Source organism: Pelophylax lessonae (assembly GCF_965119305.1).
Source record: "Pelophylax lessonae genome assembly, chromosome: 2".
Classification (NCBI taxonomy): domain Eukaryota; kingdom Metazoa; phylum Chordata; class Amphibia; order Anura; family Ranidae; genus Pelophylax; species Pelophylax lessonae.
The window spans coordinates 399,200,628-399,644,299 of NC_138769.1; the positions used below are offsets into that span (position 1 = coordinate 399,200,628).

The 443,672-nt window shown below is 42.9% G+C and overlaps 1 protein-coding gene across 8 annotated transcripts; it reads right to left on the reverse strand.

Moving 5' to 3' along the window:
• Nucleotides 1-6,751: 6,751 nt before the first annotated feature.
• On the reverse strand, nucleotides 6,752-264,234 carry TPST1 (tyrosylprotein sulfotransferase 1). 8 transcript variants are annotated; one of them, XM_082245951.1, is made up of 7 exons: nucleotides 264,028-264,215; nucleotides 196,708-197,639; nucleotides 145,046-145,244; nucleotides 120,962-121,012; nucleotides 113,600-113,630; nucleotides 110,183-110,222; nucleotides 96,468-97,580 (listed from the first exon to the last, which is right to left on the reverse strand). In XM_082245951.1, the coding sequence occupies exons 2-5, from the start codon at nucleotides 197,544-197,546 to the stop codon at nucleotides 113,601-113,603; spliced, it is 1,119 nt and encodes a 372-aa protein (XP_082102077.1). In that variant the 5' UTR covers nucleotides 197,547-197,639; nucleotides 264,028-264,215; the 3' UTR covers nucleotides 96,468-97,580; nucleotides 110,183-110,222; nucleotide 113,600. The 8 variants fall into 8 exon arrangements, with proteins under 8 accessions (XP_082102084.1, XP_082102080.1, XP_082102079.1 ...); XM_082245958.1 differs by lacking the exons at nucleotides 96,468-97,580; nucleotides 110,183-110,222; nucleotides 113,600-113,630; nucleotides 120,962-121,012 and adding exons at nucleotides 6,752-7,515; nucleotides 12,861-13,039; nucleotides 28,848-29,017 and having other exon boundaries at nucleotides 264,028-264,234; XM_082245952.1 differs by lacking the exon at nucleotides 113,600-113,630 and having other exon boundaries at nucleotides 264,028-264,213.
• Between the last annotated feature and the right edge of the window lie 179,438 nt (nucleotides 264,235-443,672).

Sequence of the window (443,672 nt, forward strand, 5' to 3'; positions counted from 1 at the left end):
TGAAAGGTCTTTGCAGCTGTAGGAGCTCTGAAAGACCCAATGCTGGAGACAGCAGGCTGATCCTTCAAATGCAGGGTAGTGTGCTCTGCATCAATAAGGTCTGAAATTACCCCTTTAAATCTGAGGCGACAGAAGGAAACAGCAGTGCCCCAAAAACAGTCTTTTCAGAGATACACTGTTGGCAGTCCGAATCCAAGTCAGAGATGGGCACAGTGATCAGTGGCTCAGCCTGCCTGTTCTAAGGCCAGAGACTCTACACAGGATAGCACCCGGGCATACTGTACTTACAGTCTATTAGCACTTGGATGAATTTGGGTACAAAATATTAAGATGCAGTAGATGCCCCTGACAGCAAGATAGGGGCCCAGCCTTAACCAACACAGCTGATAGAAGTTCAGATGATGTATACCTTATGACAGGGTAGACAGTGTAACTGGAAATGAGAATGCAGGGGTTATTTCCTTCAGATTTAGAAACCATAAGCGGAATATTGGCCGGGATCACCCATAACAGCAGGGCTGTCCCCTGTGTGTGTAGACATGTTTCAACTGCATGGCAGTGATACAACTATAAAACCAAAAAGTGCAGCGCTGAGATCAGTGTACAATTATAATGCTGAAAAGCTCATATAAAGAAAACGAAAGGGGGGGGGTGGGTAGTGTCCAAATGAATAGTCCCAATATTAAGTGCAGAGATATGAATCCACGTGCAAAATAACTTTCTTCCAGTGACACCGGGGAAAAATGTGAGAAGGGGACACCCTTGTGCTCAGGTATAACAAGCAGCTTACTGAAATTCCGTGGCTGCTCAATTTAATGAGACAGCCTCTCCCAGCTAGAAATAAACCAGTAGGTCAACTGATATCAAGCTCAGGGGCTTCCAAAAACTCCCAAAGCCGACAGCCGTTTCCGGTATGTTGTTAAACCGATCACATTAGTATGTGGCACACTTGGAACTTCTCATTTACTCCATTGAGCGTAGAGCCATATGTGGAAAGAAATAGAGGCCCATAGCGTAATCCCGTAAACCAATAGGTAAATTTATTAAAAAATCTACTTACAATTTAAAAGACAAAAACAGGCATGTAGTATGTGCCGGTCATGGATCTAACCGCGGCGTCCCGCAAGTCTCCAGATCAGCATATGGATAAACAGCCGGCTCCGTTGGGGGGCGTGTGGACGTCTACGTCTGGGATCGCCAACGTTTCGTCATAAGAAAGACTTCTTCTGGCTCTACGCTCAATGGAGTAAATGAGAAGTTCCAAGTGTGCCACATACTAATGTGAACGGTTTAACAACATACCGGAAACGGCTGTCGGCTTTGGGAGTTTTTGGAAGCACCTGAGCTTGATATCAGTTGACCTACTGGTTTATTACTAGCTGGGAGAGGCTGTCTCATTAAATTGAGCAGCCACGGAATTTCGGTAAGCTGCTTGTTATACCTGAGCACAAGGGTGTCCCCTTCTCACATTTTTCCCCGGTGTCACTGGAAGAAAGTTATTTTGCACGTGGATTCATATCTCTGCACTTAATATTGGGACTATTCATTTGGACACTACCCCCCCCCCCCCCCCCTTTCGTTTTCTTTATATGAGCTTTTCAGCATTATAATTGTACACTGATCTCAGCGCTGCACTTTTTGGTTTTATTGCATTTTTTGAATCACTGTTAGTTGATTTTGTGCTAGCTGCTCACTATTGTTCTCAATCATTTTGTTTTCTATCACATTTAGCGCGGAAATTTTTCTTCTTTATAGTGATACAACTAGGCCCAAAGTGTGAGGCAAGGCTACAGGTCCTCGCAAAGCCTGGCAGCTGGTGCTAAGGACTATAAGTGACCAAATCACTTTACATGGGCAGTGGGAACAGACTGGAGTCCTTTGTGGTAACTAGCTCAGCAGAATCAGCAGCAAATGGTACTTCCTACATGCTAAATGGCAGAAAAGCGTGCACAAAACTCCACTCAGGGAAAAGCTTTAGTACTTAGCCAGTAACATTCACAAATCCTCAATATTGCTGCACTCCTTGGTATCTTTATTAAAGCATTAAAATCCCATCACAGGTATGACAGGAACATAAAGTCAGCGCTTACTCAAACCTAATATACACATACATTGCATGAAATATATATATATATATATGCATAATACAGGTAAGCATGGTTTGGCAATTAAATAATTTAACAAGTAACCAATAAATCACACAGACTGTTTCCTTCCTGTGCCCCCCTGCACTGTCATCCAGCAGTTGCTGCTGGATCTCTTTTGTGGGTGACGGGTTGGAGGAGATTTGTGTGGCCTGTTCTGTTTGTGATTTTTTGTTTTTTTTATTTGTGTCATATGACTTGTTAGTATGGGAAGGCAATGGAAGTAGTCTCTCATTAGTGTAGTGGAAGTGCATTTCTAATTGATTTTTTGTTTAATTGTTCAATTGTTTAATTGCCAAGCCATGCTCACTTGTATCCTGCAATTAGTTTTCATGCAATAACAAACAAAATGGTCCCTGCTCTCACCTATAACTGGCCTTCACAGCAAGGAGCACATGGAAGGGCAACGCATACAAGACAAATCCAGAGAAATTCCCAAATCAACTCACCAACCAGTCTGCTTACCAACCCAATTATCCTGTCTAACAGTATGCGTTAAAAACAAGGGTTTAGTTAGCACACATTTGCAAATGCATGTGTAAGCTGCAAGGCCACTTCACGGCACCCTGTATTATCTGCAGTCCTAACTCCTGTAAACATATGAGAGTCTCCACAGTAGAAGCACATGCATTCTAATGGATAGATATATTTTATGCAATGTATGTGTATTTGAGGTTTGAGTAAGCACTGACTTTAGCGCAAAACTAGGTTACTTTTTATGTTCTTCTCATACCTGTGTTGTGATTTTAATGCTTTAATAAAGACACCAAAGAGTGCAGCAATATTCCAGATTTGTGCGTGTTACTGAATCTCACAGATGAGCTGTGCAATACCCTGAGTTACAGTTCACAATATGTAAGAGTCAGTCACTCACCTAGAGAGGCAATACTTTGGCTTCAGTGCTTAGTCACTCAATAATAACTCTTTCTGTGGTTAAACAGGTGGTTGCAGGAAATTTGAAAGGTGCCCAGTAGCGCAAACTGTGAGGTAGCTCACAATACTTCAGCTTAACTGGTCTTACTCAACAGAGTGAGTTTTCAGAGACAGGACAAGTGCTGAGGCAATGTCACTGCTCTGAACCTTGAAAGCAATCCATGGCAAACTTTTACCAGTGCATGAAGGTCTGGAAAGCATCATAGCATGGAACCCAGTGCTCAAAGGTTAGCAGTTCCAGGCTAGCCCGGCAACATTCAAGCAGGGTCCAGGTACTGCACTCCAAATTCAAGCTGAGGAAAGGACGAAAGGCTGAGGAAAGGCTATTATGTAGAGACCAGCTCAGGTGGTAATGTGATAAGGAATCTTGGTTAAAGTTGATAGAAGAAGAATAAAACTGAAGAAAAAATGCTAAAAAAGATTAGGTAAACTTTTCTAAACAGAGCTGACGTCTGTCCATCCTTCTAGGACACTAGCAAAAACTGATGCATCCTGGGTAGAGGATCCTAGGGCAGCCTACAATTATTTGGACAAGAAAGAAATTATATACACAGCTACAACAGATATAAAGTGGATCCAAAACTGAGCAGTGTATATACTGTAAAAGGAAGGAATGTCTAGCATATTCTTACTCAGTCAGAATAGCATAGTGACCTTAAAGGAACGGCTGTTTTTTTCTAAGGCACACTTTGTGCTGAGCTGACACTTCATATGCACAGTAATCTCAGTGCATCTAGTATGTGAAGATGACACTCTATTTCACATTGCAATTATTCTATAATATAGAATAGCCTGCCATCACCTACGATTGGTTTCCTATGCAGCTATTATTTATACACAAAAAAATATCAGTAAAAATACAGTTTAAACGTGCCAAAAGAATGTGCATGTCAGTTCCAGTGTAAACTTTTAACATTTGTCATCCAATGTCCTTACCCAAATTACATGAAATAAATACAGTATGTAAATAAAGGGCCTCATGCACACTGGGCATTTTTACAGCTGCTTTTAGGAGCGTCAGACCTTTTTATTTTTGCAGCTTAAAAAAGGCCCCTTCATGTTATTCTATGGATTCATGCACACACAGGCTTTTAGGAGCTGCAAGTGGCAAAGGCGTTTTTAGGCTGTAAAAGAAACCCAGGGCTAGTGCGTTCTGGAGCAGCAGCATTAGGCTGTAAAAACGCCTGACACTGCTAAAGGCTGCTAAAGGTCGCATACAGCGTTAGGCCACGTCAGACGTTTTTAAGCTGTAGTAGTTGGATTTGAGGTTGGAAAATAGAAGAGGGCAGAGAAAGGATGCTGAATACTAATGCTGCTAAACGTGGCTAAAACGTGCATTAACCTTCCTAGCGGTATTCCCGAGTTTGGCTCGGGGATAAATTTCAGTGCCAAAAGCGGTAACCCCGAGCCACACTTGGGGTACCTCTAGGAAGATTGCTGGATCCTGTAAGAGAGGGTACTCACCTTGTCCCCGGGATCCAGCGATGTATACCGGCGGTGTGCGGCGGTGGATCTTCCTCTTGATGCTCTCCGTGCCCCGGCTTCCGTCTCCTGCGACGTGACACTCACAGGGGGGGTGGAACCGGCGGCAAATTCAAACAGTAAAACACACCAAACACACTGATACATTACAAAATAAAATAAATTCACATTTGTTTGCCCCCCAGTGCCCTTTCCTGCAGTTTTACTGTACTTTATATATATATATATATATATATATATATATATATATATATATATACACAGTATAAATATATGTATATATATATATATATATATATATATATATATATATATATATATATATATATATATGTATATACACACACATACATACATACTTTAACTTATTTATAGTTATTTATTATATTATAATTTATAATTTTGTGTTTCAAACTTTATCATACCCGAGATGTTATAAAGAAGAACGCACAGTAAAAAAAAAAAAATCATATGTAAATAGTTGGTTTGGGCTGCTCGTTCTTAAGAATTACTAGCAAAATATTTGTACCGCTTTCAGCACCTAAAATCGGAAAGAATCATTCCGCCAGGGAGGTTAACGCCAATACAGAACGCTTGGACGCACGTTTTTACAGCTGCTTTTTCCTGGCGTCAGAACTGGCTTTGCAGCTCGTTTTTTCAAACGCCCTGTGTGCATGAGGCCTAAGTGTCTTTACACAAGTCTGTCTTTGTGTGTATACACATGCAGCATGGCCTTGTATTACACAATTTACAGGTTTTCACAGTTTTTTTGTACGAAGGAAACTATTTTAATATCGAGCGTAGCACCGTTTACAGCACTTATTTATTGCCATTGAAGTTAGATAAATGTTTGTATTAGACCATGGCAAAAAATATGACATCTGCTTATGGTACCTATAAAATCGAATAATAAAGAGGAAATAATAGTAACCTGTATCAATTAATAAGATCTAAGTTACTGTATTCAGACAAATAGGAAGAGGTAATTTGATCACTGCATTATTGCACTATACTGTATTTGTGTTTTGCACTTTCTGTATAAGTGAAAAAGATGCATACACTGACCAAAAACAGCTCCCGTTATTGACTGATAAATGCTCAGTAAAGGGCACATTCCCAAATAACCTGAGTTGCAGATCCTGCTGTTCAATGACTGCAATAGCAAATGCACTATGTCACTGTATCACTTTATCTATTAGATTAAACAGGCAGACCTTCTAGTGTATGGTTACCTTTACACCCCCATGCATCAGCAACCACAGTTCTGTGGGAGGCTAATTTTACAAAAGAGGTCAGGGACTTCTTTCCCCACGTTACTCGTGGGTAGGGCTGTCCATTGAAATGAATGGGCTGCCCTACATGTGCACCCACGCATGCATAGCTTTGAACCAAGGCTAAGTTTAAGTATATCAAGATGACTTTATATGTCCCTCTTCAATTTTGTTTTACTTTGTTACTGGAGCCTCATTATTCAGCTAAATCCCAGCCAATTGTCTTGCCACTCTTCAATGAGACTGGTGCATTAAAAGCAGTTATATGGAGACCTACCAGGAAGCTTATGTAGCACCTGGCTAGCCCTCAAACAAGAAGGAATGTGTAGAGTCTCCAATAACATCATTATAATGATATCATCATAAACGCCGATGATGAAACTGTAAAAATGATAGTTATTTACAGTGATGTAGGTAATCAGAGACCACTCCATTAATAAGTTTTCATGCAGTGACGCAAACATTTGATAAGTGAGCAAGTTGCCTTGCATCACAAAAAAGCCAATATTCATTAGACATATTGGGGCTAAATATGAACACGTCAAGCCTGAACCGATTAAAACACACCAAACTCGGATATCAACAGTTAGTTTTACACATGCTCAATAGTGGCTTGTATTAACAAATGTAGAGTTGGAATTTGTAGTCATGTGTGAATATCTAACTTTTGTTACGGCACCAAATTACTAAATATATAGAGCGCAAGCCCATTTCCTCTGGTTTCCAAATGTCTCTATAGATCAGGGGTCTTCAAACTATGGCCCTCCAGTTGTTCGGGAACTACAATTCCCATCATGCCTTGTCATGTCTGTGAATGTCAGAGTTTTACAATGCCTCATGGGATGTGTAGTTCCACAACAGCTGGAGGGCCGTAGTTTGAGGATCCCTGCTATAGATCATAAGTGCCTCCTAGAGTATATACTTCATGTCACTATATGCTATAACATAATTAAATACATTATATGGTACATACAAAAAATAATGAACCAGCCTAAAACAGCTGGACAACATATTACACCACTAAATTAATCTTACAGATTTGTCTCTAATATATATACAAAATTAAGGATTATTTTTTCATACTAAACAATTAGTATTTGTGATTTTAGTGCAAACAACCTTTTAACTTGCCCAGTAACTCTGGAGAAGGCATCACTACAGCTCTTGTACTGTATGGAGTTTTTAGTATACTTCGTACACCTTAAATATTGATAGACATGGTTAACAGTCTGAGTCACATTTGCAGTGCATTTCAGAAGTTATTTGGTCCTAGGTGCAGTTTGGTCTTCATGACATAATTGCAGCATCTCACCACCAAGTGATCTTGAATTCATAGATTGGACGTTTGCAGTAATAGTGATTAACAAGGTGCTTGTCACACACTCCAATGCATTGGTGTTCCACAGCGATGCCCCTCTCAGACAGGTCACTAACTATACAGTGCAAAAGATCGTAAACATCTGCCACTGCTTCCCAAGGGCCAAAAGACACATCTACCTCGCAGTGGTGCTCAAAGTGCTTCGACTCAGTCTCGCTCCTCTCAAATCGTAGTGTATTAAATTGAGGGCACTCATAAGGGGTAATAGGCATCTCTTCCTTGAAGACACAGACCTTCAGCTTAGCAAATCGTGCCTTTCTCTGGATAGCCCGCAGCTTTCCAATTTCAATTATGCGCTCCAAGTGATCTTTGAAAGAAAAGTATTAAAACATTTAAATCCAATCAAAATACTCTGATTTGCACATTTTAAAACATTGCTTTGAGATACTGAACCTTCAATATACTCTTTTAGCCCTTATTCACACTGCCACGACTTTGAATACGACATTCCTGCACAACTTCATTGCGGCTTCCATACCACTTCTTTAACCACTTGCCGACCACCGCATGACTATTTACTGCGGTGGTCAGCCCCGTACAGGCAAAGTGACGTAGTACTACGTCGCTAGCCTGAGAGCCTCTAGGGGGCGAGCGCGCCCTGCCGGAGGCGCGCTCCCGGTCGTTCCCTAACAAGTCCGCGCGTGTGACCGGCGGACCAGCGCGATCTCCCCGTGGAGAGGGAGAAAAGCAGGCGGCTGATGTAAACAAAGCCGCCTGTCATTCTCCCTGATCTAACTGCAGAGATCATACGATCCTGCTATGTAGGATCGTATGTCTCTGTGGTTACATCACTAGCCACACCCCTTTACAGTAAGAAGCACGCCCCTAGGGACACACTTAACCGCTGCATCACCAATAAAGTTAACCCCTTCCCTGCCAGTGTCATTTTTACAGTAACAGTGCATATGTATAGCACTGATTACTGTAGTAATGTCACTGGTACCCCCAAAAGTGTCAAAAAATGTCAGTCAAGGGTCCGATCTGTCCGCCGCAATGTCGCAGTCCCGCAAAAAAAAAAATTGCAGATCGCCGCCATTACTCGTTAAAAGAAAGAAAAATACCAAAAAATGACAGAAATCTTTCCCTTAGTTAGTAAACGCAATAACTTTTGCGCAAACCAATCAAACTACGCTTATTGTGATTTTTTTTACCAAACATATGTAGCAGAAAACAAATTGGCCTAAAATGTTAAAAAATTTTGATTTTTACATTTTTTTGGGGAATTTCATATAAAAAAATGTGGAAAATATTGTTATTTTTTCAAAATTGTCGCTCTTTTTTTATTTATAGCGCAAAAATTTAAAATCGCACAGGTGATCAAATACCACCAAAAGAAAGCTCTGTTTGTGGGAAAAAAAAGGACATCAATTTCATTTGGGTACAGGGTCACACGACCACGCAATTGTCCGTTAAAGTCACGCAGTGCCGAATCGCAAAATAGGGCCTGGTCAGGAAGGGGGTAAAGTCTTCCGGGGCTTAAGTAGTTAACAGAAGTCAATGCAAGTCGTGTTGAAGTTGCGCCAAAAGTAGTACAGAAACCTTTTTCTAAGTCGGAGAGACTTGAGTGGCACCGATTAGAACCGTTTCATTGCCATTAATGGGGCATGACTTGTCATGCAACTTTAAACTCTCAAGTCGTATGACAAGTTGCAGCAGTGTGACCCGGGGCTAGAAAAGCAACTACAGCAATACATTTTTTACACTGATCAACAGATCTTTAATTGACAAGTGAAAACAAATCTCTTTTCAAGGGATCGGCATTAATTATAATGAATAACACAAAATAAAAGTTTACGCCCCTTCAAGTTAGTGTTTAGGAAGTGCTCTTTTGGCAGTAACTTAAGAGGTTTGTAAACCCCTACATATAGCCAGTGAAGTGACTAGCCTCAGGTGATACACAGAGTTGTAATAAATCCTCCTACATAAGTTGTATCTATTTATCTCCTGTTTTTTCTTCTCTACATCCATTCAAAGTCCACTATTTATAAAGCTTCTCTTAGCTGTCAGAGAGCTGAAGTTACACTCTGCAGTGCTCAGTGAGGAGACCTCTGACAGCTGATTAGAGGGAATGGACATCCCCCTACCTTCACACAGCACACAGGAACAGAGTTGAGGCTGTCAATCAGCTGGAGCTCCCTCCCCGGCACCTTTTTTCTCTTGGTGTCAAGATAAAATTGTCAGAATGAATTCATGCTGATAGCAGAGGAAAGAAGCAGCAGACAGAAAAGACACTTAGTGCTCATAATTGAGACAAGTACACACTATAGAAGGATATGCTTTGTATATATTTTATGTCTGAGGTTTACAACCACTTTCAGCCTTGCATCTGTGTTTGCAGCTTTGGGCATCTGCACACTACTCATTCTTCTTTGCCAAGTTGCTTTAGCTCTTTTAAGTTGCATGGAAATCATAAGTGAACTGCCTTTTTGATGCCCAATCTAAAATTCTGTATTGGTTGTAGATTTGGACTCAATTTATCAATTTCTGAACATGATCATTGTTGTTTTTAAGCCATTCTTGTGTGATTTTGGTTTTCTGCTTGAGGTAACTGTCTTGATGGAAACCACATTTCCTATAAAGGCTCATGGTTCCTGTAGACTGTATAATTTTTTTTCTTCCAGAAATATCCTGTATTTTGCTGCATTTAACCTACTCTCTACCATCACAAGCTATCTAGGAGAAATGCATCCCTAAAACATCATCAATATGCTGTCACCATCATGTTTCACAGTGGGAATGGTGTGTTTATCATGATGTGCAGTGTTTGGCTACTGCCAAACAAGGAGCTTGGATGGCCAAGAAGCTCAATTCTGATCTCATTACAAAATAGAATCCCATTTCAGCTGACTTCAGAGTCTCTCACGTGACTTCTGTCAAGCTGTAGGCCAGATACTTGCGAGTTGTACTGAGATGCTGTTGTTATTATTGGCTTGTTGTGCCACTTTCTCATAAAACTGTGACTGACGAAGCACCCAGGCAACAACTGTAGCATGTATGGTGTTTTCGGGTCTCAGCCACTGGAGTGTTCTTTGTCTTCATGATAAAGGTAATGCAAGAATACTCACCAGAAGTTGGACCTTCCAAATACACATGTATTTATACTACAATCTCTTCAAACCCCTTGACTTCACATAGATTATCTCCATCTAACTAATTATGTGACTTTACAAAACATTTAGCTGCACCTATAATAATTTAGGTGTGTTGAACTAAAAAAGGTGTGTACTTATCCAGGCATTTATTTTATGTTTTTTTATGGTCATTAATTTAATCACACTGGGGGGAGGGGGAGATTTACTAAAACTGGTGTACACAGAATCGGGGGCAGCTGTGCATAGTAACCAATTTGCTTCTAACTTTAGCTTATTCAATTACGGTTTGACAATAACACCTGGAAGCTGACTGGTTTCTATGGAGAGATGCACCCGATTCTGTGTGCACCAGTTTTAGTAAATCTCCCCCATTGTAAACATTTGTTTTATTAAATTTAACTACTTCCAAACCGCCCGCCGCTGATTTACTGCGGCAGGCTGGCCCTCCTGTGCAAACCGACGTAGGCTCCGATGCACGTAGGCTCCGATTGACACCCGCGATCGATCCCCGCTGAGAGAGAAGAACGGTCAGCTGTTGTTAACACAGCTAACCGTTCTCTCTGGAATGATCACAGAGTGCCTGTGACCCTTCTATGTAGGATCACAGGTCTCTAGGATCATTTCACAAGCCCTGCCCCCATACAGTTAGAATCACTCCCCTAGGTCCACATTTAACCCCTTGATCACTCACGGTGTTAGCCCCTTCTCTGCCAGTGTCATTATTACAGTAACAGTGCATATTTTTAGCACTTATTACTGTAGTAATATCACTGGTCCCCCCAAAAGTGTCAAAAATGTCAGTTAGGGGTCCGATCTGTCCGCCGCAATGTCGCAGTCCCACAAACAAATCGCAGATCGCCGCCATTACTAGTAAAAAAAAAAACAATAAAAATGACATAAATCTTTCCTGTAGTTAGTAGACGCGATAACTTTTGTGCAAACCAATCAAAAGACATTTATTGCGATTTTTTTTACCAAAAAATATGTAGCAGAAAACAAATTGGCCTAAAATGTTAAAAAATTTAGATTTTTACATTTGGGGGGGGGGGGGGGGGGGGGATGTTATATAGCAGAAAGTGAAAGCTATTTTTTTCAGAATTTTTTTTGTTTATAGCGCAAAAAAATAAAAATCGCACAGGTGATTAAATACCAAAAGAAAGCTCTATTTGTGGGGAACAAAAAGGTCATAAATTTTAGGCTACAATGTCGCACAATGTAGCGCAATTGTCCATTAAAGTAACGCAGTGCTGAATCGCAAAAAATGGTCTGGTCATTAAGGGGGCAAATCCTTCCGGTCCAGAAGTGGTTAAGTCAGAAAAACATTTATTTGAATTTCAATTCAAGGTGCTATGACAATAAAACACTAACTCTTCCTGGGGGGGGGAGGGCAATCACTATTATAGCCACTGTAAACTTCTAGTTTGTGTAAGGAACAAGAGAGAGGTTCAGGGGTTCCAAATTCACTTACTGCTGTTCAGAAATGTATAGGCTAGACATTTTTGTTCGAGGTACATCAGATATTCACAATGATCCCACTCTTTAACTTTTTGTTTTGTCAGATGTTGGCATATGACCCTACTGGACCTTAATCAAAAGAGGTAGTTCCATTCATTTTTTTTTTTTCAATAAAGGGATTTTTAAAGTAGGTATAAAAGCTATGGCATCCTAGACAATGGAAGAAGCAGTTTCTGGACACCTAACTATAGAAAATAAGCAAAACTCTCTTGACTCTCAATAAACACAGTAAAGCAGTCTCCAGTTCACTGGTACAGATAACTAGCCACCTGTAAGGACGTACTGACTAGCTGGAAAACAAGAAAATAAAGTTCATAAGTTGAAAATACACTGTGCCCATGATAGGAAAGGTGACAGTATCTCTGGAATGGCCCCCAGACCCCCACGTACTCACTTCCCTTGCAGCTGGTAAGAATACCTGTAACTCCTTCATAGGGAGGAGCAGATCACTCAGTAATCAAATGACTGGTGACAGTCTCTCTTTAAGGTAAGTACATTTTTTTAATGTTAATTAAAGGGTATTTTCACCATGAAAAATACATTTTCATTCTCTCCAAACCTCCCCCACTCCACTACATAAATATCTTTTTTTTTTACTTCTTTTTTTTTTCAGTTCCGGTCCCGTCTGCCATTTTGAATGACATGTAGCACTCCCGATGCCTCATGGGATAGGCAAGTCACTCACGAGGGCATAGTCTTTCATTCATAAAAGGAGGAGGGTTGTGGGTCTAGCAATGAGTCATCAGGAGGTATTTGCCTGAACCCAGAAGATGATGTCACAGAATAAAATGGCAGTGCAGGACCCCAGCAGTGACAGAAGAGAAGTGGATCTCAGCAGGACAACATTGGATCCCTTGGGTGGGTGAGTATCTGAATTGTGCACAACCCAGCAACAGGTAAGCAGGAATGTAAAAAAATAAATATATAATGAGAGGGGGAGGGTGAAGGTAGCAAAACTAAAGACACCAAATTTGATTATGAGCATTTATTATTTCGCTCTGAAAGCTCTATTTCCTAAATTGTTAGGTTAAATATATATACGTACCTTTATAGTAAGGCATCAAGTCAAGAAATGCTTGTCTGACTTTCTCTCCAGTAAGTGGTTGCATTTTGTCCAAGAGGTCAAGCAGGGGCCCAACTGAGTAGTACTGGGCCTCCTTGTACACCATTTTCACACGTTCTCGAGGAGGAAGTTCTCCGCACCGTAAGAAATTCAGGATGTCACTAATAACACAAGCATTTAATCATATTGGTGCAAAAATAGAGGTGCAAAAAATAGGTTAAATAAAATGAACACAAATAGGTTAAATAAAATGAACAATTTAGGTTAAATAAAATGAACACAAATAGGTGAAATAAAATGAACACAAATAGGTTAAATAAAATGAACACAAATAGGTTAAATAAAATGAACAATTTAGGTCAAATAAAATGAACACAAATAGGTTAAATAAAATTAATAATTTAGGTTAAATAAAACGAACAATTTAGGTTAAATAAAATGAACACAAATAGGTTAAATAAAATGAACACAAATAGGTTAAATAAAATGAACAATCTGTGCTGCTATTTACTGTATGCGCAACAATACAATGCATTTCTGATGCATTCTTGTCTATATGAAAAGACTAACACTGCAATGTTCATACAAGTGCTACACATTATTATCCTTTGTGCAAAAGGAGGCATAGTAAGTACACATTTGAAGGACTTTTTTTCTTTTCTTTCATTTTCAGTTCTCTTGGAGGACATAATGATCTTAAGGAAAATAAATGCAATTTTTATGTGAGTTGGAAACAGGAAATATGTTATTACTTGCATAAGTGTAGCTGATTGTTGAAGAGACTGCAAGCAAAAGCACAGAAATATCAACTAATTGAAATGCTCGACTGCAGTGTTTTTTCATTTTAATAAAAGATTTTTGTATTCACTTGTAATGTGCCTTTTAACTTGCTAGAAAAGGTGACTACTCCAGGAGAATGAATTCCCTAGCACAGCCCCCTCTCTGTTTGAATATCATAGCCCTCTCCTCTTCTAGGAGTGTCTATTCACTCTATTCTGACCCAGCTCCTGCGCCCCACACCTACCTATATAACCTTTTATGTAGCTGCCATGGAAATACTATACAGTGTCAGCTGAGTGACAGCTCTGAGTCTCTTGGGGCTGCTGACATCCCATACAAGATGGTGGAGACTAGAGATTAGCCAAACACCCCCTTTCTGGTTCGCAGCAGAAAGCCCGAACAGGGGAAAGGTTCTAACTCAAACGGCGAATCCCATTGAAGTCTATGGGAGCCGAACAGGAAAAAAATCAAAAGTGCCTATTTTGAAGGCTTATATTCAATCAATTGGCCATAAAAGGTGTATGGGGGTCTGGGTTCTGCCCTGGGGGACATGTATTAACCACTTTCCGACTGCCGCATGACTATTTACTGCGGCAGTCAGCCACTCCTGGGCAAAGCGATGTAGACCTATGTCGCTCGCCCACGAGCCTGTAGGGGGCGAACACGTCCCACTGGCGGCGCGCTCCCGCCCCTGCTCATTCCCTGCCTTCCCCGCGCGTGTGACCGGCGGCTCCGATGTCCGCCGGCCACTCGCAATCTCCCATAGGAGAGGGAGAAAGACAGACGGCTGATGTAAACACGGCCATCTGTCATTCTCCCTTAGATCATAACAGAGGCTATATGATCCTGCTATGTAGGATCGTATGTCTCTGTGATGATCTAACAAGCCACGCCCCCTGACAGTGAAGTAGAATCATGCCCCTAGGGACACACTTAACCCCTTGATCACTAATAAAGTTAACCTCTTCCCTTGTGTCATTTTTACAGTAACAGTGCATATTTATAGCACTGATTACTGTAGTAATGTCACTGGTACTCCCAAAAGTGTCAAAAATGTCAGTCAGGGGTCCAATCTGTCCGCCGCAATGTCGCAGTCCCGAAAAAAAAAAAAAATTGCAGATCGCCGCCATTACTAGTTTAAAAAAAAAACAATAAAAATGACACAAATCTTTCCCGTAGTTAGTAAACGCAATAACTTTTGCGCAAACCAATCAAAATACGCTTATTGCGATTTTTTTTACCAAAAATATGTAGCAGAAAACAAATTGGCCTAAAATGTTAAAAAATTTTGATTTTTACATTTTTTTTGAGAATTTCATATAAACAAATTTGAAAAATATTGTTATTTTTTCAAAATTGTCGCTGTTTTTTTGTTTATAGCGCAAAAAGTAAAAAAAGAAAAAATCGCACAGGTGATCAAATACCACCAAAAGAAAGCTCTGTTTGTGGGAAAAAAAGGACGTCAACTTAATTTGGGTACATCGTCGCACAACCGCGCAATTGTCCGTTACAGTCACGCAGTGCCGAATCGCAAAATAGGGCCTGGTCTTTGAGCAGCCAAATCCTCCCGGGCTTAAGTGGTTACTACATTTTTTTTTTTTTAAATATAGATTTTTTTTTCAAGATCAGTGATTTTAATTATGCTTAACCACTTAAGCCCCAGGCCTGTTTTTCACACTCTGTGTTTACAAGTTAAAATCTGTTTTTTTTGCTAGAAAACTACTTAACTACTTGCCGACCGCCGCAAGTAAATATACTGCGGCGGTCAGCCCCAGCCAGGCAAAGTGACGTATATATACGTCACTAGCCTGTCACCGGCTTGTGAGCCAATAGCGGGCGAGCCTGCGCCCGCTGAGGCGCGCGCCCCCCGCGGCTCGTTCACTAAGGAGTCCGTGCGTGTGACCGGCGGACCCGATGTCCGCCGGTCACTCGCGATCGTCGGTAGAGAGGGAGAAAGGCAGGCGGCTAATGTAAACAAGCCGCCGGTCATTCTCCCCTGTGTAAAAATGGAGATCAGACGGTTCTACTATGTAGAACCGTTGATCTCTGTTTTTACAATAGTAGACATGTCCCATCACAGTCAGAAACACGCCCCTAGGACACACTTAACCCCTCCCTCTCCAATACAGTTAACTCCTTCCCTGCCAGTGTCATTTTTACAGTAACAGTGCATATGTATAGCACTGATTACTGCAGTAATGTCACTGGTAACCCCAAAAGTGTCAAAATGTCAGTCAAGGGTCCGATCTGTCCGCCGCAATGTCGCAGTACCGCAAAAAAATCGCAGATCGCCGCCATTATGCGTTAAAAAAAACACCAAAAATGACAAAAATCTTTCCCTTTGTTAGTAAACGCAATAACTTTTGCGCAAACCAATCAAAATATGCTTTTTGCGATTTTTTTTACCAAACATATGTAGCATAAAACAAATTGGCCGAAAATGTTAAAAAATTTTGATTTTTACATTTTTTTTTGGGGAATTTCATATAAAAAAATGTGAAAAATATTGTTATTTTTGCAAAATTTACGCTCTTTTTTTGTTTATAGCGCATGATCAAAAAATCGCACAGGTGATCAAATACCACCAAAAGAAAGCTCTGTTTGTGGGGAAAAAAGGACGTCAAATTCGTTTAGGTACAGCGTCGCATGACTGCGCAATTGTCTGTTAAAATCACGCAGTAAAAAAATCGAAAAAAAAACCCTGGTCAGGAAGGGGGTAAAATCTTCCGGGGCTTAAGTGGTTAAAACCCCCAAACATCATATTTTTTTTTTCAGAGACCCTAGATAATAAAATGAAGATTATTGCAATATTTTTTATCACATTGTATTTGCGCAGCGGTCTTCCAAAGGCAATTTTTTGGGAAAAAATTCACTTTTTTGAATTAAAAAATAAGAATCCAGTAAAGTTAGCCCAACTTTTTTCCATAATGTGAAAGATAATGTTATGCCGAGTAAATAGATACCCAACAAGTCATGCTTCAAAATTGCGCACGCTCACGGAATGGCGACAAACTTTGATACTTAAAAATCCCATAGGCGACACTTTAAAAATTTCTACAGGTTACCACTTTAGAGTTACAGAGGAGGTAGTCTGGGGCTCAAATGATTGCTCTCGCTCTAACGATCGCGGCGATACCTCACATGTGTGGTTTGAACACCGTTTACATATGTGGGCGGGGTTTCCATATGAGTTCGCTTCTGCGCGCGAGCTAACGGGGACAGGGCGCTTTAAATTTTTTTTTTTTTTTTTTTACTATTTATTTTATTTATTATTTTTTATTTTTACACCGTTTTTAAAAAAAATAATTTTTGATAATTTATATTCCTATTACAAGGAATGTAAACATTCCTTGTAAAAGAAATAGGCGCGACAGGACCTCTTTTTTGTGAGATCTGGGGTCAAAAAGTCCTCAGATCTCACAAGTACACTAAAAGATAGAAAAAAATAAAAATAAATAAATAAAATGAAAAAAAAATGGGGCCTTTAACCGCTTGCCGACCGCCGCAAGTACATATACTGCGGCGATCAGCCCCGGCCAGGCAAAGTGACGTATGGGTACGTCACTAGCCTGTGAGCCAATAGCGGGCGGTAGCGCGCCCTCGGAGGCGCGCTCCAGCCCTGGCTCGTTCCCTAACAAGTGCGCGCGTGTGCCCGGCGGACATCGGGTCACTCGCGATCGTCCGCCGTGAAGGGAGAAAGGCAGGCGGCTAATGTAAACAAAGCCGCCTGTCATTCTTCCCTGTGTAACAGCAGTGATCTAATGGTCCTGCTATGTAGGACCGTTGATCTCTGCTGTTACATGAAAAGCCACATCCCTGCACAGTTAGAAGCACGCCCCTAAGGACACACTTAACCCCTACTTCCCCAATAAAGTTAACCCCTTCCCTGCCAGTGTCATTTTTACAGTAACAGTGCATAGGTATAGCACTGATTACTGTAGTAATGTCATTGGTACCCCCAAAAGTGTTAAAAATGTCAGTCAAGGGTCCGATCTGTCCGCCGCAATGCGCTTTAAAAAAAAACAATATTTTTTCACATTCTGCTATATGACATTCTCAAAAAAAAAATGTTAAAATCAAAATGCTTTAACATTTTAGGCCAATTTGTTTTCGGATACATATTTTTAGTAAAAAAAAAATGCAATAAGTATATTTTGATTGGTTTGCGCAAAAGGTATCGTGTCTACTAACTACGGGATAGATTTATGTCATTTTTATTGCTTTTTTTTTTTTTTTTTTTACTAGTAATGGCGGTGATCTGCGATTTTTCGTGGGACTGCAACATTGAGGTGGACAGATCGGACCCCTAACTGACAGTTTTGACTCTTATAGGGGGGCCAGTGACATTACTACAGTAATCAGTTCTAAAAATATGCACTGTTACTGTAATAATGACACTGGCAGGGAAGGGGTTAACCCTATGGGGGATCAATGGGTTAAATATGAGCCTAGGGGAGTGATTATAACGGTGGGGAGGCGTGGCTTGTGAAATGACCATAGAGACATGTGATCCTATATAGAAGGATCGCATGAGCTCTGTGATCGTTTCAGGGAGAACGGTCGGCTGTGTTTACAACAGCTGACCATTCTTCTCTCTCAGCGAGGAGCGATCGCAGGGGTCAGGCGGCTATCAGAGCCGCCTGACCCGTGCACCGGCTTCCCCGTTGCCGAGTCCCCTAGCCCCCTAGCTTCCCGCGCGTGACCGACGTAGGTCTACCTCGGTTTGCACAGGAGAGCCACCCTGCCACAGTAAAAGTCCGCAGAGTGGTAGGGAAGTGGTTAAATATAGTGCCTGGGGAGTCCCCTTAATGTGCCTGTAAAGGGGCACATCTATAGCATGTATAAAACATGCTTCAGCAAAAATTACAAAAATTACATTTCTAAAAAAAAAAAATGAGTAAAGTTCCATTTAAAATGACTGGCGGTTACAATTGCCAGCACCCGGGCCCCCAGATCCCAGCCCCCCCATGTGAATGAGTGTCGGGTACCCACTCCCCAAAAAAGTATCAAAAAGTAATAAATAAAGAGACAAGTTTTTGATAGTTCCTTTATCAAAAACGTAAAAAGAGTGTCCCTCAATGTAAATCCATCGTCAATCATGCCGCCCCGACCCAAAAATAATAAAAAAAAAAAAAAAATCGCTTCTGCCTCCCCGGACGAATGCCTGCTCTGCGCTTTGACATTTCTTATGTAGGTAAGGGTCTGGTATGGACTGGGGGGGGGCCATTCCGTTTTTTGTTTTTTGTTTTAAACAGCACTTTTTTTTTTTTTATTCAGCTGTCAGCAGGGAAACCCATTGACAGCTGATGACTTAGTTATCAACCACTTAAGCCCCGGAAGATTTTACCCCCTTCCTGACCAGGGCCTATTTTGCGATTCGGCACTGCGTGACTTTAACGGACAATTGTGCGGTCGTGCGAAGCTGTACCCAAATGAAATTGACGTCCTTTTTTTCCCACAAACAGAGCTTTCTTTTGGTGGTATTTGATCACCTGTGCGATTTTTTGATCATGCGCTATAAACAAAAAAAGAGCGACAATTTTGCAAAAATAACAATATTTTTCACATTTTTTTATATGAAATTCCCCAAAAAAATGTAAAAATCAAATTTTTTTAACATTTTAGGCCAATTTGTTTTCTGCTACATATGTTTGGTAATAAAAATCGCAAAAAGTGTATTTTGATTGATTTTCGCAAAAGTTATTGCGTTTACTAACTAAGGGAAAGATTTTTGTCATTTTTATTGTTTTTTTTTTTTAACGAGTAATGGCGGCGATCTGCAATCTGCGATTTTTTTTGCGAGACTGCGACATTGCGGCGGACAGATCGGACCCTTGACTGACATTTATGACACTTTTGGGGGTACCAGTGACATTACTACGGTAATCAGTGTTATACATATGCACTGTTACTGTAAAAATGACACTGGGAGGGAAGGGGTTAACTTTATTGGAGAGGGAGGGGTTAAGTGTGTCCCTAGGGGCGTGCTTCTAACTGTGATTGGATGTGGCTGTGTGTGTAACAGCAGAGATCAACGGTCCTACATAGCAGGACCGTATGATCTGTGCTTTTACACAGGGGAGAATGACAGGCGGCTTTGTTTACATTAGCCGCCTGCCTTTCTCCCTCTCCACCTGACGATCGCGAGTGACCAGCGGACATCGGGTCCGCCGGTCACACGCGCGGGCTGCTTAGGGAACGAGCGGGGGCGGGAGCGCGCCTCCGGCGGTGCGCGCTCGCCCCCTATTGGCTCCCAGGCTAGTGACGTACCAGTACGCCACTTTGCCTGGGAGGGGCTGACCGCCGCCGTATATAGTCGGGCGGCGGTTGGCAAGTGGTTATGGACAATCAGGGCACAGAATGTACTGTGCAGCGCTGAGTGCACTGCAGGGTGCAATTTCGGGTGTTTGGCGAACTCATGCTCAGGCCAAACTGTTTGCCCCTCCTTTGTGGAGACTAGTACCAGGGATTTTAGATATCTACACCAGCCTTTTTCAACCAGAGTGCCCAGGCACCCTGCAGTGCCTTGAGGCTTCTTCAGGGATACCTTAGCAAAATGCCTAAAAATGTATTAAAAGTTGTATACAAGCCAGCAGGTGGATGAAGCCTGCTTTATAGTTACAAAAAGCAAGATTTTCATTATGCACCATTACGACTTTCTAGACACTGGTATCCTAACAACCAATGATGTCATCAGTTAATAAGGAGGATGTCTGTCACTTCTACAGCATCCTTGTTTGACCCTCCAGTGCCCCTCTCCCTCAGCACTGGGGTGACATTAGCTAACTAATTGAGAGAAATTGAAGGAGAAGAGAAACATTGGAATACTAGTCAGTACCAGCATGCAAAAGTGTATTTGCTTTGGAAGAAAAAAATCACCTCTAACATTGGGTGTCCTACGTGTGGATTTTGCTGCATTATGTAAAACTATTAGAATATTTTTTTACATTTAACCACTTATTTACTGGGTGCTTAAACCCCTTTCCTGGCCAGGCCAATTTTCAGCTTTCAGCGCTGTCGAAATCTGAATGACAACTGCACGGTGATGCAACACGGTATCCATATGAAATTTTTATCTTTTTTTTTACATAAATAGAGCCTTCATTTGGTGGTGTTTATTTAAAAAAAAAAAAAAACTGTTTTTATAGTTTGTTATACAGCTTTGCAAACAGTTTTCCTTCATTGATGTGCGCTGATGAGGCTGCACTGATGGGCACTTACAGGCTCTACTGATAGGCTGCTCAGATGGGCAGCACTGATGGGCACTGATAGACACCACTGATAGGCACTGATAAGGCGACACTGATGAGGTGGCACTGGTGGGCACTGATGAGGCTTCACTGATGAAGTGGCACTGATAGGTGGCACTGATAGGCGGCACTGAAGGACACTGAAAGGTGGCATTGATAGTTGGCACTGGTAGGGGACACTGATAGGCAGCACTAATAGGTGGCACTGATGGGAACTGATTGGCAACACTGAAGAGCACTGATAGGTGGCGCTGGTGGCCATTAATAGGTGGCACTGGTGGGCACTGGTAGGTGGCACTGGTAAGCACTGCTTAGCAGTGCTGATATGCACTGGTAGGTGGCACTGATGGGCACCAAGGTCCCGTTCACTCCAGACAGTAATCAGCTTTTTTTTTTATCCTCGCGCTGCCAGCGTGAAGAAACAAAAAAGCTGATTACCGGCTCAGTTTACATCACGTGATCAGCTGTCATTGGCTGACAGTTGATCACGTGGTAAGGGGCCAATTGTCATTGACTCGCTGATCACAGAACGTGCCGTGCGCCCGCGCTCCCCAGGCAGCTCATGCACGGGTGGACGTATATGGACACCCTCCCTGCAATTTAGGCCCGCGCTGTAGCCGTCTTTCGACTATAGCACGGGCAGGAAGAGGTTAAGAATGGGGTGCCTCGAGACTGTCTATACTTTTAAAGGGTGCCTTGAGATTGTCTATAATTTTAAAAGGTGCCTTGACTAAAAAAAGGTTGAGAAACACTGCTGGTTTTTCAGGTCAATAACAAGCTGAAATACATTAAATGCACATATAATCTTATGGGAAGATTTTTGTTGAAATGAATGATCTGGGGACAGTGTCTCTTAAAATGTATAGAATGTGAAAAACATGAGAAATCCCCTTGCATGCTTATGTTAATAGTTGCAGTGTTGCTTAAACACATCATACATAGCAACACATGAGACATAAATGACCACATTGTTTTAAATAGCAAAAGATTGTTTTCTGCTCTATCTTTCCACCCCTGGACAACTCTGCATTGATTCACACATTAATGTGTGAGAAAAGAAAACTATATTTAAATCACAAGGAAGAGACAGAAGCTGTCATGGCTCTTGTGTACGTACCTACCCTAGGAAGCCATCAGCATCAGCTGCTCAAGCAAAGCCTGCTTTAAATGCCCCAGAGATGAAGAACTGCTAAAGAAAGGTCTACAAGCCCTGGCAAGCCTTCCAACTCCTGTACCCATGTAACAATTACAATTATCAGGAGACAATAGGAAGCTGAAAGGACTACAAGAAACCAGGTATTTTAAATGAATTAGCCTAAAGCGTATGTGAAGGTAAAAAAACATATTTCATAAATCTCGGCAATACACGCACATTTCCCTATGTTTTATCTCTTTAACCACTTCTGGACCAGAATGATTTACCCCCTTAACCACTTGCCAACCGCCGCAAGTACATATACTGCGGCGGTCAGCCCCTCACAGGCAAAGTGACGTATGGGTATGAGAAAGACAGGAGTGACCAGCGCTATGGAGTGTGTAGTGATAGTGAATAAATAATAGGTGTAAGCAGCCAACAACCAAACCCCGAGGGGTTAAAAATCAATAAAAGTGCAGAGAAGTTGATGCGGCGCTACCTATAAGTGATCAAGTGTCGGGGTGAATGATATGTTAACTCCAAATAATAAACTCCATAAGAGGAGAGAAATGACACCAATGAAATAAAATAAGTGCTACCCAGTATCAATCCAATCGAATCAACTGGATCTTACTGTGTGTAGTGACCTCGTGCAAAAGTGCTTGTGGGCAAATAAATAAACAAATATCCAAAGTAAGTGATACATTTATTCCAATGCTATTTTTACAGTGCAGAAACTGATAAAATAAATATAATTGCTGTGAACAAAATAGTGTCCAAAAAGGGAATTCTAGTGATGTTGTGGTAAAAGGTGAAAGGCAATTCCCAATTATAAATGAAAAGGATGCAACCACCTGTGTGACCACTAGGTGTCGCACCGAATATACAACCTGCTAGCGTAGTAGGCAGGTTATGTGCACATCCCAGGGGTTCCTCTCCTCGGCCAAGCAGGCACAGGCTGGCTGGTTTCACAAAGAAAAAAGAGAGGGGAGCCCCATGATGCAGTAGACACTTGCGAGCGATATAGGTAAATGTAGTAACTCACGGTGAGGCTGTCTTTGATCAGTGTAGGTCGTCCGCCAGGAAGCTTCCGCGTTCCACGACTCAATAATACAAAACCGGAAGTGACATTATGACGCAATGGACTCCGCCCTACGCGTTTCGTCAGGCCATTTTTTGCGATACGGCACTGCGTTATTTTAACTGACAATCGCGCGCTTGTGCGACAACAACACAGACTATTATAGGGTCTCATGGGAACTATACAAAAACCCATGACACTACAAGGTGTCTCCATTACCATTACTGAGCTTGCAGCATTTTTTTTTTTTATCTCAAATGTGTCCTAGTCATCCACATAGAAAATTCTGTCTCCTATATGCTGCAGATCATTGATATCCACAGTACACTTAATATAGAGGCCTCTTTTCATAAGGAGACTCTCTCATACTTATAATGTAATCATGTTTGGCACTGCTGAGATCCAACCCTCCAGTTATTTTTACCTTTAGGGGTCTCCTGGATGCTTCTCTGCTCTGTCTTAAGGAATGTTTATCTGATGGCAACACCACTGTACACACAATATTAGAGCTTATGAGTCTTTACCAATGCATCTGACCACCAAACATGAGACAAGCAGATATCGCAGCGACCATCCCCAAAATATTTTGCTTGGCAAAACAGTTCTGCCTGATGTTAGCGTGCCCACTAAATGGCTAGTTTTATCAGCCCTTAAAGCTAGCCATACACATTTATGGGGAATCAATAGATTTATCCATCCACGCTGTTTAGTGGGTGGAGGACTCAATAGATCCCCCTATTCACATTGAACAGTGTGGATGGATGAATCTCACCTGCTGGCTATACTAGGCAAGTCTCAAAATACCAACCTAATCGCTCTCTTCGTTCCTCTCAAGACCTCCGGCTCTCCAGCTCCCTAGTCACCTCCTCCCATGCTCGCCTCAAGGACTTTTCCAGAGCCTCTCCAATCCTATGGAACTCCTTACCCCAATATGTCCGATTATCTCCTACTCTATTAGCTTTTAGACGATCCCTGAAAATCCTCCTCTTCAGAGAAGCATATCCTACCCTTACCTAACAACTGTACCTCCATTTTCTCCATCAGCTCATCCCCCAAAATTATTGCCTTTTATTTCACTTGACCCTCCCTTATAGATTGTAAGCTCTAAAGAGCAGGGCCCTCCAATTCCTCCTGTATTGAATTGTATTGTAACTGTATTGTCTTCCCTCACATTGTAAAGCGCTGCGCAAACTGTTGGCACTATATAAATCCTGTATAATATTAATAATAATGTATTTAAAAAGTCACAGCACCTGCGGCTGTTAGAATATCTTAACAGTGACTGTATTAGAATGCAGTCACTTTTTGGCCAGCAATTTTCCAACAGGCAGCTTTGAATTTTTAACTATTTTTTGTGGAGATGGTTAGTGCAGACAGGACCACCCACTGCTCAAAATTTGACTGATTTAGTAGGCATTTGGTGTAACTGGAGCCATGTGTGGCCAGCTTTAGGCTTAAAGCATATCTAAACTTCCTACCCTGGGCGCCCTTGGAAGACGTCAACAGATGAAACATACATAGGGAGTGGCCTCTGGGCGTGTCGTCACCACGGTGTTTGAGATTGGCTTGCAGCCAGAGGAGAGTGACAGAAGCAGGCTTTTGATTTTACACGAATGCGGTTTTCGCCAGCGTTGGGTCTGAAACTTTTTACCCACTTCAATACTGGGCACTTTAACCCCCTTCCTGCTCAGGCCAATTTTCAGCTTTTAGTGCTGTCATGCTTTGAATGACAATTGCGTGATCATACAACACTGCATCCAAAATATTTATATTTTTTTTTTTTACACAAATAGAGCTTTCTTTTAGAGCCCATTCAGGCAGGGGCGACACGACTTGCTGGGGCGACCTCGGCGCCACATGCACGGACTTCATATAATTGGAGTCAATGCAAGTTGCCTCCAGGACGCCCCAAAGTAGTACAGGACCCTTTTTCTAAGTCGGAGCGACTTGTGTCGCTCCTATTAGAACGGGTCCTGTGCTAATCAATGGCAGGCGACCGACCGCGACTTGTCAGGCGACCAAGTCGCCTGACAAGTCGCGCTAGTGTGAATGGACCCTTAGTGGTATTTAATCACCGCTGGGTTTTTTTTTTTGCAGAACATTTTGAAAACAAAAAACAAGATTCTCTTTGTTTCTATTATAAAATTTTGCAAATAGATAATCTTTCTTCATAAATGTAGGTCAAAATGTATTCTGCTACATATGTTTGGTTAAAATAACCCAAATCAGTGTTTATTATTTAGTCTTCTAGAAAGTTGCAGAGCCCACAAACTATGGTATATAATACTGTACAGTGTATATCTGGAAATCGATCAATTCTGATGTACTGAGGTCCAATCTCATTTCTCGAGGCCCGAAAACACCAGGACAGTACAAATACCCCCAAATTTCCCCTTTTTGGAAAGTAGATAATCTAAGGTATTTAGTAAGAGGCATGACAAGTTTTTTGAAGTTGCAATTTTTTTGTCATCATTTTTAGGAAAATAAAGAAATAAAAAAAAATGTTTTCACAATTTGTTTTTTTACATACTGTCACCAGCACAGTACAGCATTATCATATCATGGGTGTGACAGTGATCAGGGGCACTGACTGGTGATAGTATGTAAAAAAAAAAGAATTTTAAAAATAATATTTTTTTTTATATTTTATTACATTTTTTTTTCCTTTTTACAATTTTTCTAACACACTGTGACCAAAGCAATACAATGTTACCATATTAACACTGCACTACTCTGGAGAAATGATACCTATTTTTTTTTTTTTACATATTATGATTGCTAATGGCAGTTAATTTTATTGGTATAAGCAACCATTTTAACTAAATGAAACTGGTTCATTCAGTGTCTTATGTTGTGATTAGCTGTAATTGCCAAAGCTAATCACATGGTACAGATGGGCTGGGAGTGTCCCTGTCTGTACCATGTGAATACTTTGACCAATTACAGCTAGCAGCACTTGTATACAATGGATGACATGAAAGGAAGCCATCCATTGTTTACAACTGTCATGTGATCTGCTGTGATTGGTTACAGCGATCACATGGTACTGGAAGCAACCCGGTGTTCCGTGAAAAAACCATACCCGTGAGAAAACCATACCCTCGTCACTTCCGGTGCAGCTACGGAGGGTATGGATTTCTCACGGTACTTACACTTGCCGCCGTTACATTAAAACAGCTCCTCTGCAACATCAGTCATCTCCGCTCCTTCCCCTGTCACTTCCCTGCTCTCGCCTAATGAATATAAAAGCGGATCACGGCGCCGAGATCGGCGTCATTTACATCTCATACACCCGACGCCGCTTATATATTTATTAGGGGAGATCAGGGAAGTGACAGCGATAGGAGAGGAGATGTTTGATGTTGCAGCCGAACTGTTTTAATGATGCCGCCGCAAGTATAACATTTCACACAGTACCGTGATTATTTCCTACCCTCTGAGCATGCGCACTTGGGAACTTCTTTGCTGTTCTGTTACGTCTCCGGGGCTCTGAGCATGCGCACTGCTGCGCTGCTCAGCTGTTTCACACAGGAAGTGACGAGGGGTATGGTTTCTTCACGGGATATGGTTTTTTAACGTTACACCGGTACAGTGATCAGTCTGGTGGACACAGCCGGTGACAGATTGTGCTGTTGTGCAGCCCCCTGGCTGCACGAGAAGCGCATTCTGGGACAACGCCCTCCCAGAATAATAGTGCTCCAACTGTACTATACTATAGGCCGGGAGGGGACAGTGTTAATGTGAGTTTTTAGTGGAAGTTTTTTTCTTTTAAGAATAAATATACAGTTCAGCATGGTGAAGGTTTCCATTTTTCTTCCTTCCTTTGATCTCATTAATGGTGCCGGGTCCATGTGAATAATATCGCTGTCGAGGTGTGTAGCTGCTGATATTACCGAGGATTCACAGAAGATCTGTTTCCCTAGTGAGTGTGCTGATTTTGAAAGATACCTGCAATTATATCTGGTAAGTTTGTAACATGTTGTTTGGTGATCCGAACTCGGATCAGGAACACAGACACATTATTTGGATTTCTAAGTATACACTTTCTGATGGCACAAGACACTTTATTGAACTTATTTTAGCACTTATAAAACATTTTTAACATTTTGGATATGTATGGCCTTATACAATAATATGATTTGAGGATGAAATGGTTAGCCTCGATTCACACTAGCGTGTCTTGTCAGGCGACTTGTCAGCCTGACAAGTCGCGCTCCCTCGCAGTCCATTGACTGCTACAGGACCCGTTCTAATAGGAGCGACACAAGTCGCTCCGACTTAGAAAAAGGGTCCTGTACTACTTCGGGGCGACCTCGGAGCGACTTGCATAGACTTCCATTATGTGAAGTCCATGCAAGTCGCTCCGAAGTCGTGGTGCATGGGAATGCACAAGCAGCCCCCGAAGTAGTAAGGAGTCGTGTCGCCTCAGTGTGAACCGACTCTTAAAGATATAGTGTCCTAGTCCTATAGCGGGCAGTATAACCCTACTGATATGCATCAGGAACTGCGTCCGTCAATGAACGATAAAGAAATTGACATAGCACTTGATACTTTATTATTTGTGCACATTTTCACTTTTGTTACATTGCATCAGAACATTTATTTACTAGTATTTGCTTACACTTCACATAGTTACATTTTGATCTTCCTCAGTCTGTTCAGAGCAAGCACTGTCACTATATTATATATTGATTATGAATGTATGTCTACATTTATTGGTATTATTATTGGTTGAACTAGATGGACTTGTAAGTCTTTTTTCAGCCAGACTAACTATGTAACTATTTATTGAAGACAAGGACCTCAATTCTAAATATAGACAGCCAGGTTTATTTTTCACAGTATAAAATAACCGACTATGAAAGTTACTTAATATTGTTAAATTAATGTTTTGAGTTCTTTTAATAGAACAAATTGACATACAAAGTATCTTCTGATAGAGGAGATTATGTAAAATAGTTAGCTGCATCCTGTGTATTAATCATCTTATTCCAAGGTATGTATTTATTGTACCTGCTGTAATGATTTCTGCAATACTCCTTTCATCTAAATCAGGGGTCTCCAACCTTTATATATAAAGGGCAAGTATACTGACCTCCAGAGACTGTGGTGGGGGGCGGGCAAGCCTGAGGCCAGTGAGAGTACAGAATGACCCGGTGTCAGTGGGAGTAAACAATGCCCCATCATTGGTGTCAGTGGTAGGAATAGTGCCCAATCATTGGTGTCAGTGGGAAGAATTGTGCCCTGTTGGTGTCATTGGCAGGAATTATGCCCCGTTGTTGGTGTCATTGGGAGGAATTATGCCCCTGCCCTCTTCATTGGTGTCGTTAGAAGGAATTGTGCCCCTTCTTTGGTATCAGTGGGAGGACATATGCCCAATTGCTGGTGTCAGTGGGAGGAATAGTACCCCATTTTTGGTGTCATTGGGAGGTATTGTGGCCCATTTTTGGTGTCATTAGAAGGAATTGTGACCCCTTTATTGGTGTCAGTGGAAGGACATATGCCCAATTGTTGGTAAAAATCGGAGGACACATGCCCAGTTGTTGGTGTCAGCGGATAATAATGCCCCAAGGGCTGGATAAAAGCAAGCAAAGGGCTGCAGTTTTTAGACCACTGATCTAAATAATTTTGAATGCAATACACAATTTTAATTATGTATGACAGCTGTTCCAGTAGTAATGGGAAAAACCTGAAGACATTGAAGCCTGCAGCTGTCCGCTTACCCAAAATATGTTCCATCCCTATCAATGAAGTATCGACCTTCAGAATCTGTCGGAATGTGATGTCGTCCACTGAACATGGCTGCCAGCATGGTGTCCTCATATCTGTTAAGTGTTGACAGTCTGGTGGTGAAGCACATGCCTCCAACGTTAAGAGGAATCACTTCAGGAAGCTGCGGAAGCATAAACAATAACGTACGTCTTCCACCATCAATTGGAACTGAACTGAAAAGCACAATAAAGCATGTCCATGAAGATGCACTGTCTAGTCAATAACATACTATAATATTAATGAATAGTATCCAGGATATACTGTATTACCTAAACACCAAAAAAATTGTTAAACTTTGAAGTAACTAAAAACAATGAAGACTTATGTAGATGGGGAAATTCAGCATTCTTGCTATCACGAGATGTCTGAGCTCTTTGAAGGCTGCTTCTGACTACTTCCAGCTGCTTTTGCATTTCCACTGAACTGAGAAAGGTGGTTCCTTACAAATGAATGCGGGTGTAAATAAGCACTTACATATAGAGCTGCAAAGTAAATAATATTAGCATTTTTATTATGGAAAACGTACACAGATCCCCTCCAGATTGGACCAGGAGTACAGAATGTGCACTGTCTGCTGATAACCTGGCAGACAACTCACATGCCTCTCATAGCCCATGCACTGAACATATTACATGGGCAGAGCCTACATTCAGTATAGGCAGGCAAAGTCTTTTCCCTGCCTATATGCCCAGCTGTTAACCCTAGAAAATGCAAAGTTAACAGCCTTCTTCCACCTTGTCAGCGGAGCAGTGGGGTGAGTGGTGGGCTGACAGTGGGAAGCCAAAGCAAGCAGCTCCAGCTCTCCGTGCTGGGTCTAGCATTGACAGCATAGGAAACAGAGCACATTGCTCCTAACCGCCTTGTATTCCTTAGTTAATTAGGTTCAGATTCGGCACCATTTTCTCAGTTTATAAAAGTGGTGCATGTAATAACACACAGCCCAAATTCCTGAAAACATGGAACCCATTGCTTAACCCCTTTGGATCTACTCCTTTAGCCTCCTATCTGTTCTGAACCCGAGCTCATGGGAGTTTTCCCCCCACCCATTCCCCCTGACCCCAACCTCCCCCTCCTTCCTTCTAATAGTATACCCTCCTCATCCCCATCCCCTACATTGCTCACTAATTACTGACAGTAATTACTAGTTTTCAGTTCTTGCTACCTTTTGTTAGCACTCTTAAGTTTGCACTATTTTGTTACATCTGCTGCTTTGGATTTCGACTTGTTTTCTAAGCCCCTGCATGGGCGTTACAGCTGTTATGAATTCCTCTTCCTAAAAATCAATAAAATCTTTAAAAATGGGGCAGGCTATTGCTCCCAATATGTAAGGAAGAATGCTCTTAAAATAATTATAACCTATGGCATACATAGAGAAATAGTTGCTGGTAGAAAATGAGGACCTATGAACAATGGAAAAAGTAACATGGCCTGTTGAGTCATAATTTAACTCCATGCCTACTGCAAAGTGGAATTATGTTGGGAAGATGTACTGGAATTTTTCTTTAGGCTCCAACAAGAGAAACCGTTTTGCAACCACTGATTATTGCATACAAGTCTGACATGAATTTAATAAAAACAGAGAGATTTTCAGCAACATGCTGAGTATAGGAATTCAAGCACAAAGGAAGTATTCACTCTCTAAAACACAATACAGTGCATTGTACAAAACACTACTATGGAAGAAAATGTATGACTTAAAATAATAAATGGCAAACGCACTGAGAATAGACAGTATTGTTTGTTGTTTCATGACAATGCTGATTAGATCGGTATTGACCCCTTAGCGCCGACGGAACGCAAATATGCAGCCTCTGCTTCAGGGGGTTGTACCAGGGTGATGCTTGCAGCTAGAGACATCACCTGATACGGTTGTTCAGAGCCAGCGGTTGGCTTTCTTGTAATGACAACCAATGTGGCTGAGCAGCTGCTCGCTGACATTATAAGGAGCGGGAAGGGACACCCCCCTCCCGCCACCTTCTTCTCCCACCAGGAGACCCAAGCAACCGGGCGGCACGTCCGCCAGCTGGCCGAAGACCCAAACAAAGCCGAATTTGGCTCTGATCGGGTCTCCGATGTGAGAACCCAGAAGCAATGTCATAACATCACTTCTGGGTACTGGAGCCTTAAAGGCGCCAGATTTAAAAAAAAAGACAGCATTTAAAACAGCTAAACTTGGCATATTGAATGCTTTTAACCACTTTAGCCCCAGCCCTATTTCGGACACTTTTTGTTCACAAGTTAAAACCAGTATTTTTTCCTAGAAAACTACTTAGAACCCCCAAACATTATATATATTTTTTTAGCAAAGACTCTGGAGAATAAAATGTCGGTCATTGCAAAATTTTTTGTCACGCGGTATTTGCGCAGCGGTCTTTAAAACGCCATTTTTTTGGAAAAAATTTGAAAAATCACATTTCACTGCATTTAAAAAATACTAAACAGTAAAGTTAGCCCATTTTTTTTGTATATTGTGAAAGATGATGTCACGCCGAGTAAATAGATACCAAACATGTTACGGTTTAAAATTGCGCCCCCCCGTGGGATGGCGACAAACTACGGTCAATAGAGATCTCAATCTGCGACGCTTTAAATTTATTTAACGGTTACCAGTTTAGAGTTAGAGTGTAGCTCTTTTTTTTTAATTATTGCCCACGCTCTGGCGATCGCGGCGATACCTCACATGTGTGGTTTGAACAGCGATTTCATTTGCGGCTCGACTTGCGTATACGTTTTTTTTTGTGCGCGAGCTAACGGTGACGGGGACGGCTAAATTTTTTTTTTTTTTTTTTTCCTATTTATTTTTTCTTTTTTTTTAAACTTTATTACAGGTTTTTAAAAAAAAAAAAATCTGATCACTTTTATTGCTGTCACAAGCAATGTAAACATCCCTGGTGACAGCAATATGTCGTGACAGGTACTCTTTATGGAGGGATCGAGGGTCTAAAAGACCCTAGACCCCTCCACTACACTTCCCTGTATGCAAAACGCCGAAAACGGCATTTTTGCATACAGCCGTTTTTCAAATCTGCCGCCTTTTGCAGCACAGTAACCCGGACGTGACGTCATGGACGCCGCCTCCGGGTTACGTCATCGGAGACCCGATCGATGCCGTTTCCGGCATTCATCGGGACTCCATCCAGCCGGCGGACGTGCCGGCTGGGTGCTCGGGGCTCCCGGTGGGACGGTAGCCCCGAGCAAAGCCGCGGAAGGCGGCGGGAGGGGGGGGACGTCCCCTCCCGCCCCCCCGGGTAACGATCGAGCGGCTCCCGAGCCGCATCGATCGTTACCGACGGAAAGCCGACCGTCGGCTTCAAACAACGGTACCGGGATGATGCCTCTAGCTAGAGGCATCATCCCGGTATAACCCCGCAAAGTCTGATGACGTAGAGGTTACGTGACTGGTAGTAAAGTGGTTAAAGTGGAGTTCCGGACACGAAAAAATGTTTTCAATAAAAATACCCCCGGGACAGTCAGGGCTAGTACATTCCACAATGGATAGCCTCTGTACTGTCCCGGGTCGCACTTACCTGCAAGAAGAAATACTTACCTTTAAAATTTCTTCTCCAGCGTTGCCATCTCGGATGTGGGCAGCTGAAGCCAGCGCGATCCTCTTCTGCATCCTCTTCCGTGTTCTCTTCTCCCAGAATGCATCTGCACCGGACCCGATTGTCACTTCCGGTGTGGTGCCGCATTCCTCCACAGCTTCTGGGCATGCTCAGAAGCTGTTTACCAGGGAATGCGGTGCCGCACTGGAAGTGACGAGCATTGATTCCTGGGAGCGATGACGTTCAGCTCCCAGGAATCATTGCAAACCGGAAGTGACGGCGCAGGCCGCGGCCGCCGAGGAAGGAAGTGGAAGAAAGGTGAATATATTTTTCTACAATAACAAGGTAAGTAAAAAAAAGAAAATAAAAAAATCGTAACTATCCATTTCTTTTTCAGGTGACAAATAGGAAGCGGACGGCCACAAAATCGATTGTCGATTTTGTGGCCGGAACTCCGCTTTAAGCATTCCTTGTTTACATTCCTTGTGATAGCAATAAAAGTGATTAAACATTTTTTTTTTTTTGTAAATAATTAGTGTAAAAATAAAAAAAGTAAAATAAAATAAGTAGAAAAAAAAAAATTAAAGCGCCCCGTCCCTTTATGCTCACACGCAAATGCGATTGCATACGCATGTTGTGCCCGCATGTGAATACGGTGTTCAAACCACACATGTGAGGTGTTGCCACAATCGTTAGAATGAGAGAAATAATTCTAGCACAAGACCTCGTCTGTAACTTCAGGTAATATTTTTAAAGCGTCGCCTATGGAGATTATTAAGTACCGAAGTTTGTTGTCATTCCACGAGGGTGCGCAATTCTAAAGCATGACATGTTGGGTATCTGTTTACTCGGTGTAACATCATCTTCCACATTATACGAACAAATTGGGCCGTTTTGTTTTTTTTAATTCATGAAAGTGTATTTCTTCCCAAAAAATTGCATTTGAAAAACCGCTACACAAATACTGTGTGACATAAAACATTGCAATGATCTCCATTTTATTCTCTATGGTCTCTGCTAAAAAGAAAAAAAAAAAAAAAAAATATATATATATATATATATATATATATATAATGTTTGGGGGTTCTAAGTAATTTTCTAGCAAAAAAATACTGATTTTACCTTATAAGCAATAAATGTTAGAAAAAGGCTTAAGCTCCAAGTGGTTAAAGTGGTCCTAAAGGCTAAAGGTTTTTTATTACCTTAATGAATTCTATACATTAAAGCAAAAAACCTTCCAACCTTACCCCAGCCCCACCCCGCCCCCCTAATACTTACCTGGTTCCTCCTTCAATCCAGTGCTATGCTTGAGAGCAGCTGCACTCTCTCTCTCTCTCTTCACAGGCACAGAGCTTTTGCCAATCAAATGCTGTGAGGAGAGAGCAGGTGGTAGGCTGAGCCACACTGTGTGTCAATAGATGCACACAGCCCACCTCGGGATCGAGACTGCACAGCTGCCCCCATAGAGAGTGCTTGTTAAGAGGATACAAGAGGAGGAGCTAAACGTGCTGGCAGAGGCCCCAGAGAAGGAGGTTTGGGGCTGTTCTGTGAAAAACTATTGCACAGAGCAGATCAGTTTACAATGCTTAATCTTTTATTTTAAAAGAACAGAGCCTTTAGAACCACTTTAAACCCAAAAACAAAAATTTATTATATTGCAGTTTACCAACTGTTAAATATGGTGGCTGCATTGTTTTTTTTTATTTTTTTCACCGGATGATCCGTATAGTAACATACTTTTTTTTAGGGTGTCTCTATTCCAGATGGAGAAGCAGCAAAGACACCCTTGGAAGCAGTATTGTGAATCTGAATAGAAGGTAGCGTTAGATGCACTAGCAGATTTAGATGGACTTAACTAAGGCCACCCATACACAGAACAGATTTCTGTGATTCCGTGAATCAAGAGAATCCGGCAGGCTGGTTACACCCAAGTTGATCAATCGATTGACTTGGTACATTCAGCAATGAAACAAAAAAGCCACTCCAGGTGAGTGAGTCTCTAGTAGTTAATCCCCACACACACTAGTCAGGTGCTAGCCCAGCTTGCATGCTGTGTATCCTAAGGAAATGATCCTGGACAGCTGCACTTCCAAAAACCCTTTTATTGAAGCTTCATATGACAAGTGGTTGACAGATTAAGCAGGGGACAAAGAGGTAGACGAGTTTTGTGCAAAAATTAGAGCTTAGTTATTAACATTGGTACATTCAACCTGCCCATTAATGGTTCAAATCTCAGTCGGTTCCTGCTGAACCGACTGAGATACGAACTGTGTATGGTTGGCCAAACTCCAGAAAACACTCCCAAAGCTTGTCTGGCTATACTTCTCCTGTGGATCACAGTCACTAGCCTGAGAACTGAGCGATCAGTGGTGTTTGATCTCTCAGTTCTCATTCATTAAAGAGGGAGCCTGTGTACCAGACTTTACAGTCATTCCTTAACTTTTCTGTTTTTTGTTTCCCTTAATGCCTCCACCCAAAAATGACTGTCTGTTGAAGCTTACACAGCACTAAGGACCGATCATGTGACCCTACATGACAGTACTTGGGCATGAAGAGTGAAAACTCAGCACCCAGCACCACCTCTTTGGGAGGCAGTGGGAAGAGTTGTTTTCTGTTCTCCGAGATCTCATTTATGATACCAGGGCATTACTAAGTGGGACCTGGGCCAGTGTAATGCTGGCCATACACCTGCAGAAAAATCGTTAGAAAATCTGTGATTTGGTCCGATCGTTCGTTTTTCGTCCAGTTAATGGGCACAAATAGAAAATCGTTTTCAACTTTTCAGAGCCGAAAAATCGAAGGAACAGTTTTGAAAATCTGCCGGCCGAACGATAAACGAACAATAAACTTAAAGGGTAATGTGTTTCTCGGCCGACCTGTTTGCATTTGGTATATGTGACAAACTGAATTAATTTATGTCCATTCAACGATTTATCTTTCGAAATTCGGTCATTACACGATGGCACGATCGTCTGCCCTCACGGCTGAGTTTTCATTTTTCGAAAATGAGTTTGTCCGATATTTTGGCTAGTGTATGGCCAGCATAAGCCATTGTACCTCCCATAGAAAGAGCAGGCAATGTCTTATCATAACTTTTATTTTTTTTCCACAGTAACATTTCTATTGAAAAGAGTTTTATCTTACCATAGCTTGCTTCTAATGCTAGAACAGCAGGGATAGCACCAATAGAGTGGTGACAATCCAATCACAAAGAAGAAAAAGGAAGAATAATAGAGGGTTACCCTTTCCCCTTATTCCTTGAGTTCAGCTTTTGTGTAAGCTAGGAAATAAAATAAAGTGCTTACTTGAAACTTTGCAAGCAGCTGAACTCTGTAAAATGCTGAGAAAAGACAAATGAGAAGTGTCTTTGAGCTAAGTATGAAAGGGCTTCTAAAAACCTGGAATATACAGCACTGCTAATGTAAGTACATTATATAGCTGCATTTATTACAGGAAAGTCAAAACTTCAACTTTTTTTTTTTTTTTCTATAATAGATACAGATACAGATCAAGTACAAAGAAAATGCCTAGCAAAGCTCTATCTCATCCACACTAGAAGCCCTGTAACCATTAGCCCCTGTAAAGTCAGAAATATTATTTCTGTGTGTTTTCCCTGGAATGAATTCTGCAGGCAGTGCTTCCAGGACATCCTGACCATATGCATCTGGTAGCATCGGCGGGAAATTGGTGACCGCTGAGTGACCACAATCACAGTAGCAAGTCAAGCATAATAACCTTCATATAGAACAAAGGGCCACAGCAGTAATATGCTATGTGTTGCATTGGAAGAAATATATAGAAATATGGAGTTAACATGATATGTGCTGTGTTGGGGAACATTTATGGAAGTACTCATATGTGGTCAATATGCTATGTGCCGTGTTGGATGATATCTAAAAAATCTGTCAAAGTAGATAGTTGTAAGTATGTAAAACTGTATAAATTAAATGTATACCAGGAAATGTAGAAACTTCTAGAGAGCAAGAGATACTAGATTGTCCCAACGGGGTAATACTCTTTTGAGAGCGGATTCTAGCCATCCTAGGCACACTATAAAAGGAATACCTGTTGGTCAAATTCTCAGATTAAGACTGCTTTAATGGTACAGCTGTACCATTAAAGTTTGAGTCCTATTTCACCCTCAATCTAGAGTCCTGTCTCTCATTGGGGGAATCTGCTACAAGGGATTGCTATGCTCTTCATACTCCCTTGGATAATCACTAAGATCTTGTAAGAGCTTGTTCCTGTTCCTGCTTCACTCTCTGGGGAAAGAGAGGTTCACCCACGGGAACCTGGAGCCTTGTTGTAGGTCCAGGGTAGGTAGGAGATGGCGAGACCCCAACCAAGCTGCGGCGGTTCGTAGGGTCTGAAGTGGTTACGGTGTCCAGTGGAGTGCTTGGAGCCCTCGGGAAGCAGTAGGAGCATCCGTCAACGGAGGTACCCAGTCGGGGTGCCGGTTGATCCGTTACAGTGTGGATATATTTGTATTTGTATGCTGCAGTGAATGTAAATTATATGTTTTGTGGGTATTTAGTCTTAGGCTTCTTTCACACGCCCGCTCCGCTGCTTTAGTCCGCTGCGGGACTTTTTTTTTTTCACGGAGCGGATGACATTTGTGTCATCCGCTCCGTGTGCCCGCATTTCATCCCATCCGTTTGCGGATGATATGCGGACATAATGTAAGTCTATGGGGGTTTGCGGATGTCAGCGGATGACACCGCTGACATCCAATTTTCCTTCCTTTCCGTTTTTTACACGGATGAAAAAATAGGGTTCTGTTCCGTTCCAAAAAACAGAACAGAACTGAAAGGAGGAAATTCGGATGTCAGTGGATGGTATTCCACTGACATCCGCAGTGCCATTCACTTACATTATGTCCGCAAATCATCCGCAAAAAAATAGGATGATTTGCGGACACACGGAGCGGCCGTGTGAAAGGACCCTTAGGCTACATTCACACCTGAGCGTAGCGTTTTTGCGTGTTTTTTACCGGGATTTTACCGCGATTTTTACCGCGATTTACAGGCGTTTTTTGTGCAGGCGTTTTTTGATTGAATAGATACCAATGGAAAACGCCTGTAATCTGCCCAAAAAGAAGCTCATGTACTTTTTTGAGCGTTGGGCGTTTTGTAAACAGCGTCAAAACGCTCAGATGTGAACAGGGGCCATTGAAATGAATAGGAATTGTCTTGTTGGGCGTTTTGAGAGCTGATCCTAGAGCAGAAAAACTCCCCAAAAACGCCTAGATGTGAACGGAGCCTTAGGATTTTGGTCTTTAGGTATTTACAAATAAGTGTTTTTTTAATCCCTGGCTTTATTTATTTTTTTATATATATTCTGTACACTAGTTTGATTTATGTTTTTATTATATACATATTTTGTATTTGCTCTTTTCATGTATTTATACCCATGTTGAGGATGTATTTGGTTAAACTGCAGGTGATTGACCGTTTCCTTATTTCTTTCTGAGACTGGGTTAATGCGGCTCTACCCCTGTCTCTTTCGCCACTTCATAATCCTCATTTGTTGGTTTTTGCACTTATCATTCACATGTGGTTCGTAACAGGTGCGTATTATTTGTAACCAATTAGTTAAATTGCTATGCATTTATGCTGAATATACTGTATATATACCTTCAAGTCAATTTGTGAAGTCAGCTATGATTAAGCACCAGACTATGGTGTGAAACGCGTTAGATGTTATTGCTGCTGTACTTGATCTCCACATTGCTGTATGAGTTTTTTTTATACAGAATAAAGGCGTTGCATCTGGAGTGCGACCATCCAGGACTTTTTTGCTTTACTTGCTATCCCAAGTGTAATGTACTGAGAGCAGAAAGAGGGAAGAGAAGACTGTCAGCAAGGCACAGTGATGGATCAATACAGGTAAGTATTCAGTGAGATAAAGGGGTGATACAATTACTGGGACATTGTTTACTTTAATGAAGGTAATGCATTAAAGTGTTACTAAACCCAGGACCCTGCATTCACTATATCTGGTCTCCCACAGTACACTGAGCATGGAAATGTAATCCTTTTAGTAAATATAAACTGCTAAACACCTTTTCTCATCAGCAGTATATATCAGTCTTGTGATTTCTATCAGTGTCTGGTTAAAGCTTGTGGTAAGAGTTTTTATTCTACTCTGACTGTCCTATAAGGCTGCAGGACCCCTGACCCCTCTGTCTGGACAGTGCTGATTGGCCCTATGCTCATCACATTCACCCTCCCAAGAAAAAAACCTCTCTATCAATACATACCAAACTGAGCATGTGCAGCTTGCCCCATGGCTCTGTTCTATCAGGAGATGGATTGGGGACAGTGGAAGAAGGAGAGGATCAGAGAAGACAGGATCAAACAGCCTTTTTTCACAATGCAGAGGATTAACCCCTTAGGTTCCACAGTGATTATAACAAGCATGCTTTACCCAATATACAGCCTGTATTTTCTGTAGTGGGTTTAGTAACAGTTTGAAGGCAGGACGTTTTTTTGCCTTAGAGTGGACAGGGAAATCGATTGCTTTTTGTCATTCAGCCAAAAAGGCTTAAAGTGGTTGTATACTCCTGAAAAAAAAAAAACCCTGCAGGACAAAGGCACAATGAGCTAGTATACATCGCATACTAGCTCATTATGAAATACTTACCTTAGAACGAAGCACCGACACGGTCGTCTGGACAACGCTGAGGGCGCTGACATGCTCCCTCGGCGCCTCTTCCTGGTTCGGCGGCTCCGGGGCTGTGAGTGGCCGGAGTCGCGATGACGTCACTCCCGCGCATGCACATGGGAGTTTCACTTTCCGGCAAGATCCGGCAAGGAGCTCTGAAGGTTCGCCGGACCTTCAGAGCGCATGCGCCGCTGACGTCAGCGGCTGCATGCAGGGTGAATATCTCCTAAACTGTGCAGGTACAGGAGATATTAATTTTACCCATAGGTAAGACTTATTATAGGCTTACCTGTAGGTAAAAGTCAAATAGCGGAGTATACTACCACTTTAATGAGAGAAATCCACACATCTATGGCCAGCCTAACTCATTTTGTGTTGTTTTTGCTATCTGACCATTATTTTTGGCTATAACCTGGCTACATGTCTTGATCTTGAAAACTGCACTGAAAATGTATTGAACTAAAAAAAAAAATAGATTTGTAATTAAAAATTGCTCTATCTATAGGTTTCCCACACTCTTCAACAGCACTTCTATCTCCTTTTTACCACATCCCTGCCTATATCAATATCAGCAATATTAGAGATTTCACCTTCAAGCCTCTGCTGTCTCCCAAGGGCAACATTATCACCTGATACTGTATATACAAATGGTAACATAAAAAAAAAAAAAAGGTCTTTGTAAAATCCAATTGCAAAACTGCTGTCTTATTCTAATGATTTCTAGAGAAAAAAAGTACAGGCATTATCTAAGAAAATAAAGTAAAGAAGCTAATACCAAATCTATGATGTGGAGAATTTCACAACGCGCAAATCTTATGGCTTAGATTTGATCATTTTAAATATTTAATATGCCATATGCTTAGAATATCGTAATAGCACACTGCAAGAGTGATTAAAACTACTTGCTGGAAGGGCACCTTGAAAGTACGTTTATTGCATCCTAAATCACCCAAGCACTTTTATTCTGACCTTGTCATATTATTTATGTTTAACATTTACATTCATAGATGATACAATACACTCGTAGCACACATCTATGCTGATGGGCAATATTGTAAAATAAATGCAATGTAAACGAATATAGAAAAAAGATAACACTATACTAGTGTATCTCCCCGCGCCTCGGAAAAGGTTTTGATTAAATATAAGATAAAAATATAAAAATATTTGTGTAATTAGTGAGATATAAAAATAAAAATATATATTGCGTGGCAGCAGCTGTAGATTTAAAATGGATGATAGAAGTTTCGTCACTTCCTGTGACGTTTTCAAACTTTTGAAAACGTCACAGGAAGTGACGAAACGCGTCAAGGTTGTGGAACGCACGTCAGCACGCTACGCACCACGTGGAACGCAAGCCGGAACACTCCGCTCACCACTCTGCTAGGGGGTGTTTGTAAGCGGTTTCTTTGCCTGCAAACTTGGGGTTTGAGTCTTTCTTCGCTCCGATTTTTATGAATATTTGATGAATAAACTTTTAAAACGATAATACACTATCTGGAGCCTTTCTTTTAACCCCATATCCTGAGGATCGGGTAAGGAGGAACCTAACCTGTATCCCACCAGGATCATCCACAAAGGGGATCCCCAATCCGGCCTGAACGGCCTCCAAGCGCTGTAGGTCCTAGTGCTATACAGTACATAGGACCCAACAATTCTGGTAAGTCATTTATTTCTACCACAAGCCACAGGAAAAGAGGAATCCACGTCACGAAAGTCACAAACTTTTATTTATTGAGCACAAAGCACTTTGCATCTGATCACTACTTGAAAAGACTTTATTTATTGAATTTTACATTTATTTTATTCATATATATTGATGACCAACGGAAAAGACTTATTTATCTATTTATTAATTCCTTGGAACTTTTTATTAATTTTCATGTTTAATTGATGTGTATTTTCACTTATACTGAAAAGATAAGTTTTCAACATTGTTCACATACATTAAGTTAATTGTTTTTCTGCGGCAAGCACTGTATATAGCCTAGGCTATTTTTCTATCAATGTAAACGAATAGTGCCATGTATGATGTTAACCATTCATTTACACTATAAGCTATGCTCAGAACTGGAATGTTGGCCATGCACAACAATTTTAAGGCACTTTCCATTGCTTATAATCGCAAACAAATGAACAGATCAAGACAACCTACCACCAATTATTTCAAGAATTTGATAGAGACTGTAGGCAGGGCCAGGACAAGGGGTGGGCAGGAGGGAAGTTGCCCTGGGCGCAATAGTTTATTGCAGGAATGGGGGGGAGCACCTTGACCCTAAACCTAAAGGGGGGGGGGCACCGTTTGACATCCTCGCCCTGGGCGCTGGATGACCTTGTCCCGGCACTGACTGTAGGTGATAGGTTGCATTAGTACAGGGATTCCCAAAACGACGGCCCTTCAGTTGTTCAGGAACTACAATTCCCATCATGCCTAGTCATATCTGTGAATGCTGGAGTTTTACAATGCCTCATGGGACATGTAGTTCTGCAACAGCTGGAGGGCCATAGTTTGAGGATCCCTGCATTAGTATATACTGGGCCCCTTCACACCACTGGGCAGCACAGCCCAACGCACAGACAAAGCAATCTGCCCTCTGCCCTGGGTTCAGTTCACATCAATGCAATGAAAAAAGTATGACATACTGCATGCATGTATACCTGTATGTTTTTTTGTGACCAATAGTGGGTTTGGGTTACCTGATAACAGCTATCATATGTATGGCCAGCATATAGGCTTGTTTATACCATTTTCGTTGAGTGGGTATTGAGCCCCTTGTTATTTCTGGCTGTGGCCATCTTGAGTAAGGGCAGATAATTCAGGCAGCATTTACTTCCTGGAATCCATCTACCCTTAGCTCGCACATGCATGCAGAAGAGCGTGTTCCTCCTCCCCTCCTGAAGACTCCTGAGATGTATGGCATAGTTTGCCTAGGAAATAAAGCAGGAAGTAACTAAAGAAAAAAAAAAAGAAAATATGATTTATTTTTCTATTTACTAAAGCTAGCAGCATAAGGATTAAAAATAATCAATGTTGATTGGGAGACTGAAGTTTCACATTAACCTCTTTGCGCCGAGCACATGCAAATATGTGGCCTCTCGGTGGGTGGGCCTTTGCTAATGGAAAGCTCCCAGTCGCCGCTTGCGGGAGCTTTCCTATCATGTGACCGCCATGACAGCCAATCACGGAGGTCACATGATCATAAGCCCTGCCTCCCGGCATAGTAAACCTTTTTAAGGGCCAGCAGGGAGCAGCTCCAATGGGTTAAAGTTGAATTAAGGGACGTTAAAGGTTAAAAATAGAAGAGAGAAAACAGCAAACGGTATGGTGTATTATAATAATAAAACGCACACTACCCCCATCGCCCCTACACAACTCACACAATTTAGCATGCAGACTGGTGTGTGTGAGCCCTAAGGCCCCTTTCACACATGCTGTCTGTTTGTCCGTTTTTCATCCATCCGTTGACGGATGAAAAACGGACATCAATGCATCTCTATGTAAAAACGGATGACAACTGATGATCATCAGTTAACATCCGTTTTCATCCGCTTCCGTCAATGTCTGTTTTTTTGAACGGATGAATGCCCTATTTTTCATACATCAAAAAAACAGTTCGGATGAAAAACGGATGACAACGGATGAAAAACGGATGAAAAACGGATAACAACTGATGAAAAACGGATGAAAAACGGATTAAAAACGGATGAAAAACTGATACATTTGACGTGACTGAACTGATGAACTGAACGCACTGTATGTGTGAAAGGGGCCTAAACCTTACTTTGCACATAATAATCTTCCAAGTTCAGTGCTGAGCAGCTGTCCTGTTGTATTGTGTACATAAAGGGTCACTTACTCAGCACGGGTCCCATTCACAGAACGCCTTACATTTTGCTCAAGGCATTCTCTGATTGGATGAGGTGGACTTGTATTCATTAGGACACATGCAAGGTGTTCTGTGAAAAGCTTAAAGTGATTGTAAAGTCTTGTTTTAAAAAAAATAAATAGCAAACATGTTATACTTACCTCCTCTGTGCAGTTGGTTTTGCACAGGGCAGCCCGGATCCTCCTCTTCTCGGGTCCCCTTCACTGCTCCTGGCCCCTCCCTCCTGTCAAGTGCCCCCAGAGCAAGCAGCTTGCTATGGGGGCACCCGATTTGAACCACAGTTCGATTCAGACATAGAGCTGCCGTTCGGCCCTGCCCCCTCTCTCTTCTGATAGGCTAACTGACTTTGATTGACAGCTGTGTTAGCCAATGGCACCGCTGCTGTCCCAGCCAATCAGAAGGGAAAGTCCCCAATGGCCGAGGGACCCATTGACATTGCTGAATAAAGATGGGGCTCAGATAAGTATTAGGGGGTGCTGGGGAGGCTGCTACACACAGAATGCATTAAGATAAAAAACCTTCTGCCTTTACAACTCCTTTAAGACTATTCGGGGGTTTAGCCTTGAATACTACTTTAGCCTTGAATACTCGTGGACGTCGCTGGATAGAGATGGGGCTCAGGTAAGTATTAGGAGGTGCTGGGGAGGCTGCTTCACACCGAAGGCTTTTTATCTTTAGCCTATCTTAAAATTAAAAAAACGTCAGGCTTTACAACTCCTTTAATGGTCACTACGGAGCAGGGCAGCTGCTCGGCGCTGGACCCGGAAGACAGCACCATTTACTGTAGTAGTTGTGACTCTGCTTTTATAGGGGTCCCACAGGTATGACATATGTGTACTTGTATTGGTCCAAGCTGGATCAATGTAGCCATGCTTTAAAATTCATGGCTAGAATTCAGCTTTAAAAGTTGAAAAGCGACTTGAAAATATATATTATTACAGATCAGATCACTGCTATTTTTTGGATGCAAAAAAAAAAAAAAAAAAAGATAAAAATTATATATATGAAAAATAATACCGGATCTATGTAGTGCCCATAATATAGATCAGATCACTACAATATTTTGGATGCAAAAATGTATATATATATACATTTTTGCATCCAAAATATTGTAGTGATCTGATCTATATTATGGGCACTACATAGATCCGGTATTATATATATATATATGATACCAGATCTATGTATTGCCTATATTATCGATCAGATCACTACAATATTTTGGATGCAAAAAATAAAAGATTATATATATATATATATATATAATTTTTTTATTGTTATACAGGATTTATGCCTACAGTTATATATATGTAAAACACACCTGTAATGTGTTAATAAAAACAACAATATAATAAATAATGATAATACCAAATAAAGTAAATAATAATAAGAAAGGATGGGATACCCTTGTAGTAAAAGCAATGAATACCCAGCTATGTCCTCGGATGTAGTTAATGGCTGACAAGTGACTTTTACCTCCCGTTAAATTGTACAGCTACAGGTTCTCCATGCTTTGTACACACATCGCCCTCCAGCACTCACCGCGTTGATGGACAGCCAGACCCACCAATCCCAGCAACGCATACCCCTAGCCCTGCCAATGGTTCCTTGCGCGGGGCGTGGTTTGCTAGTCAGCTAATGGAGAATAGCGCTGTCCCCTCGCCCAGCTGATGTAGTGTGGGGCCAGCTTGGCAGAGGCTGGTGAAGTCGGCCTTCTTAGTACGGGCAGAGTACCTACCTGCAGCGGGTGTACCTTGCCGTGCAGGGAGAAGGTGGCGTTGCTCGGGGTGGGCGTAGATGGCTCGATCAGCTCATCGTCAGCATCAGAGCTCGACATGGCATCATCCGGGCTCCCTGTGTCTTCTAACTGGCCCGAGACTACCACCATCCCTGTGAGCGTGTCCTCTGCCCTGACTTATCAGAGCTGGGGGTGGGGAGTAATCCGGACAGTGCTCGGTCACTGCCTCATGCTGGGCTCTAGGAAGAGGAGGACCCGCCTGTTACAGAGCCCATTGCTGTGTGTGTGAGGAGAGCATCTGTTTGTATCAGTCCCATCACCCCTGAGGTTCTCCTCTCTGGTGACATCACAGGGAGGGAAGTGCTCTTCCCACGATCACGTGTCACAGCTTTCTCTCCCTCTGCCATGCTCAGCTGGCCTGGCTGCTTCTGTAAGACTTTTTACTGGGGTACAGCCCAGACCTTTCTGGAGAGCTCACACAATGCACACAGCTTCATTGTTTATGTGAGAGGATGAAAGGAGAGCTGCACAACATATAACTGGGATAGGTAAGGGTGCAGTCACACCATAGGGGCTGCCATGGACAGCATTGTCCAACCCGTAGACAGAGCTTCACCATATGTCTTATTCACTGAAAACCAGTGATACACCATACTAGGGATCGACCGATTATCGGCAAGGATGATATATCGGGGCCAATATGCACTTTCCCCGATATATCGGTATCGGCCCCAGAACTGCCCGCCTTGGACAGTCTCGTCTGGAGTCAGGACTAGTCTCACGGGAGTGTATCACAGCTATACACCCACCCACAGGCCCTGTACCAGCAAGCCAGCCAGCCACCCACAGACCCTGTACCAGCCAGCCACCCACCTACCACAGAGTTCCAGCCAGCTACCCACCACAGGGTGCCAGACAGCCAGCCACCCACCACAGGGTGCCAAACAGCCAGCCACCCACCACAGGGTGCCAGACAGCCAGCCACCCACCACAGGGTGCCAGACAGCCAGCCACCCACCACAGGGTGCCAAACAGTCAGCCACCCACCACAGGGTGCCAGACAGCCAGTCACCCACAGACATTTGGCCAGACAGACAGCCACCCACAGGCCCTGTACCAGCCATCCACCCAACTACCACAGGGTGCCAGCCACCCACCACAGGGTGCCAGACAGCCAACCGCCCACCACAGGTTGCCAGACAGCCATCCACCACGGGGTGCCAGCCATCAACCACAGGGTGCCAGCAAGCCAGCCACCCACCACAGGGTGCCAGACAGCCAGTCACCCACAGACATTTGGCCAGACAGCCAGCCACCCACAGGCCCTGTACCAGCCAGCCACCCACCTATCACAGAGTGCCAGACAGCCAGTCACCCACAGACATTTGGCCAGACAGCCAGCCACCCACAGGCCCTGTACCAGCCAGCCACCCACCTACCACAGGGTGCCAGCCACCCATCACAGGGTGCCAGACAGCCAACCGCCCACCACATGTTGCCAGACAGCCATCCACCACGGGGTGCCAGCCATCAACCACAGGGTGCCAGCCATCCACCACAGGGTACCAGCCACCCACCACAGGGTGCCAGCCATCCACCACAGGGTACCAGCCACCCACCACAGGGTGCCAGCAAGCCAGCCACCCACCACAGGGTGCCAGCAAGCCAGCCATTAAGTATTAAACAAAAATTAACATGTTTAGTACCAGATTTGTGTCAAAAATTTTCTTTATTTTTCAAAACTTTAAATGTACAAAATATCAGCCGATACGATATGTTGTGACCAAAATATCGGTATTGAAAAAAACATATCGGTCTATCCCTACACCATACCATATTACACATTGCAGCGTGCTGTGCTGAACTACACCTCACCAGACTACCCCTGAATGCTGCTGCCATCCACGTTATGGACCGCTCAGTATTCACCACCCGCTCTGCCAATCCTATGGTCTTCCTATCATCCAATACATAAGGTCCCTTGCACACAAACTTCATAAAAATACTGATGTTTATACTCAGGATCTTGCTGGTAGAAATATCCCAAGTAAAATGTTCCATAAAGGCACATAAATGTGCATATGTTGCCAGTGTTGCAATACACAGTTGGTATTAAAAAGAATCACCCCCTTTACCTATTTCCTGCCAGCGCTATAGCCGAAAGACAGCTACGGCACAGGCTTTGTTTGCTGGGAGGGCATCAATGGACGCCCTCCTGGGATTTAACTGCCCGTGCGCCCCCTTCGGACTCAGCTGATCACAGATCAGGGTAAAGGGACAATCACAGCAGTGCTTTACCACGTACTCAGCTGTCAGCCAATGACAGCTGATCACAGGATCTAAACACAAGCTAGTTATTATTATAAAGGATTTCTATAGTTCCAACAGTTTGCGCAGCACTTTACAATATGAGGGAAGACAATACAGTTACAATACAATTCAATACAGGAGGAATTAGAGGAGCCTGCTCATTGGAGCTTACAATCCTGAATCTAGTTATTGGCTTTTCTTTCTTCACACTGACAGGGTGAGGAGGGAGGAAAGCCGATAACACAATTATGTTAACCACTTGCCAACTGCCGCACGACTATTTACGTCGGCAGTCAGCCCCTCACAGGCAGAGCGACGTAGGGCTACGTCGCTAGCCTGTAAGGGTTTTGGGAGCGAGCATGCGCCGCCGGATGCGCGCTCCCGCTCGGTCACGGACCCCCGCGCGTGTGCCCGGTGGACCCGATGTCCCCCGGGCACTCGCGATCGTCCGTGACAGCGGGAGAAAGGCAGGCGGCTAGTGTAAACAAAGCCGCCTGTCAGTTCTCCCTGTGTATGAATGGTGATCAAACTGTTCTACTATGTAGGACCGTTGATCACTGTTCTTACACATCAAGCCACAGCCAATCACAGTTAGAAACACGCCCCTAGGACACACTTAACCCCTCCCTCTCCAATACAATTAACTCCTTCACTGCCAGTGTCATTTTTACAGTAACAGTGCATATGTATAGCACTGATTACTGTAGTAATGTCACTGGTAACCCCAAAAATGTCAGTCAAGGGTCCGATCTGTCCGCCCCAATGTCGCAGTCCCGCAAAAAAAATCGCAGATCGCTGCCATTACACGTTAAAAAAAAAAAAACAACAAAAATGACAAAAATCTTTCCCTTTGTTAGTAAACACAATAACTTTTGCGCAAACCAATCAAAATACACTTTTTGCAATCTTTTTTACCAAACATATGGTAAAAAAGAAAATGGCCTAAAATGTTAAAAAACTTTGATTTTTACATTTTTTGGGGGGAATTTCATATAAAAAAAATTGAAAAATATTGTTATTTTTGCAAAATTGACGCTTTTTTTTGTTTATAGCGCATGATCAAAAAATCGCACAGGTGATCAAATACCACCAAAAGAAAGCTCTGTTTGTGGGAAAAAAAGGACGTCAATTTCGTTTAGGTACAGCGTCGCACGACCGCGCAATTGTCCGTTAAAATCATGCAGTGCCGAATCGCAAAATAGGCCCTGGTCAGGAAGGGGGTAAAATCTTCCGGGGCTTAAGTGGTTAAAGGGACTTTTTCACTGATAATCAGGGATTGATTATCAGGGCAGTCCCATTAGTGCCCACCAGTGCTGCCAACTAGTGTCCACCAATGCTGCCAATCAGTGCCCACCAGTGTTGCAATCAGTGCCACCTATCAGAGCCGCCTATCAGTGCAGCCTCATCAGTGCCCATCAGTTCTACCTATCAGTGCAACCTCATCAGCGCACATCAGTGAAGGAGAAAAATTACCTGATTACCTGTTTGCAAAATGTTATATCAAAATATGAAAAATGTTTTATTTTCTTTTAATTTTCTTTCTTTCTTTGTTTGTTTAGCAAAAAATAAAAAACCCAGTGGTGATTAAATACCACCAAAAGAAAGCAGTGTCACCTATCAATGTTGCCTACAAGTGCCATATATCAGTGTCACCTCTCAGTACCCATCAGTGCCACCTCATTTACTAAGCTCTGGAACAACCACACTTGCAGAATGCAATTGCACAAGCTGAAGCCTGCTATCAGCTGAAGTCCCAGAGGCGGTCCAAGCTTGGAAAAGATTGCAACAATAAAGTTGGGATCCGCCCACATGCCTGGGCCGTCACCCAGCTCAGCCTCTCAGCAAATCTGTGAGAGCCTGAGCCAACCATTCCCGCCCCCTCCACAGCCCAGCGCTCCAGTGAGCTGGGGAGAGGGGGGGCAGGGCAGAGAGCTGCTGAGCTGCTCACAGAGCTGTGAGAACCAAGCGATCAAACACCGCCGATCGCTTAATTCTTACAACTCCATCCCGCTGCGCTTCTCAGTTTAAGTGTCGGTTCCCACATATGCGAAGCAGGAACCCTGCAAATCCACTGCGGGTTCCCACATCTCACATGACTCACAGGTAGTTCACACTGCCATATGCGAATCACTGGGGGTGTCAATACAAAGATAACGACAACCCCAGATCAGTTCACATATCGCAGTGCATACTGTCAGTTCGGACATGAATCGGATTGCATAGGTGTGATCCAATTCTGGTGCAAACCAAAAAAAGGGTCCTGTGCGACTTTGGTCCGAATGCAATGGGAATTCAGCCATACAATCTGTATGGCTGAATTCACAACCCACAGACATTGCATGTGATCTGCAGAGCAATGTGAACCGACAGTTAGAGGCGCCGGGGGACAGATGCAGCTTCGGACCAATGCTTTATCCACCTAGGTGAGTATGAAGGTTAAAAAAAAAAAAAATCTATTTTAAAGTCAATTCAATAAGGCTACTTTCACCTAGGTGTTGCTGTTTTTACAGGCGTTTTACAGGCGTTTTGGTGCAGGTGTTTTTAGGTTAACAAGTGACCAGTGAAAAAAAATAAAAACGCCTGTAATCTGCTAAAAAATAAGCTCATGTACTTTTTCGAGCGACAGGCATTTGCTTAAGGCACTCAGGTGTGGACAGGGGCCATTAAAACTAACGAGATTGGTCTTGTTCGGCGTTTTTAGAGCAGAAAAGCCTAAGGCCCCTTTCACACAGGCGGACCGTTCAGATCCGCCTGTCCGTTTTTTTTACGGATCTGAACGGTCCCCCCATGCATCTCTATGGGGCATCGGATGGCAGCGGAGACATGTCCGCTGACACCCGATCCGATCCGTCAAATCTGGACGGATGGAAACCCTATTTTCCATCCGTCCAGCGGATCGGATCGGATGAGAACGGATTCCCCCATAGAGATCTATGGGGCTGTGACAGCTGTGTCTCCGCACACAGTGCGGAGACACAGCTGTCATTCTCCTGCTTAGCAGGGGATCGGCGGATCGATCCCCCGCTGAGAAAAGCGGAGTCCGTTTGACGGACTTACTGTGTGAAAGGAGCCTAAGGCTCCATTTACATATAGTTTCAGGATCGCGGGCAGAATTGCCACAATTCTGCCTGCGATGTTATATGAATAAAGCCATCTCACGAAAAGGCTTCTTCCAAGTAAAATTATTTATTCCAAAATGGATAGCGGTGACAACATGACAAATGCTAATCAGCATTTGTCATGTTGTCACCGCTATCCATGTTGGAATAAAGAATTTTACTTGGAAGAAGCCTTTTCGTGTGACGGCTTTATTCATATAACATTTGGTTTGGACGTTCACCCTGAGCACCGACACTTAGCTCTTTATCTTCCCATAGTGCGGTGGAGCTAGGGTTAGTTCTTGTTTAATTCTTCCCGCAACCCTGAACCATTGCAAGTCGCGGGACGCCCGTGCAATCCCCATGACTTGCAATGGCACCCCAAACATGGCGCGATTGTCGCCCAACGAATCGCGGTAAAATCACGCAAACAGAATCGCGGAATGCCTGTCGACCAAAAGAAGTTATTGTACTTCTTTTGGGCGACAGGCGTCCTGCAATTCTGTTTGAGCGATTCGCCGGGCTACAATCGCGGCAAAATCGCTCCGTGTTTGGGGTGCCATTGCAAGTCACGGGAATCGCACGGGCGTCCCGCAACTTGCAATGGTTCGGTATTGCGGGCAAAATCGACAATTCTGCCCGCGATCCGAAACGCCTATATGTGAATAGAGCCTAAAGAACACAAAGATTCATTATTTAAAGTACAAAATAACAATGAGGGGAACAGTAAACAAAAGAATACAATGTATCAGTGTGGAAATGTTCTGTCCTGAGCTCAGGAATGAAATGTAGCATTTCACCAGAGGGAGATGTTTAATGCTTGAAAGTTTTAAATTTCATCATATTTCTGTGTGCATTTATTTACAGAACTATCTTCCTCTGGTGCAGTGCTAGCATGAAAAAAAAATTGCAAAAAAACAACGCCAAAAAAAAAGCTCAATTTATGTGATAAATATCACAAAACATAGATATTTAGTCTCGGTTCATACTGATGTGGTGCGGTGTTTGCAGTGATTCCTGTGCGTTTCCCTCAGCACATCACAATCCCATTCCGTTCATGCAAACCGCGGCTTTTAAAAAAAGAAAAAAACTGCCAAAGACAATGACATAATGAGCTAGTATGTATAGCATACCAGCACATTATGAAATGCTTACCTCAGAATGAAGCCCTCCAGCGACACGCTGTCACCGCTGACAGGGCTTCTATCTTCACCTGGTCTTCCTTCCAAGTTTGCATGCTCTGGCCGCCTGACTGGCTGAGCGGCGATGACATTACTCCCATGTGTGTGCATAGGAGTCATGGCCATGGGACAGGACTCTGAAGGGACGACACAGTTATGCCACCCCTTTAGAGCGCATGCGCTGGTAATATCACTGACTGCATGTAGTGAATATCTCCAAAACAGTGAAAGTTTAGGAGATAAGGAGATATTCTATGTACCTGCGGTAAACCTTATTATAGGCTTACCTGTAGGCACAAGTTAAAAAAAATACTTTACTTTCACTTTAAGTTAATGACACTGTAAAAATAGTTTGCAAAACACAGTGCAATTGGCAGAAACACAATGTTCACACCCATGCGATCCAATTCCAGTGCGGAAAAAAAAGATGCATTCACCTTTTTTGTGCGGATGTGGTGCAATCTGAGCCACACAAAATGAATCAGGTCAAATCGCACTGCAAAGAGTCGCATGTGATTTGAACAGGGATGCGGTGCAATTCCTGTCCAACAGTTCCTCTCACCGCACCACTGTGGATCTGAGCTCAACGCGTTTTGTAAATGACGCATGTTTTTTAGTGAATTGACTACTTTAGAGATAAATACCGTATGAGTTATTGTAACGCAAAACTTTATTTGGTATTTATCTCTTAGTGAATTGACCCCAATGCCTCCTCATTGCCTGTCAAATGCTCTCTGAAGAGCCATCTGAACATGGGCTTTGTACATGGAACAAGTCCTTATGGTAACACAATGATTGCTGTAGTGGTGATCAGGGACACGCTAACTGGGGTGGTGGTGATCAGGGACACTGAAACTGGGGTAGCGTGATTAGGGCCAATATAACTGGTATGGTGGTGATCAAGTACACTGTAATGCCTTGTACACACGCAACGATTATCGGCCGACTGATCGTCCGACTTTTGTCCAGAGTGGTGTTTTGTTGGTTGGAATGTGCCTAGACTGCACACGAATTTTCCCAACAAAAATCTACTTCAGAAGTGATGTCATGTGCTGGTTTACTTTCCGTTTGTTTTTTCTTCTCTGAGCATGCCCAGTCTTGCTCATCAGATTTTTGTCTGCTGAAATCTGTACTGACTGACGGAAAATCAGCCGTTGTGTTGACGGCCAACAAAAATTTTATAGCCTGCACACCAGATTTTTTTCGGCCAAAAAGTCGGAGTCAGTTGTCGGAAGCATGATACTTCCGGTCGGACGTTGGCCGAAAATTCCCAGCCAATAATCGATGCGTGTGTACGAGGCATAACTGGTGCCACAGTGATTAGGGACAATATGTCTGGTATGGTGGTAATCAGTGACACTGCGACTTGTAATCATGTGATGTCCATGGTTGTCTTCCCGGAACTGGAGAGAACCCACCTGGCCATATATGTGCATTGGCCAGGCGGGAAGTGTTAAGGAAGGGAATATCCTGGTACTTAAAAAGAGATCTTTTCCACTTGCTTACCATTCCGCTAAAACCTCCACTAACTCCAAAGGGGTCTCCATTCTAATTTCAAAGCAGGTCCTGTGGTAGAGGGCGGCCTGTCTCTCCTTATTAAAGGTTTGGTCAGTGACGCTAAACTTACCTTGGTGAAATTTACGTTTCTAATTCCAATCAGGTCGGCTTCATTACTCTTTCTCTAGAAAAACTGACCCTCTTCTAAAAACACATACTACTCTTGGAAGGCTACTTTAATATCCTTCTAGAATCAATAATAGACACTTCTACAGGTGTTTCTTCTGTACCACCTGGCGTCCGTATACAGGTGATAAATAAAGCTCAATTACTTGACATCTGGTGCTTACAACACCCAGAAGAGTAGGACTATACATTCCACTCCTGTCCACAGAAAATATATTTTTGCATACTGTAGACTTGTTCCTGATCTTACACCGACATCTTACCTTGGTCACTGCTTCGACCACAGGTAATATAACTTGGTCAGATAACACCCCAATATTTCTAAAACTTTCCCTAAAGCATAACCCCTCCCCTAGGGCCTGACACTGTAATTTAAAGGAAAGCTTGTTACATGATCTTTCTATCCTAGGAGACCTTAACAATGAAGATGAATTCCTACTTCCAAACCCAGTAACCCAAATGTAATTTGAGAGGCTCACAAAACCATAATCTACATACCAACTTCCTTTTTAAACAAATTAACTTTATCAATGTTATTTGGGCCGGTAAGAAGCACAGAGTTCCTCGACGCCTACTAACGTTACCCAAATGGTACAGTGGCAAGGCCCTACCTGACCACATGAAATATTATCAAGTCGCACACCTAGTCAAGCTAATTGATTGGTTTCAGTATACAGACCTTAAACTCTAGCCACAAATTGAGCAGGCACAATTCAACATCCCCGTCCACAGTGCATCATAGGGCTTTGCCAAACTTCCCCTTTGCCCACAAACCACTCTCCCCTATACCCAATCTTGGGGAACTTGCGTTTCCCACTGGGCTTACTAGATGGTCCTTTTGGAACCTTGCTACATTCCCAATGTTTTCAAACATCCCATTTTTTAGATCCCTCCCAATGGCCCTCTATCACCTCCTTAGCACAAGACTCCCGTCTGCCTAAACTGGACTTATGGAGAGCACTCCAGATTAGGCATTTCTAAGAGATCACTCTCCCCACGTTTACCAACCAGCTCTATCACCCTTTGAGAAGCTAAGTTCCAATAGAGGCCCGATCAGATACTCTCTGTCTCAGACGTACTCTCTTCTGAGCGATCCGCCTGACAACTATAAACCACATTACATTCAGAAATGGGAGTCTGACCTAAACAGGTCATTTGACACAGAACAATGCAAGGGAATCATCTGGTCCTTCCGTAAGTCCTCTGCGTCTTCTTCCTAAATGTTTCAGAGATACAAACTAAAACCTACAAAAAAATACGTTTTGTGTCACCTAATCAATGCAGCTAAAGTATGCATCTCATTAAAATGGAAAGACCCACACCCTCCTTCCCTATCACTGTGAGTCTCTAAGGTTCAGGAATTCAATGAAAAAGAGGACCTTATCCTCTCCTTTCATAATCTGCATGAGGCCTACACCAAATCAAGGTTCCACTGGAAAGCTGTCAAATATTCCAACAAAATCAAATCTTTATCCATGGTCAATCCCTAAATCATCCTTATTGCCATCCTGGACAACTGGCAAAATCCCTCACCCACCCTCATACCCCCACTCCCCCATCACAACATAATTCTTGGATATCTCCCTCCTGCTTTTCAGCTGCTTTCTCTGCTCTCTGAATATTGTATAATGCAAAATTTGCAAAAGTGTTCCCCTCATTGCATATAATACCCAATTTTTTTTTCAGATTGGATCCCTGAACAGATTTGTACTACTGTTAATGTATAGTTGTAAGCTCTAAATTATTTACCTAAACAAAGCAAAAAAAAAATACTGCAATGTGTTGTATCAGCGCATCAAATAGTCCCTACGCCTGCTGTTGTGAATTGGCCCTTAAGGGGCATTCTTGTGGTGCTGTAAAAAAAAAAAAAAAAAACAAGATTCAAGCAGCAATCTCTTACACCAACCATATAACAGAAAATGACAAACAAAATCTCCTGTGCTCAGAAGTGATGTGATAGCTGTAGATATTGCTTAGGCTCTCTATGGTTCCGGGTAAATGCCCAGACCTTGCTGCCCTCCAAGGCCCGCGCCAGAGAACCTTGCAGGTGGCTTCTGAAGCCGTCTGGATGGTTCTCCAGCGTGCTAGACAAGGTCCCAGTGACCTGGTCGCTTTCTGTCCATTGTGGACTTGTAAATGCTTTTTTTGACCCACTTGTTTGTGAGTGTATTTCCTTACTTTTTATATCGAAAAACACCTCTTGGGTAATGCGCAAGGTTGGTTCCCCCCCTCTTTTCGTTTTTTCTACAGACCAACCAAATAACAGTTTTCCAACTACTGTCCACCCAGAAAGTGGGACATTACCCCATAGAGATGGATCACAATGAGGAAAAATAACAAAGTCAAGGGTGGGCGAGTGAGCAGGTCAAAAGGTAGAAAAGTAAAGGCTGATACACACAGGCTGAATATCAGCTGGTTCAACAGAAACCGGTTGACATTCAGCCCGTGTGTACAGCAGCCTGTCTAACAGGAGCTGGTCTAAGGCCTGGCTTTTATTGACTAGGTATGCTGGAAAGCCAGCATCCAATCAGCTGTAATCGCAGGCAGATTGATCTATAATACACTGTGGTTCAGACAAGTAAATAAAAGCATTGGCCTGCACGGCAGTTTGGTATAGAAGAGACCAGGCCCTAAGGTAAAACTAAAGGCAAAACTTCTTTTTTTTGTTTTGGATAGAATGGAGAGGGATTATAACACCTGTCAGATTTTATTGCTGCCTTTGCCCCTGTTAAGGGGATTCACTCTCTTTATTGGTCCTGGTTACCGTTATCATTGAAAGTAAGAGAAATTACCCAAATTTTGGGTTGTCCCCCAGAAAAGTAACAGAGTGGAAATCTTCCAATGGATACACTAGTTCTGGTGACCGGGGGGTCCCTAAGGAATTCCCTTGATTTACAGGGATTTCCTCTCACTTCCGGATTGGCTATGGGACAGGAAGTACAGGGAAATCTCCGCAATGGGACACAAATTTGCGAAAAGAAAAATATCTGAAAGCGATTATAACCCTTCCTTGCTCTATCCAAAAAGAAAAAAAATCCCTTTTCTACCCCCAGGTCCTTAGCTGAACAATAGGACCAGAGACGTTTTTTTTTAAATAGCCGCAGAGCAGAGAGTGCCCAAAATGTATCAGTTATTCTCCTTCCTCTATCGCTGACCCCCTGCTGAATTAGCAGGGCCGGACAAAACAATGTGCACAGGTGATTACGGTAAGTCCAGGCACATCCGGCACACCTTGTGCCCTTCATTAAGAAAATAGTTCATTTTAAAACAATTGGGTGATAGGGATGACAACCCCATGGGGCCACTTTTCAATTTTTTTCTTTCATGGCCCTGACAGTTCAATTGCAGATAAAAAAAAAAATCTCCCAGTAAGGCCTGGTTCCCACTAGTGCAATTTCATGTGCAACTTTATTCACACGACAGTTGAACAGGAGGGGACTGACCATAAGGGCATACTGGGACTGCCCGAGGGCCCGGGGCCAGTAGGCGGCCCCATGATGCTCGCCATGTCACTATACTCAGGGAAGCTATCAGCATTGTAGTGAAGCTGGGTCTAACACAGTCAGACTATTTGGTATGAGCTGGAGCAGGTTAAGGGCAGAGGAATGCACAGCGGCTCTGTGCTCTGAGCTTGTGTTACACTTTGCACTACGGATCGTAAAAAACATTTGATGTGGCAGTGCAGAGACAGTATTTCAAATTTGATGGACCAGCAAGCTGGAAGTAGAAGTGAAAGTCAGTAAAGCTCTCTGCTCTCTGTATAACCGCTCTGACTTGCTGACATCTGTGGAAGAGCCCTGAGTGTTAATCATTACTTATCTGCTGCAAGGAAATGCTACACTGCTGCTATCCTCTGTTCTTGCTTCAAAGCTTATTTATAGTGAAATTCTTGCCTCTGCTCACTGTGATTTTCTTACACTGAGCATAAATAGCTGACTTGCTATATACTTGCTGACAGAGGCATAACTAGAACTTTCAGGGCCCCAGTTCAAGAACCCATGGGGCCCCCATGACCCCCAGCCTGGGCCCTTCCCACTGATCCCTGAGGCCCTTCTCCCATTTCAGGTTTCTTTATTACGATTCCACAGCAGGACCCTTCCACATGTTCTGTAGCGGGCTTTCTTCCTGCTGTTTTGGGCCCCCCCACAGTAGCAAAACCCCAGAGCCTGGTCGCATGTGCGACCTTTGCAACTCTCGTAGTGTCAGTCAGTAGGGCAGTACATTGTGTCAGTAGGGCAGTGGGCGGTGTCAGCAGAGCAGTGTACGGTGTCAGCAGAGCAGTTTACGGTGTCAGTAGAGCAGTGGACGGTGTCAGTAGAGCAGCTGAGGTGTCAGTAGAGCAGTGGATGGTGTCAGTAGAGCAGTGGACGGTGTCAGTAGAGCAGTGGATGGTGGCAGTAGAGCAGAGGACATTGTAAGTAGGGCAGTGGACAGTGTCCGCAGGGCAGTGGACAGTGCCAATAGAGCAGTGAATGGTGTCAGTAGGGCAATGGATGGTGTCAGTAGAGCAGAGGATGCTGTCAGTAGAGCAGAGGACGGTGTCAGTAGAGCAGAGCATGCTGTCAGTAGAGCAGTGGACGATGTCAGTAGAGCAGTGGATGGTGTCAGTAGAGCAGTGGACGGTGTCAGTAGATCAGTGGATGGTGTCAGTAGAACAGTGGACAGTGTCAGTAGAGCAGTGAACAGTGTAAGTCAGTAGAGCAGTGGGCAGTGTCAGTAGAGAAGAGGACAGTGTCAGTAGAGCAGTGGACGGACAGTGTCAGTAGAGCAGTGGAGGTGTCAGTAGGGCAATGGACAGATGGTGTCAGTAAAGCAGTGTATGGTGTCAGTAGGACAGAGAATGGTGTCAGTAGAGCAGTGGACTGTGTCAGTAGGGCAGAGGGCAGTGTCAGTAGAGCAGTGGACGATGTCAGTAGAGCAGTGGATGGTGTCAGTAGAGCAGTGGACGGTGTCAGTAGATCAGTGGATGGTGTCAGTAGAACAGTGGACGGTGTCAGTAGAACAGTGGACAGTGCAAGTCAGTAGAGCAGTGGGCAGTGTCAGTAGAGAAGAGGACAGTGTCAGTAGAGCAGTGGACGGACAGTGTCAGTAGAGCAGTGGAGGTGTCAGTAGGGCAATGGACAGATGGTGTCAGTAAAGCAGTGTATGGTGTCAGTAGGACAGAGAATGGTGTCAGTAGAGCAGTGGACTGTGTCAGTAGAGCAGAGGGCAGTGTCAGTAGAGCAGTGGATAGTGTCAGTAGAGCAGTTGACAGTGTCAGTAGGGCAGGTGATGGTGTCCGTAGGGCAGTGGAAGGTGCCAGTAGAGCAGTGGATGGTGTCAGTAGGGCAGAGGATGGTGTCATAAAGCAGTGGATGGTGTCAGTAGGGCAGTGGAAGGTGTCAGTAGGGCAGAGGACAGTGTCATTAGAGCAGTGGACAGTGTCAGCAGAGTAGTGGATGGGGTCAGCAAAGCAGTGGATGGTGTCAGCAAAGCCGTGGATGGTGTCAGTAGAGCAGTGGAAGGTGTCAGTAGAGCATTGGATGGTGTCAGCAGAGCAGTGGATGGTGTCAGCAGAGGAGTGGATGGTGTCAGCAGAGGAGTGGATGGTGTCAGTGATGCAGAGATTAGTGTCAGTTGAGCAGAGGACAGTGCCAGTAGAGCAGTGGACGGTGTCGGTAGGGCAGTGGATGGTGTCAGCAGAAGGAGTGGATGGTGTCAGCAGAGGAGTGGATGGTGTCAGTAGGGCAGTGGACGGTGCCAGTAGAACAGTGGACAGTGTCAGTAGGGCAGTGGACGGTGCCAGTAGAACAGTGGACGGTGTCAGTAGGGCAGTGGGCGGTGTCAGTAGGGCAGTGGATGGTGTTAATAGGGCAGTGTACAGTGTCAGTAGGGCGGTGGATGGGGTCAGTAGTCTTATATTTGTGTTATTTTTTTAACATTTTTTTACCAATTTATTTTATTATTTTGTTTTACAATTTTACTTTTTATTACATATTACAACTTTTTTTTAGGAGCCCAGTTGGGAGGCTTTGGTGATATACCAGGGTTCTAAACAGACCTCTGATCTTTCACCTTTGAGACAAAGAAATGAATTTAAAGCATTTGTGAGCAGTGCAATATGTGTGGGGCTTTGTGTGGGTGTGGCTTGAGTGTTGGCAGGGCCGCAGGGGACCCCATGATCTCCTATTGCCTGGGGGGCCCCATGAGTTGTCAGTCCGTCCCTGCAGTGGAAATCACATTATTTTCAATGGTGCTTGTTCAGAGAGCAACACATTTTTGGAAAAGATACAGTTGCCACTTTGATGTGGTTTCAGCATGATTTTGACACTCCTAGAAAGGTCAATTTCTAAAGAGTATTCTTCTCTATATAAAAGCCCCATTCCAAGCAAAAAATACTTTTTTACTAGCCTCACCTTCCACTCACCTTTAACCCAATCTTTTCGTCATTTTCCCACCTTACCTTATAAGCTAGATTTACTCACCTAAGTCCCCCATCCAGGTCCCTCTCGGAGGTCCTTTATCCCAGTAGATACTGAAAGTGTACACTGAGCTGTAAATATGCAGCTCAGTTTACATTGTGAGAAAGATTGAAAACCGGCATATGTATGTCTCTTCTGCAAAAAGGAAGCATGCCTGCTCATACCGGTGTGTATATTTCCTATTTAGACCTTTCATTCACAATTGGATTTTAGTGGAAGTGTCAATATAATATGTCTTTTCACATAATAATGTGTGTTGCAGTAAGGCACCCAATCATTAAAAAAAAAAAAATAAAACACGTATTTCACTGCGTTATCAAAGTGCAAGAGTCTAATCAGAGCCCCTAATGACACTTACCTCCAAGTGGTCCTTTCCCAGATCCAGCTTTATGAAGACACTGACTAGAGCAGAGCAGTGTGTATACACTCAGTGCCTCTGGTCTGTGTACTATACAGCTCTCTGCTATTTTATGACTTGACTGTAGTGGAAGTCAATGGGCTGCCATTTGCAGCAAATAATTCTTTGCATAAAATAGCAAGAGCAGGAAGCAAAAAGTGCAATGACTGGAAGTTTTGAGATATTAGTGCACTCAGGACATTAACCAATCACGGCATACTGGCATCATGGATAGTAGGGCATTTCTTTTCACTTTGATTTTCATCAGGTACCACCTATAGGTCCTTTTCTCAGCAGAACCATTTTTGTTCTCTTGGTTACATTATTTTCCATTTTCCTCTGGGAATTTTGATTTACTTAGCCATCTATTGTGGCATCTTGGGACAGTGATCATATAGTTGTTTCAGCCAACACAGTCAGTACAGTCTTGTTTGTATTCATACACACTAGCCAATTATTGCTATTCCAGTCCATGGCGATCCACCATATGTGCTTGTTGTTTTTAACTGTTTTTATTATCTTGCTGTGCCACACCTTGTCACCTGTATAACATTGTTTTTTTAAGGCATAAGTGCCTAATAAATATATTTTGTTTCACACTTCAAGCTATCTGCCTCGTGGGTGCCCATAGTTGATCTCCTTCAGGTTAAAAAAACTTCTTGTTTTTCACCCCAATCCTTTTTCTACTATATATGCCTTGATCAACGGTCACCTGGGGAGGGACTCAACATTGTTCATATATTATTGTTTCATTTTTTGGTAATTAATTAGGGCCATTATGGGAACATACCCTTACCCTTTTTAGGATCCTTGAATGGACTTAATCCTTCCTTCACCTCTCCTCTAATGTTACTTACTCTGTAGATGACATGCAAAAGAAAAGTCTCCACTAGTGTGATAACGTTACACCCTGAAACCTTTTTTTTTAAATATGGTGAAATCCACTCACATGTTACAAGTTAAAGCACTCTTTATACATATACACTGAGTGAACAATCCGATCCCCCGAGATCTTACCACCTTCATGCTGGCTGTAGATCCCCTGGAAATTGTCTCTCATTCAAAGTACTAACAGTCCAGTTGCCATGTACCCACGCCTCAACGCGTTTCGTCACATCACTTTTTTGTCACTTTTTAATAAAAAAAGCTTTTTGAACAATATTGAGGATCTGTGGTGTCCTGGCAAATATAAACATTGACCTGTGGTGTTTGCAGTTTCCAGCTGGATATTGCTGAAGCTCCTGCAATTTCTGAGATTGGTCCAGGAATGTGTGCGATGCGTACATTAACATTAGCCAATCACAGTGTTCACTTGATCAAGCACCCCCCCCCCCCCCCCTCGGCGGTAAAGATGCAGCTTTGCAGAGATTTCCCTTCACCTTCTGTCCCATAGCTTAACAGGAAGTGAGAGGAAATCTCAAATTATGGGAATTCTTTAGGGACCCCCAAATCATCAGAGCTAATGTGCCCATTGGAAGATTTCCCCGCTGTCACTTTTCTGGGGACATCCCAAAATTTGGGATTTTCTTTTACTTTCACTTTTAATGATAATAGTAAACAGAACAGAAGAGAGAGGGGGGATCTCCCTAACATGGAGACAGACAGCAATAAAAACTCACTGGTGTTCTAATCCCTCTTCACTTTATCCAAAACTAAAAAAAGTCTTGCCTTTAGTTATACTTTAAATTATTTAAAGTATTTAAGAAATTAAGATGTTTAAATTATCTGTGTGTTAGCAACACACAGATAATTTAAATATCTTAATTTCTTAAGTATCTTAAATACTTTAAATAACTTAAAGTAAAACTAAAGGCAAAACTTTTTTTGTGTTCTACCCCCCTCTATTTTTCCTGGTGACAATTGTCATCATGCTAGGAAGTGAGATTCTTATGTTCCTACTTTCTTTTGATATGGTCGTCAGTTTATATGTCTGCTCCTGACTGAGTGACTACACTATCTAATAAATATGCATGCAATATAAAATAATAGCCAAAACTAACAGGACCTTTTCCGCTTGCCTATACTGATAACTTCCCCCTAGGGTTTCCTGTTTTTCTTCGTACAAGGGAAACACATTTTTTTGGGCTGAAATTAGGCATTTATCTCACTATCAAAGTGTCATATCCACTACTTACTAAGAAGTGAGTTTTTTTTAAAGTAAGTTGTAGAACTACTAGAAACAGGTTTGCGTGAATATATTTCAATAACGTAATGTATACAAAAAAAAGGAAGGAATGCAGGACTTGGTCCTTCAATAGGTGGACTTTTCTGGCAATAGCATGAGACCAACTCAAAATAAAAATATCATAATAGTTTTATTCATAACATATTGTTAAAAATATAGGATGTTTGCAAGACATCCAAACATACGAATGAAAGCACATTAAAATCGTACAGACAATATGTGAATACAAAAATGAGACCCTAGTGCAGTATCTCCCTTGTTCAGTACATCCTGGGTTACACTTCCCAAAGGGGTTGTCTGTAACACTGGGTCACCTCCATTTTTCGCTTTTAGTATGGCTTCCTCAGGACCAATTTTTGGAGGAAAACACATTAGCAGACTCAATGGATCCCATACAGGTCAAAAATGTATTTTGGGTGGACATAGAACATCTGTGGAGGTGATTGGACCCTTGCTTGTTTCTGAGGCATTATTAGGAGTTGGGGGATCCCTGTAGGATTTGGTCATGTGGCATCATTGGGAAAACTAAATGGATGGTCCTAATGCCCCTCAGAATTTATTCCACGCTTTGTGGTCCATGTTTTTGCAGCCAGTGTACACAGAACTGGTCACCCGGTTATATATTTCTACCACATCCCAAGGAGAGTGATCTATCCAGTGTGAAGAGTGGTCATATTGTCCAGCTGCATTTTGGCAACTCGCCTCTAAAGGTTGAGATACTTTGTCATCTCTATGTTCGCTCCAAAAGACATTTTTGATCTGTATGGGATCCATTGAGTCTGCTAATATGTTTTCCTTCAAAAATTCGTCCTGAGGAATCTACGCTAAAAGCGAAATGTGTTGACCAACGAGGTGACCCAGTGTTACAGGCCCCCCTGTCAGGGAATTGGAACCCACGATGTACCGAACAAGGGAGGTGCTGCACTAGGGTCTCATTTTTGTATTCACATATTGTCTGTGCAATTTTAATGTGCTTTCATTTGTATGTTTGGATGTCTTGCAAACATCCTATATTTTTAACAATATGCTATGAATAAAACTATTATGATATTTCTATTTTGAGTTGGTCTTATGCTATTGCCAGTAAAGTCCACCTATTGAAGGACCAAGTCATGCGTTCCTTCCTTTTGTATACATTTTTTGAGATGTGGCATGGGTAGAGGTCATCCTTTTTTTGCTATATTTCAATGCCGGTAGAATTTTTCTATAATGTATTACTTTTTTTTATTAACAAAGCAGCCCTTGTCTGCCCCTGGCCGGGCCACAGGTTGTTCCCATATGGGGTGGCGGCATTGGCTCCTCCCGATCGTCCTTGGGCGGGTTGTAGACATGGCGTTGGCTGCAGCTCAGTTTACTTTGTTGTTGCACTCTTTTACATGTGCCCTGCATGGCAAATACGAGTATTAATTTGTTTGTACTATTGTGTTTACATAATGGAATGTTTATATTTCTATCTTTCTGTTTGTTGTTTATATAAAACCAATAAAAATGTATTAAACTTAAAAAAGCAGCCCTTGTACGCCTTTCATTGACTGAGAAGATTTTATCGGTTTGCTGCAGGTAGCAGGAAGCATTTCCTGCAGGAAGGAGCATAGATTCATGGAGACAGAGAGCAGAGGGGTTCTTTTCCCTAAGGAGGAGATCCCAGCCTGGAAAACTACTATCCTTCTAGGCAAGCTTGCTTAGTGTCTGCTGTTGATCAAGGTTAGACATGTGCGGTTCGTTTTGTTCCGAATAAATATTCGGACAGATTTTTTGTTATTTGGATATTCGGATATGTACGAATATCCAAATTACAGTATAAACAAAGTTTACCAAATGCTCCCGAATAACGAAATAAAATTTGTCAGGATTTCCAAAATTCTAATTGAAATTTACGTTGAATTCCATTCAAATTCGAACTGTAAACATATTTCTGAAATCAAAGACTGTGTGTGTTATTAGAGTACCATTTCGAAACAATGCTATTTTCTGTTAAGCCAAAGATGATTTAAAGAGTCATTGTAATCATTTGATGAAGATTTTTCTTTTGTCTTTCACTTTACCGGATTTGAAACGAAAAAAAATCTAAAATTTTCAACTGATTCTAAATGTATCGATTCGAACGTTTCAAATCGAAAAAATCTGTAAATTCAAAGGAAATTTGAAAAAGACATATATAGTTACATAGTTTGTCAGGTTAAAAAAAGACACAAGTCCATCTGGCTCAACCAATAAAAAACAAAAAAAAAACAGTAAAGAAAACCCAACCATACAATCCCATATACACAATCCTATACCCACAGTTGATCCAAGATGAAGGCGAAAAAAAACCCCAACAAAGCATGATCCATTTGCTACAGCAGGGGAAAAAATTTCCTTCTGATCCCCCGAGAGGCAATCGGATATTCCCTGGATTAACTTTACCTATAAATATGCGTACCCAGTTATATTATTTACACCTAGGAAAGAATCCAGGCTTTTTTTTTAGCAATCTAGTGAACCTCTTCTGGAGGGAGTCTATTCCACATTTTCACAGCTCTTACGGTGAAGAAACCTTTCCATATTTGGAGACAAAATCTGTTTTCCTCTAGACGTAAAGAGTGCCCCCTTGTCCTCTGTGTTGACCTTAAAGTGAATAACTCAACACCAAGTTCACTATATGGACCCCTTATGTATTTGTACATGTTGATCATATCCCCCCTTAATCTCCTCTTCTCAAGAGAAAATAAATTCAGTTCCTCTAATCTTTTTTCAAAGCTGAACTCCTCCATGCCTCTTATCAGTTTGGTTGCCCTTCTCTGCACTTTCTCCAGTTCCCCAATATATTTTTTAAGAACTGGTGCCCAAAACTGAACTGCATATTCCAGATGTGGTCTTACTAATTATTTGTACAGAGGCAAAATGATATCTCTCTCTCTGAAGTCCATGCCTTATAAAAGACTTCCGAATATGAACTCCGAATATGAATCCCAAATATAAATTGAACTAATTAACCGGATTTAACAAAGCTAAATTAACAAATCTAAACGAAACTAAACAAATTTTTTCGTCTTGCACATGTCTAATCGAGGTCCCAGCTAGGCTAACTACAAGGCCTATTCTTAAATTTACTGGAGCTGACTGAGGATCTGGTTTGGTATCACTGGAAAAGGATGTCTGGAAGATATTGGAAGGAAGCATCCAACTATCTAAGACAGGGGTCTTCAAACTTTCTAAACAAAGGGCCAGAATACTGTCCTTCAGACTTTAGGGGGGGCAAACTTGTGCCAATGGGGGTGGAAAATGTCCTGGCGTCCGGTGGGAGTAAACAGTGCCCCATCTTTGGTGTCAGTGGGAGAACTAGTGTCTCATCATTAATGTCAGTGAAAGGAATAGTGCCCCATTGGTAATGTCAGTTGGAGAAATAGTGCCCCATCGTTGGTGTCAATGGAAAGAATTCTGCTCCATTGTTGGCGTCAGTGGGAGGAATTGTGCCCTTTTATTGGTGTCAGTGGAAGGAATAGTGCCCCATTGTTGGTGTCAGTGAGGGGGAATAGTGACATATCATTGGTATCAATGGAAGGAATTATGCCTCATCATTGATGTCAATGGAATGAGATATGCCCCATCAGTGTCAGTGGATCAATGTCATGTGGCTACTTTCCTTCCAGAAATATAATAATGCATGATCAGAAAATACCACATTATAGCCACTAGATAGACATAAGAAATAAATACGTAGCTAAATAACATTTGTTTTTCCTCAGAAGAAATAAACAGGTCCTCTTATAAGGAGTCTCTGTAAAAGAAAAGGGGACTTTAACCACTTCAGCTCCGGAAGGTTTTACCTCCTTAATGACCAGGCCATTTTTTGGTATACAGCACTGTGTTGCTTTCTAAAAAACAGTTTAGTGACCCGGAGCCACCACAGTGGGGGGCCTCTATCCCTAAATATGTATACAAAAAAATATATAAAGGAGGTGATGGGACTTTGAGTGAGGCCAACCACTTTACCAAAGTAGATATAGAAAGTACATATGTTAACAAGTTGGTTAGAGAAATACAACAATAAAGCGAAAATAAATGCAAAAAAAAAAAAAACAAAAACAATTCCTGAATTTAGTAAATATATATGTATTTGAGAACTAACATATAACAATTCATGATAGATACAGTAAATACATAATACAATTACATGATAATATATATAAGAAATAAATACATGATTGATATAGACATGATGAATAAAACCACGTGGCAAACTGACGCATTTTGCTTCAAGAGTATAATGCAAAGAGATCTAAAAATCAGTATCTACCAGCTTCTTCAAGAGTATAATGCAAAAAAAACTAAAAATCGAAATAAATGAAAACATGTATAAAGATAATGAATAGTTCCAAAAAAAAAATAAAAAAAAAAAAATATATATATATATATATATATATATATATATATATATATATATATATATATAATTATTATTAAATTAATCACCAGCATCTAAAAAGAAAGGTGAAGGGGCTGCAGACACAAGCCTCACCCGGGGCTGTGGCAAAAAGACCCATCCAAGTCGGGAACATCCAGGGGGCAGGTGGCGTGCAGAGTGTAATCCATAGTATAATAACTGTGGGTAAATTCCAACCCATATAGATCTAAAAAATAAAATTAATAATAAGTGCGTTGCTTTAACTGACAATTGCGTGGTCGTACGACGCTATACCCAAATAAAATTGATATCCTTTTTCCCCACAAATAAAGCTTTCTTTTGGTGGTATTTGATCACCTCTGCAGTTTTTTTTTTGTGCTATAAACACAAAAAGATATTTTACTTTATGCTATAAAACACATCCAATAAAAAAAAAAATTAAAAAATCAAATTTGTTTATCAGTTTAGGCCAATTTGTATTCTGATACATATTTCTGGTAAAAAAAAATCCCAAAAAGCGTATATTGATTGGTTTGCGCAAAAGTTATCGCCTCTACAAACTAGGGGAAAGATTTACAGACTTTTTATTTTTTTTATTGTTTTTAGTAGTAATGGCGGCGATCAGCGATTTGTAGCAGGACTGCGACATTGCAGCGGACAAATCTGCCACTAAGTGACACTTTTTGGGGACCAGTGACACCAAAATCTGTACTGTTACTGTATAAATGACAGTTTCAGAGGACAGATAGCTCTTTTTTTTTTATTATTTTTATAAATAGACCCAAATTTGTAACTTAAGCCAAAATCCTTTTTTTTTTTTTTTTTTTTTTTTTTTGTTTAGCTTTGAATAATAACGGGAACGTTTAAAACCTGTTGTCTGCACCCACCACTGATCTTTCTTAAAGACTATAGGGTTTTCTAATATATTGACAGTTACCTATATCTGCAAATTTACTTTTATCAGCTAGATGGCATTATTGAGCTTGTGCTTATTATTCATCTTGTCAGCAAGAGTATAAAAACTGAATATGCACTTCATGAACATTCTTCTCCGAATCTTATTGCTGGTAATATGATTTGCTTTTAACCTTGTACATGACCAAATATCATAATGTAGTGTAATGAGTACATAGTTTAGCAAATTCAATAATTTGCATATAGTCATTTTTGCTGCAGTTTTTGTTATATCATGTTCTATATTATTAAACCAAACCTTCCATAATCTACCTTAATAATATTCATTGTGATTTATATTTGCAGCAGCTACTCTGTGAATATAAACTGATAATAACAATGTGACTATTGACCAGTGGTGTACCAACGGGGGAGGGGGGGGGTTGGGGGGGCGGTCCGCCCTGGGTGCCACACATTTGGGGGTGTCAGGGAGCAGCCCGGGTGACACTCGGGGCCAGCCGCCCAGACTGCCTCCACTGCTCATTGACATAGAAGAGCGAAGCAGGAGGAACTGTTTCAAGCAGAACAGAAGAGAGAGACTCACCAGCTCTGAATAAACAGCTGTCGGAGTTAAAGAGGTTGTAAACCCCAATTTTTATTTTTTTTTTCAACCTGCAAGAGAAACACATAATGAGCTAGTATGCATCGCATACTAGCTCATTATGAAATACTTACCTTAGAACGAGCCCCCGTCGTGCCACCCGCTTACCTCTATGACGGGCGACATGTTCAGTCGCCCGTCTTCCGGGATCGTGGCATCCGGCCATCTGATTGGCCGGATCCACGGTGACGTCACTCACGCGCGGGAGCCAATGGTCACGACACAGAGCTCTGAAGGAACGTCACCAGCGGCCTTTCCTTCAGAGCACATGCGCCAGTGACGTCACTGGCTGCATATAAGGTAAATATCTCCTAAAAGGTACATGTTTAGGAGATATTTACAGTACCTATAGATAAGCCTTATCATAGGCTTACCTATAGGTACAACTTGCAAAGGAGGATTTACTTCCTCTTTAACTTTGCTAGTTAATGAGCAGGTGATTGGTTGCTAGGACCCACTAGCAACCAATCATCTGCTCATTAACTAGCAAATATATTTCTAGCAGTTACCGCTGTTTATTCAGCGCTGGTGAGTCTCTCTCTTCTGTTCTGCTTCAGACATAGTGCCTCCTGCTCTGTTCTCCTCCTAATAAGATAGGAAGGGGAGGGGCAAGGACTTTGTATTGTAAAGGGTACTATTGGGGGGGCTGTATAATGTAAAGGATTTTATTGGGGGGCAGGGGCTGTATAATGTAAAGGGTTCCATGGGGGTCAGGGGTGGGGGCTGTGTAATGTAAAGGGTCCCATGGGGGGGCAGGGGCTGTGTAATTTAAAGGGTTCCAATTCGGGAGGCTGTATAATGTAAAGGGTTCTATGGGGGGGCGGGGGCCGTGTAATGTACAGGGTTCTAGGGGGGAGGTGGGGGCTGTATAATGTAAAGAGTTCCATGGGGGAGCGGGGCTATGTAATGTAAAGGGTTCCATTAGGGGGAGGGGGAGGGGGCTGTGTAATGTAAAGGGTTCCAATGGGGGGGGGCTGTATAATGTAAAGGGTTCTATGGGGGGCAGGGGCTGTGTAATGTAAAGGGTTCCATGGGGGGCTGTATAATGTAAAGGGTTCCATGGGGAGTAGGGGTTGTATAATGTAAAGGGGACAATAGGGGGGCTGGATAATGTAAAGGGACGCATGGGTGGGCTCTGTAATCTAAAGGGGTCCATGGGGCAAGCTGTGTAATGTAAAAGGTTTCAGAGGTTTGAGGGGAGCTGTGTAATGTAAAGGGGTTTATGGGGGGTGCTGTGTAATGTAAAGGGGCCCATAGGGGGGGCTGTGTATTGTAAAAGGGTTCAGAGGTGTGGGGGGAGCTGTGTAATGTAAAGGGGTCCAGAGGTGTGGGGAGGCTGTGTAATGTAAAGCCGGCGATAGGTGTGGGGGGGCTGTGTAATGTAAAGGGGTCATGAGGTGTAAGGGGGAGCAGTGTAATGTAAAGGGGTCAATAGGTGTGGGGGGGCTGTGTAATGTAAAGGAGTCCAGAGGTGCGAGGGCTGTGTAATGTAAAGGGGCCCAGAGGTGCAGCGGCTGTGAATTGTAAAGGGGTCCAGAGGTGCAGTGGCTGTGAATTGTAATGGGGTCCAGAGGTATGGGGGCTGTGTAATGTGAAGGGGTCCAGAGGTATGGGGGCTGTGTAATTTAAAGGGGTCCAGAGGTATGGGGTTTTGTAATTTGAAGAGGTCCAGAGGTATGGGGGCTTTGTAATGTGAAGGGGTCCAGAGGTAGGGGGATGTGTAATGTGAAGGGGTCCAGAAGTACGGGGGCTGTGTAATGTAAAGGGGTCAAGTAGTATGGGGGCTGTGTAATGTAAAGGGGTCCAGAGGTAGAGGGGCTGTGTAATGTAAAGTGGTCCAGAAGTACGGGGGCTGTGTAATGTAAAGGGGGTCTGCCTACATTTTACCTGCAGTTATAACTGCAGTCCTATAGATTTCTATTAGGTTGCACGTTTTTTTCTGCATTTTCTGAAAGTGCACCAAAAGTCCCGCATGCTGCATCTTTGGTGCACTTTCAGAAAACAGGAAAATAATTTTTTGGGAGGGGGGAGTGACACCATGGTTTACTGCACCAGGTGACACCAACCCTAGTGACATCACTGGAAGTAGCACATAGTAAGTGTGCCACTGCCAGTTACTTGTATTTCTGTCTGGAGCCTCAGGTCAGTCGGCGCTGTCTTTGCAGAGCAGGAGGAGGGGCGCAAAGGGAGGAGGATTCTTTAGGGTTCCAGGCCGCAGTGTGAGGAGGCGCTACATGCGACATCACTTGACGACGTGTCAATGTGCGGTGTGTCTCCTGCCCGCCTGGGAGGGGTGACGGATATAGAATCCACCCTGGGTGCCAAATGTTCTAGGTACGCCCCTGCCATTGACAGTAAATAACATTGATTATTTTGTTGTAGTGCCATCTGAAAGTGGGTGGGATATATTAGGCAGCAAGTAAACATATTGTCCCTGAAGTTGATGTGTCCAAAGCAGAAAAAAATAAGGATTGGAGTGACTCCGACAAGGTCAAAATTGTAATAGCTAGACAACTGGGTCAGCTCTTATGGGATGTTCCTGGGCTGCAGTCAGAACCTACCAAAAGTGATCCAAGGAAGGAAAACCGGTGCACTGGAAGAAAGGGGTCAGAAATCATAGTGCATCACAGTTTATTGTGTGTGGGGCTGTGTAGCCACAAACTAGTAAGGTTGCCCATGTTGACCCATGTCTACAGCCAAAAGTGCCTACAATGGGTAAGTGAGCACCAGAACTGGACCATGAAGCAGTGAAAGACAGTGGCTGGGTCTGATCAATTATGTTTTCTTTTACATCATATGGATGGCTGGGTGCTTGTGCCTTGCCTACCTGGAGGAGACAAGGCACCAGGATGCACTTTAAGAAGATAAGCTGGCTGAGACAGTGTGATGCTTTAGGCAATGTTCTGCTGGGAAACTTTTGGTCCTTCCATTCATGTGGATGTTACTTTGGAGTCCATGCCTCGACAGATCAGGGCTGTTTTGGTGATAAAAGGGGACCTACTCAATATTAGGTGGGTGGCCATAATTTTATGTCTGATTGGTGTAAAGTTGCCAACAAAGACTCAATTTCATGCTTGTAAACTAGTCATAAGAAAAACACAAAAATAATAAAGTGTACCCAATAAGGCTGCCTTATGTTATTAGTTCAGTTGAAAAAACAAGTCCTCTATAAATAGATTTTTCTGATTTGACTGAAGTGTGTAGGTAACATCAGCTTGTTCACACCAGGACACGGTGCGGGAAACCTGCGTTCTGTGTATGTTTCCCACACTGAATTCAATAGACACTGGGTGTGCAATCTGCTACGGGTGTCAATTTATTCCTAACGGCACCCCAAAGTCAGATCGCAAATGTAGTGCGTTTGCCTGCACCAGATCACATGATACTGCAGTACTATGCGATGCTGTGCAGTGCGTTTTTAAAAAATAAAATAGTGCACGCTTCATTGTAATCCACTTAACAGCACACATAGCCTCATAGACAAAATATAGCAAGGAGAAAAATGGCTGTGGCTGTGCATGTGTAGAAAACCAGCATGTGCGGCAATGTCCTTCTGTTGGAGCACATGCTGTTTTTTTACACATGCACAGCCGCATCAACTCCTGGTTCTAATAGGCACCTAAAAATGTGAGTGTGAATTTTTTACAATATTTCTGTGTGTTTTTTAAAAAAAAATCAAATGGTTTGATGCTATGAGATCCTCCCTGGTATTTTATTTGCATATATGTACACCTTCTGAGAAGGACTCATAGGAACAACCCATTGGAGATTTAGGGGTATGTCCCCAAACACAAGCGCTACTGACCTACCTGACTAGCAATAGTAGGTCAACAACCTGTGGTGGGTGTCTGTCTGTCTGTTTGGCAACAATGGAGATGCTGAGAAGTGGAGCAGCTGTCTTGTTTACATCTGTGCAAGCACTCTTCTTTTTGACTATTTACTTGGATTTATTCACTGTTTATATGAATACTTAGCCTTGATGTTATTTTGTATTGTGAAAGCATTTCTGTTATGGTTACATTTTATATTTTGTTAATGAAGGTTTAGAGCAGCGCAGTTTATCTATGAAATTATCTTTTACACTCAGTGTTTTGATTATAAAGCACATGTTTTAATCCACAGCAGCCAGATTTATAGGAATGATTAATTTAATCATTTTATGCACTTGAACTTATTATTACCTGGGCACAAGATCGTTTTAGTTTCTATTAGCTGGCTATTGTTGGGGCCCTTCTGTAAGGTGGTGTATGCAAAGCTGGGCCTGTAAGAGTGTGAAATGGATGGTTAATAGGCTGCTAAGTAAGGAACAGTCTCTATTGCATTAAATGTGTCTGTGTTGAGATAAGCACAGATGATTCAGCTTATTCCTGGTGCACAGGAATCTGGTCCAAATTATTTGGCAGTCTGTTTGGATGCCAGGAGCTGGTGACTCAGTCCTCACAAACAGGTCCCTCACAGGCTCAGTCTCTTAGCTCTGGTCCTCCCTGGTTCCCTAATTGCTGTAGGCACTCATGGCAACGTGTCCTTCCAGCTTTGGTTCCCAGCACAGCAAATGGTCTCTCAGTGGGTCAGTCTCATTGGTGCTATGCTCAGACACTAGGAACAGGTATATGTCCTTTCTGGTGTGGGCACAGACACCCCAGTGTTGGGTCTGTACCCTCTGGTCCCTGTGCTGAAAGCAACAATGCCTCCAGCCTGTACAGCTCAGCTTCCTATCATAAAACTCAAATTTCTTCCTAATTGACCTGGAAAAGTTTTATATCTCTTCCTCTGTTGAGCAAAGCCTTGTTCATCTCCATTCACTTGCAATGCACTGTGCTCCTTTAGGGACTACAGTTCTCAGTATCCTTAGAGGTCAATGCATTAGAAAGTACTCTTGCCGCTGATTGGCTTGGGTAAGGCCAGGAGGTAAGGGGCAGAAGTGAGCAGGGAGAGGACACACAGCCAGCTCTGCTCACACCAGGAAAGTGAGGGGTGAGAGGTGGCTGCTGCACATCACACAGAAGTCCTGGCTCTGTCACTGCTCACAGCAGCAATGAAAGCCGGTGGTGGATAACACAGCTAGCAACACCAAGCTACACAATTAAGTAGTAGGTGAGTGGTCTTTTTAGCTTTTAGTAAAGTAGGTGGTATAGTAAAGGGGTGGTATAGGTGAGCAAGAAAGCCTCTAAATAAGTCAGCATCTGACTTTGAGTCTGCTTTACAGTATTACTAAACCCAGGAGCATGCATTCACTATATCTGGTCTCCCACAGTACACGGAACATGGAAATGCAATTATTTTACTAAATATAAACTGCTAAATAAATTTTCTCATTAGCAGTTAGAGCAGTCTTGTGACTTCTATCAGTGTCTGGTTAAAGCTTGTAGGAGGAGTTTTCATTATGCTCTGACTGTCCTTAGAGGCTGCAGGACCTCTGACCCTCTGTTTGGAAAGTGCTGATTGGCCCTGTGCTGAATACATGCACCCTCCCAAAATTAGAAAAACTCTCTAGCAATACACACCAAACTGAGCATGTGCAGATTTTCCCTAAGGTTCTGTTTTATCAGCAGATAGATTGTGGACTGTGGAAAAAGAGGAGGATCAGAGAAGACAGGATCAAACAGATTTTTTTTTTTACACAATGCAGGATTAACTTCTTAGGTTCCACAATGAATATAACAATCATGCTTTATTGCATATACACACAGATTTTACTGTTGTGGGTTTAGTAACACTTTAATGGCTATTTTGTGAGTTCATCAGAAATTTTGCATTATTTTCTTGATTATAAAGATAGCACATCTGCTTTGGAAAAGACTTCAAGGATTGTGAACCTGACACTAAAGTTGCTCTTTTCAAGCTACATTATCCTTGGTTAAAGTGGGACTGTAAAAAGAAAAATAGTGCAAAGAAGCAGGTTCTTTAATGCATGAGGAACATACTAGTTTTTATAGCAGCCTGTCCGCTGTACTGTGCAAGCGCAGCTTAATGTACAATTTCCACAACTGCCATGATAAATTAACTCTCATGCATTAATGCAGGCATGCACTCATATTTACTTCCCCCCTGATCCAGCAATTTTGCTGCTGACGTGGACCAGGTAGCACCCCTTTTTTCTGCATGAGTGCCGTGGTACCATTCATTTTCTGGGTAGCCATACTCATGGTGGCCTCAAGCAGTTGCTCAGAATATGGCTCTCCCAAAAATAATGAACAGCCTGCAATATGGATAAAGAGAAGCAGCCCAGGTCCATGTCAGCAGGGTCAGTTTATAATCCATTTTTTTTTTCTGCCATTCAGTGTATGTGAGAGTGATTACCTGGACAGGCTTTGTGTTTGACAATTTTGGCACTGTTTGGGTGGTATTCTATTAAAAGACATTACATTTACTTTGCCTAACCACAGAAACAGCCTGCTCCACTGGGACAACTGATATTCAGATGCAAATCTGTGCCAAAGAAACTCGTCTCTTTTCTATAGAGAGCAGGGCATGATTGCCAAATTGAATCAGAAAAATTTCTGCATGTGTTTTTCGTTTTTGCAAATATTCATTATCATGTAAACCCCTACATAATCTAACAGTTATATTTTACCCTAAAATCAGGTATACCACTAAGGATTCACATGCATCCTTAGCATCTGCAAGTGGGTAGCATATCAGTCTAGCAGCACTAGGATCATCGATTCAAATCCCAACCATGACACTAACTGCCTGGAGATTGCATGTTCTCCCTGTGCCTGTGTGGGTTTCCTCCCACACTCAAAAGACATGCCGGTAGGTTAATTGGATCCTGTCCATAGGCCTGCACAGGGGGTGTGCTTGGGTACAACCTAATCACTGCGTGTGGTGCCCATCCCCCCCCCCCCCCCGTGTTGCGCCTCCCCCCTACCACAGTGCTGCTGGCCTCCTTCCTCTCCTCTCCCCCCAGGTACTGTGGGGATGTTTTAGGATGGAGAGTGGGGAAAGGGGCTGGTCAATGTGTTCACCTTTTCTAAGTGAACACACTCGCTCACTGTGTTCATTCATAACTGAAGCATAGTAAATTGCGTTTACTATGTTTCAGTTTGTGAATGAAAAGGCAGCCACTCAGCACAGAACAATCCCCATTCATTCAGTGTCCAGTGCAGTTGAGGCTCCAGAGAAAGACATGTATGTTTGAGCTTTGGGGTGCACACCTTAATGCAACAGACTGCACACACCTATGATCCTGTCTAAATTAGCCCTAGGATGTATGAATGTGAGTTAGCGACCCTAAAATGTAAGCTCCTTGAGGGCAGGGACTGTACAATATATATGTGTAAAGTGCTGTGTAAGTTAACAGTGCTATATGTACCTGTAATAAGGACATTTCTACTTGTATATGTAATCACTAAATCTAAAGAGTGCAGTGTTCCATTCTACCACAAGATGGCATTACTATCCTTCATAACTAATGTGGCGCTTTGGGCATAACAAACTGAGTAGCACAAAGAGAGACTCTCATTAGGAAAAAAAAAGGAATAGTATCTTCACTGTTTAAATGGAATAAAGAACACAACACTACCTATAACAACAGCAGTATACTGCACATATAAACACAGTAAGCAGAGATCTGCAAATTATTTATTTCCATAATATCAGTGCAGATAACCACGCATGTGCAACTGATCATTTATAGCTCATGTATAGTTTAATTTTGGAGCTATTTGAGTGCAAGATTAGGTATCGCTAAATTATGTGACGTTGGATGTAGGGGTGACTTTGAATTCCAATCAATCAGGGTTTGGTCAGGTGAATCCCTCCCCCAGACAACAACATAACTACAAAAATGAACCTTAAATAAATAAACACCAACAGACTCCTAAAATGCTGTTTCATGATCATTTTATTGTCATAAAATAAAACATATTTGTTAAATAGCTTTAATTTTCTGTAAACCATTTAAGAGCACAAATCAAAAATCTAGCCATAAAGCTCAAGCCCCCAAACCAAACAACATCAAAGTTAATAAATAACCTTGACCACCCACCTTGTGGGTGACATTAACCTACAAGCCAGGATTGAATAAATAACAATGAATGATGGCAGCACTCGCTATGATTATACTGTGATACAATTCAGTCTGTAACTATTTAGAGTGCAAAACAATCAATATAAATGTTACTGTAATCATACAATATAACAAAAGTGACATGCATTCATTTTAATAAAGTGACAAGTGCTATATTTTACTACCAATTTAATATTTTATATTTCTATTATTCTCTAAAGTCCATATACACTACATTGTCAAAAGTATTGGGACGACCACCCTTTGCAGCTATAACAGCTTCAACTCTTCTGGGAAGGCTGTCCACAAGGTTTAGGAGTGTGTCTATGGGAATGTTTGACCATTCTTCCAGAAATTCAATTGTGAGGTCATGAACTGATGTTGGACAAGAAGGCCTGGCTCACAGTCTCCCCTCTAATTCATCCCAAAGGTGTTCTATCAGGTTGAGGTAAGGCCAGTCAAGTTCCTCCACCCCAAACTTGCTCATCCATGCCTTTATGGACCTTGCTTTGTACACTGGTCCAAATCATTTGGTGGAGGGGGGGTTATGGTGTAGGGTTGTTTTTCAGGGATTGGGCTTGGCTCTTTAGTTCCAGTGAAGGGAACTCTTAAGACGTCAGCATAATACCAAGACATTTTGGACACTGTCATGCTCCCAACCTTGTGGAAACAGTTTGGGGTTGGTCATTCCTGTTCCAACATGACCGCGCACCAGTGCACAAATCAAGGTCCATAAACACATGGATGAGCCAGTTTGGGCTGGAGGAACTTGACTGGCTTGCTCAGAGCCCTGACCTTAACCCGATAGAATACCTTTGGGATGAATTAGAGTGGAGACTGCAATATCAATATCGTCCTCTTTTTACATCTGTAATGGCATACTTCAGGGATGCCCTCTGCCCATTTAATCTTATACTCTCCCTGGAACTTTGCTTCAGACAGTACAGGCCAAGGAAGAGATATACACGTCTCTTAACTCCCCTGGGTCAACATAAGTTAGCTACCTTTGCAGGTGACCTTTTATTCTTCCTCACCTCGCCCACATTGTCTCGATCCTGTCCCTACTGCAAGAGATAGATCCTTATAGTTTGCGCTCCAATATCTCTAAATCGGAAGAGATGAATATTACAGCTACCTCTTCTCCACACTTCAGTGTCAGACAAACCTTCCCTTTTAAATGGTTTGAATCACATATTCAGTACCTCGGGACGAATCCCCCCCACGCTTAGAGATTCTTTGAGCTTAACTTTAATCCCCTAGCAAAAGCTATAAAGATGGATGGACCTCCAGAAATGGGGCGAAGAGGCCTTCACTTGGTTTGGGCGCAATAGTGTCCTGAAAATGGATATACGGCCATGCCTACTATACCTGCTGCAGGCACTTGAGAACCAGATTCCTTTTATATATTTGAAAGGGGAAAAAGGCCAGGATAATTAGAACTGCTCTGATGTTGCTAAAACAAAGAGGGTGAATAGGGTTTTCCAGAGAATGCCATGTAGCAGTCTATTTGAGCAGACTTCCAGATTGGTATACCTCCAAAAAAAGTAAACCCTGGATCAACTTGAAGCAATCTTGCTTCCCCTTTCTCATCAAGTTTCTACCGTGGGCAGAGATACCAACCAAACTTTCCAGTGCAATATCACCCACCTGCAATTCTTTCTCCAGCCCACAGTGTCCCTTTCTCCAATCCCCCACAGTGTGACCAACCCTCAGTTTCACACCCTTATTAGATGTGAGCTATTTTGAGTGATCCACTTTGCCCATCAAAATAAGCCAATGTTAGAAATGGATCTTACGTCCACTCACTTCTCTGGAACGTTTATGTCTAGGCGAAACCCTCGAGAATGACATACTCTATTCTTGCTGACCTCAGGGGAAGGGGAGCCAAGGAGATCATTTACATAACCCCAAAAAGTCAGAATATCCTTTTCGCACAAAAGGCCTCCATATGAAATAATTACTTACCAGAAGAATGGATACAAAATTATGATGCATTGGTACAAGACCCCACAAGTCCTACAAAAAAATAAAACATGATCCACAAATATAGTCTCTCTGTTGAAGATGTCACCAAGCAGAAGGCACATTGCTCCACATATTCTGGCAATGCCCCTCCCTACAGACTTTCTGTACTGCAGTACACAGTTCATGTGGTAATGGGTGTGTCCCTTGCAGGTGATTCAGCGGCTTTCCTGCTGCATGCTTCCCTGTCTGTAAAACACTACAAAACCCCTCTCCTTAAACATCTTCTTGGGGCAGCTGAGGCGTGTATATCAGATATGTGGAAGAAAATCCACTTCACCTACTATTGAGCAATAGCTGGACCGAGTCACTAACAAACAGTTGATGGAGTAGTTAACAGCCAGTTTCAGAGAACAAACAAAAAAAAATTTCAAAATGTGGGCCCCTAGTTCATATACAGAGACTCTGAGAACATGGGAGCTGACACACAGATTTGAACCCTAGGGTGACAGACTGTGGGAGCTGCCCCTTTCTACCCCCCCCCCCTCCTTTTTTATTTTTTTCCCACACTTTACTCCTAACCCAGTCACTTTCCTCCCATCTTACTTGTACATGAACCCCTCCTTCCCCTAGAAAATGTTAATTGGAGCAGCAGTTCTTCATATGAACATAAGACTGTCCTTTACTATGCATGATACAGATCTCAATATATGTGAATTTGTAAGTACCTTTGGTACCTAATGTCAGCCCCTTATGGAAAATGTATGATCTGTATATTATCGAGATATTATATCCTGTAACTGTTTGCTCTGCTCTTATGGTGATTAAAATAAAGAATAAAAAAAAAGAAAAAACGTGGTGTACATAGTACACCACGATGAAGAGTGGACTCTGACAATGCTGGGATTGTAAAAGACCTGGGGCACCATTGGGCACACCAAGCAGAAAAAATAATGTAGCACCCAAAGCTGGCGGTGAGGGGAGGAGGAGAACCTGGCTGTTGCAGGGCAGCCACAGGAGATCAGTGCTGTGGGGGGGGGGGGGGCATTTCGGAGGATGGGTGGAACACTGTCAGTTCTTCCATATACAGGTGTACAATATGTGTTAGAGCACAATGGGCTCCCCCTCCCCCCCCCCCCCCCCATGGTCTGTGTGCACTGTCCACAGCTGTCCCTCTTTTCCCCAGGACTGTTCCTCTTCTCTCCACAACTGTCCCTCTTCTCCCCACAACTGTACCTCTTCCCTCCACAACTGTCTCTCTTCTCCCCACGACTGTCCCTCATCTCCCCAGGACTGTCCCTCTTCCCTCCACAACAGTCCTTCTTCTCCCCACAACTGTGTCTCAACTCCCCACAACTGTCCCTCTTCCCTCCAAAATTGTCTCTCCTCCCTCCATAACTGTCTCTCTTCTCCCCAAAACTGTCTCTGTTCTCTCCACAACTGTCCCTCTTCTCTCCACCACTGTCCCTCCTCTCCCCAGGACTGTCCCTCTTCTCTCCACAACTGTCCCTCCTCTCCCCAGGGCTGTTCCTCTTCTCTATACAACTGTCCCTACTCTCCGCAGGACTGTCCCTTTTCCCTCCACAACTGTCCCTCTTCCCTCCACAACTTTCCCTCTTCTCCCCACAACTGCCCCCTTCCCTCCACAACTGTCTCTCTTCTCCCCACAACTGTCCTTCCTCTCCCCACAACTGTCCCTCTTCTTTCCGCAACTGTCCCTCTTCTCTCCACAACTGTCCTTCCTCTCCCCACAACTGTCCCTCTTCTCCCCACAACTGCCCCCTTCCCTCCACAACTGTCTCTCTTCTCCCCACAACTGTCCTTCCTCTCCCCACAACTGTCCTTCCTCTCCCCACACCTGTCCCTCTTCTTTCCGCAACTGTCCCTCTTCTCTCCACAACTGTCCCTCCTCTCCCCACAACTGTCCCTCCTCTCCCCACAACTGTCTCTTCTCCCTCCACAACATGGATGATACGCCATTGCGCCATAATGTAAAGGACAAATCCTTGATAGTCAAAGGGTTTAACCTAATTGTTTTAACCTTAATTTTTAATAGTGCTTGCTTTGGACATGTGAGGTGCAGCAGAGCCTAAAACCCCCAGCTACAGGTTAGTGGTTTAAAGGAAAGCAGGCTTCCTTTCTATGAAAACCCCAGTCTGATATTTAGGTTGGCATCATAAAAGAGAGCCTAAAATTGTCTTTCTAGTTCTGATGATACCAGGGCCAAATCACTGCTTAGCCACCATAGGGGGATAGAGATACCAGAGGCAAGACCTTTCCTATCAGTGCAATCTGTCTGGCTCCTCAATATTGTCAAGCACACTCTGTGCATGTTGCTGGTTGAATAATGTGTTGTGTATTTACAGATCACCCACTCTGGGTCCATGAACCTGAAACTGAGCTGCTGGCAGAGTAGGGTAACAGTTGCTACATCTAGTGGTAATGATTCATGCCCCCAGCCTCAGCATGTCTTGACACTTGTGTGGCTATGACATTCGATCCTGCTATTGTGATACTAAGGCTGGCTAATTGGGTAGAATGGGTGGCACAATTTGGTTTTGGGGTGAATTGGCTTTCCTGAATAAAAACCATATTCACTGGTTAATTCGTTCAGAAAGAATTTTCCATTCTGCTCCTTTGAATTTTCTCATCACAGGTTTCGAAAACCAATGTCAATTTGACTCTACTAATGATTAGAAAATTGAACATTCTTCACATTGTATATTGTTAATTTTATATGAAGAATAGCAATAGGTACAGATACATTTGCCTTAAGCTAGGTATACACATTCAGTTTTTTGTTCGGTTAGCCAGCAGGTTGAACGAGAAAAAAAACCCAACAGATCAAATCATTGTGTTGATACAGGGATCTCTCCTGCTCTGCTATTATATTCCGACAAGGGAACTCCGCCCCATCAGAATACAATGACCAGCGCTGCAGCCATTGGCTGCAAACGCTGATCGAATGCTGGATTTTCAGCAAGAATGTTCAACAGAAAGCAGTTGCTAGACTGGCCTCTATTGAACAGACAGCAGTACACATTTACTGAAAGTCAGCTGGTTCCTTCTAAACCTAGCAACAGTATTGGCACAAACATAGGCAACATGTTAGATCCTGGAGATCTTGACACAAGGTCACAATTTGTAAAAGAGATCAAAGGAGAAGTCCATAAAGACTCTTTGGTGCTCACTGTAGTGGCAGCTCCTGTGAGAGTAACTCTAAAGAACAAAACAGGAGAAAACACAAACGCCTCCAAAGTGTAGCATTTTTTTTAACCCCAATTCATTTTCAAAATGCTACACTTAGGAGGCGCCTGTGTTTTCTCCTGTTTGGTTCCTTCTAAACTGGCCACCTTTCGGTAAATATGTAGCGGGCTTTGGTTGCAGGTATGGAACCATTATGGTGATGTCTACATACATTACGCAGATACTATACTACCTTTTTTGTACTCTTTCTCCTGCAACAAATGCTCATAAAACAAAAAGTAAGGCAATGGTTATAATGCTGGCGGCAGATTTCCCAGAACTGCAGGAAAAATAGAAGTATAATCATAAAGGTTTTATGTTTTCTTCCTTTCTTCCAGTTACAGTGTGTGCATAACACTAATGTGCAAATAAATACTACTTTTTCAATAGACCAGGTTATTGTAATCTTCACATTTTTGTATCTTTGCTGGTTTCCATCCCAACCATGGCGTGAAGACCTCACAAGCAAAGATTTTGAGCTCAAATAAAATCATTTTCTGAAGACAGATATGAACAGATGTTCTTTTCAGCTATATGTTGAGCTCCTAAGTAGTGGTTTATAATAAAATCATGTTGCAGAGCATTTCATGGTAATTCCAATGTTTATATAAAATGAGAACTATTTCAGCATACATTTCTTGTGTCCCCTTAGAGAGGACATCTGCCAGTGCCAGCATTTTGGAATCCTACCAGTATTTTATTTGCACATATGGCATGACACAGATTTGTTAGAAAACATTTGTAAACCATTGGGCATTTTTTTGTGTTTCTACATAAAAGAGTTGTGATCTAATTTTCCTCTAATAATCACAAATAAAAAAGCACATCTTTAGTAAATGATTATATTTGGATTACTCTGCCCACTGTCCAGAAATGAGGAATAACCCTATGTTTGGGGTATATAACACAATGAGATATGTGAATACCTTCTAGACAGCTTTACTGTGCTATGCACTGATTTGGTTTGAGGGCTTTTTCATTTTTGGGACTAGATTCTCACTACAGCATACTATTAAAAGCGATCCAAAGTAGATGACTTTTCAGACAGAGGCAAAGCAGCGGCTTCCATGCGTTTACCAGGCAATCCTGCTGCCCTCTTAATGCCTATTTTTTTTTTTCCTGCCAAATTACACTTTTAAATGGGACTAACACGTGGCAGCCGAGTTTGACTTCAATAGATGAGTTTGATAGGAATTGCTGCCTCTGAACTGGACAAGCTGTGTTAATTTTGCAGCTGCAGCATGTAAACAGTCCCCTTCGGCTGTATATTAAATTTCACGTGTGTGGTCGGGGGCTTATTTTTATTGTCCCCTGGCCTTCCATATGGAAGGGGCCTTAGTTTTCTCTCTCTATTACCCGTATGGTTATACTGTCTTACTTATTAAATGGTTAAAAGAGCATGTCCAGGCAATTGAAAAACAAAACAACCAGAGCACTAGAAATCTCACCCAGAAAGCCCGGTGACTGTGTTTAAATTAAAAAGTGCACTCAGTTTTCTTTAATCTGATCTGTTTCTATAATCCACTGCTGACAGCAGCCAGAGAGCCCCTTACTGGGTCGCTGGCAATGAAGTTCCTGGATTTGGGCATGTGTAATTTCTCATTCTGATTTCTGTATCACCAGTCAACTTTTAAGACAGCTTTGAATCTGATTAGTAGCTGTTGGGAAACATCTAGATTTTTGTTTTACATCATGTTTTCTTCAAGTGAGAAGTAACAAGTATTCTGAATTTTGAAAGTTCTCTTCTGTATCACAAGCAGGCATGTTCACAGATTAACTGACAGATATAACTGGTGTGGGCTGATGCACTAAAGCAGTGGTCTCGAACTGCGGCCCAAGGGCCAGATGTGACCCTTTTCTTGCCTTTATCTGGCCGTTGGGGCACTATTCCACTAACCTTACACCAATGATGGGGCACCATTGTCCCTACTATCACCATTAATGGGGACTATTCTTCCCACTGATACCAACAATAGGGTAATATTCCTCCCATTAAAACCAATGATGGCGCCCTGATGCCGGGGCATTTTCTACTCCCACTGGCCGCAGTTCGGTCCCCCTGAAGCCTGAAGGACAGTAAACTGTCCCTTTGCTTAGAAAGTTTGGAGACCCCTCCACTGAAGCAATGCTTACAAAAGTAAACTATTAAGCTGTTAGCACCTCAAAGTTAACTTTTAAGTTGTACTAGAGTGTACTGTTAAACAGACAAGGATACTAGTAGACCCACTTTGTTAAACTCTAAGATAATGCCCCCTATTTCAAGATATTAAGTAGAACCAGGTGCAAATCACTTGTGGAGTCAAACCTACTCTGCTAAATCAAAGGACTTTTATCGGCAGACTTTTTTGTTTTTGCAGCCAGGCAAACTTTAGCTAAGGCATTGAAACAGCCTTAATAATTTTGCAGAGGTGAAAAAGAGAATGATGGACATTATGGTACATGAAAAATGTACTGCAATTTTTTAGAACTTAATAATGTGTATAGCATTCACTGTTTCCCTGGAACCCGACCAGAGCTTAAAGACCCCCTCTCTTTCCCCCTGCCCTGACCCCCCCCCAACTTTTCTTCCTCTACATGTACCAACTTTCTTCTCCCTGTATTGTCTTTGTCCCTTATCCTCTTTCTTTTATCACCTCCTTTTCTTCGCTCCTTTTCGTTATTATAATCACGCACCTTGTGAAGCACAGTCAGTCAACTGCACCCTCCCCCTATAATGCATGAAAGTCACTTTGCCACTTCAAGAGGGGTCACCTCTCAGGACAATGTTCCGTGAAAGGGCACTCTCTCAGACAGTTGACAAACAACTCCAATTTGATAGCCAAAGAGCAGTAGGTATTTCTTGACCCTGGTAACATACTGTATGTGCCCACAACAACTTTTTTTTTTAAAGTTTCAAGTTTATTAAAGTTTAATAAGGAGCAAAGCACTCTCCAAACAAAATATAAATGCATCTCAGTTGTCTACCCATGATTTCAGGTGCAGGTTTGCAAGCACATAAAACTGTTGCATATACTGTTGTAAATGAGAGGCAGTCTGGTTGGCATATATGTTGCTTGATAAATGTCCCCCGCAGTGTGTGCAGTCTAAAAACACAAATTAAACTTGTAACTTGATCTGACGGAGAGAGCCATGAGTGAATAATGACTATTAGAAAATGAAAGAAACATAACTTTTCTTATTTAAAATGCTGTTTCCTGCCCTCACACTGCAGTGCTCCATGCTGTCACACCCCTTGGCACAAACATCCTCACACATGCTTGTATTGCAGAGAAGGAGATGGGTGGCATGTCTGACCAGTGCTGTTACTGAGTGCTGAATAATGAGTACTATAGGTCTAATTCTGGTGGATGGTGGGACTATACAGTCTGCTAATGTAACAAGATAGTGGAGGCAAAACTATGAAAGTAGAGATGGTGAGTATACTGTCAGAATGTATAACTACTGTGACTGCAGATGGGCTTCAACATCAAGGAGATTTATGTTTCACTTATTACCAAGTTTATCAGCATTTACATAGCTCTCACCAGCGCTCTATCATTAGGACAATTTTCCTGACTGGTCTTGTTACTAGCCATGATACTGTGTAACAAGAGACTGATGCAGAAGGTTCCAAGGAAAGTTGCAATCTATTGAAAATAGTTATCAGACGGCAGCCAATAGAGTGTAAGATCATATTAGGCCTCATGCACACAGTATGTTTGTCCATGCACACATAGACATTTAGAGGAGTTTAGAGGCAGAAAAATAAAACCGCCGCCAGCATATCCAGGAGCAGCAGCACTTTAGCAGAAAAACAACTGATGCTTGTAAAGGTGTATAATGCGTTTTGGTGCATCAAGTGCCAGATTGGCCAAAACAATTTCATTGGCCAGAATAATAATTTATTTTGGCCACTGAAATAATTTAACACTCAAGCACTAAACGCGCTTAGCATTCCAAAATGCTGCTGTTCCTGGACACGCTAGCAGTGTTTTGTTTTTGCCACTAAACTCTAAATGCCTATGTGTGCATGGACATATAAGCTAACACGCAGGGATGATTAGAGGCAGAAAAAAAAATCAGATGCCCCTAACAGCAGCAAAAAAAAAAAAAACATCCAGTGTGCATAAGGCCTTAATGTAAAATATTTGTTCTGAGTTCACTTTCACATCAATGTTTTTTTGCTTAATGTTGAGTAAGAAAATCAAATAAACTATTTAACTGCACAACACCTTTACCTTTTTGCTGCCAGGCCCTGCACTCCACCTTTAAAACCCAAGTGGCCAGACCATTTTTGCAATTTTTCCGTTGTCTTTTTAAAATGTTGTTTCTTACAGCTTTCAGAGTTTGTAAAAGACCTGATTTTTAGGGCCCCATGATATTTGCACAAATGTTTATCACAACTATATTTTTGCTAATAATACACTAAAATCATTATTAGCAGATACAATTACAGTACATTTTACAAAATTCCTGCAAAATTTCTACGAAACATAAAAGTTTAACCCATATTGAGTTATTAATAATAAATATTTTTCTATTTTAAATTGTGCCTTTTTGTGAAAGTGTAAAAACCAAACACACGCAGACATTTCTCTAAAAATCTGAAGGTTTCTTAAGGCCCGTACACACGTACCGATCGTCGGCAGACAAGCGTCGGCCGACGACCGATCTGCCGATTGTAGGCTTGTTAGTATGATGCCTCCGACAGCGCACATTCTGCCTACAAGAATCTGTCATGCAAGCATTAAAATTTTTGTATGCCGACACCAGAGCGGCCGATTGTTCGCCAGTCAGTACAGAATTCGGCCGACAGACCGCAGATTTGCAAGACTGGGCATGCTCAGAAAAGAAAAAACACAGGGAAAGTTAACCATTACATGACATCACTTCTGCAGTCGGCTGTAGTCGGCGGACAAAATTCTTGTGCTGTCTTCGCACTTTTCAACAGACACCGACAGCCCAGGGACAAAAGAGGGGCCGATCGTTCGCCGACGATCGGTACGTGTGTACGGGGCTTTAGAGTTTGTAAAAGACCCTCAAACCATGTATTTTCTGAAAACACATTACCAGTAGAATAAAAAGAAGGTGCTACCGATTTTTTTAGGCCCCACAATAGTTGCGCTAATGTTTTTCAAATCGCTATTTTCACTTAAAAACACTAAATTCCTTTTTTGCACACAAAAAGCAGTGCTCAGTGTTTGCCAATTTTAGCAGTTGAAGCTCTTGGCTTGCTCTGAATCCTTAACAAACTCTAACTCCAGAGCTCTAGAAGCCCTGGCTCTGACTCCAGAAGCTGCTCCAACACACCCAGCTCTGGCTCCAGAACCAAAGCAGTGAAAGTGACTTTCCGGAAGCATTCTCTGGTGGTGATAAGAGATGGTCATTGGCATTCTCTGAACTTATCTCTAACCCAAGCTGCAGCAGCCAATCAGTACTTTAATTTCTCCAGGGAAAGATGAAACTTGATTGATTGCTATGGACAACAGTTTCCATTTCGGGCATGTTTTCTTTGCTCATTTTGTCAGAATATCCACATGGGCTTCAATAAAGTAAAGCATTGTGCAATGGGGATGTGTAACAAGCAATCAAAAATCCTCATTTAGTAGACCTGAGTACAGTATATGAAATTTTGATAGGTTGGCACGGATTACTGAAGTGTACCTTGTTCATTTTTTCCAGTAACATTCTTTGGGATAACATGAAAGTTGAATATCAAGAAAGAGGACCTATGTTGAAAGGGGTGTCTATTTTTTTTCTTGCCTTTTTTTGTTTTCTGGTCTTGGTATTGTGTTGTTTTATATGTTGACAAAATTAAAAATCCTGCTAGGTATATATCCTCCAAGTAATATATAGTTATATGCAATCCATATTATCAGTCAAATAAACAACATACTATGATTCATTTCAACAGTATATTTAATAAGCACTGTATATGTTGCTCAACTGCAACCAAGAAAAGCGACCAGACTATGAATTTCATATATATATATATATAACAAACAGTAAATATACTGTACAACAAGCCCTTTTTGGCTGCTGAAGCTGCAGCCACGATGGAGTAATTAATCCTCAAGTTTGCAGAATGTCTATAGCCTGGCCAGAATTGTACTTTAAATTATCACTGAGAGATGACAGTTAAAAAAAGGTTGAATATAATTGGTAGCTCTGGGTAATAGAGGCAGTCATTCAAACATTATCAGAAGGAGGGTCATTATCCTGCTCTACTATTTTTTTAGCATTTATTATATATATTCAGAAGACTGGAGTTATTCAACAAACTCCTGAATAACAATAGGTAGACATGTAATTAATACAGACTTGGTCAACCTTGTGTATCCAGTACAGAATGTATTATTTTAAAGGCTAGATAGCTGGAGGTTAAGGTCTGTCATGTTTTGTTCATTATGACACAATGTTTCTTGTGACGCTAGAGCTCAGCTTGCTCTGTGTCAAGGGTTGAAGATAGATTCTTTCTTTGTACGTGTGTATTGAACATAATTACCTTGAAAGATTTTCTGCACAAGCTCTCCACTAAACGAAAGCTGTTGATATAGCAACAGCTGCTCGTCTTTCTTTTATTACCATGCTGATTGCATTGCCGGAATTTAATGTACATATAAAACCTAATCAAAATCTTCCAGAAGTCTGCTGCTTCCATTACCCCTGGAGTGCTGTTAATAATGCAGTGATCTTGGTAAACAACTGCACAGAAAAGGCCTGGAACAACAAGACATGCAGGTGCTGCAGATTAGACGTTTAGACATCAACATCTGGAAATTTATAAGCATGGCACAGTTACTTTTTAAATGTCCAGGCCACAAGTGTATCAAATAATTCCCTTATTTGATACAGATGTTGCCCTTCTCCCTAAACCCAATTGGTGCCATATTTATTGGCACTAAACCAAAAACTTAGGTTCAGTTTAGCACAATGATAGAATTCTATTTGAGTTGCAGCAGAATATTATTTAAATTGTTTTGTTTATCTTACACCTGACCTAAGAACATGACAGTTGGAATGTGATTGGTTGCTATTGCCATTCTAGACTACTGTTTTACAGATACTGCATGTAGCACTACTCCCAAGGGAGCTGCTGGTTATGGGTTCCCCTGGGTTACCATTAGCAACAGTAGACCATTCTGGCATGTTTCCAAGTGTTTTTACCTCAGACAGGAATCAGTCCAGTTTCTTTGGTTTTTATATTTTATAAGGAACTTGGATAGGAGAAGGGATGAGTGGGATACTCCAATTAAACTGAACTATGCACAATATGCTGAGACGATATAGAAAATGCTGATTGATGCTGGTCAACGATGACTGACGCTGGTTAACGCTGTTTGAGCTAGTCATGGCTAGGCCGCTTACTTTACTTTTCCGTTAACTGTAAAAGAGTCCTTTTAGCTCCCTGAGGTACTCCTTTTCTGATGTAGATGTCCTTTATAGTAGACTGCACTCCTGAGCAACTTCAGGGCCCTTCCTGGCGCCCCCTTTTACCCTCTAATCTTCAGGTCTTAAGAAATTGGCACCCCCTTTACTGTGACACTCTGGGTTAGATGACTTGTGGATCCCCTTGACCCCTCTGGAGTGATCCCCTCTCTCTTAGGCAGACCCCCTGGGCAGATGCTTGTGTACTCACAATACTGTTTTTCCAGACATATTCTGCCCAGCAGCTCCACTTGGTCAGCACACTGGATCCTTCTGCAACACAGCTCAACCCCTGGTCCCTAGGCTGACTGCCTGGAGCACCTTCCTCAGCAACAGGAGGAGAGACAGCTGTCACCCTCCTCTTGGGACCTGGCTTCCCACCCAAAGATACAGTGTCACATGCTCCCTCCAGATTTATTCCCAATCCCAGAATGTATTGCAGCAATGCCCACCCACAGGTATGCTATTGGCTAGGTTTCCTCCACTGTACAACAAGGTCCCTCATTGGATACAGTGGGGGAGACTCCCCAGACTCAACAGGTCACACCTGGAAGCATGTGACAGGCTAACTAACAGATCAGACTCTCCTGATAAGCAGAACAGGATCACACATATGTTTTGCCTAGCACCTACCAGGGAGGGTGCTACATGCATAAAAAGAAAAAAAAAACCAGCCAAACTGAATTGTAATAGCTCCATCCTCTGTGGGAAAAAGAACTCTAAACTATCCATACACAGGCAAGTCAGGATCCCTGGCATTTCTCCATCTTGGCTGTTGAAAACTATCTGTAACAGATACGGCCACCTTTGGGGATCTCAAATATCTGTCATGTCAAATGTTTACATCTTGCATTTCAGCCATTCAATACCTAAGTTCCTATTTGTTGGCAGTGACCCATACCCAATCCAAGAATCTGCAAAAGGAGTCTTAGCAGACCTTTCTCTGTCGACTGCCCTATGTTCTTAAGCATGTGAAAATGCTATCACTTCTAGCTCATTCTGGTAAGCATATGAGTTTTCATAAATTCACAAATGGCACTGTAAATCCTTTTTTTTCATGGTATGTTGCTCACCATCTAGTGTATTCAGGAAAATAGCTTTACTGTGACTTGCTTGAAAAAACACTTAGTTTTAATAAAATTATTTATGTTATTACAGAATTACTGTATTAACCACTTTACCATGTAACCACTAACTATGTAACTATGTAACCACCGGAGGATTTTGCTGTCTTACGTCCAGGCCACTTTTTGCGATTCGGCACTGTGCGACTTTAACGGACAATTGCGCGGTCGTGCGACGCTGTACCCAAATGAAATTTACGTCTTTTTTTTTTCCACAAACAGAGCTTTCTTTTGGTGGTATTTGATCACCTGTGCGATTTTTACTTTTTACGCTATAAACAAAAAAATTGCGTTTATTTTGAAAAAACAACAATATTTTTAACATTTTTTTTATATGAAATTCCCCCCCAAAAAAATGTAAAAATCTAATTTTTTTACAATTTTTGGCCAATTTGTTTTCTGCTACATATGTTTGGTAAAAAAAATCACAATAAGCGTATTTTGATTGATTTGCGCAAAAGTTATTGCGTTTACTAACTAAGGGAAAAATTTCTGTCATTTTTGGTGTTTTTTTTTTAACGAGTAATGGCGGCGATCTGCGATTTTTTTTTGCGGGACTGTGACATTGCGGCGGACAGATCGGACCCCTGACTGACATTTTTGACACTTTTGGGGTTACCAGTGACATTACTGCAGTAATCAGTGCTATATATATGCACTGTTACTGTAAAAATGACACTGGCAGGGAAGGGGTTAATTTTATTGGAGAGGGAGGGGTTAATGTATGCCTAGTGCTTACTGACGTGTGTGGGGGGAGGTGACTGAGTGAGTCAGGGACAGATCGGATGTTCAGCTATGCTGAACACTGCGATCTGTCACTCCCTGTCACTGAGGAGATCCGCCCGCTCTGTTTACACAGGCGGGCGGATCTCCAAACTAGATTCCCCGACGATCGGGGAAGAGCAGCGGCGATCGCCGCCGCTCCTCCCCTGGCCCGACTCCCGCTGTGACTGAAAACAGCGGGAGCGCGCCTCCGGCGGCACGCGAGCGCCGCCTACAGGGGGAGGAGTCCAGCGACGTAGGTCTACGTCGCTGGATGGGATCGTGCCACATTGCCGCAGTAGCAGCAATGTGAGCGGTCCTAAAGTGGTTAAATTATATAACAAAGATATCTAAAATACAGTTTTATTACTGCTTGACTTAACAAACAGTAGCAAATGGTCTCAAACCAATACTCTTAGTAAACTAACCTGTGTGTGCAGAAATATTTAGTCAGCTACTAATACTTGCACAATAAAAATAGTAACCCAGAAAAATAGGAAATTCCTTTTCTTTGAGTACAGGACACAGGACTTGTTTCATAGACCATGGGTTACATGTGCAGGCTACCTTTAGGTGGATGGACACTGGCAAAATATTTATAGGGCGCACTATGCCCTTTACAGGGGCCCACAGGCAGGACAAAGAAAGTCTTAGTGTTGCAAACAAAGATTGTTGGCAACAGCCCTGACTACATGCAGACAATGTAGGGTAATTTCCTTGTCATGTTTTTGGACAGGAAAGAGGGAAGGAAGAATAATGTTGTCACTGAGGTGTAAAGAAGTGACCACCTTAGATAGAAAAGAAGGCTTTGATCTCAAAATCACCTTGTCCTTGTGCAAAACAAGAATATGCTCTTTACAAGAATGAGCCAACTCAGAAGTATGCCTAACAGATGTGATGGCCACAGGAAAAACACCTTACAAGTGAGGTTTTCCAACAGAATATCTCTAATAAGTTCAAAGTGGGGCTCTCTGAAGAACAGAAAGCACCAGGTTAAGATCCCAGAGTGACACAGGAGATGACAATGGGGGAATTTATGGTTAATTCACTGCAGAAAAGTGGAAAAGTGTTAACTAGGGATTTCTAGGCATGAGATTTCTAGAACAGAATGGGTAAGGCAGAAACCTGTCCCTTAAAGTAGAACTGTAGGCAAAACTTTTTTCATCATCTTGGATAGAGTAAGGGAGGATGTTTTTTCATCTGTGTCCCATTGTGGAGATTTACCTTCACTTCCTGTCCCATAGGCAAACAGGAAGTGGGAGGAAATGCTGCCAATTAAGGGAATTCCTTGGGGATCCCCAGGTCACCAGAACTAGTGTCCCCATTGGAAGATTTCCCCTCTATTACTTTTCTGGGGACAACCCAACATTTTAAATCTTCTTTTACTTTCAATGATATTGGTAAACAGGACACATGGTGCATGCCTCAGACTGAGAGGGAGCTAGAGTCAGATAAGAGGAGTGATGTCATAATAAGACATTGCTCTAGGACATGGGAACAGCTAACATCCTGAGCAGTGACTTGAGTTTTCTGTAAACCATCTGCAGAATACAGTAAACCCCCCTCCATTGCGGGGGTTACGTTCCGGACCCAGCCGCGAAAAGTGAAAATCCGCGAAATAGAAAAACCCTATTAAAATGCATTGTAGGCATTTTTTGACACTATGATTTTTTTTAGACACTATGATTTTTTTACTGTCACTGTACGTGTAAAAGCATTTTAAGGTCTTTAAACACACAATAGAAACTCATTTAAACACATAAAAGATACTAAGAGACAGAGCAAGAGCTATGGAAAACACAAAAATATTTCATTTTTAATGATTTATATAGTAAAATAACATTACAAAAAAAACGCGAATTACCGGGACCGCAAAAACTGAACCGCGATGTAGCGGGGGATTACTGTATATGCTATTTGTTCCTTTTGTCCTAGCTTGCTTGTGCCTGGGATGCACCATTGCTAAATGAGGGATCTGCAGTGGGGTACTCACTCATAATAGATGGCGTTTTGCATGTCCGAATACAGGAGCTGCTATAACCCAGGCACTAACTGTGTTCCTGTTGATGTAGGCCAGGGGTGTCAAACTCAATTTCATCGTGGGCCGCATCAGCATTATGGTTGCCCCCAAAGGGCCAGTTGTATTTGTAAGATTAGATGTCCAGAGCACCCCACGCCCCCTTACATGAGATGTCAAGAGCCCCCCCCACCATCATAAGTCAAGAGTCATCCACCCTTCCTTACATCACAATGCATCCTCTTACCTTGTGCTACTGCCAGGAAGAAGATGTGGGTGGATCTGGGAAGAAGAATGTGCAAGGTCTGGAGGAAGACCAGAGGAGGGCTTGAGTCAGCTTACAGAGTCTGCTGAATGCTGAGACCAGGGGAGGCAAAGACAAGGTGGTGTGGTGGCTTCACAGAGAGGTGCAGGATCTGTAGGAGGAGTTCTGCCCTCCTCTTCGCTGCAGACTGCTGAGAAGGGCAGGTGGGCAAAGACGAGCCTTTCTGCAGCAGCACCGAGAAGCACAGGATCTGGCAAAGCAGTTCTGTCCTCTGCTTCCAACTGCTGAGACAAGCTGGGGGCAGAGACAAGGGGCGTGCCACAGTTGCAGGAGAGGTGCGAGGGCCACATGAAATGGCCTGTGGGGCCGCATTAGGCCCGCGGGCCTTGTGTTTGACACCTGTGATGTAGGCACTATATAAATCCTGTATAATAATAATAATAATACCAATAACAATGTCTCTCTATAGAAGATGGCAGCAGGAGTGCAGCAACAAACTTTTATTGTATTGTAGCTTACCAATTCTTAAATGTGATAGCTGCATTAGTTTTCATTTTCAGGCTTTCTGTCTTCTATTTTCATTTGGTTATCTGGCCAGTAATCTGTTGTTTTTCACAAGCTCAAGCTCTCCAGCAGAATGTATCAGTTTACATGGATGAGACAAACCACTTAACACTGGCAAGGGTGATTAAAAGGATCAGCTTTCATTTATTCATGCAAAATCTTTATACCAAAAGGAAAAAAAAAAAACTGTTTGCTGTAACGGATTATAAAGTGTGAGCTGGAGTTTGACTTTAATTGTTAGGGCATCTAAATCTGCGAATACATTTAAAAACTCCCCTACCCCCAGACTGACCATGCTGCTTCCTACTGTGCCTCCTGTGCTTATTCCTCCAGCTGTGTCTCTTACTAATACAGGTGGTGTGTTGCTGGCCAGATCACCAGGTGAAAACCGAGAGGGGAAAACAACCAAACAAAACGGAAGCAGCCACCACATCTAATGATTAGTAAGCTGCAATACAATACTTTTTTTTTTTTTTGGGTTTATTGCCGCGTAAACAAATTCCGCCCCAAGATCTTTCAAGAACACTGTAAAATTCAGCCTTGAGCCCCTCCCTTTATCAAGTGCAGACATACGAGAGAGCAAAAACACTGCTCAAAAAAATTAAAGGAACACTTTGAAAACATATCAGATCTCAAAGGGGAAAAATATTATGCTGGTTATCTATACTGATATGGACTGAGTAATGTGTTAGGAGCGAAAGGATGCCACAACGTTTGATAGCAATAAAAATTATCAACCTACAGGGGGTGAATTCAAAGACACCCCGAAAAGCAAAGTGAAAAAATGTTGCAGCAGGGTAGTCCATTTTTCTGAAATTTCATTGCAGCAACTCAAAATAGTACTCAGTAGTTTGTATGGCCCCAACGTGCTTATATGCATGCCTGAAAAGACCGGGGCATGCTCCTAATGAGACGACGGATGGTGTCATGGGGCTTTTTAATTTTCACCTACAGGTAAGCCTATAATAAGGCTTATAAAAAAGTTAATGAGGTAATTGGCACTGCCTGAGCAATGTATGTAAAACTGAAGTAAAATCACTGACTCGTGTACAGAAAATCTTCAAATGTAAACATAAAGTGCAACAATGCAATAACAGTGTATCCACACACAAATATATATATATATATATATCTACTTATGAAAGTAATAAGGTGCAATAGTGCAAAGACAGTGCGCACAAAATGTATATATATATAATTGTGATGAAGGTGACCTATTCCAAAAGGTCTGAGCCGTGAACTACAAATAATAAAAATAGTAAAAAAAAATTTTGTTAATTAGAGTGATACAACCGTTGTATCATGCAATAAAAGCATAGAAATAAAAAGTGTTAGTGCTGTGATAAGCTTTTTATTTCTATGCTTTTATTGCATGATACAACGGTTGTATCACTCTAATTAACAAAAATTTTTTTTACTATTTTTATTATTTGTAGTTCACGGCTCAGACCTTTTGGAATAGGTCACCTTCATCACAATTATATATATATACATTTTTGTGCGCACTGTCTTTGCACTATTGCACCTTATTACTTTCATAAGTAGATATATATATATATATTTGTGTGTGGATACACTGTTATTGCATTGTTGCACTTTATGTTTACATTTGAAGATTTTCTGTACACGAGTCAGTGATTTTACTTCAGTTTTACATACATTTCTCAGGCAGCGCCAATTACCTCATTAACTTTTTTATAATCTCAATATTGACTTCACAGTCTATATTTAGGGGTAGGCAGCAGCCATTTTGTAGTATATACACATAAACACCATTATCCTTCTCCATAGCGCGGATAACACTGTTCACTATAATAAGGCTTACCTGTAGGTAAAATTAATATCTCCTAAACTTGCACGGTTTAGGAGATATACACCCTGCATGCAGCCGCTGACAGCAGCGGCGCATGCGCTCTGAAAGTCCGCCGTATCTTGCCGGACCTTCAGAGCGCCTTTCCGGCTCCTAGCCATCAAGTGAACTCCCGCGCGCATCAAGGCTCCAGCCAAACCCGTAAGAGACGCCGAGGGAACATGTCAGCACCCTCAGCGGTGTCAGGGTGACTGTGTGAAAGGTAAGTATTTCATAATGTACTAGTAAGCGTTGCATACTAGCACATTATGCCATTGTCCTGCAGGGTTTTCTTTTTACACAAGGAATACAACCGCTTTAATTTTATTCCCACCAAAGCAGTTAAAACTGATTAACAACCCCCTCTGCTACTTAACTGACAAGAGCAATATCCCAGGATGTTAAATGACTTGATTCTATACTCTGATTAAAAGGTGTTCCTTTAATTTTTTTGAGCAGTGTATATTATGCAGTGATGAACAGGGGAGAGATTGAGATTTTCTCTTCTGAGATGCAGTGTTAGCACCAAGCCTCAGGCACACTTTAAATCTATGCGTTTATTATTATTAAAAGAAACCTTGGTTAGTGCATTTTAGTATGGTTTCTAGTAAATGCTTTTTTAATGGGAATGAATAGTAAAACATGTAAAACACATAAAAAATCCATCACACAGAAATACACAGGGTCCCTATGGTATTTTTTTCGTAACAGACTAAACATGATCATATAATGCAACACAAGCCGGTACTTGTGGCATCAACATCTTAGGACAAGCATCAGATGGCCACGTTTCATACGTTTGTTTTATGTCCTTTTTTAAGTCATCTGTGGTCATGAGGGTGCCTGGAAGGCATATAACTCGGATTGGCCACTCATTACCAGGAACAGGCAGGATTCATAATCACAGTATAAATAAAATACAATCAACTTGAAGGTCGACTGCTCCTTGGGTTTATATCATTTATTGCAAAATGCATAAAATGTTGTCTTGAATATGTACATGGTTCTCATTTAGTCAGAGCCATTGTAATTTATGCCAGAGTCCATATTCTTTACCAAGGTAAGCTGTAGAATCCTGAGGACAAATAGGCTGCATTCTATTTGTGATTTAATTGTGTTAAAAAGCCCAAACTATACCAATAAACATTATCCATCTCCTAAAATACTGAGAAAAAATTAATTTCAGTAAATATTTTTATAAATTTTATATTTAATACAAAAAACGTGCACTGTTAAACCGGACAAATTTAAATACACAAAAACAGTGAAGACAGTTTCATGTTTAGAGCTTTTTATTTTGAAAAATAAAATACAAAAAAATCAATAAAATTGTAAATGTACATGTTTCTCAAATCCCAAACCCAACCCAACTTCTTTGGAAGTTTTTTTTAAAATAATTAAACAGAGATAAGTTGAATGTATTTCTACACCAGGGCTCTAGTGTTGCTTGGCAATTGTTGGACTGAAAATCGCTCTAGACATTCTTTCTTAACATGCCTTAAGTTCCTGACTTTAGGTAAAAACGAATTAGGTGACAGAAAACAAAGGGGAGCTCACTGCACAGCAGTGTCGGGAATTTTTCGAATCCTTTCTCCTCTCTGAATATTGACTGGGAAAGTTTACTTGTCCCCCAATGAAAAACCACAGTGTAATATACATTATCAGCCAAGGAAATGTAAAGAGCGACACATGTCATCTGAACTGCAGAATCCATTGCAGGCTTACTAAAGCCAGGTATTCAGCTCAGACATGAACAAGGGTACCATGTCATTAAAAAATAATCCAAAAATATGTATTCTTTATCAATTCAGTACTGGCACTACTATATACTGCAAGTATACATTCTATTATAAGGTTTCCAAAACCCGTACCCATGTTTTAAACTCCACTGAGTGCATGAACATATATCAAATATGTTGAATGTGAGCATTCATGATTGGCTTAAAGTAAATTTACCAATGGATCATTAATACAATGCTGGTGAAACACAACTTTATGTGTCTAAACATGAAGGTACATTTATTCAATACATACTATGTGGAATGTAATGCAACCTATTTTCCTAAAAGAAAATAACGGACGTCACAGCATTGAAATGTTTGGAGGTCACATAGCGAGAAAAAAAATTCAGGATGTAGATTACTTTTAAAAGACATCTTTCTCTTGTTATTTAAAAACAGATACAGCTGGTAAATATACAGTACTACACCACTGTTAGATGGTGGGAGTCTCCTGCCATTAAAGTGCCTTTATGCGGACTGGTGGACTCATGCCCATGTGAAAAGAGATGCCAAGCAGCACAGACAGCCAACAGATGCACATCATAGTCTGCTTATAGCATGAAAAGAATCATCATGGATCCACTCCACAGACAGAAAGCACGACACCTAAAGAATAAAATGACAGTAAAATAAATGTTAGACTGGACTTTTAAGTAAATGCATGCAAGGTGATTATGTTAAAAGCAATCAATATACAGTATTTAACAATGGTACATAAATCTGTCTACACTCTAGGAAATTTCTAAATAAACCACACTGGACAGAAATGTAGTGCAGTATGATTGTGAATAAAAAATTGATTTTTTTCTAAGAACTTACCGTAAAATCCTTTTCTCTGAAGTCCATTGACAGACGTAGCTTTCCTTGCTTCATTACGATTGCGCCCTCTTCAGGAGTAGACTAGGCAGTGCAAAAGCTCAAAAGCTTTTACCAGACACGCCCATAGGGGCTGTCCCTAACGACATAACCCCGGGCACAGAGTGCTCACAAAGCTGTTTCGTAGCAAGCAGTGAAAAAACACAACCATCAACATAATAGAGGGGCGGGTGCTGTGTCTGTCAATGGACTTCAGAGAAAAGGATTTTATGGCAAGTTCTTACAAAAAATCCAATTTTCTCTATCGTCCATTGACAGACGCAGCTCTCCTTGCTTCATTACGATTGGGATGTCCCAAAGCAGTATAGGCATGAGAGGTGGGAAGAACGCAACCAAACTGTTAACGTAAGTCCAGGGTCAAAAAAATGTAGCCAACTGGGCAGTAAAAGCTCACCAGTACTAACAGGAGCTTACCCACAAGACAACAAGTCAAAACCTATAAAGAGAAAGAAACCAAGTCTCTTTTAAACAGAAGCCTGCAAATCTTTGCGGACAAAGGAGGCATCCGAGGATGCCATTAGATCAACCTTATAAAATTTTGTAAACGTATGAAAGGACGACCAAGGTCGCCGCTTTACACACTTGAGAAAACAGATGCCTTATGGCAAAAAGCCCAAGAGGCACTCAGTGCTTTAGAATGCGAGGTCACAGGGAAAGGAGGATCTCGACCCTTCAAAGAATAGGCCTGAACAATTGTCTGCCTGATCCACTGAGATATGGTCGCAGCAAACGCAGCCGAACCCTTACGAGATCCCTCAGTAAGGACAAATAAAGAGTCAGATTTCCCCAAGGGCTCTGAGACCGACAGGTAAACCCTGATCGCCCGAACCACATCCAGAGAATGCAGAGCAAACTCCTTAGGGTGCTTTGGCTTAGGACAAAGTGAAGGCAACACAATGTCTTCATTGAGGTGGAAATCAGACACCACCTTAGGAAGAAAGGTCTGATTAGGTCGAAGAACCACTTTATCTCTATGGATAACCAGATAAGGCAAGCGACAGGAAAGCGCCGCCAATTCAGACACTCTGCGAGCAGAAGTAATAGCCACCAAAAAGGCCACCTTCTGGGTTGACAGAAGCAGAGAAAAGTCCCTGATATTCTCCAAAGGAGACTGTTGAAGAACAGACAAAACCAAGTTCAGATCCCACGGGGGTAATGGGGCTCTTCTTGGAGGAGCCAAATGACGCACCCCTTGAATAAAGGTGCGGATCAAAGGATTAGCCGCCAACGGGCGGTGAAAATAATTGGCTAAAGCTGACACTTGGCCCTTTATGGTGCCCAAAGCCAACCTTTGCTCAACCTCCTTCTGCAGGAAGGCCAAGACTCTCGCTACCGAGAACAAGCGAGGGTGCAACTAGTTCGATTCACACCAGGCAATATACATCTTCCAAGTACGATGATACATTTTTCTGGAAGTCGCCTTCCTAGCCCCCAACAAGGTAGGAATCACAGAGAAACACAGGAGATGAAAATCTCTGGATGCAGGGAACATTCCCCCTGATCCAGAACCCAACGACTCAGATAATCCACCTGCCATTTCTCCACACCGGGAATGTTAACTGCGGAGAGAGCCGGGACATGATCCTTGGCCCAGGACAGGATGTCGGGGCCACCTCCCGGCCCGTCCGGACACTCTTGGTGCCCCCTTGATTGATGTAAGCCACAGTCGTGGCAATGTCAGATTGAACCCGAACCGGGAGACCGTGCAACTGAGTCGTCCAATGGCAAAGACAAAGCTTGATCGCCCTGAACTCAAAAACATTTATCAGTAAGGAGGATTCCTCCATTGACCAACTTCCCTGAGCACAGAGGTTATTCAACACTCCACCCCAGCCTGACAGGCTGGCATCCATGGTGACCACCGTCCATAACACTGGTAGGAACGACCTGCCCTGGCGCAGAGTGGGCGACAGAAGCCACCAAGACAGGTTTGACCACGTGGACCGGGTCAGACAGATCATCCTGTCTAAGGACTGCGGATCCTTGTTCCACTTGACAAGGATCTCTTGTTGCAGATTTCTCGTGTGAAATTGAGCAAAGGGGACCGCCTTGAAGGACGACACCATCAGCCCCAAAACTCGCATGCAAGTCCACAAGGAGGAGAGATTCAGCAACCTGATCTCGCTTTGCAGCATCCGAAGTTTGTCCTCTGGGAGAAAGACTCTTGCCCGAGCGGAGTCTAGAACCATACCCAGGTAGGACAAACGCACCGAAGGCGTCAGCGCCGACTTCTTGAAATGTATGGTCCACCCGAACTCTTGAAGGGTTGGAATCGTGACTGACAGGTCGCCCAACAGGGTAGGGTGAGACTTTGCTCTCAACAAGAGATTGACCAGGTACCCAAGGATCGCAATGCCCTTTTTGCGGAGCAGGGCTAACACCAGGCCCAAAACCTTGGGGAAGACCCGGGGGCCAGAGGCTAGACCAAAGGCCAGTGCCACAAATAGAAAGTGCTCCTCTGCCACCACGAAACAGAGATATCTCTGATGACCCTAATATAGAGGGATGTGCAGATATGCATCTTTGACATCAATGGAGGCCAAGAAGTCTCCCTGATTTAAGGAGGCTACCACTGACCGAATTGACAGAAACTTGAGGAAACTGACAGAAACTTGAGGTCTAAGATAGGACTAACCTTGCCTTCCTTTCTGGGCACCGTGAACAGGTTTGAGTAAAAACTCAGAAACCTGTTCTGGTGAGGAACCAGCACGATCACTCCCTGTACAAGGAGATCCTGTACTGCCTCCTTAAAAAGCTGCTTATGAGCCATACAGGATGGCCTTTGCTTACTGCGAGGAGCCTTGCCTCGTGAGGATTGAGGTAGTAAGGTACTCTTTCCACCCGTAAGGTCAACATCTCCCTCCAGGGTCTGCGTCAAAGACGCGGGAAACGTAGTTTCACTCACCATACCATGGGCTCCTCTCCGAAGCAGATCACCTCCCACCCTGAGTGGGGGTGCTGCCAGCCAAAAATGGAACGATGCCACTCATGGGCGTTCCAGGTCAACGCTCGCAGGCTTGTCCGGCTCACAGGCTTGTCCCCGTCCATGGGGCTCCGTCGCGGCACCACAAACTGCTCACGCTCGATGGCCAGGCTGGGAGACCTTAAGAATCTAGGATATCCAGTGCAAAACCGCAGCCGGCTGTCGCTTGTAGTACACCAGGAGGATCCCCCTGATACTAGCTAGCGATAGTGAGTGAGAAAATAAACATAAATACATTTTCAAAGAAACAAAATACCGAGATCGAAGTCCCAGCAGGGGGCCTAGGTCCTACTCCTACACTAGGCAGCAAGAAACCGCTTTGTGAGCACTCTGTGCTCAGGGTTATGTCATTAGGGACAGCCCCTATGGGCGTGTCTGGTAAAAGCTTTTGAGGTTTTGCACTGCCTAGCCTACTCCTGAAGAGGGTGCATAATCCAATCGTAATGAAGCAAGGAGAGCTGCGTCTGTCAATGGACGATAGAGAAAATAGATTTTCGGAAAAAAATGGTAACTAGAAAATGTTTCATATTGTGTGTGTTCCTAGTTCAGACTTCACTGTCAAATGACAGCTCCAGGTCTCCCGCTAGAGATTTATCTCCTCTACAGATTGAGAACCAATCAGCATGGTTCCTGATCATATGATCACATTGATAGCTTTGACATGGTGATCACATGGTTTTGTTTACAGACCTGTCTACTGATACTGTCACCCTGCCTAACACCGAGAGGGAAATACAGTGTTAAAAAAGAATATTTGTCTGCTAATAATAAAAATCTGAGACAGGGTAGTTATTAAAACAGGTACCAAATATATCAATGTCCTTAAACATTGTAAAAATTATTTAGGTAGGTAAATTAGCGATAGGGTTCTATTTATAAAAAAAGATCTGTTGTACAATGACAACACAGAACTGCACCACATCCGACCCATGCCTTTCGGAGAAGGATTTCATTACATTTTGATGTGTCAATGGCCTATCCCTATATGTGGGAAGAACTCTCCTCTCACAACCTATAGTCTATAAAAGCCTCCTCACACACAGGAATAGTGCATAGAGACACCACAGTTACTACTGTTGGTAAGGTCATTGGGGATGTAAAAGTATTGGAAACAGTCGCACCCTTTGCAAGTGGTGTGAATTTGCCACTGCCTGTGGACAAATCTAAATTTTACAGTAAGGAGACTGAGGTGTAAATGTATTCATTCACTGTAGAGCTCAACTTAAAGCGATCTGAAAGTCTTGTATATATATATATATTTTTTTTTAAAAACACAAACATGTTATACTTACCTGTTCTGTGCAGTGGTTTTGCACAGAGCAGCCCAGATCCTCGTCTTCTCATGTCCCTTACCGGCTCTCCTGGCCTCTGCCACCTGCCCCTACAGCAAGCAGCATGCTTTGGGGGCACCCGAGCTGAGCTGCTGCTCTGTGTGTCCATTCAGGCAAGGAAATGCAGCTCGGGATCGCCCCTTCTCTCCCCTCATTGGCTCACTGACTTTGATTGACAGCAGCGGGAGCCAATGGCACCCACTGCTGTCTCTCAGCCAGTGCTGTGACCTGGTAAGCAACGTCTATGATGTCATTTCCGGGTCAGCCTCTCGGTGTCCCCGGCTAGCTTAGCCAAGAGGGAAGGTTTTGCAATGCGGTCTGCACTGCAAAACATTTAGTGGAGCACAGAGGAGACATGCAGAAGGGTCATGTAGAAGGGACCCTGTATGTCTCATTAACCACTTAAGCCCCGGAGGATTTGGCTGCTAAACGACCAGAGGGTATTTTGCGATTCGGCACTGCGTGACTTTAACGGACAATTGCGCGGTCGTGCGACGCTGTACCTAAACGAATTTGGCGTCCTTTTTTTCCCACAAACAGAGCTTTCTTTTGGCGGTATTTGATCACCTGTGCGATTTTTTGATCACGCGCTATAAACAAAAAAAGAGCGTAAATTTTGCAAAAATAGCAATATTTTTCCCTTTTTTTTATATGAAATTCCCCCCAAAAAAAATGTAAAAATCAAAATTTTTTAATATTTTCGGCCAATTTGTTTTATGCTACCTATGTTTGGTAAAAAAAATTGCAAAAAGCGTATTTTGATTGGTTTGCGCAAAAGTTATTGCGTTTACTAACAAAGGGAAAGATTTTTGTCATTTTTGTTGTTTTTTTTTTTAACGCGTAATGGCGGCGATCTGCGATTTTTTTTGCGGTACTGCGACATTGCGGCGGACAGATCGGACCCTTGACTGACATTTTTGACACTTTTGGGGTTACCAGTGACATTTCTACAGTAATCAGTGCTATATATATGCACTGTTACTGTAAAAATACACTGGTAGTGAAGGGGTTAACTTTATTTGAGAGGGAGGGGCTGTGTGTGTCCCTAGGGGCGTGATTCTAACTGTGATTGGCTGTGGCTTCAACTGTATGCAGAGTGATCAATGGATCTACATAGTAGATCCATGTGATCATCTCTCATACAGAGAGGAGAATGACAGGCAGCTTGTTTACACAAGCTGCCTGACTTTCTCCCTCTCCCCCGCCGATCGCAGAGTGGCCGGCGGCGATCGGGTCTGCCGGTCACACGCGCGGGGGGGTCCGTGACCACGCGGGAGCGCGCCTCCGGCGGCGCGCGCTCGCTCCCTAAACCCTCACAGGCGAGCGACGTAGACCTACGTCACTTTGCCTGTGAGGGGCTGACCGCCGCCGTAGATAGTCGTGCGGCGGTCGGCAAGTGGTTAAAGAGAATCTGTTACCTAAAAAACATCACATAGGGGATGTTTTGTCCACTATGTGATGAAAAAAAAAAAGTTAAGTAAAAAAACATTTTTTTTTTTTGCAAAAAAAAAAGTTATCACCCAAGCACATTGGGCACACCCCCTCAACCCAAAAAAAAAAAATGTTGAGCCCCCGCCCCCTCCACATATATGCACGTACGATCGTAAACACATGCGTGGGGGGCACCTATGCGTTAAAAAACATAAATTCTGATAAACTTTACATATCACCGCGTACACCGGAGTGAGAACAATAATTCTAGCACCAGACCTCCTCTGTAACACTAAACTAATACCTATAGGGGGCTTTTGAAGCGTCACCTATAGAAAATATAGGGTACTGAAGCTTGTCACCATTTCACGAACGCGCATACATTTTAAGGTTTGACAAGTTGGGTATCTATTTATTCAGTGCAACCTTGTATTTTATATTTTACCAAAAATGTGGCTAATGTTTTAAGTTTGTTTACCCTAAAATTCCCTTTAGTGTGCTTTTTAGTTTAAGTTTGCGTTTCCCATATCTTTGGGATAATATAACGTGACATAAAAAATTGGAACTATTTTATTCTCTAGAGAGTCTCCTTTCACAAAATAGATAATGTTTGGGGGTTTTACATCATCTTCAGGGCTAAAATGATTTTTTAAACATGTGTGCAAAAAAAATACAAAAATGGTTCTGGCAGCAAAAAAGTTAATGCATATAATGCATCCGGAAATTATTCACAGCGCTTCACTTTTTCCACATTTTGTTATGTTACAGCCTTAATCCAAAATTAAATAAAATCATAATTTTCCTCCAAATTTTAGAAATACCCTATAATGACAACATGAAAGAAGTCTGTTTTAATTCTTTGCAAATTTATTAAAAATAATAAAAAAGAAAAAAATCACAAGTAGTTAAGTGTTTACAGCCTTTGCCTAATACTTTGTTGAAGCACCTTTGGCACCAATTACAGCCTCAAGTCTTTTTTAAGTACGATTCTACAAGCTTGGCACACCTAATTGTGGGCAGTTTCTCCCATTTTTCTTCACAGGACCTCGCAAGCTCCATCAGGTTGGATGGGGAGCGTCAGTGCACAGTCATTTTCAGATGTCTCCAGAGATGTTGAATCAGGTTCAAGTCTGGGCTCTGGATGGAACACTCAAGGACATTCACAGAGTTTTCCCGTAGCCACTTCTTTGTTATTTTGGTAGTGTGCTTAGGGTCGTTGTCTTGTTGGAAGATGAACCTTCGCCCCAGTCTAAGGTCCAGAGTGCTGTGGAGTAGGCTTTCATCAAGGAAGTCTCTGTACATTACTGCATTCATCTTTCCCTCGATCCTGACTAGACTAGTTCTTGCTGCTGAAAAACATTCCCACAGCATGAAAAAAAAGGAACTCCATGATACAAAACAAGTTTGCTCAGGGAGATAGAGATTTAGTGGACTTTAAAGGCACATATTAAGTGGGCAAAAGACTACCATAGGTATAAAAAACATATATTCTTTTATTTAACCAAAGTTTTTAAAAAAAAAAAAAAAAACAAAAGAACAAAAGTTCAAGAAGCAAAATTATACAATGACATACATATTTTTTGAAATAAGAACATTCATCGTATCTATAGGTCAAAATATTAGATATACAGATATTGTAGTAGTTACACTTTGTGAGTATTAGGATAGTGGTCTGAAGAGGTCGACGCGTTTCACCTTAGCTTCTTCTGGACCTCAGACGCAAATATATAATTTATCTCTTTTAGTAGAAACAGAAACATGCAATTAGTACAAAGCATTTTATGTTACATTTTATTCCTTATCTTTTTATTAAATTGTTAGTCAAAACAACACACCTCTCAAAATGCAGAAAACCGTGTGATCCGTGGTCATCAGTATCAGTATATCATATTGATCATAGAGTAGTGAAAAATAAGCGGGAAGCGAAAAGGGAGAGCGAAAGCCCAAAAACTGATGGAATGGGCCACCTATATATATGGGGCAAAGGGAAAACATATAAATCTCAAAAGGGTATCTCAGTATCCTCAAATATTAGTAATGATTTGTGTTATATTTACCTCAATTCCTCCTGTGCCCCATCGTATGCCAACCTGTACCTGGGGGGGTGGGAGCGAACCCTTTTCTCAGACGAAGGCCTAGCCCAATTTTTTCCGCATGTCCTCCTCTGGCTCCGCTACATAGATGACGTGTTCATGTTGTGGTCGGGGCCGGAGGAGGACCTGCGGAAATTCCTCAAATCTTTAAACAATAACCAATTCAACTTGAAATTTACCAATCAATGGAGTCACAAATCTATTCCCTTTCTTGACATCACAATATCCATCACAGAAACAGGAAAAGTAGAGACAACTCTGTATCGTAAACCAACAGCTGGAAACACTGTGCTTCATGCACATAGCTTCCATCCAAAATCACTGGTACAAAGTATACCGTACTCGCAGTACCTGCGACTTCGACGAATATGCTCAAATGATGAGCAGTTCCGTCTGGAAGCAAACAAACTTAGAAACAGGTTGCGAGCAAGGGGATATACAACCACAACATTACGAAAAGCGTATAACAGGGCATTCCAAAAAACGAGAGAGGAAACTCTCTTTTACAAAAAAGATAAAAATCAAGAGGGAAGGGTACGTATTATCACTCCATATCATCGTCAACATCACTTAGTTCGCAATATCCTACAGCAACATTGGTACCTGCTCAAAAATGATAGCATTTTAAGTAAATATGTGAACGATTATCCAGAGATTACCTTTAAAAAAGTTAAGTCAATCAGGGATAGAATCATCAGAAGTCATTTTGATGATAAAAGAGAGAAACCAGTCGAGGATATACCAGGTACATGGCGTTGTGGGAATTGCAAATTTTGCGAATGGATCTACGAAAACCAATCATTATACCTACCCAATGGACAACTTCATTCTATAAAACACTATGTTGACTGTCAAACAATAGGCATAGTATATATTATGTTCTGCGATTGTGGCGCATATTATATAGGAAAAACAAAACGAAATTTCTGGCGCCGTATCAAGGACCATATAGGATATGGAAAAAATAATCTTTTGTCTACACCCATTGGAAGACATCTGGGGGTGTATCACAAAAACAATACAAAAGTAGTGAAATTCGCAGCCCTAGAACGTATATTGGAAAACCCGAGAGGGGGGGAATTCGATAAAATTATATTACAGCGCGAAGCACGTTGGATTTATTTGTTAAAAGCTACAACAAGTCCAGGGCTAAATGAGGCACTAAGTTTCAAACCCTTTCTTTGAGGGGCCTCACTGGAAGGGCCCCCCTGAGGAATCAAAAAAACCCCCCCTCATATGTGAAATAATCCTCCTTCATAGATAGAATAAAATAAGGACCAAAAAAACAACTTTTTCTAGAATGATTTTGGTGTGATAAGAGACATAATAATTATGATGTTATCTGATTTCTTTTATTTCCCTTTTTCTCCTTTCCTCTCATTGTTATACTATACGATGTATTTGTAGCAATAACATTCTCCTTGACTTCCTGTAAAGAGTCCTAGATATAAGCCATATTCACAATATAAAAATACCTTCTAAAAAAATTTAATTTAAATGTTGATATATGATGTATATGTAAGTTATAACTAAAAGTATATTATATATGCCTCAGATAAACAAATATGAAATGTTCTCTTATAGAGTGGATATATAGATTATAATATGCAATAAAAATGCAAATGACATAATGTTAATTTGACCCCTCTCTTTTATGCAGAAGCCGTTGTTATAGTGGTCACAGTGATCTCATTTGCATTCAGAGCCAACAAGGACCTATCTGCGTTTAGTGACAGGGCGGCGATGACCCACCCTCCTAGGAGGTTGTTGGTGAGCGCACGTCACTTCCGCGGACCTTTCCTGGCTTCATTGATGCTTCCGGCGGGTGCTTTTTCCGCCGAGCGTCATGACCGGATGTAAACAAAGGACGCACTTCCGGTTGCGTCCTAAGGTAAGAGACGAAGGCGGGAAAATGACGCACTTCCGGTGCGCGGAGAGCAACAAACAAACACCAGATCACAATTCATTAGGTAATGATCAGGTATATATACGACATGCACACACATCTAGGACATGGCGGGACACGAGCAGGCTGATGGAGGCTTTTGACGCAGTAAGTTTTGTGAGCTTTTTAAAACCATCTACCCTAATTTTGGCAATATAGTCAAACTAATTTAGACATGCTTTTCTATTTAAATCGTCTTAGGTTGCCCCCTTCTGAACCAGATGATTATACCTTTTCTATCCCTGGGAACTATACTCACAAGTAATTTCAGCTGTAATATTCATAATACCATTGCTTTACACTGGAGTATACTCTACTATGTAAGTAACAAATATCTATATGTATATACGAATATATACATTTACATAGAGGATTTAAATCGAGATATATACCCCCTTTTTGTGAATATAATCCACTATTATCTGATTACACCCTAGCGGATACACTACAAGCCTGGGGGGAATTTTTCCATCTAACGTTACAAGACACCTATATCTACTGCTATAAGGGGACTGGGTCCCAATATGGTCTAATATTAGACAGAAGGACACAAAGGTAAAATGAATTAATCTGGAGATGTAATTATATGTATAGAACCCTGTGGTTTTATATTTTTATGTTTTTGTCTCTCCACTTCTATTGAATGGATGAGACGGAGATATGGGGATACAAATAAATATATATACTATTTCTTTTATTAGACCTTCATGTGATATAGCCAATAGCAGCCTCCATATCATAACTCTGATCCCGACCTGAATCCTTGATAGATTCCAGTGTGGGAATTGAGGTAAATATAACACAAATCATTACTAATATTTGAGGATACTGAGATACCCTTTTGAGATTTATATGTTTTCCCTTTGCCCCATATATATAGGTGGCCCATTCCATCAGTTTTTGGGCTTTCGCTCTCCCTTTTCGCTTCCCGCTTATTTTTCACTACTCTATGATCAATATGATATACTGATACTGATGACCACGGATCACACGGTTTTCTGCATTTTGAGAGGTGTGTTGTTTTGACTAACAATTTAATAAAAAGATAAGGAATAAAATGTAACATAAAATGCTTTGTACTAATTGCATGTTTCTGTTTCTACTAAAAGAGATAAATTATATATTTGCGTCTGAGGTCCAGAAGAAGCTAAGGCGAAACGCGTCGACCTCTTCAGACCACTATCCTAATACTCACAAAGTGTAACTACTACAATATCTGTATATCTAATATTTTGACCTATAGATACGATGAATGTTCTTATTTCAAAAAATATGTATGTCATTGTATAATTTTGCTTCTTGAACTTTTGTTCTTTTGTTTTTTTTTTTTTTTTAAAAACTTTGGTTAAATAAAAGAATATATGTTTTTTATACCTATGGTAGTCTTTTGCCCACTTAATATGTGCCTTTAAAGTCCACTAAATCTCTATCTCCCTGAGCAAACTTGTTTTGTATCATGGAGTTCCTTTTTTTCTAATTAATAGGATTATGGCACACAAGGGTCAGCTCAACAAAAAACCCCCCTCTTTTCTATTCCCACAGCATGCCACCACCATGCTTCCCTGTAGGGATGGTATTGGCCAGGTGTTGAGTGCCTGGTTTCCTCCAGACATAATGCTTGTCATTCAGGCCAAAGAGTTCAATCTTTGTTTAATCAGACCAGAGATTTTTGTTTATCATGGCATGAGACTCCTTCAGGTGCCTTTGGCAAACACCAGGCAGGCTATGACGTGCATTTTACTGAGGAGTGGCTTCTGTCTGGCCACTCTACCATACAGGCCTGGTTGGTGGAGTGCTGCAGAGATGGTTGTTCTTGTGAAAGGTTCTCCTAACTCCACAGAGAAATGCTGGAGCTCTGTAAGAGTGACCCTCGGGTTCGTGGTCACCTCCCTGACTAAGGCCCTTCACCCCCAATCGTTTAGTTCGGCCGGGTGGCCTACTCTAGGAAGAGTCCTGGTGGTTCCAAACTTCTTCCATTTACGGATGATGGAAGGTGCTGTGCTCATTGTGACGTTGAATGCTGCAGACATTTTTCTGTACCCTTTCCCAGATCTGTGCCTCGATACAATCCTGTCTCGGAGTAATAGCTTGGTTTGTGCTCTGACATGAATTGTGTACTGTGGGAGGTTCTATAGACAGGTGTGTGCCTTTCCAAATCATGTCCAACCAACTGAATTTATCACAGGTGACTCCAATCAAGTTGCAGAAACATCTCAAGGATGATCAGAGGAAACGGGATGCACCTGAGCTCAATTTTGAGCATCATGGCAAAGGTTGTGAATACTAATGCACATGATTTTTTTCGTTTTTTGTTTTTAATAAATTTATATAGATTTCATACAAACTTCTTTCACGTTACCATTATGGGGTACTGTTTGTGGAATTTTGAGGATAATAATTAATTTAATCCATTTTGGAATAAGGCTTTAACAATAACAAAATGTGGAAAAAGTAAAGCACTGTGAATACTTTCCAGATGCACTGTAGAATGCATTAAGATAAATAAAAACAACGTCTGCCTTTAGAACCACTTTAACAGAGATTCTTACCTCTACAGAGAACACGGATCTGCTATTCAACAGCTTCAGTCTATAGAAAAAAAAATAATACTTTAAGTCTAAAATTATTAGAATAGAATGTAGTTATTAATAAGACATGAGAGCATAATAGAAAGAATGAAGCAAAACTGACCCACACAGATGATACAATGTTTCCAAAAAGAAAATATTACAACTAAAAATAAACTAAAAAAAAAACTACTGATGATTTCTCCTGTTTTTTTTTTTTTTTTTTTGCAGTTATACACACATTTGTATGCATAGATGTACAATATACATACATGAACAACGAATGGTCATTATCCTGGTCAGATTTTGAAGGCTGATATTAAATCTGTTTTCAACATGCAAATATCCTATGAAGACCGTTCAGAATAACTAATCTTACTACAGGGCTGCACACTGCATAATGTAAAAAATACACCACGGAGTTCTAAGTATAACGGACAATATTGTATATTATTTAATTTTTTCTTTTTTTAAAAGGCCTTTGCATTAAAATATTGTTCACAACTTCCTAAACAGAACTATCTACTGCCAAGCTTACTTTTATTGGCTGTATAATATGTATCCATCCTGTTCTAAGCAGGGTGATCATCTAAATTTAGTTTGCTGGGTGGAAGTCAACCCAAGCTGATTTAGGCCTGGTTCACAGGACAATGGAAATCACATCAATTAAGCACAGCGCAGCACAATTTTGGGAAAGGGTCCTCTGCTACTTTGATGTGATTCCTGCACAATTATGGCTCCATAGAATGTGCAAACCACATCCAAGTAGTATCCAAGTTGCATCACATAATAACACTAAAAGTCAGATCAAAATCTAAACACTGCAGTGTGAACCCAGCCTTTTAGTTTATTTATTGGGTTTTCCCCTAAATTCAAGGTAGCTGTGGTTCCACTCTGCTGGCAGTAGGTGTCACTGGTACCTCTGGCAATGATGTGAGAGAAGAGTTATATTGAGATATGAATATTTATGTCCCCCCCCCCCCCCCGGCCAACCAGTAGGAGGTTTATTGCCACTGGGGGTGAGCAAAAATATTTGGAGTGGACTTTGTGAGCTCTCTCTTCCCCCCGGGCTCCAGCCTGAGAAAGGTGCATGTTGAGCAACTGAAGAGGCATTTGCATGTGTTTGGAGCAAATGCCTGGAAGCAAAAGCCTGCCTGTCCAATATAGTCCTGCTGCCTGAGGCCCTGGGCTCAGGGAGTCTCACAGTGGACAGGGATCTGGAAGGAGAAGTGATGCCCAGGGATGGAAGTGATTCTGCTGCTGGGGATCCAATGAAAGGATTACTTGCGGAAAGCTTGGGAAATCAGTAGAATCAGTGTTGATGCTGTTGCTAGTAGAGCTACCACTGCATCTTCTGAAAAAGGTACAGGTGTGCAGGCTTCGGCTTAAAAGCCATTTTTACCTGTACTGAAATCTATAGATGGTGTCTAAGTATGCAAGGCAGTAAGGGTGTTCTGAGTTCCTTGCCGCTCTCTTCCATGTGTTGTGAAGAAAAAAAAATTGCTTTAAAGTGGACTTTCACTCCCCTTGGGATACCCATGTCACACCTCCCAGGAGGTAGCAAGATGAGGGACACAGAGCAGCCAAAGGGCATATTCAGTATGTATCATTGGGGACGGACTGCTTAAATCCAGAAAAGGCAGCCAGCTCCCATCAGTGAGGAGTACCAAAATGGTGCCGCGGGACCTGGGCTTAACAGTGAATTGCAGCAGGACCATGCTGGATTCGCTCGGCTTGAGTGTTTTGAACCCAATATTACAGGGAAGAGGAGAAAAAAAAACATGGGAGGGGGAGTATAGTTCCTCTTTAGGATACATATGAATACCTTAATTGCTGCCATTTGCTTAGTGCTAAAGTTGGTTCAAAAGATTCCCATGATATTGTTACATCCATGGGGAAATAGTGACGGGAGTGTGTACACAGCACTAGAGGACTGGAGGCATAGATAACATATGCTTTTAATAGGAGGACAACTCCTATTCAATGGAAAAGCAGGGAATTACTTTAAAATGAGGGTTTGTTGAAATCACTAAATACAGTAAGCATTTATGATTTAAACAAGAAACCAACTAATCTACAGTCCAATGTCTGAAAACTGTCTGTCTTTCTCTACACCCTCCACAACATTACGACAAATAACACAGCTTAAAAATAAGGTCCTATTAAGCTGTGGCATTACAGCTTATTTTTAAAGAAAAAAGACTCATGCGTAGCTCTTTGTAATAGCTAAGCAGAGCTTATTGAAGAATTCTCTAAATTTGTGCTACCAGTAGCACAGGAACCCCAAAAGGTTGTTATAGGTTTGCACAAAAATGAAATCACATGTGTGATATATAATTTTGCCTCAAAACAGAACTTAGATTAGTTGTTCTTTCTGTTCAGTTACATCAATTCTTCTTCCTAGTCTTATGGTATTTGGACTACTACCAGCTGGTATGCGACATAGTCTATTATTTAATGAGACATTCTTTCCTCAGTGTTATACGATGACACCACAGTGAATGTCTATATTCCATATACTGCAGACTCTCAGGTTGTTACTGCCATTCAGCTGTGCAAAGGATAGAGAAGCTTCACCAAAGAACCAATGTAAAAACTACATGCAGCTTTGTAACAGTGAAGGAAGCAAACAGTTGTTAGTGCAATGCTAAGCACTGTACACATCTACAAGAAGAACTCCAGCCTCATTTGGATACAGTGGGTAAGTGATAGAGCTTCTGACGAGTTTGTATATCCCCTCTGGGAAATTTCCCCTCCCTTCTTATGATTGGCAAGGGAAGTTACTCCAAGAATTACTAAACTGGAGCACAGAGTGGAGAATGGTAAGAGCCTTGGTCAATGTTTTTGCTGTCTGTATCCCCCATTTCTTTATTTCTTGTTGTGTCACAGGGTCAGAATGTAGAGGAAAGGATTCCAGAGAAGACATAGACCAAAATAAAGTCCCAGAGGTTCTAATCCTCCCAATATATCCAAAAAAAAAAAAATATGACTGGAACCTTCTTTTAAAGAAGGAATATAGAAGCCATTTTCCTCTAGTGATGAGCGAATCAGCTATAAACCAAGTAAATCTTCAGATTTTTGGATTCTCTAGTTTAAATATTTTCTATTCCGCATAGAATTATACAATTCACAACTCCAGGATTGCCAATTGTCTGATACTCTGCAGATCATACAAAAATCAGTTCAAATATTTTGGGCAATCAAAAAACGATGAATTGACAACTCTTCTGATTCGTTCATCCCTATTTGCATTCCTCATTTAGACCAGATTTTCCAGAACACATGCATACTCAAAAGCCAGATTTTTTGGTTACCCTGCCACCGCACATTTTTGCCCAACATTAACATTTATTGCAGCCTGAAAATTAGCTGCAACAATTCATGCAGATATTTCCTTGCCTCATAATTTTCCTACCCGTTTCTTCTTTGGCTAGAATAAAAAAAACCACACTGGTTCTTAATGTAATTTCTATACAAATTAATAATAGTGTCATAACAAATATACAAATGATATCAAAGTAACACATAGCATTGAATGTATCCTCTATCTACATTTTCTATGTAATGCTAGAAATGGGGACCTTTTGCTACTGTATGACACTTTGTGTCTGCTTTCATGTACAGGGCAAGGATTCTGTAAATGTAAAAATATGCAACTGAAGCAGAACTAAACTGTAAAAAAAAATAGGGAGCAGGCATCTCAATCCCGGAATGAACTATTAGGCATATGTACAGGAGATACATAATTCCCTGCCGGCCAATCAAGATAGCAAGAACCAAAAAGACACAGCAGAAGCTGATGGGAATATATTGGCTGGCCAGGGAAAGGTGAGCATTTACGGACTTTAGTTCTGCTTATAATACTCATTTGCATATACCGTATATACTCGAGTATAAGCTGAGCTTTTCAGCACATTTTTTTGTACTGAAAACGTCCCCCTCGGCTTATACTCGAGTCATAAAAAAAAGAAAGTCCCTGACCGGCCCGATGTGTTCCTATTCGCCTTATATTTAAAAATGGTGCCGCCCGGTGCCAACATGTCACCGCACATGCGCCGCCACCGCTCGGGAAAGGCCGTACACGTTCGGCTATTCCGGGAATAGCTGAACGTATACGAGCTTTGCCGAGCGGCGGCGGCGCCGCAAGTGCAATGATGTGTTGGCGCCGGGCGGCGCCATTTTTAAATCTAAGGCGACTCAGGAACAGGTAAGTGAGACTTCTGCAGCTCACTGATTCTCAGATGGCAGATGTGGCCAGGTTCTGTAACCACTATCCTAATATTGAACTGTCGTATGAGGTAGCCGAGAAAGACTCTATTAGAAGAGGTGGTGCCGTTGTTGTGCTTGTGCAACTGCAATGAGAGGAAGAAGTTACAGGTCCTGTAATTGCTCCCTTATTCCCATACCATGTACCATGCCCACAGCACTGCATCTCCTGTAGTATGCCTGCAGCCCCGGTTTCTCTTGCACTATGCCCGCAGCCCTGCATTCTCCTGTACCATTACCATGTCCACAGCCCTGCATTCTCCTGTACCATGCCCGCAGCCCTGCAATCTCCTGTACCATGCCTGCAGCCCTGCATTCTTCTGTACCATGCCCACAGCCCTGCATTCTCCTGTAACATGCCCGCAGCCCCTGCACCATGCCCACAGCCCCTGTTTTGGGTCTCGTGGTGGTCCAGTAGCTGCTGCATTTCCCACGCTAGGCTTATACTCGAGTCAATCATTTTTCCCATTTTTTGTGGTAAAATTAGGGTCCTCGGCTTATATTCGGGTCGGCTTATACTCAAGTATATACGGTAATTGTTTTTTATTATTATGCAACTTACAGATTGAGACTTGCACCAAGTCTTGTTAGGTATCCAATGAATGTAGTAGTCTTTTTTTTGCACACGCACCCCTGAATTTGACATTATGTTTATAGCTTTATATGTTGTTATGAACTGTTCCTGATTCCAGTGTTGCTTAGTCTATTGGTCTACTGGCATTAGTAGATGGTCCCTCTGTAGCCCTGGTCTTGGGCTCCCAGTTATGCTACTGGTTTAGTTACTTTAGACTGCACAACAATTCATTGAGAAGGAATCTGTGGATGGGCTCAGATTCCTGAAATAGGGGAGCAGCACACAACTATATGGTACCGTTTTTTTACAGAAGGGCATGTAAGAATCATTGATTTCCAGCTTAGGCCAATAATAGAGGGAATTTTAACCAAATAAAGTATTGGAAGAATTGTAACAAAAAAAACTCCAAATGCTTGCCAAAAAATCCTCTAAACCAAAACTGTATCACACAAATTCTGACATATGTCTGTTAACACAGCTGTACATTCATTAATGCTGACCAAATTGAATTTATGCTACACAAATGCATATCATAATCAAACTTAGAACATGGGTTACTGACAGATGAGCTTCCGATTGAAGTGAATGAAGGCTGCAGAGCAAAAGTGCCAGAATAGATCAGAGGATTTTTGAAGAAGTCAGCCACAGGCTGTGCAGCACTAGCAAGCCGCACAGTAAAGGTCCTTGGGACAGTGATGTTGTATGTAAGTATATCCTTTCGTCAAAACGTTGAGGGCATTAAGTTACTTTAGTAAACCTATTCTTCGCAGTGAAACTGTGTGAAAGAGATAAGAGATAGATATACACACACACACACACACATAATAATATATTTAATGCCCTCAACATTTTGACCAAAGGATATACTTACATACAACATCACTGTCCCAAGGACCAAGATATATATATATCACACACGTATCTCACAAAAGTGAGTACACCCCTCACATTTTTGTAAATATTTTATTATATCTTTTCACGTGACAACACTGAAGTAATTACACTTTGCTACATTGTAAAGTAGAGAGTGTACAGCTTGTATAACAGTATAAATTTGCCCTCAAAATAATTCAACACACAGCCATTAATGTCTAAACTGCTGGCAAAAAAAGTGAGTACACCCCTAAGTTAAAATTTCCAAATTGGGCCCAAAGTGTCAATATTTTGTGTGGCCATCATTATTTTGCAGCACTGCCTTAACCCTCTTGGGCATGGAGTTCACCAGAGCTTCACAGGTTGCCACTGGAGACCTCTTCCACTCCTCCATGACGACATCACGGAGCTGGTGGATGTTAGAGACCTTGCGCTCCACCTTCTGTTTGAGGATGCCCCACAGATGCTTAATAGGGTTTAGGTCTGGAGACATGCTTGGCCAGTCCATCACCTCTACCCTCAGCTTCTTTAGCAAGGCAGTGGTCATCTTGGAGGTGTGTTTGGGTTTGTTATGTTGGGAATACTGCCCTGCGGCTCAGTCTCCGAAGGGAGGGGATCATGCTCTGCTTCAGAATGTCACAGTACATGTTGGTATTCATGGTTTCCTCAATGAACTGTAGCTCCCCAGTGTCGGCAGCACTCATGCAGCCTCAGACCAAGACACTCCCACCACACCATGGTTGACTGAAGGCAAGACACACTTGTCTTTGTACTCCTCACCTGGTTGCCCCCACACACGCTTGACACCATCTGAACCAAATAAGTTTATCTTGGTCTCATCAGACCACAGGATATGATTCCAGCAATCCATGCCCTTAGTCTGCTTGTCTTCAGCAAACTGTTTGTGGGCTTTCTTGTGCATCATCTTTAAAAGAGGCTTCCTTCTGGGACGACAGCCATGTGGACCAATATAATGCAGTGTGCGGCGTATGGTCTGAGCACTGACAGGCTGACCCTCCACCCCTTCAACCTCTTCAGCTTTACTGGCAGCACTCATACATCTATTTCCCAAAGACAATCTCTGGATAGGACGCTGAGCATGTGCACTTAACTTCTTTGGTCGACCATGGCGAGGCCTGTTCTGACTGGAACCTGTCCTGGTTAACCGCTGTATGGTCTTGGCCAGGGCCTTGGCAATCTTCTTATAGCCTAGGCCTGGGATCCTCAAACTACGGCCCTCCAACTGTTGCGGAACTACACATCCCATGAGGCATTGTAAAACTCTGATATTCACAGACATGATTAGGCATAATGGGAATTGTAGTTCCTGAGCAACTGGAGGGCCATAGTTTGAAGACCCCGAAGGGGTTTGTTTTGATCCTGTAGCAGAGCAGTAGTTTTTTGCCTCCGTCCCTATGTATCTAAAATGGGGGAAATTGCTTGGTGCCTCGGGCCAAGAAGTGGGGTGGGACTTTTACGGGCAAGTGAGTTACATACAATTTATAAAAAGTAATCAGAAATATTTATTTATATACAATGTTAGGATACAATTATTTGTACTTATATCCAGTGCATAAGTGTTTGGGTTATAGACCCAAAGTGTGTTTAGAGGAAGGTAAAGTTTTGGAAAAATATCCGTGACATAGGTGAAAAAGGGGTGACTTTTGTTTTTGGACGTTGTTCTCTGTTTTTTCCAGGCTTGTTGCTTGGAAAAATCTGTTCACAGAGTTCCAACTATAGGTCCAAAGCGTGTTTATCCAACGCGTTTCGGCTACTGTGTAGCCTTTTTCAAGGATTATATGGTTATCACCAGTTCTGTGGAGATAGTGATAATATTATTTTTATCCTTTATATATATTTATTAGTATATTTATTGTTTGTTTATTTGTATATACATACTTTCTCTGTCTATTCTTGCGAGCCTCTTTTGTGTCTGGATGAGTTCGCAGCAGGAACCACTATGGTGCAGCCTGAGGAATATATATGTATACATTATGTATAATGTATTTGGTAAGTTTCTATAGGTTTGAATTATGTCTGGCAACTTACTATATGGTGGTCTTCCAATGTTCTTATGGTTTTTTAAGTGCAAGGGTTGGTATCCTATTCTTTGCTGAATAGATCTAAGGATACATATATATGATATCAATGATTGTGTCGGGTATGGGAGTAGGTTTTTTGGTTAGTTTCTAGGTTACTTACAATCAAATTAGCCTGTTTTCGCCTTAGTATAGATGTTTTGGATGTTTTCTTTTGGTGTGGGGTACTGTAAGATATTCCCAGATCTTTTGTAAGAATACTTGTATATATATACACGTATTTGTATATGCATATATATAGGTGTATGCACCTACCTATATATATGCATATACAAATACGTGTATATATATACAAGTATTCTTACAAAAGATCTGGGAATATCTTACAGTACCCCACACCAAAAGAAAACATCCAAAACATCTATACTAAGGCGAAAACAGGCTAATTTGATTGTAAGTAACCTAGAAACTAACCAAAAAACCTACTCCCATACCCGACACAATCATTGATATCATATATATGTATCCTTAGATCTATTCAGCAAAGAATAGGATACCAACCCTTGCACTTAAAAAACCATAAGAACATTGGAAGACCACCATATAGTAAGTTGCCAGACATAATTCAAACCTATAGAAACTTACCAAATACATTATACATAATGTATACATATATATTCCTCAGGCTGCACCATAGTGGTTCCTGCTGCGAACTCATCCAGACACAAAAGAGGCTCGCAAGAATAGACAGAGAAAGTATGTATATACAAATAAACAAACAATAAATATACTAATAAATATATATAAAGGATAAAAATAATATTATCACTATCTCCACAGAACTGGTGATAACCATATAATCCTTGAAAAAGGCTACACAGTAGCCGAGACGCGTTGGATAAACACGCTTTGGACCTATAGTTGGAACTCTGTGAACAGATTTTTCCAAGCAACAAGCCTGGAAAAAACAGAGAACAACGTCCAAAAACAAAAGTCACCCCTTTTTCACCTATGTCACGGATATTTTTCCAAAACTTTACCTTCCTCTAAACACACTTTGGGTCTATAACCCAAACACTTATGCACTGGATATAAGTACAAATAATTGTATCCTAACATTGTATATAAATAAATATTTCTGATTACTTTTTATAAATTGTATGTAACTCACTTGCCCGTAAAAGTCCCACCCCACTTCTTGGCCCGAGGCACCAAGCAATTTCCCCCATTTTAGTTTGAAGACCCCTGGCCTAGGCCATCTTTATGTAGAGCAACAATATTTTTTTTTCAGATCCTCAGAGTTCTTTGCCATGAGGTGCCATGTTGAAAATCCAGTGACCAGTATGAGAGGTTAGAGAGATAACACCAAATTTAACACACCTGCTCCCCATTCACACCTGAGACCTTGTAACACTAACGAGTCACATGACACAGGGGAGAGAAAATGGCTACCTGGGCCCAATTTGGACATTTTCACTTAGCGGTGTACTCACTTTTGTTACCAGTGGCTTAGACATTAATGGCTGTGTGTTGAGTTATTTTGAGGGGACAGCAAATTTACACTATTATACAAGCTGTACACTCACTACATTACATTGTAGCAAAGTGTAATTTCTTCAGTGTCGGCGCACACATATGCGATGTGGGAATACACTGTGAATTCACTCAATTCTCAACTCAAATGCCATATGCGAATCGCTGGGGGTGTCAATATGGAGTTAAGGACACCCCCAGGTCAGTTCGCATATCGCAGTGCGAACTGTCAGTTCGGACATGAATTAGATCTCATAGGTGTGAACAGTGAACACCCATGCGATCCAATTCTGGTGCAGACCAAAAAAATGGTCCTGTGCAACCTTGGTCCGAATGTGATGCGAATTCAGCCATACAATCTGTATAGCTGAATTCGCAACCCACAGACATCACATGTGATTTGCAGAGCAGTGCGATGCGAATCACATGCGATGTCTGACATCGCTGAAGTATGAACCGGCACTTAGCATTGTCACATGAAAAGATATAACAAAATATTTACACAAATGTGAGAGGTGTATTCACTTTTGTGAGATACTGTATAAGGAGCACTCTTCCCACTGACCATCAAACTAATGTAGCTGTAGATATGGTAATTATAAGCCAGAGTTTGCTAAGACCAGAAAGTAATTTCAAGGGTCCCACCATGTTGAAAAGGTTGAGAAAGGCTGGCCTAGAGCAGGCTTTCTCAACCAGGGCTCCTCAACAGGATGCCAGGGGTTCCTTTAGCAGTAAAGAGGTTGCAAATTGATCTCAAATCTATAATGACCACCCCATAAGGGTCAGTCGCCACTGACATCCGACATAGGGGATGACTTCTACACTGATCACCAATGTAAAGGGGCTTTTCTCCACTGACCCGCAATGTGAGGGGCCATTTTTCCGTTGACCACCAATGCAAGCAGATACTTTCCTACTGACACCTAGTTTAAGGGAATGATGTCATTTTCATAGTTTATGTTTAATTTCTAGCAATTTTTATTTATTTCAGTTAATTATTATTTCCGTATAGAGTGATCAATACATTTTCTTCAGTACAATCCACCTGCCCAAAGATGGATCAAAGTTTGGCAGGTTCCTGTTGAACCACTTAAAGTGCGATCCGTCTATGGCCGGCTTAAGTGCACACCAGTGAGAGTGCAGGTTGTCAAGAAAAAGAAAAGAGAAGCAGCGTCCAGGAAGATTAATGAGGCATTGCAATGTAGAGAGGTGGGTGGTTCAATATAAAAGGGACAAGGGGTACTGCATGAGCCATGAAAACGTGAAACTGAATAGGAAGCCTCCAGTGCTACACAGTGGTACAGCCTCAAGACTTCTTTACTGGAATCAATCCCCTAATAAAGCATTAATATTCTCTGTGACTTGTTGCTAGAGGAATATGTCACATAGCCCTTTACCTTGCTAAAAAAAAAAAAAAAAGCCAAAATATTTAGGATCCAAACAAATGCAACTAGTATCATGCTAGCATTTTTCTACCTGAAGCACATCTTTCAGAAAATCCGGAAGTTGAAATTCACCTTTAAATACCTAAAAGACAAAATGAAAGACATTAATAATGAGTACTCCATTAATATATACAAAATACAAAAGTGTTTTAATTACTGCAAAAAACTACTTTAATTTCATCAACATGTGGAATACAAAAGTGTTGTGATTAATATGATTTGCAAGCACAATGGAAAGAATGAAGCATCCCCAGTGCACATATAAAGAAAAAGTAATCAGTAATATAAATGTTATTTATTTTCATGATGACAGATGATACAAAAGCTACTTTGAGGATTTATGCTACATTTGCTAATAAAGAGATAAAGCAGACATCATACTGTTAAAAAAGACTATATATACATATACAATGACACGCTTCTTGTTAAAAGTGAACTAGAAAGTAATCCTTAGGGCCTTATAACCACTTTAAAGCTCTATCATGCAAAGAAGAAGCCATGCCTGAACATGATTCATAAACGCCGCTGTTTTCTCTGGGCCAAAGCCCATTTAAAATGGTCTGTTGCAAAATGAAAAACTGTTTTATGGTGAGACAAATCAAAATTCTTCTTGGCAACCATGGGTTCAGCATCCTCCATTATAAAGAGGAGAGGGACCTTTCCAGCTTGTTATCTTCCCTCAGTTCCAAAGCCTGCATCCCTGATCATATGGGGGTGAATTAGTGTGTATGGAATGGGCAGTCTGCACCATCAATGATGTAAACTGCACTACATCCACGTTTTAAAGTAGCATTTGCTCCCATCTAGATAACAATTGTTCAGGGAAGGTCTTAAATATTTCAGCAGTACAGGGCTCAGTAGTGGAAGAGTCTGGATGTCTAACTGGCCTGCCTACTGTCCAGACCTTTCATCAAATGAAAATATTTAGTACATCTTGAAATGAAAATAACAACAAAGATAACCCAGGACTGTTGACCAGTAAGAATTCTATATCAGGCAAGAATGGGACAACATTCTTCTTCCAGAAATCCAGTAACTGGTTTCCTCAGTTCCAAGACATTTAAAGAAAAGGGGATGCTACACCATGGAAACATTGCCCTGTCTCACCTTTTTTGTGTTGCTGCCATCAATTTCAAAATGAGCTTAAAGCGTTTGTTACCCTAATAAAAATAACAATATTGATCCTGTTCCTTTAAAGCATGTTATACAGCACAGTGCTTGTGCTGTGTAATTTGGCCCCTTCTATCATAAGAAAAAAACAAGGGTTAAAGAACCTGAACAAAATACTCAGATAACAGCATGAAGCGCCTAGCAAGTGAAGCTCACATCAGCCAAGACCTGAAAATCCGCCTGGTAGAACCTAGAGAACGTGTGAACAGAAGACCAGGTGGAAGCCTTGGGAAGCATTGGCTCTGATAGGGAAAAGAGAAACTGTTCCAAAGGGTAAAGGCCCTAGAGATATGGCATTGGGCCCATCTAGTTAATGGGGAAGCAGGAATGAGGATGCAATTTACAAGGACACACCAGCAGAACAAAGAGGGACTCAGTGTTGCAAACGGAAGCTGTGGCTGCCAGATAAACCCTTTTAGCCCTGACCACATCCAGGTAATGTAGAGCAATCTCCTTGTCATGATTTGGGGCACGAAAATTGAGGGAAAAAAACAATTAAATAAAGAGAAAAGAAAAGACCCCTTTAGGTAAGGTTTTGGTCTCAAAACCACCTTGTTCTAGTGTAAAACAAGACAGGGCTCTTTACAAGAAAGAGTTGCCAACTCAGGAACACACTAGATGTAGTGGCCACCAGGAAGGCAACCTTGACAAGCGAGGTCTTCCAATGGAATGTCTAATCGCTATAAAGGTGGGTGAAGAACAGAGAGCGCCAGGCTGAGATCCAAATGTGGCACTGAAGGTTGAATTAAGAGATTTATATGAGTAACTCCTTGGAGAAAAGTCTTAATTAGGCATTGCGAGACAGCGCAGGGCAAAATGTTAAAATTATAAATTTGCAGGAGTTTGGATTTTCTGCCCTGAGAAAAATGGGATTACCAGATCAGAAATACCCCTATCCTTTAGGATTAAAACCAGCAACTGAGAAGTGTCATGTAAGAAGTGACAATCCATTGTCCCCAATTGGTTCTGAAGCTGTAAGTGATGTAAATTTAGAATGACAGCTTCTCCCCCCCTGAACGGCTTTTTGTGCAAAAACGTATGTATAGTTTGGGGCTTTAATGTACAGGGGAGGGGATTCTGCCTTTCTTCTGCCCTCCCTGTCCCCATCCTCATCCTGAATGCCTCAATTTATATTGATGCTACATACTCCTGACCCCTGCATTCTATACACTATGTTGTATGTCACATAGTCCTGACTTAAAAGTGTATTCTCTCAACCATTTTTAGTTTCTAAGCACCTGTCAGTGGTAAATGGTTTCTCTCAACATTAACTGCTACATTTGCAAGAGAGCTTGTTCTGTTGGACTTACTGTCTGGATCACAAGATTAAAATAAAGGAAATATAGCCTAAAAAAAAAACGAATTCAGGCATAACATCTAAGAATTGATAAGCTGCAATATAGTACATTTATGCTTTAAGTTTAATACTACTTTAAGGAATATTTGTTTTTTAGATTGTAATTTACCAGTTTCTTTAGATAAAACCCAATATACAGCACAATTCAGTCATATCCACTTATTGCCACAGCGCAATCTACGCACCACATGTTTTCTCCTTTCCAAGTTGCCCCTCTTTCTTAGCTTCTGACGTTGGGAGGTATGTGAACATTTTTATGTGCCATATATTCTTTATAAATGAATAAACAAAATAAAAAACAGTGCCCCTCTCAGCTACATATTCTAGGCAGCACCTGTCCTGCTGACAACAAAAGATAAATCGGATTACCTTGAGTCTGATGTATACATACATTATGTGGGAAACCTTGTCGCTGTGGCCTATCCAGGCAATAAATCCTGGACAGCTTGGCAGTAGGCCAGCAGCCCAAGAACGTTTGCAGCAGCAGAGAAGGAGGAAATTAATGAGAAGATGCGAAAATAGGGAGGGAGCGTGTTCTGTAACAAGTGTGTTTTACAACAGCTGAACAATAAAAACTAAACAGCATACCAATACCAACGGGTACATCTTTCTATGAAATAGGTTTTTAAAAGGCAAGAGCTGCACATAAACATGGAAGCACTGAGTGCCGGTTCACACTGTAGCGATGTCAGACATTGCATGTGATTCGCACAACACTGCTCTGAAAATCACATGCGATGTCTGTACGATGAAAATCAGCCATACAGAATGTATGGCTGAATTTGCATCGCATTCGGACCAAAGTCGTGCAGGACCCTTTTTTTTTGGTCTGCACCAGAATCGCATTGCATGTGTGTTCACACCTACGCGATCCAATTCCTGTCCGAATGGACAGTTGGCACTGCGATATGCAAACTAATCTGGGGGTGTCATTAACTTTGTATTGACACTGCCAGCAGTTCACATAGGAAGTGTGAACTGCCTGTGAGCCGGGTGCGATGCGGGAACCCGCAGCGGATTTGCAGGTTTCCCGCATCGCACCAGTGTGAACCAGCACTGAAGAGTGACGGCAGAAAAAAGACAAAAGTAGTCTATCGAGTCTGCCTCCCCCCCCCCTTTTTTTTTTTAATTTATACATTTTTGTTTGTTTTTTGACTGCGTTTAGATCGATGTTTTTCCCAAGCATGTTTGAATCCCCTTACTGTTGACTGGCTCACTAGCTTCTCCTCCTGCTAGTTTGAGGTCATGTCCCCATCTTATTGAGCTTGGATTCATATTAAAAATAAAGCCTCCTTGAACCTTATTCACCCCCTTTATGTATTTCAAGGTTTTTGTCATGTCTCCCCTTTCCCTTCTTTCCTCCACACTGTACATATTAAAGCGTTTGGTACCCCAACATTTCATATTCCTGATATGTATCTGCTGTACCACATATGTGTATAAGAAAGTATCCTGTTCTCTTTTGTATTGCTTTCTTTGTGTGAAATCCCTGGTGTTCCTGCCAGTCCTTCTGCTTTCCTAATAAAAACAGACCACACTAAGCAGGAGAGCACAACATGGTCAGTTCTTTAGCTATGCTTGGAACTAGTGATCGACCAATATTGTTTTTTCATTGTCAATACCAATACCGATATTTTGGTCATCCCGTATCGGTATCAGCCGATATTTTCGAACATTCAAAAAAATATATATATATTTTTTATATACTTTACAGGTAGTCTTGTAGAGGGATCTGGGGATCTAAAAGACCGCTCTTCTGCACTTAAAAGCATTCAAAATGCCAAGTTTGGCTGTTTTGAATGCTGTAATTTTTTTAAATCTGGCGCCAGTATCCGGAACTTCCGTAAGTGATGTCATGACAAGGTTTTTGCATAGAGACCCGATCAGAGCTGAATGCAGCTTTGATCGGGTCTTCGGCGGCCGTGCAGGCTGGTTACCCGGGTCTCCCGTTGGGACGGTAGACCCGGGTGAGCCGCGGAAGGCGGCGAGAGGGGGGCGTCCCCTGCAGCTCCTTGTAATGACAGCCAAGCGGCTTCTCAGTCACATCGGTTGTCATTACAAGACAGCCGACCGTCGGCTATGGACGCCGGTACCGGGGTTATGCCTCTAGCTGCAGGCATCACTTCGGTACAAGCACTTTCCAGAAATATCGGTAACCTCCGGGGCCGACTTCGATATATCGGGGAAAGTGCATATCGGCCTTCGATATATCGGCTTTGTCAATAAACACACTAAGCAGGAGAGCACACCGTGGTCAGTTCTTTAGCTATGCTTGGAACTCAGTTCCTCTCCTCCAACGATCAGCCTTCTGCTGACAAGCCCCCGCTGCACAGCCATTCACTGGGAAACTTAGTACACTGCTGCTTCTCCTTCCCCTAGCTCTTATGCAGCTGAGAAGAGAGGTAATGAGAGCATTTATAAAAAGGGGAAAAGGGTATTTATGTTTTTTTTATATCTATACAAAAATGTTTTGCCTTTCCTTTGTATTTTAAATTAAATGGGTTGTTTTACAAGGTGATCGTTTACAATCACTTTAAAGTAGTTCTTCAGTCTATTTTTAAACTTCATTCCATTAGCATTCTCCATTTACTTGATTACAACTGATGTTAAACTGACTGCTTTGTAATTGCCAGCTTCTACCTTTCTGCCCTTCTTGTGGATAGGTACAATATTAAAGGTGCAATATTAGCCAGGGCTTGACAAATTTGCCTGAAATCTAGGAGCCAGCTAAAAAAGTTAGGAGCAAGTTTTTTTTTTTTTTTGCACATGCCGAATGGCCAGCTTCTGTCGGATAGGCTGCCATACACACGGGCCCAATGGCAGCCAGTTTTTAATAAACCAGCTGATATTGCCTGGCATTCGGCCCATGTGTACTTTGTTTACTTCTTTTGAGAGATACTAACCACTTGCCTACTGTGCACTTAAACACCCTTCCCATCCAGACCAATTTTTAGCTTTCAGCGCTCTCACACTTTGACTGACAATTGCGCAGTCATGCTACACTGTACCCATATGAAATTTTTATCATTTTTTTCACACACGTAGAGCTTTCTTTTGGTGGTATTTAATCACCTCTGGGTTTTTTATTTTTTACAAAAAAAAAGAAAAAAGACAGAAAATTTTGAAAAAAAAAAAAAGTTTTTCTTATTTTCTGCGAGTAAATTTTGAAAATAAATTTTTCTCCTTCACTGAAGGGCGCTGATGAGGCGGCACTGATGGGCACTGACGGGCGGCACTGATGGGCACTGATAGACGGCACTCTTGGGCACTGGTGGATGGCACTGATGGACACTGACGGGTGGCACTGATGAGCATTGATGGGCAGCACCATCAGTGCCCACACTCAGTGCCCATAGTGCTGCCAGTCAGTGCTCATCAGTGCCTAGATGAGCAGGCACTGATGGGCACTGACTGACAGCACTATGGGCACTGATTGTGGGCATTGATGGGGGGCACTGATGGCGGGCACTGTGGGCACTGATGGTGGCAATTTGTGTATGTTTTTTACCTTTAGTAATCAGGGCACTGGTGATCAGTGCCCTGATTACATTCCTGTGTGTCCCCGGCGGCTAACGGCTCCCCCTCCTTCCTCACACTGCAGGCTCCGTGTGAGGAAGGAGCGCCGGCGATGAGAGATGATCTCATATGTTTACATATGAGATCATCTCTCATTGGACGGCTTGATCACGTGGTGAATGGCCGCTGTGATTGGCCATTCACCACGATCTGTGATCGGCTGTGTCCAAGGGACACGGCCGACACAGATTCTCCCCGATGCGCGCTCGCGGGAGCGCGCGGGGGGCGTGTCACTGGGAGGCCGTTTAAAAACGGCCTCCCGAAAATTCAAGTCCGCGCTGCAGCCGTATATAGGCTGTAGCGCGGATGGGAACAAGTTAAAAGAACACTCCAACCACCATGACCACTTCAGTGATTTGAAGTGGTCATGGTGGTAGGAGTCTGAAACACTGCACATGCTGGGATGTTTACAATTACTTGCTGGGGGCTAGTTGCACCCCTAGCACATGTAACTTACTGCTGGTGGGAATTGCTGGCTGGTACTGCTGGCGGGTACTGCTGGTGGTTACTGCTGGCTGGTACTGCTGGCTGGTACAGCTGGCTGGTACTGCTGTGGGTACTCCTTGCAGGTACTGATGTCTGGTACTGTCATTATTTGCAATGGGGAATCATAGGAAAATGTCCACCGATGCTACACAAACATGGCCGTTTATCTGTAGTACCTAAGGCTACAAAAAAATGGCGGCACCACAGGGCTCCCGCGGGACCCGGAGCACAAAAAAACGACTCCAACAGGAAGGGGGGCCCTAGCAGGTGCCCCCACCAGGCCCATCCCCCACCCGAGGAACGACTGTTTGGTCGCCGGCGGGGCGCTCCCCCTCACCCCCATCGACAGTGCAGCACCCCATGTAACCTAAAAAGGTATGTCCACCCCAGGGGAGGAGGGGGGGTGTGGGCAGATGGGAGGCACAGTCCGCAATAGAGCACAGAGACGGGAGGGAACACTAACTGGGAGGGAGGGGAGCCCGGGGGTCCGACCATTCGAGGAAGAGGCCCACGTCCACCCCAAAACCTGCCAAGGGTAAAGGGGGGACAGCTACTTACCACACCAAAAACAGGGTGGGCATTGCTCCGGACAGGACACCGCTTATAATGTGGGTGCTGTCGGCCAGGAGGAAACGATGCGACTCAGGCTTAAGCCAATTCGTATGCGCCCTTGCGAGACATTTAACTCGCAGGCCAGCCCCTGTCCAGTGAGGCTATGTCTCGGCCAAAGAGTGGAACTGCGGTCTGCATGCGCTTGCTGGCCGGCACTTTATTGTAGATCACATAGGAACAAAATAATAAAAAGGAGGAAAAATTGTAATTCAAAAAGAAAAAAATTGCCAGGACCAGAGATCCCAGCAAGGAATTAGGTCCTTACTCGTGACTAGGCAGAAAAAAACTGAATACCTATAGCATGAAGTGGGAATGTACCCCCAGGGACTGCCCCATAGGCGTGCTCAAGCTTTTTTCTCTGCCTAGTGTCCTACTCCTGTAGGGGACAGTATAACCCTACGGTCATGAAGATGAAGAGCTGTGCCCACCAATGAGCAAAAGAGAGAGTATTTTTAAGCCTAATTTAGTAAAAACGGAAATAGTACCAGACTCCTTTGTAAAGTTAGATTATACTAAGCACAATGCAGAGCATATGCACTTTGTAAAATGTGTCTTCTTTTATTAAAATCTCATGCTATTCTGGTTATCTCAGCAATCATATTCATATGCATTCCATGGTTCCTAATTAATGGTCACATTCCCTGTGATGCTTCTGCTGGGAATATGAAAATGAACACGTCTGAACAATCTCTTTTACTGGTTAACAGCTCCCTGGCTTGCCGTGCTTCACCATCTGCTCTAACTCTTCATCTATTTAGAAGTATTCATCATCTATTCACATGAAAAACAATATTTCATGCATTCACTGAGACTGAGTGCACATTCGGAATTATTCTCCTAATAGGCATCACTTACGATGCTAGCATACTGCTGAAAATTGCAGATCAACGATCTGAAAATGTCAATGCACAGGTTCAATATATTGATGATACCCTAGGCAGATACCTTCTACTGCACCCTCTGTATAGCACACTCGGACGGTTCTCTGCAGGATTCTGAGTATACAGTTCTAAAACTGAAGACCAAGTGTGAACAGCATTATTCCCAAAGGCAGGCATGAGTTTAGATGTGGGAGTTAAATAACAAAAGTTTGTAAGGGTCCACAAAGTCTTTCTGGGCAGACTAAGAAAAAAAAACTTTATTTCAAATGTTTCAGTGAGATAACCATAAACCACTTGCTGACCAGTCTCCGTACTTAATACTGCGGCGGGTTAGCTCTGTCCTGTGAAATGACGTACCTGCACGTCATTTTGCGAGACAGCTAGTGGGGGCTTGCGTGCGCCGCTTGGCCACAGGGGGAGCCAATCAGCGGACCTGGCGGCCGCGATGTCCGCCGGGCACCCACGATCGCTCCCCGTGGAGACAGAATGGCGGTCTGCCGATGTAAACATGGCAGACTGCTGTTCTGTCAGTAATGAACACAGGGATCCTGTGTTCCTCCTATTTAGGAACACAGGTCTCTGTGGTCATCCAACAAGCCCATCCCCCACAGTTAGAAAGCACCCCCTAGGGACACATTTACCCTTTGATCGCCCCCTTCCCTGCCAGTGTCATTAGTACAGTAACAGTGCATATTTTTAGCACTGACTACTGTAATAATGTCACTGGTCGCCCCAAAAGTGTCAAAAATGTCAGTCAGGTGACCGATCTGTCCCTCGCAATGTCGCAGTCCCACTAAAAATCGCTGATCACCACCATTACTAGTAAAAAAATATATAAATATATAAAAATGACATAAATCTTTTCCCTAGTTTTGCGCAAACCAATCAATCTACACCCATTTGGATTTTTTAACCAAAAATATGTAGCAGAATACATATTGGCTTAAAATTATGAAAAAAATGGGATTTTTGACTTACCTTAAAATCCATTTCTCTGATGTACAATGAGGGACACAGCTCCTGATATTCATAACCATTGGGTTATACTGTCCCCTACAGGAGTAGGACACTAGGCAGAAAAGAAGTCTGGTTACAGTCATGGGAAGTCCCAGGGGGTATACTCCCTCTCTCTGCTATAGCCACTCGTTTGTTACAAGCAGTGTCAGGAGAATTATAATTCCACAGAGGGGTGGGTGCTGTGTCCGTCAATGAACATCAGAGAAAACTGGATTTTTTGTCTTATTGTAAAATCCTTTTCCCTGATGTTCATTGACAGACACAGCTCCATATCTTCTTTGACCGTGGGTTATGTTGCTCTTCCTAAGGGTAAAAGAAGATATGGAGCTGTGTCTGTCAATGAACAAAAGAGAAATCCCATTTTCTCTTTCGTTCATTGACAGACACAGCTGCTGATATTCATAACCATTGGGACGTCCCAAAGCAGTGTTAACCATGAGGGGCGGGAAGAACTAAAAAAATCCCAAGGCTAAACATTAGCCAACCAGGCAACAGCAGCTCAACCAAACAACTGGAGCCCACCTGAAGAAAACAACACACCCCCAAAGAGGATCAGGTCCTCTTAAACAGCAGCCTGCAAAACCTTGCGGCCAAAAGAAGCATCCACAGATGCCAACACAATTACTTTAAAACTTTGCGAAAGTGTGCACCAACGACCAGGTGGCCGCCTTGCAAACATGCGTCACTGACGGCTGAGGACAGAAAGCCCAGGAGGCACTAGGCACCCTAGTAGAATGCGCCTTGACAGGGAAAGGGGAAAGGAGGAACCTGACCCCTAATGGAATAGGCCTGAACCACTGTCTGTCTGATCTTTCTGGAAATGGTCGCAGAGGAAGCGGACATCCCTTTTCGAGATCCATCCATGAGCACAAAGAGAGAATCTGATTCCCTGAAAGACTCCGTAGCTGCCAGGTACACCATAATTGCCCGGACCACATCCAAGGCAATTTCCTTCGTATGTTTAGGCTTGGGACACAGAGAAGGCAACACAATGTCTTCATTCAAATGAAAATCAGAGTCAACCTTTGGAAGGAATGATGGACAGGGGCAAAGAACCACCTTATCCCTGTAAATCACCAGGTAAGGTGAATGACAGGATAACACTGCCAGTTCCGACACCCTGCGCGCAGAGGTGATAGCCACTAAAAAGGCCACCTTCTGGGACAGCGTAAGCAGGGGAATCTCCTGAATATTTTCGAAGGGAGTCTTCTGTAGAGCTGAAAGCACCAAATTAAGATCCCAAGGCGGCAACAGAGCACCGCACTGGAGGAACCAAATGTCAGACACACTGATAAAGGTACACACCAGGGAGTGTGTGGTCAAAGGTCATTGGGAGAAGACCGCCATAGTCGACACCTGGCCCTTGCTTGTACTCAAGGCCAATTTCTGTTAAATCCCCTGTTGAAGGAAGGTCAAGATCCGAGCCACTGAGAAGGAGCGAGGAAGAACCCCAAGAGACTCACACCACGCAATGTATGTCTTCCATGTATGATGGTAGATCTTCCTGGAGGTATATTTCCTAGATTTAAATGGTGTAGGAATCACCGACTCAGATAAACCCCTATCCACCAGCACTTGGCGTTCAACAGCCAAGCCGTCAAAGCCAGCGACTGTAAAGCAGGATGGAAGATCGGTCCTTGGGACAACAGATACACCCTGAGAGGAAGCTGCCAAGGAACGTCGGCGACCAGCTGCACCAGATTGGCGTTCCAAGCTCAGGGAGGCTAGTCCGCAGCCACTAAGATGACCGAAATTCCTTCTGCCTTGATCCTGCATAGAAGTCTGGGCAGAAGCTTGAGAGGAGGGGCCATCCACGGGGCTACCAGCGCATCTGTGGCGTTTCCTAGAGGATCCCTTGACCAGGCCACAAACCTCTGCACCTTTCTGTTGAGCCGAGACGCCAGCAGATCCACCTCGGGGGTGCTCTACCGGAGACACAGCTGATGGAACACCTCCGGATGAATGGACCACTCCCCGTGGTCCAACGCCTGTCGACTGAGGTAATCCGCCAGTCAATTTTCCACCCTGGGAATGTGTACGGCAGAGAGGGCTGCAACGAACCGTTCTGCCCACCTTAGAATGCTGGCTACCTCCAGAGCCGCCAGGAAACTTCTTGTACCCTCTTGGTGATTGACATAAGCCACGGACGTGGCATTGTCCGATTGAATTCACACTGGACAACCCTGAAGACGATCTGTCCAATGATCCAGACACAGTCTGATGGCTCTGAGTTCCAAGACATTGATCCCATGAGCAGAATGCTTGCTGAGAACGCCTCCCCAGCCGGACAAGCTGGCATCTATGGTGACCAATGTCCAATACAACGGAAGGAGGGATTTTCCCAGCCGAAACACCGCAGAACAAAGTCACCATATCGGGAACTCCTTTGTGCCCCGACTCAGCCGGATCTGATTCTCCAGAGACTGCGTAGTCTTGTCCCATTTGGTCAGAATTTCCCTTTGCAGGGACATAGTATGGAACTGTGCAAACAGAACCACCTCTAAGGTAGACACCATCAGGCACAGCACCTGCATGCAAGTCCGGAGGGATAACCATTTGTTGCACAGCAGGAGGTGAATTGCAGCCTGCAATTTCTGGAGTTTTCCCAGAGGAAGGAGCACTCTGGATAAGTCCAGAGTCAAGCCCAGGTAGTCCAGCTTTGCAGATGGAACCAGAGCAGACTTCTGAAAATTCAGAACCCAGCCGAACTCCCGCAGAGTTCGTATTGTAATCTGCAGGTTCTCCACCAGAGCAGAGGGAGACTCCACTTGCAGAAGGAGATCGTCCAAGTAGCCCAGTAATGCCACTCCCAGTTGGCGTAGCAAAGCTAGCACCGGGGCTAACATTTTTGTGAAGACCGGGGGAGCAGATGCGAGAACTATGGGTAATGCCACAAATTCATAATGATCCTTTCCCACAGCAAAGCAGAGAAAATGCTGGTGACTGCCACATATTGCAATGTGAAGGTAGGCATCCTTGATATCAATAGAGGCGAGGAAATTCCGATGCAGAGATGCCACCACCATTCCAATGGACTCCATTCTGACCTTCTGTACCCACAAAGCAATTTAGTGCCTTGAGGTCCAGGATTGGACACACTTTCCCTTCCTTCATGGGAACTGTGAACAGGTTTGAGTAAAAACCCTGAAAAAGTTCCGAGGTCAGAACCAGGACAATTACCCCTTGAAGGAGCAGGTCTTGTACAGCCCCAAACAGGCCCTGTAAGTGGTCTGGGGATAGGCGCAAGTTTGAAGGAAAAAAACCTTGCGGGGGGGACAAGACTTTGTGGACCCCCTTGTCTTGCACCCAGGAAGTATACAGGTCTGGAAACCAGCAAAGACATCCCCCACCCCTGATTCGGGTGAGGGCACACCTTCATGCAGAAGGAGCCTTGTCCACGGGTCTGGAGAAGCCCGATCTTGGCTTGCCAGAACAGGTTCGTTTGGATCCTCAAGAAGAGGCCCTGAAAGGCTTCGACCCTTGTCAGTCGACCCTGAGGGATGAAAAAACTTCTTATGAGCTGAGAAGGAAGGCCCGTGTCTAGGACAAGGTTCCTTGCCCTTAGTAGCCTGTGGAAGAAAAGTACTCTTCCCCCCCTGTGAGACCTTTAATGATGTCATCCATGGTAGCTCCAAAAAGGTGATCTCCTTGAAAAGGAAGCTCAGTCAAGGCCTTTTTTTGAAGCCTGATCCCCAGACCAGCACTTGAGCCAGACACGCCGAAGGACCACTGCCAAAACAGAGAGGCAAGCCATCATGGGAGCCGCATCTAACGAGGCATCACAGATAAACTGCAGCCCCTGGACCAGCTGGTCCTCCAGCTCGGAAAAGGCAGGGCGGAGCTGTTCTCCCTCCAGGTCACAGTGTAGGAACCTAGCCCACTCAATCAGAGTTTGCGTCACTAGGGCAATGGTGAATACTGTCCTCATTGCTGAACCTGCAAGAGTGTACATAGTGCGGGCCACAGCCTCCGCCTTCCGGTTAGCCGGATCCTTAAAGGCCAGGGACTCTTCAACCAGAATCATGGTTGCCTTGTTTAATCTGGAAAAGGAGGGTCCACCACCAGTGGCACAGTCCACCTCTTAAGAAGGGACTCTTCATAGGGGTAACACCTAGTAAAGCGCTTAGTGACCCCAAGGGGACACTTTGGTCATTCCAAATCTTAAGCGACAATTCTGTCAAAATAGGCAGGAAAAGGAAACACCTTTCCCACTGTGGATGGCTTGTGAGTGCCAAAGGGCACCTGTGCCTCTGTCGCAGCTTCAGCTGCGTCCTTCATCTTCAGGGTCTCACGCACAGATACAATCAGCACTTCCACCAGTGCCTTTTCGTGCGCGGTCGCAGACGTGGAGGAATCATCCTCACTATCAGAGGATTCCAGGCGCATGGTTGCAGACCCAGCGGGGTGACCCACGTCCGCAGCGGCCGAATCAGATTCATGCTCTGATGAGACTGATGAGAACCCTCCAGGAGGTGAGGGGGGACAGCTACTCACCATACCAAGATCCAAACGGGCACCGCTCCAGACAGAACCCCTCTCCATGCAAATGGGGGGGGGGTCTGTCAGTCAAGAGGAACGTTGGGACTTGGGCCGAGACCCGGCTGTATGCCACCTCGCGAGGCGTTTAACTCGCAGGCCAGCTTCCCTCCAGTGGGGCTATGTCACAGCTGACCTAGCGTGGAGCTGGCCAGACTGGGGTGACCACTGGATCTAGATTATCCAGCCCGTCACCTATTTGAATAGTTGATTAAAGATCTCACAGGAAAAAATCCAGGTGGAAAAAAGTTTCTATCGAAACAATTTTGCCAAGACCAAAGATCCCAGCAAGGAAATAGGTCCTTACTCCTCAGTGGCTATAGCAGAGAGAGGGAGTATACCCCCTGGGACTGCCCACGGGTATAGCCAGAATTATTTTCTGCCTAGTGTCTTACTCTTGTAGGCGGCAGTATAACCCAATGTTTATGTATATCAGGAGCTGTGTCCTACAAAAAAACGAAAGAGAAATTTGATTTTTAATTTTTTTTTTTTTATTGGGAATGTTTTATGACAGAAAGTAAAAAATATTGTGTTTTTTTTTCAGAATTGTCAGGCAAAAAATAAAAATTGCAGAGGTGATCAAATACCACCAAAAGAAAGCTCTATTTGTGGGGGGGGGAGGAGATCAATTTTCGTTAGGTACATCATCCCACGACTGCGCAATTGTTCAGTTAAAGTAACGCAGTGCCGCATTTCAGAAAATGGTATGGTCATTAAGGGGGTAAAACCTTCCGGTCCAGAGGTCCAGAAGTGGTAATGTCTATGCTATGCTATGTGTATGCTTAAAGGATATGTTCACCTTTCAAAAAAAAAAATTAATTACTTTTGCAGGTTCAAAACAAATTATGCATTTTTTTATTTATTTTTAGGTGCCTGTAAAGCATTGCAACCACGATGAGCAGATCACGGGTGCAATCTAAGGCTCCTGCAGACTGTCAGTGTCTGCTTGTACCCCGTACAGGCAGGCAGTTACTAAATTGACAGGAAACATCAATGAACTACCTACAGTGCTCATTAGCGCCCTGGTAGTTAATTTGCGGCTGATGGGTACTTGTAGTCCATTCATTCAAAGAAATCTGTGAATGAATGACACAGTCGTGGAGGTGCACGGCTGCTTTCTTTTTCAAATTGTGAAAAGGGATGCAGGGAGAAAATCCCCGGCCCGCTGTCACAATTAGAGGAGGGATATGCATTAAGATAAAAAGCCTTCTGTGTGTAGTAGCCCCCCTAATACTTACCTGGGGTCCCTCTTTGTCCAGCGATGTCCACAAGTGTCTCAGCCTTCCGAGATTCTCCCTCCTAATTGGCTGAGACACAGCTAGCCAATCAGGGGAGAGAGGGGCAGGGCCAGGTGGGGCTTCGTGTTTGAATGGACACAGGGAGCTGTGACTCAGCTCGGGTGCCCCCATAGCAAGCTGCTTGCTGTGGGGGCACTCAACAAGAGGGAGGGGCCAGGATCACAGAAGAGGGACCCGAGAAGAGGAGGATCGGGGCTGCTCTGTGCAAAATCAACTTCACAGAGGAGGTAAGTATAACATGTTTGTTGTTTTCATAGGAAAAAAAATCAAAACTTTACAATCACTTTAAGAGCCCATTCACACTAGCGTGACTTGTGAGGCGACTTGTGTGCCCTCAAGTCGCCCCAAGTCGCTTGACATAACAAAAGCAATGTTAATCAATCATTGCCGTCATAAATTGGCACTACTGAAGTCGCTCCGACTTCAGAAAAGGGTCCTGTACTACTTTGAGGCGACTTGTCCCATATACTTCAATGGGAGTCGCCTCCTTCTCTTAATTGAAGCGACTTGTGATCCGACTTGTGATCCGACTTTCCATAAAAATGGTCCTGAACAAGAAAAAAAGAGCAATTTTTAGTAGCACATGAATATGGCTTCTCTACACCTGGCCGTTTTTCTTGCAGGCATTTATCTGGCATTTTTGGAGGCAGGCATGACTTTTTTTGGATTTAGTGTCTGGGGGGTCTAAAAAGTGTACCTGTGAAGTTTCAGCTCTGTAGCATGTCCAGAACCCAAAGAAATATAATTTTTCTTATAATTATTAATACAGCAGTGTGGCGGCTTCTCTACACCTTGCATTTTTTTTGCTGGCATTTATCTGGCATTTTTTGGGCATCTTTGGAGGCAGGCATGACTCCAAAGACGCCCAAAAAAATGCCCGATAAATGCCAGCAATAAAAAATGCAAGGTGTAGAGAAGCCGCCACACTGCTGTATTAATAATTATAAAATAAATGCTCTTTTTTTCTGGTTCTGGACATGCTACAGAGATGAAACTTCACTGGGACACTTTTTAGACCCCCCAGACACTAAATCCAAAAAAAGTCATGCCTGCCTCCAAAAATGCCCGATAAATGCCTGCAAGACAAACGCCCAGGTGGAGAGGAGCCATATGCCTGTGCTACTAAAAATTCTAAGAAAAATGCTCTGTTTTTTCTGTTTCTGGACAACCAGAAAAAAAGATAATTTGTCTTCAATGGGAGTCACCTGCAAGTAGGATCCTTATCTTATTTCAAGCGTCTGTGAAGAGACTTAACAGGAAAGGGAAATTAGGTCACAACACATCATATTCTGATTGGCCAAATACCAAGTCGTACAAAGTCTTCTATCATATAAGTCGCGTAAAATAATTCACAAGTCGCGCTGAAGTCGCGCTAAAAAGTCACCCCTTATGAAGCGACTTAGAGGTCGCGGCAGTGTGAACCGGCTCTAATAGTTACTTTGCCAGACAAGCTATTCCACTCTGTTACCACATTCACAATTTACCCTTCTGCAGCTTATGTTGACATGAGAATTGGCTATATGCTAATATTTCAGCATCAAGATGGTAGGTAAATATTTAACCACATCAGCATGAAATTTATTTTATGAAGTGTAAACGCAATGCTTAATATTCCAAAAACTGAAGGCTGACAGACTGGAGGTAATATAAAGGAATTACAATTACATTTAAAGTAAACTTTTACAGTATAAAATATTTATACCTCCCTTCCACCCTTCATATAGCTTCATGTCTGACTCCTAGTTAAAATGCCCATAAATCCTACTTGTGGGTGTATTTATTATTTTATGTATGATATAAAGTAATATATAATAATACTTTCACTGTTTTACCATATAAATTTAACTCCTATAGTAGATATTATCTGCTTTTTGTGTACTATAAAAAGACTAGTTTTAGATTTTTCTAACCCCAATATGACAGGTAATACCAAAAAAGCATGCTGCTGCTACTAAACATCTTAGGCCTGGTTCACACCTATGCTATTTTTGGTCTTTTTTGCAGAAACGCACTACAGTTCATATAACATGGTTTCATGGGACACGTTCACATTTATGCTTTTTTTTTGCCACTACATTTTTGGAAAGGGTCAATGACTTTTTTTAACACAAAATTCTGCTTTTTTTGATTTTTTGGTCCAATAGACTTCAATGGAGAAGCTGCAGAAAAGCATGTAGTGTGTTTTTGCCGCGATTTGCATTTTTTAAATTTGCCCAATAACAAATTGCCAAAAAAAATGCATAAAGAATGCAAAAGGCAAATCGCAGCAAAATCGTGTGGGCAAAACGCACAGCAAAAAGCACTGCAGAAACTGATAAAAAGCAAACTGCATAGGTGTGAACCAAGCCTTATGCTGGCCATACACGTATTGGTTTTAAGACAAGAATAGTCATAGGAAAAATAATTGTAGGTTCGCTGAATGAAAGAATGTTGTCTGAAAATTTCACTTGCTTTTTTAAAATGAATGTAATTTCTGAATAAAAACCACATATACTGTCTGAAAATTCCTTTGACCAAGAATTTTCTATTCTACTCCTTTGAATTTTCATGTCACTGTGGTTGAAAACTAACGTTAATATGACCCCACTAAGGATTAGAAAATCGAATGAACGTTCTTAAAATGAAATTTTTTTTGAAGGAAGACATTGTTTTTATATGACCAACATAAGTCAGGCGCAGGTAGCTTTTATCAAGCCACTTTCCTATGACTAGGGAGTCTGTCATATATAATTTATTAGAGTTCTGTCTGAAAATCGGCAAAACAGTCTTTCATTTTTTTTTTTTCTTTCTTTCTCTGAGTCTGATGATGAGTCGGATGATATTTACCAGATTCAACCTCTAATAGTATACATAGTATATCTCTTCTGTCTGGGTGATCTCGCTGCGGCCAAAACCAGTTACCAGCTCCCCCCTGGAAGGTGCCAAATGTGGCACCGGAAGGGGAGGATGCAGATAATCAGAGCTTCCCCTTTTGGGTGGAGTTCTGCTTTAAGATTTTTCTGGCTTTCAATCATTTGAATTTCCTGAATCTTTTCCAAATAATGGCCGCACAGAAATCGCACGGTGCTTTTGCAGTTAAAAGAGTTGTAAAGTCAGAAGGTTTTTATCTTAATGCATTCTTTTATCTTAATGCATTCTGTGTATAGCAGCCCTCCTCAGCCCCCCTAAAGCTTACCTGAGGTCCATCTAGCTCCAGCGATGTTGTAGGCATGTCTCGGTCATCTTGGACTCCCTTCCTCGTTGGCTGTGACAGCAGCGTGGTGCCATTGGCTCCTGCTGCTGTCAATCAAAGTCAATCAGCCAATGAGAATAGAAAGGGTGGGCCGCAGCTCCATGTTTGATTAGACACATTCTGTTACTTAGCTCTAGTGCCCCCATAGCAAGCTGCTTGCTGTGGGGGCACCCAACAGGAGGGAGATGCCAGAAGAACCGAAGAGGAACCCGAGAAGAGAAGGATCCAGGCTGCTCTGTGCAAATCCACAGAGTAGGTAACTGTGCAAAGTCAACAGAGTAGGTAAGTATGACATGTTTGTTATTTTAAAATTAAAATAAAACATAAGACTTTACAATCACTTTAAGGCTCCATGCACACAGGGCGTCATAAAAACGTGCTCCAAAGCTGTTTACATAACGCCGGGAAACAGCAGCTGTAAAAACGTGCTTTCAGTAGCTTTTTCTACTAGCGTTATTGCACGTTTGGCCACAGTAGCTGTTAGCAGCGTTTTTTTCTGCCTCCATTCAAAATCAATGGTTCCCTATGGGAGCCTATTGATTTGAATGGAAGTCACACCGCAGGTCGGATCAGGGTGATCCGACTTGCGGTGCGACCTGCACTGTGAGAATCTTGAGGGGGAACTCCACGCCAAAATGGGGAAAAAAACGGCGTGGGGTTCCCCCCCAGGTTCCAAACCAGGCCCTTCGGATCTGGTATGGAATTTGAGGGTAGCCCCGCGCCGAAAAAACGGCGTGGGGTCCCCCCCAAAATCCATACCAGACCCTTATCCGAGCATGCAGTCCGGCATGCCAGGAAAGGGGAGGGGACGAGCGAGCGGCCCCACCCCCCCTGGATCATACCAGGCCACACGCCCTCAACATGGGGGGGTGTGGGTGCTTCGGGGCAGGGGGGGCTCTGCCCCCCGCACCTCAAAGCACCTTGCCCCCATGTTGATGAGGACAAGGGCCTCATCCCCACAACCCTGGCCGGTGGTTGTGGGGGTCTGCGGGCAGGGGGCTCATCGGAATCTGGAAGCCCCCTTTAACAAGGGGGCCCCCGATCCCGGACCCCCTCCCTATGTGAATGGGTATGGGGTACACTGTACCCCTACTCATTCACCCCATAAAATGCAGTGTATGGAAATGACGACAGGAGACGTTTTGGAAAATTTATTAAAAATCTTCATCCGGCTCTTGTCCTCTCCGGGGGTCTTCTCCTCTCCGAGGGTCTTCTGCTCTTTTGCTGTCCGCCCTTCTTGTCTTCTCCTCTCCGGGGTCTTCTGCTGTCTTCTCCTCTCCGGGGGTCTTCTGCTGTCTTCTCTCCGAGGGTCTTCTGCTCTTTTGCTGTCCGCCCTTCTTGTCTTCTCCTCTCCGGGGGTCTTCTGCTGTCTTCTCCTCTCCGAGGGTCTTCTGCTGTCCGCCCTTCTGCTGTCCAATCTTCTTGTCTTCTCCTCTCCGGTCTTCTGCTCTTTTGCTGTTGGCTGTCGGCTGTCCTTCTTCCCCGGTCCTCCTCCGACGACGTCTTCAACGATTATGCCGGCCTCTGGTCTCTGCAGCTTATTATATAGCCATTAGGGGCGTGGCCGCCAGATGACGTCATCGGGAGACCACGCCCCTTGTGTCACAGATGACGTCATCTGTGACACAAGGGGGCGTGGTCTCCCGATGACGTCATCTGGCGGCCACGCCCCTAATGGCTATATAATAAGCTGCAGAGACCAGAGGCCGGCATAATCGCTGAAGACGTCGTCGGAGGAGGACCGGAGGAAGAAGGACAGCCGACAGCCGACAGCAAAAGAGCAGAAGACCGGAGAGGAGAAGACAAGAAGATTGGACAGCAGAAGGGCGGACAGCAGAAGACCCTCGGAGAGGAAAAGACAACAGAAGACCCCCGGAGAGGAGAAGACAGCAGAAGACCCCCGGAGAAGAGAAGACAGCAGAAGACCCCGGAGAGGAGAAGACAAGAAGGGCGGACAGCAAAAGAGCAGAAGACCCTCGGAGAGGAGAAGACCCCCGGAGAGGACAAGAGCCGGATGAAGATTTTTAATAAATTTTCCAAAACGTCTCCTGTCGTCATTTCCATACACTGCATTTTATGGGGTGAATGAGTAGGGGTACAGTGTACCCCATACCCATTCACATAGGGAGGGGGTCCGGGATCGGGGGCCCCCTTGTTAAAGGGGGCTTCCAGATTCCGATGAGCCCCCTGCCCGCAGACCCCCACAACCACCGGCCAGGGTTGTGGGGATGAGGCCCTTGTCCTCATCAACATGGGGGCAAGGTGCTTTGAGGTGCGGGGTGCAGAGCCCCCCCTGCCCCAAAGCACCCACACCCCCCCATGTTGAGGGCGTGTGGCCTGGTATGATCCAGGGGGGGTGGGGCCGCTCGCTCGTCCCCTCCCCTTTCCTGGCATGCCAGACTGCATGCTCGGATAAGGGTCTGGTATGGATTTTGGGGGGGACCCCACGCCGTTTTTTCGGCGCGGGGCTACCCTCAAATTCCATACCAGATCCGAAGGGCCTGGTTTGGAACCTGGGGGGGAACCCCACGCCGTTTTTTTCCCCATTTTGGCGTGGAGTTCCCCCTCAAGATTCTCACAGTGCAGGTCGCACCGCAAGTCGGATCACCCTGATCCGACCTGCGGTGTGACTTCCATTCAAATCAATAGGCTCCCATAGGGAACCATTGATTTTGAATGGAAGAAAAAAAACATATAACGTGGCTTAACGCACGTTAAGCAACGTTATGGAGCCTTATGGAGCCTTTAGCAGCGTCAGACGTTTTTTGCAGCTTGACGCTGGAGCTCCTGAACCCACAGTTCCTGGGTTTTTTTTGGAGCTGTAAAACGCCTATGCCACTTGGAGCTCCTAAAAGCTCTATGTGTGCATGAGGCCATAGAATAACATGGATGGGCGTTCTGCAGCTGCAAAAAAAAACGTCTGACGCTGCTAACAGCAGCTGTAAAAACGTCCAGTGTGCATGAGGCCTAAGAATGGACTAACACTTTAATGGGTTCATACAGGCACCAGGAGGTACCTGTGTTATTTTTACAGCTCCCTTTTCCAATGTTCATTAAAAGCATTTCATTTAAAGTAACTCTCTAAGCAGCTTACTATTTCCTTTATGTAGTGGCTGTATTAGTTTTCTTTTTTCATACTAAGTACATTTTGTGCAAGATAATAACAATGTTAATCTTGTCAGAAGCTTGTCAGTGTAGCTTTCTGTAATCTAAACTAATATAAAATTCAAAAATAAGTTTTTCCAGCAACCTACTGTGAACTACAAACAAAAGTTTCCCTATGTAATAGAGAGGAGGAGGGGTTAGTAGTCCATAACAAGAAAGTAGCCAAGTGGCAATCATGGCTTCCTCCATAGATACAGTGAAGGAGCAAGCATAGCCATTCAGGGACAGGAAGTGTGTTACTAGCAGGATAGAAAAATCAGAATAAAGGAGAAAAAGAAAAGAAAAAGCTTAAAAAGAAACAATGCAACCACCACATTGAAGGACTACTACTGTATAAAAAAAATATAAAAAAATTTTAGTGTTTAAAAATACTTTCAAGTATATTTGTAATTTACTATAAGGGAAATAAAAATTAGGCACTATAATTCACTTCCTTTCCAAACATGTCACCCCAAGACTGCTTTCAGTTTTCTATAGAGAACTGAATTGGAGGCAAAGTCACACCCATTGGCTTACTCCCTGTCCAATAAAACTCCATAGGGGCAGTCTCTTTTGATAGAAGGCTGGCAGGAGGGCAGACAGAAGAGAACATGCAAGCACCTCTAATGAGTAAAAGGTAATACTTACTTTAACCACTTGCGGACCGCCCACCGTACATATGTACCTACCTAGTACATGATCTGACACTTCTGGGTTTGATACACATGTGCGTACCACCGGCGACCCGCTCCTGCTGTGATCACACACAGCGGGAGCCCAGCGGCAAGTACCACAGACTTGATGTCCGCCCGCACCTGCCGACTAGACAAGACACAGGCAGAACGGCAATCTGCCTATGTAAACAAGGCAGATTGCCATTCTGTCAGTAGGTAAGGCATTGATCCTGTGTTCATGCAAAGAAGAAACATGGATCACTGCCTTCCCCTTGTCAAAGCACCTCCCCCACAGTGAGAAAGCACAGGCTAGGCACACAGTTAACCCATTTATCACCTCTGATGTTAACTCCTTCCCAGCCTGTGTCATTAGTACAGTGACAGTGCACATTTTTAGCACTGATCACTGTATCAGTTTCACTGGTCCCTAAAAAGTGTCAATTAGGTGTCCGACTTGTCAGTTAGGTGTCCAATTTTATCGCAGTCCTGCTATAAGTCACTCCTCGCCGCCATAACTAGTAAAAAATTTAAAATTAAAAAATAAATAAAAACATCCCATAGATTTTTTTAAACCAAAAATATTTAGCAGAATGCATACTGACCTAAGTTGATGAAGAAATTTTACATTTTTTTGGCTATGATATATAGCAGAAAGTAAAAAGTATTGTGTTTTTTTTTTTTTTTTTTTAATTGCCGGTCTTTGTTTCTAGCACAAAAAAATAAAAGACAGCAGAGGTGATCAAATATCATCACCAAAAGAAAGCTCTATTTGTGGGAAAAAAAGGACAAAAAATGTATTTGGGTACAGTGTTGCACGACCGCGCAATTGTCAGTAAAATAATGCAGTGCCATATCGCAAAAAATGGCCTGGTCATGAAGGGAGGTACATTTTCTGAAGGTCAAGTGGTAAACCATCAGCCATTTTAAATGGATTTAGCTTGTCTATGCTAAAGAAACTCAACTTTCCCGATGCCTGGGTTAAGCCCCACTCAACTGCCACACTATGCCCAATTGGAGCACCCACACATTGCACAGGGAGATGCCATATGAGCAGAGATTAGGCCATACATAATTCCCCCATGAATCGATTGTACCATCCACACATACAATGTGGATAATGGAATCCCTCCCATGGAGCTATTGTATTCTAACAATGGGGAAGCTTCCCCACCTTCAGAATAAACTTATCAGCACCGCCAGCTATAGTAAATGAATGGACCAAAAATGACATTCCTTTTGCAGAGAATGCCTAAAATCACATTTGTACCTTACTGCAGATGTCTAAGAAATGCACTCAGCTAATCACAAAAGCATGAAATGAAACATTTGGGGGAGGTCCTGTACACAAAAACTGGAATCCCCCTTGGAATGAAGGATACAGGATATAAAACAACACAGAATAGCCTTCAATAGCTTAGAAAGCATAACGCATGATGACACTGCCAAAACACAAGGCATACATACCCTTAATAAACCAGGAAATGAGTCTGAAACAGGCCTTTCACTTCCATCAATGAAAGGCTGTGTGATGTCATAGACCTTTCTATGGAAGTGAAAGGAAAATACTGTTGCCATGGAAAGTCTACATTAGCTATTGAGTAGTTCATAGGAATATAAATTACTTAGTTAATCAGAATACATCTTTAGCATTGAAGCTTCACTATAAAGCAGGGAGGGATCCTCAGACGATGGCCCTCCAGCTGTTGCAGAACTACACATCCCATGAGCCATTGTAAAACTCTGACATTCACAGACATGACTAGGCATGATGGGAATTGTAGTTCCTGAACAACTGGAGGACCATAGTTTGGAGACCCCTACAAAGCAATAAAAGCAGTCCAAGTACAGAACACAAAATACTGCAGCAAAAAAACAAAGCAAGAATGTCACCCTTTTCCTACATATACATTAACACCTTTTAGGGATCCTAATATTCATAAGTCCACATTAGGAAGCCCTGCCATGACAGACATCTCCGGACTGTTGTTTCTGACTTCCTTCTGAAAATGCTAGCTATCGGCTGTCATGCTAATTCTCGGACATTAATGCTTGCTTTCTCACTGACCAGAACCAAGCATGCAGCAAAATGAGTGAAGGCAGAACGCCTGATCTATTGGGGTTATGAAACTCACCCGTCTTGTATTGTCAAGGACCTTCTGATCTGGCTTTCCATAATTGGGGGGGTTGGCATACGGATCATAACCTAGTTTGGCCAACATTGGTGCAATGACTGGCATGTCTCTTAAAACATCTGCAGGGATTTTCCCCACCCATTTTGACAAAGCTTCCACGTTGACTGGCTTGATGACTTGGTCAGTGGACCTCTCGACCCTGAAAAAAACAAAGACAAAAAAATGAAACACTCTTTAGGTCAGAAGATCAGATGTAGTTCTTTGTGAATTATTAATGCATATACCCTGCACAGTTTTGAACAGATGGGACACATACATATATAAGACCATTTCAAAACCAAGCAAGGTACTTTTGTAAATGAACAAAATATAAAAGGCATAGTAGATAAATAGTTGATTTACTAAAACTGGAGAGTGGAAAATCTGGTGCATCTGTGCATGGTAGCCAATCAGCTTCTAACTTCAGTTTGTTCAATTAAGTTGCCAAAAAACGTTGATACTGATTGGCTTCTCTGCAGAGCTGCACCAGGTTTTGCACTCTCCAGTTTTAGTAAATCAACCCCATAGCACGATGTTGATGAAGGGATTTACCTAATTTCATTTAGGGGTTGAAAAGGAATGTGTTTATTAGGAAACTAAATTAAAGGATATGTTTAACCACTTGCCGACCAGTCACTGGGACTGTACTGCGGCAAAGTGGCTCAATTCCATCCGGCGACGTAGACCTACGTCGCTGGACTCCTCCCCTTGTGGGCGGCGCTCGCGCGCTGCCGGAGGTTTGCTGCCACTGTTTTCAGTCACAGCGGGAGTCGGGCCAGGGGAGGAGCGGTGGTGATCACCGCCGCTCTTCCCCGATCGTCAGGGAATCGAGTTTGGAGATCTGCCCGCTTGTGTAAACAGAGCGGGCGGATCTCCTAAGTGACAAACAGTGACAGATTGCAGGGTTCAGCATAGCTGAACATGCGATCTGTCCCTGTGTCACTCAGTCACCTCCCCCCACACACGTTAGTAAGCACCAGGCATACATTAACCCCTCCCTCTCCAATAAAATTAACCCCTTCCCTGCCAGGTCATTTTTACAGTAACAGTGCATATTTATAGGACTGATTACTGTAGAAATGTCACTGGTACCCCCAAAAGTGTCAAAAATGTCAGTCAAGGGTCCGATCTGTCCGCCGCAATGTCGCAGTCCCGCAAAAAAAAAAATCGCAGATCGCCGCCATTACTCGTTAAAAAAAAAAAAACACCAAAAATGACAGAAATCTTTCCCTTAGTTAGTAAACGCAATAACTTTTGCGCAAACCAATCAAAATACGCTTATTGTGATTTTTTTTTTTACCAAACATAGGTAGCAGAAAACAAATTGGCCAAAAATTTAAAAAAATTTAGATTTTTACATTTTTTGGGGGGGAATTTCATATTAAAAAATGTGAAAAATATTGTTATTTTTTCAAAATTTACGCTCTTTTTTTGCTTATAGCGCAAAAAGTAAAAATTGCACAGGTGATCAAATACCACCAAAAGAAAGCTCTGTTTGTGAGAAAAAAAGGACGTAAATTTTGTTTGGGTACAGCGTCGCACGAACGCGCAATTGTCAGTTAAAGTCGCACAGTGCCGAATCGCAAAAAGTGGCCTGGACGTAAGACAGCAAAATCCTCCGGTGGAAAAGTGGTTAATTTCCACAAATAAATATAAACCCTCTTCTTGGCTTAAAAAAAAAAAAAAAACGAACCTTCTGTTACAGCATGCCATTCTGCTAGTCAGCAATCAGGTTTTCATAGAAAAGCAAATTGATGGAGTGACACTCTTCAACTTCATGCTAGTGCCACGCAGCCTCAGACAGTTGTAACCTACATTACAAAGGTAATCGAGTCCAATGACCTGTGCGCTAATAGGGGAAATGGCACTCAATTATGGGGCTAAAGGGTGAACGCATGAAATGGGGGAGGAGGCCTTCAGCAATCCAATTTCTTCACAAGATAGATAGTTGATATGCAAGGGTGAAAGGCAGTGGCTTCCGCATTGAAAGTTGGGTATTTTTTTTTTTTACACAGAAATAGGGATGGGTGGGAGAAATATTTACATATTTTATTGTGAAAATGGTTATCTTTTCAAGTGTTTTAGTGCCGGTTCACATTTGTGCGATGCGATGCGTGTTCCCGCATCGCATCTGCACCCCTGGCAGTTCACACTGCCATATGCGATACGCTGGGGTGTCAATTAAAAGTTAACAACACCCCCAGCTCAGATTGCATATCGCAGTGCGATCTGTAAGTTTGCACAGAATCGGATCGCACTAGTGTGAACCACCATGTGATCCGATTCTGCTGCAGACCAAAAATGGTCCTGTGCGTCTTTTAGTGTGATTACGGTGCAAATTCAGCCATACAAACTGTATAGCTGAATTTGCACCGCACAGACATCGCATGTGATTTTAGTAGCAGTGCGCTCCGAATTACATGCAATCTCTGCCATCGCACTAATGTGAACCTGCACTTAAACCTAACCATGTCTCTATGTAAGACATATGCAAACATAATATTATTAAAGCGATATTAAAGCCTTGGTTATTTTTTCTTTAAAAATAACAAACATGTCCCTCCCTCTGCTGCCAAAAAACAATCAGGAGTGCGAGTCCCTGGAGAGGCAAAGCTCTCCTGGACATTGCTGGATTGAGAGGGGGCTGCACAAAGGCGGGGGGGAGGGGGGGCACACCTGCACGAAGGTAAAAAAAACTGTGTGCCTTTACAACCACTTTGATAGTTAATGTGAACATAACTAGATATCAATTACTTAAAATCTGAAAAGTTTGTAAAACAATCGTAAAAAAAAAACTTTAAGCTGAAATAAAACTGTTGATATATTTTACTGCCCATATAAAGGGAACTCATCTCTGCTTACAGAAGGGTTCTTCCTCACCAGTCAGTAAAACTTGTCACTCTAAGTGTATGGAAAACAGTGTTCTGCATTCTGTTGCTATAAAAGCCAGTGACGGTGGGGTTAAAGGTTGTAAAAACACCATATGCATGATTCACTGACAGGATGCAATTTTCTGGAACTTTCCTGCTTTCATTATGTGATTCAAATCATCCTAATTATCAAGAAAACATCTGCCTGTGGCCTGGTCTCACGTCTTCCCTTTATTGCAATATTTGTATAAAATACCAGGAATTCATCAGACAACACAAGCAGAGCCGCATTTATCATGAAATCCCTTAAGGACGTATAACACTTAAGAGAAAATACACTCTACAGCACAGCTCTGAGCTCCTCCAATACAACTGAAGGAATTGTGCTTTTATCACTGCTGTAAAATGCTTTATTATACAGTACAGACAGTGCAGGTGTACATAGGAAATGTAAAAAACAGATTTGAGCTATAGACAAAACAGAGCACCAGAAAATATCATATAGTTAAAAAGAATTTAATAGATAGACTTTTTCTTTTACATTTTTGCTTCAAACTATGCTGGATGTAAAACACTAAATTGACTCTAACTCAATATTTAGTTTGCTATCATTCAGTGTATGTCTGTTAAGCATGTAAAGCGGTTTTAAGAGCTTTTTTATATCCTTTACCTATAATTACTATATTTTCTCCAAGAAAAGATTAACAACCAGAGTTAGTACATGTGGAAATATAGAGAAAAGCAGAGTTAGAGCTACAGAATCTGAATTTGCTCCTATGCTATTCAAAAGTCAATATATTCCCTGGAGTTTAAACACCTGAAGTCTTCATAAAGTAAACCTGTAATGAATGTGCGATTCACAGGCGATTTCTGGTGCAATGCAATTTCAGACCAATAATTTGAATGGGCTTAAATTGAGCCATAATGCACCAAAAGTAGGGCATGCACTACTTTAACCACTTGCCTACTGGATATCTTTACCCCCTTCCTGCCCAGGCCAATTTTCAGCTTTCAGTGCTGTCACACTTTGAATGACAATTACGTGGTCATGCAACACTGCATCCATATGACATTTTTATAATCTTTTTCACACAATTAGAGCTTTCTATTAGTGGTATTTAATCACCACTGGGTGGTTTTGTTATATAGCCTTAAGTCCCCGTTCACACTAAGGCGACCTGTGAGGCGACCTGGTCGCCTCACAGGTCGCCGTAGGTCGCCTTCCATAGGGAAGCTGCGGACCCGTTCTAATAGGAGCGACACAAGTCGCTCCCACTTAGAAAAAGGGTCCGGAGCTTCTTTGGGGCGACCAGGCGCGACCGTCATAGACTTCAATGTTATGAAGTCCGTGGCAGCCGCTCCGAGGTCGCGGCGCGCTGCTCGCACCGCGACCTCGGAGGTCGCCCCTCCAAGTCGGATCGCCCCTGTGTGAACGGGGCCTTACTTCCACTTCATAGATGTAACGCATATTGATTGTTTTTTTTTAATTGTCATAAAGGTGGAGCGTACCAATTCTTAGATGTGATGATTGCATTGGTTTTCTTTTTAGGCTCTTTACCAAATTTTCACCTGGTTATCTGGCCAGTAAGTCAGGCTCTAAAGCAGATGTAGCAGCTAGGGGGATGAGTTTGGTTTAATTTATTAGTGTATCAAAATCTGCTAGTACACCCAACACTCCTCTGCCCAGATTGACAATTCTACTGTGAAAAAGGTGCCCCTGTGCTCTTTCATCCAGTGTGGGGGTACTCCAATACAAAGAGGTGTTACTGGCCAGATCCCCAGATGTAAATGCTTAAAAAGTGAACTAACTGTTTAAACTTCTGCCTTAGGCCTCTTTCACACGGCCGCTCCGTTTGTCTGTATATCACCCCATCCATTTGCGGGTGATATACGGACATAATGCATGTCAATGGGATTGCGGATGTCAGCAGATGACCACCCGCTGACATCCGATTTGCGTCCTTTCAGTTCTGTTCCTATTTTTTCTTCCGTTTAAAAAACGGAACGGATGCAAAATCGGATGTCAGCGGTGTCATCCGCTGACATCCGCAAACGGATGGGATGATATGTGGGATGATATGTGGACATATGGAGCGGATGACACAAGTGTCATCCGTGTCCGTGAAAAAAAAAAAAAGTGCTGGCGCGGAGAAAAAAAAACGGAGCGGCCATGTGAAAGAGACCTTAGGCCCCATTCACACACACCTGAGCATTTTTTATGTGTGGCTGTTTACAACAGGGGCTAAGATGCTTGCCACTTGGTGCCTAATGCTCCAAAGCTACATGAGCTACTTTTGAGGCAAATTTTGGTGTTTTGATCCAACAGACTCCAATGAAAATGCCTGTATGGAGTGTATTTAAGCAGTTTTTTTTCCAGACATAATTTTTTTTGCCTGTAGGAGCTGGTCTTCTCCCCCTAGTGTGTTTCACTGGCTTAAACGAAAATGGATAAAGCCTAAATACCCACATAAAGAGCTTGTAATACTCTTCTAAAATGCTCATATACATCTGCACAAGCAATCAAATAAAATCCCCTAAAAATCACTCTGCTCGGGTGTATATGCAGCCTTAGGCTGGGTTCACCCCTGAGCGTAGCGGGAACTCACGTTTCCACTTGAATTTTTTCTTTTTGTGCACTTGAAGCATTTCTGCTCGTCTCATACCCATACATGGGCTGTCCAATGTGCAAGACAAGTCCCCAAAATCTATTTTGGAGTAGAGCATGGCCCCTTTTTTATCAGCACGTGTTTGTGCATGCCTGCTACCCTTGCTTGGGGTGCCAATAATCAGGGCCGGTGCTAGACTGTTTTACACCCTAGGCAAGATCAGCTACTTGCGCCCCGCCCCCCAAAAAAATAAATAAAAAGGGAAGGGGTTAAAAACTGCTCTATGTCATATCCAGTGACCCTGATCTGATGGTTCCTCCATGTAATGCTGTCATAACCAGTGTTCCCAATGTTCCTCTATGTCACATCAGGGGTCCCTGATGTTCCTCCATGTCATACCCGGAGACCCTGATGTTTTCCCATGTCACACCTGGGGACCCTGATGTTCCTCCATGTCACACCTGGGGACCCTGATGTTCCTCCATGTCACACCTGGGGACCCTGATGTTCCTCCATGTCACACCTGGGGACCCTGATGTTCCTCCATGTCACACCTGGGGACCTCAATCCCCCATGGCACACCCAGGGTTTCCAATTCCTCATGGCACACCTGGTGACCCCAAACCCCTGTTACACTTGTGACCCCTCTCCCCCATGTCACACCTAGTGACTCAGATTCCCCATGGCCTACCTGGTGACCGCAATTCTCTTTCACACCAGGGATACTCCATGTCACACCCAGGGGCCCTGATTCCCTGTTCTGGGGACACTTACTGGGCAGTATAAAGAGAGTGGCCTGCACTCTGCCCTCCTTCACCATGATCCTGCTTATTCCTTCTCCCAGGACGCTCCTCTCCTGGACCACAGTGCTCACCACAGCTCCAACCGGCTCCTGGTGGAGGGAGAAGCAGCAGTCAGAGAGCTCCTTCATCACCAACATCCTCAGACCATTCCGTTGCCTCGTCGCTTCTGCTCCAGTAAAGGTGCCGCCCTCCAGTGCCGAGCTCCGGCTCAGGTTCAGCTCTCCTCCACTCCCTGCTTAATACCGACCCAGGGAAATAAACGGCTGCCCACCAGCTCAGATTAGAGAGTCACTTCCTGCCCAGGGATTAGGCCACTCAGCTCCAGACGAAGAGGATCATTATGCAGCTAGCACTCCAGTGGGCTCCTTTCCTGCCCCTTGGGGCTCCCCCAACAATGGTGGAAAGCCAGGGCCTGGTAGTTCTGCCACTGCCACAGACACCTGGTATCTTCCTCTGTCCCTTCTTCCTCCCCCACTGCCGCCCCTTTCCTCAGCTCACAAGGATCATTCATGATGGAGCGTGAGTGCTGACTCGTGGCTAAGCCCCTAGGTGGCAATGCGCCCTAGGCAGCTGCCTAGTTTGCCTAGTGGAAGCACCGGCCCTGCCAATAATGTATCACAAGCACAATGCCTTTGCAGCGCATTTCCAAATAGCATAGCAAAACGCACATCGTTTTCTATGCGCTCTGTCACACATTCAGGAAACGCAAGGTGCGAATGGAGCCTCGTGGTTGGACTTACATTTTTTAACTTGCACAGATAAATAGAGGGAAAAAAAAGAAAAGATAAAAAAGAGGTATGGACTGTATCTGCTTACTTAAATTACAGCAGAAAAACCCTTTTCAGCAGAATTTAAGGCTACCACATCCAGACTTTGATACCATACTGAGTTGACTATACAAGTTTTTTCTGTCTGCAAAAACCTTCATAACATGGGAAACCTTCATAACATGAGAAACAACAGCAACCAGGTAAATGCACACCAGACATGTGTTATCCTAGAATTTCTCTTATCACTCTGAAAATGAAAGAGTATCTAAAGCCAAATCTTTTTTCCATTTTGGATAAGCAGTGAATGCTTAAAAACCCCATCAGGTTTTTTGTCACTGGTGTTCCCATTACAGAGATTTTTCTTCACTTCCTGTCCTGTACACAGAACAGAGGCAAGTGGAAACCTATCTGAAATGGGGAAATCCTCTCAGACAGCTGTCACTGGAAGAAGTATCCTCAGTGGAATATTAACTTTTGGATTCTTGTTGATGTTGTTCACCAATACAGTTAGAGACTTGTGAATCTCCCTTTTAGGGGCACAGACAGAAATAAAACTCTGTCTTAAATAAAAAAAATGTTTGCCTTTGGATACACTTAAAACAATGTATTTATTATTAGGTTATATACAGTGCTTACAGCCCAACATATTTGTCAGAAAAAAATGGATTTTTGTACTTACTGTAAAATCCATTTCTCTGAGCTCATCGACGGGCACAGCGCTCCATAAATCATAACTAATGGGTTATATTGCCTCCTCCATGAGTAGGACTAGGCAAAACAAAAAACATCTGGCTATGCCCATGGGCCATCCTCAGCTGGTATATAACCCCCCTTTCTGCTCTAGGTAATCAGTTTAGTAGCAAGCAGTATTAGAAGTATCAGAACTCCATAGAGGGGTGGGTGGTGTGTCCGTTGATGAACTCAGACAAATGGATTTTACGGTAAGTACAGAAATCCCATTTTCTCTTTCGTCCATTGACGGACACAGCACTCCATAAATAATAACTAGTGGGACGTCCAAAAGCAGTGTCAAAAGAAAAATGAGGGGTGGGGAAAAAAACCCCAGGACACAGGAGCCTTAACCGAGTCACAGGAGCACTGTCTGAAAATTTTTTTTAAAGAAAAAACACCCCTCAAGAGGGAACAGCCCCTCTTAAACAGCAGCCTTCAAAACTTTGTGGCCAAAAGAATCATCCGCAGATGTCAAAGTATCTACCTCATAGAATTTTGTGAAGTTATGCACCGACGACCAAGTGGCCGCCTTGCAAACTTGCGATATTGAGGCCTGATGACGGAAGGCCCAAGAAGCACTAAGCACCCGAGTAGAATGTGCTGTGACAGGAAAAGGTGGAAAATGACCATTAATGGAATAGGCCTGAGTCACCGTCTGTCTGAACCATCTGGAGATGGTAGCCGAGGAAGCGGCCAATAGCTGCCAGATACACCCGAATCACATGAACCACATTCCAAGGTATGCAAAGCAAATTTCTTGGGATGAGCTGACTTGGGACACAAGGAAGGCAACACAATGTCCTCATTCAAATCGAAGTCAGAGACAACTATGGGTAGGAATTATGGACAGAGAGGAAGAACCACTTTATCCCTGGACAACTGAATAGGGACTGCGACAGGATAATGCTGCCAATTCCAATACCCTGTGGGGCAAGGTAATGGCCACCAAGAATGTCACCTTCTGGGATAACGTAGGCAAGGGAATCTCCCGAATATTCTCAAGTGGAGGTTTCTGGAGAACCAAAAGCACTAAATTATAATCCCACGGTGGCAAAAGAGACCGTAAAGGTGGGGCCACATGTCTAACCCCCTGATTGAAGGTATGAACTAAAGATTGCGTGGCTAGAGGTTGCTGAAACAAGATTGCCAAGGCAGACACCTGGCCCTTGATGGTACTCAAAGCCAACTTCTGATCAATGTCCTGTTGAAGAAAGGATAAGAACCGAGCCACAGAAAAAGATTGAAGTTGAGCGGCAATTGACTCACACCAAGAAATGTAGTCTTTCCATGTACAATGGTATATCTTGCTGGAAGACGACTTTCCGCCTTCACCATAGTAGGGATCACTGATCCAGACAGACCTCTATCCCTCAGTACAAGGCTTTCAATAGCTTAGCTATTAAAACCAGCGGCTGTAAAGAAGGATGGTAGATCGGCCCTTGGGACAACTGGTCTTCTCTGAGAGGAAGCCCTCAAGGGATGTTTACAGCCACCAGGATGATTGGAAGATCCTCACTCTTGATTCCCTTGTAGGAAATGCAGAAATGCGGAAGAAGCCTTAGCTGAGGATGATACTGGCCTTACCGTGGCCCTTGGACTCTTGTGGTGTCTATCAGAGGACTGCGTGACCTCGTCACCAGCTTCAGTATCCTTCTGTGGATCCAAACCTTCTAAAGGAGCTGCATGTAAGATTGTGCAAACAGAACTGTCTTGAAGGTGGATACCACCAGACTCAGAACCTGTATGGAAAATGGGAGTGAACTATCTGTGTGACAGCAGCCGGTTAATCCCGGCCTGTGGTTGTTGAAGTTTGTGCAGAGGAAGGACCACCCTGGTCAGAAAAAAAAATCAGACCTAGGTAAATCAATTCCCTGGATAGGGGGGAACCTTAGGTAGTTCAGACATCACCTGAACATTTGCAGGAATTAAAGGACAAGCTTTGTCCCCCTTTCTGGGTACCCCCAAAATAAACAATTTGCGGATCTCCTTGATGCTCACCAAAGAAGTCTAGGGGCCGGAAACCAGCAAAGATGTCAACCCACCCCAATAATGGGTGAGGGCACCCCTTCGTGCTGAAGGAGTCTTGTCTGCTGGTCCGGGGAAGCTAGCTCTAGGCTTACCAGACCAAGGTTGCTTGGAACCTCCCAGGGAAGATTTAAAAGATGTATTTCCCTTATTCTCCGTCCCAGAGACACCAGGGCTGAGGCAAAGAATGGCAGCAATGCCGAACCAGCCATAGTAAACATGCTGCGTGCCACAGCTTCCGCTTTATTGTCAGCCAGGTCCTTAAAGGATGGGGATTCCTCCACTGCGATCATGGTTGCTTTATTCAACCTGGAAACAGAAGGGTCCATCACTGGTGGACTAGTCCACTTTTTTAAAAGTGACTCCTCAAAAGGGTAACGTACAGCAAACACATTTGAGGACCACAAAGGGTAATTTTGGTTGTTTCCATTCCTTACAGGAAAACCTGTCAAAATAGGGCACATAATTAAACACCCTTGGAGTACCATGCAACTTGTGTGTACCAAACGACACAGCCACGTCTGTGGCTACATCAGCCGCATCCTCCATTTTTAAAGTCTCACGCACTGCAGTGATAAGTGCGTTTGCCAGCACTTTTTCATTTGCTGCTGCGACCATTGAGGAATCCTCCTCACTTTCTGATGGATCAGGGGGTGTGATATTAAATACCCCTGGACGGGCCACGTCCACAGCGGCATCAGGCTCAGAATGAGATGAGACAGCTTGAGCAGGGGCCTTTGCCCACACGCCACTTCCATCCGGGACACTAAGGACTGCCATCAGTGCAACCATGGGAAGCTGGGTTTCCGATGGACCTGCCACCTTCATGAGAGGGTCAGTGGGGGAGATGTGACCCTGAGGCTCCATAAGGAAAGGAAGACCTTGCAGTACAAAACGATCTTTTGGCACCACTAAAAGATCACCTCAAGGCTCAGGGTACCCATCAGCAAAGACAGAGATAACAGGGGCCCCCAAAGACTCACCCTACTGACTGGAGGAGGGCCAAGAATTCAAACCCAGCAACATCATGGACGCTATCCCTGTTCATATGTCCTGGACACAGGAAGAGGAAACTAAGGAGAAAGAGGAGGAGCTTTGGCATCCCCATTAGGCTTCAGTTGTTTCACGCGGCCAACCTAGTGCATAGCTGTGGTCTGCACGCGCTCGATAGCTGGGCTGGGGGGACTATCCAGCTTGTCATCCAGCCTAAAAGTTGATTGTAGATCTCCCGAGAGAAAACAAAAAGATGTAAGGAAGGAGAAAATTGCTAGAACCAGAGATCCCAGTCAGAATCCTAGGTCTTTACTCCTGACTAGACAGAATAAAACTGATTACCTAGAGCAGAAAGGGAGGTTATATACCAGCTGAGGATGGCCCATGGGTGTAGCCAGGTGTTTTTTGTTCTGCCTAGTCCTACTCCTGGAGGAGGCAATATAACCCACTAGTTATGATTTTTGGAGCGCTGTGTCTATTGATGAACGAAAGAGAAATTTTACTTTCCTTTCAGAATCAATATTTTTAATGGGGCACTATACTACAAAATGCTCCCACAAATTGCCTGCCATTGATTGCAACCAAGATTTGTTAATTTGCACACAAAAAAAGTATTTTTCCTAACAAATTCATTTAAGACCATGTTGGAAAAATGAATACACCAGAATGAAAAACTTAGGAGAAAAGCTAAACTTTAGACAACAAAATCCTAATTAACAAGAATTCAACTACAGGTGAGTCTAAATTATTCATTAAACAGGTGTCCAGTACACAGTTGATTATAAAAGGGTGTTACTTAAAGAAAACCCCTTCCCATTTCATGCTGTCAGCAATGGCACCACATGGACGAGAAATTTCTTTACACAAGAAAGGTGAAGACTACAAGAAGATCACCAAAGCTTTACTTATCAGTCAGAATACTATAACAAAAGTGATACAAAAATGTAACCGGTTGCGGACCGCCGCAAGTACATATACTGCGGCGGCCAGCCCCGGCCAGGCAAAGTGACGTACCGGTACGTCACTAGCCCGGGAGCCAATAGCGGGCGGTGCGCGCCTGCCGGAGGCGCGCTCCCGCCTCGGCTCGTTCACGGACACCTTCGCGCGTGTGACCGGCGGATGTCCGCTGGTCACTCACGATCGTCCGCTGTGAAGGGAGAAAGGGAGGCGGTTAGTGTATACAAAGCCGCCTGTCATTCTTCCCTGTGTAAAAGCACTGATCTAACGGTCCTGCTATGTAGGACCGTTGATCTCTGCTGTTACACACACAGCCACATCCTCCGCACAACCCCACCGGACTCAGCACACAGGAGGACACCTACAGGATAGCGCTGTCCTGGGTGAGAGCGGAGAGAGGAGAGAGACGGAGTTACTGAGGCAGCGGCTGCTTCAATCATCACTTACCTGCTCTTGGGCTGGCTCTGGCTGACTCACTCGACTGACTGCTGTGTGCTGCCTTCAGGAGAGACGTCTCGACTGACCACGCGCGCCGCTGCTCCACCTCGCTCTGACGGCGGGCAGGAAGATGACGGACGGTGAGTGACTGACGCATGCACCGCCCCCACGACGACGTCAGCCGGGATGTCCTGAATGATTGGTCCAGGCTGGAGTCTGGACCAATCACAGCCAGGACAGGACTACAGTGGGGAGTGTCGGGGTGCATTGCTCTGCGCCCCGATGACACCCAGAACGGCCACCAATCGGCGCCTCTGCCTGGCAGCACGTGGGATGCCAAACCCCCCCCCCCCCATAGCCAGCAATAGGTCCAGCGCCCCTTAGTGGGCTTTAAATGGTAATTTTTTTTTTCTTTGAAGATGCTGATTGGGGGGGCGGCGCCCTGAATTGTATGTGTCATTTTGGTGATGTTGGGGGGCCCACTTGAGGCCACCTATACCCAAAAAGTTGACCACCACTGCTCTATAGTAGCTCTTTAAATAATTGTACCTAATTAAGAAGGTAGAGGTTCATACTAGGTTCAGAATGCAGCAAAACTGTAGAACCAATTGAAGCAGTCAAACAGATGCTGACCTTTGATTTGGAGGCCGTAGAACTCAACCAGTTAAAAAACAATGCTCTTTTTCCTTTAAAAAACAATACAAGAAAGTATACCAGTGTCCCTGGGGCTATACAGGTAGGGGACAGGATAAAGGCGGGAACACAGAGAAAGTATAACCATTTGGAAAATTCTACTTTATAAACTTGTGTAGAAGGTCAGATTCAGTCTGCAAATGGATTCCTAGAACTGAATGGGTAAATTGTGTCTCAGAAAAGATAAAAGGATTTAGATACAACTTCTTGCATAATACATGAAGCAAAAATGCATCAGCCAAACTGGCAAGAAACCTCAACTATTTCTCTGCTGAAAAAGGGGGGGAAAGCAGCAAGAGGTAATCCAGGCAGAGAAATAAAAAGCTCAATTAGGCATTCTGGATTTCTTTTTTTGCAAAGCACCAGACTGAAGTAATATATATATATTTTTTTTTTTTTTTTTTTTTTACACAGTATGTATTTGCACAGAGACTAAACTAACCAATTACGCATATTTCTAATTTATACAGTGGATATAGAAAAGAATCAACCAAAAATAATCACTTTTAGTTGATTTGCAGCCTGAAATGGAGACAGACACAGTTTTTGTTTTATTCAGCTATAATTACTCAGTGCAACGTATCACATCCAAGTGGAAGATATAAGAAAAACATGTCAGAAAAAAAAAGTCAAAAACAGAATTACTGAGCTAGAAAAATGATTACCCCCTTGTGTCAGTATTTTGTTAAACAACCTTTTGCTTTAATTACAGCCTTTAGTCTGTTGGGATATGTCTATACTAAGTTGGCACATTTAGACTTTGCACTGTTTGCCCACTCTTATTTGCAGAACTGCTCAAGTTCAGTTAAATTTGATAGTGGCCGTATGTGGACTGCAGTCTTCAACTCATGCCACATATTTTCAATGGGGTTTAAGTTTGGGCTCTGACTAGGCCATGCCAGGACAATTACCTTTTTCTCCTTCAACCATTGTGTGGTCATTTTTGCTGTGTGCTTTGGGTCATTGTCATTTTGGAAGGTAAACCTTCCCATCGACAACTTTCTGGCAGAGGGCAGAAGATTATCCTCAAGAATTTGATGGTATTTTGCCACGTCCATTTTTCCTCTATCCTGACAAATGCCCAAGTCCCTGCTGCAGAGAAACACCCCCATAACAGGATATTACCACCTCCATGCCTTACTTTAGGCATTGTGTTATTTAGATGGTGAAATGTATTGGATTTCTGCCAGACATATTGTTTGGTGTTTAGGTCAATTAATTCAATTTTAGGGTCATCTGGCCATAACACCTTTTTCCATGCGGCCTAAAACCTTCAAGGTGCATTTTGGCAGAGCTCAATCATGACTGCATGTGGCCTTTCTTGAGGAGTGTATTTTTTCTTGCACCCCTCCCATACAAGCCACATTTGTGGAGAATATTGTGATATTGTTGTCACATGCACACAATGACCACTCTGTAATAAATTCCTGCAGCTGCTTCAGAGTTACTGTAGGCCTCTTGGTAGCCTCTCTGACCAGTTTCCTCCAGACTCTTTCATCCAGTTTTGAGTAAGGTCCTGATCCAGGGACAGTCTGTGTTGTACCAAATACCTTCTACTTCTTAATTTAGACTTCACTGTGCTTCTAGGCATTGATAAAGCCTTTGAATTTTTTTGTATCCATCTGCTGACTTGTGCCTGTCCACAACTTTCTCTTGTAGATCATTTGGCAGTACCTTGCCACCCATAGTTTATGGTTTGCTTCAGAAGCAATACATGGGACTGAAATTCTCCAGGCAATCTCTGTCTAATGGTTTTGTGTGCCATTGAGAAGGTGATTAGCTACACCTGACTGAGTTTACAAGTCATTTTTAGTAGGAGAGGGATCTTTTTTCCAACTCAGTAATTCTGTTTTTTAATTTTTAAAAACAAATTTCTGACATGTTGGTGTTATATCTTTCACTTGGAGGTTATAAATAAGTATATAGTAAATACAGCTGGGTAAAACAAAACTGTGTCTGTCTTCATTTCAGATTGCAAAGCAACAAAATGTGATTGTTTTAAGGGGGGGGGGGGGTTGTTTTCTATACCCACGGTAAAAAAAAGTACAACAATGTAAATTTTTAGTACTCTGCATAATAAATTATATATGGCTTGATGCATGAAATTAACTGAGGAAAGACATGCTCTTCTTGCCCATTACTAGTGCCCATTACCAATGATATTCTTTCCAACACTGTCCCATACTACCCTAAGTGAATAAATAGAAATGGTTAAAGGAGTTGTAAAGGCAGAAGTTTTTTTTTTATCTTATTGCATTTTATGAATTAAGATAAAAAACCTTCTGTGTGTAGCAGCTGCCCCAGCACCCCTTAATACTTACCTGAGCCCCATCTCTATCAAGCGATGTCCACAAGTCTTCGTCCTTTTCTGTTTTGAAGATCTTCCAAGTGAAATCATTTTGATAGGGAATATACTTAAATTTTACATATTTCTATACATTGTAATGTACATTTAATATATTATATCCCATATTTAATTATTACTCAAAATCTGAAAGTTGACATTCACCATAGAATGTATAGCAGAAGATCTAAGAATATGTTTAAACAAAAAGTATTAGCAAGGAAGAGTGGGAAATACATTTCTAACACCAGAACAGAGACTGTCAGTTGGCTACATGCAATGTTGGGAGGTTATGCCAGGTAGAGATTGTTAGAAATGTCAATGAACAAAAAATTTTTCAAATGCCGCAATTTATGTTTTACTAACTATGTTTTATTGTTCTCCCCAGGGGCGTAACTACAGGGGTTGCAATCGCAACCGGGCCCCATGCTCAAGGGGGCCCATGTGGCTCCCCTGTACACCTGAATAGGAGGGGTGGCGGGGGCAGCATGTAGAGAAATCACTGTCCTCCTTTTTCCTTCTGTAGCTGCAGGAGGAAAATGGAGGAGATTGGTTCCTCTGTATGCTGCCCCCGCCACTCCTCCTATCCAGTTCACTTGTGTTCTGCTGTCTCTGGGCCATGTGTGCTCCCCTGGTCCCCCCCCCCCCCACTGTGCTCCCCTCCCTCTCCTGCTGGCTGCTGCAGGGGATGTGTCACAATAGAGAACCAGGAAGGGGCCGGTAAATATGTAATTTACCAGCTCCTTCCTTTTCTGAATGGACAGAGTCATAGTCAGTGACATTGTAAAAAAAAAAATAAATAAAATTATAAAAAATAATATAATTAAAATACCCAAAAATAAAAACTACTGACACCAGTGGGTGAACTTCCAGGATCGCAAAGGTCACATTTGCGACCGGGCCCTGGCATTCCACCACCGTGGGGAGGCCCCAAGATGGCAGGAAGGGGACCCACTGCAGAACTTGTGAAAGGGTCCATAATAAAGGACCCCGCAATGAGAGTAAAGGGCCCCAGGGGTCCAGGGGGCCCTTCATGGTTTCTTGCACCAGGGCCCTGAAGGTTATTGTTACGCCTCTGGTTCCCCCCCCCCCCATCTATAGTGATTTTGTACTCTGAAACCTTCACAAATGTGCCATTTTTAAACTAGATGTATTGTGAATAAAAACAGAATACAATGATGTGGAAGTTTAAAATTTCAATATTTTATTCAGAATACAACATAGATGACATATCAAATGTTTAAACTGAGAAAATGTATAATTTTAAGGGAATAATAAGTTGATTTTAAATTTCATTGCATCAACACATCTCAAAAAAGTTGGGACAAGGCCATGTTTTCCACTGTGTGGCATCCCCTCTTCTTTTTATAACAGTCTGCAAATGTCTGGGGACTGAGGAGACAAGTTGCTCAAGTTTAGGAATAGGAATGTTGTCCCATTCTTGTCTAATACAGGCTTCTAGTTGCTCAACTGTCTTAGGTCTTCTTTGTCGCATCTTCCTCTTTATCATGCGCCAAATGTTTTCTATGGGTGAAAGATCTGGACTGCAGGCTGGCCATTTCAGTACCCAGATCCTTCTTCTACGCAGACATGATGTTGTAATTGATGCAGTATTTGGTCTGGCATTGTCAGGTTGGAAAATGCAAGGTCTTCCCTGAAAGAGACGACGTCTGGATGGGAGCATATGTTGTTCTAGAACTTGAATATACCTTTCAGCATTGATGGTGCCTTTCCAGATGTGTAAGCTGCCCATGCCACACGCACTCATGCAAGCCCATACCATCAGAGATGCAGGCTTCTGAACTGAGCGCTGATAACAACTTGGGTTGTCTTTGTCCTCTTTAGTCCGGATGACATGGCGTCCCAGTTTTCCAAAAAGAACTTCAAATTTTGATTCGTCTGACCACAGAACAGTTTTCCACTTTGCCACTGACCATTTTAAATGACCCTTGGCCCAGAGAAAACGCCTGCACTTCTGGATCATGTTTAGATATGGCTTCTTTTTTGGCCTATAGAGTTTTAGTCGGAAACGGCGAATGGCACGGTGGATTGGGTTCACCGACAATGATTTCTGGAAGTATTCCTGAGCCCATGTTGTGATTTCCGTTACAGTAGCATTCCTGTATGTGATGCAGTGCCGTCTAAGGGCTCGAAAAAGGCATCCAGTATGGTTTTCCGGCCTTGACCCTTACGCACAAAGATTGTTCCAGATTCTCTGAATCTTTGGATGATATTATGCACTGTAGATGATGATAACTTCAAACTCTTTGCAATTTTTCTCTGAGAAACTCCTTTCTGATATTGCTCCACTATTTTTCGCCACAGCATTGGGGGAATTGGTGATCTTCTGCACATCTTGACTTCTGAGAGACACTGCCACTCTGAGAGGCTCTTTTTATACCCAATCATGTTGCCAATTGACCTAATAAGTTGCAAATTGGTCCTCCAGCTGTTCCTTATATGTATATTTAACTTTTCCAGCCTCTTATTGCTACCTGTCCCAACTTTTTTGGAATGTGTAGCTCTCATGAAATCCAAAATGAGCCAATATTTGGCATGACATTTCAAAATGTCTCACTTTCAACATTTGGTATGTTATCTATATTATATTGTGAATAAAATATAAGTTTATGAGATTTGTAAATTAGTCCATTCCTTTTTTACTCGCAATTTGTACAGTGTCCCAACTGTTTTTGGAATTGGGTTTGTAGATAAAAACCCAATACTATATACAGGGCTCAAAATTTCAAGTCGTGAACTACTAGCCAGGTCTTACAGAGTTACTTGCCACCAGTTGCCCCACCCAACCCTTACCCTGCCCAGCCTCTAATTTCATCCCTAAATACACCCTCGTAAATTATCTCATGATATGGCACTGTTACAAGCAGCAGAATTAAGTTAAAAAAATAATCATTAACAACAACAACTTTAACAATATTACCAAAAAGTATATTTCATTGGTCTGACTGTAATAAATAAATTAAGGATAAAGTAGACAGGTTCTCTTTAATGAGACATCCAGGGTCTAAAGGACCCTGCATGTCTCCCCTGTGCTCCACATGACTGTAATGCAATGCGCATTACATTCTTTCCCGGCCTTAATAGCCAGGGAAACTGTCAACAGGGACCTGGAAATAATGTTACACGTCTGAAACACAGGGGACCCACCCCCCTGCCCAAGCTGGCCGGCCTGCCTTCCCTGCTGACCCGAGCGGACTTGCCCCCCGCCTAGCCGAAATAATCACCCTCAGCTTATTTCCAGTCGCCAAATGGGACCATGGGAGTGGAAAGTTTGAGGGCAGCTATATATATAGATTTGTCAGAAAACCTTTACTTTCCTTTCAGAATCAACATTTTTTATGGGACACTATACTATAAAATACTCCCACAAATGCAGGCCATTGATTGCAACCAAGATTTGTTAATTTGCACACACAAAAAAGTATTTTTCCTAACAAATTTATTCAGCACCATGTTGCAAAAATGAATACACCTCAATGAAAGTCTTAGGAGCAAAGCTAAATTTTATATAACACAATCCTAATTAACAAGAAGTTAACAACAGGTAAGTTATTCATTAAACAGGTGTCCAGTAGACTAAAGAGGCCATCACTCTTCTCACTTTGCTATTTGTTCTTATTGTGTACAATGTGTAGTGCTAACATCAAACCATGATAATCAAATATATGAACGTGAATCAATGAATAAAATGAAAAATCAAAAATTGGTGACTCTAAATAAAACAGTAACAGTGAAGTCCATAAATCACCAAAAGGAATTGCCAGTGAAGAAAATAGTCCATGGATAAAAGTACTCCTCAAATAACTAAACAGTGCAACACTTGATGAATGAACCACAAGTCCCAGCAGAGATATAGTAGATAGGAGACCTTTTCCCAGCGTAGATAGAAATCAAAATCACCCGTGAGTAGGATGCACAGATTTTCAGATTGGGGTAATATATATACAACCTTCCATATATGCTTCATAGCCTTCATTGGTCTTTGTTATATCTAAGTTTTTTCTGGGGCCATAATCTGCTCCAGGAGTCCGTAGGTTAAGATGTGAGGATATGGCGTCATTTGCCCTTACTATAGTGTGCGTGGTGCCATACTTCAGCCCTGCGCCTCTGACGATTGGTTGGAGGTGGTGGTTTATCTGTAAATGGGAGATATATAGGCGTGGAAGTCGCGTCTGGTAGCCACGCCCCAGACAACGTCAACCCATGACGAAACGCGTCGGACAGTACCAGACGTGACGTCACCACGCCCCTTGGACACCGGCTTTGGATTGCGAACGCGGGACACCGCGGTTAAATCTTTGTCCACTGTATACGATATGTTCATGTACTCTGAATGTTTGTAAGTGCATTTTAATAAAAGGTTTTAATTTAGCAATATGCAGTATTATGCTATGTGCTTCTCCTATCTCCCTTCTACATCTATGGCCTGCTATTTTTGGTGTTTGATATGAGTAGTTTTTACCGGCGTATCCATCAGCTGTGCACCCACATCTCCTTTCGCATTTATGGTCTGTTTTCTGGTGCCTGATATGAGGATTGATTGCTGGCGATCATATCTACTTTGTACCCATTGTGCTTATGGACTACCCATTGGGTTGGGGGCCCTTTACTTCTGGTAAGCAGCCATTTATGTGCATCCTACTCACGGGTGATTTTGATTTCTATCTATACTGGGAAAAGGTCTCCTATCTACTATATCTCTGCTGGGACTTGTGGTTGATTCATCAAGTGTTGCACCATTTCGTTATTTGAGGAATCCTTTTATCCATGGACTATTTTCTTCACTGGCAATTCCTTTTGGTGATTTATAGATTTCATTTTTACTGTTTTATTTAGAGTCACCAATTTTTGATTTGTCATTTTATTCATTGATTCACGTTCATATATTTGATTATCATGGTTTGATGTTAGCGCTACACATTGCACACAAATTTGCGATTGATTTTTATCTATAGATCAGTGTATTGCAGCTTTCTTTTTTACACATCACTTATTATTATTTCATCCATTCACATTTTTTAGCGCAGAAAATCCTGGGTTTCTTATTTGTTCTTATTACCATGTTCCCTGTCAACACATTTGCTTGCAGCACACCTTACTGGCCCCCAGTCCACCCCCTCCTCTCCAAGCCTGAATGCTGCTGTATAGCGGATTGCAAGTTGTTGATGCTAAAGCCTGGTACTCACTAAGTTTTTTCTTTTTTGCGCAGCAAAAACTGAGGAGCTCGCAGGGAAGTCCTGTGCTAACAAACCAATGTTAATACAGCGATCTCCCTGCTGACCTATTGTGTTCTGACAGGGGGACTCACTGTTCAACCCCCCCCCCCCCTGCCAGAAAGAACACACCGGTCTGCGTTCGCCCCCATTGGCATTGGCCAATCGGATGCCAATCGGCTGCTGGTTTTCCAGCATGCTCGTTGGGATTGACTTCTGTCAAACAAAGACCTGTACACACAGGCCAAATGTCGGCCAGTATCTATTGTACTGATTTCGACCAATATTCGGCCCATGTGTTTGGGACTTAAGTCATATTCAGGTACTCACACTAACGGATGTGAATGTACAATATGTAAAGCACTATATCAATTGTCGGTGCTATTAAAATACCTGTAACAAATAAACAAAATAAATAATAGCTACAAAAATAAATGTAACAATGTATTATCGTATTCATGGGCTAACTGGTTTGTATCTTTTATATCTGTCTGGAATACAGTTATTACTTAATTTTTCTCTTTTGCATAACTTTGTACCTATTTGCAACTCTCCTATTCCAATGCAGCATGTCTGATGTAAATTTCTGTAGTTCTTCAATTTAAAATGATAGCTTTTTAACCTCTTTATGAATCAGGAGTTCCTCTATGAGATAACAATTTGCATAATAGGGTATAGGCACTTTTATCTTACCGTCAGTGCTGAAAACATTGATACATTTTACATGTAATCTAGACAGACCTCTCATTCTGCCATGAGTATTCTAGAAGAAATAGCAATACAATGGTGCGCTAATGAGGAGAAGAAACATAATAGGTTCATTCAAAATGTCAGCTACATACCAAGCAACATTAGCACTGCTTCTAGAAAGGTCAACATCATTTCTGCTACCAAAGCAGTGGTGAGCCAAACTAAAATCAGATGGTTTTAATAGATTAAAAATTAATTAAATAATGTGTACACACAGGCAGTGAGCAATGTGAACTTCAAATTCTAAGTAACACTTGCCCATACTAATGAGCAACACATTAGAATTTTGAAAAGGGCTAACAAATTAGCAGCTTAAGTGGTGCATGTAACTTATGTTGAACCATCACCCAAGTATGTGAGTAAAAGAGAAAAGAAAATTCATGATGCAAACTATTCACTATATTGAATAAAATTTCCTCAGGAGCGGTCCTCCAAATCAAATCGTGCTGCCTTGGTGAACTTAAAGGGTAACTGTGGGCAGATATAACCATTTTATATTAAATCCAGTTGTGTATTCATTAACCACTTTACCACCGGAGCATTTTGCTGTCTTACGTCTGGGCCACTTTTTGCGATTCGGCGCTGTGCGACTTTAACTGACAATTGAGCGGTCGTGCGACGCCGTACCCAAACAAAATTTACGTCCTTTTTTTCCCACAAACAGAGCTTTCTTTAGGTGGTATTTGATCACCTGTGCGATTTTTACTTTTTGCGCTATAAACAAAAAAAGAGCGTTTATTTTGAAAAAATAATATTTTTAACATTTTTTATATGAAATTCCCCCCAAAAAATATGTAAAAACCAATTTTTTTTTAAATTTTTGGCCAATTTGTTTTCTGCTACCCATGTTTGGTAAAAAAAAAAATCACAATAAGCGTATTTTGATTGGTTTGCGCAAAAGTTATTGCGTTTACTAACTAAGGGAAAGATTTATGTCATTTTTGGTGGGTTTTTTTTAACGCGTAATGGCGGCGATCTGCGATTTTTTTGCGGGACTGCGACATTGCGGCGGACAGATCGGACCCTTGACTGACATTTTTGACACTTTTGGGGGTACCAGTGACATTACTGCAGTAATCAGTGCTATATATATGCACTGTTACTGTAAAAATGACACTGGCAGGGAAGGGGTTAATTTTATTGGAGAGGGAGGGGTTAATTTATGCCTGGTGCTTACTGACGTGTGTGGGGGGAGGTGACTGAGTGACACAAGGACAGATCCAGGGTTCAGCTATGCTGAACCCTGCAATCTGATCCTGCCTGTCACTTAGGAGATCCGCCCGCTTTGTTTACACAAGCAGGCGGATCTCCACACTAGATCCCCGACGATCGGGGAAGAGCGGCGGCGATCGCTGCTGCTCCTCCCCTGGCCCGACTCCCGTTGTGACTGAATACAGCGGGAGCGAGCCTCCGGCGGCACGCGTGCGCCGCCGAGAAAGGGGAGTGTCTGGCGACGTAGTACTACGTCGTCAGACGATAACGAGCCACTCTGCCGCAGTAATATTACTGCAGGCAGACGTAAAGTGGTTAAAGCTCAATTGAAGTAAAAAGAAAAAAGTAGGTAAAGACATTAAAGTGGAACTACACTACTAATGAGAGCCACAAACTAAAAACACTATTTAATTCATTTTTATTATTCAAAGCAGACCTACCCATCCAACCATGTCTCTGTGCTTTATTTTAATAATATATGACTTTGAAAAGCACCCCGTGACATTAATAGCAGAGGCCATCTTGAATAAAGGCAGATGATTCAGATAGCATTTACTTCCTGGAATCCATTTGCCCTTAGCTCAGGAATGCAGGTAGGAGGATGTGCTTAGCTGAGAAATGTAATGAAATATAAAAAAAAGTTTAACACAAGTTAATATGATATACTTTCCCATCTATTTACTAATACTAACAGCAAGGATTACAACATGTTGATTGAGAGTTTGAAGTTCCACTTTAAATTGTAAGAAAAAAAAGCTTAAAGCGGAGTTCCACCCAAAAGTGGAACTTCCACTTTAGGTAGTGCTAACCCCCTGACATGCCACATTTGGTATGTCATTTTTGGGGGGGCGGGGACGGGTACCTAGTTTTGACAGGTACCCGCTCCCACTTCCGCTCGGAGCGCCGCGGCGCCCTGAGCGGAAGTTCTCCTCTCCCCCTCCCACCCTGCAATCTTCTGGGACATGTCAGAGGTCCCAGAAGATTGCCGGCCAATCACGAGGTGTAGCGCCACTCACGCATGCGCAGTGCGTACCCGGCTGTGAAGCCGCAAACTGTCACAGCCGGGCGCCCACACCAGTGATGCCGGTGCCGGAGAGCAGAGAGGGAGAAGAGCGAGGCTTCGGGGGGCCGCATCGCTGGACCGTTGGACAGGTGAGTGTGTTAGGCTGGAACTCCGCTTTAAAGAGGAACTTACACCTGGAAGAGACCCATAGTGTGTTTGCACATGCTAAATCCCCCCATGAATGTGCAGAAACTTGGCAGAGATCCACCGCCTATCTGCACACTTCACTTCCTAATTTCTTGCTTAGGCGAAGATGACTTTTCTGGCCACTGCTGCCTCCTGGGATGTCTTGATCACATATCACAGGAGGCAGCAGTGGCCAGAAAAAAGGGAGTGAAGGTGTAAAAATGAAAATGAAAAAGGTATTTACAGTTAAAAAGAAATAGGTAAAATCTTCAATAGTGTAAGAGGGAAGGTTCACTTTAAATTCAAATATCTATCTCTTTATAGTCTTATTTTCTCCAAAGCACCAGTCCAAATGCCAAGGCACAGGCAGCAGATTGCACATTAGGACTACCGATTTCTCTGCAGTCCAATGAGCCCCCCCAGCATTACAGTTATGCTGCCTGAGGAGTGCAAGTGGTGCTTATCAGTTAATATAGTTGGACCAAGCTAATCCAAACAATTTCCTTCACTAGTGCTGCGGTGTCTCTAAACACTGCACGAACTGTATGTAGCTTCAGCACACAGTGCTGGGTTCTAGCTGTGAGACAGAGACTTCCTGTCTTGCACTTGGAACAGTGCAGAGAGTGGAGCTCAGCAGTTCATAGGCAGCTTTGTATTTGGTGAATAAATACAAAGCTTCTTCTGATTGGCTGAGTCGAAGAGGCAGGCTTATGACTTCAGTGGAGTGAAGAACAGTGCACAGCTCCTGGGGTTTGCAGCATTCAGGTGCTAACACAGGAAGAACTTGGCCAGGTAGCAGAGTGGGAAGATGCCAACTAGGCAATGTTCTGCCCACCAGAACCGAGCATCCATGCTGTACCGATCAGGTCCTCAGGCTCTCTCCTTTCAGCTCTACACACAGACATCTGTCAGTTTGCTTAGTGAGTAAGCGCTGACAAGCTCAGAGAGGCATGCTGACGTGGAAACATCGAGGGCCAAATAGGGACAGCCAAAGGACAAGATATGGCCCTGGGGCCACAATTTGCCCATGTCTGCATTAGAGGGACAGCTCTGACGTAGGAAAAAGAATAGTAAAGCCATAACCCTTTTGCAAGAAGCCCCTCCCCCCACCCTGATCCCACATAGAGATGCAGTACGGTAAAGGGGAAAAGACCGGCCTACAGTCAATATTGGTGACTAGTCTTTTACTCTCTGTTTGCCTTTTTGTTGGACACAACTTTCACAGTACACACAAGTAAAATAATAACAATTTGAAAGTATGGTAATTTTTTTAAGGTTTATGTAACAATAGTAGTTGTTCTCAAATTGTAAACCTAATTTTAACAGCTGAAGAGAGATTATAGTGTAAATAGCAGTAGCTAATTGTAAAGCAATGTAATCATTTCTGTAATCCACAGCTTTGCCATATAGCACTAGGCATTTTCGCAAATGTCAGTGAATTACTGAAGATGAACTGTCTGACCTGACATGTCTGTCACAAATTAAAACAAGAGATGATAGTGAATAAATCAACCTCAATTATTTACAACATGAGAGCAGAAAATAGTTTCTGGCTCTCGGAGGCTACAAGCATGGTCATAAAGTATTATTAGCCATTCAGTAACCAATCACACTTGTACCTGAAGACAGCAGGAATAAAGTAACAGTAAACCTAATTTTATATCCTATCATCATAAAGGCTTTCTGAAATGCTTCTCAAAATATTGACCTTTCCTTAAATGCATATCTACATAAAAAAAATTAAACCTCACTCATATACTCCCAGATACATAAACCAAACCTGCGTAAAAAAATCATAACATATAAATATCACTGATGTTGTATCCATTTTAACATATATTTTTCCTTTAAGCCCCTTTTACATGGGCGGACAGATCAGGTCTGTCTGCCAGTTTAGGAGGACCCGATCAGACCATCCATGGACCGGCGGGTGTAAACAGACATGTGTCCTCTGACACCTGCCAACATCCGATTCAAACCTATCTGCTAAAAACACAGATGGAGATCCATTCTTCATCCGTCTAGTGGATTGGATCTCATGGTAATCGGTGTATACAGACAGGCGGTCCATTTACAACCGACTGCCCCTAGAAGACAGCGGGCTGTGTCTATGTCCGCTCTGCATAAGCGGAGTGGACGTGGACAAGTCGTCTGACTGCTCAGCAGGGATCAGGAGACAGATTCCTCACTGAGCTGACGGAGTCAGCCCCATGTGAAAGTGGCCTTAGACTTTCATGAAACCTATGTGAAATGGTGCTATGAACTAGAGCTGCACAATTCTGGATAAAATGAGAATCACAATTTTTTTGCTTAGAATAAAGATCACAATTCTCTCACGATTCTCGGCGTAACATCCTTAGTCTTTAAGAGGTTAAACTGCCCTCCTTTACAGACGGAAGTTCATTCCTTTGATCTAAAAGAACGAAATGATACATTATAAAACATTGTGTTTATAGTTATCTCGCAGCCTTAATAATGGAGGTTTTTTTTTTTACAGCTGTGACTGAGCAGAGAACAGCTCTGTATGAATCCAGGAAATGCCGTTTCAAGATCTTGGGGGGTGAATCGAGATCGCAATTTTTTAACAATTAATTATGCAGCTCTACTGAGAACGAATACAAAGTTAAAAAAAATGATTAAATACAGGGTAAAGCTTATGTGAAAAAAAAAATAATAAAAGCAGTACAATGGACATGATTACAATTAGTGAAGTATGTCCCCTTGTGCTGATGTGTCCTCCTTTCACCAAAATCTTCCTCCTTTGATCCACCCTGCCCCCTTCTCCCATACCCACCACCATAATCTTCTGGTTCTTTTTCTTTTTTTTTGGTTAATAAAGGCTTTAAATCATAACTCTTTCAAAATAAAAAAAAAAATAAAATAAAAAGTCAGTGAGAAAAAGTGAGAAAAGTCAGTGTTTCATCTTCATTGTTTTCATTGTCTTGTGCTTTTTCTCCACCTCATGAATCCATTATGCCTAAAATCTATGCCTTGTACTCTTCTTCCAGAATATAAGCTTCACTTTGCCTGCAGCATCATAAAAACAAAATAAGCTCCAGATAGTGAATTAGCTAAAAATTTTATTAAAATGATAATTGTAATAAAAGCTTTAAAAGGTAATACCCTGTCTAGAGCATCTTTTTTTTATGTTACTGCAGGCAAAATGAAGCTTAGAATGACACTCTATAAGAAATAGAGCACGCCTATGCCTTGTCCTTTCACAAGTCATTTTTTCTGATGAGTGAGCTTTGAGAGCAAGAAAAAAGGACCACCTATGATACGGCTCCATGCACACCAGTTTTTTCTTAAGCTCCTAAAAGCCATTAAGATTTTTTTTTGCTTCTAGAAGCCAAATAGTGTTATCCTATGTGTCCATGCACACTACTTTAGACTATTAGCGTTTTTTTGAGCTTCAGCGTTTAGGAGCAGAAGAAAAAATTGTTTTTCTAAAGTTTTGGGGAGTGCTTTCCAGGCAGAAAAAAAAAAGTTAAGAGCTCTTACAGCTAGGCTCACACATGTCAGGTGCGAATTCCCCCTCCGCTTTCACTGCGTATTTTCCAAAGCAGCTGTTCAGCCGTTCAGCTGCGATTTCAGATATGGTTCAGATGCAAAATTGTGGAGCCAGCAGCCACTGGTGTCTTAAACAATAGCTGATTAAGGAGCGGCCAGGAAGCCGGTCGCTGCATCCTTAAGAATCGATGACTCATTGCGACTGACAGGGGCACTAGGGAGAAATTCCTCAAACGATGGTACTATTGGCATGAATTCAGCTTCTCTGATGAATATAAAACTTTGATCACCTAGCTGGCTGTGGGCGGACCGGGGGGCCGCCACCACCCCCCCCCCTTTTCTCCTTCTTTCCATTTTTAGCCTCCTCCCTCCCTTCTCTGCTCTATTGCTTCCTTTTCTTTTGAGATTTTATTTTCTTTAGGCATACGTAACCTACCTGCCTCTCGGAATTTATAAGTAGGGCGGGCCGCCGGATCGGTCCCTCCCTGCCCCCATAGGCCGCCCATTTGATGGATGTCGGCGGGGATAGGGATTGAGACCTTTTCGGAGGGCCAACGCCCTGTTGTCGACTCTTGGTTCTTACCTCTCGTATTTATCTATGTTGGACCAAATGTCCTGAGATGTGTTTTCACTTATTACCTTGTACATTGTCTTCTGTTTGCCTACTGTTTTTGGGCATGTACCACTGCTCTTACATATGCTGTATGCCTATTCCTTTTTCAATAAACCGTGAATTTATAAAAAAAAAAAAAAGAATCGATGACTCATCAGCTAAATATAAAAACAAAATTTGACGGCAATAAAAAATCGTGAAAAAAAAAAAAACAGCATAGGCATCTCCCCCCAATCCCCACCTTTTCAGGGGAGCCCCAAATTTTTTAAAAAAGTCCAGACCCTTATCCGAGCATGCAGCCTGCCTGGCCAGGAAAGTGGGGGGGGGGGTGAGTAAGTGTCCCCCCCCCCGAACCATACCAGACCACATGTCCTCAACATAGAGGGGTGCTTTGGGTAAAAGGGCCACTTTCCCTCAACCCTGGCCAGTGGTTGTGGGGGTCTGCGGACAGGGGGCTTATCGGAATCTGGAAGCACCCTTTAACATGGGGGCCCCCAGATTCTGGCCCTTTCTATGAGAATGAGTATTACACCCCCTACTCATTCACCAAAAGAAGTGTCAAAAAGAAATAAAAAAACACAGAGGCAATTCCTTTATTAAAAAAAAACAAAAAATGTCCCCTGCTGTAGATCCAGCATCAATCATGATGACCACCGCCAACCCGTTAAAAAAAAACGGGTCGGCACCAGTCGCTGGCTCCCGCCATCTGCCTGCTCTGCCATCCTGACAGTTCCTTTAAAACGAGGGGGGTGGTGCCACCTGGCGATGTCAGGGGTGTTTGATCGCTCCGTTCTCAGCCTTAGACCCAGCAGGGGACAGATGCAGCATAGGGCCGATGCTGCATCCACCCGGGTATGTTGAAAAAAATAAATGATAATTCCAATACTTCTCGTTTAAATAAACCACTATTGCAAAAAAATGTACACTGATAACGCGGAAAATAACTAATGATAGTATTCAGTACTTGTCTTTATATGTTTCTCAACATGTATAAGCAAGTCAAGCCCACAGGTCTCAGAATATAATATTTTTTATGATAGTGGTCTGATCTGCAGCATTTGGGTCCTCGGTTAGAATCTCAGTTTGTATCCTAGTCAGGACACTATCTGCCTGAGTTTTCATGTTCTCCTTGTGATTGCATGGGTTTCCTCCCACACTCTAAAGCAGCGGTCTCCAAACTGTGGTCCTTTGCTTGCCTTTGCCTGGCCCTTGAAGCACTGAAGCACTAATCCTCCCACTGACACCATCAATAGGGCAATCATTTCTGCACTGTCACCAAGGATGGGGCACTGTTCCTTCCACTGACACCAATGATAGGGCACTATTCCTCTCACTGACACCAACGATGGGGCACTATTTCTCCCACTGACACCAATGACGGCGTACTATTCCTCCCACTGACACCAATGATGGGACACCATTCCTCACTGACACCAGTGATGGGGCACTATTCCTCACTGACACCAGTGGTGGGGCACTATTCCTCCCACTGACATCAGTGATGGGGCACTATTCCTCCCACTGTCACCAACAATGGGGCACTATTCCTCCCAACAATGAGGCACTTCTCCTCCCACTGACACCAACGATGGGGAACTAATAATTCCCCTAATACCAAAGATGGGACATTGTTTGTTGCCACTGAGGCCAGGGTGTTTTTCTTCTCCCACTGGCCACAGTCTGGCCCCACTAAAGTCTGAAGCACAGAAAACTGGCTCTTTGTTTAGAAATATTTGGGGACCTTTGCTCTGAAAACATGTTGGTAGGTTAACTGGCTTCTGCCTTAACTGGTCTTAGAATGTGTGTGTATGTGAAACATGGACCTAGAACTGAAAACTCCTTGAGGGCAGGTACTATTGTAAATGAATAGTTTGTAAAGCGTTTAATAAATTGACAGGGATATAAAAATACCTGTAATAAATAATCAATAAACCCGTAACAGCCACCAAGTACTTGGAAACAGAACTTTCCCCGCTCTTAGCAGGATCTATGCAACTTATGAAGGCCTTCATTTCATGCTGAATATTTGAAATATGATGCACAAATTGGTGTTGAAAAAGCAGGCTGAGCATGGAAATAATGATACTATGCACCTCCATTTTTCACAAAACATTTTGTTAACTGATAAAGCTAAAACAGCCAGCTGTCCACTCTCCATCATGACAGAGAAAAATGATAAATTACATGCTACTACTTAATGCAGAATGACAGCTCTTTACTCTTTAGATAGTCTCATTATTTACAGATGATATAACAACAGCTTTCAAGTAAAAAGTGATAGCTAGAAGGTTAATGAGATCTCAGCAGGACCTGAGATGCACTGTGTGGATCAGTAAGCAAATGTACAACTGATAAGAAGCATCAGAATCATAAATAACAGCTCCTGCATTACCTGTGAGCAGACAGGTAAAATAAATTACTTTGTCATTATGCTGAATGTCTACAGTGCCATTATGTAGGCACATTGGGGAAATATGAGAGAGAGAGGAAAAAAAAAAAGAGATATAATATATGGTTTTGTAAAATTGTAGTACTTGTATGACCAATTGTACAGTATCTGGTGATGAACAAAGCTGTATGACAATCACACCAACATAAAACGTACAATTTTCCATCCAGGATATTCAGGATCCCATAATTATTAGGGTTTCACCTTTTCTGCTAGACTTTAAATGGCCTATATTACCTAGTGTGATGCAACAAACCCCAAACTGTGTGAAGGGGGTTGAGAACTTGTACTGAACATAGTGCCACCCTCATTTCTCCAAAATTAAAAGTCAGTAACTAAAATGGTCAAACTTAAATCCCACGTCTTTGGTGGTCAGTCATAGAAGGTGGCACATACATTATAAGAATTTACAGTCTAAGTTTAATGTATATTTTAATGAACCAGGGACTGATATGAATGTGCAATATATATGTAAAGCGCTGTGTAAATTGACGGTGCTATATAAGTAACTGTAATGAAAAAAATAAACACAGGTCAGCTAAAGCCGGGTACACACTAGCTCTGGTCGGAGCCGCTGTGTGCATGCCTGATCTAAGGACAGATGGATTACAGGAAGTAAATGCTACATGAATCATCCCGGATAGCAAGGATAACTTGCCACAAAATTTGTGGTAGTGTTGAATAATAAGTCTGTTAAATCGCTGCACATTTTCACTGGCAAGTTGTATACTTGCAGAGAACATGAAGCACAAGTTCTAGCTGACACTTTTCCAATTTGTAGCAGGTTTGCGTGGCAAGTCTCTAGCAAGAGCAAAGTTGCAGTGGTGAGTCTACAGGAAAAGCTCTGCAAGTCTACAGAATGAAAATGACCCCTGTGGTGGGATGACTATTTTACAACATAACAGAACCAGAACTTGCAGCAGACTTGCAGAATGTTTGCAACGAAAGTTGATCTGGAGTCATGTGATGCAATTATGCAACTTGTGAAGCCTGGCAAGTCTAGCAATAGCTTAGTAAGTAATTTTTAAACTTGCAGCACAATTGCTTGCTATCTAGGATCTGCCCTTACTCAAGATGGCATGGCTAGAAATACCTGGGGGGGCTTTTCAATGTGATTTCCCAGCAAAATAAAGCATGGATGGATAGGTGGGTTTGCTTTGAATAATAAAAATAAATTAAATAGTGTTTTTGGCATGTGGTGCTCAGATGCAGTGTAGTTCCAATTAAAGGAAATAATGGTGTTGTGAATGACAAACTTGTAAGACACGTTGCGCTAGCTAAGACCGACAGCCTGAATAAACATGCTTTGATGCCCCTATGGTACAATAGACATCTTCCGGAAATGCATACGGTCCCTGACTCCGGAGTGTGGATGGCCCATGGAATATATTTCCTCTCGCATGTATTGCATAATAAAGCGATTAAATCGTTTGCGCTACTTCGAAGAGTTTCACTTGCCCTAACCTATGCCATTTCGCTATATGCAAATTAGGCACGCCCTTCGAGCACAATTTCTTGACGGTATCCCCCCACTTCCCTCTATAGATGTGCTTGTGGTCCTTAGGGGGCCAAGAGTCGTGCAAACTTATCACCATCCTCTATGACTCTCTTATTGCTGGGGCGGCCTCTCGACTGGCTTACGGCATTAGGGATACCTGGGTGGGGGACACGGGTGACCTAGATGACGATGAGTGGAGCGATGCTCTTGAAACCTGTACTCTAGTCTACCCTAAAGCCTCCAACAGACTCACACAGGTGTATATTACCCATAGGGCTTACCTGTCCTGCGCCAGACTGGCTAAGTTTGATCCCTCCCGCAGCCCCACCTGCCCCAGGTGCCTACTCGAGGTTGGTACCTTTGGTCACTTATTGTGGCATTGCCCTCGTACCGGGGGCTTCTACGTGCAGGTGGTGCAGTTTCTTCATGACCAGATGGGTACCCCTGTGACCTTGGACCCAAAGATCTGTCTCTAAAGGTCTGTACACACTTGACGGAAATCGGACAAATATCCTCCGATTTTTCTCTCTCTTGCTCAGCGTTCATTACCGTTTTTAGCTGACAGCGCATAAATGTTCACGAAATTTCTCGTCCGATTTTTTTTTTTTGGGGGGACATTTGTTCCTAGACTTCCGGGTCGTCAGCAAATTCAGATCATGCGCGGTCTTTCGTATCCGATTTTTTGTGGATGTACTGCATACACATTAAATGAAAATTGGTCGTCTGGGGACGGACGATAAAAATTGTGGTGCTTGTCCCTCAGTTTTTTTTCGTTGAAGATGTTGGCATCGGCTGCTGAAAGTGTACACACTAGCCGAAAATCGTACGATTTTACCTCGGACGGGAATTTTCGGCAGATTTTCTACTAGTGTGTACCCCACTTAAGGCATACTCCCAGATGGAGACATGGACAAATACACTGTTAAGTTTTTACATGAAACGCTGTTCAGTGCCCGTAAGGTGATTGCTCGTGTGTTGGTTCAGTTGTCCCCTCCCACTTTTGCTACTTGGATCGCGGAGGTCAATAACTCCCTCCCTTATCAAAAGATTATTTATCTCCATAGAGGTTGCCCGGCTCACTATCATAAGACATGAGATAGGTGGCTCCAGGTCGCCTCCACCTGTAGTACAGATTCATCTCCTTCATGATTCACCGACTCTTTATTGCCTGTTTGTATAGCTGCCCTCCATGCGCATGCTCCCATGCAGTTTTGTTGTAATCTTTTGCATGGCTTATGTTTTCTTATTTGCCTACTCCATACGCTAACTCTGTTTACATAATGTTTTATACGACCTTTTTTGACGGTTTGTTTCTTTTTGCTGTATACCTTGTATGTAACACTTTTTCATGCATAACTCAATAAACGTTTGTTTTCTAAGAAAAAAAAAAAACTTGTAAGACAGTAAAACTGCATACTTGCAGCGCTGCCGAAGAATGTTCTAACATTACTATTAGCAGCTTCATAATGAATTGTAAAATACCACAAGTAAATGTGCCAAATAAACAAAAGCTAGTGCAGCAGGATTTGACTATGTCTTCTAGTAGGTAAGCTTTGGAAAAATGCTGCCAACATCATAGGATGCAGTTCAGACACATTCTCTGGAAACACCAGCTGTTTTCCTACAGCATTAAACTGCTCGTTTGTGACACCACTGTGTTTTCTATTTCAAAAGCCACACTGGTTCCAATGACCTTACCTCACCCCTTCCTAAACCACCAATATCCATTCTCTTTGATCTCACATCTCTGATGTTTATCGCATATGGGCATACAATTATCTGCATTCATTTTCACAATTTATATCATATGGGCCAATGTACACAGGTCTGTTTCTTGTGCAGCAATTAGCGGCATAAACTAAATCTAGAAAATTCTGCACGTGTATTCCTGCGTAAATCCCATATTAGACACTGTATGCATGGAAACATATGTGCTAATGTTTATACGCATCCAATGTCCAGTGTACATTAACCATATAAGCAGTCCTAACTTTTGAGGGTTGACATGTAAATGTCAATGTATAATCAGTGATTACATACTACTAATATTTACATCTAAACCCTGAATGAGCCACACATGCAGCACTAGCGCATGCACAAAATGACTTGCCTTCAGGCATTTATGAATGTCTGTTGAAGTTATTCTGCACATGCACCGCATGAATGACTCATTCAGTAATGACATGTAAACGTTAGTGTGTCAGCAATGGCTCCAATGCTGCTGATTATACATTGTTGGTATGCCATCCCTGAGCAGTGGCAACAGCCAATAGCAATACGAAATCTTCCTTGTACTGCTGGTTGTGATTCTAGTTAAAACTTTCTGTCCTCTGATATGACATATGAATATGATAAGCAAAACACAAAACTAAAAACTGCTGAGGCCACACCTAGTTATATACTGGACAGCAATATGATGATTACCATCCACCAGTTTGTTGCCGACTCAATAAATATAGTTAGTGTGGTCCACATAACCCAAACAAGCTTCCAGAAAGAATAGGATTAAAGGGACCCATGAAAAGAGTCATATAATGGACCAAGCAGCATATACAAAGCTTTATTGAAAATACAAAATTATTTATACACACTAGAGATAAAACCACATAACTTCATCACTCAACAAGTTAAAAAAGGCAATGTCTGATAGTGTGCAAGCCCACCCGTCTGCTCCTACATCAAGCGGTTATGGGGGCGGACGTAGAAGAGGAGGAGTGGACAGTGCTGGCAGGGACCTCAGAAAAGGAGGTTTGGGACAGCCCTGTGCACAGAGCAGGTTAGTATATTATGTTTGTTTATTTATTGTAAATAATGTATGTAATTCATTTTGCATGAGTGAAAAAAGTGAAGAAGGGCACTGTTTAAGTAATGTGATAAAATACAAAGAAATAGTTGGTAATACTTAAAAATTGATTAAGAAAAATTGTGCGTCAAAAAATCTAATCTCTAAGTGACACTCTAAATATACACTCCAAAATGTCAACATAAATATATTAATTCATTAATATATTACATCAGTGCTCATATAATAAATAGAAAAAAACATGCAAAAAAATGATTATTAATGATATTAATCTATATCCAATGAAAATACAATGAAGTGATATGTGCTTAAATAGTGACTAAAACCGATCCACTTGGAATAAACATATATAAATGAGTCGACAAAGTCCAACAACCATAGATGGAAGTGAATGGTCTCCAAAATCACCCACACACCGTGCCTACAGGAATATTTTGAAAAGCTTTTTCACCTGGTGAGGCCAAATCACACACTAAATGCTCACCAAAAGGCCCTAGGCCACAAGGACATGAATCGCTTTGAGATAAATGGATGCCAAGTCTCCAATGGCACCCTGTTCCTCTCACCGCAACCCAGATGAATATGGAAGCAAAAAACACAGAACCAGTAATAGTGCAATACCGTTTTAATATTGGAGTCAAATATTATTCTCAAATATATTGTACTTACATCAAAAAGTGCCCAACCTGCACCAGTAAGAACCGCCAAATTAAAATGACATCCCTCTCTGTGTATCCAGCTGACTTGCACATCCTTCACCGAAAATGCTTCATGGCTGGCGTGCGTTCCACAGGGGATCTGGATGTGATGTCACTGAATCTACCGGAGACTCAGAAGGAAAACAGACCACAATGCATTTTGCAAAATCGCATTATCAGAAGTCTGAAAGGCACAACGTGGGTGTTTTTGGCGACCATTCACTTCCATCTATGGTTGTTGGACTTTATCCACTCATTTATATATGTATATTCCAAGTGGATCTGTTTTATTCACTATTTAAGCACATATCACTTTATTGTATTTTCATTGGATATAGATTAATATCATTAATAATACACTTTTGCAATATTTTTACTATTTATTATATGAGCACTGATGTAATATATTAATGAATTAATATATTTATGTAGACATTTTGGTGTATATATTTAGAGTGTCACTTAGAGATTATATTTTTTGACGCACAATTTTGCTTAATCAATTTTTGAGTATTACCAACTATTTCTTTGTATTTTATCACATTACATCACATTAGCGCCCTTTACTTTTTCACTCATTTATGTATGTGTATATCACATTTAGGTGTCCTTTTATGAACGGGTGAATTTTTTTCTCCGTTGGCTTCTCTACAGTTCTCCAGGGAAAATGATCACATCTGGCACCCATTTTATGAATCGGAGAACTTCAGTTCGCCCAGGGTGATCAGAGGAGAACAGTTTTCTCGGAGATCTGTGTAGAAGTCAATGGAGCGTCTGTAATCTCGTGAGACAAAGCGAGATTACAGTAGTATGAAAATCCCTCTCGCGCTTTAACAAGCAGAGATAAATTATCACTGCTGAGTACACGAGGTTATAAATAATAGTCCCCTTACATAAATATGTATATATATACACTGAATACACACACACATATATTGTATATATATATACACATTAAATATATATCTACATGTATGTGTGTATATATATACATGTATATATATACATAAATATGGCAGGGGGACATGATTACTGTGTTGGGGGGTCTGAACGAGGAAGAAGAAAGTCCATAATCTTCCTTTTTCCTCCTCAGTTCTCCCCCGATTCTGTCTTCACTCCCCGCTTCACAAGCTCCAGGCTGGTGAATCCGGGAGTGTGAATTCTGACCCAGATCGCCAGTGAAGTGCGGGGATCGCAGCTTCATAGCCTGGCCATTTCTGTGTCTGTCAATGACAGATTCCCGTGTGAAGAGATGATCAGCGGAGAACATGTTCTCCTGCGATCATTTCTGTTTCATAAACTGAGAATGATCGGAAATGAGCTGTGATCAGCAGGATCACTGCTCATCTCCGTTTCATAAAAGGACACCTTAAAAGGGGCAGCAGTTTGTATTTAGGTTTTGTTTAGTTGGGATTAGGAGCCTTCACATATTTTTCAAGCTAATTTATTTTTCAGCCCCTTTAACACATGGTATTAATGTACTCAAATTAAGTCATGTGATTGTAATATTTAAAACTCATTGGACTCAGCTAAAAAGAGCTGCCACTTTCCTGAAAACAAGTATACCTACAGTGGTGATCGAAAGTTTGGGCACCCCAGGTAAAAATTTGTATTAAGGTGCATAAAGAAGCCAAGGAAAGATGGAAAAATCTCCAAAAGGCATCAAATTACAGATAAGACATTCTTATAATATGTCAACAAAAGTTAGATTTTATTTCCATCATTGACACTTTCAAAATTACAGAAAACAAAAAAATGGCGTCTGCAAAAGTTTGGGCACCCTGCAGAATTTATAGCATGCACTGCCCCCTTTGCAAGGCTGAGACCTGCCAGTGTCATGGATTGTTCTCAATCATCATCTGGGAAGACCAGGTGATATCAATCTAAAAGGTTTTAAATGCCCAGACTCATCTGACCTTGCCCCAACAATCAGCACCATGGGATCTTCTAAGCAGTTGTCTAGAAAACTGAAACTGAAAATAGTTGACGCTCACAAAGCTGGAGAAGGCTATAAGAAGATATCAAAGCATTTTCAGATGTCAATATCCTCTGTTCAGAATGTAATTAAGTAATGGCAGTCATCAGGAACAGTGGAAGTTAAAGCAAGATCTGGAAGACCAAGAAAAATATCAGACAGAACAGCTCGCAGGATTGTGAGAAAAACAATTCAAAACCCACGTTTGACTGCACGATCCCTCCAGAAAGATCTGGCAGACACTGGAGTTGTGGTACACTATTCCACTATAAAGAGATACTTGTACAAATATGGTCTTCATGGAAGAGTCATCAGAAGAAAACCTCTTCTACGTCCTCACCACAAAAATCAGTGTTTGAACTTTGCAAATGAACATATAGACAAGCCTGATGCATTTTGGAAACAGGTTCTGTGGACCGATGAGGTTAAAATTGAGCTTTTTGGCTGGAATGAGCAAAGGTACGTTTGGAGAAGAAGGGGCACAGAATTTAATGTAAAGAACCTCTGTCCAACTGTTAAGCATGGGGGTGGATCAATCATGCTTTGGGGTTGTATTGCAGCCAGTGGCACAGGGAACATCTCACGAGTAGAAGGAAAATGGATTTAATAAAATTTCAGCAAATTTTGGATGGTAACTTGATGCCATCTGTGGAAAAGCTAAAGTTAAAGAGAGGATGGCTTCTACAAATGGATAATGATCCTAAACACACCTCGAAATCCACGGGGGATTACATCAAGAGGCGTAAACTGAAGGTTTTGCCATGGCCTTCACAATCTCCTGACCTCAACATAATTGAAAATCTATGGATAGACCTTAAAAGAGCAGTGCATGACAGACAGCCCAGAAATCTCAAAGAACTGGAAGACTTTTGTAAGGAAGAATGGGCAAAGATACCTCAAACAACAATTGAAAGACTCTTGGCTGGCTACAAAAAGCGTTTACAAGCTGTGATACTTGCCAAAGGGGGCAGTACAAGATATTAACTCTGCAGGGTGCCCAAACTTTTGCAGACACCATTTTTTTGTTTTCTGTTATTTTAAAAGTGTAAATGATGAAAATAAAATCGAACTTTTGTTGACATATTATAAGAATGTCTAATCTGTAATTTGATGCCTTTTGGAGATTTTTCCATCTTTACTTGGATTCTTTATGCACATTAATCCAAATTATTACCTGGGGTGCCCAAACTTTCGATCACCACTGTATCTGGGTGTTTTAGCTTTGTGAATTTAGCCTACAGACACAATGCAGACAAATTCCATGTTGTAAAAATGGTAAATGGACACTAATTATAGCTCAGTCTCTTAATCAATAAGTGCCCCCATTTCTGAGCAATGTGCTCTGTTTTTGGCAAAAACCCAAAATGTCTGTGTTGGAAGCTTTGTTGGCCCATGATCTGCAGCTGCTCTACTCCTATCCTGCTTCGATGTCAACAGAACACCCTGCTGCAGGTGGTACCTTGTGCAATCTCCAATGCTTGAAATCTGTAAGCAGAGCAGAGGTGTTCTGGGTAAGCAGCTGCTGGCCAATGGCCCTAAGAAACCTCCTATATACCTTCAAATGCCAAAGCTTCCAAAAAACAGCACATTGCCTAGACGGGAGCACCAGGTGATATAAGAAACAAAGCAACAGTAAGACATCATTTTCACTAGCACTCCTTGATCTGATGTTTCTAAATGTGGGAGAAGTCACCTGGGAAATAATGAACTTGTATTCCCCCGGATTACTTTTTCCTGCTTTTAGATGTTCTTGCTTTAAATCAGGCTTAGACACGCTTAGTTGCATTTACATGCATCACATGCTGTTCAACTGCACAAAACCAACACCAAACAAACTGAATGCAATTTCTCTTGACATGGTAATCGTATCTAAATATTAAACTATATCTAATGATCTTTAACGAATACATAACTGCAATCACTCACTAGTGTAGCCCTAACTGTACAGTTTTTGTTTGAGTGTTACATGGAAGCCTTCCAGGGATAGGATTAACTATTTATGGCCCCCCAAGACCATAAATTGAATATTTATTATCTCAAATAGCCCCAATGTCAAAGCCAAAAAACGACTGCAGTATCCCCCAACTGAAATGAGATTTGCACATCATTTCTCTTGGCACACCCTTACAAAGCAAGATACTGGGTTTATAAAAAGTATGGGTTTACCTAGAGTTCTTTTTGCATCATGTAATAGGCAAAATCCAATGCAAAAGACACTTATTATCATATGACATAATATGTGGTCCACTGGATTCTCCTGTATTGAAAAAGTATCTACGACCTTTTATCTACTGTCCAACATCAATCAATAAACATAGGGCTTATTTTAAGGCTGTGTTTCAAAATGTCTCCGGCTTTGCCATTCTGCACATTAATAGTAAAAATTCTAGTCTTGCACCAAATTTCATATTTCACCTTTGACAGATGAGAAGAGGAAAGTCAGATTTTAAAGGTTACATTGACATTCTTGGCAGCAAATACCTATACAGAGATTATGAAGTAAGATCCCATGTGTTGCAATGCTAATAAGTGGTTTGAATGCCAGTGCACCTGATAAATGCCAGTCTCTCAGAATCATTTCTCTTGCACTACTAATATATCAGATTATCTTATTGGTTCTTCATGCACACATTTAAATTTTAAATGTACAATGCTCCTTGGTGCTGTTTCTAGCCATACCTACAAGAAAGCAAATAAAAAGTGCAAAGACCACAGCTCACTCAGCTCCCTTTAATATTTTAACTTGCTTGAAAGTTCAGAACAATTTGCAAAACAGTAGCCCACAGTAGACAATATTCTCTTTCATTCCTCTTATTGGCTGATATGGATTATTGCACTTTGCAATCTGTCATCTGCTCCAGCTAAACTTCCTTTAAAAACACTGAAATAAGGGAAACTGATAAGATAGCTGTGGCAAGCAAAAGGATGTCTTCTTCAAAACTGAAAGTGATTCTAAAGACTTAAGCCTCGTACACACGCCACGAATTTCCGCAGACCGGTCGTCCGTCTTTTGTCCAGAGTGCGTGTCTGTTGGTTGGAATGTGCTCTAGACTGCACATGAATTTTCCCGTAGGACAGAATTCTACTTCAGAAGTGATGTCATGTGTTGGATTGCTTTGTATTTGTTCTTTCTCTCTGAGCATGCCTAGTCTTGCTCATAAGATTTTTCCCCATCGAAATCTGTACTAATGAGATGAAAATCGGACGTGTTTTGACGGAGGACAAAAATTTTAATGCCTGCACACCAGGAGGGTGGGGGGGGGGGGGGGGGAGACATGCTCTGCTTTAGTACATTTTGCCATTCATGGTTCCCTCAAGAAACTGTAGCTCCCCGTGCCAGCAGCACTCATGCAGCCCCAGACCAAGACACTCCCACCACCATGCTTGACTGTAGGCAGGACACACTTGTTTTTGTACTCCTCACCTGGTTGCCACCACACGCGCTTGACACCATCTGAAACAAATAAATTTATCTTGGTCTCAGCAGACCACAGGATATGGTTCCAGTAATCCATTTCCTTGTCTGCTTGCTTCAGCAAACTGTTAGCGGGCTCTCTTGTGCAGCATCTTTAGAAGAGACTTCCTTCTGGGACGACAGCGAAGCAGACCAATTTGATGCAGTGTGCGGCGTATGGTCTAAGCACAGACAGGCTGCCCCCCCCCCCACCCCTTCAACCTCTGCAGCAATGCTGGCAGCACTCATACGTCTATTTCCCAAAGAAAACCTCTGGATATGACGCTGAGCAAGTGCACTCAACTTCTTTGGTCAACCATGGCGAGGCCTGTTCTGAGTGGAACCTGTCCTGTAAATCGCTGTATGGTTTTGACCATCATGCTGCAGCCCATTTTCAGGGTCTTGGCAATCTTCCTATAGCCTAGGCCATCTTTATGTAGAGCAACAATTCTTTTTTTCAGATTCTCAGAGTTCTTTGCCATGTTGAACTTCCAGTGAACAGTATGAGAGAGTAAGAGCGATACCACCACATTTAAAAATACCTGCTCTCCATTCACACCTGACATTTTGTAACACTAATAAGTCACATGACAATGGGAAGGGAAAATGGCTAATTGGGCCCAATATGTCATTTTCACTTAGGGGTGTACTCACTTTTGTTGCCAGCGGTTTAGACAATAATGGCTGTGTGTTGAGTTATTTTGAGGGGACAGCAAATTTACACTGTTATGCAAACTTTACACTCACTACTTTACACTGTAGCAAATCGTCATTGTCAGGGTGCAAGGAGAACAGATCACGCAAGTAAAATAAAGCAGTTTATAGAGCAACCACAATAAACACACAGCAAGAGTGAGGAGCAAAATCAGGAACAGCCGGGGTCAAGTGCAGAGCGGGTAGTCATCTAAGCTGGGATCTAGTCTAGAAGCATGTAGTCATCTAAGCCGGGTTGAGCCCAGAGGTGGGTAGTCTGCCGATGTGGTAAACCAGTGGCTTCAAAAGTGACACGTGAAAGACATAGGAGACACGCATGCCTGGAGGAAGATCAAGGGCACAAGCCATCGGGTTCACCTTACAGAGGATGCGAAAAGGCCCATCAAAACGGGGTGCCAGTTTAGGAGTGGGTACCCTGAAGTTGAGATTACGGTTCAACAACCACACCCTCTCCCTGACCTGGTAAGAAGGAGCAGATAAACATTTCCAGTCTGCCTGGAGCTTCTGACGCTGTGCAGAGACCCATAAAGACTCTTGAATGTGCACCCAAGAGGAGTGGAGGACACGAAGATGATCCTCCACAGCCTGGGGTGAGAACGATTCAGGCAACACAATGGGTTGGAACCCATAATTGACCACGAATGGAGACATTCTGGAAGACAAGTTGATGGCAGAGTTCCTGGCAAACTCTGCCCAGGTTAGCAAATCAAACCAATTGTCCTGATGGCCAGAGATATAGCAGCGGAGAAATTGCTCCAGAGTTTGGTTGGAACGCTCAGTGGCACCATTGGACTGCGGATGATGGTAGGACAAGGATAAGGGGAGTCAAATACCCAACTGGGAGCAAAAGGCGCGCCAAAATCTAGAGAAAAACTTGCTCCCACGGTCTGAGGCAATCTCCTTAGGCAACCCGTGTAAGCAGAAAACCTCCCTGGCAAACACCACGGCAAGCTCCTGAGCGTTAGGCAGCCACTTAAACAGAACACAGTGGCACATTATGGAGAACCGATCGACAACCATGAGGATAACCGTGTAACCTCGAGACGCGGGAAGTTCCACAAAAACATTCATGGCCAGGTAAGACCAGGGACACTCCCCATTGGGAAAGGGATGCAATAGGCGTAAGGGAAGGTGCCGTGGAGATTTGTTCTAGGCACAGACCGAACAAGCAGCCACATAAGCAGCCACATCAGTGCGGACAGATGGCCACCAGAACTGATGGGAAATAGCCCAGGACATCTGGTTCTTACCAGGATGACTGGCAGACTTGGAATTGTGGTACGTACGCAACAGTCTAATGCACAACCCCTCAGGTACAAAACACTTGCCAGCAGGTCTCTCCCTGTGGGAGCATCAGGTTGGGCAGCCAAGATCTGTTCCCCAAGAGGAGAGGATAAGTTGGTGCGGATGGCAGCCAGGATATGATCTGAAGGTATGACCAGTGTCGACATGGGAGTCCTCCCTGGACAACTCTGAATACTTGTGAGACAAGGCATCAACTTTAACATTCTTGGAGCCGGGCAAATAGAAGACCACGTAGTTAAAACAAAAGAAAAATAAAGCCCATCTGGCCTGATGGGGTGGGAGCCTCTTGGCCTCCGAGAGATACCTCAGATTCTTATGATCTGTGAGAATGAGAACTGGAACCACAGAACCTTCGTGCAAGTGTCTCCACTCTTTGAGAGCCAGAATAATGGCCAAGAGCTCTCTGTCTCCAATCTCGTAATTGCATTCAGCTGGAGACAGTTTCTTGGAGTAGAACCCGCAAGGAAGTAAGGGTCCATCAGGTGTCTGACACTGAGACAGGAGGGCGCCTACTCCCGTCTCACACGCATCCACCTCTAGGAAAAAGGGCAAACCAGGATTGGGATGAGATAGAATGGGAGCCGAAATGAAAGCAGACTTGAGGGCCTTGAAAGCTTGGATGGCAGTAGGCGTCCAATTGTGGGGATTGCTGCCCTTCTTGGACAGATCTGAGCTAGGTTTGGCCAAAGAGAAAAAGTTCCTGATAAATTTCCAATAGTAGTTAGCAAACCCACGGAAACGCTAAATGGAACGGAGACCACTGGGACGAGGCCATTGTAGAACAGCCGAAACCTTCTGAGGGTCAATGGAGAACCCTTCAGCAGAAATGATGTAGCCCAAGAAGGCAACATGAGACAGGTGGAATTCACCTTTCTCAAGCTTACAGAAAACCCATTCTCACGTACCCATTGTAGCACCCGCCTGACATCCAGGTAGTGTGATTCAATGGAGTCCGAGTAAATCAAGATGTCATCCAAATAGACTACCACGCATTGCTGCAACATATCATGAAAGACATCATTGATGAACTCCTGGAAGACAGCAGGTGCATTGCACAAGCCAAAGGGCATCACTAGATATTCGTAATGACCGGTTCTGGTATTAAACGCAGTCTTCCACTCATCGCCCTCCTTGATCCTTACGAGGTTATACGCAGGCCCGTAGGTCAAGCTTGGTAAAGACTGTTGCTCCCTTGAGGCGGTCAAGCAATTCATTAATCAACGGAATCAGGTATGCATTCTTGACCGTGATGCGTTTGAGGCCCCTATAATCAATGCAAGGTCTCAACTCAACCCCCTTCTTTACGAAGAAAAACCGGCACCCGCTGGAGAAGTGGACTTGCAAATGTGCCACCGGGGAAGCACATCTGCCACGTACTCCTCCATGGCCTTATTCTTCACAGCCAAGAGAGGATAAACCCTGCCAAGAAGGGGAATGGCACCAGGTTGCAAGTCTATGGCACAATCAATCATACGGACGATGATGGGGAAAAGTACTAGCGCGCCCCTTGTCAAATACATCTTGATACTCATGATATTCAGTAGGCAACATTGAATCCAAGGAGGTACAAAGTACCTTAACAGGCCCATGGATACAATCAGCGTCACACTGTGCAGACCAAGAGAGGATCTCGACCGACTGCAAATCCAAGGTTGGATTGTGTTTCTGAAGCCAAGGGTACCCCAAAACAACAGAGTAGTGTGGGGACGATATAACCTGGAAACAGTTTGACTCCCTGTGAACAGCCCCTATCACCATGTCAACCGGAAAACAGTCTCGTGAGTAACCTATGCCGGTTGCAGGGGGTGTGCCATCAATCGCCTCGATGACCAGTGGAGAAACACAGGGCTGCAAGGGTATGGAATTCGCAGCAGCAAACGTACTGTCAATAAAGTAACTCCCAGCACCAGAGTCTACCAACGCCTGGTTAACCAACAAACCTGCTGTCCAGGAGAGAACAACTATCATTAGCGGTTTATCTTTTTACGGGAAATGGGGGGCGAGGAAATTCCACTTAAGATCGTGTTTGGGGTAGGTACCTCAGGCCATAAAAAAGTGGGAACTTTAAGGGCAATGTAGCAAAAAGTAAATGGAGATAAAGGTAATAAAAATAAAATTTGTTTACTGTATTAATAACACAATATATATACAGTGAAAACGATAATTGTGAGGGGCTATAGACCCCTGAGGGAGGAGAAGTGATTAAGTATAGAATAGTGACAGGTGTGAAAGTTGTGACTGGTGTACCAGAGGACCAATTGATGGGACAATCTGAAGCAAAGATTGAATAAGTGGCGGCCACAAATAACAACATAGTCCGTAAGTCACCCCCACTAACTACGCACACCAACCATTGCAACAAATAGAATTTCCTCAAACCAGTATAATACCTTGCAGGCTATACGGCTCGTGCTCTCGCTGCTCCAGAGGGATTAACACCACCACTCATGGCAAGAAAATAATGAATGTATGTATCAATAGTTTCTTTTCATACCACATTTGAATAAAATCGAGTGGTATTTACTATTTGATGACTAAAACTATCTATATGACTATTGCAGAAATTGTGACTTGTACCCTTGAAAAAAGCTCCAGGAAAGAGCCGAAACGCGTTGGGACGCGAACACAGGAGAAACTCTCTGCTCCCATAGAGAAGTTTCCCAATGAAAAGTCACAACTTTCACACCTGTCACTATTCTATACTTAATCACTTCTCCTCACTCAGTGGTCTATAGCTCCTCACAATTATCTTTATCACTGTATATATATTGTGTTATTAATACAGTAAACAAATTTTATTTTTATTACCTTTATCTCCATTTACTTTTTGCTACATTGCCCTTAAAGTCCCCACTTTTTTATGGCCTGAGGTACCTACCCCAAACACGATAACGATAGGGACGGTGGCAAACCCCATATTACCTGATAGGTAGATAAGGATCAAAAAACCCCCAGAAAATTCCACTTAAGATCTGCCTCCGACAGGACCTTAGGTGGGAGCATTTCCTGGATGGGTAGGACAAGATTTCAGGAAATTCCCACCAAGGCCACAATACAGGCACCAGCCCTCCCTCCTCCTAAAGGCCCACTCAGCCTCAGAAAGGCAGGTGAACCCCAGATGCATGGGTTCACAACGAGACTCACTATCCCCAGGAGGCGTGGGAGGTGAGGGAGGAATGTGTGGGGAAGAAAACGTAGAAACCAATCTGGTAGGAGGCCTCTGCAGGCGCTCCTTAAACTATAGTCTCTCCCTGAGCCTGGTATCAATCAAAATCAGGAAGGAAATGAGAGCCTCGAGCTCGCTACGGAGATCCTTGGCCACAATCTCATCCTTAAATGCATCGGTCTCATTATTCCAGCCCACCTCTCCTGCCAGGGTACTAAATTTGATGGCATACTCAGCAATGGTTCGTATACCCTGTTGAATGGACAGTAGCAGCTTAGCAGCAGAGGCAGAGTGAGCAGGCACATCGAATACCCTATGGAAGGAGGCAACAAAACTCGGGTAATCGAGTTTCACAGGATTATCGTTCTCCCATAAGAGATTCACCCAGGCCAAGGCCTTGTCCGAGAGCAATGAGATTAGAAAGCCCACCTTGGACCTGTCAGAGGGAAACAGCTGAGGAACCATCTCAACATAAATGCCCACTTGGTTTAGGAAGCCACGACACTGCATCGGTTCACCCCCATAGCGCTGCGGGAAGATGGCTGAACCAGTCATCCCTCTGGTAACAGCAATTGCAGCTGCAGGAGCGGCAACAGGAACAGCAGCACTGGCCTAGCAGCACCAGGAGCAAGGCGGGCGGTGTGTTCAAGCAATGTCTGCAATGCCTGAGCGAAGCGACCCAAAAGGTGATCTTGTTGATTGAGCCTGGAAACCAGCATGGGAAGCGTAGGAGCACCTGCATCATCAGGATTCATGGCCCTTGTGTACTGTCAGGGTGCCAGGAAACCAGACGACACGAAGATAAAATTAAATTAAAATAAAGCAGTTTATTAGCGCAACCACAAGAAATGCACAGCAAGAGTGAGGAGCGAAATCAGAAACAGCCGGGGTCAAGTCCAGAGCAAATAGACATCCAAGCCAGGGATCTAGTCTAGAAGCGGGTAGTCATCCAAGCCAGGGTCGAGTCCAGAGGCGGGTAGTCTGCCGATACCGGGACATCTGTCAATGTGTCAATGCCGGGTTGTCTGCCAATGCAGAATCGAGAGCCAGGAAAGTCGTCAGCCAAGCCAGGTCAGGACCGGAGGAACAGGGAGAACAGAAGACAGCTAGCAGCAGAGTTGTATAAAGTACTCGAAACCCATACTTGAGTAAAAGTACAAGTCCTCAATCAAAAAGTGACTTGAGTAGAAGTGGAAGTGCTCGATCAAAAAGTGACTTGAGTAGAAGTACTAAAGTATTCAACATTTTTTGTACTTAAGTATTGCAAGTAGTTTTTTTTTAAATTTTGCTACTCAAGTACTGAAAGTAAAAATACCAGTAGTTTTGAAAGAAAAATTGCTACTCAAGTACTGAAAGTAAAAGTACTGTGTTATGTAGTTATTAAAGAAAGAAGTCAAAAGTTTGAACATCATATTGTTTTTTATTATTTCAAATGCAGCTTTTATTTATTCATACAGTAGCTTTTATTTTCGTATGCGCTGATAATAAACATGTTTTGAGCTTCATGAAACCTGCCATCTACTGTTCTGGCAGTGGTAGTTTTTATAATTGTAATGAGTAACTATGCAGCACAAAAAAAAAATATCGGAGTAGAAGCATTGAAATCATTGAAAAAATGTAGTGAAGTAAAAGTGGAAGTAGGAGAAAAATATTCTACTCTAGGAAAGTACAGATACCGCCTTTCGGTACTTAAGTACAGTAGTGAAGTAGTTCTACTTAGTTACTATACATCTCTGGCTAGCAGTGATGCACCTCGGAGCACAAACACAAGGGCAAAGGACTTCAAGCCAACAGGTGATATATATATAGTCAGGTGTGCAACATCATCACTGAGCGATGCCCAGGCAGTAGGAAAGTGATGATGCAGAGTTTATAAAAGACAGCAGTCTTCACATGTCCAAGATGGCTACCAACAGGAAGGCAAGGTAAGACCTCAACAGTCATTTCCTCAGTGTTGTCACATGAAAAGATATAATAAAATATTTCGAAAATGTGAGAGGTGTACTCACTTTTGTGAGATACTGTATACTTACTTGCTCTGTGCAATAGTTTTGCACAAAGCAGCTGTGATCCTCCTCTGCTCAGGTTCCCCCCACCCCATGCTGCTGGCTGCTCCCCCTGCCGAGTGTCTCCAGAGCAAGCTGCTTGCTATAGGGGTACTGGTGCGTGCTCACTCGTCTGTATGTCCATAAGACATGAAAAGCGTCTCGGCCCCACCCCCACACGTCACAGCTGAATGCAGGACCATTCACAATGCGCAGCGTTGGATTGCACATACGCGGTGGGCACCTGGCTGTGAAGTTTTTGTAGCTTTAATAAACATAAAAATGGCTGGAGCTCCTCTTTAACGCATAGAATGCATTAAAATGATTGTAAACGATCACCTTGTAAAACAAAACATTCTGTTTAAAATAGAAAACGAAAGGCAAAACAGTTTTGTATAGATGTAAAAAAACATAAATACAGTTTTTCTCTTTTTTATAAATAATGATCACATTCTCTCTGTTCTCAGCTGCAGAAGAGCTGGGGGGGGGGGGGAGAAGCAGCAGAGTACTGAGCTTCCCAGTGAATGGCTGTGCAGCAGGGGCGTGTCAGGACAAGTCTGATTATTGGAGGATAGTACATCGAGTTCTCAGCCAGCTAGAGAACTGACCATGCTGTGCTTTCCACCATAGTGAAGGAATGAAGGAAGCACAATACAAAGAGAGCAGGGTACTTTCTCATACAAGTACATGGTACAGCAGGCACATATCAGGAATATGAAGTGTTGGGGTTAAAATAATACTATACCTGATATGTAACAAGTTATTGGTACATATCCATATTCCCTTATATATTACTTTCTTATAACTAAAAGATGTTCCCAGAACTCTATCTATCTATCTATCTATCTATCTATCTATCTATCTATCTATCTATCTATCTATCTATCTATCTATCTATCTATCTATCTATCTATCTATCTATCTATCTATCTGGCCGGACTGGTCTACCGGGATACCGGGAGATTTCCCGATAGGCTGCCTGCCCTGGGGCCGCTTTGGGGCTGGGCAGCTGCTGCGGTGCCTGCTCAGGACCGATCCAGGGCGGGTCACGGTAGCCAGGTGCAAAGAAGAGCGGGCGCGCCGTGAGATGACACAGAGGGGAGGGGCGTCAAAGTCCTCTTCTGACCTGCGCCCAGGAGCCGTGAACTGAACACAAACAAACCGCCCTTTGACCAGCTCGGCTCGAAACTGCACATGCGCAGTTCCGGAGATGCTCGAGAGCCAGCCGCCCGAGACGATGTGATCCAGCAGATGACACCTGCAGAGGGATGGGAGGAGGAGGTCACAAGGATGGATCTCAGAAATTTTTGCTGGGACTTGTAGTCCCTCACCTTTGCGGATGTTATACTCCAAAAGTGAAGGACTACAGGTCCCAGCATGAAACCCTCAGAGCTGAGGATGTATCACACCCTGCCCCCCTCCCCCCAACTAGTGAAGGACTACAGGTCCCAATGTCCCTGCATGAACCCCTCAGAGCTGAAGAGGTGTCCCCCCGGCCCCCCAACCAGTGAAAAATGACAGGTCACAGCATGAACCTGTCAGATATAAGGGGTCACATCCTTAGATCTCAGGGGTTCATGCTGGAACTTGTAGTCCTTCACTTTTGGGGGGATCACATTCTTAAATCTCAGGGGCTCATGTTGGGACTTGTTGTCCTCCACTAGTTGGGGGGGGTGTCACATCCTCAGCTCTGAGGGGTTCATGCTGGGACTTGTACTCTGTCACTTTTGGGGGATGTGACCCTCCCTAAAGCGAAGAACTGCAAGTCCCAGCATGAACCCTTCAGAACTGAGGATATGTTACCCTCCCCCAACTAGTGGAGGACAACAAGTCCCAATAGGCGTATATTGATTGGTTTGTGCAAAAGTTGAGAGGAGGTCAGGGACAGCGCCATCAGGCAAGTCTGAAGGGGGAGGGTCAGTGATGTAAGGGGGGGAAGGGGAATACAATAATGTAAGAGGGCATTAATATAAAGGCTCCCCTTATATCATTACCCCCCCCCCCCCACACACACACACACATTCCCAGAGTTCCTGGGGTCCCCCTGGATTGCTCCACCTTCACCACTTTTAACCGGAATTTTCTTGGCGTAAATGGCGTTATGCTGTTGGGCCAGTATAATAATGCTATGGGGCTGGTATGAAATTATTTCCAGGGCTGGTTTTTATTCCCAGTCCGGCCCTGTCTATCTATCTATCTATCTTCCCTTTCTATATTATCTGTCTATGTAGTCTCCACTAACCTTTGCCGGCATATTTTTCCATTCCACAGGTCCAGACTTCAGGGCCCTGGAAGTTGCTCACAGTGAATGGGTTACTCAATTTTAATTTCAGGCTTTGACTCTTATATACAGTATAAAAACATGTTTATTTCCACTCTATACATGTCACATTCTACATATAATAATAGAATCATGCATAACAGGAAAAAGTCCTTTACCATAATCGTAAGCAAGAGACCCTTAAGTCCCCGTTCACACTAAGGGAAGCTGCGGACCCGTTCTAATAGGAGCGACACAGAAAAAGGGTCCGGAGCTTCTTTGGGGCGACCCGGAGGCGACCGCCATAGACTTCAATGTTATGAAGTCCGTGGCGGCCGCACCGAGGTCGCGGCGCGCTGCTCGCACCGCGACCTCGGAGGTCGCCCCCCCAAGTCGGATCGTGGCAATGTGAACGGGGCCTTAAAATATGCCTTTACATAAAGCAAACAGATGTTTATACAACAGGAAAGCAAACTCAAACAAACAACAACATTTCAAAATAGGAAAATATCCTGCAAACAAAAATGTTCTCACAACTCAGATAACAATTGAAGGAAATTTTTCATCCTCAACAGCAAAAATGTCTAAGTTGCAAAGGGAGAGATTTTCAGTAAAATTTGAAAGCTTAAATAAAACTCCAACCTTCAATTAATCATGACTATATAACATTTAAATAAACCATAATCCTAACAGGGGTAACAAACGCTTTACGGCAAAAAAACTTTTGCCTTTAGAACCACTTTAAGTTTAAAATAGAAAAATAAAGCTGAAATTAGGTTGATAAAGAAAAAGCCTCCAAGTTTCTTTCAGATTTTGTGCATGGGATGCACTTCGGTGACAGTTTTTCACATTATTCAGCTAAAAGAACAGAGCAAGTTAGCATTTGAAGCTGATAAATATACCGGTACTATAAGCCATATAACTCTAAAGGTATTAAACCTAATTCCATATCAGTGAAGTTACAGACTTTATTCAATCAATATTTTTTTACTAACAACAAACGTGCATCTTAATCTCCCTTTCCTCTGAAGCCCGATCCGTATTCAGATCTCGCTTCAGAGGCTACTGACAGGTGGTGAGGAAGCAAAGTGACACCTTAGCCTCCTGTTTTAACCCCCTTATTGTCAACAAAGACGACACAACTGTGTGCATTGCACGCAGTTGTGAGGCGTTAGCGGCACTGCTTGAGTGTGTAGCGTTCAGTGGGATTGCCGCCTGCCTCAACCATGCATTTCTGCTGAACATCCCCCCCCCCCCCCAACCACACCTCTAAATGAAGCCTGAAGCCTATTACACATTATCAGCTGTCCGCTCCAGTCTGAGCCACTGTACTAACAACCCAATGTACCCATTTTTTATTGAACCTGCCAAAGTCGCCCGACATTTGGCCAGTGTGTGCTAGGCTTAATGCAATCATATAAATTTCCAGTGCAAATTCTAAATGCCTTAGGAAAGGCTGCATTAAATCTGTGTCTATCACAGTACAATAGAACAAATTTTGTATAGAGGATACTTACTTGGACAGGGAAACACCTCCAGCTTTGCCAATCATATCTTCATGATGAAGTACAGCATCATTCCATGGAATCATGAGGAACTTCAATAGTGTTCTCATCCATCGTTCTGGATGTAAAACCAGCTGTTCATAATGTACTAACATGCACCTGTCATAGCCCACCTCCATGCACTGGTTATACATTGTTTCTATAGCACGGTTCCACTTGGTTAAGCAGTCTTTGTAGCTGTTAAGATCAAATCCAGCAATAGTAACTTTTCTAGAAATCATAGAGTGCACTGAAGCACGTCCATCTCTCACCATAAGAAGAAATTTGGCATTTGGAAAAATTTTGGCCAGGTACGACAAAGATTTTAAAGCAAATGGATCTTTATTACACAAATAAGGTGCAGGTTCACCATGTTTAACTATTATTTCCAGTAAAAAAGCCTGCATGGCCGAGTCTAGCACCTCGTCTGTTACTCCAGCTTCATCTAGGCGAATTTTTTCTTTGCTTGATCGTGCCCACATCTGCTTGACAGCCAAAATCCGAGGGATGACCCTGGTTTCTTCTCCACATCTAATCTCAGGATGGGCATCAAGCATGGCACGCATGAGTGTAGTTCCACTGCGAGGCACTCCCCCAATAAATATTAATGGCATGTCCTTATTATATGTAAAGCTAGTGTTCGCCCTTTGCTCAGTTCTTAATGTTGCTTTGGGGATTTCCATTTTGACTGGTTGACTGCGTTCTTCTATTCGATGGTGGCATTCCATTGCATGTTGTCCTAAGTAGAACACTGTCACTGAGCTTATTACAAGGCATGCCAGGAGCAGGTTTTGCTTTAGTTTTCCAATCATTTTGACAATGATGGAGGAGACAGATGGGAAGTGATATATTTTCTTTATAACCTCATGACATGCAGATTTTACTCAAAAATTGGTGACCGCCATCTACAGAACAAAACATAAAGATCAATGGTTAATTACACACACACACACACACACACAGCGATAGACTGTTCTTTGCTGAACAAAAGCAGCTGGTTTGCTTGTAAAATGTGAACTGCTTGAACACCACATTTTGTTTCCTCAAAGTAATATTAAACCCTCTATTTTTAGTTTAAAACATGAAGCGCAATAAAATATAGATTTTTCCTACAGCTTACCTGTAAAATCCGTTTCTTGGAGTACATCACGGGACACAGAGCAGCCATATTCATTACTATATGGGTTATACGCCACCTTTAGGTGAATGAACACTGGCAACCAATTAGACAGGAAGTCCCCCCATATATTCCCTCCCATACAGGAAGGACCTCAGTTTTGTAGCAAGCAATAAACATCCCAGACAAGAGGGGAGGGACCTCTGTGTCCCGTGATGTACTCCAAGAAATAGATTTTACAGGTAGGCTGTAGGAAAAATCCATATTTCTTTATCATACATCACAGGACACAGAGCAGCCATATTCATTGCTATATGGGACGTCCCAAAGCAATGCACTTGAGGGGAGGGGGGACACCATAAAATACCACCATCAGACCACAGAAGATCGACATAGCTTCCTGCAGAACACTGCGGCCAAATGCAGTCTCCTCCTGGGTCCTAACATCCACTTGATAGAATCTAGTGAACGTATGCACTGACGACCAAGTCGCAGCTTTGCATATCTCAGCCAAAGAAGCTTAATGGCGAACTGCCCAAGAGGCACCTACTCTTCTGGTAGAGTGTGCCTTTACCGGAAAAGGTAGAACCTTCCCTTTTAAACCATACGCCTGGATAATATCCTGGTGAGCCCGTTGAGAAATAGTAGATTTAGATGCTGCCTGCCCCTTCCTGGGCCATTCCGGCAGCACGTACAAAAAGGCCGGTCTTACGAATCTTAGCTGACCTTTTTAAATAATTCTTGAATGCATGTACCACATCAAGAGAATGTAATAACTTTTCCTCTGCTGTTAAAGGTTTTGGAAAGAAGGAAGGCAGTAAAATGTCCTGATTCAAATGAGAAGCGGACACCACCTTGGGCAAAAAACCTGGGTGTTGACGCAGAATCACCCTATCTTGATGCTATATCAAGAATGACTCTTTACAAGAAAGAGCTGCTAATTCTGATACTCTTCTGGCTGAAGTTACTGCAACCAAAAAGACCAAATTTCTGGTCAACAGAACCAAAGGTATATGCCACATGGGCTCAAAAGGCTGTTTCTGTAAAACTGCCAGCACCAAATTTAAATCCAAAGGACACAATGGTGGCTTCACTGGTGGAAGCATACGTAGCACCCCTTGAACGAAGGTTTGGACTAAGGAATGTGAAGCAATTGATCTCTGGAAAAAAACCTGATAAGGCTAAAATTTGACCCTTAATAGTGCCTAAGGCTAATTTTATATCTACCCCTGCTTGCAAAAGGGTGGAATTCTCCCGATCATATATTTTCAGGGATGCAATTTCCTGGCTTCACACCAGGAAAAGTAAGATTTCTAGACTGTGTAATAAATGCCTCTAGAGACTGGTTTCCTAGAATTTATCAGGGTAGAGACTCAGGGCCAGATATACCCTGCTCTTCAAGATCAAGGCTTCAATAGCCAAGCCGTCAAATTTAGGGACTGTAAAGAAGGGTGGAATATTGGACCTTGAGAGAGCAGGTCCGGACGTAGTGGAAGAACCCAAGGCCTTGCCACTACCAATTTTAGAGTTTGTGCATACCAAAACATCCTGGATCATGCTGGAGCCACCAAAATTACTGGTTTCCTCTCTACCTGGATTCTGCGTAGAAGACGCGGCAGCAGCTGCACCAGAGGAAAGGCATAGATCAGGGAAAATTCCTCATACGGAGTCGCCAAGGCATCTACTCCGACTGTGAGTGGATCCCTGGTCCTGGACACAAATCTTTTAAACTTGTTGTTGAACCTGGATGCCAACAGATCTACATCTGGGATCCCCCAGCGTTGGCCGATTAATGCAAAGATCTTGGGGTGTAAGGACTATTCCCCCAAAAACATCTGTTGACAACTCAGAAAGTCTGCCTGCCAGTTTTCTATTTCTGGAATGAAAACCGCTAATAGGTATGGAACAAATTTCTCTGCCCAGGATAGGATGAGATCCACCTTCCTTCTGGGCTGACTGACTTTTGGTGCCTCCCTGATAGTTGATATAAGCCAAAGCTGTGGCATTGTCGGATTGTACCCTGATAGGGTAACCCTGAAGTCTGGGCGTCCAGTACTTTAACCTCTTGCCAACTGCCGCACGACTATTTACGTTGGCAGTCAGCCCCTCACAGGCAAAGCGACGTAGTACTATGTCGCTAGCCTGTGAGGCTCTAGGGGGCGAGCGCGCGCCGCTGGAGGCAAGCTCCCACCCCCGCTCGTTCACGGACCCCCCGCGCGTGTGAGCGGCGGACCCGATGCCGGCCACTCACTCGCGATCGTCCGGTACAGCGGGAGAAAGGCAGGCAGCTAATGTAAACAAAGCCGCATGTCATTCTCCCCTGTGTAAGTGCAGAGATCATACGGTCCTGCTATGCAGGATTGTATTTCTCTGCAGTTACACACACAGCCACATCCAATAACAGTAAGAAGCACGCCCCTAGGGACACACTTAACCCCTCCTTCTCAAATAAAGTTAACCCCTTCCCTGCCAGTGTCATATTTACAGTAACAGTGTATATGTATAGCACTGATTACTGTAGTAATGTCACTGGTACCCCCAAAAAAGTGTCAAAAATGTCAGTCAAGGGTCCGATCTGTCCGCCGCAATGTCGCAGTCCCGCAAAAAAAAAAATCGCAGATCGCCGCCATTACTCGTTAATAAAAAAAACAACAAAAATGACAAAAATCTTTCCCTTAGTAAACGCAATAACTTTTGCACAAACCAATTAAAATACGCTTTTTGTGATTTTTTTTACCAAACATATGTAGCAGAAAACAAATTGGCCTAAAATGTTTAAAAATTTTGATTTTTAATTTTTTTTTAAGGGAATTTCATATAAAAAAATGTGAAAAATATTGTTATTTTTGCAAAATTGTCGCTCTTTTTTTTGTTTATAGCGCATGATCAAAAAAAATCGCACAGGTGATCAAATACCACTAAAAGAAAGCTCTGTTTGTGTGAAAAAAAGGACGTCAATTTCATTTGGGTACAGCGTCGCACGACCGCGCAATTGTCCGTTAAAGTCACACAGTGCCGAATCACAAAATAGGCCCTGGTCAGGAAGGGGGTAAAATCTTCCGGGGCTTAAGTGGTTAAAGCCCGACAAACTGCTCGGATTTCCAAGATATTGATGGGAAGACTCTTTTCTACCCAAGACCACTTTCCCTGGACAGTGGCTTCCTGCAAAACTTCTCCCCAGCAATAGAGACTGGTATCTGTAGTCACTACTTTCCAGATTACTGGAAGAAAGGATTCCCCTTTTTCCAAATTTCTGGTTACAACCACCAACTTAGACTCTGACGTACTCTTGGTACCAGAGACATGCATTTATCTAGGGACTGGACCTTTCTGGTCCATGCTGACAGAATGTTGTTCTGTAAAGGTCTGGCATGGAATTGAGCATAGGGGACCGCTGTGAACAAGGACACCATCTTCCCTAAAAACCTCATGCAAAAACGTATGAAATATTTTTTTTCCTTCTTACGGACCGAACCAGATCCTGTGACCTTTCTTGTTGGCAAGAATATCTTTGCCTGTATTGTGTCCACAAGGAAACCCAGATATTCCAGATTGTGGACCGGCTGTAATGCTGACTTTGCCAAGTTCAGAATCCCACCCAGACGTTCTAAGAGCTGAACTGTCCGGAACACATTCCAGCTTACAGCCGAAGCCAATCGGTCTGTTAGTAATAGATCGTCTAGATATCCTATCACTGATATCCCTTGAGACCTTAGAGCAGCCAATACTGGAGCTAGGATCTTTGTGAACACTCTAGCAGTGGCCAACCCGAAGGGCAGACGCACAAACTGAATATAATGGTTTTCTACTGCAACGCATAAAAACCTTTGGTGGGCCTGAAAGATAGGCACGTGAAGATATGCATCCTTGATGTCTATGGATGCTAGAAATTACTCTTCCTGCAGGGAGGCCATGACTGAGCAAATTGACTCCATTCGGAAAGTATGAATGTTAAGAAACTGGTTCAGAGCTTTGAGATCCAGAATAGGTCTCACGTCTCTGTTTGGCCTGGGGACTATGAAATGGTTTCAGTAAAAACCCCTAAATCTTTCATCCTCCGGAACCTCTGTAATCACTCTTTGGGACCTTAAATGGTCCAGGGCCAGAAAGAGAGATCTTCTGTTTAGAGGATCTGCAGGTATGTTTGACTTTACAAACCGAGGATGCGGGAACATCCAAAATTCCAGTTTGTACCCCTGCGAGCTAGTAGAAATAACACAGTTGTCTTGAGTTATTTCTACCCAGACCTACCCGAGAACCATAGCAGCCTTCCCCTCACCCGACTAAGTAGGGGCGCCCCTTCACAAGGTAGGTTTAGAGCTAGACTTGGTAGGTCTCTGGGGCCAGGGTTTCTTCTGCCCTTGCCCTTGAAGGCTTGGTTCTTGATCCAGATGGCTGGGGCTGTCGCAATTGCCTGGGATTAGAAGCACTGGAAGTCTGAGTGCTGGAAACCTTAAAAGAAGGATGTTTGCTTTTCCTTTTAACAGGTAGCAACGCACTCTTCCCCCCAGAAATCTTTTGGCTATTTTATCCAGATCATCTCCAAATAGGTGTTCCCCATGAAAGGGAAAACCAGCCAGCAACTTTTTACACTGTAATTCTGCAGACCAGCTTTTTAGCTACAGGATTCTGTGCATATGAACTGACAAAAGAGCAGCCCGTGACATTTGTTGTATGGAGTTTTTAAGAGCATCTACTACGAAAGATAAAGTTCTAGGTAGATCTGCCAAATCTTCCACAGACTCTCCCTGAAAAGGAACTGTCCTGGAAACTTGTTTAATACGATCTTTTAAAGACTGACAACCTCCTATAGCTGCTACTGCTGGTTGAAAAGCAAGACCCTGCAACAGCAAAGGAGGCTTTTAGCAAAGATTCCAACTTCTTATCAGCTGGATCTTTAAAATCCTGAGCATTATCCACAAGACAAATTAAACGTTTAACTGAAGAAATTGCAGCATCCATAGTAGGTATACTCCATTTTCTTGAGAACGTTTCCTCCATAGGATACAATAAAGAAAACCTTTTAGGAGGAACAAAAATCCTATCAAGATGATCCCAATCAGCATACAGTATCTGCTCCAAGAGCAGATGTAAGGGAAAAGCCTGAGGACTTTGGGGAGGGCGCAATGAGCCTAGAGAGAAAAAAGAGACTTCAGACATCTCCAGCCCGGACCATTTTAGTGAGAGACTGAATTAACAATCTCTGGGATTGAGAGGCCGAGAATGACTCCTCAGATCCTGACTCCCCAGAAGGGGAAACCTCAGCTTGACCTTCTACAGGGTCATTTACAGCTACTTCTTCCACATCCTCTGCCCAATCCTGAACTAAATCAGAGGGTGGCGCAAGTGAAAGGGGATCTATTACGTTTCCCCGTCCTTGCGATGCTGCAATCATGTCAGCAATTTTACCCTCAAGGCTGGCCAACGCCGATGCAAAATCGTCCTTAGTGATGTAGGCTGCGACAGAAGCCCTGGATGTGGCTACTATGCCTGACAACAGTAATGGCTCAGATTGGCTAGTCGCCTCTGGCCCTTCAGGGGAGGTAAACACAGAGGAAGCATGGCTAGGATCTTCTAGTCCTGACGGCAGCACCACAGTGCCCCTTCCAACTGTGCCCCCCACTCCTCATTCGGAAGGACATTGCTCTTAGGCAAGGCAAACTTGAGGTACTAGCTAGTGTACTCAAGGCTTGTGCCAAGCTATACAGCTTATTACACACAGCACTGATTATCCCAAAGTAATAGAACCTGTCTGTGCCTGCAAACATGCACCCACAGTGACTCACACACCCAGCTGCTGCTGCTCTGCGTCCCCTCTAGCCCCTGACAGAGGCTTGCGCGCTGGAAACACTTCCTTAAGAAATTGCGCCATTTGCGCTTGTCAAAAAAAAACATGCATGTGAAACACACACATACACAAAGTGCACTTAGGGGTGGGCTTTAGTCCACCCCCCCCCCAAGGGGTAGGGCTTCTACCTTGATCCCCCGGGGAGCAAGGCTCCTGACAGGGATTAAGGTTTCCGTGGTCTGCCTAGCCAGAAGGCCTGGCAGACCCCATTCTTCAGGCCAGCCGAAGCCGACCCTGAATACTAGGTCAGGGGGCTCTCCGGAAAAGAGAGACCCCCCCCCAGAGGCAGGGGAGGAAGGAACCTGAGGGCCACACATACTCCCACTAGACATCAGGGTAAGCCCGAGGACTCACACCCTACCATCCGTGAAAACACACATAAAAGTGAAAGTGACAAACAGTGAGGGAAATAAATAAATCAATCATTGCAGACCTTCTGCCCTCCCGGCCACTGGCCAAACAAGGTAGTCCATTCAAATCAGGAGGTAATGAACCTTTACAGCTTTCTCGGGGAGAACTTACTCCCGTCCCCTAATTATGCTAAGGCGCTCTGGTTTCAGTTCCTGCCAATACTAACCTTCCAGGTCCCCATCACTCCAGCAGGTTTGCATAGCCGCCACCCAACCTTGGTCAGGTCAGGTGACAGCACAGTACCTCCACTGCATCACTGATAAGAACAGATACTAGTTAGCCAAAAGACAGCTGATACACCTACTTTTTTTTTTCTTGCCCGTGGTGTGTGAAACACACTCGAACTGACACCCGGTGTATAAAAAAGGGCACACACGCAAACGTGAGACACACAAAAAGTGCACTAGGCGTACACATGGCCCTCCTCCGAGAAGGAAGGGCCCTGACCCTGATCCCCCCGGGCGCAAGACTCCTGACAGGGATTAAGGTACTCACAATGGCCTGCCCAGCCGAAACCAGACAAACCCTGTTCTCCAGGGGGACTGCCGAAACAGCCCACCCCAAGTACTAGGTGGGGTTCCCCCCGAAGGGAGACCCCATGAGAGAGGGCGAACTAAGCCAGAAGGCCATATCCACCCCCTCCCAAGACGTTCAGGGCAGGCCAGAGGACCTACGCCAATACTTGTCGTGCAGTGACAACCAAAAAGACAAACGTGGACACACAACAAAGAAAAAAGAGTGGGGAAGGGGAAGTGGAGAAGTGCAAGTTGTGTCAAGGTGCAAGACCTTGACAGGCCCCTCAGCCAGGAATAAAAAATTCCTCTGATCCTGGCCAAAAGGCCCGTCCCAAGAAGCAGGTGCGGAAAAAAGTGTGTGTGGTGCAGTGACCAAGGTGCCAAAAACTCAAGGTAAGCTGCCCCTCACAAGTGAGAATTACGGCACCCCTGGGCTGCCACCCCAGGGGCATATACACCACAGGCTTCTTTCGGTTCCGGCCCCCGGCCAGACTCGGTGTAGCCCATCCCTACCAGGAGGTTTGGAACGTAGACAGCTTAGGGCGAGCCTGCCTTCAACTGGGGACAAGCCATTTGCAAGGCCAGATTCAACCCAAGAGGAAAAGCCCTCCCACCTATATCCCAATTCCTTACCAATTACATCCAGGAGCAGTACTAAATGATGTGCATGCCTAAACCAGCTTTCTCGCTCCCTTCAATCTGATAGGGGCAGATCCCATTCAAATCAGGAGGCAATGGGCCCATTCTCTGACAGTGCCTACATCCCAGTCCCCCAGTTTCGCCTGGAGCGCCCTGGTTCATTTCAGCCCCTGCCAATACTAACCATCAAGGTCCATACCAACTGATAAGAACAGATACTACACTTGATCTTAGCCAAAAGGCAGAGAAGCGATGAAAGGGTTTGTAGCATAATCTTCTTTCTTCTTCTCTGAAAAAAACATAAAAACGCGGAGAGCTTCTCCATAGTGACCATCACCTTTAAGACACTGGCGAAAAAACTGAGGTACTTTCTGTATGGGAGGGGTTATATGGGGGGACTTCCTGTCAGATTGGTTGCCAGTGTCCATTCACCTATAGGTGGCGTATAACCCATATAGTAATGAATATGGCTGCTCTGTGTCCCGTGATGTATGATAAAGAAATTCCCATTCTCCAGTAAACTATTTGTTAAAAATCGTATCCCAGCACATGCAGTTTACAACTTTCAATGCTGCTGGCTCCTGCTCTCTTAGGGCTGTCTTCCTGAAAGTCTTCACGGTAAAGAGTTAACAATGGACAGCAAAGTCTGCAGTCAGTCTGTTAGCTTGGAGAAGGAAGAGGAGTGAGGAGGGAGTACCTTGCCATTCTAGGCTATGAGCCTGTTTCTTTTGATGCACACAGTGTAGGAAGACAACCCTATTCCCTGCATGCAAGGTTAGCTCCATAGGATTCCCTGCATGCAAGGTTAGCTCCATAGGATGCTGCAAAACAAAGGAGGCCACCCTGATACAGGAAACTTGGGACAGCATACATGTTACCAGCTGGAGATGGGAAAGATCCGTCAAGATGAAGTGATTAAATCAGCTGCTTAAATGTATTAATGTGGTATTAAAAGGTTTGCTTGCTGTGGGGGTACTGGTGTGTGCTGAGTCCCGAGCCCTGCCCTATCCTCCATAAGACACTCAGAGCCGCTGCTTGGTCCGGCACCCGCTCCCTCCCCCATTGGCTCACTGGTTGTGATTGACAGCAGTGGGAGCCAATGGCAACTGCTGCTGTCTCAGCCAATAAGGAGAAGGAGTCCCTGGAAAGCCGAGGCTCTTGTGCACATAGCTGGATTGAGAGGAAGCTCAGGTGAGTATTGGGGGTCTGTAGGGGAAGCAGCACACAGAAGGTTTTTTAACTTCATGCATAGAATCACTTTACCTTTTAAAACAGCCCCCACAGACACCGAACTGCGTATAAGAACGTTCCCTTATGGTTGCTGGATGGGTAGACTATTCAGCTTTCTCGGGCTGAGAAAACGGAAAGCTCACGCAGAATCAGCTCTGACAACCCACTAAAATCACTTGGTTTTTTTAGAAGGTTGGTTTTGTATCAGCTCTCTGCTTCACTAAAGAAAACAAAATAGTTCCTAATACTCCAGATTCCAGTGAGATAAGGGTGGTAATTAGAAGTTAAACATTACTTCTAAAAGTCAAAGAATACATTTACTTTTCTATTTAAGGAAATGAAAATTTCCTTTAACGTTTTGGAAACCCAGCAAAATATAATACAAATACCAAAGCTGTGAGTGGTATTAAATGGAGACTCAAAATGTAAAAAAATGAAAAGATTAAGTTTAAGTTGTGTGCAATTTGCAGGAGCTGCACATTAACCTCACTGAGCACAACTGAAGCCTCCATGGGTAATCTTTTACAACTTCCAATAACTGCAGCTCATGGGTGCCTGCGTGGATTATAACAAAGCTCAGTTCTGTGAGAACAAATAATGCAGAATTAGGGAGTCAGGGGCCCTTTTAGGAAACCAGGAAAACACACATCCACTGCCAAGAGTAGAACAAGGTGAAAAACACTAGAACACTGCCCCCACATATAACTGGCATTTGTGGCAAGCAGCACATGGAAGGCCGACGCATGTCAAAACAAACCAAAGAAAATTTCCAGCTCAACTTACCGACCAGCCTGCAACCAAGTGAATTACCCCATTTAACAGTAAGCGTTAAAAACGGGTCAGTTATAGGTGTGGGCAGTGTTTGTACTGTTGGAATACTGGACACCTTACTACCATTGTGCTATATGCTGTGTGTCCAGTGCACCCTTGTCCCTTTAAGGAGGTGTGGGCTCCCTATAGGCTTACCTGCTTTCTGCCTATCCATTATAATGCATGTGCTTCCACGGTGGAGGCTCTCAAAATTTTGAGTTAGGACTGCAGAGAACACTGGGGTGCAGTGAAGTGGCTCTGCAGCTTACACATGTATTTGCAAATGTGTGCAAACTAAACCCCTGTTTTTAACGTAAACTGTTAGACAGGATAATTTGGTTGGTTGCAGGCTGGCCAGTGAGCTGGGAATTTTCTTTGGTTTTGTTTGAAAAACGACAGAAGCATTTTTTTGTATTTTCAACCTGGTACTTGAGATTTTTACAACTCTGCTGTAACTGAGAAGTTTCTTGGCAGCAAACAAAGTGGTTTATTAATGTGAGTGCAAATCTATGTGCAAGAATGGCGAGGCGGGCGGACAGGCAGGGTGGGGCCATCACAGTCTCTACCTTGTTCAGCCAGAGACTGCTTTGCATTTATTGAAGAAATTCAAAATGTTCTTTGAATGGCACCGTTGCTGAACGCATGACCTCCTGTGTTCAATGGTAGCAGTGCAATGGGACCAAGAAGCTTACAGAGATCACTGTAGTAGTGGTGCCTACTACAGTCATTTCTACTGAGATCTTCCAGGTATGGGCCTATGGCACATGTATACATACATCTGTCCAAGCTGGAACTATGTAAAAAATGCATACCTGGAATTCAGCTTAAGCTAAACACTGCAAAACTAGAAGTGGGGTTGATTTACTAAATGCAAACACACTGTTCTCTTTGGAAGTGAAGTTGCACTCTGCAAGGGCATTTTCTCCAGAGCTTAACAAATGAGATGAAGCTCTGCTGACATCATCCAATCACGTGCAAGCAAAAATTCAATTTTCTTCCCTTGCGTGTGAATATTCTTCGTAAAGTGAAGTTTTGCCTCATTTACTAAGCTCTGGAGTAAATGCCCTTGCAGAGTGCACAGTAAATTTGCCTTTAGTAAATCAACCCCACTGTGTGCTTACTGAAAATACACCTGAAACTGATTAAATAACATAACAATGTAACTAAAAAAAAAGGATGAAAAATAGGTGGCTCCTTGTTATAAATAAGATAAGCAATTAAATAATTTGTCTTTTACACTGTAAAAACAAAATGGGAATACCTAGGATAAGGATTGCATATTCTGACATACTGACCTAATTAGGCACATTAACCACTTAAGCCCCGGAAGATTTTACCCCCTTCCATGACTTTAACGGACAATTGCGCGGTCGTGCGACGCTGTACCTAAACTAATTTGACGTCCTTTTTTCCCACAAACAGAGCTTTCTTTTGGTGGTATTTGATCACCTGTGCGATTTTTTGATCATGCGCTATAAACAAAAAAAAGAGCATCAATTTTGCAAAAATAACAATATTTTTCACATTTTTATATATGAAATTCCCCCCAAAAAAATGTAAAAATCAAAATGTTTTAACATTTTAGGCCAATTTGTTTTATGCTACATATTTTTGGTAAAAAAAAAAAAATCACAAAAAGTGTATTTTGATTGGTTTGCGCAAAAGTTATTGCGTTTACTAACTAAGGGAAAGATTTTTGTCATTTTTTTTTAAGGCATAATGGCGGCGATCTGCGATTTTTTTTGCGGGACTGCGACATTCCGGCGGACCGATCGGTCCCTTGACTGACATATTTGACACTTTTGGGGTTACCAGTGACATTACTACAGTAATCAGTGCTATACATATGCACTGTTACTGTAAAATGACACTGGCAGTGAAGGGTTTAACTTTTTTTTGAGAGGGAGGGGTTGTGTGTGTCCCTAGGGGCGTGTTTCTAACTGTGATTGGCTGTGGCTTAAGGTGTAGGAACAGTGATCAATGGTCCTACATAGTAGAACCGTATGATCACTATTCTTACACAAGGGAGAATGACAGGCGGCTTGTTTACATCAGCCGCCTGCCTTTCTCCTGCTCTAACGGACGTTTGCGAGTGCCCGGCGGACATTGGGTCCGCCGGGCACACGGGGGGGGGGGGGGTCTGTGACCGGGCGGGAGTGGGAGCGCGGCTCCGGCGGTGTGCACTCGCTCCCCAGAGCCTCACAGGCTAGTGACGTACCCATACGTCACTTTGCCTGTGAGGGGCTGACCGCCGCAGTATATGTACTTGCGGCGGTCGGCAAGAGGTTAAACAATGTACAGAAAGGAAGCTATCAACCATCAAGAATCAGACTACAACAAAAGACAATAAAGAATCCACAACAAAACCATATATCCCAAGTTCTTTCTTACCAATATTTTTGAAAACACTAAGAATTCAACAAAAACAAAAAAAAAACCATAAATAATTGTGTTTCTATGGTGTTCTGTGGCCAGTAAACCAAAACTGACCGATCTAGCAACAACAATCTTGCTAGAATATGGCAGGATACCTAACCATATATGACAGGCTGAGCGAACAATGACTCAACCAGTGAAGAGTTTGTATATTAATGTCACAGAGAAAAGGCAGCAAACATTGCTCAGAACACAATTCTATTATCATGTAGTGACGCACATTCTCATTATTTATAGATTCTTCCATGGCCTAGAGAAGGTCAGAATCAAATGACAGAAACCAATGACTGCTTACACGGAGGCTTTTTAATCAGCAAACAAGAAACACATAATTGATTCCTGAATTGGAGGGATTACCATCTCTTGATTTCCTATTAAAGTACCAGGTACTGAAATATGAGTAAGTAATACATGATAAACGTATTATAACTATTATTGCAACACAGCTTAAACACTACTAAAATGCTTAAATGTTCTGGTCAGAACAAGTGGAATGACAAGCAGAGTCAATTAGCAACACAGCTGAAGGCAATCAAAGTAACAGCGATGTGGTGTAGTCATTGTTTCCATGTTAGGCCAACACTAAAACCACCCTCTTATCTCCTACAAATGCTCGCTTAAAGGATAAATTCACCATTTGTAACATGTTACACCCATATCAATACATACAGTATCAGTGTTCTGTGAACGAGAAAACTACAACTACCATCAGCCTTTGTGGCTGTTGGCTTGTAGTTTTCAATGAACTTCCAGGGCGCTGTTGATCGCTGTAGGTCAGTGATGGCGAACCAGTGCAGTGTAGTTGAGCATTATGGGAAATGTAGTTCCAAAACATCTGGAGTGCCAAGGTTCACCATCACTGCTCTAGGGCTAGGTAATTCATTGATTCTTCCTGTCAGAGTGTAACTGCCTGCCTGTATCGAAGGTATGGGCAGACAGCTACACAGACAGTCTGCAGGGCCCTGGCATTAGACCCATGATCTGCTGATCGTGGTTGTAATGCTTTACAGGCCCCTAACAAAAAAAGAAATAAATAAAAAGTTTTGTTCCTGCAAAAAAAATATATATATGTCTTACTTTTTTATGTAAAAGTGAAAATATCCTTTAGTAATTGTAAAGTCTTGTTGTTTTTTTTTTATTTAAAAAAAAAAAAAAAAACATGGTATACTTACCTGTCCTGTGTAGTGGTTTTGCACAGGGCAGCCCAGATCCTCCTTTTCTTGGGTCCCTTATTGTTGCTCATGGCCCCTCCCTCCTGTTGAGTGCCTCCACAGCAAGGAGCTGCCGTTCAGCCCCACCCCTCTCTCTCTCCTGATTGGCTAACTGACTTTGTTGATAGTCGCGGGAGCCAATGTCATTACTTTGTACAAGCCGATTCTTGCTGCTGGTATCCTTTGTTGCAGGTTTATTTGAATAAAAGTAAAATATGTTCAGTTCCAAATGCAAATATATGCATACACATGGATCCAGTCCACATGGAAAGACTGGAACAGACCTGGAGTCATGGACACTTGCTGAATTGGCACAATCCACAAGCAACTTAGCTCTTCAATACGATACCGACATTGACTCAAGTATAGTTTTACTTGAGAAAAGTGCAGTACAGAGTTTTTCCAGTCTTTTAAAAAGTGTAAGAAGACAATGACTTTCCAAACTCCCTCTGCATAGAAAGTGAAACTATTTAGAGCAACTGTGTAAGAGGCAGGGAGTGTCTAGCTAGGGACTGTACTAACCAGAGACAAACAGGGGGAACAAAGGAACATACCAAGTACAGTAAACAAGACAAATTGCAGCAAAGAAGATAAGGCTAATGTAAGATATGAGGGAAATCTTGCCTGTGAAAACCGCACTATATGAACATACAGTATATGATAAAGGGCCACTGATCACCAGTAATTGCGGGATTGTTTATATTAGAGGGATTGAAATGCCACTGGCAACCAGTAATTGTGGGATTGAATTGGGGGAATTTAATATGTTTTAGGTTTATTAATAATATCTAGCAATTGCACTCAATGCAATTGCAGTACAAAATTATTTATCTTACAGGGAATATGTTTTCACATTAACAGAAGTCTTGCACTTGGCTTAAAGCGGAGTTCCAGTCCCCCAAATACTTTTTTTTTTTTTAAATACTCCTCTGTACTTTTTTAAACATATCTAACAACATTTAGAACATGTCCTATGTGATGTGTAGTCCCTGTAGTTTGTGTTAACATTTTTTAAGACTAACCAGATCTCGGAAGCAGGCAGGTTCCATGTCATCTGTGGGAATCTGAAGCCCTCTTCTCTTGATTTCTGGGATTCGGTGCAGCTGGCTACCCAGCATGCACCTTCCGATCTTGCGCCTGCGCACTGAGTGGCTCTCTGTCTTCCCGAAGGTTCCTATAACAATTGCGGCATCGGGCGAAAGTTCCCGCCCCATTGCTATAGCAACCTGTCAAACATGACATCACGATCCTCTTATTCGCGTCATTTCCGGTCCTGAAATAACGCGAGATTTCGTCACTAGGCGATTTGCAAGGACTCCTGGGATACATGACGCCACTATCCCAGGAGCCCTTGCAAATCACCTAGTGACGTAAGCGCCTAGGCGGCAGCAGCCAGAAGTGCTGCAGAAGAAAAGGTATAAAAGCTATGTACAAATAAAAAATTATTGGCATTTATTACAGCGTTCAGGGTGGGCATGAGAGTGATTGGACCTTCAAAAAAAAGTTGTGGAACTCCGCTTTAAGTGGGCATCCTTTAAAGGCTAAGTATTATGGAGCAATTGTCAGATAAACCATCACAGAATTGCAAAATGGCCTGGTAATATAAGGCAGGAAACATGCTAGTACCAATGAGTTTAAGCTATATAAGGCCTCATGTACACTACAGCTGCTAAACAGACGTTAAGGCTCGGTTCACATGTCAGCGTATGGATCGTGGCGTAATTTCCGCCCGCGATCCGGAGATTATTGCAAATCGCGGGACGTCTGTGCGTTGCCCGTGGTTTCCAGCTGTCAAATTTCTAGCGTTCAGAAAAGGTTTTCAGCTACCCTGTGTACATGAGCCTTAATGTTGCCAAAACTATCACAATTTTGAAGAAAAAAGTCCTAAAAAATAAATGTACTATCAGAACAGGTGTAGCAGTATCTCTTCTCTTCTGGCATGTAATAGGCCCTGTTCACACCTAAGGGTTTTTCAGCTCTTAAAAAAACGCTCATCTCTGAAGTCTTAAAACGCCCAACAAGCAAAACCCCATTCATTACAATGGCCCCTGTTCACATAGGAGCGTTTTGTCGCCTGAAGCAAAAATGCCTGAAGCTCAAAAAAGTACAAGAGCTCCTTTTTTGGCAGATTACAAGCGTTATTGTTAGATGTCAATGCCTGCCTCCAAACACTTGCAAAAAACACCTGAAAAAATGCCTGAAAACGATACGCTCAGGTGTGAATGGAGCCTTAAATAGGTAAACTCATAAAAAAAAAATGTTTTTCCCAACCTGAAAGAGAAACACATAATGAGCTAGTATGCATCGCATACTAGCTCATTATGAAATACTTACCTTAGAACGAGCCCCTGCCGTGCCGCCCGCTTATCTGTATGACAGGCGACATGTTTAGTCGCCCGTCTTCCGGGATCGCGGCATCCGGCCATCTGATTGGCCGGACTCGCGATAACGTCACTCCCGCGCATGCCCGTGGGAGCCGCCGTTCACGGCATGGGGCTCTGAAGGAACGGCATGGGTGGCCGTTCCTTCAGAGCGCATGCGCCGATGACGTCATCAGCTGCATGCAATGTAAATATCTCCTAAACGGTACTTGTTTAGGAGATATTTACAGTACCTATAGGTAAGCCTTATCATAGGCTTACCTATAGGTAAAAGTTGCAGAGGAGGGTTTACTTCCTGTAAAATGTTTTTTTGTAAAACAATATATACCTAATAATACATACATGCACAGTAAAAAAAAAAAAAAAAAAACAGGAAAAAAAATCCAACTGATAAAAGAAAAATATTACAACTTAAAAATGCAAGCTCTTATGGTGCAATGAAAAGCTGGCAACACAAGCAGGATTTTTCCACTTGTATCTAGCAGTTAAAGGCTTGCGGACACAAACTTAATATTGTTAATATTGTAACTACCATCATTTTCTACATTTATAATGGTCTTTTAATTATGTAGCCATATTGAATACAATGTTTTTCAGATGCCTTTTATTTCAGTTTTATATCATATTACAGCGTACTTTAATAACAGATTTAGGAATAAAGTATATACTCAATAACCAGTAATCAGTGCATTCTGACAGGTGTAATCCACAGCACCAAAGAGTATACACATAAAAAAACCAAACTAAAAGCAACCATGTAGCTCTAATTAGATCAGTGTAGAATAGAAACTACAAAGTGAATGGATTTAAATAGGTTTTACTCATAATTGAAGGGTTCCTGTCTGGGTATTTAAAAGTTGCTATATATGCAAAAAATCTAAATTTAAAGACCTGTGCTCCTTACCAGATGTAGCTGTACTAAAGAAAATGACTATGGTAAAAATAAAATGCATTTACGTATAAAGTATAAGTCAGTGGCTAAAAACTTTGCTCTGGAAATTGTACACTCTGAAATTCCTAGACAAGGCATCACTAAATGGCAGGCCCTGGGCCAAATGCGGTCCTGCCATTTAGGAGCCTTTTTTCCCCCCCCTGCTGTCGCTCTGTAATCCTCACAGAGCTGACAGCGGGAGGTGGGAAAATTCTGGATGGAGGGCGCAGCGGCCCAAGGTTAAGAAGCAGGTGATTGGCTGCTAGGATGAAGGGCAGTCCTAGCAACTAATCATTATCTTGCAATGCCCACCTCCATCCAGACAGAGCAGCATGTCCCCCTCTGATCTGTCTGTTTAACGTAGGACAGTAAGAGAGATGAAGGTAAACAGAGTTAAGGACTGAATGTGGGGGGGGGGGGGATGCTGGGACTGCAGTGATGAGGCTGAGGACATCAAAGTGGGGGAAGCTGAGGACTGGAATGTGGGGGGAGCTGAGGACTGGAATGTGGAGGGACTGAGGACATTACTATTAATGGGGGTTGATGTCAAGGAAGTGTGAAAGTAGGGGGAGCTGAGGACTGGAATGTGGGGGGGGGGGGAGCTGAGGACTGGAATGTGGGGGGGAGCTGAGGACTGGAATGTGGGGGGCAGCTGAGGACTAGAATGTGGGGGGAGCTGAGGACTAGAATGTGGGGGGAGCTGAGGACTAGAATGTGGGGGGAGCTGAGGATTGGAATGTGGGGGGAGCTGAGGACTGGAATGTGGGGGGAGCTGAGAATTGGAATGTGGGGGGAGTTGAAGACTGGAATGTGGGGGGACCTGAGGACTGGAATGTGGGGGGTGCTGAGGACTGGAATGTGGGGGGAGCTGAGGACTGGATTGTGGGGGGACTGAAGACTGAAATGTGGGGGGATGGTGTAAATAGGGGCAGAGGACATTATTGTTAATGGGGGTTAAATGTGGGGGGAGCTGAGGAGTGAAATGTGGGGGTAGCTGAGGACTGGAATGTGGGGATAGCTGAGAACTGGAATGTGGGGGGAGCTGAGGACTGGAATGTGGGGGGACTGAGGACATTACTGTTAATGGGGGTTGATGTCAAGGAAGTGTGAAAACACTACTGTGAAAGGGGTGGATGGACATGATGTAAAGGGGGAGCTGAGGACACTCATCAAGAGGAGATCTTGATGTGAAGGGGGAGGGGACTGTGATGTGCAGTGGGGGCCGAGGACGATGATTTAAGAATGGGTTAAGATATGTGCATTAGCTGCACACGTGAAAATGTGCAGCGGTATCGATATTCGGACCTCTGCTAGAAGAAAATTTTACTGACCAGGCCTCGGTGAATTGTAATTCAATACCCTTGTCCTAGACCAATGGATTCCAGCACATCTCTGCTTTGCTGGGAGCATGAGTGTCAGAACTAATGATTCACTCTTCAAAACACATTACAGGATTCTTCAAACACAGGGGTAGACTTAAAAAAAAAAAAATCGGATGTTTACTTTTGGAAAAAAAGGAACCTTTTTTCCAGTATTTATAAAATTAGCATTACCGCTTTATGTCTGCTGTCTAGACAGATGGCTTTTATGAACCCGCTCTCCACATACAAACGCTCTATAACCTGCCCCAGGCACCATGTATTTCAGTTACCATCTTCAAAATTACAGTTCAAAATCAACAATGATATGCAATTCATATCAGTAAACAATTAAAGCACAAAGTGCTGTTCTGCCTAACCATGTAAGCACACAGGCAAATAAACATCACAGTAAGATCCGTTGTGAAACAAATCCCCCTACTGGAGGGTGACACAATCTCTTTGCAAAAGGGGTTAGGGTGACGAATGATTAGACAGAGTCTGTCAATTAGTAGTTCTGCTTAAAAATGGATCCCTTTTTTAATCAGCAACCATCTAACCAACGCTCTGCCACTGCTTACATGACCCTAACCCTGGAGTAAGTCCACAGCAGAAGAAAAGCCATTTTATAGCTGCAGGCCAAGGTGAGAAGATTCCACTTTACTAGTAGTTGGATTCAGTAATGACTACTCTAAGCCCCAACTTTTCATGGGAACAAACATTTTATGAAATGGCATGTGCCATTAGCAAAGGTTCCATGGTTAGTGAGTGTCACTATTGCATTTAGAGCTTCCCTAGTCACAGAAAGCTCCCATAATGGGCTTGAGCTTGGGCAAACCCTCACCTCCACTACCTGTATACCAACAGTTTAATTATAGTGCTTTAAATACTACACAATACAGTTTTGGTTACTCATAGCAATGCATCAAGACAGCTCATTTTCTTTTTGAGTGCAGTACTAAAAAAATAAATGAAGACTCTCACTGGCTAAAATGGAAAGCTAGAAGTGCTCTTACCTCAACCATTTCTGCGCAAAAGTCCCAGAGTTGTAAAAAAAAAAAAAAAAGTGCAGGTAAACTGTTGGTGTTAAGTACATTTCCGGAATATATGGGAGAACATGGCCGAATAGTGTAACTGATTTGGTTTCCTAAATGATATTACGGTACCATCTACATTGACCTTTAGAAACCTTTAATGCAGAATGCATTTTTATGTCCTTGTCTCCTTTACAGGTTGCTTTAAACAACTTTAGACCTCCTGCACACTGGACATTTTTACAGCTGCTGTTTTTGGCGTCAGGCGTTTTTTTTTTTTTTGCAGCCAGTAAACTACCCAGCATGTTATCCTATGTTTCCATGTACACATAGGCTGTTATCAGCGTTTTTCAGAAGGGGGCATTTTCAGGCTGTAAAAAAAACAAAAAAAAAACAGAACTACTGTGTTTTAAGAGGTTTTTTTTCCAGTTATAAAAATGAGGTAAAAATGCGGTAAAATCCGGCAATCCGGCATTTATGAGCATTTTGAGACTCAAACAATGTGAGAAATTGGGAGTAAAAAATAGCAGAGAAACACTTTCTTGCTAAAAACGCTAATGTGGCAAAGCACTAAAAAACGCTTAAGAAAAAAGCGACAAAATCACACTTTTAACACGGCAACACTACTTGTGGTATTTTGAGAACGTCCAGTGTTCATGAGGCTTTAGTCAGTATTTGTGTGGTATTAAATAACATGGGTTCTCTATTTCTTAAGTGTGCAGCCAGTGTGTTAGGATGGTAAGCAATGAGTCATTATCAAACACACTACAGAATAAACAGATAAGCAAGGAACAGATGCTGTGCTTTTGATTTTCCAGGTAAAGATCAATATGTGGTTAGCTAATGTTGATAGAAAATAAATAAATGCACTAATATTTTAGTCTTATGCATTATTGATCGAATATCAATGAATTTCACAGTGGTGTTCTAACTGACCAAATAAGAATGGCTTTAAAAATACAGAAGCCAGCCAAAAACGAATTTCCAGAGCCAAAATCCAATAACCCCTTCTGTTAACAATTAATCACGGAGATATAAAAGCTCTAAAGGTGCCAATTTATTTTAGAATTTCATAGGCAAAGCCAAGTTATAGGCATAAGCTGAGAAGACTGTTTTATGAAAGCATCAGGGACAGGAAAGAGTACTATAAACAAAGTCAGCTGAAATTTGCCTTGATAAAATGTAGATTAATATAAAGGGAAAATAAAGGGAGTTTGCTTCCTGAAACATACCTATTTTCCATTTGGATCAGTTCAGGAATTTTGTGCTTTGTATACATTTTCCCCATTCCCATTGGACTGTTCCACATTTTGTAGTGTTTGTAGTGTTACAGCCTGGATTTAAAATGTATTTATGCGAGGTGGTATTTCAAGAGAAAATTCCTAGGAAACATCTTACGCCAGCCATACATCGACCAAATTTTGATCCATGTATGGGCAGGCTGGTTGTACACAAGTCAATCTATTGATCAACTTCTGTAAAGCCATCCTGTTGGAAAATTTCTCCTTATCAGCGCTGATTGAGCACTTACAGAGTCCAGAATTGTAAAGCTAGAAGAAAATTACCTCAAAAGATTTGAAACTGCCATAGAAGACAGACATTGTCCTACCATGTACTTAATTCCAATTCAAAGAACAAATTACTGATTTTTCAATTATTAGACTGCATTTAACGTGTTAAGTATTTTGGGTATTTCAAATGATAAATCCCAAGTAATTGAATTTTTGTATTTACAGTTCAATTACTGTTTTGAATTCTATTCAGGGACAAACCGTTTCACATTCACAAACTGCGGTTTTTACTGCCAGCTACTGAAGGACTGGACACTAGACTATAACCCAGGCATCACTAAATGGCAGACTGTGGGCCAAATGCAGACCGCGTCACTCTACCATTCGGACCGCAGCGGTCCTGCCATTTAGGAGCCTTTTCTTCCCCCTGCCGTCGCTCTGTAATCCTCACAGAGCTGACAGCGGGGGGTGGGACAGTTCTGGATGGAGAACAGAGCTGCCCGAGTTTAAGAAGCAGGTGATTGGCTGCTAGGATGAAGGATAGACCTAACAGCCAATCACTATCTTGCAAAACCCCCCTCCATCCAGACAGCGCAGCCATCTCCCTTTCCGATCTGTCTGTCTAAGTTAGGACAGTGAGGGAGATGAAGTTAAACAGGGCTAAGGACTGAATGTGGGGGGGGGGGGGTGCTGAGGATTGCAGTGATGAGGCTAAGGACATCAAAGTAGGGGGCGCTGAGGACTGGAATGTGGGGTGGAGCTGAGGACTGGAATGTGGGGGGGGAGCTGAGGATTGGAATGTGGGGAGGAGCTGAGGACTGGAATGTGGGGAGGAGCTGAGGACTGGAATGTGGGGGGGGAGCTGAAGACTAGATTGTGGGGGGAGCAGAGGACTGGAATGTGGGGGGACTGAGGACTGGAATGTGGGGGGAGTCAAGGACTAGAATGTGGGGGGACTGAGGAATAGAAAGTGGAGTAGCTGAGGACATCAAAGTGGGGAGAGCTGAGCACTGGAATTTGGGGGAGCTGAGCACTGAAAAGTGGGGGAGCTGAGCACTGGAATGTGGGGGGACTGAGGACTGGAATGTGGGGGGAGCCGAGGACTGGAATGTGGGGGGAGCTGAGGACTAAAATGTGGGGGGGACTGAGGACTGGAATGTGGGGGGAGCTGAGTACTGCAATGTGGGGGGAGCTGAGGACTGGAATGTGGGGGGAGCTGAGGACTGGAATGTGGGGAAATGGTGTAAACAGGGGCAGAGGACATTACGGTTAATGGGGTTTGATGTCAAGGAAGTGTGAAAACACTACTGTGAAAGGGGTGGAGGGGCATGATGTAAAGGGGGAGCTGAGGACACTCATCAAGAGAGGATCTTGATGTGAAGGGGGAGGGGACTCTGATGTGCAATGGGGACTGAGAACGCTGATGTAAGAATGGGTTAGGATATGTGCATTAGGTGCACACGTCATGGGCTGCACTACCTGCAAGAAACACAGAAAGAAGTCCTTTACCTTTTTTTTTTTAAATGTCGCCACACCAAGCCGCATGGTGCTGCAGCAACATGTCATTTTACGCACGTGAAAATGCACAACGGTACTGACATGATATTCAGACCTCTGCTAGAAGAAAATTTTACTGACCGGACCTTAGTGAACTATAATTCAATTCCCCTGCTATAACTCCTCCTCTAGTCATCCTACTTAATTGTAGCAAAGCAGTACAAAAACACAATGGAAACAACCACCACAAAGGCCCTAACATCTCCAAACAGTACAAATACCCCCTAAATTACCCATCTTTGTATAGTAGACAGTCCAAGGTATTTAGTAAGAGGCAGGGTGAGTTTTTTGAAGTTGTATGTTTTTTCCCACAATTCTTTGGAAAATTAAGAATTTCGTTTTTTTTTTCACAAAAATGTCAAATTAACAAGTAATTTCTCACACACGGCATTGCCATACTTGCAACTACACCTCAAAAACACATTCTGCTACTTCTCCTGAGTATGGGGAAAGCACACATGTGAGACTTTTTTACAGCCTGGCCATATAGATAAGCGCAACATCCAAATAGCACTTCAGCCATAATCCACTTTAGGACCAGGCCTTCTTCTGACCCTTTTTGTTTACAAGTAAAAATCTGTATTTTTGCTAGAAAATGACTTGGAATCCCTAAACATTATATATTTTTATAGCAGAGGCCCTGGAGAATAAAATTGTGGGTTTTGCTAATTTTTATGTCACACGGTAGTTGTGCAGCAGTTTTTCGCATGCAATTTTACACACTAATGCATAAAATTCAATGCACACAGAGACAATATAATACCCAAATTTTCGGTAAAATATAAAATATGACATTGCGCTGGGTAAATAGATATCAAACATATTGGCACCAGCACAAACATGTTGGCACCAGGACTCTTTGCGGGCCTCCGCTGCGGAACTTAAGCAGTTCTTTAAAAAAGTTGCATTTTGTGAGGCGGGAGAGAAAACTGGCTGACTCCTGGCAAAGATTCTCCAATCGCAACAGGCCTCCCCGGCCATAGGAGCTATCTGGTAGGATTGTTAATATATCCAAAATAATTATAAAGGAGTTACTAGATTTCTATTCTTCTTTTTACCAACCACAGAGGACCTTTCTCGCTATATTCAGGGGATTTTGTTTCCTACCCTGACGACAGCTCAAAGGGCACGTTTAGATGCTCCTATTACTTTGGCGGAACTACAGAGGGTGGCCATTTCTTTTCCTAGATGTAAGTCCCCAGGGGATGATGGCCTCCTGATGGATATGTTAGATATGGAGAGTTAATTTTGCCACATCTGCCAAAGGTGTCTTAATTGAAAGTAAGCTGTCTTCCGGCATCCTTTTCACATGCTCTGGTGGTGGTTCCTCTTAGATTCAAGCTCATATAGGCCTGATGTCCTTGCTCCAGAGCTATGGAAAACTCTTGACAAAAGTCCTGGCCCTTAGGCTGAATGAGGTCGTACTGTCGGTGGTGCATTAGGACCAGGCAGGTTTTATGCCCCAAAAGTCAACAGCGGTCAACTTGCGAAGACTTTTTATTAACATACAGACCCCTGCATATAACATGGTCAGTAGAGCCTTACCATCCCTTGAAGCTCACAAAGCATTTGATAGTGTTGAATGTGACTATCTCTGGCTGGTCCTGACCAAATTTGGTTTCGGAACACAGTTTATATCCTGGGTCCACCTCCTTTACAGTGCACCAACTGCATCCATAAGAGTTCTTAATAGGGTCTTACCTTAATTTAAGAGTGGAAAAGAATCCGCGCTTAGGATAATATTGAAGGGAGGGGGTAGGAAAAAGGCGATTGGCTGCAGCCCACTTCAGAATATAACCCACTAGAGATTATATTAGATATGTAGAGGAAAAAAGAAGAAGTGCTTGGCGCTGCCAATATATGCGTTTAGAAGTATGGAAGGTAGAAGCTGGTATAGATAACCCAGATGTCACAAATATTATAACTATTATGCACGTTTGAAAGAATGGATATTAAATAGATAAGTGAGGTTTTAAATGAGGTAAAAACAGGAATAAAGTGTAAGAGCATAAAACCTAAAACCCAATATTTAAATGTATAAAAGTAAATAGGTATGCAAAAAAAGAAGGTGACATATACATCCACAATATACTCTAGTAAAATATATATATATATATGGTGCCCTTCAAGTGAGGGTGAAGTGGTGGTGTTAAAACAATAAATAAATATATAAATTCAAAAATGGTATAATAGTGCAGTGACTATTAGGTGATATGTAACACAGGTGTATAAGTGATAATAAAAAGGTAGAATAGAAAAAATTAGTATAAGTAAATTAGTTTACAGTGACTTGAGTGACCATAAAGTGACATGTGCAAAAAAGGAAAAGAAACCTCTATCCCAAGCCTGGGAAGAGAGAGTGCCCAATATGGTTCCCCAAAAATGACAATGGGGTGGGTCACAGATGGAGGAAAATAAATCCAAAAATTAATAATAAAAAAATATATAAAATGGTGGCTAAGTGATTGATACACAGAATATCTCAAAATCAATAGTGTGCTAGTGGAAAAATGCGCAAAGAAAGTGGTCAAAAATGCATAAGAAAAAACATCCACTGAGTCTTTAAGAAGCGCATAGAGGTATATCAGTCCAAAATAGTGATGAGGTGCCAAAATCACAGGTGCGACCGGTTGGATGATTCTTAGAGTGAAGACTATGGTGCTCCCCTATTCAGTGGGTCCGGTGCTCCCCTTTCTAGTAAATACCGAGCTTACCAGAAAGTACTACCCCTACAGGGGTAGAGCGCAGGTCGATATTTGTAGGGATCGCTCCCAAAGTAGAGGGGTCCGGTCACCTGGTCCACTTCTAATGTTCCAATTGCCCGAGTCACAACTAATTGGCGTGTTGGTAGGGGTGTTCCAACATTAATGCTCCAACCAAGCCATTCCAGGACATGTATGTAAATAAAGAAAGATGCCTCCAAATGGTGAAATACCGCTAGACTTTTATTAAAACCATCCAAGATAAAAGCAGGTACTCACATAAAAAACAATGCTAACGATCCCTCAGGACTTAGGAGCCGCAAGGTCCTCTCTGGCGGTGGGGTGATGAACGGTAAGCGTTCTCCCGACCGGAGCTGCGTCCCAAGTCCACAAGGCTTGCATTGTATTGATCGGCTTGGGACGCAGCTCCGGTCGGGAGAACGCTTACCGTTCATCACCCCACCGCCAGAGAGGACCTTGCGGCTCCTAAGTCCTGAGGGATCGTTAGCATTGTTTTTTATGTGAGTACCTGCTTTTATCTTGGATGGTTTTAATAAAAGTCTAGCGGTATTTCACCATTTGGAGGCATCTTTCTTTATTTACATACATGTCCTGGAATGGCTTGGTTGGAGCATTAATGTTGGAACACCCCTACCAACACGCCAATTAGTTGTGACTCGGGCAATTGGAACATTAGAAGTGGACCAGGTGACCGGACCCCTCTACTTTGGGAGCGATCCCTACAAATATCGACCTGCGCTCTACCCCTGTAGGGGTAGTACTTTCTGGTAAGCTCGGTATTTACTAGAAAGGGGAGCACCGGACCCACTGAATAGGGGAGCACCATAGTCTTCACTCTAAGAATCATCCAACCGGTCGCACCTGTGATTTTGGCACCTCATCACTATTTTGGACTGATATACCTCTATGCGCTTCTTAAAGACTCAGTGGATGTTTTTTCTTATGCATTTTTGACCACTTTCTTTGCGCATTTTTCCACTAGCACACTATTGATTTTGAGATATTCTGTGTATCAATCACTTAGCCACCATTTTATATATTTTTTTATTATTAATTTTTGGATTTATTTTCCTCCATCTGTGACCCACCCCATTGTCATTTTTGGGGAACCATATTGGGCACTCTCTCTTCCCAGGCTTGGGATAGAGGTTTCTTTTCCTTTTTTGCACATGTCACTTTATGGTCACTCAAGTCACTGTAAACTAATTTACTTATACTAATTTTTTCTATTCTACCTTTTTATTATCACTTATACACCTGTGTTACATATCACCTAATAGTCACTGCACTATTATACCATTTTTGAATTTATATATTTATTTATTGTTTTAACACCACCACTTCACCCTCACTTGAAGGGCACCATATATATATATATATATTTTACTAGAGTATATTGTGGATGTATATGTCACCTTCTTTTTTTGCATACCTATTTACTTTTATACATTTAAATATTGGGTTTTAGGTTTTATGCTCTTACACTTTATTCCTGTTTTTACCTCATTTAAAACCTCACTTATCTATTTAATATCCATTCTTTCAAACGTGCATAATAGTTATAATATTTGTGACATCTGTGTTATCTATACCAGCTTCTACCTTCCATACTTCTAAACGCATATATTGGCAGCGCCAAGCACTTCTTCTTCTTACCTTAATTTGCTCTGGGCAGAAGCAATATGCAGGGCTGCCCCCTATCTCCACTGCTCTTTACGCTCCCCATTTAGCCACTAGCTGCCCTCATACGAGCCAACCCACTCATTACAGGATTTTGCTATGGCAAAATTCATGAAAAAATAATGTTGTATGCAGACAGCATGTTAATACTGCTAGGGGTTACAACTGTCTCTGCAAACAGTCATGTATACTGCCCTAGAATTTGGCCTATACTCTAAACTGACAATCAATTGGACCAAAGCAGATACTAAAGGGTGATTACAAACTTGTCCCATACCTATCACAGATAAATTTAAGTATTTGGGGATATATGTGACTTCCTCTCCTTTAGATTATAGATCACTGAACATCTCACCCCTGCAAAACAAATTTACAGATAAAATAAAAATTTGGAACAAATTGCCATTATCGGTTGCAGATAAGACGAACCTCATCATGATATTGATGCCCCAGCTCCTCTACCAAATACATAACTCCTCTATTGTTGTCCCCTTAAAAATGTTCAGAATAGTGAATTCCATTTTTATAAATCTGATATGGGGAAAGCTCACAGCAATAATCAAATTGGAGCAATTACAACGGCCTAAGCATGGGCCCTTCCTAACCCCTGGCTCTATTCTTTAGCAGCCCTATTGCAGCAGTTAATTGGCCCCAGGTTCACTACTATACAATCCGCTAAAGATCACACTCCCTCCACGACCTGTATTATGCTTGCTCATATCCAGAGAAATTAAGTCTCAGGCGGTCTTAAGACCCTTCCTTTTGTTAAACCAAATAAGCTCCTGCCTACGTACAGTCTCATTCAAAAAAATTTAGAACAAGGGTTAATACTTTCAGCATGTCACTGGTTTTATGAAGTCTAGCCCAATACGGCGTAATGATAACTACTCCGAGCTAGTCAACTTGATCCAAATGGCTGAAAGCTGTAAAGGTTTTATTTCACAATGCTATAACATGCTTTTGTTGGAATTCCATAAAGGCCATCCTAGTAAGGGGAATTCTGGGACAGAGACCTGGGACCGATGTCGGGTGAACATTGTGGGAGGTGTATTATGCTGTGGTAACATGCTCTCTAAATGTGGCCCAAAAGCTCTCTAAGCTTTATATACTATGCTCTCACTAAACTCCCCTGAGGTCTTATAAGATGGGATACAGTACAGAGCCACATTGCCATAGGTGCAAAAGGGACCAGGGTTACTTAATCAATCTACTACTGCATTGCCCTAAACTACATCTCTACTGGAGACAGGTTATAGACACAATAAATATGGTATTTAGGGTAAAAATCCCACTGGACCCTAAATGCTGTTTCTTGAATGTTTTAGATGAGGTCATAGAGGATGAACATCCTAGGTTAGCGGTAGGAAGGGCCCTCTTCTACGCCCGTAGGTTAATTCTAGTAGTGTGGAAGTCCCCAGATCCCCCTATTCATAAGTTCTGGGTGTCCTCTGTGGGCAATGGTTTTCTCCTAGAAAACCATATTTTCACACAACGGAGTTGCCCTAGCAAGTCTGAAAAGGTGTGGGGATTGTGGTTGGATACCCCTGGTCTCAGCCCACGGGAACTTGCAAACCAGAGATTGTTTCTGTGTTGGAATAGATCATGAGAGTCTGATGTTTATTTAAAATAGATGACTATATGTGCCTTTGCTTAATTTTGGTTGGGATGGAGCCATGGTTGCACTGTGCTGGCATAGTCTTTGATATAAGTATGTGGACACTAACACCTGTATTGGACAAAGTCTCTGCAACTACTGCCTTTGGCTATGTAAGTGGACGCAAACTTTATTGTATTGCCTTGTTTTAGACTGTTATGTTGCTTGTTTAATACAATAATTTTTTTCCTGATTAAAAAAAGAAAACTAAAATTCCTGATAGAGGGCTGCGCTGACTTTGGACTTGATAAAACACAATGGGCCAACACCAGCAGATGACAGATGTCTCCCTAATCATCAATGACTGTGTAAACCTTACAATTGACCTCATGCAACATAGTTTCTGTGCCTCTCCACTCTTCCTCCAGACTCTGGGACCTTGATTTCCAAATGAAATGCAAAATTTACTTTCATCTGAAAAGAGGACTTTGGACCACTGAGCAACAGTTTAGTCCTTTTCCTCCTTAGCCAGGGTAAGATGCTTCTGACCTTGTCTCTGGTTCAGAAGTGGCATGATACAAGGAATGAGACAGTTGTAGCACATGTCCTGGATACATCTGTGTGTGGTGGCTCTCGATGCACTGACATCAGCCCTAGCCCACTCCTTGTGAATCTTCCCCCAAATTCTTAAATTCTACCAAACTATTTCCTTTCACTAACTTAGCTCCATTAATATTCTTGGATACAGCACTCTGTGAACAGCCAGCTTCTGTAGCAATTACCTTTTGTGACTTTCCCTCCTTGTGGAGGGTGTCAACGACTGTATTCTGGACAACTGTCAAGTCAGCAGTCTTCCCAATGATTGTGTAAGCTACGGAACCAGACTGAGAGACCATTTAAAGGCTCAGGAACCTTTACAGGTGTTTGAAGTTAATTAGCGGATTAGAGTGTGACACCATGAGTCTACAATATTGAACTTTTTCACAATATTCTATATTTCTGAGATACAGAATTTTAGGTTTTCACTAGCTGTAAGCCATAATCATCAAAATTAAAAGAAATAAATGCTTTAAATATATCAATATGTGTGTTTAAAATAATATAATATAGGAGTTTCACTTTTTGAATTTAAGTACTGAAATAAATTACATTTTAATGATATTCTATTTTTTTAAATGCACCTGTAGTTCAGCTAAAAATAATCTGCTAGATTACCCAGTCTCCAGGCATTAACAATAAAAATATTTGACCCTTGCTTTGATTTCTCCAACAGAACATCTTGGTTTTATGCATAAAAACAGGATTTAAGTGTATGGTATTAAAAAAATAAAATAAAAAACACAGAAAACCTTGAGGTCTGGCCAAGTTGTAAATTACTTAGAGAGAAGCGAGAATAGATCATCAAAGTAACCACTAATTTATGTGATAACCACACAACATTTTCAAAAAAATTAATATTTATAAATAATCAGGCTACATTTGTACTTCACAAATTCATTGTTGCAGCGGAGAACTTTAAAGATTTGTTTTTGTTTTTTACTGGAAGAGAAGAGGTCATGTTAGAGTAAGAGTCGGTTCACACTGGGGCGGCACGACTCCGTACTACTTCGGGGGCGACTTGTGCATTCCCATGCACCACGACTTCGGAGCGACTTGCATGGACTTCACATAATGGAAGTCTATGCAAGTCACTCCGAGGTCGTCCCGAAGTAGTACAGGACCCTTTTTCTAAGTCGGAGCGACTTGTGTCGCTCCTATTAGAACGGGTCCTGTAGCAGTCAATGGACCGCGAGGGAGCGCGAGTTGTCAGGCTGACAAGTCGCCTGACAAGTCGCGCTAGTGTGAATCGAGCCTTAGACAGTCTGCCTTTATATTCTGATAAATACATCATCTTGTTTTAATGTCATATTAATGTGTTTGTTTCCCTTAAGAAAGCTGCAAATGTCTGCAAGATATGCCTCTAGAAACTATATTCAGAAGCAACTAAAATAACACAAGACTAGTAATTGTTTGCTCCAATGCATGAGGACATAAAGCCCAAATCCAGTTTTGTTTTCAAAAGGCCCAACCATTATAAAAAAAAAAAATGTAGCTCTTCTTGCTTTCTTCTCAGTAAATGCTTACTCGCTCTCCTGGGTGAATGACACCTAGCACCATTCAAACCACTTACTTTTAGTGCAGGATCATGACACAACTCTTGGTGGGCATCACCACAGTGCCCTGCACTCAGAGTAAAAGGATGCAGCAAAAGGTGCTGATGTTATGTCAGCAATGCTCTCTTCATCTTTTTAGATTGCCCAGAACTAGAGAAAAGGCAAGAAGAATGATAACCCTACTTGTAATAAAAGCTAAACTATATACTATATATATATATATATATATATATATATATATATACACACACACACACACACACACACTGGCCACTTTATTAGACACACCCATTCAATTGCTTGGTAGCACAAATTGCTAATGAGCCAATCACATGGCAGCAACGCAATGCATTTAGGCATCTAGACGCGGTGAAGATAACTTGCTAAAGCTCAAACCGAGATTCAGAATGGGGAAGAAAGGAGATTTAAGTGACTTTGAAAGTGGCATGGTTGTTGGTGCCAGATGTGTATTTCAAAAACTGCTGATCTACTGGGATTTTCACACACAACCATCTCCAGGGTTTACAGAAAATGGTCTGAAAAAAGAAAATATCCAGTGAGTGACAGCTCTGTGGTGGAAAATGCCTTGTTGAGGTTAGAGGAGAATGGGCATACTGGCTCAAGATTATAGAAAGGCAACAGTAACTCAAATAACCGCTCGTTACAACCAAGGTATGCAGAGGAATACCATCTCTGAATGCACAACACGTCGAACCTTGAAGCACGCCTAAGTGAACATGTCCAAATTGGGCCCAATTAGTCATTTTTCCCTCCCCGATGTCATGTGACTCATTAGTGTTACAAGGTCTCAGGTGTGAATGGGGAGTAGGTGTGTTAAATTTGGTGTTTTCTCTCTCACTCTCTTATACTGGTCACTTGAAGTTTAACATGGCACCTCATGGCAAATAACTCTCTGAGGATCTGAAAAAAAGAATGGTTGCTCTACATAAAGAAGGCCTAGGCTATAAGAAGATTGCCAAGACCCTGAAACTGAGTTGCAGCATGGTGCCCAAGACCATACAGCAGTTCAACAGGACAGGTTCCACTCAGAACAGGCCTCACCATGGTCGACCAAAGAAGTTGAGTGCACATGCTCAGCGTCATATCCAGAAGTTGTCTTTGGGAAATAGACATAGAGTGCTGCCAGCATTGCTGCAGAGGTTAAAGGGGTGGGGAGTCAGCCTGTCAGGGCATAGACCATACGCCGCACACTGCATTAAATTGGTCTGCATAGCTGTCGTGCCAGAAGGAAGCCTCTTCTAAAGATGATGCACAAGAAAGCCTACAAACAGTTTGCTGAAGACAAGCAGACTGAGGACATGAATTACTGTAACCATCTCCTGTGGTCTGAGGAGACCAAGATAAACTTATTTGGTTCAGATGGTGTCAAGCATGTGTGGCGGCAACCAGGTGAGGAGTACAAACACAAGTGTGTCTTGTCTTCATTCAAGCATGGTGGTGGGAGTGTCTTGGTCCAGCACTGGGGAGCTACATGGGGAGCTACAGTTTATTGAGGGAACAATGAATGCCAACATGTACTGTGACATACTGAAGCAGAGCATGATCCCCTCCCTTTGGGGACTGGGCTGCAGGGCAGTATTCCAACATGATAACAACCCCAAACACACCTCCAAGACTACCACTGCCTTGTTAAAGAAGCTGATGGTAAAGGTGATAGACTTGCCAAGCATGTCTCCAAATCTAAACCCTTTTGAGTGTCTGTGGGGCATCAGCAAACAGAAGGTGAAGGAGCGCAAGGTCTCTAACATCCACCAGCTCCATGATGTCGTCATGGAGGAGAGGAAGAGGACTCCAGTGGCAACCTGTGAAGCTCTGGCGATCTCCATGTCCAAGAGGGTTAAGGCAGTACTGGAAAATAATGGTGGCCACACAAAATATTGACACTTTGAGCCCAATTTGGAAATACCCACTTAGGGTTGTACTCACCTTTGTTGCCAGCAGTTTAGACATTAATGGCTGTGTGCTGAGTTATTTTGAGGGGACAGCAAATTTACACTGTTATACAAGCTGTACACTCACTACTTTACATTGTAGCACAGTGTAATTCCTTCAGTGTTGTCACATGAAAAGATATAATAAAATATTTTTAAAAAAATGTGAGGGGTGTACTCACTTTTGTGAGATACTGTATGCATAGCTAATGCCTGTGTTTTAGTGTGCCCAAGGGGCATAGGTGTAGCATCCAGCCCCGCTGCCTGCAGCCTGTCAGTCTATTGCAGGCTGAAATCTATGGTGGCTAGATAGGCCAGAAGGGTGTACCAAGTGGTACTTGCATTTAGGACCCAATTCGTTCAGAGGTTTCAGTCTGCCATAAACTTTGACAGGCTGCAGGCAGCAGGGCTGGATGCTGTGTCTGTGCCTCCAGGGTGAAGAATTGGCTGCACGCAGCCTAAATGCCTAGCGTACATGTGGCCAAAGTGCTGGTGATACCAGTGCAATTCTTTCAATTTATATTGCCAAAATGTTAAATATAAAAAACCTGAGAACCTTATGCCCAAAAATAAATATGTTTAAAATGGTAAATTATGACAAGAAGTAGGTGAGTAGAAAAATTGCATCGTTTGCATTCTGCATAGTGGCCCTTCCACTGTTTAAACTACAAAATGCAAAAACAAATATTTACTCTCTCACTAGAGGAATAAGAAAGCAAGAGAAAAAATAAAGCAATCAGAAGCAGTTATTTTCATATTAGGCAGAAAATTCACAGGAATGGTTATATTAGAAAATATAATGAGAACAGAGATAACAGCTGGAGATAATGTTTCCTGTCTTGTTTCTCTTTATTCCTCAACAAATTGCCTTTAAAACAGGGCTTGACAAATTTGCCTTGAACCTAGGAGCCAGCTAAAAAAGTTAAGAGCCAGTTTTTTTTAACCTTTTGCCTACTGGTTACTTTCCACCCAGGCCAATTTTCAGCATTGTTTTATTTTGAAAGGCAATTGCACGGTCATGCAATATTGTACCTAAATTAAAACTTTCTAATTTTTTTTTAAGCCAATAGAGCTATTTTCTGTTTGTTTTTGATCACCACTAGGTTTTTTTATTTTTTGCTAAATAGATGAAAAAAGATCGAAAATTTCGAAAAAAAATAAATAAATTATGCAGTCTGTATGCGTCCAGCAGTGATCATTGCAAATAATCGCTGGCTGTGTAGAGAGCTGCGAATAGCTACAGCCACCGCCGCTGACCTGTCATTATAGTGAATGGGGCCAGTGGCTGCACCTAGCCACTCTCATCCACAGCTGTAAACAAAAGATTTCTCCTGCTACAATTTGCATGGGCCTTATGCCCCGTACACACGTTCCGATAATCGTATGAAACCGCTTTCGACCTGATCGCACGATAATCTGATCGTTAGTACACAGCTTTCGACAGCCGATCACGACAGTTGGTCCAACAAAATCGGAAGGGACAGACAGGAAAACTTCTGTCGTACGATAGCCCCCGTAAACAACAATCATTTCATCAGTACACTATGCGTCCGCTAAAAATCGATCGACAAAGACCGCGCATGATCAGAAACACTACAATAGCACGGAAAAAGCCTGATACGTAGCTAAGCAACCAGGAAGCTTTTCCTGAATCGTACGACAAAAATCATACGGTTTGTACGCATTGTTGAATTCAATGTTGGTATCATGTAACAAAATGCAAACGATAAGTCGTCAGATTATCTGAACGTGTGTACGGGGCTTTAATCGTCGGTATGAATGTAGCCTCACAGATACAATTGCAGAGGGGAATTTATCAAAACTGGAGCAGTCAGAATTGAGAGCAATAGTGCATGGCAACAAATGGCAACCAATCAGCTTCTACCTTTCATTTTCAAAGCGTAACTGAACAAGCTGAAGATTTAAGATAAATGATTACAATGCACAACTGCTCCAGTAACTGCCTACTTCAGTTAGGAGGCAAGTTACAAAAGGAAATGCTGGATTTTGTGCTATGAGAGAGCTGCATTATAGCAAATTTTTGTTTGTGCCTGGAACAATGTAAGCATTATTTTTTTATTTCCAGGGGAGGTAAATATCTCTGCCACCTGTACATAGTGAAGAGTTTTAAGTATTTCACTCAGTTGAGAAACTAAGGGGACTTCAACCCTCCTCTTTCTTGTTTTTCTACTTCCAACTCCAATTTGTCTCACACTCATCCCCGTTTACAAATGACTCCGCTAGAGAAGGTACTTAGAAAACCGGAAACCATACACATTTCTGAATATTATTCTGCTCTAATGGCTGATTCTAATCCCAGGTTTGCCGCTTGCACAGAATTCATTATTCAATATACTGACGAGGACTGGTCTAAATTTGTAGACACTTAAAGCATGGTTATATCCTAGAGACAGAATTATGCAACCAAAAATATTTCATCATAGCCACATTATCTCTGCTCGAATGTGTAGGATGGGTCTACATCCCAAATCTGAGTGTTTCAGAGGCTGTGGGAACACAGCTAATTTCATGGGTTGTTTTTGGTCTTGCTCATTTGTTTCTTCCTTTTGGTCTGAAGATGATTCATTCCTGTCCACTGTATTGGGGTTACCTAATATTTTACATCCAAAAAATTGTCTGTTAGGTATTTCTGGTGATTTAAATGATATACCAAAAACTATCAGCGCAAACCAAATTATGTGATGTAAAACTCAACATAAATTCACTGTGCGTAAATAAAGTGCATAAATGTGAAACATCAATGTGTAAAATAGATACTATCCGGCAGCATGCACCAATCGTGTTCACAAATCACAATAACCTAATAATCTTACAAAAACGTGATGCGCCAGAAATACACAATTAATAAGAGTGATAAAATTAATAGATCATTATAAACACATCCAGTTCATAAGGCACACAATAGTGCTCGTGCTCAGATCAAGTAATAATATTGAAAGTGTCCCAGTGTTCAACTAAAGATGTAATCCAGTGATGACTGATAACATAAATTGTGAACACCAATACGTGAATCCCTCTACCAGATGGATTAGCCTCTCACCTTCCTGCCAGACCCAAACGGGCCAGCAATCGCATATATCAAGGATATAGGACTCCAGGAAAGGGCCTCCCTGCTGTTCACCTCCGAGGATTTCGGGACATGAATGGGGATAAAAATATGGCAAAATCTAGTGCTCTCTGCTTGGTAATTTCAATAGGCTTTATTAGAGAAAATATATTCCACTCACATTTGCAGGGCACTCAGCCGTGCCTGCTATGCTGGCGAGTTCATGGACAGTGCACCGGAGAGAAGGTCTGCGTCGGCCACGCACGCTCTGCCCCCCCTATACGCGTTACGTCGAGCGTGATGCTCCTCTGACCTTCTGACTGCATGCAAAGGATTGTGGGATATGGTAACGGGTATGGTACCACTTGGAACCACAATCGAGGTGGTACTGTTTTTGAGAGCCGTACCGTTCGGTTCCATGCAGTGGAAAAGCGCCGCTGTACCGTACCGAACCGTTCCTACACCATACCATGCGGTACCAGCAGTGGAAAAGCACAAAAGCGAGCCGAACCATTCGGTTCCATGCAGTGGAAAAGCGCCATTAGTGTACCCGTGGGTTTGGTGTGGGTTAGCTGTGCTTCCCCATAGAGTTCTATTATGTTCCACAGTTTTGGTGCACGCAGGAGTGTTCCAGGACTGTCTTTTCAAAGGGATGTAAAATGCCATTGTAAAAATCATTCACTAACAGTAGTGTAGATGTGCATTACTCTCTAATTGTGCCTAGAAACACTGCAGTGTTGTCACTACTGCTACAATGCTCGCCTCTGCCCTGCAGTGCTGGTTCTCAGTTCTTAGACATCTCTAACTTACTCATTTTTTCCACAAATGTAACTGCCATTAACGAATTCACATAGCCAACAAAATTCTACCAGAAGCAAAGCCGATACTAAATAGTGAAGACTGCGTGGCAGAAATTCTAGAAAATACAAGGACATTGCTCACTGTACAAATTTAATTTTGTTTAGACATTCTTTCTAACTCAAACCATATTTGATCAAGCACAGCTGTCAAGCTGCAAGGAAAAATGGTTATATTCCACGTATTTTATTAGCCTGAGAAACTCTGTATAGAAGTTTACAGAGAGCACAGGAGAGTATAATACCTACAGAACCAGAAATAAAATAAAAAGAAGAATGACCTGGAAACACTAAGTGAAACAAACAAGCTGAAACGTATTGTCTTATTTATTTGCTGTTATTGTTTATTCTAAATGTATATTTTCTTATATAAACTTACATTTATAACAAAAAGAAAGAAATTTTAGATGATGGCAAAGAAGAAGGCGTTCGAGCCAACAAACCTTGTTTGTTCTTTGACAGGTTTTCAGAGTTCAAAATGGCTTATAGTTTGGGTTTTCTTGGGTTTTTTTTTTACATTGTTAGCAATTGCAGTGCAACAGGCCGAGTAGTAACAAAAAAATAACACAAGGGGCACTGTAATGTGAACATTACTTTAACACTTGCAAGTATGTGAACATTACTTTAACACTTGGAAATGGACAAATGTATTTTTACAAGTACTCCTAAAAATGCTCCCAATACAGAAACCAATATTTTGCGGTGCGATTTGCGTGCATACATAATGAATGGCTGCAAACCGCACTGCAAATAATTTCATGCGATTTGAACAGGAATGCGGTGCGATTCTGCAAATGTACCAATACCTGGTTTAACGATCATTGAATCGCTGTGCTTGATTGGCTAGCAAACGCGCCTGACCTAACCCCCATAGAGAATCTGTGGAGTATTGGCAAGAGGAAGATGAATTATACCAGACCCAACAATGCAGATGGGCTGAAGCTACCAAAGCAAAGCTTCCATAACACCTTTAGCAGTGCCACAGGCTGATCGCCTCCATGCCAGGTCGCATTGATGCAGTAGATCAAACAACAAAGGGACTTCCAGCGCTAACTGTGATATCTCTCACTCTCAGGAATGAATAAAGTCAAATTACCGTGTGGTGCTGCTGCTAATTAATGCTGATTCAGCATAAGTCAGTGAATGGGGGGGGAGGGGCAGCAGCGCTATCCCACGGTACATAGTCTACAATGTAACTCAGGCAGGCTTGATGGAAAACCTTGAAAAGTTTATTTATAGTGATGATTAAAACATAATAGAATGTATTCCAAACCAGATCTGTGGCGTTGCTGGGGGTCACAGGATGACCGAGCCGCTGGGTGAGCCGGAACTGTGTAGATGATCACAGCAGGGAACCAGGCATAAGGGAGAAGGATCTTATGTGCCAAAAGCAGACCGGACCAGCCGGTAAGGTGGCGTGGCTTCCTCCCACCCGATAGTGTGGTTGCTCGCACTGAAGCAGTGTAGATGTGCCGCGGAGCCGCCAACCAGAGGTATCCACAGCGGAGGCCGCTACTCGTAAGCGGCGTCAGCAAGCGTCGGGACCTGGCCTGGAAAGCATCAGAGTTGCCGTGACGACATGTTTCGCACTGCTGTGCTTTGTCAAAGTCACGGGAGGAACAGCAACCTGAACATTTAAGGTGGAGGAGGGGGCGGGCACCCAGTGTCTCGATATCATCATTAACCCCTCAACATCCACTCTTATAAAACATTTTTTTTAAAAGGAACATAGATAAAAGCAATTTCTACTGCATAAACAGTTGGTAATGCTAGTGGACATATGGATTCAGTACTGGCACAAACATAAAACTGCAGATATGAGAAAGAATAATAAAAAACGCCAAAAAAACAAACAAAACCCACAGACAGATTACACAATTGTGTGTACCTCCAACTCCTCATTCAAGCCCCCAGGGGCCAAAGACCCAAATTTAAATATCCAAAAGGTCTCCCTCTTGCATAGGAGGGAGAATCTCTCATTGTCAGTCAAGGTGCCTTTAGGGATGGATTCTATAGCCATTACCTCAAGCGCCTTAAGATCTTTTTTGTGGACTTGTAGGAAGTTTTTTTTGTCCCTCGCCACTTCCTACAAGTCCACAAAAAAGATCTTAAGGCGCTTGAGGTAATGGCTATAGAATCCATCCCTAAAGGCACCTTGACTGACAATGAGAGATTCTCCCTCCTATGCAAGAGGGAGACCTTTTGGATATTTAAATTTGGGTCTTTGGCCCCTGGGGGCTTGAATGAGGAGTTGGAGGTACACACAATTGTGTAATCTGTCTGTGGGTTTTGTTTGTTTTTTTGGCGTTTTTTATTATTCTTTCTCATATCTGCAGTTTTATGTTTGTGCCAGTACTGAATCCATATGTCCACTAGCATTACCAACTGTTTATGCAGTAGAAATTGCTTTTATCTATGTTCCTTTTAAAAAAAATGTTTTATAAGAGTGGATGTTGAGGGGTTAATGATGATATCGAGACACTGGGTGCCCGCCCCCTCCTCCACCTTAAATGTTCAGGTTGCTGTTCCTCCCGTGACTTTGACAAAGCACAGCAGTGCGAAACATGTCGTCACGGCAACTCTGATGCTTTCCAGGCCAGGTCCCGACGCTTGCTGACGCCGCTTACGAGTAGCGGCCTCCGCTGTGGATACCTCTGGTTGGCGGCTCCGCGGCACATCTACACTGCTTCAGTGCGAGCAACCACACTATCGGGTGGGAGGAAGCCACGCCACCTTACCGGCTGGTCCGGTCTGCTTTTGGCACATAAGATCCTTCTCCCTTATGCCTGGTTCCCTGCTGTGATCATCTACACAGTTCCGGCTCACCCAGCGGCTCGGTCATCCTGTGACCCCCAGCAACGCCACAGATCTGGTTTGGAATACATTCTATTATGTTTTAATCATCACTATAAATAAACTTTTCAAGGTTTTCCATCAAGCCTGCCTGAGTTACATTGTAGACTATGTACCGTGGGATAGCGCTGCTGCCCCTCCCCCCCCCCCCCCCCCACGCATTGATGCAGTAATTCATGCAAAAGGAGCCCCAACCAAGTATTGAGTGCATACTAGGGATAGACCGATACCGATATTTTGGTCACAACATATCGGTATCGGCCGATATGGGCCAATATTTTGTACATTTAAAGTTTTGAAAAATAAAGACAATTTTTTACACAAATCTGGTACTGAACATGGTAATTTTTGTTTAATGCTTAATGGCTGGCTTGCTGGCACAGGGCCTGTGGGCGGCTGGCTGGTACAGGGCCTGTGGCTGGCTGGTACAGGGCCTGTGGGTGGCAGGCTGGCTGGCACCCTGTCTGTGGGTGGCTGGCTGTCTGGCACCCTGTGGTGGGTGGCTGGCTGCCTGGCACCCATTTGGTGGGTGGCTGGCTGGCACAGGGGCTGTGGGTGGCTGGCTGGTACAGTGCCTGTGGCTGGCTGGTACAGGGCCTGTGGGTGGCTAGCTGGCTGGTACAGAGCCTGTGGGTGGCTGGCTCGCTTGTACAGTGCCTGTGGCTGGCTGGCACAGGGCCTGTGGGCGTGGGTGGCTGGCTGGCACCGGGCTGCTGTGGGTGGGTGTATGGCTGTGATACACTCCCGCGAGACTAGTCCCGACACCAGATGAGGCTGTCCAAGGCGAGGGAGGTGGCCTAAAAAGGCAGGATGACATCACAAAAATATCTGCAATATTGGCCAGTTCCGGGGCCGATACCGATATATCGGGGAAAGTGCATATTGGCCTTCCCGATAATCAGTCTATCCCTATTGCATACTATACTGTACATGGACATACTTTTCAGTAAGCCAACATTTCTGCATTCAAATCTTTTTTTTATTGGTCTTATGTAATCTAATTTTCTGAGATGATTTTTGGGTTTTCACTAGCTGTAAGCCATATTCATCCAATTTAAAATAAAGAAATGCTTGAAATATATCACTCTGTATGTAATGCATCTATATTAAATATATGAGCCTCACTTTTTTAATTCAATTCTTTAAATGGATGAACTTTTTGAGGATAATTGTAATAAGATAAGATAATTTTATGAGATGCACCTGTAAATGTGAATTGGATGCGTTTTGAACTGCAACCAGCAGCCTTCTCAATGGAGCCGGTTCACATATCTGCAGTACGTCTTTAAATAAAAAAAAAAAAAAGTTCTGTGCGTTTTTCAGTTTGGTTCAAGTGCGATTTCAAGTAAAAATCTGCACCTGAACTGGTGAACATACCCACTCCGGACATGTGTGAACCGAGCCTAAAGGTGTTTTGATTTACTATTGATGGAAGATGCGCATTCTTTCCTTACCAACAGCACAGAGATTGTGACTGAGCTTATCTGAACAAGATGTTACTACAGAGTGTGCCATGCTATTCCCTGATTGGACTGTGGATTTTATGTTGCAGCATATATTACTTGATATCCTTTTACAGTTCATATTTTGCCTCCGACAGTTTGCACTCGACATCAGGTTATTTTCACTTCTCTCTGTTTTTTTGTTTCTTACATTTCTTCAGTCTCTATCTGGCATTTCAATATATGGCACCTAGGGACATGCGGTTTATGTTTTTGTTCTGTCAAGTGCTCTGCCTGCTTGTATCTGAGTCAGGTCCAATTAATTAGCTCTCACCTGAAGAGCACTTGCCTAAAAGACCCAGGGACTCTAGGATATGTAGCTTCTTCATAGCAAGTGTCAGTTCTTAAGTACAGAGATCCTGGATTAACCTGTGCAGTGCGCCATGCCATGTGCCTCACATCTGAACACAAACAGAAACTCTTGGCACAGAAATGTAAAGATTTGCTATTGTATAGGCTGTGCATAGAGGGCAATACAATACACCCTTTAAATAGTGCACAGCAAATCCAACAAGTAATTAAACATCTCTCTTGTTCAAACAACTACAAGCAATCTGCAATGAATGAATAATATTAGAAGAATTTAAAATTCTTTATCAGTTTACCCTAAACGGAGTAAGTGTTGCCACACTAGGAATAAAAATGCCAGTGGATACAGCTTGTTTATAGGATCAATGAATATTTATATATTATGTGTTTAGGTTTACATACACTTTAGAATATAACTAAAGGCAACACTTTTTTTTTAGTTTTTGGTTGAGTAGAGATTAATTAAAGGAAATGTAATTAAGACTTAATTGCAGTCTGAGCTTCTCTTAGAGAGCTTCACCCTCTCTATTTGTCCTGTATACCATTATCACAGAGTGAGAGTAAAAGAAAATCCCACTTTTTGGGTTGTCATCAGAACAGGGAGAAGTCTTCCAGTTGGGACATTAGTTTTGATGGTCCTGGTGACACTCCGTGATTCCCTGCTTTGTAGGATTCCCATCCTGTTCCGACTATGGGACAGAAAGTTAAAGGGAACTTCCCCAGAGGGACATTGATGGCAAAAAACCCTGACAATAACCCCCCCTTGCTCTATCTAAAATGAAAAACAAAGAATGTTACAGCTGGAGGAACAAAACATAGTATATTAATACAATATAAGATATGCCGGTAAACAGACGCTATAGTGGTTCTAAAGCAAAAACATTTACCTAAAAGTCATTATAAAGCCCTAAGGTTTTTCACCTTAATGCATTCTATGCATTAAAGCGGAGCTCTACACAAAAGTGGAACTTCCGCTCATCTGCTTCCTCCCTCCCTTCAGTGCCCCATTTGGCACCGTTCAGAGGGGAGGGGGGAACAGGTACTTGTTTCTGATAGGTACCCTTCCCCACTTCTGGAGGACAGTGCCGCGGCGCCGTCCCTCGGAAGTTCGACCCCCCCGCCGATGTGCCAATTAGAGTGCGCAGCGCGCTTTGTGCATGCACAGTAGGGAACCAGCTGTGAAGCCAAAAGGCTTCACTGCCAGTTTCCCTTAGAAAGAATGGCGGCGGCAGCAACCAGCAGCCGATCCGAAAATCGGCTGGGGTGCTGACATCATGGGCTCCCTGGACAGGTAAGTGTCTATATGTTAAAAGTCAGCAGTTACAGTATTTGTAGCTGCTGATTTTTAATTTTTTTTTCCCCAGCTGGAACACCGCTTTAAGGTGAAAAACCTTTTGTGCCGCAGCTCCCCCCCAGACCCCACTTTTGTTCTTAACTAAGCCCGATCCAATCCAATGCCGTGCACAAGAACAGTGGCTCCCACTGCTGTCACCCTCCTAATTTGACAGATTTGATAGCAGCAGGAGCCATTGGCAGCAGCATGGATGCCGCAGCAGGACTCGGGAGTCAGCACGCACGAGTGCCCCCATGGAAAGCAGCTTTGTGTAGGGGCACCCGCTAAAGAGGAGGGGCCTGGAACACCGGCAGGGGACCCCAGAAAAATTAACATACAATGGTTTTGCACAGAGCAGGTAAGTAGGTTTGTTATTTGAATTATTTTATTTATTTATTTTTTTTAAACAAGGCTCTAGTAAGGCTGGCCATACATTATAAAATTTTCTTATAATTTTCTGTACAATTTTCTTGAAATTTACCTTCAGCTATGTAGGACAAAGGCCTGCCCAATTGGATACAAGGGAAAGTGTTGTTTAGCTTTGACCTTATGTGATTTGTGGTAAATCTAACAGAAAATTGTACAAGAAAATTGAACATGTATGGCCAACCTAACACAAATTTTTCTTCATTAGGCCCCTTTAACACATGCTGTCCATTTGTCAGTTTTTCATCCATCTGTTGATGAATGAAAAACGGACATCAATGCATCTCTGTGGAAAAACAGGGGTAAATGGATGATCATCCATTTACATCAGTTTACATCCACATCCGTCATCATCCATTTTTTTTAAACTGATCAAAGCTCTATTTTTCTTCCATTAAAAAAACAGATCTGACAAAAAACGGATGTAAACTGACAAATGGTCAGTTTTTCATTCGTTTTTGCATTGATAGTGGATGTAAACAAAAATGATGAAAAGCTGATGAGCACTGATGAAAAACTGATGAGCACTGATGAAAAATTGATGAGCACTGATGAAAAACTGATGAGCACTGATGAAAAACTGATGAGCACTGATGAAAAACTGATGAGCACTGATGAAAAACTGATGAGCACTGATGAAAAACGAATTAAAAACTGATGACCGCTGATGAATACTTCATCCATTTTGACATGACTGAACTGATGAAATGAAAGGTCCGCATGTGTGGGCCTAAAGGTAAAAAACATTTTGCCACTTTCTGTGCCCCTTATTTAGAAAATAAAGGATATCCTGGAGGGCTCTTTCACACGGCGATCCGATCAGATCCGCCTGTCAGTTTTTTAGGCGGATCTGATCGGATCCTCCATGCAGCTCTATGGGGCAGCGGATGTCAACGGAGACCTGTCCGCTGACACCCGCTGCCATCTGTATCCGATCCTGTCCGTGAAATCTGGATGGATGGAAACCCTATTTTTCCATCCGTTCAGGGATCGGATCGGATGAGAGCGGACAGGCAGTCCGCTCTCATCCGATCCCCCATAGAGAGCAGCGGGGGCTGTGACACCTCCCTCTCCGCACTGCAAGCGGAGACAGAGCTGTCATCCGCCAGCTCAGCGGGGATCGGCGGATCGATCCCCGCTGAGCAGCACGGATCCGCCTATGGAGGCGGACCGCGTGAAAGAGCCCTTAGTGTCACTTTAAGTGCTCATGCACACTGCATCTCAAAGAAGCTGCTCCTACAGGCTTTTGAGCTTTTTAACCACTTCCCGCCCACCCTATTACAAAATGACAGCGGGAATGTGGTTGTGTTATCCTGACCGGACGTCATATGACGGCGGCAGGATAACACAGCTCTGGGCGCCCCCCGGGGGCGCGCAGAGTGGCGATCAGTGATGCGAGGTGTCAGTCTGACACCCTGCATCTCCGATCTCGGTAAAGAGCCTCTGACGGAGGCTCTTTACCATGTGATCAGCCGTGTCCAATCACGGCTGGTCACATAGTAAATAGGAACAGCCGTTGATCGGCTTTCCTTAGTTCGTGCCTGACAGGCACGAGCAAAGGAGCGCCGATCGGCGGCTCCCCTGACAGGGGGGGGGGGGTCGGCACTGGTAATCAGATCATTGATTACCAGTGCAGACCCTCGGGGGGGGGGGTGCCACTAGATCCACCAGGGATGCCCACTACGACCCCAGGAATGCCCACTATGACCCCAGGGATGCCCACTATGGCCACCAGGGATGGCAATCAGGGCTCAGGGAGCCCCCCATTGCCCTCCCCATCAGTGATGCCCACCAGTGTCCTCCCTATCAGTGCTGCCCACAAGTGCCCATCATTGCCATCCTTTAGTGTCGCCCACCAGTGCCCATTATTGCCCACCAGTGCCGCCTATCAGTGCCACCCATCGGTGCCCATCAGTGCCCGCCAGTGCCACCTATCAGTGCCCATTAGTGCCCGTCAGTGCCACCTATCAGTGCCACCTATCAGTGTCCATCAATGCCGCCTATCAGTGCCCAGCAGTGCCGCCTATCAGTGCCCACCAATGCTGCATATCTGTGCTACCTATCAGTGCCGCATATCAGTGCCTATCAGTGCCGCCTATCAGTGCCACCCCATCAGTGCCACCCCATCAGTGCCACCCCATCAGTGCCTCCTCATCAGTGCCTGTCAGTGCAGTCTCATCAGTGCTCATCAGTGCAGGAAAAAACTTATTTATTTACAAAATTGTATAACATAAACAAAAAAACTTTTTTTTTTTTTCAAACTTTTCGGTCTTTTTTTATTTGTTTAGCAAAAAGTAAAAATTGCACAGGTGATCAAATACCACCAAAAGAAAGCTCTATTTATGGGGGGAAAATGACATAAATTTGGTGTAGGTACAGTGTTGCATGACCGCGCAATTGTCATTCAAATTGCAACAGCGCTAAAAGGGGAAAATTGGCCTGGGCAGGAAGGGAGGGAAGTGCCCTGTATTAAAGTGGTTAAAGCACTCATTTTTTCTGCCAGGAAACTCCCCTCCATGTTAGCCAATGTGTCCATGCACACTATGACGTTTTTAGGAGTATACAGGCATATGCTCTTACAGGCAGAAAAAACCATCAACAAACTCACGTTTTTGAGAAGAGCTTTCGAGCAGAAAAGATGCCTAAGTGCCTGAAAATGCGCGAAAAAGTGTGGCAGAGCTCGAAAAGAGGAGGATTTGTGAAAAAAAAAAATGCTTATGCTCAAAAAAGCTCAATAAAAATGTGCAAAAGAGCACAAAAAATATACGCTTCTTCAAACTATAATAAAAGCTCAAGAGCCTGTAAAAGCATTTTTTTAGCTGCAGTATGCATGAGCCCCTAACTCGCAGTATCTCCATATGATCTTGAACTGGCCAGCAGGTGCCTGTGCAGTTTGCTTGGCTTTGGATATAATCCAGTGGATAATTAGGACAACAGAAACTTTGTAATAGCCTGCCTTGTACAATCACCAATAGGCGGAGTGGCCTCTGAGACATACAGTATTTTACAAGCTTTTATCTATCCATAGGCTTTTAAGGGCTCAGCAAAAAATGTAAATATAATTGTGTCTGCAGTCATTTTTTAACTCCCCTCTAACACAGAGAAGAGCAATCATAATTCAAATGTTGTAATGAACTGCACCAAGATACAGGAATTGTGACTACTGAACAGCTCATGTAAAGGAGAATATGCAAAACACATAAGAAGTCAAATAGATTACATTCAACTGCAAGGATTGTTTGATACATAAAAACATTGGGGTTGAGCTTAGTGATTGAGGTGAAGCTTCACTTCATAAAGAATACCCAATCAGGAGCAAGGGAAATTTTTTAAAAAAAGGTAATTTTTGCTTGCACATGATTTGATAATGGAAATCAGCAGAGCTTTACCACATTCACTAAGCTCTGGGAAAATGAGTGCACAGTCTATTTGCCTTTAGTAAATCAACCCTGTTAACTCACTTTTTTTTCAACATAAAGTATGTACTTTTCATGACACAGCACAAACGCTAACAAATTGTGTATCATGAGATAAAAGAGAGAAACCGACACCTCCTGCATCAGATTCTTGCTGAATGCCAAAAATATTTCATTTCAGTCTTCATCAATTTCACAAGCCTGGCCTCTGCTGGCTTAAATTACACAGTGATATATCTTTGATATTATATTTCATTTCCTAATGGACTGTGTAATTCTTTAAACCTGCTCTGGGGAAAATTGATGTCAAGCTAATTTTCCTTACATTTCTGAAACAACCCATCTGTTGCATCGCAAGATAAATGTACAAATAATTCTGTATGTGCAACATGGTAAACTTGGTATTGCGTCATTCAATCCTTAAAAAGAACACATTTGCATATGCATAAAACATTCTGACTGTAACATAATTCACGCACAGTATTAAAATAAAAATCTAGCTGCTGCTAGTCACTTTTTGGCAGTTGTAAAACTGATTTCAGCAAGCAGTACACAGCAAAACTGTGTGTGGCAAATGTGATCTTTCACACACCAACATAATACCATATGCTACTACATCAGGATGCCACACAGAAAAATGACTGGGCGCCTAAATAATGGATGAAAGTGGCCTTTCATTTGTAAGCTCCATGAGCAGGGCCCTCCCGCCTCTTCTGTATTAAACTGTATTGTAATTGTACATTGTAAAGCACTGCACAAACTGCTGGCACTATATAAATCTTGCATTAATAACTTGTCTGTTATAGTTCGGGCCTTTTCACACTAGAATGCAGTGTGGGAGAGCTTTGTTCTCGCACCACATTCCAATTAGGGAGGATAAAAATCAATGATTTTTTTAAAAAACAAAAAGCTGATTTTTTTTTTTTAATTAAATCAGATTTTTATTTTTTATTTAACCACTTCTGGACCAGAAGGATTTGCTCCCTTAATGACCAGGCCATATTTTGCGATTCGGCACTGTGTTACTTTAATGGACAATTGCGCGGTCGTACGACGCTGTACCTGTACCTTATCTGTAATAAGATTGATTTCCTTTTATTCCCACAAATTGAGCTTTCTTTTGGTGATATTTGATCACCTGTGCGATTTTTATTTTTTGCGCTATAAACAAAAAAAGAGCGACAATTCTAAAAAAAAAACAATCTTTTTCACATTCTGCTATATAACATTCCCAAAAAAAATAATAATCGAAATTTCTTAACATTTTAGGCCAATTTGTTTTCTGCTACATATTTTTGGTAAAAAAAAATTGCAATAAGCGTATTTTGATTGTATTGCGCAAAAGTTTAACTACGGGAAAGATTTATGTCATTTTTATTGTTTTTTTTTTTTCTAGTAATGGAGGCGAGCTGCGATTTTTTGCAGGACTGCGACATTGCGGTGGACAGATCGGACCCCTAACTGACATTTTTGGGGAAACCAGTGACATTACTACAGTAATCAGTGCTTAAAATATGCACTGTTACTGTAATAATGACACTGGCAGGGAAGGGGTTAACAGTGTGGGTGATCAAGGGGTTAAAAGTGTACCTAGGGGCATGTTTCTAACTGTATGGGGGCGTGGCTTATGGAATGACCATAGAGACCTGTGATCCTATATAGAAGGATCACAGGGGCTCTGTGATCATTCCAGGGAGAAGAACGGTCGGCTGTGTTTACAACAGCTGTGCAGATCGCATGCAATGTCTGTGCGATGCAAATTTAACCATTCAGTTTGTATGGCTAAATTTGTAACCCATTAGGAACAAAATGGTACAGGACCCTTTTTTTGGTTTGCACTGGAATCGGATCTCATGGGTTATCACACCCACGCAATCTGATTCTTGTACCTTTTCACCGTTCGCAGTGCAAACTGGGAACCGATCTGGGGGTGTTGTTAACTTTACATTGACACCCGCAGCAGTTTGCAGATGTCAGTGTGAAGCGCCTGCGATCCAGGTGCAATGCGGGAACCCGCACAGGGATCGCAGGGTTTCCCACATTGCACCAGTGTGAACCCAGCTTCAAAGAAATATTAAAGTGGTTCTAAGGGCTTGACATTTTTTACATTTAAATCAGAACTTCTGATAGTTTCAGGGAAGCCTATTCCTTTGTTTCCTGCTACTGGGGAAAATGAAGAACATGGCTTTCCCATTGTATGAATATCCAGCTCAATAAGCCATAACGCCTATAATATGTGCCAGAATTGAATTTCAGACATATGATTGTTATATTCAGCTCCCACTTATGAAAGTAATGATCATTATGGAAAATATAAATGGTTATAGCTAAACAAACGTATTCCATTGTGCAGTTTGCTAAAGGATTCCAGCCCGATTTTATTTATTCATTTGGCTAAATAAGAGCATTTCACAAGCAAAGTGAATGAAAGTTGTAAGATCTATTGATTTAGAGAAATATGCCTCAGTTTGTTCAGGTTGTTTGCCCTTATCCTTTTGAAAAAGCTTCTAAAGATAATATTTTTCAAGTCACCTTGATTCACCAATTTATCAGTTTGCTAATTAACTCGGTCATTCTATATGTTAGTATTTGCTAAAATCTTTTATATTCCAAATAAAAATGAATAAAACATGGTAATAGTTCACTGTGGATACAGAAATCCAGCCTGCAACCATCCGGGACATGTCAAAGGTCCCAGAAAACTTCAGGACCATTCACAAAGTACAGCACATCTCCTGTATGTGCAGTGGGAAGATGGCTGTGCAGTAACAAGGGGTGACAATCAGCTTCCCACACTAAAGATGGGGACCCGAAGACCAGTTATGAACAAGCCAAGGTAAGGATGGTGCTGGATACCTGGACAGGTGAGTGTTCTTTAATTAAAAGTCAGCAGCTACATTATTTGTAGCTGCTCACTTAATTTTTCTCAGACTGAAGCTCCTCTTTAAGGCTCAGTTCACATATATGTGAATTGGATGCGTTTGTAGCTGCATCCAATTTGCATAACATGTTAATCGGACCAGCTTTTAATAGAGCCAGTTCACACATGCGTTGGGCAGTCACAGTGCAGTTTTAGAAAGGGTCTTGTGCGATTTTGGGTCCGGTTCAGGTGCAATTTAGGTAAAAATTTTGCAACTGAATCGCACCTGAACCAGTGAACAGACCTGCACCAGACTCCTGCACTGAAACCGTGCCCGCATATGTGTGAACCCAGCCTAAGGGTCAAAGCGTATGAACGTTTGAAAGAAAAGCTTCATTATGTATTTTATGCATCTAAATTGGACTTATGCCTGCAGTGCAGTATCAGAAAAACAATCTTTCCTGTTAAAATAAATGTATTTTTATTAATGGGACCTCCATAGCTCCAACAAACACATGGAAGAGGTCTTGGAACATCTCCTCTTGCCTTGCATGTTACAGGTGTCAATTGAAAAAAATGGAAGCACAAAAACATTACTGTCACTCTCAATGATCATGATATACCAATATAATTTAGGAATATTCCCTAGACTCATCCTTATCAAGGTAGCACTGCACTCCATAACTATGCTGCTGGCAAAATGTCATTTCTTGCAATGGTGAGCAGTAATGCCAGTGATCAGAGGTGCATAGTGACAGTAATCAGCAATGACCAATAATGCCAGTGATCAGTAGTGAATTTTGTCAGTGGTCAGCAGTGATCAGTGGTGGATAATAACAGTGATCAAAAGTGACCAATGCTGCCAGTGATCAGCAGTAGTGCCAGTGTCACATAATAAGTGGGTCCACAATTGTCATCAAATCTGAGATATGTACTTACACACAGTGGCACAGTCCCGAACCAGTCATCCCACTCTGAATTCCCTCTGTCTGGGCACCAGGAGTCCCAGCTACCAGGTCTATGTCTGTTCCTGCATCTCAGCTAATGCACACAGCATCCATCAACTCTTTTCTTCTCTCTAGGCAGCCAGTGTGACAAATAGGCAGGCTGTACCTATGGGTACAGAGGTAACATGGCTTTGTTTACAGGCAGGCTGTGTTGGGCTCAGGTTTTTTTTACACACCAACAACCCCTTGTTTACAAACTTTCAGGCTGTAACAGAGCCAGAGATTTCAAATGTCAAAGTCCACAGAGCTCACAAAATGATAAAAAACCGGCATTACCAAGGGAGGTTTGGCAAGTTACCATGAATGCACATTGGCACGTAGCTCCCACTCCCACCTGAAAGCAGGGTCCCCAGGAAACAGGGGCATCTGGTAACGCTAGCATATGGTACATTTTAGGGTAAAAATCAGTAAAGATGACTGTTAACTGTCACAAAGCTGTGATTAAATCCTTTCTTTTTTCTACCAAGGTGCAAAGTCCAGAAAGCATAAAGCAATCCAAAGAGATAACATAAGCACACAACATTAATTGTCAGCTGGAGATGAGGTGTGAGATAAGTTCCATCTGACACCACACACCAACTTTTGAAAGCTTACATTTATTTATAGTACATCCCTTACCAGCAAGTAAGCCTTTTAAAGAGACCCTGTCAGGTCTATAAACAAATCAAAATGTCAGTTACCTGCAACAGAAAAGGCAATATGCTTACTTCTCTGGTATCCCATATATCCTACCTTCATCCAGAGCTACAGCCTTTGTCATTCAACACTTCTGGAAATTTTAGATGCCTATATCCTCCACCACACACACACACACATTTGTTCCTTCCTACAAACCCTAATTCCCTACATGACTCAGCAATGATACAAGGGGTGGATAAAGGAACCACAAAGCATGGTGGTAGACAAAGGCATCCAACACTGGAAATGTCAATCAGCCACCAAAGATGTAATATAATACTACTTTTCTTGCCATCATTTTAATTTAAGAGACCTGAAGACAGGTCTTCTACATGTCACAAAAAAACAAGAAAAAACAAACCTCCTCTTATTTGCAATTGCCAACAACTATACTTTTTCCTTTTCTCTGATTTTCATAAATTAGACCACTTATGGTATAATAAACAATAAAACAATATCATAAAGTGTGATATTGGTAGGTTAATTGGATCCTGTATAAAAAATTGGCCCTACTGTGTATGTATGTGAGTTAGGGACCTTAGATTGTACGCTCCTTGAGGGCAGGGACTGATGTGAATGTACAATGTATATGTAAAGCGCTGCGTAAATTGACAGCGCTATATAAGTACCTGAAATAAATAAATAAATATTCTAACAATACATAATATGTTTGGTATTTTCAAATTATTACCTCTTGCGTGTATGATCCATATTGAATGTTTGTTTTACAATTAGGGATGCACCGAAATGAAATTCTTGGCCGAAGCCGAATAATAATGAAATGTTTGGCCGAAGGCCGAAGGCCGAATACCGAACGCGGTGTTTCGCATTTTTTCCATTTATTTTGCCAATTTTTTGTCCTCTCTCTTGTCCTCTCGTGTGTCTCTCTCTCTTGTCCTCTCACTCTCTCTCTCTTGTCCTCTCATGTCTCTCTCTCTCTCTCTCTCTCTTGTCCTCTCATGTCTCTCTCTCTCCCTAAATGTTACTGTAGGGAATGGGATTCAGTGCACACTGCAGCCTTTTACCATAGGGTTAATGTTAGTGACACTGTAGGGATTGGGAAGGATGCTGGGAATGGAAATCAGGAAGCATGCAGGCAGCCTTGTAAATTTTAATTGCACATGCAGGGCACTGGGCAGGTCAGGGTTAATGTGGTAACATCAATTACTCAGTGACAGTCAGTCAGTGTCAGTGTGGACTCGATCAGATTATACAGTGACAGACAGTCTCTCATAGTGGTGGTAGTAGGAGGCTGGAGGTGGACTAGTAGGAGCCTGGAAAGGAGCACAGCCGCATACATACATTACTCACTCGTGCACTGCAGCCCGCCCCACACATTCAGTGAGTCTTACTCTCCTCCCTAGTTTTTTCAATGGCACATTCAGGAAGCCAATCACGCCGTGAGTAGCGGCACAGCAGAACCAATCAGGTGTGCAGGCACGCGTGATTGGTTTGCTGTGCAGCTAATCACGGCGTGATTGGCTTCCTGAATGTGCCATTGAAAAAACTAGGGAGGAGAGTAAGACTCACTGAATGTGTGGGGCGGGCTGCAGTGCACGAGTGAGTAATGGATGTATGCTCACCGCTGAAGTGTCCCGGCTTCACGGAAGTCTGTGAGTCCTCCTCCGAGTCCCTTCCCCCTGTAAATATCGTGACCTCGGCGATATGAATATCGCCTATGGCCACAGAAAGATAGTCGATATCATATCGACAATCGTTCAGCCCTATTGTTCGGCACAAAATTATTTGGCCTTTTGACTTATTCGGCCGAATACCGAAAGTGCCATTTTTTCTATTTTCGGCCGAATAATGTTCGGCCGCCGAATATTCGGTGCATCCCTATTTACAATGGAATAGAAAGTAAAAATAAAGCACACTGGTAACGACAGAATAATCACACTTACAGCACATGGAATCTGTTCACTGACAGTTCAGCAAAACCTCCAAGATACATGCTTGTATTTACACCACATAGAACAGACAGAAACTCAGGGACACATAATAAATCCAACATGCTATTCCACATACATCCCCCCTCAGATACTGGTTATCATGCCACTTCATATGTTAGGAATTTCGAGTGGCTACAAAAAAGAAGCACTCTCTTACCTATAGTACAGAAGAATCGATTTTACCCCAGCAGGCAGGTGCTGCTCTTTATTTTAAAACCTACACTGGATAAATGACTAGAAGCTGTATGGTTGCTATGGAGATTACAGGCACTTCCTTTTTTTTAGTTTACAAGGGCCATTTAAATTACTAAGACAAGCACATGATACAGAAAGTTAGCTGTTACATGCTAGTTTGCATTATTTATGGTGTTCATGGAAAGTTATGAAAACTGATGCAAAAACAGCTATGGAAAGCAGCAGATTTATTGTTCATGTTCTAAGCTTCAGGGACCTGAAACTTCATCAGCTGGTATGGAAACGACATTCTGTTGTATTTTATTTTCTAAATGCCCCCATCTTTTTCTTTGGTTGATAATAAGCCATCATACTGTAGCTTACAAGGGGGTATCAAACCACTGTGATTTTATCACTCTGAATTATGAATTATCTTTCTCCCGGCAACATATAGAACAAGCCAGGTATGCTTATTGCTGATAAGCATTTTTCCATCTCTGTTGAGAATTCCTAATTTCCACGCACATATTAAAGCATTTAATAGCAATACATTAGAGAAACATGCTGATCTGTGAACAGGAAGCTAATTCTGTGACTGGTCAGATCAGATCACAAGCAATGTAATCCATTAAAGAAGTTTTCTCAATGGAGGAGGAGGAGGGAGGGGGCACCTCCATGTTGGACCATCTGTACAGCTGTTCTACCTAAAGACATAGAAAACTCACCCAAGCTCTACTGCTGTATGAACAATGTAAGAGTAGAGTACGGGTACTCAGGCTGAGAAATCCACCATAAATGTATTCAACAGAAAGCTTGGTGCTTCTTCTTTAACAATAAGTGCACAACAGCAACGACAGTGTCCATATCTGCTAGCAGACTTCGAGGCTACGGCTGAAACGCATTGCAGATATGAACACTGTCATTGCTGTTGTGCACTAATAAAAGTTTGACAAAGAAGAAGCATTGAGTGACCGGCTTTCTGTTGGTTAATCGTTCTGCCAAAAGACCTAAAGCTGTTACAAAAATGTAGCACTGAAGTTCAGAGACTGGAAGAGGATGCGGCATCCCTGCAGGGAAGATTTCTCCTGGATCCAGCTGCCTGTACAACCTAAGGCATACTCCATTAAAGTGATGTGAGTAAAGCTGTAGGGACTTTTTTAACTAAACTTTAGCTTTAAGGCCTGGAAGTTTTTTTTGTTTTGTTTTTTTAACATAAATCTCTAATAAAATGTGATATAACACACAAAGTTGTCAAGGATACATGTATTCTTCTTAAAGAAAGCCCAGTCAAAATTACACAAGGATCTGAAAATGTAATTAACCCCTTCATGCCTAAGCCTTTTTCTGACATTTGTTGCTTACAAGGTAAAATCTGTACTTTAAGAATACAGAAATTACTTAGAACCCCCAAACATTATATATATATATATATATATATATATATATATATATATATATATTTAGCAGAGACCCTAGAGAATAAAATGGTGATTGCCATTTTTATGTCACACGGTATTTGCGCAGCAGGCTTTCAAATGCAATTTTTTTGGAAGAAATACACTTTCATGAATTAAAAAAAAACTGTGAAGTTAGCCCAATTTTTTTTGTATAATGTGAAAGATGATGTTACGCCGAGTAAACAGATACCTAACATGTCATGCTTTAAAATTGCACACACTCGTGGAATGGAGACAAACTACAGTACTTAAAAATCTTCATAGGTGACAATCTAATATGTTAACGGTTAACTGTTTAGAGTTACAGAGGAGATCTTGTGCCAGAATTAGGCCCCTTTCACACAGGCGGACCGTTCAGATCCACCTGTCAGTTTTTTTGGCAGATCTGAACGGTCCCCCCATGCATCTCTATGGGGCATCGGATTTCAGCAGAGACATGTCCGCTGACATCCGATCCGATCCGTCAAATCTGGACGGATGGAAACCCTATTTTCCATCCATCCAGCGGATCAGATGAGTCCGTTCCCATCCGATTCCCCCATAGAGATGCATTGGGGCCCTGACAGCTGTGTCTCTGCACACAGCACGGAGAACAGCTGTCATCCTCCTGCTCAGCGGGGGATCGGCGGATCAATCCCCTGCTGAGATAAACGGAGTCCGTCTGACCGACGGACTGTGTGAAAGAGCCCCTAATGCTCTCGCTCTAACGACCACAGAGAAACCTCACATGTGTGGTTTGAACACTGTTAACATATGCAGGTGTGAGTTACATATGCGTTCACTTCTGAGGGATGTGGCGCTTTAAACATTTTTTTTTTCTTATTTATTTTGTTTTCTTCTTTTAATTTTTATACTGTCCCTTTAAAAAAAAATGTCATCACTTTTATTGCTGTCATAAGAAATGTAAACATTCCTAGTGACAGTAATAGTCAGTGGCAGTTACTCTTTATGGAGGGATCTGGGGGTCTTAAAAGACTTAAAAGCATTCAAAATGCCAAGTTTGGCTGTTTTGAATACTGTCATTTTTTTTTTTTTTTTTTTAAATCTGGGGCCTTTAAGGCTCCAGTACCCGGAAGTGATGTTATTACATTGCTTCCAAGTTTTTTACATCAGGGACCCAATCAAAGCCGAATCCAGGTTTGTCCAGGTCTTCGGTCAGCCGGTGGACGTGCCTCCCAGTCGCTTGGGTCTTCTGGTGGGACGGGAGATCCAGGCGAGCCGTGGAAGGTGGCGGGAGGGACGTCCCCTCTGGGTGTTGTAATGACAACCGAGCGGCTGCTCAGCCGCATTGGTTGTTATTACAAGAAAGCCAACCGTCGGCTCTTAACAATGGTACCAGGGTGATGCCTCTAGATGCAGGCATCAGCCCGGTACAATCCCCTGAAGCCGAGGCCACATATTTGCGTTCCATCGGTGTTAAGGGGTTAAATTAGTATAATTGAGCAGTCATGCTAACGAAAATGCCCAAGTCCTTATGTAATTTAAAATGGAACTTTATTCAGAAAATTAAGATCACTTCAGACTGGCCCCTTTTACAGGTATACTGTAACTATGTGAAAAATTACAAATAGGTGCCTATACTTTCTCAAATCCAGCAGGACACATGCACATGTTCAGTTGCTCTCTGTTTTTGGAACTGTGCCTAAAATTAGAGCTACTAGAGGCCAATCAGCTGACAGCTTTAAGATTTAAGGTTGCTTAAGGCTCCATTCACACCTGGGCGTTTTTGAGTGTTTTCCACTTCCAAAAACGCTAAAAAAAAAACGTTCCAAAACGCCCAACAAGTAAAACCCCATTCATTTAAATGGCCCCTGTTCACATCTGAGCATTTTGCAAAACGCCTATAGCTTAAAAAAGTACATGAGCTTCTTTTTGTGCTGATTACCAGCGTTTTTGATAGATGTCAATGACTGCCTCCAAAAACGCCTGGAAAAAAAGCCTGAAAATCGGGGTAAAATCGCGGTAAAACGCTACGCTCAAGTGTGAATGCAGCCTAAGGGGAAAGAAAATAACAGCAATGACACAGACTGTGCTGAGGGAACACAGATTATGGAAAGATAAAATAAAAGCAGGAGAGGTGACAGGACAAACTCTTCTGCCAGGGAGACCAGTGGATTGAACAAAAAAAACAATGAGCTGCTTCCCCCATTCACACATTCGCAGTCTGTAAACTTCCGCACTGTAAAACTTGGTCAGCCTTCCTTGCTATCTGAGCCAAGACATGCCATCAATGCTGGAAATGTGGAAATGCACACATTTTAGTTACAGAAATTGACACAGATTTTGAGACCAAGGAGAGGGGGAGAGATTCCAGTATGGAAGTGACTGCTCTCTTACTAATGTATTCCATATTAAAGACATAGTTTATCCTATTACACCATTCTTTTAACTCTGGGGCATTTACTTCACGCCATTTCTTTGGTATTGTTCCCTTTGCTGCATATAGGTGTACGTTTAGTAAACTGAGAAGTTTTCTCTCAGTTGACTTCTCAGCAATTCTCGGAGAAAAATTATCAACTCTGGTACCCAGTTTAGGTGGTCGAGAACTTCAATTCTCAAAGGGTGATTAGAGGAGAATTTTTTTCTCTGAAAACGGTCATGATCCCTGTATAACTGGGTGGACTGCCTGTAATCTCACGAGATTTTGTGAGATTACAGTGCCGCCAAGTTTAAGCCTCGGTTCACATTTATGCGATGCGGGAAGGCTGCGAATCCGCAGCCTGTTCCCGCATCGCACACGCACCCCCGGCAGTTCACACTGCCATATGCGATACGCTGGGGGGTGTCAATGTAATGTTAACGACACCCCCAGTTTGACCGCATATCGCAGTGCGATCGTGCAGTTCGCACAGGATCGGATCGCACAAGTGTGAACCGCTGTGCGATCCGATCCTGATGCGGCTGCCAAAAAGGGTCCTGTGCGTGTTTGGTGCGGCTGCGGTGCGAATTTAGCCATACAAACTGTATGGCTAAACTCGCACCGCACAGCCGATCGCATGTAATGTCGGAGCAGTGCGCGCCGATATTACATGCGAACCCCACACACGCACAAGTGTGAACCGGGCTAAAAAGTGAAACCAAAGTTTAAAAGCACTCGTAATGACATGTTCTGACACATGAAAACTAACGGAATATCTATCTATCTACACACACACACAAACACCTATACAGTATATATACATATATACATACAGTGTATATACATATGTACATACAGTATATATATATATATATATATATATATATATATACACCAGTACATACAGTATATATATACCAGTACATACAGTATATATATACCAGTACATACAGTATATATATATATATATATATACACCAGTACATACAGTATATATATATACCAGTACATACAGTATATATATATATATATATACATACACCAGTACATACAGTATATATATATACCAGTACATACAGTATATATATATATATATATATATATATATATATATATATATATATATATACACCAGTACATACAGTATATATATATATATACACCAGTACATACAGTATATATATACCAGTACATACAGTATATATATGTATATATATATATATATATATATATATATATATATATATATATATATACATACACACATACATACATACCATATATACATATATATATCTATTTTTTTTTTTAGTTTTGAACCCACTGGTGCTGATATATCAGAAGAAAGAAGTCTTCTTCCTCTATCACACCAGCTTCTCCCCCTGATTCTCCACCTCTGAGCTGGAGAATCTGGAATGGAGATATTTCAGAGTCTTCAGATCTCACTTTTCTAAACTGGCCGTTTGTGACAGAAACGGTCATGTACTGTGATGAGAAGAGAAGAACATGTTCTCTGCTCCTCATCTCAGCAAACTAAATGGTAACTCATCAGAGATCAGTCATGATCCTCAGGATCACGGCTTTTCTCTGTTTATTAAAAGTACACCTTAGCAAGGTGGGGACTAGAGTTACTTTATATTGTTTTAGTGGTATTGTCGTTTTATGAAATAGGCAAACCCATGGGTCATTTGGGATCATTGTTTCAGTAATTTCACCAATTATTTGTCGTACCTTTGTCCAAAATTCTTTAATTTTTTGTCATTCCCACAATATGTGGTACATCATTCCAATACTTCCACATTCCCTCCAGCATTTATCTGTTTTATCTGATTGATATTTGTGTATTAATTCTGGTGTAATGTACCATCTTAACAAACATTTATAATTTAGTTCTATGGTTCCTACATCTATAGCTACACATCCAACTGCCCTCAGTACCACATCCGATTCTTGTTTTGATAATTGTGTCCCAGTTTCTTTTTCCAATTTTGCCATGAATGACAAGTGCCACTCCGTCAACATCTTGTATATTTGAGATGTTCCATGTTTTAGACTCGATTCACACTAGCGCGACTTGTCAGGCGACTTGTCAGCCTGACAAGTCACGCTCCCTTGCGGTCCATTGACCGCTACAGGATCCGTTCTAATAGGAGCGACACAAGTCGCTCCGACTTAGAAAAAGGGTCCTGTACTACTTCGGGGCGACCTCGGAGCGACTTGCATAGACTTCCATTATGTGAAGTTCATGCAAGTCGCTCCGAAGTTGTGGTGCATGGGAATGCACAAGTCGCCCCCGAAGTAGTACAGAGTTGTGCCGCCCCAGTGTGAACCGAGCCTTAGAGTTGATGTATAACATAGTTTTTCAACAATATTTAGTGTTTTCTCCGATCTAATCGGTTGTGGTAATGAATTCACAAAGTGGCTCAACTGGAGATACCTCCATTCATCCAGTTTCATCCCTTTATCATTACATTTTTAATTTTGAAGTGTTTTAATACAACCCTTGTGAACTATGTCTTTTAATTGAGTGTTTCCTATCCAGTTTTCTTTCATTCCCTGGTGGGAAATAGTTTAGTAATAGCCAGGAGGAAAACCCAATAAACATGAAAAGAAAATGGAAAAAATGGATAGATTTTAAAAAATCAAGCAAATATGTAGAAATTAATACTTAAATATTACGAAAGAAATAATAATAGAGATGGCAAAAGAGTAGGCTAAAGATGAATACGGAGGAGAGATGGGGAAGGAGGGGGGGGGGAGGGAAGAGGGGAGGGAGAGGGAAGATAGAAAAGGGAAAAATGTATTGTAAGGCAAAATTTTTTCTTTTTTTTGCAAATTTGATTTTATGCATTACCTATTATTACCTACCTACTATTACCTACCCATTATTGATGATATATGCATTACCTTTTGAAATGTTTGTAAATTTAATAATAATAATAAAAATTTAAATAGGAAAAAAAAAAGGAAGTGACTGCTCTCGGCTTTAAAAGAGAAGTATGGCTTTGTTTTTGTTTTTTTGAGTATTATACTTACCTAGGTGGATGTAGCATTGGCCTGATGCTGCATCTGTCCCCCAGCGCCTCTCCACTGGGAACTGAGCGATCGAACACGACTGATTGCTCAGTTCTGACAGCTTATCGAGCAGAGAGCAGCTGACTGTCTGACCTCCTCCTCACTCATTGGAGCACTGAGCTGTGGAGGGGCGGGGAGCGGCTGGCTCAGGCTCTCAGCGGATCGCTGAGAGGCTGAGCCGGGTGTCATTCCAGGCACCTGGCGGATCCCAACTTCGATTGTAGTGATGACATGGTGCCTGGACCGACATCTGTCACGTCAGCAGAGAGCGGACTTCAGCCCGATCTCTGATAAAAATGGGTCACAGGAGTGCAGAACAAATTGCACTCCTGTGATCCATAGAAGTACAGCCAAACGAGCTTTGGCTGTACATCTCATTTAACAAAATGGCAGCCTCCAGCAAGAAGAAATAGGAACAATGCTGGAGGCAATTTACAGCACACACTCATTTTGGTAGCATGATTATTAATGTGGAATGTGTGTTCTTTTGTTAAATTTTTATCAGACTGTTATAGGTAAAATTCCATTTTAACCACTTCCGCCCACCGCAGCTGGCTTGGCTGCGCGACTCCCCATACCTGTACGGCGATACGCGGGAGTGATTAGCCAGCGAGGAAGCTGATTCACGGGGCCGGCAGCCAATATTGCCACCGGGGACCCACAATCGCTCCCCATGGAGAGAGAATAGCGGTGTGCTGTTGTAAACACTACAGACCATTGTTCTCTCAAGAATCAGCACAGACCGCCTGTGTTCCTTCTATTTCGGATCACAGATCTCTGTGTTGATTTCACAAGCCCATCCCCCTTACAACTGAAAACACCCCTAGGCATACACTTAACCCCTTGTTCGCCCCAGAGTTAACCCCTTCCCTGCCAGTGTCATTATTACAGTAACAGTGCATATTTTTAGCACTGATTAATGTAGTAATGTCACTGGTCCTCCCAAAAGTGTCAAAAATGTCAGTTATGCCCCATACACACGTGCAGATTATCTGCAGACTTTTGTCTGCAGACTTACCTTTTCTATGTAGTGCAAGGGCCTGCCGGATTGCATACAAATTGAAAGTGTTTAGGTTTGACCTCATATTATATGGTTTTGGTAAGTCTGCAGACAAAAGTCTGCAGATAATCTGCACGTGTGTATGGGGCATTAGGTGTCCGATCTGTCTGCCGCAATGTCGCAGTCCCACTAAAAATTGCTGATTGCCGTCATTACTAGTAAAAAATAATAAATAAATAAAAATGACATAAATCGTTCCCCTAGTTTGTGGATGTGATTACTTTTGTGCTAAACAATCAAAATACACTTAATGGGATTTTTTTTTTACAAAACATATGTAGTAATACAAATTGTCCTAAAATTATGAAAAATTTTGATTTTTCCATTTTTTATTTTGGGAATGTTATATAGCAGAATGTGAAAAATAGTTTTTTTTTTTTCCAGAATAGTCGCTATTTTTTTGATTATAGCACAAAAAAATAAAAATCGCACAGGTGATCAAATACCACCAAAAGAAAGCTCTATTAGTGGGAAAAAAAGGACATCAATTTTATTTGGGTACGGCGTCGCACGACCGCGCAAACGTCTGTTAAAATAACGCAGTGCCGAATCGCAAAAAATAGCCAGGTCATTAAGCGGGTAAAACCGGTCCAGAAGTGGCTAATTAATCTGTATGAGCTTGTGGAAGGTGACCAGAAGCCACATGAAATCTGACAGTTGCCACCTGTCAACTGCCTGACCTGGTACATTACATAATAAGAGTCTATGTGTTGCGAAATGATGTTTCCATTTCGATTTGAAGCCAGCTATACATGTCCATAACAGGCAAAATATCAAAATGTTGCTTTCTTGCATCCATGGCAATTCTGGAGTCATTCTAAACACAGAGTACAGAATACCTCCAGAAACATCATTTGCAGCTGGTGTGAGTGGTTCACTGCTCCTAGCTTTCCCTTATAGCAAAAGTGGAAGAGATTATGTGATTATACAGTAGAAGGTTAACCCTCCCATTTAGCAGTCCCACTTCAATTTGTTGAAGGCCCATCTTAGTATCCACAGGACAGAGTTAGGTAAGATTTTGCAATGAACTTTGGTAAACTTAATGCAAAAAAAATACAGTTTAATTAACTCTGATTGTATCACATTGCTAGCCTGTATTCAGATAGTTAATACTTATTTATTACAGGTATCCATATAGTGTTGACAAATTACACAGTGCTTCACATATTGTACATTCACAATCAGCCCCTGCCTTCAAGGAGCTTACAATCTAACTCACATGCATGCATGCATACACATACAAGGGCCAAGTACCAGGGCTGCATACTAAGGAAGTACTTGAATATGCAACTAATCATTTTAAATCAATACATAACTAGACCAAAAGATTTCTTTAATATTTAACTAGAAGGCAAGTGCAGCATTTGGAAGCTGACCTCATGATGCCATACCTTTCCCACAGTTACATGTCTCTCAAGTCCTGCCCAGGGACCCCCTCATATCTCTCTTCTTCCTGGTGGTGCAGATTATGCACATCTGCTTTCATCACAAGGCAATACCATGGTTCTGGACAATGCCCTGGCATTTCTACATATATACAGAAAGTATGTGTTATGGATCTGAAAAGCAGGTGCACTGTAACAGTACTGTGGCGGTGGGGGACAAACAGCCGCAGAAAAGCTTTGAGCTGACAGATCATGCTATTAACTACGAGACGCAGTGCATGGCTTATGCAGGTACAGGTTACTTGCTCAACAAGCAGCACATCCACTGCCTGGCCTGCACAGCTGGATAATAAGTCTATCCATCTTCTGCTACACACTTTAGAACAACAGCTACTTATATCATATGTTAAGAACAAAGGTAAGCAGTTTGAATTCCAATTCACCAGCAGTAAGACAAGCAGCCTCAATGCCATAATACCCTGCATGATGCAAACAGCCACAATGTCAGGAACCCAAAACCCTACAAGCAGCCTGAATGCTATATGCAGTGACGTAACTATAGCCAGAGAAGCCCAAATGGCTGCTATGGGGCCTGGGGGTAAAGGGGGCCCCATTAGCCTAGGCACACAAGGCCAGCAAAGGGGTGGTAAAAACAGGTGGTTGACTCGGCACTGTCTGTCAAACCTGCCCATTGAAGTAAATGAGACTGCAAGCCAAGCATTTGACGAGTGGTATTTCTTTTTGTTATACTTTTTAGAATCTCCCTGGTATCTAACAACCAGTGAAATCAACAACTGGACACAAAGGAAGGCAACCAATATTGCTCAATCATTTATAGACAGCTAAAAACTATAAGCAGACACACTCAGTAATGGACTGCTCATATTGTTACAATTGTTTTCATGTTCCAAACTATTCTAGAGTCTAGTGTCCTTATTACACATCATAAACATATCCTGAGATTGCCAGTATATACATTCAAGCAATTAGCAGATATTCAGAGAGGCCACCTCTCCCTATTCTTTTACTATGTTTACCCGGATGCTATTTCACAATAGTATTCTTCTTCCTACCATAAAATACAATGTGTTGCAATGCAGTGGCAAAATATTTTCACTGTTTGTCATTTTGTTACATAAATACATGTCTGTCGTCTTTTACTAATTGAAAATTTGAATAAACATTATAAAGAGAATGTAGACAGCAATGACTTGCAGTTACACTACACAGTGGTGACTTATAGGGGTGCAGTGTGTATGGCAGGCGCATTGCTTGGGCAACATGACATCACTGTAAAACCATGTGACACATCCAAAGATCCTGTTGTACGTCAGGTCAGCATGTGATGATGAATACACTGTGACTGGCTGGTACACATAAAAATTTTTTTTTTATTTATTTATTTTACGAACTTTAGACATTTTTCCCTAATCTTCATTTTATGGGCAATCCACAGATGTCTGGATGACTGGAAACTGTGTCAAAGACTGAGCCAGCTAGAAGTTCAGCTTTGAACTAGCAGTGTGAGCAATGCCAAAGAGACCAGCAGCCGGAGTAGTGCAGAAAGCTAGCACACAGCAAGCAGCCTGAATATCGGGAACCTACTCCTAGTGCTAAACCCTCACTGTGCACCATACTACAGAACTTAGGTTTGATTCTTTGCTTTCCATCGGCAGCCTGCCCTACAAGATTTCCTCTTCTCCATTTCCATCTCCACTGTCTTCCAAGGTCCAATGGAGCCACTCTTACTCCAACCTATGATAGGACGTACATGAGCCTTGTTATGGCATTAGGGATGAGGGTGGTCATGTGACCCAGTGCTTTTTTTAACAAAAGCGATGCTCTGTTTTATAATAGGAGATGAAGGACTCTCACTACAGCTGATGTTGGTGGGGCCGAGGGAAGGGTCATGCATACACTGTGCTAGAAGGGGGACGAGGGACTAAGTACTACTGATGTAAGTGGTAGCTCTACAGTGGCTCGCTACCCCATCCAACTGGACCAGAAGTACAAGCTAGTGTCACTGATACATAAGGAGCATATGACAAAATGCAAGAGACATATTCTTAAATACAGCTGGTTCCCTTGGTGGAAGTAAATACTTTAAAATTAAAAAGAGGTGGGTCAATGCTACTTTAGACAAATGGCTCCATCAATAACATAAAGCCATATCGGATACCCAACATTAGGCAACGGACTCCATCAATAACAGCAAGCCATATAAATATGGAGGACCCAATATTAGCAACGGGGCTCCACCAATAACAGCAAGCCATATGAAAGTCAGTGACCCAACATTGGCCAGAAGGCTCCACCAATAGAAGAAAGCCATATGAATATTGTGGACCAAACATTAGGCAGAAGGCTCCACCAAAAACAGAAAGCCATATATATATTGTGGCCCAAACATTAGGCAGAAGGCTCCACCAATAACTGCAAGTCCCAGAAATACTGGGTAGCAGGTAGAAAGTCATTTGAAAACCACAGAGCCAACATTAAGTAGAGGGCACCACCAATAACAGGCATATGAATAGCGGGCACCCAACATTAGGCAGAAGGCTCCACAAATAATAGAATGTCACGTGAACACTGGGGAGCCAGCATTAGGCAAGAGGCTCCACCAATAACAGCCATATAAATACTGGGGATGCAACATTAGGCAGAAGGCTCCACCAATAACAGCAAGCCATATAAATACCATGGACCAAACATTCGTCAAAAGGCTCCACCAATAACAGTAAGCCATTTGAATACCAGGGATACAACATTAGGCAGAAGGCTCCACCAATAACAGCAAGCCATATGAATACTGGGGATCCAACATTAGGCAGAGGGCTCCACTAATAGCAGTAAGCCATTTGAATACCAGGGACCCAACGTTAGGCAGAAGGTTCCACCAATAACAGCAAGCCATATGAATACTGGGGAGCCAACATTAGGCAGAAGGTTCCACCAATAACAGCAAGCCATGTGAATACTGAGGATCCAACATTAGGCAGAGGGCTCCACTAATAGCAGAAAGCCATATAAATACTGGGGAGCAAACATTGGGCAGAGGCTCCACAAATAACAGCAAGTCACGGAAATACTGGGTAGCCAGCATTAGGTAAGAGGCTCCACCAATAACAGAACGCCATATGAAAACCGCAGAGCCAACATTAGGCAGAAGGCTCCACCAATAACAGCAAGCCATATGAATACTGGAGAGCTAAAATCAGGCAGATAACTCCACCAATAAGGGAAAGACCTATGACTTGTGGGGAGCACACATTGGAGGAGATTTACCAAACGTAGAGCACTCAGAACCTGGTCAAGCTGTGTCTGGTAGCCAATCAGCTTCTAACTTCAGCTTGTTCAATGAAGCTTTGGCAATAATACCTGGAAGCTGATTGGTTTCACTATCCAGCTTTAGTAAATAACCCCCAATATGCTGTATGTAGACTCCAGCAATCCCAGGAGCCAGTAAATAGTCCAGCTGTGCCCGTATCCAGCAGCTGGTAAGTAGTGATGAGGCACAGGATAAGCACAGAACCAACTGTAACCCTCCATCCCACACACATAGGACAGACCTGAGGTGCCCCCATGCCCACACCCCTGGACATACCTCAGGTGCCCCCCATGCCCACACCCCAGCTCTGTCCCTCCATCCCACACACATAGGACATACCTGAGGTGCCCCCCATGCCCACACTGCAGGTCTTTCCCTCCACCCCACACACATAGGACATACCTGAGGTGCCCACTGCCCACCATGCCCACACCCCAGCTCTGTCCCTCCACCCCACACACATAGGAAATACCTGAGGTGCCCCCCATGCCCACACCCCAGCTCTGTCTCTCTACCCCACACACCTAGAACATACCTGAGGTGCCCCCCATGCCCACACCCTAGCTCTGTCCCTCCACCCGAAACACCTAGGACATACCTGAGGTGCCCCCCATGCCCACACCCCAGCTCTGTCCCTCCATCCCACACACATAGGACATACCTGAGGTGCCCCCCATGCCCACACCCCTAGCTCTGTCCCTCCATCCCACACACATAGGACATACCTGAGGTGCCCCCCATGCCCACACCCCAGCTCTGTCCCTCCATCCCACACACATAGGACATACCTGAGGTGCCCCCCATGCCCACACCCCAGCTCTGTCCCTCCATCCCACAAACCTAGGAAATACCTCAGGTGCCCCCCATGCCCACACCCCAGCTCTGTCCCTCCATCCCACACACATAGGACATACCTGAGGTGCCCCCATGCCCACACCCCTAGCTCTGTCGTCCTATGAATTCTGCCTGCCCTGGGGCACACACTATACTGCTCCCATAGACAATGCTGGACTATGTTAATGAGCATGAGCAGCGCCTGTACTTACTTGTAGGTGAGTTCGCCCAGCGTTATATAAGGATACATTAGAATAACAGTAAGCTCACCTGTGTCCGCTCCTCGGCACACCACCCCTGTCATCTCCGGTCCCCCCCTCCCCCCGGTATCATCATTTCTCTCCGTTCTCCGGCGCGCTCCTCCGAGCACTCGCTGCGCGCACACAGCACGGAGCAGCCAGGCACACGTAAGGGGGGTGAGGGGGGATGTCAGCAGCGCTCTCATTGGCCAGAGGGAAGAGGGGTCTGCGGTGTGATGGAACCTGTGATTGGCAGGGTGTATGGTGGGCGGGGTAGATGGTCAGTAAGAGAGTTAGGGGGTGACGTATGCTGTGTGGGGGGAAAGAGGCGCTGGGCACTGGTCGGGGTACGGTTGTGTGTGCTCAGCTCTATTAACTATCAGTATTACTGGCCTGACTCACTCTGCTTACTCTGTGACTCACATGGAGCAAGTCAACTCCAGACCTGCACACTTTTTCTTCTTTCCTAGAGAGTATTGAAACCACTGGATCAGCATGACACCTGGCATTCCCAGCTCAGATCTGAGGATCTGCCTCATGCAGTACTGCATTGTCAGGTATTCAGTGTACAACTTTGGCATCTGCCGCCATACATGAACTCCTGCGCATGTGTCATCGCGGCGCAGCCAATCAAAACAGCTGAAGACCAGAACCCAGAAGAAGAACAGCCACTGGTGAGGAAGCTCTGGACCAGGGCATCACTGGAGTGGACATGAGTATGGTTCCGCTTCAAACTCGGAGACTTACACCGCTTAGATTTAAATAATACAACAAATAAATATGAGAGCCGCATTCATCTGTGTATTTTCTATCTGCCAAGAGTACCTCCCATTATGTGTGGAAATAGGAAATGTGCCAAACAAAAATAATGTACTACATTATATTTTTAAAAATTCATATCAAATTTTATTGAATACATTAAAATTACATTCCAGCCTAAAAACTGTTTTTTCAGAGTGAAAATCTTATGCTATTCAAGTATACTGTACAGCGATAGTTGCTCAACATGTTTCGCCAGGAGATGGCTTCTTCAGGAGACTTTTCTACTATACTGTACAAGATGTTCACTGTAGACAAAAAGTATACACTTAAAAACAGTATGTAATGGGGCCAGAAGGCCGTTAGTCACAATTCTTACAAAATCCATTACATAATAATAATTTATGTAAGAATTGAGACTAACGGCCTTCTGGCCCCATTACATACTGTTTTTAAATGTATACTTTTTGTCTGCAGTAAACATCTATTACAGTAAAATAGAAAAGTCTCCTGAAGAAGCCATCTCCTGGCGAAACATGTTGAGCAACTATCAATGTACAATATACGTGAATCGCAAAAGATTTTCACTCTGAAAAAACAGTTTTTAAGGCTGGAATGTCATTTTAATGTATTCAATAAAATTTGTTGTTGTTTTTTGTTTGTTTTTTAAAGATGTAGTACATTATTTTTGTTTGGCACATTAAAAGTTGCCAATTCTTATTTCCATATGTATTCTTCAGTTTATGGGATGTGGTGCCTTGCTCCCCAGTTCTTTGACTGATACTCTAAAACACCTCCCATTATGGGTAAATGTCTGGACAAGAGACCTATTGTCCCGATTAGACATTTAAAAATATCCTTCATCACAGAGAGAATGCAAATTCCGGACGCACTCCCAATCCCTGTAACTCCACTGTCTGATAATTGCAGATCACAGACACAGTGTACAGAGCCAATCACAGAGACTCTGTGCCTTGTGATTGCTGTGATGGCTAATCCAAGCTATTACAGATGTAAACACTGCTGGTGATTATATTTGCGAGCCCTGCCCTTCCACTCTCAATGGCACATATCTGATCACAGTGATCAGAGAAGAAGAGCAAGCAGTGGCTGTGGAAGAGGCTAAGCTTCATTCAAGGGGGGGAGGGGGGTAGGAAGTGGGTTATTAACCACTTGCCTACTGGGCACTTTCACCCTCTTCCTGCCCAGGCTAATTTTCAGCTTTCAGCACTGTCACATTTTGAATGACAATTGCGTGGTCATGCAGCACTGCGCCCAAATTAAATATTTTTGAGACAGATAGAGCTTTCTTTTGGTTATATTTAACCACTACTGGGTTTTTATTTTTTGCTAAACAAGCAAAAAGCAAAAAAAAAAATAATTTTAAATACGTTTTTCTTAGTTTCTATTATAAAATTGTGTGCACTGATTAGGCTGCACTGATGGGCACCAATAGGCTGCACTGATGGGGTGGCACTGATAGAATGATGAGACTGCACTGATATGCAGCACTGAGGGGCACTAATAGGCAGCACTGATGGGCACTGATAGGCAGCTCTAAATGGGCACTGATAGGTGGCACTGACAGGCAGCACTGATGGGCACTGATTGGCAGCACTGATGGGCACTGACAGGCAGCATTGATGGGCAATGATTGGCAACACTGGTTGGCACTGTTAGGGCTGCACTGATAATCAGGACACCAGATGTCCCCTTTCACACTGACTGATTACCGTCTCTCCTCTCCCGCTGTCAGCATGAGGAGAGGACTGCTGATAACCGGAAAATTTTGTTTTCGCTGTACACAGCTAGTCACATGACAAAGTGCCACTGTGATTGCCTCTTTACCCCAATCTGTGATCAGCTGTGTCCGAAGCACACTACAGGGTGCACAGGAATCACAATTTACTGACAGCCAAAGATGGTGGGGGTAAAACTCCAAGTTTAAAGTGGTTGTAAATAGTGTTGAGCGAACACGGACTGTATTATTCGTGTTCGTACCGAATAATTGGATTTTTGTTACCCGAACACGGACACGAAAACTTTACTGTATATTCGGGTAAAAATCCGTGTTCGGTCGTTTTATTTCCGGGTTTTGCATGCTTTGGCGCGCTTTTCATGGCGGGCTTTCAACAGCCAATCAACAAGCGTTTAACTGGTGTGCCTAAGCCATCCCAGCAATGCCTACAAATGTATCAGTAGCTGTGATTGGCCGTCTGAAGCATGTGACCAAGTCTTTATAAGTTTGAGGCAGCGCCGCTGCGGCGTCATTCTGCTGTTTAGTTCAGGGAGAGAGCACACATCAACGTGCTGGCTGCTGATTAGGGACAGACAGGAAAAAAAAAACATTTGTGTCCGGATAGAATTGAGGGACAGGTTGGAGTGTGTTAGGCAGGCGAGTTGTAGGCATTTTAGGGAGAGAATCTGCTGATTTTTAGGGTCAGTGTGTTCTACAAACTACAATCGATATTGCTGTGTGGGGTGGGGTTTGCAGTGACCGATCTACGATCTTAGCAATCCTTTTAGGGACAGAGTCTGCTGATTTTTAGGGTCAGACAGTGCGTTCTACAAACTACAATCGATATTGCTGTGTGGGGTGGGGTTTGCAGTGACCGATCTACGATCTTAGCAATCCTTTTAGGGACAGAGTCTTCTGATTTTTAGGGTCAGACAGTGTGTTCTACAAACTACAATCGATATTGCTGTGTGGTGTGGGATAGGAGATAGGCAGGTGTCAGTGGTCCACATCCATTTTGCTGTGTGTGGGCTGCAGTGAACACAATCTTTTTGGGGTGCAGTGAACACAATCTTTTTGGGGTACAGTGAACACAATCTTTTTGGGGTGCTGGCTGCTGATTAGGGACAGACAGGAAAAAAAAAAACATTTGTGTCCGGATAGAATTGAGGGACAGGTCGGAGTGTGTTAGGCAGGGCGAGTTGTAGGCATTTTAGGGAGAGAGTCTGCTGATTTTTAGGGTCAGTGTGTTCTACAAACTACAATCGATATTGCTGTGTGGGGTGGGGTTTGCAGTGACCGATCTACTATCTTATCAATCCTTTTAGGGACAGAGTCTGCTGATTTTTAGGGTCAGACAGTGCGTTCTACAAACTACAATCGATATTGCTGTGTGGGGGGGGGGGTTTGCAGTCACCCGATCTACGATCTTATCAATCCTTTTAGGGACAGAGTCTGCTGATTTTTAGGGTCAGACAGTGTGTTCTACAAACTACAATCGATATTGCTGTGTGGTGTGGGATAGGAGATAGGCAGGTGTCAGTGGTCCACATCCATTTTGCTGTGTGTGGGCTGCAGTGAACACAATCTTTTTGGGGTGCAGTGAACACAATCTTTTTGGGGTACAGTGAACACAATCTTTTTGGGGTGCAGTGAACACAATCTTTTTGGGTTGCAGTGAACACAATCTTTTTGGGGTGCAGTGAACACAATCTTTTTTGCCCACTGAGGAGGAGGGAGAAAAGTATTTTTCTATCAGGCACTGTGTGCAGCATTTTTCCTTCAGCTGTGCTGTGCTGAGTGACTGATCATACACTGCTGTGTTCAGTTCACATGTGCTAATATTGAGTGGTTTCAAAAATCATACACTTTTTTTCTATTCCACTATTCAATATACAGCCTTGGGTTAAAAAAAATTAAATTGTGGCCTGCAGCAGAGCTGAATGATATTTGGGGTTTTTGGGGTTCATCTCATACTTCTGAAGATTTGAGGGTGCTGCCTGTTCCATACTCCTCCTACTCCTCATCCAGCCTTTTAGGGGTACAAACAATAGTAATTGGGGCCTAGTGTGCTTCTGTATGTGTGAGATACATACACTTTTTTTGATCATATTTCCTATTCCGCTATTCAATAAAAACCTTTGGGGATCAATTAAATTGCGGGATGGTCTGTGTTGGTACGTGTGAGATCCACCTTTCCAAGTTTTTGGGGTTCATCTCATACTTCTGAAGATTTGAGGGTGCTGCCTGTTCCATACAGTGTTGGGGGTAACGAGTTACAATGTAACGGATTACAGTAACTACGTTACTTTTTTTGGTAACGTAGTAATGTAACGAGTTACATTGGTAAGATCGGTAACTAAATTACTTTACATGGCTTGAGGAACGCACTTTCCTGCGTTACTCAAGCCGTGAGGTCATATAATCATCAGGGCAGCTTTATTCCCAGGGGCTTTTATATTAAATAAGATTCCCAGGAGGGTCCCAGGAGGCGAACTATTTCTCCATTTTCGGGCGCGTAGGTATACATGCAGAAGCGCCGCTGTATTGCACTTGAACTAAGTTCCGGCTGGGCGCCGGCCAGTCCGCGCACTGCCTGAGTGCCTGCCTAGCCTATCCTCTGCGGCTCTGTCCTCCTCGTCAGCGGAGTGATTCTCCCGCCGCAGGAGCCGTGGGCGTGGACTCGGAGACAGTGAGGGAGAAGAAGTGAGAGTCTGTCTAGCCTAGCAGGTAAGTGTCGCGACAGCCCCTTTCCTAGCTCACTGTCACCGCTCAGCCGTGCCCCCAGTTTTGCTTCTGGTAAAAGCAGCATTTAGCACATACAGTCTTCTCACTGCCTCCATAAATGATAAGCTTTTTCAGCTCCCTGGCGCTGCCCGCTGGCATGATGTAAATGATCGATCACGGGTCCTTCTGTCTGTGCACTCTCCAACCATCTGGGGGCACGCTGTGGTCACTCTGTGGTCAATCTGGGGGCACGCTGTGGTCACTCTGTGGTCAATCTGGGGGCACGCTGTGGTCACTCTGTGGTCAATCTGGGGGCACGCTGTGGTCACTCTGGGGGCACGCTGTGGTCACTCTGTGGTCAATCTGGGGGCACGCTGTGGTCAATCTGGGGGCACGCTGTGGTCAATCATGGGGAACGCTGTGGTCACTCTGTGGTCAATCTGGGGGCACGCTGTGGTCACTCTGGCATTGAAAGGTGGCACGCTGTGGTCAGTCTGCATTGAAAGGAGGCACGCTGTTGTCAGTCTGCCATTGAAAGGGGGCACGCTGTGGTCAGTCTGGCATTGAAAGGGGGCACACTGTGGTCACTCTGGCATTGAAAGGGGGCATGGTGGGTAGGAAAGTGCGCTGATTCAATATAGGGTGTGCTGCTACCTTAGAGTGTATGTTGTAGAATATGTAAAGAAATCAGGTGCGCTGCCCTAGTGCATATGTGCAACATACACGATGATGCAAACAAATAAACCAAAAATGCAATAATAATGCAAAAAAATGAAAACGTATGCAATTCGTGTAAAACAAAAAATGTCCAGAAGGTGACTAGTGATACACCAATGTGCAATAAACGTCCATGTTATAAGTCCATAAATAAAGTGCAAAAAATGGTGACATAAACTTCCAGCTTGGGGAAAGGTGAACTGTGATTGGAAGGTGCAAAGTCCCACCACCAGCTTGGCCTCTTACCAGAAGTTAAACGTTAAGGGCATATATGAATATGACCGCTCCAAAGGTCATGCAGCCAGGTAGAAAAGTTCCCAGAAATACAGAAGGCACTCTGACACACTCGTGCTCCCTAGACTCTTACCGGACAAAAGCCAAACAAGAAGCCTGGTTCTATGGTGATGAGTGGTCCTGCCGGGGGTTACTGGACTCTAGGATGGCTGATGTAGTTGCTTGTGTCCAAGAGGAACAGACCCAGTCAGAAAGCCTGACGAAAGAAGATCCTGCCAAAGGTGACTAGACTCTGATTGGCTGCTGTAACTCCTTAGTCTGGTTGACCTCAATAATAGGGGACACAACAGAGGGGACCGCAATGGTGCATTACCAACAGTAGATATTTATTAAAAACAAATGGTTGCACTTACAGTTGTGAAGACAATAATAGCGAGTTCCCTCACGGGGGAGCTGTATGGCGGGGTCCGCCTGCAGTGCGGACCGCTGCCTGGTCTAGATGTGATGACGCGGCGCCTCCTCTCTGACGCGTTTCTCCCGATAGGGCATCCACTTAGATAGGAGGTAGAGTGCCTTCTGTATTTCTGGGAACTTTTCTACCTGGCTGCATGACCTTTGGAGCGGTCATATTCATATATGCCCTTAACGTTTAACTTCTGGTAAGAGGCCAAGCTGGTGGTGGGACTTTGCACCTTCCAATCACAGTTCACCTTTCCCCAAGCTGGAAGTTTATGTCACCATTTTTTGCACTTTATTTATGGACTTATAACATGGACGTTTATTGCACATTGGTGTATCACTGGTCACCTTCTGGACATTTTTTGTTTTACACGAATTGCATACGTTTTCATTTTTTTGCATTATTATTGCATTTTTGGTTTATTTGTTTGCATCATTGTGTATGTTGCACAAATGCACTAGGGCAGCGCACCTGATTTCTTTACATATTGAAAGGGGGCATGCTGTGGTCAATATGGGGGCACACTGTGGTCAATCTGGGGGCACGCTGTGGTCACTCTGGCATTGAAAGGGGGCATGCTGTGGTCAATATGGGGGCACGCTGTGGTCACTCTGGCATTGAAAGGGGGCACGCTGTGGTCACTCTGACTATCGTGCCCCCTTTCAATGCCAGAGTGACTACAGCGTGCCCCCTTTCAATGCCAGAGTGACCACAGTGTGCCTCCTTTTAATGCAGACTGACTATCGTGCCCCCTTTCAATGCCAGTCTGCATTAAAAGGAGGCACACTGTGGTCACTCTGGCATTGAAAGGGGGCACGCTGTGGTCACTCTGGCATTGAAAGGGGGCACGATGGTCACTCTGCATTGAAAGGGGGCACGCTGTGGTCAGTCTGGCATTGAAAAGAGGCACGCTGTGGTCAGTCTGGCATTGAAAGGGGGCACGCTGTGGTCACTCTGGCATTGAAAGGGGGCACGCTGTGGTCACTCTGGCATTGAAAGGGGGCACACTGTGGTCACTTTGGCATTGAAAGGGGGCACACTGTGGTCACTCTGGCATTGAAAGGGGGCACGCTGTGGTCACTCTGGCATTGAAAGGAGGCACGCTGTGGTCACTCTGGCATTGAAAGGAGGCACGCTGTGGTCATATATATATAACAATAAATATTGTATTGTTTTTTGTGCACTACAAATAAATATGCGCATTGGAATTTGTTCATATTTTTTTTCAAAAGTAAAGTAAAGTAATAAGTAGTGAAGTTACTTTTCAAATGAAGTTACTAGTAAAGTAATCTCATTACAATTTACAGAAGTAACTAGTAACTAGTAACTAGTTACATTTTTTGAGTAACTACCCCAACACTGGTTCCATACTCCTCCTACTCCTCATTCAGCCTTTTAGGGGTACAAACAATAGTAATTGGGGCTTAGTGTGGTTTTGTACGTGTGAGATACATACACTTTTTTTGATCATATTTCCTATTCCGCTATTCAATAAAAACCTTTGGGGATCAATTAAATTGCGGGATAGTCTGTGTTGGTACGTGTGAGATCCACCTTTCCAAGTTTTTGGGGTTCATCTCATACTTCTGAAGATTTGAGGGTGCTGCCTGTTCCATACTCCTCCTACTCCTCATTCAGCCTTTTAGGGATACAAACAATAGTAATTGGGGCCTAGTGTGCTTTTGTACGTGTGAGATACATACACTTTTTTTGATCATATTTCCTATTCCGCTATTCAATAAAAACCTTTGGGGATCAATTAAATTGCGGGATAGTCTGTGTTGGTACGTGTGAGATCCACCTTTCCAAGTTTTTGGGGTTCATCTCATACTTCTGAAGATTTGAGGGTGCTGCCTGTTCCATACTCCTCCTACTCCTCATTCAGCCTTTTAGGGGTACAAACAATAGTAATTGGGGCCTAGTGTGGTTTTGTACGTGTGAGATACATACACTTTTTTTGATCATATTTCCTATTCCACTATTCAATAAAAACCTTTGGGGATCAATTAAATTGCGGGATAGTTTGTGTTGGTACATGTGAGATCCACCTTTCCAAGTTTTTGGGGTTCATCTCATACTTCTGAAGATTTGAGGGTGCTGCCTGTTCCAAACTCCTCCTACTCCTCATCCTGCCTTTAGGGGTACAAACAATAGTAATTGGGGCCTAGTGTGCTTCTGTACGTGTGAGATACATACACATTTTTTGATCATATTTTCTATTCCGCTATTTAATCAAAACCTTTGGGTATAAACAATTAAATTGCGGGATAGTCTGTGTCGGTACGTGTGAGATACACCTTTCCAATTTTTGGGGCGCATCTCCTACTGCCGAGGATTTGAGGGTGCTTCAGTCTGCCTCCTGCCTTTTCCGAACTCCTCCTACTCCTCATCCTGCCTTTAGGGTACAAAAAATTGTAATCGGGGCCTAGATTGTGTTTGTACGTGTGAGATACACCGTTTTGTAAAATTTGTCCTATTCCGCTATTCAATATACACCCTGTTTGAGTGTAAAAAATTAAATTGCGGGATAGTCTGTATCGGTACGTGTGAGATACACCTTTTAAATTTGTTTGGCGCATCTCCTTCCACCGCCAAGGATTGCAGGGAGCTTCAGTTTGCCTCCTGTTCCCAACTCCTCCTACTCCTCTTCCTCATCCTCCCTTTAGGGTACAAAAAATTTTAATCGGGGCCTAGTCTGTGTTTGTACGTGTGAGATACACCGTTTTTTTATCCTTTTTCCTATTCCGCTATTCAATATACACCCTTTTGGGGTAAAAAACATTAAATTGCGGCATAGTTTGCATATTTGACTGTCAGATACACCCGTGCGATACTGTTGTTGTTTTGTTCCGCTATTCAATAAACACCTTTCTAGGGCAAGATCATAAATTACAGAAATATGAGGAGACCGACAAATAGGGGCCGTGGCCTGGGTCGTGGTGCTGCTGGTAGAGCTCCTGTTGCAAGGAGAGGACGTGGTCGATCTGTTCCAGCTACACGCACAAGTGAAACACCTTCCACAAGTGTGAGTAGGCAACAGAACCTGTAGCAGTATTTGGTAGGGCATAATGCGCCTCTAGACGTGATGAGGCCTGAAGAAGTACAGGCGATAGTAGATTGGGTTGCTGACAGTGCCTCCAGTTCCTTCACATTGTCTCCCACCCAGTCTACTGCAGAAAGGTCAGAGTTGGCACCTGCAGCCAATGTCCAACCGTCTTTCACCTCACCCCCTTGGAAATCAGGCAAGCAGTCTGAGCCCCAATCCATACAGCAGTCTCTTGTTCTTTTTGAGGACTCTGTCAGCAGGGTTTCCCAGGGCCATCCACCTAGCCCTGCCCCAGAAGTTGAAGAGATTGAGTGCAGCGATGCCCAACCACTTATTTCTCAAGATGAGTACATGCAAGGACCATCGCAGCACGTCTCCGATGATGACATTGTGGAGATGGCATTGTGGAGACCGACAAGGAGGGCAGGGGTGAAGACTGGGTGGAAGATGATGTGGAGGACGATGAGGTCCTCGACCCCACATGGAATGAACGTCATGCAGGTGACCTGAGTAGTTTGGAGGAAGAGGCGGTGGTCGCACAGAGCCACCAGCACAGCAGAAGAGGGAGCAGGGTGCAGAAGCGGAGCGGCCGTGCCCTAGACACTACGCCCTCTACTGCCCAACGCAGCAAGGGAACGAGCGCACCAAAGTCAGCTCAAAGGAGTTCTCTAGCGTGGAAGTTCTTTAGAAAATGTGCTGATGACAGGACACGAGTGGTTTGCACCCTGTGCAATCAGAGCCTGAAGCGAGGCATAAACCTTCTCAACCTGAGCACAACCTGCATGATCAGGCATCTAAGTGCAAAGCACGAGCTGCAGTGGAGTAGACACCTTCAAAACCAAGAAACGTCTCTGGCTCATCCTGCTTCCTCTTCTGCTGCAGTCTCGGCCGCTCCAGCCACATCTGTAGTGATACCGGCACCTGCCACCCCGCAAACAGAGGATCTGTCAGCAACACCACCACCTGGGTCACCAACCATCTCCACAATGTCCCGTGGAACCGTTCAGCTTTCCATCTCCCAAACACTTGAGAGGAAGAGGAAGTACCCCCCTACCCACCCGCGATCCCTGGCCCTGATTGCCAGCATTTCAAAATTCTTGGCCTTTGAAATGCTGTCATTCCGTCTGGTGGAGACGCACAGTTTTAAAAACCTTATGTCAGTGGCTGTCCCACAGTACGTCGTGCCCAGCCGCCACTACTTTTCCAGGCAAGCCATCCCTTCCCTGCACAACCAAGTGGGGGAAAAAATCAGGTGTGCACTGCGCAATGCCATCTCTGGCAAGGTCCACCTAACTACCGATACGTGGACCAGTAAGCACGGTCAGGGGCGTTATATCTCCCTAACGGCACACTGGGTAAATGCAGTGGCGGATGGGCCTGAGGCGGATAGCAATTTGGCGCATGTCCTTCCACCACCGAGGATTGCAGGGCGCTTCAGTTTGCCTCCTGTTCCTAACTCCTCCTACTCCGCTTCCTCATCCTCTACCGCCTCCTCATCCAGACAGCGTAACACCTTCACCACCAACTTCAGCACGGCCAGGGGTAAACGACAGCAGGCAGTTTTAAAACTTGCCTGTTTGGGGGACAAACCACACACCGCGCAGGAGTTGTGGAGGAGCATGGAACAGCAGACAAATGAGTGGTTGCTGCCAGCGAGCCTCAAGCCCGGCCTGGTGGTGTGCGATAACGGGCGAAATCTCATAGCAGCTTTGGGCCTAGCCGTTTGACGCACATCCCTTGCCTGGCGCATGTGCTGAATTTGGTGGTGCAGAGGTTCCTTAAAAACTACCCCAATATGTCAGAGCTGCTGCAGAAAGTGCGGGCCGTCTGTGCGCACTTTCGGCGTTCTCACCCTGCTGCTGCTCGCCTGTCAGCGCTGCAGCGTAACTTCGGCCTTCCCGCTCACCGCCTCATATGTGACGTGCCCACAAGGTGGAACTCCACCTTGCACATGCTGCAAAGACTGTGCGAGCAGCAGCAGGCCATAGTGGAGTTTCAGCTGCACCACGCACGCGTGAGTCGCTCTGCGGAACAGCACCACTTCACCACCAATAACTGGGCCTCCATGCGAGACCTGTGTGCCTTGTTGCGCTGTTTTGAGTACTCCACCAACATGGCCAGTGCCGATGACGCCGTTCTCAGCTTAACTATCCCACTTCTATTCCTCCTTGAAAAAACAATCGGGCGATGATGGAAGAGGATGTGCCACAGGATGAGGAGGAGGAGGAGGATGAAGAGGTAACATTTCCAAGGCTTTCAGGGCAGTCATTCGCAAGGGGCTCCGAGGGTGGGTTCCTGCACACACAAACGCCAGGGACACAATTGTCCAGCAGGGGCACAGTTCTGGAGGATGAGGAGGATGAGGAGGAGGAGCTGGAGGAGGAGATGAAAGCATGTTCACAGCAGGGTGGCACCCAGGCCAGCTCATGGCCATCACTGGTGCGTGGCTGGGGGGATACAGAGGACACGGACGATACACCTCCCACAGAGGACAGCCTTTCGTTGCCTCTGGGCAGCCTGGCACACATGAGCGATTACATGCTGCAGTGTCTCCACAACGACCGCCGAGTTGCCCACATTCTAACTTGTGCTGATTACTGGGTGGCCACGCTGCTGGATCCCCGTTACAAGGACAACGTACCGTCCTAAATTCACTCACTGGGGCGCGATCGCAAGATGCGCGAGTACAAGCGCACGCTGGTAGACGCCATGCTGCTGGCATTCCCACCTGACAGCGGGGCCACAGTGGAAGCACAAGGCAGAGGAGGAGGAGGAGGAAGAGGTCGCCAACGCAACCAGGGCACCGCCAGCACCTCAGAAGGCAGGGTTAGCATGGCCGAAATGTGGAAAAGCTTTGTCAGCACGCCACAACAAACAGCAGCACCAGCAGCTCATATGGAACGTCTTAGCAGGAGGCAGCATTTCACCAACATGGTGGAGCAGTATGTGTGCACACGCCTAGACGTACTGAATGAGGGGTCTGCCCCTTCCACTTCTGGGTCTCCAAGTTGGGCACATGGCCTGAGCTTGCCCTTTAGGCCTTGGAGGTGCTGGCGTGCCCTGCAGCCAGTGTATTATCTGAACGGGTATTTAGCACGACTGTAACCCTTTTTCAGGAAAACTTGTCAGAAGTGATTCATGCTGGTAGCTGATGAACAAAGCAGCAGACAAAAGTGACACTTAGGAGTTGATTTACTAAAGGCAAATATACTGTGCACTTTGCAAAGTACAGTTGCACTCTGCAAGTGCAGTTGCTCCAGAGCTTAGTAAATGAGGTAAAGCTTCACTTTGCGAAGAATACCCAATCACATGCAAGGAAAATGTAAAAAAAAAACAGCATTTTTGCTTGCACATGATTGGATGATGGAAGTCAGCAGAGCTTCCCCTTATTTACTAAGCTCTGGAGCAACTGCACTTGCAGAGTGCAATTGAACTTTGCAAAGTGCACAGGCTATTTCCACCTTTGTGCTCTTGAGACAAGTACACACTATAGAGGGATATGCTTTGTTTATATTTCATGTCTGAGATTTACAACCACTTGAATTTTTTTCTTAGTGCCTTAGTTCTACAACATTTCCTTATGGAATAAAAAAGAGTCCATGCTTTACTTAGCCTCTCCATGCTCAGGTGCTGTCCTAGCTTCCTCCTAGACCCAGCACTGCCCAACCTCTAAAAGCAGTAAAACAGTCATGTCATGTTCAGCAGATTACTAGGTAAGCGCTGATCAATCAATGAGGAAGGCTTGCTCTACGCCACTACCAAGAAAAAAGAGGAAGTTTCTATGATGTCAGTGGACCAACTAGTAGACTGCAGGAATAAGAGACCTGAGGGGTTGGGGGGTAGGTGGTGGAGGTGGTAAAAATAGCCGGAGTTCTTCTTTAACTTGTTATCAGCCTCCTGCAATCCCTGTACAGCAGAGCTCACACCGGGGAAGGGAGAAGCAGCACAAGGAGGCAGTCATTTTTGCTTCAGTGTAAATAGCTTGCTGATAGAATAAAAGAATAGAGTGATAGAGAGATGAGTTCTTCTGTTGCTGCTTCTCCTTTCAGCTTCAATGCAGAGACTGGGGAGGGAAAAGACCTGTAAGGTTCTCTTTTAATATACTGTAAGCAGAGCTTTTTTTCATCAGGAATGCGGGGGGAATGCACCTCCAGCACTAAATGTATGTAATGGCAAGGGGTTACTGGAAAGGTCTATTGTTGCTGCGGGGGTCAATTGTTGAGGGAGGGGGCTATTGCTGCTGGCTGCTGGAGGGTGATGCTGGGAAATCTGTTGCTGCTGCTGGGGGTTCTTTGTTGCAGGGGTGGATCTATTGTTGCTGGGAAAGTATTTTGTAATGGGCGGTCCATTGTTGCTTGGGGGGGCATAATGTTGTGTGGGAGATCTATTGTTGCTGGGGAATCTATTGTGGTGGGGTGGGTCTAGTGTTGCTGGGGGTATCTATTATTGGGGGGATCTATTGTTGATGGGGTAGGTCTAGTTTTGCTGAGGGTATCTATTGTTGTGGGGGAATCTTTTGTTGATGGGGGTGGGGGTATCTATTATTGCTGGGGGATATATTTTTGCTAGTAGGATCTATTTTTTCTAGTGTTGCTGGGGGTATCTATTATTGCTAGGGGGATATATTGTTGCTGGGTGGGTTTAATGTTGCTGGGGTATCTGTTATTACTGGAGGGATCTTTTGTAACTGTGGAGATCTATTGTTGCTGGGGTGGGGTTTATTATTGCTGGTGGGTCTATTGTTGCCTATGTTGCTGGGGGTATCTATTATTGCTGGGGGCATCTATTGTTGCTTGGTGGGTCTAATGTTGCTGGGGTATCTGTTATTGCTGGCGGGTCTATTGTTGCTGACTGCAGAGGATCTATTTCACTGCTTTTCTTGTTGTCATTAACAAATTCCGTACAAATAATTTAGCAACACAAAATAATACTTGGTTCTGTATTCTCTAAAAGGGGCAGTAATGGGAGGTGGGAAGGGGGTGGAGGCAAGTAGTGGCTCAGAAGGGGGGAGTTCCTGCACCTATTCTCTGAAAAAAAAAAAGCCCTGACTGTAAGTGATAGTAAAATAGAACTTTCCCAGTTTACAGTGCGACTTTATTACTATTGGGTTAGCAGAGATGTAGTCTTTATTCCATTTATTAGGTTGATTGTTCTCATTTTGTGTTGCTGATTTGTTTGGCATCCCTTGTGTCATACCAAATTTACATCTTGGGGTCCTTTTTGGATGCACACCCATTCTCTCACTATACACCACTGGGCCCTTGTAAATGACTTTAATGTTATAATGATTTGTACGTTTTTTTTTTTCTTTTGTGTTGTTATTGGAATTTATATATATTTATATTATAAATCTCATTATTTACCCCTGAGGAAGACTCTTTGTGAGCTGAAACACGTTAGGCTTTAGCATCACTGACATACTGATATGCTGAAGATATTTCCAGGTAGTGGAGTTGTTGACTTGTTTTACAAGCCCTTGGTGTAACTGTGACTGCAATCGTTTATTCTCTGTTCAAAACTTTTTTATCTGAGGTCTAATAAAGAATTTTTTTTTTGTTTTTGCTTTGTTTTTGGTACCTATGTAAAGTCCCATTCCATACCATGTGTGCATTGTGTTACTAGGGAAGAGGCACCTACAGTATGTATTTAGGGGGTCTGGTAGGGGCAATAGGATTAAAGACTTGTGAGTGTTATTGAACTGCAACAGAGAACAATCAGGTCTTCTAACACGCCAGAGAAAGCTGTTCTGTGTGGCAGAGCTGTCTAAATCTCTGAATTAATTAAAGTATTAAAGCAGACCTTGCATGAAAATGTGTGTTCTGCCGCAGTCCCTCGCTTGCCAAATAAAAACACTCAATGAAAGTAATTATATTACATACACATTGTAGGGAAAAAGCAACAAAAATACCGTACACCCTGGTTTTTATCGACTTGTGCCACTGCACTTAATTGTGGGATCCCTGAGATATCTGGATCCCAAATTTGGGAGAAGACATTCCAGCAATGTGAAAAAGTTCATTCGCATGAGATTTAGGATCCTTAGATTTCAGAGGATTCCACAAGAAGGCCAAGGGACACCTCACTGAGCACCCCGGAGTCCAGGGTAGAAGGTATTTTTTTTTCTTCCTTTTTTTTAAATTTTTTTTATTGAGTATTTTTTATCGAGGTAATGGGGACCGCAGCATTTTTATACAAGGCTGCTTTTAATGTACGCCCTTTAAAAAATCATAAAACAGTACAGCTCCCTAAAGTCATTTTCAGTCCCTGTTCACACTATAGCGATGGCAGACATCGCATGTGATTCGGAGCGCACTGCTCTGCAAATCACATGCGATGTCTGTGCGATGTGAATTCAGCCATACAGATTGTATGGCTGAATTTGCATCGGACTCGGACACAACACGCACAGGACCCTTTTTTTTGGGTCCGCAGCAGAATCGGATCGCATGGTGGTTCACACCAATGTGATCCGATTCATGTCCGAAACTGACAGTTAACACTGCGATATGAGAACTGATCTGGGTGTGTCGTTAACTTTGTATTGACACCCCCAGCAATTTGCATATGGCAGTGTAAACTGCCTGCGATTTAAATGCAATGCGGGAACCCGCAGTGGAATCACAGGGTTCCCGCATGGCATTAATGTGAACCGGCACTAAATCCTCAGTATTTTTATTTTATCACATTGAACACAATAAAATAAAGATTCCCAAGTACAATATTTGTTAAAATTCTTACCTCAACGCTTGCACTTTACAGCTTTCAATGCTGTTGGCTCCTGCTCTCTCAGTGCCACTTCTCTGAACATCCTGTCTTCACAGGACAGAAGGAAAAAGTTAACAGTGAACAGTAAAGTCTTCAGTCAGTCTTTTAGCTTGGAGAAGGGAGGAGCAGGGAGTGCCTTACTATCCTAGGCTATGGGGATGTGTGTTTCTGTTGATGCACATAGTGTCGGCTGACAAACTCTAGTCTCTGCATGCAAAGGAGGCTCTATAGAATGCTGCAAGAGAAGGAGCCATCATGAAACAGAAAACCTGGGGCAGGGGTCATTGCACCAACTTAAACTGGAACATAGGCAAGTAATAAAATATGAAGCTGCAAACTCAATATGGGACTAATCAGCTGCTAAAAGTATTTAAACAATGGGGGGTTTAATATCACTTTCAAATGTATCTCAATCATTAAAAAAATGTAATCTATTTCAGCTTACCAGCTGGTGGCGGCTGCATCTGTTTTATTTCTTCAGCCAATTTTCCTTTATTTTCACCTGTTAAACCTGCCACTAACATGCTTCCTATTCTGGGGTGACAACACTCAATGACTGTACTCAGAGGCATAACTAGAACCTTCAGGGCCCCAGGACAAGAAACCATGAAGGTCCTCCCTGGCCCCAGTGCCCTTCCCTCCAAGCCCAGGGCCCTTTACTCCCATCGCTGGGCCCCCTTATTATGGTCCCACATTGAGACCCTTTCACATGTTCTGTAGCGGGCCCCCTTCTTGCCATGTTGAGCTCTCCCCACCCACGGTGGCAAAATGCCAGGGCCCAGTTCCGCCACTGCCGCAGGTCCTAATTTGATAGGCATGTGAGTGCATGTGTACAGCCCCAAACACAGACAGTGTGCATTCAGGGCCACTCACCCACACCTTTCAAATTAGGACATGTGGCTGTGTTTGTACAGTCACTGTGTCCCCAAAGTCTAGTCTAGGCTCCAGCTGCACAAACTGCTCATTTATGGGCCCTTCATTTTTTTTTTATTCTTTTTTTTTTTTTTTTTTATATATTTTTATATTTTTTTTCACAATGTTTCTGGGGGTAGGGCTTTTGTGAAAATTCAGGGGTCTGAGAAAACACATTCCCCAGTTTCTTTCTGCAGCCCCAGCTGCACAGAAGGAATGAAGAAGAGCTTCAGTACCGATCACTCACCGTGCTCATTAAGAAAAGGCAGGGGCGAGAAAATTACATATGCACCGGCCCCTTACGTGCTATCCATCCTGAAATTATCCCCCCAGCAGCTGGAAGAGCTGGGTGGGGGTGGGTGCCCAGCAGGCACAGACACACAATCAGTGCACAGAGCACAGAAGAGGTGATCAGTGCAGCAGGGGGGCAATTAGAGGAACCAATCCCCTGTATGCAGCAGCTGAAAGCAGTGGGAGGAAGAGGAGGAGAAGCTTGCTTTCAGCTGCACAGGCTGAGGAAAACATGGAGGGGAATTAACAGGAAGAGAAAAGTAAAAGCTCAAAACAGCTCAAACGCCTGTAGGAGCAGCTTCTTTGAGCTGCAGTGTGCATGAGGCCCTAACCTTCCCTAAAAACGCTGCTAAACTCCTGTAAGAAAAAAAACACCTTTAAGCTTACAGTGGGCATGAGGCCTTACAGGGGATCGAATCCTATAAATTGCCCTCCTGTAAAACCTTATGTGACAGGAAAGCTGCACGGGCCCCCCTGTAGCATGGGAACAGGTCGCAATCGCGAACCCTGACGGTAGGCCACTGACTGTACTGTATCTATAGAGGAGCTGCTATGATGCCCTAGGACAGCACTACAAAACACCTTCCCTATTTCTCTTCATACATAAGAGTAGACAATGGCAACATGTAAATTATAAGATAGAAGCAAAAAAATTCTGGCAGGTCCAACAAGTATTTTCTGCACATATATATCAAAACACTTTCACCTGGTATATTTAACAGACCAAAGGGGAGAAAATGTAAGAAGTTTATTGTTAGGGTGTTGTAAAATAGAAATGACTCAGCCTGTTGCGACACTTGAATTCATTATTATGCCGTTTTAGAAAACTAGTGAACTTTAGATACATTACCATTCTCTCTTGCATTATGATGATGCACTAATGTAGGCATTATCAAGCATGGTGATATATTTGCGTAACACATGCTGTATCTTGGTGCGCCTGCACTGTCTGTAGATTTGCCAAAAATCCCTAAGAAAAAAAAAGTTGTCAAAAAGGTGTCATACCATAATATCAGATATGTACATTTTAAGACCCTTTACCTAAATACACCATATGATATGCCATTGCCCAGCTTCAGGCACAATAAGCTTACTGGTTTTAATGAGTTGAACACTCAAAAACCACCTGCCTTAAAGTGTATTTCTTCTTTTATGATCACATTTGGGAAAACCTCTCTATGTGTGTTCCTATTTACACAGTATACCTTACATTTTTTTAAATACTTTGTACCTTTAAAGGCCTTAGGTACACTGGTCTTTAAAAATGCAGCTTTTACAGGCATTTGGCATCTTTTTTTTTTTCGGCCTGTAAGCTTACCTCTATGTTAGCCTGTGCCCATGCACACATAGACATTTATAGGTTTATTGGAAGACCAGTGTTTACAGGCATTTGGCGTCTTTTTTTTTGGCCTGTAAGATCACCTCTATGTTAGCCTGTGTCCATGCACACATAGACATTTATAGGTGTATTGGAAGACCAGTGTTTACAGGCAGAACAAAACCCATTACCAGTGCATTCAAGAGGGTAAAAAAAAAACATGCAGCATGCATAAACGTGCCTAAACGCTAGACACGTTCAGGCGTGTTCAAGTGCTAATGCATTCTAATGGCCAGAATAAATTATTCTGCATCCAAGGCTCTTCCTTTTACATTACGGGTATTAGCAAATACATTATATATATTTAATACTGATTTATATTAAAACTAAGCTTGTTTGTGAGTTTCTTAGGCTGGCCATACAAGGTGTGAACTTCTTTCCTGCATTCAGAGGTTGCACGATTCCCCTATCAGAGATTTGAAACATGTATGGCTGGCCCTAATGAACATAATCGATCAGCAAACTATATCCAGCCACAATAGTGTTTAACAATAGGAGGATATGGAGGTGGAGGGAGGGAGGAGAGTGTAATTTACCACTGTGTATACACCCACATGTGTGACTCTATCATAGCTCCCAACTGTCCCTGATTTTGAGGGACTGTCCTTGATTTGGAACAAAGTCACTCTGTCCCTCTTACCTCCTCATTTGTCCCTCATTTTGGTATCATCTATATAGTTGTATATAAAATGATCTTTTTATCTTTCAAAAAGTGTTTCCCAGTGCTAAACCTTTCATCCAATTTCTAAATTGTTGCATTTGTAAATTTCAAAAGACAGTATAAAGAAACAGTAGTGGTATAAAAAAAAAAAGCACTTGTGGGTTTAACTAATCATTTTTTTTGTATAAATCTCCTTTAAGGGGGCGTGACAGGGGGTGTGATCTATGCCTACATCATTTTAACAATAGGTGTCCCTCATTGGAAAATAGGGAAACGAAGAGCTTAGAAGGGAACTGAAACTGGAGCATGCTCAGTAGATGGTCTATAACATGTCAGGCTGCAATGGGGAACACTGAGAAGATGGGAGAGACAGCTGAAGACAGGATCAACCAAGTGTATTTCACTTTACACAAAACAAATGCTTTGGTGGCTTTGTAAGTATGAACACGTTGTCATACAGCATGTATTGGGAGTTTTTCATAGTATGGGTTTAATGACACTTTAAAGTTTAAGTTTTATGACATTTAAAAAAAAATAGCAGCACTAGATACAGTACTTACAATGACTGACCTGTGTCCCATCATATGGTGGTGGCTGCTATGTCAAGTTGAAATCTAAAGTCCTCTGCCCCCACCTATCACCCTGTGTTGATCTTCCTGTGCTGCAGGGGTTAATATGAGTGGTTGCACCTGTGATGAGCACTTATCAAGTGCCAGCAATGCCTATTCTTTCCACCTTGTTCTCCATTCATAGTAGACATAATATTGGTTCCCATAATGAAAAGCATTCCGTGACTGCCGGATGCAGACCTTTCATTTATCTGTCCATCCTCCATTAATAGAGTGTTTTTCATTGCAGGAACCGATAGCACAGTTTCTGTGAATGGAGGACAAAGGCAGAAAAGGTGGACATAGTCGGGAACTCCTAATGCATAGCTCCCAATCAGGGAGCTCCCATAGCTCCCTGATTTTGAGGGACTGGCCCTGATTTCGAGGGACTGACCCTGATTTGGAACAAAGTCCCTCTGTCCTTCTTTGCTCCTCATTTGTCCCTCATTTTGGTCTGATTTATATAGCTGTATATAAAATGTACATTTTATCTTTCAAAAAGTGTTTCCTGGTACTAAACCATTCATCCAATTTCTAAATTATTGAATTTGTATAAATAAAAAGCCAGTATAAAGTAATAGTAGTGATAAAAAAAAAAGCATTTTTGGGTTTTTACTAATCATTTTTGTTTGTATAATTCTCCTTTAAGGGGGCATGGCAAGGGGTGTGTCCTATCCTACATGGTTTTGCTAATAGGTGTCCCTCGTTCCCATTTAAAAAAGTTGGGAAGGATGCTAATGAGTGACTTCCACAGCTGAAGCTGCTCATAATAATCTCAGCACCAGGTACCTGGAGGGCAGATGACTTCAGATTTCAACGTAACACGGCAGTCACAAGCACACAGAACACTCTGGTAGCTATCATTCTTAAACTGCAGCTTTAAATTCAGCTTTAACCACTTGCCGACCGCCGCACGACTATCTACGTCGGCGGTCAGCCCCTCACAGGCAAACTAACGTAGGGCTACGTTGCTTGCTTGTGAGGGTCTAGGGAGCGAGCGCGCGCCCCCCGGGGCGCGCTCCCGCTCCCGCGTGGTCACGGACCCCCCCGCGCGTGTGACCAGCGGACCCGATGTCCGCCGGTCACTCGGCGATCGGCGGGGGAGAGGGAGAATGTCAGGCAGCTTGTGTAAACAAACTGCCTGTCATTCTCCTCGCTGCAAAGACACTGATAAAACGGATCTGGTATGTAGATCCGTTGATCAGTGTCCTTACAGCTAGAGCCACAGCCAATCACAGTAGAAACCACGCCCCTAGGGACACACACAGCCCCTCCCTTCCAAATAAAGTTAACCCCTTCACTACCAGTGTATTTTTACAGTAACAGTGCATATGTATAGCACTGATTACTGTAGAAATGTCACTGGTAACCCCAAAAGTGTCAAAAATGTCAGTCAAGGGTCCGATCTGTCCGCCGCAATGTCGCAGTACCGCAAAAAAAATCGCAGATCGCCGCCATTACGCGTTAAAAAAAAAAACAACAAAAATGACAAAAATCTTTCCCTGTGTTAGTAAACGCGATAACTTTTGCGCAAACCAATCAAAATACGCTTTTTGCGATTTTTTTTACCAAACATAGGTAGCATAAAATAAATTGGCCGAAAATTTTTAAAAATTTAGATTTTTACATTTTTTTTGGGGGGAATTTCATATAAAAAAATGTGAAAAATATTGCTATTTTTGCAAAATTGACGCTCTTTTTTTGTTTATAGCGCGTGATCAAAAAATCGCACAGGTGATCAAATACCACCAAAAGAAAGCTCTGTTTGTGGGAAAAAAAGGACGTCAAATTCGTTTAGGTACAGCGTCGCACGACCGCGCAATTGTGCGTTAAATTCACGCAGTGCCGAATCGCAAAATACCCCCTGGTCGGAATGGGGGTAAAATCTTCCGGGGCTTAAGTGGTTAAGGATTATTCCCTTTTTGCTTAGTTACTGGGGGTTTATGGCTATGCTCTGCCAAATCTCCCTGTCCACTAAGAGCTGTTACAAGCCACTAAGGCAGACTTATTAGACAGTAAGTGGTATGGTAGTTGTCAGGCATGGAATGTAATCCAGAAAAAGACCCTAGTAACAAAGTTAAAGCAGTATTAAACCCAAAAGAAAACATTTATTATATTGCATTTTACCAATTCTTAGATGTGATGGCTGTATAATTTCCTTTTTTTAGGCTTTCTTTATTCTATTTTCATCTGGTAATCCAGCCAGAAAGTCTGTTGTTTTTCACAGTATTAACTCTACAGCAGAATGTATCATTTTTCACGGTTGAGACAAACCACTTAACACTGGCAGGTGTGATTAAAATAATCAGCTTTTATTTATTCATGCAAAACCTTCATCCCAAAGATAAAAACAATAAAAAAAACTGTTTGCTGTAACTGATTATAAAGTGTCAGCTGGTGTTTGGCTTCAATTTGTCAGTGGTTCTAAATCTGCTAATACATTTAACACTCCCCTCTACCCCAGACTGGCAATGCTGCTGTCTGCTGTGCCTCCTATACTCATTCCTCCAGAGTTGTGTATCACTAATACAGGCCATACCACCAGGTGAAAACAGAGGGGGAAAAGCCAAAGAGAAGAAAACTGATGCAGCCACCACATCTAATGATTGGTAAATTGCAATAAATTCCATTTTTGGTTTTGGGTTTAATACAAATTCACCCCAGAATAAAAAGGGCACAAGAAGGACATTTCTGGTTAAAGAAATAATAGCATACACTTAGTGGTGTCTGCTCAGCAGGATAGTTCCTTTAGGTTGGGTTCACACTATTGCAAATTGGATGCGAGTTTCCCCGAATCCAATTCGCATGTCAGGAGATTGTGCTCTCTATGGAGGCGGTTTACATATCCCCGGAGCGGCTCTGGTGCGACTTGCACAGGAGTCCTGTCCGTCTTCTGGTCAGTTTCAAGTCCAAATTCAGCCAAAAATTCAGACTGAAATCGGACCTAAAACGGTGTACAGGGACGCACCGGACCCCTACTATGAGCTGCTCCGTGTGGCAGTGTGAACCCAGTCTTAAAGAATAAAAAGTATAATATGTTCACTTTAACATGATGTGGGCACAGACCCCCAAATCCTTTTGGTTTAGGTGATTAGCTAGTTTTCTTAACCAAAACTGAATTTTATTACACTACATATAGAGAGCTAAAACAGTACCCTCATTGGGGATTGTAGACCATTTCATGTTTAATGCAGATCATTTCCACCATGACATGTATAAAGGACTGAATGTGCTTTTTGCAGTTAGTTATTAACTCAGCAATAGGATATAGCTAAGGGCAGCCATACACTGAGCGAATTTCTTTCCTGCAACTACGGGTTACAGGAAAGAAATGTAATCGATTTCCCCATCAACACAGACAACATTGATGCAGGTATCCCTCCCGACGGGAAAGCAGCCGCTAGTGATAATCAAAGGTAAAACCCGGCATGCTGGTTGTACCCAAGTGGATCAATCAGTCAACTTGGTATATTCAGCCTGCCCATCCACAGTTGGAATCTCGGCTTGGTTCCTGCTGAACCAGCCGAGATTTGAACTGCGTATGGCCTGCCTTTGTTTTTCTTCCTCTAATAAAGATCATTTTAAATGCTTTCAATAAATTTAGAAATGCCTCAGCATGTCTTAAAGGTTAGAAGGGGACTGCCAAAGGCAAAATGAATATTTGGCAACTTTAGGTCAAGACACCTAAATAGGTTATTAGAGTTGAGCTGTGCAGAGCATAGATCTGAAATGTAAGTCTGCTGAAGACCACATAAGTAGAGGTCATTTGGTAATGGTCCATTGTTAGACAATGATGATATTTGACAGCGATGGCATTGATATTTCCTTAAACTGGAAACAAACATACATTTCATTTATACTGTGTCAGTAAATATGAAGAAAATGCTAACCTCATAATTATCTCTGTCCCCATGGTGGAGGACAATGCAGAATCAACTCAATCCAATTGTTTCTACCCACTAAATTGCCCAGTGATCCCATTGGGATTAGTAAAATTGGTTTACAATCATCCTTCACGCAAGTTCCCTTTAATAGGTGTACACTGTTTCCTCCATAACGATATTCTTTGCTTTTTATTAATGAAAAACACCCTAACAATCACATATAAATTATATAACTGTGTGAAAAAACATTATGTAAAATTGTAAATTAATAAAGGAAACCGGGATCCATTGCTGCCATGATGGCATATAACCACCATAAAATATCTTTTTTAAAAGAATCTGTAATGTTTTAAATTCTTTGCCAATGACCATATTTCTATATATAAGTGCATGTACATTATATCACAAAAGTGAGTACACCCCTCACATTTTTGTAAATATTTTGTTATATCTTTTCATGTGACAACACTGAAGAAATTGCACTTTGCTACAATGTAAAGTAGTGAGTGTACAGCTTGTGTAACAGTGTAAATTTACTATCCCCTCAAAATAACCCAACACACAGCCATTACTGTCTAAATCGCTGGCAACAAAAGTGAGGAGTTTGATAAGTGAAAAAAAACAGGTATTTAGTGCCACAATCAGTTAGCATTGTTCTGTAGACCTACAACAATTTCCTGTCCAAGCTGACAATTTTTTATTCCTTTATGAACAGTGTGCATCCAATGAGTTTGTCAGCGTAGGACAGGATTTGTGTGGATCACCAGGCGAAAATAAAGAAAAAAAAAAGGCAGAAAAAGAAATTAAACACATATCAACTTCACCTTCTGTTTTGGTGAAAATTGTAAAATGTTGGATTTCCAATTACTTTGGGGTTGATTTACTAAAACTGTAGAGTGCCAATTCTGGTGCAGCTGGTAGCCAATCAGCTTCTAACTTCAGCTTGTACAATTAACCACTTGTCGACCGCCGCAAGTACATATACTGCGGCGGTTAGCCCCTCACAGGCAAAGTGACGTATATATACGTCACTAGCCTGTGAGGCTCTGGGGAGCGAGCGCGCGCCGCCGGAGGCGCGGTCACGGACCCCCCCGCGCTTGTGACCGGCGGACCCGATGTCCACCGGTCACTCAGCGATCATCGGTGGAGAGGGAGAAAGGCAGGCGGCTAGTGTAAACAAGCCGCCTGTCATTCTCCCCTGTGTAGAAACAATGATCATACGGTTCTACTATGTAGGACCGTTGATCATTGTTCCTACAGCTCAAGCCACAGCCAATCACAGTTAGAATCACGCCCCTAGGGACACACACAGCCCCTCCCTCTCAAATAAAGTTAACCCCTTCACTGCCAGTGTAATTTTACAGTAACAGTTCATATGTATAGCACTGATTACTGTAGAAATGTCACTGGTAACCCCAAAAGTGTCAAAAATGTCAGTCAAGGGTCCGATCTGTCCGCCGCAATAGGGTCCGATCTTTCCGCCGCAATGTCGCAGTACCGCAAAAAAAATTGCAGATCGCCGCCATTACGCGTTAAAAAAAAACAACAAAAATGACAAAAATCTTTCCCTTTGTTAGTAAACGCGTTAACTTTGGCGCAAACCAATCAAAATACGCTTTTTGCGATTTTTTTTTAGCAAACATATGTAGCATAAAACAAATTGGCTGAAAATGTTAAAAAATTTTGATTTTTACATTTTTTTGGGGGGGAATTCCATATTAAAAAATGTGAAAAATATTGTTATTTTTGCAAAATTGACGCTCTTTTTTTGTTTGTAGCGCATGATCAAAAAATCGCACATGTGATCAAATACCACCAAAAGAAAGCTTTGTTTGTGGGAAAAAAAGGATGTCAAATTCCTTTAGGTACAGCGTCGCACGACCGCGCAATTGTCCGTTAAAGTCACGCAGTGCCGAATCGCAAAATACCCCCTGGTCAGGAAGGGGGTAAAATCTTCCGGGGCTTAAGTGGTTAAGCTTTGACAATAAAACCTGGAAGCTGGTTGGTTTCTATGCTGAGCTGCACTGGATTTTGCATCCTACAGTTTTAGTAAATCAACCCCTTTCTGTCTCGGTAATAATGGTCTACAGGACAAATAAAAGAAGGCCAACATATAAATCGTGGACACAGACAGCAATAAAAAATAACAGGGGTTTTAACCCTTCTTAAAAAAAATAAAAACATATGCTTTGATTTCTAGCTCCTAAATAGCCCTGATAATGCATCTTCTGTTTGCAGGTAATTCTATATCACAAATGTATTTCTTCTTCTAGTAACCTCTCATCCAGCATATAACATCTGACAGAAGATTCCAAGATAAAGTGAATGCAGTTCTTATCTACTGCGAGTGTTCCACTTCAAGCAGATACTCATATGGATACAAACCATGTATGCACAGTTGGGGAAATGAAGAGAAATACTATACATACTTGGCCCAATAGACAGAAGAGGCCTAGGGCCATAGCTATTAAGTAAAATGTATCGGGCACGTATCTGCTTGCTGACCTTCTGCTTAGAACGTGTATAAATACGTCTTCCTTTCAATTACGCTAAACTGAGCTGTAATCATTCTTTTATTATCTATAGTGCATTAGATGTGGTACAGACCTGCTGTATTTTTAGAGAACTATAATCATTTGGGGTTAGCTCTATTTAATAATTCATTCAGTTTATACATTCTTAACCTGTTAATATTTTAACTATGTGTATAAATAATTTAAAACATTTTATGCATTAGGTACCCATGACAGACTTCACAGAGCATTATGAGTTTTATAAAGACAAAGCATAGCAAAACTGTTTGCCTTCAATCTCTCTAAATGATTGAAAATCCAGATGTACCCCATCTGAATTTAGCTGGCAGGAAAGAGATGGGATTGGTAAGAGTTGTTCCTTTAGTTTATGCAGTCGTATGTTTAACTTGGAGCTTGAATAATAAGGCTCTCCAAACATTAAGGCTTTGACACATTCTATTTTATTTTGACTGAATGAAAATGTTTATGTGCATGTAGCCTGCCAATGCATGATTTCCAGGAAATAAATGTGGAGGGATAGGACTGGAACCTGAGGATTATCATAAAGTTATAATATAGGGTGTACTAGAGTATTTGAACAGGGTGTCAGATTTTTAGGACTGGCAGCTTCTCCATACTAAAGGACTTTCACCGACTCTTCACCGCCTGGGGGGAATCTTTCAGACAAAGATTTATTCCAAGGTAAGATAAGATGAACTTTAATTACAAAGCCAACTGGTGCCATTAGAACTAATTTCATGTATTGATTATACATATTGGTAGATGTAAGCATTTTATTACTTTCATTCTATTTTGATCGCTTATAGATACATAAATGCTTATTATTTTTCAATGTTTTATCAACTCAACCATATAATATAATTTAATTTATTGGATGTATTAGTCGGAATTTCTCATACTCTAGTTTTTAGTATATTCTTGCTTCCATAATAAATATTTTATTTTAATTACTTTTTAGATTAAGTTACCTTATAATATATTAGATGATGGTATTTTTTAGATTCTCTATGGATTTTATGTTTTTTGTTCTTTAGACCTTATGAAGGGGAAGTGTTTGCCCCCCTCCCCCCAAGTCTTCTTGGTTTCGTGATACATTTTAACTCCAAAGACATGCTGGTAGGTTAATTGGATCCTCTATAAAATTGGCTCTACTATGTATGTATGAATGTGAGTTAGGGACCTTAGATTGTAAGCTCATTGAGGGCAGGGACTGATGTGAATGTGTTATGTATATGTAAAGTGCTGCGTAAATTGACAGCGCTATATAAGTACCTGAAATAATAATAATAATTAATCTTACTCTGGAATAAATCTGTGTCTGGATGATTACATTTTGGTGTGGCACTTTATTCTCAGATTCCCTCAGAGGAAGAGTTCCCTTCTTGAGGCTGATTAACATTGGCGGATAGATATAAGAGCATAGGAACATTCATTTTACTTCAGTTTATTTCCTCCCAAAATTGTTTTTCAAGTAGAAACATATTTTATGATGTTCACTTTTGGCAAATCAAGGAGCAATTTCTATTCTGCATTAAATGGTCCAAGTAAGAAGTTTACAAGAGCTCACAAGAGTTAAAAAGCTTTCAGTTTCTCAGTCATAGGTTTAGAAAATGGAATGAACATAAGGTTGCTTATTTTTAAAAGCAGACATTGAACCAGAGGTGTAACTAGAACCTTCAGGGCCCTGGTGCAAGAAATCATGAAGGGCCCCCGGACCCCTGGCCGGGGCCCTTCCTTTTAAGCCTGGGGCTCTTCCCACTGATCCTGGGGCCCTTTACTCTCGTTGTGGGACCCTTTATTACGGTCCCGCAACAGGACCCTTTCACAAATTGTGCAGTGGGCCCCCTTTCTGCCAACTTGGGGCCTCCCCACTGTGGTGGAATGCCAGGGCTCGGTCGCAAGTGTGACCTTTGCAATCCTGGAAGTTCACCCACTGTGAAGTCAGTGGTTTTTATTTTTTAGTACTTTAATTGTATTATTTTTATCATTTTATTGTATTTTTTTACAATGTCACTGACTATGACTCTGACCATTCAGAAAAGGAAGGAGCTGGTAAATTACATATTTATCGACCCCTTCCTGGTACTGTATTGAGACACATCCCCTGCAGCAGCCGGCAGGAGAGGGAAGAGAGCACAGTGGGGGGGGGGGGGCAGCCCAGGGGGGGGGAACCAGGGGAGCACACAGGGGCCCAGAGACAGCAGAACACAGGTGAATTGCATAGGAGGAGTGGTGGGGGCAGCATAAAGAGGAACCAATCTCCTCTATTTTCCTCCTGCAACTACAAGAGGAAAAAGGAGGACAGTGATTTCTCTACATGCTGCCCCCGCCACCCCTCCTATCCAGGTGTACATGGGGCCCGGTTGCAATTGCAACCCCTGCAACCCCTGTAGTTATGCCCCTGCATTGAACTGTACAATATTTCCGCATTTTGTATCCCTTTTATTTTAAAACAACTGTTTTGCTTGTACTCATGGATGCTTCAACACTACTCTAAAGTTCCATGCTATACTCAAGCACTGGGTGCCAGCAATTTTTGGAGTCTGTCATCTGTCCTTTTGCAATATGATCAAATGTGGAGTCACACCACTCCTTATTCCTTATTCAAAACTTTATCATCCTTTTTTTTTTTGCTTGCTCAGAAGTACCCACAAATCCAGAGTAAGCCTGATGTTGTGCATGACAGTTTATTGAGAGATCCAACCAAAAATGGAAAAAAATATCTATCAAATATAAGAAGCTTGATGTATCAAACTAAGAAAACAGTTTGATTGTGTAGACCAGGGATCTCCAAACTTTCTAAACAGAGTGCCAGCTTACTGCCCTTTAGGCTTTAGGAGGGCCAGACTGTGGCCAGTGGGAGTAGAAAATACCCCAACATCAATGGAAGCAAACAATGTTTCTGGTTTGGTGGTAAGTGGGAGTAAAAATAATTAATTACATAGCACCTTTGGTTAGGAGGAGGGGGAAAAGTGGCCCATTATTGGTATTAGTGGAAGGAATAGTGCTCCATCATTGGTCTTAGTGGAAGGAATAGTGTCCCATTGTTGGTTTAGGTTGGAGAAACAGTGTCCCATTGTTGGTGAAGTGGAAGGAATACTGCCCCATCATTGGTGTTATTGGGAGGAATAGTGCCCCATCTTTGGTGAATTGAAAGGAACAGTGCCCCACTGTTAATATCAGTGGGAGGAATAGTGCCCCAAGTGTTGGATAAAGGCATGCAAAAGGCTGCATTTTGTAGACTACTGCTGTAGACTAAACTGTAATGCCTGTTGTAGGATATAGGAGATGCTTGCTTCTTGAACCTAATAGTGATGCATGTTTCATCCACTGAAATATGCTGTATTTTTCTATAATTTTGTTTAGCTCAGTTGGCTAACAAGTGCACACTTCTCCAGAAGTAAGAGAAACACTTTTAACCAAAGGTTTGTTTCTATTAAAGCCCATCTATAGGCAAAAACCCTCTTCCACCCATTCTCATCCATAAAGTGTTTTTTAAAAATACATTTGAAGCAGTCTTATGGGCCATACACACTATAAGATTTTCTGAAGACTTTTTCCTTTAGATTTACCAAAACCATATAATATGAGGTCAAACCTAAACACTTTCAATTTGTATGCAATCTGGCCGGCCCTTGCACTACATAGAAAAGGTAAATCTGAAGGAAATCTAACCACAAAAGTTGGATAGTGTGTATCAGCTTTATACTCACTTAAGTCCACTGTCCTTGTCCTTTGATGAGGCTGTTTACAGCTTCAGGGGACCTTTATTCCAGCAATGCAGATATGCCCATGCTGAGTGGGACTCTCATGCTGACTTCATAACTGCAGACTCCTCTTCTGGATCCAGAGATGACCATATCACTGGACAGCCAAAAGGAAGTATCAATGACGTGCACACAGTGATGTGCAAGACCCCACTGTGAAAGAAAAAAGACTCAGGACTGGAGTATCACATAACCATGTATTTAGGAGGGCATTTATGTATATATTTTCTTAATTTTCTTTGCCAGTGATTAGCTAGGGGGGGGGGGGGAGCTGCCCGCAGCCTGGTGAATAGCTTTAAAACATAAATCATCCACAGGTAATGGACTCACAGTTATACTATTCATTTAATTATTCGTTTTGGAAAAGACTAAACATGCACTGATTATTATAGATGCAGGAAATCTCCTAGTTCTGAAAATGGTGGCCTGGTGTTCTGGTAATACTGTGTCCTTTTATACATATACACCTACAAACTGGAGAGTGCAAAATCTGGTGCAGCTATAGCCAATTAGCTTCTAACTTCAGCTTGTTCAATTGAAATATTTAAAAATGATTTTTTTTAACTGACAAACCTCACTATACTTACCTGCTCTGTGCAATGGAATTGCACAGAGCGTCCCTGAACCTCCTCTACCCAGGTCCTCCACCAGCGCTCCTGCCTCCTCTCTGTCCAGTGCCCCCATGGACACTTTCTATGAGGGCACTCATGCATGCTCCCTCCTGAGCCTCCCTGCTGTGTCCATTGTTACAGACAGTGGGAGCCCAGCCCCCTCATCACTGGTTTCGATTGACAGCACTGGAAGCAAATGGCTCCTGGTGCCCCAGCAAAGCCAGTGAGACATGGAACTTAGGGGAGAGAAGAGCTACAGATGTGCACAGCTCTTGATGGAATGAGGGCTCAGGTAAGTATAAGGGAAGGGGTGGGTGAGGGTCCAAAATCAATGTCTAAACATTTTTTACCTTATTGCAAGGAATGCATTAAGGTAAAAAAAAATGTTTAGGCTTTAGAACCACTTTAAGCTTTGACATGAAATCCCAGAAACTAATTGGTTTTTATGCACTATATTTTGCACTGTGCATTTATAGTAAATCATCCCCAGCTGTGTCTAAGTTGATCTGAATTGAGAGTCTGTTTACCTCTTTCTTTAAATAATTTTTTTTTTTTTAAAAAGCGTGAATGTGACTGGTCCTTATGATATACATTTTTCTGCAAAACAATATGTTTTGTGACTGCATTTTATTGTAGATTTTTGGGTTAGAATACTAACTACCCAATTTTAGAAACTTGTTTTTGTCAGAGCTGACCCTAAGGTTAACTGATATATTTTTTGTTAAAGAAAATTTCCCTAGTGATGTAATGTTTTTCTTCTCCCTTTTTCCTACATTCTTAGACTGTTGTGACATGAATGCCTAACTCAGATAGCTAAATCCACGTATGGTAACAGTATGTTAAATATGACACAACCCAAACAACTTAAATGTAATATGGATTTACCTATTCAAGTTAGGCACTATCATACTCAAATTTCTCAGCACTGAATAATTCTTAGTACTGCCCCTATGACTGGTACATGTAATAAAAAGGCTTAAAAAAGTAGCAATGAGAGCAAATTTAAATTCTTGAAACGAATTTACTGAAATAAGATCATTGAAAAGAAAATAGCATTTGGTAAACAGTGAATGTCGCATTGACTGCTTTATAAATATGTTTCTAAGGCCTCATGCACACAGGACATTAATTTAACTCTCCTAGATGCCTTTTCTCCTGGTAGCAGCGTTTTTGCAGGAAAAAATGCCTGATGCTTGTAAAAGTGTCGCTTTTGCAAGCTTTTAGGAAATTTTTTACAGATGTCAAGCTCTTGGGCATTAATTTATTTAATTGACCAGAATAAATCATTTAGTCTGGCCATTGAAATTATTTAACCACTTTACCGCTATGTACCGGAGTACTACTGCGGCAAAGTGGCACGATCCCGTCTGCCTACGTCCCCAGACTCCTCCCCCTGTAGGCGGCGCGCTCCCGCTGTTTTCATTCACAGCGGGAGTCGGGCCAGGGGAGGAGCGGCGGCGATCACCGCTGCTCTGCCCCGATCGTCAGGGAATCCAGTTTAGAGATCCGCCCGCCTGTGTAAACAGAGCGGGCGGATCTCCTCAGTGACAGGGAGTGACAGATCGGAGTGTTCAGCATAGCTGGACATCCGATCTGTCCCTGTCTCACACAGTCACCTCCCCCCCACACGTCAGTAAGCACCAGGCATACATTAACCCCTCCCTCTCCAACAGGCCCGGACTGGGACATAAAATAGGCCCGGGCATTTTAGGCTGAGCAGCCCATGTTTTTTTTTTTTTTTTTTTTAAAAAACAAAATGACCAATGATGAACAACTACCGGTTTCTCTATGTTTTTTAGTTATATTTAGCCTGCACACCCATGCAATCCGATTCTGCAAATCGCACTGTGTTTTGGAAACTGATTGCGGGGTGTCGTTAACCTAACATACACTCCGCAATCTGTTTGCATGGACGGGCTGCTATTTAGATGCAGTCCGCACGTCCGCATTTAGTGTGAACCCAGGCTAAGAGATAATGGTAATTTTAGGGTACATTAAAAATATATTACCAAATTTTTGGGTAAAATATAAAAGATGAGTTTGTGTCAAGTAAATAAAATACCCAACATGTCAAACCTTAAGACTATGCATGCCCGAAAATAGCAACACATTTCAGTACCCTGTATTTTCCATAGGCAAAGCTATTAAAGATCATAGAGGTCATCAGTTCAGAGTTCACCATGAATAATGATCCTATAATTATTGCTCTCATTCCAGTGTGCAGGGTCATATATTACACCTGTAGTAAAATCAAGGTTTTTGTTCACAAGCGCCCCCAAAATGTGTATGTAGTTTCGTATGGTGGTGGTGGGATAGTGATGACATCAGTAGCAATGGTGGTAGTGGGGATAGGGATGACATCAGTAGCAGTGGTGGTAGTGGGGATAGGGATGACATCAGTAGCAGTGGTGGTAGTGGGGATAGGGATGACATCAGTAGTGGTGGTAGTGGGGATAGGGATGACATCAGTAGCAGTGGTGGTAGTGGGGATAGGGATGACATCAGTAGTGGTGGTAGTGGGGATAGGGATGACATCAGTAGCAGTGGTGGTAGTGGGGATAGGATGACATCAGTAGTGGTGGTAGGATAGGGATGACATCAGTAGCAGTGGTGGTAGTGGGGATAGGATGACATCAGTAGTGGTGGTAGGATAGGATGACATCAGTGGCAGTGGTGGTGGGGATAGGGATGACATCAGTAGCAGTGGAAATAGAAATGACATCAGTGGCAGTGGTAGTGGGAATTGGGATGATATCAGTGGCAGTGGTAGTGAGGATTGGGATGACATCAGTGGCAGTGGTGGTGGGGATAGGGGTGACATCAGTGGTGGTGGGGGATAGGGGTGACATCGGTGGCAGTGGTGGTGGGGATAGGGGTGACATCAGTGGCAGTGGTGGTGGGGATAGGGGTGACATCAGTGGTGGTGGGGGATAGGGGTGACATCAGTGGTGGTGGTGGTGGGGAATAGGGGTGACATCTGTGGCAGTGAGTCGTGGTGGGGATAGGGGTCACATCCGTGGCAGTGAGTGGTGGTGGGGATAGGGGTGACATCCGTGGCAGTGAGTGGTGGTGGGGATAGGGGTGACATCAGTGGTGGTGGGGATAGGGGTGACAGCAGTGGCAGTGGTGGTGGGGATAGGGGTTACATCAGTGGCAGTGGGAATAGGAATGACATCAGTGATAGTGGGGATTGGGTAGACATCAGTGGCGGTGTTGAGGATAGGGATGACATCAGTGGCGGTGTTGAGGATAGGGATGACATCAGTGGGAATGATGAGGATAGGGATGAAATCAGTGGGAATGATGAGGATAGGGGTGACATCAGTGGGAGTGGTGGTGGGGATAAGGATGACATCAGTGGCAGTGGGAGGGATGGTGGGATCCAGGAGAGGGGTGGGAGGGATGGTGGGATCCAGGAGAGGGGTGGCGGTGAGAGGGATGGTGGGATCCAGGAGAGGGGTGGCAGTGGGAGGGATGGTGGGATCCAGGAGAGGGGTGGCAGTGAGAGGGATGGTGGGATCCAGGAGAGGGGTGGCGGTGAGAGGGATGGTGGGATCCAGGAGAGGGGTGGCGGTGAGAGGGATGGTGGGATCCAGGAGAGGGGTGGCGGTGAGAGGGATGGTGGGATCCAGGAGAGGGGTGGCGGTGAGAGGGATGGTGGGATCCAGGAGAGGGGTGGCGGTGAGAGGGATGGTGGGATCCAGGAGAGGGGTGGCGGTGAGAGGGATGGTGGGATCCAGGAGAGGGGTGGCGGTGGGAGGGATGGTGGGATCCAGGAGAGGGGTGGCGGTGAGAGGGATGGTGGGATCCAGGAGAGGGGTGGCGGGGAGAGGGATGGTGGGATCCAGGAGAGGGGTGGCGGTGAGAGGGATGGTGGGATCCAGGAGAGGGGTGGCGGTGGGAGGGATGGTGGGATCCAGGAGAGGGGTGGCGGTGGGAGGGATGGTGGGATCCAGGAGAGGGGTGGCGGTGGGAGGGATGGTGGGATCCAGGAGAGGGGTGGCGTTGAGAGGGATGGTGGGATCGAGGAGAGGGGTGGCGGTGGGAGGGATGGTGGGATCCAGGAGAGGGGTGGCGGTGAGAGGGATGGTGGGATCCAGGAGAGGGGTGGCAGGGAGAGGGATGGTGGGATCCAGGAGAGGGGTGGCGGTGAGAGGGATGGTGGGATCCAGGAGAGGGGTGGCGGTGGGAGGGATGGTGGGATCCAGGAGAGGGGTGGCGGTGGGAGGGATGGTGGGATCCAGGAGAGGGGTGGCGGTGGGAGGGATGGTGGGATCCAGGAGAGGGGTGGCGTGAGAGGGATGGTAGGATCCAGGAGAGGGGTGGCGGTGGGAGGGATGGTGGCATCCAGGAGAGGGGTGGCGGTGGGAGGGATGGGATGCCTTTTCCTTACCTTGCAGCCGGCCTTGGCTTGGGTGGTGTGTTGTTGTCTGCGGTGCGTGCGGCTGCAGAGACAGAGACACTGTTACCGCTTCTTCTCAACCCGACAGGCAGAAGGGGTTCCCTCTAGCTCCACCCCCTTCACAGTAAGACACGATCACCTGGTCCACCCCTCCATAGCTACGCTGGGTGGCTGCGGAGTCGGCCGCAGTGAGCGGCCAGCCCAAACAGTGCCACTGCCTTCGGAGTGACGGGGAGTCTGGGACATACCCGGGGCGGGCGGCTAGAAGAATATGCGGTAGCGGCCGCCGGTGTAATGTTCTGGTACCTTTGGGTACCCTAATTACTCTTTCATAAGTGTATGCGCCCCACCATTCTCTTTTGGTAAGGTGCGCATACACCTTTAAGACTGATGCTGTCATCACTGAGCGCCGGACTGGATGGCTATTTAGATCGCCGGCTCTCACTCACATGTGTTCGTTCAAACTGCTTTGTGCCTTGATGCTAACCTGTCTTGAAGCTCACATGCTTGCAAGCATACCTCGCTGTCGGAACCACGCTGCGCTGATCCCTGTATCCCGCTACCGGATCATCCGCTCTTGCCGAACCTCTCCTCTGCTACATTGCTATTAGTGATAAGTACCCCACAGGGGAAACCTCTATAACCTTTATACTAAAGCTTACACTATCTAGCTCTGCATACTAAGGACTATTACTACATCTATTACTACATCTAGATGGTTATCTGCACTGTAAATATGCTAGATATTTATCTGCACTTTTGCACGATTGCTACATTTTGCACTTCTGGTAGATGCCAAACTGCATCTCGTTGCTGTGTACCTGTACTATGCAATGACAATAAAGTTGTATCTATCTATCTATCTATCTATCTATCTGCATTATCTAAGATTGCTAGCTCTTGAGCCTACTACCACCTGTTCTTGCACTGGGTTGATCTCTCTTGTATGTCCACCTGCTACTCTGTCATCTACTACCATACATGATTGCTAAACCTATCTGCATCCCATCTGCTACTATCTTACTTTCAAGAACATTTCCTTTCAAGTGTCTGTCATCTACCATCTCTACCCAACCTGTCTCTTCAGCCTATCATCACTGTGTTACTATATACATAAGTCATTCTAGGAAACATCTTATTGAGTGTGTGTATTTACTTGCTGAATTGAGATCATCCACACATGATGAGTCATTGAGAGTTGGGAATGGTGTCTCAGCGTTTCTCTACATGACTACTGAAGTGGAATATTTCTGCAGCTGAAAATCCACATCATACGTAAAACGCAGGAGCGTTACAGCCGGCTGGTAATGCGGCGGCCGGCCCTCTCCGCGGAATCGGCCGTGGAGAGGCCACCGGCTTCAGAGCGGAGGGACACTTCATGCGCCCGGAGCAGAGGCCTGGGCCCACCGGGCATATGCCCGGTCTGCCCTATGGCCAGTCCGGCCCTGAGTAAAATTAACCCCTTCCCTGCCAGTGTCATTTTTACAGTAACAGTGCATATTTATAGCACTGATTACTGCAGTAATGTCACTGGTACCCCCAAAAGTGTCAAAAATGTCAGTCAAGGGTCCGATCTGTCCGCCGCAATGTCGCAGTCCCGCAAAAAAAATCACAGATCGCCGCCATTACTCGTTAAAAAAAAAAACACCAAAAATGACATAAATCTTTCCCTTTGTTAGCAAACACAATAACTTTTGCGCAAACCAATCAAAATACGCTTATTGCAATTTTTTTTACCAAACATGGGTAGCAGAAAACAAATTGGCCAAAAATGTAAAAAAAAATTGGTTTTTACATCTTTTTTGGGGGGAATTTCATATAAAAAAATGTTAAAAATATTGTTATTTTTTCAAAATAAACGCTCTTTTTTTGTTTATAGCGCAAAAAGTAAAAATCGCACAGGTGATCAAATACCACCAAAAGAAAGCTCTGTTTGTGGGAAAAAAAGGACGTAAATTTCCTTTGGGTACGGCGTCGCATGACCGCGCAATTGTCAGTTAAAGTCGCACAGCGCCGAATCGCAAAAAGTGGCCCAGACGTAAGAGCAAAATGCTCTAGTGGTAAAGTGGTTAATGCTCAAGCACTAAACGTGCCTAGCCTTTAGGCACATTTAGGCACATTTAGCAACTTTTAGCAGCTTTTAGAAGTGTTAAGTTACTCTTAGTAGCCCAAACTCTGCTGCTCCTGGAAGCACTGACAGTGGGGGTTTTTTACCTGCCTCTAAAAGCTCCTGCCACTAAACGCTGCTAAAACCTATGTGTGCATGAGCACATAAGCTAACTTCAATGCAGGGGAGTTTAGAGACAGGAAAAAAAACACCAGACGCCCCTAGGGTCAGCTGTAAAATTCCAGTGTGCATGAGGCCTTATATTACTGAATGATATTTCCTGTATCACTGCTTTATAACCAAAGGGACGTCTATGAGTTGGTTAAAGTCTTCTGGAATTCGCTATATGCTTTTTTGTTTATGGGCCCCTATGAGGTTTATGCCATAATGTGCTAGTAGGCATCACATATTAGCACATAATGGCAGACTTCCTGCACTGTCAGCAGTCCTGCTGGTCCCAGGGGCCTTCATCTTTTCCTAGTCCACATCTAAGGACTGGTAAGCCACATTATATTAAATTGGGTAGAGTGCCTTAAAGATTACCAATGTAGTAATGCAATTATCAGTTTAGCTAGCCAGCCCCACTAGGGAATCCAGTTGTGGATAAAGGTATAATGAAAACAATCTATAAATCAATATTATATCTGTATTAGTAGGGTATGGCTCATAAATTACTGCTGTTGGAAATCTACAGTAAATGTGGTTTAATCAGCCCAGCCATCCTTTGGGAATGGAAAGCTGTTAAGCTCTTTTACTTTCTTTCTATGCTTTTTCCACTGTATGTTCACATGAATTCCATTCTTAAATTGCATGGTTTTCCATAAAACCACACATACTGCTAAATGTCTGCCCAGAGCAGTGTCAACATTTTGTGCAACATACAGTACTGGCTAATGTATATTGTCTGCTTGCTGCTTCAGTTTATCAGCTGTAATTTCTGTGTGGTGTATCATTAACTGGGAATGCAGTTTTAAATTCTGAAATAGTTTTATTTTTTAAAATTTGTTTCATTTGTGTACTGTTTTCTTCATTAGTTTTTGTCAACCTTTTTTACTCCTTAAAGTTGAACTTTACCCATAACAACCTTATAAAAAATGTTCTTTAGCAAGGAACATACATTCCACATGAATAATTATGCTACCAAATTACTGTGGACTGTAAATTGCCTCCAAAATTGCTACTGTGTAACCTTGCTGGAAGCTGCCATTTTGCTAAAGCCCAGAGCCCCTGAACAGCAGTAAATCATAACGCGGATCTAAAACCATTAATTTAATGGTTTAATTCCTGGAATGGCAGGATTGCTAACTGTCACATTTGCTTGTGTCCTCAACCAAACTGTCAAACCGTTAAATGGCTGGAGTCACAACTGATCACATATGCAGGAGGATGTAATGCCGCGTTAAGGCTGTCAGCAAATCGACCTTTACAAACTCGTCAGTGCTTAAAAATGGAGAGTAACTGAGCATGTGCAGAGCAGAGTGAGACAGTGTGTTACTGGATTTTAAACAGTATAGACACTTAATTTAATTTTTCTATATAGCTATACCTACAAAAGGAGCTTTTTGTAGGCCCCTCTCTTCCTGTTGTCCACTGAGAATATTAATCACATAAACCACATAAACATTTATGTTTATGCATCTTGACTATTATCATACCTATATTTATATAATTTATTAACCACTTTACCGCTGCTCACTGAGCTGCTACTGCGGCAAAGTGGTTCGATAACGTCTGACGACGTAGACCTACGTCGCTAGACATTCCCCTCTCTCGGCGGCGCATGCGCGCCACCGGAGGCTCGCTCTTGCTGTATTCAGTCACAGCAGGAGTCGGGCCAGGGGAGGAGCGGCGGTGAAACATTAACCCCTCCCTCTTCAATAAAAATTAACCCCTTCCCTGCCAGTGTCATTTTTACAGTAACAGTGCATATTTATAGCACTGATTACTGTAGTAATGTCACTGGTACCCCCAAAAGTGTCAAAAATGTCAGTCAAGGGTCCCATCTGTCCGCCGCAATGTCGCAGTCCCGCAAAAAAAATAGTAGATCGCCGCCATTACTCGTTAAAAAAAAACACCAAAAATGACAGAAATCTTTCCCTTAGTTAGTAAACGCAATAACTTTTACGCTTATTGCAATTTTTTTTACCAAAAATATGTAGCAGAAACAAATTGGCCTAAAATGCTAAAAAATTTAGATTTTTTCATTTTTGTGGGGAAATTTCATATACAAAAATGTGAAAAATATTGTTGTTTTTTCAAAATTGTCGCTTTTGTTTGTTTATAGCGCAAAAAGTAAAAACTGCACAGGTGATCAAATACCACCAAAAGAAAGCTCTGTTTGTGGGGAAAAAAGGACGTAAATTTTGTTTGGGTACGGCATTGCATGACTGCGCAATTGTCAAATAAAGTTGCACAGTAACGTAAGACAGCAAAATCCTCCGGTGGTAAAGTGGTTAATATATGTTATATACTAATTGATTAAGCCACCCTGTTGGGTTGTTCTGTAGTTGTGTGTTGGGATGCCTTTTCATTTCCGGGAGCTGCGATGCAAGCCTGGGGCCTTCCCCTCCTCCTCTGCCCTCCGGCACGGGAGGTCGGGCTGGACATCCGGCGTGCATCTACGCCACGCTTCGCGCATGGTGCGTGTGACATCACTGTTGATGTTGCACACCGGTGCATGGTTTTCCATCTATGGCACTGTTTAGGAGTGGTTTTGGCGCCAATACCGTTGGTATGGGCATCTTTTTCCCCTCCCCTTTCACAGATGCCCGCGTGACGTTGGGGAGGTTCGTTGGGTGTGGGCCACTACAAGAACCATCATGGGCAATATACTCACTCTTTTAGCACTTTGTTCTGAGGAGACCAGCACTATTTTTATTAGAAGCTGGGTGCCTATCTTTTAAGGTATCACAATTTTTTCATACGTTAATTTGCGTTCACAGTTGTTTAGTTCCTTTTATTGTTTATTTTCCCCCCAGCCAAAGACTTACAGCCTTCACTTTCCATTTTTTATATTTTTTCAATTTTTTATTATGTCACTCATCACTCCATTGGGACTATCTCTTTGGGTATCATCTCTAATTGAATCATATAGGACACTGTGTCTATACCTTACACATACACGTTTAATTTAGTCTACAGCAGCACATTTGAGATATTTACTTGTTTCTTTGCTGATTTACTAGGATGCACCCCACAATTTCCAGATGTTTGCCCAGTGGTGGTTTTACTGACCTTCTACCGTGATCTCTTTGCCACAGTTCCTGGAAATGGGGGATATTCCCTATGCACCTTCAATCTACCTCATGCGATTTTTGCAACCTTAGCTACTTTGCAAGTGCCAACAGGTATATCCCTTTCCCCCCCCCCTTTCCCTTCCCCTCCCCCTCCACCCCCCTCTTGGTCTTTTGTCATACCATACTAACAATTATGTATTTCATTATAGACATGCACATATTTACACACTTCGCATCTGCTCCTGATGATTGGTTACAACCATGAAACGCGTAGAGATGTTTAGGATGCCATGTTATGACTATCATGTGCCTACCATCTTTTTATGTATTGAAATTAATTTTAACCCCAAATGTATTAATTTATTTATCATATATGCAGGTGCTAGTCCACAATATCCAATAGGATATCATTGACATCATTATGTGCAATCATATCATGCTATGCTGTAATGGGCTGACTTATATGCATTTATTAATGCTATCAACTAGTAATGATGTATCAATGTTATTATGTTGTGATGTAACATGTATGTTTATTAACTCAATATGATATGTTGACTTATATGCATTTATTAAATGTTATCAACCAGCAATGATGTATCAATGTCAGTATGTTGTGATGTAACATGTATATTTATTAATTAAATGTGATATTATATGTTTATGCTGTGTTATGAATTTCATGTACATATATGCAATACCTATGTCAGCCCATTGATCTATTTATTATATTATATATTTTCCCTGATTGCAGCCACATGTTTCATATAAAGGCCTGATTTCCTTTTGTTTTATTTATGCATAGGGATGGAGGAATAGGACCCTACCCTGTCATTTCCTCATTTAAAGTCCCAAATTCGCCCCCTCCCCTTTTTTAATACAAAAGGAGCTAGCCTTAAGTGATCTAGCAGGACCTATTTTTCTGAATAAAGTTCTACTTTAAGGAGCCGTGACAGACATTTATAAGGAGAGCCCAACTATGCCAGTTTTTCCAGCTCCTTCATTCAAAGAAGCTTTACTTCTATGAATGAAACAGAATCTGTGAATGGAGGATGGCCAGATTAATGAAAAGTCCACTTGTAATGTGGGGCCACATTGGTTGGCTATTGGCACCATGTGGGCTATAATCCTGTCCTGCTTCTTCTTGCATTGGGCAGTCACCAGTCACCCACCTGTTGTTTTAGAGCAGGGATCCTCAAACTACGGCCCTCGAGCTGTTGCCGAACTACACATCCCATGAAGCATTGGAAAACTCTGATATTCACAGACATGACTGGGCATTATGGGAATTGTAGTTCCTGAACAACTGGAGGGCCATAGTTTGAAGACCCCTGTTTTAGAGCCTCTGTGCCAGACTATGTCACCTACAACTGGCCTGAAGCCAGACAGATGCATATTCCCAGTCTGTGGCCTGTTACCCGGAATAAATAAATGTCCTGTTCAGCATTTTACCTGCTTTATTGCACAAATGTCACTCCAGCATGATTCTTAGGTTACACTACAGGCACTATACTGTACAATTCTCAGTACATGTTTCACTTGTATTTCACAGTGCAGAACACTAACTTTCCATTCAGTGCAGAAGGCTCTTGCATGATACAGTCATCTTCCCCAGATGGTACAGTCTATTTACAAAGGTGGTTACTGACGCAGGGCGTCTTTCCTCACACACAAAGAGGATCCTTCATAGGCCCAAGGTCCATTCTAAATAGGGTTACCACCTCAACCCTTTAAACCCAAACACATATTAATTACACAGATCTGTGGCTGATTAAGGTGGTAATTAAACTCACTTAGAGCCTTATCTTCATTAAATTAGCCTCAGAACCTGTGTAATTATATGTGTTTGGGTTTAAAGGGATGAGGTGGCAACCCTAATTCTAAACCAAGCCATGAGACTTGCTACGCGAGGGCCAAGGAAGTCATGGCTTCTCTGTCTGTTCTCTCACCACCCTGGCATTTCAGAACTGCAGAGGGCTCTTTAGGTCAGCTTCAATTCAGTACTACCTCTTTGCAGTTCAGCGGCATCCTTCACCTATATCCCAAGTGCACTGTGTCCCACCCACAGCTGACACATTCCGGGGTAATATCCCCACCCATTGCATCACTAAAGGAGGGGCAACAATTAAAGGGCACTAACACCTGCCAACATTTGCCCACTTTAATAATTGCAAATCCCCGTGCCATTGGGTGCCCATAACAGGGAAGATGGCTTTAATAAGCCCACACACAGAATAACAGCAGTAAAGCAGAGCTTTTCTTTAAAGTGTAAACATAACTTGAGTTTAACAAAAATAAAGCATACCTGGCAGAATACTTGCAAACGAATAAAAAAAGCACATACATATGTATATATACACAGCACATACATATATATAAAACACAATATAAAATCTAATAAATACAAAGGCATTTCTTCAGTCAACTTATAGAAAGACAATAAAAATATTAACAAATGTACACAGGAGCAATTCATCTTAGCATTCAAAGGCAGGAAGACTAAAGCCAACTATAGATGGATCGAATCTCTGCTGGTTCAGCAGGGACTGGCCAAGATTTGATCCATCTATGTGCAGGTTGATTGTACCCAAGTCAAATAATCGATTGACTTGGGTAAAACCAGCATGTCGGATCTTTAGCATGCAATAAGTGCCAGCGGTTATAGCGGCTAGCAGTAATCATTGTGTTCTCCTTTGAGAACACAATAGCTCATCCGGGGTGATTCACCCACCAACACTGACTGTGCTGATGGGGAAATTAAGTGATTTTTTTTCCTGCAACCTATGGTTGCAGGACAGAGAATTGCATAATCTATGGCCTGCTTTACGATAGAAGTTGGGGTTAGTCTCTGGTTGTTACCACCCTGCATAATAGTGCATGCCACCGCTCCCAGCCCAAGACACTACTACCTTGTCCATATGTATATGCCTCCTGTAATTCACCTCATGGCAAATCTGGTGAAATTCATTGGTAGTAAGGGAACCCTCATCCAAATTCTATGGCGTTTAGGTACCTTCAAATGCTCCAAGATTGCGCACATATGGATCTTTAAGCACCCTGCTTTGAAGGCCTTAAACACCTTTTCGGGAAGTTCAGCCCATACAGCTCCCGCACACAGCATACCAGATATCAGTGTAACCAAGCTAGCCAGATTAACTGCTACTCACGTTCCTATCCTGGAGGTAAATACGAAGCAGGACCCTGAGCAACAATCTGTTTACCACCCACAGATTCTTCATCCTCATCATCCTCCTCAGCAGTGGTAAGTGGTAGTCCTCAGAATGAGCTCCATTTTTTCCAGGGGTTAGGAACCTTGCAGTCCCTTCTCAACAGTCCCTGTTGCATGTCATTAACCTGAACAAGTCAACCTAATTGTTTAATAACAAAATGCAAAACCAGTGGCGGCTGGTGAAGTTTTAAGATGGGGGGGCGCAAGACCCCGCCCTTCTATTTTACCCCTCCCGTTTCTCAGAAGCCCCACCCCTTATTGACTCCACCCATTTTGTCCCCTGTATTTTGCTTGCGTGAACAAATTCTCACAATGTATCACATATTAAGGGGTCTCTCAGTACTAGTATATCCAATAGGGAGCAGGGGCCCTATTATGGGATATACTGTGAGAGACACCCTATTATGGGATACACTGACTGAGAGTGGCACAAACCCCACAGTACAGACCCCCTAGCACAAACCCCACAGTACAGACCTCCTAGCACTAATCCCACAGTACAGACCCCCTAGCACAAACCCCACAGTAGAGACCCCCTAGCACAAACCCCACAGTAAAGACCCCCTAGCACAAACCCCACAGTACAGGCCCCCTAGCACAAACCCCACAGTAAAGACCCCCTAGCACAAACCCCACATTACAGGCCCCCTAGCACAAACCCCACATTACAGGCCCCCTAGCACAAACCCCACAGTACAGGCCCCCTAGCACAAACCCCACAGTACAGACCCCCTAGCACAAACCCCACAGTACAGACCCCCTAGCACAAACCCCACAGTAGAGACCCCCTAGCACAAACCCCACAGTAAAGACCCCCTAGCACAAACCCCACAGTAAAGACCCCCTAGCACAAACCCCACAGTACAGGCCCCCTAGCACAAACCCCACAGTAAAGACCCCCTAGCACAAACCCCACATTACAGGCCCCCTAGCACAAACCCCACAGTACAGGCCCCCTAGCACAAACCCCACAGTACAGACCCCCTAGCACAAACCCCACAGTACAGGCCCCCTAGCACAAACCCCACAGTACAGGCCCCCTAGCAATAATCCCACAGTACAGGCCCCCTAGCACAAACCCCACAGTACAGACCCCCTAGCACAAACCCCACAGTACAGACCCCCTAGCACAAACCCCACAGTACAGGCCCCCTAGCACTAATCCCACAGTACAGACCCCCTAGCACTAATCCCACAGTACAGGCCCCCTAGCACTAATCCCACAGTACAGACCCCCTAGCACTAATCCCACAGTACAGGCCCCCTAGCACTAATCCCACAGTACAGGCCCCCTAGCACTAATCCCACAGTACAGGCCCCCTTTCAATGTAGTGACCAGCGTACATGCCCCCTTTCAATGTAGTGACCAGCGTGCCCCTTTCAATGCAGTGACCAGCGTACATGCCCCCTTTCAATGCAGTGACCAGCGTGCCCCTTTCAATGCAGTGACCAGCATACATGTCCCCTTTCAATGCAGTGACCAGCGTACAGGCCCCCTTTCAATGTAGTGACCAGCGTACATGCCCCCTTACAATGTAGTGACCAGCGTACATGTCCCCTTTCAATGTAGTGACCAGCGTACATGCCCTCTTTCAGTGCAGTGAAAAGGGTACAGGCCCCCTTTCAATGCAGTGACAAGGGTACAGGCCCCCTTTCAATGCAGTGACCAGCGTACATGCCCCCTTTCATCCATCCATGATGATATATATATAATGATATCTGCACACTCTGGTCTGGGCCCGGCCTGGGTAACTTGATAAATCTTGCACAGTGACCTGCCTGTACCTACCTGTTCTGGCCTGGGTCCATCCATCCATCATGGATGGATGGACCCAGGCCAGGCCAGAACAGGTAGGTACAGGCAGGTCACGGTGCAAGATTTATCAAGTTACCCAGGCCGGGCCCAGACCAGACTAGTGCTGTGCTTCATCATGGATGGCGGCAATGGCATTGGCAATTTGGCATGGCAATGGCTGCTGGCTGGCTGGCATGGCAATGGCTGCTGGCTGGCTGGCATGGCATTGGCTGCTGGCTGGCTGGCATGGCATTGGCTGCTGGCTGGCTGGCATGGCAACGGCTGCTGGCTGGCTGGCTGGCTGGCATGGCAACGGCTGCTGGCTGGCTGGCTGGCATGGCAACGGCTGCTGGCTGGCTGGCTGGCATGGCAACGGCTGCTGGCTGACTGGCTGGCATGGCAACGGCTGCTGGCTGGCATGGCAACGGCTGCTGGCTGGCTGGCATGGCAATGGCTGCTGGCTGGCTGGCATGGGCTGCTGGCTGGCATGGCAACAGCTGCTGGCATGGCAATGGCTGGCTGGCATGGGCTGCTGGCTGGCTGGCATGGCAACAGCTGCTGGCATGGCAATGGCTGGCTGGCATGGGCTGCTGGCTGGCATGGCATGGGCTGCTGGCTGGATGGCATGGCAATGGCTGGCTGGCTGAGGCCTGAGGACTCACTTACCGTTACCGCCGCGCTGCTGCACACAGGTCTGGAGACCTGGTCTGGATTCGGATTCCGGATGGATGCACGGTCTCGTCTCTGCAGTACCACTGCCGCCGACGCCGTCCCGTCCGTCCACGTCCACGAAGAAGAGGCCCGGCCCGCCGCCACCCGATCCGACTCGCCGAGTCCTGGACTGGTCTCCGACTCCGTCTCCTCTTCAGTGAGTCCTCCTGCTCCAGGCTCCTTCCTGTCACGGTGAGTGGTGACTGGTGGTGAGTGCGGAGCTGCGGATGGGACCGACCACCGTCCACCGAAGTCTTCTCCGCTGCTGCTGGGCTGGCTGCGCGACACATTCGGGCGGTCGGGTGGCAAGGAAGTCAGTCTGAAGGCGGATTCCGGAAGCGGTGATCTTGACGCCGGCTGATGTCCCACTGTGATTGGTCCAGGCTGGAGACTGGACCAATCACAGCCAGGATATCACGAAGGTGGGGTGGTCAGGCGTTCCTTCCGGCGCCCAGGTTACGCCCCCTTACGCCCCCAGAAGGCAGCCAATCGGCGCCTTTTCTGGGTCGTAAACCCCACCCCCCCTTTAGCCACCACATAGGTCGGCGAGTCCTGCGAACCGATTTTTTTTTTTTTGTAACTTTATTGTTCTTTTTGTCTTTTTTTTTTCTCCTTTTTTTTAGGGGGGCGGCGCCCTGGCGCCCCCTATGCACGGGCCGCCACTGTGCAAAACTACCTGCAAAATTACTAGCAGATCCAGAGATATAAGTTGCTGAAGCCTAATGTTTTCCTGTTAAGATTTACCTTACCATTTCCCAACACCTATTGGTCCATACTGGTGGCATGGGAGTCAGAAAGGGTTGTGGTCAAGCTCAGCTTTTAGAGGAAAAGCCAAGATTTATATACAGTGGGGAGGATAATTATTTGATCCCCTGCAGATTTTGTAAGTTTTCCCAATTACAAAGAGATATAATTATATATTTATAATTTTTTTATCATAGATGTATTTTAAATGACAAAGACAGAATATCAACCAAAAATCCAGAAAAACACATAAAACAAATGCTATAAATTAAGTTGCAGTTAAGTGAGTAAAATAGGTATTTGATCCCCAAGCAAAACATGGCTTAGTACTTGGTGGAAAAACCCTTGTTGGCAAGCACAGAGGTAAGACGTTTCCTGTAGTTGGTGACCAGGTTTGCACACGTCTCAGGAGGGATTTTGGCCCACTATTCTTTACAGAGCTTCTCTAAATTCTTAAAGTTTCTTGGTTGTCTCTTGGCAACTCGAAGTTTCAGCTCCCTCAATACATTTTTTATAGGAGTAAAGGCTAAGTTCACCTTTTTTTTTCTAGCCTCCAGCTCCCCTGTACCATTATAGCATTAATGTACTTATTTTGCAAAAATAAAACAGCTTTCCATTTATTTATACTTGCTTACCTTACTGTCTTTTTGACTGTTTAAAAACCCTGCTCCATTATTTCTGCCTTACTTCCTGAACAGACTATAGGTCATGACACAGAAAGGTGTTGACCAGCGGATGTCATTAGCACACACCCTGCATCATCTTACCACACTCCTTCCTGAGTCATGACCTAAATTCTGTTCAGGAAGTAAGGCAGAAGTAATGGAACAGATTTTAAACAGCCATAAAGACAGTGAGGTAAATCAATGGAAAACTGTTTTATTTTTTTTAAGAAGTACAATAATGCTACAAGGGGTAGCTGGAATTTAGAAAAAAAAAGTGAACTTAACCTTAAGATCTGGAGACTGACTGGGCCACTCCATGACCTTAATGTGCTTCTTCTTAATCACTCTTTTGTTGCCTTGGCGGTATATTTTGGGTCATTGTCACGCTGGAAGACCCATCCATGACCCATCTATAGTCAGTATTGTTCTTCCTCCAAACATGGCAAGTCAAGTTAATGCCAAAGAGCTCAATTTTGGTCTCATCTGACCACAGCAATGTTTCCCAATCCTTCTCTGAATCACTTAGATGTTCATTGGTATGACTGTACTTGTGCCTTCTTGAGGTGGGGGACTCGCTGTGTTTGGAGGAAGAAAAATGCTGACTATGGCCCTAACAACAGCATTAGGGATTTAGAGAATATCTGTAAAAAAAGAGTGGACCAAAATCCCTCCTGGGATGTGTGCAAACTTGGTCACTTACTCTCTGAAGACGTCAGTGTGCTGACAAAACGCGTAAGATGGAACGCACATGATGACGTCACATGGAGAGAGTGGAACGCAAGCCAGAAGCTATACCGCCATCCACTTTATCTCCGGTCTGTGGCCAGTCACGCACACGGTTTTTAACCATTTTACCACCGGAGGATTTTGCTGTCTTCCGTCCAGGCCACTTTTTGCGATTCGGCGCTGTGCGACTTTAACTGACAATTGCGCGGTCGTGCGACGCCGTACCCAAACGAAATTTACGTCCTTTTTTTCCCACAAACAGAGCTTTCTTTTGGTGTATTTGATCACCTGTGCGATTTTTACTTTTTGCGCTATAAACAAAAAAATAGCGTTTATTTTGAAAAAATAACAATATTTTTAATATTTTTTTATATGAAATTCCCCCCAAAAAAAATTTAAAAATCAAATTTTTTTAAAATTTTTGGCCAATTTGTTTTCTGCTACCTATGTTTGGTAAAAAAAATTGCAATAAGCGTATTTTGATTGGTTTGCGCAAAAGTTATTGCGTTTACTAACTAAGGGAAAGATTTCTGTCATTTTTGGTGTTTTTTTTTTAACGCGTAATGGCGGCGATCTGCGATTTTTTTTTTTGCGGGACTGCGACATTGCGGCGGACAGATTGGACCCTTGACTGCCATTTTTGACACTTTTGGGGTTACCAGTGACATTACTGCAGTAATCAGTGCTATAAATATGCACTGTTACTGTAAAAATGACACTGGCAGTGAAGGGGTTAATTTTATTGGAGAGGGAGGGGTTAATGTATGCCTGGTGCTTACTGACGTGTGGGGGGGGAGGTGACTTTGTGAGACAGGGACAGATCGGATGTCCAGCTATGCTGAACACTCCGATCTGTCAGTCCCTGTCACTTAGGAGATCCGCCCGCTCTGTTTACACAGGCGGGCGGATCTCCTCACTCGATTCCCCGACGATCGGGGCAGATCGCCGCTGTGAATGAAAACAGCGGGAGCGCGCCTCCGGCGGCGCGCGAGCGCCGCCTACAGGGGGAGGAGTCCAGCGAGGTAGGTCTACGTCGCTGGACGGGATCGTGCCACTTTGCCGCAGTACGCTCAATGTGAGCAGTGGCCAAGTGGTTAAACTTTTAAACCTTTTAATCTTTTGTCACCATTGTGGATCATTTAAACCCATGGATGGGAATAACATTCTTTAATTTACTACACTATTCAGAGACTTTTTTTCTCTTGCCCTTCACCCGGGCTGTGTTTAAGGATAGCTGGTGAGATCACATACAGATTGCTGTCCCTGGTCGGAGTGACTTTACTCGATAACAGCCTTTATTTCTGGTCGTGGTGACCATCTAAGCACTGCATGGTCTTGATGCTATACAGCAACCAAGACCAACAACATTTGGTGAGTGGCCCATTCATAACCATATTTGGATTCTTTTTGTCAGTGAAATCTAGTCATGACATGGCTGACGGGGAAGATTACTCCTAGCACCTGCACTTTACTTTACACAGAACTGATTTTATATACACTAGATATCTCCTCAAGCTTGCATTGGACTATTTATTGGTACAGTTGGACTATTTATTGGTGCAGTCCTGTATATCACCAACCCTAACTACTTATCTATTTAGCTTATTTATTTATATTTATTAACTAATTTATTTTTCTAGACACTAAGAACTTTTATTAACATCATGGTATATTTATACACATATGCACTTTATATGAATGTATGCAATTTCTTTATTATTTAGTATTGAGTATTTATGTACAATTTTCATTTTAAGCAAGCGCTATAGGTAGCTCCTCTATGAGAGGCTAAATCATTTCTCACTTACTACATGAAATTTCTTATCTCTGTGCTTGCCAACAAGGCTTTCTCCACCAAGTACTAAGTCATGTTTTGCTTGGGGATCAAATACTATCATGTGTTTTTTTCTGGATTTTTACATCTCTATCATTTAAAATTTGCCTATGATAAAAATTATAGACCCTTCATTTCTTTGTAAGTGGGAAAACTTACAAAATCTGCAGGGGATCAAATAATTATTTTCCCCACTGTATAACTTCAGCTGCCTATACTATATATCTGAATCTAGTTGTTTTTATGTGTTGTTTTCACAATACTTATGTGTTTTTGAATAATACAGGCTGTTTCAATATCATTTTAATTGGCATGGAAGGAAAGTTTTATTTGATAAAAAAAAAAAAAAACAGGGTTTAATTCACCCTTAAAAATGGATAACTAAAATAATTTTTTTTTATATTTTTCATGTGATTTACAATTTGCTAAAATTTTAACCTTTTATTGTGAATATACAATAAAGTTTATAAAGCAAAAACTCCCCGAACCTGTCCAAGGTAATACTTAGGGAACATGTAGCATTGTATGAGTCCTTGTGTTCTCAGTGCATGAACTCTAGAATTCTGCTATCAATGTGGAACTAACTGGAAAACCACTTAAAAGGAATCTATATAACATTTGCTGTGGTTTTGTCCTCCCCCCCCCCTTCTCTTCATCGCATTGTACAGATTATATTTTGTATACAGCTACGGCTACTAAACAGATGTTAATATTTTATTACACTGTTGTCCGGAAACTTTCAAAAGAAAAACATTTTTTTCAGTTATGAATTCTATGTATGAGACATGGTTCTGTAGTACACCCATGTCAAAGCCATGTGGTATATGTATGGCTCCTTGTCATCTGGCAATAATATATGCTGCTTTTCTGGCACTTCATTATCCCTGCCTAATCAAATTATACGAATTAAAAGAACAGGGAGGGAAAACCACAGAACATTATAAATACTCAAGAAATACAAGACTGTTATCTTGGTTAAAGATTTGATCAAATGACTGTAGTATTTGGGCTAAACATAAGACCCAAAGTATGTAAATGATTTATATAATTAGTACAGTACAGTATAAAGGTGCCCATAGGCATGTGATATAGTGACAACATTATAGCTTTTTGGAACTTTGGAAAGTCTGGGCACTTATTTAAATGTTGGCTTCTGTACTTTGTACGCCTTGGCTTTTTTTTAGTACCAGTTCCCCCTGTTTGTAAACCCTCACATATACTCAGTGAAGTGAACAGCCTCAGATGATACACATAGATGAAACAACTCATCCAACATAAGTTTTATTTGTATATTTGCTGTCTTCAGCTTTCTACACTGTTTAGAAAGTGACCATCGTGTTAGAATTATTCTTCCTGTTCCAGCACTGGGTGTGGAGTCTTGGCATACAGTGTGTAACAGCTGATTGGAGGAAAGGCACACACCCCCACTTCACATAGGCAGAGGAAGGAGGCAATTGTGATTATACCAGCTCTCTGGTAATCTATCTCTATGCACCCACCCCGACACAAAGTTCCAGCTGCTTTTATCTCCTGTGTTGAAGAACTTGTCAGAAGTTAGCATGCTGAAAACAGAGGAACGGAGCAGCAGAAAGACATGGGACTTGGAGAGAGATAAGTAAACACTACAGATATATGTGCCCAGGTCAGATTTCATGAATGGGTGTTACATCCACTTTAAATTATAATAAATGACACAAAGTGCAGTAATGTAAAACACTCAACGTGCATGAGGTTGAGAGAGTAATTGGAGTTCAAGTGTATGGCCATTTAATTCAGCCAGAGAACTCACACTTGCTAGTTCTAGGCAGATATTTTGAGAATAGGCAGTTTATAAACAATGTGTGAACGTCCTACACATTGACAGTCTATATGGTACATAAAATCACAATTGGGGTCATTTGAAATGTGGGTGGCTAGTTTGGAAAATAAGTAAAGTCCCACATGTTCTCATGCTGAATTCAGACTGACACTATAGTTTACAGTGCATAGGATTCTGATATTGTATACTGTAAACTAAGTATTGCGGTGAATCCGGAAGAGCCTCTAGTATTGTCTCTATGCCTGCAATATTCAAAGATCTTGTAAGATATTTCTATTTTGCACAATAAAAAGGATTTTTTTTACCATACTTCACTATGAGTACTATCTATTTCATTTAGTCTGAAGGTCACTAAAGTTATCCCAAGATTATCAATTGTTGGAACACGACTTTATTGTCAAAACTATCTGGATTCCATCTCACCATATACAAGCGTGTCTGACTCCCAGACTGAAAAGCTGCGGGGGCCATTTTTTCTCATGAGTGGGGATACAAGAGGGGAGTGTGTTACACTTCACGGCATGTTTACATGAAGCACTTCAGCACTTTTGGTCGTATGGAATCGGAGCACCTAAACACTTTATAAGTTACTTTTGAAAGACTTTCTATTATGTCACTTTAAGCGCCGTAATATTTTACTTTATTTTTTTCTGAGGTTTACACTTGGTGAACAGCAGCTGCACACACACACACACACACACACACATATAAATATATAATATATATATATATATATATAGTATATATTGTATTATTCACTTAACGTGAGTTAGTATGTTTGTTCTAATCACAACACAGTTTTTCTGCTATGTAAAGGGGCGTGTATGCCTTTTCTCCAATCAGCTCTCACATACTGTAACTGCAATCTCTATCCCCCTCTTCTGTGCTGCTGACAGATGAAGAAAGATTTTTAACGCAATCTTTCCTTTTTAAAGATTGTAGAGAAGAGAAGACTGCAGATAAACAAGTAAACCTATGTAGGAGGATTTGTTTGATCTTTGTGTATCATCTGAGGCCGTTCACTTCACTGGGTATATGTGAGGGTTCACAACCATTTTAACCACTTGCCCTCTGGGCACTTATAACCCCTTCCTAACCAGACCATTTTTCAGCTTTCAGTGTTCTCACAGTGTTCAGTGTTTTTTGAATAACAATTACTCAGTTGTGCAACACTGTACCCATATGAAATTTCTGTCCTTTTTTTCACACAAATAGAGCTTTCTTTTATATTAAAAAAGAATAGCGCGCAAATGCAAAAGAAATTACTACCAAATCTGAAGAGAGTCCATAAATAAAAATGGGGGTTTGGTCCCACCATATGGCCATATCGTGCTCAAGCCCACTACTGCGTCAAAGTACCCCATTATCAGTGGGTCCTACACTATCCATGAAAAAGAGATGAATCCAGCCCTTCTAACCCTTGGAGACAACACTCCTTGCTGGGGAAGATGTGCAAATGCACTACAGGGGACTCCTCCTATATCCACTTGATGGTGGGCACTGATTGAGTACAGGTGTGTGTGTGGGGGGTGGGGAGGGCTGCTCAACCTCGATAGTCTGGTCAGACCGAATACATAGTGGTATGTAATCATCGCTGAGTTTATTTTTTGGGCTATAAATGAAAAAAAACTGAACATTTTGTAAAAAAATGCATTTTCTTTGTTTCGGTTTTAAAATTTTGCAAATTTAGTAATTTATCTTAATAAATTTTGGCCAAAAGTTATACTGTTACATATCTTTGGTAAAAATAACCCAAATAAGTATATATTATTTGGTCTTTGTGAAGGTTATAGAGTCTAAGGCTCCTTTCACACAGTAAGTCCGTCAAACGGACTCCGCTTTTCTCCGGAGAATGACAGCTGTTCTCCACGCTGTGTGCGGAGACACAGCTGTCACAGCCCTATAGATCTCTATGGGGGAATCGGATGAGAACGGACCGTCGGTCCCTTCTCATCCGATCCCATCCGATCCGCTGGACAGATGGAAAATATGGTTTCCATCCGTCCAGATTTGACGGATCGGGTGTCAGCGGACATGTCTCCACTGACATCCGATGCCCCATAGAGATGCATGGGGGGACCGTTCAGATCCGCCAAAAAAACGGACAGGCGGATCTGAACGGTCCGCCTGTGTGAAAGGGGCCTAAATGCTATGGTGCCAATCACTGAAAATTGATCAAACCTGATGTACTGCTGGCCTATCTCATTTCTTGAGACATTAAGAAGCCAGGAAAGTATAAATATCCCCCAAATTACCCCTTTTTGTAATGTAGACATTCCAAGGTATTTAGTAATAGGCAGTGGCGTAGCATGGGGGGTGCTGGGGGGCCAGCCGCACCGGGTGCAAAATCTGGGGGGGGTGCACCCCATGGCCACGCCAGTGTCACTGTCACTTAAAATTTAGTATGAGTCAGAAAAAAAAGGTCCCCGGCCGGCCCGATGTGCTTTTGAGGCACCTTAGATTTAAAAATGGCGCCGCCCGGCGCCAACATGTCACCGCGCATGCGCCACCGCCGCTCGGGAAAGGCCGTACACGTTCGACTATTCCCGGGAATAGCCGAACGTATAGGAGCTTTCCCGAGCGGCGGTGGCGCATGCGCAATGACGTGTTGGTGCCGGGCAGCGCCATTTTTAAATTGAAGGCGCCTCAAGTGAGACTTTATACAGCTCAGAAATGACAGAGACTGCTAACTACACAGATCGGACAGTTATCTGCTGTGCAAACAGGTATGCCCTTTAGCAGATATTAACCTGGTTCTGCCAGACTGGTACACTGACCCCAGCCTCACCTAGTGCCCCACCCCTCTATACTCAGATGATGAGGGGGGTGGAGCAGTCAGGAATGATCCTTATAATCCCAGCTTGTGGTGAAAGATATGCACTTACATCTTTTCAGTCCAATGCCAATCTACAGTCAAAGCCTTCTGGGTGTAAGCCAAGAAAGTGAGCTGAAATATTTACTGATCGGCATAGTCAATGAGTAGATGTGTACTCAGGCTGTACAAAGTTCTGCAGCAGCAGGGGAGGCAGAGGAGTCGGGGGTGACTTGTGGAGGAGGCGGGTCCTGGCTCTCACATGTTTGTCTGGGTATTTTTGGTGCGATGTGAAGGCAGCCTGTGTATGCCCAGCATGATGTGGCACAGCCTGACCCTCCTGCTGCAGAAGAGGGTCCACATACTGGCCCCCAGGGACAGACTACACACTGCCATCTGCTGCCTGCAGGAGTCCAGGAGATCCACCACCACTGACAGGTAAGTGATAGGAAAAAAACTCCAAAATGGCAAGGCTTCCTTGATCTCAATGCTGGGGTTGGTCGCTGTGTTTCTGGATGTCTCTGGTCCTGGCATGGCATTCCGGTATTAAACCCAAAACAAAAACATGTAGCTTACCAATCATTAGATGTGGTGGCTGCATTCATTTTCTTTTTTTAAAGCAGAGTTCCACCCAAAAATGGAACTTCCGCTATTTGGCTTCCTCCCCCCCTCCGGTGCCACATTTGGCACCTTTCAAGGGGGAGGGGGGAATCGGTACCCATTTTTGACAGGTACCCTTCCCCACTTCCGGTGTCCCAGAAGTTCGGCCCCCTCCTCCTTCCCCCGCCGTCGAGCCAATAGGAATGCGCAGCGCGCTTCGCGCATGCGCAGTAGGGCTGTAAGGCTTCACGGCCGGGTTCCCTTACCGGCAATGGCAAAGCACCCGACATCGCTGGACTCCAGGACAAGGTAAGTGTCCCAATATTAAAAGTCAGCAGCTACAGTCCGCGTAGCTGCTGACTTTTAATTTTTGGAGGGGAAGGTGGAACTCTGCTTTAAGCTTTTCTACCTGTTTTCACCTGGTGATCTGGTCAGTAGCACACATGTATTAGAGTGCCCCCACTCTGGATGAAGGAGCACAGGAGGCAAAGCAGAAAGCAGCATTGTCAGTCTGATGAGGGGAGTGTTAGCTGTACCAACAGATTTACATACGCTAACAAATTGAAACCAAACGCCAGCTAAAACTTTATGAGCAGTTACAGCTGATCGTTGTAAGCATCCCTGTCAGTAGTAAATGGTTTGTGTCAACGCTCAGACCACGTTCACATTGGCATTAAAAGTAGGAGTTTGAGGCATATTTTGTAAGTAGTTGTATACCCTAAATAAACAAAAAAAAACTGCAAGACAATGGCATAATGTGCTAGTATGCATTGCATACTAGCACATTATAAAATACTTTCCTTAGAACAAAGCCCCTGCAGCGGCGTCCGGTCACTGCCGAGGGGACTGACATGTTCCCCCAGTGTTTCTTCCGGGTTCGTGGGCTCTGGTACTGTGAGTGGCCAGGGCCGCGGTGACATCACTCCCGCGTAGCGGCTGCATGCACCATTTAGGAGATACTAATTTTAGCTGCAGGCAGTGGCGTTAGTGTCCCAGGCCAGTGTAGTGGACAGTGTAGTGCACTACTACACTAACCACTACATTGTCCACTAACCTACACTGACCACTACCCTACACTATCCATTACACTGTGCTGACCACTACACTGTCCACTACAGTAAACTGTTCAGGCTGGTCAGTGTAGTGTAGTGGTCGGAAACAAAAATGCACCCCTAATCGCATAAATTACATCAAAGAAAAAAACATGGGGCTTTGAATAGGGGGAAGGGGAGGATCACAACTCTAACACAATTGTTTCATAAAACTGAACATGTTTATTAAGTAAAAAAAAAATGATAAAATCACCTAACAGACATATGAAAAAAGACACAAAAGAACACATGTAGAGATATACTCCCATTGGCAGTGCCGATACTTCAGTACCAGTAGATGGTAGTGGTCTCTATAATTGCATGGTCTAGGGGTCCCCAGAAAGCCGACGCATTTCGCAGCAAGGCTTCCTCAGGGCCAGAGAGACCAAAAAGACTGATATTTCCACTGCATCAGACACACAACTCAGTGTATTCAAATTGTGGGGACATGACTCCCAAATTCTGTAGCTATAATAAGTCAGCCTTATCATAATAGGCTGTCCATATGAGACTGGCGATCCAAAGAGTCCCAATAAGCCAGGGTACCTTACAGGGCAGATAACATGGGTAAACCCCACTTAACCACAAAAGTGGGGTTGTCCTTCATTCCTCTAGCACCGAGAGATCCTGCCTCAATTTGAATACACTGAGTTGTGTGCTAGCTAATAGTATCCAAAGGATTAGTGGAACGCTCTAGTGGGCTCATATCGTTGTAGCCATTCCAGTCTGGAGCTGCTTCTATCTATTGGCCTCTGTTGTCAGCCTTTCAACGCATGTGTTTGGTCTCGTCACTGATGCAGTGGGAATATCTGTCTTTTTGGTCTCTCTGGCCCTGAGGAAGCCTTGCTGCGAAACGCGTCGGCTTGCTGGGGACCCCTAGACCATGCAATTATAGGGAACACTACCATGTCTAGTGGTCAGTGTAGTAGTGTAGTGTCAGTGTAGTAGTACACTACACTGACGACTACACTACACTGACCAGCCTGAAAAGTGTAGTGTAGGGGACAGTGTAGTGTAGTGGTCAGTGTAGTGTAGTGGACAGTGTAGTGTAGTGGACAGGTAGGTCAGTGGAGTAGTCAGTTTAGGAATCAGGTAGGTTCCTGTTGTGGTCAGTTTAGGAATCAGGTAGGTCAGTGTAGTGGACAGTGTAGGAATCAGGTGGGTCAGTGTAGTCACAGGTAGGTCAGTGTAGTGACAGGTAGGTCAGTGCAGTGGACAAGTGGGTCAGTGCAGTGGTCAGTGTAGTGGACAGTGTAGGACTCAGGTAGGTCAGTGCAGTGGTCAGGTAGGTCAGTGTAGAGGTCAGTGTAGTGGCCAGTATAGGAATCTGGTAGGTTAGTGAAGTGGACAGATAATTCGGTGTAGAGGTCAGTGTAGTGGCCAGTATAGGAATCCGTTAGGTTAGTGAAGTGGACAGGTAGGTCAGTGTAGAGGTCAGTGTAGTGGCAAGTATAGGAATCTGGTAGATTAGTGAAGTGGACAGGTAGGTCAGTGTAGGAATCAGGTAGGTTAGTGTAGTGGTCAGTGTAGGAAACAGGCTGGTCAGTACTATTGTAGGAAGAGAAGGGAGTGCTAAAAGTCCACAGGTTAGGGGGCACAAATTACTTGCCTTGCCCCGGGCGCTGACAACCCACGCTACGCCACTGGTAAGAGGCATGGTGAGTTTTTTGAAGTTGTAATTTTTTTCCTACAATTCTTTGCAAAATTAAGATTTTTTATTTATTTTTTATTTTTCTCACAAAATTGTCATATTACCAAGTTATTTCTCACACACTGTATATACATACTTGCAACTACACCCCAAAATACATTCTGCTACTCCTCCTGAGTATGGCAATGCCACATGTGTGAGACTTTTACACAGCCTGGCCACATACAGAGGTCCAACATGCAGGGACCACCGTCAGGTGCTCTGGGGACATAAAAATACCAATCTAATTTCCTGACTACCCATTACACTTTTGTGAGGCACTGATAAGCACTGTAGTAATACAGAGGAGCACTGATGTGGCACAGATGAGCTCTGATGTGGCCTGGATGTGGCACAGATAAACACTGATGTGGCATGGATGAGCATTGATTTGGCACAGATGAGCACTGACGTGGCACAGGTAAGCACTGATTTGGCACAGATCAACACTGATTTGACACAGATGAGCATTGATGTGGCATGGATGTGGCACAGGATAGCACTGATGTGGCACGGATGAGCACTGATGTGGCATGGATGTGGCACAGATGAGCACTGATGTGGCATGTATGTGGCACAGATGAGCACTGATGTGGCATTGATGTGGCACGGATGAGCACTGACATGGGATGGATGTGACATGGATAAGCACTGACATGGCATGGATGAGCACTGATGTGACATGGATGTGGCACAGATGAGCACCGATGTGGCATGGATGAGCACTGATGTGGCATGGATGTGGCACAGAAGAGCACTGATGTGGCATGGATGAGGCACGGATGAGCACTGATGTGGCACAGATGAGCACTGATGTGGCATGGATGAGGAACGGATGAGCACTGATATGGTACAGATGAGAACAGATGTGGCATGGATGAGCCATGGATGAGCACTGATGTAGCACAGATGAGCACTGATGTGGAATGGATGTGGCATGGATGAGCACTGATGTGGCATGGATGAGCACTGATGTGGCATGGATGTGGCACAGATGAGCACTAATGTGGCATGGGTGGGCACAGATGAGGCATGACTGTGGCATGGATGGGCATGAATTAGGCATAGATTGGCATGAATGAGGCATGGATAGGCATGATTGAGGCACAGGTGAGGCACAGATTGGCATTATGGAGGCATGGATGGGCATTATTGAGGTACTAATGAGGCACATATGGGCATGATTAAGGCATGATTGAGGCATGGCTGAGGCATGATTCAGGCAGGATTGGGGCATGGCTGAGGCATGATTGAGGCATGGATCAGGCAGGGCCGGGCGGTGCTGCAGTTTCTCTCATCTCCTCGCATGCTATACCGATCGTTGTGTAAAGCGTGCAAGGAGAGGAGGGAACTGAACCGGACATGCGTCGGTTGTTTGACATCTGATCGCTCTGTCATTGGATGGAGCAATCACGTGGTAAAGGGCCGCTGTCATTGGCCCTTTACCATGATCTGTGATGCAGGACCCGGCGAGCAATGGATGATTGGCAGCCCTGAGTGCCTCTGCTGCCCTAAAATCCCAAGCAGTGTTAGCACACAGGCATATTTACGTAGTCTACAGTATACAATATCAGAATGCTATGTACTGTAAACTGTAGTGTCAATCTGAATTTAATAATGAGAACAAGTGGGACTTTACTTAATTCCAACCTAGCCACTCACATTTCAAAGGACCCCGATTGTGATTTTCTGTACTGTATAGTAACTATATATTCGCTAAAAATTCTCTAAATTCATTTTTAGCAGATGTAAACACAGCAAATTTCACAAAATTCCTGCTAAATTCCTACTAAATATAAATGCTTAACCTGTATTGAGTTAATAAATAACAAATATTTGTAATTTTTAAATTACGCCTTTTTGCGAAATGGTGAAATTTGAATGTACGCAAAAATTTTTTAAGAACCACATTTCTCTAAAAATCTATAGTTTTCATTTTTCCCCTACAGCTTTCAGAGTTTGGTAAAGACCCCCCAAATCATAGATTTTCTGAAAGCATAGGACCAGTAGAACAAAAGGAAGGTGATACTAATTTTTAAGGCCCAAAGATATCTGCGCAAATGTTTACCAAATCAATATTTTCGCTAAAAATGCACTAAAATAATTTATAGCAGATACAAACACAGCACATTTTACAGAATTCCTGCTAAATTCCTGCTTAATATAAAATCTTAACCTGTATGGAGTTAATAAATAACAAATATATGTACATTTTTAATTGTACCTTTTTGAGAAATGGTGAAAACTGAACATACACAAGACTGTAAATAACCAAATTTATCTAAAAATCTGGAGGTTTTCATTTTTTACTTTCAGCTTTCAGAGTTTTTAAAAGACCCCCCAAACTCTACAATGGAAAGGGCCAGTAGAATAAAGGGAAGGTGCTACTGATTTTTAAAGCCCTACGATATTTGCGCAAATGTTTGCCAAAACAAAATTTTCGCTAAAAATGCACTAAAATCATTATTAGCAGATACAAACACAGCAAATTTTACAAAATCCTTGCTAAGTTCCTACTAAATATAAAAGCTAAACCTGTATTGAGGTAATAAATAACAAATATTTGTACATTTTAAATTGCGTCTTTTTGAGAAATAGTAAAAATCGGACGTACACAAAATTTCTGTAAAAATCTGGAGGTTTTCCTTTTTCACTTACAGCTTTCAGAGTTTATAAAAGACCCCCCCAAAACCATACATTTTCTGAAAGCACATTACCAGTAGAATGAAAAGAAGGTGCTACTGATTTTTAAGGCACCGCGATATTTGAGCAAATGTTTATCAAACCAATATTTTCCCTAAAAAAAATAATACATAACAAATTGATCAAATATTTGTTTTTTAAATTGTACCTTTTTTGTGAAATAGTGTAAACTGATAGTACGCAAAACTGTAAATAAAAACAATTTACTCTAAAAATCCAGAGGTTACCATTTTTTACCTACAGCTTTCAGAATTTGTAAAGTCCCCTCAGGCACGGTTCACACTGGTGCGATGCGGGAAACCCTGCGAATCCAGTGCGGGTTCCTACATCGCATCAGAATCGCCAGCAGTTCACACTGTCCTCTGCGAACTGCTGCGGGTGTCAAAACAAAGTTAATGACACCCCAGATCGATTTGCAGATTGTAGTGCGAACTGTGATTTCGAAAAGGAATCTAATTGCATGGGTGTGAACACCCATGCGATCTGATCCTGGTGCGGACAGAAAAAAAGGGTCCTGCACGAGTTTAGTCTGAATGCGATGCAAATTCAGCCATACAGTTTGTATGGCTGAATTTGCATCGCACAGACATTGCATGTGATCTGCACAGCAATGCGTTAGGAATCACATGCAATATCTGGCATCGCACCAGTGTGATCCAGCACTCAAACCAGACATTTTCTACATGACCTATAGAATAAAAAAAGTGTTACTGATTTTATGGGCCCCGCAATAATTGCGCAAATGTTCATCAGCACATAAACACAACATAGTTTATTAAATTCCTGCTAAATTACTACTAAAGCATCGTTCACATGTGGCATACTAAAATGTATGCCCATAGAAGGCCATGTTTACCCGCTCAGGAATGCACAGGTGTTCCGTGCATCCCTGTACAGGCAGTCCCATTTATGTCAGTTGGGAGTTACAGCTCTGTTTGTACAGTTGCTACATCCCAAGTTACATCAGTGGGACTGCCTGCACAGAGATGAACGGAACACCTGTGCATCCCTGTAAAGGTACGCTGTGTATGCCCGGTGTGAACAAGGCCTTAAGGCCCCTTTCACACAAGCAGACCGATCAGGTCTGCCTGTCCATTTTTCAAGCACGCCCAATCGGACCACCCTTTGTTTTCTATGGAGAGGCTGATGTAAAAGGACATGTGTCCGTTTACGCCCGCCTGCATCCGATCCAATCCCGTCCACCTAAGACGGGTGGGGATCCCATTCCCCCATCCATCTAGCAGATCAGATCGGAGGGAAATAGACAGGTAGCCCCTTTCCATCCGACCGCTCCAAAGAGGACAGCGGGCTGTGTCTGTGTCCGTTCTGCATCTGGACGTGTCATCTGCCTGCTCAGCGGGGATCAGCAGAGCAATCCCTCGCTGAGCAGGTGGATCTGCTTGACAGAGTCTGCTCCATATTTACTTTTTTACAATTATATATATATATATATATTTATGTAGCAAGGTTTCCAGGCCTATGGCCTGATGTGGGTCTGCCATTAGTACCGGTAATCTCTCCAGCCCATGTGAGCTGTGACCCTGGGTGTGACAACTGAAGCAGTGACAACTCCGGCATCTTTGTTTGTGGTTTTTTATTGGAATTAAGGGGATGGGAGTAGGGAATGAGTGGGATACTTCTTGAGGCTCAAACTTATTACAATTGGGACTTTTACTTCTGAAATGCCCATTGGCGCCTCCTTGACACCAACCGGCGCCAGCCAACGCTCACTGACTCTGAGAATATTCTGTAAAATAGAAGAAGTGCTGAATCCTCAACTTATAGTCCAGAAGATCCAAGACTGATAACTGTAAAACTCCTGACACTGTTGCACTGTGAAAGTCACTGAATACTTCCCCTGCCTGGCACAGCTTGAGGTAGTATATAGTAGAACTCTGTATAGCTGTCACTGTAATTGGCACGCTCTGTACAATTCAGGGCCCAAACTGCAGGTGCCCCCTTTAACCTCGAACTCTTCAGGGTCCACTGACTATGTACCCCCTCTATAGCTTCAGGGTCCTCAACCTAGGTACCCTCTTTGCAGCTAGCTGACACTGGATCCCAGAACCTCTTCCGGAGTGGTCCCCTCTAACTTCAGGCAGACCCCCAGGGGCAATCCTCAGTACTCACGACCTGTGTAGGCTTTCCTGGGACTGGACCCCTCTCTTCCTCCGCAGGCTCTCGGCACACCGGACCCCCTCAGCTCAACTCCGAGACACCCCGAGACATCCACCTTCCTCAGACAGGAGGAGAGACAGCCGCACTCTCCTTCCTGGGACTCTGCTCCCTCCAAAGACACCGTGCCACGCACTTCCCCCCAAACTTATACCCACTCCCAGAATCCTTTGCAGCATAATCTGCCTTCTGGGGTAGTTACAAGCTGGGATGTGTCCCCTAATTGGGCTTCCCACACTTCCCTATGAGAAGCCTCTCACAGGAGCCAGTGGGAATACTTCTCCACTCAGCAGGCACATCTGAAAGCCCTGACACCCTATCTAAACAGATCACAGCCCTGCTCTTAGGCAAACAAGGCCCACTATACATTTACCTAGCACCTACCTGTAGGGTGCTACACATATATATATATATATACATATATATTTTTTTTTTTTCTCCGGGGGGGGGGGGGAGCTTTGGTGAGATATCATCAGAGATCTAAACAGCTAAACGGACCCCCATATCTTATTGAGACATAGAAAGAGACTTAAGAAAGTCCCTTTCTCTGAAGCATTTTACATAAATGAAATAAGGAGTCTGTATGGAAAACGTATTCTTTCATAAACTGACAGTTGGACACATAGTAAACTCTCGGTTTACTATGTAATCAGCTGAGTTGTCAGTGGACACAGGCGCCATCGGTAGCACTGCACTACAGGGAGGGGGCTAGTAAACACATGTTTACCAAGTCCCCCCAAGCCCCAGCTTCCCCAGCATACCCCCCTTCCCCGCTCAGCATGACAACTGGCCAGACACAGTGATGGTCAGAAGCTACAGGCGATGGGAGGTAAAGGAGGAATGCCGCTCAGAGAAGGGATGGATGGGGGGTGCAAATGCCAGTATGGGGGGGGGAATCAGCCTGCATGGGGGAACATTCTGTGATCCCCGCTTCAAGCCCCAGCAGCACCTGAAGCCGGCGGGAGTGGCAGAGGAGGGATGACGGCTTCTAAAGTTAGCTGCAGGGGACCAGGTTTGCAGGGGGGTTGGATCGGATGTGGGGGGAGGGAAACAGTGCTGGGGGCAGGAAGGGGGGTGAAGGGGATAGGAAAGGAGGGTGGTTGGAGTAATTTTAGGGAGGGGCAGGAGGTGGAGAGGCTGGGGACAGAGAAGTGGCGGCATGGAGGGGGGTGGGGAGTCATATTTTAGGTTAATAACTCTGATTGTAATAAGAGTTATAGAATTTTTCAGCAGAGTCTGCTGAATAAGTTTGTTATAAGTTCATGGTCATTGAAGTGACCATGAACTTATAGCAGGGGGAGAAATGAGGCCGCTGTAAGCAGTGCTGTAGGTCTGTACACTGTACGGACCTGGCAGTGAAAGGGTTAAGGCCCACACGTCGCAGATTTGTGTCAATGGCCGGCCAATGTTTATGTGCTGCGAACGCGCTCACTGTGCACTCTCAGCACAGAGATTGAGCTGTCAAATGTAGCTTACAGTCACCACAATCTGTAGCCAGTGTGACCAGCTCCCAGTTATGTGACCACTGTTACAGCCAATCACAGTTGTCACATGATCACTGATCCTTCTTTCCCCCAGGCATTCAGAACTTTTTAAAGCATGCTGGGGCAGGCAGGAGGAGGTTAAAAAGAACTACTTTAAAACCAGCAACTGTGAGACACTTTGGTCAGGATCATGTAACATAAAACATAATGTATAGAGTGCAGGGGTCAGGAGTAAGAAACAAACAAAACAATATACAGAGTGCAGCAGTCAAGACAAGCTTCTGCTTGGATCCCCTAGGCGTTCCTGTCAAAACAAGGTACCCGCTCCCCTCTCCAAAAAAATGACATGCCAAATGTTACAAAGGAGGGAGGAGGAGTGCTTTAAGTGGAACTTCCCCTTTTGGGTGGAGCTCCGCTTTAAAACACAAGATGCAAGCATAGTATTGCCCCAGGATAAATCATTAGAAAAAGCCACATCTTGAAAAAGGTCAACAGAGTAGACCAATAATAGTTTGATTCACAAGATTAATTCAACATTTTTGTGAGGTTAGAAAAGGAATTCCCTACCCAACCAGGTGACAAAAATTAGCCGTAGCTAAAAGATACAATTCTTTCTTGGACAGTTAAAAGCATTGGCCAGAATTTTAGCACACTCCATTGCAAACTGCTACCAGCTCCTGCTTTATGGGTACTACTAACACATGCAAGTTCAGTTATTTCCTCTTTCCTCTAATTGTGAGGGTCTGTCTGCTATAATCATGACAAGATTAATAAGACAAGATTTGGTGAGAAAGCACAAAGTCAATAACATAAACAGAAAAGTAACATACAAATTGAGCCAAAGGATACCATATTATTAAGTTAGTGGCAGTTTAATTTTTGTCATATTAGATTGCAAGCTCTTATGAGCAGGGCCCTCGAAACCCTCTCATATTTTTAATGATTTGTAACTGTACTGTCCCCCTTTAGATTGTAAAGAGCAGTGCAAACTGTTGGCACTATATAAATCAAAATAATAATAACATCACAAGTGGCTGCAGATTGACATGTAAGTAGGGTTGCCACCTTTTCTTCAAGCCAAGCCCGGATACTTTAGCGGACTGGGACACCTTTTAAATGCCCCAAGGAGAATAGTAATAGCTTGCCGCAGTGAACAGTGGGTGTGACCAAATTGCTCTTGCTGACATTATTGTCCTGCCACCCAGTGATGCTGAACCTGTCCCCAGACAGCTGCCCAAAGCTCCCGGACAGCAACAGATTTCTGGGTTACTTGGGGAGCCACAGCCTAGTCTGAATAATGTGTCCGGGTTTCAATCCGCCTGAAATCCGAACACATGATTCAAAACCCGGACTGTCTGGGTGAATCCCGAACAGGTCACAATCCTACATTGAAGGCAGTTTTAATAACGTTAAAGCTGAACTCTGGGCTGCATGAAATGTCACTAGTACTATATTTATAGTAAATCACTATTAGGTTCAGGGTGAAAACACGGCTCTTGATTATCCTAAAACTACTTCTAAAATAATTTTTCCATGATCCCTTTTCCATTCAAAGTAAGATTTGAATTGTTTAACTAATACTGAAAAAAGATCTTGTATACAATTTATAATTAGGCTACAAGCATGCAGTCTAATAAATAAAATATGCTGTGCCAAAAATAATCAACTCTGTGCTGAATGGTGAGATTTCTTACATATATATTCACCACTTTCTTGTGATAATCGAAACCACATGTCATAAACAGGTGAAGACATGAAAATATATGTATGTTAAACAACTTTAAGTGTTAGGAAACAAAAGAGTCCATAAATAAAAGTCCTTTATAAATTCTCACAAATAATGAAAAACTTCCACTAGTGAAAAACTCTTCTGCTTTGTGTTCAGGTGTAGCATCCCCATGGCCTCTTATGCCCAGATTGCAAGGATAACTTGCCACAAATTTGTGGCAGTGTTGATTTGTAAGTCTTGTTAACTTGCTGCACATTTTCACTGCCAAGTTGTACAATTGCAGAGCACGTGAAGCACAAGTTCTAGTTGACACTTTTCCAATTTGTAGCAAATTTACGTGGCAAGTCTCTAGCAAGAGCAAAGTTGCAGTGGTGAGTCTACAGCAAGAGCTCTGCAAGTCTACAGCATGGAAATTCAGCCACAGTGACCCCTGTGGTGGGATGACTATTGCACATTATAACTGAACCAGAATGTGTAGCAGACTTGCAGAATGTTTGGAAAGATAGTTGATCTGGAGTCATGTAATACAGACTTGCTGCAATTGTGCAACAAAATTGTAAAGCCTGGCAAGTCTAGCAATAACTTAGCAAATCCCTTTTAAACTTGCAGCACAATTACTTGCTATCTGGGATGGGTACACTCTTACCTTATTTTATTGATGTCTAAAATAAAAGGTCTTATGTGCATATTTCTATATAGCCTTGACGGGGCTGTCACTCCACCGATGTTTCCAGATCTTATCAAGCATCAAGGATCAATCCATCTAACCGGCTCAGAGAGATACAAAAGGAAACACCATAGTGCCCTCCGCAAATCAAAATATTCCGGTGAAGTGAGTTACATACGAGCTCGGCACTCGTGGATGTTTTACCCGTCTACTCGTTTTTCTAAGAGCGAACCAGAGATTAAAGAGAGAGACATTCCAAAGGAATCAAACACACTCTGAACATATAGAGATTGCCCACAACCAATATATTCCTGCTGTTACCTTACAGCAGTAAGGTGAGCGGCTTGCACACCCTTAGGTGTATGTTACACTGAAGATTTGCACGATCTATTTTGGATTCACCACATGCTGTCACATAATTTGCAGTTTTGATTCACATTGTGCTGACACAAAAAAGACTGCTGTATTTACCTTTTGTATTTTTATTTGTGTATTTTTCACCCTAAAGTGCTAAACACTTGGTGAAGGACATTTGCATTTGATTATTGCTCATATTAATAGTTTGGTTTTATTCACTTGATGCACATTCATCTATCTCGGTTATAAGCATAATTACTTTATCTGCGTTCACATTTTACCAGCCTTGCAGCGCAACATTCTCTTTTTTATCAAATGCCCAGCCTCTTGTGGTGAGAGTATGCAGCCAGTTCCTGGAGGATGAAGGAATTGATACCATTGAATGGCCCCCACGCTCGCCTGACCTAAATACAATAGAACTCCTCTGGGACAATCTTTCAGTCCATCCGATGCCGCCAGGTTGCACCTCAGTCTGTTCAAGAGCTCAGTGATGCCTGGTCCAGATCTAGGAGAACATACCCCAGGACATCATTTTTGTCGTCTCATTAGGAGCATGCCCCGACATTTTCAGGCATGCATTCAAGCACTTACGAACTACTGAGTACCATTTTGAGTTGCTGAAATTACATTTCAACAAAAATGGATTAGCCTGCTGCATCATTTTTTGTCACTTTGATTTTCTGGGTGTTTTTGAATTCAGCCCTCTGTAGGTTGATAATTTTAATTTCCATCAAGCGATGTGGCATCCTTTCGTTCCTAACACATTACCCAGTCCATAGCAGTATAGATATACAGCATGATATTTTTTCCCATTGAGATCTAATGTGTTTTCAATGTGTTCCTTTAATTTTTTTGAGCAGTGTATTAAATCAATCCATGTCATCCCTTTTTGCTATTTTATCTAAAGCTGTCCATACATGGGTCGAATTCCGAAATAATATTTTTTCGAAAGTCGTGACTAAGAATTTTCGTTCGAACTTTACACCATTAGCAGGCCACAGCAATGGCCGATTTTTGTGCGGCCATCTAATTTGAGTAATCAGGCATGTTGGAAATGTTTGGAAAAACAAATCAATTTCTAATCAATAATCAGAGAATCATGCAAGAAATATAATCGGAAAAGAAAATGCGCATAAGTTGTGACCTGGAAAGAAAAGAAGATTCCTGGCCATTAAATTTATTTTCTGTAGCAACATGAGGTAAAAAAGGAAGGCTTGGTTGGTCAAATTTCAAAAATCGATGGTGGAACTATCGGATTACAAAACACACAAAATTTTTGATTTTCAAAAAAAAATTTGTTCAGGGTTTGACCCACATTGGGCCTGCATAAGTGTTAACGCTTTTGTAAGTTCTTTATTGCTCCCTCTCTCATGCCACAGCTCTCTGAAATCCCTAATTAGCAATTTAAAAGGCAACTTTACCTTAAGAAGTATGATCTGCAATGCCTATGTATAGTAATTCTGCCCAAATACAGCAAAATAATTACTTTTTCTCAACTGGCTAGGTTTATTTGAAAGCAAAATAAAAAGTCTGTGTCACCAGGATGAGCCAACTAAAGAGAAACAATCTGAAAGGAAACAACTCCCAAAACAGAGAGTACAGTAGAAAATGTTTGCTTTTAGACTCTCTCTGAATAGAGAAAAATAACAAAAATAACAAAACTCATGGGTTTCAGTAACACTTTGACTGCTGAAGCCAAATTGAAAAATAGATGTATTTATTATACAAGCAAGTAGGTAGCAATACATGCTTGGAGAGCAGCACAGTACATAGTGTTGGTTTCAAAAGAATTGCTCTGACTGGATGGGGGATCTAATACAATTTATATGGCCTAAGATAGGTGGGACCTAGCTTATCTGACTTTCTTTGAAGTCCATCTTTGTCTCTGGTGACATTCATTAAAGCGGAGTTCCGGGCACAAAATCGATCTTTTTTTTTTGTGCCCGTCCGCTTGTTCTCCTTCACCTGAAACAGAATTGGATAGTTAATTTTTTTTTTTTTTTTTTTTTTGTACTCACCTTGTAATTGTAGATCGAATATACTCACCTATTCTTCACTTCCTCCCTCTGCACCGCGGCTCCGCCGACACTCCCGGCTTGTAATGATTCCTGGGAGCTGAACATCATCGCTCCCAGGAATCAATGCGACGGCACCGGCCCCGCTCGTCACTTCCGGGGCGACGCCGCACCGGAAGTGACGAGAGGGGCTGGTGCAGGCGCATTCTGGGAGAAGAGGACGCGGAAGAAGACGCGGAAGAGGATCGCGCCGGCTTCAGCTGCCCACAAGAGAGATGGCAACGCTGTGGAAGAAATTTTATAAGTAAGTATTTCTTCTTGCAGGTAAGTGCGAACTGGGACAGATCAGAGGCTAGCCATTGTGGAGTGTGCTAGCCTTGACTGTCCCGGGGGTATGTTTGTTGAAAAATGGTTTCTGTGCCCGGAACTCCTCTTTAATATGCAAATAGCTGTTCACATAGGCTTGGTACTTCCAGTAGTTGTTTGGAGGAACAAATGCTTGAAAAGACAGAGAGCCATCTTCCCAGCTGGAGGTGTACATAGCATTTTAACACAAAATACAGCTGTTACACAATATGACTTCTGACAGAATATACAACCAATATATATGCTTAATCGGAAATAAATGTTTGATAATCATAAATAAATGTTTGATAAATACAATGGCCATTCCATTTACCCTATCAGTAGTTTAAGCAGGTAAGGAGAAGGGGGAAGTTTTTTAGTCACCCCAAATTAGGCTTAAACTACTGAGATCTGTAAACATCAGGGTTTTTCTGCAAAAAAAACAAAGTCCAGCCTGGTAAATGTGTAAAGAAAATCTTATTTTTTACATTTTACATGCTGTTTTCTCTGTGGTATGTGAAGAAAAAGCTAAGTCATGAATGCATTTGAGCCCTAGGAATTGTTTCAATGTTGGTTGATGTACTCTCATTGTGGATCCTGAAGGAATACTTCAAACGTGTGTAGGAGAACACAGGGTACAAGCCATATTACAGAAAGAGCAAACTGAATTATGAATTATGCTACACAAACACAAAGGTGACAGTATTACCAGACTGTATTGCATCTTAAAAAGTAACAGCGAGAGATTTAATGCAAGAATTCAATTTAACTTCAAAGGTATGAATCAGAGATTAGTAAATGTCACTTGCGTTTGAGAATAAAAGCTCAGTCAGAATGAATAATTTATGATAGGGTTTGCATATAATCTTTAATAATAATCTTGTGTAATTCCCCTGTGATTAGAGCTTGTTGAAAGATCTTATGCAGTTAGTCATGTTACACTCTGTAAGTTGGGTGCTTGTTCAATAGGACTACTGTGCTCACAGTTTGATTTAATATGCGTATCCATCAAAGGAGTGAAAAAAACTCTGTAAAAGATGCAAAAGGAAATATTTTTTTTATATATCAAGAGCACTCTAATTTGAGGAAAATGCAGGCATTTTATTTGCTGCATAATTCCCCCCCCAAAAAAAAAAAAATAAGGATTCCAAATATAATGATTTTTTTGCATCTTATGAATGACCCTTAAAATATATTTAGATCAGTGTTTCTCAACCATTTTTTAAGTCGAGGCACCCTTTAAAATTACAGACAATCTCAAGGCACCCTTTAAAATTATGGACAGTCTCAAGGCACCCCATTCTAAAATGTAAAACACTATTCTAATAGCTTTACATAATGCAGCAACATCAACACGTAGGACACCCAAAACTTTTGCACACTAGTACTGACTAGTATTCCAATGTTTCTCTTCTTCCTCAATTTCTCTCTATCAGTCAGCTAATGTCACCCCAGTGCTGAGGGAGACACCTTGAGAAACCTCAAGACACACAGGGGTGGTGAGCACCCTGGTTGAAAAAGGCTGATTTAGATAAGTCAAATACAGTAAACCCCCGCTCCATCGCGGTTCAGTTTTTGCGGTCCTGGTATATTGCGTTTTTTTTTGTAATGTTATTTTACTATATAAATCATTAAAAATGAAATATTTTTGTGTTTTCCATAGCTCTTGCTCTGTCTCTCAGTATCTTTTATGTGTTTAAATGAGTTTCTATTGTTTTAAAAGTGTGTTTAAAGACCTTAAAATGCTTTTACACGTACAGTGACAGTAAAAAAAACATGCCTACAATGCATTTTAATAGGGTTTTTCTATTTTGCGGATTTTCCCTTTTCGTGGCTGGGTCCGGAACGTAACCCCCGCAATGGAGGGGGGTTTACTGTAGGCACATGTGGTATTCACTAATAAGGTGTAACTAAATCAGTATTTGGTGGAACAGTGTTTATTGCAGGACAGACCAGAGTCTCAGCCTCAATGACCCAGAGTCATTATAGATCTGGTTATAAATGCAGGCATCATATAATTTTGACACAAATAATAAGATCACTACACAAGTTCATGTTCACCCAGAATGAAGCATGCATGTCAGAAAGTATTGACATTGCTGTCACCAAGATAGTACCATGTTGGTACTCCTATTATTATCACCGGACATAATACAAATTTGACAAACTCTTGTGATGCCGAAATCAGTCTCCCAATACCATTGTTTATGTATGCCTCATATAGTCTTTACAATATCAAAAGCATGAACTGATGATCACACCTCTGTAACCTGCTGATACTACTGTGTGGTAGACTACAGGGAAATAGTGATTCAAGAGAATACAAAACTTAACCCATGATGAAGTCTGGTTGACAAAGCATGTTGAGGGAATAGTAGACATCCCCATACTAAGTATCGTGGATAGTGGATTCTGTTTGCAGCTGTGAGATACTATTTTCTGCTTGTTCTTTCCATTTTTGCCTATTTGATCTACTTACCTATGGGAACTCTAGAATAGAAGATCTTGATATATATTTGTCGTATGTATTAACCACTTGCCGACCGCCATACGACTATTTACGGCGGCGGTAAGCCCCTCCTGGGCAAAGTGACGTAGGGGTACGTCACTCACCCGCGAGCCAATAGGGGGCGAGCGCGCGCCGCCGGAGGCGCACTCCCGCCCCCGCTCGTTCACTGTGTTCCCCGCGCGAGTGACCGGCGGCTCGGATGTCCGCCGGCCACCCGCGATCATCCGCTGTAGAGGTAGAAAGGCAGGCAGCTGATGTAAACAAAGCCGTCTGTCCTTCTCCCTTGTGTAACTGCAGAGATCATACGGTCCTGCTATGTAGGATCGTATATCTCTGTGGTTACATGAAAAGCCACGCCCCTTTACAGTTAGAAACACGTCCCTAGGGACACATTTAAACCCTGCCTCTCCAATAAAGTTAACCCCTTCCCTGCCAGTGTCATTTTTACAGTAACAGTGCATATGTATAGCACTGATTACTGTAGTAATGTCACTGGTACCTCCAAAAGTGTCAAAAATTCAGTCAAGGGTCCGATCTGTCCGCCGCAAAAAAAATCGCAGATCGCCGCCATTACTCGTTAAAAAGAAAACAATAAAAATGACAAAAATCTTTCCCTTAGTTAGTAAACACAATAACTTTTGCGTAAACCAATCAAAATACGCTTATTGCGTTTTTTTTTACCAAACATATGTAGCAGAAAACAAATTGGCCTAAAATGTTAACAAATTTTGATTTTTACATTATTTTATTTTTGGAGAATTTCATATAAAAAATGTGAAAATATTTCAAAATTGTCGCTGTTTTTTTGTTTATAGCGCAAAAAGTAAAAATTGCACAGGCGATCAAATACCACCAAAAGAAAGCTCTGTTTGTGGGAAAAAAAGGACATCAATTTCATTTGAGTACAGCATTGCACGGCTGCGCAATTGTCCGTTAAAATCACGCAGTGCCGAATCGCAAAATAGGGCCTGGTCAGGAAGGGGGTAAAATCTTCCGGGGCTTAAGTGGTTAAAAAGGAGAATTTCTGGCCTACAGTAAGTGACTATGACTTTTTTCTTACCTCTTATGAGTGAGCTGGTGCAAGATTTTTTATGGTCAGTGTCTGCTGAAGTGCACATTCATGGGGTTCCATGAATGATTTTTCACTTTTGAACAGTTTTTTTTTATTGAGACAGTAGAATACATTGCATTCAGTAAATGGAAAAGTACATTTAAAATAGAACGGCTTATTGCAAGAATTACAGTTAGGCGGATATCCCATGGTAACAGTACAGTAAAATTGTCGACATATAAATCATTTTAACAGGTATGTGTTCTATGTAGAAAAAATATGCCTGAGGCAGGAGACAATTCTTTAAAATAAAATATTTGCGATTAGATATTAACCATTTATCATGCTGTGATGAGTCTTGGCTTGCCTTAGCTTCAATAACCTTTTTTCCATGCTCAGGTAAGTATTCAAATTTGTGGGCATAGTAATATTGGATCTCTTTCAAGCATTATTTCTAAATACCAGCCCTGCGTGATTTTTTTGTTTTTTCTATGATTAGTTTTAACAACTGTTTGTGAATATACACCATCGATATAGTGTTTATGTATTTTATTTTGTTTTGTATAATCTTTTTTAATTAAACTACGTTTGGTTAACATGGACATTACAGTGTAACAAGTGAAAATCTTGGTACAATTTATATAGTTGAAAATAAAGAGTTAGGTCTCATACACACTGTGAATTAAAAATGTGACTTTTTTTTGTTCTACCCCTAATTGCCCGCCAATGTAAGCCTATGTACCCTTAAATAAATATGCATTTCCAGAAGTTTAGGCAGAAAAAAACATCACTTGTGCGTTTAGGAGAGGAGCATTTCAGCGGAAAAAACATTAGACACGCTTAAACATATATAAACGCTCCCAAACGCTGGGCGCGTTTAGTGTTTGAGCATTTAAATGAATATTCTAGCCAATGGAATAAATTAAATGCCCAAACACTTGACGTGCCTAAATGTTTGCAAAACGTGGCTTTGGGCACATTTTTTACACTCCTGCGTGCATGGGCCCTTTTTGCACATTGCACATTCATCTAAATGTCATTTATCTTTCTTTACCTTTTTAGGTAAACCATAACCAACAAAAGGCCCTGGGAGAGGGCTAGGATGGTGGGCAAGGTAGGGTAGTCAAAGTACATCATTTGCTGTGTATGATTGTCAAGGAGGGAAGACACTTTAAGGTAAGGGGCATGCAGCTAACCCTCATCATTCTAAGCCCCCATTCACATTAGGTCGCTCCGACTTAGGGGGCGACCTGTGAAGTCGCGTGCAGCGCGACTTCGGCGCGACTTGCACGGACTTCATAACACGAATGTCTATGCAAGTCGCCTCCAGGTCGCCCCGAAGTAGTACAGGACCCTTTTTCTAAAGCCCCGTACACACGTACCGATTGTCAGCCGCAAATATTCGGCCGCCGAATGATCGGCCGATTGTAGGCTTGTTAGTATGATGCTTCCGACAGCGCATTTTTGGCCGAACAGAATCTGTCGTGCAGGCATTAAAATTTTTGTTGGCCAACACCAGAACGGCCGATTGTTCGCCAGTCAGTACAGATTTCGGCCGACAGACAGCAGATTAGCAAGACTGGGCATGCTCAGAAAATAAAAAAGACAAGGAAAGTTAACCATCACATGACATCACTTCGGCAGTCGGCTGTTGTTGGCCGACAAAATTCGTGTGCAGTCTTTTGCAGTTTTCAACAGACACGACAGCCCTGGACAAAAGACGGCCGATCGTTCGGCCGACGATCGGTACGTGTGTACGGGGCTTAAGTCGGAGCAACTTGTGTCGCTCCTATTAGAACGGCTCCTGTACTACACAGTGGGAGCATGAGGACCGCGACTTGTCAGGCTGACAAGTCGCCTGACAAGTCGGATCAATGTGAATGGACACTAAATCTTTGGTTTATTTTCCGAAATGTATCTGTCTAGAATAATTTAAAACATTTCAGCTTGTCTAGCTTTCTTGAGGCAAGAACCCTGGGAGATAAATTTCTTATGTATCACATCTTCATGTCTCTTCCATACCAAACTTTCAGACACCTCTCAATATATTTTTTATTAGCAGCTTCTACATGAGCACTAACTGTAACATCAACCAGAAGGTTATTGTTAAGCCAGCAAGGCAAGTCTGTAAGGATTGAGCCTGGTAGGGAGATTAGTATCGCACAGTATCAATTTGCTCTATTGATGCCTGTTCCAAAATTATCCAAGTGGTACTGGTCAATTTAGAAGAGGTCTATCCTGGTGTAGGTCTTATTGACATTTAAATAATAGGTATAGACGTAAGTCAGCACATGCCTTGACCTCCAGCAATCCACCAGGTGCAGACCTTGAATTTTTTTGTGAAAATGTTTCAGGGCTGCAAATGAGAGTTCAGATTTACCAGTTGAGATGTCTAGAGCTGGGTCCAGGTCCATATTAAGTCACCCCCGGAAATGAAGAAACCCCCTCTAATATCCTGTAGTTTAGTCAGATCAAAGAAAAAGAGTTGCCATGTGCTTGGGGCATTAATTGTTGCAAAGGTGAACTGTAATTAAACCCTTTAAAAATAGGAAGTAACCCTGAAAGTCAATGAGCTGGCAAATTCTATTGATATCTATGGCTACACCTCTTACCTTGGCTACAGGAGAGGTGCTCAAGAATAGGTGCCTGGGTAATTTGCGGGTGAAAACAGAGTCTTGAAGCAGTAAACTCTAAAAGTACAATCGCTTCAGCTCATAATCTATTCCGCTTGTGCAGAGTATTCTCTGCACAATGTCCCCTTACGTTATATGATTTTCAGGTTGGCCATTGTGTTAACTCTAGACATTATGTAAGAGGGTGTGGCCACGTGGAGTCCCCCAAGACTAGCACTATGTAGGATCCATAGTACAGCCATAACATTTCAAACACAAAGCAGTAACAAAGCGAAATCATTAGTAGCAGTATACAGGTGTCTAAATAGTAATTTTCGAAGGTGGGTCCCCCTTCTTTCCTCCTGCAGAACAAGAAGGCACTGTCAGGGTGCCAGGAAACCAGACCACACGTTGCAGGTAAAATAAAACATGTTATTGAAGCAAATAACAATAAACGCACAGCAAGAGTGAAGAAGCAAGATTAGAAACAAGCCGGGGTCCAGAAGTGGGTAGTCATCCAGCGTGACCAGCATGACATTGGAGGGGGGAGTTTATGCGCAGACTTGGTTGCCTCCACACATACCACCCTGGGTTGACTCTCTGGAATACATCGTGAACACCTTACTTCACATCACTTTATTCATCATATTCTATTAGTTCTCCATGAAGACTATACGTCTATATATTCTGGTAGGCATTGGGGTTTGCGCGGATCCCTCCACCACAGTTCCCGGTACAGACTATACCTGTGGCCCTGGTTTGGCCACTTTCGCATGATATGGCAATTCTGTATACTACGCTGAATCTGCTCCTGAGGAAGTGGTCTTGTACCATGAAACGTGTAGAGATTTTTTAGATGCAGCTGTTTTTTATCTTATTTTACAATGTTTTATATCTGCTGTCATTATTAATCAATATATTATATGTATTATGAATATGTATGGTTATATTTTATGTACATACATGAAATGTCCTTATCCATGCACATATATGAATTGCTATATTTATGCAAGTGTCTGTAATTGTTACCATTTATGTTAATATTTAACAAATATTTCATAACAAATAAAAATTATTATCTTCATTTTTATTTATTTTTTTCATTGTCGACTGCCTCATATAAAGTCCCAACATCCCCTCATGTGTTTTATAGGAACTTAACTATTTTTATATGTATTCATTTTACTGCTGCCATTACCATGGCAATTATGTTATTATTTAGCCCGCTTTTTTACATTTATATTTAGTTGCTATTACCATGGCAACTCTTGCATGAATATGTTAATTTCCCTCTTTATTATTTTCATACCCAACGTACCCTTATACCTCAGTTTACATTTTTATATTTTCCCCTTCCCCCCTTCCCCTAGATAGTGAAGTAACTACAGAAGAAATACAAGCAAATAATAGCTCTAAGGCAGGTAAAAGTCCAGGCCCAGATGGATATTCATCCTTATACTTTAAAAAATTCTGAAAAACTTTAATACCTTTTTTTTCAGATATATATGAATTCTATTGGGTGAGGTCGAAAGATGCGTCAGGAAGCTTTAGGGGCGTATATATCACTCTTGGTAAAAAATGGAAAAGATCCAACATTGTGCTCTAGCTTCAGGCCAATTTCTCTGATAAATGAAGATTTAAAAATGTATGCGAGGCTGACAGACTAAAGCCCTTTATGTCCAATTGGATAGAAAAAGACCAAGCAGGATTCTGCTCTGGGAGGGAGGCAAGGGACAATGTAATAAGAACTATACTCTTAATACATGGAGCTAAAAAAGGAAAGAAACAGATGCTTTTTCTATCTGTTGATGCTGAGAAAGCTTTTGACAGATTGGACTGGAAGTATATACGCTTGACGCGTCATCATATTGGTCTTGGCCCACGTATGTACAGGTGGATAGGGGCTTTGTCAGACCCCTTCAATTCGTATAATGGAACTCGCCAGAGATGCCCACTCTCCCTGATACTTTTTGTACTATCTTTAGAACCCTGAATTGGGTCCAGAAGAATTGGGTGCAACTGGAAGAAAATATAAGTAATTCAATTTTGGGCCGCAAAATCTGGTTTCTGAGGCAATACAGAGGTCTTCCCAAGGATTTGGCCGCAAATACAACAGAGACCTTAAGAATCTAGGATAATCTCTTCAAAATATGCAGTGGCAATACAACAGCCCTTTAATGCCTCTGTGAGGCTCAAACGATTTTCCACCAGGTAAAGAGAATAAATTATTTCTGAAATGGACCCTCTTAGACTGTCTAAGACATCCTGGATGGCAATGTCCTCTGTACTCTATTAAAACTTCTAAATAGGTATGGTGCGTCACCATGGGATGTTTGAAGATATAGACAACTTCAACATTTTGTGGAAGCCCTCCCTTAGCCTCTATGTTCTATTCTTGAGCTCAGGCCATGGGTGAAACTTGTGGACCAGGGGGGGAATTAGCAGACAAGGGATCTCTAGTATACACAGGATAATGATTTCCTGATTTGACACTGATCCAGCGGGTCTTCTGGGGGGCTGGGAACACAAATTGAACCAATCTCTACCAGAGGAACTAAAATTTAAGGTTATAGATTTGGTGCACTCTACCTCAATGGATACAAGGATAAAAGAGGTGAACTATAAGCTATTACCGAGGAGGTGGTATTATGTTCCATCAAAATTACATAGGATTGCTCCAAATGTATCATCCTTGTGTTGGAGGGAATGTGGAGGTGAGGGAACCCACGCTCAATATGGTGGTGTCGTCCCTTGATCCAGCCATATTGGGAAGAAGTATTGAATATAATTGGGAAAATTAGCAATGAAGAAGTAGAAATTAAATCCTTGGCAATGTTTGTTCCATGTCACAGATGAATCAAGGAGAAAATACAGGGTTGCCATTATTCCATATTTGCTAAATACAGTGAAAAAATTGATCCAGAAATATTGGAAACAAAAGAAAATACCGACAATACAGGAATGGTTTGGGGAAGGGCATAGAACTAGGTTTATGGAAGAATTAATACGTTTGCAAAATGATTCTGGAGTGAGTTTCAATGGGACTTGGGGAAGTTGGCTCGGGTTTAAACGGTCTTTAATATATACGTATGAGTTATATGGGTAATGAGAATCCCTCTCAGAGGACAGGCTCTTTTAAGAAGGTATTTATTTAGGTAAAAAATTGTGAGATTAACCTCCCTGGCGGTATGATTCTTTCCGATTTTATATATATATATATATATATATATATATATATATACACACACACGTATACATATATTTTATATATATATATATATATATACGTATATATATACACGTGTGTATATATATATATACATATATATATATATATATATATATATATATATATATATATATATATATACATAAAAAGTACAGTAAAACTGCAGGAAAGGGCACTGGGGGGCAAACTAATGTGAATTTATTTTATTTTGTAATGTATCAGTGTGTTTGGTGTGTTTGACTATTTGAATTTGCCGCCGGTTCCACCCCCCTGCGAGCGTCACGTCGCAGGAGACGGAAGCCGGGGCACAGAGCATCGGGAGGAAGATCCAGCCGCCGCACACTGCCGGGATACATCGCTGGATCCCGGGGACAAGGTGAGTACCCTCTCTTACAGGATCCAGCGATCTCCTTAGCGGTACCCCGAGTGTGGCTCGGGGTTACCGCTAATGGCTCTGAAATTTCACCCCAAGCCACACTCGGGAATATTGCTAAGGAGGTTAAATATTGCCCTCTCTTCTACTTGGTTCATACCCCCCCCCCCCCCTTTCTTTTCTCCCCTCCCCCCCCCCTTTTTTTTTTTACACTTACACTCTCAAAAAAATTCAAATAGGGTGGAATAGGGCAGATGACTTGTTTAGTTATCTTGAAATACACCCTGTAATTAATCACTAATAAACACATATTTCACAATTTTAAGGTTTCTAAGGTTTTTTTTTTTTTTTCACCGTTACACTTTCAATAAATTTCAAATAGGGTGGAATCCGATAGATGACTTGTGTAGTTATCTTGAAATACACCCCGTAATTAATCTCTAATAAACACATAGATCACAATTTTAGGTTTTAAGGGGGTTTTCTTTTTCTTTTTTTGAAGAACAAGGAGGTTGGTATTCAGAAAATAATAATATATGATATAATATTAAATAGGTTGGAACCGGGTAGACAACTTATGCAGTTATCCTGAGATACACCCCTTAATTTATTAATTAATAGACATATAGTGAACAATCTTAAGGTTTTCAGGGTTTTTTTTTTTTTTTTTTTTAACAGGGGGGTTGGTGTTGGGAAATATAATAATATAAAATATAAAACTATTTCTCCCTTTCCTGGGGGGTATTAAGATAAGGGGTGTTCAAAAAGCTGTGTAGTAATGTATATGCTGGGAACACTATGTATATATGGTTTTGTGTATGTCGATGTCAATCTGTTTTGTAATGTTATGTTTCTTTCTTCCTTTGTATTCAAAGTAAAATGAATAAAAAGATATTAAAATGAAAATGTTTACAAGGAATTAATAGACATAAAAAATAAATTCTGCATGAATTCCCCAATGATACATTGTAGCAGACACTTGAAGTACTGCTATAATATTGTGCAAGGCAATATCACCAGTAATAACAAACATTTCCTGAAAACTTTTACTTTGTGTAAAACATTTTCTTGACAGACCTTTGAGCGTCAACAACACGTTTCCTCCCTGATTAGAGTCTTTTCTAGTTATCTGTCTTTGCCATGGGCTGTATAAATAGACACCATAAGAATGTCTCTATACCAGCATTCCAGTAGCTGGAAAGGAATGAGATCAGGTAATTTTGTTTCAGGTGTTGATTTACAGCTGTGAACACCTATACACTGTATTATGATAGGGACAGCTCACTAGAATCGTTGTCACTGCCTCTGTAATTGGAGACACTGACAGAGTAGCTATAAAATATAGCAATTTTTATATTAATAACAAAACCCTCCTTCCAGTACAAATTTCAAACAACCTTAAACCCAAGCAGATCTTTGCCAACCTCAAACAACTAGCGGCATTTTTATTGATGACAGTTTTTTGGCCTTTATGACTGCATTACCTTTTTTGTGAATTAATATAACTTTAAAAGCAGATATATTTTAAAGCTAAACTACATGGAGAAATCAACTATGTGTACACAAATAATGTCGTTATGTACAGTATTTATTAATGCATCGTTTAAGTGGAATTCCAGTTCCATTCTAACTAAGGCTAAATCTCCTCCAAACCCAATTCTAAGCCTATTCTATCTACCCTGCCTATACTTACCTACTGTAAAGCCACTCCAGTCCAGTTACATGATCCAGCACTGGCTTCAGTGTATAGAAAAGGCAGCAACTACAACTGCAGAGCCTGGGCAATGACATCGCCATAGGCTTAATATGGGGCATCCGATGTCGGCTGTCCCCCCTCTATACTGAAGCTGATGCTGGGATCCAATCATGAAACCGGACTGGAGTGGCTTCAGAATAGTTGAAGTGGGAAAATATTTATTTGATCCCTGCAGATTTTGTAAGTTTACCCACTTACAAAGAAATGAAGGGTGTATTTAAAATGATAGAAACAGAATATCAACCAAAAATCCAGAATAAAACACATAAAACAAATGCTATAAATAAGTTGCAGTTTAGTGTGTAACATAAGTATTTGATCTTCAAGCAAACCATGACTTAGTACTTGGTGGAGAAACCCTTGTTGGCAAGCACAGAGGTAAGAAGTTTCTTGTAGTTGGTGACCAGGTTTGCGCACATCTCAGGAGGGAGTTTGGTCCACTCTTCTTTACTGATCTTCTCTAAATCCTTAAGGTTTCTTGGCTGTCGCTTGGCAACTTGAAGTTTCGGCTCTGTCCATAAATTTTCTAAAGGAATAAGGTCTGAAGACCCTATTGTGCTTCTTCTTGAGCCACTCCTTTGCTATCCTGGCAGTATGTTTTGGGTCCTTGACCCATCCAGGACCCATCTTCAGTGTTCTGGCTGAGGGAAGAAGGTTCTCATCCAAGATTTTACAATACATGGCCCAATCCATTGGCCCCTCAATGGGGCAAAGTTGGCATGTACCTTTAGCAGAGAAACAGCCCCAAAGCATCATGTTTCCACTTTCCCATGTTCATGTGCTTGACTGTAGGGATGGTATTCTTAGGGTCATAGTCAGCATTTTTCTTCCTCCAAACACAGGGAGTTGAGTTAATGCCAAAGAGTTCAATTTTGGTCTCATCTGACCACAGCACTTTCTCCCAATTCTTCTCTGAATCATTTTGATGTTCATTGGCATGACTGTACATGTGTCTTCTTGAGGAGGAGGACTCACTGTGTTTGGAGGAAGAAAGATGCTGACTATGACCCTAAGAACACCATCCCTACAGTCAAGCACAGAGGGGGAAACATTATGCTTTGCGGCTGTTTCACTCCTACAAGTACAGACCGACTTTGCCAACAGATGGGGCCATGTATTGAAAATCTTGGATGAGAACCTTCTTCCCTCAGCCAGTGAAGATGGGTCATGGATGGGTCTTTCAACATGACAATGACCCAAAACATACCACCAAGGCAACAAAGGAGTGGCTCAAGAAGATGCACATTAAGGTCATGGAGTGGCCTAGCCAGTTTCCAAACCTTAATCCTTTAGAAATTTTATGGAGGGAGCTGAAACTTCAAGTTGCCAAGTGACAGCCAAGAAACCTTAAGGATTTAGAAAAGATCTGTAAAAACTAGTGGACATCCTGAGATGTGTGCAAACCTGGTCACCAACTACAAGAAATGTCTTATCTCTGTGCTTGCCAACAAGGGTTTCTCCACCAAGTACTAAGCCATGTTTTGCTTGGGGATCAAATACTTATTTTACTCACTGAACTGCAACTCATTTTTTAACATTTGTACCATGTATTGTTTCTGGATTTTTGGTTCATATTCTGTCTCTATCATTTAAAATACTCCCCCAAGGCAAAAAATTAAAGACCCTTTTTTTCTTTGTATGTGGGCAAACTAACAAAATCTGCAGGAGATCAAATAATTTTTTTCCCACTGTATGTTTAAGCATCTTTTCTTTTACAAGGTAGACAGAATATGCTTAGAATGCAGTGGGAGTAGATTTAGCCCAGGGTTGCCAATCTCCTGCAACTTGTTTTTACTGATTGAACATAGAAAATTTACAGAGCACATTTTTTTTCTGACAACCTGAAAAAATAACAGAACTTCTATTAGAAACGAAAACAATCAATACTTAAACAGTATAAACACTATCTGTAAACACTGACAATTACTTATGCCAATGAGAGCAATGGGCATGACTAGACTGCGTCTAATGGTGGGAGTGGCCTAACAGAGGATGATTAAATAGAACAGCTCTCTGACCACCTACCTCTAAATGTACATAACGGCTGCTTGAGTGAGTACCCATTGATATTGCCTTGATGCTTCACTTCATAGTGCAGCAATTTAACTCAACATGTCAAATTCCACAGGCAGAATCGCCTGTCATACTTGCCTGTTGAGCTCAATGGGGTTGTGCAGCAGCCACAAGTCAAAATTCCTATTTGGCTGGGAAAAAAAACACATTCAGCAGGAGGCTGCAGTATCACCTCCTGCACTAACAGTGGGAGGGGCATTAAATACCAAAAGTGTGCATTAAGCACAGAATGCAGGGTTCAGGTGTGCACTACGTACAGAGTACAGGGTTCAAGTATGCACTGCATACAGAGTGCAGGTTTCAGGGGTGGGCTGCATACAGAGTGCAGAATACAGGGGTGCCCCCTTCTCCCCTGAATCACTCCCTCCCCCAGTACAGTGCTCTACTCCCACCCCCAAATTCCCTTCCTTTACAGTACCTGATAGGGAACTGCAGCTGCAGAAGAGCAGAACAAGTTACTCAGGAGGAGTGTAATATAGCTGCAGGGCATTGGGGCCTTGAGAACAGGCTTCAGGAGCTGTTGCTGCCAAACAAGCACTGGGTTCCAACTACTTATGCAGAGAGGTGGCAGGTAGAGCACAATTGAGATCAGGGCCATCTTTAGTAATGATTGGACCCTGGCCAAATATTTTCTTGGGCCCTACCAAATGCACTTATCAACTATTTGTGGGCAATGCGGGCTCAAGGGGAAGCTGCTTTGGGCCCCACAACAATGGCTGGGCCCGGGGCAGCTACCCCTTTTGCTCTGTGTTAAAGACGGCCCTGACTGAGATCACTTCACAGTCAAGACTAGAGCAGGATTGGCAAATGCGGCCACCTGCTCCTTCCGCCGCTGGCTCCCCCTGCTCCTATTTAGAAAGAATCCCAACTGGCTTCAAACTCTGCCTGGACACGTGGCTGCTGGTCATGCATTAAGCTGTCAAGGGGTTCTTTCTTACACTTGCCGAGCCAACACAGACCTGCCTGAAAAAAAGGACTGATTTTTACTGATATAAAAATAATTTACTGGCAAAGCCTCAGATCTACAGATTGAAGAAGTACTTTTTTGAAAATCCAGTATTCATTCAGCTGCCTTTATAAAGAAGGGATGCCAAATTCACAGGCAATGGTTACAAAGAGACTAGGCAGACTATTGTTTTTTTACGTATTTAGTAAGGTTGGCACCATATTAAATTTTGTAGCAGGCCCTGTGGATCCTAAGGGGAGTCCTGAGCGATATATCAAATAATGTCAAGGCATACTAGTTAAATACATGTAGATTTAACAATTGAAAGTTATTAGAGAAAGTTAAACAGACCTTAACTGAAATAAATGTTACTTATGATTACCTAAAAATAGCTCATAAATGTGCCACGTAGTGAAATTTCTGAGTTTTGGCTTAATAGGCGAAAGCACGTGAAGATTACTTTGTGAGTCTTGGCACTGAATTTCCTCTGAAGAATGTGTGGTTTTCTCTCTCATAATGTTATAGGACCAATAAGGGAACCAAACATTTTCAGTACTGTAAAGAATTCATCAGAATGGTCATGGAATGTAACCTTTGTTGGCTTATGCAGGATCTCAATGCATTACATATTTATATTACTGACGTGTGGGTGAAGAATTAATCTACATGAACATATATGAGCAGAATTTACTCAAGCCAAAGGCATTCATGCTTAACTTGCAGAGCAAGATGCATGTAGAGGATCTGATCGTTCATCTGTAGATATTACTATGATCACACCTGTGATGGCTGTTGTTGTAGTCTTTGTAATATTTTTCCTTTGATCTGTATCCAAATTTTCAGTTAAGTTTACCAACTTGTACAATTGCATTGTTCTTAGCATTTCAAATTTCAAGAAACAACAATTTTATCATTCTAGGGAAAATGTTATCAACCAGAAAGGCTGGTATTTGCCTGAAGGTAATACAGCCACGTAGGAATATGAAACTCTCACAATGTTGATGTAGAATAAAGCACATTGTGGAACTAAAAACCTACAAAAACTACAACAGGTAAAGGAAAACTAAAGATAACTTTAAAGCAGAACTTCAGGCAAAATGTTTTTAATATAAACATAATCCTCATCACTCACAAAGGATATAAATCCACTTTGTGTGCATTAAATGTCTTTGCAAACTAGTTATTACCTTGTAAAATGAGCAGTGACGTCATTTTTATGCTGCACATAGCCTGTGCAGAGAACAAAAGCCAAGCAGCTCCACTCAGTATAGGTTGCCTGCAAAAAACTACAGAAGAGTTTCTCCCCAGATTCCACAGGACTGTCCCCAGACTTCTGAAGTGCTGGAACAAGTGTAGGCACTGGGCTCCACTCAGTGACGCTCACATGCTGCGCCCAGTGAGGATTTCTGTCAGCAGGGCATGCCTGCAATCTCCATTTCTCCCCCCTTTCATCTTATTTGCAGCCATAAGTTGCTAGGACCGCCAGCATCCTAGCAACTTATGACACGCTCCGTGCAGAGCTGCTCCTGAAACTCCTATTCCCCAACTCCAGTTTCTGCTTCCTGCCTTCCACAAGCTCCCACCAGGTAAGGTACTGTAAGAAGACTCCTAAGTATGTTTCAATTTAAATTTGGAAGCCACCCATGGCACTTGGCCACATCTCCTGCGAGGTGCCCCTTGGTCTGGCATCTGCATGTAATAGCAGCAGTTTATGTCAGAGTGTAGAGGAAAGCTACCCCTAGTCTCGTGACAGAACATGAGGAGGAGCCTATGAGGAAATAGATATTCCAACACTGAGGTCCTAATATCTGAAGTCTGTGCTGATGGAGGTAACAAAGTTTCACACTGGATTCCTGCACACATCTGGAAGAAGTACACAAAGTGTAAATGTTTCGGGAACCTCAATCAGGTTCAAAATAGATTTCTTGCTGCTGGATCTGATTAGATAGGTAATTAGAGTGCATGCACGAGGATATCACAGACTGACACACATGTTCAGGTAAATGATACTTCCTGTTTATTTGTAATGTACAGTCTATTATATAGTCAGTAGGCGGTGTCATATGTTAGTACGTCATAAGCATAATATTAGCATAATACTGATTATTTGCAGCTTTGTGATTAGTCATGTCCATTATAAGGTGGTCCCCTTCGAGTTTATGAATGTTATCTTCTCTTGAAGGCACTGTGCCAAGGCTCCATCTTTCTTCTCACATTCCATCTCGGTGGTGGGGGGGTATCTAGTAATGGCCATTTTGAGTAAGGAAGACAGGAAAAATATATGTACATGTATAGAAAAATACACATAGAAAAATAGACATTTTGCTTAATTCACAAGTGTTCATCACATTCCTTCACAGTCCCCCCTAAAATGGCTATATTTCTTCTGTCCCTCATACTAAAGTGCCTACTCACCTGGCCCATACTCCTCTGGAACTTTTTTAGGGCTGTACATAGAGAAGAGCAGTAACTAGTTCACTACCCCCCTCGATACAGCCTGGAGAGGGCAGTGAGGTACTATCTATCCCTATAACCCTATAGAACTGTGAAATTATGAACAGGGAGTGACTGTAGAGGGGTGAAGGGTTTGCCCTCTTCCATCATAAGGCGGTCTTCTTCTTCTTGGTGGAGAAATGTAGGTGTGCTATTGTCTACAGCTTTGCTCATTAGCTTCTTTACAAATGTTAGAATACAGCATACAATCAGGGCTAAAAGAACTAGGATTATTAGTACTGTTACTCCTATCTGGGCGAGCACCTTCTGCCACCTACTCATCCAGCTAAAATATTGATCCCAAGGGTCTGTAATACCTGAGTTCTTCTTCAACTCAAACGACAGATCGTCCAATTTCTTGATAGCTAGAGTAGCCTTACCATTTGGACCAGTATTGTCAGGAATGTATGTGCAACAGGTTCCCGTTTTTTCTATCATTTTACAGACACCTCCTTTCTCAGCTAACACCATATCTAAGGCCAACCGGTTCTGGAATGTCATATAGGAAGTGGGGGCTAACTGGTCAGCAATTCCCTGGAGGGCATCCCTGGTGTAATTCACGAATCTCTGTTGGTTATAATATATGTAGTTAATCCAATCTACATTCTTGTTGACGGTTATTATGGGGAGTAAAGACTCAAAACCAGCTTTTACCTGATCCCTTGGCTTTGAACTCATCTGGGACCCCCCTTGGGACCCCTATGGCATCTATTTACACATGAGGATCAAAGCTTCCAGCGGGAGCTGCTCGCTTCCTCCTGTGGTTGGGTGCTGGGTCAGTGTATTTATCAGGGGTATTATACTACAAAAATAAAAAAATAAACGTAACCACTTGTGTGCTGGATGAATTGTACCAAAATGTAGTGATACCATTTGTCTTAGTGATGGCCGCCTGTTGAGTACCTGTTTTGGTGATAATCACCTGCTGAGCTTTTATCAAACTTATAAGAAAAAAAGGATATACAGCACAATCATTTTGCTGCCAGCAGGATCTTGTCTTTAGGAGATTGGGCTTTCTTGCAGTGAAAGACGTGTATCCAGGTGCTTCGTATCGGGGATCAAGTGAGTTTTTCCTTGTAAATTTCTTCACTAACACCCAATCTCCTGGCTGAAGACTGTGGGTTCCCGAGTCTGTTTCTGGATCTGGAATGGAGGAAAATATTCGAGAATGGATATTAGTTAAGGATTTAGACAAATATGTAACATAACAAGTTAACACATCAGATTGTAACTGCAACTGCTATGGGGAGTAACAGCCAAGTCTGGGGCCTGAACCAAACAAAATTTGATAGGGAGACAGGGCATGTTTCCCCCGGGGGGTGTGTCTGGCACTGAACAGGGCAATAGGCAAACTGTCTGGTCAACTCATGTTAGTCTCTTGGGCCATCTTTAACATCCTGTTCTTTAGAGTCCCATTCATCCTTTCTACCTTCCCACTACTTTGAGGGTGGTATGGGGTGTGTAAAGCCAACTGAACTCCCAGTGCTGCCCAAATCTCTTTTGTTAGGGTGGCTGTGAAAGCTGGGCCCTGATCGCTCTCTATCACCTCTTGGACCCCAAATTTACGTACTATCTCACTAAGTATTTTTCTTTTTAGCCATGGTTTTAGCTGTCATGTTTGTGACTGCGTAGGCTCCTGGCCAGCCCGAGATCATGTCCACCACCACTAGGGCGGATTCATATTGGCCGCTTTTTGGCATCTGTATGTGATCAATGTGTATCTTCTTGGATGGATATAGGGGTTTATCCAAATGTTTCTGCGGTGTCTTTTCTGTCCTCCCCGTCTTTCGTATTCTTCTCCTTTGTCGATCCATTCCAGCTTTTCATCTGTGTAGGCTGCATTTGTATAGAGGCTAGGTATAGTCTGTCAGATGGCACATGCACTGTCAAAGGCATCTGCACTGGGGATTCACTCTGCTCTTCAGCCGCTTCGGCCGTTTTTCGTTGGTTTGGCCGCTTTATCCGCCAACTGGTTTCCCCTGGCTTCTTGAGAATTCAGCTTGCAGTTGTGTGGAGTATCATAGGGGTCATAGGGATCTCCTTCTTCACCTCGAAAAACGGCAGAAGGGTGGCCGGGTTGAGAGTGAGACACCTTTGGAGGGAAACATTGTCAGGAAGTAGGAGGGAGATTTGCAGCCGTAGATGTCTGGCCGTGGACAGGTGTCGGAGTTGCACCTGATTTAAGATGGCAGCAATGTCATGCGGTGCCAGAAGAAGCAGGGGGTGTGCTAAGACAAGGGCTGAGGTTTTGTCTAGGAGTGCTTGAGCAGCAAAGACAGCCCTTAGACAGGAAGGACTACCTCTAGCCACGGGGTCTAGGTGGCAAGAGTAGTAACCAATGGGTCTAGTCCGTCCTCCATGTTCCTGAGCCAGGACCCCTGTGGCGTGGCCATTCCTCTCCGACACAAACAGTTTGAAGAGTTTCTCATAATCTGGAAGGCCCAAAGCAGGAGCAGTGGATATTGCTTGCTCCAGCAGAATAAAATTGTCCAGGGCCTCGTTTGACAGGGTAAATGGCACGGACTCAAGAGCATCATAGAGTGGTTGCATGAGGAGGGATCCATCAGGGATCCACGCCCTGCAGTAAGATATGAGTCCAAGAAAGGCATGCAGTTGTTTAGCTGCTTTTGGTTGAAGAATATTCTGGATTGCAGCTACTCGGTCTGATGTGATATGTCTTGTGCCTTTAGAAATGCAGTGTCCTAAAAAGGTGACAGTCTTGAAACACCACTGTATTTTCTCTTTGGAGTCCTTACAGCCTTGTTCTGCAAGGTAGCATAGTAGACTTTCCAAATTCTCTTCAGCAGCAGGGTAGCCATCTGCACAGAGGAGAAGAGTCACTGTAGGGTGTTCCTGTTGCCAGGTATCAAGGACAGAGGTTATGGCTTTGGCAAATTGGCTTGGAAATCTTGGACCATTCTGTATTTCTCTGGTTCACCTTTTGGGATCTGTTTCTTCACTGGGAACAAAGGTGTGTTGCATTCAGAAGTACAGGGTATCAAAGCAACCTTAGTCACAAGGGTCTCAACCTGTTTTGAGATAGCTTCGGATTGAGCTAGCTTCAACGGGTCCAGTCTCTCTGGTGGCGTGGTTTTCTAGGTAGGAGTGCCCCAGGTTTTAGTTGCACCATGACTGGCTGTACTTTTAAGTGATCGATGTCTTCCGGTTCTGTGGACCATAGGCATGCAGGGATCCTGCCAAGTACTTCAGTGGTACTGAACTTGGAATTGTCGCTTCACGGAGTGTCTTCATGAGAGCCAGAGAACACAAGGCAGATGAGTCTTCTAAGGATAGGGGAGTATGTAGCTTCACTCCTCCTTCGGGCGTAAAAATAATTGAGGCCTGTAGTCCGGACAGCGAATCAGCTCCTAGCAGATTCAAGGGGCATGTAGAAGACACTACAAATCTGGCAAGCAAATCAGCAAATGTTCCCACTCGGAGTGGCTCAGTTTGAGAACTAGGTAAATTTCTTGTAGCTGTACTATCCTGTGGTATAGAGGCATTGGCTGTGTTTCTGGGTCAGGCAGACTTGTCATTAAGGTCGCTGTTTGTGATGGGGTTAAATCTTTTTGTGCGCTTGTCACCTGCGGTTGGTCGTCCCAGTCGGATGTGTCTTCATCACTAGTATATTGGACCTGTAATCCAGGGAGGATGGGAGTGTTAGAACAGGGAGAATTGGATATAGGCCTTTGTTAGGCCTTCCTGGTATACCAAGATGGCCGTCTGCAGGAACTGTACTGGGCGGGACAGGAAGTGAAGACATGACTGCACCAAGGTGGCCGTTTGCAGGAACTGTACTGGGCGGGGCAGGAAGTGAAGATTTGACTGCACCAAGATGGCCGTCTGTAGGAACTGTCCCTGTGGGTTGCGTTTGAGTAGGAGTGGTGTGAGTATAATGGGTGGTAGGCGGAGAGTAAGGACCCTCCCCGTTATCTCTCCAGACGCCATGATAGGGCGGAGGCTTATTGGCTTTACGATCAACTTGATAATACTCATACATTATGCAATTTCCAACCTTGATCGTCATCTTTATTAGCTTCTACGACCCATCATTCGTTATGCAATGTCTTAGCTGTTCTCACACAAAACTCCTTTCTGTTCTGTTATCAGTGTATACTGCTACTCCTACGGTTGCTCTGCAGCCTGTCAGCACTTTTGTTTGTTTGAACTCACAAACTTTCCCTTCTCCGGTTTGCTAATATGCTGACCCATATTCCTCTCCCCCCCTCTGGGCCACCCAGCTCAAATGCAAGGTCCCTCACTCTTTTCTGTTCTCCTGCCGCTGTCTCAGCTGACGGCCGGAGGGGGCAGTACTGGCAACTAATCGCTTAACTTGATTTAAAACTTTTGGCTGTGTGCCAATTTTCAAAACTCAGACTAGGGGTGAGCAGAGCTGACCAGAGGTTCCCCTCCTGCAATAGAGGATGCCCCCCAAATATCTCTTTAAATACTATATTCAGATAAACGGTTAATCTGATTTGAAACTTTTGGCTCAGTGCCAATAGGGTTCAATGGTCACACTAATTGCGGTAACCCTTTCTGTCCAAAAATAAATTCTATGACTATTTCAGGAACAAAAATAATCACAGTTGAACCCCCCCCCCCCTTGGCAAGTAGCCAATTTTCAAAATTTTGCCCCAGAGCTCCCTTTTACATAGGGACCCATTTGCAAAATGTAAGTTCTCATTATCTCTAATTCTATAAAAAATAGCCTCAAAACATCCAGCCAACTACGGCAAACTGTGTTTCCTGATAAAAACAGTTTTTATTCACTATTATCACTCTTCCCAGCGGTTCCCACACTTTATACACATATGTTTAAATGGCAAAACTCCAAAAATTCCATTAAAAAAAGTAATGATTGCATATATGTGGGAATGCTGGGACCGATTGTCCGACGAGCTCCGCGCAAGGAGTGACCCCCTCCCGCTTTCTCACAAGAAAAAAAAAGGTATGCCAGCTGCGAGCGGGGGATGGTTTACCAGATAACAGCTCAACAGTGCAAGTCTCAGAAAAAAAAACTGTCAGGGACGCACAGAAGAGAAGGAGGGGGTTGAACTGAAAAAAAGAAAAACTCAAAACGTAACCCCTTCCTCTCTCTGTCTCTCTCTCTCTGTTGCCCGTAGCAACCTCAAACCTGACTGGATTTATCTGTGCAACAATGTACGTTTCATTTCACAACACACACAGAACAAAACATAACTCCTGTCGTCTCTCTCTTGTCATGTGACCTCAACAGGTGAGCTAAACCCTCAGGGGATCCTTCAAATCAGTCAACCCCCGAGTAACCCATCCCGAAGTATGTATGTTGTGAGGTCCATCTTTTCAAGGGCAGACAGCTCACTTGAAAACCCAGGCACTCTTTCAACTATTGTAGCAGCCTATTAAGACACACTTCAAGCAAAACGACAGACACTGAAGACATTACTCCTGCCTCCCCCAGTTTCAGGTATCCACCTGCAGCTGGGCTTACCCCTCAGGGGATCCTTCAAATCAGTCAACCCCCCGAGTAACACTCCCCGAAGGACGTACGTTGCAAATATCCGTCTTATTCAAGGGCAAAACAGCTCACTTGAATCCAAGGGCAAAACAGCTCACTTGGGGACACACAAATGCAACCTTCCAGCCTGCAGAGACACACTGCGATTAAGATAAGACAGAAACAAGTCGTACAGTGGTAAGGTAAAAGTACCTACCGTACTCTCAGGGGTGCGCAAGTCCCTCTTGGGTCTGTCTCATCCAGTCGCCAAACCTCCTTCGCGGCTTTTTCGTCAGACGAACACCTGAGGGTCCCACGCTCTGGGCGCCAATTGTAAATGTTTCGGGAACCTCAATCAGGTTCAAAATAGATTTCTTGCTGCTGGATCTGATTAGATAGGTAATTAGAGTGCATGCACGAGGATATCACAGACTGACACACATGTTCAGGTAAATGATACTTCCTGTTTATGTGTAATGTACAGTCTATTATATAGTCAGTAGGCGGTGTCATATGTTAGTACGTCATAAGCATAATATTAGCATAATACTGATTATTTGCAGCTTTCTGATTAGTCAGGTCCATTATAAGGTGGTCCCCTTCGAGTTTATGAATGTTATCTTCTCTTGAAGGCACTGTGCCAAGGCTCCATCTTTCTTCTCACATTCCATCTTGGTGTTGGGGGGGGGGGCTTACCCTTACACAGGCTATCCCCCAGTCACTCTAATATGAATGCTGCTGCTAGACTGATACACCTTACTAACTGATCCTTGACTGCTGCCAAATCCTTCACTGGCTTCCACTACTCCACCGTATAAAATTCAAAATACTAACCACAACATACAAGGCCATCCACAACATCGCCCCCCAGCTCCTCCAAAGACCACCTGCTCTCTAGTTCCCTTGTCACCTCCTCCCATGCTTGCCTCCAGGACTTCTCCAGAACCTCTCCCATCTCTGGAACTCCCTGCCCCAGTATGTCCGGTCAGCTCCTACCCTGTACACCTTTAGGGGATCCCTGAAAAGTAATTTATTCAGGAAAGCCTATCCCACATCCACCTAAGAACTGTACCCGAGTTACCTCCATCAGATATTCTAGCGAACAGCAGCCAGTGAGGACACCGGCGCATGCGCTCTGAAAGATCGGCATACCCATGCTGTCTCTTCAGAGCTGTGTGCCACAGCCGAGACTCCCTGATGCATACTCAGGACTGACGTCATGGTAGCTCAGCCAATCACAATCAGATGGCCAGATTCCACATACCCAGAAGGAAGACCGGGTGAAGATGGAAGCCTCTGCAGCAGTGACAGTGTGCAGCTAGAGGGCTTCGTTTTAAGGTAAATCTTTCATAATGTGCTAGTATGCTTTGCAGGTGGGAATGTTTTTTTTTTTTCTTACAGAGTTTACTACTGCTTTAGGAGTTAAAATATACAAATGCATGTATGATTATAAGTGGAAACGGCATAGCAATTGTACAAATTAGGAAGTTATATAAAAATAAAATGACTAAATTGTACATTAAATAATTTACTTGAAGCAGGTGCTCACTGGAGTACATTAAAAGTTTTTTTTTTTTTTTTATGTAATCCTGTACTTAAAAAGTATAGAAGCTACCATTGCTGTCCTATCATTTTTAAATTGTTTCTTCCCTAATTGTCATGCTGAATGATCCAATTGCTTCAGTGTGTTTTTTTTAAGTTACTGGAACAAGTATGCATATAAGGAAAGTTCGACTTTACTTTGACTTTCATGATATGTGTGATTATTATAGATCAGCAACTAAGGTATTGAAGCCACAAACAGCCATGCAACTAGCATTTTCATCAATGGATTTCATTATAGGCTTCCTTCAGGTTAAAAAAGTTACTGAAAATTCATTTTTGATCATATGTATGGAAGCTACGCCATGGAGAATGGCTATTATTGTAAATCTTTTAGGCCTTGGCATGTAATGGAAAAATAATCCATAGAAATTACTGCAGCACCCCAGGATGTATCTGCCTCAGTAAGACTAAATTAATCTCAGGCTTCCTGAACTGGTACTACTTCACACAGATAATATGGTGTTTATACATGTTTTACTATTTCTTATATTAGATGTTTCATAAGAGGCTCTCTTTCTTTTATCCCTTTCCCTTGAGTCTGAATGCATTTGACAGCTCTAGAAATATTTCACGGTTCAGTAATAGAGAGCAGCAGAGGATAAACTTTTCCAAATGGTCACATGTTGTAAGTAAAAAACAGATAGATAAAATGGTATTTGGAATCCTGTTATCAGCTCCGTGTTTGTACAGAGATAAGCCATAGAACAAACTTAAAGGGAATATGTAGATATTTTCAGCAAATAAATATTTTTGAAAAATATTGCAGTGTTTGCCATAAAGTCATTTTTATTTGACTTTCAAATTTTACAGGCTTGCTCTTTCATGTTTTTGCTTGTGTATTAAATTTCGAGATTAGTAGATTAGTAACCATAGAGGACTCTCAGTGGTTTTAAAGCACATTTCTACTTTTGCAGTCAATTTTGAAGAAATTCCATTACGTATATGTTTTTTGTTTGTGTTCCCATTCACACAGAATGTGTCATTTTTTTAATAAAATATTTTTTACACTTTAGATGTTTCTCAGAAAAAGGTCTCATTTCTGAGTGCAAGGTTTTCTGAACAATGTCAGATGAGTCTGTCCCAAGTCTGTCTTTATGAACATACAATGCAAGAAGTCCATCCTCTACACCATTATCCTTTGGTAGGATACAGGGTGTTCAAATCTACTTACAACTGATAAATAAGTTTTGCATGCATATTAACCACTTGCCTACCGCTCACGTTGCCCCTACTGCGGCAAAGTGGTTTGTTATCATCCAGAGACGTAGACCTACGTCGCTGGACTCCTCCCCTTGTGGGCGGCACACGCGCACCGCCGTAGGCTCGCTCCCGTTGTATTCAGTCACAGCGGGAGTCGGGCCAGGGGAGGAGCGGCGGTGATCACCGCTGCACTTCCCCGATTGTCGGCGATCGAGTGTGGAGATCCGCCCGCTTGTGTAAACAAAGCGGGTGGATCTCCTAAGTGACAGGCAGGGACAGATTGCAGGATTCAGCATAACTGAACCTGCGATCTGTGCCTGTGTCACACAGTCCCCTCCCCCCACACACGTTAGTAAGCACCAGGCATACATTAACCCCTTGATCACCAATAGAGTTAACCCCTTCCCTGCCAGTGTCATTTTTACAGTAACAGTGCATATTTATACCACTGATTACTGCAGTAACGTCACTGGTACCCCCAAAAGTGTCAAAAATGTCAGTAAAGGGTCCGATCTGTCCGCCGCAATGTCGCAGTCCCGCAAAAAAAATCGCAGATCGCCGCCATTACTAGTTAAAAAAAAAAAATGACATACATTTCCCGTAGTTAGTAGCTGCGATAACTTTTGCGCAAACCAATCAAAATACGCTTATTGTGATTTTTTTTACCAAAAATATGTAGCAGAAAACAAATTGGCCTAAAATGTTAAAAAATTTAGATTTTTACATTTTTTTGGGGGGGAATTTCATATAAAAAATGTGAAAAATATTGTAATTTTCTCAAAATTGTCGCTCTCTTTTTGTTTATAGCGCAAAAAGTAAAAATTGCACAGGTGATCAAATACCACCAAAAGAAAGCTCATTTGTGGGGGAAAAAGGACATAAATTTAATTTGGGTACAGCTTCGCACGACCGCGCAATTGTCCGTTAAAGTAACACAGTGCCGAATCTCAAAATATGGCCTTGTCAGGAATGAGGTAAAATCTTCTGGTCTTAAAGCGGTTAAAAATACGCTCATTGAGAATTTTTATGTCAAAGACATGTAGCTAAATACATTTTGGCCTAAATATATGACAAAAATTGAATATATTGGATATTTTTTAACTGTCAAAGTAGAAAAATATTGTTATTTTTTCAAAATTGTCCCATTGTTTTATTAATATAGCAAAAAATAAAAATTGCACAGGTGATCAAATACCACCAAAAGAAAGCTCTGTTTGTTGGAAAAAAAAGGACATAATTTTTTTTTGGGTAAGGCATTGCATGACCTCGCAATTGTCAGTTAAAGTCGCACAGTGCTGAATCGCAAAAAGTGGCCTGGACGTAAAGCAGGAAAATCCTCCGGTGGTAAAGTGGTTAAAGATGGCAAACAAAGCTAACCGGCCCCCATGAAAGAAAACTGTAAAAATTTAGTATTTTCCTTGCTAGAGGGTCCAGAATAGAACATCTAAAAAAGTAAGCTTCAATTTTTAAATATTTTTTAAAGTTATGCCATGTAACAAATATAGCATAGGTATTATTCCAAATTTGCTGTAAAAGTGGAAATACACTTTGAAGTGGATGTAAACCCTCACATATAACCAGTGAAGTGAACAGTCTCAGATGATACATAGAGATTAAATAAATCTCCCTGCATACGTTTTACATGCATATCTGCTGTCTTCAACTTTATATATTCTTTAGAAAGTGCACATCGTGTTAGAGATTTTCTCTTCCTGTTCAGCACTGGGAGTGTATTCTTGGCATACAGCCAAGACAGCTGATTGGAGGAAAGGCACACCCCCCCCCCCCTTCCACATAGGCAGAAACTTGCAGAGCTGTGCTGTGACAAGACAGGCTCTCTGCACAAATTTCAAGCTGGTTTTATCTTGGTTGACGGAGAACTTGTCAGAAGTTATCATGCTGATAACAGAGCAACGAAACAGCAGAAGGACACAGGACTTAGGGCTTTGGAGAGCAATAAGAATACACTACAGATATGTGTGCTTAGGTTGAATTTTCATGGATCAGGTTTACATCCACTTTAAGGCTGCCATGCATGCCTTGAATTTCAGCCAATTCAGCACTACCTAAAGTCTCTTGTTTAGTTTACTTTTGTCAAAGGAGGCTATTATAAAGTTGGCGGCTGAAGACTGAATGAATCCAATCAGATGCAGTCACTGTTCAGGCATTCTGAGAGCGACTGGTGCCAGGTTTCAGAATACAATATCCAGCAGTGGTGATTCCTCCATCAACACTGTTTAACACGGATGAAGGAATCTTAGATTTCCATCATTCAGCCTGTAGGCTGAGCAAGAAAATCTGTAAGCGTATGGCTATCTTTTATGCCATAACCGATTATTTCTCCTAATAACTGCTGAGATATGATATTGTTTTCACTGAGTAAGTTGATTAATAAAACTGCATTATGAAAAGGGGCAGCAAAGCACAACCACTGTGTAGCACAGTAGCAAGCAGAGTTTGTGTATGTAATGAGTTAATATGTCTGCCTCCATGTACATATAACAAATAGAAACTGATCAACAAGTATCCAGATTAAGAGTTATGAGTTTACTCCAACATAAGCTCCTACCTGAAATCGACTGAGAATATTGATGCTAGAAGTATCTAAGTACATTTTAAGAAGGAGGCCAGCAGTGGCTGCCCATATTTAGTATAGTTTGCCTTTAAAGTATATGTCAAGGCAGGGGTGTAGCTAAGATGGCGATCTGAACAAATGCTTCTCTTGAAGCTCTGCTGGAGAGCGATCCTGATTTTCTCCTGTGCTGGAACCTTCCTACCTCCTTCAGTGGTAATCCTGCTCTGGGTGCCTCACAAGCCCTCAGGAAGACCTAAGGGGGTAAGAAATTTGGTTTTCTCCCCATGTATTGAGGATATGGCCAGCCCGGAACCCCACGTGGAGGAAACTCCAGGGAGGGTTTCCAACATGGCCTCCGAGACCGATCCTGTAGAGGAGACACGTCCTCCGCCACCTGGTTTCCCTGATGTTATGGCAGCTATTACCACCTGCCAGGCAGCCCCGACATCTAAGATACAATCTGCTCCTGACTCACTAGTGCTGAACAGCATATTAGCCACTTGGAGGACACTGCTGTTGAGCACACTACTGCCGTTCGCACCTTGAAAACAAAACTCAGGGCTCTGGAATACAGAGCTGAGGTTTATGAGAATCACAGTAGGAAAAATAACCTTCGGATAGTGGGGCTGGATAAGAGAGTGGAATGGAAGAATCTGACCCTGTTTTTAGAAGAATTATTTAGGCTCCTGCTACCTGCAACCCAACTCTCCCCCAACTTTACAGTAGAGCGGGCACATTGTATGCTGCCTAAATCTGGCCCAGTGGGTTCCCTGCCTTGCATGTTGACTCTATACCTGTTAAAATCAGGGACTAGGAAAAGATCCACAGAGCTGCCCGTGCCACTGATGACCTATCCTATTTCAATGGGAGACTTCTACTTTTTCCAGATTATTCTGTTGAAACAGAAATTGGGCAGATCATTTGATACAGTCGTGACTGATATTAAGAGATAAAGGATAAAATATAGTGTTTTATGCCTTGCCAAACTATGTGTTCTGGATGGAGAAACTGTCCTTTTTTTCACTACTCCTAGGGATACTGCTGCCTTACTGGAGTCCTTTCCCCCACAGAGGTGACTTTCGTGATTGCCTAGACCTTCTGCCTCATCTACCTAGTATTTGCTGTTGGCCTCCCTGTGAGTTTTGGGAGGGATATGAGTCTGCTTAATTGCACAGGTGCAAATACTGGACTCTTTCTGAAAGTCCATCGGGCCTTGCTGCATTGGCACGAGTAGATATTTTGTGGCACCTGCCCTGTTTACAGTTTCTTTTATTAGCTTTTTACCTTCATTTGGAAACTGAGTTCAAGTCTGTGCCCCTGGCTTAGTTCAGGAGATCAGGAAGTACACTGTCTCACTTTCTTTCTACATCAAGTCCACATCCTCCAGGTTATTGCACTAACTTACGCACTTATTTCCCAGTTCTGTGGGATATGTGAGGTGGGCAAGGGGGTATGCCAGCCATTGCTGGTTCAGTTTGGGAAGTTAAGCATATGGCTTTGTTTTTTATGTTTTTACTTCCTTTTGTGGTATGGTCTTATATGTACTATATAATTGCTGTTAATGGTTTCTCTCCAATAATTGCTGGCCTGCTTTCTGGGTGTCATCATATTCCCCTCTTCAGTCCCAGCCTGCAGTTAATCGGTTAGTGAACCAGTTCATCCTCTATTACTTTATTAGGTGTATTATATGGCTACTTTATCTATACTGTTATGCAATGTACAGGGCCTGTACGTAATTACTTTTAGAGATTTGAAACTCATTTTTGTATCCTTCAGGAAACACATCTCTTAGGCTCCTCCTGAATTCTAAACCTGAAAAAAGCATGGGTTTGATGCCATTACCATTCAACCTACTCTAGCCATGCTAGGGAAGTCAGTATTTTAGTCAATAAATCTTTATCTTATTAGCTTATTGATGTTAAAATAGACCCAGAGGGCAGATAAGTCATATTACATGCTTTAATTAATAACATTGCTATGATGATTGTTGGCCTCAATCTACCTCCTCCTGTAAAACTAGCCTATTGTATACTTTGATGTACAGTAGATGGTATCTCAATATGGTACTAATAATGTCTTACTCTTAGGTGACATTAATCTGGTACCATGCCCTGATCTGGACAGATTCTTGGCAGACGTTTGGCAAATTCTCAGGGATCCATATCAACTGTTCTAATTTGGTTCTTTCTGCTTTAGATCTTCAGAAGAGGGCACTTGCTCTCCCCTCCCCTCTGAGGTGGGTAGAAGAGTTTAGGTACCTAGGTATCCAGGTATGAGGGGACCCATCTAGTTCTATAATCTCAATTTATATCCTTTGCTCTTGGACTCTGGGGAGAAATGTAAGTCTTGGGCCAATCTCCCCCTTAACCTGATAGATCATATCATTGCCCTTAAAATTATGTTTCTTCTTAAATTCAACTATGTTTTTTGTAACTGCCCTGCTTCGATAAGGGGGCCTTCTTTAAAGACATTAAGCAGAGTGTAAGTTCCTTTATTTGGAATGGTGCCCTAATTCGATTGGGGAAATCTACTTTGCATTTACCTGTCCAACGCGGTGTATTGCCCTGAGTATTCTGAGTGTTCTATGTATTTGAGTGGGCCTGCCCCCTGCCGACACTTCTGTTGGGGATTGGTCAGAGCCCTCAGAATACTCCAGCTAGCATCTCCTAACTACTTCTGGAACCTTATCAAAGTTTCCAGCAAGCAGAGAGGAGTTGCCAGAGGAGCTGCTGCTGAGTCATCCAGCCTACCTGAGTCACTCACCCAACCCAGAAAAACACACAGACTTGGCTGTCAGCCAAGCCTGAAAATTTACCTACACTAACACAAAAACATCCTACTCTAACAATGCTAGGGGCTGCTACACTGGTAAGGAATTTTTCACAGGTAAAGTCCATTTCAAATGCTCTTTGCATATTTTTAGCGTCACTGGTTCCCGCAAAGTGTCAAAAGTGTCAGTTAGTGCCTGATTGAGTAAATCACTGATCACCGCCATTACTAGCATAAAAAAAAATGAAAAAATTCCAGTATATATATACCATAGTTTATAGATGCTATAACATTTGTGTAAATCATAGATAAATAAACATCTTGGGATATTTTTTTTTACCAAAAACATGTAGCAAAATACATATTGGCCTAAATATATGAAGAAATTCGATTTTTTTAAAAATGTTTTAATGGATACATCTTTTTTTTTTTTTTTCAAAAAGCAGTGGTGATCAAATATCAGCAAAAGAAAGCTCTATTTGTGGGGAAAAAGTGACTTAAATTTTATTTGGGTACAGAGTTGCAACTGTCAATTAAAGTACCACAGTGCCATACCACATGAAGGGGGGTGAATCTTCCGGGGTCATGTTGAAAAGACCCTGCAAGAACAAAATGCACTTATCCCTAAAGTCCTGTTGTAGGCTGACAACACATTCTTTGCAGAGTAAGTGTTCTCAGCCCTGCCCAGTGTCTTTTACTAAACTGCTCAACCACTCCTACTACCAGACTTCTACAACATACTTTACTCTGTGGTCTAAGAGAAGTTCTAGGATGGCTCTTTGAGATCACACAGGGAATGTGGAGGAGAGAACAGCTCTGAATTTCTGACAAGAATAGCAGTTTTTATGCACTTATTACACTGAAAAAAAAAGTGTCTTATTAAACTTTTAAACTTCCGGAAAGTAGAATGGTCTATACTGACACCTCACCCCCTACAAATGCTTTTTCCGATACTAGAGATTTTCATTATCATTCTGTTGTTTTCCAGTCTAGTATTAAATCTAGTGACACTACTACATAGTTACATAGTTAGTCAGGTTGAAAAAAAACACAAGTCCATCTAGTTCAACCAAAAAAAAAAAAAAAACATACAATCCCATATGCACAATCTTATACCCACAGTTGATCCAGAGGAAGGTGAAAAACCCCGACAAAGCATGATCCAATTTGCTACAGCAGGGGGAAAAATTCCTTCCTGATCCCCCGAGAGGCAATCGGATATTCCCTGGATCAACTTTACCTATAAATGTTAGTACCCAGTTATATTATGTTTATTTAGGAAAGAATCCAGGCCTTTTTTAAAGCAATCTACTAGCCTTACCAAATAATAATATTGATAAGCAAACCCATGCAGTATGCAAAGGAGTGTGTATCCTATAGCAAACAAAGTTAAGCTAGATGTATAGGCAGATTTATAAAAATACACCAGTGTAATCCTGAATAATATTTACTCTGTTCCAGAACAGTTACGGAGTCAACGCCACTTGGCAGCTGCTTGACAGCAATGATCTTTGTAGATGATTATAATGGGACTTTCTTCCTACTGGTCACCAATGTAATGGGCATTTTTTTTGCCACTGACCCCCAAAGAACTGGTTTTAGCATGGGTTCCCCAAGACCTGAGAATTATTTTTTTTCCAATAAATTTTTTTAGTCAGAATTCAATGTACAAAACAGGAAGGGGTATAAAAATTCACAAACGTGCTAGGTATTCCAAACATAGCTTTCTGAAAACATATAAGAACATACTTAGCAATAGAGAAGTACCCGCACCCTTTTTGACCGGTATTACTCATGTGTTACCAGCCACTGGTGCTTCGCAATTGGAAGGTCATCACATCTGTCAATATGATGGACGTGAACTCATTAGTCCAACAAAACTAAACATTTGAGCGTTTACTGGCTATCATCCTTTCTCCTGCGTTGTTTGACAAATCTTGGAAAATCTGGACAGACAAATACGCTATATACAGTTATTTTTGACCTATCCACCTTGTAGTTATTGATGAAGTCCATCAATCCTGTCCTTTATTTACATGACCTTGAACAATTGCAATACCTACAGTACATGTAATATCGCTGTTTACCATCAACCTACTTGTGTGTACACTTTTGTTCTTTCTTTCTTTGTAAATTCAAACTTTACTTCAATAAAAATATTGAAAAAAAAAGAACATACTGTATATCCATAAGACGACTTGAGGATCCTCTGGGATAGAAAGGTTGAAAAGGCTGCTCTAAACTAAGGAAAGTTAGAATCTGACTGGTTGCTATGGATTTCTGTACTTTGAATATAAAGATGTGCAGTTACCTTCTGTTCCTTCCAAACATATTCTTTATATATCTCATTAGCGCAGGGAGCCAGGGTCTATCTACAACTTTCAATTCATTTCCAGCAAATTGTCATGAGCTAGCATTCTAGACCAGCGATGATGGATGGAGACGAAATTACTTTATTATATTTAGTTAGATTTTTGCCAGCTTATAAAAAGTCTATTTTCCAGATCAGTACACATGCATGTTTTAGTATATGGGTGTTGGTATTGATGAGGAAAAGGGAAGCAGCCATTTTGTTTATCAAATATTTACTTATGATTATCGGGCATGGATTTGTGATTAAGCAGATATATTGGATTTATCTTGTGTGAGAAGTCATATTTTAGAGCAGCTGTTGTGTTCAGCCCTTCATTTGCAAGATTGCTATTTCAAGTCTTTAAAGATTTGTTCAAGGAACTAAACTGGAAGTCACACATCTATGTGAATTGCCGTCCGCATACCAAAAGACTCCAAAATGTCACCACATGGGACTTCAAAAGAAATTAGATAGCTAGGTGCCACCCATTGTAGTGTATAAAAGTGTATTACAAACCCTAGCCAGTTAGAGCAATGTTCATTAAGCCAACAAAATGTATGTGATTGACTTGCTCTCCAAACATGGCATCCTATCTACATGTTTGTCTAAATAAATATAATTTTCAATCTGGCTTCAACAGTCAAAATGTTATTGAAACCCGTGAGTTTTGGGATTACCCTTACAAATGGTCCTTCGTTAGCCGGGTAGAGAAAATCCATGGACATGGCTGAAAGAAACAGGACAACACAAGCTGGGAATTCACATCTTCAGTAAAAGGTAAGCTAACTTTATGCAGTATCTCACAAAAGTGAGTACACTCCTCACATTTTTGCAAATATTTTATTATATCTTTTTATGTGACAACACTGAAGAAATTACACTTTGCTACAATGTAAAGTAGTGAATGTACAGCTTGTATAACAGTGTAAATTTGCTGTCCCCTCAAAATAACTCAGCACACAGCCATTAATGTCTAAACCACTGGCAACAAAAGTGAGTACACCCCTAAGTGGAAATGTCCAAATTGGGCCCAAAGTGTCAATATTTTGTGTGGCCACCATTATTTTCCAGCACTGCCTTAAACCTCTTGGGCAAGGAATTCACCAGAGCTTCACAGGTTGCCACTGGAGTCCTTCCACTCCTCCATAACTACATCATGGAGCTGGTGGATGTTAGAGACCTTGCGCTCCTCCACCTTCCATTTGAGGATGCCCCACAGATGCTCAACAGGGTTTAGGTCTGGAGACATGCTTGGCTAGTCCATTACTTTTACCCTGAACTTCTTTAGCAAGGCAATGGTCGTCTTGGAGGTATGTTTGGGGTCATTATCATGTTTCAATACTGCCCTGCGGCCCAGTCTTTGAAGAGAGGGGATCATGATCTGCTTCAGTATGTCACAGTACATGTTGGCATTCATGGTTCCCTCAATAAACTGTAGCTGCTCAGTGCCGGCAGCACTCATGCAGCCCCAGACCATGACACTCCCACCACCATGCTTGACTGTAGGCAAGACTCACTTGTCTTTGTAATCCTCACCTGGTTGCTGCGACACACGCTTCACACCATCTGAACCAAATAAAAGTTTATCTTGGTCTCATCAGACCACAGGATATGGTTCCAGTAATCCATGTCCTTAGTCTGCTTGACTTCAGCAAACTGTTAGTGGGCTTTCTTGTGCATCATCTTTAGAAGAGGCTTCCTTCTGGGACGACAGCCATGCAAACCAATTTGATGCAGTGTGCGGCGTATGGTCTATGCCCTGACAGGCTGACCCCTTCAGGGGTATGGGAGAGATAGAGCCGCTCAGGTGTGTCAGTCCGACCTGGTGCTGGTAAGACCCGTCATCCGGATGAAGTGCAAAGAAGTGGTAGAACCGCACTCAGGTAGATGAAAGTAAAAAGAGTACTTTTTTATTCTTCAAATCATAGATAAACAGACAGTGCAGGGGAACAGGCAATCCAAGGTTAACGCGTTTCACGGCACATACAGCCGCTTACTCATAACCGTTAAGGCTGACCCCTTCAACCTCTGCAGCAATGCTGGCAGCACTCATACCTCTATTTCCCAAAGACAACCTCTGGATATGATGCTGAGCTCGTGCACTCAACTTCTTTGGTCCACCATGGCGAGGCCTGTTCTGTGTGGAACCTGTCCTGTTAAACCACTGTATGGTCTTGGCCACTGTGCTGCAGCTCCGTTTCAGGGTCTCGGCAATCTTCTTATAGCATAAGCCATCTTTATGCAGAGCAACAATATTTTTTTCTCAGATCCTCAGGGAGTTCTTTACCATGAGGTGCCATGTAGAACTTCCTGTGACCAGTATGAGAGAGTGAGAGCGATAACACCAAATTTAACACACCTGCTCCCCATTCACATCTGGGACCTTGTAACACTAACGAGTCACATGACACGGGGGGGGGGGGGGGGTGAGAAAATGGCTATTTGGGCCCAATTTTGACATGTTCACTTAGGGGTGTACTCACTTTGGTTGCCAGTGGTTTAGACATTAATGGCTGTGTGTTGAGTTATTTTGAGGGACAGCAAATTTACACTGTTATACAAGCTGTACACTCACTACTTTACATTGTAGCAAAGTGTCATTTCTTCAGTGTTGTCACATTAAAACATGTAATAAAATATTTACATGTGTGAGGGATGTACTCACTTTTGTATATGATATTCTGTTATTGCTTTTTTTGTTATTTAGCGGTAAGGTTTTTTCTGACCGAATGTGGTCCCAAGTGTGCGGCCTGCTTCTTTTTTCCTACATTACTTTGTAAATGATTTTATAAGGTCAGGAATTGAATGTGTCATAATTTATTCTGGACTGGATATCTTATTTATAAATGTCTGTCAGTAGAGATTTTTATCAAAATCCCATTCTAAGCAGCCACTTGTGTTAATTACTTGTATGTGTAAATATATTTGGTAGGATTTAAAAATAAAGCCTAGTGGGTCTGTAATTGCAAATGTGATGTTGATTTTTCCAAAAGCATCACTTCGTTGTATGTGATCTGGAAATGTTTTAGTCATGGTTGGCTTTACTTTTTTATAGATGTTGGCAAGCATGCGCCTTATTTATATAGTACTTCTTTTCTGTGCATTAATTTTCATGGCTTGAAGTAGATTAGTCATATAAACCCCAGCTTGTATTGCATGCTGAATTACAGCTAGCCAGGGATAACATGTGAGACACTCACTTGGAGGGTGATATCATACGAAGCTGTTTAGTGTTGCTTAGTGCGGCTGTGTTATATTATATCTTTCTTCCCCTCTCATGTCAGGGAAGCTGAGGTTAATCATGCAAGCTATTTGCTAGCAAAGAAAAGATTAGATATATGACATGCCCTCCTCATCTATTTGTTGTGTAGCAAAGGAAATGTCTATTGAATGCATACAGCAATGGTGCAGAAGATAAAAGAATGAAATTCATTTGCTCACCACATTTTGCCTAAAGAGTATCCATAGTAGGACATATTGCATATTAAGGGTCAGGCTTTTTTCTTTTTTTTCAACATGTACAAGGAAGACAAAAGAAAACAATATATATTTTTTATTTTTTGATACATACAGTATTTATACAGCTTGTATGTGTTTATATGTATAGTATTTATGTGTCTATTTATTTCTATGCCTTAATTTGTATGTGTTTAGAGGGTAACTAAAGTCTAAAATTTAAAAAAAGGGGGAGCGGGGAGGCTCTGTATTGCAGAAAAAAACATGTAAAGTCTCTTCTGCCATAAAATAAACCTACCAGCCTGCTCACCGTACATTCTGTAGAATGTACACAGAGCTGCACATGCACAGCTCAGTTTACTCTGTGTGCTGGGATGACTGCATGCGCAGGAGTGACATTGCCCCACACTGACCAATCAAGATGGCCAAAAACCTGCACCAAAAAAAAAAACCGGAAGAAGATGTTGGCACTGAGGAGTGACCTCGCGGGTGTCAGACCATTGAAGCAGAGGTAAGTATTTCAGTCCTTAGTTCCACTTTAAGTGCATGTATGTGTATTTGCTTGTGATTTCATTTATTTTCATTCATTAGTAATTTAATTTGCATATTCCCGCTGCCCTATAGTATTACAAAATGTTTTTGCATTTCAAAATGTTGTAATTAGCAGCATAAAACTCTTTGCTGTCTATTCTAACTGTGAAGTTCAGCTCTTGCAGAAAGGTAATCCAAGCGTAAAGTGGGTTTAAAGGCTTCCTGCCCTGGTTATGGTCAGTGTTGCAACAAAACAGTACCCAAAACAAAAGGATCTCTCCCATAGGTAATAGTCACAGTCCAAAACAGAATCCAACAGAAAAAATTATTAATCCTTTTGGCTAGATAATGAGACCACGCTGGGTCTGCTTCAGACCTGCAGACATGTTTCTTCACAGCCTGCTTGCATCCTTTTCCAACAACCAGGGGCTGACTGGCGAACTCAGCCCAGGGGGCAAGTACAAACCAAAGGCCCATGGTGCAGCAACTTGGCCACCCTCCCACTCTCCCTCTTCCTGGCCCACTCCTGACCCCCATTCCAGGCTGAAGCTCCGCTCCAGGCAGTGGCGTCTCCAGCTTTCATATTTTGGGGGGGCACATGGGGGGACAGGGACAAAAGTAGGGGGGCCAACTATAAAACGCAATTTATATATATATATATATATATATATATATATATATATATACATTTACATACATATATATACACTATCTATCTATCTATCTATCTATCTATCTATCTATCTATCTATCTATCTATCTATCTATCTATCTATCTATCTATCTATCTATCTATCTATCTATCTATCTATCTATCTAGAATAGAATGCACTCCAGAGGCCTTGTTACAAATTCACTTTGTTTTATTTGTTGAAAATACAATACACATGAGCGTCAACGTTTCACGGGAAATACTTGGTGCCACCAACTACTGCCCCACCCCTCACTGACAGACCCCCACCAACTACTGACCCATCACTCACTGACTGACCCCCCACCCCACCAACTACTGCCCCACCCCTCACTGACTGCCCCCATCCCACCAACTGCGTCTCTGCTCCCCACTGACAGACCCCCACCCCACCAACTACTTCTCTGCGCCCCAGTGACTGACCCCCACCCCTCACCACAACTACTGGCCCACCCCTCACTGACGGACCCCATCCCACCAAATACTTCTCTGCTCCCCACTGACAGACTGAGACCCCCACCCCTCACTGACAGACCCCCACCCCACCAACTACTGCCCCACTCCCCAGTGACTGACCCCCACCCCTTACCACCAACTACTGGCCCACCCCTCACTGACTGACCCCCATCCCACCAACTGCTTCTCCGCTCCCCACTGACAGACCCCCACCCCACCAACTACTTCTCCGCGCCCCAGTGACTGACCCCCACCCCTCGCCACCAACTACTGACCCACCCCTCACTGACAGACCCCCACCAACTACTGACCTATCACTCACTGACTGACCCCCCACCCCACCAACTACTGCCCCACCCCTCACTGACTGCCCCCATCCCACCAACTGTGTCTCTGCTCCCCACTGACAGACCCCCACCCCACCAACTACTTCTCTGCGCCCCAGTGACTGACCCCCACCCCTCACCACAACTATTGGCCCACCCCTCACTGACGGACCCCATCCCACCAAATACTTCTCTGCTCCCCACTGACAGACTGAGACCCCCACCCCTCACTGACAGACCCCCACCCCACCAACTACTGCCCTACTCCCCAGTGACTGACCCCCACCCCTTACCACCAACTACTGGCCCACCCCTCACTGACTGACCCCCATCCCACCAACTGCTTCTCCGCTCCCCACTGACAGACCCCCACCCCACCAACTACTTCTCCGCGCCCCAGTGACTGACCCCCACCCCTCGCCACCAACTACTGACCCACCCCTCACTGACGGACCCCATCCCACCAACTACTTCTCTGCTCCCCACTGACAGACAGACCCCCACCCCCCAGTGACTGACCCCCCACCAACTACTGCCCCACTCCCCAGTGACTGACCCCCACCCACCCCACCAACTAATGCCCCACTCCCCAGTGACTGACCCCCACCCACCCCACCAACTAATGCACCACCCCTCACTGACAGACCCCCCACCCCAACAACTACTGCCCCACCCCTCACTGACAGACCCCCCACCCCACCAACTACTGCTCCACCCCTCACTGACAGACCCCCCACCCCACCAACTACTGCCCCACCCCTCACTGACAGACCCCCACCCCACCAACTATTGCCCCACTCCCTAGTGACTGACCCACATCCCACTAACTACTGCCCCCCCCCCCTTACTGACAGACTCCTATCCCACCAACTACTGCCCCACTCCCCACTAACACTATCCCAACCCCTGTGAATTCCCCAGAGATAAGCATTCCTGACAATAGATATTAAAAGCATAAACATTAAATGACAATGTGGACTGACACTCTGACAGAATTTTACAGCTGGACATAGCAAACTTACGGACATGTATTATACATGTTTGCCATGTTCAACTGTAAAGTTCTGTCAGCGGGTCAGTCCACATTGTCATTTTCAGGGGCGTGAGGGTGGTACGAGAAAGGAATTGTGCAGTGGACTCACTGCTCCACTTACCTGCCACCTCTAAAACCGATGTCCCCGGGCCTGCTCCTTGTGTGCTGGCTGTGTCTAGCTCCTCTGCTGCGTGCTGCTGCCTCGCCTTACCGGTGACTCCACTGATGTTGTCCACACACTCTGGGCCTTCAATAGCATAAAACATGAAACATTTGTGAAAAATTGGCCAAATAAAGACATAAACATGAAATATTCCTGACAATGGGCATCAGTCACGAATATTTCATGTTTATATATTTGAAGGTCCAGAGCATGCGGACAGAATTAGCGGAGTCAACTGCAAGACGAGGCAGCAGTACGCAGCAATGAAACCAGACACAGCAAGCCAGCACACAAGGAGCAGGCCCGGGGACATCGGTTTTAGAGGTGGCACTCGCACTAGTAGTTCAGCTCAGCTGTAAAATAAATGTGGTCAGCATGTCAGCCCACATTGTCATTTTCAGGGGTGTGAGGGTGGTATGAGATGCAAATGTGCAGTGGACTTAATGTGAGTCCATTGTACATTTGTATCTCATACCACCCTCATACCCCTGAAAATGACAATGTGGGCTGACATGCTGAGTATGCTGACAGAATTTTACAGCATTGTTCAGCTGTAAAATTCTGTCAGCTCAGCATGTCAAGCACTGTCCACATTGACAATTGTTGGGTGTGTGTGTGTGTGAGGGTGGTATGAATGATGCATTATTACAAATGGGCAGTGAGTGGACTCACTGCTCCAGTGACTCACCTCCAGGCAGGCTGAGGCTGCCACCTCTAAGCCGATGCCGGCCTGCGGCTGCTCCTCGTGTCCTGCTGGTGGCTGGCTCGACTCCTCAGAGTCCTCCACTCCTCTGCTTGCTGGCAGATGCCAGTGTGTGTCTTGCCTCGCGCCGCCTCACCGTCTGGTCCCGGTCCCCGACAGGACAGACACATAGTGGTGGACTGTGGACAGAGTGACTGACTGCTGACTCTCTCGCGCTTTCGGCTAGACTGGGGCAGGCTGGTGATTGGTGCGCACTGCGCAGATGCGCACCACGCACTCTCCCTGACGTCATGCCGCTCCACTGGGCACGCCCCCCTCCGCCCGCTCGCCAGGGCGCCGCCCACTGCTGACTCTCCAGCGCTTTCGGCCAGACTGGAGCGGGCTGGTGATTGGTGCGCACTGCGCAGATGCGCGCCACGCACTCTCCCTGACGTCATGCCGCTCCGCTGGGCACACCCCCTCCGCCCACTCGCCGGGGCGCCACCCAGCCCGCTCGCCAGCATGTGTGTTTATAGAGGCGCGGCGCGGGACAGAACAGAAGAATTCATTATTAATTGACTGTGACAGTGTATGTGCTCATAATTAATTGGGGGGAGCACAGACTAATTTTGGGGGGGCCATGGCCCCCTCTGGCCCCACCCTAGTGACGCCACTGGCTCCAGGTACTCTCTACTTACCGGCTGAATCCAGGTTCCTGACCTGACCAGCAGAGGGTGGTTGGGGTGGAGCTGGGACAGCTGAGTTGGGGCTGGCCGGGGGGAGGAGAGTCTGCATTGGGGGCATGGAACTGGCCACTGCTCAGACACAGTTTACACCATCCATGCTGGGGGGAAAGGCCTGCGCTCTGTCCTTGTCTTCAACTCGCACTCAGTAGATCATCGGTGGAGACTTTTTACTTCTCTTCACCAGGAATCCTTTAGGCATGTCTTTGGCAGAAGCAGTGCAGCCTTTTTATAGAGCATCAGAGTGGCCCAGGGGGCAATTGCCTCCCTGCCCCCTGGCCCAGTCCTCCCCTGCCAGCAACCAACCAGCTGACTAACCCAGGGAAAAGACAAATTATACCCCAGGTGGAGAACAAGGTGTGGCAAGTGCTTGACTCCTCATCCTTCTACAGACATTTTACTAGCACCTATTTATCTTATGAACTGCAGAATCCTAAGTGGCAAATACACTCCATGCACAACTGACAGGGTCTGTTGAAAATTTCGTTTTTTGTGTATTATAAATAACTGGAAAGTGTCTTGAGAAATTTGTATGTTTTGACTATCACTCTGCTCATGTGCACTTTTCCACGTAGTTTCACAATTTACAGTGTGTGCAGTTATGCGGCAAAGTAGCCCTATGCATTGTATTGTGTGTCTTTATTACACTATACTGTATGTATTTGTATATGTAATCAACAAAAATCTCTGTTTTTACCTGAAATTTTTTTTTTCTGCTGACTAGCTTGAGAGCATTTGGGGACAATACATATTTGTATTTTATTTTATCACCTATTCATTTTTATTTGTATGTCTTTTTTTCCTTTTCTTCTGGGTGATTGGACACAGTGGCAGCCAATCAGCGGGTCCGGCGGACCCGATGTTCACCGGTACCTGGCGATTGTTTCTGAGAGAGGCAGAACAACGGCCTGCCTATATAAACAAGACAGATTGCCGTTCTGTCAGAGGGGAAGATGGAGATCTTGTGTTTCTACTAAGCAGAAACACAGATCTCTGTCTTCCCCCAGTCAAAGCACCTCCCCCACAGTTAGCAAGCACTCCCAGGGAACACATTTAACCCTTTGAGCGGCCCTGATGTTAACCCCTTTCCTGTCAGTGTCATTAGTACAGTGACACTGCATTTTTTTTAACACTGATCACTTTATTAGTGTCACTGGTCCCCAAAAATTATAACTTAGTGTCAGATTTGTCCACCGCAATGTCGCAGTCCCACAAAAAATCACTGATTACTGCCATTACTAGTAAACATAATAAAAATGCCATCAAAATATCCCATAGTTTGTAGACGCTATAACTTTTGCGCAAACCTATCAATATATGCTTATTGGGATTTTTTTTTTACCAAAAACATGTAGCAGATTACATATTGGCCTAAATTGATGAACAAATTCGATTTTTTTTTTTATTGGATGTTTTATAGCAGAAAGTAAAAAATATATATTTTTTAAAATTGTTTATAGCACAAAAAAAAAAAGAGATGATCAAATGAGCAAATACCACCAAAAGAAAGCTCTATTTGTGGGAAAAAAGGACATAAAGCTCATTTGTGTACAGCTTTGCACGGCCGGGCATTTGTCAGTTAAATTTACGCAGTGCCGTATCGCAAAAAATGGTCTGGTCATGAAGGGGGATAAACCTTCTGGGGCTAAAGTGGTTAATTACATGTAGAGCTTTAGTTGCAGATTTGGATATGTATAATATTTCTTCAAACAGCAGACATTAAAGCAAACCTGTACTTTTCCCATGCAGAGCAAAGCTTTGCCCCCCTCCCCAGCATCAAATGCTTATCTTTCCTTTGCACCCCACTGCTCTGTTCAGATGCCGCAAGCAAAGAGAATATCCAAAACTTGCAGATCACAGTACTATTCCATGGGGCGGAGGAAGACTAGAGTGACTCAGAGCTAACACAAGACTGACTTTCTTGACTAATAATAGAATGAAGAGAAGAAAACACTCTATGTGCAGCTGGGTAAGGGAGTGTTGCCCTGCATGGGCAATGCACAAGTTCACTTTAATTCTCTCTTCCCTGCTTTAAAATGGTTTCTAGAACTCACAAGAAATTCTGATGATTTAAGAGATGGCGCCACAAAGATTTCCTATGTAACCACAATTTATTTTAGTAAAATGCCTAGTGTAATATTCATAACTCTATTAGGTTTAAAGATACCTCATAAGTTGACTTCTTATGTCACAATATCCTATTATCACAACATCAATATCCTAAGGAGAATTTACCATCACATATACAGTATCTCACAAAGGTGAGTACACCCCTAACATTTTTATAAATATTTTATTATATCTTTCCATGTGGCAACACTGAAGAAATGACACTTTGATACAATGTAAATGTAGCCTGGTCGCAAGGCTAGTGTTGTTCAGACTGTTGTTCTGTCATTAAAGTTTTACCAAGGATGGACTTGTGAATTATGGGAGATATAGTTCTGGGAGGAGCAAGGACCATAGACTGCTTATGTGGTTGGACTCTTCTCCCAGGGAGCAATGTGACTCGCGGAGCCTGCTGGGAGTGTCTATATAAAAGGACCGATTCTCGCTCTCTTGCCTCGAGGACAGCACGCTGTGAAGAGGTATAGAGCTGCTGCGGAGTGAAGAAGAGTAGGCCGGAGGCCTTGCGGAGGACACCGGAGTCTGAGTGATCAGTGTGAGAAAGATCTCGGTAGCATGACCGAGTGGGAGATCACCCTCAGAGGCCGTGCGTGTCGCTAAGGAGAGCGGGACATTGCTGGTGTGGACTGTGTAGCAGAGTTCCTCACATTGGGTGCGAGAAATCTAGTTAAAATATCTGCTGTGCTTCTAGACTGAGCCAGGGCGGGACTGCAGTGCTGTTTTAGCAGAAGGCCATATTAATTCTAACGGTCGCTACAGGACACTGTAGTTCAGCAAAGTGCGTGGCGGATCAGAAGGCCTTGCCCTCCCTTCCAGGGCTAGATTGACTGCCAACTGTGGAGTACAAGAATCTATTTTCTCCCTTCCTGTTTGGATTACAATTACTGTTTATTATCATGGGAATTACAGTTAATTAATCACCTCTACTGTGGATTACAAATACTTTCTTTGGATTGGCTGAGGACACCTTTGTCGTAGAAGACTAGTGAGGCCTCACTCATCCAGGAGACTCTTGCAATGTAGTGTAAAGGGGACCCCCGATAGCATACAGAGTGCACTCTGATAGCTAGCTTGGTGCAGACATATTAGAACTGCTAAGAGGTTACTAAGGATAGAGTTGTTCTTTGAACACTGTCAAATATTAAGTTGTGGTCACTCTTGCATTACACTAGAGAAATAGTGTATTGACAGGATTAGCAAACATTTAATCAAACATTTATACATAAGTAAGGCTCTGAAATTGCAGAGCTCTCGTATATACGAGGAAAAGGGAGGGCTTGGCTATACCAATTTATTTGGGACTTTTAACGGTACCAGTAAGAAAAATTTGATAAAGACAACAAAAATATAAAAAATTATAAATTTTATTCAAAACTTTAAAAAGTTCATCTTGTTAAAGATTTTTTAGGATGAATGTTGGTTGACAAAAAGACATACAAAAGACATAAAAGAAAGACCACATATATCTATGAACAATGAAAATATATCACATGAATGAATGCTTGTACATATATAAGATCAACTGGCTGATAGTTGCTCAGAGTGAATAAGCGGAGGGTTCATCCACTATGGCAAAATTCAGCGCCCGCCCTGAACCCTCCGCTTATTCACTCTGAGCAACTATCAGCCAGTTGATCTTATATATGTACAAGCATTCATTCATGTGATATATTTTCATTGTTCATAGATATATGTGGTCTTTCTTTTATGTCTTTTGTATGTGTTTTTGTCAACCAACATTCATCCTAAAAAATCTTTAACAAGATGAACTTTTTAAAGTTTTGAATAAAATTTATAATTTTTTATATTTTTGTTGTCTTTATCAAATTTTTCTTACTGGTACCGTTAAAAGTCCCAAATAAATTGGTATAGCCAAGCCCTCCCTTTTCCTCGTATATACGAGAGCTCTGCAATTTCAGAGCCTTACTTATATTTAAGTACAGGGATGTTGGTACCGAATATTCTAAACATACTTACAATTAATTTATTTCATGACTCACCTTAAACTTATAGAAACATTTATATATGTTAGAATTGTTCTTTGATCGTGAGTGCTGAACCCTATCCAGTTATAGGTTGAGGATTCGGGGATCTACTTTGCCATTAATGTTCCTGCTTTAATTGCTCTATTGATACTGTTTGTGCCTTATTTTCTAAAACTTACGCTAAAGATTAGTAAACATAATTCTTTATTGCCAATTTGTGTAGTTTTCAATCATTTATAATGATAGAACCTATAGTATCAAGTGGGTTGGACAACGTTCAAGGCAATCGAAGTGAGGAGGAGATATCAACACTTAGCCACTCCCCAGGGGGCAGGGCCACATAAAGTAGTGAGTGTACAGCTTGTATTACAGCGTAATTTGCTGTCCCCTAAAATAACTCAACACACAGCCATTCATGTCTAAACTGCTGGCAACAAAAATGAGTACACCCCTAAGTGAAAATGCCCAAAATGGGTCCAATTAGCCATTTTCCCTCCCCGGTGTCATGTGACTTGTTAGTGTTACAAGGTCTCAGGTGTGAATGGGGAGAAGGTGTTTTAAATTTGGTGTTATCACTATCATGCACTCATACTGGTCACTGAAAGTTTAACATGGCACCTCATGGCTAAGATCTCTAAAGGATCTGAAAAAAAGAATTGTTGCTCTACATAAAGATGGCCTAGGCTATAAAAAGATTGCCAAGACCCTGAAACTGAGTTGCAGCACGATAGCCAAGACCATACAGAGGTTTAACAGGACAGGTTCCACTCAGAACAGGCCTCGCCATGGTCGACCAAAGAAGTTGAGTGCACGTGCTCAGCGTCATATCCAGAGGTTGTCTTTAGGAAATAGACTTATGAGTGCTGCCAGCATTGCTGCAGAGGTTGAAGGGGTTAGCCTGTCAGTGCTCACACCATACGCCGCACACTGCATCAAATTGGTTTGCGTGGCTGTCGTCCCAGAAGGAAGCCTCTTCTAAAGATGATGCACAAGAAAGCCCACAAACAGTTTGCTGAAGACAAGCAGACTAAGGACATGGATTACTGGAACCATGTCCTGTGGTCTGATGAGACCAAGATAAACTTATTTGGGTCAGATGGTGTCAAGCATTTGTGGCGGCAACCAAGTGAGGAGTACAAAGACAAGTGTTTCTTGCCAACAGTCAAGCATGGTGGTGGGAGTGTCATGGTCGGGGGCTGGATGAGTGCTGCCGGTGTTTCGTGAGAATTACCTACCCGTGAGAAAAACCTACCCCTCGTCACTTCCGGTTGCACGGCACTGTTTGTAACGCGGCGTGTACATTAAAACAGCTGTGCTGCAATAACAGTCATCTCCACTCCTGTCCCTGTCACTTCCCTCATCTCGGCTAGTAAATATAAAAGCGGCGGCGGGTGTATGAGAACATAAATCACGGAGCCGCCAGCCGCTTTTATATTTACTAGCCGAGATGAGGGAAGTCTCAGGGAAAGGAGCGGAGATGACTTATATTGCAGCCGACATGTTTTAATGTAAGCGCGGCGTGGGTAGTTTTTTTCCACGGATCAGTCATTATATCCTACTAGTGCGCATGTGCACTACTCAGCTCCTCAGCTTTTACTTTAGGTTGCCGGCGCTCTGAGCATGCGCACTGCTGCGCTGCTCAGCTGTTCCTGGCCGGAAGTGACGAGGGTAGGTTTTTCTCACGGGGTAGGTAATTCTCACGTTACACCGGCACTGGGAAGCTACAGTTCATTGTAGGAACCATGATTGCCAACATGTACTGTGACATACTGAAGCAGAGCATGATTCCCTCCCTTCAGAGGCTGGGCCGCAGGGCAGTATTCCAACATGATAACGATCTCAAACACACCTCCAAAATAATCACTGCCTTGCTAAAGAATCCGAGGGTAAAGGTGATGAACTGGCCAAGCATGTCTCCAGACCCAAACCCTATTGAGCCTCTGTGGGGCATCCTCGTACTGAAGGTAGAGGAGCGCAAGGTCTCTTACATCCACCAGCTCCGTAATGTCGTCATGCAGGAGAGGAAGAGGCAACCTGTGAATCTCTGGTGAATTCCTTGCCCAAGAGAGTTAATGAAGTGCTTCGTAAAAATAAGGGTGGACACACAAACTATTGACACTTTTGGCCCAATTTGGACATTTGCACTTAGGGGTATACTCACTTTTGTTGCCAGCAGTTTAGATATCAATGGCTGTGTGTTGAGTTATTTTGAAGGGACAGAAAATTTGCACTGTTATACAAGCTGTACACTCTCTACTTTACATTGTAGCAAAGTGTCATTTCTTTAGTGTCGTCACATGAAAAAATATAATAAAATATTTACAAAAATGTGAGGGTGTACTCACTTTAGTGAGATACTGTATGTGGTGAAAACCAAACAAGCTTCAGACCACTGCAGACAGAATAGCTGACTGTCACATACATATGCATTTTTAAAGGCCATCGTCTGACTTGCTTGGCAGTTTTCCATTATTTCTTCCAAATGCATGTTCACTACTCATGCTTAATGTTTGCTAGTGCTTACTTTACACATAAATATCAGAGTGCATGTTTAAATACTGCATTAGTCTATAGTGTCTCCTCTAGTGTCTGATATTTAAATGCTGAACAAAATAGTGTTTTGCAGCTTTATAATTGATATATTTAATTTTAGGCAGCTGGAAAAACATCCTATCCTGATCACTACAACCATAGCTCCCAACTCTCCTTGATTTGAGGTACTGTCCCTGATTTGCAACAAAGTCCCTCTGTCCCTCTTTCCTCCTCATTTGTCCCTCATTTTTGTCTGATCTATATAGGAATAGTAGTGGTATAAAAAAAAAAAAAAAACACTTGTGGGTTTAACTACTTTTTTTTGCATAATTCTTCTTTAACCACTTAAGGAGTCAAGGATCGGAAGGTTTTACCCCCAAAATGACCAGGCCATTTTTTGTGATTCGGCACTGCGTTACTTTAACTGACAATTGATGTACTTTTTCTTTTGGTGGTATTTGATCACCTCTGCGTTTTTTTTTTTTGGGGCTAAAAACAAAAAAAGAGCGACAATTTTGAAAAAAAATATACTATTTTTTACTTTCTGATATAAAACATTCCCAATAAAAAAATTTAAAAATTAAATATTTTCATAATTTAAGGCCAATTTTTATTCTGCTACATATTTTTGTTAAAAAAATCCCAATAAGTGTATATTGATTGGTTTGTGGAAAAGTTACCGCATCAACAAACTAGGGGAAATATTTATGACATTTCTATTTATTTATTTTACTAGTAATGGCAGCGTTTAGCGATTTTTAGCGTGACTGCGACATTGCGGCGGACAGGTCGGACACCTAACTGACATTTTTGACACTTTTGGGGGAACCAGTGACATTACTTCAGTAATCAGTGCTAAAAATATGCACTGTTACTGTACTAAGGACACTGGCAGGGAAGGGGTTAAGACCAGGGGCGGTCAAAGGGTTAAATGTATGCCTAGGGGGTGTTTTATAACTCTGAGGAGGATGGGCTTATGGGATCGACACAGGGACCTGGTTTCCTAAATAGGAGGAACACAGAAGCCCTGTGTCGATTGCTGGCAGGACAACGTTGTTTATAATGGCAGACGGCCGTTCTGTCTTCCCGGGGAGTGATCGCGGGCGCTGGGCGGCAATCGTGGCCGCCAGCCCACACTCACTCCCGAGGAGCGACGTATGGGTATGGCGACTCGTGCAGCCGAGCCACCTTGCCATAGTATATCTGTGGCGGGTGGTCGGCAAGAGGTTAAAGGGGGTATGGCAGGGAGTGTGTCCTTTGCCTTTTGATAATAGGTGTCCCTCGTTCCCATCTCAAAAAGTTAGAAAGTATGCTATAAATGCATTAATATCAGGCAGAGATCAGAAAGCGATCAGGCAGAGATTAAAAGTGGAAAGGAGAACCCTGTTTAAAAATGTTGTGCTGGCCCTAAGTAAATTGAGCTGGTAAAACTGAAATATTCAGTACACTTTTTGTTAAATAATCCTTAAAATATGCCTAAAAGATAAAGATCATTTTTCTTTTGGATAGAGTAGGGAATGGCTAAAACCCCTTTCATCTCTGTCCATTTGGGGATATTTACCTTTACTTCCTGTTTTGTGGACACAGCAGGAAGTCGTAGGAAATCTCTGCAAAGTGAAAGAAATGCCCTCTTAGATGGTTGTTACCTGTCTCCATCTGAATATTTTTTTCTTATCCTTGTTCTGGTAACAACTAATATAGATTGAATCTACCCAAATTAGTTACAGAAAGTTGTAAAAACTTAGCAGAGACTCTCACACATTGCTCATCTATCCATAGCTAAACTTTGCCACAGTATCTTGGGATATTCTTCATTCTCTAATACTACTACTACTACATCAGTTTTCTCACAATATAATTGCAATTTATTATTTCTTTACACAGTGAAATATAAGTGCCCGATAACAGATGTGATTATATAATAAATGTGGGTAGCTTTCTCTTTATTTAACAACTATCTGTAAACATTTGTTAAGCAATCTGTTACCTTAAGTTCATTCCGCCCACTTTGATTCAGTTTTTGGTGTATAGCAACTGGGTGAACACCCAAAGTTCTTTCAAAGGTCTGAAGTTGGTTGCTATATTAACTGCTCACTCCCAGATAAGAGAACACATAATAATCACCATTATTTAATTGTCTTGAAAATTGGATACATATTCTGTATATGAACAAAAGGGCAAACTTTTTGAAACCTGTTCAACCAGAACTCCACAGGGATTTATTAAATCAGCCATTTTCTCAAATCATTATTAAACCCAAAAACAAAAATGTACAATATTGCAGCTTACCATTTCTTAGATGTGGTGTCTGCAATTCTTTTCTTTTATTTTCACTTCCTGCTCTGACCAATAAGTGTTATTTTTCAACAGATCAAGCTATCCAGGCAAATGGCAGTTAGAAGGCTGAGATAAACCATTAACCATTGACAGGGGTACTTACAATAGTCAACTTTTATTTATTTATGTAAAATCTTTATCCTATAAGGAAAAGAAAAGTTGTTGTAAATGCTTAAAAAAGTGTTAGCTGGTCTTCAGCTTTAACTAGTTGGTCGAGTCCATCTAAATCTGCTAGTCCATGTAACACCACCCTCTCCCTAGATTAATAATGTTGCTGTCCAAGGTGGAGACACCCTAAAATAGGAAGTGTGTTACTGGCCTAATCACGAGGTGAAAATAGGGGAACAAAGCCTAGAAAAAGAAAATGAATGTGGTCACTACAGGATTGGTACAGCTTAATTTTACTCCATTTTTGTTTTTAGGTTTAAATGATTGTAGTCTTGTGTTTTTTTTTTTAAATAATAAACATGTTAACCTCCTCTGTGCAGTTGGTTTTGCACAGGGCAGCCTGGATCCTCCTCTTCTCAGGTCCCTCTTGACTGCTCCTGGCCCCTCCCTCCTGTTGAGTGCCCCCCACAGCAAGCAGCTTGCTATAGGGCACCCGAGCCAAGCTGCAGCTCCGTGTGTCTATTCAGACACATAGGCCCCGCCCCTCTCTCTACTGATTGGCTAACCAACTTTGATTGACAGCAGCGGGAGCCAATGGCACCGCTGTGTGTTTCAGCCAATCAAGAGGCAAAGTCCCGGAAGGCCAAGGGAGTGACCAGTGGACATCGCTGGATAGAGAAGAATGCATTAAGATAAAAAAAACCTCAGCCTTTATAACTCCTTTAATACCACTTACAGCAACAGTATAGGTTTTATACTAGCTTTAACCAGCATTTATTTGATTTCAATGGGCCATGTTTGTCAATATCAATACAATTAAACGTAATAGAAAAAACAATTGTGCTATAAAACTAATGATTACCAATACTACCTTTTTTTGTATACTAATAAACTTATGTACCATGAAATCCTATTAGGCGCCATGTACACGGGACGTTGTTAAAAGTCCCTTTGAATGCTGGAATTTTTAGGACGTTTGAAACGTCCGTTCAGTCGCGTTTGTACCCGCGTTTAGCGGGCGTTTAGGGGCGTTTAGGGGCGTTTGCGTTTAGAACCGTTCCTAGAGGTCAAAAAAATCATTCCCCTTTAAAATGGAAAAACGCGAACGCTAAACGCGGGTCATCGTGTTCGGACGCGTTCGGACGCGTTCGGACGCGTTTGTGCGTTTGAAACGCCGGGAAACACACGTTCGAACGCAAATAATTGCGTTCTAAAAAAAGTCCCTGAACGCAACTGCCTGCAAATGACTGTAAACGACCTGGTGTATATGGACAGATAAGATAAAATGTAGATGGGTTCAGGGGCTTCTGAAAAAAACGCCCAACTGCTCCTAAACGGCCATTTCCAGTGTCCCGTGTACATGGAGCCTTACAGCGATCACATAGCATATAAAAGTCCACTTTAGGTGCAAATCTTCTATTACGCAAATGTTTTCTTTCATCACATGCTAGTATCATTCAAGTGCTCATCACAGTTATACTGTCTTTTAACACTCTTCAAAATGCTTTTATATTAATTATATACTGTATGTGCTGTACCTCCTGAACTGTTACTGTTTGTTGTTGTTTGCTTGTTGTTCTTGATGGCGATGTTAATTGTACCATTGTCTAGCTACTTTTATTTCTTTATTTTTATTTTTTGAAAACCAATAAACATATTGAAATTAAAAGTGCTCATCACACAACAATATGCTCCACCACATGTAGTACAGGGGGCCACCCACCAGATATCTTTGGGCCGCCAGGACCTGAAGGGTTAATGGCGTTTTCATACTGTATATTCTTCTTGTTTCTCCTGCAATTATGCCTGATTTATAGTCATAACATCTTGTTTGTTTGGCTATGTCTGTCTCTGCAGAAATAGTTGCACATAAGAACATCTTGATTGGTAAATTTGTTATGGGAACAGTTTAAACTTGTGTATGCCAAAAAGTATCATGTGATCGTGAGTCATACTGAAGCCAAGCCCCTTATTGTGAAATTCATTTTTCTGTTGTTCTAACTGTATATATGCTAGGGATATTTCCTGAAATAAACAAAAATGCTTTCACTCTACCCTTGTGTGTGTCTCTGTGTGTTCCCCAATATTCGTAGGAAGTCCATCTAGCCATCCGGTTCAAAAGTCCCTTACAGGACCCTCTCAGCCTTATCATTTATAGTCCTAACAATGGTACAAACTCTGCATCCAGCTGTCTCTCCTCTCTCTTATCCAGTGTTACATGTTATTCCCAGAATAAAAAAACATAAGCTTGGTAATCGTGCAGCATGTTTATTAAAAAGCCTTTCCTTAAAATAAGTAAATGCACTTACATTTTATGTACCAAAAGTGGCACCAGCTCATACAGCCTAAATAACTGATAACTTCGCCTTGAGTCGGACGTAACGTCAGCAACACCCGGAAGTTCAGCCGCAACCAAGACCTCAATGCATTTCACAGTAAAGGCTTCATCAGGAACAGTATGGGTTTACCTTTCTATTAATTATAACCTTTTAAAGGAACAAAGACTTCAAATGTACAGTTCTCTGTTTGTGATTTAATAATCTACCATAACTTCACCAAGCCACGCAAACTCTGTAATATTGGCTGTTTCTTTGCCACCTCCCAAGGCCAATAACCACTCAGCAAAGGCCATTACATAATCTTAACATTCATATACAGTTCTTCTTACAAGGGAATATAGCTAATGTGAATTTAGTAACGTTAAGTACATTCAGTGCTATTATAATCAGCCTGCCAATATGTTCCTCTACAAATCTAAGAACATAATCCCCAACCCTACAAATATTTGTATGGCATTCTGTACTAAAGCTGCCAATAAGGCATCAGTTACTTCTGTTACCTCTGAGGGATCAGCTCATTGCACTACCTGTGAGGCACCTTCTAATTTTGCATCCCAAAAGGCATCGTCTTCCTTTACTGCCTGTAAGGCCCCCAGTGCTGCGCTGCAAGGCATCTACTTCGTGCACTGCCCATGAGGGATCATCTCTTTATAAAAACGATTCCAAACCAAGCTTTATTAAGTCAAAAAGTTGTGTAGTGTACCCCTGTAGAGGCCACTAGATTTTCAGGTCCTCCCTTATGTATACAGCCAAGCAACAGGTATTTTTTGTTTTGTTTATTTAGAGGTTAAGCTTGAATGGGGAATGAGCAAAAGCATTCGATTCCCAGAATGATAAAACATGAATGAAGCCTTGAGGATTTGCTAATTTCTCTGGCTGCTAGATATGAACGTCAAAAATGCTGTCCTCCCGTAGGATTCATGGCACAGCTAAAATGATAGCAAAAGTTCCAAATGATGCTCCTTAGAGAACTACTGATGCACCTGGCTGTCTTGATCTCAAGCTAGAGGTGTAGGATGGCTTTGATTGTTATGAACTAGCATTAGGCAGAGCCTTAGTTATGGGCCTGCAAAATATTGCACTTTGCTGACCCCACTCTATCCAGGCTTGGGGTATGATGAATAGAAGTTACTCACTCAGTCCCTCTTTGGTAAATCCTGGGGTCCAAAATGCTGCTGCACAGGCCTCCTGCTATTCAGGCTCAAATCTTGAGGGTCAGGATGGCTTCAGCCAAGCCTAGCTGAGGCAGCAAGGGTGTGAGACCTCAACCGCTCATTCTCCCTTCCAAAGGCTTTCTCCTGACCTCCCTTCTGCCCAGGGGCCAAATTTACCTACTGTACACTGAGAGTGCTACACAAATGATGGCACAATCTCGTGTGTCATTTTTGTCCTTCGATTGACAGAACATTCAGTCGAACCATTGTTATGTCCACCAGTGTGTAACTTGCTGCAAACTGCATTTTACAAGATCAAATCCCAGCAGGAGAAAGGCACTCCGTTGGTAGATGGGGGGGGGCACCACCTCTTGTGATAAATGCTGCATTGTGCATTTTCTCTATAAGTGCATTTATAATAAATTTTATTGTTCATTGAAAATACTACACTATGAGATTTGCCTCTTTCCGTGCCTTTTATATTTGCCAAGATTGACACTTAGGACCATTGAGCCATTTTAGCAGTGGATGTTAGTTGCGGAGCAGCAAGGCACACATTAATCTCTGTATTGGGATCCAACATTCTGGTTAGGAGTGCATGTTGATGTCTGGAGCATATAGTGAAAAAATATACCTGCGCTGCTTACAAAGCAAACTAATAAATAAATCTCAATAAATATTGTATATAAATAATGTATATAAAGTGCTAGTGCTCAACTTAAAATATTATTTTAAGTTGAGCACTAGCACTTTATATACATTATTTATACACAATATTTATTGAGATTTATTTATTAGTTTGCTTTGTAAGCAGCGCAGGTATATTTTTTCACTATACACTTCTTAAAGGTACACCACCTTTTATACCAGCAGCAGCCTACTATACTGTGATATCAGAGTAATTGTAATCCTCAGCGCTAGCCTATAATCCTTACTTTCCTTCCTTGATGTCTGGAGCATATTTTGGTTTGCACAGTTTTGGCAGAGAACAGCTATATGTATGAAGAATTGATTACATTATTGGGACTTTCTTACACTTATATAATTTTATTGAGTACTTTGCACTTTATGTATTATTTTGTTTCCACGCTTTGTTCACGTTACTAAGAAATATTGTGGTACTGAGTATTTAAAGAGGCTGTACACCCTAACTTATTATTATTGATCGATTTGTGCAATTTGTATTCAGATTGTTTTAGTCGCCGAGGTCAGCTGCTTCCACCTCCTCCCCAGCACAGCACTCAGTGCTGGGGAGCACAGCAGCACAGTGAGAATGTTTGTGAATGTTTGTTTCTTTAAAAAAGCATCCTTTAATTCCTTAACACTTCCCTCTCCTCTTCAGGAAGCATCTAATTTTTCTCTGTCATGACCCAGCTCCTCTGTCCAACCCCTTGCCTCCATAACTGCCTCCTGTCTGTCCACTGTATATATACGGCCAGACGGGAGCAGCGCTGATGTGGGTGGATGTACACATACATCACTGATCATTGTACCAGGCTGCTGTGAGTGGCCCTGGTACCGTGTGATGGCTGTGGCCAATCATAGGGATTACAGTTTCAAGAGTAAACAAGGCTGTCATTGTTTACTACTCTGTGATCTCTGTGAATGGTCACAGCATGTACATGGTACCAGGGCCAATCACAGCAGCCCTATACCATGTTAAAGCTGTGACCCATCACAGCATCACGGTAGTTAACAAGGTTCCATGAATAAAACCTTTGAAAGGTCTTATTGATTGCTTATTACTGTGATCATCACTGTACTAAGCAATCACAGTGTAAAAAAAATAAAAAATCTTGATCACCCTTTCCAGAGCACTACAGTGTCACTATGTTAACACTGCACTGCTTTGGTGACAGTATGATTAAAACAATTATATGACAATACATATTTGTATATATATATATATTTATTTATTCCTATATACTGTCACCAGTCAGTGTCCCTGATTACCGCCTCCCCCTCACAGTGTCCCTGATCGCCGTTACACCAGTTCCAGTGTCCCTGATCACTGTTATACCATTTACAGTGTCACTGATCACCCCCACACCAGTCATATTGTCCCTAATCACCACCACACCAGCTACAGTGTCCCCGATCACCACCACACCAGTCATATTGTCCCTAATCATCACCATACCAGTTAAAGTGTCCCTGATCACCACTACACCAGTCCCAGTGTCTATAATCATTGCTACACCAGTTACAATGTCTGATCACCGCCATGCTATTTGCAGTGTCCCTGATCACACCATGCAAGTTACAATTTCCCTGATCACTGCCACACTAGTCCCAGTGTCCCTAAACAGCACCATACCAGTAGCAATGCCCCTGATCATTATTAGATGCATAATTTATGCCCCTAGGTAGCCTGAAGATGCTCTTTGGATTTTAGGCTAGGCTGTGAAAAGTCTCACACAAGTGGTATTGCCATACTTGGGAGGAGTAGAAGAATGTGTTTTGGGGTGTAATTATACCTGACTGGAGGCAGAAGTGACGAGAGGGCTTTCCTTTGCGACTGAGTGCAGAGTACCCCTGAAGATGGTGACTATGCCCAAAGATGCACAGGCTGCCCGAAGGTTAAGCTGCCTGATGGTTCCAGATGTGTGGACACCCAAGAGCAGAGAAATAGTAACAGCAGATAATTCTCTGGAGGTGCTGGCAGATCTTGACAGATAGGTAATGCAGGAAGCAAGGTCAGAAGCCGGGCTGGGAGTCAAACACAGGAAGTCAGTCAGGAGCAGAGGCAAAAGCGTTGTTGGGAATCAAGCCAGGGTTAAACACAGGATATCAATCAGGAACAAGGCAGAAGCAGGTCTGTGAAGAAAACCGGGTTCGGATCCAGGGGAGAAGCCAGAGCAGGTCAGGGGTAAGTCGGTTCGGTAACATATAATCAAGCAGAAGCACAAGGCACAGGAACACAGGATACAAGGCTGGCAATAAATCAGCAATTTATGAGAGGAATTGCTGTCCTTATATAGGCCAGTGGATGCTGGCAATTATCGTGCTTTGCGTGCGCGACCGCACACGCAGATTCACCAATGTGTGCCGTTCATTAACGCGCATGCGCAAATTTGTGGGTGTTTATACTGTCCTGGGGCTCCGAGGCCTCTAAAAATGTGATAGGTATTAAGGAAATTAGATGCGTAATTTATGCCCCTAGAATGCCTAAAGGTGCTCCTTGGATTTTGGGTCCCTCTAAGTGGCTCGGCTGTGAACAAATTTGGCAAATGTAAGTGTGGAATGGAAAATAAATTTTACACATACACTAGTGGAGTGACTCAGGGTATCATTCCCATATGTATTGTAAAGGGAAGGTAAGGGAGGCTTTGAAACTTTAAATATACCCCTAATGTCACTTATGTATGATTCAACAGAGCATATAAGTTAACAAAAAACACAATTTTAATAAATACAGTTTAAAACCATATAGACATTGGATACATCACAAAACCAAGCAATCTGTATCCTTCAAATGAGGTGGATATACAGCTTCTATAGGACCCGCAAAGGTTTTTGTATGAGAGCTTGCTCACAATCATAAAAACAAATCTACAGATAGACAATCTAAAAACAAACAAAATAAACTATCACAATGACATATTCCATAGGTAGAGGACTGGTCACATCTTACATGATATACACAAATATATCAGTACCAACCGAAAAAATATATATATATTTCATATAGGTGTATACATTCCTCGTGTATGATAACAAAGAAGAAAAACACAAAAAAAAAAAACCCACAGACCATATCAATTAATATTGTAAAATCCCTTACCCTAAAAAGGCTAAAGGCAAGATGCAGAGGTATATGGGGAAGAGTCAATAGCTTTCCATGCCTACTGGCCCATGGGAGGGTATCCCTTGGGTATATACTGTATGCACCAAACAATAGTCCAAAAGTCAAAGCTATACAAACAAAGGTAGCGTCCTCCCAGGGTAACAATGCTCCCATTCAACTGTCATATTACAGGAAGGGTGGGGAGGGGGGTAATAAGGCCTGCTTCTGTGTGCTCTTCTTCCTTCCCAGTGGTGCCCCCAGTACACCGCAAAGATGAAGCTTGAAAAAGCCTCATTCTACAGTCATGGCTGGCTTATTAAAGGCTAGTTCTGCTGGGCTTTTTTTTTTGCTGCGGAGCCCCTTCAAATCTGCTGCAGAGGTGAGGATGGTATAGAATAAGAAGGAGTGCTGCCGGGAAAGAAGTAAATTATAAAAGACCCGATTCTGGGCTCTCTCTTTTTGCAGCGGCAGCACCCCTCCTATTCTAATGCAGAGGTAAGTCTTGAAGTCACTTCAAGGGATGTTGCTTTCTTCTGGCGTGGCAGCTAGGGTTGCCATTTTTTCTTCAAGTCAAACCCGAACACTTTAGCGGTGCACAGCAGTTCTTTGTTTTTTGGGGGGAGGGGGGTTGTAGTATACACTATAGCAGGGATCCTCAAACTATGGTCCTCCACCTGTTGCAGAACTACACATCCCATGAGGCATTGTAAAACTCTGACATTCACAGACATGAATGACTAGGCATGATGGGAATTGTTGTTCCTGAACAACTGGATGGGCCATAGTTTGAAGACCCCTGCACTATAGGATTGGAAAAGACCTGGGAAATCTTTGGGTGCCCCAAGGAGAGTATTAAACAGTGGATGTGGCTAAATTGCATTAACAGTGGGAGAGGCTTAAAGGGGCATGGGTAAATAAAACAAATGCTTTCTTGACACACTGTAAAACTATGAACTTAGCATGAACTTAACATAAAGTAGACAGTTTCAGTCAGTAGAGCAGTGGACTGTGTCAGTAGGGCAGATGATGGTGTCATTAGGGAGGAGGACAGTGTCAGTAGGGCGGAGGATGGTGTCAGCAGGGCAGAGGATGGTGTTATTAGGGCAGAGGGCGTAGGTCTATGCAAGGGAGGCTTTTACACATAAATAACCTAAATAAAATACATGAAATACACATAAATCTAATGGGAATATTTTTGTTAAAATTAATAGTCTGGCTATAGGCCCTTGTTAAAGTGGTTGTTAAAGGTTTTTTCTATGCATTAAGGTGAAAACCTTTCTGTGCTGCAGCTTCCCCCAAACCCCCCTTTTTCTTACCTGAGCCCAATCCGATGCAGTGATATGCACTAGCACACCGGCTTCAGCGGCTCCAGCAGCTGTCTCTCTCCTCATTGGACAGATTGATAGCAGCAAGAGCCATTGACTCCTGCTGCTGTCAATCAAATCCAGTGACACGGGAGCGAGGGGGACTCGAAAGCTAGCACGCATGAGTGCCCCCAGGAAAAGTGTCTTTCTGTGAGGGCACCCGATGAAGAGAAGGGGCCTGAAATGCCGGCGGGTCACTCCAAAAGAAGATGATCGAGGCTGCTCTGTGCGAAACGATTGCACAGAGCAGGTAAGTATAGGCATGTTTGTTATTTTTATTTAAAAAAACAAAACAAAGCTTTACAAACCCTTTAAACAGAGTATAAGCTAACTGCATAGGAAATTAGGATCCAAGTTCATACCATCCAAGTAGAATGTACATTGTCTTTCTCAGAAACCTCTTTGGCATCATCTGGATATTTGGAATTGTAATGTCTGCTTCTATACAGTCTGCAGACGATTCAGCGTTCAATCCTGGCGGTACCATCTGCCAACATAAGTGAACTGGGGACACGTGTGAATTTTCGCTGCGACTCTGTTCCAGCACTCATTGTGGCTTATGAAACCAGCTGTGTGTTTTCACACACTGCTTTTATAACAATCAACTCTGATTGTTGGCTTCAATTCCATTGGTAAGTATTACAGACAAGAAACCTCAACATACTGCATACAGTAATTATAACAATCTTTCCTACTTATTAAACATATTCTAGTCTCAAATCATTAAAATTGATTTAGTGCTTCTAATTTCATCAATTAAAAAGCCTGGAAGACATTGTAGCTAAACTATTCATTTAATGTTACAATATACAGTAATTTAGTAAATATGTTGCACAAAGCATTTTCAAAACATTTTTTTTTCTGCAGCCTATAAAATGTATTTCCAGACTGTCAGTGCAGCCAATATTCTGGAATGAGCTAGTCCCCAATGAGTCTGGTTCTCCGTTAAGAGACATTCTTTATATTTTTTTAAAGCGTTGCCAACAAAGCTATATGTATTCCCTGCTGACTTAAACTATTAATTTAATATAACAATCAGGACAACAAAAATTATTAATCGTTGTTCTAAAAATGTTAATGTAAACTGATATCATGCAGATTTTCTTTGTTATCTATGGACCCCTTTATAAAACCAATGGGCCAATCTTACAAAAACTTGAGCAAGGAAAATGCGAACTGAACAGTTGCCTATGCCAACCAGTCATGTTTCATCTTTCAAATGCAGCAGTGTATTAGGTTGCTATGGATAAATGCTCCAATTTACTTAGGCTAGCCATAGATATTAATAGGTGGTCAAATGTGTAGGACCATCGCAAGCACGCTAGCAAAAATCTTACTGGCAACGTATTACCAGCGACAGGCTATGAATCCACTAACCTCTTTTGACTGTGCACCTTAGCTGGCTGGACCAATGAAATGTCACCCTTTACTACTCCCTTGATTCCAGCCAGCAAATATGCAACATCCATTAGCCAAAAAGGAGTTGTACTTCCCTGGCAAGATATCACTAATAACATCACCAGTATAACTTCAGCCTTAGAAGGCTATACGGCAGCCAGTCTCAATCAGTGTTCTGTGAAACCCTGGGGTTCCTCCAAAGGCTGCTTGGGGTTCCTTGACCTGTGGCTGATTGACCTCCCATTTAAAAGTACCTGTATAGTTCCAGAGACAACGCTACTAGGCAGAGACAGTGGTATGTCCCCAGAGACCTTTTTAGCTGTCTGTAAGAGTGGCAATCTGACCATCACTTTAAGGAGGGCATTCTTCCACTGACCAGCAAATGTACATTTTTCCTATTGATCTCCAATGATTTGGTTTTAGCAGGAGGTCCGGACCTGGAAATAATTTTATGAGTATTTATGTTGTACAAAGGTTGAGAAAGACTGCAGTATAGACTGTAGTCAAATCAGTGAAATCTCATTTCTGATTGCTATGGACTATTGCACTTTGGACATTGATCTTTGCTCTGTGATTTGCAGTATAAGTCATTTTGATTTCTGCCCAGATGGAATTCCTACAGAACAGCTGTCATCTGTCAGTGGTTTGGCAGGGTCCATGACGCATAATTTTGAACCAATGCTGTCAAACAGTTTTTAGTAATTTGCCCTAAAATTGAGCATTTCTATTGACTTCTCATGTACAGAAGATACTTATGAAATGAAAAGGTGGAACAGAAGACTTAGCAGCAGTAAAACTTAGCACATATTTAAATATTTCTGCTGAGATAACAGATATTAGACTGCAAACATTGTGAATATGTAAACAGAACTATGGCCTTGTTCCTCCATGTGATGCTGGCCAAACATCTGTTTAGAATCCAGGCTGTATCAGGAGACAAAGCTGCTGCTGGTGCAGCTTCCCTGGTCCTTTTCTTGCATCCTGCCAAATATTTTTACTAAGAGACTCTGTAATTTACTCAAAGAGAACAAAGCCTGGATCAGAGTTAGGATACATCGCTTAACACTGAAACATGAAGTCTAACTTATGAATCATTATAAAAAATTACATTACAAATATTATGTTTAAAGGAGCAGCAGTTGAGACCTTTAACATATTTTATATAAAACAAAATAGCCTCACGCTTATGGTAAATATAGTGCATTAATAAATAAATTAGAAAAATAAATAATTAGAATTAAATAAATATGTAGCTGCTGCTGAAGAATTAAAGTGCTAGTGCCTTTAAAGTGATTAGAAAAAAAGTTATTCAGCGCTGCTACTACTAAAAATGTACAAATGGGCAGATGTGCAAACAAACTGCAATACATTATGTCAACAATTCTTTGTGCAATCAATCAAAAAATGCAATAAATCCATCAATAAAAAAATGCAATAAATCCATCAATAAAATATATATCCATATGCAGAAAGATTGTCCATACAGAGCATATACAAAATATGAATGAAGTGTCCATTCAGTGCCAACTAATAAAGGTGCTGTTGTGCTCCACTCAATATAAAAGTGCCAGGTGCTCCCCCTGTGGCTCCCTACTTACCACAAGACGTTAAAGGATTGGCAGTGTACATAAATCCTTGTGTGTGATTACAGCTCCTTAGTAGACACAGCCTTGGGCATTCACTCACTGGGAGAGATCCTTATAGATAGCCATTCTTATATCCCAAGTGCCCTCATGAAAAATAAGATGCCGTCCATAGTGAAGTATGTAATAAATACTAATTTATTTAATGAAGAAACCTACTTACAATAAGTCTAAGATAAGCAGACAGAGCACGGCATGGTGGTTCGCTGCTCCCGCAGCGTGCGTTCCACCGGCCTGGAAATTACGTCAAGGTACGCTCAGCTAATCACTAGACGCGTTTCGCCATGCTGGCCATAAAGGGTTGAGGTCAGGACTCTGTGCAGGCCAGATAAGTTCCTTCACCCCAAACTCACCAATCCATGCCTTTATGGACAGCGGGTGTCAATGTTGTGTAAATGACACCCTAAAATGGTTTGTAAAATGCAGTGCAAATGACAGAATCAGATCACATAGGTGTGAACACCCATGCAATCCATTTCCACTGTGAGAACAAAAAGGGTCCTGCACCTTTTTTGTGCGGATGTGGTGCGATTTGAGCAATACAAATGAATGACTAAAAATCGCACCACACAGACATCCCATGTAATTTGCACAGGAATATGTTGCGATTCCTGTGTGAATCACATGCGATGTGCCGCACCTCATATATGTGAACCAAGTCTAATACAAATAGTACGTTTGTAAGTTTCAGTTGAATACATACAACTAACAGCTCTTGACTTATACCCCTGGGTATCATGAACACAGTATTAAATAAAAAGACAATTAGTTACATATCAGTACAACATTGCATGTTGCACATATTACAATCAGCTAAAAATAACTTAAAAATGAATGTCCTACTATTTAACACTCACGTTATCATAAGTCAAAACCGAACAACAGGGGTCTTAAATGCACATAGCAGGATATTACATTTTAAGAATCTAACAACAACCTTCTACCCCTATTATAGCTCATGTATGAGGTTACCAGACAGTGCCATATTACAGAAATTATTTAGCACAATTTGAGACATTATACAGTAAAACTGTACTGTCACTGGCTCAAAGGGACTCAAGTGTATCTTTTTTACAACCCCTACATAATGTGTGCAATAGGTGTCAATCCGGGTTCTAATAATCAAGGATCCCAAAGTTTATTGAATCTATGTGGGCATCCCCTATGCTGAAAGTTATACAGCAGGATGGCATTAGTCTGTTTTTTCCAACTCTCAAAAGTTGAAGTGTATGGGGATAGCTAGTTTAAGGCTATTATTTTACGTTCTACAATCAGAAGTCTGGTCACTTGAGCTAAAACCTCTGGGATAAAGTCCTCTTCCTCTAATGCAGGGGTCCTCAAACTACAGCCCGCAGCCCGCCAGGGTCCTGAACCCGGCTCGCCGGCCAGAATGTATCATTCATGTTTTTTTTTTTCATGAAACACCTAATTAGAGCCAGAGGCTCTAATAGGCTTCAGGAAAGGGTGGACCCGGGGCGCAGAGCACTGCGCCCTAGCCCACCCATTTGTGTGACAATAGCAAATGAAAATTCGCTATTGTCACACGGATCCTCCTCCTGGCCAATCAGGAAGGGGGCCGAGACCCGCTTCCTGATTGGCCGAAAGGCAAGCTAATGCCATTGGCGGAGGAGGAGGCGGGAGGACTAGAGGAGACGCCAGGGGACTGGGGAGAAGCGGAGGTAAGTGCACTGATCTCTCTGCATTGAAGGGGGTACGGCACGATGGTCTCTGCATTGAAAGGGGGCACGCTGGTCTCTGCATTGAATAGGGCACGCTGGTCTCTGCATTGAAAGGGGCACGATGATCTCTGCTTTGAAGGGGGCACAATGGTCTCTGCATTGAAGGGGGCACGATGATCTCTGCATTGAAGGGGGCACGATGGTCTCTGCATTGAAGGGGGCATGATGGTCTCTGCATTGAAGGGGGCACGCTGGTCTCTGCATTAAAGGGGGCATGATGGTCTCCGCATTGAAGGGGGCATGCTGGTCTCTGCATTGAAAGGGGCACGCTGGTCTCTGCATTGAAAGGGGGCACGCTGGTCTCTGCATTGAAAGGGGGCATGATGATCTCTGCATTGAAGGGGGCACGAGGGTCTCTGCATTGAAGGTAGCACGATGATCTCTGCATTGAAGGGGGCATGATGGTCTCTGCATTGAAGGGGGCATGATGGTCTCTGCATTGAAGGGGGCACGATGGTCTCTGCATTGAAGGGGGCACGATGATCTCTGCATTGAAGGGGGCACGCTGGTCTCTGCATTGAATGGGGGCACGATGGTCTCTGCATTGAAGGGGGCACGATGGTCTCTGCATTGAAGGGGGCATGCTGATCTCTGCATTGAAGGGGGCATGCTGGTCTCTGCATTGAAAGGGGGCACGATGGTCTCTGCATTGAAAGGGGGCACAATGGTCTCTGCATTGAAGGGGGCACGAGGGTCTCTGCATTGAAGGGGGCACAATGATCTCTGCATTGAAGGGGGCATGATGGTCTCTGCATTGAAGGGGGCATGATGGTCTCTGCATTGAAGGGGGCACAATGGTCTCTGCATTGAAGGGGCACGATGATCTCTGCATTGAAGGGGGCACGCTGGTCTCTGCATTGAAAGGGGGCACGATGGTCTCTGCATTGAAGGGGGCACGATGGTCTCTGCATTGCAGGGGGCACGCTGGTCTCTGCATTGAAGGGGGCACGCTGATCTCTGCATTGAAGGGGGCACGCTGGTCTCTGCATTGAAAGGGGGCACGATGGTCTCTGCATTGAAAGGGGGCACGATGGTCTCTGCATTGAAGGGGGCACACTGATCTCTGCATTGAAGGGGGCACGCTGGTCTCTGTATTGAAAGGGGGCACGATTGTCTCTGCATTGAAAGGGGGCACACTGGTCTCTGCCGCTGGTCTCTGCATTGAAGGGGGCATGCTGGTCTCTCTGCATTAAAGGGGGTGCGCTGGTCTCTCTGCAATGAAGGGGGGCACGCTGGTCTCTCGGCATTGAAGAGGGGCGTGCTGGTCTCTCTGCATTGAAAGGGGGCACGCTGGTCTCTGTATTGAAAGGGGGCACGATTGTCTCTGCATTGAAAGGGGGCACACTGGTCTCTGCCGCTGGTCTCTGCATTGAAGGGGGCATGCTGGTCTCTCTGCATTAAAGGGGGTGCGCTGGTCTCTCTGCATTGAAGGGGGGCACGCTGGTCTCTCGGCATTGAAGAGGGGCGTGCTGGTCTCTCTGCATTGAAAGGGGGCACGCTGATCTCTCTGCATTGAAAGGGGGCACACTGGTCTCTCTGCATTGAAGGGGGGCGCGCTGGTCTCTCTGCATTGAAAGGGGGCATGCTGGTCTCTCTGCATTGAAGGGGGTGCGCTTTTTTCTCTGCTTTGAAAGGGGCGCGCCGGTCTCTCTGCATTGAAAGGGGGCACGCTGGTCTCTCTGCATTGAATGGGGGCACGCTGGTCTCTCTGCATTGAAAGGGGGCACAGCACGCTGGTCACTCTGCATTGAAAGGGAGCACGGCACGCTGGTCTCTCTGCATTGAAAGGGGGCACGGTACGCTGGTCTCTATGCATTTAAAGGGGGCACGCTGGTCTCTCTGCAATGAAAGGGGGCACGCTGTGGTGTCTCTGCATTGAAAGGGGGCACACTGGTCACTCTGCATTGAAAAGGGGGCACGCTGGTCACTCTGTATTGATGGGGGCACACTATACCTTGATTACTAAAGGCCCCTTTCACACTTGGAATTCGTTCATATTTTTTTTCAAACTATAGTCTGGCCCCCAACAGTGTCTGAGGGACTGTGAACTGGCCCCCTGTTTAAAAAGTTTGAGGACCCCTGCTCTAATGCTTCAAATAAACAGAGTTGAGGGTCCAGGAGGATTATGGTTCGATACATGCTGCTCTACAGAATATTAATCAGCTCAGATGGATCTGGGGAAATTTGGGGCGTGACTCTGTTTTAATAATTTTTGGGGGATACAATATACCCTATGAAATGTGAATAGCTTTGTAAACCTCCTAAGTGCAGTTGTATTGCATCCCTGCTGGTCCAGTCTTAATCTTATATATAGGAGCAGCCTCCTTTGCCACTGCTTTGCTCACCTGATGTTTCTTACTATATTTACAATCCCCATACTTCACAGCTTCACAGAATCAGGTACACCGAACCACCCCTGGGCAGGCCAGGCTGCAGCCTCAGAGATTGTTGCCACGTAAAAGTACCAAGGTGGCATGTAATATTTTGCAGCAACCCAGCAGCAACAAACTTTTTCACTTCAGAGACATAAGAAAATGTTAACTGATTCAAATCTCTGACATTAAATACAAGCTTTGGATGGACTGACTATTTAACAGAGGAAACATTAATTTAATAAAAAAAACACAGAAACCACAAATTACTTTTGTCATCCCAACACAGCCTACTTCCTCAATATGAAACAAACAAAGATAAAATTCCCAGTTCAATTTGCCAACCAGTCTGCTTACCAACCAAATTGGCCTGTCTAACAGTTTGCGTCAATACAGGGGTTTAGTTAGCACACATTTGCAAACGCATGTGAAAGCTGCAGGGCCACGTCAAGGCTCCCTGTTACCTGCAGTCCTAACTCTAATGAATTTTAAAGAGTCTCCACAGTGGGAGCACATGCAAGCTAATGGATAGATAGGGGCAGGTGAGCCTGGAGGTGGCCCATCCCTCCTGAAAGGTAATTGGGGGCATAATGGAAGCCCAGCTGATAGTATTACAGCAAAGGCACCCAGTATATCCACTCACCAGTACACATATACAACAAAGAAAATGGCCTCTGCCCCCACCTATAACTGGCCTTCATAGCAAAGAACACATGGAAGGGCAACGCACATGAAACAAACAAAGATAAAATTCCCAGTTCAATTTGCCAACCAGTCTGCTTACCAACCAAATTGGCCTGTCTAACAGTTTGCGTCAATACAGGGGTTTAGTTAGCACGCATTTGCAAACGCATGTGAAAGCTGCAGGGCCACGTCAAGGCTCCCTGTTACCTGCAGTCCTAACTCTTCCTCAATACTCTACCAGAGCCATCCAAACATCCAAGGTAAATACTGACTTAAAGTGTTTGTTGCCCTAAAGAAAAAAAAATGGACCCTGCTCCTTTAAAGCATGAATAACAGCACAGTGCTTGTGCTGTGTGATTTGGTCCCTTCTATCACCTGAAAAATCTGTCTGATCCTGCCTGGTGTTGCCCTCCCCTCTGTAAACTGACCACAGTGTATCATGGCTGCTGAGCCATGGCCGTGGTCAATTTACGTGCCTCCGTCATTCGCAGCTATCTCTCCTGTGTCCTGCTCTGTCCTCCCCCCTCCCCTCCCTGCCTGTCAGCTTTGTGTCAGGGTCCCCCCTCCCCTCCTGCTGCTTAAATTATTTAGTAATTATCACGCAATCCCCTGTCTTTCATAATACTACGTAAGTGCCCTGTATATGTGCCTTATTAGAAATATGCTGTTCTATACCTGATTTCCTAACGCCGCTCGGCGCTCACATGACTGGCTGACTCTCTCCTCCTACTGACTGACGTCAGCCAGGGATTCTCACAAACCCCCCCCCCCTCACTCTAGCTGTCAGATCGAGAGAAGAGAGGGCCGGGTGGTCACGTGAGCTCCGAGCGGCACTAGGAAATAAGGTATAGAACAGCATATTTTTAATTAAGCACGTACAGTATCTCACAAAAGTGAATATACCCCTCACTTTTTTGTAAATAATTTATTATATCTTTTCAGGTGACAACACTAATGAAATTACACTGTGCTACAATGTAAAGCAGTGGGTGTACAGCTTTTAATAAAGTGTAAATTTGCTGTCCCCTCAAAATAACTCAACACACAGCCATTAATGTTTAAACCGCTGGCAAAAAAGTGAGTACACCCATAAGTGAAAATGTCCAAATTGGGCCCAAAGTGTGAATGTTTTGTGTGGCCACCATTATTTTCCAGCACTGCCTTAACCCTCTTGGGCATGTAGTTCACCAGAGCTTCACAGGTTGCCATTGGAGTCCTCTTCCACTGTTAGAGACCTTGCGCTCTTCCACCTTCCATTTGAGGATACGCCACAGATGCTCAATAGGGTTTAGGCCTGGAGACATGTTTGGCCAGTCCATCACCTTTACTCTCCGCTTCTTTAGCAAGGCAGTGGTCATCTTGGAGGTGTGTTTGGGGTCGTTATCATGTTGAAATACTGCCTTGCGGCCCATTCTCCAAAGGGAGGGGAACATGTTCTGCTTCAGTATCTCACAGTACATGTTGGCAATCATGGTTCCCTCAATGAATTGTAGCTCCCCAGTGCCAGCAGCACAGACCATGACACTCCCACCACCATGCTTGACTTTAGGCAAGACACACTTGTCTTTGTACTCCTTACCTAGTTGCCGCCACACATGCTTGTCACCATCTGAACCAAAAGAGTTTATCTCGGTCTCATCAGACTATAGGTGATGGTTCCAGTCCTCCATCTCCTTAGTCTGCTTGTCTTCAGCAAACTGTTTGCGGGCTTTCCTGTGCATCATCTTTAGAATAGGCTTCCTTCTGGGACGACAGCCATGCAGACCAATTTGATGCAGTGTGCAGCGTATGGTCTAAGGACTGGCAGGCTGACCCCTCACCCCTTCAACCTCTGCAGCAATGCTGGCAGCACTCATACGTCTATTTCCCAAAGACAACCTCTGGATATGATGCAGAGCACGTGCACTCAACTCCTTTGGTCGACCATGGTGAGGCCTGTTCTGAGTGGAACCTGTCCTGTTAAACCGCTGTACAGTCTTGGCCAACGTGCTGCAGCTCAGTTTCAGGGTCTTGGCAATCTTCTTATAGCCTAGGCCATCTTTATGTAGTATGTAAGAAATATATTGTTGTATATGCCCCGCGCCAGGTGTTTAATTATAAATATGTGAATAAATATATGAAAATAGTGTATAAAAATAGTGAATAAAAAATTGTGAATAAAAAGTGTTAAAAATTAATGTATTTGTAGCAGCTGCTATAGAATTATAAAAAGTGTTTGCAGGTAAGTAGTCTGAGTGGCTACCTATAGCGCTTGCTTTAAATAATTGCAATATATAAATTAATATAAGTGAATATAATAAGTTTCATAAAAAATATTAGTGACAAATATAATAATGAGTGCAAATAATATATTCCATATATATAAACCTTATTTCATATAACAATGAAAGTTATGAATGTGGACACTCCAAGTAAAAAAGTCCAATAAATAATACAGTATAAAGTGAGTCTTTTATGCAAACAGTGCCGGATTCCAAACGAAAAGTGCAAGTGCTCAGTGCGATGATTACTCAATCCACTCAGTAGTAATCCATATAGCTATAATGTCACCGTAACAATTTACAAGATTCAATCACTTACCGGATGGCGAGGGTCATGTGTGCCTTATAGCACCACGACCGATCAAGCTTGAATAGCCTTCCACGCTAGGATGGAATCTCCTTATGGCTTGCTCCAGGTGGATAAGATGGTGGGGTCTCCCTCTCTCTCTTCTCCCTGCCAGGTGGAACCTTTCTGCCGAAATGTGGCCTACAGCCACATCACCCTGAACGCGCCCGATCTTGTCTGATCTCGGAAGCTAAGCAGGGTCGGGCCTGGTTAGTACCTGGATGGGAGACCGCCTGGGAATACCAGGTGCTGTAGGCTAGAATCATATCCCCTGAGGAAGACACGAGGTCCCTGATGTCATCACGCGTAGGGGAGGGGCAAGGACGGACGGAGCGCTTCACTGTTCGTGAGACTGTCGGGCTGTACCATCAGAGGAGAAGGTAGTCGGCCACCGCGTCTCCCGCTTTACCACCACAGCTTGGTTGGATATACGGATATCGTTACTGTATAAGCTGTTTGTAAAAGGTGCATGGATGCACTGAGAAATGTGAGTTCAATTGATCTTTCGTTTATTAAATAAATATTTAAAGAGGTATAAGCACTATTGGAGGCTTCTTTTTTCCATATGTTATGCTGGTACTTGGTGCTGGAGTGTCATGCTTCGGATGGATCATTTTCTCTAATTCCCTGCATATGTGCCAGTTTAAACCGTATCTGAGTTACGGACTGCTGGAGTAATAGGATCTGGATGGGTCAACCTTAAGAAGGAGCCCCTGCATATGTACCTGTTTTAATCGTATACAAGGTGAGCACCCACTCACAAGGGGGTGCACAGTTGTTTTATGCTCTGTGACACTCTGGTCACTCACTTCCTTGGGGAACACTTACCAACCTCAGGTGGTTTGAGCACTTTATAGAAGACTGTTATTTGCACTGATTCTCAAAGGCTTGGATTTATCTATCTATTTTGGACACTACTCAAATTTATTTTAGAATTGGTATATGTTGGACTATATTTTGATTCTTTACCACTGTGATTTGCACATTGAAGTTTTTATTGGACACTCTTTCTTGCACTACGCACTTTTATGAGGATTTATGCAGTTTTATTGAGAAAATATTGCATTTTATTATACTACATTATTCACTAGTCACATATTATTTTTCCATCACTGATTGTTATTTATATGTAATATGTTTTAACACTGGCGAGGATATTTAGGGATTTACTTTATCACTTGAACACGTATATATGTCTACTAAATTATTGATTGAAGGAGCATACAATAATTTTAAAAGTCTAATCACATCACATATACATTCTTATCTATGAGGATTTTTATTCTGCGCAACACTATTTTATATTTTACTGCGTTAGGTTAACTGACAACTGCACGGTCATGCCACACTGTACCCAAATAAAATTGACATCCTTTTTTTTCCCACAAGCAGAGCTTTCTTTTCGTGGTATTTGATCACCTCTGCGGTTTTTTGATCATGTGCTATAAACAAAAAAAAAAAAGAGCGATAATTTTGAAAAAAGAAAAAAGCAGTATTTTTCACTTTCTGCTATATACCATTCCCAATAACAAAAATTTAAAATCTAATTGCTTCATAATTTTTGGCCAATTTGTATTTTGCCACATATTTTTGGTAAAAGAATTCCCAATAAGTGTATTTTGATTTGTTTGCGCAAAAGTTATCGCGTCTACAAACTAGGGGAACGATTTATGTCATTTTCATTTATTTATTTTTTATACTAGTAATGGCGGCAATCTGCGATTTTTAGCGGGAATGCGACATTGCGCCAGATAGATCAGACCCCTAACTGTCATTTTTGACCCTTTTGGGGGGTCCAGTGTTATTACTACAGTAATCAGTGCTAAAAATATGCACAGTTACTGTAATAATAAGTGAAAAATGGTTGGTGCGCTAAATTATGATGTGACCCCAATCAATGTCTGAATAAGGAATGCAAATATGGATACATAAATTATATATCATATATGTGAAAAGGTTCAAAATACAAAATTATTGTCCATCAATATGAATTAAATAATCTGTGATAATTTCGTGATGTATTCTGTGCTGAAATTCAAAAAATTATCCATCCACGTGAAACGATCCCACCACCAGCAGGTTTAACTTCTTACCAGATATATGGATATAAATGGCATAGCTAATCCTCATGAACCGAGGTAATTATTTGTTGTCCCCTTCACCATCACCCGGCGTGCAAACACACTCCAAAGCCTCTTACCAGATGCAAATTATGTAGGGCATTGGAAGTAAGCTTTCCTCTCTTTGGGATATGGCTATGGGCTGACCAACAATCCTCCGGTCCACGGATGGAGTGATGTCCTGACTCTTATTATTGTCTTTTCCGATTGTTTCAAAGTCTTAGACGGTGACCGCCAACGTCGAGGAGTAGTCCAGGGGTATTCCCTTCAGATCAAACTCCAGAAGCTCTTTCCATACTGGGTTGAGTTCATTGTCTATAGCTTTAGTTTTCTTTTTCTCCGCTCTGAAGAGGATGAAATGCAGCCTGCATAGAGAGTAGAGGAGTACACCTTAATAATAACACTGGCAGGGAAGGGGTTAACACCAGGGGGAATCCAAGGGTTAAATTTGTACCTAGGGGGTGATTCTAACTGTGTGGGGGCCAGACGTGGTGAATGGAAACAGGGCTCCTGTGTTCCGAAATAACAGGAACACAGGAGCCCTGTTTCAATCAGTGACAGATGAGCAGTGTGCCATGTTTGTAACGGCACATTGCCTTCTGTCAGTCCCTGCAGAGATCGCCAGATTCCGTTGCTTAGCTGCAGGGCTAGAGAGCGGGCGCGCACGCACGTCTGAGACCCGCTCCTGCGAGCTGCTGTTCGGGTATGGCAGTTTGCGCAGGAGAGCCAGACTGCCGCAGTATATCCGCGGCCGCTGGTCTTTAAGCGGTTAAGCAATTTTGTTTTTAGTTTTGAGTAGAGTGAGAAAGGGTTAGTCCTCTCTCAGGTTTTTATTGCTACTGAAGGTATGTGTTTCTAGACAGGGAGATTTGTTCTTGAAGTTTATGTTAATTATTGTTTTAAATAACAAACAGGCTATACTTTTGCCCAATCCTCCTCTTCTTGGGTCCCCCACTAGCGTTCCAGGCTCCCCCCCACACTGAGTGCCCACCATTGAAAGCAGCTTGCTATAGGGTCACTCATGCCGGCTTGCTCCCAAGTTGGCTTTGTGTGTCCATAGAAAACACAGAGCGCAGCTCGGTCCCCCCCCCCCCCCTCCCTTTCTCCCACCTCACTGGTTGTGATTGACAGCAACAGGAGCCAATGGCTCCCACTACTGTCTCTGAGCCTATAGGGGGAGAGAGCAGAGAGAGACACTCAGTAAGTGACACTTGGGCTCAGGTAAGTATAAGGGGAGCTGTGGGGGGACCTGCACATAGACAGTTTTTTAGCTTAAAAGAGAATATATTAAGTTAAAAAACCTTCAGCTTTTAGAACCATTTGAGTCCCAATCTGACAATGAGGACACAAACACCCATAAAAATCTAGTACTAGTAAATCTAGGGAGTATGGTTTAGAACTTCTAATAGAAATGTGTTTCTGGAGGTTTTAGACAGAATAACTTTAATTTTTTTTTGCCTAATTTTTCTGGAAAATGCAATCAGATTGTCTTTTTTTTTAGGGGGTAGGAATTAAGGGTCATTGCAATTTCCGCTAAAGCTTTGTTTTATCTTTGGATAGAGCTGGTATGTAGTTAGATCCTCTGTAAGGTTTTTTTTATTGCTGTCTATCTCAGATATCATTGTCCCTTTCTGGCATGCATCCTTTATATTTTCCTGTCAAGAATCCACTGGGAGCTAATGATAGTATCGCTAATAATTTAATTTTGATTCTCTGGAGGACTATAAAGACAATGCAGCCAAGAGAAAGGAAACAGGAAGTCCAGCTCACAGTAATGCCCTGGTTATCACTGAAACAAGAAATGACAAAATAAAACAGCAATAAAAACCTGACAAAGTATGTCATTTTCTTCAACTGTACCCAAAACAAAACAAGGAAAAAATAAATTTTGGGTGGAATCCACTGAATAAAAGCATTTGTGTATAGCCTGAAGCACTGACTCTCAACTTCAGTCCTCCGGGTCTGGTAACGGTGCATGTTTTCTCTGCATTCAGGTAGGGACCCAACTACAGTACCTAGTATCCTGTAACAGAAAACATTGTCAATTATATCATAAGTGGGCCTATAAAAATAACTAAGGGCATATGTCATTGGTGGTCCTTGATAACCAGAGTTGAGTACTTCTGGCAAAGAGTCCTACATTATCCAAACAGAAGGCCTGCAATGTACAAGTGTGATTCTTCACGTGACTAGTGAATACCCCCTTAGTTCTCTTATCACATAGTAACAATTGATTATCTGCTAAAACATTCCAAACTAGGGTAGCTTTCTCCAGAAAAAAATCTGATGGGGGTGGCAGTTGAACTATAACTATTTTAAAATGGTCTATATGCTTAGGTGATCAATGAAAGTATGTGGGTAACTCTGATCCTTCAAATTTAAATGAAGTGGCATGTATGTGTCTTCAAAAATAGTATATTGCTAAAAAAAAAAAAAAGTACAGAACAGTGTTTTGTCCGGGAAACAGAAATCACTAAATTTGATAAACATGGCTGAAGGACATTTGGTTTAACTAGTGAAGTTGTTGAATAATCAATTGGTAAAGCTGGCCTTACTTCTGTAGAACTTAGTTAAAAGATTGTTTTCAGAATGTTAGTCCGATTATCGAAGCATTAACAGGGATGATCAAACAACTGAGCGAGAATAACCTTCTTGATCCCCTTCAGTCTGGATTTTGCCCTCAACACTCCACAAAAACTGCTCTCCTAAAACTAACAAACGATCTACCAATAGCCAAAACCAATGAACACTATTCTGTACTCCTACTTCTGGACCATTCTGCTGCCTTTAATATGGTTGACCACCCCCTCCTCCTCAAAAAACTCCATGCCCATGGTCTCCGTGACTGTACTCTTCGCTGGTTATCTTCCTACTTATCTTTAGCGTTACTTACAATTCTACTTCCTCCTCTCCTTTCTTTGTCGGGGCCCCCCAAGGTTCTGTTCTTGGACCAATCCTATTCTCCATCTACACCTCCTCCCTGGGTCAGCTGATAGCCTCCCATGGCTTCCAATACCATCTCTACGTGGACAACACCTAAATATATCTGTCTACCCCTCAGTTCATTTCTTCAGTCTCCTCACGTATCTATCCAAAACCAGCTCATAATTTTTCCTCCCCCTGATCTCTCTTTCAAGATCGATGGCACAACTATCAGTCCATCCCCACATGCCTAGGTTCTAGGTGGAATCCTGGACTCTAAGCTATCCTTTCAGCCCCATGTCCAATCACTGTCCAAATCTTTCCGCCTCAACCTCTCCAACATCTCCAAAATACATCCCTTTCTAACCAATGACACCACAAAGCTCCTAATTCACTCCCTGGTCATCTCCCGTGTCAACTACTGCAACTTCCTTCTCCTCGCTTACCTTTACATAGGCTATTCCCCCTTCAGTCGGTTATGAATGCTGCTGCCAGGCTCATCCACCTTACCAATCGCTCAGTGTCTGCTTCTCCTCTGTGTCAATCCCTCCATTGGCTCCCACTCACCCAACAAATTAAGTTCAAAATAATAACAACAACTTACAAAGCAATCCACAACTCTGCTCCCAGCTACATCACTAACCTAGTCTCAAAATACCAACCTAATTGTTCTCTTTGTTACCTCCAAGACCTCCGTCTCTCTAGTTCCCTTGTCACCGCCTCCAGTTCACACTTCCAGGACTTTCCCAAGCCTCTTCCATCCTTTGGAACTCCCTACCCCAATATGTCAGATTATTTTCTACTCTGTGTGCTTTTAGACGATCCCTGAATACCCATCTCTTCAGAGAAGCCCATCCTGCCTTCAACTAACAATTGTGCTTTAATTTTCTCTATCAGCTACTCCCCCACAGCTATTACCTTTTGTATCACTTGACCCCCTCTTTTAGAGTGTAAGCTCTAACGAGCAAGGCCCTTTGATTCCTCCTGTATTTAATTGTATTGTAACTGTACTGTATGCCCTCATGTTGTAAAGTGCTGCGCAAACTGTTGGCGCTATGAATCTTGTATATGAATATTAATGATTAAACAACTGGTTTTAACCAGAGTGAGATAGAACATTTTTGTTGAATCTAATAGACAAAAAATTCTAATTGTTGGATTTGCTCCCAGCCAAAAAAATCTTAACTAGTCTTATGTGTATGCACTTGTCAATAATAATCTGGAAGTAGAATGTTGGTTTTTTTGAAAATCATGATATTGACATGGTATTTGAATGAAAAGGCTTTAAAAATTAGTCCAGTCCATGAAGGCACCATTAAATGATCAGACAAGTGATTTTTACCATTTTTGTATCAAAATGTTGAAACAAAATGGGTAAGGCCAACTTAAATTAGTGCAGATCTGCAGCTTGTGCATGGTTCAGAAGGTAGTTTGTCTTCTTATTAGAAATCAAAAATGGGCTTCTAGTTGGACCCAGGGTCCCTAGATCTGATCACATTTTTCCAGCATGTTGATTATTCTTGCTGTCGGGGATGCCATAAGTTTTATCTCTCTAATATAATCAAATTTGGTCATGGGTCTGTTTGCAGTGAAATGGAATTAGGCATATTGGTACAGTTAAAGAGTAACTCCACTTTGTTGAGAAAAAAGCATTCCCCTCTGTGTGATCTATATACATTGCAGGGATTTTAATAAACTTTATTAAAGATTCCTACCTTTTGTTATTCTGGAGAAATATCTTTTTGTTTGTCTGTGTCCATGTGCACAGTGAATTAGAATTGGTTCTATAATCAACAATCGGCTGCTGCACCTGCAGGGCTCTAATGAGGAAATTGTCAGGATCTGCTCCCTTTAAAAGTGATTTATCTTTGGGAATATTTCACCAAAAACAACATTTTTGTCGCAAGGGATGCCAAAAAAAAAAAATGTGTATCTTAGTGCAGACTTCAGGGAAAATCAGTAAGCCAATTACACAAGCAGAAAATTACATTTTAAGGGGGCAGAACAACTCCAGGCTGCCATATTGCATTGCGTTTTACAAAAAATGACTGTGCTGCAGGATGAAAAGGAAATGTCATTTTTAATAACATTCAATTACAATATGAATATATAAAATTGCTGCGCTAGAATGTATAAAAAATAACTCAGCTGGGCAGTACTCCATCATTACTCCAAAAAAGTCCAAAAAAGGTTAAAAATCTCTAACGATTGTCCAGTGGAGGATTCACAAATAAATCATTCTGGTGTACATGTAGATAAAACTAAATCCAATATAGTGTGATACTGTGAATGAGCAGGTAATACAAAAGGGGGCGGGTCACACCAGTGATGGTAGTTTTAGTTTAACACCATGTGCTTTCTTCCTTCTTCCCCACATGCAATGCAAACTCACCAGATCAATAGTAAAAAAAGGCATATCAGGTGGTTAACAACTCCCGCCATCACAGCTTCATCTCCCACAATCAGAGCTTCCAGAGGTAGACTCTCATACCCATTATATGAGAGAGAACACCAGTGACTGTATTACAAGTAGAATTCAGATTGATTAATTCCAGTAAAAAGACATAATTACTCACATCCGTCACGCCACTGCAAGCATAAAAGCGGCGCAAATAGCAAAGGCAACCACACCCTACGCGTTTCCAACCAGTGTTGATCATCAAGGGGCATGATTCAATTACAATATGACTTGAGTTGCAATTGTGTACACAATGTTTTTTAGTTTGCTATTTTTCTCCCACTAATGTATTTAATTTATTTATGTGGAGGATTAACCACCTAAAGTTCTTAGACAAAATGGGAGGAGGCAGTCCCAGCAGATGGGTTGCTGGTTCAAGAGGTACTCACCACTGCAGTATTAAATGTAGGAGAGACTCAACTACATCCCAAAGGGGTCATAGCTTAGGGCATGTCCAAAAGATATGGAACAAATTCCTTATTTAATTTAAACAGTGCAAGCAAAGATTGGGAATGGTAGGGTTTAAAGTATGAAAAAAGGCATGAGTATGATACCAAAGGCTGAGTAATTTAAATTTGTTTTCTTGAAACACTGTGCAGATTCAGATACTGTGGCTCATCTGTGTGTGTTCCAGTTGTTGAATTCTCCACGTTTATAAAAAAAAAAAAAAATCTAATATCAGCAGCAAAACTTCTCATAGTACATAGAAGGATCCTTCAACCTCATTTTGTATTTTGTTATAGGGATGGAGACGCCGGGCAACACCAGCTTGGGTCTCTGAGTCCCACCTAGTCCAATTTGTTTAAACTTCTCATAGTAACCACGAGAGGTGTGCTCACCTGGAAACTCAAAAGCAGAATTTAATGAGAGATAAAAGAATTTGTTAGGTGGTTTAACACCACAACTTAAAAAACTGAAATGTGGGTCATAGGTAGCCTTACCTTCAAAACTTAATGATTTATTATACCAGACAGGCAACCTAATTTTTAGAACTAGGACAGCAATAAAAGCCTCCATATTTCTCTAAATTTTCTTGTCGCAGACTTTGGGCGTGGGTAGCAAAACGTCATCATTGTACACATGACGTGTGTAGCACCTCCAGTCTCTCTGCCCTGCTTCTGAGACCTAACTCCTGTACATTGATTTGGCAGCTAAAAAAGGCGGTGGGTGTACATTGCATGCGGGTGGAGGCTGGTGTATTTGAAGAACTTTTTTGCACAAAGTGGCACTTTATTCACGTGGCGTGGCGTGGATGTTATCTAGCAGTATTATGCTATATGTTCTATTCCTGAGTTCCAGTTCCTAAAGAATTCATGTGACTGGTTTGAATTGTCAGAGGTTGTGGTCAACACTAAAGCCCCGTACAAACGCACCGATTGTCGGCCGAACGATCGGCCGTCTTTTGTCCAGTGTTGTTGTGTTGGTTGAAATGTGCTCTAGACTGCACACGAATTTTGACGGCCAACAACAACCAACTTCAGAAGTGATGTCATGTTCTGGTCTACTTTTCGTGTGTTTTTTCTTCTCTGAGCATGCCCAGTCTTGCTCATCTGATGTTTGTCGGCCGAAATCTGTACTGACTGACAAACAATCGGCCGTTCTGGTGTTGGCCAACAAAAATTTTATAGCATACAGACCAGATTTTGTTCGGCCAAAAAGTCGCAGTCGGTTGTCGGAAGCATCATACTAACAAGCCGACAATCGGCCGATCGGACAGTGGCCGAATATTTACGGCCGACAATCGGTACGTGTGTACGGGCCTTAACAGCTTATATGCGTTTATGCTGCACTTGAGGGAGCAGCCTGTCTTTCTGTGTGTGCTGAACAACAAGCAGAGTGCTGCCCCCAGAGGTTGTAGTTAAAAGACTGGAGATTTCATCAGATTGATTTTTGCGTTTATTATCATCATACAAGCTATTTACAGTGCATTCGCAAAGTATTCACAGCGCTTCACTTTTTCCACATTTTGTTATGTTACAGCCTTATTCCAAAATGGAATAAATTCCTTATTTTTCACAAAATTATACAAACAATACCCCATAATGACAATGTGAAATAAGTGTGTTTGAAATCTTTGCAAATGTATTAAAAAAAAAAAAAAGAAAAAAAAAAAACATGTACATAAGTATTTACATCCTTTGCCCAATACTTTGTTGATGCACCGTTGGCACCAATTACAGCCTCAAGTCTTTTTGAGTATGATGTTACAAGCTTGGCATACTTAATTTTGGGCAGTTTCTCCCATTCTTCTTTGCAAGACCTCTCAAGCTCCATCAGGTTGGATAGGGAGCATCTGTGCACAGCCGTTTTCAGATCTCTCCAGATATGTTTAATCGGGTTCAAGTCTGGGCTCTGGCTGGGCCACTCATAGACATTCACAGAGTTGTCTCATAGCCACTTCTTTGTTATCTTGGCTGTGTGCTTAGAGGCACTTTATACATGTGGCTGGTGGACTATTTATTCATTTATTTATTTAATATATTTCACTGGTCTGATGAATTTGACATCCAGCAAATGCATGCCTAATGTGATCACTTTTTGATTATTTTAAACTACTGAATTTCACATATTTTATTTCATTCATGTATATTATATGGTATAAGTACTGCAATTTAAATGATGTTTTAAAATTTTAAGGGAGAGTATACTACCTCTACTTGCTAGCAGCTCCTTTCAGTGTGTAGCGCCAACTTTTTGACAATTCTTGCTTTGCTTATGTGATGTGTAGATTGTGGTTAAATTCTTAATAAAATTATAATAAACTCGTTATTGGTGTCCAATTGTGATTAATTGCTCCTATATATAGTGAATAATGTACAAGCTCTTTCTCATTTCCTCTCAAAAAATCATTAATTCATATATATATATACACATTATTACATCCTGTTCATTCTATATATCTTCAATTCATATATACTGTATATATACAGTGATAAAGTGCAAACATAAACTAAAGTGCTCCCAATTTTTGTGCAATATTATATGATTTCATAAGGCTACTTTAGGATGCTCTAACCACTTTGCCTCTCACATCTGTTCACCCTCTATGGTCCTGGAGCAATTTTTGCATTTTTGCTATGGACCTGTTTATTCTTCAATAACTTTGTCATTATGTAAGATAACAATATATTGTTTTATTTAAGGACAAACAAGGCTTTCTTTTCATGATATTGTCTTACAACATTTTTCTTTTTCCACAACCTTTAGACAAGAAAACACAACAAAACTAAAAATAAACACATCCTATTCATTCTATATATCAGCAATTTATATATACATAGTGATAAAGTGCAAACATAAAATAAAGTGCTCCCAATTTTTGTGCAATAATATATGATTTCATCCCTTCAAAAGGGAGTGACATAAATCTCATGTGCAAGGCTAAAAAAACACAAAAAACCTTCTCACACTGTGACAAATACGATTTATACCTATAGTCCTATGTTTGAATGTTCAGTGCAAAAATGTTCATAGATCACATACACTATACAGTAAAACCTTGGTTTGAGAGCGCTTTGCTAGACAAGCAAATTTTTTAAATAAATTTTGACTTGATATACAAGCGATGTCTTGATATACAAGTAGTGTCATGTATAAAAAAGAAGAGAGGAGCCTCTAAAGTGTAGCAATATGATTACATTTAATGAAGGTTCAATATTTAGCAACTCACATGGTTGATGATTAAAACAGGCACATCTAAGTATGCAGGCATCTGGGGTAAAGCTGTCCACATAGACCATAGGTCGGCAACCCGCGGCTCCGGAGCCGCATTCGGCTCCTTTAAACCTTTGTCGCGGCTCCAGAGCGGATGAGGGGAGGAGGCGCACTGTGCGTCACGCAGAGCCGCCGATTGGCAGCCTTCTGGGTGTCATCGGTGCGCATAGCAATGCGCCCCGACACTCCCCCACTGTGGCGCTGTCCTGGCTGTGATTGGTCCAGGCTGGACCAATCATAGAGGACATCCCAGGTGACATTGCGTGGGGGGGCGGTGCGTGCATTAGTCACGCGCCGTCCCGACGTCCCCTTCCCGCCCGCCGTCAGAGAGGAGGGCAGCGGTGCGAATGCAGGTCGAGGAAGAAGAAGAAGACGTCCGACCGAGACCCGACTCCCGTCAGCAGCACGCCAGGCACGGTGACGGCAGGTAAGTGAAGTGATGCTTTGAAGGGGGCATGCACGCACGCTGGTCTCTGCATTGAAAGGGGGCATGTACGCTGGTCACTGCTTTGAAAGGGGCATGTACGCTCTTCACCACCATTGAAAGGGGCATGTACGCTGGTCACCACCATTGAAAGGGACATGTACGCTGGTCACCACCATTGAAAGGGGCATGTATGCTGGTCACTACCATTGAAAGGGGCATGTATGCTGGTCACCACCATTGAAAGGGGCATGTATGCTGGTCACCACCATTGAAAGGGGCATGTATGCTGGTCACTACCATTGAAAGGGGCATGTACGCTGGTCACTACATTGAAAGGGGCATGTACGCTGGTCACTACCATTGAAGGGGCATGTATGCTGGTCACTACCTTTGAAAGGGGCATGTATGCTGGTCACTACATTGAAAGGGGCATGTACGCTGGTCACTTTCATTGAAAGGGGCATGTATGCTGGTCATTACATTGAAAGGGGCATGTATGCTGGTCCCTACATTGAAAGGGGCATGTATGCTGGTCCCTACATTGAAAGGGGCATGTACGCTGGTCACTGCATTGAAAGGGGCATGTATGCTGGTCACTACATTGAAAGGGGCATGTACGCTGGTCACTGCATTGGAAGGGGCATGTACGCTGGTCACTACATTGAAAGGGGCATGTATGCTGGTCACTACATTGAAAGGGGCATGTACGCTGGTCACTGCATTGAAAGGGGCATGTATGCTGGTCACTACATTGAAAGGGGCATGTACGCTGGTCACTACATTGAAAGGGGCATGTACGCTGGTCACTGCTTTGAAAGGGGCATGTACGCTGGTCACTACATTGAAAGGGGCATGTACGCTGGTCACTACGTTGAAAGGGGGCATATATGCAGTGTTACATTTGTTTTAAATGTCGCATGGTCATGTATGCTGGTCATTACATTGAAAGGGGCATGTATGCTGGTCCCTACATTGAAAGGGGCATGTATGCTGGTCACTACATTGAAAGGGGCATGTACGCTGGTCACTGCATTGAAAGGGGCATGTATGCTGGTCACTACATTGAAAGGGGCATGTACGCTGGTCACTACATTGAAAGGGGCATGTACGCTGGTCACTGCTTTGAAAGGGGCATGTACGCTGGTCACTACATTGAAAGGGGCATGTACGCTGGTCACTACGTTGAAAGGGGGCATATATGCAGTGTTACATTTGTTTTAAATGTCGCAATGGTTTTGCGGCTCCCAGTTTTTTTTTTCCCCTTCGGAAACGGGTCCAAGTGGCTCTTTTTGTCTTAAAGGTTGCAGACCCCTGACATAGACCATCCTCGACACAGCCATCTTCATCATCCCTTCCCCGCTGCACCAGTGTTAATTTTGGCAGCAAATTTCAATTTAGTTTTAGTCTTAGTCTTAGGACTAAAATGGCATTTTAGTTTTAGTCCTATTTTAGTCTTCTGCAAGTGTTTTAGTTTTAGTCGTATTTAGTCGACTAAAACTCCAGTATATTTTAGTCGACTAAAACGCCCTACATTTTAGTCGACTAAAACTCATTTTAGTCATCTATAATCGAATGGGTGTAGTTCAATTGTAATTTGTAATGCATTATTTAAGCATTTCTCTACAATTTCCAAACTCATTATATACTACTGCTGGTCCTGGAGTGAAAAATCTAATATGTTATTATTTATGCTTTGAGCATGCACCAGTGTTAATTTTTGGCAGCAAATTTCGATTTAGTTTTAGTTATAGTCTTTTGACTAAAATGCCATTTTAGTTTTAGTCGTATTTTAGTCTTAAGACTAAAATGCCATTTTAGTTTTAGTCGTATTTTAGTCATCTGAATTGTGTTAGTCGACGGAAACGTTTTAGTCGGTTTAGTCGACAAAATTAACACTGCGCTGCACTCCACGAGTGATTCAAAGCCTCACTTTCAGATCACTCTACTGCAGGCTATTCTTCCCGGTCAGGATTGCAGACTGACAGTGGTGAGAGCCGGTGGTTAAGAAGATGGTCTGTGTGGACAGCTTTACCCCGGATGCCTGCATACTTAGATGTGCCTATTTTAATCATCAACCATGTGAGTTGCTAAATGTTGAACCTTCATTAAATGTAACCATATTGCTACACTTAGAGGCTCCTCTCATCTCTCTTATATTCTGTAGCTCTGCTAGATTTTGCTTCTAATCCCCTTGGGAAGGCTGCATATTGTGGATGGACATTTTATGGTTACATAACCTATCACATTGCTATAATCTTTGTATATAGACTATAAACCGAAGGACTTGTGGAATGAATCATCTGAGTTTCCATTATTTCTTATGGGGAAATTCGCATTGATATAAGAGTGCTTTGGATTACAAGCATGTTTCCAGAACGAATTATGCTCGCAATCCAAGGTTTTACTGTATTACCAAAAGTAAATACCCCCTCCACCAAATTATTTGGACCAGTTCACAAAGCATAAAGACATGGATGAGCGAGTCTCCCCTCCTATTTCTCCTCTCCAAGTGTAACCCAAGCGTGATCAGATAAATGAAAAGAACCTCAATCAATTGGAATTGTTGTGGGATCCTCCTCTCACCTCTGACTCCCCAGGCTCACACTCCGCAGATCGCTCCCTTCCCATGTGATCTATGAACTTTTTTGCACCGAACATTCAAATATTGGGCTATATGTATTAAGCTAAATTGTCACAGTGTGTGAAGGTTTTTTGCACTTTATTAGCCTTGTACTGTAGTTTCTTTATTATTATTGAGATTTATGTCACTCCCTTTTGAATGGATGTTAAAGGAACACTTTGAAAACACATCAGACCTCAATGGGGAAAAATATCATAATGGATATCTGTCAGGCTAGGAGCAGATAGCAGGAAACAGTTCAGATGTGTTGATTATGCAGAGTTCAATAAACAAGAGCACATACAATGAGCAGGTCTAAGCAGAGCAGGTCAGCTGGAACTTGTAGTTCACCGCTCCAGATGAAGGTAGAGGTTGGCTGGTACTTGTGGTTCACCGCTGCAGATGTAATAGGAGGTTGAAGGCAGCCAAGTAGTAATGCTGAGTCTGGCACTACACTAGAATCAGGCAAAGCATATTCTAGACAAGCTGGGCCATACACAGGTAGATCAGAGTCAAAAAGGTACAGAATCAGAAGTGAGCAAAGCAGGGTCAAAACTAGCCGGGTCATACATTATATATACAGAGAAGATAACAGCTAGGTCAAACAGGAGCACACAGGGTAACAACGTTATCACGAGCACTGGTGGTATGCTGATACAGGTGAATTAAAGGTGAGCTGGCCAATCACAGTTGTTTCCCAGGCAAAGGCTGTGTCAGAGGAGTTTTGCTGGGTCTTGAAGGTATCCTAGTACTGACATTATGGAAACTAGAACAGCATAGACTTTATAGGCACTGATAATAAAATCATAAATTTTAATAATCGAATATACAAAAATTGCAATATATACAAAAACTCATGTCATCATAATGATAAAATCAAGACAGGATAACAAATACCCAAACCGCATGTATCTAACCCTGTCGGGCCTGAGTGTTCAAGGTCCACCAAAGGTAAACACTGAGGATATGGTTGCACAGGTGATTGGAACAGGGTCCAAGCTCAAGATGTTTTGCGGCGTATCGCTTCTTCAGGTGGACCATTCAGCACATGCGCACTGTGACGGCCGGGTCAGGTGACATCACTGCCTCGCGGCATTGGCTCCCTGCTCGGGACACACATAAAAGGGAACCAGACACAAGCCCCTCTGATACATCGGCCCTGGGGTACCACTGTATGATGTTCGGGGACACTTACAGTTAACTTGGTAAAGTTACATTTTTCTACATATGTTTATATATATTATATTGGTCATGTCCTCCAATCAAAGTTATGCCATGCTGTCAATCCTTCTGTGGCTGCCACATTTGCCATCAACAATGCATTCTATTTGTCTATTCTTATTTTTACAGACTCTTATCTGGAAGGAGCGCACAGGTTTTTTTTTTATATTTTAGTATTACCGGTATAATACTGCAGGGTTACCCATACATTTTTACATTTGCCACCTTGTGGTTTAGGTAACAGTTTGTTCCCTTTTCTACATATTCCTCTAATGGTGGAACCCGCCAGGTGTTGATTAATTATAAAGTGAGCCTCATGATTCCCTTTTATATTTAATTTCTATGGAATTAACTTCTACCACATAGGTGGATTGTCTGATACGCGTATATGCATTCCTCTGTTATGCCCCAATTGGTGATATTTTATCTATCATTAGATGTTTGGTCTATGAGCCGACAGTGGCTTACTTCTAACTTTGTTTACTAAACCAAGGAACTAGCCAGAGACTTGCCTTCTTTTTCCCTCCTATTCTAACAAAGGACAGTTTGGGGGTATGTGTGCCTGCTTTTTTCTTTCTTTTTATCTTGTGTGGCACCTACTTCTTTGTACACCTTTGGGGATGATTTATTTGTATATTTTCTTATTGGTGGTTAATACCGTGTGTCCCCACATCCACCCTATACCCATTATGCATGATGGCTTCCCCCACGGTTGATGACTCAGCGAGTTTTATCATATGGATAATTCATCACTACTCTTTATGTCGACAGTGTGTGCTATGTATTACACTTACCTATGTGTGTCTATTGTATGTAAAATGGTCTTAAGAGCTCCCGAAGAAGTGCTACGTCGCAAAACATGTTGAGCTTGGACCCTGTTCCAAACATCTGTGCAACCATATCCGCAGTGTTTACCTTTGGGGGACCTTGAACACACAGGCCTGACAGGGTTAGACACATGCAGTTTGGTAAGGGTATTTGTTATCCTGTCTTGATTTTAAAATTATGATTACATTAGTTTTTGTATATATTGTAATTTTTGTATATTCAATTATTAAAATGTATGATTTTATTATCAGTGCCTATAAAGTCCATGTTGTTCTAGTTTCCATATATCTTGATTTTGGGCTGTGGCACGGACTATCATGATAAATGCACTTGTGGTACCAACAAGTACTGTATGGTTCTTTTTGTCTTTCTTATACCCTAGTACTGACAATATCTATACTGATTTGGACTGGGTAATGTGTTAGGAATGAAAGGATGCCACATTGTTTGATGGAAATTAAATTTATCAACTTACAGAGTGAAAAAATTATGCAGCAGGCTAGTCCATTTTGCTGAACTTTCATTTAAGCAACTCAAAATGATACTCATTTGTATGGCCCCCATGTGCTTGTATGCATGCCTGACAACGTCGGGGCATGCTTCTAATGAGACGATGGATGGTGTCCTGGGGTATTTCCTCCCAGATCTGGACCAGGGCATCACTGAGCTCCTGAACAGACTGAGGTGCAACCTGGCAGCGTTGGATGGACTGAAACACACACTTAAAAAACGATGAAGGGAGGATGGTTACAGATGACACAGAGAAGGCAACTGTACTTAATGCTTTCTTCTCCTCAGCAAAAGGAGGGGTATACTGACCACAACAGTATTGTTAGCAGCACATCACAGGACGTACCCCAGTGGCTAACAGAGGCTGGAATAAAGGAAAGACTTGATAAGCTTAACACAAATAACTCACCAGGACCAGATGGCTTACACCCGAGAGTCCTCAAAGAACTCAGTTGGGTTATAGCTAGACCATTGTCCCTAATCTTTGCGGACAGCTTACTGACAGGAACTGTACCAGTTGACTGGAGAAAAGCAAATGTGGTACTAATATTTAAAAAGAGGCAGAGACATATTTTCCGGGGGAACTACAGGCCAGTCAGCCTGACATCAATAGTAGGTAAACTATTGGAGGGGAGCCTGACATCAATAGTAGGTAAACTATTGGAGGGGATGATAAGGGACTTTATCCAAGAATATGATGACGAAAACAGTATCATTAGTAGTAATCAGCATGGGTTTACAAAGGGAAGTTTTTGCCAGACCAATCTGTTAACATTCTATGAGGAGATGAGCTGCGATCTAGATAGGGGCAGGCCTGTGGATGTGGTGTATCTGGATTTTGCAAAAGCATTCGATACAATTCCCCATTAACGCTTTATCTACAAGCTAAGGTCTGCAGGCATTGACCATAAGGTTTGTTCTTGGATAGAAACCTGTTACAGGGGCGGGTCCAAATGGTGGAGATATATAATGTGTACTCAGACTGGTCTGGAGTGGTAAGTGGGGTACGCCAAGGTTCTGTCCTGGGACCAATTCTGTTTAATTTACTCATAAATGATATAGAGGATGGGATTAATAGCTCAATCTCAGTTTTCGTGGACGACACAAAAATAGGCAGGGCAATAACTTCACACCAGGATATAGAAATCTTACAGAATGACCTGAACAAAATAATGGAGTGGGCAACGACATGGCAAATGAGGATTAATGTGGAGAAATGAAAGGTAATGCACTTGGGGGCTAGAAACATAAACGCAAACTACTCACTAGGGGGGCGAACCTCTGGGGGAATCAAGGATGAAGAAAGATCTGGGGGTCCTAGTGGAATACAGACTGAGCAATAGCATGCAACATCAAGCTGCAGCTTCCAAAGCTGGCAGAATATTAGCATGCATGAAAAGGGGATATACCGAACTCTAGAGCTAAAACTATAATCCTGCCACTTTACAAAACGCTGGTCTGGCGTATTCTGTCAAGTTCTGGTCACCAATCCTCAGAAGGGATGTGCTGGAGCTGGAGAGAGTCCAAAGAAGGGCAATGAAACTAATTAGGGGATTGGAGAATCTTAATTATGAGGAACGACTACAAGCGCTAAAATTATTTTTGCTGGAGAAGAAACGCCTGAGAGGGGACATGATAGAAATTTACAAATACCTCAATGGTGATCCCAGCACAGGAAAAAACTATTCAGTCTCAAGGAGTGTAAGAGAACACGTGGCCACACAATGAGATTGGAGAAGAAGTGGTTTAACCTTAAGCTGTGTAGGGGGCTTTTCACTGTCAGAGCAGTAAGAATGTGGAACTCTCTTCCACAATTGGTGGTATCAGTGGGTATTATTGATACTTTTAAAAGACTCATGGACGTGCATCTCAAAGAACACAATATACAGTAATATGGGAAATGATTATCGTCACTGACACACACACACACACAAACCTACACAGGTTGAACTGGATGGACTGTTGTCTTTATTCAACCTTAACTACTATGTTAATATGTTACTATAATGTCCCAGAGGTGTTCTATTGGATTTAGGTCAGGTGAGCATGGGGGCCATTCAATGGTATCAATTCCTTCATTCTCCAGGACCTGGCTGCATACTCTTACCACATGAGGCCGGGCATTGTCATGCACCAGGAGGAACCCAGGACCCACTGCACCAGCGTAGGGTCTGACAATGGGTCCAAGGATTTCATCCCAATACCTAATGGCAGTCAGGGTGCCATTGTCTAGCCTGTAGAGGTCTGGGTGTCCCTCCGTGGTTATGCCTCGCCAGACCATCACTGACCCACCACCAAACCTGGTCATGCTGAACGATGTTACAAGCAGCATACCGCTCTCCATGGCTTCTCCAGACCCTTTCATGTCAGTCACATGTGCTCAGGGTGAACCTGCTCTCATCTGTGAAAAGCACAGGGGTGCCAGTGGCGGACCTGTAAATTCTGGTGTTCAGTGTCAAATGCCAATCGAGTGCAACAGTGCTGGGCAGTGAGCACAGGGCCCACTAGAGGACGTCGGGCCCTCAGACCACCCTCATGAAGTCTGTTTGTGATTGTTTTGTCAGAGACATTCACACCAGTGACCTGGTGGAGGTCATTTTGTAGGACTCTGTGCATGGAGGAACAGGATGAGCACTGCTAAAGGAGCAGATACTGGTCCTGCTGATGGGTTAGGGACTTTCTATGGCCCTGTCCAGCTCTCCTAGAGTTACTGTCTGTCTCCTGGAATATCCTCTATGCTCTTGAGACTGTGCTGCACTTTATCACTGTATATATATGAATTGATGTCCGTTATAAAACTATTTAGCGTGTTTAAAATGTTACTAAGGCTTAATAAATAAGGGCCTATATATTTTGAGCTCTATCCAGTCAAAACTATCTGTCTTTCAGAAGTGAGTGTTAGAAAAATCACTTCTATTAGCATACAGTACATGCACTTACTAGGATGTGCATATGGTATGCATTATATAGTACATCCAGATGTCATGTAGATCTTCCTGTCATACAGCAAGTTTAATTCAGGACACGTAGAACAGACAGTAAATTGTGTTCACTATACCATTACACATCACTTCCAGCGCCCATAAGAAAACAGAATTTCAGTTTTACCACATCAGAAGCCTCCAATTCCCACAGTGCCTGTTACTCTGCTTAGTCATGGTTCTGAAGGCTTGCCAAATTGATCATATTTTTCCCCTCAAACATTTTTAACTAATCAAAAGAATTTACGTCCACTATAATGGTCAATAAAATATTGAGAGAATAAAACTTTTAGGGCGCACATTAATGAAGCAGTTATTCTGACATTCACCAATTATTCACCGAATGTGAATCTTTTTGGTGCATGTTTTTTAACTGACAGTGATTTATTCAGCACCAGTGAGTATTTGGTGAAAATCATCTTTACCACTTTATAAATATGCCCCTTATATAGTGACTGTGTCACATTTTACTAAAATATGCACCCTGTTAAATTTTACCATAATTATACAGCCACTAGGTGGTGGTAAAGGGCCTCTGTCAGGTTTTGTACGCTGTGTACACATTGAGAAAATCTTTCATCGCTTCCTGTCCCAGTAACGGTTGTGAATGACGAGGTACATTCCATCACTGACAGCTGTCAGTTGGACCAAATGAAAATGGAAATCTCTTAATGGAAAGACTGTTTTGACAAGTTTTGAAGGTGGGTTTTCCCCTCAAGGAGATTTCCTTTGACTTCTTGATGTGTCATTAGTGATGAACGAATCTGACAGTTTAGGCCCCTTAGGGGATCTAATCCTAATCTCTCCCTTCGTAATCACTGATGTCTCTCTATCCTCTTCCTACAGCAGCTCATGGTAAAGGGTAGTATGTTTAGGAGGCATATATCGCCCAATGAACATTTGCCAAAATGTCACCTGTTGAAGGCGATTTAAAATCCTGGAAATTCATCATCAGGCAAATTCTAATCTCATCCCTAAACGTAACCAGGATAGGAAGTGAAGATAAATCTGGCCAGAGCTAATTTCATCAAGAATGGGGGGAGAAGGGGTATGCCTGTCTTAAAGGCCCCCCTTCCCTGATGAGATTGTGGCGGTTGGGAAGTATCAAGTCCCCCCTTTGATTAAATTCAAGGGGGGGACTTGCGATAGGTCAGAAAAAGTCACATGTCAAAGAACCTTCTGGAAGTTCCAAGGGGTCAGCTGTGATAGGTCAAGTGAGGTCAGCTGAGCCCTTGGAAGTTTCTAGAATCAGGCTGAGCCACTATTTAAGGGGATGGCGAAGGAGATCTGGGGCCAGTCGCAAGAGGATCCTGAGGAGCTCAGCATTAGAGCTATAATACACTCATCAGGCAGCGGCTGGAGCGGGCAGAGACAGCGAGAGAAGATTGGCTGTGGCAGTGTCTGGACTTGCCCATCATTACAGCAGTGACAGGGGCAGAAGAACCGGGTGTCAGCAGTGGAGGCATGGCGGCCAGCGATGATGGAGAAGAGGCACCTCACTTACCCCCTCAGCCGTGAAGCATGGAAGTCAGCGGAGAAGTGGATCTGGGACGGCCAGATCATAAAAACGTCATGTTGGGAGGAAGAGTTCAAGGTCACCTGTCTCTGAAGAGGTGACGCTCGATGAACAGATTATACACTCCCTCACCACCGAGAGCGGCCATGTTAGGTAGAGGGCGGTCGGCTTCTTCAACGCGCAGGCAGCAGGGAGGCAAACCCCAAGATGTTAGTGTCCAAGGTTGGCTGGACTTTCGGCCGAGCCACCTTGTAGGAACATCGCCAAGGCAACAAGTAGAGCCTGTAGATGCTACAGGGTCTTCTAATGCATTTGCAGAAGAGGAACAAGGAAGAGCAGCTGAGGCAGAAGCGCAACAAGAATTCTCCCAAGCTAGAGCATAAATACCAGTACAGTGTGCTGCAACTCAGCCCATGAGAGTTCACTAAAATATGCTACTGAGGCTGGGGAGTGTAAATTATTAGAGAAATTGAATAATATCTCTTCGGCTTTGCAGGAATTTATGGGTTTGTGTAAAAATTCTGGAAAACTTTCATTGCCTGCTGCAGCCAGGGTATGGTCTGCAGCAATTCCTGAAAGCACGGTGCAAAAGAGATTGCATTGCACATGGAAATATCAGGAAATAAAAATAATCCTGAGATTGGGAAAGAGAGCAGCTGTAAAGAAGTGATGCCATGTATTTTGTCACTGTTAGGTTTTCATTTGTCTTTGGAAATTAAAGAAAAAATTTGAAGAGGAGAATTTGTGGATGTGTTATCTTTACAGTTAACGGCAAAATAATTCATGATAAAATCTGATAAATAAGAAGAGGAAGATAGGCGTAGACAGGTGACGAAATAGATATTCAATTGGTTACAGGCTTTTTCAATTTATGTCAGCATTTTTTGTGAAAAGTTCCTTCACAAAGGATCAGCGCTATTTCAACATACTGTATAGACATAATTTTGGAAGCCTATAGGAGTTTTTGCCGAACTCCCTGGTTTTTATATGATGAGGCTTTCTGCCCAAAAATGTCAGTACAACCTGCATTGTAATTGGGCTCGAAAGATGTGGGTCTATGGTTAAATTTATTTTTGCCACAAAGAATAACTGCCCCTAGACAGCAACCTATCGCTAGTAACACAAATACAGGGAGTGACATATAAAAAGGTGTTTGTTCATGAATGCACATTTTTTTTAGGGTCACACCCAATAGCAAAATGTTTTTGTAAACTTCAGACAGGGGCATCAGACTCAGGGAGACAGTACAAAAAAGCGTTTACACCAGTAATCTTGTAAAAAATGGCTGTTGGATTATCCAGACCAGCAGAAAGTGCAGTTCTTAATTGAAGGTTTTTCGGATGGTTTTCCCTTACCTATATTTATGGGGGAAGGATGTCAATTATTGAATAACCTTAGATTCGTACAACTATACTCACATATAGTAAAGGACAAATTGCGCAAAGAAGTAGCAGATGGGTGGATGGAAGGCCCGTTTGATTATCCACCGTTCAGTAATTTTCGTATATCCCCGTTGGGAATTAGCCGGAAGAAATAACAGAATAGCTATAGGATGATTCATAATTTATCTTTTCCACAGGGGAATTCATTAAATGATCAAATACATCCTGAATTATCTTCAGTATCTTACACGTCTTTTGATAAAGCAATTTTATTGCTTCGAGCATTAAGCCCTAATGCCTTACTGGCAAATGCAGACAATAAGGTCGGCATTCAGGTTGCTGCCAATTAATCCAGCATGTTTCAATTCATTGGGTATATATTTTGAGAAAGAATTTTATTTCGATAAATGTCTCCAGATGGGCTGCTCATTATCTTGTGCATATTTTGAAGCTTTTTTCACTTTTTTGGAATGGACAGTAACACAGGTATCAGGTTCTGTTAATTTAATACATTTTTTGGACGATTTTCAATTTCTGTGTTTGCCGCAGTCATCTGAATGCTATGATTTACTGGCCATTTTTAGAGATATATGTCAGGTGTTCGGAGTATCATTAGCATAGGAGAAAACAATACTCCCAAATACCTGTATAGAATTCTTAGATATAATGGTTGATTCCACACTAATGGAGGCCTGAAAAAAAATTATAATTTACAGCAGCCTCTTTTAACCTTGCTAGCTAATAAGAAAGTGACTTTAAAAGAAGTTTAGTCGTTTTTAGGCTCCCTTGCATATGCTACAAGGATATTACCAATAGTGATGTCGCGAACATAAAATTTAATGTTCGCGAACGGCGAACGCGAACATCGGCAAATGTTCGCGAACCGGCGAACATTGCGAACCGCCATAGACTTCAATAGGCAGGCAAATTTTAAAACCCACAGGGACTCTTTCTGGCCACAATAGTGATGGAAAAGTTGTTTCAAGGGGACTAACGTCTGGACTGTGGCATGCCGGAGGGGGATCCATGGCAAAAATCCCATGGAAAATTACGTAGTTGACGAAGAGTCGGGTTTTAATTCATAAAGGGCATAAATCACCTAACATTCCTAAATTGTTTGGAATAACGTGCTTTAAAACTTCCAGTGTGTGTATACGATCAGGTATGATGTTGTATCGATCAGGTAGTGTAAGGGTTACGCCCGCTTCACAGTGACAGACCAAACTCCCCGTTTAACGCACTGCAAACATCCGCAAACAGACCACAACCAACCAAAATGGGACAGGAACTGGGCTTTAAGGGTTAGGGTTAGGTTTAGTGTTAGGGGATAGGGTTAGGGTTATGGTGAGATACTTAGGGTTAGAGTTAGTAACCCTACCCCTATGCCTCTAACCCTAACCCTCTAACCCTAAGCACTAAAAATAACCCTAACCCTAGCCCTAACCCTAACCCTAGCCCTAACCCTAATTCTATTTTTTTTTCTGGTTCTGGACATGCTACAGAGCTGAAACTTCACAGGTACACTTTTTAGACCCCCCAGACACCAAATCACACAAAAAAAAGTTCTTAAAAATTGTCATTTTTGATAGAGAGCCAATTATTGGAAAAATTAAAAAAAATAAAATAAATAAAAAAAAAATTTCTTTGGATTTAGTGCCTGGGGGGTCTAAAAGGTGTACCTGTGAAGTTTCAGCTCTGTAGCATGCCCAGAACCAGAAAAAAATACGAATTAGGGTTAGGGCTAGGGTTAGGGTTAGGGCTAGGGGGTTAAGTTTATGGTTAGAGGGTTAGGGTTGGGGTTAGGGCTAGGCTTAGAGGGTTAGGGTTAAGGTTAGAGGGTTAGGGTTAGAGGGTTAGGGTTAGGTTTAGTGTTAGGGGATAGGGTTAGGGTTACAGTGAGATACTTAGGGTTAGAGTTAGTAACCCTACCCCTCTAACCCTAACCCTCTAACCCTAAGCACTAAAAATAACCCTAACCTTAGCCCTGACCCTAACCCTAACCCCAGCCCTAACCCTAATTTTTCTTCTGGTTCTGGACATGCTACAGAGCTGAAACTTCACAGGTACACATTTTAGACCCCCCAGACAATAAATCCAAAGAATTTTTTTTTTTTTCCAATAATTGGCTCTCTATCAAAAATGACAATTTTTAAGAACTTTTATTTTGTGTGATTTAGTGTCTGGGGGGTCTAAAAAGTGTACCTGTGAAGTTTCAGCTCTGTAGCATGTCCAGAACCAGAAAAAAAGATCATTTTTCAGTAGAGCAGGGATGGTGGGAACCCTCCTTTTACACCTATATGATCTTTTTTTCTGGTTCTGGGCATGCTACAGAGCTGAAACTTCACAGGTACACTTTTTAGACCCCCCCCCCCCCCGATACTAATCCCAAAAAAGTCATGCCTGCCTCCAAAAATGCCTGATAAATATATAGAAAAAAAATACTCAAATACCAGCCCTAAAAAGGGCTTTTGGGGACAATAGATATATATATATATATATAAAAAAATACACAAATACCAGCCCTAGAAAGGGCTTTTTGGGGACAATAGATATATATATATATATATATATATATATATATATCCAAAAAAAACTCAAATACCAGCCCTAAGAAGGGCTTTTTGGGGTGCTGTCCTTACAGCAGGAGTGTACCAAGAACACTGACTAACAACTGTCCCTAGCTATTAACAGCAGCAGCAGCAGCACTTTCCCTGCTCTCACTAACACACTGCTTCAGAAATGATCTAAGATGGATGCTGCCCTTGCTTATTTATAGGAGGTGGGAGGGTGTGGGAGGGAGGTATGCTGATTGGCCTGGAATGTGTCTGCTGACTGTGAGGTTCAGGGTCAAAGTTTGCCTCAATTATGATGTATAGGAGGCGGACCGAACATCGCATATGTTCGCCCACGGAACATCTCTAATTACCAATGGGTTGTGTTTTTTTCTAGGCGCTTTATTGCCTCAATCTCTGGATTAAAAAACCCGAATTCTCATGTCAGAGTAACTGCTGAGATGAGAGATTTACTGGTTTGGCTAAAATTCTTGAAAATTCTGGGAAAACAGTGTGTCAGCAAGAATTTGTTTTAGACAGAGATTTCTGTCTATTTACAGATTCTGCAGGTTCAATAAATTTGGCAGGATTTGGAGGACTCATTGGTTCTCTGAGCTCTGGCCTCAGAAATGGTTTACAATGGGCTTTTGCAAGAATATTGTTTTGTTAGAGTTGTTCCCTATTATTGTATCTTTCGAAATTTGTGGACAGCAATTTGAAAATAGGATTCTCTTTAGTATTGACAACAGAGGTTTTTTATTTGCGATAAATTGTCTGTCCTCAAAGTCTTCTCCAGTAATATATTTATTGCGTTATATGGTTTTTCAATGTCTCCGTTATAATCTTTGTATTAAGGCTAAATATATACTGGGGAAGTTAAATGTAATGGCAGATGCTCTTTCTCATCAACAGATGCAGAAATGTTTCCAGTTGTTGCCCAACAAGGATCAGTTGGGCAAGCCATGCCCACAACATTTATGGGATTTGATCTGACTTATGAGCATATTCAAAGCTCTTTAGCCCATCAACATGGAAAAATTATTCTTCGGGTTGGCTGTTATGGAGGTCCTTGCTTAACATTTGAGGGGAATTTCAGAACATTCAGTTTTGGGATTTCTAAATTGGTTGATGAGCAAACATTATTCATGGTCGCACATCAATAAATTGTTGGCAGGGGTATGTTTTTTTTTTTTTTAAATGAAACAATTTTCCTAACTGCTTGGGTTTTTTCTCTGTGCGGCAGGCTTTGAAAGGTTATCGCAAGGTATATTTCACAACTGACAGTAGAAAACCTGTTACAATGTTTTTGTTAAAGCGGTTATGTCAGATAACGGAGTCTGTATGTTTTTCGGATTATGAAGCAGTATTGTTTAAGGCAGTTTTTTTAATTAACATTTTTCGCTGCTTTACGAATATCGAACGCTTTCCTGGCTTCCAAACAAGGGCACAGGTATTTTGCTGCAAAATAAAAAATTAAAAGTGGTTTAGGTCTCTTCATACCAAATAGTAAAAATGACACGTTGGGTAGAGGGCATTGGGTTTGTTTAAATAGTTGTGTGGATTCTGTCATATGCCCAGTTCACAGTATTTATTGTTATTTAGAAAGAAGACCTAAGGTGCATACAAATTTATTTATCCACGTTGATGGAAAACCTGTAACGTAATACCAGTCCTCAATGGTTTTTAAGAAATGTTTAGATGCTTTGAACATTCATGATGTGCATTTCTCCTCACATTCTGGACACTGACAGAAGCTGCATAAATAAGTCTCAGTGAGAGCAAAATCGAAAATATAGGTAGATAGAAGTCGAGTGTTTACAAAATGTACATTCGTCCTAACACTGTTATTTGATTTATTACAGGAATACGAGTGATATGGATCTTGGGCTATTCAATCCTTTTTTTTGGGCACAGAGAACGGCTGCATATGGTATGGTATTAATTTAGGTTTCAATTCTGATAACGTTTTCCGGAGAGGTTGTCAAGGTATGGTGTGGGAAGAGTTAATTTTTGAAATGAACAGAATGTATATGTTTTGGCCAGCCCCTGGTGTTATGTTAATAGACTTGGGGGGTAAGAATATTGGCCAGATTAGAACATTGGATTTAATTGCCAAGATTCAAACGACAGAGTTATTAAGGCATCATCGCCAAAGTCAATATTTTGTTTTCAAAAATCGTTCTCCGTCTACGTTGCCTGGAATATTTAAAGTTGTAAAGTGAAAAAAGATATGATAAATTGTATATTAAAATGTTTATATATAATTTGTGAAAACCAATAAATAAGGCTGTGGCCATTTGAAATCCAATAGTTGTCCCTTGATTTATTATGCATGTTTGGAGTTCATACCACCTGCGATGCCATATTTAACCCCTTTGGCCCTGGCGCACAAATATATGTGGCAGCTCAGCAGGTGGGCCTTAACATGGGGTTAAGATTACAATGATCAAATATTATATGAAACATTGGGGATCAGTTTCTACTTGTCCAATTCACATCTAAATTAGATTGTGGTATGCTTGATCAATGGCCATGGGTATCTAAAAAAAATGGAGAAATTGCATTATATTTTGGTGTTCCAAAATATAATGCAATGGTGTTTTGCCTTTGCTTGGGGGGGGGGGGGGTTTGATTTGCTAATAGAGTAGAAGCTGTTAACTTTGCTATATTCAATAAATGTCACTTTGCAAAGCTGTTTTTACTTTGAATACACAATTCTGAGCTTGAAAAATTGTGTATGCAAGATATATTTTATTATTTTAGATTTAAAAAGCACAAAGAGATATTATAACACCTGTCACGTTTTTATTACGGTCTGTGTCCCCAACATTTGTCCTGGTAACCATGGTCATTAAAAATGAAAGTGATAGAAAATCTCTAGTTTTGAGTTGCACTAGAACAGGAACAGTGGGGAAATAACTAACACTACTTATGGTGACAACTGTCTAAGTACATAGGTCAAATTCCAAAAAAAATTTCTTTAGAAAATCATATCTTTTCTTTTTTAATTTTGCATCGTTAGCAGGCCACAGAAAATAGAATTTTTGTAAGAACTTACCGTAAAATAATTTTCTCTGAGTCCTGACAGTCACCGCCCATTCAGTTAGCCTTCACTAGTGGGTAATGATGCCCTCTGCAGGAGCAAGCTAGGCAGTTTTAAATGTTAATAAAAAAATTTTCTACACTTAGGCACACCTCCAGGGGGCCGTCCCTTAGCCATTATCCTGATCCAGTTACCACTGTCCTTCAGTTTGTAGCAAGCAGTACCGGAAGGCAATAACCCCAAGATCCAAGAACCAGAGGAGCGGGGGCGGCGACTGTCAGAGGATTTAGAGAAAATAATTTTACGGTAAGTTCTTACAAAAATTCTATTTTCTCTTACGTTCTCTGACAGTCGCCGCCCGTTCAGTTAGCCTTCACTAGTGGGATGTCCCAAAGCAGTGCAGGTGTGAGGGGTGGGAAGACGCAACCTACCGAAAAGGTAACGTATCAACCAGGCCAGAAAAAACAACTGAGCCAACAGGGCAACAAAGCTCAAACAGGAGCTAACCCAGAACAACAAAAAACACCCCAGGAAGAGACAGAAAAAAACACGTCTCTTCAAACAACCGCCACACTCAAAACCTTGCGGCCAAAGGAAGCATCCGAGGATGCCATCACATCAATTTTGTAGAATTTTGTGAAAGTGTGCACAGACGACCAGGTCACCGCTTTGCACACCTGAGCCACAGAAGCCTGATGGCGAAAAGCCCAAGAGGCACTGACAGCTCTAGTAGAATGAGCCATTACAGGGAAAGGCGGAACCTGATCCCTGATAGAATAGGCCTGAATAACTGTCTGTCTGATCTGTCTGTCTTAGAAATGGTTGCCGCGGACGCAGCCGAACCCTTCAGCGGTCGCTCAGGAAGGACAAACAGAGAATCAGACTTCCTTAAAGACTCCGTGGCAGACAGGTAAACCCTGACCGCCTGGACCACATCCAAGGAAGGCAAATTCCTTGGGATGCTTGGGCTTTGCACAAAGTGAAGGTAACACTATATCTTCATTGAGATGGAAAGTCGACACCACCTTGGGGAGAAAAGACTAATTGGGTCGCAGAACCACTTTATCCCTATGAACTAACAGATAAGGCGAACAGCAAGACAGAGCCGCTAATTCAGACACTGCGAGCAGATGTGATAGCCACCAGAAAGGCAACTTTCCGGGACAACACAGGCAGAGGAATGTCTCTGATGTTCTCAAAGGGAGGCCAAATTCAGGTCCCAGGGAGGCAAAAGAGCCTTTCTCGGGGGAGCCAGATGCTGCACCCCTTGGATAAAGGTGTGAATCAAGAAATTAGTCACCAAGGGACGCAGGAACAAAATTGCTAAGGCTGACAACTGACCCTTTATCGTGGTCAGTGCCAAACGCTGATCCACACCTTCCTGCAGGAAGGCCAAAATCCTCGCCACCGAAAAGGAGCGGGGATGAAACCCTTGCGACTCGCACCAGGCAGTATACTCCTTCCAGGTGCGATGATACATTTTTCTAGAGGTAGCTTTCCGAGCCTTCAATAAGTTAGGAATGATAGCATCCGGGAGACCCTTGTCTCTTAAGACTTGGCTTTCAACAGCCACGCCGTCAAAGCCAGAGACTGTAAAGCAGGATGGAAGATCGGCCCTTGAGACAGAAGATCATCTCTCAGTGGAAGCCGCCAGGGAGGCTCGACGACCATCTGCACGATGTCTGCGTACCAAGACCGACATGGCTAGTCTGGGGCTACCAGAATGACCTGCATCCTTTCTGATGCCAACCTGCAGTGGAACCCGGATAATAGTTGAATCGGAGGAAAGGCATAAATCAGCTGATACTGGTGCCAAGGCACCACTAACACGTCTGTGGCAACTGCCAGAGGATCGCGGGTTCTGGCCAGGAATCTTCCCACCTTTTTGTTGAGACGGGACGCAAACAGGTCCACGTCCGGAGACCCCCACCGGGCACACAGGAGGCGAAACACCTCCGAATGCAGGGACCATTCCCCCTGGTCCAAGGTCTGGCGACTCAGATAGTCCACATGCCAGTTCTCCACACCTGGAATGTGAACGGCAGAAATCGCCGAAACATGCGTCTCGGCCCAAGATAGGACCTTGGCCACTTCCTTGGCCACCCGGGCACTCTTGGTGCCTCCTTGGTGATTGATGTAAGCCACCGCTGTGGTGTTGTCTGTCTGTACCCGAACTGGGCAACCCTGAAGCCGAGTTGACCAACGGAACAGGCAGAGTTCGATTGTTCGGAGCTCCAAGACATTTATCGGTAAGGAGGCCTCCTCCGCCGACCACATCCCCTGGGCACAAAGCATGCCCAGAACTCCACCCCAGCCCGATAGGCTGGCATCCGTGTCGAGCACTGTTCACAGCAGAGGTCGGAAGGACTTGCCTTGTGTCAGAGATGGTGACAGGAGCCACCACAACAGATCCAATCGTTCAAGGTGGCTCGGAGAAATCTTCCTGTCCAACGACTAAGGCGCTCTGTCCCACCTGGCAAGGATCTGTGCTTGCAGAGTTCTCGTGTGAAATTGAGCAAATGGGATGGCTTCGAAAGCCGAAACCATCAGACCCAGGGACCGCATACAGGCCTGCAGATAGGAGAGATCGTTGTCCCTGAGGGACCTGATCTTGTCCCGCAGGGTCCGGAGTTTGTTCTCCGGGAGAAAGACTCTTGCCTGAGCGGAGTCCAGGGCCATCCCCAGGTACTGGAGGTGAACCGAAGGAAGCAGAGGCGACTTCTGAAAGTTAATGGTCCACCCGAACTCCTGGAGCGTCTGAACCGTGACTGACAGATTGCTCGTCAAAGTTGCACACGAGCTTGACCCTAACAGGAGGTTGTCCAGATAACCGAGGACCGAAATCCCCTTTAAACCCAGTAAAGCCAGCACTAGAGCCAAAACCTTGGTGAACACCCTTCGAGCCGAAGCGAGACCGAAGGGCAACGCCACAAACTGGTAATGCTCCTCTGCCACCGCAAAGCGGAGATAACTCTGATGACCCTCGTAGATAGGGATGTGCAGATACGCATCCTTCAAGTCAATGGAGGCCAGGAAGTCCCCTGGACTCAACGACGCCACCACCAACCTGATGGATTCCATCCGGAACTTCTGTACCCTTACAAAGCAGTTCAAAGACTTTAGGTCCAGAATCGGACGCACTTTGCCCTCTTTTCTGGGCACCGGGAGCAGGCTGGAATAAAAACCGCGAAACCTGTCGCGTGAAGGCACAGGCACAATGACTCCTTGGGCGAGAAGATCTTGTACCGCCCCCATGAGATCTCTGAAAGATCGGGAGTCAGATGAAGATTTGATGGAAAGAACCTGTCTGCGGGGTGAGATTGAAACTAGATCTTGTATCCTGAACGAATCAGTTTGTGAACCCACCTGTCCTGAATTCTGGACAACCAGGGTTCCTGAAAACAACACAGACTTCCCTCCACCCCTGAAACGGGTGAGGGCGTCCCTTCAGGAAGAGGTGGACTGGGCCGCCAAACGGCCTGACCGGCATTTGGCTTACCCGACCACGGCTTCTTGTGACCACCTGAAGTCTTGAAGGATTTTCCTTTATCCTGTGCCCCGAAGGCACAAAAGGACCCAAGATGAGCTTTAAAAGAAGGGCCCCGCCTAGCGCGGGGGGATTTTTCCCTTAGAGGCTTGGGGCAAAAGAGTACTCTTTCTAAGCCCCTTGATCAACTCATCCAGAGTGTCCCCAAAAAGACAACTCCCCATATAAGGGACATCAGACACAATCTTTTTGGAAGCGTGGTCAGCCGACCAGCTTTTCAGCCAAATAATGCGGTGGACCTCGACCCTGACCGCAGACAGCCTCACGACTAACCGAGCCTCGTCCAAGGCTGCGTCACACAGGTACACCCCGACCTGGGTCATTTGATCCACCATGACAAGCGCAGTCAGGGAGGCCGATTCCGCCACCAGGGTGCTCCGAAGCACCTTGGACTAAGACTAGCAGCCTGAGAGACCATCACCGAGGCAAACACAGGCTTGAGCAGGGAGCCCGCAACCAAATACACGTGGCGGGAAAGCGCCTCCACATGCCTATCTGCCGGATCCTTGAAAACCGGAGAGACAGTGTGGTCCACCTTAGGTGACACTGTCCAACATTTGTCTACCGCATCTGCAAAGGGATAGCGGTAGTGAAATCTCTTAGCATATGTTTGATGCGACGCCATTGGTCGTTCACTATTTTGTGAAATTCCACGGGGCAGGGGAAAAACCTGACCCGACTTCTGGGCCTTTCAGAACCCGAAGGCAGCCCGCTTGACGATGAGATGGCTCATCGTCAAGACTCAAAGTCTCCTTAATGGAACTAATAAGTGCATCGATTACCACGTGTTCCCGCGCCACCGAGGAGGAAGACTCCTCCTCCTCCCCCTCGGAAAGTGAGGACAGGGACTGGGAGGGCATAGGCCATTTATGAGAAGTGCGTTCAAACATCAGCAGATCCACCTTGGACGCCAAAGTCACAAGAGCAGCAGATAATGAGGCCATGGAAGAGGATTCAGGGGTCCCTGAAGCACCAACCAGGTCTGTGGGGAATTTGCTATCCTGGGACTCCATTTTTGCAATAAAAATGTTTTGAAGCGCTGGCCCTTTAAAGCGGAGTTCCAGCCTAACACACTCACCTGTCCAACGGTCCAGCGATGCGGCCGCCTGAAGCCTCGCTCTTCTCCCTCTCCGGCACCGGCATCACTGGTGTGGGCACCCGGCTGTGACAGTTTGCGGCTTCACAGCCGGGTACACACTGCGCATGCGCGAGTTGCGCTACATGTCGTGATTGGCCGGCAAGCTTCTGGGACCTCTGACATGTCCCAGAAGATTGCAGGGAGGGAGGGGGAGAGGAGAACTTCCGCTCAGGGCGCCGCGGCGCTCCGAGCGGAAGTGGGAGCGGGTACCTGTCAAAACTAGACATGGCAGTATACACCGCAGAGCGCCCCCAACAGGGGCAGGGAGGAAGGGGGCCGCACCACGCGGCCAGGAAAGGGATACCACAGAAGCCGCCATATACTGCCATCCCCTAAGAGTGGGCCCACGGAACACCCCCACAGACAATAGCCCCAACAAGGGACCCAGGGGTAGTATCACTCACCAGTCCAGCGAACGCGGGCACCGCTCTGATACAGAACACCTTCCACCCTGAGCGGGGGTGCCGTCAGCCAGGAAGGATGCTAGCAACTTTCGGGCATTCCAGAGTTGAGACATCCCAGCGAAGAAATGACTCCGCAGGCTCATCCCCAGCTCAAAAGGCACTGTCGTGGCGAGGCCAGGGCGCACCCATGACCTGCGATGCTCGTTGGCAAGCTGGGACTCCATAAGGATCTTTATTATCCAGTGTGAGGCCCAGTTCTGCTGTCGCTTGTAGTCCTCCAGGAATTCCCTGACTAACTAGCGATAGTGAGTGAAAATAAAAAAGCTATTGTCAAAGAAAAAAAACACTTTTTTAAAAAAAAAAAAAAGAGAAAGAAAACTGAGACACTAGGTCCCAGCAGGGAAACCTAACCGACTCCTGACGCTAGGCAGCATAAAACTGGACAGTGGTAACTAGATCAGGATAATGGCTAAGGGACGGCCCCATGGAGGTGTGCCTAAGTGTAGAAAGTTTTTTTATTAACATTTAAAACTGCCTAGCTTGCTCCTGCAGAGGGCGCCATTACCCACTAATGAAGGCTAACTGAACATGCGGCGACTGTCAGAGAACCTAAGAGAAATAGTAGATTTTCGTGCGATTTTCAATTTTGATTGATCGACCGGCGTGTTGGAAAGTGTTTTCAAAAAAGAACAATTTTCTAATCATTGATGGGAGAATCATGTCAGAAGTATAATCGAAAAACAAATGCACATGAGCGCAAGAAAATAAAATTCCCAGAAAGAAAAGAAGATTCCTGGCAAAGAAAATTCTTTTCTGTAGCAACCTGAGGTGAAATTGAAGGGTTGGTTGGTCGAATTTCAAAATCAATGGTGGCACCATCGGATCACAAAATGCACTAAATATTTGACTTTTGAAAGAAAATGTGTTTGGAATTCGACCCATAAGAGAGGATTTCCCTCACTTTGGAGAGATTTCTTCTCAATTCCTGTTGTGGTGGAGACATGAATTTAAGAAGAATCTTCCCAATTGGACACAGATGGCACATAAAATAAATACTGACAAGGGTTATAAACCTCCAACACTCAATCCAAAATAATAAAAAGAACATTTTGGCTTTAGTACTAGAAAGAGAACTTGAAAATGAACACAGCTTCACCTTATTTTACTAACATTCACATTGCTTGTAAACAACCTCAACTCCTTTAGAAAATCAGCCTGATTGTGTTGTGTTTGTTTCTATAACCCATATTATTCAAGACAATTACTAGGGTTCCTTACATCTTGTAGCTGTGGTCAGAAAAGAATCAAAGTACTGAACTGACTAGATGCAGTCAAGCATTGATCCAGCTCTAATGAGTAAACATAAGATGGTTTTGGAAGTAACACGGGACTGTTATAATAAAAGCAGAATTAGAAAGGGAGCAGATGTCACAGAACTAACATGCAGATAGCTAGACTGTCAGCCTGCAAGTTGATATTATTTTGTAAGGAAAGGTGAGGTACACTTAAAATCATGCTTACTATCAAATGAAGGAAAGTTAAACTAATTGTTGTCTATGCGATTATAGACAGAAACAGCTTGTAGATAATGTGATACTAAATGGTACTAGTGTGCCATCTCAGCGGCAATGGTCATCAGAACAAATAGAGAGACGGAATCTCCCCATGCAAGTCACACAGCAATCAAAACAGGTGTTCTAATTCTTTCCTGCTCTACTTAAAACTAAAAAAGACAAAAGGTTGTGCTATACAGATGTAGCACCCTTCCAAATAGGTTGCTGGGAATGCTAAGCAAATGTAGTTCTTTTTGGCCCCACTGTAACTAGTAAAGCAGTGTGTGGTTACTGGGGTCTGTAGGCTGAGGGTTTGATTGTTCTCCCCTGCCTTCTGGAGGATTCCACAATTTAGAGGGTTGGGAGGATGCAAACCTGCAGTCTGAATATTTATGTGGTCGCAGCCAACCCCTGGTGGAGGGTGCCCAGTAGGTGGCTGTGGAATGTATAGTCTAGAGCTTGAGGCAGCTCTGTTCTTGTCCGGGAGAAGTTCCCAGCCTGAAGGGTTGCTGCTCTTCTGGGCAGCCCAGAAAATTCTACTTGTGCTCATTAAGGTTCTGAGTGTGGCAGAGCTGGGGGGCTTTTTCTGCTAAAATCTCTGAAGCTAAGCAAGGGATTTCACTGGGTATCTGGTCTGGGAGACTCATGGAGGCATTGTCCATCTGATACTGGAGGGAAGCATCCAAGTACCCAGGGACATTGTAAGTACAGACCTAAAGAGAAGATCCTAGTGACTGTTGCTGCTGATATATCCCTAGCATATCTATACTAGTGCTTGCTCAGCCTGGGACATTGCTGAAGGTGTCCCAGTGCTGTTCATTTCCTGGGCTTTTGTTGGAGAGACTGTTCTGAGAAGTAGTAGTATTACAGTGAAGAGTGTCCTCAATTCATTGCTCAGTGTTCATAAATTATCACAGCTCCCTGTGCTCTATCCAGGTTAATCAGCATAAAATATTAAAAAGTCAACCCCTAGACTGTTTGTTGAGCTAGAAGAGTGACTGTTGCGTTGGGTCTGGCTGCTAATGCACTAATCTGGGAAAGGAACCAGTGAAAAATCAACGGCCCCTTCGGGGGTGAGCTCTACACATACACTTTAAGTAATGCATAAGTGTAACACTTGCAGAACTTTATTCCATGTCAAAGTGGTACTCCTATTTTATCTACCTTTCTTTCTAGATAGCTTCATCCAGGGTTTGCATACCAGAATAGCAGAGAACAAAGGCCACAGAAATCTTTGTTCATTAAAACAGTAAGATTTATTAAAAATAATAAAAATAATACATTACATATGGGGAGAAGTGGAAATGTAATAAGCTGAGGAGATGATGAGAAAATAAGAGTCACCCATGGCCAGTGGTGGGGATGTCTACAAGGGGAGAACTTATTGCTGGAGCTCTGTTAGCAAAATCACCAGATCCTCCAGATGGTGAAGAATAGTGGCGTCCTCGCAGCTTAGTGTACAGCTCACTGGTTCACTGGCTATTTTTTTGCTTGAGCATTATGTGGCATAAGACTAACTACCCCCTATTACTTTGTATTCTTATTAGAACCCTTTCTATTTAACCTATTTTAAAATGACATAGAGTTTGAGTTTAAAAGTACCCTTTCTGGGTTTGCAGATGACACCAAGCAATGTAGTAAATTAGAGTCCTTACTAGATGACCAACCTACAAACAGACCTAAATACACTGAAATGGCAGATATCCTCTTGCACTGCGTCTGGATGCACTACTCGATTTGGCAAGTATGGGGGAGATGTACTAAAACTGGAGTACTCAGAATCTGGTGCAGCTGTGCATGGTAGCCATTCAGCTTCTAACTTCAGCTTGTTCAAATAAGCTTTGACAATAAAACTTGGAGGCTGGATTTCTATGCAGAGCATAGAGCTGCACCAGATTTTGCAAGCTCTAGTTTTAGTGATTCCACCCAAACCCCCCCCCCCCCCCCCCCCGGTGTCAAACGAGGTTTAAAGGCTAAGTTATAGGGATAGCCTATACAGTGGACTGGCTCCACTATATAATACAAATCTGTGCAGCTTTGTAAAATGATTATTCATTTTATTGTTTTACCTGTAGGTTACTTGGGTTTCCTCAGAAGCCTGCCAAAAAATAACTCCTAGTTCGTAGTCCCCAAGTCCTGCCTTTTTGCTAGAACATGAAAATTATTGGTTTTCACTCATACAGTGCCAGTCTTCAAAGGGGACCCAAATGGCCTACAGGTGGAACAATAAAGCGAATAAGTAAAGATTTGTAATATCTACTGAGGCCCCTAGACTGCATAGGCTATTTTCTGTAAAAGGTGAACTTAACCTTTAATGTTGATAAATGTAAAGTTATGCGCCTGGGGCTTAAAAACATACATGCACCATACATTTTAGAGAGAGTACAACTGGGAAAGCCAATGACTGAGAAGGATCTGGGTGTTCTGGTGGATCATAGACCTAATAATAGCATGCAATGCCAAGCAGCAGTTTCCAAAGCGAGCAAAATCCTTTCTTGTATTAAAATAGGTATAGACTCTAGAGAAAGAGAGAGAGACATAATATTGCCCCTGTACAAACCATTAGTAAGACCTTGTCTGGAATATGAAGCTGAGCTTTGGGCCCTGGTTCACAAAAAGGATATCAGAGAATTGAAGAAAGTGCAGAGAAGGGCAACCAAACTGATAAGGCATGGAGGTGTTCAGCTATGAGGAAAGATTAGCTGACCTAAAATCTCCCTTGAGAAGTGGTGATCAAAGGGGGTAACACCATGTATAAATACATACAGTAAATGTTCCATATAGTAAACTTGCAAAGTTATTTACTTTAAGCACAAAGGGACACTCTTTCCATCTGGAGAAGAGGTTTAACCTCCGCTCATGGAAAGGCTTCTTTAGTGCAAGGGCTCCTTCACTTGAAGTGAGGTCCACTCCAATCATCAGAGGATCCATGAGCAGACCTGAATCTGATCTGAATGGGTCAGAAGTTATTTTTTTTACATCCGTGCCTTCTCAGTTTGTGCAACTCCAGTGTCCATTTACATCAGGCTACCTCTGATCCATCATGCTTAAGTCAAGAAAATGGAAAAGGATGCAGTTCTTTACCTTTTTTTTCCTGGACCTGGAAGGATTTGGAGGTAGGCGGGTATAAAGGGGCACCCGCTTGCCCACAAAGCTGCAAGGAGGTTCCGATCAGGTCCTCTTAAAAAAATGACAGGAGGACCTAATGAGAAAGCCCACGTGAAAGGGCTGTAACAATGTGCAATCAGTCCGTAGGTTTCAATATTGAGTTGGCCTATCCTTTACAGCTATAACAGCTTCAGCTCTTCTGGGAAGGCTAGTCACAAGATTGTATTATTATCCAGGAAAAGATACTTGACAGGAGATTTAACAAATATGAGTCTGTTCAAATCTAAATATGATTTGTTTTTTATTCTGCAATAACCCTTTAATTTCTAGGAAATTTGGCAGTGAAGGCTTATGTTTTGTCGCTAAAACAGTACTTCAGTTAATTACAGATTTAGGACAGACCTTCAGAGCTGGAGACCAGTTCTTTCAGGTATAATTATTGGTTACATTAGGTAAACAGACTGACCAATTAGAGCAGGTCCATCATTTCAAAAGAAAGCTCTGCAAAAATGATTGATTTCCTAAAATAAATATTAACATAATATTAAAGGATGGAATTGTTTTAACCTAAAATGAGTGCGAGTACGCATAGCAAGTTGTGTGCCGTGTGCTCCTGAGCTAGGCTGTGTGCGTCCATAGACACTTGGCCATGCCCCTATTCCCTACTAACTGGATTTGATTGACAGCAACAGGAGCCATGGGTCTGTCAGTCTGTCCCCAGAGAGCTGGAGAAATACCAGTCTTGCTGCAAATGGACACATGGCTGGGAAAAACAGCAAGGTGAACTTTTTTTTTACTTAATGCAGGTAAAACCTTTTGACTTTAAAATCACTTTAAATGAATATATTCAGTTGCTGTATGTGAAAAGTTACATACAGCAACTAATACCTGTTGCCACCTAGTCAAAATAACTAGATTTTTCTACTTACCATAAAATCTGTTTCTTGGAGTTCATAATTGGAGACAAGATCAAGCGAAAATCAGAGACAATTGGGTTATACTGCCACTTACAGGAGAAATTGGACAAAAAAAAGGAAATTTGCTTTAGTACATTTGTCCTCATCAGATCATAGGGTATCTGCCCAGGCCTTTTTTTTTTTTTTTTACTTTGGATTACACAATATACTATTTTGAGAGGCTAAAACATGTCAATTCCATATCCAACCAGAATAAATTCCAAGATTTAGTAAAATGTGCTAAACCACATAGGAATTAGTCATTGTACTGGAACAGCCTAAATAATATGTAAATTTAGACTAGACATGTCAAACTGGTGTTTTACAAGCTACAAGTGAGCCTCTAGCTTCTCTGTAGCCCTCAGTGTTTTAAGGTTAAAAAGAGCCCCCAGCTGTGCTCCAATTGGTTAATTAAACTTTCACGCATAAGTTTGCAGCTAAATACTTCAGAAAATATTTTTGGCTTCTTTCCCGGGGAATAAATATGCTTATTTGCATTGTTTACTATAATGTTATCTTTAAAGTGCCACAATCTCTTTTTGTATTTATAGTAGAACCATTGACTCCCCTTAAAAAAAAAGTGCTGCAATACTTAGAGAAGCTTCTTTTTATGTTATTTCTTTAAAAGTCAGCAGCTACAAATACTGTAGCTGCTGACTTTTAAAAAGCAGGTATTTATCCATACTTGAGGTCCAGCTCTGTCTTCCTGCAGCCAGTTCTTTTTAACGCTGCATGTCCCTGGTGCCGACAACTTGGATACGCATGTGCAAGCAGTTTGCGAATAGTCCTGCAGCTTCCTGCAACGTGTTACATGTCCAAGGAGGCTGCGGGAGGAGGTTGGGAAAGGGACATCAGAGAAAAGGAAAAAAGGAAAGGGATTGTAAAAGTGGTAGCAGGTACTTATATTAATTGGTACTTGCTCCCCCCCCCCCAAAAAAAAAAGACAACTGTAACCGTTACAGGCTGAGGGGAATTCGCAAACAAGCGGGACTTCACTTTTTGAGTGAAGTTTAATTTTAATTATAGGTGCTTATGCTCCTACAGATTCCTCTGCATCCCCCTGAAAAGTCCTACAAATACCTGTTTAAAATGCTGGAGAAGTCCACCTAATGTATGTTTCTGTGATGATGTGGCAATGATAAACTGTTCCTGAACTCACAGCAGTGTAGGCTGTACCTGCTTGCAGTACAGTAGGATGAAAAAATTTTGCAGAGGGTGTGGCTATTAGCATTGTCCCTGCTGATTCACAAGCTTGTCAATTAGCACCTGGCCCACCTGGTCCTGCCAGATGCATTCTGGAATGGAAGCACTGCCTCTGTTGCTGAAATGCTTCCATTGTGAACTGCAATGTTGGGTAGTATGTGACACATA

Coding starts and splice junctions, on each gene's coding strand:
- TPST1 (XM_082245958.1), bottom strand. CDS start 197,546: ATGATTGGAAAACTAAAGCAAAACCTGCTCCTGGCATGCCTTGTAATA. Junction 145,245..196,707: donor GGAGGTGTTTCCCTGTCCAA/GTAAGTATCCTC, acceptor TGTTTTTTTCAG/GGTCGAGAGGTCCACTGACC. Junction 29,018..145,045: donor TCCTTGACAATACAAGACGG/GTGAGTTTCATA, acceptor ATGCTTCCGCAG/CTTCCTGAAGTGATTCCTCT.